Genomic DNA, 406,221 nt, shown 5'->3' with positions numbered 1-406,221 from the left:
TGCAAACTGGTGATTCACATACTATTTTTTTTTCATATTGATAGCTCACAGTTAAAATTGAAGGAAAAATGGATCTTCGACATCTCATGAATAAATGGGAAGATCTGACCTCACTAGAGCCGCATTGTAGCCTGGAAACAGTAGTCAAGCTGAACCGCTGCCTCCTTTAGAACAGTTCAAATGATATCTGTTAATAGTTTTTCTTTGCCTTTAGCCCTTATGTGAGCTCTGTGGTATTTGAGTTTGTATTCTGCTATATAATCTGGGGTCATGGAGAATTACCCTTATAAATGTAAATATTTCAGGTATTCAGAGTTTTGAATACTTACTTGAGTCCCTATTTTGGCCGGACCCTGTTGTAGGAGGTCAGGATCTTGTGAACAAAAAGGACAGGAACCCCATTGTCAGACATCTTAAACTTCTGATAGAGGAGACTGATAATAAATTAGTATATGAATAAGACAGTTTCTCATTTAGTAATAAGTATCCTGAAAAAACAGCTTAAGGTCACAGGGAGTTATTGTAAGGGGTGGGGTACTGAAGGAGGAGTATCAGAGAAGGCCTTCCTAAAAAGGCAACTTTGAGGTTAAGATGTGAATGAAGTACATTATCCAGCATGGAATGATGTGGGGAAAGGGCATCCTTGAAGAAAACCTATGGCTGAAATGCAGGTCACGAGGCACAGATGAGTTTGGCATGTTTAAGGAAATAAGGGGTTAGTGTGACTGGATTATACTATACTAACATATACTAACAGAGATGCAGAGATACAATTTGAGTGTGATTTCTTTAATCTGAAATCTGGAATTCCTCTTTGAAAGAAATTTTGTTCTTTCAGATTTACTAGATTTTTCTTTTAAACTGCAAACTTCCCTGCTTTGGATTAACTGTTAGATTCACACCTTGTGTGAATTGCTCTAGTTAGACACTTTCTTCCTAAGCATGATGTTTAGAGGATGAGAGCCTTGCCTAACCAGACCGTCCCCCCCACCGCCCCCAGCACTAATGCATAGGTAGGCAGTAGGAGTACTGGTGATGAATCTCCTAGTAGTGGTGGCGACGCAAACACAACAGATTCACAGGTTCTAGACCCAGTGACCCAAAATCTGCTGGGGTCCCAGGAATCTCTACTGTGTTTTTCTTTTTTGGCTTTTTAAAAAGCTTTTATTTCATTATTAGTAGGAATCTCTATTTTTATAAAATATTTTTCTTATGGAAAATGTCAAACATGTACCAAAGGAAACAGAAGAGTATTATGAACGCCCCTCATCCAGCTACTGACTCTGGCCAACGAAGTCAGCTATCCTTGATGCCAGTGATGTTGACGCTGACCCCACGTGGGAAGTGATACTTTTTTCTTTTTTAGTTTCTACACACAACACTGAGGAAAGGAAATTTTGTCCTGTTTTTTTCCCTACATGTATTATTTAGCTTCAGTGTGCCAGTCCTGCCACCTTTGTATTTTTAGGGTGCTATGGAAATAATGAAAATAAATAGAGATTTTAGAAGACAATTGTAACAAATTCATACTGCGTATGATTTTTGGTATCATGATTGCAGATGATTCACATGTACACACATAAACACACACACAAGTGCAGCTTGTAGTAAAAAACATGGAGACTTTCATTGTCTTTGTACATCATGTATCCGATGCAATAACTCCACACTTTAGAAAATCAGAAATGTGATTCCTAGTCTTGCAAAACTGAATGTCGTTACATGATGTAATAATATCTAATACTCGTGTTTGGTAAGTATGTACGCAGATGTAAAAATACCCCTCCCTAACATTTCCCTCTCTCCAATGCTTTATTCAAGCACATCCCAAATATCATTTAATCCCTAATATTTTAATATGGATGTCTAAAAGACAAAAACTTAGCCACAATGTCTTTACTATCCCTAAAACAGCTGTAATTGCTTAATATTATTAAATATCCCATCAGTGTTCAAATTTCCACAAGCATCGTAAGTGTCAAGATTTTTTCATTTTCTTTGAAACAGGAATCTCCCTTTCTGTAAGGTCCTCAGGTGATGAGCGGGTTTGGAAGGCACTTTTGTGGATCCTTCTTTGTTGAGTCACAAATATATTTTGTCCTTTCCCTTGAGAAGTTTACAGTGTAAAGGGAAAGGCAGGTATCTCAACTCAAAGCAAATAGATACTCCACCTTAGGGCCTGAAAACAATCATCCCCTGATTGCCCCTTTGGTTTCTTTGTTTTTGTTTGTTTTTACTTGAAAATCATTTGCTAAGTGCCTCTACCTACTTTTCCTCCTATAGCAGAATCCCGCGGCCAAGATAGGTCACTGTTCAATGCTGCTTTATGTGCCTAGCTCAGGAGACAGCTAGAGACAGAAGCAGTACAGCAGAAAGGAGTTTTGCATGTTCAACAACCCTGATGTGAGCACGTAAATGAGATTCTGTTACTACTACTATTCATAGCAGCTCTGTTCAGGCACTAGACATATTATGGTTAAACCTCACCACAATTCTAGACACAATGACCCCAAATCTGCTGGGGTCCCCGGAATCTCTATTGGGGTTTTTTTGTTTGTTTGTTTGTTTTTTTGGCTTTTAAAAAGCTTTTATTTCATTAAGCTCATGGAAGTTCATGGAAGTTAAAAAATGCCAGAAGTCTGGAGTGCAAGAGGCAACTAGAGGTGATGTGAAATGAAGTCCTCAAGGTTGGCAGGGATCAGGTCAAGAAGGGTTTTAAATCAAGGTAAGACATCTTTTCTTTTTCACCTAAGTGCAACAATAAGCTTTTGAAGAGTTTTAAAGTATGACATGGTCTGAGTTACCTTTTTTTAAAGGTTATTCTGTAGAAGAATAGAAACACAGGCCACTTAGGAGGAATAGGCTGCAATGTGGTGTTATGCAGCTTGCTTTATGGCTGAGATTTGAAAGGATGGATATGTTATTCCTATGGCTACTATTATATAGCTTAGTAAAACTTCTGCTTTAAGGCACACTCTAAAGATGGCGAGAGATCAAATCTGAACTATCCAACACTGAGGACCTCCAGAGAACTATACTATTGTTGAAGAGATGTGCAAGCCATTTGGAAACTGTTGGAAACTGTTAATGCTGAAAGGGGGAATCACTGGGCCAAGAGCCATGAACCATTGTTTTTAAAGAAGAATGGTGTGGTGTCATGGAAAGTGCAGCAGACCCAGAATCAGGAGAAATCCTATTTCTTTTTTTTTTTTTTTTTGTAGAGACAGAGTTTCACTTTATTGCCCTTGGTAGAGTGCCGTGGCATCACACAGCTCACAGCAACCTCCAACTCCTGGGCTTAGGTGATTCTCCTGCCTCAGCCTCCCGAGTAGCTGGGACTATAGGTGCCCGCCACAACACCTGGCTATTTTTCTGTTGCAGTTTGGCCGGGGCTGGGTTTGAACCCGCCACCCTCTGCATATGGGGCCGGCGCCCTGCTCCTGAGCCACAGGCGCCACCCAGAAATCCTATTTCTTGTATGCTATATGAATTCTTTTCTTTTCTTTCTTTTTTTTTTGTTTTTTTTAATTGAGACAGAGTCTCACTTTGTTGCCCTTGGTAGAGTGCTATGGTGTCACCGCTCACAGCAACCTCAAACTCTTGGGCTTAAGTGATTCTCTTGCCTCAACCTCCCGAGTACCTGGGCTACAGGCACCCGCCACATGCCCGGCTATTTTTTTGTTGTTGCAGTTGTCATTGCTGTTTTAGCTGGCCTAGGCTGGGTTCGAACCCACCAGCCTCGGTGGCCAGCGCCTTACCGACTGAGCTACGGCAGCCGCCACTGCTATATGAATTCTTAAACATTAATCAGGGGTCTGAAAATAAACACAGAGGCCTTTGTCATTTTAAGTATGTTACTACTAATTGCTTTGGAAACACAGGGTAAAAAACAAACCTGAAAAGTTATAAATGTTTACAACATTCTTACGTATATGGTTTTTGATAAACTCGCCTCCCTCATTAGGTTGTAAGTTCCTTAAGGGCAAATATGTTTTATTTCTTTTTAGAGACAGAGTCTTGCTCTGTGGCTGGAGTACAGTGGCACTGTCATAGTTCACTGCAGCCTGGAACACCTGGGCTCAAGTGATCCTCCCACCTCAGTCTCCTGAGTAGCTGGGACTACAGGTGTGTGCACCACGATGCCCAGCTGATTTTTTTCATTATTTTAGAGAACTGGTCTCCGTTTGTCGCCTGATTTTGTATGTTAAGCACATTGCATAGAACATGGCATAAAATAGGTGATCGATAAATCTACTTATGGACAAATAAGTTCCCTGATTTTATTTCTGAAAGTAAAGTGATTCAAGCACTCCCTCTTTATGCAGGCCCCCTTGTAATGCCAATCATGTGGCATCACTGCAGCCAAGACAAATCATATGGCGTCACTACTGCTCTTTTTTTCTTGGCAGAGTAGTTCGTGGTTTTCTACACCAGCCTTTCTGTGATGAAGGAACTTGTTCAAAAGTTTAGGGGAATTGTTGACTGATTGGCGCTTCTGAAAAAACATTTGAGATAGTTTCAGTTTATGATTCTACACATTTTGTTTTGTTATTTTTATTTTTATTATTATTTTTTTTTTTTTTGCAGTTTTGTCCAAGGCTGGTTTTGAACCCACCACCTCCGGCATATGGGGCCAGCACCCTACTCCTTTGAGCCACAGGTGCTGCCCTGTTATTCTTATTTTTTAATTTTTTCTTTGAGACAGAGTCTTACTGTGTTAGGTAAAGTCCCTTTTATAAGCGTGTCCTGCCCCTAAGAGGTGTACCATATATTGTAACCCCCATCCCCGCCCTGCTCCCTTGTTCCCCTGCCCCCCACCTTGAATTGATTTGAGTTTGTCTCTTATGAGGGGATGTTTTAGATTGTCTCCTGGCTTCATATTAGAACTAAGTTCACTGGATTCTTACTTCTCCATACTTTACTAAGAAGAATGTGTTCCAACTCAACACATTTAATTTAATTAATTAATTTATTTATTTGAGACAGAGCCTCAAGCTGTTGCCCTGGGTAGAGTGCCATGGCATCACCGCTCATAGCAACCTCCAACTCCTGGGCTTAAACGATTCTCTTGCCTCAGCTTCCCAAGTAGCTGGGACCACAGGCGCCCGCCACAACATCCAACTGTTTTTTTGGTTGTAGTTGTCATTGTTGTTTGGCAGGCCCGGGCTGGTGTACGTGGCTGGTGCCTTAGCCGCTTGAGCTACATGTGCCGAGCCAACACATTTTATTTTTAATCCAAGTTCAAGTTCCCACTTCCTTTTTAATTAAGGCCAAGAGTAGTTAACAGGATTTGGGAATGGTTATCAGCAGGATATGAGAATCTTTCCAATATCCTTCTCCAAGTTCTTATCATAGGAATACTCGAACTTTAGAAGAAGGTTTGTATATAGACTCAACTAAAAACCAAAGCATACCATGCATGAATCAGCAGGTTGGCTGCACTGTGTTACAACTCTTCCTTCAGATTTCTTTCCTTTTCTTGAATTTTGGTCCAACTTGAACAGTATTAACATGGAGTATCACAAGACCACTAAGAAATACCTGTAGGGATAACTTTCAGTATAGCAGAGAAAGAGGAAGTGGGGAGGGAGAAAGGCAAGCGAAGGAAGGGCTTCCATTACACTTAGTGTATGTATCTGTGTAACGAGAAAATTTTAAAATGTTATTTAAAACCCAAATTGCTACGACTCTTTCTTTTAATTTGGCATAATTACTGTCAGTAGGGAAATCTTAAGTAAAGGGGCAAGAACATGGATGAGACTCTTTCAGGCCATATTATCCTAATGAGAGTTGGATAATCATTACGTGGGTAGGATGCTGGGTAGGAGGCTGAGTGTGAGGGTGTGAGGTTGAGAAAGTTGAATTCCTCTTTATAATAAAATGGGAAGAACTGTTTGCTGGGGTAGAGTGTAGGGGGTGAGAATTACTGCTAAGAGACAGCCAAAAATGGGGACAGAGGGAGAAAGGCCATTGAAATAGTGGGATGGGGTGGCGCCTGTGGCTCAAGGAGTAGGGCGCCGGCCCCATATGCTGGAGGTGGTGGGTTCAAACCCAGCCCCAGCCAAAAACCGCAAAAAAAAAAGAAATAGTGGGATGGAGGAGGACTTTAAAAAGGGCAAGGAAGGTGGCACCTGTGGCTCAGTGGGTAGGGCACCAGCCACATGCACCAGGGCTGGCAGGTTCGAGCCTGGCCCGAGCCAGCTGAACAACAATGACAACTGCAACAAAAAAACAGCCGGGTGTTGTGTCGGACACGTGTGGTCCCAGCTACTTGGGAGGCTGAGGCAAGAGAATCATTTAAACCCAAGAGTTTGAAGTTACTGTGAGCTGTTACGCCACGGCACTCTACCAAGGGCCACATAGTGAGACTCTATCTCAAAAAAATAAAATAAGGGCAAGGTAGTCTGTTACTCAATTTGTAATTTTTTTAAAAATTTTTTTCAAATATCAATTTATTGTATTTTTTTGTTGTTGTTTTTGTTGCAGTTTGACCAGGGCTGCATTCCAACCCGCCTCCCTCGGTATATGGGCTGGCGCCCTCACTGAGCCACAGGCGCCACCCCTCAATCTGTCATTGTTAATGTTGCTGTAAACACAAACATGCACATGACAACACACAAACACAAACACATCCAGGTTCCTAAACATCAAGATAAATCCTCTGCGTACTCAGAGCTTATGCGAATGAGTCATTATGGAAATCAAGGGTAAGGGGTTATGTTCCACATCCTTGGGAGATTTGGTGGAGATCAAAGACAGTATGTATATAATAAAGGTGTCCATAGATGAACTGTGTTAGGAGTTTAGAGTCCAGGGTAAATGGGAAAATCATAAACAACCTTCTACCTTATAATCTTAGAAAGAGGGAGAGATATGTATTTTACACCGTATAAAGTGGTGTTAGATTTAATTGCATTTTAACCTTAAAGGGCAGGGCCCCGGGGATAACATCTGGTAATCTATCTTTCCCACTAGTCTATTAGCAACTGAGAGGAAGGAACTAGGTTTTATACATCTTTATACTCTCAAAGTGTAGCATAGTGTCTGAAATATAATAGAAACTTAGTAATTGTTCATTAAATGAATGAATAAATGATAATAAACAGATACATATGATGACAAGTGGCAGATTGGCATTGTTACTATTTTTTATTTCAGGTTAATGTGAGGGTACATAAAAAACTAGTCACTATATTTGAATTTGATGGGTAAAATCCCTCTTGTGGTTGTGTTCTGCACCCAAAAGGTGTGCCATACACCCCTACATTGTACCCATTATTTAATCAAATATAACGTAACTCAGATTTCTTATTCCACGATTAGAAATCAGGTTGTTCTTAGTCATACCTGCCTCTGATCTCCAGGTGGCAGTATTTTCTCATATTAAATTGTTTTGCAAACACCAGATTCTATTTACCTTTTGAGAAAATATAATACATTAAGATAAAAATTGAGTTCTGTAGCTAATTTCTGTAATTATACAGAAACAAATAAGAGATAAAATTAATTAAATGAGATTATAGATTTTTTTTCTCCCAATTTCAACACAAAAGAGAATTATTGGTAGTTCTTGAATTCAACCAGTTTCCACAATCTTGAGAGTAAATACAAATTGGTGTACTATGTTTATGAAACACCTGTATTCCTTTGAAACATGAAAATCTGTGTGTGTGTGTTTGTGTATGTGAAGACAGAGAGAGACAGAGCGTGTGCATAGATAGTAGTGTGTCTAGCAGTAATTCATTTCCCAAAGAATAAGGTGACCAGATTAGAGTGGCTGGTTAAATTTGAATTTCTGGGCCAGGTGTGGTGGCTCATGCCTGTAGTCCCAGCACTGTGGGAGGCCGAGGCGGGTGGATTGCCTGAGCTCAGAGGTTTGATACCTGTATGTAACAGCAGTGAGCCAGAGTAAGACCCCGTCTCTACTAACATCAAGAACATCACCAGAGGAAGACAAAAAGAGTACTTTAAACAAAGAAGAATGAACAAGGAAGTTGAAATTAAAAATAAAAAAAATTAAAAAAAAATTTGAATTTCTGATAAACAAGGAATACTTTTTTAGTATGCCCAGGGAACATATTTATACTGAAAAAGTATTCCTCGTTTATCTGAAATTCAGATTTAACTAGGAGATCTGTATTTTTCTTTACTAGTTCTGGCTGCTCCAACAAATGTTTTGTGGTCATTAATTCCAAAACAACAGAATTTCAACTCTGCGAGGCAAAAATGGTGCTTCCTTATTTGGAGAGATAAAAAGGAAGTAGCTAGTAGGATCGGCTTCCTTGTAAGTCTAATCTTATTGCTCTTTGTACTCTGCCCAGGCAGACTAGCGTTCTTCAGCTGAATAACTTATCTTTAGGAAAGTGAGCCCCTTAGAAAGTGCTGATGATAAAGCTTAAAGTAGTTATTTTATATAAACGTGGTGTTTTATAGCACTTGTGAGTCTGGGTGCAAGAGCCAAGCCCTGTGAACAATCAAAGAGACCCCAGAGCAGTTCAACTCTGATTTATATTTTTTAGGGCTACCTGATCCATAACAGCTATGACAACAGAAAATAGATAAATTGGTCATGAAATAAATTTCACTTCAAAAAAAGTAAAGCATTTTCTAGAATATTAGATGAGATATCATAGATTTGTATGCATTTATACTTTTATTTTTTTTTTTTTTGTTGTTGTTGTTGTAGTTTTGGCCGGGGCTGGGTTTGAACCTGCCACCCTCAGTATATGGGACTGGTGCCCTACTCCCTGAGCCACAGGCACCGCCCTCATTTGTACTTTTAGTATAAATATTCCTTCCAGGTAAATTGTGCTTCACATTTTTATTTATAAGTTTCTGAATTAAAAATAAAATTTCCTTAGAAGCAATATTATGATCGATTGTTAGTTCTTCCAGTTACCTAGTAAACGTGTACACTTAATTGATTGTATGGCTGAAACTTTGTATTTGCAGTTAAAAAAATGTTTTTTTTAATAAGTTGTAGTATTTTTTTTTTTTTTTTTGTGGTTTTTGGCCAGGGCTGGGTTTGAACCCACCACCTCCGGCATATGGGACTGGCACCCTACTCCTTGAGCCACAGGCGCCACCCAAATTGTAGTATTTTAGAAAGTGAAAATTAAAGAGAAAACTTTTTTAAATATTAACTATTCACGGCCAAGCATAGTGGCTCACACCTGTAATCCCAGCACTTAGGAGGCCAAGGTGGGTAGATTGCCTGCGCTCACGAGTTCGAGATCTGCCTGAGCAAGAATGAGATCCTGTCTCTAAAAAATAGCCAGACATTCTGGCGGGTGCCTGTAGTACCAGCTACTTGGAAGGCTGAGCCAAGAGGATCGATCGCTTAAGCCCGAGAGTTTGAGGTTGCAGTGAGCTGTATCACCGTGGCACTCTACCAAGGGCAACAAAGTGAGCTTCTATCTCAAGAAAAAAATATAAATATAAATAAATATTAAATATTCATGTTTGAAAAAAATATCAATAACTCATGTTTATTTTGCTCTTGCCTGATAACAAAAGCTATTTTGAGTGCTTTATGTGAGTTAACCCTTTTTATTCTTATCATAACTCTAGGTGGTAGATTCCACTTTGATTCCCTTTTTCAGATTAGGAAGCTGAGGCAAAGGTTAAATAGCTGCCCAAAGTCACAGAGCTACCGAGTAGGAGATCTGGGATTTGAGCCAGCCCACGGCTAGGCCGGTGTACACCACAGCTTCATCAGCGTAGAATAAAGCTGTAAGTGAACCATTGAGAAGATTCTGAAGGGGACATCTGATCACCATCCATGCTGGTACATGGTATTGTTCTTTGAGCCTAGAACAGTTCAGAGTGAGTGGTTAGTTTTTTTTTTTTCTTCCATGTAGGTGTATTGTACACATTACTTTTGTGCTTATCAACCAGAATGGAGCTGTTCTGGAGTTTATTTTAATTTAATTTTTTTCTTTTTGGCTGTTTGTGCTGGGGCTGGGTTTGAACCCACCACCTCTGGTATATGGGGCCAGTGCCCTACTCCTTGAGCCACAGGCGCCACCCCTGTTTTGGAGTTTAAATATGGAATAAAGCCTGCCAGAAAGAGAAAGATTTACCTGAAGTAACTGGATAATGGTCAGTAAAAGGTGAGAGGGGATTAAAGACTACATTTGTGCTATGTGAGAAAGTGATTTCTGAGGTGAAAATAACTGAGACCAAAACAGAAAAACAAAAGAGAGAAAAATTAAATTTGTGTAATGATCTACATGAAAAGGAAGGGGAAGTGGGGGCCGTTACCCTGCAGTGTAGTTGATTCTGACTTGCTTAGACGTGTGGTAACCTGAGGTGATTCATGCACTAAGTCCTGGACATAGTGGATTTCCCACAGGCCCCTACTCAGGATGATAGTCTCATGTGCTAAAATCGCGTTTGAACTTCGAATCAGTTGTCTTTGGACACTCTTTCTACCCTCTCTCCTTGAGAGTTAGACATGAGAGAGTGAGGGTGGAGGGGAAAGAGTCCTGGGCTGATTGTTAGGGGAACAGAGTTTTAAGCCTGCTACCTAACTAGCTAACTTTTGGTGAGTAAAAGTGTCTGAGGCCCTGTTTCCTAAGCTGTGAAAACAGGGATTATTTTACCCACTTCACAGTTTTGTATTAAGGATTAGGAGGCTGAATGTGAGAGCACTGAATACAGAGCCTGACGGGAGTCAGGGGATCCATCCTGTGATCAACACTCATCTGTGGCCAAGCCAGGGCCACAGTGACCATTGCTGATGTCCATTAGCTATCAACTTTGCATACAATAATAGGTTAGCATTAGCCAGGAGCTTGGGTTCAGAGATGGGCTATCCAGCTTCAAACCCTAGCTGTGTAATTTGGGGCAAAAAACTTGATCTCTTGGTGCCTCATTTCTTTTCTGCGAGGTGGGAGTCAAGTCGTCAGAGGCTTGCTGTGAGGTGGGAGGCATAGTCTATAGGAGCTCATAGTCTAATGGAAGAGACAGGTGTATAAACAAGTACTTACAACATGCCATGTGATAAGTACAGTATTAGATGAATAAAATCATTTTGCTAGTACAGGGAGGGGAAGATGAGAAAACAGAGACTAACCTGGCAGAAATTTTCAATTAGAGACATAAAAGACGCACGTGCGCGCGCGCGCACACACACACACACACACACACACACACACACACACAGAGCCAAGGCCAAACAAAACAGCATCTGCGGTTTCTGCCCTTGGGCCCAAGGATAAAGTCCAACTGGCTGACCAGTCCTTTATGCTCAGGCTCTGTGACATCCACTGCCCTCTCAGCCTGTGCTTGTCATTCTTTGTCTGTGGAGGCATTGACACAACTCTATGCTTTTGCATATTGTGTTCCCTGGCCTAGAATGCTCTTCTGTATCTAAACACCTCGTGAGAGCTCATCGGTAATAGTGATGATACTACGTATTATATTATTGTGAGAAGAATAGCCAAACAAACAATAAAAATAATTTTATCAATTTAAATGTAATAAATACTAGTGATTCACATACAGAGTCTCATATAAGCCTTTTAACAACCTTAGGAAACAAGTGCTACTGTTTTTTTTTTAACCTTTTTATTCTATTTTACTTTTTAGAGATGGGGTCTGGCTCTTTTGCCCAGGCTGGAGTGCAGTTATGTGATCATAGCTCACTGCTGCCATGAACTCCAGTGCTCATGCGATCCTCCTGGCTCAGACTCCCAAGCAGCTAGGACTACAGGTGTGTACCACCACACCCAGCTAATTTTTTTCTTACTGAGTCTCATTATGTTGCCCCTTCCTATCCCAAACTGACCTCAAACGATTCTCCTACCTAAACTTCTGAAAGTGCTGGGTTAGACATGAGCGAGCCACTCATTGTACCCAGGCTTTAACCCTGTTTTCAAAATGGGTATATTGAGGATAGAAGATACTAAATAGCCTTCCCCAAATCACACACTAGTTAGTAGGACAGCTAGGATTTTTACTGGCTCTGGCCAGTCCTGGAGACCACCTCTTAAATTCTATTGACTCTCAAAATGCACTCCTTTGTGATATAATCCCACGATTTAAATATCTTAAAATTGTTCCTGATGTGAACTTTATTAGTTTTAGCTCCTCACTTTTTTTTTTTCTTCTTTGCAGTTTGGTCAGGGCCAGTCTCGAACCCTCCACCCCGGTGCCCCACTCACTGAGCCACAGGCGCTGCCCTTAGCTCCTCACTTATTATAATATCCATCATAATTCCTTTTGACTTCTATTTTTTAATTACAAAAGTAATATTTATTATAGAAAATTAGAAACAGTAATCAAGATAACAAGAATAAGGAAATTATTACCCATAATCTCACATTCTAGGGGGGAAATAATTTTAATCAATAGGGTACATCCTGTATGATACCATTTGTATGATGTTCTAGAAAAGGCAAAAACTATAGGGAAAGAAACAGTGGTTTCCAGGGGCTGTCCTACAAAGGGGTAATGGAAATGTTCTATGTCATGATTGTGGTGGTAGTTAGGTGACTGTATACATTTCTGAAAAGCAATAGAACTGTACACTAAAAATAGTACATTTTCCCACATATAAATTAAACCTCAAAAAATGTGATTGAAAAAAATTATCACTTTGCTATGTATTCTTTCATACTTTTTCCTATGCATATATATGTATATGTGATATATGCATATTATCTTCTAAAAATAGTTTATGCTATTTTTATATTTATTTATTATTATTATTTTTTTTTTTTTTTTGAGACAGCGCCTCAAGCTGTCACCCTGGGTAGAGTGTCGTGGTATCACAGCTCACAGCAACCTCTAACTCCTGAACTCAAATGATTCTCCTGCTTCCGCCTCCCATGTAGTTGGGACTACAGGTGCTCACCACAATGCCCAGATTTTTTTTTTTTTTGGTTGCAGCCATCGTTCTTTGGTGGGCCTGGGCTGGATTCAAACCTGCCAGCTATGTGGCTGGCGCCTTAGCTGCTTGAGCCACAGGTGCCGAGCCTTTTTTTTTTTTTTTTTGAGAAAGAGTCTCACTTTTTTGCCCTTGGTAGAGTACTGTGGCCTTATAGCTCACAGCAACCTCAAACTCCTGGGCTTAAGTGATCCTCTTGCCTCAGCCTCCCAAGTAGCTGGGACTAAAGGTGCCCGCCACAACACCCAGCTATTTTTCAAGACTAGGTCTCTCTTTGGCTCACATCAGTCTCAAACCTGTGAGCTCAGGCAACCCACCCACCTCAGCCTCCCAAGTGCTGGGATTACAGGCATGAGCCATGGCGCCCAGCCTTTCTTATTTTTATTAAACACATTTTATTTTTAGAGCATTTCTAGTTTAATAGAAAAATTGCAAAGGCAGTTCCAAGTTGTATCCATCCCCCCACGTTACTTATATCTTACAGTAGTATGATACATTTGTTACAATTAGTGTGCCAATATTGAAACATTATTCACTAAAGTCCATAGATTATTCTGATTCCTTAGTTTCTACCTAATATCCTTTCGCTACCCCCCCCCCCCAGAATCCCAACCACATTTCTTATAGTTGTCCTATCTCTTTAGACTCCTCTTGGCTGTGACAGTTTCTCAGATCCTTGTTCTGATGACCTTGCCAGCTTTGAGGTCAGGTATTGCAGGAAGCCACATCATGGAATTTGTCAGATGCTTTTCCGATGTTTAGCCTGAGGTTACAGGTTTTTTGGGAGGAAGACCACGGAGGCAAAGTGCCATTTTTTATTACTTCTATATTATGTTTTATAACCTAATTTTTCACTCAAAAGTGTGTCAAAAGCATATTTTCTACTTGATAAATATGTAAATCTGTAGCCTTCTTAATAGTAATGATAATATTCTGTTGTATGAAGATAGAAAAATTAGTTTCCCCCATAACCTATTAATTGGACACTTAGAGATTCACTGTAATGTTTTCACTATTACAACAAATGTTACAATATATATATCTGTGCAAACATCTTTGCAAATTTGTTTGATTATAAAGGAAACTTCTTTCACTTTTTTAAAGGGCTTTTGGAACATGGTATTAATATTTTATTTCCCTTCAATAAACGTTGTTACCAATTTGAGCTTCTAACAATAGAGTTTCCATACTCTGCTTTCTCACATTCTAGCTAATACTGGATATTATTTTTCTTTTCCGCCTTTGTCATTTGTAGTAGAACAATGTATTGTGTTGCAATGTACTTAATTGTTTCCCTATTAGTATCTCCAGCTAGTCGGTGAACTCCTAAAGAAAAATGATCATGTCCTGTTCGTTTTGGGGTACACAGAGTCTATAAGTTACTGCATGAAAAAAATAGACTCAGCAGAAGGGAGAGGTGGAGAGAGGGAAGGTGGGAATCCAAAAGTGATTGTGTGATCTGACAAGGCAATCCATGCTAAGGAGAAGAAGGTTTTCACCATCACAGGCTGCAATTGTATCCTCTAGGCCAAGCCTCCATATGTATTATGTAATATGAAGGTGTGGCTCCACTCATCTGAGCGTCAGACCAGGTAGGAGAGAAATCTACACTAGACCTGAAGAACGTAAACAGGATCTTGCTATTTTCCTCAAATAACAAGAACAATGGTGGGGATTTATTTTACCAACTCTGAAAGGGAGGATCACCTTATAGTTCCTTGAAGCTGAAATACCATTCATATCTTCCCATACCACAAGCTTTTAAAAATGATTATATATATTTGTAATTTTCTGATCTTTTTCTCTTGGGCAATACTATTTTATTTGTGATTTTGCTAAACATTAGTCATGGCTGCCAAAAATTTTATTGTTCTTTTTTTTCTACACACTTCCCCAATATTTTATTTACATCCCTTTTCTTAAAACACTTACTTCCTCTCCTTCTTTGCTTCTTCTCCATACTTTGCTCTTCCTAGATCTTGATGTTACTTATAAATGTGTGCCATACAACCATAATAATAAACGTTACTGTTTTAATTTATCACTCATTGGAAGATGATACTACAGAAAGAAAAGGAATATGTGTTTTTATATTACTTTTTTGTTTATTTTGTCTTTCAGTTTTGCAAGGTTGACTCATTTAGTCAGGTCTAAAAAAAGAAAACTGTTCTTGGAGGCCTGATGACAAATTCTGAATTTGTCAACTTTTTCAGTTTTCAGTGGAAAATTTTCCTAAGGTGATGCTATTTAAAGTATACCTCACATCTAAGAATTTCCCTATGTGTTTCAAAGGGATCCCACATCTCTACCAGTTATCCTATTAACCTCTCCCAAGAGTATGGGAGTGCCCTTTTTTTTTTTGGTGGTTTTTGGCCGGGGCTGGGTTTGAACCCACCACCTCTGGCATATGGGACCGGCGCCCTACTCCTTGAGCCACAGGCACCTCCAGGAGTTCCCTTCTAATATAGCCTAACAAAGACTAGACCCCAAGTTGTGAGATAGAATTTATTATCTTTGAAGTAAAATAATCTTCTACAAATTAACAATGTGAGAGAGAGAGATACAGAGAGAGATCATAACATATATTAAGATAGGATGAAGAGAAATTCGAAGAGCCAGACAGTTGCTGGAGTAAGAAATTCTGCAATATTAAAATTGATTTTATAATTTGGATCTTTCTGTGGTCTGTAATGAATCTCAACAGCTAAATTTGTCAGCAGAGGGAAATAACTTTATTACGTAAAAAAGAGTTTACAGAATAGTGATAAAATACTAAAACAAGCATTTTATAGTGAATGAAACCATTACTCCCAATTCTCCATCAGCTAATTTATCATAAAATTATTTTTCTGCAAAAATATTTATTTTTCTGTGTCACATAAGCATTTAAGTTGAATGCTTTAAAAGATATGTCTTTAGAGTTTTTTTATTTTAAAATAATTTTTCCTGTTGTCTTAGAGTGATTACTTAGAAATTATTCAGTAATTTCTTTCACTGGAATGTTGTCAAAATAATTATGTTACCTGAAAAAGTAATACTCTATGTTGAGGACAAATTAGCTGACGTTCTCATAAGAACTTTCTGTTGCTCTGAATAAGTTATATTAATCGATCTTAGCCTAGACAATCTTACTATTAACTCCAGTAACCTAGAGTATGGAATTTTTTGAGAAGAAAGCAGTCAAAAGAAATAGAAGGTGAAAATCAATGAGGAAATTAAACATCATTTAAACTATCAACATGTTCACCTGAGACTGTAATTGAGAAGGAAAAAAGAAGATCAGAATTGAGTTTCAAGAAGCAACCTCTTACTTTCCTATCTTTAAAGGATCGAATTTGATAAGGAATCTAGAGTGTTTCCTTGACATTCTGAGGAAAGGAACTTAAGAGTTTAGGCATTTAATAATCAATTGATTAATCATTAGGTATTTAAGTAAACTAAAGTGAACATATCTAACTATATTCCAGAATGTTAAATCCTTTAGAATAACCAGATATTACATTAAATCTTTAATATGTTAACTTAGGCATAAGAGTTCCTAGTAATGTATTTCAGAAGACAGGTTTCCCAGGCCCTTTGTGGAGCAGCATGCAGAGTGATTTCAGCTTAATCAAATGTTTTGATAAAACAAAACCTGCAAATGGAGTAAGTTCAGCCACTGTATTCATATAAATCAGTCAAAATAATTTAACCAACTATGTAAACTCAAGATGGTGGAGGCAAAATATTCTCATAAAACAGTAAGAGAACAGTAAGAATTATTCTCTGTTCTACACTCTATTTCCATCATGTCTCTACTTTGCTCAAAAATCTCCTGTCCTTTCCTACTTTTTTTTTTGAGACAATCTCAAGCTGTTGCCCCTTGGTAGAATGCTATACCGTCATTGCTCACAGCAACCTCAAACTCTTGTACTCAATCAATTCTTTTGCCTCAGCCTCTCAAGTAGCTGAGACTACAGGCACCCACCACAACACCTGGCTATTTTTAGAGACAAGGTCTTGCTCTGTCTCAGGCTTGTCTCGAACCCGTGAGCTTAGGCAATCCACCCACCTCAGCCTCCCAGAGTGGTAGGATTACAGGTGTAAGCCACCATGCCCAGCCTCCTTTCCTACTTCTTAGAGAAGAATTTCCCCAAATCTGTGCATGATACTCTAAAAGATATTAACAGATCTTGCTGAAAATAGATGCTTATGTAGTTTTTCCAAAATGTATCTTTAATTTTATTATATGTAAGAAAATTTCTAAACACCTTTAAGAAATAAGTAACATGAAATAATTTGCCTTTAAGAAATGAAATGCAGTGGCACAGGCTCAGTGGGTAGGGTGCCAGCCACATACACTGAGGCTGGCGGGTTCAAACTCAGCCCGGGTCTGCTAAAACAACAACAACTGCAACAACAACAAAAAGATAGCCGGGCCTTATGGCAGCTACTTGGGAGGCTGAAGCAAAAGGAATCACTTAAGTCCAAGAGTTTGAGATTGCTGTGAGCTGTGACGCTGTAGCACTCTACCCAGGGTGACAACTTGAGACTCTGTCTCAAAAAAAAAAAAAAAAAAAATGAAATGCCAACGTCTGTTCATCAAAAATCACTTTTAAAAAGTTATACGACAAGGCTGAGCATAGTGGCTCACATCTATAATTGTAGCACTTTGGGAGGCCAGGGTGGGAGGATCTCTTGAGCCCGGAGTTCAAGACCAGCCTGACCAATGGAGATGATAAGATTTGGGAATGGCAGAAGCCAGGGAGAAGCACCTAACTGACAGAGGCAGTATGGGCATGATCACCAGAATCGTCCACAAGGTTGGAATGGCAATCAGAGTGTCTTTTTTTTTAAGACAGCATCTCACTTTATCGCCCTCGGTAGAGTGCTATGGAATACAGCTCAAAGCAACCTCAAACTCCTGGGCTTAAGCGATTCTCTTGCCTCAGCCTCCCAAGTAGCAGGGACTATAGGCGCCTGCCATAGCACCCAGCTATTTTTAGAGATGAAGTCTCGCTCTGGCTCAGGGTGGTTTTGAACCTGTGAGTTCAGACAGTCCACTAGCCTCAGCCTCCCAAGTGCTGGGATTATAAGCGTGAGCTACCACGGCCAGCCTCAAAGCATCCTCAAATTCTTGGGCTCAGTGATTCTCTTGCCTCGGCCTCCCAAGTAGCTGGGATTACAGGCACTTGCCACAAAGCTGAGCTATTTTTAGAGTTGGGGTCTCGTTCTTGCTCAGGCTGGTCTCAACTCGTGAGCTCAGGCAATCCACCAGCCTTGGCTTCCCAGAGTGCTAGGATTATAGGAGTGAGCCACCGGACCTGGCCTAATCAGAGTGTCTTGACCTAGGGAAATCTGTGGTGATGGGTAATACATTATGATGTTCCTACAAGCATGACAGATAGATAATCAAGGTGTTACTTATTTACCTTGTAAAACAGAACACAAAACAACTTCAGCAACAACTGACGTTAGCTGCAAAATGGAAAAATATTGTCTCTAATCCAGTTTTAAGCCAGTTCATAGACCAGAGCCCAAGGAGTATAGGTCTCCTTGAGGAAGGACCATAAAATAGCTCAAGTATGCACAATAAATATTCCAATTATTCCCTGCAAGCTCTTGCAGCTATTTAGTAGAGAAACTCTACACTGGGGAAAGGGATCTTCCCAGGCCTGTACTGAAACAAACAAACCCCAAATGGCAACATATACTCCTGGGTAGAATAAGGACTAATGGAGGCCAGGTGATAAATGCAGTTCTGGCCCTAGTCCATGTTACTGTGAGTCCAAATATTCTGCAGAATAGAATCCTGAAGAATGGGAAATAACCTATTCTGTGATTATTCCCCCAGTTCTCAAATGTGAAATCTGAACAGATACACTTAACAGTTGGCAGAACTTGCACAGTCCCTGACCTATTGTGTAAAAGTTATTGTTGTGGGCGGTGCCTGTGGCTCAGTGAGTAGGGCGCCGGCCCCATATGCCGAGGGTGGTGGGTTCAAACCCAGCCCCTGCCAAACTGCAACAAAAAAATAGCCAGGCGTTGTGGCGGGCGCCTGTAGTCCTAGCTGCTCGGGAGGCTGAGGCAAGAGAATCGCATAAGCCCAAGAGTTAGAGGTTGCTGTGAGCCGTGTGACGCCACAGCACTCTACCCGAGGGCGGTACAGTGAGACTCTGTCTCTACAAAAAAAAAAAAAAAGTAAAAACAAACAAACAAACAAACAAAAAAAGTTATTGTTGTAAGAAGAGATAAGAAAGGTCCCTGAAGATGCTCTCCTGTCACTGAAGTACCAAGATAGAAAATTAGACACACATTCCAAGAGGAATTGTAGAAATAAACTCTACTCTCAACTACTAAAAGGAGGCAGAGGTGTTGGTTTCCATCATATTCTTGTTTCATTTACCTATATGACCCCTGCATAAACCAGATGAAGCATGATGGTTAATGGTGATATATTAAACTTAACCACTTGGTAGCTCCAACTGCAACTGATGGGTAGAACGTAGTATCTTTAATAGAAGAGATCAGCAAAGCTCTGGTACAGGGCATATAGCTCTTGATCTTATAAACATGTTCTTTTTAATACCCAACAATAAAGAGGGTCAAAAAATAGAGCAAAACACTGTCTCAAGCAAAAAAAAAAAGAAAGAAAGAAAAGGTAAAAAAATACAAAAATCATCCCAAATTTAACCAACCACATGTATTTATTATTTTATACACTCAAGTATTTTATATAGATGATAATCTAATACTAACAAATAGAGTAAATGCATGTCCTTGGGAAACCCAAATGTCAAATTTAATTTCTAATCCAAATGTTCATGAAGGAGGACATTTTTACAGAGTGCAAATTACTGGCTCAGCACCTGTAGCTTAGTAGCTAGGGCGACAGCCACATACACCGGAGCTGGTGGGTTCAAATCCAGCCCAGGACTGCCAAACAACAATGACAACTACAACCAAAAAATAGCTGAGCGTTGTGGCGGGCGCCTGTAGTCCCAGCTACTTGGGAGGCAGAGGCAAGAGAATCGCTTAAGCCCAAGAGTTGGAGGTTGCTGTGAGCTGTGATGCCATGGCACTCTACTCAGGGAGACAGCTTGAGACTCTGTCTCAAAAAAAACAAAGCGTAAATTACCTAGAAAAATGTAGGGATGCAAGCTGAGTAAATTTACCATATTTGGATCAGGAAACAAACATGACTGGAAAACGGTAGGAAAATGAATGGAACAAGAGCCACCTATATTTAACACTTGTTGACCTTTTACCTAAACACTGCAAGCCTGAGACATGAAAGAGTTCATGATAAATTAGTAAGATAGCACAAGTTAAAATTAAAAGCTGGGGTTCTGGCCGGGTGCAGTGGCTCACACCTGTAATCCTATTACTTTGGGACTCTGAAGTGGGTGGATTGCCTGAGCTCAGGAATTCGAGACCAGCCTGAGAAAAAGCAAGACCCTGTTTCTACTAAAAATAGAAAAACTGAGGCAAGAGAATCCCTTGAGCCTAAGAGTTGGAGGTTACTGTGAGCTATGACGCCACAGCACTCTACCCAGGGCAATAGCTTGAGACTCTGTCTCAAACAACAACAACAAAAAAGCTGGGGTTCTGGAAACAGGCTACTCCACTACTCACAAGCTCTATCAGTGAGCAACTTACTCTGTCTCTCATGTTCCTCAGATAGGGGATGATAATAGACCCTACCTTTTGGATTGCAAAATATATCAAGTACCTAGAACCATATCTGACTCTTAATATGCACACTGTAGGCTCAGAGCCCATAGCACAGTAGTTACAGTGCCAGTCACATACACTGAGGGTGGTGGGTTCAAACTCAGCCTGGGCCAGCTAACAACTGCAACCAAAAAATAGCCAAGCGTCAAGGTGGGCACCTGTAGTCCCAGCTACTTGGGAGGCTGAGGCAAGAGAATCGCTTAAGCCCAGGAGTTTGAGGTTGCTGTGAACTGTGATGCCACAGCACTTTACCAAGGGCAACAAAGTGAGACCCTGTCTTTAAAAAAAAAAAAAAAAAAAGTATCTTTCGTAGTTGTTATTTGATTAAAAACCCTGAGCCAGAGCAAGACTTCATCTCTAAAAATAGCTGGGCGTTGTGGTGGGCGCCTGTAGTCCCAGCTACTTGGGAGGCTGAGGCAAGAGAATCGCTTAAGCCCAGGAGTTAGAGGTTGCTTTGAGCTGTGATGCCACAGCACTCTACCAAGGGCAATAAAATGACATGCTGTCTAAAATAAAAAGACACTCTGATTGCCATTCTAACCTGGTGGACGATTCTGGTGATCGTGCCCATGCTGCCTCTGTCAGTTAGGTGCTTCTCCCCGGCTTCTGCCATTCCCGAATCTTATCATCGCAACTGATACTAGCAGGCCACTTTCAAGGCTGCATCTCTTCAATATGTAGAGGGAATGTAATATCGAATTTCTCAACGGTCCCAGTGCAAACCCTCTTGATGTGTTCCTTATTCCCCTAGTGAAGCAAGTATCTTTTAGAGCTTCCTGGGAACTGCCACGTGTAGTCAGATAGTGGGTTTTCTGATCAGAGGGAGTAAGTGTAATAATATATCTACTTCACCGCTTCTCTACCCCGAGCCTACGACTCCTTCCTCCGTATTCTGCTGATGTAGTTCTGGCATCCTCATTTGAGGTAGGACATCACCATAGCCAAGAGCCAAGAGCCCACTTCAGAAGTACATTAGGATGACTCCAGGTTTCCTTCCCAGGAGGCCAAAGCGCCAATGTCAACAAGCTCTCCACTATGTAGACTGATTCTCTATCCCGGTTCCACACCCTTGAGATCCACCCTCACACATGTTCCTCCATTCTTGCCAGTACTTCTTACTCTGGTCTTGTAATTGTTTTGATTATGTCAAAGACATTTTTCCCACCAGACCCTTGTTATTGCCTGAGGCAGTGAAGGGTGTGGTGGCAGATTTTAGAGACAGGAAAAAATGCATCATCTTACAAGATAACTGACTCAGGTGAGGTTTTTGCAAAGCTTCCAGGGATTGTGAAATTTTCCTCTCTAGCAAGGGGATGAGGACTACTTTTGGCAGAAAATTCAAGGGAATCTGAGGCTTTAAGATATTTAGGTTTGTGCACCCCAAAACCACCATCCCAGATGTCAGGATCCGCCTTTTCATATCCATGTATTAGCTTTGGCGTGCAAAACTTTTTGAGGTTGTGCATTCAGTGTCTTTTGCAGTGACTTTTGCCCCTCTTACAATTAGATCCCAGGCCTGATTGCTCAGCCTATTTTGCCCTTTTCAGCTACAGGAAACAAGGATCATTTTATTTTCATTTCCCCCTTTTCTCTATTTACTTTTTTTTTTGAAGATATGACTTACATGCCGCAAAGTACACACATCTAAATGTAGGGCTAGATATATATTTATACATATATACACCTTTACAATTTCTACTCAGTCTAGATACAAACCGTTTCTAGTATTCCAGAAGGCTTCTTCACGTTTTCCCCCATCAATATGACCCCTCACAACAGCATCATTATTTGAACCTTTTCACCCTAAATTCGTTTTCCCTATTCATTAATTTTATATCAATGGATTCATGGCTTGTGCTCTTCCCTCATCATCATGTCTGTGAGACGCAGTCATGTTATGTGAAGCTGTAGTTCTTGTTCACTGCCATTCAGAGTTGCATACATTTCATAATTCTTCTCTTGATGGACATTTAGGTTATTTCCAGTTTGTATTATTATGCTAAAACTTCTGCGAACGTTCTTACATCGGACTTTTTGTGGACATAAATTCTCATTTCTTTTGGGAGTAGAATTTCCCAGTAGAATTTGCTTAGTCATTGGCTATACGTGCCTATAACTTTACATGAAAACTGCCAAGCAGTCTTCCAAAGTGGTTGTAGGGACATAAACTTCTCTGCCAGCAACATGAAAGGTTCCCGTTGTTCCACATCTTCATCACGTACTTATGCCACACAGGCAGTCCTTTCCATCTGCCCTTCTCATGAGGGTGGGATAGTATCAAATTGTAGTTTTAAGATGCATTTCCTTCATGAATAATGATATTAGTTGCATTTCTTATGCATTTTGCCATTTGTTTATCCTCATGCAGAGAATTTGGGGACAGGTTTTAGAAAATGGGTTTTTTCTTACTGATTTGTAAGAATATTTTGTGTATTGGATCTAAATATGTTGTTGAATTGTGCTTCAAGTCTTTGGCTTACCTTTTAATTCTCTTAACATGTTTTGATGAACAAAAATTTCTAATTTTAATGAAGTCCAATTTTTTTTTGTAGAGACAGAGTCTCACTTTACGGCCTTCGGTAGAGTGTCATGACATCACAGGACTCACAGCAACCTCTAGCTCTTGGGCTTCCGTCATTCTCCTGCCTCAGCCTCCCGAGCAGCTGGGACTACAGGCGCCCACCACAACGCCCGCCTATTTTTTGGTTGCAGTTTGGCCGGGGCTGGGTTTGAACCCGCCACCCTCGGCATATGGGGCCGGCGCCCTACTCACTGAGCCACAGGCGCCACCCATGAAGTCCAGTTTTTTAGCCTTCTCTTATAACTAGTGTTCTTTATGCTATGTTTAACCCCAAAGTCATGAATACATTCTCCTCTGTTTTCTCAGGGAAGCATTACCATTCACATTTAGGTCCATGATCTATCTAGAATTAACTTGGGGAAGTTTGTTTTTTCCATGTGGATATCCTCTTCCAATTATAAAAAAGACCCATCTTTTATTTGGGCGTCTCTTTAAACTGCCACGGAAGAGTTGGGATTTGTGTATGTATGGGTTTTTTGGTTTGCTTGTTTTCTGAGACGTAGTCTCTGTTGCTCTGGGTAGAGTGTAGTGGTATCATCATAGTTCACAGCAACCTCAAACTGTTGGACTCAAGCAATCCTTTTTCCTCAGCCTCCCAAGTAGCTGGGACTATAGGAGTGCACCAAGGCCCTCAGCTAATTTTTCTATTTTTAGTGAAGACAGGGTCTGTCTCTTGTTCAGGCAGGTCTTAAACTCCTGATCCCAAGTGATCTTCCTAACTCAGCCTCCCAGAGTACTGTGATTACAGGTATGAGCCACTGTGCCCAGCCAGGACTTAATTAAAAAAAAAGAAAAAAGATTTATCTCATCACCAATTATTTAGCAATCCATCCTTTCCCCCTGGTTTAAAATGCCTATGTTTTTAATATACCAATTTATTATATAGACCCATTCATGCATGCACATGGCAGTGTGTATTTATAATACTATTTCTGAACTTTTCCATTGGTTAGTTCATTACTGTTTTAAATATATATGTAATGCTTCATAGCTACTTTGTATGAGAACAAATACTCCCATTGGTTTTAGGTTCCTTTGAGAAACAACCAATAACATATGTATGTTTATATGTACATATACGTATACCTAAAATCTAAAAAGTTTTTTATGCATAGTAATGATAACAATTATAATTGACATATAAGAATATCTATGCATGATTAAATATAAAATATATGGATTATATTTTATTGTTTTCAATGTGCTGTCGTAAATTGCACCTCATCATGAAAAGATCATATTAATATTTTGATCCATTTTTCTGTATGATAGTTTCCTTAGTAACTTGGTAAATTGTATTATTGTTTTAAGTAGTTTCCCTTCTTGTGAGATTATACATATATCCCCTGCCCATCGTAACTCAGTGTTACAATGGAAGGAATAAACATTTCTGCCTATTGACGTTGGTCTCAGTTATGTAGCTTGTGTGGACCAATGGCTTATGAGTGGATATGACTTACATTATGTCTAAACAGAAGTGTTGATTATCACTGTGTGTTTTTGCCAGCTCTCTCCCTTTTTCCTGTGTCCTGAGAATAGCACATCTCAGATATTGAAGAAAACTCAGGAAGCAGGAGAATTGCTGTTAACCCATAGCTGTTGAGTAATGTGAATGAGAAAGAATCCTTCATTGTTTTGAGCCACTGTGATTTGGGAGTTTAAAAGCAGCCTTACAAGTAAAAGCTGACTAATATGCCTGGTGAGCTCACTGTTGACGGTCCCTTTTTTTTTTTTTTTCCTGAGGCAGAGTCTCACTATGTCACCCTCAATAGAGTGCTATGGTGTCACAACTCACAGCAACCTCAAATTCTTGGACTTAAGGGATTCTCTTGCCTCAGGGCAACATAGTGAGACTCTGTGTCTAAAAAAATCAAAACAAAACAAACAAACAAAAAAAACAGGCAGCAGGACAGGTTCAGCCCATGGGCCATGGTGTGCCAACCCTCCTGTGAAAGAGACTTGCTGTTCTTTGTTCACTCCAAATCACCCTTATTTTGCTAATAGGACCCTAATTTCCTTCTGGGAACATTTTTCCCACCCATAGTTCTCATTGAAAACTGTTAATCTATACACTTCTGGTGATGCTATGGGGGCACTGGACTGAATACTGCAGTTGTGGGGAGTCTACTTTTCCTCATTCCGCAGGAACTTGTAGTGATAAGGAAGATGTGAGGCTGGAGCTGCCAGAAGCCACCATGTGAATCTTAAGAATGAAGCTGACACAGCAGAAAGCAAAGCCAAGAAACTAAGGGAAACCAATTTTGATTACATTTTTGGAGCTCTTGGGTCAAGCTATTAATGACACCAAACAACCCTGAGGCTTTTCCACTATATGGAATAATTTTTCTTTCCTTTTAAAGCGAGTTCAAGTTGTGTTCTCTGTCATGCACAACCAAATGCTAACTGAGGCAAAACTCCTGACCTCTTATATTTATTGTACCTATAAAACAAAAAGAAAATTGCAAATGAAACTCTAACACAACTACCAAACCAGAAAAGTTCAAATCAACATGTTACAGATAATATTTTGCTGAAACTAAACTTCTCCCAATGTACGTTGTGGGTGGTTTTGAGTCCTGCCTGCCTTTGTGCCCTACGTGCAGGGTGTGTGCTGTGGACATTGTCTTCCTCAGTTTGAACCATTGCAATGCCTTCATTCACAGAGCACCCTGTGACAACAGTCAACCTTCGCTTGGTACAAATGTATAATTTGCATAATGTGTGCCTCTGTGTTTTCCTCAGTAGCTAAAACAAATCATCGCTCACTGCCTTTCAAATTATATCAATATCAAAGTCTCATTTTATTAAATTACTTAGGCCAAAGTCTTTGATCTATGAACATGTGTTTCACTTATAAATGGAAAGGAGAAGTTTTGTGTTAACAGGGAAAGCGTGTGATAATTGTGTCCGTTTGCCATTGGGACATGTCAACTCTCAATAACCTAATACACAGCCTGTGATTTACTGGGCTTGCTTTGTTCATTTGTGGCCCCGTTTCTGCACTTTCTATTGAGAATCATGTGTCACATAATTCTCTACATTGATGTGGCTTATTCTATCAGAGATTTTAAACTAATTATACAACTTGGTAGAGTGCCTTTGTCTAAATTCTCTAAAGTGGTTGTACTATTAGACTGCCAGGTGTATAATCTGGATCTGCCAGTGTGAACAAACATGTACTGTTTATTTTAACCAGCAGTAGTGCATTAGTCCCCTATTGATGCTGCATATCTATCCTCTTTGTCTTTTTTTTTGTTGTTGTTGTTGAGACAGTCTCATTATGTTACCCTTAGTAGAGTGCCATGGCATTGCAGCTCACAGCAACCTCAAACTCTTGGGCTTAAGCCATTCTGTTGCCTCAGCCTCCCAAGTAGCTACAGGTGCCCGCCACAATGCCCAGCTATTTTTTGTTGCAGTTGTCATTGTTGTTTTTAGCTGGCCTGGGCTGGGTTTGATCCTGCCACCATCGGTGTATGTGGCCGGTACCGTAACCACCGTGCTATGGGTGCCGAGCCCTACATATGTACCCTTAAGACATTCAGTGGCTTATAACATAAAGCATTTTGGTTTTTTGCTTACAGGTCTATGGGCCAACTCAGGTAGGTCTGCCTCAGGCTGCGAGTGGTCTTGGCTTGGCAGATCTTAGGCCACATGCGTGTCTCACTTTGCCTGTGGGTCTCATTCTGGGCTCAGACTGAAAGGACAGTAGCTGGCTGATGCAAGCTCTCTCTTCGTGGCAGTCACAGGGGTGTGAGAGTCTGAGCTACAGGACACAGCACTTTTAAATCCTTTGTGTGTGTCGTGGTCACTGACATTTCATTGACCAGAGCAGTTTGCATGGGCACATCACCAATAGCGTGGGGGAATACATCCCACCCACTCTATTGTGCTGTGCGTTTACAAGGTGGGGATAGAGGGAAGAGTTGTGGATAACAGTCCCATCTAGCACATTATATGAACTGTATCTCTGTTCTTCCAGCCTTCTGATCTCAGTTGCTATTGCTAATATGACCTGTGAGGGAGAGAGGGCTTCCTATAACCTGTTCGAATTTTAAAGGAAGAAAATCGTTTCCAGATGGCTTAATGGCTATTAATTCAGAAGCTGCTGTAGCTGAATTTCCATTTTACCTCAACCTTCTGGCTTCTTTGTTGATTTATTCTTTTTTTTTTTTTTTTTTTGCATTTTTTGGCTAGGGCTGAGTTTGAACCCACCACTTCCACCATTTGGGGTCAGCACCCTACCCCTTTGAGCCACAGGCACCGCCCCTTGATTTATTCTTGAGATCAAATTAATGTTTTCAAATGCTAAGCTTTAATTTTGTGTTTTAATGCAGTAAAAAAGCATCTATGCTTTTTTTGATATTTGATATATGATTAAATATACAATGTAGCTAGTAATATACCCTGTATATACCCAATATACCCTGTAGCTAGTAAGAGATAAAGGATTTCATACAGACCCAGATTTATAGGACCAAGCATAGTGGTGAGCTTATAATAGATGCTCAAGAAATATTTGTTGATCCAAGTACATTATTATTTACTAATGATTATTACTGATTAACAGACAGTAATTTAGGACTGAATAGACATTTATTTATTTAATGTAATAATGTATATGTAATAAATATCTTTTGATTTTATTAGTGTCTGTTAACCACATCAAAAAGGTGTTGATAATGCCATGCATAGAAAAATGATATTGGGTGGTGCCTGTGGTTCAAAGGAGTAGGGCACTGGCCCCATATACTGGAGGTGGCAGGTTCAAACCCAGCCTGGACCAAAAACTGCAAAAAAAAAAAAAAGAAAAGAAAAATGATATTTGTATTTATCTTTTTACGACTAAGAAAAAAATTGTTGGTAGTTTGGAGATTATTTTATTTTATTTTATTTTATTTTTAAGACAGAGTCTCATTATATTGCCCTCAGTAGAATGCTGTGGCGTTACAGCTCACAGCAACCTCCAACTCTTGGGCTTCAGGGATTCACTTGCCTCAGCCTCCCAAGTAGCTGGGACTACAGGTGCCCGCCACAATGCCCAGCTACTTTTTGGTTGTAGTTGTCATTGTTGTTTGGCAGGCTCAGGCTGGGTTTGAATCCACCAGCTCTGGTGTATGTGGCTGGTGCCCTAGCCACTGAGCTACAGGCGCTGAGCCCAGTTTGGAGATTTAAAAAAAATAAATTGTATTGCTCCTCTTTGAATTTTACAATATGAGGTAATGGAATGTTATAGATGGTAACATAGTTACTATATTCTCAGTTTTATTTTATTTTAATTTTTATTTTTTTGAGACAGTTTCACTTTGTCACCCTCGATAGAGTGCTGTGGCATCATAGCTCACAGCAACCTCAAACTCTTGGGCTCAAGTGATCCTCTTGCCTCAGCCTCCTGAGTAGCTGGCACTACAGGCACCCACCACAACACGGGCTCTTTTTTAGAGGTGGGGTCTCTTGGCTTGGCACCTATAGCTCAAATGGAGCTGGTGAATTTAAATCCAGCCCTGGCCTGCCAAACAACAATAACAACTACAACTTCACAGCTGTGAGCTGTGAAGCCACCGCACTCTACCAAGGGTGACATAGTGAGACTGTCTCAAAAAAAAAAAAAAGTAGAGACGAGGGTCTTGCTCTTGCTCAGCCTGGTCTTAAACGCCTGAGCCTTGAACACCTCAGCCTCCCAGAGTGCCGTACCTAACCCTCTCAGTTTTATTTTATTTATTTATTTATTTATTTATTTAACACAGAGTCTCACTGTGTCACCCTGGGTCTATGGCGTCACAGCTCACAGCAACCTCAAACTCTTGGGCTTAAACAATTCTCTTGCGTCAGCCCCACAAGTAGCTGGGACTATAGGCGCCCGCCACAACACCCGGCTATTTTGGTTGTAGTTGTCATTGTTGTTTGGCAGGCTCAGGCTGGGTTCGAACCTGCCAGCTCTGGTGTTGGTGGCTGACGCCCTAGCTGCTGAGCTACAGGTGCTGAGCCCTCAGTTTTATTTTAAACATTATTTGTTTATGTAGCCTTTTGATGTGATAAGAGTCCTTATGAAAATATCTAAATGGATAGTTAGAAGGATGTGCCAATATAGGTAAAATGTACTAATTTTCAAGATGATAAATATCAACTTGAATGATATTCGTAAATGAAAATACTATTTAAAATTACTTTTAAAAATTAAAAATTATGGGGGCGGTGCCTGTGGCTCAAAGGAGTGAGGCGCTGGCCCCATATGCTAGAGGTGGCGGGTTCAAACCAAGCCTCAGCCAAAAACTACAAATAAATAAATAAATAAATAAATTTAAAATTATGAAAAAAGATTTAAATTATGTATGAGGCAGATGCAAAAGGATCATAATGCATGATAAAATTAATAAAAAGAATAGGTTCTACTTAAAGATTTCCTTCTTAGAAGGAAATAAATTAACTCCAAGAGTTGATTTCATGAAAATGGAACATTTAATAACACAAAAAGAACTTAAAGACTGTTTGCTTTGTATCCAAGGTCGTCTGTTTAGGAGAAGAGCAATACCAAAGTAATTAAATGCCTTCTTGGGCTTTCTTCAATAATTCTGAAGTTTTGGGCAATTTCCTTTGCTAATAGGAAACATTTATTACAGCTTAAATACTGTGTGCCCTAATGTCTCAAGTTACAGTCATCTTGCCGCATATGCATATGGCAGAAAGAATGGAAGAAATAATATTCATAGTGTCTGCTATAACCTTGGTAAAGTGCTAAAAGCAACTTGTTAAGATGAGAAATATTCACACTTCAGAAAAGAGGAAGCTAGGCTTAGAAAGTTTGAGCAATAGAGTTTTTTGACTTCAAAATCATGTTCTTTGGAATGAGCCAAAACCTTAGAAAACTGTCCATTAAATAGCTGGCATGAACTCCACTGCAAGTTCAATAATTGCAGTGTAGTAAAACGAAGTTTTTAGAGATAAACAAACAAAAACTATGAACAATGTTTTGCAATAGACAAATCATAGGGGTCCAAAGTTCGACAGTAGGTATTCCCCAATGCCACATAGGAGCGTCAAAGAACAGTTCAAATGCAGATCTACCCGCTAAATGCTCCCTAGGCTGGGGCCCAAGTTGGCTCCTCCTGGCTGGAATTTCTCCTTGTGGTTGTTCCTGCAGTGTCGGCAGCACTGACCTTACTCCAGGCCTCAAAATCCACTTCCTCTTCTGGTGGATATCTTGTTTTTCTCATGCTTTTCAACCCATATTCCTAGTTTGATGGTCTCTCCAGACATTATTCTTTGACATTTCTTAATTCATAAGACTTCCAAATTCCTCTAAACCAGGTAGGAGTTAACCATGTTATCAAATAAGTTTCGCAGACAAGATCAATGACGGACTTTTAGTAGGTGCTTGTTATCTTCACAGTCTGTTTCTAATCTATCCAAAGAGTTTATCATCAACTTTAGGAGAAAAGCTATTCCCATAAAAATAATGCAAGCTGGGTGGCGCCTGTGGCTCAGTGAGTAGGGCACCAGCCCCATATATGGAGGGTGGCAGGTTTCAAACCCGGCCACGGCCAAACTGCAACAAAAAAATAGCCAGGCATTGTGGCAGACACTTGTAGTCTCAGCTACTCAGGAGACTGAAGCAAGAGAATGGCCTAAGCCCAAGCTGGAGGGCTGTGAGCTGTGACACTACAGCACTCTACCCAGGGCAACAAAGTGAGACTCTGTCTCTAAAAACAAACAAACAAACAAAAACAAACTGAGAGCTGTAGAGAGTAGCAAGTGTTAAAGACTTCATAGCAGTTAAGGATGAACGTGAACTGAGAGATTTGAGAGTAAGTGAGGCTTGAAACCATATATTGACCACGGGTGCTCCCCTGCCACCCTTACCTCCAGGCTAACAAGATGCTCTCGTTCCATTAAAGAACACATCAGGCCAGGTACAGTGGCTCATGCCTGTAATCCTAGAACTCTGGGAGGCTGAAATGAGAGCATCACTTGAACTCAGGAGTTTGAGACCAGCCTGAACAAGGGCAAGACCCTGTCTCTACTAAAAATAGAAAAAATTGGCTGGGCGGTTGTAGGCATCTGGAGGATCACTTGAGCCCGGGAGTTTGAGGTTGTCCTGAGCTAGGCTGACACCATGCCACTCTTGCCTGGGCAACAGAATTAGACTCTGTCTCAAAAATAAAAAGGATATATCAAAGGTATGAGAAAGGCAATGGGGCCAGCCTTCTGAGGGAGCAAAGGCATCATCACACTCTTTCTCCTGTGCTGAGTTCCCTCTCTCCTGCAGAGGGTTGGTCGGTCATTAGCCTGTGACTTTACTCTCAGAACCCTGAGCTTATGAGAAAAAATACCTTGGCTTTGCTGTGGGCCTAAGAGAAAGACATATTTGTGGTTTCTATCTTGTCTACCTTAGCTTACAGAGTAAGAAACTCTGGTCGTGGCAATAGCAAACGTGTATTTCTCTAGAAAAGGCTCTGAATCATATCTATTTAGAGACCCTAATGCTATGGAGGCAGATTAGTGATGATAAATGGCTAGAGGCTCAGGGTTAGAATAAACTGACCTAGTAAGTGTCCCCGAGATAGTTGCTCTAAGTATAGCAGTGAGAGAGCTTCAACAGAGCTAACAGTAGAATTTGAAGAAAATATCAGACTGCTGTTCCACTGCCAAGGATAGGTTGGCCGCGCTTATGTTCCAGATCCTGGGATCAGAGGCTTTCTATGCTTCTGAGTGCTTCACACATGTTACTATTAACAATTGCCTGGTGAGGTTGTAGCTCTGCTTTTACAGATTACAGAAGTTAACTTGCCCACATTTATGAAACTATTTTTTTTTTTTTTTTGAGACAGAGTCTCACTATGTTGTCCTCGGTAGAGTGCTGCGGCGTCACAGCTCACAGCAACCTCAAACTCTTGGGCTTAAGTGTTTCTCTCACATCAGCCTCCAAAGTAGCTGGGACTATAGGCACCTGCCACAATGCCTGGCTACATTTATGAAACTAGTAAGTGACTAATTAAATACTTGTTGGGTTGTAAATGTAAGTTCAATGTAAGTTGCACTAGTTTTTATTTAACGCAATTTAAGAATGAACAACCTGAAAGTCAAATGAAAAGTTCGAGACTACTCCACTGTTCTCATTTTTTAACTCAAGTAAATTTTAATGTGTATTGAGATGTTGCTGTATTTCCCCTCCCACCATATATATTTGCATTTATAACTGGCACTAGGATATATCTTAATCCAGTTATGGCCTTTTTATAAAGGCAGAATAAACTTCCTGCAATTGAAATCTTACTCCATAGCCCCTTGAGAGTAGCTGCATAGCAGCTTTTACTCAAATGTGGAGGTGGTGACAGTACAAGGTATTTATTCCTCCATTTCTTCTTTTATCTCTGAGGTATCTCCAAGTGACCCTACTCTATGCTTTAAGTTGTACGTGTGATGTTCAACTGCTGACTTAATCCCACGGGATGGAACTTTGATTGCCTGGCCTACAGAGGCCTTAAAATCTACACCCCACTGATGGATTCTGAGCCCTTTCATGGCAGGTAAACCCTCCCTATAGCTCCCTATAGCTCTCTCTATCCTCTTTCCGAGGATATAGACCTAATCAGGATAATGGGAATTTTTTTCTCCAGTGTAAGAGCCGGTTAAGTCTTTTTTTTTTTTTGCAGTTTTTGGCCAGAGCTAGGCTTGAACCCGCCAACTCTGGCATATGGGGCTGGCATCTTACCACTTTGAGCCACAGGCGCCGCCCCTGGTTAAGTCATTTTGATTGTAAAAATTAGAAATAACCAAGAGTTGTCTCCAAAATAGATGTCATCTCAGGGGTAGAGGGGTAGGGCAGGGAATAGTAGAGTTTGGAAAATTCCTGTATTTGTTTCAAAGAGATACACCAATTTACTTACCCCATCTACCCCACCACACCCCCAGAATGAAAGACATTATGTAATGGTTATGCTATGGTATTTCACCTTAATAATGAAGAATGGTTTTAAGTTCTTAAGGAAAATAAACTAAAAAGACTAACTCCCTGATATATCCAGGTGTTATAATTTCATTAATTTTCTTGAAATTGTATACAGCCGGCCTTCCATATCCATGAGTTCTGTGTCTGTGGATTTAATCAACCACAGATAAAAAAAAAAAAAATACATTTTTTGAGACAGAGTCTTACTCTGTTGCCCATGCTAGAGTGCCACGGTATTAGCCTAGCTCACGGCAAACTCGAACTCCTGGGATCAAGCGATCCTCCTAATTTACAGCAACTTCAAACTCCTGGGTTCAAGCAATCCACTTAGCTCCACCTCTCAAGTAGTTGGGACTACAGGCCAATGCCATAATGCATGGCTAATTTTCTACTTTTAGTAGAGACAAGGTCTTGCTCTTGCTCAGGCTAGTCTTGAACTCCTGAGCTCAAGCAATCCTCCCATCTCCTCCTCCCAGAGTGCTAGGATTACAAGAGTGAGCCACCACACCAGGTCTACAAAAATATATGTGTTTTAAATTGCATCTATACTGAACATGTAGAGATTTTTTTGTCTTGTCATTATTCCCTAAACAACACAGTATAACAATTATTTATGTAGCATTTACATTGTATTAGGTATTATAAGTAATCTAGAGATGATTTAAAGATTATGAAAGGATGTACATAGGTTTTTGTAAATACTACACTATTTTATAACAGGGGCTTGAACATCTGTGGTTGTAAGTATCCTTAAGGGTCCTGAAACCAATCCCCCATGGATACTGAAGGACAACTCTCTTCACTCTCCATGAAAATGAAAATTTTTTAAATGTTAACTTCATTTTTCATAGAGTTGATTCTGGTAATAAGCACAGAAAAAATTCACATTGTACATCATGTAAATCAAATTTCACAGGCATTCCTAGTGCAATCTGATAGAAACATCTTTTCGTAGATACTTCATAGTTTTTGAAAAAATAAATTACTGTTGTCAGAGAACAATCTATTTTCCCTGGTGTATTCCTTTTATCAGTTGTAAATGTGTTTGCAGGCAAGCAACTAAAGACTCAAGAAAGGGAGGCTTAAACAAGGAAGGGGTTTATTTGCCTCAAGCAAAGAAAGATATCTAGGGGCATGTGTCCAGGGCTCAGATGATGGCTCAACCATGTCCTCATGTGGCTCTCATTTCATGGTTGAAAGAAAGTTTCACTCTAAGCATCATGTCAGTGTTCCAAGTGGGAAGAAAGAAGAAAGAAGAGCAAAGTGTAATGGAAGCTGCCAACCCAGCCTTTAAAACAGCTTTTGTAGAAGCCACAAGCAGAGATTTCTGTTCATATTTTATTGGCCAGAACTGGATCACGCGGCTTTTCTACTGCCATCCCCTGGAGTATAGGGAAGCAAGTATTTCACTTTCCAGCATGCAGACTAGTAGAGGAGGCTGGTTAGAAAAATGCTGAAGTGTGTGGGGAGGGAGGCGGCTTTTGATATCTGCCACCAATGAAGGATTTTTCTCCTACTGATTCCTTGTCATGTGGATTACTTTAAACAAACAGAAAGTTTGCAGTTCAGAAGTTCTGGTTTAGGAATGCAATGTCCTCAACCACTTATTTCCTCTTTAAATGACAGATTTGGGCTGTCTTGTCTTGAAATAGCTACTTATTGTAGCTTGTGTTTTGAGAGCAGCCTATCTAAGATCAAATGACAAAATGAAGGGAAACATCTTGTGACCTTTTTGGTTTTAGTCATTTGGGATATATTTCTTGTCAGGACAGGCAGTTCAGTATTTTGAAATATTCTGGTGCTTATTTGTTCAAAACCAAGACAGAACCATCGTCAAAATGAATAAACAGAAAAAGAGCCAAACAATGAGATACACCTTTTGAAATTTACTTGGGTCTATTAAACTAAAAGAGTTCCAATTAAAGAACTGCTCTATCTTTTCCTTTGGAGGTAAAAGTTTTATTAACTTACATGAGTAAAATCTCATATTTTAGTTTCAAACTCTTCTAAAGACATATGAATATTGTTTATTGATTATAAAAATATCTAATTTGAATAGTAGATCATACTATAATTCTAGTCATCAGATTATTGCAACTGGGAGCTTTAAAAATATTCCCCTTTACAATTAGAATACATTAGAGAAACTTTGTTAATAATGAAAGATCCTTTCATATATCCATTATGTTCAATACTTAACATATTGATGTATTTTGTTTATGAAAATCAATTATGAAAATAATCCTAGTTAATATTAATTGAATATATATTCTTTGCCAATAATTTGCCTGTGTGTTATATAAGTTAATCCTCCCCAAAACTCTAGAAGCTGGGCACAGTTTTATCCCCATATATTTTTTTTTTTTAGAGACAGAGTCTCACTTTATCACCCTCGGTAGAGTGCTGTGATGTTACAGCTCACAGCAACCTCCAACTCCTGGGTTTAGGCGATGCTCTTGCCTCAGCCTCCTAAGTACCTGGGACTACAGGCACCTGCCACAACGCCTGGCTATGTATCCCCATATTTTTATATGAAGATAGTTTTGGTTAAATAATTTGCTCAAAGTCACATGTTAAGTAGCACAGCTGGATGTGAACTCAGAAAATCTTCGAAACTTCAACATTCTCAGGCCTTGACTGGGCAGCATCAGGAGTCTAGGAGACCAAAGTAAACAGACTCAAGGGCTTTCTATTTCTTTTCTGTTCTTGTATCCTTGACTCAAGATTCTAACTTTCAGGAAATCCTGTTGACCCAGCTGTCCCCTAGTAGCCTATGTCTGAGAGCTATATTGGTTCTTGTTCATCCTGGGAGCTGCAATGTCATGGCAACTTAGGTTCTGTGAATTCCTCTGTAGCAGCCAATAATTTTTTTGCTGTAATTTCCCGAATGTTTCTGATGTATCCTATGAAAGAACACTGATAAAACAGATTTTGTGACTTAGAAATCTAAACATTCTTGGCCAGGCATGGTGGGTCACACCTGTAATCCTAGCACTCTGGGAGGCTGAGGTAGGTGGATTGCCTGAGCTTACAGGTTTGAAATCAGCCCAAGCCAGAGCAAGACCCCGTCTCTAAAAATAGCCAGGCATTGTGGCGGGTGCCTGTAGTCCCAGCTACTCAGGAGGCTGAGGCAAGAGAATTGCTTGAGCCCAAGAATCTGAGGTTGGGTGGTACCTGTGGTTTAAGGAGTAGGGTGCCAGCCCCATATGACTGGGGTAGCGGGTTCAAACCCAGCCCTGGCCAAAACTGCAAAAAAAAAAAGAATCTGAGGTTGCTGTGAGCTATGATGCCACAGCACTCTATCAAGGGTGACAAAGTAAGACTCTATCTCAGAAAGAAAAAAAGAAATCTAAACATTCTTTCTGTGGCAGAATGCACTGGGTTTCCAACAAGAAACATTATAGATAAGCTTCTTAAAGCAATCCATTGGTTAGGTAGTCACAGATATAAAACATTGTATGTTACTTATATCCTATCTTACCTGTGCATGGAGGCATGACCTGTAGTTCCAGCTACTCAGGAGGCTCAGGCAGGAGGATCTTTAAGCTCAGGAGTTGGAGGTTGTAGTGAGCTGTAATGACCCCAAACAAAGACCAACTCTAGCCCAGGCAACAAAGACCCTGTCTCAAAAAAAAAAAGGTCTCTCTCTTTTTTTTTGTAGAGATAGAGTCTCACTTTGTTGCCCTTGGTAGAGTGCCGTGGCATCAGAGCTCACAGCAACCTCCACCTCTTGGGCCTAAGTGATTCTCTTGCCTCAGCCTCCCAAGTAATTGGGACCACAGGCACCCACCACAATGCCCATCTATTTTTTGTTGCAGTTTGGCTGGGGCCGGATTTGAACCCGCTACCCTTGGTATATGGGGCCAGTGCCCAACTCACTGAGCCACAGGTGCTGCCCCCACCCCCGCTTTTTTTTAATTTCAGGTTAATGTGAGGGTATAAACAACCAAGTCGCTATATTTGAATTTGTTAGAGTCCCTCTTGTAGTTATCTTCTACATCAAAAAGGTGTGCCATACACCCCTACATTGTACCCAAAAGTCTCCTTTTTAATTCAATTTGATCACTTTTATCAGAAGCTATGTGCTTAGGTCTCTAATATATTAACTCTGAAATTATGTACATTAAGCCATTTCCATTCATTTTACATCATAGTGAGTACATTGTTTATATTCAGTAAAAATTTTTCATATTCTTTCATGTGTTTTAGTTAAACAAGTTCTATCGAGTTTGTTATGTGCAAAATATTTAAACAAACCAGAAGGAGTGGAAGCTTCCTCTAAACTGCTCACAATCCTCCCCCCCTACGGTAAACTCAGTTATCAGTTGGAGGTAGAGATTTTCTGTTCTTTTCTGTCCATTTACCTATATGTGCATATCCCATGTAGAAATTTAGAGGAGTTTTGATGTGTTTTTTTTTAACTTAAATATGATAATGAATGTGATTTGCTTGTTTTTCATAACAGTATGTCTTGGAGCTCTTCCCAGGTCAGTACAAAAAGATCCATCTTATTCTTTTGAACTGCTGCCAGATATGAAGTGATATGGATCTACAACAGCTTATGTAACTAGTCTTCTTTTGATGAACAATTCAGTTGTTTGCAATTGTTTATTATTACAGTGAAGCTATAGCAAATATCCTTATACATTCTCTTTGTGCATATTTCTTGAGGGCAGATATCTAGCAGTCCGTTTCTTAGGCAGAAATACGTGTGCTTTAACAATATTAATAGATACTGAGTGAAAAATGAACTCATAGCCAGGTACATGATCAAGTTTGTCTCCAGTTCTTTGTGATAACACTAAATGTTTTGTTTCTCAGCAGTTACTCTTACATAAAATCATTTTGATATTTCATCTTTTGGTTCTTCTCATACTTCCATCCCTCTAAATGACTCATATTAAAGATGTATTTTTGGTTGCAATTAACAGAAAACTTAATTGAACCAACTTAGACAGAAAGGATAACGTATTGGCTTATTTGATCAGACTGTGGAGAAGGCTCCAGTATAGCCACATCTTAGAGCAACCAGCACCCGGGGTCAGAATACCACCAGAACTGATCTTCCTTCTCAATTTTATTCTTTCATTATAGAGCAACATTTTTCTTTATGAGTTTTTTTTAACTTAAATTTTATTAAATCACAACTGTATACATTTATGAGGTACAATTCGATATGCAATGTGGAATGCTTAAATCAAACTAATTAACATAAACATCACCTCACTTACTTATTTTTGTGGTACGACATTAATTAATATACTCTTAGTTGTTTTGAAATTTACCCTTGCATTGTGTACATTAGTTAAGATCCCGCCAAATACCCTCAGCAGCTCACACCTGTAATCCTAGCCTTTTGAAAGGCTGAGACAAGAGGATCACTTGAGCTCAGGAGTTGGAGAGAAGCCTGAGCAAGAGCAAGACCTGTCTCTCCTAAAAATAGAAAAAGTAAGGCTGGGCACAGTGGCTCACACCTGTAATCCTAGCACTCTGGGAGGCCCAGGCAGGTGGATTGCCTGAGCTCACAGGTTCAAGACCAGCCTGAGCCAGAGTGAGACCTCATCTCTAAAAATAGCCAGGCGTTGTGGCAGGTGCCTGTAGTCCCAGCTACTTGGGATGCTAAGGCATGAGTATCACTTCAGTCCAAGAGTTTGAGGTTACTGTGAGCTATGACAGCACAGCACTCTACCATGGGTGACAAAGTGAGACTCTGTCTCCAAAGAAAAAAAAGAAAAATTAGTGGTTGTAAGAAAATTAGCCAGATGTTGTGGGGTGGGCACCTGTAGTCCCAACTACTTTGGGAGGCTGAAGTAGGAGGATCACTTGAGCCCAGGAGTTTGAGGTTGCCCTGAGCTAGGCTGACGCCATGGCACTCTAGCCTGGGCAACAGAATGAGACTATCTCAAAAAATAAAGAACATAAAAAGGGTTTTTGATGTTCTGATACAAGTTTTTTAGTAGATGAATGCTTTGCAAATATTTTCTCTCAATGCATGGTTTATCTTTTAATTCTCTTAATAGTTCTCCTCAAAGAGCGGTTTTTAATTTGTATTAAATTCAATTTATTATTCTTTTTTTTTTTTTTTTTTTTTGTAGAGACAGAGTCTCACTTTATGGCCCTCGGCAGAGTGCCGTGGCCTCACACAGCTCACAGCAACCTCCAACTCCTGGGCTTAAGCTATTCTCCTGCCTCAGCCTCCCGAGCAGCTGGGACCACAGGCGCCCACCACAACGCCCGGCTATTTTTTGGTTGCAGTTTGGCCAGGGCCGGGTTTGAACCCGCCACCCTCGGCATATGGGGCCGGCGCCCTACCGACTGAGCCACAGGCGCCGCCCCAATTTATTATTCTTTTAATGGATCATAGTTTTAGTGTTGTATGTAATAAATCTTTACCTAACCCACAGTCACAAAGAACTTCTCTTATGATAGCATCTAGAAAGTTTGAAGCTTTAGGTTTTACATTTAGCTCAATGATCAATTTTGAGCTGATTATTGTATATGGTGGAAGACATGGATAAAAAGTTATTATTATTATTGCATATGGATGTCCAGTTATTCCAGGACCATTCGTTGAAGAGACAATCCTTTCTCCAACGAATTATCTTTGCACCTGTTTGAAAATCAGTTGTCCATATATGTGTGGGTCTATTTTTACACACTATTCTGTTTTATTAATTTATTTTTTAATCCCAACCCTTTTGAATACTGCATCTTTTAGTTAGTATAAGCATTGAAATCATGTAGAGTTACTCAGCCCTCCAACTTTATTCTGCTTTTCTTTTTCTTTTTTTTTTGTAGAGACAGAGTCTCACTTTACTGCTCTCGGTAGAGTGCCATGACTTCACACGGCTCACAGCAACCTCAAACTCTTGGGCTTGAGGCATTCTCTTGCCTCAGCCTCCCAAGCAGCTGGGACTACAGGTGCCCGCCACAACACCCGGCTGTTTTTTGGTTGCAGTTTGGCTGAGGCCGGGTTTGAACCCGCTACCCTCGGTATATGGGGCCGGCGCCCTGCTCACTGAGCCACAGGCGCCACCCTGTTCTGCTTTTCAAAGTTGTTTTGGCCATTCAGGCCCTTTGCATTTCCATGTGAATTTTAGCATCAACTTGTCAATTATTAGCAAAATGCTTGTTGGAATTTTTTAGCTGTTGTTTTTTTTTTTTGAGATAGAGCCTCAACCTGTCACCCTGGGTAGAGTGCTGTGGCATCACAGCTCGCAGCAACCTTCAACTCCTGGGCTTAAGCGATTTTCTTGCCTCAGCCTCCCAAATAGCTGGGACCACAGGCGCCCACCACAACACCCGGCTATTTTTTTGGTTGCAGCCGTCATTGCTGTTTGGCGGACCTGGGCTGGATTCGAACCCGCCAGCTCAGGTGTATGTGGCTGGTGCCTTAGCCGCTTGAGCCACAGGCACCGAGCCTCTTTTTTTTTTTTACTGATAAAATTTGCATAACATAAAATTCTCCATTCTAAAGTGTAAAATCCAGTGGGGTTTTTTGTGTGTGTGTGTGTGTGATTTTTGGCTGGGGCTAGGTTTGAAACCGTCACCTCTGGCATATGGGACCAGCGCCCTACTCCTTGAGCCACAGGCGCTGCCCAATCCAGTGGTTTTTAATAGACTGGGCGGCTATTAAGATGGTACAATTGCACATGAACTTTCTGGCCACCCTGTATTAACAAACTGTATAACTGTTGCACTATTTAATTCCAGAACTTTTTTTTTCTCTTTTAGAGACAGACTCTCACTTTGTCGCCTTTGGTAGAGTGCTGTGGCATCACAGCTCACAGCAACCTCCATCTCTTGGGCTTAGGTGATTCTCTTGCCTCAGCCTCCTGAGTAGCTGGGACTACAGGCACTTGTCACAACGCCCGGTTATTTTTTTGTTTCAGTTTGGTCAGGGCCGGTTCAAACCGCCACTCTCGGTATATGGGGCTGGTGCCCTACCCACTGAGCCACAGGCCCTGCCTTTTCCAGAACATTTTTATCACCCCAAAAGCAACTTTGTATTTATTAGCAGTCACTTCATTACCCTCATCCCAGTCTCTAGCAACCACTTTTTGTTTCTATGAATCTGACTCTTACGGACATTCCATAGAAGTGAAATCATATATATGCCTTTTTGTATCTTCGTTCATTTAGGATATTTTCCTGGTTCATTCATATTGTAGAAGGTATTACCTGTTGGGGTTTTGATTTAGAATGCATTGAATTGTCTACGGCCATACCACCCTGAACATGCCGGATCTCGTCTCGGAAGCTAAGCAGGATCGGGCCTGGTTAGTACTAGGATGGGAGAATGCATTGGATTTATAGATCAATTTGGGGATGATTAACATCTTAACAATATTGAGTGTTCCTAGTGAAGAACAAGGTATCTGTTCATTTATTTTAACTTCCTTCGGTGATATTTTTTAGTTTTTAGATTTGTTAGATTTATTCTACAAATAGAATATTTTGTTAGATTTATTCTAAAGCGTTTTACGAGCTTTTGGTAAGTTGTATTTTTAAAAATTCTTTCTTTTTCTTTTTCCTCCCCTCCCTGTATTTTTAAAACTTCAACATCCTCTGGTTCGTTACTAATATATAAAATGTAATTGAGTTTTGTATATAAATAATTGATTTTCTCTGTTGTTTTGTTTTCTATTATTTCTTCTCTGGTCTTAATTATTTCCTGGCTTTTGCTTACTTTGATTGTTTGTTTTGTTTTTTGTTTTTGTTTGTTTGTTTTTGCGTTAGAGACAGGATCTTGCTATGTTGCCAAAGCTTTGTGCAGTATTTACAGGTATAATCAGAGTGCACTGAAATCCCAAACACCTGGCCTCAAGCAGTCATCTTGCGTCAGCATCTTGGGTAGGTTTTACTCTGGTTTTAATTTGCTTTTCTGTTTCTAATTCTTGAAGGTGGAAACTGGGTCACAGAGCTGAGACTCCCCCCCCCTTTTTTTTAATAAATAGATATTTAGTGCCATAACTTTCCTCCAAAATTATGTTTTAATTTTCATTTAGTTCAAAATACTTTCCAATTTCCCTTTTGATTTACTCTTTGACCCATGGATTATTTAAAAGTGTGTAATTTAGTTTCTAAATGTTTCCAAATGAGGGTTTTCCAGACATCCTTCTGTTGTTTATTTCTAATTTAATTCTGTTGTGGTCAGAGAACATACTTTATATGACTTGAATACTTTTAAATTTATTGAGACTTTTTTGTGGCCAAGAATTGGTCTGTTTTTGTAAATGTTCCATGTGCAATTGAAAAAGTTATGTGTTCTGTGGCTGTTGGGTGAAATATTCTGTAAATGTGAGGTCAAGGGGATAGTGCTTTTCAAATATTATATATATATATACATTTTTTTTGCCGTTTTTGGCCAGGGCCAAGTTTGAACCCGCCACCTCCAGTACATGGGGACGGCGCCCTACTCCTTGAGCCACAGGCACTACCCCAAATATTCTATATCTTTCTTGATTTTCTGTCTACTTGCTTATCATTGTTAAGAGAGGAATATGGAAATCTGTGACTTTAATTGTCAACCTGTGTATTTCCACATGCAGTTTTTGCTTTATGTATTTTAATGCTCTGTTGTTGAGTACAAACACTTAATGATGGCTATGCCCTCTTGATTAATTGCTCTTTATCATTATGTAATAATCATTTTTCCTAGTAATACTTAAAGTATGTTTCTTATACGCAGCAGTGAGTTGATTCTTGTTGCTATTATTTAAATTCCAGCCTGATAATCTGTGCCTGTTATTTGGGATGTTTGGGTCATTTACATTTAATGTGATTAGAGACATGTTTAGATTTAAGTCTATTATCTTGCTATTATTTTCAATTTGTTTCATCTATTCCGTGCTCCTTGTCCTGCTTTTTCTGCCATCTTAAGGTTGAACGAGTATTATTTTTATGATTTCATTTTATCCCTGTTATTGGCTTGTTAGCTATAATTCTTGTTATTTTACTGGTCACTTTTGGATTTATAGTATACATCTTTAACTTACCATAGTCTACCTTAAGAATATCCTATTACCTCACATATTTTAAGTAACTTATGATAGTGTACTTTCATTCCTTTCTGATATGGCTTAGATGTTTGGACCCTTCAAATCTCATGTTGAAATGTGATCCCCAGTGTTGGAGTTGGATCCTGGAGGGAGGTGTTTGGGCCATGGGGAGAGATCCATTATGAATGGCTTGGAGCCGCTGTAATGATGACTGTGTTCTCACAGTATTAGTTGACATGAGAGTTGATTGTTTAAAGCAGCAGTTTTCAATCTGTGGGTTGCGACACCTTTGAGGGTGGAATGACCCTGTCATAGGGGTCGCCTAAGACCATCCTGCATATCAGATATATACATTATGATTCATAACAGTAGCAAAATTACAGTTATGAAGTAGCAACGAAAGTAATTTTATCCTTGGGGGTCACCACAGCATGAGGAACTGTATTAAAGGGTCGTTGCATTAGGAAGCTTGAGAACCACTGGTTTAAACTCCTTGGTTTAAAGGAGTCTGGCACCCCTCCTGCCTCCATCTTGCTCCCTTTCTCACTATGTGATGTGTCTGATCCCCCTTTGCCTTTGCCTTGATTGGAAGCTCCCTGAAGCTCACACCAGAAGCAGATGCTGGCACCAGGCTTGCATAGTCTGCAGAACCATGAGCCAAATAAAGCTCTTTTCTTTATAAATTACCCAGCTTAGGTATTTCCTTTATAGCAACACAGAATATACTAACACACTTCCCTTCCACCCTTTATATGATTGATATCATGCTTTTTACTTATTCATATGATATTAACTATAATACATTGCTATAGTACATTCCGTTGTCATTTAAAGAGATTTAAATAAAGGGAGGAAAAACCTTTATGATTTATCTATGTAGTTACTATTTCCACTTTTCTTTATCCCTTTTTGTAGATCCATATTTCTATCTGATACCATCTTTTTTCTGCCTAAAGGGCTTCTCCTAATATTTCTTAGAACATGGGTCTGCTGGTTATGAGTTCTTTCAGCTTTTGTATATCTCCATAAAATATAAAGTTTATGGTAAAAATGATTTAGTCTTAGTAACTCCGTCTCAAAAAAAACAAAAAGTTCACAACCAACAAAAGGGCACAGCATCAAAAGGCCTGGCAGTCAGTTATTTGAGAAGACGTTCATTTTCTTTTTTTTTTTTGCCACAGAGTCTCACTTTATTGCCCTCAGTAGAGTGCTGTGGCATCACAGCTCACAGCAACTTCCAACTCCTGGGCTTAGGTGATTCTCTTACCTCACCCTCCCGAGTAGCTGGGGCTACAGGCGCCTGCCAGAACACCTGGCTACTTTTTTGTTGCAATTTGGCTGGGGCTGGGTTCGAACCTGCCACCCTGGGTATATGGGGCTGGCGCCCTATCCACTGAGCCACAGGTTCATTAAGAAGCAACAAACATTGAGTCCTAAGACTGATTCCTAATCATGACCCAGTCTACCTTTTTACTTCTCCAATTGAGGCAGATGATCATTCTCACATGGGAAAAACAAGCCTTCCATGGAGAGCAAGTCCCAAAGCTTGTTCCACAAGGTAATCATTTTCTTCCCCCTCACGCACCCTCCATCACCCATCCACTCCCCAGATGTACTACCTGCTATGTACCAAATAACATTTTAACAGGCATCATCTAACATATCCAAAATTTAGCAAGGGAAGTTCTATTTTCTGTAAATGTCTAATAAGCAGTTGTGAGTCTTAGATTTCTAGGCAGATGTTGCAACTAGGTATTGTACTATGCTTATCTCCTGTTTATGGCTTAGGCAAAAATCATAGACTAATGCATTAGTTTCCTGTTGCTGCTATAACAAATAACTACATACTTAGTGGCTTAAAACAATACAGATTAATTCTCACACAGTTCAGGGGGGGTCAGAAATCCAAAATCAGTTTCACTTGTGTTAAAATAGAGATCATAAGACTGACAAAACAGACACGTTGTGGCAGTAAGATACCAAATTATAAACAAGGACTGAGCCATGCCAGCCAAGAGTTAAATTACGCACCCCCACATTCAGAGAATAAACTATATTCTAACTGCCACAAGCGTCTTTTTCTTTTTTTCTAGCAGTTAAATAAGATGAACAATATTGAAACAATTTCAGTTTACCAGTTTCAGTTTACTGACTAACTGACCCCCAGCCTCATTCTACAAGCCATAACTACAGCTTTAACTGGACAAGAGACTGATTTCAGTAACTTTTTCCTGTTAAAAGACCACTGACCATGAACTGGCTCTGGCTGGTTTACAGAGGCTGTGCACTTAAGTGCTCAGCTTCACCTTTTGACAGAGCCTAAGTGTACTACATTTCAATGTTAGATCTCCTGCCCACAGTGAACACGGAGAGTATGTAACATACGTGTTTGCTTCCTCTGTATGCACATACCACCCCCGGGTGAATATTCATAGCTCCTCCTGTTAAAAATGGATAGACCCATTCAGCACAAATTCCTGTCTCCCCATTCCTCCTTTGAAGTGCCTGTTTTCATTCTCTGCTGGAAATCATGCTTCCCTGCCCATCAGGATGACTAGCCTATGCAGCCTATGTAATCCTTTGTAAGAAACAAAACTGTACTCTCCAAATTTGTAGATCTCATGATTTTTAAGTTGACATTGGGCTAAAATCAGTGTCAATAGGGCAGCATTCCTTCAGGGGGCTCTAGGAGGGAATCCATTTCCTTGCCTTTTTGCTTCTAGTGGCTGCCCACATTCCTTGCCTTGTGATAACACTCTGAGCTCTGCTTGTCGTCACATCTCCTTTTCTAACTCTCTTGCTTGCTGGTTTTCTCTTATAAACATCTTCATAGTTACATTGAGCCCACCCAGATAATCTAGGATAGTCTCCTATACTTATAGTCCGGTGATTTGGGACTTTAACCTCATCTACAAAATTCATTTCAGAGCAACACCTAGATTAGTACTTGCTTGGATAACTAGGGACTATCTAGCCACCTCTTAAAGATGATCATATTTAGATATGATTTTTAAAAAAGTATGTTCACTATTTAAATACATTTACTGAAAAAGAAAAATGTGTTTCACTGCATAACGAAAACCCCACATTACTTCCCATAACTAAATAAATGGAAAGAAATATCATGAAAAAAATACACCACTGCCTGCTAGAGGCTGAGCCCTGGCTTGGTCTCATTGTTTACAGAAAGAGATCAGCAAGGGTTAGAGGTGTTGATGATTTAACACCATACTGAGTCTTTCTCCTTGATAGGAAAAGAAAAATGGGAAGACCTCAAAAAAAGTCTTTCTCAATATTTAATGAAGCATCTGTGCACCAGATAAAGTCCTGGCAGATTTTCAAACTTTGGGAATCATTGGCATACAGTTTCTAAGTTCTGAGTCCAAGCTCTTGAGTCAGGTGGGCTAAGTAATAATCCATTGTCTCTTTCTCACATACTAGAGATTCACTGTTAAAACCACCCTTCTGAAACTATTTCCATACCTGAAAAATGGCAGTAGTAATAAAACCTTTTTCACCGGCCTGTTTGTAGATATAAAATGAGATAAGGTATGAACATTCCTTGGCATAATGCCCAGGACATGGCAGGTGCCTCAAAAATGTCATTCATTTTTAAAGCAGGAAGTCACTGTCATAAGTCAGGCATCAGGACACTTTCTCATATTGCCAACTTTCCATTCACCCTTTTTACTCTCAAATGCGATACAGTTGACCTTGTCATAATCTCTTCACTCCCAAGGTGCAAAAGCACTTTACTGAACCTTTTATTTCAACTGTGGAATCGGGACCATGATTCAAGTACAAGCTACTTTGTGAAAGGGACATGGCAGCTGATCCAGGTGGGATTGTGAGAAGGTCAGCCAGAAAATATATGGGGTCAGTTGTGGATTGCCACAATTGTCATGGTAACATCGCCAACAGGTATTTAGGGGTGAATACCTTCTATGTGTAGAACTCCATGTCAGCTTCTGGGAGCACTATGTTGGGTGATCATCATGAGCTTTGGGCTGAGTGTCTGCAACACACTCTAAGAGGCCCCTGGTAGCTGCAGATCATGCTAACTAAGCCACTTTGCAGTGGAGTGGCCCAAGCTACAAGGCACAAAATTATAGCTTGCTCAAAAGTGTACATTTCCCTTTGGCCACCTGTTTATTTCTCAGTATGATTTGAGGTGTTGACTCAAATTATGGACCACAAAATTCTAGGTGGTTTTGGGTACCAAGCTGTTTTGTGAATTACCTTTCTCTCTAACTTCCTGGTAGCTAAGATTAGCAAGCATGGTTAGGATTATAATTGCTGGATTTCAACTACAGAAAGAGTACTCTTTGATGAAAATTCTCATATTTCATAAATGTTCTGTTTTGATAAAACTTTAATCTCCTTACTAATAGGTCAAAATGAACATGTAATTGTTATGATCTTATTGGTAGTTTTTAAGAATATACTTTGTTGTGGAAAGGGGAAAGGAGAGGGTTGGTTCTTTAGAGGCACAATGTAAATATACCGTGCCTTTAAAAATATGGTCATGTTTATGACTAGATTGATTATTTATTGAATTATTGCCAATTCTCCTACTTTATTAGGTAATGTGAATTATGGCTAAATTATTAACAAGTTAAAAGCTAATTATTGAAATTATGGTGGGACGTATTTGAGTATTTAAAAAACTATTTCACCAGGCTCAGCACCTGTAGCTCACTGGTTAAGGTACCGGCCACATGCATCAGGGCTGGTGGGTTTGAACCTGGCCTGGGCCTGCTAAACAACAATGACACCCACAACAACAACAAAAATAGCCAGGCTGCGGTGGGCACTTGTAATCCCAGCTACTTTGGGAGGCTGAGGCAAGAGAATCACTTAAGTCCAAGAGTTTAAGGTTACTGTGAGCTGTGATGCCATGACACCCTACCAAGGGTAACATACTGAGACTCTGTCTCAAAAAAAAAAAAAAAAGCCATTTCACCAGATTAAAAATATATATATATTTTAAGAGACAGGATTTCACTATGTTGCCTAGGCTGGTCTTGAACTCCTGGCCTCAAACTATCCTTCTACCTTGACCCCCCAAAGTTCTTGGATTACAGGGGTGAGCCACTGCACTCATTCCCATATTACTTTATTTATTTATGACAGTGTCTCACTTTGTCATCCTTCATAGAGTGCTGTTGCATCACAGCTCACAGCAACCTTAGGCTCAAGTGATTCTCTTGCTTCAGCCTCCTGAGTAGCTGGGACTACAGGCGTCTGCTATTTTTAAACTACTATATTTAAAAACACCCAGCTGTTTTTAGAGATGGGGACTTGCTCTTGCTCAGGTTGGTCTTGAACCTGTGAGTTCAAGCAATCCACCTGCCTTGGCCTCCCAGAGTGCTAGGATTATAGGCGTGAGCCACCATGCCCAGCCTACTTTATTTATTTATTTATTTATTTATTTATTCTTTTGAGACAGAGCCTCAAGCCGTCACCCTGGGTAGAGTGCCGTGACATCACAGCTCACGCAACCTCCAACTCCTAGGCTCAAGCAATTCTCCTGCTTCCACCATCCAAGTAGCTGGGACTACAGGCGCCCATCACAACACCCAGCTATTTTTTGGTTGCAGCCGTCATTGTTGTTTGGCGGGCCCGGGCTGGATTTGAACCTGCCAGCTCAGGTGTATGTGGCTGGCGCCTTAGCTGCTTGAGCCACAGGCACTGAGCCTTACCTTATTTTTTTTAATTCTTCTTCTTATTATTATTTTTATTTTTATTTTTTTTTTGAGACAGAGTTTCACTATGTCGCCCTTGCTAGAGTGTCATGGTGTTACAGCTCCCAGCAACGTCAAACTTTTGGCCTTAAGCAATCCTCTTGCCTCAGCCTCCCAAGTAGCTGGGACTACAGGCACCCGCCACAATACCTGGCTATTTTTTGTTGCAGTTGTCATTGTTGTTTAGCTGGCCTGAGCCAGGCTTGAACCCACCAGCCTCGGTGCATGTGGCTGGTGCTGTAACCATTGTGCTATAGGCACCGAGCCTTTAATTCTTTTTTAGTGATACCTGATACATACAGGTGATATATTGTTACATGTTTAGAATGCATAATGATCAAGACAGGTATCTGAGGTGTCCATCACTTTGAATATTTATCATTTCTATGTGTTGAGAACAATTTAAGTTCTCTCTTCTAGCTACTTTGAAATATAAAATATATTGTTCTTAACTCATCACTCTGCCATTGAATGACAGAACTTATTAAACCTTTTATCTAACTGTATGCTTGTACCCATTAACCTCTTTCTCTTCATCTCCTCTTCCCATCACCCCCATTTCCCAGCCTCTAGTATCTAGCATTCTACTGCATACCATTATGAGATCAACTTTTTGGTTTTTTTTGAAACAAAGTCTCACTCTATTGCCCTGAGTAGGATACTGTGGCATCATAGCTCACGCAACCTGAAACTTTTGAGTTTAAGAGATCCTCTTGGCTCAGCCTACTGAGTAGCTGGGAATACAAGTATCTGCCATGGCGCCTGGCTAGTTTTTCTATTTTTAGTAGAGATGGGGTCTTGCTCTTGCTCAGGCTGGTCTTGAACTCCTGAACTCAAGCAATCCACCTGCCCGAGCCTCCCAGAGTACTAGGATTACACGCATGAGCCACCAAGATCAACTTTTTTAACTCCCATATGTGAATGAGAACATGTGATGTTTGTTTTCTGTGCTTACATTATTTTACTTAATGACCTTGAGTTCCATCCATGTTGTTGCAAATGACATTTCTTTTTTTTGAGAAAGAGTCTCACTATGTCACTTCTCGGTAGAGTACCATGGCATTATAGCTCACAGCAACCTCAAACTCTTGGGTTCAAGCAATCCTCTTGCCTCAGCCTCCCAAGTTGCTGGGACCTGCCAGGCAGCCAGGCACCTGCCACAATGCCTGGCTCATTCTTTTTTTGTGTGTGTGTGTGGTCAAATAGTATTCCACTATGTATATACACCACAATTTCTTTATCCATTCATCTGTTGAGTGGGCAGGCTCAAAAAGAGCAGCTGCTGTAGAAATCTGCTCTTTGGTGTTTCGAAGTCCTATTAATTAATGGGAGGAACATTCAAGGCTAAGGTGTCAGCTTTTACTAAGAATTAGTGTAGTAATTCCTAGATTTGGGTTCCCTCCCATTTTCATACTTTATATGGTTGTTTAGGAACTCCTGTTGTCATACTTTATATGATGATTTGGGAATTTGACAGCCAGAGAAAGTTTAAAGCTATAATGCAAATGCTATTATATTTAGCAAAAGTTCATGTGAGATGTCAGGGGTGGCTGACCAGCCCACTGAAACTCGTTGGCCCCAGTTATCAGTCTCTCTAGATAGCTTCTTCTTTTTTTTTTTGTAGAGACAGAGTCTCACTGTACCGCCCTCGGTAGAGTGCTGTGGCGTCACACGGCTCACAGCAACCTCTCACTCTTGGGCTTATGCAATTCTCTTGCCTCAGCCTCCCGAGCAGCTGGGACTACTGGCGCTCGCCACAACGCCCGGCTATTTTTTTGTTTTTGATGCAGTTTGGCCGGGTCTGGGTTTGAACCCACCACCTTAGGCATATGGGGCCGGTGCCCTACTCACTGAGCCACAGGCGCCGCCGCTAGATAGCTTCTTCTTAAAGGTTGTTTACTTTAACACCTGCCCCCACTCTGCAAGCCCGCATCCAGTCTCAGCCCTGTCCTCTAACCTCCTACTCTAACATACACACTTCACATGTTGTAACTCATGTAAGTATTAGCTCATTATTGTTACCACTTTAGAGATGAGGAACTGAGATATAAGTGGTGAACTACTTTTCCCAAGGCTACACAGCTGATGAGTGGTAAGAACTGAGATGTGAATCCTGCTTGAAGATATAGATTTGGGCGTTGTCAGTAATTCGGCAGTAGATAATGGCGTAGGAATGGTTGAGTGGCTCAGGTTGCCCATAAGAACTGAAGGATCTCAATTCCTGGAGGATCTGTATGTTGACTTTAGAGGTCCAGGAAAATAAAAACCACATTTCTGTTCTATGTGCATGTTTATAGCTTTTACCTCCCAAAGTTCTGAAAGTATGACATAGAATGACTAAAAATGAGGAGCATGGCAGAAACCTGGGAAGGCAGTTTCACAGAAGTGGAAACAATCAGGAATGTGGGCTGCAGGTACATCTGAGGACCAAAGCAAGCAGAAGGCACTGGAGCATCAGCAGAGGCATTGCAAAGGAAGGGCGGACGAAAACGCAGATTGTGAGGGATGGGTGTGGACCCGGAAACCTATAATGCAGTCTATCCTAGAAGCTTCACCACGAAGGAAAGGAGGAAGAAAGGGTTGTAGCTGCTTAAATAAGGAGCCAGGATGACGGGGAAGAAGCTTAGTCTTTCAGTGAGAGAGACTTAAGTGTATTTTAAATGTTGAGTGGCAAATGAAGAAAGAGAAATAGAGGAAGCAAAAAAGACGGTAATATTTGGTGCAAGGTCATGGAGGATGCAGGAACAGATTAACTCCCAAGCACAGGTGGATAGAACATCTTGTGTAGAATTAGGGTTCTGCTTTGAGATGGAGGAGGGAAGTGATAATGAATGTACGGATACCTCAGTTGGTAGGTAGAGGAGAAAATTCTAGCTGACTATCATGAGAAAATAGAGGCCCAGAAAAGTGACTGGTGTAGGGTCTCCCAGCCAATCTGTAGCAGTTCTGGAACTAGAACCCGCCATGTTCTTCATGACATCATGTCCTCTCTCAATGAAAAATTCTCTCTTTCCTTAATATCTAAGCCACTCAGCTGTTTTGGATCTTATCAAACATCTTTGAGGAACCCTTTTCTAATCCTTTTTCTGCATCTTCCCTCTTCCCCGTCTAATTATATTCTGGGTCCCCTTGAGGTGCAGTGTAGTAGAATAGTTAGGGATCTTGATGCTTAACTTAGGTTCAAACCCTGACTCTACTGCTTCCTAGCTTTGTGATCAGAGGATCATTGGGCCTCTCAGGTACCTAGTCAATAAAGTGGGTACAGTAAAATTTTACATTACATGAGGATTAAGTGAGATAACGTGCACAAATGCACAGCACAGTCCTTTGGCACATGAGAGATGTTTGACGTACAACTCCCTGTCTATTCTCTCTGCATTGGGATCCCCAGAGACTCAGGCTCCTTGCCACTGTGCAATTTCAAGAACATTAATCTTTCTGAGTCTATTTTTCTCATCTTAAAAATGGAGGCAATCTTACTTGCTACACAACATTGTTGGGAAGATATAAATAACTGTAAGGAAATACTCAGGAGAGTGGTCAAGAAATCTTTGTAGAATCAAAATTTGATCTACTTCCTGAGCTTCACTTGTGATTCCCATGACTGTCTCCATCCTGTTCTCACTTGAGTATGAGGCTCCTATTTCCAATGGCCTGTTGGATGTCTCTACTAGGTCATCTGCTAGGTGGTATAATTATTTTGTTATATTCACAACTCCTCTATGCTCTTTTTTTTTTTTTTTTAATTTTGAGGCAGAGTTTCACTATGTCGCCCTGGGTAGAGTGCCATGGTGTTACAGCTCACGGTAACCTCAAACTCCTGGGCTTAAGCGATTCTCTTGCCTCAGCCTCCCAAGTAGCTGGGACTACAGGCGCCGGCCACAACGCCTGGCTATTTTTTGTTGCAGTTGTCATTGTTGTGTTAGCTGTCCTGGGCCAGGTTTGAACAGGCAGCCTCGGTGCATGTGGCCAGCGCCGTAACCACTGTGCACGAGCGCCGAGCCCTCGTTTCCCTTGTCAGCTGGCTTTTGATTGCAAGTCTTTACTAACAAAGAAGGAAAGACCCTTCTGCTAGAGAACAGGGTCATGGTTCCCTTCTGCTAGAGAACAGTGAAGACTGTACTCTTGATTATTTGGGGCTCCTTTTGCCACTGTAGGTATTGGCAGATTACTAAGAGGAAATTTTGTTGTTGCAGGTAGTAGAGGAAAGGAGTTGTAATTATTGGCATTGGCCCTATTGACTAGTTATAAAAGGGGGTGTATAACTTATACTAACTGATATATATATATATTTTTTGATCCTTCCACTCTCCTGCTACCCTATATGAAGTATCGAAGAAAGTTAACATCACAATTTAGGTCCTGCTCAGAATATGACTGAACTTATGTTGCCCTGTGGCTGATAGTAACTGAGGGTGTTTCCCAGATGATGGGTGTTTAAGTTTCTTCCTTTGAGGCTAGAGAAAGAATAAATACTGAGGAGTGAAATGTGTGGACTGTTCTGGTTAATCCATTTGCCTTTGTTCCCCTCTCCCCACCACATCTATTGTCTGCTCTAATCTATCCTAGGAGGCTGATCCCTGGGTTGATGTCATTCAGCTACCATTGGAAGAGCCAGGCAGGAGATGAAAAGGCGGAGGGGAGAGGCTGTGCTTTTCCCCCCACTCCCTTCATGCTCAAAGCGCTGCTTTTCCTGGGCTTGGATGACACTTTCTTCCCCTTTGCCCTTTCTGCAAGTGAGGTTCTGTGGGGAGCAGACTAATACTGGGCTTGTGGGAGGTTTGCTGGGGAGTGTTCTTGAGTGTTCCCTCACCACTTGGGGTGAGGGAGTGAGAGAATCAGGAGTGGGCAGAGTGGGCTGGGATGGCGCTGCAGTTAGTTGTTCTGACTTGGGGCAAGTGAACTGGACTTATTTTTTAGAGAAGGGAGTCTTGCTGTATTGCCCAGGTTGGAGCGCAGTGGCTATTTACAGGTTCGATCATGTGCACTATAGTCTTGAACTCCTGGACGTGAGCAATCCTCCTGCCTCAGCCTCCCAAGTAGCTGGACTACAGGCCCGTGCCCCACCTCCCACAAGTTGGACCCGTATACATCCACATAGACCACTGCATGAGGTCAAGCCCTGCGGAAAGGGGACATGCCTTTGGGTAAGGAAATTCTAGTTGAGGATACACCAGAGAGGGACTTGGCTAGGACTCCTCGTTACCCTCAGCATACTCAGCTGCTAGTGAATGAGTGTTCCAGCCTGGAGGGGAATCTAGGCCGTACCCCCTCACACCTTGTTAACCCAATGGGTGGCAAAAATGTCCTGCCATTGTTAGCTCCTGGGTGCCTCAGTATCTGTTTTCTGTGTTTTCATTAAATTCTCTTAATTGAACATCTGAATTGGTTTGTTTCCTTTCAGGATCTTGACTCACACAGATAATTTAAAAATCATATGAGTATAGAAATATGAATCATACACGTTTAAGAAGTTGTCCAGTATTCTATAATAGGGATGCCTGGTCTAGTCTACGAGGTGAGGGCACATTGTGTCAAGGAAGTGACATTTGACCCCAAATCTGAAAAGCCAACTTATAGAGAGAGGAGGAAGAAGGAAGGAAACAGTGAGCCCCCACGGCCTGATCTGGTGGGAGGTAGTGGAGGATGGGCAGAGGCAGGAATCCAGCTTGTGGCCCTCAGTAAGGATAATCCTAAAGGTAATACAAATGCTTTGCATGTTTTTGAGTTGGGAGGGACACAATAAGATTTGCATTTTTTTTTTTTTATTAAATCATAGCTGTGTACATTGATATGATCATGGGGCATCATTCACTAGCTTTACAGACCGTTTACCAAGTTTCACATATACCCTTGTAAGATGCACCGCTGGTGTAATCTCACCAATCCCCTTCCCTCTACCCACCTCCCCCCTCCCTCCCCTCCCTTTCCCCCTTCCCCCTATTCTTAGGTTTTAACTGGGTTATAGCTTTCATGTGCAAACCCTAAATTAGTTTCATAGTAGGGCTGAGTACATTGGGTTCTTTTTCTTCCATTCCTGAGATACTTTGCTAAGAAGAATATGTTCCAGCTCCATCCATGTAAACATGAAAGAGGTAAAGTCTCCATCTTTCTTTAAGGCTGCATAATGTTCCATGGTGTACATGTACCACAATTTATTAATCCATTCATGGATGGATGGGCACTTGGGCTTCTTCCATGACTTAGCAATTATGAATTGAGCTGCAATAAACATTCTGGTACAAATATCTTAAGATTTGCATTTAAAAATCTCTCTGGCTAATCAAAGCCCAGTTTTATTTTTAATTTGGTGGAAAATTACCACTTGCCTGTCCATGTCTTTTTGGTTTATTGGCCTCCAGACTGGCTGGCCAGAGGTTTCCACCACTTGGCTAATTCTGCATATAAACCACAGTATATCATGGCCAGAAGAATGTTACATGCTACACCCCACAGGGCCAGCATCATTTTTATATCATGATAATTTGTTGCTTTTTCCTTTTTTGAATACTAAAAATGTATCAATCATTAGCCTTTTAATACAGGAACAATTTGCACTGTATATTAAAATGTTGGAAAATATATACTCTATCTGTATTTTACTTTCCGATTGTTTATGGAATCTTTTTTTTTTCCTTTTCTACAGAGTCTCACTTCATTGCCTTCAGTAGAGTGCTGTGGCATCACACAGCTCACAGCAACCTCCAACTCCTGGGCTTAGGTGATTCTTTTGCCTCAGCCTTCCAAGTAGCTGGGACTATAAGGTGGAATCTTTAAAACATATATTAAAATAAACTTCCACAACTTTGGTTTGGGAATTAATTTAACAGAATTTCTCTTTATTCTTTCTTCAAGTGTTAATAAAAAGTAGAATGGGGCGGCACCTGTGGCTCAGTGAGTAGGGGACCGGCCCCATATACTGAGGCTGGCAGGTTCCAACCCAGCCCTGGCCAAAATGCAACAATAACAAAAAAAATAGCCAGGCGTTGTGGGTGGCGCCTGTAGTCTCAGCTACTTGGAAGGCTGAGGCAAGAGAATCAGCTAAGCCCAAGAGCTGGAGGTTGCTGTGAGCTGTGATGCCACGGCACTCTACCAAGGGTGACAAAGTGAGATTCTGTTTCTAAAATAAAGTAAGATAAAAATAAAAAATAGAATGAAGAGTGCTGTCAGGCTTTTACACACACACACACACACACACACACACACACACACACACACACACGGCTCCTTTCCTGCTTTCTCAGGTCTTGATGACTATTAAGCAGAGACGAAGAGAGTAACGAGGCAGAGCCCAACTACTGAACTTAGTAAGTGACGTTACCTTCTTGGAATAAGTTGGTGTAATGTTTTTGTTCTTTTCTGTATTACATAATGGAACATTAAAAGGGAAGTTGTGACCGATGGGCAGAGAAATGATATACAACAGATACCAAAATCAATTACGAAGACTGCAATGTGGAAATTTCAAAGTAAATGGTTGACAACTGGTTAGATGCTCATTCAGAGGTGCAAAAAAGTCTGAAGATCGAAGAAAGCTTTTAGAAAAATAATTACTTGGAGGCGGCGCCTGTGGCTCAGTCAGTAAGGCGCCGGCCCCATATACCGAGGGTGGTGGGTTCAAACCCGGCCTGGCCAAACTGCAACCAAAAAATAGCCGGGCATTGTGGCGGGCGCCTGCAGTCCCAGCTACTTGGGAGGCTGAGGCAAGAGAATCGCTTAAGCCCAGGAGTTGGAGGTTGCTGTGAGCTGTGTGAGGCCACGGCACTCTACCGAGGGCCATAAAGTGAGACTCTGTCTCTACAAAAAAAAAAAAAAGAAAAATAATTACTTGTTTTTATTTCAATAGATTTAGAGGGTACAAGCATTTGTTATTAATGGACGAGGAAGGCTCTTGGACAGAGCTGCACTGAGAGTCCCAACTTCCCCCCACACCAGATAGGGACACTGGCATCTGAGACCAAGCTGAGTGAGGGCTTTGCTGGTATCTCAGAGGGCTTGGGGGATGCTTCTGATCAACAGCTAACTGGTACCCAACTCCACCTGAGGAAGAGACATCTTATGGCATTGTGGGGGGCGGGAGGGAGGATTGTGTCTAGGAGGGAACTGTTCTTTCAGCCCTGAACTTTTTAAAGACATTGTGAGTCTCAGTGACCCCAAGTGGAATCCATAGCAGGGTGGTTGGCCGGGGTCATTTTAAAAGTGATTCTTCCTAAAAGGTCTCACTGGAGGGTTGATAGGGCCCCAGTGAAGAGAGTGCGTGAGGGGTGGATGGAAGGAAAACCACAGTTGGGATAAAAATAGGCAGTCAGAGAAAACTCATTGCCTGTGCATCAGGAAGTATGGCCAAACATGCTCAGTGTTTCAGATGCCCACTAAGCCCAGAGGGCGTGACACCATTTCAACAAATGTACCAGTCCAAGACACATTTTCCTGTTCCCCATTCCACTCTGTCCCTTTACTGTAAGCTGAGGGGGGTTGGAAGGGTGGAGGGGAGGGGTAGGTTAAGATGGGAACAAAGCTCCCTGCTGACACTTATGCCCACAGAAGGCCCCTACTGGGGAAAGCAGCAAGTTTTAATTATTGAATTGAGAGTAGAAGTTTCAATAGAGAGAGAGAGGGGGAAGAAAATCATGAGACTGCTTTCAGGAAGGAGGCAGAGAAGGAAGAACTAGCCTCACTAAACAAATTCTTAGAAGGATAGCAAGAGACTAGAAATTAAGTTGCTTTTACGGATATACCCATGAATCCTGTTTATTCCATGATTTGGTTTAAATTTGGCCTCTGGAGCAGTGAAATCATTGTACCAAAAAATTCTATTCATATTGCCCCAGGATCACATATTTACAAAAATATCCTTGCTCTCCTTATATTAATTTATGTGGTTAAACCATATTGCTTTTTAAGCCAAGAAGATAGTTTCAAGGCATGAGAAGAATGAATAAAGAACAATGTTAAACCACAACAGACTGTTAAAGAACAATGTTAAACCACAACAGTAAGGAAATGTAATTCACCAGAGACTTGCATGTAGCGTATTTATTTTATTTTTTTATATTTTTAAGACAGAGTCTCACTTTGTTGCTCTTGGTAGAGTGCCATGGCATCACAGCTCATAGCAACTTCAAACTCTTGGGCTCAAGCGATTCTCTTGCCTCAGCCTCCCAATTAGCTGGGACTACAGGCACCAGCCCCAACGCCTGGCTATTTTTGGAGATGAGGTCTTGCTCTGGCTCAGGCTGGTCTTGAACTTGTGAGCTCAAGCAATCCACCGGCCTTGGCCCACCAGAGTGCTAGTATTACAGGCATAAGCTGCTGTGCCTGGCCTGCATCTAGTGTATTTAAATAACGATTACATCTTAATAATAAAGGGACAACAATCTAATTAAAAAATGGGCAAAAAGGCTGGGGGAGGTGGTTCATGCCTGTAATCCTAGCACTCTGGGAGGCTGAGGCGGCTGGAGACCAGCCTGAGCCTGAGCAAGAGCAAGAGCCTGTCTAAAAATAGCTGGGCACTATGACAGGCGCCTGTAGTCACAGCTACTTCGGAGGCTGAGGCAAGAGGATCCCTTGTGCCCAAGAGTTTGATGTTGCTGTGACTTATGATGCCACAGCAGTCTACTGAGGCTGACGAAGTGAGACTGTCTCAAAAATGATAATAATGGGCAAAGAATCTTAACAGACATTTTCTCCAATGTTGTCTTTTTCTAAAGAGTATAAATGAGAGGCCAACAAGCACATGAAAAGATGTTCATTATCTCTAGCTATCAATGAAATGCAAATCCAACCTACAATGAGACATCATGCCCACTAGAATGGCAATAATAAAAAAGACAGATAATAACAAGTATTGTTTAGGTTGTAGAGAAACTAGAACTCTCATACATTGCTGGTAGGAACATAAAATGATGCAGTTTCTTTGGAAAACTGGCCATTCCTCAGAAGGTTAAATAGGAATTCCAACTCTAGGTATATACCCAGAAGATATAAAAACAAAGGTCCACACAAAAACTTGTACATGAATGGTTATGACTCATAATAGCCAAAAAGTGGAAGCCCAAGTATCTATCACCTGCTGAATGGATAAACAAAATGTGGCATATCCATATAGTGGGGTATTATTCAGCCATAAAAAGGAATCGAAGTACTGATCCATGCTATAGCATAGATGAACCTTGAAAACATTTCATTAAGTGAAAGAAAATTACATATTGTATGATTTCATTGATACAAAATGTCTAGAATAATGCAAATCTATAAAGATAGAAGGTTGCAAAGGGGTTGTGAGGAGAGAGAGATACTGAAACCATACTAAAGAGAACTGGTTTCTTGTGGGGGGAGGTGTGATTTAGATATTCTAAAATTGATGACGTTTTATTGTCTGCATGACACTGAATCTATTAAAAAGCACTGAAGTGTATATTATAATTAGGCAAATGATACTGCATATACTTTTTACATGTTAGGCATGGTCTACCAGACTGGGAGACTTGATGGCAGGGATGGTAGAGCCGGCTTTGCACATTACCTTGTCTCTAGCCACTGTCTGACACATAGTCACACAATGAATATTTCTTGAGGAAGCAGTACACGATTATACTGTTCCTATTTCAGAGCCCCCCCCACCCCTTTCCAGCGGCAGTTCCTCTGTGCCTCATAACAACCTTGAAGGTGGTCACAGTAGGTGATATGAGATTGTTACTGGCCTATAAAAATGAGCCTTTATGTCCCAGGGTTAAAAAGAAATGTTTCTGTCTACTGAATTTTTTCTAGAGGTGCTGTTCTATCCCAGGCCCATTTGTCTGGCATTGCTCCTGCTCCCCGGAGAGAGGGAGTGAACTTCTTAGTACAGTTGGCACTGCTCTGGAGACTGATTCCTGAACTGTCACGAAATAATACAGCACCCAGGGTCAGTCAGGGAGCAGAAACCAAAGAACAGAGATTCCTTTTCTGAGCAAACATAGCGATGAGCGGCCAGTGGGATTTTAGCTTCGGGATATTGGACTCAGTCTTTTTAAAATACTTCTAACCAGAAGTTTTGAGTTAGAGGGGTGTCCCATGACCATGATCTCAATAGCAGTTATTTTAAACGTCTTCCAGCCACCGAATTAAGGGTTCTAGGTTCCAGTGCCCTACCCTTCAACTCTCAGGCCTGGGGCTAGAAACTCATTAGGCACATTGCATCGTGGACCTTTCCAGCTGGTCTAGTTTTCCGTGCTGAGAACTCCACTGCAAGCCCCCTGGAAAGAGAGTCTCAGAGGTTTTACCAATTGGACGCGGACTCCTGCTTGGCTACAGGACCTCTGGCTACTGGATGATTTAATGATTCCTCTTTGAGGTCCCCCAAAGCGGCCTAGAAGTCCTGGCCGCCTTCCAGGGGGTCAGCGGAGGGCCCAGGAGGCCCTGGCGTTCCCCGCCGGGCGGACCTGCGCGCAGGTGAGCTGCGCGAGCGGGTCCCGCCGCAGCCGCCTGGCGCCTCCGCCCCGGCGGCGCCCGCCCGCGCCCCGCCCCGGCCTGGGGGGCCGGTAGGGCTCTGCCCCACCGGCCGCGCGCTGGAAGGGTCCTGGGCAGGCGGCGGGGGCCCCCAGACTGAGCGGCCGAGCCCTCTCCAGCAGGGTGCCCTGGGGCGCCGGGGCCGCCATAGCCCGCGGGCGCTGGGCGCGGCGGCCGCGGGAGCCGCAGGTGGTTCCCCGGGCCGGCCCTTCTCTCCTCCCCTTTCCTTTCTTTCGCCTCCCCTCCCTCTCACACGGTGGCGGCGGCACTCCCCCCGCTTCCTCCTCCCTCTCCAATCCGGAGGGAGGGAAGGAGCCGCCGGCTCTTTCCTGCCTGCCTGCAAACTTCAGCGGGACTTGCGGCTCCGCTCGCCGCCGCGGCCACCGCTGCCCGCCCGGGAGCTGCCCTTGGAACTTCTCCTGGCCGCGAGGCCCGGGATCCCCGGCGGCTGGAAGGACGGGCAGCTGGGCTGGGATCCCCGAGCCGATCCCGCGCTCCTCCGGTGCCTGCTCGCCTGCCCACGCGCCCGTCCGTCTGTCCTTCCTGCCTGCCCGGCCTGTCCCCCGCGAGCAGGAGCCGCCCGGAGTCTCCTCGGCGCTCCGCCGCTGCCCCGGACTTTCCTTTGTGTTGGATGCAGACTCGCGCCCCGCGCCGACTGGGGGCGGACTAGGGGCTGCGCTCCCTGAGCGCCCGCCGCGGGCCCGCCCCCGCCATGCCCTTCCACCAGAGGACCGTGGAGCCCGCGCGGTTGCGCCGGCCCGAGGCCGCGGCGGCCGAGGCAGAGGACGCGCCGCTCTTCCGCTCGCTGGAGCAGGTCAGCTCGCACACCCTGGTCTGCCTGCTATCGCAGCTCGCCGACCTGTCGCGCTGCGCTGGGGACATCTTCGGCGAGCTAGAGGGACAGGCGGCCGCGCTGGGCCACCGCACCGCCGTGCTTCACCGCCGCCTGGACACCCTGCACGCCACCGCCGCGCGCCTCGACCACCGCCGAGTGAAAATCCGTGAGTGGCCGGCGGGTCGGGGGAGGGGAACGGGGGAGGCACCCCGCGAGCAGCTCCCTCCCGCCCCCTGGTGGCCTGGGGCCGGCTCGGGGGTCGTGGTGCAGAACCCGGGAGCCCCGGTGCCCCGCGAGTGTCGTGGTTTGGCGGGGGTCGATGGAGAGGAGACCGCCTGACCCTAGAGGCTGTGCAGTGGCGGGCGCGTGTGGCACTCTCCAACTCTCGGATTTCGGGAGGTTCTTGGGTACCTTAAAGCAGTGGGTGCGGAGTGTGGAAATTGGGCTGGCCCAGCCCTGCTGTTCGGTCCTTCTGTGTGTCTGTGTGGGAGGCTTGAGAGGAGACCCAAGGGCGCTGTAGGAGGATGAAAGGTCGTGGGAAAAGAGTCAGAGGAAGGTAGCCTGTTTGAGAAGCCAGAGAGAATAACGATTTGGACGTATAGTGGTTAGAGGTCTTGAGACTTGAGGAGGACCGTTTGTAAGTATCAGTGGGGATCTCGGAGAGTGATGGGTTGCTGGTCACCTCTCTTCCCACAGACCTGTGCGCTTAGTTTACGGCTTCCCCTTTTGGCGCTGAATTCTGTTTCTTCCCCCAGGCAGAGACCCATCAGCTCTTTCTGATTCAAAGGACCTTGACCTTGCGCGCAGACTCTGAATCCTATTCATCTTTGGCCTCCTCCTACCCTGAAAATCAAGTCTGCGTCCTGACATAGTGACCTTTCTGAGCACCCCTTTCATTTCAGCAGCTTAACTGGCTCTGGGGAATGAAGCAACTGGAATTTCCTGCTGGCCCAAAGCAGAGAAACTTTCAGTGTGATGTCTGTGTGGTTTCTACCTTTTGACTACGTGGGCTTTGTCATACTCCTAAACGTAAAGAGTAAATTGGACATGGTTGATGGATTGCAGGGTGGCAGAGAAGATCTTGGCTGACGTAACTAACACACGCCTAGATTTCAGCAGCTCTTGAAAGACTGTCCTTCTTAGAATCACTTCATATGCAGTCTTTGAATTGCTTGTTTTCTAGCTTGCTAGAAAAACTTAGCTGTATTTTAACTACCTTCCAACTGAAGAATACAAATTTTCAGTAATTTATTCCAGGGAGGTTGCTTGTTATATAATATACATCTTTCTCCAAATTGTTTTGGAGATGTTTTCATTTGATGGTTTAAAATTTTTACAGTTCATCTCTTTGGTGGTGCTGTCAACACACTCTTAGAAATTGTGGACAGTTTTCACAACCTGGAAAAGCTAGGGGGTGGGGAGGGCTGGAATCTAAGTAATTTCATAAGTCATTGGGACATAATCAGAATGTATATTCTTAATGCGAATAATGAACTCATGCATAAGGATGTATTAGTAGGATGTCATGGTCAGGTTGGTGATCCCTGCTTACCTCTATCCCTTTTTTGTATGGGCTGTATGTGTGTGGGTGAACAAGAATTTCTTTCTTTCTTTTTTTTTTTTTTTGTTTGAGACAGACCCTCAAGCTGTCACCCTGGGTAGAGTGCCGTCGCATCACAGGTCACAGCAACCTCCAGCTCCTGGGCTCAAGCGATTCTCTTGCCTCTGCCTCCCAAGTAGCTGGGACGACAGGCACCTGCCACAATGCCCGGCTAGTTTTTGGTTGCAGCTGTCGTCGTTGTTTCGACCACCAGCTCAGGGTATATTGTGACTGGCACCTTAGCTGCTTGAGCCACAGGCCTCGAGCCAGTGAACAAGAATTTCATCCTTGACAGTGTGATGAGACAGCTCTGACTGCTAGGTGAACTGATCCGTTGTAGGAATTAAAAAGGAAAAAAAAAAGATAAAGAAAAAACTTCCTGAAGTTAAGAACCCCATTTTTGGCTAGTTTTGTTTTGCATTTTAACATATTACTTTATGTCCTAATATGCCCCCAAAGGCTACATACAGTCTATGGTCACAAATCCCTCAAATTCTCTAAATGAACTACAAGTTATCCTAATTACAAAGACTGAACCCCCCCCCCCCATTTTTTTTGAGACGGAGTCTCAATATGTTGCCCTTGATAGAGTGCAGTAGAGTCACAGCTCACAACAACTTCTAATTCTTGGACTTAAGCCATTCTCTTGCCTCAGCCTCCCGAGTAGCTGGGACTACAGGTGCCTGCCACAGGCCCATCTATTTTTTCATGCAGCTGTCATTGTTGATTAGCAGGCCCAGGCTAGGTTCGAACCCATCTGCCTCCGTGTGTCTGGCCGGTGCCCTACCCCCTGTGCCCTACTGACTGAGCAACGGTTGCCACCTGAAATAACTCTTTTTGAAAAAAACTTCTCACAAGTTTGTTTGAATCCTAAATGACTTTGGTTTTCTACTAGAACTGGTTCACCATTTTTCTATGATCACGAAAGGAAGTTTTTTATTGAATATGCCTGAGAGTGTAAGTGCATATATAGAAAAGAATGCTATAAAAACATTAATTCTTGGGGTTTTTTTCACCTTTACACACTTAACTTTTTTATATGCTAAAAAGCAATGAAATGACTGCATTCATTCTATTTACCACCTGTTAGTATTCTTTTATAACAATGCCTCCAACCTTGTTCCTGCATAAAAGCTACATTTTGAAGTCATTTTGGTGCCATTAATGGACTTGGTTAGTATGGATGCCTGGACTTTGAGACTTGGAATTGACTCTAAAGACCATCTATATCATGAACAGAGAGGAAATGGAGTCGAAGAACACTGAAGTAATTCACCCCAGGTTAGCTGTGTTTGATGCCACATCCGCCTGGGAGCCCAAACCTGATTGGCTGGCCTGCAGTCCCACGGGGTATGTCACTTCCCTTAGGGGCTGTGGAAATGGGGAGCACAGTTTAGATACATTCCATAAACAGTCCTAAGGAAAACTGTGACCAATAATTTCATCCTTCTTCTCAGAGAAACCTTTTAATAAGTCTCCCGAGGAGCAGTAATAAAATCCAGTAGCTCTGGGCGGCGCCTGTGGCTCCAGGAGTAGGGCGCCGGTCCCATATGCCGGAGGTGGCGGGTTCAAACCCAGCCCCGGCCAAAAACCAAAAAAAAAAAAAAAAAAAAAAATCCAGTAGCTTAGCCAAAGTCTGGGGCAACAGGAGACAGCCTATTTCATTGGCTGTTGGGTCTCCACTGTAATAAAGGATGTGAGAGGAGCAGTTTTTATTTTTTTGTTTTTATTTTTATTTTTATGTTTTTTGGCCAGGGCTGGGCTTGAACCTGCCACCTCCGGCATATGGGGCTGGTGCCCTACTCCTTTGAGCCACAGGCACTGCCCACAGTTTTTAAAATGTATAGACTCTTTTTTTTTTTTTTTTTTGGAGACAGAGCCTCAAGCTGTCGCCCTGGGTAGAGTGCTGGGGCATCACAGCTCACAGCAACCTCCAACTCTTGGGCTCAAGTGATTCTCTTGCCTCCGCCTCCCAAGTAGCTGGGACTACAGGCGCCCGCCACAATGCCCTGCTATTTTTTGGTTGCAGCCATCATTGTTGTTTGGCGGGCCCGGGCTGGATTCAAACCTGCCAGCTCAGGTGTATGTGGCTGGCGCCTTAGCCACTTGAGCCACAGGTGCCGAGCCATAAAATGTATAGACTCTTTGCAGTATAGAAATAGTGTGTTAGTCTTGCTGGCTGGTCCTGCTGGCTTCAGTGATTCTGAAAAGTATTTCATCAAATTTGCCATTACTCAAAATCTCCTGGGTAGGAAGTCATCCAAAATAATTTTTTTGTCCTAAGCCGGGGAGAACACACATTACTAGTCTCCTATTCCCTGAAGACTCCCCTAACACTTTTCCTGACACCCCTAGGTTGGGGGAATGCCCATCTAGCATTGCCACATTTACCAGGGGACTGAAATTGTCTATCTGCTTCTGCTCCCCTCTGCCAGTCAGCAAGCTCCTTAGGCCCAGGGTGGCCATGTTCGTTTCTATAACATATTTTGGCCATTTGTTTTTATAGGGCTTAGAACAGTGCCTGGAATGTGATATTTGAAGTGAACTAATACTTAGTTTCTTAGTGTTTGTTGTCCCGAGGAATACATGTACAAACTTGGGTTGGAGGTAATAGGCTGACTGCTACAAATCTTAAGTGAGCAAGACAATTACTTTAAAAACAGATGAAAATGTGAACTTTCTACCTTTTTAAAAGTTTTGTGCTTAACCACCCATCTCTGCTCCTTTTTGTAAAAGTCAAACTTCATTAATTTTGCTGACAAAGTATGTTCTCATGGGAAATAGTGATAACAGCCAGTGTGAATAGCTATATCTCTGCTCTGTAAACAATCACAACAGACTTTGCTAAGCAGAAATCAATAGATACTCAACCTAATAGTCCTGTTTTATTTTTTAAGCCCTGTGTGATTTTTTAAAAACTGGTTTTATTGTTATGAAATTCACCTTCCATACAATTCACCCCTTTGAAAGATACATATGGTTCATTGGTCTTTAGTGTACTCATAGAGTTGTGCATCCGTCACCACAGACAATTCCCGAATGTCTTCATTACCCCCAGAGAAACCCTGTATTCAGTAGCAGTCATTCCTGTTTCCTCTCAGTCCTCCCACTTGTGTGCATTCTACTTTGTGCCTCTATAGGTCGGACTACTCTGGACATTCCATACAAATAGAATTATATGATATGTGGTCTTCTGGGACTTTTTTCACTTAGCACAGTGTTTTCAAAGTTCCTGAATAGTTTCTTTTTATAATGAATAAAAACCCTTTACTTGTGATTGAAAATGTATCTTTCAAGGTGGCGCCTCTGGCTCAGTGAGTAGGGTGCTGGCCCCATATAGCGAGGGTGGTAGGTTCAAACCCAGCTTGTTGCCAAACTGCAACAAAAAAATAGCCGGGCATTGTGGTGGGCACCTGTAGTCCCAGCTACTCAGGAGGCTGAGGCAGGAGAATCGCCTAAGCCCAGGAATTGGAGGTTGCTATGAGCTTTGATGCGATGGTACTCTACCGAGGGTGACAAAGTAAGACTGTCTCAAAAAAAAAAAAAAAAAAAATATCTTTCGTAGTTGTTATTTGATTAAAAACCTTGTGAGATAGGAAGGCCAGATTGTGTTATATCCATTTATTTATTTGCTTTTAATTGATAACATAATAATTGTACATATTTACAGTTGTACATTTGCAAATCCACAAACAGATGTGAGACTCTGGCAGACGTATTAGGTTCATACTTCTGAGTAGCGTTCTGGGTATTGAGATGCGTTATTCTGCCTCACAATAGACTGTCCCCTGACTTAACCCGGTTGTCTGGTCCTGATGTCAGAATATGTTTGCTTCCTCTCAAAATGCGAGGTACTTGTCAGAGTTGTAAAGACAGAGTAGAGACTTGAATGCATTTTTTTTTTTTTTTTGAAATAGTCTCAAGCTGGTTGCTCTAGGTTGAGTGCTATGGTTCATAGCTCACAGCAACTTCCAACTCTTGGGCTCAAGTGATTCTTCTGCTTCAGTTTTTCTATTTTTAGTAGAGATGGGGTCTCCCTCTTGCTCAGGCTGGTCACGTACTCGTGAGCTCAAGCAATCCACCCACCTTGGCCTCCCGGAGTGCTAGGATTACAGGCACGAGCCACAGCACCCGGCCTTAAATGCATCTCTAAGCACAGACTGTGTGGCTGTTTTTGTGCCTGCCTGCTCATAAATGTTTGGTGAAATGTTTGCTCATAAGATTTGCTTTCATTGACACATATCCCACCCACATCTAATTTAGTTTCTAAATTTATTAACAGAAATGCTCATAAGATTTGCTTTCATTGACACATATTCCACCCACATCTAATTTAGTTTCTAAATTTATTAACAGAAATGGACAGTAGCTGTGGTCAGATTGTACCATCAAGTTAAGGAGGCCATGTGATTCCTAAACTTGCCTGACCTTAAGATTGCCTGGAACTTTTGTTAAAATTAGGGATTTCCAGATTCTTCTAGAGCCATGTTGAGCCAGTGTCTCTGGTATGCTTAACAAGTGCAACAGTGTTTTTTTGGTAAGCAAATTGTAAAGTACTTTGATAGACTAGAAAGCTCATTGGATTGGGAAACGGGGATTTGGTTTCCTCTCTGCCATTTTTTAACATGGATTTTGAGCAATTTATTCAACACCTCTAGGCCTTCATTTCCATTTTTTTTTTTTTAAACAGAGTCTCACTTTGTCACTTTTGGTAGAGTACCCCTGGTGTCATAGCTCACAGCCATCTCAAACTCTTGGGTTCAACTGATTCTCTTGTCTCAGCCTCCAGAGTAACTGGGACTATAGGCACCTGCCATGACGCCCGGCTATTTTTAGAGACAAGAGGTCTGCCTCTTGCTCAGGCTGGTCTTGAACCTGTGAGCTCAGGCAATTCACCTGCCGTGGCCTCCCAGAGTGCTGGGATTGTGGGAGTAAGCCTCAGCACCCGGCCAAGGCTTTCATTTCCTTATCTGTAAATAGAGACTTTGATTAAAATAGTCTCTATGGACCTTTCCAATTTTGGCATTTTGTAATTCCACTGAGGGATTTGAAAAAAAATATTTATTTTTGCAAAATAAATTGGCAAATAAAAATTTCATATATTTACAGTGTACAACTGTGATGTTTTGATACAGAGATGTACATTGTGGAATGCCTAAATCAAACTAATAACCTACATATTACTTCACATACTTTTTTTTGTAGTGATAGCATTTAAAATCTACTTTGTAAGCAATTTTCAAGTATACAGTACATTGTTATTAAGTGTAGTCACCAAGTTGACCATTGATCTGTCAAACTTATTCCTCCTCTCTTAAAGAAATTTTGTATCCTTTGACCAACATGTCCCAAATACCCACTTCCTACAGCCCCTGGTAACCCCCATTCTACTTCTTTGAGTTGCTTTCAACAAAAATTGACTTTTGTTATTTGGTAATAGTGGCTCAGGTAAACTTGTAAGTATAACTTTCATCATTAATCCTTGTCTGATTCTTATGATGAGAGATTAAAAAAAGAAAACTTTGCATCTGAAATAATTCTTCATGACTCTTTTACTAATACTGCGTATAAACAGAGTGCATGGAACTTCATGTGTTGAGGGATTAGTCATTTTCCAAACAGATCAGGCAGGTACTTGTTTCAAATTTGTGTATGTTCTGCCCACGTGCATAGCTCCCTCCTCATCTTTAAAAAGTGCTAGTGTCATTGTGGAAAGACAATTGTGTTTAAATGCATTTGCCAAATGTTTGTATTGCTAAAAAAAAGGTTTTAGTTTTTGAAATATGAGAGTGTACCCTTTAAGTCAAAACATTAATGTGTTCTTTGACTCTTGGGTATTGGGAAAATAATAGCCTTCTTTAAAAATCTACCCTCATTTTAGGTTGAAATTATTTATCTAGCCATAAACTAGTTTCCACTATTAGATGAAACCTTAATATTAAAATGTCAGCTGTGTGAGTTGTTTTAGGATTCATATCGACAAATGACAATATTTAAATAACAAAAGGGAAATTTGAGTTTCTTAATATTTTGGGAAGAAAATTTAAAAACAGAAAAATAATGTAACGTTTTCCTATCGGTGTCATTTTAATATCTTTAAAAAAAAATCAAGTTTGAAGTATGAAATAAAATGGCTCACCCCTAACTAGGCCCCTAGTAACTTATTCAATGATTTGATTCGGTTTCTCCTCAAACTGGTTTATATCCTGGGATGTATTAATTCTGCAGGAACTGAAGTTTAAAATCACCAGATGGTGCTGATGGCCATTTTGCTTTCATGTGCTGGTGACATTGGTGGTCCGCACTTGTAACAATACACACACTGGAGCGACACTTTGGACAAAGGTGCTAAGAAGTATTTCAGATGAATATCTCAAAGAGGTATTTTGGAGGAGCTGGAGCTTCTGTCTTTGAATGACAGAGGAGGTCCCAGCCTTCAGCCCCTTTCCTTGTGGATAAAAGGTGTGTCAGTGGGAACCTTTGTCATTGCCAAATGAAGACTGTTTGGGGATACAGTAGCAAGGGCAGCAGCACAGTTCCAATTTCTGGCATCAGACCGTGTTTATGGCAATTTTGTTTTGCCTGATGACACTGTCAGTGAATGTCAGAGCATTTGCCAGATGCCAAACACTTTAACATGTATAGCAGCTCTATGAGGTGGATACTATTATTATTTCTCCCTGACAGATAATACCGCTAAGGCACAAATAATTTGCCCACCTTCACAACTGGAAGTAACAGAGCTGGGATTTGAACCAGACAGGGTTGTCTCCAGGGTGAGCCTGCCCAAACAACTTGTGGCACTTTCTTTGTATTATCTGATCTAATTATGACATTCCCATGCTCAGATGAGGGAAAACCATGCCAAAAAGACATGGCTTTCGGGATCAGCCTGGACCTCAGCTTTCCCTGAGCATCCTGGGACTCACAGCAACTGTTAGCACAATTCCTCAAATATCAGAGAGGAAGAAAGAAGAGGCAGTTGAGCTTTTCCCTTTTCCCTCTCTCTTTGTTTGAAACCTCTCAAACTACTAGCAGATGGCCAAGAAATTTGAGACGTACATCTTAAGTACCTCTTAGCACTGTGCCTGGCACATAGCTAACATTTATGTAACATTTGCTGCTGCTGTTTTGGTGACATCGAAGGCTGAGTTAGCCTCTGTGTGTATGTTTATGTTCCTGTGTCACCACAGATGGCCCAGTCCATGGGAGGTAATGCCATTGAAGCTTGGAAGATGAAAGCTGACCAAATCCAGACGAGAGAGTTGGTGTCAGAGATAGACATAAAACCAGAGAGTTCTGCACAGGGGTCTGAAAGTGTGAAGCTCCCGAGGGAATGTGTGAAGGGTTGCTGCTTTCTCTCTGCCTTGCAGGGATTGGGGCAGCCAGGCTTCCTTTAGGGACTTTATATGGATGTCCCCTTTCTTTCTCAGAGCCCTTTCGCCTCCTTGTTTCCTCCTATTGTGGGAACTGGAGAGCCACTCAGCTCCCACTTATTTTCCCAGCTGTGGGAGAGCTGTCACTTTTGCCTCATTTGGCTGGGGGTGGCTCTTTGAGCCTTCACTCAAACTTGACGGGATCAGCCTGGAACTCAGCTTTCCTTGGGCATCTTGAGACTCACGGCAACTGTTAGCACTACTTCATTCACGTCCGAGTTACCCACACTTTCTGAATCATTGGGTCCACTGGGGACTTGCTTACCAACATTCCCAGACTCCGCCCCTGGAGATGGTGAATCAGCATGGCTTGGGCGAGGCAGGGGAACAAGCCTCCCTAGCAAGTACCCCCAGGTGATTCTGATGAGTCAAGTTTTGGGAACACCAATCTATGTTGTGTGTTAGGAATCTTGGTCATTCTGGGTGGCAAGACATTTGTCCATTCACGAATAAGATTTTTTGAGGGTTATTCCGCTAGTGCTAAACTGTGAGGCTTACACAGGGACCCTCCTTCAGGTACCTGATCAGATACACTATAATTCAATAATAAGAAATAAAGCAAACCATTCTTTATAACATTTCTAGAAGAAAATCTGTGCTGAATTCCAAATTACCAATTAAAATTGGATTTTTAAAAGATACCTAATGTATAAGACCTGCCTATAAGTTTGTGGGACTCCCACACCTGTAAAATAACAATTTTAAAGATGCATAGCATATTTTGTCTAAAAATTATATATATATATATTTTTTTTTTCTTTTTTTTTTGAGACAGAGTTTCACTATGTTGCCCCTGGTAGACTGCCATGGCCTCACAGTTCACAGCAACCTCAAACTCTGGAGCTTAAGCGATTCTCTTGCCTCAGCTTCCCTAGTAGCTGGGACTACAAGTGCCTGCCACAGGGCCCAGCTATGTTTTTGTTGCAGTTGTCATATTGTTGTTTAGCTGGCCCAGGCCGGGTTCGAACCTCCCAGCCTCAGTGTATGTGGCCGGCGCCCTACCCACTGAGCTAAGGGCCCTGCCCTAAACATTATATTCTTTTTTTTTTTTTTTTAAATGAGTTGCAGTCTTTTTAAAATTATTTTTATTTATTTATTTATTTATTTTTGCAGTTTTTGGCCAGGGCTGGGTTTGAACCCGCCACCTCCGGCATATGGGGCCGGCGCCCTACCCCTTCGAGCCATAGGCGCTGCCCCCTAAACATTATATTCTAAAAAACAAATATAAATGCTCCTGTAGTAAGATTTTTCCCCCAGTGGAGTGGTGAAATTTTCTGTTAGTACTGCTTTACTCTCACTCCTCTGATTTGTTTCACAAGAAATTTTCACCCTTGTGGAAAAGCACTGTTTTACTTTGGAAAAACAGACAACCATTTCAGATTATTCTGCAAGGAAGTTCTTTATTACACTTTCTTCTACTTTTTTCCTCTTTAAGATTAAAATTTGATAAGTGTTATCAGTAATATTCAGAGGCCTGTGTAACTAGCTGATTTAAATGGCAATAACACATGATAAAATATGAGGGCTTTCTATGTGTCAATATTAGACATCTGATGAAATGTTCTGTGGACTCAAAAGACCATGATATTTTTTAAACAAAGGGAAATTGAATTAAGTAGTTCTGTGTTATGCATAATCAAGTACGCCTGATTATGCTGGCATCTGGGAACTACGGTGAGGTGCACGGCAGTTTCTGGGCTGATGGTCTGGGTGCTGGGATGACCATCTGAGCAAGGGCACTGGCCTACTCCTCAGAATTCTGCGGTTGTGCTCATTAGCTACCCGTAGGACTGCCTAACTGCATAGCTTGTGTTCTTACCTCTCCGTCACATGAGGGCTAAGGTCAGCGGCAAAATCACAATCAAATAATCTTAGCATACATTTTCCTTTAGTTTATTGAATAGGCAATACATTTACTTTGTTCTATATACATATACTTTGTTCTCTCTCTATAATATGTATATTATATATAGTATGTAAGTAAATACAGTAGAACTTCTGTAAATTGACCACCCAAGGAACTATAAGCAACTGGTCAACATATGGAGGTGGTCAACATAAGGAACTAGGCCCACTGTGCTGATTAGGTACATGTGGTGCATGTCCAGTGTGTGAAAATTAGGTCAATTGGGAGGTAGTCAAGTTAGGGAGGTGGTGACCCATGGAGACTCTACTGTGTATATATAAAAGACCATGTAGTGAAGGTTCTACTGTGTGTTTATAAAAGACCTTGTAGTGAAAAGTCTCAGTGCTATTTCAGGTCCTCATCTGCTACCACTGTCTTCATAACCACATTTATTAGATTCTTCATATTATTCCATGGTCCTTTTATACCAGCATAAACATATTGCATTTGTGTTATTTTCCCTCCATTTTCCATATACATGATTGATGGATGATCCTGTTACGCTTCTTCATTCATATATGTCATCCAAAGTATTGTTTTCATTATTGTTCCTTATGTCTTTTAGCCATTTTTTTATTTGTGAAATCCTGGGTACATTTTGTTGTTGTTGTTAAAGAAGACAGTTGATTTGGGAAAAAGGAGATTATTTAACAATGGAATAGATTGTTAAACTCTTTCTTTTTTTTTTTAATTGCTAATGCTTTGATTTTTTAGGAATAGTTTAAATATGAGCTTCCCAAGAGGTGATTAAGTTTTTCCTGTATTAAAAAAGGAAAAGGGAGGAGGGACTTCTGTTAAATGTCTGTAACGACATTAAGTTGAGTTTATTTAAAAGCAGGCATTTGCTGCCCTTTATCAGGATATCTGCATGCTGAATGTGAATTACTTCCTGAGTTGGGAGGAGGATGTTATATCTAGGACTGCGTTTGAATTTTAGTGTGGAATGTTTTACTCTGAGATGGCAACTTTATTTACTAAATAAATGCGTTTTGTCATGAGGTCTGCTTGGTATATTCAGTTTTCTGGGTTGATGATAACAGCCTCACTGCAGGGTACCAGGTGGTACTGTCCCATTGTAGAGCAACACTGACACACATTGGAATAAAACAACAGTGGTCGGTGGAGATGTTTTTCTCTAGTTGTTAACCTGCATGAGACCACAGATGTGTGCTGAATTAGTTCAGAAATGACTCATGAAAGCATTATTCATGAGTGTAGATTCAGAAACATAATCATTGAATTACATAGTCCACAGTGTTAAGTTTTATGTAAATAAAAGTACAATGAAAAGTTTTTAGTTTTACAAAATATGCTGTAAAATGTTTCTGATAATAAAATTCATATACTTTCATCCTAAATTGCAAACCTGTAAAGAACAGTGATATAAAGAAGAGAAAAATCATAACCTAGAAAGTATTACTCCTTTTCCTCTCTTTTTTGCTAATATAGCTGCATATTTGGATCTGTCTGTATTTAAGTATAGCAATCAATGGTATTTTAAACAGGACTGGGGTATTATTTTCTGAATATAGTTTTGTGTCCTGATTTTTTAAAACTTAAGAGAATTTCCACCATGTTATAAATATCCAGAGGCTGTTTTTCTCTTATTATTATTATTTTTTTTCAGAACTCAAAGGTACAGTTGTAAAGAGGCCACTTTAAATAGAGGAGGCATTGGGATGAATCTCTCTGACAATCTCTTTATTTTGCTTTGGCTCCCAAGTGAAGCCCTTTTGATGTTCTCAGGAGCCTGTGTGTTCACACTAGAATTACCAAACAGATAGAAGTTTGTTATTCTTGATCTTCCTAGGGTTTCTTTCCCATGGGTTTAGTTATTTGTGAACTTTAAATTGCACTCAAGATATAGCGTCTAGGAGGTGTGCTAAGTAGCTTGGAAGTCATCACCATCTTCTAGAACAATTAACCTATTTTATGTCTAAGATGGTTTGCCCACAAAGACAGTTTTCTGTATCTTTACGGCTAACACATCATTGAGTCAAAAATTAGTTGTCTCCTTTTTTCCTTATTGAGCAGTATGCCTATTGTACTAATAAGTTATTATGTTGCTTTTTTTCCTTTGGAGTTATGTTTCTCTTTCCCCCTGAAAAAGCAAATAATTTGTCTCTTTTCCCTTCCTCCTTCTCTAAAATGGCAATCAGACATCTGTCTCAACTTTTCTCACCTTGGTGGGTGCCTGCTTTTGGCAACATGTGGGATCTGGTTAGATTTCTCAACAAGATTTTAAACCAAAGGACGTTCAGCTATTTCTTACTGCAACTTTGGTTCTTGTTTTGTGGAAAGACAAGAAATAAGCTTGCATCTGCCTGATCTGCCTCTCTTATTCTAAATGTTGGATGGCTTAATTGAAAGATATATAGGCTATGGAACTCTGAGCTAATTCACTTATGGTAGAGGTGGCAGGGAATGAAGGTGCGAAATGGGATGGGAGAAATGTCTGTGTGCCTAAAACTAGTACCTTTTATATAATTTAAACATTGTTTGAAAATTGCAAATTCTGGGGTGGTGCCTGTGGTTCAGTGAGTAGGGCACCGGTCCCATATACCGAGGGTGGCGGGTTTGAACTCGGCCCTGGCCAAACTGCAATAAAAAAATAGCTGGGCATTGTGGCAGGCACCTGTAGACCCAGCTACTCAGGAGGCTGAGGCAAGAGGATCGCCTAAGCCCAAGAGCTGGAGGTTGCTGTGAGCTGTGACACCATGGCACTCTTACCAAGGGCAACAAAATGAGACTGTGTCTCTAAAAAGAAAAGAAAATCGCAAATTCTGATCAATAAAAATATTATCAACAATAATTTATATTAACACATATAGGAGAACATTTACAGGATACTTACTATGTGCCCATTTCATTAAATCCTCATACAAACTGCATATTGCCGTCTGCCTATTTTACTGATGATAAAATGGTGGCACAGAGAAGTAAAGTAATTTGCCCAAGGTCACACAGCTGGTAAGTCATAGAGACAAAATATGGCATGGGCGAGTTCTTACTGTCTCTGTAATGTGCTTAAACACATCATTTAAATAATTGTATGTTTTAATTTTTTTGTGAACTTTTAAGTTTGTTTGTTTGTTTATTTATTTATTTATTTGGGATAGTTGGTTTCACTCTTTGGTTAGAGTGCTGTGTCCTTAGCCTAGCTCACTGCAACCCTCAAACTCCTGGGCTGAAGTAATCCTGCTACCTCAGCCTCCCAAGTAGCTGGTACTGTAGGTGCCCTCCACTATGCCCAGCTGATTTTTCTATTTTTAGTAGAGACCGGGGGTGGGGATGGTGTGGTGGGTGCTCACTCTTGATCAGGCTAGTCTCAAATGCATGAGCCACAGTGCCCAGCCCCTTATTTATTTTAATATTACAAAATTTCTGGGCGGCGCCTGTGGCTCAAGGATTAGGCGCCAGCCCCATATACTGGAAGTGGCAGGTTCAAACCCAGCCCTGGCCAAAAACTGCAAAAAAAAAAAAAAAAAAAGAAACCAAAAAAATTTCTAAGGTTGGCTAGGGGTTAATGGATTTATTTTGTTCTTTTTTTTTTTTTGAGACAGAGTCTCAAGCTGTCACCCTGGGTAGAGTGCTGTGACATCATAGCTCACAGCAACCTCCAAATTCAGGCTCAAGTGATCCTCTTGCCTCCGTTTTTCTATTTTTAGTAGAGATAGGTTCTTGCTTTTTTGCTCAGGCTGGTCTCAAACTCATGAGCTCAAATAATCCACCCGTTTTGGCTTCCCAGAGTGCTAGGATTACAGGAGTGAGCCACTGTGCCCAGCCTGTTCTGGATATTTTAAATCATGGTGCCACTAACCCAGTGGCATGATCCATAAAGGTGAATTAATGGCCCATGTGGCAATGCTAGTATGAATCTATAGAGAATTAATGAAGTTTCCCTGGTTCTTTGAGCCACACTGATGAAAAGTCATCTAGTCTCTAAATACAAATTTTTGTTAGTGCTTCCCATCATTCTGGCCTCTTTTCCTTTGCCCAGACATTCGTGATCAGTATCAGAAGACATGTGATATAGGAATAAATTCAATTTCTGGTTTATTTTTATTTTGCGATGTGTTATTCAGGAAAAAATTTCTCCTCTTCCTTTTCCCCTCTTTCTATAAACTTGTTATATTTAAATGTTATGACCCTGTAATACGCTCTCCCACCTACACGTTGAAGAAATTGATTAGTTTTTTATTTGCTAATGCGTAGAGGATGAGAAGCAGCAGGTGAGACTAGCTGGCTGGTTGTTACCCCCTCTCCAGTTCTCTGCTCTCTTTACTTATTTATTTTTCATTTTTATTGTTTTTTTTTTTTTTTTTTAAGACAGAGTTACTATGTTGCCCTCCGTAGAGTGCTGTAGCATCACAGTTCACAGCAACCACAAACTCTTGGGCTTAAGCAATTCTCTTGCCTCAGCCTCCCAAGTAGCTGGGACTACAGGCGCCCGCCACCATGCCTGGCTATTTTTTGTTGCATTTGTCATTGTTGGTTAGCTGGCTGGGGCTGGGTTCGAACCCACAATCTTTGGTGTATGTGGCTGGTACCATAACCACTGTGCTATGGGTGCTGTCTGCTCTTAGTTTATTGATGGAAAATACCTTTAATGGTGTGGTGCTTGGTAGCACTACCAACCAAGAGAATGGGACCCATAGCCATTAACTTAAATCAATGGTTCTCAGAGTGTGGCTTCTGGATCAATAGCCTCAACATCTCCTGGGCCCCAGCCCAGACCTACTAAGTGTGAATCACTGGGGTGGGCTCAGCAGGCTTGGTGAAGAGCCCACCAGGTTATTGTACCAGGCACTGGAGTTTGAGTCTGAGCCAGAGAGTGAATCTGCTGAGAGACCCATGGCCTGTGCTGTGTTCCAGGCATGACTGGAGCTGCCAAAACTAAATCCCAAGGGGTTTCTTTAAAAAGCTTCTGCCTCTGGCCAAGGACGGTCTGGGCTTATAAACTAACACTTCATTACCATACAATAATGCGGGTCTTGCTTCAAGAGCCCGTGGGTGCTTTAGAGGCACACTTGGTACAGGCCTTCACTGTTGGGATTTAGTAACCTGGCCACTGGCCTGCTCATCGGACTGGGGGCTAAGGCGAGTCTCTCTGCTTTCCCTTTTCCCAGGAATGTTAAACAGTCCAGAGAGCAATGAGGTGTCTCAACACAGGGTAGGGACCTAATTTCTAAACAAAATCCCAAGAAGAGGGGATTATTCTTTCTAAATACTGATTACAACAATCTCCCATTTTGATATTTTCGAGAGAGTGCCTCTTAAAAAAGTGTTACTAGGAAAACTTGAGGTGGACATGGGAAATTTTACTGTGGATGGGACATAAACATTTGAAGAAACATGAGGAAGATTTACAAGTATGATCTTACTTGGGCAGTTTGTGTTCTTTCTGCTTGTAGTAGAATCCTGTTTTTCTTTACTTGGTATTATTCAGCTTATAATTTATTACTTTCCTAATTGTATAATCCATAAATTAGCTGTTAATATAGTATCATCCACGGTAATTTCAAGAGGTTAAAGATAAACTTTGATAAGAGACGGGATTTACTAGTTGTGTGACTTAATAACTTTCGGACCCTCTCTGTGCTTAAGTTTTCTTCTATGTAAACTGGGCATTATACTGATACCTGAAATGGTCGTTGTGCAGATAAAAAGGGATATAGAACAATGTCTGGTTTATCATAAACAAATTTTAGATCTTTTGAACTGGACCTTACTTTTTTTTTTGAGACAAAATCTCACTTTGTCATCCTTGGTAGAGTGTGTCACAGCTCACAGCAACCTCAAACTCTTGGGCTCAAGCTATCCTCTTGCCTCAGCCTCCCGAGTAGCTGGGACTATGGTGCCCACCACAATGCCAGGCTACTTTTAGAGATGGGGTCTTGCTCTTGCTCAGGCTGATCTCAAACCTGTGAGCTCAGGCAGTCTACTCACCTTGGCCTCCCAGGGTGCTGGGATTACAGGCGTGAGCCCCCACACCTGGCCAGGACCTTATTATTTTTTTAAATTACTTTTACTTTGGGTGGCGCCTGTGGCTCAAGGAGTAGGGCGCCGGTCCCATATACCGGAGGTGGCGGGTTCAAACCCAGCCCTGGCCAAAAACCACAAAAAAAAAAAAAAAAATTACTTTTACTTTTTTCTTTCGGAGTGTATTTTAAAATCTAATAAAGTTAAGATATTGGAATAAAGGATTGGACTTGATTATTTGATTGAACTTTAATAATGTAAAATTACCTAAAGAGGGTGCTTGTGTTCTGGTTAATTGTATTTTCTAGATAGATGATGGTTAGGTTTGATAATTGGGTTATTTCCAGGTTTTTGGATCTCTGTTTCAGATATCATGATAATTCAATTCTGAAGATGTAGAATATTGGATTAAATTTATTCAGCATGTTCTCTAAATATGGTGTTTTGATTATATCTCTAATGTGAGTTTATTATGATGTCATTTTCTCTTTTCAAATTGAGATCCTTTAAAATTCAGGTAGCGGTTTTGGTTTCTTGGGTTCCAATGAGTTGATTTTATTATATGCAGATAATCTCTAATTTAGAATGTTTCCAAAGCATGACCACGCAGAGGGGAGCCCCAGAAGCTTCTTCATCCTATAATATAGATTCCTAGATCTATTACCCGTTTATAGGGGTATAATCCTCATGTAAGAATTTTCTGTGAGAAAATGGATTATAAACGACAATTAGGATACCAAGGTGACTTTTTTCTGTCCCTCACACCTGCTTCGCTTAGCTGTGTGAGCTCAGTCACACCTGTAACATGAATGATTTGGGTCAGGCCTTCAGGTGCTGTTTGGGGCTGAGGTTGAGGGGAAGTTCTATGTCACTAAGGCAAGGTGTATGTGTGTGCTCTGGAGGCAGGGGATAGGGCAATTTCCAGAGTGCCTGGGTGTATGGGACTGAGAACTTTAGGCCTTATGCCCAGCAGTCTTGGCTGTGAGCATTCATTACACCTGGGAGCTCCAGGCCAGTTGAGGGAAAGTGAGCCTCCAGCAGCCTTCAGGTTCATTGGGAGGGGGAGGAGGAGACAGCTGGAAACTATACGCACAGCATTTACAAGGAAGGGGATGTGTGTAGTTAGCAGGGCTGCTGTTTGTAGAGCCTCTTTTAATTTTTTCCTAAGGGACTTTAAATGGATGAGGCCAGAATTTTATTTTATTTTATTTTATTTTTTTGAGACAGACTCTTACTTTGTCACCCTTGGTAGAGTGCCATAGTGTCACAGCTCACAGCAACCTCAAACTTTTGGGCTTATGTGATTCTTTTGCCTCAGCCTCCCAAGTAGCTGGGACTACAGGTGCCCAGCACAATACCTGGCTATTTTTGGAGACAAGGTCTCAATCTGACTCAAGCTGGTCTTGAACTCATGAGCTCAGGCAGTCTACTCACCTTGGTATCCAAGAGTGCTAGGATTACAGGCGTGAGCCACCTGCGCCTGGCCCTAAGAGGCCAGAAATTTTATGAGTTTTAAAAGCCCACTTAAAGTTTGTTTGTTTTACTAGTTCTGGTACTGGAAATGATTATTTTCATGTGTATGTAGTTTTATCCTTACCTTTACGCCCACACCTCATGGTCTATAGGTGAATATCTATAAACCCTTTTATCTACTGATAAAATACAAGAAAATATTCATTCCATTTTATATGGGCATCCATTTACATTTTATTTCTGTTCAAAGATTGTAGTGCCTGTATGTGTTTTAACAATGTGCAAAGCATTAAAGGTCCTTTCCACTTCTCTGCATTCTTTGTAAAAGGATCTGAATTGTTTGTAGAATCCTAAAAGCTTTTGGTAAAGTACATGTTTTTAAATCGTGTTGAGTGTGTAAGGAAAAGACAGACTTGAGCTTGTTAAAAATTATTCCTGTCAAGAGCCGTGTAGCTTCACACGTCAAACATGATTTGAAAATATTTTCCCCAAGTGGCTATGTCTTAACAATTTATGTTCCGGGGGGAGCTCCTTGGAAGGATTTAAATAATGAGAGGTCACATTTTTCTTTCAAGTCTGATTTCCAAAGTGAAAATGAACTTCTGTTTTTTAACTTAAACTTGAAAAAAAATTCAATGAAGAGCCTTTAGAACTGAGCGGTGATTGTGTTATGTGGAACTGGGCTTCCTTCATTTCAAGCCAGAAATGAAGCTTGACCGTTTTTTTTTCATAGCTATAAAAATGAAGAGAGAAAAGGAAGAGGAGGTAAAAGTGCTGAGTCTGGGAAACTGTTCTAATCACTTAAATCTTAGCTACGTAAATGTCTGTTTACATTAATGGGGAAGGACAAAATAAGAAGAGTCTTTTTTTTCTGGTTAAATATCCTCCTCCCACCCCCTGGATATCACTTTGCAAATTCCTCAGACTTATTGAAAACACATGAATAGCTAAAAATCAATATTTAACATAATTAGGAAATGTCATACAGTTTTTACAGTTAAATTCCAATTAAGTTATTGCCTTCTAAATTACTGGAATTCCAATCAGTTATTCATTCTTTCTCAGTATTTGAGCTAATGGAGAAGAGAGTTAGTTAATATGAATAATCTAGATACAAGTTTACTATCCTAAGTCTTCAAAAAGGGCTATATCTCACATTTTGATAGGCATAATGTATGTATGTATGTATGTATTTATTTATTTATTTTCAGTCTCAAGCTGTTGCCCTGGGTAGAGTACGCTGGCATCATAGCTCACAGCAACCTCCAACTCTTGGGCGTAAGTGATCCTCTTGCCTGGTTTTCTATTTTTAGTAGAGACGGGGGTCTGGCTTTTTGTTCAGGCTTGTCTCAAACCCTGAGCTCAGGCAATCCACCTGCCTTGGCCTCCCAGAGTGCTAGGGTTACGGGCGTGAGCCACCTTGCTGGCTCCGCTGAATGTACTTTAAATGGAGCCCTGAATATCTGTTTCAGAAATCATTGGTAAGTGTTCTGAATTACCTATTGTGTCTCTTTTGTGGAGATATTTTTCTTGTTCATTTCATGTTAGAACTAGACTGTATCCCTTCTCAGATGGCTTGTCAGATCTAGACCAAGCTGAAGTAGTCTTTTAATACACTGGGTTTTTTTTTTAATTTTCTTGGATTATAGGTAATAATTACATAATTCTGTTTTTAAGTCTTATTGAGTGGTGGGTAGTCAGAGCAGTAAATGTGAAGGCAAAAGAAAATTGTAAGGAGGAAGTAGTGATAGAATTTTTTTTCTTGACCCCCATAGTAATTATTGCAGCACCTTGAAATGTATTGTGTTCTCCTTAGATTCAAAGATGTAACTGCTGTGCAATCATTAAACTACCTTTTTTGACTTTTCCTCTAATAGCTGTAGAGATTCATGGTGAATAAATTTTCATTTCCTGCTATATACACTTTGGATGAACGAGCTGACTTCATGGCCTTGAATATGAGCTCATGTGAAAAACCTGTGGTTATGGGTAGTCATTAAACATCTTTAGCTGATTTTTAAGAAATTTACTTTCATATTGCTAAACATCATGCTTATATTGCTATTCCATGTTTTTTCAGTTTTTTTTGTTTTGTTTTGTTTTTGTAGAGACAGAGTCTCACTTTATGGCCCTCGGTAGAGTGCCGTGGCGTCACACAGCTCACAGCAACCTCCAACTCCTGGGCTTAAGCGATTCTCTTGCCTCAGCCTCCCGAGTAGCTGGGACCACAGGCGCCCGCCACAACGCCCGGCTATTTTTTGGTTGCAGTTCAACCGGGGCTGGGTTTGAACCTGCCACCCTCAGAATATGGGGCTGGCGCCTTACCAACTGAGCCACAGGCGCCGCCCGGTTTTTCAGTTTTAAGTATTGACTTTTCAAGATGCGGATTTAGTTCTTTTTCCTTCCCTCAATCCACCCCCGACATATACCTCCCATCATATACCTCACATCTCGCCTAGACACATACATTGCTTCGCTTAGTTCAGCATTCCACGTTTACTGCATTGTGACAGCGTACCCATGCAGAGCAGAGCCACATCATCAGTTTCTTCTCCTTTATTTTTTTTTATTATTTTTTTTCTTCTCCTTTATTATACACGTGTGACTTCTGTCTTTCCTGGTGTCAACAGTGACTCTTTATGGGGTATGTGTTTCTGTGTGTTTATTATTTCAACATCCAACTCTACCCAATCCGTATCTTCTTTTTACCTTAAGAATTCAGTCAATTTTATCTTTACGGAGACTTAATCCTGGAGTTTCTGATCTAATCTAATCCAGACTGATTTTTTTTTTCCCCTGTGGCTGGTGCTGGCTGTCTCTGTGATCTCCTTCACTGTCATCCTAGAGATTTCCTCCCTCTTTTGATTCCTGTCTCCCTTTAATGCCTTTTGGCTTACTTTTTATTTTGGTGAACCTGGTGGCTGGTAGCTTCCTAAAGAAAAATTAGTAGAGGGTATAGTTTTTGTATGTCTACCCTCTCCTTTGATTGATAGTTTTGCTGGGTAGAGCATTCTATTTTAAAGCATTCTTTATTCCTTTTATTTAGAAGACATCACTCTTTTAGATTTTTTAGTCTTTTAGTTTCCAGTGTTGGTGTTGAGAAGCTCAAGATGTTCTGATTCCTGAACCTTTGTGTGCAACTTTCTTTTCCTGGTTAAAAAAGCTTTTGAGATCAGCTCTTTAATGCCAGTGTTTTGAAATTTCACAGGGATAGCTCTTGGGTGTGTGTGTATGTATTTTAATTAATATTTGTTGGCTATTTGATGAGTTTTTTGAATCTCTTGAATCTAGAAACTTTTTCTTTAGTTCTGAAAAAAGTATTTTATTTAATTAATTTATTTTAAATTCTTCTTATACTTTCAGGTGTTAGATCTTCTGGACTGATCCTTAAACTTATCTTTTCTCTATGTGTTTCCACCTCATTGTCTTTCTTTTTGTTTTACTTCAGGGCCATTGCTTAATTCTTTCTTTTCCAATTCTTCTATGAGCTTTTCAGTTCTATCACGGTTTTCATTTGCAAGAGCTCTTGTTTTTTGTTCTGGGTATTCTTTTGTACAGGGTGGCCATAAAGTTCATGTGCAATTCAAATTGTATAACAAAATCATTCTTTTAGTTCATTGATGTACTTCTGAGAATAGTGAAGTTTTCAAGTTTTCTTTTTCTTTTTTTTATGAGACAGAGTCGCAAACTGTCACCCTCTGTAGAGTGTTGTGGCATCACAGCTCACAGCAGCCTCAAACTCTTGGGCTTAAGCGATTCACTTGCCTCAGCCTCCCAAGTAGCTGGGACTACAGGCGCTCACCACATTGCAGTTGGCACTGTTTTCTTAGCTGGCCTGGGCAAGGTTCAAACCTGCCAGCCTCGGTGTATGTGGCTGGTGTCCTACCCACTGAGCTACAGGTGCCGCCCGAGTTTTCTTTACCTCAATATTTCTTCCATGTTAGTGAGAATAAGAAAAGGATGTGAAAGGGAAGATAATGAGAACAAAGTAAAGATACATTCCCTGAGCAAGCAGTTAAAGAGTCTGGAATTCTTTTTGTTAGCTGTTCTGCATTTTGACTTAGGTGGAATTTGGTGAGTGAATGAAATTCTAGAAGCGAAGTGAAAACATTTGTGGTTGAAGAAACATTGACATTTTATCCTCCTTGTCTTTCCCCTTCTTTAGAGTAACGTCTCAAGTATTTTATGCATTGCCATTGAGTCTTGTCTAAGAGAGATTGTGTTGTGCTGAGTGATGGTTGTGCAGTCTTCTTTAATTTATTATATACAGCTCTACAGAAATTTCACTGACATAATTTTTGCATTGTCATCCTATGGCATAACATGAAAATCCAAAGTTTTGTGTAGAGAAGAGGGTCATTCTTAGTGCTGAAGTTTTCTGTTACTTCGGGCTGTCTTTTAACAATGCCCAAAGTTGCTCTATTAAAAAGAAAAAGTTCTTCCTTCCTTTTATTTCCTATTGACCAGTTAAAGAAAGAAATTTTTTTAAATTTCACTAAGAAAGACATTTTTGTACGGCAGAGTATACCTTTATTGTCCTAGAACAAATCTTTAACAAAAGAACTGATGTAAACTGCTGTTAGACTTTGAACTCTAAAACAACTCAGAAATAGGCGTTTTAAAATTCTACTTTGGTTTTTCTTGCTATGTTTGTGCTGTTAATTAAGTTTAGAAACGGGACTGAATGTTTCTTCATTCAGAGCCCCGGCTGGGATTGCAGTTCTAGTTCTTTGCAAGAATCTCCATATTAAAGGGATAGTAACTAACGGCAGTAATAACTACACCTGTCACGGGTCCACGGTGATCCCAGTGAACGCGGCTGTGGAGCCCTCATGACTGCAAATGGAAGGATGCAACTTGACATTAAAAAACTGACAAAATATTCTACCCATTTGGTGAAAGCCTTCTTTTTATAGTAGTGACATTGAGAGAGTATGCATTTAATCCAGCATTGCTGGTGTTGCTAAAACCATTGCTGAATTATGAAAACTTGAATCTGGAATCTGTTAGTACACTTATATTTTTGGTTTTTACTCATATTATTAACAGTTGTATGACTAAATTCCCATCGAAAAGATCCCCTTGCTATAGAGTTTTATTCTCCATATTCCCTGTTTTGGTGTCTGTCTTCACATTCTCTGTATCCTCCTCCTCCTCTTTATCCACACACATAGACACATTTCTCTCTTAAATGTTAGGCTTGGCGTCTGTGGCTCAAGAGGCTAAGGCGCCATCTCCATACACTAGAGCTGGCGGGTTTGAATCCAGCCCGGGCCTGCCAAACAACAATAACTACAACCAAAAAATAGCAGGGGATTGTGGCAGGCGCCTGTAGTCCCAGCTACTTGGGAGGCTGAGGCAGGAGAATCGCTTGAGCCCAGGAGTTGAAGGTTGCTGTGAGCTGTGATGCAATGGCACTCTACCCAGTGTGATAGCTTGAAGCTCTGTCTCAAAAAAAAAAAAAACCCAAAAAACAAAAAAAATTATGTAGGCAGTGCTTGTTGCTCAGTGGGTAGAGCGCCAGCCACATACACTGGGCAGTATGGGTTGGGCAGGTTCCAACCCAGCCCGGGGCCAGCTAAACAAGACAACTGCAACAACAACAAAAAAATAGCCGGGCGTTGTGGTGAGGCCTATAGTCCCAGCTACTTGGGAGGCTGAGACAAGAGAATCACTTAAGCCCAAGAGTTTGAGGTTGCTGTGAGCTGTGACGCTACAGTACTCTACCAAGGACAACAGCTTGAGTCTCTGCTTCAAAAAACAAAAGAAAAAATATATAAATAAATGTTCGGATCATATGATACCTAAATCATGACGCGAGGGTTTTTCTTTTCCTAATAGCATGCCTTGTACTTTTCCCTGTCTGTTCATAAAAGTTTACCATGTATTCTTTCATGGTGCCCTAGTTTCTCATGGTAGGAATGTCACAACTTGCTTGTCATCCTCCTATATAGATAGACATTTGGGTTTTCAGTTTTGATCTTCTCAGAGATGTTGCAGTGAACAGCCTGTACCCACCTTATTGTGTAGCATGGTCTTTTTTTTTTTTGAGACAGAGCCTCAAGCTGTTGCCCTGGGTAGAGCACTGTGGCATCATAGCTCACAGCAACCTCCAACTCCTGGGCTCAAGGGATTCTCCTGCCTCCACCACCCATGTAGCTGGGACTACGGGTGCCCGCCACAATGCCCGGGTATTTTTTTGTTTGCAGCCATTGTTGTTTGGTGGGCCCGGGCTGGATTTGAACCTGTCAGCTCAGCATGGTCTTTATAATATCTAGCATTACTATAAAGCTTTCCCTTGAGGATTGTGGATTTGATGATTGGGAGCAGCCTTCTCTTTATTGCCCTTGAGTAGAGCTATAAATCTTAGGGTCAGGCTCTTCAGGAATTCTAATTTTGAGAGTTTGCAGATTCATTGCTGGAATAAATGCCTCAAGATAATTAATTTAAAGGATGGCACTTACCTGGATGTGTTGTTTCCGGGGGAGTGGGGGGTTGCACATACCTGCGTGTGTTGTGTTTAATTTATCTCTTTATTTTATAATCAGACTATGGTAGATGTGACTTTGGGATTGTTATGATGGGTTATTTTTCTGAGCTTCTAGTTAAGTAAACATATTTTGATTCCTCATTAACTTTTCCCCCATGTTGTAGTTGGTGTTTTTGACTGGATTGACTATTCTCCAATTTGGCTAAGTCTACTTACTGTTACAAGGAAGTGGCATTTGAGCTAAGTAGTGAACTATTCTCTGATTTCTCCATCTCTGAACAGTCTTCTGTGCGTTCTCCTGGCACCTCGTACCTTACCATCTTCTCGGTTCTGTGGTGGTTCTTTCTTTCCTGGGTGTCCTTGTGGATTGGGTGCCTTCAGAGCTGGCATTGTCCTGTGGATCATGTCATTCTCAGTCGGACACAGTGCTTGTTAAATACATGACAGCAGACAGTAGTGGGTTAACTACAGAGGGAGCCTGGGCCTTAAACTGGGGAGGAACTTGATCACTGGGAAGAAAAGCTTATGCTTAAATCAGTGGGGGAAATAAAAAGTTTTGATTAGATGAGTAATAGGATTATAGCTTCAATTAGAAAGATTAAGTGTTAGTGATTTATAGGATGAAAACTGAGATCATTGGAAAACAAATCAGAATATGGTGAAAGTGGTCTGGCTTATTGTGTAGTGATAATGGAAAAAGAAAGGAGACAGGCCGGGCGTGGTGGCTCATACCTGTAATCCTAGCACTCTGGGAGGCCAAGGTGGGTGGATTGCTCTGAGCTCATGAGTTTGAGATCAGCTTAAGCAAGAGTAAGACCCCATCTCTAAAAATAGCCAGGGCTCCATGCCTGTAGCTCAAGCGGCTAAGATGCCAGCCACATATACCAGAACTGGTGGGTTCGAATCCAGCCCGGGCCTGCCAAACAACAATGACAACTACAACCAAAAAATAGCCAGGTGTTGTGGCGAGCACCTGTAGTCCTAGCTACTTGGGAGGCTGAGGCAAGAGAATCGCTTAAGCCCAGGAGTTGCAGGTTTCTGTGAGCTGTGACTTCACAGCACTCTAATGAGGGTGACAAAATGAGACTCTGTCTTTAAAAAAAAAGAAAGAAAGAAAGAAAGGAGATAATATTTTGGAACAGAATTTACCATAGTTGGCAACTGATTAGATTCAACAGTCATTCATTTATCAATTTATTTATTTATCTAGCTAACTTACTGAGTGACACTCTGAGCCTGGTGCGGTATTAAGCACTGGGGGTAAGCTGCAAAGGACAAGCATGAGTCAAAGGTGCTGAACAGGTCTGGAGAGTAGGTGACCTCTAGAGGGATGCCAGCTACAGAAATTGTAACGCCAGGAGAAAGGAACTGGTTTTGTTGGGCAATTTTTTTTAACTTTTAGACTCATTGACTGATGTTAAGCCGCCAGGGGTATTCAGCAGAATGTTGGCAATATGTGTTTTTTTAAAAACACATTTTGTTTTTAATCTGTATGGAGGTGATAATTGAAGCCACAGAAGTAAAACATGGCAAAGAATTAGACTGAGTCATTGAAAAGTGAAGTTGATCTGTGTTACAGCACGGCGCAGAATCAAAGAGTTGTTGGAAGTTACACAGGGACTGAGAAATGGACTCTGAATTTTGATGAGGGAAAAGGGAAGGTGGAAAATAGACAAAATGGATGAAAATGAAAGGCCAAAATATTCTCTGGGATCTAACATGGCCCAGGCAGTGTTAACTTTTTTTTTCTATTGTCGGTTTTGATGTTTCCAGAAATTGGTTTTATTTGATGTACCCAAGACTTAAGTTTCTCAATAAAGAAAAACGTCTCCATAAAAAAAAGAAAAGAAAATGAAAGGCCAAATAACTGCTAATTTTATTGCATCTTCCTCTTACTCCACTTTTCTTTCCTTCTCCTGTCCCTGTCCCCTCCCTTTGCCCTTCCCCCACCCCTCCATTAGACAAGGTCTCACTCTGTCACCATGCCTGGCTAATTTTAAATTTTTTGTAGTGATGGGATCTTGCTGTGTTTCAGGCTGGTCTTGAGCTCCTGGCTTCATGCCATCGTCCTGCATCAGCCTCTCAAAGTGCTAGGATTACAGGTATGAGCACCCAGCCTTACTCTGTATTTACTTATGACTTGACTTCTGTAATGGTTAATTTTTTGTGTCTAGTTACTCGTCTGTTGTGCCCAAATATTTGATTAAACATCAGTTTAGATGTTGCTGTGAAGGAATTTTTTTTTCTTTTTCAGATGTGTTTAACATTTAAATCAGTAGACTTTGAATGAAGCTTGAACTTATCCCCCAGCCCCCACCCTATAACCCCAGCAAGAGGAAATTCCTCCTTCTGATTTGAGCTGCAACATTGGCTCCTTCACTGGGTCCCCAGCCTGGTGGCCTGCTCTGCGGATTTTGGACTTGCCAGCTCCCATGATTGCACGAGTCAATTTAAAAAATAAACTTGTGGCCGGGCGTGCCGGGCGTGGTGGCTCACGCCTGTAGTCCCAGCGCTGTGGGAGGCTGAGGCGGGTGGATTGCCTGAGCTCAGAGGTTCAAAACCCATATGAGCAGCAGTCAGCCAGAGTAAGACCCCATCTCTACCAACAACATCAAAAACAGCCAGCACCACAGGAGAAAGAAGAAAATCAACCAAAAAGGAGTACTTCAAACAAACATGAACAAGCACACTGAAATTAAAAATAAAAAAAAAAAATTTAAAAAATAAACTTGTGTATTTCTAGATAGATAGATCTATTGATAGATCCATAAATAAAGATATGTCTATCTATATTTATAAAGATAGGTACATCCTACTGTTCTGTTTGTCTGGAGGACCCTGACTAATATAGATTTCCACGTAACTAGACTCCAAGTTGTAATTTAGTTTAGTGAGCTTGTTCTTTACCATTTAGCTCCATATCTGATCCCTTGAGTTGCTGGACAGACAATTCTCCTCTTTCCAGGTAGTTATTCAAGTCTGTTGTACCTGACTTATGCTACTATATTATTGTAATTGTTGGCATGCGTGCCTATTTCCCTAACCTAATCTCTGAGCTTTCTGCAAACTAGCATCTGCTCCTACTAGCTCGGGTAACTAGGGTACCTAGCCTACTAGGCATGTAAGAATTTGTTGATATGTATCTATTGAGTAAAAGAGTTTAGCTCTGACCTGACTGTTATGTATAAAACTAGGAAAGAAAGAAAAAGGAGAATCAGTAACATGGAAAGTATGACCAAAAAGCTCCAGGAGAGCTTGGCAAACACATTGTCAGCATCTTCTGGAGCTTGGCTGTGATGGCAGGTGTGACATGTCTTGTGATGATTGGGAACATCATGGTGACCATTATCTAATCAGCATTTGTTTGTTTTTCAAATACGTATTTCAAAATTCCAAAATTTTGTTAAATATTTTTTCTGATGTGACTTCACCCAGTGATGGCCAGATAAAGCCAGACTTTAAAATATTTCATAGAGACATTTTCAAGAAACCACAGAAACATTAAGAAGGAAAAAGAAATGCATGTAACCTCATTACTCATGGGTAACTATGAACATTTTTTGAGTAGCTCTTTCTATAATTTTTAAGATATGCAAACATATATAGTGATAACATATCATATTATTTTTTGTTACTTTCTTTTTTCAAATAAATGTCATAAAATCTTTTGCTCTTATTAGCTATACACTGTTTATAATACCTGTATAGCATTCACCACAGGGAAATAAATATATATTATTTAATGAATCCACTTATTATTGGACATTAAATCTGTTTCTCTTTTTTTTTGCTATTCTAAACATGGGCACGGTGAACATATTTGCACACATATCTTTGTGTATTTCACTATTACTTTCTGAAAATGAATTGTTAAAAGTAAAATTTCTGGGTAGCAGGTAACCGATTCTTTTAAAGGACGATTTTGGTGTATGTTACCTAAATGTCCTCCAGAAATGTTCTACAAATATATGTTAATTCCAGTGGCATATGAGAATTGAAATGTGTTCTTAAAACAGGTATAAGTACATGACCTGCTTTGTTTTCTCTTCTAAGACAGGTTGCTTTTTCTTAAATCTCGAATATTTTGCATAAGATCTTGTTTAACCTGTTAAGCCTATTAGTGATTCTACCAGGATAAATTAATTGTCATCATATATCCATGCTTGTTTGAACAAAATACTCAAGCATCTAAAATATGAGTAGCTAGTCTTGCAGCATTCATGAGTGACTCACTTGTTTGTTTCAGATGAGAAAACAAGGGAGGAGGCAAGTCAAATGACTATGAATCTTCTTTAAAGGAGCTATAGTGTGGCGTGGAAGACCAAAGGACTGGCTTCAGTCCCAGCCTCTGGGGGATACAGTGAGCACATTCAATCATGGTATATTTATTGTCGTAAAATTCCAAACTAGTAAGAAGGGATACAACCATCAGTTAAAAATAATGGTTTTCCAAGAACCAGGGTCATAACATTTCAGTTTGTACCTTACTGTGTCTTTGAGAAGAAGTATTTAAAGAATAATATTGTAACCTCAGTTGAGGTTTTTCCCTTGGATTACAATTAAACTACATTTGTAATGTTACATATATAATGGTAATCTGGGAATCTTTTAGAATGGTAAGGAATCTAGGAAAGCTGTGGTGCCGATTCTTTATTGTTTGTTATTTATAAAGATAAATTTATTTAACGTAAGATCTTTTTTATTTTGAAAAGCAGTCTTATGCTAGAAATAATTTGTTTCTAACTGAAATTATTCAAGATTCTTTTTCCTACCTTGATTATCACTTCATTCTCTATTTAGCACCAGGCATTGTTAAAACTTTACATTTCTAGCTAGAAAATGAAGACATGTTTTAACAGAATCAGGCTTGGTGTTTCTTATGTCTGTTTAAATGTAGTTAGCAAATGTAATAAAAGGCAAATTTGTAATACGGCAAATGAGATCTGAATCTTCTCATGTCCCGCAACTATTATTTTGATTAAACTTTATTAAATTAGTATTGGAATTTTGAAAATATATGGATAATTTAAAATAGTTCTCATGATGCTTATAAGTTAAGGGCCATGGGGAATGGAATAAATCTTGCTTTCCGTGTCTTTGGTCAGAGTTTTATATTTTTCTTACCCTGATTTCAAGGGAAGAATACTTTTATTATAAAAATGTTTCTGTACAATGAAATCTGTGAGTTTGATTCCTTAAATATTCAAATTGAAGTACACATGCTGATTGAAATTTTCTGTGCTCAGACTTAAGTTTTAGATTACTGGCTCGGTGCCTGTAGCTCAGTGGCTAGGGTGCCAGCCACATCCATCTGAGCTGGCAGGTTCGAATCCAGCCCCGGCCCGCCAAACAACAATGACAACTACAAGCAAAAAATAGCCGGGCGTCGTGGCGGGCGCCTGTAGTCCCAGCTACGGGGGAGGCTGAGGCAAGAGAATTGTTTAAGCCTAAGAGTTTGAGGTTGCTGTGAGCTGTGACGCCACAACACTCTACCGAGGGCAACAAAGTGAAACTCTGTCTCAAAAAAAGAAATTTTAGATTATTGCCATCTTAGATGTTCCAATGCAAGTTAATTAAGAGGTAGAGCATCAAAAATGCATAAATGACTTAAAAGCAACACTGATACTAGGAATGCTACTGCAGAAAGGGAATTATATAAGTATGTGCCCTACTGCTATTAGGAGTTAAAACTGCTAGGTTTATACCACTGGGAGTCTTGGCTTTTCAGTTGTACAAGCCTTCTATAGAGCTACAGTGTTTTGAATCAGTCAAGGAGTCAGGACGTTGTACAAATGTTTTAGAAAGGATGTGGTGAGAAAAAGAACTCACCCTCCTTTAATGAGCTCATTATGTTAGTTGTCTTAAATTATATTCAGTTAATTTAATAAGTCAAAATATTACGAGGTATTTTTACCACTTCGTATTTTTATTGCTCTAGTGCTCTCCAGTCCCCAAGGAGTTGTTAAGTGACACAGCATCATTCTCTTAACTCCAGATGCATCACTTGGTGGGAGATGACAATATTGACAAAGGCTTAAAAACAAAAACAAACAAAAAACCAAAGGCTCACCTTTGGTTGCGAAGAAATATTACTTCTTCTTCACAACTAAATGTCTTAAATTTGTTTGTACTTTCACTAGGAATAGCCCAGGGAAGTATGAAGGTGGCAAAGAATCACAGTTACTATCTCAAGCACGTTATGCACAACTTCTTCCTGTTCTCTTGCCCCTTGTCAGTGTGTATAAATGTTGAGGATGTGTTCCAGCCCTGTCTTGGTGTGAGTACAGGTCAGTACCGGGCTGTAGACATAATAGGTATGGGAAAACAACTGTAAATTTAAAAGTGACTTTTCAAACCCCTCTTCCTTCCTGCTAGCTCCCAGAAATTGCTTTCATCATTAGAGTGGATTCTGTTAAATTAATTTAAAATTCTTTCTTTTTCTCTCTCTCTCTCTTTTTTTTTTTTTTTGTAGAGACAGAGTCTCACTGTACCGCCCTTGGGTAGAGTGCCGTGGCGTCACACGGCTCACAGCAACCTCTAACTCTTGGGCTTACGCGATTCTCTTCCCTCAGCCTCCCGAGCAGCTGGGACTACAGGAGCCCGCCACAACACCCGGCAATTTTTTTTTGTCGTAGTTTGGCCGGGGCTGGGTTTGAACCCGCCACACTCGGCATATGGGGCCGGCGCCCTACTCAACTGAGCCACAGGCGCTGCCCTCTCTCTCTCTTTTATTGAAACAGAGTCTCACCCCTGGTTGGTAGAGTGCTAAGGTGTCATAGCTCACAGCAACCTCAAACTCTTGGGCTCAAGTGATTCTCTTGCCTCAGCTTCCCTAATAGCTGGGACTACAGGCGCCCACCACAAGGCCCAGCTATTTTCTTTTTGTTTGTTTGTTTTGTCTTGTTTTGCAGGCCTGGGCCAGGTTGGAACCCACCAGCCCCAGAGCATGTGGCTGGCGCCCTAACCACTGAGTACAGGTACCTAACCTAATTTAAAATTCTTTTAATCCCATTTTCAAATGAGAGGGATTTGGACTGTCTCATTTATTCACCCTGCAATGCCACTACTAGATCCATATCCAAATGAGATGAGATCATTGTCTCAGGGAGATATCTGCAGTCCTGTGTTCTTCGGTACAGCATTATTATTACATAATAATATTTATTACTATAAATAATAAGAGCTACAATAGAGAAACAACCCAAGTGTCAGTGGATATGTGGATAAAGAAAATGTCGTGTAGATAGATGATGGAATATTACTCTGATAATTTGGTTATAAAACTTTCTGAAAATTTCAAAATTTTCTTTTGAAAATTATAGAAAAGATTAAGATATGAATAAAAACCCAGTAACCCCAATTCTATAAAATCTGGTTTTTTAACAACAAAACTTATGTTGGTTTTTCAGGTGCCTTATTATAGGCATCTTCATGTCAAAGATGTTGTTTGACACCTTCTCAGAGCAGCGCATTTGTGATTGCCCAGTCATGCATGGTAATGGTCAGGATGGAAACCCAGTTCCAATTACAGAAGAATGCCACCTGTGAGTTGAAATGTGTGCATGTGGATTTTATGGGATGGAGGGCAGCGAAGATAGATTGAAGCAATAGTAAGTCAGGTTTAAATCCTCTATAAATGAGAATTGATTATTGAAGCTGATAAATGTGGGACTGGGCAGTTAAAACCCAGTATGGAAGGAAGAATCAGTTTTCTTCATGGTAGGGTAATTTGTGGTGCTGAGAACCTGCCTCAGGTTTAATAATATTTTCCTAGCTGGTTAATTAGGATGTGCTACTGATGTGATCCAAAAAGTGTTCAGCTCAAAAAGAAGTTGCCAAAAGAAGGGAAGACTAACTATGTACAAGCCTGGAAATGGAATGCTGAGTTTACTTGGGGGTGAATGGCAAAGCTAATCACCATTGCGCCCATGTCTGTCATCACATTTGGGTGTTAGCAGCTTTTGTTTTCTTTTCTCATGCATATATGTAGTATGGTTTTATTAATTAGAGCTTCCATTTCCACATATTATTCTACATCCTCTAAGAGTCTCGGCAGCAGGCTCAATGTTGAGTGTGGTATTAATTGCCCCTCCCCCCACATAGATAATGTATCATTAGGAATGCTTTCAGATGCAACAGCAAACTCCTGCCTTGGGATACACTGACACTTCCTTTCCTCATGCAACAGGAAGTCCAGGCCATAGTCAGTCATTCACTCTGGGGTTAGTAGATGCTCAGCAATGGAATTAGGACCAAGCTTTTCCTGTTGTTTGGGAGAGGGAGCTGTCTATGTCCTGTGGATTCTTCTTCAGTCACGAGTTGACTGCTGCTTCTTCAGGACTTATTCAAGCCAGAAAGAAGAGGAGAGGGCTTTCTCCTAATGAGGGTTTTTGTTCTGTTTTGCTTTGAAGGGGAGGTGAGCTCTTTCTGGTGACTTCTGCCTCTATCACATTGGCTGGAACTGTGTATGTCAACCGTCGGCTTCATGGAGGTTTTATGTTTTTATCTGGGCGCTCAGCTGCCCTGGAAAGTAATTGACGTTGTATTAGTAAGAAAAAGAGAGGGAATGGGTATTGGGTTGGTGATGTACTACGTGCCACACTATGCTGTTATTCTGCTGATTTTATTTGGATATAATCCTTTGAAATGATTGCTTATGTAAAATAGTAGTACTTCATGTGGCTTTGCTTAATTTTTTTTAGTTTCAAAGTTATTAAAATAAAAAAGCTGAGTATTCATTGTTATTAGAAAGGAAAGGCCAGAGCAGCACCTGTGGTTCAGTCGGTAGAATGCCGGCCCCATATACTAGGAGTGGCGGGTTCGAACCCGGCCCTGGCCAGCTAAAACAGCAGTGACAACTGCAAAAAAAAAAGAAGCTGGGTGTTGTGGCGGGCGCCTGTAGTCCCAGCTATTGGGAGGCTGAGGCAAGAGAATTGCTTAAGCCCAAAAGTTGGAGGTTGCTGTGAGCTGTGATGCCACGGCACTCTACCCGAGGCAACAAAAGTGAAACTCTGTCCCCCTCACCCCAAAAAAAAGGAAAGAAAGGAAAGGCCAATTGTAATTTTGTTTTCAGCTATTGCTATTGAATATGATCCCCTTTTCTCTGACTTATTTCAACATTATATATAAACTAGTTAAAAGTCATGCCAAGTTAGTCATGATTCCATAGGCTCTTTATGAACACACCTTTTTAGCTAGGATGGAGCGTGGTCCATGGTAAGAAGTATTCTCTGACCTCCCAGAGCTTTTAATCTGCTCTCTAGGCAGGGAGAGCGGTAGGGTAACTATATAATGAAAGGTCATGAAATACAAGTTTGATATGGAGGTAAGAGGGAATATTTTTGCAATGTTTTTTTTTTTTTTTTTTTGTAGAGACAGAGTCTCACTGTACCGCCCTCGGGTAGAGTGCCGTGGCATCACACGGCTCACAGCAACCTCTAACTCTTGGGCTTACGCGATTCTCTTGCCTCAGCCTCCCGAGCAGCTGGGACTACAGGTGCACGCCACAATGTCCGGCTATTTTTTTGTTGCAGTTTGGCCGGGGCTGGGTTTGAACCCGCCACCTTCGGCATATGGGGCTGGCGCCCTACTCACTGAGGCACAGGCGCCGCCCAGCAATGTTTTTGTCTTATGGAAAAAGAGTGACAGTAGGGACATAAAACATAAATAGTGTCAATGTTTTATTTCCATTTTTTTTTTTTTTGAGACACAGTCTCACACCATGTCATCCCTGGTAGAGTGCTGTGGCATCACAGTTCACAGCAACCTCAAACTCTTGGGCTCAAGCAATTCTCTTGCCTCAGCTTCCCAAGCCGTTGGGACCACAGGTACCCTCCACAACACCCGGATATTTTTTGTTGCAGTTGTCGTTGTTGTTTAGCTGGCCCGGGCCGGGTTCAAACCTGCCACCCTTCGTGTATGTGGCTGGCGTCATAACCACTGTGCTATGGGCGCTGAGCCTATTTCCATATTTTTAATTGCATTTTTACAAAGTTTCATTAGTATATTAAAGAAAGATCTTATCACTTTTGACAGGAAAGGAAAAGGACTTTAGGAGTCAAGGATGTTATTAGAAACATGTTAATTCCCTTTCTCTTTCCCTCCTTTTTTTGTAGCTCTGCCATAGGCTCTGCTAAATCCTATTGCTCAAAATGGCCATTTATTTAGTTCCCCCAAATAAAATATTGTTAATCTAATAAAATTAAACCATTACCATGGAAAGAAATTCTTTTAAAAAAAAATCAAACAATATCGGCACTCTAGAGCAGACATTGTAAATCTCTTTTCACACTTCCACCACTCCCTCCGTTTACGCACACACACACCCCAAGCAGGGTTGGTTTCTTTCACGTAATTAGAATCAGACTATATGTATTGTTCTGCAACTGACTTCCCCCACCCCCAACATCTTTTTTTTTTGATTCTTCTCTCTTCAGTACACAGGAATAGTGGTTTTATTTTTTGTTTGTGTTTTATAATTGAAAATGGTACCACCTTCCCCCCAGGGATTTAAAACAACAATAAGTGGGGGCATTTTATGAATATGTGGCCTTGCCCAGAATAACCAATACTATCCCATTGAGAAGAAATGATACGGAAATACCTGGTCTTCAAAAAGTTTCTCAATAGAATTAAAAATATGTTGGGTGGCGCCTGTGGCTCAAGCAGTAGGGCACTGGTCCCATATGCCGGAGGTGGCGGGTTCAAACCCAGCCCCGGCCAAAAACCACCAAAAAAAAAAAAAAAAAAAAAAAAGAATTAAAAATTATGTGATTGAGGCTCCGTGCCTGTGGCTCAAGCAGCTAAGATGCCAGCCACATATATCTGAGCTGGCGGGTTCTAATCCAGCCCAGGCCCGCCAAACAACAATGACAACTGCAAACAAAAAAATAGCCAGACATTGTGGCCGGTGCCTGTAGACCCAGCTACTTGGGAGGCGGAGGCAGGAGAATCGCTTGAGCCCAGGAGTTGGAGGTTGCTGTGAGCTGTGATGCTATAGCACTCTACCCGGGGCGACAGCTTGAGGCTGTGTCTCCAAAAAAAAAAAAAAAATGCTTTTGTAAACTAACTGTAGTCTCACTGATGGTCAGTGTCTTTCAACATCCATCTCTGCGCATGTGCAAAGGCATAGCACAAATTACTAGAGTTGCTGGGTCAGAGGAGATGCGTATTTAAAATTTAAGGATGCTCCCAAATCACTCTCCAAAAAGGCTGCACAAAATTACATGTCCTCATAACAGTTTGTGCATTTTCCCACATCCTTTTCATTCTTGATATTATCCGTTAAAAATGTTTTGGCAACATAATAAGAAAAAAATAAAGTCTTGTTTAAATTTCCATTTTCCTGTCCAAAAAAGTTCGTGACAGAGTACATTCAATGAAGTGATAAATGACTCATTTGCTCTTAGAGATAACACAGTTGGTGCTTGTCTGCTCTGACTCTTCTGCCTGTTTCATTCATGTTTCAAAACCAGACTTATTTACAAGTCATTCACTTTTTTGGAGTGTTTTTTTAGTCCCACCTCCACAGCTCCCACCTCCATCTACTGATCCTGATCAGCAGGCGTGAATTTTATGAAGAACTGTCACGTGGTATTTGTGTAGAGGGAGCTGTGTTTCCTAAACTCTTGCTGCCACCGAGATCAGTGGGCTACTAAAATTGAGTAATGTAAAAAAAGTAGAATAGGAATTATTAGAGAATGTCAGAGAGTAAGGGTAAGACCGGTTTTGTGACACTTACTTCATCTGTATTAGTGTGCTTCTATTCATGCACACATGCATAGGTTATATAAGCATTGCCTTGTGCTGTAAAATATACTTCTGTATGTTAAGTCATGCTGGTATGGAGAATCTTAGTTTTATAAATTTATGCAAAGCACAGTGTATTTCTGCCTCGACTGAGACAGTGGTCTCACACTTGATTGTGGCATTTTAGAAAATAAGTTACCAATAGTATCAATATTTTGCAAAAGGTTAATGACTGAAGCTTTTTAGAAGAACTTAAATTAAATGCTTAGGAATAGATGTCACGTCATTGAACCTTGAGATACAATGGGTGTGGAAAGCCAAATTGGCTAGGGTGCAGAATGAAGAAATGGAGGGTGACACCCTGCTAAACTGAATTTCACCGAGCAATTTAATTTTTCTTTGCTGCAGTGCGGCCACTGTACTTTATGGTAGCTGTGTGGCTGTGCAGGCACAAGAATGCAGAGGAAATCCTCGAATGTCAACAGCTTCTCCATGTGAGTGGGCACAAGTGCCAAGTGATCATCACATTATTCTTAAACTAATTTAGAATATTTAGGTCACCTCAAATCCAATGCTCATCTTGTGTTGCTTAGAAAATTACCTGTTGGTGATTACAGTAAATGATGGTAATTAAAATTTAAGAAAGTGATGGAACATTCTGCATGTGGGTGTATTTAATTATCTGGCAGGTGTTCATATTTCTAGAGTGTGAAACTTATGGATAAACAATGGTCCTTCTGTTAGAAATTCTGGCCACACTTTTGTCTTTCTCTTCTTTTATAGATAGGTATTTTCTTTTTCTTTTTTTTTTTGGCCAGGGCTGGGTTTGAACCCGCCACCTCTGGCATATGGGACCGGCGCCCTACTCCTTGAGCCACAGGCGCCGCCCATAGATAGGTATTTTCAATCACTTAGAGAAGTAACAGTGATGATCTAACTAATTTGTATTGTTATGTGTTTCCTAAGTGGCTATTTTTTTTCATTTGTTTTACCTTAATAAAGTCTAACGTTTTTACTGCATCTTCATAAAAATGATATAGATGAGAAACATAATTTTATTTTCTAGATTTGTAAATGTTAGAAAAATTAGGCTTTTGAGGTTTTATGATATATTCATACATTTTTAAAATTTTCTAAGTTGATGAGGCATGGTGGCTCATACCTATTATCCTAGCACTTTGGGAGGCTGAAGTAGGAGGATCACTTGAGTTCAGGAGTTCGACAACAGCCTGAGCAAGGGCGAGACCATGTCTCTATAAAAAATAGAAAAATTAGCTGGATGTGGTGATGTGTGCCTGTAATTCCAACTACTTGGGAGACTGAAGCAGGAGGATTGCTTAAGCTCAGTGAGCTGTCATCGTGCCATTGCACTCTAGCCTAGGCAACAGAGCAAGACCCTGTCTGAAAACAAAAACAAAAATAGAAACAAAAAAAGTTGACTTGGTGCCCATAGCTCAGTGGTTAGGGCACTGGCCACATACACCAGGACTGGTGGGTTTGGACCCAGCCTGGGCCTGCTAAACAACAATGACAACTATAACAACAACAATAACAAAAATAGCTGGGCATTGTGGTGGGCACCTGTAGTCCCAGCTACTTGGGAGGCTGAGGCAAGAGAATCACATAAGCCCAAGAGTTTGAGGTTGCTGTGAGCTATGATGCCACAACACTCTACTGAGGGCGATGTAGTGAGACTCCGTCTTAAAAAAAAAAAGTTTCATAAGTTATTACTGATACATTTTGGCAAAAGTAGACACAAGGTAACAAATATTCATTGACCAAAGAAGATGAAAGCAAAAGTTCCTTAAAGGTTACCAACCACCACATAAAATTATTGAATACTAATGTTTTGATGCTGTTCTAATGGTCTGTATTATTAATATGAAACCGAGAGAGGAAGTGTTAACATGGAGTATACTTATTGTGTTACTTGAAATTTAGGTTACACCCATTTAATACAAAAAAAATTTAAATAATTTTGTGCATGTTCAATCTAATCATATCTATGACATGGCATCTCTGCTCACCTCAGGGTTTGGCCAAGGTGCCTGATATCTGTTGTGATTTCTGATGAGCATCTCCTGTCAGCTGATTAAAAGTTTGCTCATGTGAGAGTTTTGAGCTCTTTGCTGGTGGTGCGAATGATTGATGACTGACATTTCTGTCAAGTGGCTTCTGGAATTTTAAGACAGGAGATCCTCCAGATAGTATATATCCTCTGGATCCACGTCATTATTCCTTTCCCTTTCCCCTTGGAAAACATTTCTTCCCTTTACCATTCATCTAAGGAAGCTGCTGCTCCATCTGGAACGAGAAGACAAGCCTTAGTGCAGGTGATTTCTCAGTGAGTGTTGAAGTTTCATTGTTTCTACTTCAACTGTTCTTTCTTAACTTGTGTCATAACTTAAAATGGTGTAAATGTTAATTAAACCAATTGGTTTGATGAAAGAAGCTTACGTATTGCAAAAAGAGCCTTACTACTAGATGTTTAGAAATGAAAAGGAAAGCTGTCTTAACACAATTTATGCTCCAAAATGTGTTTTATAAAAGGAAATAAGGTCCAATTTAAGGAAGAGACATGGAATATCAAATTTCAGATTTTTAGGAAGGAATGAGGATACTCTCTGCCTTTCCCAGCAAGAGACTGACTGGAAGAGGCTTCTTAGAACCCACACACTCCCAGGCTGCTGGTCTATGAGAAGGACTAGGGTTATAGCTTAAGCTATTACTTGATGTGGTCTTTTCCACTGAGGCTGGTTGATAAACTGACCATCACCCTCATGATGACTGAGTTGCAGTGTATAAACTCTCCTAAAGTCTGTTGTATCATTCTCATTGTTCAGCTTCTTGAGGATTCTGTGTTGCATAATATATAATGGCTATAAATAAAGTTTCTCTCTATGTGACTCCTTCTTTAATTTTACCAATAAACAAGTTCCATTATCAAAACTCCAATATGTTAAGGTCTAGATTTTAACACCAATGTTGTTCAGATATGCTGTTTTGTAGTTGGCTATATTCATGTTACCAGTAGGACGTCCCCGTCCAGCAGTCTATTAGTACCCATCTATTACCATGTTTTAAAATATTTTGCCTGAAATTTAAAAAACTTTTAATCTTCTGTGGCACTAACCTAAAGAAATACGCTATAAATTCTGGAGATGGAATATAAATTGCCCCTGTGGTCTGTTACATTGGGGACTCCAAGATATCATTTCTCTTAGTATTTATACCATTACATAAGCCCTCTTTCAGAATATGGGTTGGATCTGGAGACATTAACTGATAGAATCAGCAAAATTGTATTGATACTGTGTATTTCCAGGTTAACCTTTTGAGAAGGTACAACATCGACATCTAAGAAGTCCAGTTACCTCAATGGAGAGGTCGATGGATGGAGTGAGGCCTTAGGATTATTGGGGAGAGAGGGACACCTGGCCATCCAGGTATCCTAGCTGGTTCCTGTCAGGTGAATGCTGCCTGATGATGGCTGGGGAGATGAGCAGAAGAACTGCCCAGCTGAGCCTAGCCTAACTTGCAGAATCTTGAGTAAATCAATCAATTATTTTTTCAAGCTGTTAAGTTTTGGGGTGGTTTGTTATGCAACGGTAGGTACGTGAAAACCACACTATGTTGACGTTTATTGATAAACACTTTTTAATAGCTCTGTAACTGGCTCCAAGAACACCTAAATATTTTTTATAATCTTCCCCCTTAATTAACTAGTTGACCCTTTGAGTTGTTCCAGAAATGTTAGATTTGAACTCCTAGACTTCCCAAGTGCTGGGTTTATAGGTGTGAGCCACCACACCTATCCTGAAATGATGAATTTTCTACAGGACAAAGAAGTTGAGATTCTGAAGGCACCAGGGCAGACTTCCTCTTGCCAAGATTCACCTTCCTCCACAACTTGCCCCCCAGTGCTTGTAACTGCTTGAGAGAAACTCACGTGATCTGCCCTAAGGCACACTGCCCCTCCTTTATATGCCATGATATCCCTTAGTTGGGGAGACAAATTTGAGGCAGCTTCTCCTGTTTTCTCAGCAAGTCCTTGTTGCCTCAATAATTGGATTTTTGTGCAACAAGCAAAGCTCCTAGACTAAACCCCCTTGTGGTTTTTACAACAGTTATTTAGCAATAATTTGTGTGTACACTCTAGAAAAATAAAACATCTGTATAGCTAATCAGCTCTGACGTAGTTTTATCAATGTATTATGTGCAACTTACTAATGTGGTTACATTAAGAGAGAAGAAAACATGAAATTGAAGAGATTTGAATGCCCCTTAGTGCTGTTATAAGTAAATACCAGCTTTTTCATCATAACTCTATAAAGTGGTGATGGCTGAGAATTTTGGCAATAATTTAAACCACAAAGTTGGAAGAGAAAATGTATGTAAGAAAATTAAAAATACTGTTGTTTTGGTGGGATGAGTTTTTAAGTTCTTTTTCCTCACAACGTTATTTTCAAGTGACATTTTTTAAGCAAAATTCCTCTGTAGGTTGACTAATTACAAATGTTTTCCCTCAAGCACCTCAGCTTCTAAATCTGTCTGTAAGCTGCTTTCTTAAAAAAAGTGAATAAGCTTAGGAAATAATTATTCCTCAAAGTACACAAAACTCCCAAGCAAGCTTTTGTTCTGTAGACAGATCTGATTCATCAAGAAACATCAAGATAATTGTCACGATTTAAAATTTTAAAAGAAAGCCAGGAGCCTTTGGCCTAAAATGTAAAACTTTCTGTTGCTTTCTTGGCATAATGCCTTGAGTTGAATATTTTGTGTTGTATGTTGCTCCATTTTTTTTGTTTTGTTTTGTATTTTTGCCCCTGGGACAGGAAACTACCGAACAAAATATATTCATTTTGGTAAGCAATGCCGGTCGGTTGGTGACTCACTGTTTTTGAATAATTGGTAGGGAAAGAAGAGGTTGACACTTGGCTGCTGAACCCCAGTGGATACAAATGATGAGCTGTGATTTTATTCTTCCATCACAGATGTTGTAAAACTGGGAGACACTGTTTTGACACAAGAAGAACAACATTCATATGAAAGCACTCCTCCATCTAATAATTTCTTTCTTTCAGGCAATAGTATACTCTCAGATTGTTTAAATGGGCTTAAACAGTTTGAATTTGAATACATCAGTGCTTCCTTTCTCTGGGGATTAAACTGTGTGATTGTGTAAAGGTAGTTTTATAGAGAAATATTTTCTTACTAGGGTATAAGCTCCAGGAGAGCAGAGTTCTGTTATTCCTTGCTCATGACTGTAAACAAAAAATACAGGACAGATTCTGGCATTTGTAAGCCCGGAGTCTAATATACTTAGTGTGAATTAATGAATTCATCTTTTTTTTTCTTGTTAGAGACAGGATCTCGCTCTGTGCCCAGGCTAGAGTACAGTGGTGCAGTCATAGCTCCCTGAAGCCTTGAATTCCTGGGCTCAAGCAGGAATGTCTGTCTCAGCCTTGCCAGTAGCTAGGCCTGGGAAGCACAGGCACATCTCACTATGCCGGGCTAATTAGAAAAAATTCTTTTATAGAGACAGGGTTTCACTGTGTTGCCCAGGCTGATCTTGAACTCCTGACTGAAAGCGATCCTTCTGCTTTAGCCTCCCAAAGTGCTGGATTACAGGTGTGAGCCACTGTACCTGGCCACATTTAGCTTTTTTTTTTTTTTTGAACAGTCTCACTTTGTCACTCTTGATGGAGTGCTGTGGCGTCACTGCTCACAGCAACCTCAAACTCTTGGGTTTAAGTGATTCTCTTGCCTCAGCCTCCCTAGTAGCTGGGACTACAGTAGCCACAGTGCCTGGCCACTTTTAGAGATGGATCTTGCTTTGGCTCAGGCTGGTCTTGAACCTGTGAGCTCAGGCAATCCACCCCCCTCGGCCTCCCAGAGTGCTGGGAGCCACTGCGCGTGGCCAGCATTTAGCTTTTTAATCCGTGTTGTTTTCTTCCTCAGGAATTGCTGGTTTAGGTAGAACATCAGTAATTCCACCTTGGCAGATTATGGTGAAGGAGTTATATTTTTGTTCTTCCTCAGTGGATAGTCACTGATTTATTCTACCCCAATTCTGTAAAGTATTGATAAGAATTTCAATTCAAGTATTTATATATGCTGGATCTTTTCAACATATTTCTTTTATTTTTTATTTTTTTTGAGACAGAGTTTCAAGCTGTTGCCTTGGGTAGAGTGCCATGGCACCATAGCTTACAGCAATCTCCAACTTGGGCTCAAGTGATCCTCTTGCCTCAGTTTCTCTATTTTTAGTAGAGACAGGATCTTGCTTTTGCTCAGGCTGGTCTCGAACTTGTGAGCTCAAGCAATCTACTCTCCTTAGCCTCCTAGAATGCTAGGATTATAGGCATGAGCCACCACGCCCGGCCCATTATTTCTAATCCTTACAACAGATCCTTTAGAGTTAGGGGTTAAAAATATTGTATCTTTTAATTTTCTTGCAATTCCTTATTGAAAACCTATAACAAAGGATTTATGCGGTATGTAACACGGGATTTATGAAGTATGTGAAGAATGTTAAGATGTTTCTGAAATTACTGAGTTGGAAGATGCTTGAGTAAGAGAGATGCAGTGGAAAGGCTATAATCATAAGATAAGGGAAAGTTTTTAGCTTTCTGTGAACTTGTACTAACATTCTATGGCAACTGCTTGTATAAATTTTTCCCTTCTTTGAAAGAGGACAGTATAAGAAAATTTTGGTTCTAGGATAAGCTTTTTGCTCAGATTATATCATGTTCTCTTTTTATTAAAAAAAAGTTAACTGTTAGATATTGAACACTAATTTTATGCCAGATACCTCTTAAATTCTTTTGGTTCCTTTGTGAACAAAAAGACCAAAATCCCTGCTTTGGGGAAGTTTGTGTTCTCAGAGTGGGGATAGATCAATGAAAACTACAACAACAAAAGGTGGCCAGTATAGTAGGTTAGAAGGTGGGAAGCGTCTGGGACAAATAAAGCAGGAAAATGAAATCTAGGAGAGAGAATAGGTTATAGTTTTAAATAGGCCGGATGGGTTTGATACTGGTGACTTTCAGCACAGATGGGAGGAGAGGGAAGATGTGTGGCGGGAGAACCTTCCCTGCTGAAGAAAGGGCCAGCGCCGGAGCGCTGAGGGAGTGCTCAGGGCCCAGCCTGCCTGCTGCACCTGGGGACGATGTTGTGACAAGTTAGTGTGGGCCAGGCTGTTGCCAGATCATGCTGGCGTTTGTGGGCCTCTTTGGAAATGATTACTGTATGTGACTCTATCATCCTATCATTAAATCATAAAAATAATACCAAAAAGAGAAATGATTAGAATAGAGTCACATAATGTGTGACCCTCAAGCTTTTCTTTGGCCCTTTGTGGTTTTGAGGGTTTATACAAATCATAAAGCGTCTCAGTGACACATAACTGCTGTTCTAGGTCCTGGAGGGCTTTTACATGTTTAGGTTTCAAAATTATTGACTTTGTGTTCAAGGTTAGAGACCATGTAAATCAGACATAAAGGAGTTGGAAGATATAAAATTCCTTACATCAGCTCTGTGCATAGAAAATACAAGTATTAGGTGAATGTAGGACAAGGTACATTTAATATTTATATACCCATATAGAAAACACATGTCAGTTTTTAAGTTTTTATTTAAAAATAATTTATCTTTTGCCTCTTCTCTATTTTACTTCTCATCACTCTATTTCCTTATCTCATAATCTCTGCTTCTTTTAATCAAAACCATATTTGAGATAACGTTAACAACAGCAGTGCAGTGGGTATCTTTTTTGAAAAGATTGCTCTATGTGTAACCTGTTTTTTTGCTTTCCAGGTAAGTTTTTCAACTACGTTAGAAGAAATCACTTATTGTTGAATATTATAATTTGAAAGTAAGCGTATTTTAGACAATTTTTCAGTCCTGTTCTGTGATTTTCTTCTTTAAATGACTTGATAATATAAATTTGAGAAATGTTTTGTTTGTAATAAAAAGGTAAAATTCTTTTGTTTTTCTTTCTTTTTGTGATTTTTTTGGCCTGGGCTGGGTTTGAACCCGCCACCTCCGGCATATGGGACGGGCGCCCTACTCCTTGAGCCACAGGCGCCGCCCAACGGTAAAATTCTTAAACAGCCAAAATACCTTTCTGAATCCTAAGATATGATCTGTTTTGAAGGCAGTTGAGCTGCTTAACTTTCATTAAAAGTACAAATCCTCTAATTCTGTTGAAATAGCACCTAATTGTAGCATGATTTGGATGACTGAGTATATTTATTTAAAGCCTACTGTGTGACAGAGCAGGTGTATTTCTATCTTATGTAACACGTGTCGTCTTTAAACATCTATCAATGAATATGGCTTTGCATGTTGGGGCTCTGTCAGTTTTAAAGATGTACTCTTATTTAGGTTAGTTAATTTTGTGAGGCTATTTCCCCAGTTTAAAAATGGTGGATACGGGCGGTGCCTGTGGCTCAGCGGGTAGGGCGCCGGTCCCATATGCCGGAGGTGGCGGGTTCAAACCCAGCCCCGGCCAAATTAAAAAAAAAAAAAAAATGGTGGATACACACACACCGTCATATATTTGTCCAAACCCATAGAATACACAATACTTAGAATCAGCCCTAATGTAAACTGTGGACTCTTGGTGATAATGTGTTAATGTGGGCTAATCAATGGTAACAAAGGCACCATTCTATGGGGGATATTGATAATAGGGGAGGCCATCCATGTTTGGGGTTAAGAAGTATATGGGGAATCTCTGTACTTTCAGTTTTGTTGTGGACTTCTAGAACTGCTCTAAAAAAAAAAAGTCTTAAAAACAGAAATAGAACTAATGATATTTGAATCTACGGAATAGTGAGGAATAAAGATGATGTTGGCAGAAGGCCTAGGACGCAGTAGGCCCTCAGCAAATGGTACCTCCTGTTAATAAAAAAGAATCATCTCACTTATTAGCTACTGTTTTGGCTTGATTTGTTTTCATCTTTAAGATGTCTTTTACCTAATATTTTAAGCTTACTTACTTGTCCTTATTTTTTCTTTAGCTTTTTGAAAATCATCATGTAGGTGTTTTTTTTTTTTTTTTTTTTTGTAGAGACAGAGTCTCACTATACCGCCCTCAGGTAGAGTGCCGTGGTGTCACACGGCTCACAGCAACCTCCAGCTCTTGGGCTTACGTGATTCTCTTGCCTCAGCCTTCCGAGCAGCTGGGACTACAGGCACCCACCACAACGCCCGGCTATTTTTTTGTTGCAGTTTGGCCGGGGCTGGGTTTGAACCCGCCACCCTCGGCGTATGGGGCCGGCGCCCTACTCACTGAGCCACAGGCGCCGCCCCATCATGTAGGTATTTAGTGAATATGTTTATGAAGCAGATCCAACATTTAAAGGACTCTTAAAGTAAAATACTTCGGGAATGATTACCCTTTAATGACAGTGTCTTTCTTTGAACTCCCCTGAGTTCCCTCTTTATCATCTATTCCGCTCAGTGACCCACGGCCTCCTCTCCCGTGCCTTGATTGCTGAGTCTCCTATCGGATCTCCTACTAATTATTGCTCCTTCCTCTGCTTTCCCTCTTGCCCTTCTACTCTCTACATTGTTGCCAGATTCAATTTTCAAAAGTACCACTGTACCCTTTTGTTTTTTTAAAATTTATATTGGCGTTTTGTTACCAAGTCTGAGCTCCTTTTCTTAAACTCCATGATTCACTACAATTTGGAAACCAACACTACGTTTCGTGTGTGTTCCTTCTGCAACTTCAAACTCCTGGGCTCAAGTAATCCCGTCTCAGCCTCCCAAAGTGCTGGGATTCCACATGTGAGCCACCATGCCTGTCCTTAATGCCATTTTGAGAGAGAAAACTGAATTTATTGCTTGAAGAACCCTTGTGTGTGTCTATCTGAATGTGTTGGTAGCCAATAGCTGTAACAACTGAGCTGGGAATTTGATTTGGAAGCACTCAGGAGTAAAGCTATGGTGATGTTGAGATTGCTCAATGAGAGCTTATATAATATGAGGAAAAGGCAAAGTTGGGGCCATAGGGAAAACTTGCTTTCAGCAATATGCAGAGGATATTGATTTCCAAAATAGGGAACTCCACCTCTACCAGGAAAGCAGGGATGTTGTTAATATAGCCGTGGGAGGAGTTTCTGGAAGGAGGGAGTGGTCAGTGGAGTGTAAAGTTCCAGAGAGGCTATTGCTAAGGTGTCAAGAGATCTATCTGGAGTGGAGGAAGTAAGTAGAAGCCAAATTGTCAACTGAGCGGAAATCAGAGTGAAGGAGGTGGTGGCATGGAGTCAGGGTACTTGGTTAAGAAGTTTACCTGTGGGCAGTGCCTGTGGCTCAAAGGAGTAGGGTGCCAGCCCCATATGCTGGAGGTGGCGGGTTCAAACCCAGCCCCAGCCAAAAACTGCAAAAAAAAAAAAAAAAAAATGAAGTTTACCTGTTATAAACAGCCTAGTGCAAGTGTCCTTGAGGTAAAAGGATTTTTTTCCTTCTGGGTAGATGCCCAGTAATGGGATTGTAGGATCAAATGGGAGGTCTAGCTTGAGTTCTTTGAAGTTTCTCAATATTGCCTTCCAACAAAGTTGTACTAGTTTGCAGTCTCACCAGCAGTGTAAACGTGTTCCCTTCTCTCCACATCCATGCCAGCGTCTGCAGTTTTGAGATTTTGTGATATGGGCCATTCTCGCTAGGGTTAGATGATATCTCAGGGTGGTTTTGATTTGCATTTCTCTAATAATTAGGGATGATGAGCATTTTTTCATATGTTTGTTAGCCATTCGTCTGTCTTCTTTAGAGAAGGTTCTTTCATGTCTCTTGCCCATTGATATATGGGCTTGTTGGCTTTTTTTCATGTGGATTAATTTGAGTTCCCTATAGATCCTAGTTATCAAGCTTTTGTCTGATTCAAAATGTGCAAATATCTTTTCCCATTGTGTAGATTGTCTATTTGCTTTGGTTCAATTTACAATTGCCAAAATGTGGAAACAGCTTAAATGCCCACCAACCCAGGAATGGATTAACAAGCTGTGGTATGTGCATACCTTGGAATACTACTCAGCCATTAAAAAAGATGGAGACTTTACATCCTTTGTATTAACCTGGATGGAGGTGGAACACATTATTCTTTTTTTTTTTTTTTTGAGACAGAGCCTCAAGCTGTCGCCCTGGGTAGAGTGTTGTGGTATGACAGCTCACAGTAAACTCTGACTCCTGGGCTCAAGCGATTCTCTTGCTTCAGTGTTCCAACTAGTTGGGACTACAGTGCCTGCCACAACACCTGGCTTTTGTTTTTTTTTTGAGACAGAGTCTCAAGCTGTTGTCCTGGGTAGAGTGCTGTGGCATCACAGCTCACAGCAACTTCCAACTCTTAGGCTTAAGAGATTCTCTTGCCTCAGCCTCCCAAGTAGCTGAGACTACAGGCGCCCACCACAGCACCTGGCTATTTTTTTGGTCATAGTTGTCATTGTTGTTGGCAGGCCCAGGCTGGATTCGAACCCGCCAGCTCTGGTGTATGTGGCTGGTGCCTTAGCCACTTGAGCTACAGGCGTGGAGCTGAGGAACACATTATTATTAGTAAAGCGTCACAAGAATGGAGACGCATGAATCCTATGTACTCAATTTTGATATGAGGACAATTAATGACCTAGTACACAGTGGGGAGTGGGGGAAGGGGAGAGCAGAGAAAGGAGGGAAGGGGTGGAGGAAAGGAACAGCAGAGAGTGGGAAGGAGGGAGTGGGTGGGAGAAGGAAGAGCAGATGGAGGAAAGGGGAGGTGTGTGGGGACCTTGCTGTGTGCCACACCTTTTGAGGGCAAGACACAAGTATAAGAGGGACTTTACCTAACAAATGCAATCAGTGTAACCTGGTTTCTTACACCCTGAATGAATCCCCAACAATAATAAAAAAAAAAGGGTAGGGTGCCAGCCCCATATACCGAGGGTGACGGGTTTGAACTTGGCCCTGGCCAAACTGCAACAAAAAATAGCCAGGTGTTGTGGCGGGCGTCTATAGTCCCAGTTACTTGGGAGGCTGAGGCAAGAGAATCGCTAAGCCCAGGAGTTGGAGGTTGCTGTGAGCTGTGATTCTACGGCACTCTACCGAGGGCAATAAAGTGAGACTCTATCTCTTAAATAAAAAAGTTTACCTGTTCACTCCATTAAAAAAACTATGTAGAAGAAACAATTGAAATATTTACATAGATTTTCTCTGTCCTAGGGCATAGAGAATAAGAGGTTTTGTTTTTAGGGTAGGAGTAGTAAGGGCCTGCACATCGTCACAGGTCAGAGGAATTTAGCAAAGAACAAGGGACTTTTTTTTTTTTCTTGAGACAGAGTCTAATTATGTCGCCCTCAGTAGAGTGCTGTGGCGTCACAGCTTACAGCAACCTCAAACTCTTGGGCTTAAGCAATTCTCTTGCCTCAGACTCCCAAGTAGCTGGGACTGTAGGCATCTACCACAACACCGGGCTATTTTTTTTTTTTTTTTTTTTTGTAGCTGTCGTTGTTTAGCTGGCCCAGGCTGGGTTTGAACCCACTAGCCTCAGTGTATGTGACTGGCAGTGAAACCACTGTGCTATGGGCGCTGAGCCAGAATAAGGGATATTATATCTTTTAAGAGTGGAGGAAAAGATGGGTGCAGTATTTTGGGGGAGCAGTGATGGGTGCATGCTGGTCCTGGAGGAGTTCCCCCGACTGCCACTGTTATTTCCACTAAGAGGGGCAAGAATGGTCATCTGCTGAGATTGACTTTGAGATGAGAGAACTTGTTCTTTCTTTCTTTTTTTTTTTTTTTTTTTTTGAGACAGTGTCACTGTGTCACCCTCAGTAGAATGCTGTAGTGTCACAGCTCACAGCAACCTCAAGCTCTTGGGCTTCAGCAATTCTCTTGCCTCAGCCTCCCAAGTAGCTGGGACTATAGACACCCACCACAACGCCTGGCTATTTTTTGTTGCTGTTGTCATTGTTGTTTAGCAGGCCCAGGCCAGGGCTTGAACCCACCAGCCTTGGTGTATGTGGCTGGCACCCTACTCACTGAGCTACGGGTGCTGAGCTCAGAGAACTTGTTTTAAATTCTACTTTTGATGAGGTCTGCAATATTTTGCAAACGTTATTTATTAGTTAGAAGAACACTATCTCGATATCAGCAACGCTGACCGTTTGTGTATGTGTGGAGAATTGAGTCTGATAATGTGTCAGCCCATGTACTTGAATGGTCTCAAGACTGAAGGTCACTTTGGCTTTACCAACCAATAGATAGATACAGTTGACCTTGAACAACAAGAGGGTTTAAGGGTACTGACTCCTGCATAATGAGTCTACATATAAGTTTTGATTCCCCAAAACTTAACTTCTAGTAATCTTCCGTTGACTGGAAGCCTTACCAATAACATAAAATGGTTAAGTAACACACATTTTGAATGTTTTATGTATTTATGATACAGTAAGCTAGAGGAAAGAAAATGTTAAGAAAATCACGAGGATAATGTATTTACTATGCCTTAAATAGAAGAGAATCATAAAGGTCTTCATCCTCATCATCCTCACGTTGAGTAGGCTGAGGAAGGGGAGGTTGGTCTTGCTGTCTCAGAGGTGGAAGAAAATTCACATGTAATTTCCAAAGCTGTACTGTTCAACATGCAGCAGTATTTTTTAAATGCCCACTACATGCTAGGGATTTTGATACATGCTATGAAAATCCTAAGGAAATACTAAGAAATTAGAGAGTAAGTTTGGTTGCCCTAGCCAAAAAGTCAGAATACTAGGTTCCTTTTACTTTCTAGCTATGACACTGTCCCAGAAGGGAACTTTTGGCTGTGTACTGGAGGGTGCAAACAGGATGAGCACCAAATGCTGTAAGATAGAGAAACAGTAAGACCATTTAAAAGGGGGAAAGGTCACAGGAATGCCCAGTGCTTCACCAATTTGCACAGTTAACTCAGAAGGTTCAAAGTCAGGGCTGTTCGCTGTTCTCTGTGAAGTTACAGTGTGTCTAATACAATGCTGAGAATTTTGAGCTGCTGATACAACTTTAATGAGTATTTATGAGAAAATATATAATTTTGGACAAAAAGCCGAATTTCTTAAAAAATAGCTACCTATTAAAAAATAGTTTGCATATTAGGACAAAAAACTTGTATTTATCCATGTTTTAATAAGTAAAAGTCGTTATATGGGTATTATTAATTTTGTGGTAAAAGGAAATATACTATATGCCATATTTTCAAGTTTTTAGATAATGTGTTTTATCCTAAAGATATTTTCAAGGAATATCCATAATTGCTCCCAGGAGTAGGTAAAGAAAGGAAGTAATTTGATGGTATTTCCAGATGGGCATTATAAAATAAATTTCCTTTAAATTCTTGATTCCTAATGCTATGAGTTTTGTTGTATCTCCAGACAGATCAAGTAATTCTAATGTAAGTATGAATTTACTGTAACCCAGATTTAACTCTATTAAAACAGATGGTTGCTCCCCCCCACCAAACAAAAAAAAAAAAAAGAGGAGCAAAGTCTTTGACCATCCCCTGTGGGCAAAGCACAAACTTATTTATCCTCATCCAAAGGCAGTTTCTTTCTGTTTTGGCCTAACTTCTGGGAGCCCAGAACTCTTCAAAGATGTTTTCTTGAAAATAGTGAGCCCTTTTCTTGTCTGCCCTAGTGTTCTTGGCTGAGTTTCCTATATTTGGCTGCTTTTGCTCATTAATATGCAGCATGATGCATAGTGGCTGAGAAGGCAGCAAAGGGTTGGAAGTTAGTGCAATGAAAGTTCTGACCAGGGCTTTCTGAGGAAAGATGCAAATGTCCCCAGGAATAGTATATCCAAGTTTCATTTTCTCAGGTCAGTTGAATAATTAAAGCTTTCAACTGATTTAAATGGAAAGTTTTTCCTTCCTTTTTCTTTTGATGTAGATTCAATTAGGACTTAACTTTTCTGCCTCCTTGACAGTAAGTACACTTTTCTTATGGAAAATAAAATGATTAATCAAGTTAAGATAAGCATTGTGCATTTCTTAGCTCAGGCATATTTATACAGATCGACAAATGTTAGGTTGTTTTAAGAATTGCTGTCAGCAATGTGGCTGAAATGAAATTGATTATAAAAATGGATACTGTCAAAACTTCAGAATGAGTTGTTCCCCTTTTAGCATATTGAAAAAAAAACAACACATTTAGATACTCATCCAAGGATATTATTATTTCTTTCAAAAGAGTAATCAACAGATGTAGTTTACAAGGCTTTACAGTTAGAATTTTTAATAGAAACTTTGGTTTGTTTATTTGTGGAGAAAGTGACTGTATACTACTGAAGAAAATCTGAAAAATACATAATTAAAGTGTGTTTGTTATTTCTGCAGACTATAGTACTTTATGAAGCCTAGTCTTACGGAGATCGATTTTTATTTACTATGTGTTTGAATACTAAGGTTTGAGGCTTCTATATGGTTAGGAGGAAATCCACTTACCATAATTGCTTTTGTAACAATTTCTAACGCAACTAAAACTGTGCATTAAAAACTTTTGGCAATTACTTTAATTTAAAGTAATACTGATATAAAAATCATTGAGCAACAAGTTTGATGCTTTCAAGTCATAATGGGATTTGACCTTCATTGCAATAATTAGGGATGAAGATTCCTTGCTACTTCATTTATAGTTTAGTTGCCCCAGAAAGTGGTAGTTTTTGGGCAGAGTAGATGAGAAGGAAGTAAATACCATCGTCTCTCTCTCTGCGCCTAACTATGTTCACTCACATCCTAAAACTATGTTCACTCACATCCTCACTCCACATCCTAAATATTCCCGTGTGTACTGGTTGCAGAGCTTCTTAGGATTATTTGAGTTTGAGTACTTTTTTTTGAAGCTGGGGCCATGGGAGACAACTGTGCTTTTTATCTCTGGAATTCTCCCTGTGCCTCTAAGAGGCTGGCATGGAGTGATTGAAGGGAGCTGAGCTCCATAATGACATGTCTAATGTTTTTTTCTCAATCCTGTTGGTGTTTCAGTAAAAATGTAGTGTTTGTTCAGCATTCATCCCTTCAGCTCATATACTGAGTGCCCAGTTATGTGCCAAGGACAGAATTTCTTTTGGAGTTATTAAATTTCTGAAGAAACAGTTTCTGCTAATAGCTGCAGCTTCAAGTGACTTCTAGTCTCGGTCATTGGCCACTGTGGAGACCAAATGGAAGAGCATTTCTTAATTAAATAAATTAAAATTTGTGTTACACAATGAAATAATTTTGGGGAACTAAGGGTAACTGAAGATAGAATTTGCTTAACCAGGGTAGGATTATAGTATTACAAAGTGTGAAGATAAAGCTATAGTCATCAAGTCCACATAGTAACTCAAATTTGCCATGCTGTTTATAATGCCAAACATTAACATGCTTCCAAGGTATAGGAGATTAATGAATATGTATTAGTGATTTTATAGACGTAGAAGTTTTATGTATATATGTATTTGAAAGCTTAAAGTGATTTGGAGCATTTACGGATAAAATATATTGATAAGATTATTTTCAGTAAGCTTAAGCACTCATATATGAATTTCTTATGTCTGGCATACTACTGTTATATTTGAATGCTATGAAAATTTTCTTCTCTGATGATTGGACAATTCTTTTAGTTTGTATATGTGTGTGTGTGTGTATAGTGTGAGTGTATGTGTGTGTGGAGAGTTGTTTTGTCCTAATAGAAAATTAATAGTAAAATTAATAATAAAAACTGTATTAATAGTTAAACCAATACCATATTAGTAGTCTAAAACATTCATGCAGTGCGCTGTGTTGTATCTCTTGTATCAGAAACTAGAGGAAGCAAATGAGTGGGGGTGGGAGGTAGGGAAATGTTTGCTATTCTAAACCTCGTCCTTATTTATAAAGGAGAATACATTCAGGTACATTTTGTTTAGTAAATGTATATTAATTTAAAAAAGAACTTTGTATATTAATTATTCATCCTTAAGGTAAAAGAACTTTGTATATTAATTATTCATCCTTAAGGTATAGGCAAAAAGAGAGAATTTTCTTGATTACAGTAAGCTACAGAAGTTGACAAACTGCATAATTTGAGACCTGAATTTTCTAGGTGTAGAATTCTTTTTTTCAGCTTAATAAAGAGAAATTTTTTTTTTTAAACAAAGAGAAATTTTATTTAGGTAGAACAAAGAGAAAGTTTAGAGCACTTCCATAGGGTTGGAAGTGGGGCCTCCTCATGATGGAGAGAAGGTGAAAGAGACCCAGGTATAGAATTTTAGTCCTATTTCTCTTGGAAACAGATTTGACATTAGCTTGGTACTCTTTTTTTTTTTTTTTTTTGAGATAGTATCTCACTGTTGCCAAGGCTAGAGTGCCATGGTGTCATCATAGCTCACAGCAACCTCAAACTCTTGGGTTCAAGTGATCCTCCTATCTCAGCCTCCTGAGTAGTTGAGACTATAGGCAAGTGCTACCGTGCCCACCCAGTTTTTCTATTTTTTCGTAGAGACAGGGTTTTGCTCTTGCTCAGGCTGGTCTCAACTCCTTAGTTTGGTATTCTTGCAGAGAGCAGTGTTGCATAGAGAAGACAGTTTCTTATCAACATCTCATTAATACTAACATTATCCTTGGAACAGAAGGAAATGGCAAGTGTTTTGAATTCTCTAGCAGGGCTGTCCAACCTGCAGCTGCATGCAGATTGTTTGAGGACTGTTTGGCTTATCCGTGGTGTCCGATATCGAGAAAAGTATGCATGGGGGACCTTTTTTTGCTCATCAGCTTTTGTTGTATGTTTAATGTGTGGCCAAAGACAACTCTTACCCTTCCAGTGTGTGGCAGAAAAGAAAAAGGTTGGATACTCCTGCTGGAGAAAGTAGAAAGTAAATGTCACATTGTCTTAGGCATTTTATGTGAAGAAGAATTTAGACTTTCAGTAAGAAGGTGTATATGATACAAAATAATGTTTTTGTTCAGTCTGGATTGATTATTAATAGTGACAGTCACAGTTGTTCAAAAAGTTTTGTTGATTATGTAAACAATATATGCTAATGCTGAAAATGTGGAAAAATTTGGAGTTGAGCTCTCAGTCCCAAAGGGCTTCAAAAGTCATCTTTCAATTTTTTTTTTTTTTTGTATTTTAATAGTTACAAAAGTGTTTTTAACACTTAGTTTCTGGGTTGAAAGGGTTTGGAAGTTAAAGTCACATTTACTAAGTCTAGTGACTTAGCAGAATTTATAGACTACATAATAAACGTATCTACCAGTGTCAACTGTGAGAAAATAATCGTAGCTCTTTTAAGTTTTTGCCTTACGAGGGAAGTGATTTCTGCACAAACATTCTGCCTAAAAGAGTTTGGTTCAAAAAGTTGAGTGAATTTTTAGAATTAAGAGGACCAGTCATCCAGGACTGGATGGTTGTTTCCAGATGTTTCTTTCCCAGATCAACATTGATTTGACGTCTAAGAAGTCAAATGGAGTAGGTCGGACACCTTAGTACCAGGGATCATTTGATCAGTTAGAACCAGACTGTCTGCAGACAGTCTTCTGGCTGTTCTTGATTTCAACAATGGATTGTTACAGCCACCAGTGCCTCAGTGCTGGGCTTAGAAGCTGGGTTGATGTTAAAGGCAAAAGAAAAACACTCCTCAAGAGTAATTTTCCATCAAGAGAAGCTAATATAAAGAAACAGCATTCACCCAACAAGTACTTTTGAGCTTGCCCTGTATTCATGGCACTGTTGTATTCTCTAAGAATATAAAGAAAGAAAAGAATTCCTACTTTCAGAGAGTTTATTGTCTAGAAAGGAGACGGGGTAGTTACACAGTAAGGGGAAGTGTAAGTTCTGGAGTAGAAATGTGTAGAAGACCTAAAGTCTAGAAAAGAAATGTCCATCCATAGTCAGAAACATAAAAAATGAGCAGTTTACTCTTTTGGACAAGCTTACCTGGGAAAACCTGTAACTCAAAGCAGTAGGGACAGGTATAGCTATTTTAGAAATTTGGTTCTGATGAAGAAGTCTTCCAAGGACCTACCAAAGGATTTTCAAACACCTCCTTTGCTGCCCTTTAGCACCCTCAGAGATAATAAATTCATCACTTCACTTGCATGGAGAAGAAATGTTAGACTGGTTTGATTTTATTTAATTTACATAAGAGATGTGAGAAGGAGCCAGTTTCTGAGCAGGGTGGAACCTTAATGATCCGAGTGTCAGTCAGCATCAGTTTCTGGGAGATTTTCATTGTCCATTCAGGAAAAATGGGACACTCGTTGTTCAGCCTTGACATTACACAGTTTCTCCAGGTAATTTAATTCCATCCTTCCATCTTTTTGTGCTGTGTATACACGAGTTACTGTCGATGCTGTAGCTCGAGGCAGAGCACCAGACTCATACATCCAATTTCAGTGACCCACGGTCATCTTGTGTCACACAGTGAACCCTATGCTTGCCCTCCTTCTGGTTTCCTTTTCTCTGATTCCTGGTGTTTTCAGATACTTGCTTCTCAAAGTGTGGTTCATGATAACATCAGAGTCACTTGAGCTTGTTAGAAATGCTGAGTTTCAAAAAAATAAATAAATAAATAAAAAAAAAGAAATGCTGAGTTTCAGGCACCATCCCAGACCTACTGAATTAGAATCTGCATCTTAACAAGCTCTCCGGAGAATTCTGTGCACTTTAAAGTTAGAGATGTACTGTGCCACCTCCACCATCTGTCCCACCTCCTCACAACCAATCAATGACACCAAAAGATGGGGACTTGCAGACAACTTTTACATTTAGGATGATGGGTTTGGCTTGTAAGCTATTAAAAAATACAAATAAGGATTGAAGAAATGTTGGTCAATGAATACTAAAGTTCATTTAGAGAGGAGAAATGAGCTCAGGAAATCTATTGTACAACACGATGACTATAGTTAGTAACAATGTATTACAAGGTGTGATGGTTAAGTTTGTGAATTCATCCTCGAAAATGTGATACATACCTCAGTGCTGAATATCACTGTGGTCACCTTTGAAGTACTCCCCTTGTGAAGCTATGCGCAGACCAGCACCTCGTCTACCCTTCAAAAGCAAGTTTGGAACTCATTTTTTTGGAATGGCCGTCAAAGCTGTTATCTACCTTAGATGTACTGAATGTTATCAAAGTGTCTTCTTTTCAACGTTTCCTTTATCTTCATGTGTAAAGAAAAAAATCATTAGGGGCCAGAGCAGGTGAGTAAGGAGGGTGTTCTAATACAGTTATTTGTTTACTGGCTAAAAATGCCTTCACAGAAGTGCTGTGTAAGCTGGTGCATTGTTGTGATGCAAGAGCCATGAGTTGTTTGCCAAGATTTTCAGTTAAGATTTTTTTAACTGTTTCTCTGTTGTTTACTTGGTCTGCTTTGCTTCTCACAGTCAGCTGGTAGTTTCAATGCACAATTTGGTGAATTTTTGCAATGTTTTCATGATTTCTGCTTCTGGCTGCCCCACTTCTCTCTCTCTCTTTTTTTTTTGAGACAGAGTTTCACTTTGTCACCTTTGGTAGAGTGTTGTGGTGTCATAGCTCACAGCAACCTCAAACTCTTGGGCTCAAGTGATCCATTTGCCTCTGCCTCTTAAGAAACTGGGACTACAGATGCCTGCAATAATGACCAGCTTTTTTTTTGCGGTTTTTGGCTGGGGCTGGGTTTAAATCCACCACCTCCAGCATATGGGGCTGGCACCCTACTCTTTTGAGCCACAGGGGCTGCCCAACGCCCAGCTGTTTTTAGAGGCGGAGTCTCACTCTTGCTCAGGCTGGTCTCAAACCAATGAGCTCAAAGAATCCACTCTCTTTGGCCTCCCAGAGTGCTAGGATTACAGGTGTGAGCCACCGTGCCCAGTCTTGCCCAACTTCCCTTCATCAGCCATGCTTTCACTCCCCTAAGGAAAGCATTTAATTCATTTTTACACTGCGGTTTTCTTCATGGCATTATCCCCATAAACTTGGACCAACATATCCCTGATTTCACTTCCACTCTTGCCAAGTTTAACAAGAAATTTACAAATGTTTGTTCATTGCTCTGTTCAATCTCTGACATTCTTGTGACTGCACACAAAAACACAAAACAACAATAATGACCACCACTCAGCAAGACACCACCACATGCCAACATGAACACAACTGTGAGACACTGATGTATCAAGGTTAGGAAACTTGACCGACTTGTTTGCACAGTGCTGCCAACATAAGTGCATGGTGGCAAGTTTGCAGACATAATTGTCGGACCTTGTAGATTCTTGAAAATTGCCAAGAGATTTTAAACATTCTCACTACAAAAAAAAATAAGTATGTGAGGTAATTAATATGTTAATTCATTTGATTTAGTCACTATTCAATATATACGTATATCAAAACATCATGTCATACCCCATAATTATGTACAATTATTGTCAATTAAAATAAATAAATAAACAAAATAGATAGGCACTGTTGAGGGATAGTCTCTACAGCTGTCTGTTGTGCTCCAGGTCCCTATTGTCCCTTCTCCTTGCCACCTGCTTTGAGTTTCTAGCAGCAGGCCGGGTTCAGGCCTTCATTTCCCCCAGTCTGCATTACTGCGAGGGCCTCTCCACTGGCCTTTGCCCACATTCTCATCTCATTGTTCTCAGACCCACCTGGTTAATGGAATGAAGTAAATTCACATCTCCACAGCTGCCAACTATTCTTGGTTTACTTCTCATTGCTCTGCTCATTTTTTGTAAGTTGTTCCCCGAGCACACCTGGCCGTCACAGGGCCCTGTATTATGCACATCTACTCCACTGGCCTGATCTCTCTTTTTCTCCTTCTCTGCTCTTAGACTACATGGGGGTGCTGCTTGCTCAAGACCACCTTCCTGTCCTGTACCCCACTCTTTCTGTGGCACTCACCTGTGGTGCTCATGGTATGGCGATGTCTCTCCTACACCAGATGGCAAATCCCTTGGGTACAGGAGCTGTATTTTTTATTTATTTGTAATATCTGGTATACAAAGCACAGGGTCTGATAATTATAGTGAGTCATCAGTACATGTTTGTCAACTTGAGTTGGTTACACTGAGTAGGAAATTTCATTTGCTTTCTTGGAATTATTGAAACATAGCTAAGTCCCTCCCACACCTTCTGGAACTCAGGCACACATACTTAGATTTATCATAATCCTTGGTTTATGATCGATTCTTATCATTGGTCCATACTTGCCCCCCGTCTTTTATTTGTTTAGTGGTAAATTAGTATACACTTACAAACCCCGCCTCACCTGAAAACCAATCATTTTTCATCTTTACCTATGTATCATTCCCTGCTTACCTGCTACCTCTTCCATCCTCAGCATCTTACTCTTGAATTTCCTTGTTCGCCTTACGACATTTTGAAAGTCTTTGAGTTCATTGGAGTTAGCATTTTGAACACCCAGTACTCATTAGGGCAGTCACTTTTATGTACTTTATCTCATTTAATCCTCTCAGGATCCCTGCCGGTTAGATGGCATTATTCTTATTTTGCTTAGGCAGAAGCTGAGGTACTAAGAGGCTGGGCATGTTGCCCCGAGTCAACATGCCTAATGGGAGAAGGATCCAGACCTGGAGCTGGCTCTGAAGCATGGCCTTGCTGTAATAGTGATATTGTTTGTTTACTCTGGGTTTGCACAGACTGGTTACATCTGGAACTATCCGCTAACGTTTCGTCTGTATACATTTTTCATCTGTATGCATTTTTCTTTTTTGGTAGGTAAAATTCAAAGGTACTTTTTAAAAATAGGCATTAGGAAGTTCATTCTTTCTATTTATCTATCTTTTTTTTTTTTTTTTTTTTGCAGTTTTTGGCTGGGGCCAGGTTTGAACCCACCATCTCCGGTATATGGGGCCAGTGCCCTACTCCTTGAGCCACAGGCGTGGCCCTATCTAACTATTTTTTGATAGATATTTTTTGAGATATTTCAAAACATATATTACCAGATGTAATGGACCACTTATGTTATTCTCCACCATCCTTTCAGTTTTTGCATTTTTCTTGCTTTGCCTTGCTGCAGTGGACTTGGAGCTTTGATAAGCATATGTGCTTATTATGGGTAGTTTTGCACTTTTATGTATTTGGCTTACATACTGTTTGTAATATATTTCATCTTTCTCAATAATCTGCTCAGATTTCTCAACTGTGATGTTGATACTGCAGCAGTGACTCCAGGGAAAGCTGGGAGAAGAGCAGGAGGCGGGCACAGTGGTGCCCCTGGACCTGATCTGTCCACTTCCTCCTCCTCGCTGCTCCCTTCCGCCTCACACTAGCACGTTGGGCTCATTCACTGGGCGGCCCCTCCCTCAGCCCACCTGTCCTCCCCAGCTGTGGTGTGTGTGGGGGGCCAGGTGGAATTGCATGCTCCTCTCTTTCTGCTTTAAGTTCCCAGCGTGTGGGATGAAGTTTCAAGATCGGAGCCGGGCTCCCAGGATGGGGGCAGTTGGGAGATCTACCTACTTTAGTCTCAGCCCTCTGTAGCCGTTTCCTACCTTTGAGATACTCTAGTAAACATTGTCATGCACCCTGGGGCCTGAAGGAAGCTGTATTTACTGGAATATCAGGAATATTATTAGACAGAAAAAAATTCCTAACAGTCTCTCTCCACAGGATTGGAAAATGTATATATTTGTTCTAATATTATAATTTTGTTTCTCAACATGCTTTTGGAATAGTGTTTTATATATATGTATACAAAAAGGAAATACCTGTTTTCTTCTTTTTTCAATTAACAATTGTAGTAAAATTGTTTAAATTAATTCTTAACATTTTATATTAGCAACTCTCTTTTTGACCTCTTTTCTAGACCTGGTGCAGAGTTTAGCTTTTTGAATTAGTTGTTTTCCATCCTTGTAATGAATGGAATCCTTTGTGAAATTCTCTTGTTGCCCTTGCTCTTCTCAAAATAATGGGCTAATGTTAGAAATAGTTGCAACATTTTGCTAACATTAAATTCTTTTGGGGAAGAGCATGAATCTCATTCACAAACTCTTTCTGCTCTAGATTGCTTGTGTTGTGACCACCTCAGATGTTGGTCTTGTTGACAGATTGTTTCAGATCACTTATGTCATGAAATATTTTTCTTCTTCCTTCAAAGAACAGAGTTTTGACTTAGTCCTGGACTGTGGGTGATCATTTCCTTTGTGCAGATTTTCTTTCAAGCTCTTCTTTCTCCCCATCTAAATCTGAAGGATTCTTTTCTTTGCACCTGAAATATTATCGCATTTTCTTTCTTGGCAAGTTGTAAGGAGTATCTTAGCTTTTTGTTTTTTTCCTTACTAGAGTTAAATAACTGACCATTAGGTTATGGTTGCCTTGTTTTTACTTTTGTTTGTGTGAGTGGTTTTATCTTGGAGATTGCTTCTTAATTATGTCTCTTAATTCATAGAAATAAAAAAAAAATACTTCTGGGGTTCGGTGCCTATAGCACAGTAGTTACCGTGTCAACCACATACATAAGGCTGGCGGGTTCGAACCCAACCCAGGCCAGCTAAATGACAGTGACAACTGCAACAAAAAAATAGCCGGGCGTTGTGGTGGACGCCTGTAGTCTCAGCTATTTGGGAGGCTGAGGCAAGAGAATCACTTTCCAGTTATTCTCAACCTTCCTAAAGCTGCAGCCCTTTAATACAGTTCCTGTGGGTTGCAACCCACAGGTTGAGAACCGCTGGCTTAAACCCAAGAGTTTGAGGTTGCTGTGAGCTATCATGCCATGGCACTCTACTGAAGGGGACAAAGTGAGACTGTCTCCAAAAAAAATTGAGATTTTAGTTCATATTTTTTCTGATCTACATGAATCCCATGTTTCTCTATGATTCTCCTATTTTTAAAAACTCCATGTAGCCAGGTGTTGTGGTGAGGGCCTATAGTCCCAGCTACTTGGGAGATTGAGGCAAGATAATTGCTTAAGTTCTAGAGTTTGAGATTGCTGTGAGCTGTGACACTACAGCACTCTACCGAGGGTGACATAGTGAGACTCTGTCTCAAAAATAAATAAATAAAAACTTCATGGAGAACATACTAAATATATTTTGCCTGCAATTAATTGCCTTTTCACTTACATTAAAGATGTCTTGGCAGGTCTGTTAATCAGGTGGGAAAGGTAGGTGTGAAAGTAACAGTCAGTCATCTCTCCCATAACTGCTGGAGTTAACCATTTTTGTCCTTCCAATTTAACTAGCTTTTAATAATCCTGTTAGGTATTGTGTGCTACCTCTATAAATAAGCTTTGATCTTGGGGAAATTTTGATGGACCAGTCGGTACTTATACATTTTTTCATTATATTTTAAGTAACTTGTGTCCTTCTGTTTCTCTTAGAGAAGAGGAAAATTTAGAGGAAGTGGGAGGAACTCCTGTGGTAGGTACAGTGATCTCTGGCCCAGGGGCTTGGGCAAATGACCAGGTATCAAGAGGATCATGACATGTGGACATTAGCTTCATGGGCAATGATTAACGTGTATTTTTAATGCCAAATATCACAGATATAGCAAACTTATTGCTCAATTCTGTGCCAGGTGTCAGACAAGTCTCCTGTTTCATCTGGATGTGGTTGAAGTAATACCTTCTTACAGACAGGTCACTCTGTGAAGGTCATCACTTTCTGCACAAAAGTGTTTTAGAAGAGCAAAAAGTTTCAAATAGGAGGAAGAAGGAAAAATATTCCTTCTTGCCCTTATTGTGTCTTTTTTAATTCCTTCTCTACCTTCCTCTTCTAAATATTTTAGTTATATATGTTAGTTTTTATAAAATTGATTTCAAAGTCTGGGCACAATGGCTCATGCCTGTAATCCTTGCACTCTGAGAGGTCAAGGTAGGAGGACCACTTGAGTGCAGGAGTTTGAAACCAGCCCGAGCAAGAGCAAGAACCCATCTCGCTAACCCATAGCTCAGTGGTTAGGGCACCAGCCACATGCTCCAGGGCTGGTGGATTCCACCCTGACCCAGGTCTGCTAAACAAACAAACAAAAATAGCTGGGCGTTGTAGAAGGCTCCTGTAGTCCCTCTTACTAGGGAGGTTGAGGCAAGAGAATTGCTTGAGCCCAAGAGTTTGAGGTTGCTGTGAGCTATGATGCCACAGTACTCTACCAAGAGTGACAAAGTAAGACTTTGTCTCAATTAAAAAAAAAAAAGAATCCATCTCTATTAAATATAGAAAAATTACCTGGGTATTGTGGTGGGCACCTGTAGGCCCAGTTACTTGGGAGGCTAAGGCAGGAGGATTGCTTGAGCCCAGGAGTTTGTGGGTGCTATGAGCTTGGCTGATGCCAGGGTATTCTAACTTGAGACTGTCTCAAAAAAAGAAAAAATTGATTTCAGATCTTGTTGTCAAAATACCCTATCTGTGTCTTGTCATATTATGCAAGTGAATGGCTTTTCTGCAATAGCTATTCAGAAAATGCTATTTTTCAAGCAACTGTTTGGTTTCAATTTGGTATATTTATTATTTGAAAAGTGTTTCATTTTTTTAATTGGGTGGGGCTTGAACACAGCTACTGGTAGTATTCTACAGATTGCCCAAAGTGTTCTTAGTCATTAGAGACAGAGTCAGGGCCAGATGGAGGAGCTTTTTCAAAATATACACATCTAGGTATCGCTTTTGTCCCACTGAATGAGAATCCCCAGGACTTGGGGCCTGGGGATGTGGCTCTTACCAAAATCTCCTTGGGTGGCTGATCTGACGTACAACCTTATTAGAAAGTATTGATCTAACAGTTGTTCTTCCTCTAGCCCTACCCAGAATGTTTGCATAGTCTTTCCCTGCAGGAAGAAATCTCCATTATAAATTTCTATAAACTAATGCTTGCTAAATAGTGGCATGTAAAATCATACCCATGTGAAAATATTAACATACCCCTAATTAATGAATTTACCAATGGGCATTTTCTATTTTTGGTACTTCTCCTCTGCTCTGCCTCTGTATCTCTACAATGCTTTGTGAGAAATATTTGGTGATCAGATCCCAAACCTGTGCAGATGTGAAAGTGAAGCTGTTGTCCTCTTGCAGTTCACTATGCCCCTGCTGGGCACAGGTCAGTTTGCACAGCTGTGGACTGTGTTGTATTGAGATCTGGTGGGAACCTGGCACACACCTGTCTGTGTGACTCAGCCTGTCCTCCAGGAGTAATGGGAAGGTGGTACGTGAAGTTCCATAGAATTCTTGACATACTCAGAAGCTTTGCCAATCTTAGCTAATAGCTGGTTTTATCTTAATTTTGTGTGTGTTATTTTTCATTGTCTATTTGTCTCATAAGAATGACTCCCTCTTCTCGTTTGCACTCAATGTGGACAACTCACGTTGTTCTAAACTACACTGTTTCCTCTATAAACAATTACTGGAGGCAGGGAGGAAGAGGAATAGACTAATAGCTGTTTGAGTGATTGAAAAGTGTACTTGATGCCTTTCAATAAGGAGGGATGGCTGGGGTGGTGGTGGTGGTGGGGTGAGAGATGGGGGAGAGAGAAACTGACTTTTCCGTGAGTCTGGGAGGTAGCGAGGATTTCATTAGGGTGTGGGAGAATGCCATTTGTCCTGTTCCCTGTGAGGTTCCTTGAGTAACAAACAAGAGCATGGACTTGAGTTCCCGTACACGTTATCTGTGCCCCTGCCTACTGCCCGAGAGATCTCCTTTCCCTCTCTGAGTAGCCAGCATTTGCCATGATATCTGAGTCTCAGTCCTCCTTATATACAAGTTGCATCATGTGTAAGTCTCACCATCATCAGGTGGTCACCCCTTCCACTATTTTCTCCCCTATTATCTTAATACTTGAGTTGCCCCCCTCAGCTTTGTATTTAAATGTAGTCGCTCATGATGTGGTTATTGCTTTATGTGAGCAAGGTCGCCTTCCTTTCCCAGTAGTTGGTAGCCTTTTAGGGAGCAGTGCTGCATTTTGGGTTCTTTCTGCCCTTCCTGCTGCTGTGCTCACACGAGCACTTCCTTCCAGCTGGTGGCTCAAGGGATGTTTGACAGATCAGCTGCCCCTTAACTGCTCAGCCACAGCAGGAGTAACTTAAGTTGTGTTTTCTTTGACTTTCTTCTAGCAGATGAGGCTCTTTTCCTAGACAGTTTGCTAATACTCTCTGTGGGAGGAGTGGGGAATAGAGACAGGTTTCAGAAATTCCAGAGATCTAGCAAGACCTGTTCTGGCCTCTCCCCTCAGGTTCAGGTGTGGTGAGGTGGGCTGTGTGGTCTGGTTTATCCAGACTTGCAGGAGCCCCCCCCCCAAATGCTGACCCAAATACTTAGGATGGGAAGGTCCACTGCAGGAACTTTCTACCTCTCTCTCTCTCCAAATATTTCCCATATTTCTCCCCCTCCCTTTCTCTTTACTCCCTTGTTCTCTCTCTCTAGGGAATGTGTAATGTCACCAACTACCCTTTATTGACCTGACTGTAAATTTTCTATTCAGCAGAGGTTAGTTTTCTCCTTGAATTAACTGTTGTACATTGACCAGTATGTTGGTGTTCAAGAAATACAACACCAAGGCCAACCCTTGGAGGCTAAGTATCTAATATTCCTGGAGTCACACCTGCAGGTTTTAACCTGAGGAAGCTGTACAGTAGTAATACAGTTGTGCAGCAGTGGAGAGAGTCTCGTGTGGTCTCTTTAACGTGTGTGTTACAGACAACATTGGTAAAATGTTCATGAAGATGTTAATTATTGGCTCTGTTTCAAAAGAATAGCAAATCAGACTTCAGATATATTATTTCTGGGACTTTGGCCAATTTGGTTAGAGCAGATATTTTGAGTTAGTAGAACCATACCGGGAGTCACAGGTAGCAGCATAAACCAGGGCACCGCGCCTCCAGTCTGTGGTGTCAGCCTGGATTTGTGCAGTCTTCTCTGCCTTCTCCTCTTTTTATTCTTTGACTCATTTGCTTACTTGGGTTATTTCTGTATCTAAGAGTGGTTTCCTAAACTGGCACCTCCATTCATATAACTCAAACGTCTTTTTGTAGCCAAAGAAGATAGGGAGTGTGTTTATGAACAGATTCTTAATTTGTACTGCAAAATAGCTACATTGACAAGAAGGAGCTAGAAAGCAGCATTTTAAGCATATGATAAGAGGTGCCTGGAACCGTGCGACAAGGACACCTTTGAGTCACACTGCTGCCCTGTGCGGAGTGGGGCTGGGAGGCGGTCCTGCTGGAGAGGAAGTGTGGGTGGTGGTAGGAATGAGCTGCCCTCACCCTCCAACAGCCTGAGGTGGCCACAGGTGCAGGCTGAGACCTGGGGAGGGCTGAGCTCTGGACTTTGACTGTCTGAACTCAAGTCCCAGCTTGGCCGTTTGCCAGCTTTGTGATCTGGTGTACATCATACTATTTAAATGGCTGTGTCTCGGTTTCCTCAGTTGAAATGGGGATAAGAGTAGTAGCTACTTTGTGCAGTTACTGAGAGTTTTCAGTGGATAACTCACTTAGAACTGAACCTGCTAGACAGCAAGCTCTTGTTTCCTTCTGTCACTCTCAGCTACAAGTGGTACTTCCCAAACACAGTGGTGAACACATGTGGGTGTTTACTTTTCTTGTGTAATGAGAAATTCAGAGTAGGCAGCCCAGGGCTACTATGGTGGTTTCATGAGGCCATTACCAGACTCCCGTATGTTCACTCTGCTATCCTTAGAGTTTCCTTGTTACCTCATAGTCACAAGGTGGCTGCCTTATCTCCAGCATCATTCTTAGTTTCTAGGCAGGGAAAGGGGGAAGGTCAGAGAGCAAATGGTGAGCATGGCTGGATTGCCTCTCCTTAGGAAGAGATTTTCCAAACCTATCAATTTCCACTTATATCCTCATGGCCAAAATTATATCATTGGACCTTATCTATAAGGGAGGAAAGGAAATGTAGTTTGAAAATCGGGTATATTGGGGCGGCGCCTGTGGCTCAGTGAGTAGGGCGCCGGCCCCATATGCCGAGGGTGGCGGGTTCAAACCCAGCCCCGGCCAAACTGCAACAACAAAAAAAATAGCCGGGCGTTGTGGTGGGCGCCTATAGTCCCAGCTGCTCGGGAGGCTGAGGCAAGAGAATCGCATAAGCCCAAGAGTTAGAGGTTGCTGTGAGCCGTGTGACGCCACGGCACTCTACCCGAGGGCGGTACAGTGAGACTCTGTCTCTACAAAAAAAAAAAAAAAGAAAAGAAAATCGGGTATATTATCATCCCCTCAAACATCCGGGTTGTTCTTGGTAGTAGGGAAGAATTAGGAATGGGATATTGGGGAGGCAAACCCACATCATGTGACCTTGTTACCATAGAATTGTCCTTGAATATGGCTGTCTCTGGAGATAGGGATCTTAGAGGAAGAAGGCTTCAGGACCCTAATTAGGAATCAGGGAAATATGCAGAAACAGCAGCGTTCATTTGCAGGCCATCTTGGAATAGATGTGAGCCTACGCTGACCCATCTACGTATTTCTCCTGCTTTCTCGGCCTCCTCCTCCTCCTCTCTCTCCTTACTGCCTAGGACTTAAATGTCCTTATCAGATGTTTTCCTGCTATTCTGTTGCTGACAAATTCTAGGATGCTGTGAGGCAGCACCTCGAGGCAGTCTGGTGGCCATGCCAGCTGTGACCATAGGGTCCAGGACCGCCGGGGCAGCACGGGAGGCAGGAGAGGGGACAGGTAGGGTGCCTTTGGATGCGAAGTGTCCAGCTCTCCACTCACTGCCCTTTTCCCTTCTCTGGTCAAATTTGTAGGCCTGTACACTTCCTCAGTTTCTCTGGCATTCCATTCCCCTGCTGGGTGTTGATGAGATGGAGAAAGAGCCTTTGCCTGTGTTTGTCAGCAGAAGGGAGAACTTGGCTCGTGCTCTTGGACCCAGGCATGGCGTCTCCCATCTGTGGTGGGGAGTGACACGCTCCTGGCACATATCAGTTTGTGGTTCTGAAGTTGGGGAAGGGCAGGAGGCAGAGGCATTGCCCAAAGCTCCGTATGAGTCAGACACAATGAATGTGATGGGAACAGTTCTTAAAATGTAGGCTTGGGATTATCCTTCTTACCAAAAAATGTATGCATGTTAATTTACATACAACTCCAGGTTTCTCTCACACGCCTCACATCTCTAGTAGTAGATATGCAGGACAGCGGAGTCGAGTGAAATGTCCCTAACAGGTAGATATGTTTCCTGTGTTTAAGCTTCTTTTAATTATCTAGAAGGGATGGGTAGTCCCAGTCTTGTACTGAATAAGTCTGTACATTGTGATGGAAGTAGCACAGTTATTTGTTCTAGAAATTGCAGTTTCGTTGATAGCGCCAGTTGGAGGAGGCCTCTGTGCTTTGTTTTTTGCCAAACCCTCGAGGTTCCCAGTCGTTTCTACAGTTCTCTGTCATTGGTAAGGGATCAGGAGTTTTCTTTTTGGGAGGTTAACTGGACAAAGTACAAATAAACATTTCAGTACGGATCACAAGTTTTATCAAACTTAATAGGCCCAAGAAATGATTTTGTGCGACAGACCTACCATGTTGTAGTGATGCCTGTTTTACAGAGAAATTAAGAACTCTTTGTAGTTTAAAGTTTCCAACTCCACTTTTACCCAGTTCAGTTGAATTTCATCATGGAACCTGAAAATGAGCTAACTTTTTTTTAAGGCCAACTGTTAAAATTCTGCTTCATCTATAAAAGTACAGCTTTTGTGTTTGAATTATTGGCGCTAAGACTTAAAACTGCCTTGTTGAAGACGGACTCCTTTATCTCAGAAATTACTCGGTATGGAAAACGTGTCAGAGTAGTTTTCATGATCTTCCTATGGACAGACGTGTTAGCACCTTTATAATAAACTAAAGCCTCCATTTAATAAGATTTCGCCACTCAACTATAAAATATGTCCTTTGATAAAGCAGTTTCTTGGTCTACAGTTCTTTTGTTGGGGCTCACTGTTGCAGAAGAGAGTTCCCTGCTGGGCTGTTCTGCTTGGTCCTGGGGCTTGACAGTGAGTGGGGCTGACAGGGTTGAAGGTCAGCCTCGTGGGACCTGGGGAGCCCAGCCCTTCTGCTGGGGTGCTCAGGGAATGCCGCAGTGTCTCATGGGAGGACCTGCAATGGGGCACCTGCCCCCTCTTCCTGTTACTTACTGTTGGATCCTAGATCGTGGGACTTTTGATTCTGTTTCACAGGAGGTATGAATTTAAAGGCATTACAAAGCATCTATTTGGTCTTCCAAGTATATTCCCATTAAGTAGTTGTTTTTCTGAAACAGCCCTTGGCATTTAACTTTGAAGGCACAGGGGATGGAGGGCGGCTGATAAACTCCCCTGTGTGGTGGTGGCTCCCGATGGCCCTCACATCTCTGAGGCCTCTGCCACAGCATTTGTCCTTTTTTTCTGTGCGGCACAACTTGTTATTCTCAAGTTCCCCAAGTTTTGAATGCTGAAGAAAAAAATATCAAGAGCTTCAGTATTTTAATCCTGATTACATTCCATCTCACTTCCAACTCAACTTCAAAAAAAAAAAAAAGTGCACAAGTTTAATGTGTAGTAAGCTAAAGGATTATTTGTTTGCATTTTTTGTCATGAATCAGACGAAGTTGTTTTCCCTCTCATTTGTTTCAGGGCTCATCTGTGTGAATACTTCGGTTTTTTCTTGGTTGGTTTTATGGGACGATGGTATACAGGGTGGCCATAAAGCTTGTGTGCTGGGGAATTCAGGCATTGCTATAATGATTATAGCAACTGTGTCAGAAACTTAAAAGAGGGATACTGATTCATCTTTCTCTTCACACTCTTAACACTGTAGCTTGCATTCAGTGATGAACGAAATTTTTATTTAAGCACTTTTGAGTGTCAGGCAGGGTGCTAATTTCTGGAGATGGAAAGAGAGAAAGAAGAAGAATTAATTCCCAAACAGGGTAGAGTGTTACATGTGCCTGCACCGGTTTTAGTGGGAGCAGCTGGGGGCACCCACTATTTGAGGAGTTCCCATCTAAGCTGATTAAAACACGTGGCATAAGTAAGCCAGATGAAGGTGGGGTGGGGACACTGCCAAACACAAAAACACAGAGGCAACAAATGGCATGATGTGTGCTGGGAATACAGGGAATACAATGCTAGGTGGGTGGTGTCAGGAGCCGTATCATGTGAGCAGGGCCCTTAGTATGGAGCTCCTTGTACGTGTATAGCACAGGGGGCTGGGGGGGTGGGGAGGGATATGATCCCAGCCTGTGGAATTGACCAGGAGTGACCGGTGAAGAAGGCAGTGATTCTGTAGGCTTGCTAAATGGATAGATGGTTAAAAAAAAATCCATCATAATCGATGCTGTGGGACTTAGTATTGTTTTGTTGTTTTGAAATTTTATAATGATGCTTGATGAAATTAATTAATCATAGTCTGTAGCAGATGGAAAGGAGACAATGAGAATAGTTCCCTCTCTGTGGGGAGTGAAGTATTTTGGTTGCAAGAAAAGGAGGAAGGTGTAGGCTATTTCCTTGGCAGCCTCTGCAGGCCAGAGGAACATGTGTGAGTTGTGATTTGCGGGCGGCTTGTTGTTCCGTGGGTGGAAGGCACAGCAGAGGGCTGTGAGAATGCAATAACACTTGTGTGCATAAAGCTCCTTGTTGTCTTAAAGCCCCTTCATGTGTGTTATTAATTCTGAGCTCACAAAAAACCCTGTTTAAGAAGCAGAACAGTAAGTCCCTCCAGTTATTGTTCCAGCTGAAGTTCAGAGGAGTTAAGTGATGTGTTTGGGAATATGCAATTAGAAATTGAGAAATAGGACATAACCTCCACATTTGTGATTCCAGAGCTCATATACTCATGTGCACACCTATTTTCCATATTACCACACTTTTGCATTGCTGGACAGCAGTTCAAGAGACCAGGCCTTTTCCTCCTAGCACTGCAAGTAGCTTCCTTCAGCACAGAGACTGTTGCATGGACAGATTCTTCACATTAGAAACTTACCTTAGTCAAGTGAACATAGTGTTGGGCCTGCTCTCTAGAAGCAGAATTATTTTGGTTATCTGATGTCTCTCTCTGATGAGTGAGTGCATCTACGTTTGTGCCTGACATGTGCCTGACGTCTTAGAAATGCCCTTCAAATTGAATAATAAAGTCCTGGTGGGGGGAGACCCAGTGTGAGCCGAGCTGAACAGTTGTTAGAGAGCTAACACCTTTGTCTTTTCTCTACATTAGTTATTGGCTGGCATATTTTATTTCTGGTAAACCCCCTTTGGTGGAGGTGCGAATGTGGGTGCTTATATTTTTATTTGTTTACAAAAAGATAATTAGATTAGTACATGCAAAAAAAAAAAAAAAAAAAGTGGTGAAATCCAAGTTAGGTCTGTTGTCTAGTTCAGCGTGCTGTGCGCCATCAGTTTCCTGCTCCTGATGACACACTGCAGGTTATGTAAAATGTCCTCACTGGGTGAGGGTATGCCATCTTCTAGATTATTTTTATAACTTCTTGAGAGTCTATAATTGTTTTACAATAAAAAGGAAAAGAAAAGTAATTAGAAAGGATATGCCAGTACAGTTAATATTAAGGAAATCAGGTATTTTCCTAAGATTTGAAATAATTTGTCATGACTAAGTAATAGGGCAGATAATATATATTCTTCATTCATTCATTCAGCCGATATTTATTGAGTTCTTTCCTTCTGCCAGGTATTACTTTAGTTTTAGAATAAAGGGGCTGTGCCTTTCTGCCAGGAGTTAACCCAAAAGAGGTTTCCTTCCTTTGCTTCTCAGCTGTCAAGCAGAAGTTCCCAATCTCAACCCAGGTATTGTAGGGGTAACATTTGTGTATCTATGTGCTTTCTACAGAAAGTGTCCTTAGTGTCCCTCGGATTTTCAAAGTTTAAGGACTGCTGCCTTGAGGAATTACATCTCTTGCATGGATTTTGAAAAGAAATTTCAGAGCACAGGAAAGCTTCTGACATCTTGAATACATCAGCCTCTGGACTAATTGTCTTTGGGAAACCAGCTATGCGAAGTTCCTGTCAAACTTCTTCAGATTTTTCTTTAGTTGACTGAGAGGAATACTTAGACAAGCTTAGGCTTTCTAAATAAAAATATTTAGAGCTGTTGGATGGTTAACATTAGCTGTGACTTTTGGGGTAGGCAACTCATTTAGCAAAGCTTCTACTAATTTCTGAAGTGTTTCTGAAGGAGCTTTTGTGTGAAGTGTAATACTGAACACTATATTGGCTTTGAACATATTTTTCTTGCTCCCTCCATTCTAAGGTGTCAATGTGCCTAAAATATCTCTATTATTCAGAGTCTGTGTGGTCTTTTCAGTAAGTTCCAGGTAAAGCTTAAAATTCGTGATGTATTTTACATGTTCTGTCTTCTGTACGTGGTTGGTAAAGGTGTGTGATTTTTCAAGTTCAAGACCAGCCTGAGCAAAACGTAGACCTTCCTTTACTAAAAAAAAAACAGAAAAAATTAGCTGGGTGTAGTGGCAGGCACCTGTATTCTCAGCTACCTGGGAGGCTGATGCAGAAGGATTGTGTGAGCCCAAGAGTCTGAAGTTGCTATGAGCTAGGCTGAGGTAGAGGCTCTCTGGTCTTAGGGGCAGCTGAGTGAGACTCTGTCTCAACAACAACAAAAGAACTATAGATACACAGAATAATTTGGGTGAATGTCAAAGAAATTATGCTGAATGAGAAAACACATCAGTCTCAAAGGAAGCATGCTACATGATTCCATTTATATAATTACAGAGATGGGGAATAGATTAGTGGTTTTCGTGGTGTAGGGATGGTGTGGGTGTGGCTCTAAAGGGGTGGCATGAGCAAGGCTTGTGGTGAGGTTTTGTTGATTCTGGTAGTGGCACTTCGAAGTGACACAGGTGAAATTACGTAGAGCAACACGCATGCAAGTTCATATATAACTGGTGGAATCTGAATAAGATGTACAGATTGTACCATTGTCAGTTTCCTGGTTTTGATATTGTATTGGAGTTATATGGGATGTTAATATTGGGAGAACAGTGTATAGGACTTCCCTGTACATTTCTTTGTGCTTTTTTAAAAATTGATAGTGATTTCCAAATATGTTTAAAAACATAAGCCTAGTTAGAGTGCTGTGGCATCACAGCTCACAGCAACCTCCAACTCCTGGGCTTAGGCCATTCTCTTGCCTCAGCCTCAGCTTAATTTTTTTTTTTTTTTTTTATTGTTGGGGATTCATTGAGGGTACAATAAGCCAGGTTACACTGGTTGCATTTGTTAGGTAAAGTCCCTCTTGCAATCAGCTTAATTTTTAATTATCATATTTTCTGCGTTGTACTCTCTCATTGTAGTCAGGTTTGCGATCTGATAGGTATTTTTGTGAAAAAGTTAAAGCATATACATTTCCTTCTTTTTTAGTCTTAGTTTTTGTTGGTAAAATAATTGAATTTTTGAGTTTTTGTGGTAGTTTTGCCTAATTTAAGAAAAACTCTTGTGCTCAGTATTAGCCATCATTTTAGATACACCTAAGAGGTAAGTTTTTCAAAACGGTATTCCTCTTATATGAGTTTTCTGCATGACAGGTGCAATTGAACAATAGCAATACAGTGTTCAGGGATGGAGCTGAATGCGTAACAAAAGGTTAGCAGGTTTTCCAGCAGATTGCCAGCAATGTCTGTATTTCCTGCATGATCTAGGCGTTGGTTTAGCTTGGGATTGTATCCACATAAAACTGTAGAACGTAGCTTTAAAACAGATTTTAAAAATAACAATGGATATGGTTGCTTTGTTAGGATTAAAGAGTTATTAAAGTCAGGCCCAGGAGTGTCTGTAGTCAGACGACATCCAACAATTGTGGTCAGTTTTACTTTAGGAAAAAGTTTTGGGATAAGTGACTTAGACTTACAGTGGAACCAGACTTCGTATTCATTAATTTCCACTTAACCCATACTCTATCTTGTAATTTAGTCCCTTAAAAAGTAGATGAAAGCACATAACATTAGAACAGAGCCCTTTGTTTTCTGTTGAATTTAGTGCTTTTATAATCGTTGTGAGAAAAGATTTTCAGATGATTTTACAAATGACTTGGAAATTGGGGCAACCCTTTCCAAGTATATACCTTATTCTGACACACAGTGATACATGTAGATATATCACATTATAATGAAGTGGCCATTTTTGTGGGATGAATATTCTAAAGAGCATTTTGAAATATTGGAGGTTTGGGTTATTATTTTTAATTTTCTCTTCTCAACACATTAAAGCTTTTCATCCCTATAATTGTCAGACATATAAATTCTGATAAGGATACTAAAATCTCAGTCTCTGCATTTTCTGTTACTAAAAACAATAGAGAAGAAAGTGTTAAGTACAATTCTGATTTTATTTATTTATTTTTTTGAGACAGAGCCTCAAGCTGTCACCCTGGGTAGAGTGCGGTGTCATCACAGCTCACAGCAACCTCCAACTCCTGGGCTCAAGCGATTCTCCTGCCTCCACCTCCCAAGTAGCTGGGACTACAGGTGCCTGCCACAATGCCCGGCTATTTTTTGGTTGCAGCTGTCATTGTTGTTTGGTGAGCCTGGGCTGAATTCGAACCGCCAGCTCAGGTGTATGTGGCTGGCACCTCAGCCACTTGAGCCACAGGCGCCGAGCCATTTTTTTTTTTAAAGAGACAGTGTCTCACTCTGTCACCCAGGCTGGAGTGTAGTGAGTGGTGCAGTTGTTGCTCATCAGAACCATGAACTAACTCCCAGGCTGAAGTGATCCTCCTGCTTCAGCCTTCTGAGCAGTTGCCATTGCAAGTGGCCATCACCATTCTTGGCTAATTATTATGATTTTCTTTTTTTTTGGTCAGAGATGTGGTCTTGCTGTGTTGCCCAGACTGGTCTCAAACTTCTGGCTTTAAATGATCCTTCTGTTCTGCCTCCCAAACCCCTGGGATTATAGGCATAAGTTATGATATCTAGTCCTGATTTTTTTTAAAGTATCAAAAAATATGTTTATGTTTTAATTTGTAGTGATTTAATTCAAAACAAATGTTTTAAACCTAAGGAAACAAGGTTCACAATTGATTTAGCTTAGTATTGTTCTTTTGATTAAAAAGTAAAAGGTAAAGTAATAGTTTAAAAGTATTTGGAAAAAAAGTTCTTTGGTTTTTGTCACTCAGCAACTTAAAGTCAAATCACCCTTTACAGTGCTGATAAAGACTGACATTTTGCAGCAAGCATTGCTAATTTGAATTGAAAGAAGGCAGCAGAGAAGGAAGCTCAAAATTCTTTTGAATTGTATCATTTTTACTTTGTTCTTCTGGGAATCCTGAATTCTCTCAGCACCAGTCAACAAGAACAACATGTCAGTGACATTGGAAAGTTCCTTTCTGGTCCTTTATACAGGTACTCACCTGACCCCACCTGAGACCTTGCCTTGAGATCAGATTGGACCCAACTCAACATCTGTCATTTGATAATCTCGAGGTATCTCAAGCACTCAACGAGACACTGGAGGTTTCTTGGGTATCTAGGTTACACACTTGGTAAGATAAGCCAATTCCAATTTTGTTAGCAACATCATTCCTGCATATGGTATACAAGGAGAAAGAAAAGTTTGAAGAGTTCTAATCCTTTTTTATATAGAACAGGTTACCCTAAAACACTATGATAATGTAGAATTTGTTTTAGAAAAAATGTGTGGTAGAATTGAAAACAGTTAGGTGGCTCAGAATGTTGTATTGGGTTATACTATATCCCTGTCTCTTAAGGTAACAGACAACCTGGATCTGAATTTTACAGCTAGATGAGGTTGGACACATGGAGAGAAGGTAATCTGCTAATGATCCAACAGGGAATCAATTCACACACTGGGCTCTGCTTTTTGACTCTTAAACTTTTTGCAATCTAGTGACTAAAAGCACAATCTAATGACTAATGACCTGAATTAGAAAGAAGTGTGTAGAGGGCCGCTTACTGTAATTTCATCTTTATAACAGTGCTTGGAGTGTGAGGATGCTTAGTAGAAGGAACACAGGCAAGTTTCAACATTGGTGGGATCCTATAGTTTCTTCCATTCTACTAAAAGGAGAAGAGTTGGACGTCATTTTATTCTGGTCAGCAAATCCAAATCTGTGAGCACTGTGGGGAAAGCAAGGGTCAACGTATTTTTTTTTTAGTGATAATTAGGAGAGAGGCATATACTGATTTTTAGGAAGGTGGCAGGCAGTTTCACTCTGCTGGCGATGAACATAAAGGTTTGAGGCAGGCAGACATGCGGTGCTTCTCACTCAGAAGGAGTAATTTGCAATATCCTGTTTTTGTCCTAAAAGGGGAATTATATAGGTGGTATGTCATATCTATACACATAGTTTTAAAAAGTCAATTTATAATGTAAGGAGAAATGAAAAGAAAGTTCTTTTTTTTTTTTTTTGGCCGGGGCTAGGTTTGAACCTACCACCTCTGGCATATGGGACCCGCGCCCTACTCCTTGAGCCACAGGCGCCGCCCAAAAGAAAGTTCTTTGTAACTTCTCGTTGTTCAGACAAAACTATATTTACTAGAAAGATGTAAGGAAACCCTTAGATGCCTACAGAGTTGTGGAGTTGCTATCACAGGAAAGCTAGTGGCTCAAATAGTCTAAGTGGGGCAGGGTCAGTGATGTAATTTTCAGAAATAGTGAACAATTCTTGGTAAAACTGCAAATGAAGCAAATGAAAATGATCATCCTATTTCAGTGTTAGCTGTGTTCCTGGAAATTTTGATAAATGTTAAAGTCAAGCACAAGCATTGCATTTAGAAAAAATTAATTTAATTTTTATTAAATCATAACTATACATTTATTGGGTACAATGTGATGATTTGATATACAATGCAGAATGCTTAAATCAAACTGGTTAACATAAAGCATTGCATTTTTATGTAATAAAATTTGATAATATGGGAAGGGATTTAAAACCAATATAAAGGGCGGCACCCGTAGCTCAGTGGTTAGGGTGCCCACCACATACACAGAGGCTGGCGGGTTCAAACCTGGCCTGGGCCAGCTAAAACAACAATGACAATTGCAACAACAACAGCAAAAAAAAAAAACAGCTGGGTGTTGTGGCAGGGGCCTATAATCCCAGCTACTTGGGAGGGTGAGGCAAGGGAATCGCTTAAGCCCAAGAGTTTGAAGTTGCTGTGAGCTATGATGCCACAGCTATCTGCCCAGGGACAGCTTGAGACTCTGTCTCAAAAACAAAACAAAACAACACGATATAAATATCTAGAACTCTTGAAATCTATCAGGATGTAGAGCAATGTACTTTTGCACACACTGTAAGATGGCCGGCATCCCTGCTCTCTGCCCACCAAATGCCATTGACGTCACCCAATTATAGTGATGTTACCCAGTGACAGCGATGATGCAGAAAGCCTCACGCATGTCCAGGATGCCCATGAGGGAGAGGTGCTACTCCTATTGAGAGTTCCTGTTTCTTTTTTTGCTGCTTTTGGATGATTTGCTTGTTTTTCTGGAGTAGGCATTCTGTCATACTGTCTAATTACTCCTACTTTCGTAGGGTGTAGGTGTGTGTGGGTAAAGGGAAGAGAAAAATGATTATAGTTTAAGGAATTGGGGAAGAGTCTATGGAGAGTACTTTGAAGATGTTTCTGCGTTAGTTTATGAGGGAAAATGGAACTCTATTCTTCTAGTGCTTTGACCCTTTATATCAATATTTGATACAAAGCAAAAATTTCCCTGCATTCTTTCAAGCAAATGGAAAAAAATATTTATTTGACCTCATTTCCTCCATAGTTAATCTGAAGATTATGTTGGGTGCTGTTGTGAGAGGATTGTTATTTGGAATTTTTCGTAGGGACGCCTCACTGTTTAATATAATTGAAGGTAAAATTTCAAAGTCTGGTACCTACCTAATTTTGGCCATCACGGTAGAATCAGTTCGTGGCAGCTGGATGTGACTCAGAGTGTCCCTGTGTTTGACTAGTGTGCACCAGCCATCAAACCAATAGGGCAGCATAGTAGCGATGACTTGCTGTACTATTGCCTTCAACTTATGTCAGCTGTGTTGCATGTTAGACATGCACCTCGCCAGGATGCACTGCTCTGCACGCCCCATCCCTGCCCCGATCCCCTGAGCCGGGTTTGCTTAGGGAGCCTGATCCCAGCTGTAGTGGATTGAATGGGACTGAACACTAGTCCCAAGCTGGCAGGGTTCCCCCCTCTTAGGAACTGGTATGGGAAGGGGAGAAGGAGAGAAGGAGAGAGAGGGAGAGAGAATAAGAGTGAACAAAAGCTTTTATTCCTCTGGATAGTACATTTGGCTGCTAGAGCTGAGATCAAGGTGTTAGCGCAGTTGAATCTTTTTGAGGGATTCTTTATGAGGGAAGGCTGCGTTCCAGTTCTTTCTCCTTGACTTGTATGTGGTTGTCCTCTGCCCCTGTCTCTTTACACTTTTTCCCTCTGCGTCTCTGTATTCCATTCCCCTTTTACAAGGATACACTCACACTGGATTAAGGCCCACCTTAGTGACCTTATTTTAACCTGATTACTGTAAAGGCCCTATCTCCAAGTAAGGTCACCTTTTGAGGTAGTGGGGTTTAGGACTTCAACATGTGTTTTTTGGGGGGAGACAGTTCAACTCATAAGAGGTGCTGCAATCCACTTTTCTGCTCCATGGGCTGGGGAGTATAGGAAGGTGATCTGCAGAGGGAAGAAGGGACAGACCAGATAGGGGGAGAAATGACAGCACAGATTCTTGACTTGGTCATTTCCAAATTTTCCTGAAGCTCAATTATATTCCCAAACTTGGATTCTAGGAACTACCACTGTGGGCTTCCAATATGTTTCCCTTGCTTATATGTGTTTTGGCTGGTTGCTATTATTTTTAGCTGCGGAGCTGAGAATCAAATTAGGGCAGGCATTTTAGTATGCACCTCTAAGGACTTGGATATTATCTCTAGGTTTTGTGAAGCTATCACTGGTTGGATTGGAACACAGAAGCAGGAAGAATAATTAGAAGTCCATTATCATGGGCACATATAAGAGATGATGGAGGAAAAGGAAGAATGGGGCCAAGAGACTTTGGCCCTTTCAGGACACCTGTTAGTAATAACAGGTTTGATTAGGGCTTGAACTAGGGACCTGGATTAAAGGGATTCAAAGAAAGAGGGAGAGAGGGGAACCCACGTTGGCTATGAACTTTCTGTCTCAGCCTGTGCGGTTGATGGGTTTGGTGTTAGTCAGAGGACGGCTGTGTTTGAGGAAAGACTCTGAGTCTGATTTGGGGGTGCTGAGTGGAGCACCCTGAGGGCAGAGACAGCCAGGGCAAGTTGAACATGGAGACTGGGGTACAGGTGCTGGAAGCATTTGGAGAGTCTTTGTGATGGGGGGTAGTGGGGTTGAGGATGGTAGAAGCCATGCTGACTTGAAGCTATCAGCAGGGAAGGAGGAGAAACCCCCAAAGGGCTGTTTATTAACATCACTTTTGGTGGCACAATCAGAAGAAAAAGGTCAGCAAGGAAGATGAAGGCAGAAAAGCAGCCACCTCCAAACACACTCCACATTTATCAGGACCGTGGGGAAAATGTGAAGTTGTGATGCTGTGGGCAGAGGCAAGAACCATAGATTGAAATAACGGAGGCTATTGTTCCTTCAAGATCGTGAGAAGGGAAGACGGTGACCACTTGAAGAAGGAAGGATGGAAGGAATATTCCCACAGGAAGGGGGAAATCCACATTCCTCCAAAGATATGCTTCTTAAAATAAATAGCCATTATTCATGGAAGCATGCGCAGTGTCTAGTGCTGGCTAAATGCCCTATATACACGTCTAATTCAGCCCTTCCTCAAAGCCGTGAGGCTTTAGAAAAATTAGGCAGCTTCCCATATCTTCCCGTGTACCTCAAATCCAAACAACTTGCAGAGCATGAGCCAGTAAAGAAGCCCAAATCTCTGTAAATCCAAAGCCACCTCATACCTCCCAGCCATTCTGCAAAATTTCTGTCTAAGTGAATTAAAAATATCAGCTGAGTATGAGAAAATATAGGAATGGAATTCAGGCCATCTCCTGGTATTTTAAAAATGGAATTTGCCAAGCATTCTCCATTATTAAACTAAGTGAACGACGAAGGTAAAAGAACACATTTGTAAATGGCAGTAAGAGGCACAGAGGTCCTGTTTGGTTTGGACAGAAACTGGTCTGGGATTAGATGTGTAAATGAAATAATAGGAGTTGAAATTCATTTACTGGGTGGCAATTAGGGGTGAAAAAATTAGGCAAAAGAAAGTTAGGCAACCTCTTTCTGTTACTTGTTCAATAAAGGTCACTGTTAACTTGTTGAGTACCAAAAGTACAATTATGTGACCTAGATGTGGGCATTAGGAAGCCAGAAAGGCATGCCTTTGAAACCGACTAGAAGACGAGAAAGTCAAATATTAAGGCAGCAAAGTTAAATACAAAGGATAGAGTAGGGGAGACCCCCCTAAAAAAGATGAGTATCAATAGAAATGAAAGAATTCCATCAATTAGTTCTTCATTGAGTAATGTTAATACATGTTACAACTTTTATTGTATGTATTAAAGGCTGTGTATAAAGTAAAACTGTGCAGTTCACAGATTTCACAGCTGTGTACCGTTCATTGGAGCAGTGCCTGCTAGCTCACACTCCCTCCCTGTTTTCCTGACTGCTGACCCCTCTAGATCAGACCGTGTGTTATGTTTCTTCATCCAGCAGTTCCCACTTCACTTGGTCGATAGCGGCCCCCAATCAACACAAATGCTGTCTGTTCTTTCATTTCCATTTAATGTAGGAAAATTAAGAGATTATGATCTTTGGTGGGGCCACATCTATGGCGCATCTTAGAATGGGTACAGGCGATTGCACTAATGTACACAGCTATGATTTAACAATAATAATAATAATAAAGAGATTATGATCTTTGTTAGAGGATTTTTAGGTATTTGATCGACAATTCACTAGCTCAATAAAATGTGTACCATTTTGTTTTATCTGGAGTTAGAACTAAGAAATAGGGAAATCTTAAGTTTACATTAAATTTTTATATAGTAATATTAGAAATGTTATCTTGGCTTTTGATTACAAATCTGCATTTCTCTCAAATTTCTTATTTTTTAACCCAAGACAACCTACTGGTTAACCTAGCAGATACTTTTATATTTCAGTGCAACATTATCAAGTTGGTACAAGGCTATATGTTACATAAAAGAACAGTGTTATTTATTTATTTATTTTAAGAACAGTGTTTTTAATTTTAATTTATTTTCCAGAACTTTTCCCTGAAAGATACTGTGCATAACACGAAGACGTGCACACACACCGTCGCTGCTTTCACAGTGGAGTGGATTGTTTTATTCTGCTTCCTGAACATAGTTAACGGACCATAATATTTACTTCTGGGTCTCCCTAATGTGTAGCCACTAAATGAAGTGTCAAGGGCAGTGTAGTTCACACAAGAAATGTCATTTACATAGGACCTCTTAGGAGTAAAGCATCTGATGATTTTTTTTTTGAGACAGTCTCACTTTGTCACCCCCAGTAGAGTGCTGGTACATCATAGCTCACAGCAACCTCAAACTCTTGGGCTCAAGCGATTCTCTTGCCTCAGCTTCCTGAGTAGCTGGGACTACAGGTGCCTGCCACAAGGCCTGGCTATTTTTAGAGATGGGGTCTTGCTCATGCTCAAGTTGGTCTTAAACCTGTGAGCTAAAGCAGTCCACTCTCCTTGGCCTCCCAGAGTGCTGGGATTACAGGCATGAACCACTAATTTGATTTGATTTTTGCATGAAAGTTCTGTAACAACTAACAGCACAGACAGTGGATAAAAAACTGTCAAGTCAATAGTGATGTTGGTTTTACTATTGAAATAACAGTGTCAGAGAAGGAATGAAAATTTCAGGCCTTGTAAAATCATTTCCTTTTGTGCTATGTGGTGATACCAGGTAAAAACTTCAACCCCACCATCAGCACTTCGTTCTAGTCGTGTATTCTGCCCACTATTTGGAGGTCTTAACTTTTTGACTGCAAGATGGGAATCCTGAGCTCTCAAGACTTTTCCTTGAGAGAGTGTTTTGTTGAGCTTAATTCATGCAAAGTAGCAATAATTTACTGCTGCAGCTGCCTCTAGAGACTATTTTAAAAGATTATCTCGAAGCTTTGAGCGCTTTCCCCTTCTCCCTCCTGAATGTGGGTGAGAAATGGATGTGAATTTAAAAACCTAGACAGCTTGGTTAACCTCTTAGGAACAGCTCTGCTAAATTATCAATAACTTCAGCCAGCTTTTTGAGATGGTTCTTTTGTGGAACCTTGGGATTCTTGCTAAATGTACCACCCCATCTTAAGCATTTTAGCAAATGAAATACTGTTCAGTTTCTTCGCTTGGTTTTAAATATGTCACTATAGTTTGGCAGTCCACTTAGTTCATGAAAATCACATATTGACCTGTCAATATAATCCTTTTAGCCTATTTTTAGATTTACTCATTGCTTTTCATGTAGCTAATGAAAAAGCTTTCATTCAAAAAATTATTTCCACCTGACCCTGGAGGCCTCCCATTGTAGTCTGACAATAGTCAGGATGTTGCATTGTTTATACAAACTGCCAAGTAGAGTTAGTTCTGGGAGATCTGCAGCAGGGCACCCTAGGTGGAATACTGGGAGAGTCTTGGGGTTGGTAAGTTGTTCTCTTCATCAGTCATGATGCCCAGAGGTTTTCAGCATATTATCCAAGTGTACTCCCATCTGGCAGTGCCAGATCCTGCCTCCCAGGCCCTCTTCCTTTGCTTTTATTGGTTTGGCCCTTGAATACATCCAGATCATTATGTTAGAAATGGTTTCTAGTTGCTTTGCAAAAGAACTGCAAAGGAAAACATACTTTTTGTCTTGGATATTTCTGGTTTTACCTTCTGAAGAAAGGTTTCTGACTTTTTTAGTCTTCTAAAAAAGTTGGGGAAAAGGGCAGTGTTAAAGGGGAAGAGACCCAGAAATACCACCATGCTGTGAATAAGGACGAGGAAGCTGGGCCAGACTGGAGCCACCTCCACCTCTGCCTATAGCAGGGACAAGTGCAGAACAGTGTGGCAGCTGGAGCCACCTGTGGACCCCTCACTTTCCACTTCTTGATCTTTTTCTCCATCGGAACTCAGGGTTTTGTTCTCTAAAAATCTCTCAATTTTTCCTTTATGTAGCACAGTGGTTCTCACCCTTCCTAATGCTAAGACTCTTTAATACAGTTCCTGTGGGTCGCAACCCACAGGTTGAGAACTGCTGATTGTAGCAACGTACATAAATACCTTTTCCACTGATTAAAAAAGTTCAGAAAGGGGCCAGGCACAGTGGAGGTGAGAGGATCCCTTGAGGAAAGGAGTTCGAGACCAGCCTGAGCAAGAGACCCCCGTCTCTACTAAAATAAGCTGGGCCTTGTGGCAAGTGCCTGTAGTCCCAGTTGCTTGGGAGGCTGAGGCAGGAGGATTGCGCAGGAGTTTGGCTGCTGTGAGCCAGGCTGACACTCTTCAGCACTGTAGCCCAGGTGACAGAGTGATCTGTCTCAGTAAACAAATAAATAAATAAATAAAATCAGGAAGGAGAGAGGGAGAAAGTCTCTTTATCATCTATTTCAGGGTCTTTGTTGTACTGATGTTGGTTCTGTTGCAGGAAGACAAGGCCCAACGGAGAGAAAGAGCACCCAAACACCACGTTTATAAGAGGAAGGGCTTTATTCACCAGCCGGGAGCTTACTGCATAGAAGAATTCCAAATGGCTGCACTCCCCGACTGCCTTGGTCTTTCCCTCTTTATTGACAGTCAAAAAGTTCCACCCCACAGGTACCCTTCTCATTGGCCAGTTTGAATTAAGCGGGAGATGCTATTCCCACCCCCACAGAACTACAGGATTTCACAGAACTTGGAAATTTCCAAGTTTCAGGAAGTTAAGTTTACAAATTCCCAAGAGCTGAGTCACTGTGGAGAGGACCCTGCAGGTGTATCCTTGTGGTCTCCTTGAGAAGACCTGTTCTCTTAGACCTCACCCTTCTCGGCTATCCTCTCTCAGTTCTATTAAAAAGACTTAATATATCTTATATATCTTAATATATCTTTGATTTTAACTCTCCCTCCCTGTGACGTATACTGCCTAGAGACTATCTCAGAAAATAGCTCAAGTAAGTGTTATTTTCTATTTTTTGTAGATAATTGACTGACTGACAATACCACAGGGGCCTCCTCCCTGTGTTGTATGTCATATGGCAAACTTGGCCTTGGCACCGCAAACGTCCCTGGTTCTGACTTTGAGGTGACTTCCTCAAAGCTCCAAGACATGTAGTGAAATGTTGAATCACAAATTAGGGTCATGTGCCGGGTTGGGTTTGTGTGGGGACTCAGAGACTTGGCTCATGTGTGAACCAGCAGTCCTCTCCTGGCTGCTCTTTGCACCTGAGTGCGTTTAGTGCTACACTCCTTACTTTAAGCACTGTGCTTAAAGTACAGTATTACTTTTCAAAGTAATACATTTTTTTTTTCTTTGTGAAAATGGCCTAGAAGAGAAAAAGCTTGGTGGGTGTCTTGGGTTTGTCTGTACTTGGGGCATCACTAAACTCTTGCTTTGTAGCCCTTTCCCGTTAGTGTCAGCGCACTCTAGGTGAAGGGTGTATGCTGTTGTCTCAGGAAGCACAGGGGGTTTCAGCTCATTGGGAATCTCATTGGATTCTTACATTTGGCCTTGGGCCCAACACATCTGTAGAGTTAAAAGCTCCCTAGGTGATTCTGATGTACAGCCAGGGTTAAAACCGTTGAAATAGACTAGCAGATCAAAGAGTTGAGGGAAAATACACAATGACTCGACTCTATTCCCTAAGAAAAGGTCTAGGAGCTGTTTTCGCTTAGAGCCAGGGAGCGGTTGCAGAAGCCCAGTGAAATTGGCAGTCCTGTTGGCAACGGGAATTAAGCTCTTAAGGATTTAGTTCTATTTGGGTTCATTTTCCCAATTGACTTGATAGAGACTCACTCCAGGTCCTGAAATAGGTGAATGGGAGTCTGTTTTCTGGAAAGCACAGATACTGGTACTTTAGAGAAGTCCTTTCTCTGCTTTGTTGCTTAGAAGCTCCTAAGTATAGTACATTTCTCCTATTTCCATCCACCCTGCCAGATAATTAATGCCATCCAATAAAATGACTACACCCCCCTGGGAAATTTACAGCAAAATTAGCATATTAAGGGCTGGGAAATCCTGTTATTAACAAGTCAAAAGCCTTCCAAAACATTTTTTGCATTAAACAAACATACTACATTGGAGGAGACTTTTTGCTCTAATACCTATAACTGAACGGTTTTTCTTAAAAACAGTTTGGGAAAAACCGCCCAAGTCGCTTTTTCTTTTTCTTTTTTTTTTTTGGTAGAGACACAGTCTCACTTTATTACCCTCAGCAGAGCGCTGTGGTGTCACACAGCTCACAGCAATCGCCAACTCCTGGGCTTAGGCGATTCTCTTGCCTCAGCCTCCCGAGTAGCTGGGACTACAGACACTCACCACAATGCCCAGCTATTTTTTTGTTGCAGTTTGGCCAGGGCTGGGTTTGAACCTGCCACCCTTGGTATATGGGGCCAGCGCCCTACTCACTGAGCCACAGGCACCGCCCCCAAGTCACTTTTTGATTTAGTAATTTTCTTAGGGTTAATTTCTGACAGCTGAGCTTTTCTATAAACTGCTCTTTAATGTTGGACTGAATTAACAAATGGAAGGCTTGACAAAGAAGTTTACTAATTCATAACTATATCTCTGTGCTGTCTTTGAAATACTGCTAACAAATAAATATTTAAAAGGTCCTATGAAGTGTAATGTGCAAGAGTTTGTGCCTGGGGAGACCGTCTGTCTGCTGGATGAAAGAAATGACTCACTTTTCATCTCCTAATGAAAGTGAGGTGGTTGTTTTACAGTTCGTTGAAAGGAAGTATTTTAAGTAATAAGGTTAGATTTCTTTTTATTTTTAGATTAAGTTGGCCATGGGCTTCACTGATCTAAGCGTTGCGTGGTAAGTCATAATTCCTAAGTGTATTAGTACTCTTGTAAGAGTGAATTAGCATTATTGTGAATGAATGAACTCTGTGCTACCAAAGGCTACTTGGAACAGTGAGAGGAAACGGAAACGTGAGTCACTGGAGTACTTGAAGAGTTTTGAGGGGGAATCACTAATCTCAGAGCCAGACTCACACAGAGCCTGGATTGGGTCAAGGAGACAGGGATTCTAGTACTCACACAGCGCTATTGACGGGCTACGTTGGAGATAGTGCGTAATAGGATGTGGAAATTATTCATCACGACTTCCAGTTTCAAGATCCAATATGTCTTTGAATTCTGGCTTACTGGTTTTTGTGGAAACGGGTGTGTATATTTTAATAGCTTTCAGATGGGATTCATCTAGTCTTCATTAAATGAAACTTTATTTTTTAAATTTGCAGCAAATGTTGATCTACAATTTGGCTATGAAAGTCCATAACAGAAAATGAGGAACATGTAAACTTTGATTTATTAGCCTGTGGGCAGCTGTTTTGCTATGGTTGTGGCATTTGGCAGATAGAATGATGCATATATGATGTTTTTGGAGAGAAGTTAATTATTGTCTAAGGTTTTGCTCTATCAGAATTTCTTCTAAAAAGCTAAAATAGCTCCTACTTACACTATTTGATATGCTGTCCTATATTTAGAAAATATTTAATATTTAGACCAATCTACTAAGATATATTTAGAGACATTTTCTCTTAAGAATAGCCACCATCCATTTTGTTTTTTTATTGTTTGGGATTCATTGAGGGTACAAAGAATCAGGTCACACTGATTACATTTGTTAGGTAAAGTCCCTCTTACAATTGTCCTGCTCACATGAGGTGTGTCATACACTATGACCCCCCAACTCTCCTGCTCCCCACTCCCTCGTTCCCCTATCCACTCCATCTACTGCCTTCATATTAGAATTTAGTACATTGGATTCTTGCTTCTCCATTCTTGTGATGCTTTACTAAGAAGATGTATTCCACTTCAATCTAGGTTGACATAAAAGATGTAAAGTCTCCATCTCTTTTAAGGGCTGAATAGTATTAATAGCTATACATATACCACAGCTTGTTAATCCATTCCTGGGTTGGTGGTATTTAGGTTGTTTCCGTGGTTTGGCCATTGTAAATTGAGCTGCCATAAACAGTCTAGTGCAAATGTCCTATGATAAAATAACTTTTATTCGTCTGGGTAGGTGCCCAGTAATGGGACAACCCTCCATTTTTCAGCTCTGGCTACATAATTTTTACACAGTCACTATTATAGAAGAAGCATCTTGTATTCTACTGTTTTCATTCAGTTATTTCCTTTCATACAGGTTAAACTGACAGTACTTGGAAATGTCAGTGCTGTGCTTGCTACAAATTACCTGTTCATTCTTTAAAAGTGATAATCTGACTCATTGACTTTATGTTTTGGGGAGCACAGAGCAGTGCATTTTTCTTGAAGGGGATGATTAAATTCTCTTTAGTTTTATTATGGTTGTGGGAATATATTAATTGTCATAGTAGAATAATTGAGAAAAAAAAAGAAGCCTCCAAAATATTTTCAAATAGTAACTTTAAAGTTACAGTAAGTAGACTCCCCTTATTCCCTGGGAATATATTCAGGCTCCCCAGGCCTGAAACTGCAGATGATGCCAAATTCTTCACATACAATGCTTTCTAGGTCTGGTAATGGAGCAGGCTATTAAGTAACTGGGTAGTGGGTAGCGCAGACAGTGTGGGTCTGCTGGACAAAGGGATGACACTTCACGTCCAGAGCAGGAGGGCTCCTGAGGGCAGGGGATTTCATCACCATAATGAGACTGGAGTCCAATTTAAATCTTAGGAATTGTTTATTTCTGGAATTTTCGATTTAATATTTTCAGATTATAGTTCACCTTGAATAACAAACGGAAAGGGAAACGTACTTTAAGTAATATCTGAATGTTTTTATAATTTTACCCCTTTTTTCTGCAGCGTAAGCCACAATATAGTATTTACTGCTGGTTATTTCCCCCTTAAATAGGTAGTGTTGATAATCCCTTCCCTATTCCTTTTGCTGATTATATCTTGTAAATTATCGAGTTCAAATGATAAACCTGTCTGGTTTATGATTCTATCTGGATCACCTTCTGTGCTTGACTCATAGCCCCACTAGGTGGCGGTATTGCTGTTCTTTTTCCTGCAGGATCCAATGTCAATAATAGAAGTGCTGAAATCTAAATCAGAATCCAGCTCTCCCTGCTCCATATATTTTTGCTGTCTGCCTATCTGTTGTGCCAGCATGTTTTTCAGAGGGAAAGAGGAATGTACTATGCCTTACTTAACACATTATCTATTCAATATTTTTTTTTTTGCTTTGTCTTTCCTCTCTTCTCTTCTCCTCCCCTCCTTTCCCTTCCCCTCTCTTGCCCTCCCCTCCTCTTTTCTTCCTTGACAGGGTCTCACTCTGCCACCCAGGCTGCAGTACAGTGGCCTCATCATAGCTCACTGTAAGTTCAAACTCCTGGGCTTAAGTGATCCTCCTGCCTCAGCCTCCTGAGTAGCTAGGACCATTTGGCAGGTGCCTATGTGGCTAATGCTTACATTTTATTTGGTAGAGATGAAGTCTGGCCATGTTGCTCAGGCTGGTCTCAAACTCCTGAACTAAAGTGATCCTTTTGCCTCATTTTCCCAAAGTGTTGGGATTATAGCTGTGAGCCATTGCACCTGGCCCTATTCATCTTAATTTTTTTTTTGTGTGTGTGTGTGTGTAGAGACAGAGTCTCACTTTATGGCCCTTGGTAGAGTGCCGTGGCCTCACACAGCTCACAGCAACCTCCAACTCCTGGGCTTAAGCGATTCTCTTGCTTCAGCCTCCCGAGCAGCTGGAACTACAGGTGCCTGCCACAACGCCCGGCTATTTTTTGGTTGCAGTTTGGCCGGGGCTGGGTTTGAACCCGCCACCCTCGGTATATGGGGCCGACGCCTTACCGACTGAGCCACAGGCGCCGCCCCATTTTAATTTTTAATTAACTGTTTAATGAACACCTGTAATGTTAAAATTTTCCTTCTCAAGGAGTTGATCATCACTGGTGGTTAGGAAAAGAGCTGATGTAGGTCAGCGGTCCCCAACATTTTTGGTACCAGGGACTGGTTTCATGCAAGACAAGTTTTCTACCGATGGATGGGGGAGGGGGATAGTTTCTGGATGATTTAAATGTGTTATATCTCTACCTCAGATCATCAGGTATTAATTCTCATAAGGAGTGTGTAGCCTAGATCTCTCATGTGCACAGTTTATAGTGGGGTTTAGGCTCCTATAAGAATCTAATGCCACTGCTTATCTGAGGGAGGTGGAGCTCAGGCAGTGATGCCAAAAATGGGAGCAGGTGTAAATACAGATGAAGTTTCACTTGCTTGCCTGCTGCTTACCTCCTGCTGTGTGACCTGGTTCCTAACAGGCCACGGACTGTTACAGGTCCACAGCCCAGGAGTTGGAGACAGCAGATATAGGTGGGCAGACTTCAATAACCTAAGGAAATCCTATATGACCAGGCTTTGTAGGCTATGAGAGTTCTCAGATTGAGAGAATAAAGAAAAATCCACTGTGAAGGTTTAGGAATGATGCTCCAGGCCAGATGCAGTGGCTCACGCCTATAATCCCAGCTCTTTGGGAGGCCGAGGCGGGTAGATTGCCTGAGCTCACAGGTCTGAGACCAGTCTGAGCAAGAGCAAGACTCCATCTCTAAAAATGAGCTGGACATTGTGGTGGGTGCCTGTAGTCCCAGCTACTTGGGAGGCTAAGGCAAAAGAATCGCTTGAGCCCAAGAGTCTGAGATTGCTGTGCGCTGTGACGCCATGGCACTCTAGCAAGGGTGACAAAGTGAGACTCTGTCTCCAAAAAAAATGATGTTCCAGAGGAAGGAGAACTGATAAGAGTCTGGAGGGACAGGCTGGACTCTGCTGTGGGGCCTAAAGTGAAGGTAGAGAGGCTTGGGTTTGATGACACGGAGGAGTAGAACAGCAGTTTGACAAGGTCAGGGGTGGGGTTAGAGGCTTATCGGGCAGGACAGGAGGCCAGAAGGAAGAACTGAGGTGGCCTGGGGGAGGAGGAGCTGGAGCTTTCCTCAGGCCAGGAGTGAGGGGAGGGAGGGACTTGACTCTTCTCAGCTTTGTTTGGAGGGAGCTTACCTTTGAGTTGGGGTTGAGAAGGTAGGAGTAAGCTTAAGGAAAAACTTAAAGTTTGGGAACAATCAGGGTAACATAAACTGTACAAATATAAGTGTTGGTGTGGCCCCTGCAGCTCAAGCAGCTAAGGCACCAGCCACATGCACCAGAGCTGGCGGGTTTGAATCCAGCCTAGGCCCACCAAACAATGGCAACTACAACCAAAAAAAAAAAAAAAAAAAATAGCCGGTCATTGTGGCAGGCACCTATATCCCAGCTACTTCAGAAGCTGAGGCAAAAGAATCGCTTAAGCCCAGGAGTTGGAGGTTGCTGTGAGCCGTGATGCCACGGCACTCTACCCAGGATGATGGCTTGAGACTCTGTCTCAGAAAATAAATAAATAAATAAATAGAAGTGTTGTAGGAAGATGAGGGCCCAGTGGAGGATGGAAATCAAACTTAGGAGTCAGGTGGGTCAGCACGGAATGCCTCTTTATTTATGAAGTGGTTGGGCACTAACGTGTGTTTTAAGTATAAGTTCAAGAGTGTTGGGAGATAAAAAAAGGTTGACAAACATTGGATTAGAGTGACCACCAAGGTGCAGAGGGCTGAGGAAGTGGAGGCCAGGACTGTACTGTCTGGGACAGAATTTGTACTAAGGAGCAGGTGGCTGAGGAGAGGCAATCTGCTATTGAAGTAGAGGAGATCCGTGTTGTCAGAAAGGAAAGCTTTATCTAGAGAAAGAGATTGAAGATGCAGCGTAGGAAGCAGATTCATTCATGCTGCATATAGGAGGCGGGAATGAACAGAAATGAGGTTTTGAGGGTGGAGGAGGTCGGGAGGAGGTCGGGAGGGTGCCGGTGGAGAGACTGTCACAGGTGATCCTGCTGCATCAGTCAAAGGCCCCTGTGTGTGCTAAGTGGGGAGGGCGCGGGTAGCCACTTTCTCGCTACTTTGAGCAAGCCTTGGGTGCAGTTCCTCACTGTGGGCAAGTTATTACAATGCCGAGCTGCCCCACCACAGGCGAGGCTGTGGAGGAGGTGGGAGAACGTGCCCTCCAGGCAGCACACAGCAGCAGGTCCCACACTGTCTGAGCCGCCCGTGATTCTCTGGCCCTTTCCCCAGAGATTCTGTGCATCTGGGGTGGGCCTGGGGATCTATATTTTGATGAACATCCCAAGTAATTTTGGGATCAGATCAGTTTAGGAACCCCCTTGGATGCTGGAAAGCCTGGAACACAGCCTATTCCCCCTCCCCTGCTGTCTAGGGAAAGTACAAAAGATCTTCTGAAATCCAACCTCTAGGTTGTTAAAGTGAGTGGATATTGGACTGTTTTTATTGTACCCTCAGGTTATATTGGAGGCAGGATCCTTTCCGGTTCCGGTCTTGGCCAGTGTTAGAATACAAATGCACTTCCCTTGTGAACCCCCCCAATTCTGTTCTGCGTGGGGTTTTATGGAGGCGGGATTGTTCTGCTCTGCCACCTGCTGGTCAGCTACAGGCAAACCCTGTGGTGTTCCAAGGCGAGCTCCCTCCATGTGAGACATGGTTTCAAACATGAGTTTCCGTGGCGTGTGGATGAAGTGAACAGTCTTGTTCCTTACAGAGCCATCTGCTCTAAGCAAAAACCTTCTATGCTTAACGTTGCAATCTGACAAAGTTAATTTCCTCTTTTGGAGCTTTTCCCCAGCCTAACTATTAAAATTTAATGACAACATTTTAAGAGATCAGTTTGCTGTGTTAATCTCAGAAGGGATTTTTCCTTTTTATATACTCATGTCTATCCTAGACACAGAAGATTCTGGAGATTCAGGGCAGTGGTGAAGACAGGGAGTTCAAGCTCCATGCTGTTGGAGACTTGTGATCTTGGAAGACGGCCTTGTTTCTCTTGGGCTGGATTTGTTTTCAGGGTAGTTGCACAAGTTATTATTATTGTGATTTTTAAACTGTGCCTGGCTTTGGGCCTTAGCTTTGCCAATAAGCTAGTTCAGACAATTAATTTTGAAGAATTTCGTGGTGTACCTACTGGGTGCTGCACCCCAGTGGGAAAGTGCTTAGATGTAATCCCTGCTACCACACAGTGAGATCGCAGCAGAGCACATGGCCTCTCAGGGTCTGTTTCCTCATCCCTGTAGTAACAGTGCATGACAGGAGCATCTCAGAGATCTCTTGACGCCCCAAACTTCTGTCACTTAAACAACTAGTATGAGGTGTATCACAGTTTTTCTGGTACCTGGGGAGGCTGTATGTTCTGATGTTCAGCTACGGTTCAGAATCAAGGTAACATAGTTTTGGTTGGGCCTGGCCATCCTGTGTCTCTTGTCTGTGAGCAGTGCTCAGCCATCAAACTTGGGACTCAAAGTGTCCCAGGTGCTGTTCTTGTTTTTGGATCCTGGACATCCACAAATACATGTACCTGCTAATCATCCCTTTGTTTACACCCCTGCCCTCTGTCTACCTTTATTAAGCAGGTAGCAAAACATTTGATTAGACTTTTGATTTCCTTAGTTTTACTTTACTGTGAGGCAGTATCACAGTTGAGTAAATTAGAATTTGATCTTTCCTGAGGCCTCACCATCATTGCATGTTGTAGAGGATGCTTCTTCTGAAGATAGCTGAGCCATTTATTCAACGTATTATTACTCATACACTTATGTATTAATTCTTGAGTGGCTTAGTTAATTCTTAAGTGATGTTACTTTCTGTATCTCAAATATAAGCTATATATACCCTGCTGTAATTTCCTATGTGCTTAATAACTGGTTTTATACTATGTCTTTGACAATGTTACCATTTTTTTCTTATTTTGAAATGTGACTTACATTTAGCTAAGCATTTTCAGATCAACTGTAACAATGATGTGTATTTTATGGAGGTGTACAGTGCCTGGAAACTTTTCTTCTGTGTATCACTAAAGCAACCTTTGGAAATGCCTGGAACATCTGAGTGAGTGAGCATGTGTATAATTTGGAGTTTTCTGGGTTTTTTAAAATTTTTTTTTAATTTTCAGTAAGTGACATTTTTTATGAGGTAAGGTAGCTACACCTATGCTATTTTTGTAGTAATTCCTTTTAACTTATTAGGATTTCACACTTTTCTTTGAACCATTCATCACCTCACATCATTTTGGGAAGAAAAATGTGTTCAACAACTAGGCAAAATGACATAAAAGAGAGTATTTTTAGAATTGTGTTTTTATAGGTGAGACTTGGGTGCTCACTTCTTTTCCTTGCAATTCTGGCATGAGTGGAATAGTTCCCTGATGGGCTTCTGACCCCCCATCCCTCCTTGCATGTACCAGGCATAGTCACTGTAATCACCGCTCCTGGCCCTGCCCAGCCATCTCTGCCTGTCCACCAGCCACATCTACTTCAAGGACTTGCGGGTCACCTGTTGTCTCTTTGCTGCTGCTGTTGCTGCTACAAATAACCTACAAATTATTTCCCCTCCCTTTTTTTTATTGTTAAATCATAGCTGTGTACATTAGTGCAATTGCCTGTACCCATTCTGAGATGCCCCATAGATGTGGCCCCACCCATTACCCTCCCTCCACCAAAACCGCCCCCCTCCCTTCCCCTTCCTTGGCCCTTTCCCCATAGTCTTGTGCTATAGTTGGGTTATAGCCTTCATGTGAAAGCTATAATTTAGCTTCATAGTAGGGCTGAGTACATTGGATACTTTTCTTCCATTCCTGAGATACTTTGCTAGGAAGAATATGTTCCAGCTCCATCCATGTAAACAGGAAAGAGGTAAAGTCTCCATCTTTCTTTAAGGCTTCATAATATTCCATGGTATACATGTACCACAATTTGCTAGTCCATTTGTGGGTCGATGGGCACTTGGGCTTCTTCCATGACTTAGCAATTATGAATGGGGCTGCAATAAACATTCTGGTACAGATGTCTTTGTTATATTGTGACTTTTGGTCTTCTGGGTATAAACCTAGTAAGGGAATTATAGGATCGAATGGCAGGTCTATTTTTAGGTCTCTAAGTATTCTCCAAACATCCTTCCAGAAGGAACGTATTAGTGGGCATCCCACCAGCAGTGTAGAAGTGTGCCCTTTCCTCCACATCCACGCCAACATTTCTGGTTTTGGGATTTTGTTATGTGGGCTACTCTTACTGGGGTTAGGTGATATCTCAGAGTAGTTTTGATTTGCATTTCTCTGATGATTAAGGATGATGAGCTTTTTTTCATGTGTTTGTAGATTTTGCGTTGGTCTTCTTTAGAGAAGTTTCTCTTTAAGTCCCTTGCCCACCCTGAAATGGGGTCACGTGTTCTTTTCTTGCTAATAGATTTGAGTTCTCTGTGGATTCTGGTTATTAGACCTTTATCGGAGGTATAACCTGCAAATATTTCCTCCCATTCTGAGGGCTGTCTGCTTGCTTTACTCACTATGTTCTTGGCTGTGCAGAAGCTTTTTAGTTTGATCAGGTCCCAGTATGTATTTTTGATACTGCTTCAATTGCCTGGGGAATCCTCCTCATAAAATATTCACCCAGGCCGATTCCTTCAAGAGTTTTCCCTGCACTTTCTTCAAGTATTTTTATAGTTTCATGTCTTAAGTTTAAATCTTTTATCCAGTGAGAGTCTATCTTAGTTAATGGTGAAAGGTGTGGGTCCAGTTTTAATCTTCTACAGGTTGGCAGCCAGTTTACCCAGCACCATTGTTAAGTAGGGAATCTTTTCCTCACTGAATGTTTTTAATTGGCTTGTCAAAGATCAAATAACAGTAAGTAGCTGGATCCATCTCTTGGTTCTCTATTCTGTTCCAGACATCTACTTCTCTGCTTTTGTGCCAGTACCATGCTGTTTTGATCACTATGGATTTATAGTACAGTCTCAGGTCTGGTAGCGTGATTCCTCCTGCTTTGTTTTTATTGCTCAGTAATGTTTTGGCTATTTGAGAATAACCTACCAATTATTGAGTGCTAATAATGTCAGGTTTTCTCATTTTGTTTTCATAACAACTTGAAGAATCAAAGTCCTTGGTGTATTAAATGTGCAGAGTTTTGAGTACAGCAGTGAGAACCAAGGCCCTGGGGTCCTTCCCCAGGGGGGGCACTTTATGGCAAGCTCTGCCACAGTTCTCCCTCTGTTTCCGGGAGATGCAGGGGGCTGGCTGGGCAGGGTGGTTAGAAAGGACACCGCCATAACGAGTGCCTTCCTTTGTGCTTGCCACTCTCCACCAGCCCACTCCAAGCCGCCGTCAGTAAGAAGGGCCTGGTGTTTATTCTGCAGAAGGACTTCAGCCTTCTTTGAAGTTCTTTTTGATGGCCTATCTCAGAAATTCTCTTGATTTAACGTATCCAGTTTTGACCCTGAGGAATAAGTGTTTCAATCCTACATTTCTGAGTATCTTAAGTGTTCCTTAGACCAGTTCTTTTCTAAGTTTCTCTTTATCAAATGAGTTTATCCTTTAAGACTCTGACAAATGTGATTGCACAGAGACAACTGAAGAAGTCCTTATCAAACTGGATTCCTCTTCTCTAAATTGCCTTTTTACTTGGAGATTTTAGAGGACTGTTGAGAGGGTTGGCAGTGCACATGGCTGTAAAAATTGTTGAGTGAGAGAGAAAAACATAAAGATAAAGCTGTCTTTATATTCTGCTAGGTACTGTGCACACAGTGACAGAAGCCTCAGTTCTCTTTCTTGGCTGGTTTACAGTCTTGAACGGCAAATGCATAATTTCAGATGTGATAGGTGAAGAGCAACATTTCTCTGAGTGGAGTGTTATGTGTACTTGTAGCAGGGGGCACCTAACCTTGAAGTCAGAAATGATATTTTTGAGACCATGACCCTTGTAACTTGCCCAGTAGATGCTTGCAGTAGTTGGAGAAGATTTAGAAATATGCTCCCACCCTGCCCCTTCACCCCACTTTTTGAGTGGAGTGTATTTTCCTGCCCTGATGATGTTGGGCTTGGGCACATGACCTGCTTTGGCCAAGGGAAACAGAAGAGGCTTGTGCAGCTGGGCCTGTGCCCTCTGGTCCGTGGCCATGGGAAAGATAAGCTAGGGCCGGCCTGCTGGTCCTGGGAGGGGAGGAAAGATACCCAGAGGTCACCAATAAAGTGGACCAACCATCCTGGTGTGTCCTGGGACTGCCCCCCCCATTTTAAAACTGAAGTTCCCTGTACTAGGAAATTCCTGTCTTAGGCACATGGGGACAGCCACTTTGGAGCACAGCCACCCTCCAGCAACGCCAGCTGACCTCCAGGCCACTCACTGACTTGTGAGAAATCATAAATGTTTATAATAAGGCACGAAATTTGGGGGTAGTTTGTTATGTAGCAATGGTTGAGAGACATTTGCTTATGTGAATTGAGACAGGTCCCGGCAGTTTTGAAGAGTGGATGAAAGTTAAGCAGGTGGAAAAGATGAGAAATGTTCCAGAGTTGGAAGAGCTGGGGCATAGCGTGTGGTGTGACTGGTGGTATGGAGGACGCGGGCGGGGGGCACAGCTGAAAGTGGGGTGGCCCTAGCCCTGGGCATCACAGCAGCCCAGGGGAGACACCTGCAGGCAGTGACCCTCAGCTTGTGGAAGGGAGCGCCAGTGAGTGGGAGGCTGGGCAGAGTTCTCAGCTCTGCTACCTAGTAACTCGGGGACTGTAGATAAGCTAATTTATCAACCTTCTCCTTGGTGTTTCATCTATAAAGTTTTTTGCACTTGATAAGATGGCACCAACGCTCTGTGTAAAACAGTGTAGCTGAAAGCTAGTGGGTCATTATGACTATTTGCTCCCTGGTTTCAAAATTTCTCCTTTAATTTCACCCAGTTGTTCAGCAGGAGAATAAGCTGGGCTTGAGGAATAGGAATACTCTGGGTAATTGAGGATTACTTATTATAATTCATCTACATATTTTCTTTCTTTTTTTTTTTGTAGAGACAGAGTCTCACTGTACCGCCCTCGGTAGAGTGCCATGGCGTCACACAGCTCACAGCAACCTCCAACTCCTGGGCTTGGGCGATTCTCCTGCCTCAGCCTCCCGAGTAGCTGGGACTACAGGCGCCTGCCACAACGCCCGGCTATTTTTTGGTTGCAGTTTGGCCGGGGCCGGGTTTGAACCCGCCACCCTTGGCATATGGGGCCGGCGCCCTACTCACTGAGCCACAGGTGCCGCCCTCATCTACATATTTTCAATAATTTAAAAATTGCTTTTCAAACGAAGGCCACTTTGGCTAAAAAAGTAACCGTCCTTTTCATCACATCGTGATGTACCTCACGCGTACATAACCAAAAATATGTTCCCACAACTATATGACCACAGCAGCCATTGTTGGCTTAAAATTGAATTAAAAGTAGAACCTCAAAACTTCCCGTCTTCAAAGTTTCTGATATGACAGAGACCAAGAGTCAGAAAGTGAAAGCCTAAAGTTACAGGTAGGTCACCAGCCTGCTGTCAGTGACACAACACTTGGCAACAAATGCTTCTGTACCTTTATTAGATTTTTGTTTCCTGTCAAAGGTTTCTGTAAAGTCCTAAATTTTGGCAATTTAGGTTGCTTCAACTAATCCCCTATTCAGCCAAATTTTCCCAACTTCTGCTTTTATAAACAGCACAAAATGAACGGCTAATAGGGAATTTAGAATTTTGAAAAGTATAAGAATAAAATCTCAGAATACTTACAAATGGAACGGAAATGCTTGAAGATACAATAGGTCACAAAACTCCCCGTGGCACCCCAGCTCACCAGTTTCCCATAGCGGCTGTAAAATGCTGCCACGAACTTGGAGGCTGAACACAATGACAGTTTTATGCTCTCATAGTTTTGGAAGCCCTGTGTCTGAGATCAGAGTGTTGACAGGGCTGCATGTCCTCCAGAGGTTCTGGGGGAGACCCTGTTCCTTACTTCTTCCAGCTCTGGTGGTTGAATCACTCCAACATCAGCCTCAGGGCAACGTCTTCCTTTGCGGCTCTTTTGTTAAGGACAGAGGTGATTGCATTTAGGGCTCACCCAGACAATCCAGGAAACCTCCCCATCTCAAGATCCTTAACTTAATCACAGACAGCACCATACCTTTTTTTCATATAAGGTAACATTCATAGGTTTCACTCCCATACTAATACTTAAACAATTAGTGGCTTGGGGCCTGTTAATGTCATACCAAGTCACTGATTTTACCTAATTATCATGTTTGCCAACTTCATTAGTGTACTGAAGCCAGCATGTACTGGCTGTGAGAGGCAGTTCTTGAGTTTTCAAGATTTTTCGTAAACTGGTGGTTAAATTGTTGGTAGCTTGAAAGATTGGCCGTGGCAAGAGTCTTTAGTTTATACCATGGAAATTGTCAAATAGGTACTACAAATCAAGGTTTGCCACATCCCCCGCCCCCGTCACCCCACCCTAAGAGGGCTGGTTTACTGAGGTACTGCATACCACTGGTTAGCCAACCCCCCACCCCAGCACTGGAAAACCCTGGTCAGAGAGTATTTCTCACCCTGAGAACCCACTCAGACCCCCAGAGGCTGAACCCAGACCCCCTGCTTGTTTTTTGACTATCCTTTTTTGCACTAGGTTATAAGTAACTATATCTCCTGCTATACATTTTATACTCCTGTAGGGCAGGGCCCTATCTTTTGTGCTTTAGAACCAGCCTGCCTGGCTGATTTCCCAGCAAGAGATCAATAAATTTGTGAACTGATTCCTTTAAGTGGGCTCTGGCCTATCTCTGGAGGTGACTCAGGTACTGATGGTGAAAGGGGTTGCAGTAATCTGAAATACGCAGTGGAACCTCTGTAAGTTGACCGCCCAAGGGACTGCAATAAACCAGTCAACCTACCAACGTGATTATCATAAGGAGCGAGGCCTGCAGTGCCGATACGTACATGTGGTGCATGTCTGGTCTGTGAAAATCAGGTCAACTTAGGGAGGTGGTCAAATGCAGAGGTTCTATTGTGTAAGTATTGTAGTTCAGTCTCTTTCCTGGTGTGGAGACATACGTGAATTTGGATACTGGGTGCCACTGATTAAAGAATTGTAGGTATTTTATACCCAACCCTGTTAACTTTATATTTCAGAAACAAGATTGGCTGGCTGGAAATCACTGCTGGTATCATGTGTCTAGCAGGTAGGAGTAGCACAATAAAAGTAGACTGGATTGATAAAAAGTTTGTTTAAAAATCAGATATTCAGGGTAGTACTATAGAGTCATAGTGAAGGTAGTTTTAAAGATTTAGGCTGGGCGTGGTGGCTCACGCCCATAATCCCATCACTCTGGGAGGCTGAGGTGGATAGATTGCCTGAGCTCAGGAATTTGAGACCAGCCTGAGCCAGAGTGAGACCTCGTCTCTAAAAATAATCATCTGTTGTGGCAGGCGCCCGTAGTCCCAGCTACTTGGAAGGCTGAGGCAAGAGAATCACTTAAGCCCAGGAGTTTGAGGTTGCTGTGAGCTGTGATGCCACAGCACTCTACCAAGGGTGACAAAGTGAGACTCTCAAAAAAAAAAAAGATTTTACATAGAATAAACTCATTGGAAGGCTCACTTAAGGTTGACTGGAAAATGGTCTTAAATATCTACCAGGAAAAACTGCTGTAAAAAATAGTTTTCCACTGTCACAGAGGAATGAAATTAACTTGGTGGAACTCAGGCTGCCTCAGCCTGTTGGTGTAGATTATCATCAGGTGGAATGGGGCAGATAGATTTCTGATCTTGGCTCGCTGCTGATTGTACCAGGTTCTGAGTAGGATCACTGGAATCTGGAGTTCTGGTGATGGAAGCAATGCAGATGTCCTGACAAATTAAGAAAAGCATAATGGCCTGTCCTTTAATACCCTCTTTCTTCCCAGAGCAAAGCTGTTATTATTAACCCTTTAATTCAGATTATATATATTTTTTGCCAATTTATAAATTTTGCTTCTGTGATTTAGTGGTAAAAGAACGATTGCTATAATCATTCTGAGATATCCTAAGATCCAAAGAAAGAGGTGACATGGAAACGATGGATGGTTCCATTGCTGTCCCTATAGCCAAGGCTGGTTAAATGCTGGCTGTAGGTAAGGGGCCATGAGGGACAGCAAGGGGAAAGCTGAGCTCCCTGCCCTCTAGGGCTGTGCTAATTTCAAGATGGTTCATGAACTGGCCTCATCTGGGTGCTTGGAGAAGTTTGGAATTTTAGCTCCTTCAGGTTCACGTTCTGTATTTCAATAAGATCTCCTGTGATTTATGCCCTTAATAAAGTTTGCCAAGGAAGACCTGACTAGGTAGGAAAAATTACTACAATGATCCCTGGAGAGGCCACAGGAAAGATTCCAAGAACAAAGGAAATAATGATTAAAGCATTATTTATTTGGAATTTTATTCCTATTTCAGAATAGGTTTACCCTTGGTTGTTTTCTATCAGAATTTTAAAGTTGATGCTCAGTTTTAGGATCCCATCCCAGCTGAATCCCTTGGATTGGGGACATTTTCTGGCTTAAGGTTAGGACAGACTTTGAATTGTAAAGACTGCTTGCCAAGCTGCTGACACCACATTCTATGTCAGTGGTTTCCTTACAAGGGCACAGACTTTATCCCATTGCAGTGTGCCCCACCTCGGGGGCCTGAGGGCCATAATCTGCCATACTGCTCCTGTATCAAGTGATCCCATGGGGACTCCTGTTCGAAGTCCTTTTCAGATGTGAAGACATTGAACAGTGGCAGTTGGGCCTGTGATGGTTTCTGTGTATAAATGTTTGCGTTTAATCTTTCCATTTGTGGGAAGCAACACCATTCATTCCATTGCAAGGCACCTATGACTTTTAAAACTAGAATTTAATGAAAAGGCAGTGCTGTTCTTCCTTGTAAATACCAAAACAGTGGTGTGTGAGGGAACTTGAAAATAAGACCAGCTCCGAACAGGTAATTAGCTCTGTTGTGTCTTCCCTGACTTCTTCCTCCAGTCTAGTTGTTTAATCACTTGGGGGATGAGAGCGGGGTGTGGCATGGAGGATTTAGTGTACTGTGGGGAGCTTGTCTGTTGTGGTCCTGGGGGTAACACGGTTTGTGGGGGGTTTTGTTTTGTTTTAGCTATAAATATCTGGCTTAAACTATTTACTTTTGATGTTGAGATAAACTCTCATTATTGGTATGTACAAATTACCTCGTAGGAAGAATTCCATTTAAGTCTGCTCCTAGGGCGGCGCCTGTGGCTCGGTGAGCAGGGCGCCGGCCCCATATGCCGAGGGTGGCGGGTTCAAACCCAGCCCTGGCCAAACTGCAACAACAAAAAAAATAGCCGGGTGTTGTGGCGGGCGCCTGTAGTCCCAGCTACTCGGGAGGCTGAGGCAGGAGAATCACCTAAGCCCAGGAGTTGGAGGTTGCTGTGAGCTGTGTGATGCCACGGCACTCTACCGAGGGTGATAAAGTGAGACTCTGTCTCTACAAAAAAAAAAAAAAAAAAAAGTCTGCTCCGAAATTATTCACAGGAGATGACAGTTGAAAAACCTACTGTGCCTTGTCCTAGGAAGTAAAGGGCCCTGTGGGTTGTCTGGTGATTCATGTGGTAATCTGGTAAGGGGCACACTCCCCTGCGCAGACAGGGCTGCTTTAGAACAGGACACAGAGGAGAGCAATTTCACTCACTGTTGGGTTTGGTTTTTTCCCCCTCACTGTTGTCTCCATTCATATACCTTCTGTTTGTGTGTCCCACATCGCCCACACCAGCCAACCCATGCCAGCAAGTCTAACACGCCAGCTCCATTCTCTGAGGGTTTCTAAGTTCAGGGTCCTGCCTCTCCTGATCTTCCTTCCAGGTTTAACAGGGCAGATGAGCTACACATGGAAATGAAAAGTCACAGTGCTTGTGGGTGCCCTTGAGGCCGACGAACTGATGGCACTCGTAACTAGTCCCTCCTTTGGCTGGTATTTCACACAGATGGCGAGCAGAACAATCGCATGCCTGATTGGGTTGAAGAGGTTTGTGGGATCCTATATCCTGTCCTGTGGAGCCACTTTTGTGAAATCTGAAACTTTCATTTGAGTTAAGTTCCTTTTTAAGGATGCTGGTGTATATTGAAACCTGAAATATTGTATCTTTTGGTAAGGACTTTCCAAACATAGTCAGTCTATGCTTCTGACTCTTGTTAGAAACATAAATAAATCTTTCCAAATTCATGGGTATTTGATTTAGGAATTCCCAAGGAGAGGATTCTAGAACTTCCCTTAGTAATATGTCCTTACAGTTAACTTTTGCTTAATGTATTAACTTAAATCATTTCTGAAATAATATAATGTCTTTTTGTCAGTAGTGATGCATTAGTGACCCACAATTGCTAAGAATGTGATATAAAAGAGGCAGTCAAATCATAAACCTGGTACAGATCCACCCCCAGGAGCTGCTCTTCCAGCCAGTTCAATCCTTGGACTTGCATCCTGGCAGTAAAGGACAGGAGGACTGGCCCAGGAGGCAGCTGCGACAAAGCCAGTCTAGGAAGGCTTTGCGTTTTATTCTACAAGTCCTCATCGACTCCCTCTAAACATGTAATTTAAGCAAGCTTGTTTATCTGATTCCCAGTGCCTGAAGCTCAGCCACGGCAAAATGGTAGGCAGGGAGCAGTTATTGGCACATGTGGTGACAGCAGGAGTTTCAATTTGACAGCCTGACAGTGAGGGGGGAGTGGGGAGCACCCCACAGTAAGAGCCGGGATCAAAGCTGTTCAGCATGTCTGTGGGCAGGGTCTGCCGAGGGTGGGTTCTGTTGTAGATTTTCATGGAGAAAAAATGGTTAAACTAAGGTGTTTTTATTACCTGGAAGATTATAGCTGAAGTTATTTGAAAAAGCCAATTATATTCTAAAAGTAAAGATTTTTCACAGCAGGGTGACGATTAGCAATAATGCATAAGACTCTTGTGGCACAAAGTGGCCTCAGTCCTGTTGCTGGGAGGAGTCAATTTGATAGCTTTTGGGTTGATACTCCTGATAATTAAAATGCGTGCTTCATTATAGTTGCTAAATAAATACAGTGTGAGTGAATCTTATAGCTTCTTAAGAAGCCAATTTTGGACTTTCTAAGCTAATTGTAGTAAATATCCAACATGTTAAAATCTACATATCTCCCCCAATGTTGATTTAAACCATTATATTCTCTCTTGGTCAATAGGAATGCTGATCCAATTGTACAAGTAGTTAATTTATTTGACAATCTTCTACATAAATGAAGATTTAATACTCAAAGCCAAATATAACAAAAACACAGACTAGCTAGCACACAGAGAATTGGTTATTGTGCAAGTGTTCTCCCTAGTTCTTGTGGTTCGTGGGAATATAGTTTTTTGAAGTCCACCTTGAGTGGACACTTACTTTGAGGGAGAGTCATGAATCTGGTCCCTGAATGGACCAGTTCTCATTTTTCCTGCTTGGCAGTAAATATCATTTAGCCTCTCCCATGAGCTCTTTCTGCGTACAGGGAAGGGGGGACCAGAGGAAAGCACACCAGTTACTAATGACACAGTTCATCTATACTGTTGTTTGTGTGCACACTCCAAGGAGGGGCAGGTGTGAGGAGACTCGCTTAGATATTTCTAAATCAAAAACACAGCCTCAGAATGTAGACAATGGGGAAGAGGAGTCTGTTCATTGTTTGGGCTCCCTGGATCCTTTGTGCATAGATTTGTGTCAGGGAGTGCCATGAACTTCTGAAACGGTAAACAGCATTTGGGGTGTTTATGGATTTTCTGGCGAGGTATTCTTCTTCTTTTTTTTTTTTTGTTATTTTTTATTGTTATATTTTGAGATTCTCAAATAGTGTCTTTCACTCAGAAAGGAGATACTGGATGTTTGAACTTTGATGTTAGCCACTGGTGTTATGCATAATTGTATCATTTTTGCCTTTATAATAGTGGTCAAAGTAGAATTATAATTCCAATTAATAATTGAAACAGGCCCAGAGCACCTGGCAAGGTAGCAGGCCTCCCTGGGAGGTGTGAGGCTCTGGTCGCAGTCATGTCTCACAGTCTGGTCCTGGTTACTGACTCCTCTGTGACCCTGGGTGTGTACACACTTTCTGTGAGTCCCTCTCTATGCAGTGAGGGGTTTAAATTACATGATCTCTTAAGGACCCATTTAGCTTTTTTTTTTTTCTGTAGAGACAGAGTCTCACTTTATGGCTCTCGATAGAGTGCCATTGCATCACACAGCTCACAGCAACCTCCAACTCCTGGGCTTCAGCGATTCTCTTGCCTTAGGCGCCCGCCACAACGCCCAGCTATTTTTTGGTTGCAGTTCAGCCGGGGCCGGGTTTGAACCTGCCACCCTCAGTATATGGGGCTGGCGCCTTACCGACTGAGCCACAGGCACCGCCCCCCATTTAGCTTTTTAAAATTAATTAATTAATTAATTTATTTATTTAACAGAGTCTCATTCTATAGCCCTGGGTAGAGTGCTGTGGCATCATAGCTCACAGCGACCTCAAATTCTTGGGCTCAAGTATCTTCTTGCCTTAGCTTACTGAGTAGCTGGGACTGTAGGTGTCTGCCACAATGCCCTGCTATATATATATATTTTTTTTTTAAAGAGAGAGGGTCTCGATTTAGCTCAGGCTGGACTCAAAACTCATGAGCTCGGGCGATCCACTCCTTGGCCTCCCGGAGTGCTGGGATTACAGCATGACCCACCGCGTCTGGCCTACCCATTTAACTTTTAAACTGAGCCTGTATCTGTGCCCCCTGGGCTGTTTTGTAGCTTCACTCTTAATAGTACCTGTCCTCTGTTGTTTCCGTGGTGCTGTATGAACTGCCCATCCTAGGAGCACTCCCAGATGTCTGATTTTTTTTTCTATAAATGGTCCAGTCTTGGTAACCTCGTAGAGCCTTTTTCTTAAAATCTCAGTGAATGGGGCGGCACCTGTGGCTCAAAGGGGTAGGGCGCCGGCCCCACATGCTGGAGGTGGCGGGTTCAAAAGCCCCGGCCAAAAACTGCAAAAACAAAACAAAACAAAACAAAACAAAAACTCAGTGAACTAGAGTAATTGTATGGTACATATTCCTGCTTTTATAATTTTCAATAGACGTATTTTGTTTCAATTTGCTAGATTTATTGTACAGGTATTTGATCAACGCTGAGTAAAGCAAAGTGTAATGGACCTAGTTTTCTACTTATCTGCCTTACTCTGAGTAACACTTGGTGGAAGGGGATGCTGACCAAAGTCTCTAGAATGGAAAGTTGCAGGGACTTACACACTCCTAAGGACCTTGGAATTATAGTTTGTTGGCCTTGAGTGAAATGCTACACCCACATGTAGCATTTCTAGATGTGCCTCTAGATAGTTTGCAGAGGCGTCTCAGAGCTAGAGCCTGCAGCTAATTGCCACTGTCACGTCCCTGAGATGACGATTCTCCATGATAAGATGGTCACTCAAGGCTGGAGAGGAATGACCTCCAAAAGTTGGCAGTTGAGGGAGCAGAGGAGAGTCCTCAGTCCTACACACTGGGTGCTGGTGACAGGCTAGAGAGGTGACTGCAGGTACACAATGGCTGCCTTCCACCTTTGCTGAAAGCTGGGGGTGCAGTGATACCTGGGTCACTGTTACTCTCTTTGGAAGTATATTTCCTCAGATGAAGGCATTCCTAAATCCAGTTAGAAATGCTGGATATGTGCATAACTACATATTAAATTCCTTCTCAAAACCTCACTTTCAGATCGCCGGTCTGATAATTAATAATTGAGTTCTTAATTTTTATCCCCAGAAGTGTGTATTCTGCACAGACTTACATAGCCACAGCTTTGCTGGAGTTCAGAAGTTTGAGCTGCCACCGAAGTGTTGGCCGTGGAGAGGCGGGGTTTTCTGTCTCCAATGAGGTGGCTTTGGTGTCAGAAAAGCCTATCCTCTTTTCGCAGGAGCGCTGGCTCTGATCCAAGCAATAGCCACGCCGCCTGTTTTATTGTTTGTGGAGTCCTGTGGCTCGGCTTAGCGCTTTGCAGACGGGGAGGAGGAGGCAAGTGGGCGGTTTATGATTCTGGCCTGTGCTGGGGCAAGTGAGCTGAACCCTTTTGATTTCTCCCAAGCAGCCTGTGTGGGTGAACTTTAGACTGGGTGCCAGGCTTCACACTCCGTCTTTTTCTCCAGGGTGAGGAGTTACTTCCTTCTGCAGCCGGTGGCTAGCTCTCTGCCTGGTGGGGAAGGATGCCCGGAGCGGAGTAGGATTACAGTTTGGGGTGCGAGGTTCACACCAAAGAGTCGGAGTGCCTGGGTTCTGTTCTACGCAAAGTCCCGACAAGTGCTCCTGAAATGAACACCTGCTTCATTTTTGAAATTGTACTTTTATTTGTTTTTATGTTTTGGCAGCGGATACTGCTGATCTACAAACCGAGTACCACAATATGGCTAGGCTGAAACATTTTTGTCCTCTTTCTTAACCCCTCGTTTTCCTTTTCTTTTTAATTGGGTGGCCCAGAAGCAATCCTTTTGCACAGTGCTGTGCCTGACACTGCACATTGTCTGAGTGAGTGGGAAGCGGCCGGCTGGTGTGAAGGACCCGACCAATTTCAACACCAGAGCTTTTTGTCTGTGGGGCCATCCTTTGTTTCTGACTTGATTTTGGTGTAAAAGAAGATGAAAAAGGAACGCTGTTCAGGTTCCTTCAGACTGAAGCCAAGTGCAGGTTCTCTCTCACGTGCTGTGAGTTGGATAAATTTCTCCTCCCTGTCCAGGCAGACAAAGAGGCTGTTCCGCAGTGATGGAGAGCTCTCCGTTTGTGGGCAGCAGGTGGAAGCGGATGATGAAAACTGGACATACAGAACCCAGCCCAGAAAAGGTGACTTGCTTTTTAAAATTCAGACATTTTCAAAAGTTTATTGCATAGATGTCTTTTGTTGTTGTCACTTTTTTCCCTTCATGATTTTGGCCCCCATTAGGAGTTTCCGTTTTGTTTGCTTTTGTTTTGGACTTTGGTGTTATCTGTTTTTCGTGTCGAAAATAAAATGTTCTTCCAAGCTGGAATCAGCTTGAGATTGTATCCTTCTAAGAAGGATGAAATAGCTGTTGTTTGTCCTCAGCACTTCCCTGCCCTTCATCAGCTCCACACGCCAAGTGACTTGTGAAAAGTTCAATGGTAAACCTTAAACCACCATTCCAGACGAGCTTTTGCTCTTACAACGATGGGGCTCTTTTCTGAAATGACGCTGAGAAAACTTTGGGAACGCGGATAATCCTCTTGCATCTTTCTTCTGAGAAGATTGATGAGTTTCATGAATGCTTGAATTAAACAGGTGTTGGTCTGTGTATGACATTGGGGAAAATGGACCCAGAAAGGGCTTCCCCTGAGTGTCTTGGCCCAAAGAAGTTGCTGGCTTTCTGTCAAGTTTGTCTTCAGTGTTGGGCTCTGTTCTCAGGGTGAGTGTGTTTTGCGTCTCTCAAGGTGAAGAAAAAAATACCAGGCCTGCTGAGAGAGAAGGAAATATTTCAATATTTCTTAGCACTCCCCTATTTACACCTAGAATGTCTGAGTTCTTCCTGTTGAGTGTGTAAAGACTGAATTGTGAAGCTTTAAATGGTTTCTCCACTCAGTGCAGGGGCGAGCCCAGCAGGGGGGCGCTATTGAAGTCTTACAAAGGAACCTAATCCAGACATTCCCGTGATTGTGTTTTCTCTGTTTATCACATCCTTCCCTGTGCCGAAGGGGAAAAAAAAAAAAAAAAAAACCTCACTGGAATCTTTCAGGGACCTGTTCTTCCCTCTCTTTTGGAAAGCAAAACTGCTGAAATGTGAGATAATCAGCTAAGTTAAATACGTGCTTGTGAGTCGCACAGACTGGGAGTTAAACGCAGCCCTTCTTCAGGGGTAATGTGTGTTAAACCATTTGTCCTCATCTATTGAACGATAGCACTAGAGGGACTAGTTCATACTCTTTGAAGAGGCGAGTTGTTTATTGTATCAAGAAGGTGGTCAACAGTGATCCTGCTCATTCGAGCTTATTTTTTAGTTCAGGTGCTGGGTAACTGCCAGGCTTAGAAAAGGCATTTGTGCTTTCTGGCTGGAGTTGTGTATAGTTTAGCAAGTCTGTGAACTTTACTTTTCTAAATCAGGAATAAGCTGTGGTTTTGGTAAATGGTTGGGTTGTAACGTTTGAAGGGTGGATACAGTAAGTAGTAGTGTGGTTGCAAGGGGGTGTAGTTTTGATTACTTTGGTCTTTGTTGAAGGTTGCTTTTTAGGGCTTGTTTTACTTGAAGTCAACGGCTGTCAAGTTTCTGGTAAAGACTGTGTACATGTGAACATGTGGCTTTAGGATTTCTATTGTAGATGCTTCCTCAAAATTAACCTTAAGAGGAAAGAGACTGAATTTGCATGTATTAGTTTTAGTTGGTAAATAAAGCAAATACTGTATACTTGACTTGTGGAAAATAAAGAAGTCATTGTAAAGGACAGGGTGACTTATAAAGTGGAGGGAAGACTTGCTAAGACAACAACACAAAAGATTGTGCCCTTTATCCCTTAATGGGGAGACAGTAGCCCCATGGAGATAAATGGAGGCATAATACAGTGTGTAATTTTATATGGTTTTAAGAAATAATTGAACATGAATAATATAACATTTGAGATACGGAGTTAGTGGGAATCCTTTAAAGGGGGCCTATAGATGAACAATTTATAATATAATATTATTTTCACATTTGACCTACAAAAGAAAATTGGCTTCCAACATTGACATTTTCTCAGGGGTATGTCATAACAGTTGATCTTTATTCCATCTAATTCTTTGGAGAAATCTAGAAGTGACATTTGTTTACACTAGCAAATCAAAAGAGGAAATGCCTGTAAGAAAAATTATACAGCTTAAAGTTCTTAAGATCATCAAATGAACTGAAACTGTAGCAAGGATTATTGGTCAGTGCTAAGAATGCCCGATGGCACATTAGGATTTGGTTGTGAATAAATGGGAAGATGTGTTGGTCTGATGGGAGTGTGTAGCATCTTTTATATCTTTCTGCCCAGGTCACATGCAGCCTAATCCACCTTCCTGTCGGTTTATTTCCCCAGCACACATGCTGCCGTTGAGTGGTGATAGGTAGGGTAGGGCAGTGTTAGCTTAACAAACCAGCTTTGCATCATTGCTCCTCCACCCCCATCATGGGGTCTCTTGTTGGTGGGCGTCTGGTTCTGTAGCCTCCTGGCCTTCACCTCCAGCAGCTGCTGCAAGGCCATGCTGCCTGCTTGATGCCTGCCCACTGTCTCCAGGAGTCATTGGTTTGCACCGTTAGCCTGCTGACTTCCTCCTACCGGTATGGATAGCATGTTGTAAAAGACCCTCATTTTCTATGAGAGGTCTCATAGAAACCTCTCAGACCTTTCTATGAGAGGTCTTTTAATAGGGAAATTCTATGCTGGATTGCCTATCAGGAACATCAAAATAAAAGTTTTTAAGTGACTACCTTTATGGATTTCTATTAGTGCAGCAAACTCATAGCTTTATGATTTAATGGCCCTTATAGTGAAGAAACTAAAAATAAAGTTGTAATATAATGTTGAGGTTTCTTCTGGAGTATCCTTTTATAACATACTAATATGCATCTTCCTACTTAAACTATGATTCTAGAGCTTAAAAAGCACTTGAAGATCAGTATTGTGGCCAAGTATGGTGACTATAATTTTAATACCAGTGCTGAGGTGGGAGAATCCCTTGAGGCCAGGAGTTAGAGACCAGCCTGGGTAACATAGCAAGACTGCATCTCTAAAAAGAAAAAATAACTACCCAGGTGTGGTAATGCAAACCTGTAGTCCTTGCTACTTGGGAGGCTGAGACTGGAAGATCACTTGAATCTGGTAAGATCACTTTGAGGCTGTAGTGAGCTATGATTATAACTGTGCACTCCAACTTGAGTGATAGAGTGAGGCCCTGTCTCACATTAAAAGAAAAAAAAAAAAAAAGATGGGCGGTGCCTCCCTCAAAGGAGCAGGGCACTGGCCCCATATACCGTAGGCAGTGGATTCAAACCTGGCCTGGTCAAAAACTGCAAAAAAGAAAAAAGAAGTTACACATTGATATGTCAGAAGCAATCACTAACAAAGCATCTATATATTTTCTTTTCTTACATCACACAATAAGTTTCACAACTCTCTGTTTTAACTTTTATATTCACAGAGAAAAGAATGAATTGGGTAACAGCGATTATTCTTTTTTTTTTTAATTTTTTTTATTTTTAATTGCAGTGTGCTTGTTCATTCTTCTTTGTTTGAAGTACTCCTTTTTTGTTGATTTTCCTCTTTCTCCTGTGGTGCTGGCTGTTTTCGATGTTGTTAGTAGAGACCGGGCCTTACTCTGGCTCACTGCTGCTCATATGGGTCTTGAACCTCTGAGCTCAGGCAATCCACCCGCCTTGGCCTCCCATAGCGCTGGGACTACAGGCGTGAGCCACCACGCCCGGCCTGATTATTAGTTCGTATATTCTTAGTGGGATATGATAATAGTAGATGATGCTATAATAGTAGATGATGTTTTGGTTTAGTTAGCCATAAAATCAAGACTATGAGTATCTTCTTTACTTTTATTTATTTATTTTTATTTTTATTTTTTTCAGAGTTTTACTATGTTGACCTCGGTAGAGTGCTATGACGTCACAGCTCACAGCAACTTCCAACCCTTGGGCTTAAGCGATTCTCTTGCCTCAGCCTCCCAAGTAGCTGGGACTACAGGCACCCGCCACAACACCCAGCTATTTTCTGTTGCAGTTGTCGTTGTTTAGCTGGCCCCGGCTGGGTTTGAGCCTGCCAGCCTCGGTGTATGTGGCTGGCGCTATAACCACTGTGCTATGAGTGCTGCACTTATTTATTTATTTTTGAGACAGAGTCTCACTATGTGGCCCTTGGTAGAGTGCTGTGGCGTCATAGCTCACAGCAACCTCTAACTCTTGGACTTAAGTGATTCTCTTGCCTCAGCCTCCCAAGCAGTTGGGACTACAGGTGCCCGCTACAACGCTCGGCTTTTTTTTGTTGTTGTAGTTGTTATTGTTGTTTAGCTGGCCTGGGCTGGGTTCGAACCCACCACCTTCGATGCACGTGCTTGGCGCCGTAACCACTGTGCTATGGTCGCTGAGCCTGAGTATCTTCCTTATAGTTGAAGAGTGGAATACAGTTATAGATGAGGCAATAAGTAGCTTTCTATGTGGATCTGTGAGAGCACTTACTGGAGGAATTATTACTGAATACTGTGTGCAGGATACAAAGAAAGATAGCACAGAGGCCTTGCAGTCAGGGGGTTCATATTTAAGTGGAGAAGCAGATAAGAAATCTAAAGAGGAATTAAAGAGAAAATGTAAGATAATTGTGAAAAAGTTTAACAGGAATGACCTAGATGAGAAGATCCAGGTAAAAGTACCTTCTCTGGAACATTTCCATGTTTTGCATGGTTTTATGGCTGTTAGCGTTTAATTAAACAAGATTTAACAAGTACCCGCTTCTTTTCTAGCATCCACGGTGGAAGGTTCTCGAGGAAAACTCCTGACCAGTAGTGTTTATTTTGTGCATCCCTTTTCTTGCTTACACAAATCAAACCAAAAGAGGTGGCATCATGCTAAGGTATCCTCTCATCGAGCAGGGCACATTCTGCTGCACCCCAGCTCTCCACTTAGTTGGACAGAGTAATGATTGATGATCCTGGTATTGGTAGATCGAGAGGGTCATCGACATACAAAACCTTGTTCCAAACAAGGTTTCGTGATTTCCTTCTGGGCTTCACTGTTATGGATGTAACATTACCAGGTTTGAATCATTTGAATGTCAGTGCCCGTCCTTCTCAGCCCCTACAGAAATGGCCAGAGCGTTTCTAGGTATCAAAGGTAGTGAGTAATCCAGATACTAGATAATCAATCCTCGAATGTGGGAGTTGGCTGTATTTAAAGTAATTTCATCCCAATTTCCACCCTAATAAAATAGTTGCAGAGAGTAGGATCCTTGTGTATAATTAGGTTAGCTCTACTTCAGATATGACAATGGAGAAAAATGAAGACCAAAAGGAGCAAGGTCCAGAGTCAAGATCTTGTTTCCATGTAAATGGCTGTGGTTTATTTTTTATAATAAATTCTTTAAAATGATGGGACTTAAGGTTTCCTCCTTCATAGCATCAAGGATGCCTAAAAAATATTTCTGATAATGCCAAATTAGCATCCCAAATTTGTGAGTAAAATAGATACATAAGTTTTATTTATTTTGAGGGTTACTATGTACATCAGAAAAATAGCTACATGATGTTTACCTTGGTGTCTTAACAAAAGAGATCAGTGAATGTGATGTTTTCCTCCTTACTTCCTACTGAAACTGACATTCTGTGAAAAAGACAGACAGCAAGTGCTACTTAATATTTTATCTGGTCCATTGGGAATGTCCTTTATTGACCTTTGATTATTTTTTTCTTTTGAACTTGGAAACCTTTGTTATCCCCCGTCTTGTTTTATTATAAAAAAAGTCTTTTTGTGGTAATTAAATTGTTGAAGTTTTATGGAAATTATGTTTTGTCTAATATCCTTTTTTTTTTTTTTTTGAGTCAGAGTCTCACTTTGTCGCCCTCTGTAGAGTGATATGGCGTCACAGCTCACAGCAACCTCCAACTCTTGGGCTTAAGCAATTCTCTTGCCTCAGCCTCCAGAGTAGCTGGGACTCCAGGTGCCCACCACAACGCCCAGCTATTTTTTGTTGCAATTCTCATTGCTATTTTAGCTGGCTGGGGCCAAGTTCAAACCTGCCACCCTCCGAATATGGGGCTGGCGCCCTACCCACTGAGCCACAATCACCACCCATAATATCCTTTTATTAGTTAAAAAAAATGGGTTTGTTTTGTGACTTAGAGACATATATTATCAGAGATATCTTAGAGTGATATAATTTATTGTCAGGGTTTGGGTTTGGAATTGAATAACCCTCCTTCTTTTCCACTGAAATATCCTTGCTAAGTTGTGAACATTTTTTGAAATTTATCTTTACAAATGGTTATTTTAAAAATATTTTCTAAAGACCCTGAACTTTTTTTTTTTTTTTTTTTTTGAGACAGTCTCACTCTGTCACTCTGAGTGAAGTGCCAGGGTCTCCTTTCTCACAGCAACCTCAAACTCCTCAAACTCAAGCAGTCCTCTTGCCTCAGTCTCCTGAGTAGCTGGGACTACAGGCAACCACCACAATACCCAGCTATTTTTAGAGATGGGATCTCTCTCTTGCTCAGGCTGATCTCAAAGTCCTGAGCTCAGGCAATCCACCCGCCTCGGCTCCCCAGAGTGCTGGAATTATAGGCATGAGCCACTGCGCCCAGCCTCCCAGACCCTGAACATTAATTAGGGTTAATTTTTATAACTCTCTTACAATTGTTATAGAATATGTTTTATTCCATGTAATGTCAGTCTTTTTGGCTTAACTATATATTTTCTATCAAATTAGAGTTGTTAGAAAACTATAATATACCTGGCCAGGTGCGGTCGCTCACACTTGTAATCCTCGCACTCTGGGAGGCTGAGGCAGGGGGACTGCTTGAGCTCAGGAGTTGGAGAGCAGCCTGAGCAAGAGGAAAACCCTATCTCTACTAAACATAGAAAAGTATTAGTTGGGCTTTGTGGTGTGCACCTGGGATGTAAGCTACTCTGAGGCTTAGGCAGGAAGATTGCCTTAACTCAGGAGTTTGAAGTTGTGGAAGGTAGACTGATGTTATGGTACTCTAGCCTGGGGCAACAGAGGGAGACTTCCCCCCCACCAAAAAAACTATAATACCCTATTAAATACTTCATTTAATGCCAGTCCCATCAGTTTTATCTCTAAAGGTCCCCATCTGTCCATCCTTATGGAGCAGACCCTTATTACCTGGACTTCTGGATGGTTCTTGCTATTTCTATTCTTGTTCCCCTTTGATTCATCCTTGAGTCTACACTGTTAACAGAAAGATTTTTCCTAAAAACAAATGTAATTGGATCGCTCTTCTGTGGCTTCCCCTTGCCTACAGATAAGAAGCCCATATCACTTAAGATGCATGAAATGCTATGCTGTCTGCCTCCTCCCATGCCCTACAAAAATAGCATGCAGATGCATTGCTCTATCACCATCCAGAAATTTGCATCTCCTTTTCACTACCATTTCCATTCGCCCAGATACTGCAGTCCTCTCCTCTACCTGGTGACTTCCTACTTGACCTTAAAAAAACACTCTGTGAAGGGATCTTTCCTGATCCCTTCAGCTCAGAATAATGACTCCATTTTGTGTAACTTCTCTGCCTTCTTGTCTCTGTCTAATTGCATTTATCATACACTGGATTATACCTATTTGTTTACTTGTCTGTGTCTCGAACTAGACTGTCCTAGACTCTTAGGACAGAGACCCAGACTTATTTATCTTTTTTATCCCCAAAGCTCCATAAATAGTTGCTGAATTAGTGAAAATAATTCATCTGGGGCTCTATTAGCAGTGATATTTGCACAGGCTAATGTGCCAAACAAATACTTTCTGGCTCTGCCTTAAAGAATGGTGGATTCTCCGTAGTTCTGTGTGCTTATTTATTACCAGTGCTCCCAACTCTGAACTGCTTTGAGTACAGCAAAAGAGAGGGCTCAGCTTGTGGGGACATGATTTTGGTGGCAGCCTGCTGTTTACTGTTGTGCTAGTTAAGCTGTGCACAAACACTGTGTAAAAATATTTGGTCATAGCTGTTTTTTTTTTTTTTTCTTTGTAGAGACGGAGTCTCACTTTACTGCCTTCTGTAGAGTGCCATGATGTCACAGGACTCACAGCAACCTCTAGCTCTTGGGCTTCCGCGATTCTCCTGCCTCAGGCTCCTGAGCAGCTGGGATTACAGGCGCCCGCCACAACGCCTGGCTATTTTTTGGTTGTAGTTCAGCTGGGGCTGGGTTTGAACCCGCCACCCTCAGTATATGGGGCAGGCGCCCTACTCACTGAGCCACAGGCGCCACCCGGTCATAGCTGTTTTGACCAAGCAGTAAAGTTGATGTTAGTGAACAGAGAGTGGGTGTGGAATCCATGATGCCAGGCCTGGTGAGGAGAGGCTGCCCAGAGCTATTGCAGTCTTTTCTTACCAGTTTCCTTGCTTCCATCTTTATGTGTCCCAACCCCACCCCAGTCAGGCTCACCTTAACACAGCAGCCTCGGTGATCCTGTTAAATACCAGGTCATGCTGTGCAGCTTCCCTGCTCCAGACGCTTCAGCAGCTTTCCTTCTTAGGCAGCTGGATGACTAAGCCTTGACGGTGTTCCCTATGGTCCTCTTGGCATCTGCCTCCCTCAGCCCATCACTCCAAGCTTCCCCTCACTGTCCTCTGCAGGGCCCTGGGTTTCCTGCTGTTTTACAAGCAGCCACCACTTGACCTTCCCCTTGACCCAGAACCCCAGCTGTGTGCCTGGCTCCTCCCTCACCTCTTGCAGGTCCTTGCTCACAAGTCATCTCAGTGACCATATTTAAAATGGTCACATCTTGAAAGGAAGAGCAGAGAGAGGGAAGGAGGGAGATGGGTGGGGCCTTGGTGTGTGCCACACCTTTTGGGGGCAAGACACGATTGTAAGAGGGACTTTACCTAACAAATGCCATCAGTGGAACCTGGCTTATTGCACCCTCAATGAATTCCCAACAATTAAAAAAAAAAAAAAGGTCACATCTTACCCTCGCCCTAACCTGCCATCCCACAGAGAACTTGCTTTCTCCAAAGAACTTGCCACCCTCTCATATACTGGGCACTCTACGTATTGGCTTTTGGTGTTATCCATTTCCTCCAACTAGAATTTAGCCTCCAAAATAGGAGAGATTTTTGTCTGGCAGGTAATAGGTGTTTACTAAGTTGTGGTTGAAGGAATGAAGGAGTTGTGTGAAGAGCACTAGGTCAGCCCATCTGGGCCGTCCGCTCTGTCCCTTGCTAATTGTGTGCATATGACCCGAACCAAGTCACACCATCTCTTTACTCTCTAGTTTTTATTTCTGTAAAATGGGGTAATGCCTATTCATCATACATATCAGTGTCAAGTACAACTTGTTTATTGAATAAACCAGTGTCTGTTTTATAGATACATTGTCAGCCTACAAACTGGATTTGGTTGTTTTGAATGATATTGGCCATTGGCTTGGCAATCTCACCATCAGTAGCTAATTGTTCAAAAGTATATCTTTATCCCAGCATAGGATATACTAACTAGTACATTACACTTTCAGTATAGAAACAAATGTCTTGGGCGGCACCTGTGGCTCAGTTGGTAAGGCGCCGGCCCCATATACCGCAGGTGGCGGGTTCAAACCCAGCCCCGGCTGAACTGCAACCAAAAAATAGCTGGGCGTTGTGGCAGGCGCCTGTAGTCCCAGCTACTTGGGAGGCTGAGGCAAGAGAATAGCTTAAGCCCAGGAGTTGGAGCTTGCTGTGAGCTGTGTGATGCCATGGCACTCTACCGAGGGCCTTAAACTGAGACTCTGTCTCTCCCAAAAAAAAAAAAAAAAGAAACAAATGTCTTTGGAGTACTTGAATAACCTATGCAACCCCAGGGAAAGCTATCACTTCCTTTGAAGGAATTTGTACCTTAGTGTTTATGTCAAATCCCGAAGTGATTAAGACACTAAATTGAAAGTTATATCTGACTCAGTCAGCCCACCGTAAGTATTAACAACAGCTAATACAGGCGGCGCCTGTGGCTCAGTTGGTAAGGCACCGGCTCCATATACTGAGGGTGGTGGGTTCAAACCCAGCCCTGGCCAAACTGCAACCAAAAAAAATAGCTGGGCATTGTGGCGGGCACCTGTACTCCCAGCTACTCGGGAGGCTGAGGCAAGAGAAGCGCCTAAGCCCAGGAGTTGGAGGTTGCTGGAGCTGTGTGAGGCCATGGCACTCTATTGAGGGCCATAAAGTGAGACTCTGTCTCTACCAAAAAAAAAAAAAAAAAAAAACAACAGCTAATACTTAGTGAGTGCTTGCAATGGGTAGACACTGTTATTAACACTTTACATGAGTTAACTCATTTAATAAACGCAGTCTGGCTATCGTAAGTGTCCAGTAAAAATAATTGGTTAGATAATAGTTGGTTAGATAAGCAGAGAAAGGTGAGGTCATTAGAACTGAAAACTGGGCAGACAGACTTAGATGGTGAGACGGGGAACCAAGTGCAATTCTTCAGAAGGAGAAATGACACTGAAAGTAGGTAGGATGGGGCTGGGTGTGGTGGCTCACACCTGATTCTGGCACTCTGGGGGGCTGAGGCAGGTGGATTGCCTGAGCTCACAGGTTCAACACCAACCTGAGCAAGAGCGATACCCTGTCTTTAAAAATAGCTGGGTGTTGTGGCGGGCACCCGTTGTCCCAGCTACTTGGGAGGCTGAGGCAAGAGGATTACTTGAACCCAAGAGTTTGAGGTTGCTGTGAGCTGTGATGTGACAGCACTCTACCCAGGGCAACAAAGGAAGAGTCTGTCTCAAAGGAAAGAAAGAAAGAAAGAAAGAAAGAAAGGAAGAAAGGAAGGAAGGAAAGGAAGGAAAGGAAGGAAAGGAAGAAAGAAAGAAAGAAAGAAAGAAAGACGGAGGGAGGGAGGGAGGGAGGGAGGACATTTGGGGGTCATAGACTCAATACCTTTTGGTTTAGGGGCATATACTCTGCTTTGAGAATATTTGGGCACATGCAGCATACCTCTCCTGGGTTTGAAGCTCCTTTGAAATCTAGCCTGTGTCTCATTCCAGCATCTTGCACTTTGCAGACAGTGAGCGAATCCCCGCTGCACAGATACATGGTCTAAGCACTGCTGAAGGAGAACGTCTCTGCTCACGGCCTGCAGAATGGATCAGAACATTAGGGACGAGAGCCGGGTCATCTAGGAGCTGTAGTATTGAGAAAAAACAAAATGCTGCTGAAACCACAGATTTTTATGTTAGGCTATCCTTATTAACGAAGTCACAGGTTTTAATAATTATTTGTACCTATAGCAACAGCGTCTGTGATTTTCAAAGGTACAGTTACACTTTTGCTAGCTTTATGAAATATGAGTAGTCTGTACCTTATATTTCTGTCCTTTCTAATTAAAGATAATGTCTGTGCTGACCACTGTCTTAAGAAATGTGATCAGAAAGCTTATGTGTAACCAACACACATGCTGTTCTCCTGCACAGCATGTGTGGTACAAGGCTGGGGGAGCCTGGAGCTGGCTGTGGTGATGCCTGCTGTCCAGCCCTCTACTCCCCGTACCATACCTCTTCTCTGTACCTTCAAACTCAGGGCCTTTGAGGGTTTACTGTCATCATCATGGCCGATGTTTGATGACTCACTAGTTGTCATAGCTTTTAAACTAACACTTAGTTCTTGCTGAAACCCAGTTACTATACTGGCCTGCAGCACAGTGTGTGTTTGGGTATTTATACACGTGTGATAAATGGTGAGCATTTGCCCAGGCAGGTGGGGGCATGGGAGTTTGGGGGGTGGGGTCTGTGAGCTGGGTTTTCTGACTGGGGCTCCCTCTGCCAGTACTGTCCTGTGCTAGACTTGTTGCTGGTATGGGGGGCACACATTGGGTGTGTACTTCCTCCGGGTGGCACATGGTGGGTTCTCATGTTTCGAGAGCTCCTATTGCCTCATAGACTTGATACAGAGCATCTTTTTGAGAAAGCCACACCAAGGAGCCAGCCTCTTCCAGATTCATTGTGGAAAGGGCTTGAATTGTGAGGTGATCTGGAGTGACCTGGATGAGGGGGTCTTTCCTGGGGCAGGGACTCTATAGGGTAGTAGACTGAAGAGAGACTCTATCCTGTCACTTCAAGCCCTTTTGTTTTTTAAAAAGATTGGGTTGGGGGTGGTAATGAATGGAAGATCATGGAAGAAAGTGGCAATAAACTGGAGGGAAGGAAAGATAAGGAAAGAATAGATAATGAGTGTCCACACTGCTTCATTCTGTCTCCCCTTTGCTAAGAGCGTTTTGATCTCATCTGCTAATCAGGAAAGGGATGGTACTCTGTGGACACTCAGACTTCTGAATATGCCGCTTGCATGACTGATTGTGTGCTCATGGTATTGTAAGTTTGTCTGTTTTTGACACATAGGATAATAAAGTTTCTGTACATCATTGAAAAGGGTGTGGAACTAGGGTGAAGGCTAACTTACTCACTGGTTAGAATAATTTTAGTGGTACAAGTAAATTATTGTCAGGTTTGGAGTCAATTCATGTTTACCTTTCTTGAAGGAAAATTCATTTGCAAGTAAAATTCACAAGCAGTTGAGATTTCAATAAACCGTATCGTTTGATTTTGGTCTTTTCTATAAACTTGAAAAGAGAAAATGAAAATAAATATATTGGATTGTTGGTACAGTTCCCTTGCCTCTAAGGTTCTCTTTCCCTTTGTAACTGGAAACGGCTCAGCTAAAGTAGAAACTGGGGTATCTGGTGTTTCTGGATCACATTTTGAGATAAACCAGAATTCTTACCTGAACACAGGTGTGTATGGCTTTAGTCTTGATTGGCTGGGGATTCTTTTACACAGCATACAAAAGGCAGTTTGTGAATTTACCTTGGTGGGTGGCTGTGGCTGGTGGTTGGGGTGGTTGCTGTGATCATCTTGCCTGGTAGTTATTTATTTACATAATTTTTTTTCACTGATAGAAAGTACATAGAGTGCTTTGACTTCCTGGAAAAAGAACTTTGATTTCTACTTTAAAGTAATTTTATTGCCAAGTTAATCAGCATACTCTGTGCCTATCATAAAGAGATGTTTTAAATCATTTTCTCCTTGCTAGCTTCCCAAGACCCATTCTTTGTTGCTAAGCGTGCCTGCCTGGATGTTGTTCTGTTTCATTTATAAGCAAATTTGAGCCACCTGGTCTCCTTTGTGTGCTAGTGATGCTTTGTGAGCCGGGGAGGTTGGGTTTCTCTCCTTCCACATTCCTTTGGATCATTAGACCTTGGCTACACCCAGACTCTGGAGCATGTGTTGGTTTATTCAGATGATTTGTATTCTTATGTAAGTATAGCCAGGGAAAGGTTATGTCACTGACTTTAAAAATCTTGAAGGTTATGTTCCAACTTTAGCTAATAAAGGTCCGAACAAAAATTCACTTAGTAAATTTTTCTCTAGTTTCTAGGAAAGTTGAGCTAGTTTTCTCCACTATAATTATTTCAAATGGGGAAAAGAATCTTTTACGGGAACTAGGGTGCAAATCGTTTGGGACTTTTCAGTGCTCCAAAAGATTAATTCCAGTTTTTTGTGTGTGTATTTTCTAAGTCAGAGACTTTTAAAAGCTTTGCACGTGTCCACAGTAATAAATACACTTTGCTGTGGTTCTCAGCCCGCTCTCGGTGCATGTAAACGTGTGCACATGTGCTTGCACGTACAAAACAGCTCTGTGAGACAACTTACCTTCACTGTAGGTCTGCTGTGATACTCTGTTTTCTCTTACTCTGTCTTATTCTGTTCTCTTGAACAGGAAATGTCATTCCTGACTTACAAAACTGATTTTATGATTTCCATAGGTCATACCTTTCAGTTGGCAAAATGGTGCTTTCAATAGACTTCCCTTCTGTCAGTAGAGTTTTATCGTGTTTGTGTACCAGATAGCTTTCCCCCATATTTAGAAATCACAAGCTATTATAGAGTTTCTGTGGATAGTCCACTGTTGTCTTGGTGATGCAGACAGCCTGGAGTATAGCCTAATACTACACCAGGAGTAGTAGTAGGTAGAGTGCAGAATAGTGGCGTGTCTCAGAAAACCATCTGGTTCAAAAACAGACTTGGGCCTCTGAGTACCCAAGCATTCCTCCACCATAGTAAGCCATTTGGGTTTCCCTCTGAGCCCCTTGCCAGGGACAGCTTGGTCTATAAGGGGCAATGCTTGAAAATTGGCAGCAGGACCCAGCGATGTCCTTTGTGAGCCTGTCACAGGCTGCAGCCCCCGTGGGAAGGCTGCTGTGTTCGCAGGCTGCTTCCTTGCACCCGCTGACTGGCCCCAGGGAAAGTTGATGAATTGCAGTGTCTGACCTATGTCTGCCTGATTTCTCCAGGTATGTCTGTCACTGTGCTTCCCAGCCTGCTGTCCATTCCCCACAGGGGAGAATTAGTCGTGAAGTTTGCCCATTTAACGTTACTTTTGAACAGGACTCTAGCCTGTTTGTGTCAGAGGTCCTATGTCTGAACTGGAAAAAAAGCACTGTTTTCTTTGAAATGTAAAGTTATTATTGTAAAAAAAGAGCAATAGGTTAGAAATAACGTTTCAAAATTGTAATCATATGGACTAGATGTTAGCGTGTATAAAATGGTTAGAGGAATATGCCTTTTACTTATTTGTATTTCAATATAACAGAAGCTTGCCTAATCAATCATCTTTCAGACCTCTAAAACAATTCAAATTATTTTTTATGAGTATTTTTCAAAGAGACAGTCTGTAACAGAGCCTGTTTATAGGTCATGGTTTGCACAGTACTCACATAGGTCTCATTTCATCATGGTGACAGTGCTGAGATTGGCAGGACAGGTGGTATTTTCCTTTTTTGTGGTGAGAAAGCAGCGTGTGAAAGATTAACCGACTTGCCTGAACCATATAGGTAATTGATATAGACTGGATTTGAATCCACTTCTTGTGACTTAGTCTCACATGCTTTCCATGACTCAGTGCCACAGTTCTGCTCCATGGCAGAGGACAATTTCATCTTATTTTGATGCTTTGATGTCACTTAGAATAGACAGTGAACATTGCAATGATCTGATGAAGCCCTGGTGGCCACTGAGGTATGTAAGCATCTTTACTTGGCACAAAGTCGGTCTCCACCATCGTGCCCTTTAACGTACAGGGTCCCCTTTTGCTGCAAGGCTTTCTCTTTTCACTGGTTGTCTGGTGTTTGCCTGCTGTGTTCTGATCAGTTACCTGTGCGGAGAGTCTGGCAATGCAGTGTATTGCAACAGTGTTGACTAGAAGACTAATGAGATCCTGATGCCCAGTCCTGTGAGTGATGATGGTTGGTGAGAGGCCGTTTTGACTTTTTGCTTCTTTTCCATATTTTCAGTGGTTGAGTTTGTTAGAAAAGTGATCTCTTGATAAATGGATGTTACTGTAATGTATAAATATAGTTTTTTTAAAAAAATGTTTATCTTCTGTTGGCTTTACTTTTTGGCACAGTTGAATAAAATACACGTTTGCATTACTGTTATGGACTGTGACTGTATTTGGGCATCCCAGTTCTTTTTGTAAACATTACATTTTAAGTACTTCTGTAAAATCACTCTGAGTGAAAAAAGTAGAATTACCATCCACTGCATTATTTTGCTTACTAATAAGCAAGTACAGCTTTTTTTTTTTTTTTTTTGCAGTTTTTGGCCGGGTTTAGGTTTGAACCCAGCACCTCTGGTACATGGGGCCCTGCTCCTTGAGCTACAGGCGCCGCCCAAGTATAACTTTTAAGCTTTGGTTTCACCATTAACCAACCACTTCCCCCAGTCACATGTTGATTCTCACTCCTCTTCTCTCCCTCTGATAATTTGGCTACCAAATATTTACTCATTTTTCTTTTTTTCTTTTTTGTAGAGACAGAGTCTCACTTTATGGCCCTGGGTAGAGTGCCGTGGCCTCACACAGCTCACAGCAACCTCCAACTCCTGGGCTTAAGCGATTCTCTTGTCTCAGCCTCCCGAGTAGCTGGGACTACAGGCGCCCGCCACAACGCCCAGCTATTTTTTGGTTGCAGTTTGGCCGGGGCCGGGTTTGAACCCGCCACCCTCGGTATATGGGGCTTGGCACCTTACCGACTGAGCCACAGGCGCCGCCCACTCATTTTTCATATGATTGAAATTTCCTTCCCAAAACTTCTATTTCATATCTTTCTTTACACATTTGCTTTTAAAAAGTCAAGAACTGGTGAAGACAAGACATTTCTATTAAAACCAATTTATTCCAAATGCTTAAATAATACTCGATCCTCATTAATACAAATGGGAACTATATAAAATATTACTCAAAAAGCTGATCTGTGTTTTTCTGTGAATTTCTTAATAAACCACTAATATCCTAGGATACAGATCTCACATAACCTTTTAATAGTCTGTGTTGAAATGCTGTAATCTCCACTTTGCATTCTAGACCCAGTGATGTCTCAACAGAGGAGACATGCAAAAAATGATTGAATGCAATTTAAATTAATTGAAAGTGAAGACTTTTTAAAAAATTCTCTGATTCAAGAAATGGAGCTCAGAGAAAAGTAATAATTTCAAAAAAGCATTGTTGTGCTTCCTTCCATTCTCCAGACACTGAGTGATGACAAAAGATGTTCACTCCTGACAAAGCTTTTGGTACCCAACTTAGTACTCTATATTTTGGTTGTAAAATCTCAAGCAACAGCAACAATTTTTTTTTTTTTGTAGAGACAGAGTCTCACTGTACCGCCCTCAGGTAGAGTGTCGTGGCGTCACACGGCTCACAGCAACCTCTAACTCTTGGGCTTACGCGATTCTCTTGCCTCAGCCTCCCGAGCAGCTGGGACTACAGGCACCCGCCACAACGCCCGGCTATTTTTTTTTTTTTTTTGTTGTTGTTGTTGTTGCAGTTTGGCCGGGGCTGGGTTTGAACCTGCCACCCTCGGCATATGGGGCCGGTGCCCTACTCAATGAGCCACAGGTGCCGCCCTACAGCAACAATTTTTTAAAGTCTTCCTTTTTTTGATGAAATAAAAATTTAAAGAATCCTGACTTTTTTGTTTACCTCATTAGAGAAACCAACTTGAATAATTATCTAGAGAGAGAGCTTATGGAAACGTATTTTCCTAATCGTGCCATTTGAGAGCATTTTAGTAAACATTCATATATATAAATGCCTTCTAAATTGGAGGCATGGAGGATCCCAGTAGAGTCACCTTAACCACGAGGCTAACATGTTAGGGCTGGATTAAACCCGGGCAATGACCCTGTCTGATCTGTTGTTTCACAAATAAAAAGGAGGGATCCAGAGAGATGAGTTAGCTTGCTCATGACCTTCCTACCTGCAAGGCCGGTGAAGCTCTGTCCTTACATTCCTTTCTCCCCTCTCAAGCGGTATTCTTGTGTTCCTCTCTATTAGTTTCTTTAATTTTGACATTCCTGACCGCCTTGTGAAGGTCAAGTGACAGATTCCTTTGCTGACCTACAGAGCAGGTTTGGAAGCTTTTAAGTCACTCTGTATCAGGCAGAAAGTCTTCTAAGCAGATGTACAAAAGACAAGCAACTTACTAATGTTAGCAAAGGCCAAGGGGGAGGAACCTCAGTCCCCAGAGCAGGCTGGTGCCACTTCTATTCCAATGGGTGAAAACTCATTCAGTTTTCAAAGAACAGAAGAGGAAAACAAAAACAGAAACAAAACACACTAACAATCCAGGGGCCCCAGGCTTCAGCCTTTCCTTTGTACAAACCGAAGTCCCTGGAGACAGTTGAATAACTTTATAGAATTGTCAGAGGGACACCTGCCTCAAAAGCAATAAATGCATTTTTAAACTTTAAACTTAGTGTTCTTTTTTGGCATATAACTTTCTTCTTTTGGCTGGAGATTTAGTATAGTTAATAGCTGAATATCCAGAAGTACATTAAATAAAAATGTAACAGAAAGTAAATTTTAGCCATTACCATTAACAGAACTGCAAGATACTTCTATTAGAGCTTTATTGACAGGGAGAGAAAGACAGAGAGGACAAAAATACAAAAGGGAAGGAAAAGGCTCAGACCATGTTCTCCTTGATCAAAGAGGAGAGTCAGAGAGAGCTGTTTTTGTGGGATGCTCTGTGCTCTGTGGATCTTGTAACTCTGTCATTATCATGCACCGTGGCAAAACTCCACCCCTGAAATTGGCCTGCCAATTTGAAGAACCATTTCTTGCTTATTTTTAAACTCCTAAGGACAGGGGAAAAGACTGAAAGAGCGTAAATGCTGTGGTTTCCTCAAACCATTATCTTTGTAAATCCTATGGGTCCTGAAATAACTCGCTATTCCTGAAGTTTGAAACTCCCTTGCTACTCAGAAGACTTGGCAGTTGAAAGGGAAATGATTAGCTCCTTCTTTGAAGTGTTGTCACCAAGGTTAAAGTGGGTCAAAAGTTGGCAAATGTAGTGATTTTAGAAATAAAATACCACCACCCCCGCCACTTTTTAAAATAAAGTCTGTAGCTCTTTCCAGAGCCTTGAAGTTTCTCAGATATTTAGTTGGCTTCAAAACAATGTTTTAAATTTATGAGTCTTAAATAATTTAAATAGTAGAGTAAAGTATTTGGTTATCTATGCAGAAAACATCAGGATTCTAGACACTAAACTTGGTTTGTCTTCCTTTTAATGTCTTAGTATATCTTCTGGGATTTTATCTTTTTGCTTGATGATTAGAAGCAATTATGGTCCAGTTACTTGCTCTGGTTATGGGCTTATGTTTTATTAAGACATAAATTGTGGCAGAATTTGTGGCCTTTCTGGTTGGCGGGTACATGAACTTGAATAATTCCGATTTATAGACTGACTTCTCTTACGGATAATTTAGGGACAGTGATTTTATGGGCAGACGTGTTGTACCTATTTCTGTAGTTGAAGTTTGGTTATATTTTTTACGTCCTCAGGGTACTCTGATACTTATGAGAAAATGACATAAATGACTTCTTTATTTTAGATTACTTTTTTTTTTTTAGACACAGTCGCCCTTGGTAGGGTACTGTGGCGTCACAGCTCATAGCAACCTCAAACTCTTGAGCTTAAGCGATTCTCTTGCCTCAGCCTCCCAAGTAGCTGGGACTACAGGTACTCACCACAATGTTTAGCTATTTTTTTTTTTTTTTTTTGTTACATTGTCATTGTTGTTTAGCAGGCCCTGGGCAGGCTTGAACCTGCCAGCTTTGGTGCATGTGGCCAGTGTACCTACAAAGTACAGGCGCCGCCCTAGATCAGTTTTTTTGTGGGAAAGGAAGTTTCCTATTGATCTGTGTGTTTTGAAGTCAGTCTCTCAAGAAGCACATTGACAAAATATACAGCATGAAAGGACATGATGCTGTATCTTTCCTGTGGGATTATTTTTAAATGCTTTAATCTAGACCTTCCAAAATAAAATGTACGTACATGAGGCACCGGGGCAATGGCAAAGCTTTCTGTGAATGAAATTTGGAGTCTAGTGGTTTTGTTTTTCTCTCTCATAATACCTTTCATTATGAGTTCACTGAACAAAGGGATTTAGGGTCATTATGATGGCATCTTTTGGTATACTCCCTCCATCTGGACAGGCTGCATCAACATTCTTGTAAGAGATATGTCCAGAAAAATTCTCCACTTTTTAAAATTTTCCACTTCCATTATCCGTCAAAGATATAATTCAGGCAGAAGGAGAGTAGGAAAAACGGCTCCCTGAGTTTGCTGGGGTAAACCCCCTTGAGAGGATGGGAAGTATGTCTGACAAGGAGGCCTCTTTCGACTATTAATCTTTAAAGAAGTGATAATTTATAAATATTCCACCGTAAAGGTTAACTATTAATGACTAGTTAACTTTCATTTAATAAAGAGTTCCAATAGTCGCGTGTAGGGAAAATAGTATTCATTTATTTAATTTTAAGTAACATAGTAGGTATTACAACTTTTTTTTTTTTTTTGTAGAGACAGAGTCTCACTTTATGGCCCTGGGTAGAGTGCCGTGGCATCACACAGCTCACAGCAACCTCCAACTCCTGGGCTTAAGCGATTCTCTTGCCTCAGCCTCCTGAGTATCTGGGACTACAGGCGCCTGCCCAACGCCCGGCTATTTTTTGGTTGCAGTTCGGCCGGGGCCGGGTTTGAACCTGCCACCCTTGGTATATGGGGCCGGCGCCTTACCGACTGAGCCACAGGCGCCACCCAGTATTACAACTTTTTATAGAAATCAGTGTGCTCTTGGTTATTGGTTATGTGCCTCTTTCAGGTTTTATACACTTTCCAATGTCTGTTTGCTTTGCTTTGGATGAAATAGTCATATTTCATATGTTTATGCTATAAATATTGATCACCTATCAGGCACCCTGAAAAGTACCGGAAGTTAAATATAAACAAGCAAGTCCTTGCTTTAGGGAGCGCTTGTTGTAGGTGGGCAGAATTGTAACCCTGTGACAGCTGCACAAATAAAGAGCCGTGGTGACATCTGCAAGGTTGAGATTGATTCTGCTGCTGGGAGGGGCTGGGTTAAAGGAGGCTTCGGAGACACGAAAGCAGGGCGTGGCCGTGGGGGCTGCATCCCAGACAAAAGTGGTAACAGGCTGATCTGAGGTGGCATGGCAGGGAGCCTACCGGGGGAGTCACTTACGGGGACATCTGCAGAATAGTTTGGAAAAGGAACTGAGTCCAAGTCCAGTTCCTTTATTGCTAGATGACGAGTTTGGCATTTATACTTATCTCGTGTTTTTTACATAAGTGAAAATATGAGCCCCCCCTCCCCCCCATTGAAGAGAATAGAGCAGTTGGAGTGCTTCTGGAAAGATGGAGTAAGTACAAAGGTGGATTAAGAGGTCAGATTTAGAAAGAAAAAGACAATTGGCTGCAAAGGTACTGAGAATGTTCTAGTTGGAAGAAACAACTCAGCCATAGCACTGTGCTGTGAGGCGGGTGAATGACACAGCTTCCACAGTCAAGACCCTTTTCTGCTGCTGTTGCTTAATAGGTGTCTCTGTGCTCCCAAGGAAATGTGTGGAGTTATCTATGAGAGCCCAGGGGACAGCCCGGGGGCCCAGGCAGTTCTCTACATCTATGGGTAGTTAGGAGAGGCTGGAGATTGGTTCTGTAAGCTAAGAGTCCAGTTCAATTTAGAAACTCATTGTTACATTTTCTGGGAAGATGGAACCAGAAGAACCCAAAAGTTCTTTAATAAAACCAAAACAAGGGCGATGCCTGTGGCTCAGTGAGTAGGGCGCCAGCCCCATATACTGAGGGTGGTAGGTTCGAACATGGTCCCAGCCAAACTGCAACAAAAAATAGCCGGGTGTTGTGGCAGGTGCCTGTAGTCCCAGCTTCTCAGGAGGCTGAGGCAAGAGAATCACCTAAGCCCAAGAGCTGGAGGTTGCTGTGAGCTGTGATGCCATGACACTCTACCAAGGATGATAAGTGAGACTCTGTCTCTAAAAAACAAAACAAAACATCCAACCTTTATGTGTTAGAAGAGCTAGCTAGGGTGCCATGAAAAAGGGTAGACACAAATTGTATGAGAAGAACCAAATGGGGGCGACTTTCTTGGTAGTGAGTTCAAGAAGTATAGAATTAGCTGTGCAAAAAAAAAAAAAAATTGAAATAACCCTAAGAATTGGCTCAGGAGAATGTATTTGAAAATGACCAATGAGAACAGAACTTGCGTGATTAAGGAGGGAATGCAGTAATGGGAAGGCATCTATCTGAGCCAGAGGCCCCTGGAGAACCTCAGCAGAGCATTTGCCTTGCAGCCTCATAGCCCCTCATTTGGTTTGTGTCCAGCACTAAATCATCCAGGATTCGGGTATTTCCTAAGAGAAAAGTGGCTGCAAAGAAGATGAAGGTCGCCCTTCAGACCAAGCAGGTCGGGCCTTGCTCAGGGTGCAAAAATACTAAACGGGATACGGGAGGAGGAAGAAGTGCAGAGCAAGCCCTGTGTTCAAGATTTCCCTGCCCGAGAGGTGGCCGGACTGGGACCCAGGAACTGGGGACTAGTTTTTCACTAACCAAGAAGAAAGTGAAATTAGCCGGTTTAAAATTATAATGTGAAAATTTTTTTCTTCTTTCTGTTGTGCCTGTGGTGATAATAAATAGATTTTTAAAAACCCAGACTGAGTCTCTCTCGTGCCTGAGAGATTTCGAATCCAAAAGTATTCCAGAGTGGTGGCACCTGGGTAGGGGAGCTAGGAATGACTAAGGCCTGGGTGGGATGGTATCATCAGTCATGAAGGTCACAGGTGCCACCAGAGTGGGTTCTTCTCCCAGGAACTGGGGCCATTCTCATCTTAAAACCATCAGAGGATTTTAGCATCTTCAATCTCTTGCAAAATAGGGGAAAGTGGAAAGCACTAGTGACTGCAAATACGTCTTCAATCTCCTCTGACTTCAGAAGCTCCTCGTGCTTCAAAAGCATGTCTAGAGATCAGGTATGAAAACAGGTGTTGCCCGTTTATATACAGTGGTCCCCTTATCATTGGGGGATAAGTGGATGCCTGAATCCACCATAGAACCAACCCTATAGTATGTTTCGGCCTATACATACATACCTATGATAAGGGTTAATTTATAAATTAGGCACATTAAATGATCAACAATAATAATCAACAATAAAATGAAACAATTTAAACAGTATACTGTATCAAACTTATGTGAATATTGTGGTTCTCTTTCTCTCTCTCTGTCTTAACATTGCTCTCTATTAATATTTTTGGACCATGGTTGAGTGAGGTAACAGACAATAAGCGAAATCTCACCTATAAGCAAGATCTACTGTACTTTCAAATCAATGCAAAACAAACGGTAGATAGGTAAGAAAAAAGGATTTTCTTTCTTTGACTAGCTTTTTTTGAAGACCAAGAGTCAGTATGCATAGGGAGAAGACTGGATTTGCCTATTTTTCTTTTCTTTTCTTTTTTCTTTTATTGTGGGGGATTCATTGAGGGTACAAGAAACCAGGTTACACTGATTGCATTTGTTAGGTAAAATCCCTCTTACAATTGTGTCTTGCCCCCAAAAGGTGTGTCACACACCGAGACCCCCCCCCGCCTATTTTTTTCTTGTATATCTTTGTGCTTTTCCAAGAATGAAGTAGACTTTTGAGCTGATTTCAGTTTACTAATTCTATGGGTTATGCAAATTAATCCGTAATTTATTCTCATCTCTACTATTTTATTGAAATCAGAATGAAATTTTAGCCCACAAGTGAAATCTCACCAGAGGGTTTTAGAAAACATAATTATCTAAAAATTTCTGGCTGTGTGTGAGACTACCACTCCCTCTTTTAACCATGATAATGTTGAACTTTAACATGACGCTAGATGTTGTAATCCTACAAGGGACAAAAAGTTGTTGCCACCCTAAGGTCATCGTTGGCAAAGGCAAGACCTTTGTCCTGTCCAGAGGGCTGTAACATTTGTGAGTGTACCTCATTCTGGGCCTACTCCCTTTCATCCACGCTTCCTAGGATTTATTTTTCAATCTCAGAGGCAATGGTCACGGTTGGCAGGCAATAATATGTTTAATGGCTAGTTCTTAGTTGTTTTTCTCTAGTTTGAACAATGCCCCTTGTCGTGTTTTATTTCTCAAACATTTTTATTTCTCAAAAATTCAAAATAATGAATTTTTTAAAAAATGATAATTTTATACTTGATATTATTAAAAACCTACTCCCTTTTTCTTTTTCTTTTTTATTTTATTATTATTATTTTTTTTTTTTTGTAGAGACAGAGTCTCACTTTACTGCCCTTGGTAGAGTGCCATGGCCTCACATGGCTCACAGCAACCTCCAGCTCTTGGGCTTATGTGATTCTCTTGCCTCCCTCCCAAGCAGCTGGGACTACAGGCGCCCGCCACAAGGCCCAGCTATTTTTTTTTTTGTTGCATTTTGGCCGGGGCTGGGTTTGAACCTGCCACTCTCGGCGTATGGGGCCGGCGCCCTACTCACTGAGCCACAGGCGCCGCCCCTCTTTTTCCTTTTTCTTTTTTCATTTTTTTATTTTTATTTTTTTGAGACAGAGTCTCACTTGAGCTAGAGTGCAGTGGTGTCATCACAGCTTACTGCAACCTCAAACTCCTGGGCTCAAGAGATCTTCCTGCTTCAACTGCCTGAGAAGGTGGGACTACAGGCGCCCGCCACAATGTCTGGCTATGTTTTTGTAGAGATAGGGGGCTCACTCTTGTTCAGGCTGGTTTCGAACTTCTGAGCTCAAGCAATCCTCCCACCTCAGCCTCCCAAAGTGGTAGGATTACAGGCGTGAGGCTCTGTGCCTGGCCCTTTCCATTTTTATTGCTTGTGATTAATGCTGTGAAGTTTTCTGGTAGTGATGCCTATAATTCCACTAATCTAATAGAAAATGGCATCTGTGCTGTTTAGAGTGCTATATTATAGGATAATTTTTTTTTTTTTTTTTTGAGACAGTCTCAAGCTATCACCCTGGGTAGAGGGCTGTGGTGTCACACCTCACGGCAACCTCACACTCTTGGGCTTAAGTGATTCTCTTGCCTCAGCCTCCCAGATAGCTGAGACTACAGGCACCTGCCACAACGCCCAGCTGTTTTTTGATTATAGTTGTCATTGTTGTTTGGCAGGCCTGGGCTGGATTTGAACCCGCCAGCTCCGGTGTATGTGGCTGGTGCCCTAGCTGCTTAAGCTACAGGTGCCAAGCCGATATAGGACAATTTTTTTTTCAAGTGAAATTCCATCACAGTAAGTGTAGGGATATGGAAAAAAATTGATTTTAAGCCCAAGTAAACATAAATTGAAGGTAATTTAAAAAGAAAAAGTACATGTTTCTCTTTATCATAATTCTTACCTTAAATGCATTAAGGTAGAAAAGGCTGTTGTAACAAATTACCAAAAGTGTTATGCCTTAAATAACAGAAGTTTATTCTCCCACAGCTCGGGAGGCCAGAATATGAGATCTAGGTGTTGGCAGGGTCACACTCTCTCCAGAAGCTCTCAGGAGAAATCTCTTCTCATCTCTTCGAGCTGCTGCTAGCTCCAGGTCTCCCCTCCCTTGGCAGCATCACACCAGTCTTGCTCCATCTTTGTATGACCTTTTCTGTGTCTCTGTCCCTTTCTCCCTCATTAGGACACTCTCTTTGGATTTAGAGTCCACCCTGTTGCAATATCATCTCATCTTGATTTTTACTTTATCCTATCTGCAAAAACCCTATTTCCAAATAAGGTCACATTCTTAAGGTAGACATGAATTTTGGGTGGACGCTATACAACCTACTTAACTATATTAAGTTATAGATGTGCTAACCTAGTTAGCAAGGGTGGCTTAATTAAATGGTAATAGGCAAGACACTCCCATTGCTCATTATTCATTTTAGGTATTTATGCTTCTATTACATAACATCACGTTGAGTTATTTATTCCTCTCATCGCCTACACTGCACCATAAGAACGCAAAGACTTTCTCTTTTCCTGAGACCTGACCTGATGCACCTACCAGACTGCGTGTGTGTGTGTGTGTGTGTGTGTGTGTGTGTGTGTTCATGCCAAAAAATTTAATGGCACAGGATGGCACTTAAGAGTTAATGTAGTCCTCACACTCCATTCAGTCCTCACATTTATAGGTAAGGAACTGCTGGAGACCAGCTAGACAGTGTTATAGGTGAGACTGGAATCAGGTTCTCTTACTTTCCAATCCAGTGTTCTTCCCAGCATACAAAATCATCTGTATTAAAAACAGTTTAAATTCGGCGGCGCCTGTGGCTCAGTGAGTAGGGTCCTGGCCTCATATACTGAGGGCGGCGGGTTCAAACACAGCCCTGGCCAACCTGCAACAAAAATAGCTGGGCCTTGTTGTGGGTGCCTGTAGTCCCAGCTACTTGGGAGCCTGAGGCAAGAGAATCACCTAAGCCCAAGAGCTGGAGGTTGCTTGAGGTATGACGCCATGGCACTCTACCAAGGTGACAAAGTGAGACTCTGTCTCTAAAAAAAAAAAAATGGTTTAAATTGTGAGCATTCAGAGTGCTATTAAATATGCACAACCACCCAGACCCTGTGTACCAGCCTGTGTTCAAAAGTCCTAACTCTCTAAGATAGGAATTTCTCTCTCTGTGCAATTTGAAAAGTTGAATCTAACCCACAAGAATATTTTCAGGAATATCGTTGCAATTTATAAATTATGTGGAGGACTACTTAAAATAGGAGAGGACAGGGAATGACTCCAGCCAGCCATCGAGAGGGTCACATGGTGAGATGGAGATGCTGAGTCAGCTGGTCTGGTTTTGATCTTGATGCACTGCTAGTTAGGTGAGTGAATCACTTCCCGGTTTACCAAATGAGACGAACCACGAAGTTCCTTCCCATGCTGTTCTCAGGGTTAACATCACTGTTTATCATTCCAAATGCAGGTTTTCTTCATCATCACTAGCTTCTGGCTAGGGATCTCGTCATCTCGTCTTATGTGTCCCTGGGATCACATCAACTAGTACAATGCCTTCCTCGGGGTAGATGACTTATTCACCAGGTGCTGTTGGTGATGCAGGGTAACAAGGAACAGAAACCCAACTAGGATATACTGAGCCATGCATCGAAGGCCAAAAGATCATAGAACACCCGTACTGTGCAGCAGGGGTGACGGCGCACACCCCAGGACACAGACAGATAGAAGGATCGGTTCTGTGAGTCAGTTTCCTGCATCCTGTCGAGTCAAAGGAAGACCTGCAAACTGCAGTGGGGCCTGGGAACAATGGCCACTTCCTGCGCCCTGAGACTCTCCAGTCTGTGTGGGGAAGGCCCCCCAGGCCACTCTGGGTTCAGTGGGTGCTCCACAGGCATATTTGTAGGCTATTTCTCTTCAGATCCCCACAAGATTCCTTCTTTCGCTTTTATCCTGTGTTCAAGAGCTCACAGTGAACTAGCCCTGAGCTTGCCAGGGCTAAAATTTTAGCTTTCCAATGGAGGGGGAGAAACGTAATGATCTGACTATGGCTACGGTGGAGTTAAAAAATTGCATACTCCCACGCTGCCTGTGTTTCCTTGTTTGAAAAATGACGATGCCGTGGAGGTGTAATGTGCTCCCCGTTTTGATCCTAACACAAGTTTACTCACAGCGGTGTGTAGTAGTAGTGTGCTAGTCAACACTCAGCACTTACTATTTGTCTGGCACCACTATGAGCATTTCACATATATTTAGTTATTTATGTGAGACAACTTTGTGCAAAGTTAGATACTATAATGTTTAGTGTTAATTATGTACCAGGATATGGATTGTTCCATATCACGTTCATAAAAGGAAGCAGGTGAACAGAAAAGGAACAATGAAGTCAAACTGGAGTAGCAAGTCAGAATAGCAAACAGTACGACTGAATCGAGTGATTTCTTTTTTGTGTTATTTTGATCACATGAAGAGCTACATCTGCTGTGCTGGAAAATGCTGAGAGATAAGCAAAAACAAACGGGCTCGCCCTTGTGCTGGTCTGTCCTGGACCCTGTGGACGGTGACCGCTAATCCCCAGCTCCCCTCCCCTTTCAAGATGATCCTGTGTTGATTCCCTGGTGTGAACTAACCTAGGAGAGACAGGGAGGTGTCCGGCCGCAGCCCAGCAAGCTGGGGATTGGGCAGTGGCTTCCTGTAGTAACAGGCGCTGGCTGGCTGCCCCCCTCTCTGGCAGGGAACGCTGGGGAGGTGGGCTGGGAGACAGCTGTGCCTAGCGCTGCAGGCTACAGCCCACTGCAGAGCTCGGCCCCTCCATGGAACTGCTGCAGAATGTTCTGCCTGAAAGGTGAGGGGGCTTCAGGCTTCGGGCCCATGGCCGTGGAAAGTTACAGTTGGGGAAGGTTGTCATTCAGCATCAGAGTCTGAATCACAGGGCTGGTTCCAGTAAAATCAAAGTTTGAGGGAGTTTTCTAAGTATGAAAGTGAAAAAGTCATTGTTCTTTTTTGTTGCAAACAGGAAGAAAGACCTCCTGCTGGGGAGATGGAATTCTCTTTTAGGCAGAAAAGATATTTCTCCATTTGGATGTGTTTTGTCATAGACAAAGTAGTTAAAAGTGTAGAATAAAAGTTTTAATAAACACAATAAATGTGGTAATCGTTTACGGTTGTAGTATGAGTGCTATTAGAGAAGTTTTCATAGAATGAGTTGTGTAAGGATTAGAATGGATAGAAAGGGGGAAAGGATTCTATTGCTTTAAGCTTTAATGTGTGGATTCAGGAATGAAATTCATTTTATTATAGAGCATACTTCTTGTCCTAGCTACATGTGGATTGTACTACTTCCTAACCACTATAAGATGGTGAATACAGGAATATATGTAGTGATTCTCTGATTAGCTGAAAAGTATTTTCTCTTTTTAGGCAATTATTTTTTCCTTCAACTCTGTTTTTCTTCCAGCTCTTGTCATAATGTAATTAATTTAGGCGTGTGGGAGTGTTTGTCTGTGAGATTGTTGAAATGGGGTTGGTGGGGGTGGTTTAAGATGAATTTCCTTGGAACTAAAGCAGACTATTTTGTTCATATCTTTCAGTGTATGTCATCCTGTTGATGGGAAATTCTTGACAGCTTTTCAGTTTTTGGAAATAAAGTGGTCTTGGCTGTTTGCTTTGTGGATTGCTCCTTTGTCTTCTAAGTCTATTAATGAGGTATAGACATGGATTTTGTAGTCTCAGCTTTTGCAGTTTTAACACTAATTTGACACCTTAAAACCCAGTCTTTACTATAAAACTTTGGGTTTGGGATATTCGTTTATATGTAATAGTAGGTTCCAATTTGGGGGTAAGAACAAAAAAGACGATAACATTTTTCTCTCCCCAAGCACTCGATTAATTCCACTATAAAGAGTATCCAGTTGCAGTGGACTTTTAAGAAGGCATTGGACTGAAATGAACATGACTATTCCTGAAAAATAATTTCAGATAAAAGGAGTCAAGAGCTCTTCTGAGAATTTTTCTCAAACCCCACTCCCCCCAAAAAATGTTTAGCTATGAAGAATCAAAAGCGTTGCTGGATGAAGGTACGAGCTAATACAGTGTCATTTCCCCAGTGGAGTTGAAATCATTGTGATCCAGTGATGGTTTAAGGTTTAGGATTTTTTAATCGAATGCAGGTGTAGAATTGTTACTGGGTATGACTTCTGCAGCTTCAACATATTTTTCTCCACCCATTCCCATAACAGCCATTTCATTTTATTAGAGACTCTGTCAATTTCATGGACTTTTAGTTTCTGTGGTAACTTAGGAAATTCTGAAAACTCAAGTGTATGGCATGTGATGACAACAGAGTCCTTTCATGCTGAAGAGAGTGCTCTAATCAGGGATCCACCCCAGCACCCTGTAAAGCCTGCCTTCTGATCTCCCAGCAGCGAGGACAGACAGTTGACATGTCGCTCTCTTTCTGTGATTTTATAGCCTCTTGATTTACAATAATAGTTTCTAGGTTGTCTTTTGCGCTCCCTATTGAGACAAACCCATGATAAAATGATGAGTGTAATTAAACACAGGAATATTGCCGAGAAATGAAGTGAAATAAAAAAAGGAAAAGAATCAGGAATATTAAGAGCTATTTGTTGATGCTTTGTATTCTCACTCTTTCTATCAGATGACCTGTTTCTAGGCTTGCTGGCGTGGCTGTTTTTGTGTGTGGCTGTGATTAGCAATGACTTTAAAGGAAATGTGACGGCTCTTCTTTTGGTTTAAATCATGTTCCCGTGTGTTTCTTGTAATTGCTGGGAAAAACACATTCAAATCAGATAGCCTCGCACATTGATGCGGGTTTCTTTTTCTCCACTTAGACTACTATTTTTTTCTGAAGTTAGGTCTACTTAGCTGTTTGTCGATTGGCCCTCTTGGAAGAAGGATGTCATCTTTGTCCTTAGTGTCGCCAGACTAACTCATATAGTTGCTATCACTCTTTGCTGTTGTCATTGAATAATCTCAGATACAACAGCTCCACCCAATTGCGATTTGTATGAGCTACATTTGAGCACCCGGTCTCTGGGAAGATGTTTTCTGAAGCTCTGCCAAAGTGCCTGTGGTTAACAAAGACACGGTGTGGTATTCCTTCACCATGCAATCAATCGGTGATCCATCATGGTCTGGGAAGTGAGTTCCTGGCTAATCAAATAATATGATGAACAGCAAACTAGCATGTGTACATCGTATACTATTCACAGATTACTTTGTTTAAAAAAGGTGAATGTTTTTACCACTAAAGCTATAATGGGACATGATTTTCTCTGAAATGGTTCAGGATGCAGATTTCTTAATTATAGTACATCAGCCGCATCTTTATAAATATTAATTATCTCTGCAGTACTTCTCCAACTGTGGGGAAGCCTTTTTCTTTTTCTAAATTTCCAATCCATCACAGACTGCTGTTTTGTAAAACATAAAATCATGTGTTTATGTGATAGGACCACAATGTCAGACAGCTATAAAAGTCCTTAAACAGTTAATCTCATTTCCTGTACTAATCTTGTTGTGGACTGGTAACAAAGCATTGCCCTACTGGCACTAGTTAGCAGACAAATCTGTCTTCGTTCCCTAGAGCTGCCATAACAAATTACCGCTGAGTGAGTGGCTTACAACAGAAATTTGTTCTCTCACGGTTCTAGTGTCTAAAAGGCTGGGGTCAAGGTGCTGGCAGGGCCGGGCTCCCTCCGAAGGCTCCAGGGAAAAATCTTTTCTTGCCTCTTCTGGTTTCTGGTGGCCAGAGATGTGCCCTGACTCTCCATTCCCTGCCTAGTCTTCCCAGGACCTTCTTCCCCAGGTGTCTCTCTGTCTTTCTGTCAGCTGGCTTTATTATGAGGACACCAGTCTTTGCAATTGGGACTTACCCCAATCCAGTATCTAACTTCATCTTCTTCTAATTACCTCTGCCATTTCCAAACAAGGTCACATTCTGAGGTTATGGGTGGACGTGGATTCCAGGGGAGACACTCTTCGACACAGTCCAGTGAGGCATGCGTACAATCACATAGATTGAGGGCCGCTTTATAGGAGGTGAGTTTAATAGAGAGCTGTAAGAATGACCACCAGGGCTGTTTCGACCATGTGTTTGAAACTGTGGCAATGCAAGTGTAAGACAAGTACGTGTAGGTGGAAGAGTTGAAATGCATGTGCCCATTATGATTAGTGCAAAGAAAGAAAATGTTGCCTCTTTATTTCCTTTAAGCAGTTCCTTTTCTTTCATGAACTCTTATCCTGCTGAGAAGGGGGGAAACAAAAAACAAACTCGAACTTAGTTCACTGCAGTCGACTCAGTGTGAGCCAAAATTTTAAACGGTCGCATTAGACAGCTCAGTCTGTTGGATGACTCAGTCTTTTAAAATTCTCCTGCTTATTTTCCTTCTCTCCAGAGTGGAGTCTGTTGCTAAGTCCCCCTTATTAATACAACAGAAGGGAGGCATGCCAAATTATGTACTTTTGAAATCACTGGTTTGCTCATCAGATAATGCTGACAATTTGGAAGCAGGCGTGGGGCTCTACGAATACTTTCAATATGTTTTCTGAACATTGTGGACCTTAAGTTTCTGAATTTAATGTTAGATTTTTACCTGATTCTGCGTTCCCTCTAGAGATTTTAAACACGGGTTTGTTTTTGGATTAAGTTGTTTCCCCTTCTCAGCTTCTGTGTGTCATCCAAGATCTAGAAATCTAGTTTCACGGAGCAGAAAAGTGGTGAATTCTGTGGAGTTGGGTGTCTCCCAGCTGCCTGCATGCTTTGCATGGTAGGGTCTTGTCCGTACCCTTTTCTGCTTCACAAGTCACAGATTTAGGAAAGCCTTTAGATTGTCTAATAATAGCAAGGGTTCTGTTGGAGATTACCGCTATGAACAATCTCAGGCATGTGCTTCTGCTCCCACAAGGGCAGTTCATATTAGAAACTCAACTCTCTTCCTCATCGTGTGCTCTGGAACAGATCACAGGCCTCTTCCCAGTTGTCTTGTGTATATATGTAAAAGAATTCCTTAGATTCTTTTCTTGGCAGCATTTGGGAAATAATGTCAGGAATCAGAAACAGATTTGTTATTTCTGTGCTAGAACAAGTGCATTTTCCATTGAGCCAGCAAGCAACCATTTGCTCTGCAAGGTCCCTCACCTCTTCTTAAATCCTATAACAAGCTGCCAGATAATCAGTGAGCAAAGTTTATGCTGTCTTTGCTATTTGATTCTGAGCATCATTTTGAAAGACTTTTAGAAATCAAAGCACAGGGCAGCACCTGTGGCTCAAAGGAGTGGGGCGCCGGCCCCATATGCTAGAGGTGGCGGGTTCAAACCCAGCCCTGGCCAAAAATTGAAAAATCAAACAAACAAACAAATAAACAACAACAAAAAAAAAATCAAAGCACAAAGCAACCCTGGGAATGTTGCATTTTTGCGACTCTGGACTTTTTACTATCCTACCTCCGGATTTTGAGTTTTATATAAATTTGCAAATCAGAACCATCCTGCAAGTCTTCCCTTTCCTTCCTTTCACTTAAAAATTGCTTGTAATTGTTAGTCAATAATCTACAGCTGGCAAGAGGAATTCACATTTGCTCAATATGCAATTTAAAGTAGCACTTTTAATAAACACGCTGATGATATTATGCAGTTTTTAACCTGGTGGGGAAAGCCCTTGAAATTTAATAAGCCAAACAATGCTTGCCCTTTATTTTTGTTTTTCTCCTGAAAAGTTTTACCATGCTTTTTAGTTCTCCTTTTCTTTTCACTAACAGTTAAAATCCGGTGTTTAAATATGTTGCAGAAGAAGGCAGATCACTGTGCTGAATAGGCTGCTTAATATTACAAACTAGGAGACGCTATCCTTAGGGGCTGAAGGAGCAGCTAACGGAGTTTTGCTGCCTGGGGCAAGGAGAACTTGGGGTCTGCTCATTTCTGAAGCCCGCTCTGTGTAAGCATAATGCTCTTAGTAATTTGGTGGAACTGAATCAAATGACTTGAATAACTGAAAACAATGGCAAAGATTTCAGTTAAATTCTCCATTTCAGTATCTCCTGTTCCTTTTTTAGCTATTCTTGTTTCCTTTATTAGCTGATTTTCACCTCTCTCTCTCACAGTCCTCCCTAACCCCCAAGCTGTCTTTTTCTGTGATTGCCCATTGGGGGAGCTGTATTATACCTAAGCCAAGCCATGTCATCAGTAGTCTGCACAGCTAGTAAAGGTGATAGTTAATAGATGAAGGCAGATGAATCAGTGTGATAATGGCAATTTACCTCTCAGGACATCATGTCACCACCATTAACCAGGCACAAAGGTATGCAGGGGTATGTATTCAGAAGAAAATACTGCTGAAAACAACCCGAGGGTCTTTAAGCAATAAATAGCTTTTGCATGATTGAATAGCTTGGCAAGATGAGGTCTTGCGGATGCAGGGTGGGAGATGGATATTCTTAAATTGAGAATGTGAGTAATTTGATAAAGTCATACACAGCAACTGAATTTAAAATTAAGAGATTTTAATTTGACAGGCAATAAAACAACAAAGTATTTGGTATGATGGCAGCAGCGTTCATCTTCCATCTGGTAATTATATAACTTTTATCAGTTTTTGGTAACTTAGGTTAGGTTTAGAATTTGTTGATGTTGGCTTTTTTTTTCAGTTTTTGGCCGGGGCTGGGTTTGAACCCACCACCTCCGGCATATGGGCCCGGCGCCCTACTCCTTTGAGCGACAGGCACCGCCCTCTGTTGATGTTGTTATGGTCAAAATGTGGTTACTCTTAAGATCCAAGGAGACAAAAGGCCTTGCTGACTTCACCGTGGGTTTAATTGAGGGAGGCGGTGCATGATAAGAGAAACGTAAGCTCCCATCACCACTTTGTCTTTGGAATATCTTCTTGCAACAAAAAGATATAAATGGCATAAAGTGTGCTTTAGGAACCACAGTTGCATTTAAGTGAATTTATATTTACAAAGGAATAGTCTTCAGAAGGTCAGATTATATGTCATATGTCTGTACTTGCGAAATTTTGCCAGATAGCATTTGAAAGCAAAAGAGAACAATCTCTGCTTTGATGGCCACAAGAGGCCATCTATGTTCTTTAGCGTCTTGTTTCATGTGCAAGCTCCATGGTGCTAAACTTTCAGAATAGAAGTTGGGACAGACGCTTCTGCTCTCCTTAGAGAGCTGATGTTGGGACCAGGAGCCAGAGCAGGAAGAGCAGTGACTTGCTGAGGAGTCTCTGTAGGAAAGGGAAGGACGATGGGGCCAGAGGAGCCAGGCAGGTGCCCAGGAGATTCCTGAGTTGGTAGAAGGTCTGCTGGGGACACTGGGTTTCACTGGGAATTGAGAATGATGACTTTTCCTTTGTTAAACAGAAAAGGTTCCTGAGCTTTCAAATGAAATTAAGTTCCAAATGAAAAAGGGGTCACAGAAGATATCTTGATGGGCTTGGTGCCCATAGCTCAATTGTTAGGGCGCCAACCACATACACTGGCTGGCAGGTTCAACCCCGGCCTGGGCCAACAATGACAACTACAACAAAAAAATAGCCAGGCGTTGTGGTGGGCACCTGTAGTCCCAGGTACTTGGGAGGTTGAGGCAAGAGAATCATTTAAGTCCAAGAGTCTGAGATTGCTGTGAGCTGTGATGCTATGGCACTCTATTGAGGGCCACATAGTGACACTCTGTCTCAAAAAAAAAAAAGGAAAAAGAAAATACCTTGATGTTAGCTGCCTGAGATGGCTTAGCAGAAGAAAGCCATGTTTTCAGATGCACCTGCACCCAGTGGTACTCCAACTGTCCTCATCAGCTCCTACACGTTGGTATTTTCACTTTGTCCAGACCTTTTCCTAATTTTAAGAAGACAAAGAAGCCTCTAGTTCCTTCTGTTTTGCTGGAAAAGTGTTGCTATAACAGAATACTCAGTATTTTATGCAAAGAAGTCCAATATTATCCTAAGATCGCTAATTTATTAAATTTATCTACGATTTGCTGATATTTTGAAGTATCTCTGAAGTTGATCATATCTGACTAAAATGCTTCAGTAGAACTGGGTGTAAGGATTTAATTCAGTGCAGATTGACAGGAACTTACCACATGCCAGGCGCCGTTCCTACCCTTTCCATATCTGACACTTCAGACTTCTTCCCCAGGCCAGGCTCTCTGCAGCCCCCACGACACGTGGCAGCTTTCCTATCCACTCTAAAAGTATAACTCCTTGCTCCAATTTGTGGGGGATTCCTCTTTTCCCAAAATTGGCTTTGGGAACACAGCAAAGCCAGAGGTTTTTTAAAACGGTTTCCTTGCTACTCATGACCCAAATGACAAAAATAATTAACATAGGTTAGCAAAGAAGTTCGAGAAATCTCAGCTCTACCCATTAATTATATCAGCTTACCCCTGAGTAAAGATCCCTTAGCTCTGAGAATTAAATCTATGTAATAAAATATTGAGGATTAAATAATAACTTGCATAAGATGCTGGGCATTTTCTCACAAATACATGGCAAATATTATTTAAATTTGACCTCTGTAAGTGCTTACAAAAAGTTACTGATTGAATCTTATTTGGGCTTCTGAAAGTGAAGGCTAATTTGTATCGTAATGTGCACATGTGGTGTTACTGTATAGGGGGAAAGGCAAGGTGGGGTTCTCATTTTTCATCACAGCACATTTACGCCAATTTTTGAAAAGTTTTCTGGACTTATATAGTTGTTTAAATATATCCAGATGAATAAAAAAGTACTACAAGTCACTTATACTGGCAAAGGAGTATTGTAGCAACACAAATATTTTGAAAGCTATGTAAGCCAGCAAGAGGATCCTGATACTGTTTTAAGGGTTCCAGCGGAAGTGTTTGCTGCCACAGCAGTTGAGACAAAACCTTTCTTTTTGGAAATGTTTCCTGGCAGAACAAATACCTGGGGGGTGGGGGGGAACCCTTAAAACAAGATTTAGACTGCTCACAGGGTGGCTTTTGTAAAATTGTTTTATTTTTACCAAGTCTCTCCACATCTAGATGGGAGAAGTCTGTTGGTGGATGGTTTTATCCTTCCACAGGTGGAAATGTCCTTATTTTAGGTTAACTGCTGTGCTGAGGAATTGGCAATGAGCTCCTTTTAATCACTGGGTGATTTCTCTTCTCCCTATATTTATTCTTCTATCAGTCATTAGCAGTCTGTTTTTCACCTCAGAGAGAACAGGCATGAGAATGTTAAGAGTTGTCCAACTGAATTGTCAGTAAATTACAATGCAAGTTCAAAACAAGTAGCATGAGCTGGGCGAGATGGCTCACGCCTGTAATCCTAGCACTCTGGGAGGCCAAGGGGGGTGAGCCTTGATCTCAAGAGTTTGAAACCAGCCTGAGCAAGAACAAGATCCCATCTCTACTAAAAATACAAAAATAAGCTGGGTGTTGTGCTGGACACCTGTAGTCTTAGTTACTTGGGAGGCTGAGGCAGGAGGATCAGTTGAACCTAGGACTTGGAGGTTGCTGCGAGCTAGGCCCAGTTGACACCACAGCACTCTAGCCTGGTAATAGGTAATTTGAGACACAATGTCTCAAAAAAAAAAAAAAAGTAGTATACTGGAGAGATAACATTATTTGTCCATCCCTCCTAAAATGGAGAGATTGTAAATGATGAAAGGATTGGAATACAGGTGAGGAAATTTGTGACAACCTTAAGCATACTTTATAAAACATTAGTTTGATATTTGCTGTCACTTTTAGGTTTGGGTTTATAAGATTGCTCCTATAGAGACGTGTTCTTTCCCGTCACCCAATGAGAACATCTCACGCTGAACATCCAGCGTCTTTTCTCCTTGCCACAGACAGTTAATGTCTGTCAGAAATGCCATAAATCTTCATTTGTATGCCGTTGGACTCAAGATCACTCATTTGGCTGAAAATGAATTTGTCTTAGTTGTTCTCAACCCTCACTCACCTTTGTGAAATCATAGACTGCATCCATTGTTGACGTGTTATCTGCAAAAGATAAAGTGTCTGTGAGCTGGGGAAAAGCTGGAGCCCCTAAAATAGACGAGATTCCTTTGTCACATGACATACCACAGGGTACTCCCAGACTGCTATTTTGGACCAGCTTTTCCTTTACTCTCATTTTCCCCTTCCCCCTTTTCAGCTTTGGAAAGCGGCTTACAAGCTTTGTGCAGGAGGACTAGCCACCTTTCTTTGTCTCCTGCCTGACAGCTAACTCGGTGTGATGTCTAAAATGGGGTCAGATTGCTGGGCTGCCCCGGAGCAAAGTGAGAGAACAGGCTCTCTCAGCCAGGGTGGAGCTTTCCTCACCGTACTGGGAGAATTCTCACTTTAACACTGAGATAATTCTCTACACAATGTCAAGAGCCTTTTGCTGTTTCCAGTAAAGCAATCTAGTGTTTGGTATATGCTGGTAACTCCCACATTTCTATCTTTAACCTAGACCTCTCCCCCAAACTTCAAACACCAAGTTTGAAGTAGGCACCCAGTTGCCTACTCCACGTTTTCACCTGGACGTCTGATCGACTTTATGGATGTAACAAACTCCTGTCTACCCCCAGTCTTTTCCATCACATACCCCCTCATTTCAGTGGCAAACTCCTCCTTCCAGTTGCTTAGGCCAAAAACCTTCAAGTCACTTATGACTTGTTTTTCTCTCATGCCCCACATTCAGTTTGTCAGAAAATCCTATTAACTCTACTTTTAAAATGTTCTCTATAGTCTGACAACCTCTCACCACCGGAACAGCGCCCTGCCTGACGTGAGGCTCACCCGAACCATGAGTAGCTGGGGTAAATCTTCTAAGACATGAGCAGGATCGCACCACCCCTGTTTTGTTCAGAGTAAAAGCTCATCTTGGCAATTTCTCTTTATTTTGAGAGTTTCTATCACAGGCCAAAAGTAAACCATAAGAGGGAAGAGGTTGTTTTTTAAGGTACAGAACTTGCAGCTGTGGTACATCTTTCATCTGGCAGAAAAGAAAAAGGTTTCCCTGCCGGAACTATGGTCCCAGGTGAGTCGTGTTCTCTTTGGATGCCTGGAGAAGTATGTTCTTTAATAGAAAGACTCCTTCATCTTTTCCATAACGTGAGTGAGGACTGTTCCATCCTGTCTCATTTTATCATTAAAAGTAGCAATCTGTGTGCTAAATGCAGCTTCAGAGATTTACCTTTGGGCTTTAGTGAGTAAATCAGTTAGAGTTTCTGCTGGAATTTTGAAAAATTGATTCCCATGGCTTTATTGATTGGGATTAAGAACACACCATAGGGGGGCTATCCAAATTAGAAAGCTAACTTAAATGTTTAGGCAATTCTGTTTTTATTCTTATGTATATTATCTGTTGGTGTGTAATAAAGATGCCAAAAAGTCCTCTGACAATAACAGGGGTCTGTTCATTCAAAGCACTCTTTTTCTTGCCTATTATTTTAAAATGGAGGCTCCAACCCAACTCTTTGGATGGCATTTGCATGTTCTTCGGGACAGGGACCCCCTTTTGCTGTGTGGGTAGTGATGTGTTAAGCTGGCTTTGCCTTCCCTACCAGACTGTAAGCTCCTTGAGAGTTTAACTCATTAATTTGATCAAGGATTCCAATAGATAATTACTGGTTAAAGGAATGAAATATTTAATCCAGTTCACATGAAAAGGATTTTAACCATCACTCTGAAAATAAATGGAGTTTTTGGTAGATAGCTTAAAATATAAAAGTACACCATGGAATACTATTCAGCCATAAAAAGATCGAGACGTCACATCTTTTATGTTTACCTGGATGGAGCTGGAACATATTCTTCTTAGTAAAGTATCTCAAGAATGGAAAAAATAGTATCCAATGTACTCAGTACTACTATGAAATCAATATATAATCACCTACACACTCATATGAATGGCAAAACATAACTCTAGTCCAGAAAGTAGAAGGGAAGGGGGGGGAGGGGGGATATGGGAGGAAGTGGATATTTGGGGGGACCTCACCTAATGTGCATGATGCAATGGTACACTCTGAAACTATTAAGAAATTAGTATATTTGTGATGGATGTGTTACTTAGTTCAATGTAAGCATTTCACATTGTATATCAAAGCAGTATCCTGAACCCCATAAATGCATCTATGTATAAAGTTATGATTTAATAAAAAATAAAAATTAAAAAAAGCCCCCAAAATATAAAAGTAGTTTTACTCTAAAAAGAGCTACTAATATATAGGCAAATATCAGAGCCACAAAGATTTTTAATTCTGAGTTTTATTTTTTTATAGCAACCCAGTAGAAAAATCTAATGAAATGATTTCAATCATTAATGGCTTATAAGAGGCGGAAGCTCATTGTAGAGGAGGAGAAAAGTTAATGTGTTTCTAGAAATTCAAATATTCAGGACAAATGAGTCTGGGCTTTGTGATGACAGACCAAGAGGTATGTGTTCCGTGTCTCTTCTTGGTCTTAGAAGTGGCAGGTCACCCTTTGGGAAAGGACCAGTTCCCTGCTGACTCCTCCCAAGCACCGCCCTAAAGTGGTTACATTTCTCTTGACTAAAGGATTGAGGATTTACTCACCACGGAGAAACATACCCTTTATCTAAGCACTCTTCTTCCTCCTTGGTTTTCCATTTTTTTGAAAATACACTTCAACTCATAGTCTCATAAATAGGCAATTGATCACAGACCAAAGTGGGGGAGGGAAGAAAGAAAAAATAGAAACATGGGATTATTTTCTCTTAGCAAATCATTATTTAAATATGTGATCATTAAAATATATTATCTTTTTAATATTCATTGGAATTTTATTTGATTGCATCTTTCTGCCCCTTGTTCTGAATTTTTAGGTCCACTGGATTATTTGTAGGGTTCCCGGTATGCATTGCAATCTGCTGCCACTGCGACGCTCATTCCCCACCATCTCTAAGCATGCTTCCATCCGCTCAGTGTGTTTCTGTCTGTATTTGGTACTGTTTGAGCAAGCAGATTATTACTCAGGGCCTTATGTCAGAGTGTACCTAGAGGCTCTCTGTTGGTATCCCTTGAGTGATTGAACTTAGCTGCTTAAGAGACTTTATCCCACCCCTTTATAACTCTGTGAACTATTACGGTTATTTAAAGTTGTGGGAACTTTGACCTCTGATAGATTATCTTTTCTGCATTTGCCTTGTACATAGATCCATCATTTCAATGCCCGGTTGAGATTTTATTAGATTATACTTTCAGGATGAGCCTGAAATCTTCTGTGATGCTATTAACCACGAGTAAAATTTCTGCATGTGAAACAAAAATACCCTTAACCTAGGAATCAGAGAGAGGTTCTGATGGACTCTGAGTAAGCCACTTAACCACTCTGACACATTTTTTCCTATCTCATAAGTAGAAGTGATTGCCCTGCTTACTTGACAGGTGATTTTTAGGAGAATCAAACGAGATAAGCCGAGAAGGAAGCCAGAAACCGGAAATCCTCTTTGCTTCCTCCTATCCCATTCTCTTACACTTTTTGTCAATTCTGTTTCTTTAATACCTAAAGTCCTGGAACCCCCTCTCCTCCCTATGCCTGCATCACCACTGCTTTAGAGGCCACTAGCAGCATCTCCTTCCTTTTTTGTGTTATCAAGCTCCCAACCCACTGCTTTCAGGATAATTACCTGACATCCCTTCTCCAAACTCTGTCCAGAATGAGAATAACAGAACATAACTGGTTTTTCTCTGGCTAAAAATTTTCCAATCTTTTTTAATTTTTATTGTTAAATCATAGCTGTGTACATTAGTGCAATCAAGGGGTACAATGTGCTGGTTTCATATACAATCTGAAATATTCTCATCAAACTCTTCAATGTAGCCTTCATGGCATTTTCTTAGTTATTGTATGTAGACATTTGTATTCTGCTTTTAGTAAGTTTCGCCTGTACCCATTCTAAGATGCACTGTAGGTGTGGCTCCACTCATTACCCTCCCTCCACCATAACCTCCCCCCTCCCTTCCCCTTCCTTGGCCCTTTCCTCATAGTCTTGTGCTGTAGTTGGGATATAGCCTTCATGTGAAAGCTATAATTTAGCTTCATTGTCCCGACCCGCGGGACAGCAACGGGGGGCCCCAGGAACCACCTAAAGGAGAAAAACAAACAAGGGGTGCGAGAAAGGGAGACAAGACAGTTTTCTGATCAAGTCTCCAACTTTATTGAAAAAACTTGTGCCTTATAAGCATTACGGGGAAGGTGGGTGGGTCTTGTTGGGAGGTTCAGAGGAGTTGTTAACTGGGGATTGGCTAGAGTAAGTAAGATGGGGCATAAGGTGATTGGTTGGCTAGTTGCCAGGTAAAGTTACCGGGAAAAGGTAAAACTGTTTTTTACTTAAAAAGGAAGTAAGGCCGAGCTGTACCTTATATGGCTTCCGACATCTCCTCCCTTTTTGTTTTAAGGAGGTGGGCATTAACCGAGAGAGGGAGTAGTGACCTGGCTCCTCTCGTGGATTTCCCAGATCCACATTTGTTATTTGCGGTATCTTTTGGAGAGGAGAGGTAAGCGAAATTTTTGATACCAACCTCTATGCAAGCCAGGTTTGCTCTCAGAGAAAAATCAGAGGGGGTCTGATCCTTCATTTGACTTCTCCTTGGGATCGGGAGGTCGAAGGATTGTGGGACCTTCTCTTGCAATGCCTTGCTGTGCACTCAACTCGGTGCCCATACCCTTTTTTCCTTTTATTAGGAATGGGTAAGTGTACCTCTGATCTATACACTGCCCTCATTATGAGGGGAAGCCATGAGAGTCAGTTTCTTGGTCAGACAGAGCCAGGCGATGGTAGTGAATTTGAATTGGTTTTGCTAGGGCAGAGTCTATTTGTTGTTTAATGAAAGTGGTGACCTTTTTGAATAGCCAGGGGCCAAAGGAAAGGACTAATAGAAAACCTAATAGGGGGCCTAGGAGTGGGAGGAGATAAGGAAGAAGTCCATTGAGTCCTGACCAAAGGGGGTTATCACGAAGTTCCTTTCTTCTTTCTTCGAGCTGGTCTTGCAGGTTTTTTATCTTGTCTCGAACAATGCCTGACTTGTTGGAGTAGAAGCAGCATTTTTCCTGTAAAGCCAAACAGATACCTCCCTGCTCTGCCGTGAGGAGATCTAAGCCTCTACGGTTTTGTAGGACTACTTCTGCTAGGGAGTCTATTTGGTCTTGAAGATCGTGAATTATTTCAGAAAGAGCTGAGACATCCTCTATTAGTTGATGAGACAGTTTGTGGTAGGAATGTATAGATATTCCTGTTCCGGTAACTCCTGTGGCTACTGCTGTAGTGATGCCTAGTCCTGCTATTAGTGGGATAAGTTGAATAGCTCTTTTAGAGCGTGGATGTCCAGCTATATAATCAAGACTGGGGAGAGGAACAGGTTGATCTCCTAGTATAATAGAGATATCAGGGAGTAGTTGGGCGGTTACGCAATAGCCTGTCCAGTTACCTGGTAGGGCCATGTAGGCCAAATTTCCTCCGCATACAAAAACATGTCCTGGAGGGGGGCACCGGTGTGAGGTGATGTTAGAAATGGAGGAGCAGTTTGTGAAGGTGATGCTTCCTAAGTCTACATCATAATCATTGTTCTGGGGAGGTTTGTATATACAAGGGGTTTGTGTAAATTCTATAGGTTGGACTCTAAAAGGTAGACTGTCGCTACAGTTTAGATGTGAGTTGTTTAGATGTGAAGTGGAGGTGTTTGTTAGTAGGGCTAGGGGCATAGGTGTGCCAAGAGTTAGACATAGCCAGCAGTTTTCCGCGAGGGTTGGGTTGGAATTATTTAAAGCTTTGAAAGTGGCTTCTAAAATATCAGAGGTTTGGATGTCGAGATCTATGTCTCGAGATTTAGGTAAAGCTAAGGGGTGGTATTGTAGGGGAGTATATTTTTCTTTAATTATTTTTTCAGTTTGTTTTTGGACCGCATCTTCTCTTACCCTATCTGATGGCCCACCGCCATCAGATGTGTGAATTGGTGGTTTTAGTGGCCAGCAAACATTTTTGCCAATAGTGCCTAAGCAGGAGGCTTGGGCATATTTGGAGTGTCCCAGGTTATGAGTAGAATCAAGCTCACCTCCAAAGGAGCCAGAATAAGTTCTTTGTAAAATGGCTGTTAGATATGTGTTGCCGTTTGTGTGGGTGCACTGTTGGACACTATTGTAGCACATAGAGTGCATTTGATTGGTTATTTCGCACTCCGTGGGACAAGGTCCTGGTTTGTTTTGAACTGGGAGTATTATTTTGGGTGCATTAACACATTGCCAGTTTTGTTTATGTCCTCCTCCTATCTGTGATGTGAAAGTTAAATAGGCGGTTTTGCCGCTGCAATCAACTTGGCTAGTATGGGAGGTGGGTATTATTGTAGTTGTTCCTCCCTTACAGTCACAAGGTGCCCCATATAGTTTTTGGAGTTTTAAGAGCGTTGTCGGGGCTGTTCAGGGGTTTAGGGGAAACTGGGGCGTTGTCAGGAATTTCTACCGTGACAGAGGGGCAGGTGGAAGGAGGGCGAGAAGCCTCTTTAAGGACTTCTTCTCCTACCTTGATGACATCTCGAAAGTCAGGATCTAGTGAATGAACTTTTAACATGTCGTGAATTAAATTCCAGTAGGAAAAGGCTGTAACTGGGACTTTGTCAGGACCAAAGGTGTGGTAAAAGTCCTGCAAGGCATCTCCTACTCGTTCCCAGCATTTTTGGCTGATTGTTCCCTCTAAAGGGAACCAGGGGCAGGTTTCATGAATAAAATTAAAAAATTCTTTAAGGTCCTTTCTTTTAACCCTTACTCCTCGCACTCTGAGTGATCCCTTGATCCCCGTCAAGGAACATTTCATGTGTACTAAGCAAATTCCCCATTATGTTGGCTGGATGGCTCTCTCAGGATCTCGGTTCACGCAAGTCTCCAGTCGACTCGGAACTTAAGTTTCTCTGTGACCACTCTCCCTGTGCCTTATGATCTCTGCTCGCGTGTCATAGGTCGGCAGGTATAATCCGCCTGCTCGGACCCTCTCAGGCAGGACAGCTGCCTACCGCCCTCAGGCATAGCCTTTGGGAGGCAGCGTCCCTGGGAGTGCCCTTGAGGTGGACGACCGTGTAAGACGTAGTGAGCTCAGAGTTTGTTAGAGAGTGTTAGGCAGAAAAACTAGTCCAAGTGTTTTGGAGTTCTCACTGCCGAAACGGGTACCTCTCGTCCTTCCCCGCTTTGGCCCTGTGAGCTTGGTAAGTGAATTAGATCCGGGAGAGCCAATAATAACAGCCAAGACAAAGGGGGAAATGTTTGAAATCTTGTAAGTTATCGTTTGCCTACCTTCTCTTCTGATCCGTCTCACGGCGGGTGAACCGAGGCGATCTGAATGGGGAGTGCATGCGGGTCCTCGCTGCAGCTCCAAAGGGTGCCCGGCCGGGGCTTCCGTAGGCAAGCGTTCTCCTCCAGGGGGTCTCGATCACTCCTCGTTGGGCGCCAGGATGTCCCGACCCGCGGGACAGCAACGGGGGGGCCCCAGGAACCACCTAAAGGAGAAAAACAAACAAGGGGTGCGAGAAAGGGAGACAAGACAGTTTTCTGATCAAGTCTCCAACTTTGTTGAAAAAACTTGTGCCTTATAAGCATTACGGGGAAGGTGGGTGGGTCTTGTTGGGAGGTTCAGAGGAGTTGTTAACTGGGGATTGGCTAGAGTAAGTAAGATGGGGCATAAGGTGATTGGTTGGCTAGTTGCCAGGTAAAGTTACCAGGAAAAGGTAAAACTGTTTTTTACTTAAAAAGGAAGTAAGGCCAAGCTGTACCTTATATGGCTTCCGACACTTCATAGTAGAGCTGAGTACATTGGATACTTTTTCTTCCATTCCTGAGATACTTTGCTAAGAAGAATATGTTCCAGCTCCATCCATGTAAACATGAAAGGTAAAGTCTCCATCTTTCTTTAAGGCTGCATAATATTCCATGGTATACATGTACCACAATTTGCTAGTCCATTCGTGGGTCGATGGGCACCTGGGCTTCTTCCATGACTCAGCAATTATGAATTGGACTGCAGTAAACATTCTGGTACAGATGTCTTTATTATATTGTGATTTTTGGTCTTCTGGGTATAAACCTAGTAAAGGAATTACAGGATCAAATGGCAGGTCTAATTTTGGGTCTCTACGTATTCTCCAAACATCCTTCCAGAAGGAATGTATTAGTGTGCATTCCCACCAGCAGTGTAGAAGTGTGCCCTTTTCTCCACATCCACGTCAACATCTGTGGTTTTGGAATTTTGTTATGTGGGCTACTCTTACTGGGGTTAGGTGATATCTCAAAGTAGTTTTGATTTGCATTTCTCTGATGATTAAGGATGATGAGCTTTTTTCCATGTGTTTGTAGATCATGTGTCTGTCTTCTTTAGAGAAATTTCTCTTCACGTTCCTTGCCCACCCTGAGATGGGGTCACGTGTTCTTTTCTTGCTAATACCTTTGAGTTCTCTGTGGATTCTGGTTATTAAACCTTTATTGGAGGTATAACCTGCAAATATTTTCTCCCATTCTGAGGTCTCTTTGCTTGCTTTACTTACTAGGTTCTTGGCTGTGCAGAAGCTTTTTAGTTTGATCAGGTCCCAGTAGTGTATTTTTGATACTGCTTCAATTGCCTGGGGAATCCTCCTCATAAAATATTCACCCAGGCCGATTCCTTCAAGAGTTTTCCCTGCACTTTCTTCAAGTATTTTTATAGTTTCATGTCTTAAGTTTAAATCTTTTATCCAGTGAGAGTCTATCTTAGTTAATGGTGAAAGGTGTGGGTCCAGTTTTAATCTTCTACAGGTTGGCAGCCAGTTTACCCAGCACCATTTGTTAAATAGGGAATCTTTTCCCCACTGAATGTTTTTAATTGGCTTGTCAAAGATCAGATAACGGTAAGTAGCTGGATTCATCTCTTGGTTCTCTATTCTGTTCCAGACATCTACTTCTCTGTTTTTGTGCCAGTACCATGCTGTTTTGATCACTATGGATTTATAGTACAGTCTCAGGTCTGGTAGTGTGATTCCTCCTGCTGTGTTTTTATTGCTCAGTAATGTTTTGGCTATTGGAGTTTTTTCCTGATTCCATATAAAACAAAGTATTATTTTTTCAAGATCTTCACAATATGACCATGGAGCTTTAATAGGAATTGCATTAAAATTATATATTGCTTTCAGTAGTATGAGCATGGTATGTTTTTCCATTTGTTAACATCTTCAGCTATTTCTTTTCTTAAAGTTTCATAGTTGTCATTGTAGAGATCTTTCACGTCCTTTGTTAGGTATACTCCCAAATATTTCATCTTCTTGGCACTATTGAGAAAGGAATAGAGTTCTTGATTGTTTTTTCAGCTTGGTTATTGTTGGTATATATAAAGGCTACAGATTTATGGGTGTTGATTTTGTAGCCTGAGACATTGCTGTATTCCTTGATCACTTCGCAAAGTTTTGTAGTAGAATCCCTACTGTTTTCCAGATATACGATCATATCATCTGCAAAGAGTGAAAGTTTGATTTTTTCTGACCCTATGTGGATACCCTTATCGCCTTTCCTTCCCTAATTGCAATAGCTAAAACTTCCATTACAATGTTAAAGAGCAGTCGAGACAATGGATAACCTTGCTTGGTTCCTGATCTAAGTGGAAATGATTTCAATTTAACTCCATTCAATACGATATTGCCTGTGGGTTTGCTGTAGATGGCCTCTATCAGTTTAAGAAATGTCCCTTCTATACCAATTTTCTTAAGTGTTCTGATCATGAAGGGATGCTGGATATTATCAAAAGCTTTTTCTGCATCAATTGAAAGAATCATATAGTCCTTATTTTTTAGTTTGTTTATGTGCTGAATTACATTTATAGATTTACATATATTGAACCATATATTGAGACCCTGGGATAAATCCCACTTGGTCATGGTGTATAATTTTTTTGATGTGTTGTTGGATTCTGTTTGTTAGGATCTTACTGAGTATTTTAGCATCAATATTCAGTAGTGATATTGGTGTATAATTTTCTTTTTTTGTTGGGTCTTTCCCTGGTTTGGGGATGAAGGTGATGTTTGCTTCGTAGAATGTGTTGGGTAATATTCCTTCTTTTTCTATATTTTGGAAGAGGTTTAGTAGTATAGGTACTAGTTCTTCTTTAAAGGTTTGGTAGAATTCTGACGTAAAAACCATCTGGTCCTGGGCTTTTCTTATTAGGGAGATTTTGTATAGTTGATGCTATTTCAGAACTTGATATAGGCCTGTTCAACATTTCAACTTCATTCTGGCTAAGTCTTGGTAGGTGGCGTGCTTCCAGGTATTGGTCGATTTCTTTCAGATTTTCATATTTCTGAGAATAGAGTTTCTTGTAGTATTCATTAAGGATTTTTTTAATTTCTGAGGGATCTTTTGTCATTTCATTGTTACCATTTCTGATTGATGAAATTAGAGATTTTACTCTTTTTTTTTCCTGGTTAGGTTGGCCAAAGGTTTATCTATTTTATCGATCTTTTCAAAAAACCAACCTTTGAATTTATTGATCTGTTGTATAATTCTTTTGTTTTCAATTTCATTTAATTCTGCTCTGATTTTGGTTATTTCTTTTCTTCTGCTGGGTTTGGGGTTAGAGTGTTCTTCCTTCCCCAGTTGCTTGAGATGTCCTCTTAAGTTATTGCTGTCTTTCCGTTTTCTTGAGGAAGGATTGCAGTGCTATAAATTTCCCTCTTAGGACCGCCTTTGCAGTATCCCAGAGGTTCTGGTAATTCGTGTCTTGATTGTTGTTTTGTTCCAAAAAGTTGGTGATTTCCTTCTTTTTTTTTTGGCCGGGGCTGGGTTTGAACCTGCCACCTCCGGCATATGGGACCCGTGCCCTACCCGCTGAGCCACAGGCGCCGCCCGGTGATTTCCTTCTTAATCTCGTCTATAACCCATGTATCCTTCAGCATAAGGTTGTTTAGCTTCCATGTTTTTGTAGGGATATGCAGGTTCCTGTCATTATTGAGTTCAACTTTTATTCCAGGATGGTCTGAGAAGATGCAAGGAATAATTTCTATTTTTTAAAATTTGCTGAGATTAGATTTGTGGCCTAGGATGTGGTCGATTTTGGAGTATGTTCCGTGGGCTGATGAGAAGAATGTGTGTTCAGTTTTGTTGGGATGAAATGTTCTGTAGATGTCTGTTATGTCTAGATGTTGAATGTTTAAGTTTAAATCTAAAATTTCTTTGCTTAGGTTCTTTTTGGAAAATCTATACAGCACTGCTAAAGGGGTGTTAAAATCTCCAACTACTATGGAACTGGAGGAAATCAAGTTGCTCATGTCTGTTAGAGTTTCTCTTATAAATTCAGGTGTGTTCTGGTTGGGTGCATAAATATTAATAATTGAGATCTCATCATATTGAGTATTACCATTAACAAATATGAAGTGTCCATCCTTATCTTTCCTTATTTTGGTTGCTTAAAGCCTATTGCGTCTGCGAATAGGATTGCAATGCCTGCTTTTTTCTGCTTTCCATTTGCCTGGGGTATAGATGACTATCCCTTCACCTTGAGTCTATATTTGTCTTTTAATGTAAGATGCGATTCTTGTATGCAGCAGGTATCTGGCTTGGGTTTTTGTATCCAGTCAACCAATCTGTGCCTCTTTAGAGGACAGTTTAAACCATTCACATTAATTGAGAATATTGATAAGCCTTTCGAGAGTCCAGTGGACATTTTTAATCCTTTTGCGACTGTGAAAGTGGAATTTGGTCATAATTTTCTGGGTGGGTTTACTTTTGTGGTGGAGGATTACACTGGTCTTTATGGAGGATAGATCTGAGAATATCCTGGAGAGCTGGTTTAGTTATGGCAAATTTCTTCAACAGGTGAATGTCATTGAAGTATTTAATTTCTCCGTCATAAACGAAACTCACTTTAGCTGGGTACAGGATCCTGGGTTGAAAGTTATTTTGTTTTAGGAGATTAAAAGTCGATGACCATCCTCTTCTAGCTTGAAAGGTTTCAGCAAAGAGATCTGTAATTATTCTAATATTCTTCCCCTTGTAGGTGATGGTTTTCTTTCGTCTGTCTACTTTCAGAATTTTCTCCTTCATATTAACTTTAGTGAAATCGATTATGATGTGTCTGGGGGATGTCTTATTTGGGTTGAGTCGTGCTGGAGTTCTGAAACTGTCTGCTATCTGAATTTCAGAATCTATTGGCATGTCTGGAAAGTTCTCCTTCATAATCTCATGGAGAAGAGACTCTGTGCCTTGTGAAGCCACTTCATCACTTTTGGGGATCCCTATAAGATGAATATTGGTTTTCTTCAAATTATCCCAGAGCTCTCTGAGAGAGTGATCTGTTTTTGCCCTCTATTTCTCTTCCTCTTTGAGAGTTTGGGAGCATTTGAAAGCTTTGTCTTCAGTGTCAGAAATCCTTTCTTGTGCTTGCTCCAATCTGTTACTGAGGGATTCTACTGTGTTTCTCAGATCTTTGAGGGCTGCAACTTCTTTGGTTGGAATTTGGGATTCTACTGTATTTCTCAGATCTTTGAGGGCTGCAACTTCTGTGTCAAAATCTTTGGTCATTTGGTCTTTGAATTCTTTGCATTCTTGAGACATCTTTTGGGTTACTCCTTGGAATTCTAATTCGATCTTATTTGCTATCCAGATTCTGAATTCAATTTCTGACATCTCAGCTATTTGTTTGTGCATGGGATCTTGTGCTGTGTCTGCCCCATTGATCCTTGGGGGAGTTGATCTACTCTGATTATTCATATTGCCAGAATTTTTCTGTTGATTTCGACTTATGATTGTTTTTCACCTTTGCCTCTGGCTGTCCTCAAAGTTGGGGAGGTATCTCTCCAAGATTAGACCCCAGCAGGATCACCCTATTGTTGCTGGATCTTTGTAGGGAGTGACCCTGTGTAGTTTCTCTGGGGCTGCCCCCGCTAGGGAGTTCTGGTTGTGGAAGCAGCTCCAGCATGTGACACACCCGGATCCAGCAACAGGGCAGGAGGTGGTGCACACGGTTCTGGGAGTGCCTCGTGCCCAGTGACTTTGGCACAGAGAGCCCAAGGCTCCTGCAGTCTCTGGCCAGGAGAAGGTCTCTGCAGAGAGGCAGAGAGGGCTCCAGAGGGCACGTGGCTACCAGTGTCCCTGGCCAGACGAGCGGGCTGGTGTGGAGGTAGGGAGGGTACAGGAGGGAGGATGCAGGGTTGCGCGGCTCCTGCAGTTTCTGGTCTGGGCATGCGGAGGCCTGGCAGGCGCAGGTCAGGGGTTGTGGTGCAGCTCTTATGGAGCTCCGGGTGGCGCCAAGCCCAGGAGTTTGAGGTTGCTATGAGCTGTAACGCCACGGTACTCTACCCAGGGCAACAGCCTGATGCTCCAGTGTGCCAAAACTGGTCTCACTCTGCCCCTAAGGATTAAGGCTGTAAGGCAGCTCAGTCCCTGCCTTTAGGCTTCTCAGTCACTAGGTTACTAGCTCCCACCAGATCCTTGCCCTGCGACCCTGAGGGCAGAGCCTACTGGGGTAGTTTTCTCACAATGGCTACCTGCGGCCCACAGCCGAAAACTACTAGCTCCGTCCGGGTCAGAGGCTCAGTCTGGGGCTCTAGACAATGCCCAAAGTTCTCTGCACTCCTGCTCAAGCTCTCCCCAAGGCAGTTCAACTGAGTCAAGTCCAAAAACACCGAAACAGTGCACAGGTAAGGCCTTTCTGGTTTGCAGTCTCACTGCTGCTTGTACTTGTGGTTGCCGGTGGGATTAGGTTGATCGAACACACACAACCATTGCCAGTTTTCCACTGTTTTTGTCCTCCTCTTGGGGTCCAGAAGTACCTTGCTAATTCCCTGTATTCTCAAAGGGATGATTATAGGCAGATCCTACCAGCCAGAGATGCCTGGAGTCTTATCTCCCCAGACTCACCGTGCCCGGTTGCAGGGAAGCTGTTACTCTGCCGCCATCTTTCTCCACACACCCCAAATTTTCCAAGCTTATCACCCACCATCCTGTTGCCTTTAAAGTGTAAATTCCTTAATGTGGCATAGAGGAGCTGTTGTTAAAGGCATACCTCCCTCTTTTCTTCTTCAGCCTCAATTCTCATTAGCCTCTTTCTCCACCCAGATCCCCCACTTTTGTTCACCTTCCTTTGCGTGTGCCAGGAACTTATGCCTACAAGTAGTGTCTGTTTCTGCCCTGTTGCTTCAACCCAATGTATAAATTGGATTTATAGGTCTCAGTTCAGTTATTTCCTTCTCTTGGAAGATCTCTGCAACACTCAAAACTGGTTATTAACCCCCTCTTTGTTGCTGATCACATTGTCATCTATTTTCTTGTACTAAGAACCTTGAAAGCAAGGAGTGTGTATTATTCATACTGCTTGATGCCAAGATTCACACGAATACAGGCCTGGCATGCTGGCTCACACCTGTAATTCCAGCACTCTGAGAGACCAAGGCAGGGGGGATCCCTTGAGCTTAGGAGTTGGGGACCAGCCTGAGAAAAGCAAGATTCTATCTTTACTCAAAATAGAAAGATTAGCCAAGTGTTATGGCAGGGGCCTGTAGTCCCAGCTACTCAGGAGGCTGAGACATGAGGATCACTTTGAGTGCAGGACTTTGAGGTTGTGAACTAGACTGACACCATGGCACTCTAGCCTCGGGGAAAGAGCAAGACTCTGTGTCAAAAAAAAAAAATCACATGAATATTGGCTGGATTAATTCGTTAATAAGTGAAAAGTTTTTGGAAAGGCAGGCATCAGACTGGGAGAAAATGTTTGCAATACTTCTATCTGATGAAGGACCTGCATCCAGAATATAGAAAGAACTCTTAACAATGGAATAATAAGAAAACAATCCAATAAAATATAGGAAAACTTTGAACATATAATTTATAACAAATATACAAATGACCAATAAACACATGAAAAAAAATAAGTGAAAAGTTATAAAAATATGAAGGAAAATTCTGGTATATCATCTGGCTTAATATTAGAAAGCATTATCCTGCCACCTTCTGTGAAGTTATGAACTGTTCTTATGTGGAATACCACCATTCGCTCCAGCTATTCTCTCTTAATGTCTATGGAATTGAGTGCACAAAGAATCTCAAGTAAGATTTTGAGCTGAGAAGAAGTAACTAAGCCAAGAAATCCTGAAGTAACTAGGATTTTACCTAGAAAATTGTGTTTGAGATACAATATCACAATATTCTATAAAAGGAAGAACATAGATGCTGTCAACCAAAGCCAGCTATTCAGAACTAGGAATGGTAGTATTTGTTTATTTATTTATTTAGAGACAGACTTTTTCACTTTTTAAATTTTATTCGTTCATTTATTTGAGACAGACTTTTTCACTTTTTCATCCTCAGTAGAGTGCTATGGAATCATAGCTCACAGCAACCTCAAACTCTTGGGGTCAAGTGATCCTCTTGCCTCAATTTTTCATTTTTAGCAGAGATAGGGTCTCACTCTTGCTTAGGCTGGTCTCAAACTCCTGAGCTCAAGCCATCTGCCTGCCCCTTGACCTCCCAGAGTGCTAGGATTGCAGGCATGAGCCACTATGCCCAGCCTTGGATAGTAGTATTTATTGCATGGGATGGTAGTGAAAACTAAAAATAAGAACCCAAATCAATGATTGATTCATGTCTTAGTTCAGACTGCTGTCACAAAATATCATAGATTGGATGGCTTATAAACAATAGAATTTATTTCTCACAGTTCTGTGGGCTGAAAGTCTGAGATCAGGGTCCCAGCATAGGTTCTGGTGAAGTTCCTTTTCCAAGTCAGACTGCTGTCTTCTTCTGTGTGACAAGAGAGAGCTCTCTTTGCCTCTTTTGTAGGGCACTAATCCCATTCATGAGGGCTCCCCCACCCCCATGACCTAACCACCTTCCAAAGGCCCAACCTCCTAATACCATAACATTAGGGGAGAGGATTTCAATGTAAGCATTTTGAGAGAGGCACATTATTAAGGCAGAAGGGTCTGTTTGAGTCTCCTGAAATTGAGGAATCCCAGTAATAGAAAACTCCTCCGCCGTACTTACTATGATAGGCAAAATGCCCCTCGACCTTTATCCCCTGGTGTCAAGCCTGTCAGGATGCTACCCTCATGGCATAAGAGCCTTTGCAGATGTAATTAAGGTTACTAATTAGTGACCTTACCAAAGGGAGATTAGCCTGGATTACCCAAGTGGGCCTAATGTAATCACAGGAGCATTTAGAAGCAGAGCTCTGTCCTGGCTGATGGCAGAGGGGATGCTGAGAGATTCTAAGTATGACAAGGAGTCAGTGTGTTGTTGCTGGCTTGATGATGGATGGGGCAGCAGGACCCTGGGAGGAGGAACTGAATAATGCCAACAATGAGCTTGGAAGCAGATTGTTCTTCACAGCCAGGGCAGCTGAAACCCAGATTTAGGCCTCCTGAGACTCTAAGCCAGGGTCCCAGCCAAGCCTGCTGGACTGCTAACCTACAGAACTGTGAGCTAATGAATGGGTACGATTTTAAGGTGCTAAAGTCATGGCAATTTGCTGTAACGGCAGGTAGCAGGGCTCTTGTGCAGGTAACATTAATTGAGTATGAGCCTTTGGAAAGACTATAGAAGCTACTACACCAATGAAACAAAACAAAACTGGAGTCAAGGACAGCAGTGTGTTGGTTTGGGAACCTTTCTGCTAGGAATTTGACTTTCAGTACACCTTAATATTGAGTTGAGTATGTCTGACAAATGCTTAAAAGCAAATGCCCTTTCTGGTACCAATAAGGGATCTTAATCTCTGGCTGATTGAAGATCTTTCCCTGACCTCTGGAACATCATAGTTGAGCCAAGGCGTATTCTGAGTGCGTCTCAGACTTCTAAGGGTCCCACTGGAAAAACCAACCAAGGGAAACTTACACTAGTAAGGGGCTGACTTTGTACTGGAAAGGTCAACAATAATAAATCAAAGGGAAAAAGATTGTTTTTGGTAGTAGAATTATCAAAGGCTCATTCTCAATTTTTTTAAGTGTTTTGGGAAAGTAGACCATTTGAGATGTTTACTTCTTCTCAGCACTGTTTTTCTAATGTTGCCTTTATGAGGGCCATGCTCTTTGTCAACAGCTCCCTTGAATTCACTTGACATATTCTCATCTTGCTGATCAAAAGAGAGGATTCGATTTTGACTTCATTTCAGAAATACTGTACTCTTTTACTGCAATTTTAAAAGCAATTCTTCTTAGTTATTAGGTATAGGACACAAACTAAAGTCTGGGTTTTTGCTAAGGTGGTAAATGTGCCCATTTTAAATATTAAAACAGTTGAGTTGGTATTAAAACAGTGTATGATTGTGTCTGCAAAGGGTGATAATGGCAGAGCTAGAAATTCATAGTCAATAATCCTACTTAATCCTCACCTTTGTAGAAATTAAGTGGCTACTGCCTGAATTTGTCTAGAGAATAAGTCACATTTATCCCTCTCAAAACACCAAATAAGATTATAGATAACTCCTTGAACAACTACTCAAAGAGTGAAAATTTAAAAGATAGGCTATGTTGGCAGGTAAATTGTCACTCTACGTTTCCTTTCTTCCTTGACCCTGAGACTTGGCACAGTTGCCGACCCCAGATCTGCGTGGATGTTTCTTCTTCTAAGGATGACCTCATCCTTTCTTCTGAATGGAAACCTTTGATTCTTTCTCACTCTTTATTCTGCCACTCTCCTTTATTTCTCTATTACTCCGACTGTTCTCTGAGTTTTAGGAATACGCAGTAGAACTTCTGCAAGTTGACCACCCAAGGGACTATAACAAACTGGTCAACACACAGAGGTGGTCAACATAGGGAGCTAGGCTGCAGTACTGATACATCCGTGTGGTGCGTGTCCAGTCTCTGAAAATTAGGTCAACTCGAGGTGGTCAACTGTGGAGTAGCTACTGTGTTTTTAAAAGTAATAATAATAGAAGAAGAAGAAATAGCCTGGTATTTTAGGCTTATCATGTAATCGTCTGGAATTAAATTTACTTATGTAGCTTTATAATTATTATGTCAAATAACTTGCTTTCTCTCCGTAATCATCCCATCTGAGGTTTATATGTATAATTTACCAGTTTCCAGTAGGTTACAAAATACAAATAGGAATATGGCCCACCACAAAGGAGGAATACAAAAGGAATAAATGAGGAGCAAGATCTGGCATCCAGTTCACAGGCTCTTGTTTGAGGCTTTCAACTCACTAATGACTGTGGCTCAGCTGGTGGAAGCATGTGGAAGTGGGGCAAGTCACTTAACCTCCCCACCCCCTACCGTCCCAGCTCTTTCATGTCTAAAATACAGATGGTAATTCCCTAACTCATAAGAGCTTCATGAACTTTAAATGGAGTAATACATGCAAAGCTTGCCTGGAATCTGGCTAGACCCAGTAAGTGTTAACTACTGTTTTTCTTTCTGTCATGTGTATGTGTTGAATGCTACATAGCCTCTGAAAATCTAACTGGTATTTGTCACGCTACGGCGTCACAGAGGATCTTTTCACTTTGGGTTTTCAGTCTCCTAAGTGGATTGGTGAGGGGCATAGAATGTACCTACTTCTTTCCACTGTTCATATGTAAATGCTTCCAACAAACGCCGGGACACTAGTAATCCTGCCATCCTGCCGCACCCTGACTTGAGCTATAAATTCAGCCACTTTCACAGATGTAAATGAGGGGATTTGTTTTCATGGTGCTGCAAGCCTCACAAATAAGCCTTATTACCCTTTTGTCACTTCGGATTAAAAAAAGAAACTATTTTTTTTTTGCACTTGCGCTTTCCCTGTTTCAGATTCCCAGACTGCCATTTGTGAGCAAACTCAGAACAATCATCTAAATGCCTGTATGATTTTTGGCGTTCCAGAGTGTTTTTTTTTTTCTCTTCTGTATTTAATCTCAATTTCCAAAATATGTAACTATGAAAGAAATCCTTATCTACCAAAATCCAGAGCAGCCTCCCAGTGCTAGTCTTGACCTCGCATGTCAAGAGGATGAAGGGAGGAGGCCGCAGAGTGATGGGGCTTGGGTGTGTGCCCTGCTTAGGCAGCTGGTGCAGTTTGCTTTTTTGTTTAAACATTGCAAAGCGAAGACAAAGACGCTAATGTCAGACACATGACAGGGAGGAGTAACTTTTTAAAACATCTTTAAGTATAAAGAAGCAGAATAGATGCTGGCAGAATTTCAGAAATGACCAGGAGCGACAAACTTTTTGTAGACACTATCAAGAAATAGAGTTTGTCCACCTGAAGACCACCTGTCAGTTTAATTTAAAATTCATTAATATAGCAGTTAAAAATACAAGGAAAAGAGGATATTTCAATATAAATGAGGAGCCTTTAGAGTGGAATGACATAAAGTTAAATTTCTTTTTTTTTTTTTTTTGTTAAATTTCAAAATTAATGTGATGTGGCCAAAGTTATTTACAAAGGAAAATTAGTGAACTTATGTGTTTTTATTTTTAAACAAATAAACAAAGGGTAAAAATTAAGCTCAAGGAAAAGTATAAAAGAACATAGTTACTGAAAAAAGCTTATAATGAAAAATAGGTGGAACATGGCCAGCCCACTGAAATTTGTTTTGTATGTTTACGGGTGTTCTGGGTAAAAGTAGAAAGGAAATGGCAAATATACGTATATAAGGAAGAAAAATGTAGGGGCTGCATAAGGCAAAATAGGATATTTTAGCATTATGACTTGGGAACTTTTTTGGCCAAATATTTGCAAGTTATTCTTTTTCCTAAAAGACTTCCTTATCAGATCCTATAGTATTTCTCTAAGACTTAGGTTGTCCTTTAAATCCCCCTGCATCCACACAGCTGAGCCAATGTTCATTTTTATTTTGTTTTTAATTTGGCAACAAAGTACATCCATTTTATTTTTTTAATCCTGGCTTTAAGTGCATTTTATATAGTAAGTGCATCAGACTAAATCCTTGCTATTTCTGACAGGTCAGAAACATTCTCTCTTCTATTTGTATCACACAATATTATGCCCAAAATAAAGTTTAGAGTTCAACTAGTGTAACCCTGTCACAAACAGAGGTGGAAGAAATCAAGGCCCAGAGATATTCTTAAGGTTCCAGGTCTCACATAGTAAGGTGAGAACTCAAAATTTTGCTGATGAGCCAATGGCTACTCTGCCTCCATTAGTCTATAGCAGCCCAGTTGCTACTTACACAAACCCTTTCAAGACCCTTTCAACCAAATTTAGCTCTTATAATATGAAGCTTTTGCAAACAGGGCTTCCATCATTCACTGCTGATTTTTAAATATTCTTTTTTATGTATATCTGATATTTGAGCATGGCCTGATAATTTTTGTGATCTCTTTCAATGTTTTAAAATTTTATTTTTGGGGCCAGGTGCAGTGGCTCACCCTGTAATCCCAGCACTTGGGAGGCCAAGGCAGGTGGATTGCCTGAGCTCACAGGTTTGAGACCAGCCTGAGCCAGAGTGAGACCTCGTCTCTAAAAATAGCCAGGCGTTGTGGTGGGCACCTGTAGTCCCAGCTACTCCAGAGGCAGGAAAAGAGAATTGCTGAAGCCCAGGAGTTTGAGGTTGCTGTGAGCTATGAAGCCAGAGCATTTTACCTAGGGTGACAAAGTGAGACTCTATCTCAAAAAAATTAATAAAATAAAATAAAATTTTATTTTTACTTGTGTGCCCATTTGCTATGGAAGAAAACCTTTCAATCACTCTGTTGGTGTTTCCTCTTTGGCAAACGTTTTGGCAGTGTCTCCTAAAGCTGAGTATATGCACACCCTCTCTCTGACCTAGCAATGTCCCTTTCTAAGGGATATACCCAGCTGAAGACTTTACCTGTGCTTGCCAAATGACGTGTTATGAGAATGTTCTTTCTTTCTTTTTTTTTTAAGAGACCAAAGTCTCACTTTGTCATCTTGGTCATCACAGCAACCTCCAGCTCTTGGGCTTAGGCGATTCTCTTGGGAATGTTCTTACTGTACTATTTCTAAATGCCCCAAAGTAGGGAAAAAAAACAAAACTCCGAATGTCCACAGGTAATACAATGGCTAAGTAATTCTCTTACAACCATGAGAATCGGCATATTGCTGCTACATGCCTCTGCGTAGCTGGATCTCACAGGCAAGAAGAGCAGAGCCTGGGGGCGTGGCTCACACCTGTAATCCTAGCACTCTGGGAGGCTGAGGTGGGTGAATCGCTGGAGCTCATGAGTTCGAGACCAGCCTGAGCAAGAGTGAGACCCTGTCTCTACTAAAACTAGCTGGGCATTGGTCGAGCCCACAAGTTTGAGGTTGCTGTGAGCTGTGATGCCATGACACTCTAGGGCACAGAGTGAGACTCTATCTCAAAAAAGGGACCACCACCAGGAAAACTAATCTGTGGTGATTTTCTCAGGGTACTAGTTATGTTCGGAGGGGGTTGGGAGTGGGACGAGTGACTGCCAGGGCATGAACAGGGGGCTCTGGGAACTGGTAATGGTCTATGTTTTGATCTGGGTGCTGGTTATGCTGGTACGTGTTCACTTTGTGGCAATTCATTGAGCTGCGTGCATAATTTTTGCACCTTGCTGTACCCAATAAAAAGTTTACTTAACATCTAGACTTAATCTTAGCTTTCAAAGCTCCTGCTTTGTGTGAGTCTTTGTGAGGTTCTGATCTGTTTGCGCAGGTGAGTGCTCATTCTTGCCTGAAGTACTCCCCAGAGGGGAAGAGTTTGGCAGGGAGCTTCCCAGATCCAGTTTGAATTTTTGCCCTTCCCTTGGCAAGCTTAGGACCTTTGAAAACTACTTAGCTTCTTTCTTAGTCTCCATTAACTCAACTCCAAAAATAAGGACAATCATAGCTCCCCTAGATCAGGGCTGTGATGTCAGTTCAGTGAGATAATGCACAGAAAATGTTCAGCTCTGAGTAAGCTGATTGACTTCTAGCTATCATTTTTATTTCATTTCCCTAAAGACTATTCTGTGCTTTTAAAATATAAGCCGTCTTGCTGTTTGGCCCCAGGCTAGACCTACAGCTTAGACCCACAGCACAGGGTTTGGGCTTTCTATTCTCAAATCCTCAGAGGAGAGATTTGCCCTCCTAAATTCCTCATCTGCCTCAGTGCTGCGCGTTCATGAAGATTGCCTCTCAGCAAAACCAAGCAGGAATTCTCCCATCTCAGTCCTTGTCGTCTTTTCCTGGAGCTTTTAGGTCTAGCATTTTTATCCTTAAAATTATCCTTTTTAATCTTTTCTTCATAAATACAGACAATGCTGGATGAGCTGCAGGGACAGTGAGGGCCTGACTTTCACTAATGGTCTTAATGGGTACCTTCTGCCCAAAGGAGTGATTCTACTCAGGAATGTTCAGGAAGCTGTATCCAGCCAGTTAGCTGGTCAGAGACCGCAGAATGTTATACAGAAAGATCATAAAAGAGTGTGTAGGGGTGTATGGAGACCTTCCCGGGCTTTTTTTTTTCAGTATTAATGAAACTCATTAATTCAGAAAATAACCCCCAGCCTTTCTTGCTGAAGATTATTGTCATTCACTAACCCTCATTGTTGGATCTTGTGCATCTAAAAAGGCTTTTCACTCTCAGTGCATCCGGGACTCAGAACCAAGTTAAGAAAGGGTGAAGAGAGAACTTTTTCTTTCTTTCTTTTTTTCCCTCCATTTTTTAAAGACACGGTCTCACTCTGTCACCTGGCTGGAGTGTAGTGGCCTCATCACAGCTCACAGCAACCTCAAACTCTTGGCCCCAAGAGATCCTCTTGCCTCAGCCTCCCAAGTAGCTGGGACTGCAGGTGTCTGCCATCCTGGCTACTTTTTCTATTTTTAGTGGAGATGGAGTCTTGCTCTTGCTAAAACTGGTCTTGAACTCCTGAGCTCAAGTGATCCTCCTGCCTCAACCTCCCAGAGCATTATGATTACAGGCACGAGGCACCACACTGGCCGAACAATTTTTGAACAAGGAAGTTATAATGACGTATTTCAGTTTTTTACATCGCTTTCTTGACCTCACATGTCCTTCCATGCCCATCCATTTTTCTGTTTTTCTCCAGAGCAAAATTTAATAATAAAAGAGTAGTCCTCACCAGATCTCCCTGCTCTCTCCCCTCCCCTCCACTGCTCAGGGCCTCCAACTCTGGACTTCTGGTTCTTCCCAGCCCGATTCTCCTCCAGGACACCCACAGCTCCCATGTGGCAGATGCCGTAATTGTCCACTCTTCTGTGTTTGCCTTACTTTGTGGCATGTTCTGGGGAGTTGACTGCTCCTTTTTAAACGGTGTCCCCTCTTGGGTTTCCTGAGGTCATCGGCCACACGTCCCCAGTGGCTTTGTCCTCTGTTCTCTTCTCTTCCCCCCCCCCTTCCCCATGATCTTTTACTGGTTTCAAGTACTTTCTACATGCAAATTTCAAAGTTTTTCATCTCCTACACCAGCCTGTCTTATGACTCAGACTCTTCTGCTCAAGTGAGAGTTTTCATTGGCATGTCTAAATGTCTTAATTTCTTTCCCCTCCGGCCATTCTTTCTCAATAAATAAAGGGATTCCTCCTTTTCTATCTGTCTCACATCCCGTCCTTTCTAGTAGTGCCAGCCTAGAGTGAGTGACAATGAGACCAGAGTTTGTTCAGGAATAGGTGGGGATCACAGTCTGGAATACTCCTACTAGAGACATCAGAGGAGGTTGGCAAGGGGAAGCATTTAAAGACAAAAAGAAGGCTCGGCGCCTGTGGCTCAAGCAGCTAAGGCGCCAGCCACATACACCTTAGCTGGTGGGTTCGAATCCAGCCTGGGGCCTGCCAAACAACAATGACGGCTGTAACCAAAAAAATAGCCAGGCGTTGTGGCAGGCACCTGTAGTCCCAGCTACTTGGGAGGCTGAGGCAAGAGAATAGCTTAAGCCCAGGAGTTGGAGGTTGCTGTGAGCTAAGATGTCATGGCACTCTACCCAGGGTGACAGCTTGAGGCTCTGTCTCAAAAAAAAAAAAAAAAAGACAAAAAGAAGTCCACAAAAGCTGTTTAGAAACAAAGACCGTTGTTTACAGGGGCTTGTTGTATGAGTTGGTGTTAGCTCACTGTTGGAGATAGTTGTTATTAGGCATGTTCTCATGCAAGAGGCCTGGTCTAGAAAAGTATGGTGTTAAGGAATTCCTTGCATAGTTCTTGTCACAAGCATAGTGTGGGAGGGCCCCTCCTTCATGGCCTCCTAGTTCCATTTTATTAGGATTTGACATTAATGACTTTATTTCTATACTGATAACTTGCATACTAGTCTGCCTCCAAAATATCTCTTGAATCTGCCCATTTTCTCATTTTCAACAGTTGTTTGAGCCACCATCATTTCTATCCAGTTGATGACAATACTTTCCCATTTCTACGTGCCCATACACAATCTGTTCTCCACATGGTGGCCAAAGAGATCTGACAGTAGCCAACTGTTGATTTAGGCTCTGTCATAGGTGCTATTTAGGGCAAGATCTTTGGAAAGTTTTTTGAGAATTATCATCCCCTTCTTACCAGCATGGAGAAATTAAGTAATTTGGTGAAGGTTATATCCAGGTATAGAGCTAGATTTTAACTAGGCAGCCTGTCCCAGCACAGTGTTGGGCAAGTTATGCTCAGTTTTGAAATGTTATTGTTTAGTTCTCAAGATTTATGTTTATTTTGGTGTGATTTTGTATGCTGACATTCTGGTTATTTATATTTTATTTTCTTGTTTTAAAAGAAGTTAATTTTGCCTTATTATTGTGATTGTTCTTTGTCACTAACCTTCAAGAGCATACAACATAATTGAATTTTGGGAAATAATGAATTGTATAGTGAGTGTTAAAGTTTATGGGAGAAAAACAACTTTGGATATTCACTTTGTTTCAGAAAGGATTTAAGGCAACTGGAAAAACTATGAAGTGTAAACAGCTCTAAGAGGGGAGCAGTGAAAGTTTTGACCAATTAGTCTTCTTTATCATCTTTTTAAAGGGATGGTTCTGAGATATAGATATTTTTAAAGACAGAGTAGTCAGCAATATGTAAGTGAAGTAAAGAGTTGCCAATTAACTCTGAGTACTGAAATGGCAGGAATAAGAAATACTGCCAACGTGAGAGTTCTGGATCTTTCTCTGGCCACCTTAATATGAACTCCTGCTGTGTGTGGATAAGTGTCCCTTCTGAAGCTCAAGTGACTAGCACAGACAACAATCTGTAGACACTGTGTTTGTTTATAAAGTTTGTTCACAGGATTTGCCCCTGTTCCTCTGGTGATGTTCTGACAGGGTATATGTACCATGAACAATGGCAAAAACATCTTGTACAAATGTTATTCTAGTCTTGCAAATTAAATAATTCATGTATTGCGATGAATACAGCAAATTACTTTCTTCACCCAGGATGATATTTCTCTGGTTTTAAAAACTGGATAAGGGGGCAGCGCCTGTGGCTCAAGGAGTAGGGCGCCGGCCCAATATACTGGAGGTGGTGGGTTCAAACAAAACTGAAAAATAAAAAAAAACTATATAAGAATATTACTTTTTTTTTTTTATAAGAATATTACTATTTAGGGAGGCGCCTGTGGCTCAGTGAGCAGGGCGCCGGCCCCATATACTGAGGGTGGTGGGTTCAAACCCAGCCCCAGCCAAACTGCAACAACAACAACAAAAAAACAGCCGGGCGTTGTGGCGGGCGCCTATAGTCCCAGCTACTCGGGAGGCTGAGGCAGGAGAATCGCCTAAGCCCAGGAGTTGGAGGTTGCTGTGAGCTGTATGACGCCACGGCACTCTACCGAGGGCCATAAAGTGAAACTCTGTCTCTACAAAAAAAAAAAAAAAAGAATATTACTATTTGATGGTTTTATTATTATAATAATATTTGAGTGTTTATAAATAAATATTTTTGAGTTATGAGATACATAAAAACTCCATTCTCATTTTGATAAAACCTTTTAAGGTTATCACCTTATCAAAAGGAAAACTATGTGGCAGAATAGAATTTGTTTTGGGGGTGGTGCCTGTGGCTCAAAGGAGTAGGGCACCGGCCCCATATGCCGGAAGTGGCGGGTTCAAACCTGGCCCTGGCCAAAAACTGCAAAAAAAAAAAAAAAAATTGTTTTGAAGATTCACTTATCTTGAAATTACTGTTGTCAAATTATGCTTTGAAGATGTTACTAGGCTGCATTTTTTTTCCTGCCAAACATAAACTTTTCTAGTTTTTTTATTTTTTCCAACTTTTATTACATAGGATAATTGGCAGAGTGAGTTGATTGAACTTACTCTTTTAATTTGTGAAGTGAGGTGGCAACAACCCACAAAGTGCTGATTTTTCTAAAAAATCATTCTGCAGACTTTTTACCCTTACTTCTATTATTTGTCTTATGTGAATTTGAGCATTTTTTTTTTTTTTTTTAATCTGCTGTGACACTGGGCGCAGTGGCTCACACCTATAATCCTACCACTTGAGAGGCTGATGCGGGTGGATTGCCTGAGCTCATGGGTTTGAGACCAGCCTGAGCAAGAGTGAGACCCCGTCTCTAAAAAATAGCTGGGCATTGTGGTGGGTGCCTGTAGTCTCAGTCTTGGGATGCTGAGGCAAGAGAATCACTTAGGCCCAAGAGTTTGAAGTTGCTAAGAGCTGTGACGCCACGGCACTCTACTGAGGGCGACAAAGTGAGTCTCTGTCTCAAAAATAAAATCAATCAATCAGTCATTGTTATGGTTTAAAAAAATCTGCTGTAACTGTTCTCAAGAAAGAGAGTCCTTGGAAGGAAATAAATCCTGAACTATGCTGAGTTTATAGACTTAGCAGATGACGCTGTTGAACATTACCAGGTAAATTCTTACGGATCACTCATACAATTAGAGTAAAATATTTCTCTTTCTCAGCTTCTCTTTTTTTTTTTTTTTTTTTTTTTTTGTAGAGACAGAGTCTCACTTTACTGCCCTCGGTAGAGTGCCGTGGTGTCACACAGCTCACAGCAACCTCCAGCTCTTGGGCTTATGTGATTCTCTTGCCTCAGCCTCCCGAGCAGCTGGGACTACAGGCGCCCGCCACAACGCCCAGCTATTTTTTTGTTGCAGTTCAGCAGGGGCTGGGTTTGAACCCACCACCCTCGGTATATGGGGCTGGCGCCCTACTCACTGAGCCACAGGTGCCGCCCACTTTCTCAGCTTCTGATTCAGGAAATCAGCAGCAAGTAACCATATTTCTGGATTTGAATCAAAACTGAAATAAGAGACTACAAATCCCAATTGATTTGGGAACATATTAGTAATTGTTCTTAGTAAAGAACTTGGCCAGAAATCCTGCAGCAGGTTCTCACTTAACTCCCATCCCACCCTGTCTGACCTGACTCCGTCTCCCAACCAGCCTCAGAGCTGATGCTTTCATTACCCAGATTCCCTTGCAGCTAGAGTGCGGGTATGTAACTCTGCCAGCCTGACACACGGAGGAATGTTAGGCAGTAGCCAAGCACATTGTTTGGATCTACCGCAAGCCCGGTAACTCTGGTCTCTTGCTCTCTGTGGACACTTGACATTCACACTTGGGCATGATCAGTGATGACCAGTAGGTGGCAGCAGCAGCAGCGTTCATTGTCATAGTCCTGGCCGTGTGGCAGGTAAACTTAACCCTCTGGCTGCTCCGGAGATTCTGAGAGCTTCTTAATATCCCTTAATAAATACAATTTGCTTAATAAAATGAAAGTAGATTCTGTTGTTTGCCCTAAGTGCTCTTGCAGTCCTTCATATCCACTTTAACAAGACACTGGCTTGTTTCAATTATGTGATGTTCTTTCCCTAAATACTGATAGTGGTTAGATCACCTTACGTGTTCTTTTTTTTTTTTTGTAGAGACAGAGTCTCACTATACCGCCCTCGGGTAGAGTGCTGTGGCGTCAGGCTCACAGCAACCTCTAACTCTTGGGCTTACGCGATTCTCTTGCCTCAGCCTCCCGAGCAGCTGGGACTACAGGCGCCCGCCACAACACCCGGCTATTTTTTTGTTGCAGTTCGGCCGGGGCTGGGTTTGAACCCGCCACCCTCGGCATATGGGGCCTGCGCCCTGCTCACTGAGCCACAGGCGCCGCCCTCCTTATGTGTTCTTTATCAGAATTTATGCAGCACTTCAGAGTCCTATCTAGCAGACTAGGAGGAACTTACTGTTTAAAAAATGAGTACAGAGAAAGACTTTTATGTTATTTTTCTTTTTCATTCATGGGCTTTGATTATGGCCATATGGTTTCCGCAAACCCCCCTCTTTGAAAAAGATCAGTCTGACAAAGCAGGTGATAATCAGGAACTAAAATATTCATCATAAACTTTCCAACAACATGAAATCAGAAGAGAGATTGGAGAGACCAGAGGTTATGCAGAGTCAGTAAGCAGTGGTATCCTCCTCCAGGCACTACTGGTGTCCTACCTGGAATAGATAGGGCATTTAAGAGAGGCAGAAATGTTATGATACAGACAATGATTAGGCATGGAGGAAATCACCAATATGTGGAGGACAGACTGTTTAACTCCATTTTTCCCCTCCAATTAATTAATTTAGAGATGTTATTTGACTATGTTGCCTAGGCTAGTCTCAAACTCCTGGGCTTAAGGGATCCTCATGCCTTAGCCTCCCATATATGAGTAGCTGACACTCCACCTTGGATTTAAACAATTTGTCTGTTGTTTTCAACTCAGTTTTCCATGTCTCTAAAGTTTATCTCCAACACAGATCACTATCTTGTATGAAAACTTTGTTCAACCATGGCTAACTGAATGAAGAGTAACATTTTCAACTTGACAGGCAAGGTTCCTCACCCCTCGTCCTGCCTGAACTTTTCCAGCTACATCTCCCGTAGCTGTCACCATGAACACCACTTTGTCATCCCATCAGGCCATCAGGTTGGCTCAGGCAGGTTCGGTTGCAGAAAGCAATGTAAGTAGACAGAGATTTAAAACAGGCTATATGGTACTGATATAATCACTAGAAAAGCCTGGGAAACAGCCCAAGCTGAACACCCAGGGAGGACTCTCTCCGAAGTGGCTGAACAAGGGAGCTGTTCATTATCTCTGCTGCAGTCAAAGCTGGCACCCACTTTCTGAATCCCAGACCACAGTGCCTCAGCTGTGTACCTTTCTAGCAAAATGAGTGTCACACTCCCCGCCTCCCACCTTCATGAAAACAGGGAATGGGCACTGAGGTTGCAGTTACCTTAGCAGTGAGACTTGAGCAGAAATAGTTGAAGCAGCAGGAGCATAGACGCGAGGACTCACGTGGTCAGCTAAGTTCACCACATGCACCTGCTTTGCAAATGCTAGACCAGCTGCTGAAGCCCCGGTTTAAGAGTCTAGAAAATGTGATTTCCAGCCTCTAGTCACTCACACGCAGTGTGCTTGACAAGATGGTTTGACTGGGAATTGTGAGAGGCAGTGCACCCCCCATTACACACATGACTCGGTATTCCTGGCACACAGATGACACACTCTTCTTGGTGCCTTTGCTCTTCCCTCCACTGGGAATGTGTTTTATATCCTTTTCCCTCCATCAAGCCTTTATTCAGCCATCTGGGTCTAGCTTACATGTCACCTTCTCTGTGTGAAGTTTCCCTTGACATTGCAGCTGTGAGAGGTAAGCACCCTCTAATTGAACATGTGCCTTATTACCATTTTACTGTGTCTGTCTTCTTCCGTCCAATGGTATGCCTTATGGACAAAAAATAGCTTGTTTATTCTTTCATTGATCATTTGGTGCATCTCAAAGCCAGTACGGCCTACTTCCTGTCCTTTGGGAGTGCAGGTCCTGTAGCAGAGACAGATGAGCACAATCAGGGAGCAGATAAACCACGTGGAACTGCATAATGCACTCTTCTGATGAGAGCATGGGAGATGCAAAGGTCAAAGACGGCTTATTAAGAGAAGGTCACTTTCATCTTGGTACCTCTAGTGCAGTGGTTCTCAACCTTCCTAATGCCGCGGCCCTTTAATACAGTTTCTGTGGATCATGACCCACAGGTTGGGAACCTGCTCTAGTGCCTGGGGTAGTATTTGGTATGTTGAGTCTTTAACGAATGAGGCAAGGCTGGAGATGAATGAAATGCTTTCTTTGAAATATACTTTTGGCAGCGCCTGTGGCTCAGTGAGTAGGGTGCAGGCCCCATATGCTGAGGGTGGCGGGTTCAAACCCAGCCCCGGCCAAACTAACAAAAAAAAAATAGCGGGGCGTCGTGGCAGACGCCTGTAGTCCCAGCTGCTCGGGAGGCTGAGGCAAGAGAATCGCGTAAGTCCAAGAGTGAGAGGTTGCTGTGAGCCGTGTGACGCCACGGCACTCTACCCGAGGGCGGTACAGTGAGACTCTGTCTCTACAAAAAAAAAAAAAGAAATATACTTTTGTCTTCAGTTACTACATAAAAGCTCTCTCCCTACCTGAGAAGCTGTGGATCCTTAAACATTGCAGTAGTCTCCCCTTATCTGCAGTTTTGCTTCTCATGGTTTTAGTTACCTGCAGGCAAACATGGTCCCAAAATATTAGATGGAAAATTCCAGAAATAAACAATGTACAAGTTTTGAATTATGCACTGTTCTGAATATTGTGAGGCATTCTCTTGCCCGTCTGCTCCATCCCTCCTGGACCATGAATCATTATTACAGCAGATCATGTTGCAGACTTTAGACACGGCCGCTAGTCAGGACTGCAGGAGCACTCTCTGTGATTAGATCGACTGTCGCAGCATCTCATCATGTAGACATTTTATATCATGTCGTCATGAACAGAAGGATGAACACAATATAATAAGATATTTTGAGAGAGAAAGAATGAGACTGAATTTATATAACTTTTATTATAGTGTGTTGTTATAATTCTGTTTTATTATTAGTTATTGTTGTTAATCTCTTATTGTGTCCAATTTATAAATTAAACTCTATCATAGGTGTATATGTATAGGCAGAAACATAGAATATACAGTGTTTGGTACCATCTGTGGTTTCAGGTATCCACTGATGGTCTTGAAACATGTCCCTCATGGATGAGGGGGAATGACCATATTTTTTAACACTATGAGAATACATTCTCTAGAGTTAATTATTATTTTCTTTAAAACTGTTTCTTTTCTTGCTGTAATTCATTCATTTGATAAAATAATATTAACCACATGCCTACAGTGTATCATATCTGGCAATGGGCCCCTCAGTGCTGTGGATTCAGTGAGTTACCGCCTCTGTGTTATGCTCCAGATGGTGTGTCTAGTGGGAGGTTAACAAGTTGTTTTGCTGTGAGCAAAAAGTACAGGTTTTAATGACAGTGAACAATAATAAGACATCTAAACAGAGTAAGAGGGACAACAGAGATCTGCTCTCCTGAAGAAATGGAGAATTCCACTGAATTTGGTCGCAAATTCATCTGCAACCCAAAGGGTGATGGGAAGACAGTAAGAGGTCAATCTGTGGGTTTCTGCTGTCCCCACCAGCCCCTGTAATCATTGATCGCCTGGTGTACCTAGAATTCAAGAAAATAAATTCCAGTTTCAACACACAGGGAAGCTTTTCAAGAAGTTACTTGTATTCACGAATACTCTTCAGGTGAGGATAGCCAATAGCTGTGTAGACATTTTTGTTTGGAATTTGCAAGGTATTTCTTAAGGAAAATATTTGTAGATGCGAGAAAATTACGGCACTATAGGACCCATGCTTTTCAATTCTCCGGGTCCTCCCTCCCCCACTCATTTCCATGAGTGTTAAGTGTGTTTCCAGAACACCTGATATTGTGTGACACCAAGGCTGGCCTTGTGCAAAGTGAAGGGTGTGAATTTGGCTCTGGGCCCCAGGAGCTCACAGAAATATGGGGTTGGGGGAGGTGAGTCATGCAGAGAATACATAACACATTAAAAGTTTTTAAAAATTGTTTTAATTTTGGACTGGATAACAGATGCCAGCATATGATTAGATTGAGGCTAGGCCAATTTTATTAGAAAAGCAGGAGGAAAAACACATTTGTTGCAGAGAAGGGAAACAATGTTAGGGAACCCCACATCTAGATGGGGCAGGCTGAGGGGAATTTGCTCCTTTGATCACTGTGGGAATCTTCTGAAACCTTTCTCTCGACATTTGCATAGACCTGAGAAGAATTTGTAGGCAACCGCTGAAAGCAGGCATCTGCCCCAAGACTTCTTAATGATCCCAGTTGCCGCTGGGATGTTTTTAGGACATTCTACACACTTTGGTTCTCTCTGAATGAAGCATTCACGTTGCCATTCAACACGTCGGGTTTGGTGTGCATTCTAAGTCAAACTATACAAGAAGCTATTTGTGGCGTTCAGCAGCTGCAGAAAGAAGAGGCCCTTGGGGGTGGGGTGGGGGAAGAGGGTGTTAAACACAATTTAAGTGAAGCTAGAAAGTTCAGAATATAGAGTTATCTTATTGAAGAGGGGTTATCATTGCGTAGATGAAGCGGAAGGGTTCTGAGCACAGAAGTGAATTTTATTCTATTTTAACATGGGCCACCCTGCTGGACCAAGTTCCCCATAGATACTCTGCAATTTATCTTGATAATGAATGTAATATATTGTCTGGAGTCTGTGGCTGATTCCTGTATCCCATGGGGTGCAGTTGGTGAGTATTTCTCTTCGGAAAGCGATTTGTAATAAGATAATTAAATTCCAGTCAGATTAAAAATGAATGTGGAAGAGTGCAGGTATTTTAAAAACTGCCTTCAATGGCCTAAACACATAACTAATTAAATATGGTTTGCTAATGAAAATGGATTGTGGCAGCTTCATTTAAACTTGTTTTATCATGCAATGATTTATAAAGATTATAGCCCTCAAAGAGATGGGTATTTCAGATAAGGTGATAAAGTGGGTGATCTGGGTCTTTGGGGAGCTGCTAAACAGTTTTAGAAAGGTTCAGAAAAACTGTTTGGCATCATAAGACTGTATCTCTTTCATTTTCTCTTTAAATATCTTAACTTTTCTTTTTATCCTGGTTCAGGAAGACATTGATTGCTTATGTTTTTGTTGTTGGTCAAATTTGTATAGTGATTTTGACCCACTTCATCTTTTTTTCTGTGGTAAAAAACAAGTAGACCAAATTATGAAATATCTATCCCCGTCTTTACAATCCTAAGTTTCCTAATTTTGGCTACAGGTTAAAAATATTGTTTGATATACGAGGAAGACGGCTGATCTTAATCCTCTTAATATTATTTTATTTTTCTGAGATGCAAAGAATTCTTTTGTTGTATTTTCTGCTTTCTGTTTTGAGACTCCCTGATGCTGGTGGGGAAGAGTTAGGCCTGTCACTTTTACAAAGTCTGTAGCCATTATTTATTAGCATTATTGTTTTGATTACCATTTGATTTTTCTCAAATTTTATGTGGGTCTAATTATGCAGACTCTGCAATCAACATGCCTCCCTCCCCTTCCAGCTGTGTCCTAATTGCATTGCCCTCTAGTAACAGGGAATGCCAGCCAGCCTGGGGGTGCATCTGTGGTGTTGATCCAGAAATTTACAAATTCTGAAATCTTGGCTTGAGAAATATTAGGTTGCTAGAATTTAGAGATACTGAACAATGTATCTTTATATAATAATCTGTGTTTTTATTCTTGCTGTTTATCAAAAATTGTTTTGTCTTTCTGAATTGAAAAGAAAAATCAGTGAAAGAATATGAAAAATTGAATTTAGAGGAAGTTTTTTTATTTACATAAAAAGTCTTTGACTGGCTTACTTTAATGAAAGTTTTGTACTTTCTAGATAAATTCCAAATGTCATTTTATGTCAAGCTTTCTTTGCCTTTATGTTTCTTCTCCAGCCTAGTTACAAAACCTTGGTAGCCCTCCTGCTTCATAAGGAACTTTGGTTTTCCTGTTTAAAAGAATTTTGTTGTGTTTTCAGTAGTTTAGGACAATACAAATTTTTTTTGGAAAAAAACCCCAGCACTAATCAAATAAAATATTATACTCATATAATAAACCCTTACCATTACTAGAAAACCATATACAGTTGGAGGCTTTCAACTATAGGTATTGCTGTTACTTCAACAGCCAACCAAAGTGGTCTCTCTTAATTTGCCTTATTTTCATTTTGCATGTGAACCAGCTGTCCTCTCAGCAAAAGTACTGGGCATACCAGCTTATTAACTGTAGCATTGATTCTCATTGTGAAACAATATAAGAAATCATTAGCAACATGAGAAAAGAAAACTGAACAGCCATTTAAATCTTCAGAACCCAAATTCACAGGGATAGTTCCATTGCTTAGTAAATAATGAGCTCTGATTGTCATTTTTCTCTAAATATTTATACTTATTGATCATTAATTGGGAAAAAATTAGGCAACGATAAATGCAATTTGCCTTCAGTCATTTTAAATTAATTATGTTTTGTATTCTTGGTTAGTGTGATTTCAGGGTCATCTTCTTTCCAAATGAAAATAATTTTTTTTTTGTTGTTGTTGTTGTTGATTCCTTTGTTGTAAGGTTTTACCTTTTGGTTATAAATCAATGTGGATTTTGTCTCAATTAAATATTGCTGCCTTGTTATTGTTTCAGAAATGTTTTGTATAACTTCTTAGTCCGAGCTTGGTTGCAGATACCATGTAGCTTATGAATATTCGCACATCTTTTTGGTGGCATAATATCAACTTTGTTCAAAGAGAGGTTCAAAGGGGTGCAAAGCTTCTAAAATATGGTCTTTCTGAGGTAGAAGAAAACAAGGATACTCTTTTGAGATGTGACCCCAAATGAAAGCATGCTAACTAAGCCAGAAGACTTTCTCAGATCTTCTGTAAGTGACAGCAGGGGCACTCCTGTTCATGTGGTCAGTGTCTCATTGAGTGTCATGGTGTCTCCTGTAGGTGGCAGCCTTCTACTTTGTCAGTTTCCCCTGGTATTCTTTATTCGAAAGTCTTTTTTTTTCTTTTTGTAGAGACAGAGTCTCACTGTACCGCCCTCAGTAGAGTGCCGTGGCGTCACACAGCTCACAGCAACCTCTAACTCTTGGGCTTAAGCGATTCTCTTGCCTCAGCCTCCCGAGCAGCTGGGACTACAGGCGCCCGCCACAACGCCCGGCTATTTTTTTGTTGCAGTTCGGTGGGTTTGAACCCACCACCCTCAGCATATGGCCAGTGCCCCACTCACTGAGCCATAGGTGCCGCTCATATTAGAAAGTCTTTACTCATTTTTTTTTTTTCTAAGCAGAAAATTCCTCTCAAGTATAGATTCCTTATAGGTTTTATAACACCATTAATCAAGCAGGTCCTTGATAATAATCCAATTTTAAAAATACAAGAGGACTCAGAGTATAAAGCACTTTAGCTAATCACAAGACTCTTAAATTAGATCTCCAGGATCACATATTATACTTAGGCTTTTCATTCCAAAATGAGATTTTCTTTTTCTTCCCTGCAGATTTTAGAAGAAAGGTTTCATCAATTTTTCTTCTTTTCATATTTTAAGATTCATTTTTAAAGTCTTTTTTTTAATTTTTATTTTTACATATACATGTGTTAATTAGGTTTCCATTTTTTTGCCTTCACAAAATTAAAAAGACTTAAAATTTAATAACAATAACAATGTTTAAGATAAAGATTAGAAACAAAAACCTTGTAAAGAACAAAGGAACATAAATACGTTCAGAAAAGCAATCAGATAATTGCTTCATCGAAATATTGAGCAATAATAATTTTAAAGTTATTTTTATTGTAGGAGTATATACTTAAATGTAAGCAGCATAGAAAATATATTTTAATTTCCAATAAAACTTATTCTGTTCTATAAGATGTGCTAGACCCTTTACATTCATTCAGAAAAGTGTTCCGAATGGCTGAATCGGGAAAGGTGAAGTGAGTTAACTTTGCAGTTGAACTCACCGGTATTTGTCTCTGCTCAGATGCATTATTTCTCTCCTGAAACAGCAGTTATTTGCCTAAGATAGCCTTAAAGAATGAATTAGATGAATCAGTACTACTTGGGTGGTAGAATTAGGGCTATACAATGTGCCATGAAAACTAATTGGGGTAAAATGAAATTATGCTCTTTCTCCAAGACAGACAGTTCACTTTTGGGAAAGTTATTCTTGATATCAAATGACACATTTTTGAAATAAAGACTTACTAAAGCCCTGTCAAGGAATACTTCTTTATAATGGTTAGTATTTGTATTATAACTTGAGAAATGAGTAGAGGCATGTCAAGCGACAAGCAAGTCAGGGATCTAGTCACCTCGGTAGATTAATGCCGCGGGCAAAAGCGGAAAGGCAGAAATGAGACAGGATGGTCGGACTGCCCATCTCCCCAGCCCTTGCTCCGTGAAGGCAGCAGGTGGCATTGTGTATTGAAAAGTGTATCACAAGATGCAGAATTAGCTCAGATGATGGGTCGCTGTGTGATCTACTGCAGGCCACTTACTTGTCAAATAAAGGGAGTGGATTAAATGCTCCTTATGCTTGTTCAGCTCTAACTGGGAACTTATAAAATCTCCCTTTTTTGACTTGCTTGCCTTGTATATTGGTATTCACCATTAATTCCAAGCTAAGGGCCTGTCCCCTCCACAGAACTCTGCCACTGTCTGTCTTCCCTCACTCTCACCATCTCGGGGCAGTCGCTGGATGGCCCCAACCCTGCACTGGGGAGACTGTGTACCTTTCATCCTGTGGGCATGGCTGCACTTTCAATGCTGTGTCAGCAGGGCTGCTTTGTTTCAGACTTTTGATTTGGGTTTCTTTTTTTCATAGCATGTTTTCTGTCTGCCTCGCCTTTCATTTGTTCAACATTTGTCACATGAATATTGTGGCTTGACTAAACTAGTCACAGTGATAGCAGACGTTTTGAAATTGGCCGAGCAGATGGTAGCAATGGTATTGGATTAAATTATTAACTAGGATCCACAGCAGAAGCCTTTGGCATCAACACATGCAGAAGGAAGAGTGTTTCCTAGCTTCAAAATTAACTGGCAAAGTGGATACCAGATCAGGTTTCTTCTAAAGAATTGATACATTATCGTCTATTAAGGTTTCCCTTTGGGCACCCAACCGTTTCACCCCCACCCCATATTGATGAAGAGATTTCCATTTGTCTTTTTTTCAATATGCCATATGATTCATCATTAATGATTAATTTAGAAGCAGAAAAAAGGATCATTGTACCAATGAAATTCTAGAATATTGGTGATTTTTAATGTACTTCTGTAATACAACATGATTCATGGGACAGTTTAAATAATTCTTGAATAACTGTTATCAGATGCATATTTTCATTGCATGGATAGCATCTCTGTGACATTACCTTTTAAACATATGTATCTTTACCTCATTATGTAACTGTAAAAATTGAATTCACAGGGATCAGTCATATCCATGTATATTCAAATCTTACCACTTGTCTAAAAAAGGCTTTATGGTTGACTTATCCAAAGCTAGCATCCTGTTCAGGATGGTGTATCGGGTTGTAATGTTCCTTCAATCTCTTCTAATTTGGCACATTCCCATTATTATTCTTATAATACTTATTTAATCCTGATTTATTGGGGAAGCCAGAACAGCATAATGTCTCACTTTAAATTAGACTGATTGCTTTCTATTTTTCCTCTAGCTCTTTTATTTCCTGTAAACTGGGAAAATTTAACTTGTCAAAAATGGTTAAATTTACATAGGAGGTATGGCGGGGTGCCTTGTACCTGTAGCCTTAGCACTCTGGGAGGCTGAGGTGGAAGGATTGCTTGAGCTCAGAAGTTGGAGACCAGCCTGAGCAAGAGTGAGACCTCGCCTCTATTAAAAATAGAAATACTAGGCTCTGCCCCTGTAGCTCAAGCGGCTAAGGCGCCAGCCACATACACCAGAGCTGGTGGGTTCAAATCCAGCCTGGGCCTGCCAAACAACAATGACAACTACAACCCCCCCCCCAAAAAAAATAGCCAGGCATTGTGGTGAGTGCCTATAGTCCCAGCTACTTGGGGGGCTGAGGCAAGAGAATCGCTGAAGCCCAGGAGTTGGAGGTTGCTGTGATCTGTGATACCACGGCATTCTACCCAGGGCAACAGCTTGAGGCTCTGTCTCAAAAAAAAAAAAAAAAAAAAAAAACCAGTTGGTGCACACCTGTAGTCCCAGCTACAGGAGAGGGTAAGGCAAGAGGCTTGCTTAAGCCAGAGAGTTTGAGGTTGCTATGAGCTATAATGATACCACGTGACTCTACCCAGGGTGACAGAGTGGGGCTCAGTCTAAAATAAATAAATAAAATGCATGCATGCTTATATTTGGTATTTTGTTACATCAGCAGGGACAGAAAATCAGTTGCCTGCCATAAGTATCTGCGGAGGTAAGGGAGGTCACTGCTGCCCCTTCCAGTGTATGGTGGCTCTAATATTCCTCCCACATGGCAGTTCTTCAGTAATGACTTACACATGACAAGTAAATCAAAGAAAGGTAGAAGGTTTAAATACCTAAGATCTTAGAATACTAGAAGATGGATAGTAGTAATTTGTAAGAAAAATGCTTGTCGCAAAAAAAATAAGAGATTGGTATACTAAACTCACAACCAACCAATTCATCTTTTGGTTATTTCTAATCAATTAAATGCCAAACAGCAGGAGCCTTTAGTTTGTTTTGAACGATAACAGTATTTTTGTCTGTGGTGTCAAATTTTTAAAGTATTTTTTAATATCATAAATTACAACTGTATTAACAGATAACTTTTACTGTAGATTTTTAAAAATTCCTTTCATCAAGCCAGGCATGGTTACTCACAGCTGTAATTCTAGCACTCTGGGAGCCTTGGTGGGAGGATCCTTTGAGCTCAGGAGTTCGAGACCAGCCTGAGCAAAAGTGAGACCCTGCCTCTACTAAAAACAGAAAAAAAAGAAAATTAGCTGGGTATGGTGGCAGGCATCTGTAGTCCCAGCTACTTGAAAGGCTGAGGCAGGAGGATCACTTGAACCCAAAAGTTTGAGGTTGCTGCCAGCTAGGCTGATAGGCCATGGCACTATAGACTGGGCAATAGAGTGAGGCTTTGTCTCAAAAGAAAAAAAAAAAGAAAAAGAAAGAAGAATTACAGACTGTACATAATTGCTCCCAACGTGAAAATGTTCATAAAAACATGAAACAATTAAGTCTTACCTCCAAAAGTTAAAGTCTTGAGAAGATTTTGTTCCTTAATAAACAGGATAGGTCTAAGCTATCTATAAGTTTATTACTAAAGCATTTTTTTATGAATGTTTATTAAGTAGATAATTTTTAGAATTTCTAAAATCCTGTACTACTAAGGGTATTGTACATTTTATTGGCCCAGAAGGCGTGGGTTGTACTTTGCTGTGAGGTTCCCGTGTTACCATGAGTCTGAAAGGCATAAGAATGAGCATGTCTGTGGATTTCAAAATTATAGTTCTGTTGTTTTAAACTTGTGTAACGATGAGTACATCTAAATTAATTTAGTCATGTGTAGTGTTTCGCTTTAGATGTTAAGCTTTATTTTAGAAAATGGTGTAAAATAATTACAATCAGTAAAAACTCTATTTATAGATAAGTTGGGGCTGAGAAATTTTCTATTTGAACAGGTAAAATGCCCCTGAGAAGTACTTCTGATGATCATTTAGTACATGGCCCTGACCAGACTCTGTTCTGCTGATTTTTCTTTCCCTTTCCTCCTCTTTAATTTGGAAGAACAGTGATTTTATTGATTATGTATTTCACTTCCAATTGCTCAAGGATTCAAAATTTATTGGCACCTATAGCTCAGATGGCAGGGCACCGGCCACACACACCTAGGGTGGTGGGTTCGAACCTGGCCTGGGCCTGCTATGTACCAATGACAACTGCAACCAAAAAAGAGCCAGGCGTTGTGGTGGCTCCTGTAGTCCCAGCTATTTGGGAGGCTGAGGCAAGAGAATCGCTTAAGCCCAAGAGTTTGAGGTTGCTGTGAGCTGTGACGCCACACCACTCTACCCAGGGCCACAACATCAGACTCTGTCTCAAAAGAAAAAAAAAATTGCATGTGTATATTGCATTAAGATATAAACATGCTTCATTTCTGCATATAGCTCCTGTGTACAACATTTGAAAATATTCTGTTTGAACCAATATTGCTTAACAATGTTTGTGACACGTTTTGGATTCAAAATCAAGACTTTTAGTGACCTAACCGCATTTAGTGTACTGAGGAGGGCCTGTAGTTTTGTATCAGTGGGAAGCTGGGGAGAAGGGGGATGGACAAGGCTGTATCCCTGAATTCTGGAGCCTTAGCTCTGCTCTTAAGAAGCTTTTAGGTTTAAAGATATAATCTTTGTCCCTCATAAAAGTAATGAGGGTGTATTTTAAGGTTGTACTGAAGATAAAAGCATGGGTGATGACAGAGTCATTTATTAAATGACTGGGTTTAATTTTCTAAACTTCGTACGTCAGATGTATTTAGTTCCTGAAGTGTATCATAGAATCTCACATGCTGGCTGATAAAATGAAGGAGTTCTATCTAGAAAGAGAACCCTAGATGAGAATGAATTCTGATCTTCTCAACTTTTGTGTGGATTATAGCACCATTTCCCCAACCTGTCCCTGTCCCTAGCCCCTTTGCTTTCCATTTAGCACCCAGGATCTGTTAATACGCAACACTACCTTTTCTCTTCCCCTAAGCAGCCTGAGGTGATCTGTGAAAATGGTTCGCTATTCACTTGACCCAGAAAACCCCACAAAGTCATGCAAGTCAAGAGGCTCAAATCTTTGTGTTCACTTTAAGAACACACGTGAAACTGCCCAGGCCATCAAGGGTATGCATATACGAAAAGCCACCAAGTATCTGAAGGATGTCACCTTAAAGAAACAATGTATACCATTCCGACCTTATAATGGTGGAGTTGGTAGGTGTGCCCAGGCCAAACAGTGGGGCTGGACACAGGGTCGGTGGCCCAAAAAGAGTGCTGAATTTTTGCTGCATATGCTTAAAAATGCAGAGAGTAATGCTGAACTTAAGGGTTTAGATGTAGATTCTCTGGTCATTGAGCATATCCAAGTGAACAAAGCACCCAAGATGCGTCGCCGAACTTACAGAGCTCATGGTCGCATTAACCCATACATGAGCTCCCCCTGCCACATTGAGATGATCCTTACTGAAAAGGAACAGATTGTTCCCAAACCAGAAGAAGAGGTAGCACAGAAGAAAAAGATATCCCAGAAGAAACTGAAGAAACAAAAACTTATGGCACGGGAATAGATGGCAACATAAAATAAATGCAAATAACAGTAAAAAAAAAAATATGCAACACTAGCCCTGTAGATTTCCTTCTTACACTCTGAAGGGCGTTTCTGTGCCCTCTACCTACAACCCACCCCCTGTGACCAGCAGGGCCCTGCAGGCCGCTCCACCCCACTCTGCAGGACCTTCACTTGCCTTGACCTACGAGTCCCCCCTTCTCCTGTAATCTCTAACAGTCTCTAACAGCTGGTCCTCTTCTAAATGAGGGAGACAGGCTTTACCATTTTTCCCAGTAACTTCGTGGTTCATGGTCATGTCCCTCCGTCTAGTCTTAGTCATTATTTTTCTCAGTTTGGGTGCGTCTCCCCTCCCCTCATGGTTAACACTCAATATAAATCGTGGAATGATTGAACATAAATGTATGGTTAAAACTTTAAGGATATGTATTACTTTAGGTAACTTTCCTCTGTCTCTTTACTAGTGTGTGTCTACTTCAGATACTTACTCCTGGGAAGTAATCACGTAACTGTAGAAGTGATCAGATGATTCCTGGAAGAAAATTTAAAATGTTGATTAGAATTATGATTTCATTTCAATGAAAGATTAAGCAGAAGACTTGTGACTATGAATAAGGATACAAATATTACACAATGGTGGGAGTAATAGACTTTCAAAGGCCTGGGCTGGGACAAGCCACCGGGATTATTCAAGTGATGTCCCAATGTATTTTTCTCTGTAGTATTTGACAGTATTGTTGGAGAACAATGATTTGCTCTTAAATATTTTTATTATTTATGTATCTTAATGAGGACTCTCAGTGAGATAACTTGAATGAACTAACTAAAGATGTTGTTTCAAAAGTTGTTAAGTGCTAATGAGAGAGGAAGCAGGAAACCTAGATTGTTTGAACTCTGGTTTTCATTACCTTTTAAATCTCTGTTTTCTCATTTTTCACTGGGGATTAAATTCACCTGTCTGGTTCATCGAAAAAAATAACTCTCACCCTAATAAAGTAAGAAAATTCCTGAGAAGCAATTTGGGTGGGGCAGATTGCCCTAAATTAGGTATGTTGAACTTGAGATAATGTGAAATTTGTGTAGACATTAGCAAATGCAACTGATGCACAGGTGAATGGTAGTAGAAATCAAGATCGAACAGGGTGTTTAAAGGTAGTAGCTTGAGCCATGAGCCTGCAGTCTTTTTCTCTAAAGGTTCATATGGTAAATACTTTCAGATTTGAGGGCCACTTGGTCTTATAATAGTCATAGCTATTCAACTCTGCTGTATAGCCCAAGAGCAGCCTTAGACAATATTTAAAGAGATGAATGTGATAGTGTTCCATTACAACTTTATTATTAGACACTGAAATTTGAATTTTGTATAATTTTCACATGTTATGAAATACTCTTCTTCTTCTTCTTCTTTTTTTTTTTTTTTTTTCAGTTTTTGGCCAGGGCTGGGCTTGAACCTGCCACCTCCGGCATGTGGGGCCAGCACCCTACTCCTTTGAGCCGCAGGCACCGCCCTACTCTTCTTCTTTGTTTTTCAGCCATTTAAAATGGCTGGCTAGATTTGGCATAAGGGTGTTTGCTGACTTCACTTTATACCAACAAAATCATTCACGTTCAAGGGGGAATAAGTAGCACAGGACTGAGGTTTAAGGATTAGATTTTTTTTTTTTTTTTTTTGAGACAGAATCTTACTATGTTGTCCTCGATAGAGGACCGTGGCATCACAACTTACAGCAACCTCAAATTCTTGGGCTTAAGCAATTCTCTTGCTTTAGCCTCCCAAGTGGCTGGGACTACAGGCACCGGCCACAATGCCCAGCTATTTTTTGTTGCATTTGTCATTGTTGTTTAGTTGGCCCGGTTCAGGTTCAAACTTGCCACCCTTGGTGTATGTGGCTGGCACTGTAACCACTGTGTTATTGGCACTGAGTCTAGGGATTAGATTTTTTTTTTTTTGTAGAGACAGAGTTTCACTTTATGGCCCTCAGTAGAGTGCCATGGCCTCACACAGCTCACAGCAACCTCCAACTCCTGGGCTTAAGCGATTCTCTTGCCTCAGCCTCCCGAGTAGCTGGGACTACAGGCGCCCGCCACAACGCCCGGCTATTTTTTGGTTGCAGTTTGGCCAGGGCCGGGTTTGAACTCGCCACCCTCGGCATATGGGGCTGGCGCCTTACCGACTGAGCCACAGGCGCCGCCCCTAGGGACTAGATTTTTGAAACTTGTTTGGAGTTGTCAGTATCCAGAGAAGGAGCAATCGGATGTAGGAAAGGACGTAGAATGCTATGGTGTCAATGAAGAGTTCAAGCGTGGGTGGTTAGCAGTGTGTGATTAAGAAGATAATTAGAAAGATGAGGAGAAAGAAAAATACCATTGGTACTAGTCAGAAGTCCACTGATGACCACTGAGAACTTTCCAAAAAATTATTAGAATGTCTGGAGATAGAAGCGGTAAACACATGGATGAAAACTGGAAGCAGAGGACTGAGAGCAGTCATTCAGGGAGCTGGCAGGTTAACTCTGAGACAAATAGGAAGACAACTGTGAGGTCTGCAGGGTTGATTCCCTTCCATGGAAGCACTACCCTTTCTTAAGCTTTAGGTGCTTAATAATCTCTTGAGATTTTATTAATCAATTTAACATATGCTTGCCACATACCAGGTACTGTTCTAAGGGCTTAATCAATAATAACTCTTTCAGTTGTCATAAGAACCTTGTGATGGGTGGTGCCTGTGGCTCAAAGGAGTAGGTTGCTGGCCCCATATGCCGGAGGTGGCGGGTTCAAAGCCAGCCCTGGCCAAAAACTGCAAAAAAAAAAAAAAAGAACCTTGTGATGTAAATACCATTCTTACCCGGTTTTACACGTGAGCAAATCCAGGCATAGGGAGGTGACTCTAATAAGAGACCAGTAACATGAAGGGGATGACTTCAGAGTTGGGCTCTCCACTACCAGCTTATGCTTTCAAGTTTTCCATGTCTAGGATAGAAGAACTTTTTTTTTTCTGTTGGTGCTGTTACATGGCTGAAGTTGGAATAGGATGTACCATGGATTTATATCTTTTCTATTGAATATATAGATTGTACGATTCTATTTATTATTTCATTTATATTTTTAGAGACAGAGTCTCATTCTGTCACCCTGTGGGGAGGATTGAGCGTATTTGGGATTTGTTTCCCTGAAAGAACAGTTTCTGTTTTCAACTGGAAGTTGTGCATGGTGACACTTAACCTCAAACACTTGTGGATTGTGAATAGGAGAGTTTCTGCCCAGAACGCCACCTGTCTCTAATGCAGTGAGCAGAGTGAGGTCACTCTTACAGATAAATTTGTTTTCCAAAAGGGGACTTTACCCCTGAGTTTAAGGAAGCTATATAAGCTAACGTACAGTCTCAGTGGTTTCTTATTTACCATATGGCAATTTATTTGCTTTGACGCTATAGGATCAAAGGACACAAATTGGAAATCTGTAATAATATGCCTGGTGATACAGTAATATTTCTATTTTCTTTATGTTTTCATGTGCTTTCGTTATTCAAAAAATAAAATTAAGGGGATAAAAAAATTGAGGAGGAATCATTCCAAAGCTTTCCTTAGACAGAGTCCTTTGTATATATTTTATTCTTTGACTAAGAACCTTTGTTACAAACTTGATGTTTTGAATTAATGGATTATTACATTTTTCCATTCAGTTGTAAGTCTGGCCCAAAGGTATGACATAAGCAGTTGTCTAAATCGTTTTAAAACTGGCCCTGAGTGGAACTGGGGTGAGATGCAAGAAGCATTTTTCTCCTGTTTCTCTTTGTAGTATTTCCTGATCTGTGTTCTTCTTTTTGTTCCTATCCCTTTGTCCTGAAGTATAGCTCTCCAAGGCCCATTTCTGATTTCTCCATTTCTGTTTGTTTTTTCTCAGTACTCTCTGGGCAACAGTATGAGAACTTGGTAACTCCATAAAGTATATTCAAGTTAAAGAGTAACTCAAGCAGTGTTTGTTTGAGACTGTTACAAGGGGAGGATGATTGTGTAACTCTAAAAACTGGATGTTAAAGTGATAACTACATTTAAAATAAAGATTAAAAATGATCAGGATACTTTATCTAATTTCTTATTTGGGATGGGGCAGTTGTATTTTTGGAATTCTCTTAGGATTTTTGTTTGTTTTTGTTTTTTGTTTTTTTGAGAGTTGTGGCAGCTAGAAAGCATGTCAAATCACTCTTTAGAACACGCAATGTTGATTCTCAATCACTGGCAATGAAGGGTGAGAGGACGGGGTGGGGGGGCATTGTAATTTGCACAAAAATGCAACCAAGACATAATTTGCAGCTCCTTGGAGATTGTATTCTGAAGTTTTACTGCTGGTATGTCCTCTGTGGGAGGCAGAGCCTAGGGGTATGGTTGGGAATCAATAGTTTGCCCCCCCCCCCCAATCAATTCAAATCTCCTGCACTCTGAATTCAGAGGCATTGCTCTCAGACTTGTTAGTTCCTGTAAAGATCTGGAAGTTCACAGTGGCCTAGAGAAATGAGGAACATGTCTGTTTCATCTCGACTTCCATAGAGGAAAATCTGCACTATTTTTGTGGACTTCAGATAGGAGAAACTTCTGATCTGTTGGAAAGAAAAGTGAATGAAGGGGCAGGGAAGTAGAAAGCCTGATGTGGCTGTCATGCAAATAAGAACCGTGATTGGCTTTCTCTTTCTTTCTGTGGCACGATGTCACTGGCTGCTCTGAGCCTGAAAGATTAGGTTTCAGTGGGAGTTTTTCAGGTTCAAGGACTGTTAATGGTTTGTAACTACCTGACAATAAGCTCAACCTGGAAGTTAAATCAGCCTGGGCAGGTGTCCGAGGATATGAGACCGGAGGAAGGAAAGTTAGAATCTGGAGCAGAAGGACGCAGCCTGCCACCTGCCTGCTGGACTGAGCTTTTAATGTGATTTAAATTTCTAAGCCCTGTGTAGGCGTCCTGGAAATGGTGGTCTTCATTAACGCAAAGATTAAGTCTTTCATTAAACTTTTTAAGAAGAAAAGTAAGTAGTTGCACGGTACCTGTTGTATGCCTATGTGTCTGTGCGTGTGTGTCCTGTGGGGTGTGTGGGTGTGTCTTCTATGTCCTTCCTCCTTTTGTGGGATGAAATTGGAGTGTGAAACAGCATAACTGGCATGAGTTAAACTCCTTTCTATACCGGCCTGTTTAAATACCTCTGACTTTTGTAACTCAAGGACGACCTTATGTGATCTTAGTAGGTCTTATTTATTTATGGTTCACTTAAGTGAAGTCGCTTTTTTTGTGCTTCGCAAGAGAAGTTCTTTAAAGGAGAGGAAAACCCCTTGTATTTAATTTATATTTCCCTTGTACACAGTGTGTGGCTTTTTGATTCTTTTGGCTAAATGTGTAGCTGAGGTGAGGGAGCCTTTGTGTGGTGCGGCTCATATTTTTGGTGGGGATAATCCCTTAAAACTGCCCTGCACTGTCTGTTACGTACTTACGAGCTCCCGGACAAACTGTCTAGACTGGTGATTGCTGTAAAGCTGTTGCAGAGCTGTTGTGGTGGGGCTTCATTGTGCACTTAGCATTGCTTTAAATTTCCCAATGCAGGGGCTTCTTCATTCTTTTGAAAATATAATTTTTATAACTACGTGGCTTTGCTTATACATAGTAGGCGGTTTATTTTAGTTTAGTTTAACTTTTTGACCAATGACTTAAGCTGGATACACGTGCACCAGTAGGACAGCGGTAAGAGACGCTTTGGAGAAAGCAACAAAGCCTAGCACTCTAGGCTCATTTTCTGCCGCTCCCTTGCTCCAAGGCCATCTTTAGATGGATGGATTAAAATCTTCCCCTCGCAAGAGTGAGGTGCACCCGGGTGTGTGCAACTGCTCTTTTCCTAGCAGCCAGTTGAAAAAGAGGAAAAAGGTTTCAATTTTCAATATTTCTAACTGCGAAGCGCGGTAACTCAATTCTGTAAAATAAATGGACACCAGTATAAAACACTGTATTTTGAACTCTGGATACCCTTTGTGGGACATATGACAAGTTTGGCACCGTGCTGGAGTCTCCGAAACACAAATGAGAGTTAAGTCAGGTCTTTTCGGATTTTGTGTGTTAAGATTGATAGTTACATGCACCACACGAAGCATTTGTTCAACAAGAGAGCATGTGAAATATTATGTGCCTAATTTTTGTCAAACACCACGTGCAGAAAGAACCCAGAGCATTTCTAACTTGATATCTAGTTCTCAATGTTTATTTTCTCATTTACCCATGTTTGGAGAAGGTGGGGATCCTTTAAAAAATGAATTATTCTTTTCAGATTCACAGAATTGTAAAATTTAGTAGTTGTAGAAAAGATGGTATATGGGGCGAAGGGTAACCTGTGGCCCAGATTACCAGGGGAGCTGGGAAAGGCACAGTCCCTCCTCTGTGATGGCTCTGAAGTTTGGGGGTTTTTGGAATAATTTTCACTCCTCCTGCCACCACTGCGCGTTCCATGAGTCATTTTGAGCTAAGAGCTTTACACGTTAATTCGTCTTTATATTAACAGCCCTAATAACAATACTATGAGGCATATTTAGTTAATTTCAAATATGTTCAGATAGAATCACTAGTGCATCCCTTTTCACTTTACTTTGAGAATCTGGGTTGTGATCTGGTTTCCTGGTACACGTTACGTCGTAGAAATGGGTATGCCCAGTGTGAACTCTAAAATGGGTCAGACTCAGGGACCATCTGCCCCTACAGTTCAAGTGTCTTCAGATTTTACAGGGGTTAGATTTGTACCTCAGCACTGGTACTTTCTCTTTTACGTTTCCCGTCTTTCCCATGCCTGGCTTACATGGCAGATACATAGAAAGTATTAAAAAATTGTTGATGAATTTGTTTTAGTGCTGTCTGCTTCATTCAGGCTTCAGTGATGCCTCAACGTGTGTTGTCAGGAAAAATGAAATAAAGAGGTCCCAAGCGTTAGAGGGTGGTTAAAGGAGAATTAATATAGAGATTTATCTTAGTCTCAGGAAACATTTTCCTCTTTCATGTTTTGGTATCTTTTGTGGGGGGAAAACTTAGTTGAATTGGATAGTGTTGGGAAAAGTCAGTCTCATTTGTAATTTTTTAAAAACCGATTTTAATTAAAAGTATCCCTTGAAAGCAAAAAATACAGAAGATTGTAAATGTGTAAAGTTTTATACCACAAATAGATCTCCATGTCAATTAGACATACCATTTAAATACATTAAATCAAACGTTTATGATTAATGTTTTTAAAAATGTAATTGAGTTTATGACAATGGTACTTTTTGAATAAACCATTAGCAGGGAAAAAAATTGTTGTCGATGTCCTGGTAGGAAATTTGTTCCTGTCAGGACGATCTAACATTTACTGCTGTAACGGCGTCATCCAACGCCACTGTGGTGGGATTAAGTAGGAACCGGATGTCTATTAATTTTGCCAGTCCTTTTCTGAGACTGGAGTAGAGGGAGGACCTAAAATGATAGAACGAAATTAACTGAGCAAATCGTTCTATGGAAACGTTGTGTGGAACATGGACAGTCTCAGCTTTTCCTTTACAGACTTATAAAACACTGTGGGCAAAAGCCTGGAGTCTAAGATTAAATCTCCCTCTTTTTTTTTTTTTTTTTGGCCGGGGCTGGGTTTGAACCCGCCACCTCCGGCATATGGGACCAGCACCCTACTCACTGAGCCACAGGCGCCGCCCTAAGATTAAATCTCATTCAGGATTTGCTTCATTTTCCCCTTGCTGGCCCTTACCCATGGTGTTAGGCACTAAAGTGCCACATTGACGTAATAAATTTGGAGCCATCGAAGCTTAATGTAACACTTGAATTTCTTCTTTCTTCCCATAGCGGTTTCCAACCTAGATGAGGAGAGCCGTTGGACAGTCCACTACACTGCCCCATGGCACAAACAGGAGAACGTGTTCCTCCCCGCCACCAGACCCCCCTGCGTTGAGGACCTGCACCGCCAGGCCAAGCTCAACCTCAAATCAGTATTGAGGGGTAAGAGTTTGTTTTCTCAGGTTACTGATTTAGAATTGAAAGTATGTATATAAATCTGATCTCTATCTGTAAAGGAAGACCTATTTATATGGAGTATGTAGTATGCATGTCTTTGTAAGATATCGTAACTACAACCTGATACATGCCTACATGTTCTGGTCTCTGCAGAAACCTGCCTCTTTACAAATATGCAAATCTATTCAAAGATTTCACTTCTGCTTAAAAACACTTCAGCATGTTTAAAACACCAGTGCTAATTTGATCCAAATAAACTCCTGCTGACAGTATGGGACATTTTCCCACTGCCTTTTAAAAACCATTGCAAATATTCAAAGGCAAATTTGTTTTTCTGAACAAATTTGTTCTGTTTAGTTCAAGCTGGCTTGAAAGAAGACTTATATGGAGATCTTGAAGAATTTCTAGATGGTTTGACTATGGGAACTTGTATGGCACCATCGTGGGCTCTTCTGAGCATAGGGCCCATCCGCAGATGGACAAGGTGCACTGTGGTTTGTAGAAAATACAGGAGGAGTTCTTCCTGTACCTCATTTAAAATTCTCAATCTTTACTCAACTTGTTGTGTACCCAAAAGGGCTTCCTGGCTTGGAAGAACAGAGCAAAGTTCTAATTCTCACCAATGCTGCTCCTACCAGATTTTTCTAACATGTAATATTTTGGACATAAGTATATAAAAAAAGTATTTGTTGTTAATCTGAAATTTAATTTAACTGGGCATCCTGATTTTATCTAATGTGGGAGACTTAAATCTGGGAGAAATTCTGTCGTTGACTCAAGGTAAACGTAGCATGAGAACCCCTTTAAATTTCATGGTAATGTTTACTTGTACACCAGTCATTTATTAAGCGATTCATTATCTAACATACTATTACAAGGGTCCCTACGATGAGCAGCTAACATCTATCAAATACGTAATGTCAGGTACTATTCTCAGCCCACTAAATGTACTGCCTCACTTAATCTCACAGTAATCCTACTACTTAGTATTTCTAAGCCCAGATGGCAAAATAGAAATGCAAAGATTAGAAACTTCCCCCAAGAGAGAGGGAAGGGGGGGGGGGGCCTTGGTGTGTCACACCTTCTGGGGGCAAGACATGATTGCAAGAGGGACTTTACCTAACAAATGCAATCAGTGTAACCTGGCTTATTGTACCCTCAATGGATCCCCAACAATAAAAAAAAAAAAGAAAGAAACTTCCCCCAACATCTCCACATTAGTTGGCAGTAGGGCTTTAAACTTGGACAACCCGAAGCTGTAGAGCTGTAGTACTCACCATATTCTTACCTATTACACTGTCCTGCCTTTAACAACTGTTTGTTAGAAATCTATTATTCTGGCAGAAGTGCAGAGTACAAAGCAGGTCCCAGCTCTCAAAGAATTTATGCTTGTGTCTAACATGAAATCACAATATGAAGGATACTTAGGAGACATGCTAAAAATTGCTGTAGGGGAATTTACAAGAGCAGATAATTTCTGTGTGGAATGAGAAGGAACAGCTATCGATAGATTGCACTGTAGATGTCGTATCCGGAACAAAACTATACAAACATTTTAGATCATGGCCCTATTTCTTCTTTGTTTGATCTTTTGTGATGACTGTGTTATCTCCTGTATCTTACATTATCTTCTTGTATCTTATTATAGTCTTTAACTGGGCATCCTGATTTTATCTCATGTGGGCTTTTTAATCTAAATTGTCTTTACTACGTGGTGCATGTATTTTCAGGGTGCAGATCAGGACTTTTATTGGCTGGTGTGGTAGCTCCGGCTTAGCACTCTGGAGGACCAAGGCAGGAGGATTGCTTGAGCTCAGGAGTTCACAACTGGCCTAAGCAAAGCCAGACCCTGTCTCTATTAAAAAAAAAAAAAAAAATTAAACATATGTATATAGACTTTTCTGCTTTTATTTTCTTTTTGTCTTTAGTACATCCCTGAGAGGCTCTGCGCCTGTGGCTCAAGTGGCTAAGGTGCCAGCCACATACACCTGAGCTGGCGGGTTCAAATCCAGCCCGGGCCCGCCAAACAACAATAATGGCTGCAACCAAAAAATAGCCAGGCATTGTGGTGGGCACCTGTAGTCCCAGCTACTTGGGAGGCTGAGGGAGGCTGAGGCAGGAGAATCGCTTGAGCCCAGGAGTTGGAGGTTGCTGTGAGCTGTGATGCCACCGCACTCTACTCAGGGCAAAGTTTGAGGCTCTGTCTCAAAACAAACAAACAAACAAAAAAAACTTAGAGTATATCCCTGAGAAATGTTATCACCATTGGTTTTGTAATTGCTTTAGTGCCCTAAAATGGTTCATCAAAGGGATTTATTTATTTATTTATTTTTTCCATCAAAGGGATTTATTATTAATAAAATGAATAACTTTGGAAAATTCTTGGAGCTCAACTTTTGAAGTCTGGATTTTATAACTCCTTAGATTTTTAGATAAGTAATGAATTTACAAACTGTTTGGGAAAGATGAGATGAGTGAAAGCATTTGAGAATCACTTGTATAAAACTTCATGTACCACTTTCCCTATATCATCTTAGCAATTTAATATTAAAGACAATTTGAGTACAGAATACTTATTGCCTCATTCTCAGTGAAGATTTTTTAAAAATCCAAAAATCTAGTCTCCAACTATGTGGCACTATTAGGGTTTGATGATATATAGGTTATCTAAGTTAATTTAATCCCAACATTTTCTACTTAAAAACAGAGAAAGGTAGCTAATAATTCACAGAAAGTAATACTTTCTACTTACAGGAGAACTTCCGCAGTCGACCACCTCCATAAGTTGACCTATTTTCATAGACCAGACGTACCGCACATGCACTTATCAGTACAGCTGTCCTAGTTCTTTATGTTGACCACCTCCGTGTCTTGACAAGTTTGTCTACAGTCTCTTGGGTGGTCAACTTGCAGAGGTTCAACTGTATTTTGCTACTTCTATTAGAACTATGGTCTTGTCCCTAATTTTAAGGAAAAAACGTCATTTTTTTTTCAAAACGACAAATCAGAAGTTTATTGATGCCAATATATTTCTTTCTTTTTTTTTTTTTATTGTTGGGGATTCATTGAGGGTACAATAAGCCAGGTTACACTGATTGCAATTGTTAGGTAAAGTCCCTCTTGCAATCATGTCTTGCCCTCATAAAGTGTGACACACACCAAGGCCCCACCCACCTCCCTCCTTCCCTCTTTCTGTTTCCCCCCCCATAACCATAATTGTCATTAATTGTCCTCATATCAAAATTGAATACATAGGATTCATGCTTCTCCATTCTTGTGGTGCTTTACTAAGAATAATGTCTTCCACGTCTATCCAGGTTAATACGAAGGATGTAAAGTCTCCATTTTTTTTAATGGCTGAATAGTATTCCATGGTATACATATACCACAGCTTGTTAATCCATTCCTGGGTTGGTGGGCATTTAGGCTGTCTCCACATTTTGATGCCAATATATTTCTAAAGTCAAAATTACAGAAAGAAGAAATGCCATTTTTTAATGTTAAACAGGTTGTTACTTTTTCGTTGTCATTAAATGTTCACTGTATGAATTTTTCTGTCAATTTTTATGGGGAGCTGGCTCTACTCTTGGGAACCATAAAACAAGGAGGGAGTGAAACTTTTTAAGCACCAACATGATACTTGAGGAAATTTCAGATTGGAGTTAGGGATGCTCAACTAGTAAGTAGAAGGCAAACATTCCAAAACCTGAAAAAAATCCAAAATACTTCTTGTTCCAAGGTTTTTGGATAAGGGACTCTCAACTTGTACCTAGATTTTAAAATTGTATTTTGATATTTGGTTCAATAAGACATTTAAGTAGCAAAGAATACTGAATTTTTAAAGATGGATTCCATTATCTTCGAAGGATTCACTCAGTTCGTACTGCATTTGAGGATAATGTTATTCTTTGTATGTCCATAATTGTTTGAATCCTTTATGAACTTCATTGGAAATAGCTGAGACTTTTTATCTCCATATTTTTGGCTTTGCTGAAAAGGCCACCACTTTCAGAAGTAAGGATCTGGAAGGGAGAATCTAGGGATAGGTAGACAAGATCAGTGGCCCAGGTTTTGTTTCTTTATAACCTGTAGACCCTATTTGACAATTATGAACCTAATTAAGGCTGAAATAGAGATGCTATTTTTAAAACTACATCCTCCAAAGCCCAACTTGAGAGAGAGAACAACGTAATTTCTCAGTCTGTTGAACAGGCAGTTTAGTGCCCGTCTCTGTGTACACCCCTGCATGAGTTAGTTCACAGAGCATCTGTTGTTGGTATCAGAAATGTCCTCTAGTCACAGCTCTTTTTTCAAAAAATACATTTTAGCAGGTCAGCTTGCTCTGGGCTCTAGAATTAGGTGGGTGCAGGCAGGGAGAGTGCCAAATTGTCCTGTGTTCATTCACAGCCAGAGGGTGTTATTTATTATATTTGGAAGGAGAGGAGTTGAGGATTCGCAGTGTGAAAAAATGAGAACATTTACCAAGAGACTAAAAAGAATTGTGTGTGTGCACACCAACACGTTCACATTAAAGAGTGGTATAGATTTCCTAAAGTTACAGGCTAGGTTTCCTAGTGGTTCTAGCCAGGTTTCTCTGATAGCTCCTGAGACCAGACTTAATTTGAGGGTGACTGATCTGTGTTTCATCCCGTGAAGCCTCCAGGTTCCCTAGTGGCCTAGACAATTATGTTTGTCTGGGGAGAGGGTGTATGCTTCTCCCTGGACGTAGTGAGGAACCGGGGAGAGGTTGTATGCTTCTCTCTGGATGCGGTGAGGAACCTTGGCTGTCTTATCTATCTGGCTGGGACACATGTGTCCCTGGGATATCACAGATGCCCTCCTTCAGTCTTTGGCTGTAGATTCTCCTCTTGGGGGTCCTGTGGCATTCACAGCACTATCTGGAAGATGTCTTTATAGGTAGGGCCTTGTGGACATGGATTGAGAGCTCTCTTCCCTACCCACCACCTCAGACAGGCTCAAGCTGAATATCTGCTTTGCCTACTTTGTGCTAACCACACTGAGTTCATCTTTTTTTTTCTTTTCTTGTCACTTTAAAAAAAATGACATATGACACAGGCCAGTATATAAAACATATACAACTTAAGAACTAATGACAAAGTGAACGTCTCTGTCATTATCTAGGTCAAAAAATTGAACATGACCTAAGTAAACTCAAGGCTTCCTGAAGTTCATGCTTTCAGGACCCAGTCTGTTTATGATCTCTATGTTCCTGTTTAAGCTCTAAAATGTCAATACTGTTTAAGGGTGATACATGTGAAGTTATTGACACACAGATACACCGACTGCTGAGTGATAAGTTCTAACAATCAGGGTTGTGTAAAATCAAGTTTGTATTGACGTACATATTTTCTAAGCATATACTTGAAAGCAGGCCACTGGGCTGGGTGTTACAGTGCAGTCAAAGGTTGACATCGGTGCTTTCCTCCCAAAGCTTAGAGTTAGCCAGAGAGATAAGGCGTGTGTGTGACTAACTCATGGTCAAGGTTGATGGTAGTGGTATCGAGGAACTTTACCCAGCCCTACCCCTGGGTGTTGTCTTTAAAACATAAACTCATTTAAGGTTATGCCTCTCCCTAGTTAAAAATTCTTTACCGGGTCCCCATCACTGACAGGATAAAACCAAGCTCTTTAGCATGCAAGAGCCTTAGTGAACTGACTAGTTTATTTGACCTCATCTGCAGAATCCCCCTTTCACTCTGGGCATCTCTGCCCTCCAGCCATGGTCTCTGTCTTGTACCTTTAGGGGGAAGGGTAAAGTCCTTCAGTTGGAATGCTGGCCTGTCTTGCCTTCTTTTTTCTCCATGCCTATATCGAGCCATACATTTTCTCTTCTGAAGCAACTCCTGTGTACCTGGCTAGCTCCTATTTCTCCTCTGACAGTCATCCTATGGGGACTAGAACCCCTCAAAGCTTTCCTGGACTCCTCTGGGCAGCATCAGGCAACCTTAACTTTTCATACGTCCCCATGGAACCTTATACCCCTCCATTAAACTGCTTCGGACGTGCTGTGTGATTGCATTTATCTCCCCTCCTAACGGGATACCACGGGAGCGTGACCTTGTCTTTTCACTTGTGTGTCCTCAGCACACAGTCCCGTATGCAGTATGTGGCACTGTAAATACTGTTGCATTTGTGGAGGTCCTGAAAAATGTTTGGAAAGGTCATCTAGAACTCGGGAGAGAGATTGGAATCAAAGCCAGGGAACAACTGGAGAGAATGTGGGATAGATGAGATTAGGGACAGAAAGAGCACAGGGGCAAGGAAGGATAAAGGGGCTGGGAAGGAGCAGTAGGTAAAAGAGCAGCTGGGAAAGGAGGAAGTCACCCAAACTGAGACAGTTGTCATGGTACTTACGATGGAGAGAAAGTCGTCAGAAGCAGGGGCCATTGAATTTGCCATTGGGGACTTAAGATAGAGCAGTTTTAAGAAATCCTTTAAATTAGGAAGTTAGATTTCATGAGATAAGGATTATTTTTATAAGCAGAAAAACAATAAAAGTATTTTTTAAGAAATAAAGATGATGGGAAGTGGCACCTGTGGCTCAAAGGAGTAGGGCGCTGGCCCCATGTGCCGGAGGTGGTGGGTTCAAACCCAGCCCCGGCCAAAAACTACAAAAAAAAAGAGATAAAGATGAGTTGGCGCAGGGTGGTGGGTCACACCTGTAACTCTAGCACTTGGGAGGCTGAGGTGAGAAGATTGCTTAAGGTCAGGAGTTTCAGAATGTCTTGAGCAAGAGCAAGACCCCATCTCCACTAAAAACAGAAAAAATTAGCTGGACAAGGTACTAGGTGCCTGTAGCCCCAGCTACTTGGAAGGCTGAGGCAGGAAGATGTCTTGAGCCCAAGAGTTTGAGGTTGCTATGAGCTATGATGATGCCACTGCACTCCAAGCTGGGCAACAGACTCTCTGAAAAACTAAAAGGAGGTTCGGCGCCCATAGCACAGTGGTTGCGGAGCCAGCCACACGCCCGGGCCAGCTAAACAACAATGACAACTGGAGCAACAACAATAACAACAAAAACAGCAGGGCCTTGTGGCGGGCGCCTGTAGTCCCAGCTACTTGGGAGGCTGAGGCAAGAGAATCGCTTCAGCCCAAGAGTTTGAGGTTGCTGTGAGCTGTGATGCCATGGCCCTCTACCCAGGGCGATGTATTGAGACCTGTCCCACCCCACCTCCCCCCCAAAAAAAGAAAAGACAGGTGAATGAGTGAGAATGAGTGATGCCAACAAAAGCAGAGAGGAAAGAGACAGGATTTTGAGACAGTGGCTGGGTAGAGCTAACGTCATTACTTGTTAGAAAAAAACTACAGCCTATTAAAACATGTTTGTAGGCAAAAGGAGCCAACCCGAGTGGAAAGGATTGCAGATGTGAAAAGAGAATGGGAGCCTGTTCCCTGAGAAGGCAGGGGGCAGCGTTGGAGCCTCTGTATTCTGGAGAAGGAAGCAAGAAAGGTTCTTTGAGATGGGGCCCTGCTAGAAATGTGGCCCCACCATGTTGTTAGCTCTCTCTCTCTTTTTTTTTTTTTTAAGACAGAGTCTCACTATATCACCACAGTAGAGTGCTGTGGCATCACAGCTCACAGCAACCTCAAAATCTTAGGCTTAAGTGATCCTCTTGCCTCAGCCTCCCCAGTAGCTGGGACTACAGGTGCCTGCCATTAACGACCTGCTATTTTTTGGTTGTAGTTGTCATTGTTGTTTGGCAGGCCCAGGCTGGATTCGAACCCACCAGCTCTGGTGTATGTGCCCTAGCTACTGAGCCACAGGCACTGAGCCCATGTTGTTAGCTCTTCGGCGAAAAGAGTGATTTTATTTGGTGCCGTCTCAGTTCTTGTGAATTTAAGTAGGTTGACTTTTCAAAGGCAAGTGATAGTGTTATTAAAGTCTTTTAAAAAATATATTGGGCCGGGCACCGTGGTTTGGGTCTATAATCCTAGCACTCTGGGAGGCCGAGGCGGGTAGATTGCCTGAGTTTATGAGTTCAAGACTAGCCTGAGCTGGAGTGAGACCTGGTTTCTAAAAAATAGCCTGGTGTTGTGGTAGGGGCCTGTAGTCCCAAGTTACTCAGGAAGCTGAAGCAAGAGGATCACTTGAGCCCAAGAGTTTGAGGTTGCTGTGAGCCATGATGCCTCAGCATTCTACTGAGGGTGACAAAGTGCAACTCTGTCTCAAAAAAAAAAAAAAAGAAAAGAAAAAATATATCCTTGGCATTTTGTGAGACTCTTCTGGAATTTTTGTCCTGAGGGAAAGTTGCCCAACCTGATAAAACAATGGATTAAGTTCCCTACTGAGAAAAGACAGGAGCAAAGAGCAAAAAATATGGGATTAACAGAATAGAAATTCTATACAAAAGGGGCTGTTTAACTTCTCATGTCAGATTTGAGGGCTCACAGAATTTTCTTTAATACTAACTACTGCTCCAAGTATGGTGGCCCTGAAGGAAATGCTTCCCTTGGTGTAGTTAACCTGGGAGAGGGAGATCAGATGCAAGGGGCAAAGGGAAAATGAAAAATGGTTGCTTTTTCAGAGAATTAAAGAGACATGCTGCCTTTTTTTTTTTTTTTTTAATGGTAAGCAACACACAAAAGATAGACCGGCAAAGACAGTCATTTACATGATCCAGGTCTTAACAAAGCACTAGGGATTGCTTTCACAAAAGGCCTTTTGTTTTGGGTTTTTTTTGTGTCCCGTAGCCAGTCTGCTGTTTCAGCAATTCTATTTTAACTCTCGATAAAGTAGGTAACTTGAGTGGCCTCTGTGTTTCACTCGGTGCAGCATGAAAATGCCACGTTGAAGGCACTGTGGACAGGGTTTGTTATCATCGACAGTATGACTGAAGTCTCTGGTGTTGGTTTAGAATCTTTGTAGGCGATTCCATATTGAGTAACCTTGCTGATGCTCCTCGCCTGCCAGAGATAGGGCTTCTTAATTCTACAGTGAAATGAGATCACATCCAATTTGGCTGCACTCTGATGGGGCTCACCAAGAACTTGCAGACTCTTAGCACACTCATTAATCATGGGCTTCAGAAAGCTTTCACCTTAATTTAAATCAGATTCAGTGCTCCAAGCCTTCTTAAATTCATGTGGGCATGTGAAGAGAAGATATGTTAAAAACTTGTTTTCTGCGATGGTGAATAGCATCTTAATAGTAATTCTTGCCATGGTGTGCTGTGCAAAGAAAAACAAAGCTAACAGTTTATCCAAGAGCTTAAGTTTTACTATTTAATTCCTAGGTTTTGGGGGGAGGTTTTTATTTTGCCTTAGAGGGCCAATGTTAATCAAAATGACTTTTTAAAAAACCTTTCTACATAAAACGAGATTGCCTAAGCCCATTTTTTAGGGTGTTTAAGGTCACTGAGATGTTGGTGTCCCACACTGACATTAAATGGGAAAGACTGTGTTGGGGCGGTGGTTCTATACCAGTGTGTGTTAATACATTAGGCAGCAAATTGGTTCCTAGTGTGACCCTTGAGCTGATGACCACAATCAGTAGTGATGCTCCCTTTCTGGTTTTCCACCTTCCTCATCCTGATCGTTTTGTTTTGCCAAATAACTACGTAGATTGAAATAAGAAGTTATTTGGAATTATGCTAAAATAACTTTTTAGGTAGTCTGCCTGTCATTCATTTTTCTTTTCCCACTGCTAAGATACCCATCCGCTCATTTCAAAGGTGGCATTCTGTCGCCATCTCTCTTCCCTCTTATTCCTCCCTTAAACTTGTCTGGGAGATTTCTCTGAAAGTGGCATCTGTTCTGCCTGGCTTTGGGAGTTACTCATCATTCCATCAGCTTTTTAGTTTTGGATTTGGTCCGTTTTCCTGAAATTCTACTGGGACTAAATTTTGTTAGAGAGATAATAACCCTGATCAAGCACCAAGCATCATCTTCCCTGTCTCATCCTGTCCCACCCACTCTTCCCCTATCCTCTTATTTCTTAAATATGAGTGTGGATGGGAGACGGGGACTACTTAATGGGAGGGCATTAAATTCTGTACTGATGCTGGTCCCAGCCCATCCCGCACAAATTATGCTTAATAAACCCCAAAGACATGGACTACCATAAAGATAGGCAGGCCTTATGCCTTGGGTTAAGTCAGGTGTGGCTAAGGATAACATCTACCTAGGTGAGGGATGGGGCCAGCACCTCTATCACGTAATTACAGTACTCTTTTAAGCACTCTGCTGTGCGAATACAGATCAGTCATTCATTTAATGAACTCACTGAGCAAGCTGCCAGCCACTCACACTAAGCCAGGTCATGTAGGGTCCAGAAACCCTTTGGGGGACTTTGGCACGAGAAGCCATTGGAGAGATTTGTACTCAGGAGTGATATAATCTGACTTATTTTGAAGTGGATCAATCTGGTTCCATGTTAAAAGTTCACAGTGAGAAGGAAATGAGAGGATTGGGGAAAAGGCCTTCTTAAATTAATTTGGGCATTGAAGAGAAGAAATGTTAAAAACTGGTTTTCTGTGGATTGTACGTGACATAAAAGAAACAGATCAACCCTCTTTCCTCTTTGGCCTTTTTGTTATTTGTTATAAGGAATGTGTAGAAAGCCTCCAAATATCAAAGTTCTGTTGCCCTCTTCCGGAGTCTCACCCATACACACCTCCTTGAAGCAGAGAAGACTTCTCTTTTACCTTCACCTCCACCCAGATGGGTAGCGTTTAGACCCCTTTTAGTTTTGTTTCTGCTTCTCCGCAGGTCATTTACCTTACTCGGAAACAATTTTCTCATAGTGTGGCAGGATGGCCAGCAGTATCAGCATTGATTTAGGGACTTGTTAGAAATGCAGGCTCTTGGCCAGGGGTGGTGGCTCATGCCTATAATCCCAGCACTCTGGGAGGCCGAGGTGGGTGGATTGCTTGAGCTCACATGTTCGAGATCAGCCTGAGCAAGAGTAAGACCTCATCTCTACTAAAAATTGGAAAACTGAGGCAAGAGGATTGCTTGACCCCAAGAGTTAGAGGTTACTGTGATCTACCCAGGGTGACAGCTTGAGACTGTCTCAAATAAATAAATGCAGATTCTTGGGCCCCACTCAGACCTACTGACTCAGACATGGGTGTGGACCTGGCAAAGTGTTTAACAAGCCCACCAGGGGATTCTCACACACCTTAATTTGGAAAACCACCGCTCTGTAAATTGGCATGTGAACATGTTTAATCAGGCAGCTGAATTATAAGTACCTTGAAGGCTGGAACTAATCCTTCAGCCTACTGTTCATAACATGCTGGTATTCGAGCACACAGCTACCATTTTCTTTTTTTTTTTTTTTGTAGAGACAGAGTCTCACTTTATGGCCCTCGGTAGAGTGCCATGGCCTCACACAGCTCACAGCAACCTCCAACTCCTGGGCTTAAGCGATTCTCTTGCCTCAGCCTCCCGAGTAGCTGGGACTGCAGGCGCCCGCCACAATGCCCGGCTATTTTTTTGGTTGCAGTTTGGCCAGGGCGGGGTTTGAACCCTCCACCCTCGGTATATGGGGCCGGCGCCTTACGACTGAGCCACAGGCACCGCCCCACAGCTACCATTTTCAGAGTTTGAGCTCTTAACTGTTGTCTGTCCCCTCGCTGTCTGGTGGATAACAGCAGGTGACTCAAGAAACTGGGTTCTGATGTCCCTGCCTGTTCATTCTGTGTTCTCTACAAGTTATCACTACCTAAAAAGTATTCAGAGATTTAGAAAGAAAGGCCTGGTCAAAGTACCTGGCAGGAGAATCATAAAACCTGTAGTTTGGAAAGAAAACATAATTGTCACCAGGGTGACTTCCCTTTTTCCAACTTTCTGCCGTAGTAAAAGTCTGGATAACTTTTGTCCCCCTTCTTAAGGCAAAGTGAGACTCATTCCCTTCAGAAACGTCCCTTTTCCTTGACATCAGGTTGGTAGTTGACATATTTTCTGATTGTCCCTCTCTTTCTTATTTCACCTGAAGTTAAAGCAAATTGCACTCTGAAACCTTTCGTCTTTATATGTGCCATTAAGAGATGAGATATTTACTTCTCCAACCTTTAAAATGGCTTGGGCTTAATCATCAAAGCCATATAATTTATCTTATCGTCTCCTGTTTTATGTTGCTTTGAATGCTAAGTGTCACTGAAGTGATGATTGGCCAAGACAAGATCTTGTGGACTCAAATATGCATTTATTAGGAGATAAATTTGAGTTTAATACTTGATATGTAAAAACATGCTTTTATGCCATTCCAATATAACTATGTAACAACTCTTAAGAAAGGAGGAAAGGGGCAAAAGAATGAATCATTAGTCTAATAATAAACCAAATGACATAATTTTTGAAACCTCTCATTTTAAATTGCTGTCAAATTATCTAGGGATCTATTGCAAAGATCCATGTGAAATCCATGTCTTGAAGATTTAACACAGCTTTTCAACTCCCTTGATATGCTACAAATAACTGAGTAACTTAAATATTTGAACATTTACAGTCTCTTAATGTTCTAGCTTGTTTATTCTTGAAGAAAAATTAAATAAATTGAAATTCAACTGCTTTGAAGAATATATTCAAACATATTTGTGGAAAATGTATTGTACATGAGTGACAAAGCAGAATCTGAAGTATAGCGTCAGCATGGTCTCTTTCTCTCTTCCAGTATTACCAAACCAAATAAACTAACAAAGTGGCAGGTAAATTCCTTCTATTTTTAAATGCATTTTGGTTTGATTTTCATTAAGGAAACAAGTTCTCTAATGTTTACAAAATGTAATATTTACGAGTGAAGTCAGTTTTTCCTACGTGCTTGCTTAAAACCTCAAACTGGACTTTTTAGCTGTTTTAATATCTACTACAGCTTTGGACTGGAATTGATTTTCTTCTATAAACATGAATGTTTGTAGTCTTATGTATTCTTAGGCCTCCTGAACTGAGACAGAGATATATAATAGAACTGGCCTTTTACCCGGGTGTTAATAACCGGGATAGAAGTATAGAAACCTGGATCTACCAGAAACTTTACAAATGGGTTTCCTATGGCTTGGTGCCCGTAGCTCAGTGGTTAGGGTGCTGGCCACATGCACCGGGGCTGGTGGGTTTGAACCTGGTCAGGGCCTGCTAAACAACAATGACAACAACAACAAAAAAATAGCTGGGCATTGTGGCAGGTGCCTGTAGATCCAGCTACTGAGGCTGAGGCAAGAGAATCGCTTAAACCCAAGTGTTTGAGGTTGCTGTGAGCTGTGACGCTGCAGCACTCTACTGAGGGCAACGAAGTGAAACTCCATCTCCAAAAAAAAAAAAGTTTTTCCTATTCCATAATGCAGGCATAATAACTACTTCAATTCCCAAAGAATTACTTTCTTTTCTTTTGTTATTGTTATTATTTTTGAATCAGGTCCAGATGAGGCTTGAAATCACTGCCTCTGTTTTGCAGGGCCAGCGTTCTAACTACTGAGCTACGGGTCCCAGCTAGAATTATTTAAACAGAAATCAAATAATAATGGCAAAGGACATTCAGTTGAGGAAAGTGTCAATAGTATTGGCTTTAAAAATCAGTGATCTGGAAAAAAAAAAACTTTTTGGACTCAGGCTCCACTGAAGCAGCACATCTCCTGTGACCATTATTTTTTAATTTACTTTGCACCTGGAGTCCTCCCAATGTTTAATAACTTTGAATTACAGGAGGAAGGTTATGAAGGAATTAATGATGTTAAAAATAAATCACATTCAGCTTTTAAAATAATGATGTTAAAAATAAACCACACTCAGTATGTCTAGACTACCATGCTGCTGTGAAATACCAAAATTGTGCTTTGGACTTGAATGTTTCAGAACTTCCCTGGGCATTCCCACTCACACCCACCAACACCGCCTAGACAACCTGAAAAATGACCAGCTCACCTACTGAACTGGCCCCTCAGACTTTTTCACGCTTAATTACAATGGACCCTTGAACAATGTGGGTTTGAACTTCATGGCTCATTTATACATGGATTTTTTTTTTCACTTGACTGTGAGTTATCCCTGTCAGTGGGTTCCAGGGTGGATGGAGAATACAGTGTTGCTGGGATGTGGAGCCTGAGTTTGCAGAAGGCCACTTTCCCTACGCACAGGCTCTGAGGGCGGAGACTTGAATGTGCTGGATGCCCAGATTTCCATATCCACAGGCATCCCGGAACCAGTTCCCCTTGGCTACCAAGGAATGACTATACTTTTTTGATCATTCCGTTTTCTTCTTTTTCACGCAATCTAAGAAATCAGAAACTTCTCCCTTTTTTTTTTCTTTCAGCGTCCACTCATCTTCCCGTATCATTTCCTTGGGGAATAGAAAAACAAATCGCACTCTGTTTCTCCTCCTCCTCCTCCCTGGCCCTCTCATTTAAGCACGTCATATGTAGTTCTTCACTTAAATCGACGGTTACTAGTTCCCCTCAAATTAGATTTCGAAACCTGTGTAATAAACTCAGGAAAAATTTCACTGCACGGTATGCTTTCTTTCACAGAGTTACACATATGAAAAAACCAGTTATGACAAATTATACAAATCGGTGGTAACAATGCCCATTTACTTTATTAGCATGGCTAAGTGACTTTTTCCTTGTACAGACAACATGTCTAAAATAGTCTAAGTAGGCTCATTGCCCATAACTCAGTGGTTAGTGCGCTGACCATATACACCGGGGCTGGCGGGTTCAAACCTGGCCTGGGCCTGCTAAACAACAATGACAACTGCAACAATAACAACAAAAAACCAACATAGGTGGGTGTTATGGCGGTCACCTGTAATCCCAGTTTCTTGGGAGGCTGAGGCAAGAGAGTCGCTTAAGCCCAGGAGTTAATGAGCTGTGACGCCACGGCACTCTACCCAGGGCATCATAGTGAGACTCTGTCTCAAAAAAATAAAAAATAGTCTAAGTAATCCCCCATCCTGGTTTATGCTTTCCACAGTTTTAGTTACCTGCAATTAACCGTGGTCCAAAAATATTAAAAGGAAAATTCCATAAACAAACAAATTCAGAAGTTTTATTTACTTATTTTTATTTTTTTGAAAATAGGTATTGTTCTGTCAGCCAGGCTGGGGTCCATTGGCCTGACCATAACTTACTGTAGCCTGGGCTCAAGTGAGCCTCCTGCCTCTGTCTCCCACTATGGGTGCATGCCACCAGGCCTGCTTAATTTAATTTAATTTTTTAGATTTTTTTAATGTTTTGAGACAGAGTGTTACTTTGTTGCCCTCGATAGACTGCTATGGTATCACAGCTCACAGCAACCTCAAACTCTTGGGCTCAAGTGTTCCTCTTGCCTTAGCCTCCCGAGTAGCTGGGATTACAGGTGCCTACCACAACACCCAGTTATTTGTAGAGACAGGGTCTCACTCTTGCTCAGGCTGATCTTGAACTCCTGAGCTCAAGCAATTCACCCGCCTTGGCCTCCCAGAGTGCTAGGATTACGGGTGTGAGCCACCATGCCTGGCCATGCCTGGCATAATTTTAAAAAATTATATTTTTATAAAAATGCAGTGTCACTATGTTTCTCAGACTGGTCTCAAACTCCTGACCTCAATCGATTCTCCCACTTCAGCCTCACAAAGTGTTAGGATTACAGGTGTGAGCCACCTCACTCAGCTGCAAGCCGTGTTTTAAATTGCTTGCCATTCTGAGCAGTGTGATGAAATCTTGCAAGGTCCTGGTCCACCCTGCCTGGGTGTCTGTGGCCACCCACTAGTGAGTTAGTAGCCTTCTCAGTGATCAGGCAGGTGACCAGGTTGACGGTCATGGTATCACAGTGCTTGTGTTCAAGTCACCCTTAGTTTACTTAATAGTGCACCAAAGGACAAGAGTAGTGAGGCTGCCCATTTTGATATGCCAAAGAGAAGCAAGCCATCAAGTGCTTCTTTTAAGTGAAAAGGTGAAAATTCTCCACTTAATGGAGACAGAAAGAACCTGAAACATAGCTGAGGTTGCTAATATCTATAGGAAGAAGAAACCTTCTATTCATAAAATGATAACAGAAAAAGAAACTTGTGCTGGTTTTTGCTGTTGCAACTCAACGTTATCATAGGCCTGGATGTACGGGAAGAAAACTCAGTGTGGTTAGACTTCCCTACTGTCTGCGGCCTCAGGATATCTACTCTGGGTCTTGGAATGTTTCCCCCAAGGATAAGGGGGAAATTATATTAAAAAATCGAACATCTGAAGAATAGCTAAATGCATAAAAGTTTGGAGGCCGGGCGGTGCCTGTGGCTCAGTCGGTAGGGCACCGGCCCCGTATACCAAGGGTGGCGGGTTCAAACCCGGCCCCAGCCAAACTGCAACCAAGAAATGGCCGGGCATTGTGGCGGGCGCCTGTAGTCCCAGCTACTCGGGAGGCTGAGGTAACGGAATCGCTTGAGCCCAGGAGTTGGAGGTTGCTGTGAGCTGTGTGAGGCCACAGCACTCTACCGAGGGCCATAGAGTGAGACTCTGTCTCTATAAAAAAAAAAAAAAAAAAGTTTGGAGGCCAATGCAGTACTAAATTCATGCCATGGTCAAATGACCATCTAGCTCAGTGACATTATTTTTTTCTTTTATATTTAAAACGTTGGTCTACCAAGAAATGTATTCCTCTTGTCTTTATGCTAAAGAAAATGGTTTGACATAAAAGGAAAGAGGAGGAAATTTGTGATTGGGAAACCAGAGGACAGAACGGACAGTGATACCTTTATCCCAGCAGTGCTGTGAGAACAATAACAGAGTTTTACTCCAAATTTCTTTGCAAAAAGAGTCTGTGTTAAAGATAGCTCTTCTGTTACATTTAGTATCTTGTTTCGAGCCTGGGGTTGCTGGCGTAACTTGGCTTTACATTATGCTCTGCCTTGTAGTTTCTCTCTCAGTTTAGTGTTTGAAAAGTCTTTGTTTATTCATGATGGCCTGCTCTGACTTACAACTCGCTCCATAGACAATACACTCAGTTTTTAATGAACAAAGCCATGGTTTGAGAGCTCTGTTGCAACTTGTCAAGAGGAAATTTTCCTCGATTTCCTTTACAGTTGGAATAAGTGACAATGGAATTTGATGAGTTTATTAGATTTCAGATATTTGATAAGTAAAAAAAATTGGTCATCTGCCCTGAGTTCATGCTGCCTCGTTAGATTTAGCATGATATTTCATTTGTTATACTACTGATGGTTATATTTCTATTCAGACATTTCTGTGACATAAACTTCATGGTGAAGAAAAGATGTATTATCTTTTTACTGGACTCAAAAAGGTGACACACTAAATGTAATGATAATTGCCACCCTTTCATGCTTCTGATACATGACGTGGGTAACAGCTGTTCAGTATTGGTCTTTGGTAACAGCTGTTCAGTATTGGTCTTTTAAAATTTATCATTGTGTCCATTTTGGCTATTTTAAATATCACTACCAAGAGTATCAAACTGATAATCACCCTTAGAAATGATCTCACCTATCAGTCTTATTTCCTAGAAGAAATCTCTTTTCTGAACACAATCTTAAATGGTATATAGAACTTTTTTTTTTTTTTTGTAGAGACGGAGTCTCACTTTATGGCCCTCGGTAGAGTGCCGTGGCATCACGCAGCTCACAGCAACCTCCAACTCCTGGGCTGAAGCGATTCTCTTGCCTCAACCTCCTGAGTAGCTGGGACTACAGACGCCCGCCACAACGCCCGGCTATTTTTTGGTTTGCAGTTCAGCGGGGCCGGGTTTGAACCCGCCACCCTTGGTATATGGGGCCGGCGCCTTACCGACTGAGCCACAGGCGCCGCCCAGAACATTTTTAAAAGTAGTGTTTGGGCTGCGCCTGTGGCTCAGTCAGTAAGGCGCGGGCCCCATATACCGAGGGTGGCAGGTTCAAACCCGGCCCCGGCTGAACTGCAACCAAAAAATAGCTGGGCGTTGTGGCGGGCTCCTGTAGTCCCAGCTACTCGGGAGGCTGAGGCAAGAGAATCGCTTCAGCCCAGGAGTTGGAGGTTGCTGTGAGCTGTGTGATGCCACGGCACTCTACCGAGGGCCATAAAGTGAGACTCTGTCTCTACAAAAAAAAAAGTAGTGTTTGAAGAGGGTTAAGTTTTGTACTCTGTAAGTTGAATATACAGAGTTAATTAATGAGGCAAAAAAGACGCTTTGGGATAGCAAAAGGACTTCGTTTAAATGGGCCTTGGTCTGCACCTTATCTCTGTTTTGTATATAAAGTATTAAACCCTGTGAATTACATAGATGAGTAGCTGTAAGTGATTAACAGTTTATATTGGTTTATTTTACAAGGTTCACCCTAATCCTTAGAAGACTTCAGTTTTACAGAGGTAGCAATAACAGTTTTATTTTCTAGGACCACAGGAAAGTTAATTTAGCTCCCCAAGTTAATGAATTATTTCCCTGCATTGTGTTAAAATCTGGTACGTAACTCTTGAACTTGAGTGTTACTTATTATCATGGCTAGTTGTTCAAGGTAAATCAAATCAAATATTGGCAGAATTCCAGAACTCTGCAGAAAACACTGTTTAAAAACTGCAAATCAGGCTCAGTGCCTGTAACTCAGTGGTTAGGATGCCAGCCACAAAGGACCCGGGCTGGTGGGTTCCTCAACAACAATGACAACAATAACAAAAAAATAGCCGGGCATTGTGACAGGCACTTGTAGTCCTAGCTATTTGGGAGGCTGAGGCAAGAGAATCACTTAAGCCCAAGAGTTTGAGGTTGCTGTGACGCCAGAGCACTCTACCCAGAGCGACAGCTTGAGACTGTCTCAAAGAAATAAAAAAAGAAAAGAAAGAAAAAAAAACTGCTAATCATGCTTTATGCAACTTTGTCTTTATAGCATTATAGATTCTGATTGTACTATTTATTTAAACAAATTATCAAATGTTGGTGAAAATATTTTGCATTATAAAGGGTTAGATTAGTGAATTCTCATTTTAACATGTGTTCTGGAATTTTTTAGAACTTTAAAGAAAAATTTATTTCAGTCAACAACATAAGTAGTTGTCAGCCCAGATGACAAGTTATTTAACCTGCAGGTACCTAAAGTGGCATTATTTGACTGCATTTTTTAGTTAGCTTGGCATTCTGTTAGATCCTAATTTTTATCTGATTTGCAGTTCTGAGTTGGAAACTTTCTGTATCCACTCCCGCTGTGAGGTAGCAAAGGAAAATGAGTTTTTTTTTTATTCCCTGGCTTATTTAAAATTAGCTAATATTTTTATTCCTCCACTGAAGTGACACTGTCTCTTCTATGAGAAAGAATCATAGATCCTAATGTTAGAAAGGAACTCTGAAGATGCCCTAGTTTAATTCTATGCTTGTAGGTGAGTGGTTTTATAAAATGCTGTGCAAAGAGAAAACGTTTCCAAAACCGAGCACATTTTATGTTGCTTTAGAAAACTGGATCTTTAAAGGAACTCTGGGGCTAATCCTTTGTGAGGACCCTGCTCCTTCACGTGTCTAGCTTTAAAGAGACATTAGAACTTTCCTTAGAGCAGCTTCCCTCTGATGAGAGGCGTCAGTGCAGTGGTTCCCCTAGAAGAGAATCCTGGTCTCCACACAGCCCCGGCCCTGGGCCCTGCAGCCCAGAGTACCATGGCCCCTGGATACCGATCACTTGGTTGTGCCAGGCATTCCCCTGGGGACTGAGTGGCACCTGGCTTCCTATTAAATTCCACATGGCATTTCTGGCTGTTTGGTATCAACATTAAGTTGAGAACTAAAAATAAAAGGAGAGCATTATAATTCATGACCTCTTGTGTCCCTTCTAGCTGATGAGCGTAGGAGAAAAAACATGGCATGAAAATTGCTTGGGTCTGGCTCTGTCACACAGGCTGAAGTGCAGTGATACGATCATAGCTCAATGTAACCTCAAACTTCTGGGCTCAAGCAATCCTCCCACCTTACCTTTCCAGGTAACTAGGACTATTTTTGTAGAAACACAGGATATTGCTATGTTTTGCAGGCTGATCTTGAACTCCTGACCTCAAGCAATTCTCCTTCCTTGGCCTCCCAAAGCTCTGGGATTATAGGAGTGAGCCACTGTGTCTGGCCATATATACATATATATATATATATTTTTTTTTTTTTTTTTTTTTTTTTTGAGACAGAGTCTCACTTTTTCACCCTTGGTAGAGTGCTGTGGCATCATGGCTCACAGCAACCTCAAAATCTTGGGTTCAAGAGATTCTCTTGCTTCAGCTTCCTGAGTAGCTGGGACTGCAGGTGCCTACTGTTACACCCAGCTATTTTTTAGAGACAAGATCTCAAGCCTGTGAGCTCAAGCAGTCCACCCACTTCGGCCTCCCAGAGTGCTTGGATTACAGCTGGCCTGTATTTTTTTAATATGGAATAACATAATCAATTCTTTTGTATCAGAAATTATAGAATAGTAATTAAGGCACTGGGTTAATATTCCAAGTCCACTGCTTACTTGCATCACATTATAGTAAGAATAATATATTTATTCTAAACTTCAATTGACTGTGAGTAAAGTGGAGTTAATGATAGTATCTACCTTAGAGGATTGTTGTGACCTCCGAAGGTAATACATTTAAAGTGTTTTAATAGATATGGAGTAGGTGCTTTAATAATTCTTAGTTGTATTTAATATCATTTCCATTATTAATAGTATTATTTTAAAATCTTATTATGCCTAGGAAAGCATTACTGAAAAATATTAAGTGAAGAAGAGTAACAATTCTGGTTTTTAATGGCTCTTCTCCCCACTCCATCTTTACCTCTGCAGAATGTGATAAGTTGCGGCAAGATGGCTACCGAAGTTCTCAGTACTATTCTCAGGGACCCACCTTTGCAGCCAACTCCAGCCCCCTCTGTGATGATTATCAAGATGAGGATGAAGAAACAGATCAAAAGGTAGGGCTTCCAATTTCAACATGGGGCCCTGGATGGATCCCAGAGCAGAGAAAGGACATATGTGGGAAAACTGGTGAAATCAGAATAAAGTCTATGTTTAGATAATAGTATTGTTCCCAAGTCAATGTGTTGGTTTTAACAAACATACCATACAAAGACATGTAAGATACTAAGAAGAAACTGGATAAAGGGCATACAAGGAACTGTCAGTACTATCTTTGCATCTTTTCTGCAAATAGAAAATAATTCTAATTTAAAAAAAAGCAAGGTGAGAATCCAAGGAATTCCTTTAAAGAGACATAAAATCAGGGTATTTGTCCATTTCGAATATTCTCTTTTGGTTGGAAAAAATAAAGATCTTATTTCTGTTGCTTTGTTTTTCATATGACCAAGAACCAGTTGTATCATAAAGAAGAACTTTAAGTATAGTAGCAAAAGCCACTGTTTCACAAGTGATCAGTGTTTTCGATACAAATTGAATCTAAGCAATTCTTTTCCTTAGTATTAGTGCATTGGCCAGTTTCTTTAGTGATGTTTAACATTGGTAGCTTCCGTTTTCTTTACCTTCTCTCGCGATATGCACAAACTTCTTAAGTATTTTCTCAGTACTAAATGCACATAAGAGAATAAAAATGTATAGAGATTTTGATTTATGTAGTTATATATTTTTATTTTATTAAGCAATGTGGACTGACACTGGAATTACTTAAATAAGATAAGATTTGATGAATGACATTTGGTTTAAAAACCATTTTTAGTTCATCTGAAAACTTTTAGTGAAATTAGGTCAATACATAAAGGCCTTATTGAAAAACATCATTCAGAATTTGTTATCCTTTTCATCAAATAGGTAACTTCAGAGAACAAAGTAAAATAATTGTTGATCAAAAAATGGGAAATTACTATCTTAATTTTGGTTTTCTTTTTTTTTCTTTTTCTTTCTTTTTTTTTGAGGCAGAGTCTTTGTCACCCTCGGTAGAGTACTGTGGTGTCACAGCTCACAGCAACCTCCAGCTCTTGGGCTTAGGCAATTTTCTTGCCTCAAACCTCCAGAGTAGCTGGGACTATAGGTGCCCACCACATCGCCTGGCTATTTTTTTGTTGCAGTTTGGCTGGGGCCGGGTTTGAACCCGCCAACCTTGGTATATGAGGCCGGAGCCCTACTCACTGAGCCACAGGCACCACCCTTAATTTTGGTTTTCAAATGACTATTCACCTAGATTTTTAAAATTAGTATTATTTTTAGTTGACATCATAATTCTATACATTTATAGTATACAATGTGACATTTTTGACAATATGTATATAATTGTAGAATAATTAATTGAAGCTAATTAATATATCCATCACCTCTCTTACCTATTATTTTTTATGTCAGAACATTTGAAATTTACTCAGTTATTTTGAAATGTATAATGCATTGACTATGTAGTAGATCTGAAAACTTATTCCTCCTATCTCTCTTAAACATCGTACCTTTTTTTTTTTTTGAGATAGAATCTTACTATGCTGCCCTCGGTAAAGTGCTGTGGCATCACAGCTCACAGCAACCTCACACTTTTGGGCTTAAGTGATTCTCTTGCCTCCACCTCCCAAGTAGCCACAACGCCTGGCTAGTTTTTTGTTGCAGTTGTCTTTGTTGTTTAGCAGGTCTGGGCCAGGTTCGAACCTGCCAGCCTAGCTGTATGTGGCCAGTGCCCTACCCACTGAGTTATAGGCACTGAGCCTAAACATTGTACCCTGTGATCAACAACTCCACCCATAGTCCTTCCCTCCCACCCAATTTTTCTTTCTTTTTTTATGAAATCTTTTTTTTTTTTTTTTTTTGCAGTTTTTGACCAGAGCCGAGTTTGAACCTGCCATCTCTGGTATATGGGGTCGGCACCCTACTCCTTGAGCCACAGCTGCTGCCGCCCCCCACCCAAATTTTTATTACGGAATGTTTTTCTTATTTCTTTAAAGGTTATCTTAATATATTAGGTTTGTCCTTTGACTTTGAGCATACAAAGACAATATCTTGCCCATAATGGGAAAAGCACCCGTTATAAAATGAGGCTAATCTTTAATTTTGAAAACTTTTTTTCTCTTGATGGTATGGATAGGGCAAATGAAAACCAGAAGGTGAATTGTATAGTGAGACTTTGTTTATCCAGCTATACCTCAGCCTTACACTAATGCTCAGAGAAGAAAGAAAAGTTTATAATGGGCTCAGTGCACATAGCTCAGCATCTAGGGCACTGGCCACATACACCGAGGCTGGCGGGTTCAAGCCCAGCCGGGGCCCACCAAACTACAATGACAACTGCAATCAAAAAATAGCCGGGCATTGTCATCTGCTTTAAGAACAGTGCCTTTTTCTGGAATACCTCCTGAAGGATCTGCCTGAGGCTGTTTTACATGTAAAAGGAGTAAACTCTAAAATAATGATAAAACATATAGTAAATATGCGGCATAAACAGTAACGTGGTCGGTTATCTTTATCAAGTAGTCTATACTGTACATGATTGTATGTGCTGGACTTTTATATGACTGGCAGCAGTAAGTTTGTTTACAAGACCATCACCACAAACACGACAGTAATACATTGTCCCATGGTGTTAGGACAGCTACATCACTAGGCAATGGGAATCTGTCAGCTTCATAACAGTCTTACAGGACCACCCTGGTATATGTGGTCCATTATTGACAGACACATCATTACACGGTGCACGACTGTAAAATCTTGGCTATATTAGAAAGTGGCATGTGCTCTGATGTAAAATCAATCAGAGGTTTACTAAATGCAGAATACAGATGCCTGCATACAGTAACTAAGAAAATGCCATGAAGGCTACGTTGAACAGTTTGATGAGAATATTTCAGATTGTGTATGAAACCCGCACATTGTACCCCTTGATTGCACTAATGTACAAAGCTATGATTTAACAATATAAATAAATAAATAAAATCAGAGGAAAGGGTGGTTGCAATTTTAAACTAAAAGGATAGGTTTTATTGAGCAATGAAGGAAAAGAAGTTTTACTGAGCACAGAGGTAAATGGAATTGAAAGAGTGAGCCACACAAAAATCATGCATTTCTGAAAGAATGTTCCAGAAAGGGGATTCAGCCACTATAATGAACATTTTTTAGGGATCAGTGTTCTATATCAGATACTGCAAAATGCAAAGATGAATAAGATATCTATACTTGTCTTAGGAGCCAACATTTTAATGTATATTATTATCGGAGGTCTCCTATAATAAGTATTTGGTATATATTTAATATGTGAAAAAGAGATTCTTCTGACTAGGGCAGTCAGGAAATGGGGAAGGGATTAGGAGACAGTGCTGTATGTAAGGAGAGCAGTAGGCATAGGACTTACAACAGGCAAAAGGGAACTGAGGACCTAGAGCAAAAGAGGAGTAGCTGTGTGAATGCTGAGGAAGGACTCAGGTAAGAGGCTGGTGGCATTCTAGGAGTTAGGGGACCAATTTCCAGTTTGTCGTGTTTCCATGGATGTATCACAGGCCCTTCAGGGCATTAATTTCCTTTTGTAGAAAATAGGGAGTGGAATAAACTTGCCACCTGCAATCTTTTTTAACAAGCCCTGTATTCATTCATTTGGTCAATAAATATTTATTCAGCACCTCCAGTGTGCCAAGCATTGTTCCGGTTCCTGAGAAGCTGTCCAGTGCACAAGACAAAGTCCTCACCGTCAAAGGGATGGTGAACAAACAAGCGTAATATTACACCAGGTATTGATAAGTGTTATAAAGATAAACAATGGTGAGCAGAGTTCTAGAGTGATGGGACTAACATTTCAGATTGTATGGCCAAGAAGGACCCTGTGAGGGTTGTCATTAGAGCTGGCCCCCAGGTGAAATGTGAGAACGCCACATGTGTGAAGCCCTGAAGACTGCAGATGGTTATTCTGCACAAGGAGTGGCCAGAAAGAGCAGGTGGGCACCGAGTAAGGGGACAAAGAGGGTAACACTGCCTTCACCCAAGGGCCAGGTCACATAGGATCTAACTGGCCATGGTAAAGATTTTGGATTTTTTGCTCCTGGGTGAGATGAGGAGTCCCTGGAAAGCCTGAGCAGGGAAGTAACATGATCTGGTTTACTGTTTCATGTGATTTGTCCACTGCTGAGGATTAGACCACCGAGAGTGGAGGATAAATGCAGAGAGACAGGAGCTATTGCAGTAAGCCAGGCAAGAGATGGCGATGGTGGTTGGACCAGGTTGGCAGGAAGAGAGTCTAGGTTTATTTTAAAGTGGATCTTACAGGATGCTGAAGTTATGAGATAAGGAAAAGAGTAGAGGATGACTCCCTCTGCTATGTTTCCAGCACGGTTCCTCTAGAACCCTCTTTATAGAAATTATGTGGCTTACCCTCTCCATGTTCATGCTCGTCCTTCCCCTGCTGATGCAACCTGGGCCACCTGTATTCACTTCTTTGCAGGCCACGTTCAACGTGCCAGCTCCACTCCTGCCACTTTTCTGGCAAATTCCAGCTCAAGTTTGGTGCAGCTCTACCCCACTTTGCACTAACGGCTGATTAACTAAGTGAGGCTAGGGAAAAACACCAGGTTACGTTTGCTAGTCTCGCTGTAAATGTATGACCTGAAGTCTAAAGTGCCACCCAGCAACACTGCTATATTCTTTGCTTTCCTGAATTGTATTTCACGCCTTCTCAAATCTCCCTGCACTTTCTCTGTTTTGCTTACAGATCCTGTCTGCTATGGTTTGGATGTGGTTTGTCTTATTCAACTCATTTTGAAATGTGATCCCAGTGAAGTAGTGTGGGAAGGCGGAACCCATTGGGAAGTGTTTGCATTGAGGGGGCAGATCCCTCATCAATGGCTTGGGCGTACCCCGAGTGAGAGACTGGATTGGTTCTTGCAGATGTCAGTTCCTGTGAGAGTGGGTTGATATAAAGGCAGGGTTCCTCAGATTTTTTTCTCTTTGCATAGGATCTGCTTCCCCTTTGACTTTTTCCACCGTATGTGACAGCGTGAAAGCCCTCACTAGAAACCAGGTCCATGCCCTTGAACTTCTCAGCCTGCAGAACCATGAGCTAAATACCAGTCTGAGGTATTTATAGCAACACAAAAGGGATCCAGACACTTTCCTTGACATTTACTATGCTGTAAACATAAAAGCAGTCAGAATTCTTCTCTTTTTAAATTGCTTGAATTTCTTCCTTTGCATTTTCTTTCCTGCCATTGCAAATGGGTGAACAGCTCTGGTACATCAGAGATCAGGGCACGGCACATAGTAGGCTCTCAATATTTTTCTTTTTTTTTTTTTTGTAGAGACAGAGTCTCACTTTATGGCCCTCGGTAGAGTGCCGTGGCCTCACACAGCTCACAGCAACCTCCAACTCCTGGGCTTAAGCGATTCTCTTGCCTCAGCCTCCCGAGTAGCTGGGACTATAGGCGCCCGCCACAACGCCCGGCTATTTTTTGGTTTTGCAGTTTGGCCGGGGCCGGGTTTGAACCCGCCACCCTCGGTATATGGGGCCGGCGCCCTACCGACTGAGCCACAGGCGCCGCCCGGGCTCTCAATATTTTTCAACTGGGATGAATGAGGCAACCTCTCAAGGACTTCATACTTGCAATCCACCTCCGTCTCTTTGGCCTAATCAGTCCTCCTGATTACATCACATCCATCATCATACAAACATGATATCTTTTCTTTCATCTTGGGCAAACCCTCCTGTGACCTTTCATGCCCTCCAATTCGTACCACTTTTTCTGTGTCTCTCTCTCTTTTTTTTTTTTGCCATTTTATGGCCCTTGGTAGAGTGCCATGGCATCACACAGCTCACAGCAACCTCCAACTCCTGGGCTTAAGCGATTCTCCTGCCTCAGCCTCCCGAGTAGCTGGGACTACAGGCGCCCGCCACAACGCCCAGCTATTTTTTGGTTGCAGTTCAGCCGGGGCTGGGTTTGAACCCGCCACCCTCGGTATATGGGGCCGTCGCCTTACCAACTGAGCCACAGGCGCCGCCCCTTTCTGTGTTTCTTTATAATAAAACTTCTCCAAAGAAAACTGTCTAGACCTGCTGTCTCCACTGCCTTTCCTCACAGTCTCTGTTGAAGTCCCTCCAAACTTTTATCCCAAACACAGCACTGAAACTATTCTTGTTCAATCTATCAGTCACCTCCATGTTGCCAAATCTAACAGTTAATTCTCAGGCCTCATTTTCCTCAACCTCTCAGCAGCATTTGACATGGTTGATGTTTTTTTTTGTTTTTTTTTTTTTGAGAGAGAATCTCCCTATGTGCCCTGGGTTGAGTGCTGTAGCATCATAGCTCACAGCAACCTCACACTCTTGGGCTCAAATGATCCCTTTGCCTCAGCCTCCCAAGTAGCTAGGACTACAGGCACCGGCCACAATGCTCAGCTAATTTTTCTATCTTTAATAGAGTTGAGGTCTCACTTTTACTCAGGCTGATCTCGAATTCCTGAGAGCTAGGAGTACACGCGTGAGCCACCATGCCCTGCCTTGTTCATGATTATTTTCTTTCTTTTTTTTTGAGACAGAGTCTCATTTTGTTGCCCTCGGTAGAGTGCTGTGTTGTCACAGCTCACAGCAACCTCCAGCTCTTGGGCTTAGGTGATTCTCTTGCCTCAGCCTCCCGACTAGCTGGGATTACAGGCGCCTGCCACAACACCCAGCTATTTTTTTTGTCGCTATTGCAGTTTGGCCAGGGCAGGGTTCGAACTCGCCACCCTTGGTATATGGGGCCGGCGCTCTACTCACTGAGCCACAGGCACTACACATCATAATTATTTTCTTCATAGAACACTTCTATTCCTTGGCCTTTGTGACATCATATACTTCTGGTTTCCCCTTTCCCTTACTAGCCATTGCCTCTTTGTCATTTGTTAAATGCTCCTTTTCTTCCAAATATCTAAAAGTTGTGCAGACCTGGGGCTCAAACCTTGTACCTCTGCTTTTCTGTAACAGTCTCACTCCTTGGGTGATTTCATTGAGTCCTATGGTTATAAATTTACATTTCTATCCCAGACTCATGCATTTATCCAGTTACTGTCTGTCTCTGCTTCAATGGCTTACAGGTAACAGACGTGACCTAATCCAAACATGTGATTATAACATGCCTCTTCCAAAAACTGCCTTTCCTTACATAGTCTCCCCCTCAGTAAACCACAACTCCATTCTGTCAGTTAAAGTAAAAAACACTGGGCACACTTGTGTTTCTTTCCTTTTCCCACACCTTCAGCAAATCCTGAAGGAGTATCTGTTTGTGAGCCACCTCTCAAACCTCAGTTCAGCCATCCTGCCATGGTTAGGTCAGGGTGTGTGTCCATGAGACTGGGTGGCTGGAAGTGAGGCTGTGAAAGACTCCAGCAGGTGTTAGATAGACCAGCCTGATGGATAGTCCAGCAGGAGTGATTACAGGAATGGTGGTGAAGGAAGGCTGACCTAAGATCACCAAGGGGCAGTGCTAAGGAAAGAAGTTTGCTTTTTGCAAAGCTAATAGGAAATCACTAACACATTTGTTAAGCAGGACATTTTATGATTAGGAATAAAAATTGTAGATCATCCTCCTTTGGAATCCATGAGAGATTGATTCCAGGACCCCTCACAGATATTAAAATCCACAGGTACTCAAGTCCCTGCTATAAATTGGCATATGGTATTTGTATATAACCTGTGCACATCCACCACTTTAAAATATACCCTTATACTTTGTTGCCTCTTGATTACTTATAATACCCAATACAATGTAAATGCTTACGGAAATACTCGTTATATTGTATTGCTTAGGGAATAATGAGAAGAAAAAAATCTGTAGTTATTCAGTACAGACACAACCATTCTTCCACTTTTTTCAAATATTTTCAATCCATGGTTGGTTGAATCCATAGCTATGGAGGACAGACTCTGTATCATCTTTTGGGGGATGGAAGATTCATAAATAATTTTGAAACTACTTTTCTAATTCATGTAGTATAACCTGACCCTAGAAGAGAAGAAATATTTTACCAGAGTAATTACCATGAAAAAAAAGAAAATTTTTATCATAAATTTGTGCCAAATTAAAAAAAATCAAGTACAGATGGTTTCATGAGGGGGGAAGAGAAGAGTCCTACAAGGTTTTAATGAGTAGGTAAATGCAGTGCCTAGAGCTATTCTGGAACAAAGGGGAAAAAAAGGAAAAAGTTCAATTTTTTTTTAATGAATTCATTTAACATTGATGCCAAAACCTGAACAAAGACTGCACAAAACAGAAAATTAACTGGCCAGACTCACTTATGAATATTGGCATTAAAAATCATAAATAAATAGCTGGGTGTCATGGCAGGTGCCTGTAGTCCAGCTGTAAGGAGGCTAAAGCAAGAGATCGCATGAGCCCAAAAGGTTGAGGTTGCTGTGAGCTTCAATAAGACCATGGCACTTTACCCAGGGCGACACAGTGTGACTCTGTCTCCAAAAGGAAAAAAAAAAAAAATTAGGAAACATTACCAGCTCTTTAAAAAACAAATACTCCAAAATGGACTGAGGTTTATTCCAATAGCAATGCAAGGAAATTTGATATCAGGTAATTTAATTGCAGTAGAACCTCCATGGTTGACCACCTCCCTACATTGACAGGTTCCTTACGTTGATCTAATTTTCATAGACATGACATGTACCACATGTACATATCAATAGAGCAGGCCTGGTTCCTTATGTTGACCAGTTTATCACAGTCCCTTAGGTGGTCAACTTATAGAGGTTCTACTGTGTATATTAATGGTATTAAGCGATCTAAGGAGAAAAATCACATGATCAAAACTGTAGATATTGATAAGATATTTGCTACAATTTAACAACTATTCTTCATAAAAACACTCTATGATGATATCAAAAATACTAGGTACTCCTATAATTTAACAATGTTTATCTGCCTTGTACCCAAATCCAGCATAATTTTTAATGGGCCACTCTCACTACAATGAGGGATAAGATAAGGACATTTGCTGTAATGATTACATTGATAACAGTGTGAGAAGAACTAACCAGCACAACTAGAAAAGCTGTTGAACAAAAAATGCAAAATCGGGGTCGGCACCTGTGGCTCAATGAGTAGGGCGCCGGCCCCATATAATGAGGGTGGCGACCTCAAACCTGGCCTCCGCCAAACTGCAACAAAAAAATAGCTGGGTGTTGTGGCGGGCACCTGCAGTCCCAGCTACTCAGGAGGCTGAGGCAAGAGAATCGCCTAAGCCCCAGAGCTGGAGGTTACTGTGAGCTGTGACGCCACACCACTCAACTGAGGGCAAGAAAGTGAGACTCTGTCTCCAAAAAAAAGAAGAAATGCAAAAATGGGAAAGATTGAGCTTATATTATCACTGTACGTGGTCAGTTTGCATACTTGGTAAATCCAAGAAAATGAAATTTTAAAACTTCTATAGATAATGGAGTTCAATGATGAAGATATAAAATTAATATATAGAAATCAATAAATTGTATATCTACAATGTTAGAAGATATAATAGAAAAATCTATTTAAAATAGCTATAACAAACAAAGTAACAGGGATAAATTTTGTAAAGTACAAGATCCATATTAAAAAAACTTTAAGATACTATAGAAAATAAGTAAGATTAAAAAGACATATCATGTTCTTTTTTTTTTTTTTATTGTTGGGGATTCATTGAGGGTACAGTAAGCCAGTTACACTGATTGCAATTGTTAGGTAAAGTCCCTCTTGCAATCATTTTTTTTTTTTTTTCCATATCATGTTCTTATGTTAGAGGACTCAGTATCAAAATGCTATCAATTCTCCTTTTGTTGGTTTATAAAATTAACACAATGCCAATAAAAACTCAAGTAGATTTGCTCTCTTTTGTCTTAGTTGTCTTAGAGAGGGAGGGGAGAGGGAACATACTGGGGAAGTTGAAGCTAAAATTCATACCCAGGAAGGCTGTAAAACAGAAGAGCGGTTAGGAAGAACTGCCTTTACCAGGTATGAAAATAGTCAGGAGTTCCTCCAGTGTGGCACCTGAATATATAGACCAATAGAACAGAACATCAAAACGAGAATATAAAGTCAGGAAATAGAACTAAATCTTCATGAGATTTAGTATATCATCAGGTTGGCATTGGAAACCATGTGGAAATCCAGTAACTGTTAAGGGGTTGCAAGCCAGCAGTTTATGGTCCTCTGTGTTAAAACCAAGATCCCTGGCCAGACGTGGTGGCTCACACCTATAGTCCCAGCACTGTGAGAGGCCGAGGCAAGTGGATTGCCTGAGCTAGGAGGTTTGAGACCAGTATGAGCAGAAGTGAGCCAGAGGTGAAACCCAATCTCTACCAACAACAACAAAAAAGCCAGGCATTGTGGCGGGCATCTGTAATCCTAGCTACTTGGGAGGCAAAGGGAAAGAGAATCGCTAAAGGAAGAACAGAAAAAAAATAATAAATAAGAAAAAAAAAACAAACTTCAAACGAAGAAGGAACAAGCCAGCTGAAATTGAAAGCAAAAATAAAAATAAAAATAAAAACCCAAGACCCCTAACTTAAATTCATGTTGTTAAAGTTACCCTAACAGTTGCAATCATGTTAAATTTAGAATATGTAGAAGTCAGTTTGGAGGGAAAATTCTCTTGGGAAAACCCTTTAGTTTTATGTTTCCTAGTAGGTATTGAGTAGGAGTGGTACAGCTTGGAGAAAGAACAGTGATTATATAGAAGAGAGGACTCATACGTTAATAAACGCTTCTGATTTGACATCAAAAGAAGTGTTTACAATGAAATTCATCTAATTTGCATCCAAAAAATATGAAACATACCCACTAGGTGCTTAGGATAGAAGCACCTTCCTAAAATGAGAATTGCTAATAAGGCAAAGGTTAAGTATACATAAATTAGAAAAGAGAACCTAGGAGACATCTATTCTGGTTATTTATTCTGGCTAATTGTTCTAGGATAATTATCCTAATTATCCAGTGCAGAACATTTCCCAAGTAGGACTCTACACTGTGTTTGTGGGATGAAGAAAGGTCTTTTGCTAATGATATCCACAGATATCTTTGATGTTCAAAGTAGTGATGTTGTGTAAAATATTGTTTAAATACGTTTTATATATATATATATATATCATATAAACAGTAAACATGATGCATAGGAAAACGCTGTTGGCTAAGGAATTTAGAAATTCCCCAAAATACTACATACCTCTTTATTCAACAGCAAAATCAAAGAATAAGTTATTATTTTTTGTTCTAGTCTTCACTTTTTCCCCCTGCAATTTTCAGGGGGTATTACCCGGTACTACCAAAGAGGTTCTTGCTGCTGAAGGGAGATCAGTTATGGGTGCCAAGATACTTCCTGTAAGTTGATGGGGAATTTCTTTTAACTGCCGTTGTCAGGGGTTATATTTGATGATATGTTCACTGAATCTGGGAAACATGCACAGAGGCCCCACTGTCTTAGCAGAAAGGATGTCAGTCTTAAGTTACTCAATCTCTTGTATAAAATTCACCTCTAAAGAAATATGTTAGACATGAATTTTGGCAACAACCAGTTGGCTTTAATGATACTGATAGAAACCAAAATTTACCTTTCTGTTCCCTGTTATTCTTTGAACTAGCCTCTTCTGTTTTAGGCCTTATTGATAGGAAATAGTTAAATCAAAGGAAGACTTTGAAGAAGAGAAAAGGGCCACAGGCTTGCTCCTGTAGCTGTAGACATGGAGGCTTACTTACCATGATGCTGGAGAGTACAGGTGTGGGGCAGCTTTTCCACCTGTTGAAGGCCAGCTGTGTGGCCTTGAGGAAGTTGGTTTCCTCTGTGCGTTTCACTTTCCTTGACTGTAAAGAGAAGCCATATGGCTCTGGTTTGCTCAGTTCAGCCCTGGTTTACAGCTGCTATTCTGTGTAATTATTAATTGCATTCCCATTCACTCTCAGAAGTGTTCTGGTTTTGATAATAAATTACATGGTTATCCTACCTCCCTTGGAGAGTTGTCGTGAGGTTGAAGTAAATTAGTGTCTGTGAACCCCCCCAGCACAGGGTGTGGGGCACATAGTGTGTGCTCAAATGATGAGGTCGGGTATTTAAACTAAACTGCCTTGGTTTTTCGAACTATACTCCTAAGAAAACGACTAAGTAGACCATTTCCGTTTTTATGAGAATTTGGCCACTCTCCGACTCATCCTGTCTTTTATTTCACCCACATAGAATTTCCTGCCTACGACAATGAATTTGAGAGGCAGCAACTAAAACATGTGATCATCACGGCTTTGCAGGTCATGTAGGTGTAGGACAACCACGGTCGCGCTGTTGCTCACTTGATAATAACCGTGGAACACGCCAGAGCATAGAGCTTTTTCACAAGTTGTTTTCCAAAGGAACTCACATGAAATAGGTATTGTAATAGCTATTACTATCATTTGAATGATCCAGAAACAGAGACTCAGAAGTACAGAATTACTTTCTCAAGATCGCATGGCTAGAAAGCACCAGGGAGGATACACATGTGGGCTTCTCAGAGTCCGTTTCTTTCCATCGCACCGTGTTGGTTAAATAAACAGCAGGGCAAGATGACCGAACTACCCAAGTTCCTTTCCATCATGCCTGCCTTTGTCATCTCCTATTCCATCTTTGCCTTGTCATTCACTCATTGTATTTTTCCGAAAAACATTTAAGTGCTGCTTGACCCCAGTGCACGGATGCAGTCTCAGGCCTAAGGTAGCTTGTAGTCTAGACACGATGACTCTAAATGCACTCGTGTGTTACTGGGTCTCTGTGCAAGTGATTTCACAAAAGAAACACAAAGGAGTCGATGGCGGCTCTGTGTGTCTCTGCTCTGCAGTTACAGCACCCTGTTCACTCTGTGCCATCGCTGGCGAGCATGAGACAATTGGGGTCTGCCTTTCCGAGGCTTTATATGTGCAAACCAGTGATGTGTTCCAGTTTTCTGTGCCGTACATACCCACAGCACTCTAATCAGGCTCTATTCGCATCTGCCCTCTCTTCTAGATCAGAAGAGAGCCCCCTCCCTTGTGGATGATGTCTGTGTTCCCAACTTAGAGCCCGGCACATGGAAAGACTTGGGTGCCAAAGACTGAGTTCAATGCTCCATGTGAATATATATTCAATACTTACTGTAACTGTGCAAGGTAGTTTATTTTTGGTTTGTTTTTTTAATTTATGAATTTTAATTCCACATGTAACAGAGTCTCACTCTGTTGCCCAGGCTAGAGTGCTGCTTAGCTCACAGCAAGTCCAAATTCCTGGGTTCAGGTAATCCTCTTGCTTCAGCCTCCTGAATAGCTGAGACTTCAGATGCCTCCCACAACAACCACCTAGTATTTTCTATTTTTTGGTAGAGATGGGGTCTTGCTCTTGCTCAGGCTGGTCTCAAACTCCTGAGCTCAAGCAATCCTCTATCTAGCCTTGGCTTCCTAGAGTGCTAGCCAGGATTACAGGTGTGAGCCGCCATGCCCGGCCATGCAAAGTAGCTTTGATAATGCCCATTTCATGGATGAGGAAACTATATCTTGGAGAGATTATGTCACTTGCTTAAGCTCACATAGCTTTTAAATACTGAAATAATTTTTCTCTCTCTTTCAAAACAGTTTTACTGAGATATAATTTATATAAAATAACGTATACATATTTAAAATATGCAATTTAATAAGTTTTTACGTATGTATACATGAGGCCATCACCACAATCAAATAGTGAACTCATCCATCATGCCCAAAAGTGAAACAAAGATTAAAACCCAGATTTATGACTTCAAAGCCCATGTTTTTCTTCCAATAATGAACATATAGGAAATAGATCCTTTTGTTGTAACCCTTTCCTCCTGATCACTTTCTTATTGGGAGGGTTTGAAGTGTTCACATAATACAGAGAATATCTGTGATAATCCCATAGTCCACCAATAAAAGAATCAATAAAAAAGATGGGGTATTGGAGTGGAATGTATGCCCCAGTGAAGTAAATGAATTATAGGCTCACACAACTATGTGGATCTATCTTAGGAAGGTAATAGTAAGTTTAAAATGCTACAAACATATGATACTATTTTTATATAAGTTAAAGCAAATCTAAACATTAGTTTAGACATATTTATGTAGATACCTGTGCATACCAAGAAGTAAAGTAATGATGACCATAAAATCCAAGCTAGTAGGTAGGGAGATAGGATTGGAAGGGCATAGAATAGATGCAGGTTATTAGTAATATTTTAGGTCATGGGTTGGATAGTGAGTTCTTGAATATTCATTATGTTATATAATTTGTTCTAAAAAGATGATTAAGGCTCAGTGCCCATAGCACAGTGGTTATGGTGCTGGCCACATACACCAAAGCTGGTGGGTTCGAACCCAGTCTGGGCCAGCTAAACAACAATGACAATTGCAACAACAACAACAAAATAGCCAGGTATTGTAGCAGGTGCCTGTAGTCCCAGCTGCTTGGGAAGCTGAGGCAAGAGAATCACTTAAGCCCAAGAGTTTGAGGTTGCTCTGAGCTGTGATGCTATGGCAGTCTACTGAGGGTGACATAGTGAGACTCTGTCTCAAAAAAAAATAAAATAAAATAATTAAAAAGATGATTAAAAATATGAAATTGCTTTGTCAGTTTAAATGTTTGTTTTCTAAATAATTGTTTTCATTCATTTGAGGATTTACTTACTATGAGATACTTAAAATCCAAAATGTCTTACAATTTTAATTTCATGTATGACAAAGTTTGGAGCTCTTGATAACAAGGCTAGGTTTGTTGTAGAGGGATTAATATAGCAGATAGGAAAGAATGAACAATTAAGGTTATTTAATAATGTGGATATAGAAATCACAGAGTTGCTGGACAGCCCAGGAACTGTGTTTCTGTGTGGATTCATTTCCATTCTTCCAACTTCCGACTTTTTCTGTTGTTTCGTCCAGGAAAAAAAAAAAAGGACTATAGAGAGAACATAATTCAGAATCTCTTGGGCTTAAGGATTCTGAAGGCAGAAAAAGCATATAGCCAAAGGGACTGCTAAGTTTTGGCACCTTGTAAAACTATTAAGGATCTTGAAATCCAAGAGGCAACACAGGGAGTTTTATTGAATTCCAGGAAGAAAAACACCAAAGGGTTAGGGGTCTTCCCCGCCAAGGTGAAATGTTATGTTGATGTCTTCTTAAATAGTGTTCCATGTAACTTCATCTGTTTTCTATCTATTTTCATGTAATAATTGCTAAGTGAACACTAAGTTTAGCTCAGATTATAATTCAGTTTTTCATTTTAAAAAAAAGCAAATTAAACAAAAAAGTTTAAGCCTTGTGTTTCACCATTTCTGTATCGCTTGGCTCTTCTGAGAAACAGACCCTATTTCATATAAGACCATATGAGAAGGAGATCACATTTCAGGCCCTACTGTCCATCTGGTGGGAGCCTGTCTCATTTCCAGACAGGACCTGGTAGTTTCCAAAATGTAAAGCCACAAAGCAACTGTGGGTGTTGTGGTGATCTCCTTTTCTAAATGAAGTAATTTGACACGAGGAATTACGGCATCTTATGTTTCCTTTGTGATCCTCCGTTTCTTCCAGGACCAGGATATGGGGCATTGATGAACACTATTGACCAATTAACAGATCTAAACACTGCTCTTAAATTCTGAAAACAAGGCAATCTTGTGGGTTTTTTGTTTTTCAAGACAGAATCTCACTCAGTCACTCTTGGTTGAGCACGATGCCATCATGACAGCTCACAGCAACCTCAGTCTTTTGGGCTCAAACAATCCTGTTGCCTCAGCCTCCCCAGTATCTGGGACTACAGGTGCCTGCCACGAGACTGGCTAGTTTTTCTGTTTGTAGTAGAGGTGGGGTCTCCTTGCTGAGGCTGGTCTCAAACTTGTGAGCTCAGGCAATCCACTCGCCTCGGCCTCCTAGAGTGCTAGGATTACTGGAGTGAGCCCCCAAACCCGGCCTCGCTCTATATTGAGGGATTCCATCCACAGGAAGCATGGCAATGCTACACAGGCCATTCTTTTCTCTCCACAGGGAGATTAAGTTGATGAAAATGCATGGCTAGTAAATGACAGTGCCAGGATGCCACTGTGATTTTCCTTTATCTACTAGTCCACACCGCTGGCTTTTTTAGATTTTTCAAAAGGTTTTCTTCTTATTTACAGTAGAAGAGGACATTTTATTTTTAGTCCAGAAAAATCTAATAATTTATTATAAACACTGCCAAATAACAAAGATCGTGGGGGTCAGATCTGGCTTCTAATCCCAGTTGCCCTATTGTGAACCTTCCAAAAGTAAAGTTACTTTAGCTTCTAAACCCAGTTGCTCACTTGTGAACCTCCCAAAAGTTAAAATTACTTCATTCCTCTGAGTCTCCATTTCCTTAGTTATTAAACTAGGCTAACACGATGAAGATTAAATGAGATAACAATTCCTATAAAACCTGCAACCCAAGGAAAGACATATGGGAATCAGTTACTAACTGGTGACCCTTTAAAGCTAAAATTCTGAAATAGTTTGGCATGTAATTGTGATTTAAAGCCTCCTGGAACGTAATATTCTTGTGGGAGAGACATGATACATAAAAAATAAATACCCCAGTTATGTATACTAAAAAGGAAAAAGAAAACAGAAAAGGGGGATTATGAACTGTTGGAGAGAAGTTGAAATTAATAGGGGCAGCAGGTAAGACCCAAACAAGAAGACTCTTAAGTAAACACCAAAAGAAAAAGAAGGTGCCACACGTGTGAATGCCTGAAAAGGAAGAGCGTTTCGGGTGGCACCATGGCAAGTGCAAAGGCCCTGCGGCCAGAAGCATGCGTGGAATGTAGGAAGTACAGCATGGCCGATGGTGTGCCTGGAATAGTAGGAAATGCTGTCAGAGAACAGTTGGTCAGTTAGCAGATCATGTAGGGTCTTGTAGATGGTAGTAAGAGCTTTGGAGGGTTTGAACAGAAGAACAGCATGATCTATCTGAGTTAGGTTTTAAAAGGATGCCCTTGGCTGCTGTGTTGAGAATAGGCTCTTGGAAATGGGAGTAGTCGTGGAGTGTGGTGAATAAGGCAGAGCACAGAGATCAGTTCAGAGGCTAATGTAATAATCTGGAGTGTTGCCTTATCCATCTTAATGGAGTAATTATGATGTGCTCTGCCAGGAAGAGGCTGGAGGCTTTTCCTGTGCTTCTTCTGTGTTTATAAACACTGGCAGCAACTGGAGTCGTATCACTGACAGGCGTCCATCCCAACCTTTTGTTTCTCTTCAGGAGAAGGTGGTACTATTGACCGGTCCCATTTGCATATAACTTTACCTGCGCCCTGCTTGTCTGGGGGATTTTCTTGCAAGGGAAGGGAGCACTTTATGAAGTGGATTCTCTTTCACTTGTCATACTGGAACATTCCTGGTGATCAGTCCATGGCAACCAAGCCTCCAGGGGATGCTGTTTCATTGGGAAAGTTATCACTGTCAAAGTTATCACTGTCCATCAGCTAAAAGAGGTTAGTGGGGCTGATGAGCACCACCGAGAGGCTTCTACATAGAGGATCAGAGCAGCTTCCAGCGCCCTTGGCGGATGTCCCATGGGAAAGGGAGCCCTTGTATAAGAGGTAGATAGCTGTTTTCCATCAACCTGAAAGTTTTACTTTTCTTTCTTTTAAACCTTTTTGGTTAGGATTTGTTTCTTATTGCCTTCAAGATTTATACTGTAATTCAAGGTTGCCCGAGAAAAGTTATATCTATGTATACTACATATAAGGAAATTGGAGTAATCTAATTTACTAGATTTACTTTGGGAGGCCAAGGTAGGAGGATTGCTTGAGGCTAGTAGTTCAAGACCAGTCTGGAAAATAGAGCAAGACCCTGTCTCTACAAAAAATTTAAAAAATAAGAAATTAGGGCTTGGTGCCTATACCTCAGCAGCTACATACACTGAGGCTGGCGGGTTCAAACCCAGCCCGGGCCAGCTAAACGACAATGACAAGCGCAACAATAACAACAAAAAATAGCCAGGAGTATTGGCTACAGTGGCGGGCTTCTGTAGTCCCAGCTACTTGGGAGGCTGAGGCAAGAGAATCACTTAAGCCCAAGAGTTTGAGGTTGGTTGCTATGAGCTGTGACACCACAGCACTCTACTGAGGGCGACATAGTGAAACTCAGTCTCAAAAAAAAAAGAAGAAGAAGAAGAAGAAGCCCACCAAGCTGGGCCTGTAGTCCCAGCTACTCAGGAAGTTGAAGTATCGAGCTCAGAAGTTCAAGTTACAATAAGCTATGATCAGACCTGTTCACTCCAGCCTGTGACCCATCTCTAAAAAAATAAAATAATAAAGTAAAAAAGTATCAACATGCTAATTAAATATTTTTTAAAAGATTCAAACTTAAGACATGTGGCTTTTACACAAACTTCTATGAAATTCATAAATTAAATTAATTTTAATTTTTTTTTCTTTTTTTTTTTTGGTTTTTGGCCGGGGCTGGGTTTGAACCCGCCACCTCCGGCATATGGGACCAGCGCCCTACCCCTTGAGCCACAGGCGCTGCCCAAATTAATTTTAATTTATTTGTGTATGTTTGTGTATGTGAACCTTAAGAAAATATGTATTGTAGGCTTGGCACCTATGGCTCAGCAGCTAGGGCACCAATCACATATACCAGAGCTGGCAGGTTTGAATCTAGCCCGGGCCTACCAAACAACAATGACAACTACAACAAAAATAGCTGGGCGTTGTGGTGGGCGCCTGTAGTCCAATCTACTTGGGAGGCTGAGGCAAGAGAATCTTTTAAGCCCAAGAGCTTGAGGTTGCTGTGAGCTGTGACACCATGGCACTCTACCAAGGGCGACATAGTGAGACTCTGTCTCAAAAAAAAAAAAAATTAAAAAAGGAAGAAAGAAAAGAAAATATGTATTATAAATCAAACTTAATAAGTGTTAACTGCAAAAAGGTTGAAAATAATTGATGTACATTAGTATGGCTTAGCTGCTGCTATTTCAGAAATTCCTTTGACTATCTTTCAAGGATCTGTAACCTTGAACTGTATCTGTGAACTGTAACCATTTAAACCAGTATCAGATTAAGTATGAATAGATATAGTACAATTTAGTATCATAAGTCACAAATACTCAGTTTATAAAAGGAGTGTATTTGTTAGTTTAATTACAATTGTTTTGTTTTGTTTTTTTGAGATTAAGTCTCACTCTGTTGCCCCGGCTAGCTTGCCATGGCATCAGTCTAGCTCATAGCAACCTCAAACTCTTGGGTTCAAGTGATCCTCCTGCCTCAGCCTCCCAAGTAGCTGGGACCACAGGCACTTGCCACAACATCTGGCTGATTCTTCTACTTTTCATTTTTAGTAGAGATGAGGTCTCACTCTTGCTTAGGCTGGTCTTGAACCCCTGAGCTTAAGCGATTGTCCCTCCCTGGCCTCTCAGAGTATTAGGATTACAGGTGTGAGCCACTGCACCTGGCATAATTACAAACATTATGTCACATTTTGCTTAGGTGGAAAGAAACTAAATAGTCATTTTATATATTAAGAACATAAAGTAAATATATTGAAATGAAGTTATTTTTTTATATTTTTATTTCCATAATGTCTTTATTATCATTACCCTCCATAGAAGGAAAACATGGCTACTTGTCAATTAACAATTTTGCTTTTTTAAAGTCATATTTATCTGAGCCCCACCTTTATGTCTGTGAGATTTAGCAGTTACAGACACTTCCACATTTAGCAGCTCTTTACGTCCTAAGACTGACTCTGTGGATGCAGGAGGTAGGCAATAAAAGCCCCGTGTTACAGCAAAGAAAACGCCAAGGTTTAGAAACAAACTCAGGTTGGGATTCTTAGTTTAGGGGCCTATTATTTGCATTGCTTTTTACATAGTCATCGTCTTTTTCAGATTTTTGGAGCTCTAGTATTTGTGAAATAAATACAGATATCTTGCAGCAAGATGAATTCAGTGGCATTAAACAGTGATGACTATGTTCTTGGGTTTGAGATTTCCGAGCAGTGCATTTCTGTATATTTGTTACCTGTGTCTTCCTAGAAACTTGCATCATATCCAGAAAGGCATCCATGCTTTATAAAGATAGATACACGTAAATCCTCACAAACATGCTGTTAAATGAAAGCAACACGTCACAAAAGAGAACAGTGTGATTCCCTTTAGAGAAAGTTCAAATACAAGCTAAACACAGCTGTGTGGTGTTAGGCGTCCAGATAGCAGTCACCCTCGTTTGGGGGTGTTTGGTGTGGGGATTGATCTGGGTGCCAGTTGTGCAGGTTTTCCTTTTGGGAAGGTTCACTGACTTTTTATTCTTCAGTAAAATTCTTTCTGAAAGACTTACTTTTCCTAAGTGGTAGTTTATATGCTCTAGGCTTGAAGAGCAGTTTTTATACCTTTACTATATATTATAAACTACCATTTCCCTGCAAAAGTCCATTGTCCTTTTTGGTGCATGGTCCTAAGCAGCCCTGCATCCGTTTTGACTTTGTGGAGCTTCCTGACCATAGAACCAGCTGCCATGGAGCCCTGGTGAAACCCATCATGAATGCTTGCCAACACAACCTTCTTGCTTCTCTTTTTTAAGGTGTTATGGGAAGAAAGGTATTAAAGAAGAGCTCTTCAGTCAGGGTGTTAATCTGTATCAAAACAGACCCTGGCAGAAAGGTTTTCGTGGAATTCTGCCAGGCTCAGAGCAGAGCTTTAGTCAGCGTCTCATAATTTAACGATTTCACACTGATTTTTTCCCCCTCTATAAATGGTTTCAGAAGAGCACAGATCGTTCAACAACAATAGCTCTATCATTTTTGAAATGTCTCTTGAATCGGAGCCTACAGGAAATAAGATTGAGTCTAGAAATTACTTTGAGCAGAACTAAATTTTAATAAAAACGGAAACTGATGGCCACAGCCGTGATGTTTCTCTAGGCTTCTAATGTTAGAATCTATCCATAAGCTTTGTGACCACAGTACATAGAGGAAAAAACAGAACTTGAAAGATCAGGTGGGTCAGCAAAACCTTTTGCTGTCCTCAGTTTCAGACTAAGGCCAGTGTGAGTCACGTATATTGTGGGTCACATCCCAGAGGATGAGCAAACCATTGCCTCTGTTCCTGAGTGGGCCCCATTTTTTTCCAGCTGCCTTTAAGTCAATCTAATTTTTTCAAAATAAGAAATGTATTTTTAAATGTTTCTGCCAGCTATTTATACGTTGTGGCTACTGCCTCTTTTTTCTCTGCAGTGTTCTCTCTCTTCATCAGAAGAAGAAAGATTTATTTTCATCAGGAGATCTAAAACGCCAACCTCAAATGACTTCTCTGACCTTAATACTCAGACAAACTGGACCAAGTCACTTCCACTGCCCACACCAGAAGAGAAGATACGACAGCATGCCCAGATGGTCCAGGCTGATGTGGTTCCTATTAACATAACTGGTACGCTTTGCTAGGCTGACGGGTTCCGAATTCAGAATGGACTTAGGAGAAGGACAAGCTTTTTGTTATATGTTCTTAGCGTTTCATTTATACATCAAAGGTAAATAGCTAAGGTATGGTTTATTGTTTAAGAAAGGGAATACTAAACTACGTATGTGTGTGCTTACAAAATATTGATTACTTGTTAGATAGAAAACTATATCACCAAAGATTGTTGTCAACTCACGGTTCCAACTGTTCATCTAAAGAGTGTTTTTTAAATTAAATCCCTTCTTAATAATCTTTTGGTTAAATAGAAACATCTTCTAAATGTTATCCTGGATAAGAAAAAATTATATATTTTCCATCTAGAGGGTTATTTTAAGTAACATGAATAGAAATAATATAATTATTTAGTGGTTTTTCTGAATGATAGATTTTCTTCTTTTTCAAGTGGAAAAGAGGGAAAAATTACTTCAAACTATCAAGTGAATTAATAATGACTATAGAAGTATTTTTTAGAAACTTAATAGGGTAACAAAGTTATATTTTGATTTTCATAATTTGTATTCCATAATCATCAAACAAAAATTAATTTTTTATGAATATAACATGCATAGAATATGTTACACTATTTGGAATATAAATATTAATAATGTACATAAAACTCAAAGATGAAATTAGAAGAGCTATTTAAAAAGATACCAAAATTTTCTGCTTAATTACCTCCATAACCCTCAACAAGCATGGGTCAATGATTTGGGGCAGGTATAAAGTGCAAAACAGATGCGGTAAGAGTTAATAGCTTCAACCATTCGACTGTGTGTTTGAAGGAAATAAATGGCTAATAGTGACCACTGATACTCAGTCCATAAAAAGCAGGGGCCATAGGGCCAGAACCTAAAAAAAAAAATCAAGTGGCCAAAAAGGATGAGTTTTCATAAACAACTAGGATGAAAACCCATAGTATTCTAGCCATGTTTCTAAGGCTACTGCTTTCTGCCATGGCATTGGTGAGTTTGTAAGGGGCTAATAACATTTTGATAGTTACTAAAGGTTTTTTAAACTTTATAAAAAGCTTAGAAATTGAGCGGCGCCTATGGCTCAAGGAGTAGGGCACCGGCCCCATATGCTGGAGGTGGTGGGTTCAAACCCAGCCCCAGCCAAAAAAAAGGCTTAGAAATTACATTTGGCACTCATTTTGGATTCCATAGAAATGCAATAAACAAATACATGAATGATTTTCATTCAATATACATTTTTCCACATTTATTTTACTTAAACCTTAAAAGAATAAACAGGGCATTTTAATCCTTTTTTTTTTTTTCCCAAATAGTATTGTTGATCTTTCTGAATGTGTTTCTTATTTACCTACCTCACATTAAAAAAAAAAAAAAAATGTTTTGTTTTTTTTTTCATTTGAAAATATGAAGGGAGTACAAATGTTTTTGTTTTGTGGCTACTTTATACAGGACATAAGTCAGGGCTTTTAGCATGCTCATCACCAGAGTAGTGTTCACTGTACCTGATAGGTGAGTCTTTACCCCTCGTCACTTTTTTAAAGATTATTTTTAAAAGTAGCTACGTTTTAAGATAAAATAGAGTGTTTGTTGTTTGATGAAATACATGGATGCTTATTTTCTGTAAGAAAATGAATAATTTATTGATTAAATTCAGGAGAAATGTAATTACCTTGCATATGATTAAATGCCCATGAAATAATATTACGAGATAAGAAGATTGTGCTATGCAGTATGATGCTCCTTAATGGAATTAGGATGAAATGCATTCTCTTGAGATGAAGTGATTTAAAATAGAGTCACAGGAATTTCAGGAATAAAGAATTATTTGCAATGAATTACATCATCACAGCAGAAGACAGTGTTGTATCTTTTGAGCTTTAATTCTCCTGTTTAATGACTAAATAGATAAGAATTACGTAGAGCTGAAAAGGAGACCTTTAAAATGCCACACAGGAAAGGTGAATGACAATAAAGAAAGAGCAGTCTGAGTTATGTCAAAATGCAATTTACTTTTAATAATTGAGTAACATTTTGTAGAAATGTCAGAATTATATATAACATCTAATTACATATTTATTGATCCACTATCTAGATATGTGTGTTCACATACACATGTATCTATTTCTTTTTTTTTTGGCTGGGGCTAGGTTTGAACCCACCACCTCCAGCATATGGGACCAGCGCCCTACTCCTTAAGCCACAGGCACCGCCCCATACATGTATCTATTTCTTAAATGATTAGTTTTTCTAATCTGGTGTAAAAAGAGCAATATATATATATATTTTTTTTTTTGAGACAAAGTCTCACTCTATTGCTCTGGGTAGAGTTCTATGGCATCAGAGTAGCTCACAGCAACCTCATACCTCCTGGGTTCGAGCCATCCTCTTGCCTCAGCCTTCCAAGTAGCTGGAACCACAACACACGGCTGATTTTTCTATTTTTAGTAGAGACAGGGTCTTGCTCTTACTCAGGCTGGTCTGGAACTTGTGAGCTCAGGCAACCCACCTGCCTTGGCCTCCCAGAGTGCTAGGATTACAGGCATGAACCACCTTATCTGGCCAAGAAGCAATAAATTTAAAATTTCTACTTTGGGTGGTTGAATCAACATAGGTTATACTACTTCCTGCTCTGTGAATTATGAATTTCTAAAGTCCTAGAAGATTTTTATTAAATGTATCATAAAAATGTATCTTCCTGTAGGGAATTGTCAAATGCTCATTAATTAGGGTGAATATTGAACCTCCGGTTTGATTTTTGGTAAGGCTTAGCAGGAAAAACATGCCAATAAGTAAGTATGTTATTTCAAATCCAGAGTGTAGCCCACCAGACAGAGGTAGAACGTTAGCCCAATAAGCTGCTGGCTGGAAAATTGACCCTGTGGGCATTTGGCATGTTCTAAGAGGTGAGGAGGAAAAAAAAAATTTTAACTGTTCGTGTGTTCCATAATCTGCCACATGAGATAACACCTCTTCCTCCTGATGATAAATAGAGGGGGTAAACATACTTAAACAATTTTATACTGATGTTGAGTTACCTAAGTTTATTTCTTTTCTTTTTTTTTGAGACAGAGCCTCAAGCTGTTGCCCTGGGTAGAGTGCCGTGGCATCAGAGCTCACAGCAACCTCCAACTCCTGGGCTCAAGCGATTCTCCTGCCTCCGTCTCCCAAGTAGCTGGGACTACAGGCACCTGCCAAAATTTACCCAGCTATTTTTTGGTTGCAGTTGTCATTGTTATTTGGCAGGCCCGGGCTGGATTCGAACCCACCAGCTCAGGTGTATGTGGCTGGCACCTTAGCTACTTGAGCCACAGGCGCTGAGCCCCTAAGTTTATTTCTAAGTAGTAACCAAGACTAATGCAATTTTTCAGTGAAAGGGAGGGATTAAATTCAACAAATAATTACTGAATAACGACTTTGTACCAGGCATTAACTGAGCATTATAGGGTATGCTAAAGTACATGAATCATAGTCCCTACCCTCAAAAAATGTAAACGCAGTGGAGGAGACAGTCTTTTTAGGTCACAGTACAAGATGAAGCATATGGTGCTTTTAATAGGGTGTGTCTCAGATGTTCACCCTTATCAAATGGCTTTTTCTTCATTTTCTTGGAGCTTGGGAGGTTTTATCTTTTCTTTTTGCCTAGGAAGCAAAACTGGATGCAGCTTTCTATTAATTTCTATTATTTTATCTACTTCTTTTCTTTTTTTTTCCTATCAATGTTTTATCTACTTCTTTTTTTTTTTTTTTTCTATTAATGTTTTATCTACTTCTTTTTTTTTTTCTTGCAAATGTTGCCCAGGCTGGTCTTGAGCTCCTGGGCTGAAGTGATCCTCTCATCTCAGCCTCCCAAGTAGCTGGGATTATAAGCACATGCTGTTTTTTCCCATTCTTAATGTCTTGCTACAAGAACATTTTTTCCTCGGCTGCAGGGAACTAGTAAACCACTGAAGTTGATTGCCCCTTACAAGCATCATTTATGCGATCGCACAGTGACCCATTTTTTATAGCAACGGTACCTTCCGGTATTTCAGGGTCTTCTCTCAATCATTTCTATATCTCTTTACTAGCAACAGAGTTACAAGCGTTTGTTAAGTTTGCAAGCATTTATTTAAGTTGGTTGCTTGGTGGATAAAATGTGTTTTGATCATTCACATCTTTTATGCTCTGTTTTGGTTAAAGTTCATAATTTATTCTTATCAAAATAGAAGTTGCATTGCCCACTGCATACCCACTTTGAATCAGTGTCAATGTTGCTGAAAAGAGTGGATGTTTTTATACTCTTCTTATGCGTAAAATCATAGAAGTTTGTAATATTGCTGTGTGTATACATTTTTTAAAATCACTTTTTGAGGAAAATAACCATTCAAAAAGGCCAGTGCTATAACACTTTCTTTCGCGAAACTGGCAAGTAATTTAAAATAGGTCAGTCAGTAACCGATACTGTTACAGACTTTATTATTTTCTCATTTCTCATGGTGTATTAATCACACTAAGTTTACAGCCTAGAAGGAAAAAATGCCCTGTGGATGTGGCATTCCAGGTTCGATTGGAACAGCACTTGAGTATGTCTGAATTAAAATGAAGTTTAAGAACGAATTATGAAACTGAGAGAAGAGGTTCAGCTTTAACAACAGCAGTGCTCCTGGGTGTCATCATGGCGAAAGTACTTTATCATTATAAGGCATTTCATTTTCATTATAGTTGTCAAGATTCTTTGATTGAAGCAGAAGTTCTCCATTCAACTTGCTTAAGCTACTTGTTTCATCACACAAGACAAGACATTAATATGTTTGTCTCTGGGGATGAACAAATAAATAAAATACAGTAGAACCTCCACAGTTGTTCACCTCCCTACGTCAACCACCTCCTTAAGTTGACCATTTTCATAGACTGGACATGTACCACACGAACTCAGTGGAAGTCCCTCATGTTGACTAATTTGTTACAGTCCCTTGGGAAGTCAACTCACAGAGGTTCTGCTGTATATGCATTGCCGTCTCCACATACATGCTGATGTGAGTGGTTTTGGGGACCAGAGGATATAAGTGAAACACTTCCGAAATGATCCATTTTTTAAAATAACACAATCACCTTTCATTGCAAATTCACATGGGTTGCTCCAGCTCGTTTGAAAATAAGATGAAGGTGCTTGCTTTGGAAGGACACACAAATTGGAAAACAGCCTTATGATGATAATGTGCTCTCCTTCCCTTTTCGCCCTTCAGCGTTCCTCATCATATGACTAGCTAACATCATTATTAATACCTTCTTATCATTTTACAACAAGCTTCTGGAAGAAAGTGCATGGTGTCAGCTTGCTTGAAAATAACATTGCTTTGCTTCTACTACTCTACATCAGGGGAGAATTTTGATCGCCAGGCCAGCCTTCGGCGGTCTCTAATTTACACAGACACTCTGGTAAGACGACCGAAGAAAGTCAAAAGGAGAAAGACTATTACAGGAGTCCCTGACAACATACAGAAGGAGCTAGGTATGGCTCATCAGAACTGTGTTCTCCTGCCCCTTAGTGCTCCTCCGCATGACTCCACTAACCTCATCGGTGGTGCTTATAAAATCGATACATACTGACAGCCGTTTGGTACCCCAGAGGGCCAGCTTCCTTCCTGAATGAGGCCGTAGGTACAAATCTTAATATCCCAGGCAGACACGGTTTTCTGGATGTTGGGGAGAAGGTAAAGGGAGAAGAGCTTCTATGAGAATTATTAACTGTGTTGATAGAAATTGATAGTTACATCATCATCTCTGTGTACCTCCAACACTGGTATTCCCGCAATGAAATTTACTTTTCACGTAGATCTTAAGTTTTCTTAAACTGAAAACTCGTTCTAGGGCTTCAAATTATGAGTGTAGATTTCACCATTTACCTGACAATACTGGTGGTATTTTGTCATCAGAAACAGCAGTCTGGGATTGTCAGTATGGTGGAAAATAGTTATTTATAGTGCATAATGCCTTCATTACTTTCAAGGAAACAAGTTCACAGTTTCTTTATTCAGTATTTTTTAACCTGGGACAAAAGCCAGAAACAGAAAAAAATATTTTTGGTTGAAGGAAGGGGTTTATTTGGTTCATTATTCACCTATCCGTTTTCTTTCTGCTTATCTTTATATGTGTTGGGTAATCCTTTCATTCTCCTCTGTCTATATTAACTTCCTTTCCGTGTATTTTTATGGGGCCCAGCAGAACTATCTGCAGAGCAGCAAAGTACAGCTCCTGGGTCAGGGGTAGTGCTGGTGTCAGTTTGCTCAGGGTTGAACCCCAACCCTGGCACTCACTCTGAGTGTCCTCGGTGACTTCACATCTCTGAGTCTATTTCCTTACTTAACAAATGGGGGTTGGTGATACAACCTACTTCATAGGGTTGTTTGAAGACTAAACGAATTTATACATGTGACGCACTTAGCCCCTGACACTACTATAATCATAATTGCTCCTTGTCACTGTCACAGGGAACGTCATACTACCTATCTTGAAATCTGCCTCTTCGTTTGTGGCCAACCTATGGACTTATTCCCTAATACAGTAGAACCTCCGTAGTTGACCACCTTCCTACCTACGCTGACAGCCTCATTCAGTTGACCTGATTTTCATGGACTGGACATGCAGCACATGTACATATCAGCCCAGCAGGCCTACTTCCTTATGTTGACCACCTCCGTATGTTAACCAGTTTGTTACAGTCCCTCGATGGGTCAACTTACAGAGGTTCTACTGTAGTTACTTTCACCCGACGTTTCTATTTACTTTTATCAACTATCAAAGTTTACACTCTAGAAACCGAGAGTCATTATTCTGAAGTAAAATGAGTTTAACTTAGCAATAGGAATCACGCTGCCTTGAGGTCGCATTTCAGCTCTGAGTACTGGGTGCTGCAGACATTGTGCTCATGTTTCTTTTTGCCCCAGCAGCCGTGCCTGAGCGCCCTGTGTTGGGGAGGGTAGACTCCTCCTCTTGACCTGGCATTGCCTCTCTTACTGCCATCCGGTACTACAGCGTGTGTGTTCTGCCTTCCAGACGGCAGCAGCCGTTGGACAAGAGGACGATGCTTTGCCTGTGCTCTGGGTGGCTCCAGTGACCCAGATGGCACATGGTACTTGTCTTACTGCGTAAGGGAAGGGTTCATTAGGAGCAAGGGCAAGACTGCAGGTGCCCCCTGGGGGTTCTGAAGTTGGCTCATGGCCCACACGCTGCTGCTTTCAGTGGGCCGGTTCTGCCGGAGCCCCCCGAGGCCTCCAGGCACTGGCCCGAAACCTTTGCCTTACTGACCTGTTCTGCTCTCTCCCTCTCCTCTCGGCTTCCTGTGTCTTATTCTTTCAGACTTTTTCTTTTTTAATGCTTGAAGTAACGGCTAACTACTTTAAGAAGCTACTTTGTGCTGGTATGTTCCATAGATACTTAGTAGGCTGATTGCTTCAAGCACTTCAGTTACATTTATACTTTGGTCTCTTAGGAGATGTGCCATAAGGCAATGACTTTCTGGGCAGGCGGTTAGGTCCCTTGTAAGAGCATTGATGTCTTGAAGTAAGCTACATTTTAAGCAGCTTCCCAACCAAAATAGTTGACCACCTTCAAGAGGTTTTGGATGACTGTGAAGACACACTAATTGTCTACATACATATGTAGTATGAACCCCACAGTGAGGGAGGTATACATTTTTATCATTTTGTTTATGTAACAACCAGATAACTCAGCTACTTCTTTGATCTTACTGGAATGATCTGGCTGGCTAGGTAATTCATGTCTTCCTTAAACTGAATATTTTCTGTTTAGTTTTTTTGTTGTTTGTTTTTTAAACTGAATAATTTTGAAATCAATAATAAGAGTACATGAAACTACACTAATGCTGGAGGAAGGAAAACTGTTTTCCCCACATGGTCTATGTCACGACTGTTGCCAGACATGAAACCATCAGTGACGTCCGTGACATTACCTGGATCACAGCTGGAGGTCAGCTGAGGCAACTGTATCTAGACCAGATCAGAGCTAGTTTAGAGAGAAAAAGAAAGTTAGATAAGGACTCCAGTTCTCTAGGTAGGCTAGTTGGAGGATTGGTGGCTTGATTGAGGGGATAACATTTGAACAGAGTTTTATTTAGCAAAAAATTAGATCATATATTTATTTGTTCTATTCTTACAAGATTTTTGGATGATCTTGTCTTTTCTCCCAATATTTTGCATTTAAAAGGATGTCATTTTGGAAGTCTTATACTACCTAACTAATAATTATCAAAAATGGATACTTCTTATGTTCCTTAAAATTAGTCCTCTTGTAGATATAAAATATGAGGAGAAAGTATGGCAAAGTTAAACATATTAGACAAGAAAGAAAATGATTATCTGAAGATAAGGCATTCACTAGTAAAGATGCAACTTCTCCACTAGAAATTGTCCAAGTTGTCAAAGACTTTGGAGTTTTAAAATGTTAACTATACAGAGATGCTTCTATGAATTAAAAATTATATTTAATTATCTGCAGTTTTTTCTTGGCCGGGACTGGGTTTGAACCCGCCACCTCCTGCATATGGGGCCGGCGCCCTACTCCTTTGAGCCACAGGTGCTGCCCAATTACTTGCAGTTTTTACTTGAAAGCCTGTAAATAGTGGACTCTCACTTTGGGGTAGTAAAATGTACCATACAATAGTATATACAGCCCTATAATAACCCTTTCAAATCAAGGTCTGATATTTAATGTTTACTTCTAAAGCGTATCTGATAACTTACAATTTGTTATCTTCCATTTAAATGAATTGGGCATTTCAATTTTTTTTCTGTAATCTTAAAACTATACAGAAACTTATCTGAATATTGCTTTATGAAGTTTCATCTTCGAGAATCAGATAGGATTATTTTATTGGTATATAATTATGTTTAGCTACTGAATTCATCATATAGATTCTCTAAAAAGCCTCACTTAAAGCATCTCGTTATAAATAATTTTTGATAGCTGGTACCAGGAACATTACTAAAGACCCAGCGAGACTTTTGAAAAAATTCATACACTAAACCTTAAATAAATGAACTCATAGATTCTTATCCTTAATTATATTTATTTTTTAGAAATTAGAGATCTCTGATAGTATCATTAACAAGAAAGAGAGAAATTATACATAATTATTTCTTTGGGTTATTTTTTATTTATTTATTTTTGAGACAGTCTCTCACTATGTCACCCTTGGTAGAGTGCCATGATGTCACAGCTCACAGCAACCTCAAACTTTTGGGCTTAAGTGATTCTCTTGCCTCAGCCTCCCAAGTAGCTGGGACTACAGGTGCCCACCATAATGCCTGGCTATTGTTTGTTGTTATTGTTGCAGTTGTCATCGTTGTTTAGCAGGCCCGGGTTGGGGTCAAACCCGCCAGCCTGGTATATGTGGCCAGCACCCTACCCACTGAGTTATGGGCACTGCCCTAGGTTATGTTTGAAAATCAGATAAATCCCATCAAGATTATGGGGGTACAATGAGCTGATTTTATATATAATTTGGAATGCTTACATCAAACTGGTTAACATAGCCTTCACCTTACTTACTTAATTATTGTGTTAAGACATTTATACCCATCAAGATTTTGAACAAAACCTAAGTGGTCTAAATTTGTTTGTAGTTTGTTTTCTTCTTTAACCAATTTGTCCATACCTCAGAGAGATTGCAGATTTGATTCCATACCACCATGATAATGCGTATATCACAATACAGTGAATCATATGAATTATTTTTGTTTCCCAGTGCATGTAAAAGTTATGTTTATACTAAACTGTAGTCTGTTAAGTGTGTAATAGCATTATCTTTTTTAAAAATGTACTTACCTTAATTTAAAAATACTTTATTGCTAAAGAAAATACTAACAATCATCTGAGCCTTGAAAGATCTGTGATCTTGCTGGTGGAGGGTCTTGCCTCAATGTTGATGTCTACTGACTGATCAAGGTGGCGTTTGCTAAAGGTTGAGGTGGCTGGGCTAATTTCTTAAAATAACACGGTGAAGTTTGCCATACAACAGATTCTTCCTTTCAACAAAGATTCCTGTATAGAATGCAATGCTATCTGGTTGCATTTTACCCACCGTAGAACTTCTTTCAAAATTGAAGTTAATACTCTCGAATCTTGCCACTGCTTTATAAAGCAAGTTCATAAAATATTCTAAATCCTTTGTTGTCATTTCAACAATATTCACAGCATCTTCACCAGGAGTAGATTCCATTTCAAGAAACCACTTTTGTTGCTTCTCCATAAGAAGCGATGCTTTCAGGTTGGATAATGAGATTGCACCAATTCAGTCACTTCTGCAGGCTCCATTTCTCATTCTGGTTTTCATGCTATTTCTACCACATCTGCAGTTACTGCCTCCACTGAACTCTTGAATTGCTCAAAGTCATCCACAAGGGTTGAAGTCAACTTCTTCCAAACTCCTGTTAATACAATATTTTGACCTTCTCCCATGAATCACAACTGTTTTCAAGGACATCCAGAATGGTTAATCCTTTCCTGAAGGTTTTCAATTTACTTTGCTCAAATTCATCAGAGGAACCTTACAAAATGTATTTAGTAAGTAATAAGAAAGAACTTTCAATAGGACTTGAAAGTCAAAATTATTCCTTGATCAATAGGCTGCAGAACTGATATTGTGTTAGCAGGCATGAAAACATTAAGGCTCGGCACCTGTAGCTCAAGTGGCTAAGGTGCCAGCCACATACCCCAGAGCTGGCGGGTTAGAATCCAACCCCAGCCTGCCAAAACAACAATAACAACTACAACCAAAAAATAGCCGGGCTTTGTGGCAGGTGCCTGTAGTCCCAGCTACTTGGGAGGCAGAGGCAAAAGAACCACTTAAGCCCAGGAGTTGGAGATTGCTGTGAGCTGTGATGCCACAGCACTCTATCCAGGGGCAACAGCTTGAGGTTCTGTCTCAAAAAAAAAAAAAAAGAAAACAACAATAATCTCTTTGCACATCTTCATCAGAGTTCTTGGGTTACTGAGTGTATTTTCAATGAAAGGAATCTTTTTTTTTCTGGACAATAGGTCTCAATAGTGGGCTTACCCCATGTACAGCAAAATATACAGCACAGCATACCATGCCTTAAACATCCAGGCTTTGTTGTCCCCTTTATACAGCATGGACAGAGTAGAATTAGCATAATTCTTAAGAGCTCTAGGATTTTCTGAATGGTAAATGAGCTTTGGCTTCAATTTAGTAGTCACCAGCTGCATTAGCCCCCAGTAAGAGTGTTGGCCTGTCCTTTGAAGCTTTAAAGTATTGGCTTCTCTTCTCTAGCTATGAAAGTCCTAGATGGGATCCTCTTCTAGAAATAGAAAGCAGTTTTATCTGCATTGAAAATCTGTTCTTTAGTGTAGCTACTTTCATCAATTATTGTTGCTAGATCTTCTGCATAACTTGCTGCTTCACCTTGCCGGTTTATGTTTTGGAGAAGGCTTCTTACCTAAAGCCTCGTGAACTTACCTCTGTTAGCTTCCAACTTTTCTCTGCAGCTTCCTCACTTCTCTCAGACTTGAGTTAGGACCTTGTTCTAGGTCAGGCTCTGGCTTAACAGAATGTCATGGCTGGTTATATCTTCTATCCAGACTGCTACAACTTTCTCCATGTTGGTAATGAGGCTGTTTACTTTCTTGTCATTCGTGTGTTCTCTAGCATAGAACTTTTAATTTCCTTCAAGAACTTTTCATCTGTATTCACAACTTGGCTAATTGGTGTAGGAGGTCTGGTTTTTAGTCTGTCTTGGCTTTTGACAAGCCTTCCTCACTAAGCTTAATCATTTTTGGTGTTTGATTTAAAGGGAGAAGGGAGGCCTGAGGAGAGAGAGATGGGGGATCATCTGGTAGGGGGAGCAGTCAGAACACACAATATCTACCCATTGACTTTTCTGTCTGATGTGAGTATAGTTTGTGGGACACCAAAACAATTACAATGGCAACATCAAAGATCACTGGGTGGGGGCGGTGCCTGTGGCTCAGTGGGTAGAGCACTGGCCCCATATGCCGAGGGTGGTGGGTTCAAACCCGGCCCCGGCCAAACTGCAACAAAAAAGCCAGGCATTGTGGCAGATGCCTGTAGTCCCAGCTACTCGGGAGACTGAGGCAGGAGAGTCGCCTAGGTCCAGGAGTGGGAGGTTGCTGTGAGCTATGTGACGTGACGGCACTCTACAGAGGGCGATGAAGTGAGATTCTGTCTCTACAAAAAAAAAAAAAAAGAAAAAAAATCACTGGGTGGGCACCGTGGCTCACACCTGTAATCCTGATACTCTGGGAGGCTGAAGTAGGAGGATTGCTGGAGGTCAGGAGTTCCAGACCAGCCTGAGCAAGAGTGACAGTCTGTCTCTACTAAAAATAGAAAACATTAGCCTGGTGTGGTGGCAGGTGCCTGCAGTCCCAGCTACTTGGGAGGCTGAGGCAGGAGGATGGTGGTAAGCTGGGAGTCAGAGGTTGCAGTGAGCTATAAAGATACCACTGCGCTCTAGTCAGGGCAACAGAATGAGACCCTGTGTTAGTAAAAAAAAGAAAAAAAAATACTGATCACAAACCTCATAATAGATACAATGAAAAAGTTTAAAATGTCACAAGAATTAACAAAATGTGACATAGAAACATGAAGCCAGCACATGCTGCTGGAAAATTGGCACCAACAGACTTACTCCACACAGGGTTGCCACAAACCTTCAATTTCTTAAGAAACAACAAAAGCCCACAAAAAACAATTATCTGCAAAATACAATAAAGTGAAATGCAATAAAATGATGTATCCCTGTGTAGCTTTCATCTGCAACTTACAGTATTACAAAGTTTTTTATACTGTGAGAATATTGAAGAGTCTGTTTGGGGAAAAGAATTTTGCTGGGTCTTATGATAAAGTAGACATTAGTTTCTCATATGTATTTAAAATCCATAGGAAATAATTGTTATTTTAATAAGAATGTTATATTCAGCTGTAGATGGTGAAGAATTGGCTACATTTCTATTTCTGAAGCCTAGAATGGCTTTATATTCAAAATTATTACCCCAAAGCATTAGGATTTTGTTTATGGCATTTAAAGACAGTTAAATATCTACCGTTAATCCTATGCAAATGCTATTACAGTTTTGCAAGAAAAAGATGTTACAACCCATTGCTGAACAGAATGAAGTACTTTGAATGTTTGGAATGGAACTTGTATAAACTGAAACACCAATACAAGTCAACCTCCTGTCCTTTAAATGGCACCTTAAAACCTTTTTTTCTTTTCTCAAACGATTTTTCTTCTGTTTCTGCCTTTTGGCTTATTTCCCCTCTTTCTAAAAGACAGCCGCCTGTGTCTGTCTGCATTCAATGAGTACATATTCAGCAGAGGGTGAGACAGGACATAGATCTTCTTTGCTACAGACCCAAGTATAAAAACAACTCTCCATCGTCACTGTCAAGGAGAGGGCTTTCTGCCAGGAAGCCCTCCTTGCACATTGCTGCCATTTTAGTAATACCCTTGGCAATCCAGACAAACAAAAGCCTTTATATAGCCAAACTGTGCAATGGTTAAATTACATGTGGGTGGAGGGAAGTCAGGATCCCATTATATCAGTGTCACAACCAGGTGTCGACTGCTGCAGATGGCTGTGCTGGACTAGTGCTGCTCAGCAAAGCCCAGGCCTGGGGTACTTTCAGGTCCTCGTTGGATGAAAAGAACACAGTGAGGACTGTGGTTTTACTACTGTTTTGAAAGATTTGAGTTGTCCTAAGGATTGACTGATTTTTTTTTTTTTTTTCTCAGTACCCTTGGGTTCTTGGCTTTGTGACTTTTTTTCTTTTAAGCTCTTTTCTTCCTGGGTAGTCTGAAACCTGTTTATCTACAAGTAAGATTTTCCCTCAGCTACTACCTTCTCTGCTGTTCTTTGTGTTTCTTTCTTTAACATACTATTCTCTGTTAGGCTGTAAAGACTAATGAATTACCCTGATTTAAAGAAACATTCACTGGATCAGTTCCTGCTGGTTTTCCCTCATGAGAACACAACAGATTGCTGTTGAGTTTTGAATGTCACCAACAGACAGATGATAATGGCTTACGATGGATAATTAAATGTTTGGAACACAAATGGATCTGTAAATCGGTTTTCTTTTTCTTAGGATTTCCTTGTGACATAAAGAATTAATATAATCAACACTGTTTCATACCAGTACCCTTCAGACCTGGTCTCTCTGTGATTGTGCTGTTCAGTTACTGCATTCATCTGTCGTGGGAAAGATGTATCATTGCCCCATAGACACTCTTTCTGTGCAGTTACTAGTAGGGAAAAGCCTACTTTGAAGACTTTACCAAAAGGTGCTTATTTGAAGAGTAAATACTTCACAGAGCACTCAGTGACCTTGATCTCTATGGGGTTACCTGAGAATTCTATAGGCAGCACTCAAGCTACAGAGGGATCTGAAGTACAAATTAAGAGAAGTACATGAAATTCATAATAAGGATTTTTATTTTAAAGCTGTCAGTAACTATTTTAATGCACTTAGGTTACCTATAGGAGAAAAGAAACTAAATCCAATAGAAAAGTTTTGTTTTTCTTTTGTTTTTTCTAAATTACAACAGTCAGGGGAGGCTAGGGTACAGGTGATGAACTTCGGGTTTTCATTTCGGGTAACAAGCCCCTTTCTGCTTTATCTCCAGCCTCTGGCACTGGTCAAGATGATGTTGGTGGTCAGTCAGTGTTTTCCCCAGACCACTACCCTACATTAGGAAGGCTTGATAGCTACCAGCCTGCTGGGCAGCGCTCAGAAACCAGGGACTCCAGCTGTCAGACTGAGGATGTGAAAGTCGTGCCACCGTCCATGAGAAGAATCAGGGCGCAGAGGGGGCAAGGCATTGCTGCCCAAATGAGCCACCTCTCTGGCTCCTCCGGCAACATGTCTGTGCTAAGTGATTCTGCGGGTATTGTGTTCCCTTCCCGCCTCCACAGCGACGCTGGTTTCCACAGTCTGCCACGTTCAGGAGCAAGGGCAAACATTCAGTCCCTCGAGCCGAGGCTGAGTGCCCTGGGCCCTGCAAGAGACGTGGGTGACACTTTCCCCTACCAGAGGAGTAATCCACAAGTAGATGAACACTTAGGATATTTAGGGGATGCCTCAAGGACAGGAGCACTTTTGAGGCCCAAATCCCAGGAGCTGAGGCACTTTGAAAGTGAAAATGTAACAAGCCCAGCATGTGTGGTTTCTCCTCATGCGACTTATTCCACCAGCATCATCCCAAATGCTACACTTTCTTCCTCTTCGGAGGTCATTGTTATTCACCCTGTTCAGAATACAGGGTTGCTGGACAGTAAAATCACCAGCTCATCCTCATACATGAAGATAAAATCCAGAGACCACCTCATCTCCAGGCACACTGTGAAAGATGACCCTCAGTCTCCCCGCCGTCACTGGAGTGAGCGTCACCCAGCCGTTCTTTCACAAGCCTTAGACACCCATTCCCCTGGTGCACCCACACTGTTGTCTCTCTGTGATTCCTCAGTCTCTCTAAATGCAAATCAGGAGAATGGGTCCCAAGTTGTGCCCTATAATTGCAGAAGCAATGTGCGCTTCCCAGCCCACCCTCAGGATGTGGATGGCAATAGCGAGTCTAGTCATTCAGGGGGCGGAGGACAGGGTAGCTCAGAGCCCTGGGAATACCAAGCCTCAAGTAATGGGCAGGCATCCCCACTGAAGCCACCTGTGGCAACTCCTGGGTACTCCACGCCAGCAAGTAACATGAGCAGCTGCAGTTTGGACCAAACATTCAACAAAGAGGATGCAGGGTCGCTGTACTCTGAGGACCATGACGACTGCTGCACGTCTGTGCACTCCAACTCCGGACGTGCATCTGGGAATTTGTGCAATAGCAGCGATGGCTTCAGGAACCCTCGGCACAGCGTGGTCAATGTGTTTGATGGGAGAGCTCAGAAAAACCAAGGGGACAGGTCAAATTGCAATGATAAGTCCCTTTCGAGAAACATCTCTCTGAAGAAAGCAAAGAAGCCTCCCCTGCCACCCTCCCGGACAGACTCCCTCCGCAGGGTTCCCAAAAAAAGCAGCCAATCCAATGGGCAGGTGCTCAATGAGCACCTCATCGCCTCGCTCCAGCACTCGCTGCACCTGAGCCTCCCGGGCAAGGGTGGCAGCTCGCCCTCTCAAAGCCCCTGCAGTGACCTGGAGGAGCCCTGGCTGCCCCGGTCACGGAGTCAGAGCACAGTCAGCGCCAGCAGCAGCCTAACTTCCACCACCGCCCCCAACGTCTACTCCCTGTGTGGGGTCACTCCATCACAGAGCGATACCAGCAGCGTCAAGTCGGAGTACACGGACCCGTGGGGTTACTACATTGACTACACAGGCCTGCAGGAAGACCCGGGCACCCCAGGAGGGGGCTACTTTGCTGGCAGCGGGACGCCCGCTGGAAACGGCCTCGTCCGCCCGGTCCAGGAAGGGCCCAGGGCCGTCCCACCGCAGGTACCCAGCGGTTCGGTCAAACCAAAGATCACATCGCCAGAGAAGTCACACAGAGTCACTTCTCCATCTAGTGGGTATTCCAGCCAGTCAAATACACCCACAGCTCTCACTCCTGTGCCTGTGTTTTTAAAATCCATGTCACCAGCAAATGGGAAGGGTAAGCCCAAGCCCAAGGTGCCAGAGAGGAAGTCCTCTCTGATATCCTCAGTGTCCGTTTCCTCATCGTCGACTTCTCTGTCCTCCAACACTTCTACAGAAGGAGGCGGCACGATGAAGAAACTGGATGCAGCCTCAGCCTGTCCCCTGGTGCCCCCCACTCCGCTCCCGGGCCCCCTCCCCCCGCCTCCCTCGCCTTTGGCCGACTGTCCTGAGGGCTGTGCATTGCCCCCCTCTCCTGTTTTCCCCCCTCCGCCACCTGAAGCTCTCACTCCCTTCTGCTCCCCTCCTGATGGGTGCCTTCCTCCTGCCCCCGCTTCACTGAGCCCCCTTTTTCCAGATTCTTCTGTGCCCTTACCATTGCCTTCACCTTTCCTACCCTCCTCGGAGCCCCCACCTGCCCCTCCTCTGGACCCCAAATTCATGAGAGACCCCAGGCATTCTTGCCCTAACTCCAGCCAGCCAGACTCCTCCCGGGAGGCCTTCAGGCCGCCTTCCACTAGGGAGGAGAGCAGCAGACCCCCCATGCCCCTCATAACCACAGAAGCACTGCAGATGGTGCAGCTGAGGCCAGTGAGGAGGAACTCCGGCACTGGGCCGGCTCTGTCATCTGAACCAACAGCTCAGGAAAAACGAACTTTGGTTGCTCCACAGTACCACTTAAAGCCATCTGCCTTCCTGAAATCCCGAAATAGCACACATGAAATGGAGAATGAAAGCCAGCTTGCCTCCCTGACAAGCTCGCTCCGGTCGCCTGCCAAGAGCTTGAGTCAGGGTGACCATGGCAGTGCAGCCGAGCACGGCAGCGGCCCGTGGAGTGCCAGGGACGCAGAGGCTCAGACCGGCCCCAGAACCGCCCAGCTCCCCAACTCTTCACCCAGCAGGAAGCCACCGCCCATTTCTAAGAAGCCCAAACTGTTCCTGGTGGTGCCACCTCCACAGAGAGATTTCACAGCGGAGCCTGCAGAGAACGTGAGCGAAACCCTCCGAGCTGTGCCCAGCCCTACGAGGGGAGAGGAGGGCCCTGCCCACAGCAATGAGGCAAGAGAGAGTCCTGCAGCCCGAGCTGGCTCTCATGCGACGTACCCTGGCAGCTTGGTTCTTGAGGAAGGAGCTCCAGAATCTGTGTCCCCAGGCACAGTGGAAGCCAATGTCCCCATGGTACAGCCTGATGCCTCACCTGGCCCCCAGCAGGAAGAGCCAGCCGAGAACAGAGAGGATGGTGGAGGTGACGTGGAGAGCTGCCTGTCTAGACAGGATGGAGAGGGTGAGTCTGGCTTCTCTGTCCTGTGACCCCTGAGTATCTGCAGCTGAGCCAAGTGGGGCTGCCTAGTGCTCCCACGTGGAGCCCAGGTAGATCCTGTTAGATTCACGTTAAAGCCAAGCAGTATGTGGGCTTCCTGTGCCACTGAACAGGGTAAGTGACCAACTTTGCATTTTGTGAATTAAAAAAAATCTAGACCTAAAGGAATGGCAGAAAAAGGGGGGTGGGGATGATCTGCAGCAGGCTGGCTATTAAATAGCAGTGAATAATCTCCCTTCTGAAGAGCTGCAAAGAAATACTGCAACAAAACTGAAGAGCGCTTCAGTGGGAGTTCTATACTTTAACAAAAGAATGAGCTCTGGCTCTGCAGCTGGCTGCATTCCCCATATCTTTGTAAACTATCAAACTACAGCCCCCACGGTATCTCCCTGTGGTCCTCGCATTGTCAGGAATGGCAGGGAAGCGGCGTGTGTGGAAGCGTGGCTGAGCACTGACATCCTCGTCACTGCACGGCTCGTGTGCCCCCTCGCTTATTTCTCTACAGCCGGGGTGCCGCAGACCGACACAGCCGCTTCCTCCTCCGAGGCCTGTGACTTCCCCAGGGAAGAAGGGAGTGATGAGGTGATGACCCCCAGTAGACCCAGGACCACAGAAGACCTTTTTGCAGCTATTCACAGGTATCTAAAAAGCCTTTCTCTTACTTTAATTTACTTTATAATTCCTTCTCTCCCCAGGGCTCCTCAATTTTGTTTTCTTCCTTAAGGTTTCTTCTGTCTCCCAATCATGTCTCATTAACTTTATTATTGATTTTTTTAAGTGGGTTTCTAGAGTTTTATTTCCTCTGACTCTAATTTCTATTTTACTTTGTCCTACTGATTTTCATAATCTTGGGAACTTAAATGTGCTAGGCATTGCCCTTGCTGGCAAAGAATGCCATGTGTCAGTCATAAGGCGGTATTAAGAAGAGTTGGATTAAAGCAGCCAGTGGTCCAGAGCATGGGTGAGGAAGGCTGTGTTCTGTGCACTTAGGATGCACAACAGACTAGCTTGTATGGTACTTTCTTCCTAAGGCTGTTTTAGATTTTTGTATTTATTTTTATTCTTTATTTTTCAAAAAAATTCAGGATTTTATAGTACAATTTCTTTGGCTGCTTAATGTTTCCATAAAAGCCTACGTCTCTTTTTAGGCAAGAGCAAAAGGAATTAAATTTGCTGGTTACTATATACCATTAGTGCCATCTACTGGCATCAGAAAAAGACTGCCCCCGTTAGCATTGACTGATCTCTTTGGTGTCATTAGAAATAAAAAGGTAGCTAGTTATCCAATTATTTCTCAAAACAGGGAAACGAAAAAATATGCATCCTCTGAAACCAACTTTAGTGGCATGTCTAGAAGTTTACACAGATGTTTCTAACTTGAACCATGCTAGACACATAATAAGCACTCAATTAATATTTTCTGAGTTAAATAAAACCAATTGGAATTTAACTGTCAGCAGATCTTTCCAAGACTCAAAGTATTTGCTTTAATAAGGAATGCATTGGGTTGCTAAATATACAGGCATATACGTATTTATAATAGCAATCCCTAGAGGAGACTGTTGCCTGGTTGCTCTGTGTACTAAATACTTGGTTCAGTGAGAAAACCCAACTGTTGTGAGACCAAATTACTACATCCCTTTCCTAAAAGGGTGCCAAAGGTCTGCTTTCTATCTTGTTTTGGCAGCCTTCTTAAGGGACTGAAAAATGTGCGTTTTTTTTCTTACTACACCTATAGAAATTGGTCAGTTTGTATTATTCTGTGTACGCATGAGAGAAATAAGGCCAGTTAGGTCGTAGGAGTGGATTGCAAAGGGAAAGCAAGGACATATGCCAATTTCTGTTGTAGTGTGAAGAATATATGAGCAGACATAGTAAAGGTCTATCTAATGTCTGTTTTTTAAGGCTTTATTTGTATGTCTTTTAGCTCATAATTTAAAATAAAGAATATCTAAGTTGAAACACAGCTTTCAAATTTTATAATGCAAATTAATTCACTTCAGATTTAAAGCCAGATGGAAAATGTAGAGCACCAGTTGAGGTGCGAAGTTTTTATATTTATTGAAGTAATTAGTTCTTAAGCCAGTGTTAACTGTTTAAATACTTTTTATAGCCATCTTTAAAAATACATGTATACATATGTGTGTGTGTGTATATGTGTATGTGTGTGTGTGCATATATACATATGCAAAGGATTCCTATGTTTAGATTTAATTCTCATTTTAGGGGGCAGCTGCTCTTCAGAAACAACAATGCTTTTATAAAATCCCATCTTAATTCTAAATCTACAATTAAAGGCCCCAGCTTTAATTGAGTTTAGCTGTGGCTCATTTTGTGGATCTCAGCACACTCTCACTATTTAAAAACGAAACCGGGCGGCGCCTGTGGCTCAGTGAGTAGGGCGCCGGCCCCATATGCCGAGGGTGGCGGGTTCAAACCCAGCCCCGGCCAAACTGCAACAAAAAAAAAAAATAGCCGGGCGTTGTGGCGGGCGCCTGTAGTCCCAGCTGCTCGGGAGGCTGAGGCAAGAGAATTGCGTAAGCCCAAGAGTTAGAGGTTGCTGTGAGCCGTGTGACACCACGGCTCTCTACCGGAGGGCGGTACAGTGAGACTCTGTCTCTACAAAAAAAAAAAAAAAAAAAACGAAACCAAAAAATCACACCACAAGCCAATACCTGTGAGATGAGCTGCTTTTGGGGAGTGACCATTGTAAGTGGTGAGGCCATGTGCTGTATGTGGAAAGATACTTTATCAAGTCCTAATTGTCATACTAACAAGTTGTGTGACTTCACTCTTCAGACTTCCGTTACCATCTCTGAAACCCAAAGTGGGCTGACTTTTCCATTTTCTAAAGTCTTTTGTAGCTGTACACTTTGGAGAGGCTATTAATTTGTATGATTTTTCAGTCAGTCATTAACTTATACTTGTTAGGATACTGTTCTTACTGACCACTGGGGCAGGACCATGGAACCAAAGTATCATAGGCCACGTTCTGCTGTCCCAAAGGGGCTGTTACCCCAGTAGTAGCTCTGGCCACCCTTTGGTAGTGTGTGCTTACCAATTTCTGCCCTCTTCTTTGGTGGCTTATTTTTGGACAGAATCAAGGCGATGACTCTGGGAGCACTAAGCCCAGGGCAAACACATGGGCCCATCCTCCCCTCTGCCTTGCTCTCTAGGCCATGTAAGAACCAAAGCCTGCCCTGCCTACAAGCAGGAAGAATTCTCTTTCCTATGTGACATTCGAAGTTCCCTTTAAGCACCTCCTGAGTGCCTGATACTTTATGCCTATTACATTCATCTTTGTTGACAAACTATGGTCCAAACACTGTTATGCCCCCTTTTCAGATAGGAAACACAATTGGAAATTTTAACTTGCCCAAGGCAACAGAACAATGACACTTTAATTGTAGCTCCAGAGGTTCTTTAGCTCATTTAGTCTCCACACGCCTGTGAGGTTATTATATTATCACACCCTCATTTCAGATAATAAAACGTGGAAACTGAGGTGCAGCAGGGACGGGCAGCTTGTCCCAGGATACACGCTAGATGTGGGTATCACTTGGTTTCAACTCCTCATCTGCACATCCAGATACCATACTTTCTCTGCTGCATACTCTAGAATTTTGTAGTAGGAAAGGAGATACACCATATCTTTAGTTCATTAACTGTGTTGAACTTTCTTGAAGCAACATCTGCACTTAGCTAAGAGGTGCACACACACATCGAGTTGTCACGAAGAGACCGGCAGGGGGCCACTTGGCTCATCGGCTGTGCTACCTCAGCATCATTAGCAGGAGAAAACACATTGACCAGGGAGGTCCCGACTGAAGACAAGAAGTACCTGCAGGAGACATTTACTTACTTTGATCAGCCCCTCTTCTTCCCCTCCCCACTCCCATCCCACGTGGTTTCTTGGTCAGTGAGAAGTTCTGTTGATCATGAATCAGGATCTAGACCAGAAGGTTCACTCTTGTTTTCTGGGAAACTGGACTTCTGGAGGTTGACATATGGTCCTATGAGGAAGACTGGTTTTAGGTCAACCTCTAGAGTGACTGAGAATATAAAGTTATAGGGCTGTTCTGGGACCTGGTGGGGGCACGTCTTAGCATAGGGGATATGCTGGACCTTGGCTTGTTGATCAGGCCTGTTCAAGGACTAGCACCAAACATGAAAGGGAAGAGTAGAAAGGAATGATGGTGAGCATGTGAAATTCACCCTGGATCACCACCTGAGAAAGTTACATAAAGACTGGCAATTATTGGAAACTTTAGAAATGGCCCTGTCTGAAGTAAGGTAATATGATGTCTAAGATTTCTTTCAAAATAATCCAGTGAGAATGGAGAGAAAAAAGAAGGGAGGCCATAGTTAGTGATTATCCTCCATGAGTTGTGGTTTTATGTGGTCAATGAACAGTTCTTTTTGGAGTGGGTATTTTATATTTTTCATAGTTTAAATAATTTTTTTTAACTTGTGCCTTTTATGATCGTGATTGTCAAGAAAACACACATAAGTCCTTCACAGCAAATATTAAGTACCCAAGGATGAGTTAGGAGATGTAGGATAGTCATGGCCTAATGGGAATTAATCTTTATCTTAATGTTATTACATCTCAGATCTAAAAGGAAAGTCCTTGGCCGGAAAGATTCAGACGATGATCCTTCCCGAAACCATTCTCCCTCCCCGCCAGTGACACCCACGGGCGCTGCCCCGAGCCTGGCCTCTCCAAAGCAGATGGGATCCATTCAGAGAAGTGTCCGCAAGAGCAGCACCAGCAGCGACAACTTCAAAGCTCTGCTGCTCAAAAAGGGGAGTCGTTCTGACGCCAGCGCCCGCATGTCGGCAGCGGAGATGCTCAAGAATACAGACCCGCGCTTCCAGAGGTCAAGGTCGGAGCCTTCAGCAGACACTCCCGAGAGCCCGTCAAGCTGCTCCCCAAGCAAGAGCAGAAGGGCCCAGGAGGAGTGGGCCAGGAACGAGGGCTCCATGCCGCGGAGTCTGTCGTTCTCCGGCCCCAGGTACGGCCGCAGTCGAACGCCGCCCTCCGCGGCCAGCAGCAGGTACAGCGTGCGGAACCGTATCCAGAGCAGCCCCATGACGGTCATCTCGGAGGGCGAAGGGGAAGCCTCCGAGTCTACGGACAGCAGGGCGCGCGGGGCTCCGGGCACCGCGCAGGGATGCTCGCTGGACGGGCGGGCAGGGGATGAGATGGACGAGGGCAGTGCGCTTTGCGGCAAAGAGCCTGCCACCTCCCTGCGGCCACCGGCTCCTGGCCCTGCCAACGGGACAGCCAGTGTAGGGGACAGGGAGCAGCCAGAACAGTGTGGAGGTTCCCTGAGAGAGGAGAGCTAGGGACACGAGAACGTGACTCTCTGGGGGATGGGAGATGAGCAATGCCTCCGTAGAGAGAGCCTGCTGGGTGCCCCTGCCTGGCTTCTCGGGACCCCCCCCCCCAGGGTCGGTGCCGTGGGCCCAGCGCTGCCGGCCCTGCGGTGTGAGCGGAGGGCCATTTAGGACTCACTTGGCACTTGCCCTGTGGCTTAAACGCAAGTAGAAGCTTAAACTTCTGAAAGTGCTTCCTGGGGAAGATTTTTTTTTTTTTTCTAAATACTGGGGGTGTGTCAGGGGTGTGGGTGTGTGTGTGTGTGCATTTTGAACATGTTTTTTAAAAATACACACACACAAACATGTACAGACATAGGCGAAAGTAAGCCAGAGTTATGATGAGTAGAGTAAGCTGGGAGTCTTTGGACTAGGTGGTAACCGCTTTCAGAGCTTTCTGTTCCTGGAAACGTGTGAGTTCCACGAGAAGGGAGAAGACACTGTTGCTTCTAAGAAAGAGGCGGTGGATTAGCTGGTTCTTAATGCACAGAACGCGGGGATGTACGCACGTGTGTGCCGGAGGGGAGCGAGAGCGAGTCCCGGGAAGCGCAGAGGAGCTGGGGCAGGGCTAATGGGTTCAGGTACTTTTTCTCTGGGGGAAATAGGCTTTGTTTCTTTTTTGGTAAACATAACAAACGTGGAGCTGGCAAAGCTGTAACTCAGTGCCCGCTGCTGTGCAGCCTCGTACACACAACTCTTAGCCCGATGTTTAGAAGTGTGGGCAATTTTTAAATGCAGCCCCCCCTTGAGTAGCAGCTGCAGCCTTCTGTGAGAAGGGAAGTGACATGGGGACACACCGACAGGGAGCGAGAGGCAAGGGGAGAGGGGTGAGTGACACACTGCTGGAATTGGTTCCTGCCCAGTAAATAAAGTTATTTTGCAGAATTAAATTTGAAAACTTGCACTACAGGACTGTGGGTGGAGCTTTTCCTTTTACAACAGTTTTTGGGTGTTTTTAAACCAGAGTTTAAACTTCCATTTGGCCATTTCCTACCACTTGAAATGTCAACATTTGCTAACTTTTGGATATCCTTTTGGTTACACCAAAGACAAAGTTATGGCTCTTATCTTTCCTTGCCTACAGTATTGTCCTAATTTAGAAAGTTTTTAGCAAAATCTATTATCCATTATCTGACTTTAAAGAAAATACTGAACAGCTCTTGTTAGTCAAACAAACTGATACACATTGGTCAGGCTTGGCTATTATTGAGCCCCAGGGGAAATGAGGTGTTAGATTAAAAAGAGTTTTGTGGGGGTTTTTGCATCATTTGGTTTGTGCATTTTTATATTTGTTTTTAAATAGAGTTGCTAATTACCTTCTAATCTCCAATTAGAATTTCAACACTTTTAGACACAGGAGAAAAGTATGTAAAGTCTTTATTTTAATGTAATGCTCTTGCGGCCCACACTCTCCCTCCTTCCTACTCCTTTTTTTTTTTTGAGACAGAGTCTCAGTTTGTCGCCCTCGGTAGAGTGCGATGTGCGATGGAGTAACAGCTCACAGCAACCTCCAGCTGTTGGACTTAAGTGATTCTCTTGCCTTGGCCTCCCAACTAGCTGGGACTACAGGTGCCTGCCACAACACCGGGCTATTTTTTTTTTCTTGAGTTTGGCTAGGGCCGGGTTTGAACCCACCACCCTGGGTATAAGGGGCCAGCGCCCTACTCACTGAGCCAAAGGTGCTGCCCATGTTAGCCAGAGTCTTTTCTTCTTTAGAAGGGCCAAGGAGACAATGTTGGGGTTCTTGGTTTAAGTCCATTGCAGCCACCAAATAGCCATTTTCTCAGCATGAAAATATCCCCTAACAGTTGCTCTGCACAGGTCATCTCATCACGAGGCTTATAAAATAAAACTTCAGACACAATTTTAGACATGTCTTTGAGGCAGAAACATATGTAAAGAGTTAAGACTCCTTCCCTTCTTTGAAGAAAACAAAGCACTTCTTTTCATACAGCAGGGAATCAAGAGCTGACATTTGGAGCAGTTTTCTACTACATTGGCACAAGGATTGTTTCTTCTAAATTTTGGAAAAGTGGTATTCTTTTTTTTTTTTCATGTTGGCTTTTGATTATGAAATCTTGTAGCTACCTAAAAAATATTAGAATGGACATGGACATCAGAAATCTTTAACTTAATATAAAAATCATTTATTTGAAGGTAAGATAAGCAACATTGAAACTAATTATAAAACTATTTAAAAATTACCATTTTTAAAGAAAAATATCTATTAGGTTTTAAATTTGCTTTGAATAAAACAATTTTAAAGTAAATATTTGAAACATTTCTTTTTGTTCATGTGGGGGTTTTCTGTGGTTTTGGGGGTTTTTTTGTTTGTTTTTTGAAAATGAGATAGGTCATCTTGTACAGAATTATTGAGTGCTTTGCTTGGTTCTAACTGAACAACAGCAGTGAAACCAGAAGGTCCCTGTGGGAGGTGGGGACCCAAACGAGAGGAGAGAGAATGTCACAGACACTGGTTATTGTCATTTAAAAGGTCACATGGAAAAATAACTCCAAATAACATCCTATGGACTTTAGAAGAAAATACGAATAATGTATAGACTGGCAGTTCAGGTGATGTGGCTTGGGGAGAGATGTGAGAACTATTCACAGGCATGGATGAAATATAGGGAGACCAGGATCTGGATTTATCCCTGAAACATCCAGAGTCTTCAGCTTTACTACTTCATTCTTCTGTGGGGCTCACTCTTAGTTTGTGAACAACTTCTGTTGGGCTCACTTATAGTTTGTGAACTATATCTTATTCAAAAGTTCCATGAGCATAGACTTGATGGCCTGCCTTATACACCAACACTTTAATTTGAAGATAATCATAGAAGCCCTGGGACTGAATTATTTCTACTTTATTTTATCTTTTCCTTCCTCCCTCCCTCCCTTCTCTCTCTCTCTCTCTCTTTTTTGAGACAAAAGAGGTCTAACTCTCACCATGGGTAGAGGTCTAACTCTCACCATAGCTCATAGCAACCTCAAGTGATCCTTCTGCCTCAGCCTCCCAAGTAGCTGGGGCTACAGGTGCCTGCCATGCTGCCTGGCTAGTTTTTTCTATTTTTAGTAAAGATGGGGTCTTGTCTTGCTCAGGCTAGTCTCTAAACTCCTGAGCTCAAGTGATCCGCCCTCCTCTACCTCCCACAGTGCTAGGATTTCAGGTGTGTGCCACTGCGCCTAGCCACTTTATTTTGTCTAAGAGTTGAAAGAGAAGCAGGTGACTGTTGGGCTGTCAGTTGGAAACAGCCTCAACTTTAGTTTGATTTCTGCCTTCTTATTTCTGAAGAATCTTGATTGAATTCTGTTGCTTCTTGTGTGGGGATGAGAGTATTTTCATCTGGAGAAGCACAATGACAAAGGTGTTTCTGTGCCTCAATCTTTCCCTGACCTGCAGATGGTGCCCCACTCTGTGGGCATCTTGGAAGGACAGGGAACCACTGCATGGCTTCTTGGTTCTGCTTTTGTGTTTTCAGCCTCCATGTGAATAATTGTTTATATCACTCAGATTACATTGTAAAATGAGCACAATGGGATAATTTATTAATACTTCGGTGGATATGAGGATACCGTGGGAGACAGAGATAGTCTTATGGACCTTATTCTTGAGGTCTGTTTTCCTTAAGAAGCTACTCAGTAACTATAATATAGTGTTTCTCAGTGAACTGCCCCACGCCACCTTCCACAGAGGCCAGCTTTATTTATAGACCAAGGGCCAAAGCAATCTGTAGGCATTGTTCAGTGATGGGGAAAATGTCCTAGGTAAATAACTTCATGTGTTCTGGGTAAAAGTGAGGGAATCCTATGACAGAAGAATGTGAATGAGCTATTGGGAAAGGGTTCAAAACTAATAAAAAGATACACAGTCACCCTGCAAAACATAGATCAGCACCAGAGGAGAAGCAAAGGAATAGCTCTCTGGGGTCTGCTAAGCCCTGCTGGGCCCACACCAACATTGATCACCAGGGGTAGAATTGTTTGGCCTGAGTATGCACCCAGACAGAAAAAAACTGTACCCCATAGCCTCCTTGTGGTCACCAGGGTCATGGGCATCGTCTTGGAATTTCCGGGAAGCTTGCCATCTGTGACTTCCTTTTTTCTGTTTCTCCCTGTGATGGGTGGGAGGCTGGAGAAGGAGCAATTATCTTACAATCTGTGAGGCACCAATGAGGATGGAAGCCACGTACATGGGTAGCAAAGGACAAGGAGCGTGGTCTGTTGATAACATCCAGGGTCACTGCATCAGCCACTGGCTGTCCACCTCCAGACCCACCGGGTAGGTCATATTTTCACTCACTTTGCAGTTGAGTGACATGTTCTTAAAGGAAGATGTCGTAGCTTCTCAGTGGGTAGATGGGCGGGATCGGCTCTGGTGAACCTGAGCTAAGACATTGTGGGTGAGGGGGATTTCGCCCAGCAGGGACAGCTGGCAAAAGAAAGACATTCCAGATGGCATGAGCAAAGACACAGACAAATGTTTAGGGGCAGCCACGTAGCTATACTAGGAAGTCTAAATGACACAGTGGGACACAAAACAGGAAAGCATCTGGTGCAAGAATGTAGGGGCCCTGGCATGTCATCCCCAGGAATCTGGGTTTTGTTTCATGGTATGGGACAACAATGAAGATTTTAAGAAGGGGAATAATGTGAGCTTCTCAAGCGACCCTGTCCCTTAGTGAATGTACATAATGCCATAGCATTAGATAGACGTACACATACTGTCCGTACTGCAAACTCCCAAATATCTCTTTGCTGGCCTTCCTTCAAGAATTCTACATTAGTAAACCAATTGCTACTCCAAATCTGCACTTACGGGTGTTTCAAACTTGATACAGTCATGCCTTTCTTAATGATGTTCCTGAGAAATGCATTGTTGAGTAATTTCACAGTTGTTCAAACTTCACGCAGAGTGCTTACACAGACGTAGATGGTGCAGCCCACTACATGCCTAGACTAGCTGGTATGGCCTATTGCTCCCAGGGGGCAAACCTGTATAGCACGTTACTATATGGAATGCTGTATACAGTTGGAAGATAATGGTAAGTGTGTATCTACACATAGAAAAGATACCTTGAAAATACGGTGTTACAGTGTTAGGGGACTGCTATCCTGTATATGGTGGGCTGTCTTACTGGGCAGTGTGTGACTGTACAGCCGGACCCTACTTCCAAAGTGCTTTATCACTCAGTGGCACAACCATGCTCACAATGTCTCAGGCCCTAAGCTTTGGGCCATCCTGTGGCCTCTTTCCTCTCTACTCCACATCTATAAACCATAAACAAGTTAAATCAGCCATACTGCCAAATTATATCATTAATCCCACCACTTCTCCCCAGTTCCACTGATACAGCTCAGGTCCAAACCATTATCTCTTGACCAAACTATGGGGAAAGCCTCCCAGCTGGCCTCTCTGCCTCTACTGGGCATCTTCAGCCAGGTCAGCTTCAGCTCAGCACACAAAATAAGCTTTTAAAAATAATTCCTAGCACTCCCTGCTTGAAAGCTTTCAAAGACTAGATGTTACTGTTAGAATGGAATTTAAATTTTTTGTTGTGGTCTGTACCATCTTTGAGATCTGCTGCTATTCCCCTCACTTATGAAGATTTGGCCTCATCTTTATGTCCCTTGGCAGAAGCTACTTCCTGCCTTAGGAGTATTTATTTTAATAATTTTTTTTTCTTTTTTCTTTTGCTTTTCTTTTCTTTTTTTTTTTTTTGACAGGGTCGCACTTTGTCCTCCTTGGTAGAGTGCTATGACATCACAGCTCACAGAAACCCCAAACTCTTGAGCTCAAGTGATTCTCTTACCTCAGCCTCCTGAGTAGCTGGGACTACAGGCGCCCACCACAGTGCCTGGCTAGTTTTAGAGATGAGGTCTCACGCTGGCTCAGACTGGTCTCAAACTCATGAGCTCTGGCAATTCACCCACCTCAGCCTCACATAGTGCTAGTTTTTTGTTTTGTTTTGTTTTTTTGAGACAGTATCATTCTGTTGCTCCAGAGTGCTATGGTATCATAGCTCACAGCAACCTCAAACTCTTGGGTTCAAGTGATTATCTTTCCTCAGCCTCCTGAGTAGCTGGGACCACAGGTGTACATAACCATGCCCAGCTAATATTTCTATTATTAGTAGAGGTAGGTCTTGCTCTTGCACAGGGTGATCTCAGGTGATCCCGAACTCAGGTGATCCACACACCTCAGTCTCCCAGAGTGCTGGGATTACATGCGGGAGCCACCTTGCTTGGCCTGTCCTATCATTTGTTGACGGATTTTGTTGTATTCCTTTAAATAGTATTGCGCTTTATTATGGTGCACATATATAATTTCTGGAAATTAGTTTGATTTTTCTAAGGCTTAGTTTTATAGTTTTGTTAGGGGAAGTCCAGAGAAGGCTTTGGTTTATGGATACTTTAACCTCACTACCTAGGCAACAAACACTCTTTTGAGGACCCTACCTGATGCCCCTTGAGTTATGAGTTATTTCCACTCTAACTCAAACTTTCCCACCACCATACATGATCTGTAAATTATTTGTTTTGCTATTTTCCAGTTACTCATTTCTTAGCTGGGGCAGTTTCTTCTCGCTCTTACTCTAAGGACCAGAGGAGACCCACTACAGATCCGCAGAGCCCTTTCTGTGTATGCTTCCCCCTTTCATTTTCTCTGCCCAGAAATTGTGGCCTCCCATAGCATTGATCTCCATCTCCACAACTCAGCAAGATCACAGCTCTCTGGCTTCCTCCTCCTAGAAACTGCCTCTGAGCCATCAGCTTGAACATTCATTGGACTCACCTCATTTTTTCCCCTTCTATCAGAGCTCATAGTCCTGTGCTATGAACTTTCAATGTCCGAAGACCACTGCTTTATATATTTTGCTTGGGTTTTTAGTTGTTTAAGATGGAAAGATAAAACAGGTTCCAATTTTACCATCATGGGCAGAAAGCAGATGTTCACTTGAGAAGCTTAAAAACATTGTTTAAGGCAGTACTGATTTAGCTTTACTACACTGCTTGGGGGAAAGAGGGCCTCCAGGCTTACACTCTCTCAAGAAACCAATGTGGGTTTTTTATCTGCCAAGTATGTCCATTTCCATTACACATTCAGGGATTAGGCAAATAATCAACCCTGGGTCTGCAGACTCCAGGGGCCTACTGTAGCCGAATTTTGATTAGAACATTTACTTTCTAACCTCCATATGCTCCCATTTTAATGAGGGAGGAGGAAATACAGTGACACTTTGGGTTTCTGAGTATCAAATGTTAATTTGGACACAGCAAATCTCTGTATTCCATTTTCTCTAGTGTGAAACCATCCGAGTTAATGGCCACAGATCCCTTTAGAAAAAGGCTGGGGAAATCATCACTGCACACACTTGCAGAGACCTCTCCCCAGAATCCAGTCACCTCTTCAGTTAATGAGCTTCAGATCAGAAAACTGGCTCAGTAGAAATTGGTGAGGAATCATGATTTTTTTTTTCTTTTTCAGAATGTTCTTTTTTAGCCCCCTGCTCATCCATTCTTGCTCTCTTTGATATATATCAAGCATTACCCTTGCTAACCACCCATCCCCTTTATCCCTAGGATGCTATGTCCTATTAATCAGTTCCATAAGACTTTACAGGTTAAAGTCATTTTGTGCTTAGTGGTTAATATGCTAAGAATGAATATCTATATATTCAAATACATGCTCATATGCTAGGAATATACACACACATAATGGCCCTCTGTCCTCTGGTTAGCCTGCCACCTGCGTTCTCAGGTCTCATCATCCACATTGTTCTCAGGAAGCAAGGCTCCACCACAGTCCTTCTTGCCAGCCCTGGACTCAGAGGAAAGCCCCCACTGAGCTAGCTCCGGGGATGCTCGCAGCCCTGTCATCAGCGCATTCCAAGGACTGGTGTGTGACGGGGCCTCTGGGCCTTCCTATGCAGCGTGATCCTCTGACGGACACCTCGTCTCACATGACCATTCCAGCACACCCGCATCCTCTAGCCTTCTTATTCCTTCCTCTGATGTGTCCCAGCAATTCAGGCATTTCAACATTTTGATCACTGTTTCTGGGCTTCTACTGAGCTGCCCTAGAGCAGTGAGTTCGCACTATCTCTTGGCACTTTTTCTCCTGGTGTTAAATCTTGTATCCTGAGAAATATCCCCCAGGTCAATAAAGTTGCTTTTATCTAGTTTTATGAATCTGATCAAGCACCCTCAGAATCGAGTCCCAGAGTCCTCCCTGACCGCTGTGGGACATGTGGGCTCACTTATCCAGCTCCTTTGGCGTACAGTCATTCCATCACTTCCCTCATCGGACCCAGCATGGCCCCAACCAGATTGTGTTGTGACCTATACGCCCAGTAGCCAGGAGAAGGGGCTGGACACTCCTGAGAGGCACCTGTTGTGTTATGGAGGAAAGACCCTGACATTGTCTGTCTTTGTGTTAGGATGGAGGAAGGAACAAAAGCAGTTCTACCCTGTTTCCCCCAAAATAAGACAGTGTCTTATTTTAAGGTGTGCTCCCAAAGATGCGCTAGGTCTTATTTTCAGGGGACGTCTTATCTTTCCTATAAGTAGGTCTTATTTTCGGGGTAACAGGGTAGTTCCTCATGGGAAGGTGGGTCTCTTCTGCCCACTCAAATATTCAGTGAGTCAGAATTATTGAGGACATCCACTAGATGTCCCCATCACAAGTTTTAGGTTTCCAAGATTGATTCCAACCTGGACGCAGCAGACCTGGCTGGGTTGAAGGTTTGCTGGCGGTCAGCTACTTCTGCCGTCACACAGGACGAAGACTTGCTGGCACGCCACCAGAGCGACCGACTCTCACAACACTTAGTTTTAAATGGCTTATCATAGTAATTAACTCGAGCTTTTCACTATCCATTTGTAGGACACCAATCCAACTCAGTAATAATCACTCAAGTCCATTGTTTGGTGTTTATTATCTACCCTTCCCCTCATATTTGGAACACCTGAGTCATCCCCCAGCCGTTGCATTCCCCTGCACCAGGGTGCTATTTCATCTCAAGTTTTAGCACCTGCACAGCCTTCTTGTGCCAGGAGCTGTCTATCCAACAGGGACAGGGGCCTCGGAAGCAGCCAGACAGGGAGTGACTCAGTCTCAAATGCTGTCTTATCACCTGTCCTTTTTTTTTATTATTAAATAATAGCTGTGTGCATTAATGCGATCATGGGGCACCACACACTGGTTTTATAGACCATTTGACATATTTTCATCACACTGGTTAACATAGCCTTCCTGGCATTTTCTTAGTTATTGTGTTACAACATTTATATTCTACATTTAGTAAGTTTCACATGTACCCTTGTAAGATGCACCGTAGATGAAATCCCACCAATCACCCTCCCTGCGCCCATCCTTTCCCCCCACCCCCCTTCTCCCATCACCTCTGTTCTTGGCTGACTAGTACCAACTGGGCCAATTTGAGGCTGAGATGGAGTCAGGAGTGCAAAAGATGTATTGTGAAAGGAAAAGGGAATAGTAGGTTGAACAGGGGAACCGTCAGATCTGACCAATCCACGAAGCATCTCTGGAGCAAAGACTGTTTAGTAGAAGTGTTCTGAGTTAGGCGGAAATGGCTGGGTCTTATACCACTACCTCACTCAATCATTGGCTGGAAGTTGGCAGGAAAAAAAACGCATGCTGTCAGCTACCCCTATGACATGTCCTTATCTTGAAATCTGCAGTGCACCCTGGAGAAGGTAACAGCTGGAGCCTGTTAGCTGACCACACACCTCACAGCGGGGGTGGCTGGTGCTGTCTGGAAGGTAAATTTGAATGGCACTCCTCCATGAGCTTGTCAGCCACAACTCCAAATCCCAGAATAGGAATGACCATTCTTTGGTCACAGTTATGAATAGGTGCCAGGAACAACTTCACATGAGTAACTTTGCTAACCACACCTCTGCAGTCGGTCCCCAAATGCTGTCAGTTAATCCTGAACTCCACATCTCCTGTGCCAGGTCAGCAGTTTTCTTTATCTGGGGAGACTGAGCTACAGACACAGCGCTCTCTCCTCAGCAAGCAGCATGCATGGCTTTTTGCTCTCAGTACTCAACACGTGCGTGGCCTCTTCCTCTGACACTGTCACCTCTGAACAAGATGCCACCTCCACCTCTGCTTTTATCTGACTGGCCCACATCAGTCACGTCTCAACTGTCTCTTCCTCAGAGGGCCTCAGCATGTGACATCCACCCCACACAACAAACCACACCCTACCCTGCCACTTCCTTTCAGCTCTTGACAGCACTTGCCACGATTTCACATAACTGTGATTTTCAATTGGTGTGTTACAAAAGGATGTTAAGTGTGCCAAGAAAATTTTTAAAGATCATTAATTATCTTTGAAAGAAGTTCAAAGCACAGGAAGTAAATTCTTTTTTATTTTTAACTCTTTTTTCTGATCAACATAATTTAAGTGTGCCTTGAATGTTTAACTATAGGTTCAAGTGTGCTGTGAGTTAAAAAATGTTGAAAAACACTGATCTAGAATATAAACTCCACAGGCCAGGGCCTTGCCTGCTTTCACTGCCATATTCTCAGCATACTAAACTGAGTGAGCGTGAACACTGGGGTTGGTGAACAAGAGGTGCCTGATGAGGACGTGGTCTCCCTCACCTCCATTTCCCAGTCCCCATCATGGTGACTGGAACACAGGAGGAATTCCATAATGACTTAAGGAATGAATGAAATTTCAGGGGACTCAGTGCCTGTAGCTCAGTGGCTAGGATGCCGGCCACATACACTGGAGCTGGTGGGTTCAAATTCAGCCGGGGCCTGCCAAACAACGACAACTGCAACAAAAAATAGCCGGATGTTGTGGCAGGCGCCCATAGTCCCAGCTACTTGGGAGGCTAAGGCAAGAGAATAGCTTAGCCCAAGATCTTAAGGTTGCTATGAGTTGTGACATGATGGCACTCTACCCAGGGCGACATATTGAGACTCTGTCTCAAAAAAAAAAAAAAAGAAAAAGAAATGTTCAGGGGACAAAGCAAAATTTTTTAGGGGATTAGACAATGCCTAGGAAGGAGTGAATGAATGCACTAAGTTTAAACAAATTGCTTTCAGACTTTGTTTATTTTTTTAGAGACAGAGTCTCAGTTTATCACCCTGAGTGCTGTGGCGTCACAGCTCACAGCCACCTCCAACTCCTGGGCTTAAGCGATTCTCTTGCCTCAGCCTCTCGAGTAGCTGGGACTACAGGCCACTGCCAGAATGCCCGGCTATTTTTTAATTGCAGTTTAGCCGGGGCTGGGTTCAAACCCGCCACCCTTGGTATATATGGGGCCGGTGCCCTACCCACTGAACCACAGGTGCCACCTGTTTTCAGGCTTTTAAAAAGCATTAAATCTTAGGATGCGCTCTCGGAGGCACATGTACAATCTGGGCCTGGTGGTGAGCAGAGCTAATGGAGCGTATGCAGAGGGAGAGACCGCAAAGGGCAGGAGAGGAGTGAACGCCGGGCCAGAGTGAGAGCAGCGCCTCAAGCCTCAGCAATCGGTCTAGATACAGGGTTCCCATAGATAAAAGAAGAAAAAACTCAGAAGAAATCAATGTTAAACATGAAGGATATTGCATAGTCAGTGCCAGCAGCATAATGAAAATGACTTCTGTGAGAAATACTTCCTGGACTGATGGATTTAGCACTGAAAAATGTTTTGGGTTATGATTTAAGGAAGAGGGAAAATTGGGATACCCTGAACCCGAATGGCACAAAATCGATTCTTTTTCTTGAATGTTTCAGATCACAATAAACCATGGTCATCAGAAATGTGCTTTTTTTCACTTAAAATGGGATTTATTGCATAAGATGTTCGTGTCTCATGTAGGACTACAGAGGAAATTTTAGAAAGATTCACCTCACGATAGTGGAGGTTAGGGTAGTGGCCATGTATCAGTAGGAGGGCCTGCAGGTTCCCAGGCAGCGATGGTAAATGTGCTATAAAAGAGATTTCATTTCTTTTTGTCAAGTGTTAAGAATGCAAGAGATCAATAAATTCAATAAGCAACTCAAGCAAATACTTTTGGAAAATAATTGCCTAGAATTTTAAAATATGTCCATAATGATTTCAAAACTCAAAATCTAGCCCGTTTTGTGTCAAAACTAGTCTCAAAGGTATCTCTAAAATCACAGTCATGCAGAAAGAGCCCCACCAGATAATGCCAACCCACTGATCCAGGGCCAGAGAGAGCTGTGCACCCGAAGAGACGCTGCCTGTGGGGCACAGTGGTCAGCAGCATGGACCCAGGGGTCAGGCTGTCTGGGCTCAAGTCAGCCTCTGCCCTCAGTTTCATCTGGAGCAAGCTACCTAGTATCTCTGTGCCTCAATTTTCTAATCTGTAAAATGGAGAAAATAAAATGAGGGTAGAGTGTGATTCAGGTGGAGCACTGATAATCAGTGTCAGCCACGGACACCATCAACTATGGACAGGTGTGCTGACCTACTGTATCCAGGTTCCAGGCTGGGGAGATTAATTTTGAGATCACATAATGTCAGGATTGGAGGGACCTTAGACATCCCCAGCCCCATCCTCCCATTCACTGGATGCCCAAATCTCCTAATAAGTGATTGTCTCCTGGTAAATGACTATACGGCCTCTAAACATGCCGTCATGGGAACTGAAGTCACATCATTCACAAGCAGCTGTGGTTGTTGGAAGCCAGGCATTTTCCAATACAATTAGACAAAGATTTCTAAGCTCCTTCATTTTACAGCAACTCACTCTCTGAAGAATTTTTTTTTGTTTAGAGACAAGAGTCTCACTATGTCATCCTTGGTAGAGTGCAGTGGCATCACTGCTCACAGCAACCTCAAACTCTTGGACTGAAACGATTCTCTTGCCTCAACCTCCCAAGTAATGGGGACTACAGGTGCCCGTCTATATATATAGATAGATAATATATATATCTATATCTAATATGTAGATATAGATATTATATATATAATTTTTTTTTTTTGGTTGCCGTTGTCATTGCTATTTAGCAGGCCAGGGCTAAGCTCGAACCCACCAACCTTGGTGTTATGTGGCTGGCACCCTACTCACTGAGCTATGGGCGCTAAGCCTGAAGAATGATTTGTTGCCCAAAAGATCAGGGTTCATTCACCAGGTAAGCAACAAACAATATTCCAGAACGTGGGTCTTGATCAATAGTCTTATTACTTACAGAAAGGAAGGAGAGCTTTGGGAATAGTCTCCAAAGCATGTTTCACTGAGGGAAAGTGGCTATGGCGTTTTTATGGGGCAACAGAGAAAAAGATGTGTTGTCCCATGTAGGGGAGAGGATCTAGCAAAAATGTTTGCTAATGTCAAGAGTGGTTCTTGGGTAGCGCCTGTGGCTCAGTAGGTAGGGCGCCGGCCCCATATACTGAGGGTGGCAGGTTCAAACCCAGCTCTGGCCAAACTGCAACAAAAAAATAGCTGGGTGTTGTGGCGGGCACCTATAGTCCGAGGTACTTGGGAGGCTGAGGTAAGAGAATCACCTAAGCCCAGGAGTTAGAGGTTGCTGTGAGCTATGTGATGACACCGCACTCTACCGAGGGCGATAAAGTGAGACTCTGCCTCAAAAAAGAAAAAAAAAAAGAAGAGCTGTTCTTGATTCTTTTAGGGGCTACAGAATCCATCCAAAGACTCACAAAGGAACAGGCCTGATGAATCACAGATTGCTTGTTACGGTAATGACTTTAACATGGTAAAGAGGACGGTTCATTTGACTTCACCTATTAACTGCCAGAGGCTATCAGGGGCTAGTTCTAGTCAGCTGGGTAGCCACACGCCTCACAAACAAAAAAAAAAGCTGCAACATGGGCTGACTGTTCAAGTTGGTTGAATTCCTATAGTCCCTGCAAACCCTTACTACTACATTAAATACTTTAAAAATTCAAGTGAATTTTATGTTTGTGTACATTTTTTCAAAAAACATGCCTTTATTGTGCCAAATAAGATAGGAAGTGCCTAACTTCATAAGCTTATTATTATCTGTCACAAGAGGTTGACTAACTCTTTTGGGTGAGAGTTGCCTTGTGCAGTGCAGGCAGTGGGCAGAGGGGGACGAGGGTTCAACAGGGAATGTAGCACTGACAGCCTCAAAAGACAGTTTGATTTTTGTGTCCAACTGAATTTCACCTCTTCAGGCTTGACAGCCTGGTATTTCCACACCAGATTATCCTCAAGGGCGGCGCCTGTGGCTAAGTGGATAGGGCGCCAGTTCGAACCCGGCCCCGGCCAAATTGCAACAACAACAACAAAATAGCCGGGCATTGTGGCGGGCGCCTGTAGTCCCAACTACTGGGGAGGCTGAGGCAAGAGAATTGCCTAAGCCCAGGAGTTGGAGGTTGCTATGAGTTGTGACACCACAGCACTCTACCAAGGGCAATAAAGTGAGACTCGGTCTCTAAAAAAAAAAAAATTAATCTTCAACATTTTTATTGATGTTATCTGGAAGAGATCACATTCAACTGACATAAATCCAAGCAGAAAAAGGCAACTTGATGGTGCTATAGCAAAGAAAAGGGAAGAAAGGGACATTTCCCTGGATCCTCACAGAAATAGATGACTGATTTTCATGTGTCTGTAGACCTAATGTCCCCTGTTACCTGTGCATCCAGGGGAAGCATCAAGCATTAAAAAGGCACAATGGAAAGAAGCTGAATTCACATAGGACTCTCAAGCTGGAAGGGCCACATGGACACTTATCAGCAGCACTGATGTCTATATTAGAAGTTCTCCCCCGCGATGAAACTTTTTTTCATTTTCTCATTCATTCTCTTTGGAGGGTTCATTTTTCTGAATCAACCACACTTCATTATTTCTATTAAGCAATTCAAAAGGGCTGTTGTAGCCTGCAGTGTAGTAAACCTTTTCATTGAACACTTTTCCTTCTTCCCTCAAAATGTTTGCTAATGTCAAGAGTTGTTCTTGATTCTTTTGAGCGCTACAGAATCCATCAAAAGACCTACAAAGGAAAAGGTAAATAACTGTGAATGATTTTAATACTGATATGAATGTCGAGCTGAAAAGAAAAGCAGGAGCTGGTACCACAAGTACTGGGTGAAGCGCAGCCTTCCTGGCTGCTCCCTCTCTCGGTGTCCCAGGCTCCCCGCACCCTGATGGGGAGGCCCTGAAAGACACAGCCCCTCGGCCCATCTGTTGACAGGCAGATTAGGAACCAACACTGTCTCAGGCACTCTAATCCTGAGTTGCTCGGACTTTAATGTACATACAAGTCACCTGCAGATGTTAAAATGCAGATTCAGCACAACCAACAACTATCGTCAATAAGTTTAGGCTATATGTAAAAATAACTAAGAGTAGAGGACTGGAATGTTTCAACACAAAGACATGATAAATGAACTGATGGATCCCCCAGTTGTCCTGATTTGATTATTATACATTGTATGCTTATATCAAAACATCACATGCCTTATAAATACATGCAGCCATGTACCCATAATTAATAACAACTTTTAAAATGCAGATTCAAGCAATCTAGGTGGGGCCTCAGAGCCTGCTTTCTAACAAGCTCCCAGATTCACGCTGAGGCTGCCAGAGAACCGCACAGAAACTCCAGCAGAAGCTCCCTTCCAGACTCTTGATTTTCTCCTGAAAAGTGCCCCTTTCTTCTCCTCAGGAAAAGAGTAGGCACTGGCTTACAGATGAATAGGATGTATTAATAGTTTTGACCTCTATGAAGAGACCAATATTTTGGCAGCTCTCCCCATACATCCTAAGAAGAGTTTAGCAGAGACAAGATCAAAGTGCTGTGGGAGCAGGGAAGACACGATGAAATCTGGGGTGAGGGTGTCATCTGAGCTGGGCCTAGAATAGAGAACAGTTTTGTTGAACAAAAAAAGGGGAGGGGTTGGAAAAGGAACAGAAGTCTAAAAATACAAAGTGTGTTCACAGTGAGGCATAGAATGAGGTCAGGAAGGTGAGTCAGGGCCAGAAGGAAGAACCATGTCCATTAGCCTAAGGCCTTTGAGATTATTCTGAAGGATGTTGAGCAGAAAAATAACCTATCAGAGCTGGACAGAAATAGACAGATGGAAAACAGACTGCAGGAAGGAGCCAGCTAGGAGGCTGGTAGGGGGTAGAAAAGAAAAGATGGACAAAATTTATAAAAAAGTGGAGAAACAATAAAAGTTTGAGCACAGATTTTAAAGTACATAAATGAAAATATACTGACATCAGGCTTGATGCCCATAACACAGTGGTTACGGCGCCAGCCACATATACCAAAGTTGGCGGGTTCAAACCCAGCCCAGGCCAACTAAAACAATGACACCTGCAACAAAAAATAGCCGGGCTATGTGGCAGGTGCCTGTATCTCAGCTACTTGGGAGGCTGAGGCAAGAGAATTGCTTAAGCCCAAGAGTTTTGAGGTTGCTGTGAGCTGTGACGCCACGGTACTCTACCAAGGGCAACATATGGGACTCTGCCTCAAAAAACAAAAAAAACTGAGATTAAATCATGACAGCACAGTTTTAACAGAGTGAATGGCCTGGAAAAGGTAAAAATGTTTTCTGTCTCTTTAAAACCCTCTCACCCTGTTTGACAAACCTGTATGCTCAGCTAGTGGTGGGAGAGGCAGGGGAGTGACCTGTGTTCTTTGTACCACAGGAGATGGCTCCACAGAACTATCCAGGGGTGGTCACAAGACTGTCTTCCCTGGAGATGGGATGGATCAGAACTATCAACGACAGTTAAACAGCAACAGCCTGAAGCTAAAAACCCTTCCCTTAAAAGCCCTACATTTCTTTTTTTTTTTTTTTTTTTGAAGAGACAGAGTCTCACTTTATTACCCTTGGTAGAGTGCCGTGGCCTCACACAGCTCACAGCAACCTCCAACTCCTGGGCCCAAGCGATTCTCCTGCCTCAGCCTCCCAAGTAGCTGGGACTACAGGTGCCCGCCACAACGCCCGGCTATTTTTTGGTTGCAGTTTGGCTGGGGCCGGGTTTGAACCCATCACCCTCGGTATATGGGGCCGGCGCCCTACTCACTGAGCCCTACATTTCTGCTTATACTTAGGAAAATTGGTACTTCATGACAGGAGTCTGACATTTTCCATGTTTGAGAAGCAGGAAAGGGAGGTTTATTTGCTGGAAAATGATACAGCCTCAGGGACAAGGGCCAAACTTTCGCTAACACAGTGACCCAGCTGAGTTGCTGACATGCAAACACAATGAATTGGAATGTGAATTCTCTCAAGAATAAGGGAAACACTGAAAAACAAAAATACTCCTAACATGCCTTGTTGGTCTAAGTCTTATTATTCATGTCTAATGCAAAAAAAATCGATTCTACCATGCTTCAGCTAAGACGCAAGCTCTCAAGGGTGCAAACCATGTCTGTTTTATTCAATAACGCCCACCCAGCACCTAGAATCACTCCAGGCATGCAGTTCCCTTTAAATCTTTAAGTGCAGGGATCTTTGTCTGCACATGTACAGAGAACACATAAAACATTGAGGGTGAGTTGATACAACTCTTCTGTTCTATCATTTGCTTCATGTCCATTGAATATAGTTCTGAAGCAAGTGTTAAGAAACATTTTAGCTCCTAAATTTATTATTTGTTTTCCTATTGAAGAGCCAATAATGAGTATGCTCCATCTAAAGGGAATTTGTTTTCAGATGCATTCTTCCCTTAAATCAAACTTAAACCCTCTAATTAGGAGTCATCTTTTCTCCTCTGAATACACGTTGTTCTACAATGAACTATCTACTGCTTTATTCGGGATGTAAACACACACTTGCCAGCCACCCCGACCCCCACACGCCTGTCTTGCAAGAGGCTGGAATATATTTGCAGAGTAACATGCTGTCACAGTCTTGAGGAAGTTACAGCCACTAAATCACAGAAGCCAAGGCACCAAGGGCACTGGCTACCTAGAGACACTGAGGAAGGCATCACAAAAGAGGGGTCACTGGGTGGCGCCTGTGGCTCAAGGAGTAGGGCGCCGGTCCCATATGCCGTAGGTGGCGGGTTCAAACCCAGCCCCGGCCAAAAACCACAAAAAAAAAAAAAAAAAAAAGAAGAGGGGTCACTGTCCTGCAGGATGAAAGTGGGCTCTTCAGGAAGAGAAGAAGAGGGAGCAGTAGTAGTTACTGGTGCACGCGGTGCATGCTCTAGACGTTTCCCAAGAATTAACTCCTTTCATCTTCATGGCAACCTGGAGATAGGTAAGCACTGTAATAATATACAACTTGCAGATGAAGAGATTTTAGCAAGGAAAAGTGGAGTAACTTGCCTGAGATCAAAGGTAAAGAGATGTGGAAGAATGCGGCACATTCTATGAAGGGTGGGAAGGTCAGTGGAACCCACATTGGGGGAAAGGGGCTCCTGAGGCAGGGTGGGGCCACGTCACAGGGGGTACCCTACACCATGTGAACAGTCTGGGCTTCCTCCAGGAAGCAAGAGGGAACTGAAAGAGATTTCCCAGTGGAGTAACAAGCTGGACTTTTTGTTGTATGAAAGCTCACAGTTCCAATGTGGAAGAGTAGAGGGAAAAACGGGTGGAGGGAATGAAACAGTCCGCAGGTTACTGATGTGAAATTGTCAAGAAAAAATTCAATGGAGATCAAGAAACACCCCAGGATCTACTGAGAGAGTCAGGCATGCACTGGGGTATACAAAGATGACGTAGGTGTGGTCTTTCCAAGATGAGGACCTGAGGAAGTAACGATGGCGAGCAGGGATCAGATTATGAATCACCCTGAGGTGGGGACCTCAGGGACCAGCCTTCGAGGAAGAGTTGTGTGGTGACGACTGGAAAGCTCCTTGCTGGGGAGCCAACCAGCTGCGGAGGCCCTTTACTGAGACAGGTACTGTAGTATCTGAGGTTTGGGAACTACAGGAAGGCTCATTTTAGAGCAGCTGGGTTTGATCCACCTCTAAATGGAGATGCCCAGTAAGGAGGGAAAGCAGATCTGGAGACACTTCAAGGACTTGAGAGTCATGGACTCAGGGATTGAAGTGATGTGAACATTCGGCCAGAGCCAGGCGGCGATGGCAGAATGGTCAACAATGAACATCAGCAGACATTTCTGGGGTGGGGAGCCAGGAGGAGCCCACAAAAGTAAGAAAATGACAAGAGAGTGACTTTCTGAAAGTTAAAGGATGAGCAAGTATTAAGGAAACAACCTGGTCAGAACAGAACGGGGGTCACGTGGGAGAGGACTGTGGTCAGGTGACAAACGCACAGGCACCTGAAGCACCACAGGGGCAGTTCCAAGGAGATAGCGGGAGTCATCCCAAATTGTGGCACTTTGAGGTAAAGGCCATTCTGATGACGTCTCCGACAGAAATGAAGAACATGTCACTGGAAACTCAGGAAAGGTGACTGGGCAAAGAACTCAGCTGAATGGTGCTTGTGTCCTAGTGCAAAGTAGAGCATGTGAGTGGTGAAACAGGATTATCTGGCTGAAGAAATTTATAGACAAGGAATTGAAAGCATGGCTTGACTTCTCTTGAATGTTTATAGTAAAATTTGAGAAGAGAAAATTCAAAGATTAAATTTTTAAACAGAAGGGAAGCAGAATTTAAAAATGCAGAAATTCTTAGCTTATCCATCCTGAAAGAAATGAGAAAGTTGTTCCAGAGAGACCACGATAAGTAGGGTGGGATGGAACTGCCCCTACACAAATGCCAGCGCCTGTTCTCCAAGAAAATGGAAGAATGACTGCAAAGGCATTTCACAGGCTGTGGGGCTGCCCCTCCCATCACTGGCCCCTGAGTGCCAGCACCTAAGAGGGCAGAATAATGTCCAAGGAGGGACCTTGAACACTCCGAGACATTAGAGCTCACTGCCTAGCACCGCCTCCCAGCTCTGCACCCTGCATGCCACTATAGCACTCCATGACCACTCCAGATTCAGCTCCAGTGACCAGATGGGACATTGGATGTAACAGCCGCTCTTCTGGAGGGCACAGCCAGCTTGCAGAATGTACAGACCATCTAAGTGGCTACCTCCACTTAGATTTTAAAGGATACAGCTGCCTACAGCCTTGGGTGTGTGACCCAGACAAAGAACCACAGCAAGGGTAGGGCCACTACACAAAGACCCCAGTAGGGCAATGCCTACTGGAGCTATAGGAGGACACACCAGATTGGCAGGGCCAGAGGTGTGCACTTCCAGCCTGGCTGAGTTGCAGTGGGGGTGGAGCCACCCAAAGCCATGGGGTAGGGACATTAGAAGCCTTAGGGGCCCAACCCCTGTCCAGAAAAGCACTACCCCCACCCCAGTGACCCTGGAGTGCAGAGCCCTGAGTCAAAGAAAATTAATTTTAAGTCTTAAGATTTGGGATTTACTTGGGACCTGTTATTCATTTCTTTTTCCCTAATTCTCCCTATCGAAATGGATGCCTATTTCATGTCTGTCCCACTGTTGTATTTTTTTTTTTTTTTTGAGATAGAGTTTCACTATGTTGCCCTTGGTAGAGTGTTATGGTGTCACAGCTCACAGCAACCTCAAACTCTTGGGCTTAAGCTATTCTCTTGCCTCAGCCTCCCAAGTAGCTGGAACTACAGGCATCCGCCACAACGCCCTGCTGTTTTTTTGTTGTTGTCATTCTTGTTTAGCAGCCCTGGTGTATGTGCCCAGCACCCTAACCACTGAACTATGGGCGAAGAGCCATCACTGTTGTTTTGGAAGCCCACAACACATTTGATTTCACAGGTTCACAGTTGGAGAAGAATTTGCCTCAGGACAAATTACACTTTGAATCTCACCTAGATTTGACTTAGATGATCTTCAGATGAGACTCTGAATTTTAAATTTTTGAGATGGGGATACTGAAAAAAGTTAAGACTTTGGTGGCTATTGGGATGAAATGAATATATTTTCCATGTGAAAAGAACATGAATTTTGTGGGTGCAGGGGTGGAATGCAGTGGACTCAAATGTTTGTGACCGCCCAAAATTCATATGATGAAAACTTAATCACCAATGTGATATTAGGAGTTAGGGCCTTCAGAAGTGATTAAGTCATGAGAGGAGAGCTCTCATGAATGGGATTGGTGCCCACATAAAAGGCCCCAGGGAGCTGCCTTGCTTCTCTGACCATATGAGGATGGAGCAGGAAGGTGCCATCCGTGTACCAGGAAATGGGCCCTTACCAGTCTGAAACTGCCAGCACCTTGAACTTCCCAGCCTCCCGAACTGAGAAATTTCTGTTTTTCATAAGCTATGCCATCTATGGTATTTTATTATAGCTGCCTGAACAAACTATGTATCATGTACTGTGTTTTAAGGTATTGTCATCTTCAGGTCTAATTATATTGCAGGTAAAGGCAGTCTTATCGGTTTTTTTGGAGGGTGATATAATTTGTATTGTATCTTCTAGATGAAAGGTATACAAAAGATTTCTCATTAAATGGATTGATTATATCTTGCAACAGACTTTAGTAACACATAAAACTAAGCCAGTAGAAAAACACCACAACGTGTACATGCATTAGATGTGATTTATGAAGGGTGAAAAGCCTAGAAATTACACGGCAGCTAACTGTGAGTGCACACAAATGAAACCAGCCATCGGCAGGGCTATAAATTATCTACCACTTACCGTACAAACACGGTCATTTCAGCTCTGTCTTCAATGAAGACATCTGACTCTGAAGGCCTGGGTGGATCAAATTGCTGCTCAGAGGGGATATACAGGGAAACGGTGATGGTAGGCTCGCTAAACGGACCTGAACCCGGTTCCACATAGCTTGTCACGGGAGCTGTCACCTTTATTTTCATCTCTGTGCCATAAAAATGAAAGCAAATTTAGTGTAGTTAAGACGGCATTTAAAAATTTAACCTATTCTTTTTGATCTGAGTCTCTGGATTTACTTTACACTATTGACATAAATATTTACTCTTAATTTTCATCTTTAAAAAATGGCTAAAATTATTCAATTATTCACTGCCCACTTTAAACACCTTCTGTACTATTAATATTTTTTATTAGTAAACTCTACATTTTTAGACAGAAGGAGAAATTAGACAGTACATGGTCCAGTCAATTCTTTTTTCTTTACAATTCAGAAAATGAGGCTCCACAGGCTAAGAGACCTACTAAAATATAAATAGTGGCAAAGCCAGAACCAGAAGTTGTTACATGAGACCCCAATCTTGGTACTTCCTGCCTCCTGATGTCTCTGACCCTCCCTGTCGCCATATTATTAATAGTTTGCATCATTAGCCATGGAAAAGGACTTATCCCTAGTTACACTGAACCCCAGTTCATCTAGCAAAACCAGAGATGGAAAAGAACCACCCTAGTGTCACCCTCTTCCAGCCAATGGTAAGGGTCCCAAAGACAGTCCTTGTTTGAAAATGTTAAGTATTTGATGATGTGGTTATTTTTCTATTACAAACAATATTTCTTTAACAAGCTAAAACGCAATAATAAGCCTGGGAGTACAATCACAATATAAGTATTACAAGGAAAACGGCCTTTACCCTTCTCATTTTTGCCTTGGATGTAGTCGTTCAGTTTTGCAAAGCCCTTCTGGATGGCTGAATCCCAGTCCATAGACTCCACGGAAGTGCTGACCCACTTGGCTGGGCCATAGCGTCGGATCTCATAACTTCCAGGCTAAAATGGAGCACAGAAGACGTGGAGAAGAAGTAATTTTGAGAGGGCAGGACGAGAAATACAACCATACCAGTGCCCTGACGTCGGCTGGCCAGTCTAGGGGCTGCTCCACGCCCCATACCCCCATCCCGGGGCCTCCTTTTCTGGGATCAGGGGCTGCGGAGGCCCTAGGCCCCTCCACCACTCAAGACGAGACTGAAGTCACATTAAAGACACAGCAAAAACAAGCATCGCTTCTTGCCGGCACTTCGGGGGTGGGGCTAAAGACGGAATTGTCCCGTCTGCGCAAGTTGGTGGAGGCTGGGACAATTTAAGAAACTGTACATTTTACTTAATTATACGGGAACCGCCGATCTTACTATAAATCAGCCGGAGGGCGGTCCCGCAACCCTGGCCTGCAGGGCAGCCCCCCGCGCCCGTGCTCGGCGCCTACCTGGCCCGCGTCCTCCGGGGGTTTCCAGCCCGGCGTCTCCACCGCTTGGGCCGCCGCGCCCTCGGCCGCCCCGGGGTCTGGCTGGAGCACCTCGGCCATGGGCGGCGCCGACACTGCGGGAGCCTGGCCAGCTGCGCCGCGAAGGGCCCGCACCTGGGACAGCCGGGCCCGCAGAGGTCCCCGAGTCCCCGCCCCGCAGACACGGGTCCCTCCTTCCGCAAGGCGGGAGCCCACGGCCCGCGGGACACGCCTGGCTCGGGGCCGCGAGGGGGCGCTGTGATCAAGACAGGGCCCAGACCCGCCACCTACCCCCGCCCCCGCCAGCAGCTCCGTAGGGGACAGGGGACGGAGTCCCGAGACCCAACTGCACTGTCCTCCTTGTCCGGCTTTCTTTAGGGGATCCCTGCGCCCTTGCCCTTGTTCGGAGGCGAATGGGGAGCAGTTTGCACCGAGGGGCCCCGGGGCTCGGGTCCTGTGCAACCAGTTCGGGCGCCTGGTCCCACGGCCCCGCCCACGACGGTAGCCGCTTGCCGACGCAGCGGCGCGGGCAGTGTCGCCCTCGGGGTGTCGCCCGCCCGGAGTGGGGGATGGGCGCGCCCGTTGACTCCCTCCGCGGCCGCCCCTGCAGCTTCTGTGGGCCCAACCAGGGCAAGGGGCCCTACTCACACCTGGAACGTGGCCTAAGTCCCCAACAGCTTTCGGTTGGGGCCACAGAAAACCTTGAACTGTTCCGTTTTTTTTTTTTTTTCTTTTGAGACAGTGTTCACCCTGTGGCCCAGGCTAGAGTGCCCTGGCGTCAGCCTAGCTCAAAGCAACCTCAAACTCGTGGGCTCAAGCCATCCTCCTGCCTCAGCTTCCTGAGTAGGTGTGAGTACTGGCGCCCGCCACAACGCCTGGCTAATTTTTCTATTTTTAGTAGAGACGGGTTTCACTCTTGCTCAGGCTCGAACTCGAGCTTAAGTGAACCTTCCGCCTCGGCCTCCCAGAGTGCAGGAATTACAGGCATGCGCCGCCTGCGGCGCTTGGGACTGTCTGGGTTTCTTGACTTTCCCCCACCCCGGAAATGACCCCAAACCCTGTCATCCCACCTGCCCTAACAGGTGTGTGTGTGAGGCGGGTGCCTCCGAGGCCAGACCCTAGTGCTTCTTAAAAATCTTAGTTTGATGTATTCTTTATTTTGTACAAGAGATTTATTGATTCACACACCATGCGCTTCGCCCATTTACAGTATACTGGTCAATGGTTTTTAGTATATGGAGTTGATTGTAGAACATTTTCAGCACCCTTCTCCTTAGAGACACCCTGTTCTCTTTAGCCACCACTCCCCAGTTCTGCGCCCCTCTCCCCCAGCTACTCATTTGCTTGTCTCCCTGGGATTGCCTGTTCTGGACATGTTCCTAAAGAGGGACTCATGACAGCGTGTGGTCCTTTGTGACTGGTGTCTTCACTTAACAAAAGGTTTTCAAGGCTAATCTATGTTGTCGCATTATCAATACTTCATTCCTTTTTATGGCTGATTAGTAGAGCATTAGCTAATCATTTTATTTATCCATTCAGCAGCTGAGGGACATTTGGATTGTTGCAAACTTTTGGCTGTTAAAAATGCTTCTGTAGGCCGGGGGCGGTGGCTCACACCTGTAATCCTAGCCCTCTGAGATACCGAGGTGCAACTCCTGAGCTCAGGAGTTCAAGATGAGCCATGAGTGAGTCATGCCTCCACCCCAAAACTGGCCAGGCGTTGTGGCAGGCACTACTGGGCAGGCTTTGGCAAAAGGATCACTGGAGCCCACGAATATGAGATTGCTGTGAGCTATGTCTACCGAGGGTGACAAAGTGAAACTGTCTCAGAATACATAAAATAGTGCTTCCATGAACGTTTGTGTACCTGTTTCTGTGTGGATGTATATTTTCATTTCTCTTGGGTACATAATGAAGAAAGGAAGTGCTGGGGGCAACCGGCAACTCTAACTTACGGAGGAACTGCCAGGTTGCTTTTTCAGTTTTACATTCTCACCAGCAGGGGCTAAGCGTTCAATTTCTCCATGTCCTCAGCAAGACTTGTAATTACCTAGCTTTTTTATTATAATCCTAATGGGGGTGTTGTAAAGTTTGAATGCTTGTCCCCTCCAAAACTGATACTGAGGCTCGGAGCCTGTAGTTCAGCAGCTAGGGCGCCAGCCATGTACACCGGAGCTGGTGGGTTTGAATCCAGCCAGGGTCTGCCAACCAACAATGACAACTACAAACAAAAAATACATGGGCTTTGTGGCGGTTGCCTGTAGTCCCAGCTACTTCGGAAGCTGAGGCAAGAGAATCGCTTAAGCTCAAGAGTTTGAAGTTGCTGTGAGCTGTGGACGCCAAAGCACTCTACCCAGGGCGACAACATAGTGAGACTGTCTCAAAAAACAAACAAACAAAAAACCAACAACAACAACAAAACTGACATTGAAACTTAATCCCCAAGTAGCAGTATTAAGAGGTGGGGTCTTTAAAAAGTCATGAAGGCTCTGCCTTCATGAATGAATCAATTCTTTGTGGATTAAAGGATGAATGGGTTAATGGATTAGTGCGTTGTCACAGGAGTGAGACTGGTGACTTTATAAAAAAAAGAAAGAACATAGCCGGGCGTTGTGGCGGGCGCCTGTAGTCCCAGCTTCTCGGGAGGCTGAGGCAGGAGAATTGCTTAAGCCCAGGAGTTGGAGGTTGCTGTGAGCTGTGTGAGGCCACGGCACTCTACCGAGGGCCATAAAGTGAGACTCTGTCTCTACAAAAAAAAAAAAAAAGAAGAAGAAAGAACTGAGCTAGCATGCTCAGCCCTCTCCCCATGTGGCGCTCTGTGCCCACTCAAAGGCCCTCCCTCGAGGTGGCCCCTTGACCTTGGACTTCTCAACCTCCACAACCATAAGAAATAAATTCCTTTTCTTGATAAAGTACTCAGTTTTAGGTATTTTGTTATAAGCCACAGAAAACAGACTTAATCAGTGTGCCTAGTGCTTTAAAACTTTTTTTGAAATATAATTCTCATAACATAAAAGTCACTATTTTAAAGTGTATAATTGGGTACTTTTTAGTATATTCACTATGATGACAAACATCACCACTGTCTAATTCTGGAACATTTCTGTTTTTTAAAATTTCAGATTCATGTGGGAGTACACACTGTTAGATTCCATAGTTTGCATTTGAAAAGTTAAAGTCTGATTTGTAGGTGTGTCCTGTACCCATGTAGTATGCAGTGTATCCTGTGGGTAGATAATTCTAGAACATTTCATCAGTCCAAGCAGAAACACTACCTAGCTTAGGAGTCGCTGTCCATCTCCTCCACCCTAACCCCTGGCAGCCACTAAGTACCTTCTATTTGCCTTCTATTTGCCTATTCTGGACATTTCATATAAATGGAATCATATATATAATGTGTGATCTTTTGTGACTGGGCTTCCTGCACTTGTGTAATGATTTCAAGGTTCATCCACATTGTAGTACACACCAGTACTTAATTCCTGTTTATTGCTGAGAAATAGCCCATTGTGTGGGCCTGCTGCTTTTAAGGCAATTGATGTCTTTTCTTTCCTTTGCCTTTCCCTGCACTAACAACTGTACAGTGGCCTGAGGACACTTGACACCTTCTAGTGGTTATAACAGATCTTTTATTCTTCAGAGCTAAGTGTGAATTAGTGAAGGCTAAACAATGAATTTGACCTATTTTTTGAAATAGTCTGTGTATTTGTAACAGATGTGATCTACTGCTTAGGTGACTTTGCCAAGTTGAGAATAGAGCTTTACTGCAGGGTTTTGTTTTGTTAGGGAAAAGAAAGTAGTTTACAATGTTGCCTAACAGTTTACATCTGTTCTCTTAATCTGCAGAATATCTTTACAGTTATCATCAGTACTTTTTCTGGAGGACAGTGCTTTATTTGTAGAAAGTCTATGGCTAAATTTGAAGACATTCATTTCTTAGAGTTTGGAATATACAATTAATGAAGACAATCTGTGCTTAGGCTGAATTCTCTCTATTTACAAAGTAGTAACTATTTTAACCATGTAAAATAACAGAAAGGAAGGGGATCCAATAGGATTTCAGTTAGAACAAGTTAATTAGTTTGAAAGGCTCAAGTTTTATACCCGTATTTCAAAATAATCAAGTTAGTGCTTTTATTGATTGATTTGTTCTTTTACTAGCTCATATTTAATTGTTTACATGACGCTATGAAGCAAATATTTTATTTAAGCTTTACAGCAAGTTTTGAAATAAGTCATATTTTTCACATTTAGAAATCCACGTGGCCTCTATTATTATCAACTAATAGAGGAGGGGTTAGCCAAATGTTTCTTCTTCTTCTATTTTTTGTCTTTTAAATGTATCTTGGGGTATGTATTTGCAGTTAATGAACAAACAATATTTTAGGAATACAAATTTCTTGTTGTTTTGGTCAGGAAAGATTAAGTTGTGTGGAAACACCCTCAGATAGTCCTATCTATAACTTATCTGGTTGATTTCTTGTTCATGTAAAGTCCTCACTGGGTCTGACTGGGGCTTCGGGACAGCCGCTTTCCATGAGATGGTACAGTGTGGCACCTTTATATCAGCAGGTGCCTCCACGATCACCCCAGGGAGAAAAGATGGCACTGGGTGTCCACAGCAATAATTTCAGTCAATTCTCATCATTCATGGTATTTACATGCCTTAAAGCTGCCATAATCACTGAATTAGCAAATACCAAATCACTGCTCTTAGGGAAAATACATAGTTAGGTTCTTAGGGTTGCAATATTTTCAGCAACCAATCTATCACCTTGGTTTATGGGTGTTTCTGTATAAAGATATCTTATCCACTGAGCTTGGTGACTCACACCTGTAATCCTTGCACTCTGAGAGGTCGAGGCAGGAAGTTTGCTTGAGCTCAGGAGTTGGAGACTCTGTCTTTACTAAAGTTTGAAAAATTAGCTGAGTGTTGTGACGCAACACCTGTAGTCCAAGCTAGATGAGGCTGAGGCAGGAGGATTGCTTAGGTGCAGGAGTTTGAGGTTGCTGTGAGCTATGCAGAGACATGGCACTCTAGCCCAGGTGACAAAATAAGACTCTCTCTCAGAAAAAGAAATCAAAAACAGTTTTAAAAAATATATCTTACTTAATATGTGTTGTTGGTTCATTAACATTGAGCTCATGACCAACAGTATTATATATAACTCATGCCCAGGTGAGGCTTATCTAACATGTGTATCTTCTTCATAAGGCACATTACATAGTCTTCTTGCTCTACAACCCTGCACCTGCTATTTTAACAGCAAACAAAGAACACAATGGACTGTGCAAAGAACACAGTTTGCAGTATGTGAGCTAAAACCAGAAGGCAGATCGTCATCTCAGCTGGGCATGTGTGCATCAGGCAGCTCAGATTTCTCACCGTTCTGTGCATGGACATGTCTGTGAGTGACCATGAAGTGCTGTGAGTATTGATTGGGGGATTACACATGTATTTTAGCATTAGGTGAATTTGCAAATACAGAATTTGTGAACAACGAGGATCAACTATAAATGTTTCCTGCAGAAACTTAAATAAGTTGCTTCCATCCACGTTTCATTGAGGAAAAGCAATTAATCCAGCCTTGATTAATATCAAAGGACTGTGCAGGTGTTACTTTGTGTATCAAAGGAGAACTCAAAATATTTAAGAAAAGCACTTTCTATAACATTGTTTAGTCACTTATTGATTATTTATTCCACACTTGGGGCAGATTTTCTTTCCCAAAGATGGTCACAACATCTCCAACATGCTGTTCTTTATAACATGACTTTGATATAGCTCCTGTTGAGAGGCAGAGGTTTATGCTACCTTTCCTTGAAATCAGGCAGGCCTGTGACTACAGTAAAAGAAATACTATGTGATTTCCAAGGCTAGATCCTTAAAACCTAGTTTTAGAATCAACAGCCATACTGAAGGGAAGCCCAAGCAGCGCCACAGAGAGTAGGTTCCCGGCTGAGGTCCTGGCGGAAAGTTGGCCTTCTCTGCACAGGTGAGTGAGAAAGTGTTCAGATGGTTCCAGCCCCTTGACATTGAGTCACCTTCAGACATCCTAGAGGAGTCTCCAGTGAGGACCCAATGGTCAGGAAGTAGACACCAGCTGTCCCTGAAGTGCCCACGGAAACTGTGAGGGCCATACAATGGCTGTTCTTAAAATGACACTAAACGCAGGGTGATTTGCTTTTCAGAAAGAATATCTTGAAGATTATTCCCTCTGTAGAATGTTGTAGTAGGTGTTGATGGGTTTTACAGTTTGGTACTGGCCTTCCTGTTTCTTACTGTTAAATCATCTTTTACCCTAGCTCACCCACGACATAGTTAACTATCCGTTCTTTTTCTAGTTACCATTGTCTCAAATGTGATAACTATAAAATAGGTTATAGTTAAAATAGGTAACCTAATTACAAGAAATGTAATTTTCCCTTTTGGCTGGCTTCTTCAGTTTTATTCAGAATTATAATACGAATCCATTATTTAGACACAAAGCGGCCATGAAGCTTTTTTTATGCTGAACACTTTGCTCAGTGTCTGATCCATAATTGCATGATAAATGTTGAATGAATGCCAGTCCCAGAAATTCCCAGACACACAGAGAGTGATTGAGTGTTTTTAGGGGCACCTGTGAACCACCTTTCTTCTGTGTCACAGAAAGTGAGGAGACATTTATTAAACTGTGGGTTGGAGGCTAAGAAAGCTAACGTCTAAAGCTGGAAATGCCTTTAAAAATTAAAACATCAATTTTATCCAGAGCGAGCCTTGATACAACTTCTGCAGTAGGAGTGTATGAAAAAAGAGAGGGATGGCCACACCGATTTTAAAAAGTTCATGCTTTGAAGTAAAAATAGATAAGGACATATATCACAACTAGGTAGCTCACCTTCTCTGAAGCACAGGGAAGAAACTAATCCTTGATGCAACTAAAATGTTTCTAATAGATCACTTGATTAAAGACCATTTTCCAAAAACTTAGAGCAACTAAGACATTCCCTTAAACTATTTTTTGGAGGGTTGGGGGGACAGAGTCTTACTCTGTCACCTGGGCCAGAGTGCCATGGCCTCAGTCTAACTCAGAGCAAGCTTAAACTCCTGGGCTTAAGCGATCCTCTTGCCTCAGACTCCGGAGTAGCTGGGATGACAGGCGCCCACCACAACTCCTGGCTAGTTTTTCTATTTTTAGTAGAGATGGGGTCTCACTCTTGCTCAGGCTTTTCTTCAACTCCTGATCTCAAGTGGTGCTCCTGCCTCAGCCTCCCAGAGTGCTAAGATTACAGGCGTGAGCCAGCACGGCAGCAGGCCGCCTTAAACTCTTACATGTGGGCTTTTTACTGTTGCAGTAGAATTATTACATTATTTATTGCTTAGGACAAATTAAAGAATTGGGATGAATTGGATGTGACTTCCAAATGACTTTTAGAACAGAGGTGATACAGTGGTTCAATGTCCTACTTCCCAGAAGGGGAGCGTCTTTGCCCTTATCTTGAACAGACATGCAAAGCAGTCGGATCTCAGCCTGCTTCTAAGTCCTGCCTTATGGTTTCTCAGTTAGTTCTACCTGACTTTGATCTGCATGTACAGAATGAGAACCAGGCATGGGAGACGTCAGTAGCAGATTCAAAATCGACTCCAAGATGGAGAAAAGGTGTAGGAGTCAGGCCTGGGGACTAGGAGTCAGGCCTCATCTTCTAGATCATTGCCTCTCAAACAATCTGTGATGAAAAACTCTTTACTTATTTATTTTTTAAATTTCCAGTCCATCATAAACTAATATGTGATTTGACCGCACAAGATTATATGCACCTTCTGTTATAGGTTACTTAACCCATAACGTATGTAGTAATTTAATTGCTCTATTCCAGTATCAGAGAGAGCTGAGTCCACTGATCACATGCATGGATTTTTTTGAGACAGGTTCTCACTTTGTCACCCTCAGTAGAATGCCGTGGCATCACAGCTCACTGCAACCTGAAACTCTTAGGCTCAGTGATTCTCTTGCCTCAGCAAGAGGGGACTACATGCGCCAGCCACAATGCCTGGCTATTTTTAGAGATGGGTCTCGCTCCTGCTCAGGCTGGTCTCAAACTCGTGAGCTCAGGCAATCCACCCACCTCAGCCTCCCAGAGTGCTAGGATTACAGGCCTGAGCCACTGTGCCTGGTCATATACATGAATTTTGTAAAAAATGTTAAGTTGCTATAAATGTCTCCACACAATTACTCTCTATTTTTCTAATTACCTTATCCCAGACTGGTAACAAAGAGTTTGTGAGCCAACACCAGTTCATAGGTAATGGTTTGAAGTGCTCTGAGTTAGATGGCTGTCCCAGTCTCCTGTCCCCAGAGTCTGATGTAGGGTCTTTAAACATTCTGCCTTCAGTATCTCTGGGGTTGACTCTCTGGATACCTGGCTCATATTTATGCTTAAGGAAGATAATTTATATAGAAACATGGATGGTATATTTATTATGTTTGTATTCTATCCTCTTCAATTTCTATTGCCATAAATTCATATTTAAATACATTATATAAAATTGTTTTTAATCTGGTTTTATGATTGATTGATTTAATGTTAGGGAATATGGGGCTTTTCCCCCAGGTTCATATATGTATGGGTTGGCTGATCACATGGGGCATTGGTATTATTAGTGTCTCCAGCCAGGAGATGTTAATAATGAATGAGGTGCAGACATATTCAAATCTATGTTGGTTTCACAGCGAGAGTTCGGTGAGTGTAGACCTTCTTCACTTGAAGTATTAGGACAATCAAAGCAATGTCTCTGTCTGGCCAGTACAAGATTCATCCCACTTTTGAGAGTTTAAGAGTTGACACACTTTTTTTTGTTTTTTGAGACAGAGTCTCAATATGTCACCCTCGGTGTGGTGTCACAGCTCACAGCAACCTCAAATTCCTGGGCTCAAGCGATTCTCCTGCCTCAGCCTCCCAAGTAGCTGGGACCACAGGCACCCGCCACAACAGCCAGCTATTTTTAGGTTCCAGTTCTCATCATTGTCCAGCAAGCCCAGGCTGGGCTTGAACCCGCCACCTTCGGTGTATGTGGCTGGTGCCCCACTCACTGAGCTACGGGCACTGAGCCAGACTTGACATATTCTTCATTCCATTGGACCGGAATTGCCAGCAGTTTCTGGACTGCTGTGATTTCAGTCTTGCCATATTCACAGATGCTGTAGCTGTGTCCTTCAAAGTGGGAAGCCACTCGTCTGCTGGGTTGGAAGAAGGCAACTCCTTCTCGGCTTAATCCCAGATTTAAAAACCTCAGTTTTTATCAGAACTCTGTGGCTTTCTGGTTGTGTGATTCAGCCTCACTGAACCTGTTTCTTCATTTGTATAAATGGGTAGTGTTCATCACATACAGTTTTGAGGATTCCAAGAGGTAATGCCTGGTTATCTCTTAGCCCAATACTTTGTATATTGTGTCCTGATAAAGGATAGTTGTTAGTATGGTCTTTTGTGAATAAAATTCTGGGCCATTTCTTGAAGAATGGAATCTGTTCATTGAACTCTCTTGGTCCTCTGCCCGTTGAACACATATAATGTGCAGTTTTGTACATTATACACGTAGAAGAAAACTTACTGAGATCCCGAGTTAAAGAGTCATTGTGATGACATTCATAAAACGGGAGAAAGGGAGGGAGGGAGGGAGCAATGTGTGGCTGGAATCATTGAACATATGTAAAGGAGAGAAATGAATTTCTGTTTCTTCTGAAAAAATTCTGATTTCTCTTGTTTCCTTCCCTAAAGTTTGCCTGCAATAAATTGGAGACCTCTTTTCCGGGGTTACAAGATGACTGTTGTGGGCCTAAAATTATTAAATATACTAATTAAATTGTATGACTGGGCTTGGTGCCTGTAGCACAGTTGTTATGGAGTCAGCCCCATGCACTGAGGCTGGCAGGTTCGAACCCACCCTGGGCCTGCTAAACACAATGACAACTGCAACAACAACAACAAAAATAGCCGGGTGTTGTGGTGGGCACCTGTAGTCCCAGCTACTTGGGAGGCTGAGGCAAGAGAATCGCTTAAGCCCAAGAGTTTGAGGTTGCTGTGAGCTGTGACACTACAGCACTAGAGGGCGACATAGTGAGACTCTGTCTTAAAATAAATAAATAAATAAACTGCATGACTGAATTGGTATAAAAATGAATATACTCATTAACTGCAAAAGTTTATTTCTTTCTTTTGATTTTTAAAGAAATTAAAACATCTTCGTGGGCCCCTAAAAATAACATGAACTTTGGAGATGGTGCCTAGTCCCAACGCAAGCAATTTAGCTGCTTTAGCCCCTTCTGTATCAGAGAGTGATAACGTGTGATGAGTTATATGGGATAACAAGCATGGACAAGAGCTAATCCTGTGTCCTTAGGGCAGACGTATGTTTTAACATTGGATTATCCCAACAACTCTCTGAGGCAGGTCCTATTAATGTGATGAAGGAATAAATGAATAACGAAGATTTAATGCTTGAAATAAAAATATTTAATTTGTTCCTCACCTTGTTCAGAATCTGGTAAAAGAAGAATGCTAACATTGGTCCTTTATAACATCCAACTATGTGTATTGTCTGAGAACTTCGAGGAATTAGAGAACAAGAGGGTGTATTTGACCTGTATGGCAGAGTCCCGCCCAGCAGGGAGAACACGGTGGGGCTTGAGAAGTTTTGATGCTTGTGATACCTGCCTGATTCCCATTGGAAGAGTGAAAAATACATATTATATGTGATTATCTAGAGGTCATTTGAGAAGAAATTCAGCTCTTGATACACACTTAATATTAAATGATATACCTAATATTGTTTCTTGAAAACAATCTTGGTGCGTATGTGTATATAATAAGTGTATACCATGTATGTAATTAATAATTACTTTTGCTATAACAATGTTTGGAAAATAATTTCTTCTTACATAACCTCTTCCTTTCTTTTCCTTTTTCAAAATTCAAAAAAAAAATACTTTTTGTTTTTTTAGAGCTGTTTTAGGTTCATAGCAAAATTGGGTTTCTACTCAGGTAAGTTGCGATTTTCTGTCTATCTGTTTGTCTCTCCCACGTCGGGGCCAATCATTCATCCCATGACCTTAGTTCTCTAAAGAATCTAAGAAAATTTGTTGATTTTTCAGTTTGTTCAGCTTTTTATTATTTTTAGAACAACTTCCAAGTTCCTTACAAGTGAGAGCAAACAGCAGACTTTGTTTCCTTTTTATAAAATGATGGCTTAAAGATATTTTGTGGACCAATGTAGAGGCGAGTGAAAATGTTCACATTCTATTCACTGGTCTGTTATAGGCCCTCCTAATCTTAATCTTTTTCAATGAGAATTATTTCTTCCCCAAATACTGCTTAGTTGTTAACAACTGAATTCTTCTATTTGTGGATTTTCTTCAACTCTACCTTTCCTTGGAGTGCTGACAGCCAGACTAACCATGTCTGCCACTCATGTCAACATTTAAACAAGGGTGTACTGTTGACACTGGTGTCGCTAACGTCCTGCCTGCAGGTGCTGCTTTGTGAATTCAGGTGGCTGCAGCTGCATGTGGGGCTGGTGGCCCCAGGAAACAGTTTACAGAGAAGGTAGGGATATAAGTGAAGGCTCAAAGCTGTATTTACAGATCTAGCTTTGTCTGAACCTGTTACCCTGTATCTGTCCACATTGAAGCTTGCCTGAATTTTGTGACCCACTTACATTACCTAGGGTAATACTTTCCAACCTTGACTTCATAAGTGTATTTTTATAGTCACCAGTTCTATTTCTATTTAATTGGTCTGGGTGGTCCTGGTATTAGTGATTCTAAAAGTTCCCCAAGTGAGTCTACTATGTGATCAGGGTGGAAATCGGTTGCTCTATAACAGTTATTTTCCTTTTTTTAAATTTAAATTTAATTTTTTTGAGATAGAGTCTTACTTTATCACCCTGGGTGATAAAGTGTCATAGCTCACAGCTACCTCAAACTCTTGGGATCAAGTAATCTGCTTGCTTCAGCCTCCCAAGAGCTGGAACTATAGGCACCTCTCACAATGCCAGTCTATTTATTTATTTATTTATTTTTAGAGATGGGGAGCGGTCTCAATCTTGCTCAGGCTGGTCTCAAACTCATGAGCTCAGGCAATCCACCTGCCTCGGCCTCCCAAAGTGCTAGGATTATAGGCATGAGCCATTATGCCTGGCTGTGCCACGAAGAAATTTTAAAGATCATTAACTAAATGATTTTAGAAAGAAGTTCAAAGCACAGCGTTTTCTTTTTTCACTCTTTTTTTTTCTTTTTTATCAACATAATTTAAGTGTGCCATGGAAGCTCAAGGTTCAAGTGTGCTGAAGATTTAAAAAAAGGTTGAGGGCGGCACCTGTGGCTCAAAGGAGTAGGGCGCCAGCCCCATATGCTGGAGGTGGTGGGTTCAAACCCAGCCCTGGCCAAAAACTGCAAAAAAAAAAAAAAAAAAGGTTGAAAAACACTGGCCTATAGCAAGGGCCAGTAAACTTTTTCTGTGAAGGACCAGACTGTAAACGTTTTAGGCTTTGAAAAGTGTATAATCTCAGCTCTGACTTCATAGTGCAAAACCATTCTTAGGCAAGTGGGCATGGCTGTGTTCCAGTACAATTTCATTTCAATACACTGAAATTTGAATTTATATAATTTTCATGGGTTGTGAAATATTATTCTTTTATCTTTTTCAATTATTTAAAAATGTCAAAATGACCCTTGTCTCTTAAGAAACACACAAACAGGTTACAGGTGGGATTTGGTCTATAGGCCATAGTTTGGCAATCCCTGGTTTATAGTTTATCTGTATCACTGCTTCAGTTTGGTACCATGAAGTAAAATGTTTCTTTCCTAGATCACTAGTAACATTTTAAGCGAGCATTGGTTTCTTATTTTAAATAAATCTTATCAGAACATTTGAAACATGGGAATGCCTTTTCTTAGTAGCCCTAGAAATTGCAGCAATTGGGATGCTTTTGTCTAGCCTGGTTTAAATGGCTTAAAGCAGTAGGAAAGGTATTTTAATGAAAATATGGGCAGTTAATTCAGGGTTAAATCAGCTGTGCTATCTTGTCATCAACCCAGGTGTTTTCTGTTTTTCTCCTCTACCGTTCTCATTTCTGGTCATGACTGATGTTTTTCCTCATGGTTGCAAGATGGCTGCAGCAGCTCCAGGCACCACATGAAGACACATAACATCCATCAAAGAAGGAGTATTTACATTCATGCTTTGATTTTTAATAATGAGGTAAACTTTTCTAGAATAAGCCCTTCCTCCCTCAGAGATCTCCCTTTAGGTACCAAAGACCAAGTAAATCACTAGTGGAGGAATTAAGGTAGCTGTGATTAATTTCATGTTGTACACCCTGGCTTTTGGAAGTTCCCCACTGCATTAGGCAGGAGGTTTTAGGTTCTATTAGCAAGGAAGATGAAGGAATGGCACTTGGGAAAGAATTAACAGTCTTACACAGAACTAAATTCTTGGAATAAAAAAAAATCTGAAGAAAGTTGTATGCTGAGTTTCTCATTTACATTCATTTATTTCCTTTAAAGGACATTAGAGAATTGGTCAGTACAATTTCCTTAAAAGAAATCTTATTGATTTTTCACCTAAGTGTGTTATATTTTGCTTTAGTCCTCAAAGATACAACTATTATCTCTATCGGATTACATTTAAAAAGAAATGTAGGGTGGCGCCTGTGGCTCAGTGAGTAGGGTGCTGGCCCCATATGCCAAGGGTGGTGGGTTCAAACCCAGCCCCGGACAAACTGCAACAAAAAAAATAGCCGGGCGTTGTGGCAGGCGCCTATAGTCCCAGCTACTCAGGAGGCTGAGGCAAGAGAATCGTGTAAGCCCAAGAGTTAGAGGTTGCTGTGAGCCGTGTGACGCCACGGCACTCTACCCGAGGGCGGTACAGTGAGACTCTGTCTCTACAAAAAAAAAAAAAAAAGAAATGTATCCTATTTTGCTTACTTTGTTGTTTTAAACTTTACCACATTGTCCACCTAGCATAACAACAGTCATGCCAACATTGATTTTTAAAAAGCCAACAGTGTTTGTTCATTTATGTTGTCAAGCTTTGCATTTTGTATTGTGAGAATGATAAAAGTTGTTTTCAAAAGACTCAGTGAAGAGTTGGAGAGCTATGCAATACATGCCACAGGCAAGTGGGCATGGCTGGGTTCCAATACCACTCCCTCCTGTCCTCCCCGATACCCCCAGGGGTATTCCCATGTACCTTTCAAAGTGGGAATAACCCACCTCTGTCTCCCCCCCATTGAAAAACCACCGAGGGAGATTCCTATCAATCGTAAGTCCACTGTACTCAACCTGCTAAGCACCTGCCCACATTGGGGAGTGTGGACAGAAATTCCACCTGTGCCATTTCTTGGGAGAGTATTTGGGACAGTGGAAGGAGCTTCTGTGCAGGACAGAGGGGCCAGGCTCTGGTCTGAGGTCTGCCTTCCACAAGCTATGTAAGATCAGACAAGTCTCTTAACCTCTCTGAGTGCTAGTTTTGATGGCTATAAAGCAAAGAATTTGAACTACATGGTTTATTAGGTCCCTGTTGAAGCTAATTTGTTCCTCTTTACTGCATGGTCCAAAATTTTGACTTTCTTTTTCCAGTGTTAAACTGATCACTGCTGCATGGTGAAGGCTACACTCATAGGGTAGAGACTGTACAGTGATGCCATATAATAAGATGATAGGGAGTGACACCTGTCAAGATAACATGTTGTAGCAGCAACTCTCTCTTTTGCCACTGCTCTGTCAGGCAACCCGGATGATCTAGGGTAAGACAAACCCATATGACTAAACCGAACCCTTCCCCCATTCTAGGAAGCAAATCAGCAGACAAGCAAGGGTGACACCACAAAGGAGTTAACTTTGGAAAGCTTTATTATTATTATTTTTAACTGAAATGTTTGCAAACATCTGCACATTCTCAATATTAAGTTTCCTTGTTAACACTTTCCCATTCTTTATAATGATTGATCCCATAGCTCTAGAGATGTCCTTCACATCTGTCTAAAACTGTGCATTCTGAAGTGTTCACACAGAAGTGGAACAAACCACGAGACCCTGAAAAACTGGTATAGGAAGAAAAATTTCATTTGGTTGCAGAAGCAGTTACCTTTGGCTGACCCAGCGTTTTTCTTTTTTCTTGTCCTTCAGAGCTGGTTCCTTTGCCCACCAGCAGTTCAAAACATTTTCCCCTCAACTTATGTAGACGTTTCCTATTTTTCTCAGCAGAGTTATATATTTTTAGGAGAGCCAAGTCATCTTTAGAAGAACCTGAGGAACTTTTCCCTAAGGAACTGGAAAATAGGTTGACTAGTTTGGCATTCGTCAAGGTTCCCCCAGCCCAGAGTGTCCTGTTTTCAGGGCCTCCCAAGCATGGTGGTTTTGGAGGCCGGCATGCCCTTCTCCCCTCCGCGTGGGGGCTCTTTTCAAAGATTTTAGAAGAGTGGTTTATTCTTGCTCATTTGATCCAGGCTGGCCCCCCTCATACTGAAGGACTGTATCTGGGGCCTCTTTCCCAAGAGGATTCCTGGTGGCCTCTTCATAGGAAGGCGGTGAACACACAGAGAGGAGGGCTGCCTCGGGGGGCAGAGGGGAGTAGGGGAAGGCCTGCTCTCCACTCCAGGGTAAGCCAGGCAGGAAGTCCGTCACCTCTCCTGCAGGTGGGTGCTCAGGGAGGTCCACACTGAAGACCTGGCCCTCGGGCCGTTGGGACTTGCAGCGGCGGTACAGGAAGAGCAGCAGAAAGGCCAGGAAGAGCAGGATGGTGGTGGGAAGGAGGATGCACAGGAAGGGCTCCATGTCCTCGTGGGAGGAACTTAGCCTCCGGGTGTCCTGGAGTCAGGAAAGGACACTGAGTCAGGAATGGGGCTGGGGGGAGAAGGCCTCTGCATTTCCAAGGCAGCTGCCATTCCTCTTAGTATTATGGGTCACGCTCAAAATACCTGTCATCAGTCACTTAAGCTATTCAACCTACGTGAAATAATGTTAATTTACATGGTCAAGTGTGAATTCAGAATGTTAAAAAAGGATGCCTTGATGATATCCTGCACAATTTCCACCAAAGTAAAAATATTCGAATACAATTTTACTTGGTGGGTCCACCACTCATTCTTTGAATGGACGTTCTTTCTGTCTATTTACAATGAGACCGATTGTGATTTTTTGCCACAAAAGGATCATATAGGATTTAAGTTCCTTAATTCTGGAACAAAAGCTCACATTATGTGTTCTTATCACATAAATATTTGAAGTCTGCTTTGCTTTCAGGTACTTATGCTGAATGAGATATTTTAATTCTTTAATTTTGTTTTTATAGTATTTTCAGGGTAAATGTAGAAGGTTTTCAACTCTTAAAAAGAATTACGGATACATTATTGGGCAACCTAAAAGGTATTGATTTTATAACATTAGCTCACATAGATAATGGTGATTTTTGCTATTGTAAATAATATAATGGATGTGAAATGATGCTTTCACAGCAAGGTAGGAAAGAAGTGTTAAAAAAAAATACTGCTCCTAATTGCATACACCCTGCTTTTAATAAAACTACTAAGAAATAGTGAAGTATTACAAGGTTTCTTTATTTTATATAAAGCCCACAGTAAGAAGTATAAATGTTAGTATCCACGACTATAGAAAAGAAAACATTTCAGTCTTATAATTGTGTTTAAAATAAGGAAACAAAATATTAAGCTTTCCTTATTTAAAATAAAACCTTATAATTAAACTATTAAAGCTGAGGTTCTCTCCTTAATTTTGGTAGAAAGCACAAATATTTTGCTGGTTATGACCTGATAAGAGAATAGCTTAGCTATGGTTGCTTGAGGAATCTTTCTTTTTTATTATTCCTTAAAGACTTGACAACTATGTGTGTTGTTTTTACTCAGGATCAAATAGTTTATTTAGGGTGCTGATGGCTCATGTCTGTAATTCTAGCACCTGGCAGACTGAGGCAGCAGATTGTTTGAGCTAGGAGTTTGAGACCAGCCTGAGCAAGTGCAAAGTGTCAGGTTTCTACTAAAAATAGAAAAATAGCTGGGTGTTGTGGCACAAGTCTGTAGTCTCAGCTACTTAGGAGGCTGAGGCAAGAGGATCGCTTGAGCCCAAGAGTTTAATGTTGCCACGAGCTATGATGACACCACGACACCCTAGCCTGGGTGACAGAGTGAAACTGTCTCTAAATAAATAAATACGTAAATAGGCCAGCCCTGGTGGCTCATGCCTGTAATCCTAGCACTCTGGGAGGCCGAGACAGGTGGATTACCCTGAGCTCACAGATTCGAGACCAGCCTGAGCAAGAGTGAGACCCCACCTCTAAAAAAAAAGCTGGGCATTGTGGTAGACATCTGTAGTCCCAGCAACTCGGAGGGCTGAGGCAAGAGGATCATTTGAGCCTAAGAGTTGGAGGTTGCTGTGAGCTGTGACACCAGGGCACTCTACCTAGGGCAATAAAGTGAGACTCTGTCTCAAAAAGTAAATAAATAAATAGTTTATTTATTATTTATACTACCAGATACTTTGTCCTTGGTAAGATATGAGTTAGGACATAGTAGATTAAAGATCATAAATTAAGGTTTTCTCGAGAAGCGGAACATAGTGTTTGGGAGTTGACAGTTTTGGCTTTGTATCCCAGTACAACCTTCTAAAATCTGTGAGACCATGGACCTCACTTGCCTTCCCTGGGTTTGGGTTTTTTCCTCTCTGAAGTGGAATTAATAACATCTGTTATTGAGGATTAGCATGAGAATTAAATGAATTAATACGTGTAAGGCACTTGGTGAATAGTATATATATATATATATTCTTAGTATCTATCTATCTATATACATACACACACACACATACATACACACACACATATATTTTTATTTATGCTTTTGAGACAGAGTCTGTGTTACCCTGGGTAGAGGGGCTATGGTATCATCAGAGCTCACAGCAACCTTAAACTCTTGGACTTGAGCAATCCTCTTATTTCAGCCTCCCAAGTAGCTGAGACTACAGGTGCCCGCCACAATGCCTGGCTATTTTTAGAGACAGAGTCTTCCTCTGGTTCAGTCTGGTATTGAACTCGTGAGCTTAGACAATCCACCTGCCTCAGCCTCTCAGAGTGCGAGGATTATATGCATGAGCCATTGCCCCTGGCCATTGTTTATGTATTTATAGTCTCAGGGACTCAACTGTTGAAATTTACTAAACATAAAATACTAAAGATAATTAGAAGAAATCTGGAACATTATTGATAAGGCTAGAAAATACAATTAAGATAAAATCTGGTATTACTAAACTTATATTTTGATAAGTATGTATTTTCAATAATATTTTGACAATATTAAGGCTTTGTGTGTGTAACTGCGAAATTTCTAAAGTATGGATTAAAAAAAATAAACTATGGATTCAATCTGTTTTCTCATACATAATTTAATTTAATATCAGAATTCCTAACTTAAAATCTGTTGTGACATAATAAGAACTTTGATTATAAAACCTACAAGAATAGATGCACCCCAAAACTGCAATTACTTCAATTAAGAAATCAAATTGGACTAAAAAACAAACTGTAATTTGTTTTCTCTCTCTAGATGAATCATTAAAAATGTTAGATATTATCTCTTTGAGTACTTCAATCCCAATAAACATGGGCCATTATTCATAACCTAGTTTTTTCATTCCCTATCAATAATACAGATAATAATTTCTGACAGGTTGTTGTTATCAGATTTTAAATTCTCTTTTATCCTGTAAAAAATGCGTAAAGAAAGACACTTAATATTCCATTTAAAAGGTCTTATGTAATAGATCCTATTGTTGGTAATTATGCTACTTAAGATATTATTAATACCGAGAAAGGAGAAATTCCATACATAGTTCCTGCTATGATCAGTACCTCCATTAGCAGATTTAAATTTGTCCACATTCCGAGTGGCAGTAGAAGACTGTTACCTAATCCAGCAGACCAGGACAATTTCCTGAGATGACTTCTCCAGTGAAGAGACAAACCGAACCATAGGATAAATACAATACGGTATTCTTAATTTGCTTGTTATTCATGGTATATTGGTTAAAATTGTTGTATTTTAAAGGATATCGTCTTAAGTCAAATATCCCAATTTATTCACTAGTCTCAAAGTTGTTTCTTAACTTTTCATATTTTTTGGCTGTGAATGTTGACTCAATGGCTTTGTTGTTCACTAAGTATTTTAAAGAAATATCCAATTAAAAGTATAACTACGGAAGGATATATCAATATCTGTCTCTGTAATTTTTTTTCTGTAAATGGTGGTTTTGGACAACTTAGACACCATAATCTTACCCATTGATTTTTCTGGAAACAATAGGCTGATCTCCCTCTCTTTCCTGTAGTCATAGGTGTCACTCATTCCTCCTCCAATTATAAAATTCTTAATTTTTAGATTACTGCAACTATTTTTTCTTAATGCTGCCTCAGATGGAGACTCCTTTGGTGATTTGCCAGACAGATCAGAGCAGCTGCTGCTTTTCTTAAAGAGAGACAAACCCTCTTTAACCCCCTGTTATCCTTCCTGAAGTAAGATGCTTGGTTTCTGCTAACTGGTAGGAACAGTGGTCATTACACTGTCGAGAATCAAAGGGAGTCTCTTGTTTTTGCATATCCAGCCACTGCCTACTGAGCAAAGAACAAAGTCATAACACCAAGGTGCAAAACTGTGTTGACTCCAGGGTCAGGTGTTCTTCAATATACCTGATACATAAAGGGTTCTTAGGATATATTTGTGCCAAGATTTAAGTGAAAGCATCATTGTCAAAAAAGAAAAACACAAATTTCAAGTTATTCCTTTCAGACCATGCCAATCAGTGAATTCATATTTTTTCATCTCCATAAGGCAAAATGTCGCCATTAAGTTCTAAGATATTGAGAATATAGAATTCTAAGATATTGAGAATACACAATCCTAAAGAAAAGGGTTAACGTGAAGTCATAGGCACAGACCTGTAGCTGGGTCTCCAGAAGAGGCAGGCTTGGTTCGCTGGTTAACCACTCATGTGTCCCCCTGCCAGCGTGGCCAAACTTCCTCCAGCTGCTGCCCAGCAGTCCCCGCATGGTGTCATCCAGCTGAGGCCCCGACCACCCTTCCACGTTGCTGCCCAGGTCCCAGCAATGCTGCTTGCTCCTGGCTGGGATCCAGTTTGGATGTGCTTGGCTGATGGCTGTTGGTAAACTCGTCTTCTGCTTAGTGGAAACGGGAAAGAAACCAACCAGAGAGACCTCTTGGGACCGCCTTCTCAGGTTCAGTGCCTCTGAATTGTTTTTGTGGCCTTTATCACTAAAAAGGTTAGCATCAGATATCAGACATGGAAGAGGTTCCTCCCCATCAGAACTCTATCAGTATTATTGCCGTGCAAAGAATGGTCTTGGTGAAAAAGAGCTGTTTATATTTAGGAGGTAAACGTCTCCCTGCCCTTACCACACCCTTCTCCAGAGACATGTGTGATCAAGAAAAACTACCCAAGCTGAATTCCCGTTAATTGTTTCTGGATTCTGTGGTACAGACAGAAGAGGTATCTGGTAGAGAAGCAAAGACTCATTATTGATATTTCACTGAATTATTTAGAAGAAAGATGCCTAATGATAAAATTGTACAGAGGCCAGATAGATCATAGCTTAGATTGGATAATGTTTCTGATTTCAGTTTTTTAAAAATTGAGATTACCAGTATCTAAATAATCTTCCTTTTGATTATCTTGTGAACGCTATAAAATTATTGATCAAGCTTAAAATAAGAAGGTTTCGATTTAAATGTTTGCTGAGTTGACCTTAGGGTGCTTGATCCAATGTATTTATTATTTAACATTTAAGGCATGGTAACTTCTCTTTCTAGCAGAGTCAACTTCAGCTTTGAAGATTTACTTAAAATGTTAGAACTCCATGTTGCAACTATGCACATGTTTATCTGAGCGTCATTTCTGTACAAGTGATTGTCAGGATGTTGAAATAATCATTCTTTTTTTTGAGACAGACTTTCACTTTGTTGTCCTGGGTAGAGTGCTCTGGTGTCATAGTTCACAGCAACCTCTAACTATTGGGCTCAAGCAATTCTCTTGCTTCAATCTCCCAAGTAGCTGAAACTACAGGCACCCGCCACAACACCCGGCTATTTTTAGAGATTGGGGTCTCGCTGTAGATCAGGGTGGTCTGGAACCGGTGAGCTCAGGTGATCCGCCCACCTCAGCCTCCCAAAGTGCTGGAATTACAGGAGTGAGCTACCTTGCCTGTGGCCTTTGAAATAATAATTTTTGACAGGGATCGTATTTTTTTGTTCTTGGTTAGTATTTTCAACTATTGGTTCATGGTGGTCTATGGACAGGTTTTCAGGGTATGATGGACTCTCTAAACTTTGTGGATACGTGTGCAATTTTCTTGGGAGCATCCATTGTTTTCATTACCTTTTCAAAGACCGCTGCCCTCCCCAGTAGCTTTTGATACTTTGTCAAACTTCTTATTTGTGGTAAAAGTTTGCATTAAGTATTCAGTGCCTCAGTAAGTATTTTAGTAATGAACTCCTTTTTCATTTCATTGTTCTAGTTCTTACTGTGGAGTAAACTGATTTTATACTTTTAAAATGTTGCTTTGTTCCATTGATGTGTTTCTGTTTTAAGTGAATCCTATGTCCCTACCTCTGGGACATCAGAACCTCCTCGTGCCAGTGGCTTTGCCAGTACTACGGCCTCAATGTAGGTCACCTTTCTCTCTTGTCTACTTATTTCAATATGCACTTTCATTTCCTGGGAAGCAAGTTGGAAGTCTGGATATAAAAGCATTAAACATGCATCTGGAATGTTGACTCTCTTCTAGTAGTGAATAAATAAGACAAAAATTCTTGCTTTTATAGATACATTTTTTTGGTCCAAGAGAAACAACAAATTACACAAAATGTATATCAGAAAGTGATCAGCGCTATGGAGAAAAAGCAGAAAAGGCGGAGAGTAAACACTGAAGGAGGAGGGCACTTTCAGGGGGAGACAAGCGGGGCATCACAGGGAGTCCTATTTGAGTAGTATTTGAGCAAAGACTTTGAGGTTGCAAAGGATTGAGCCATGATGATACTTGATAGAAGAGCATAGCAGGGAACAGCCAGTGCAAAGGCCCCGAGGCAGACACATGCTCTGGTAACTTCAATAAATGACTAGTAGTCTGGGTGGCTGGAGCAGTGAGTTAGGAGAACAGTACAGGATAAAGTCAGAGAGGATATATAGGGGCTGGGGAGACAGCATAGAATTCAGGATTTATAGAGCCTTGTAAGAATTTTGGCTTTTACTGTAAGTGAAATAGAGGAAGCATACGGAGTATTCATCAGAGGAGTGGCAAGATCTGACTTGCATTTTAAAACGATCACTCAGGCCTCTGTGTTATATATAGATATAGGATTAAGGGCAAAAGCAGGGAGACCAATTAGGGGTTCTTTCAGTAATTTGGGGGGGAAATACTGGACTAGAATATTAGCAGTGGAAGTGGTGAGATTCTAGATTATAGACTGTTTTTTGGGGTAGAGGCAACAAGATTTCTGAAAGAACTGATGGTGGTCTGAGATCTAGAAGGATTCTACGGTTGTAGGCTTGAGTAACTGGAAGGATGATTACTGTCATTTACAGAGAGGGAAAGACTGCGGGTGGGGTGGAGTGGAGTTTTTTTTTTTTTTTTGAGACAGAGTTTCACTATGTCACCCTTGGTAGAGTGCTGTGGCATCACAGCTCACATCAACCTCAAACTCTTGGGCTTACGTGATTCTCTTGCTTCAGCCTCCCGAGTAGCTGGGATATTTTTTGCTTGCAGTTGTCATTGTTGTTTAGCAGACCTGGGTTGGGCTCGAACCCACCACCTTCAGAGTATGTGGCCGGCGCCCTTCCACTGAGCTACAGGCACCGAGCCAAGTTTTGTGTTTTAAAGCAGGAGGAGACAAGATGAGGAGTTGAGTTCTGGACATGGTAAGTTTCTATTGTGTGTGTGTTTGGATGTTGGAGTTTAGGGAGAAGACTAGACTAGAGATACTAGTGGAACTTACGGGCAAGAGGTGGTATTTAAAGCTAGAAGACTTACTGGATCATCAAGAAGACGATGATCTGTAGGATAAAAAGTAGAATGAGTGGCCAGGGAGGTAGAAGGGAAGCCAAAAACGTGTGGTGCCCTGGAGTCTGAGCGATGAAAATGTTGCTAGAAGGAGGAAATGATCATCTATCATCTCAAAATCTACTGTGTGATCAAGGCCCCAAGGCAGACACATGCTCTGATAACTCCAGATTTAATGCTGGATTTAACAAAATGTATATATGGGAGGGTGGTATTGGTTGTCTGGAGAGTAGTTTTGATGGAGTAGTTGGGGAAAAGCCTGATTGAAATGGTTTGAAGAGAGAAAAGAGAAGAATTGGAGATGGTGAATATAAACAACTCTTGGGTTTCTCTGCTTCAAAGAGCACAGAGAAGTGGTGCAGTAGCTGGACAGGGAAGGAGAGTCAAGAAGGTCATCAGAACAAGTTAGTAGATTACAGAGAAAACAGAACAGCGGTAACCCTAATGTTAAGCCTCAGCAATTCCACTTCTAGGAATTCTTCCTAAAGAATCTGATGAATCCTGAAAGACCTAATCTGCTAAATACTCAAAGATATATCTTGTTGAAAGGGATTTTAACACATCTTAGTATCCATAATAACAAACAACTGGAAATTTAAAGATGTTGGTTAAGTCATACACATGTAAAGAGATATTATCACCTGAAAATAAATACCAAAGATGTAAACATGTTCCCGACATAAATGGAACTAGACAGAAATCTGCATGTTTGTTATAATGTTGCGAATCTCTTCATATAGAAAGAAAGTCGGTGTTAACAATAATATTTTTTCTGGTGGCACCCGTAGCTCAGTGGGTAGGGCACCGGCCACATACACCAAGGCTGGCGGGTTCGAGCCTGGCCTGGGCAGGCTAAACAACAATGACAACCGCAACAAATAAATAGCCAGGCATTGTGGTGGGCACCTGTAGTCCCGGCTACTTGGGAGGCTGAGGCAAGAGAATCACTTAAGCCCAGAAGTTTGAGGTTGCTGTGAGCTGTGGCACCACAGCACTCTAATAAGGGTGACATAGTGAAACTCTGTCTCAAAAAAAAAAAATTTTTTTTTTCTAATTAGTGAGATTACGGGCTGTTTTTCATAGGATTATGTTCTTATTTTTTGCTGATTGATACTTTGTAACCTTTCTATAGATTGTTTTTATATAAATAAGATGTGTGTTATGAGATCAAGACAAAATAGTTCCAAGATTGCCCATCCCTGAAAGTCTACATAAAATCCACTCTGGTAATATTCTGTAATTTCTTGCTCTTTATCCAAATTAGAATGAATCACTGTTTCCTGCAAAATCCCACAGCATGTTGGATAATCCAATATTATAGCACTTATTTGAATCAGCCTTGTATTATTTCAAAAATAAATTAGGGGATTGTTAACATACAAAAGTACTCACTAGGACTTTTGTAAGTTAACAATCCCCTAATTTCTTCTGATAGAAAAACTAATCAGTAGATTACAAGCAACATTATGACTAATCAAAGTAAATGGTGCAAAGTAAATGGACAAAGTAAATGGTGCCTGCTGTGATTTATGGCTTATTAAGATAAGCTTAGCCCATGGAGCAATATGCTGGATTTTCTATAATGCTTAGAGAAATGCTGCCATATTTTAACTCTAAAATCTGTGTGAGTTTTAATGATCAAAGTCTGTTTTTTAGATATGTACAGCATATGTTCATGATTTATTTATTTTTACACTAAAAGTTAGAAAATTTCCTTTTATTTCTGTGAGCTTTTGAATAATCTCACATTCTCCTGGTTAGGACTTTTATAGCTTTATTTTCATTATATAAACATTGACAATGATTAATCCAAAATTAGGTTAGCTACCTTTAAATAAAACTTCTGTAGGTATTTCAGAACTGAGAAGAAAAGTAGTATTCCTACTTAATTCTTCTTTTGTTTGTTATTTTTTCGAGACAGAGTCTCACTTTGTCACCTTCAGTAGATCATCGTGTCATAGCTCACAGCAACCTCAAAACTCTTGGGCTCAAAGAATTCTCTTATCTCAGTCTCCCAAGTAGCTGGGACTACAGGCACTACCGCCACAACGCCTGGCTATTTTTTAGAGAGAGAAGGTCTCGCTCTTGCTCAGGCTGGTCTAGAACTCCCGAGCTCAAGCCATCTATCCATCTCAGCCTCCCAGAGTACTGGGATTACAGGTGTGAGCCACTGCACCTGGCCTCCTACTTAATTCTTTTGACTTCTCTCTTTTTTGAAAATCAGTTGAGGTCTTTATCCATTTGGCAGCTATGGTTTTGTTTTTGTTCTTGTTTTCTTAATTCCCATGAACTGAATACGATCGACTTGCTATTGTATTTTCAAGAGCTACCAAGACTTCCACGTTTTCTGGGCGTATTGGTTGTGGATTAGTTGTGCATAGGGAAGTTGGTTGTGTTACAGATTTCATTTTCTGGGCTAATAATGGAGAAAAAGTCCTGAAAAACTAATGGTCAGAGAAGATTCAAGTAAATTAGATAGTTACAAAAAGAGCTTTTATTGCCTCTTCCATTCAATTTCTAAACTGGTAAATACACTTGAATTTTAGGAAACTGGTCAGTACAGTCTCAAGATGTTGTTACAAGAATTAAATCAGGTTAGGGCAATAGAAAAACCAATCAGTAGACTACAAGCAGCATTATGAGTAATCAATCTGCCTTAATCAGTCTTCCATGGAGACCCAGAGGTTCACCTAGGGGTCACATATCTGGTCTATGTTTTTGTTAAATTTTGGCCCTGGTAATCTAAACAGGAAGATAGTTTGAATAAATCTAATACCAATATAGACCCCAGAGTAATTTATTTAAAGCCAACTAAGAATGGTAGTTAAAAAAGAAAGTGGGAAGATGGGTGGAAGGAGGGTAATTGGTGGGACCACACCTGTGGTGCATCATACAAGGGTACATGTGAAATTACTAAATGTAGATTATAAATGTCTTAACACAATAACTAAGAAAATGCTGTGAAGGCTATGTTAACCAGTTTGATGAAAATATTTCAAATTGCATATAAAACCAGCATATTGTACCCCATGATTGCATTAATGTACACAGCTATGATTTAATAAAAAAAAAGAAAGAAAAACTATTGATCTGAAGTGTATTTTGAAAAAAATATAAGCATTTAAGGAATTGGAGGTTTGAACATAAAATTAAAAATAATTTTTGTGGAGGGATAATTAAGCTAAAATAAAAGGTAAAGATCTTGTTCAGTTTCATGAATTTTTATAGTTTTATTCACACTTATATTGCTCTAGAAATTTTCCTCAATATTTCTGGATCATTTCAGCTTCTTGCTCTTGTTTCTTTTTTTGAGATAGAGCCTCAAGCTGTTGCCCTGGGTAGAGGAGGGCTGTGGCATCACAGCTCACAGCAACCTCCAACTCTCCAACTCTTGGGCTTAAGTGATTCTCTTGCCTCAGCCTCCCAAGAAGCTGGGACTACAGGTGCCTGCCACAGCACCTGGCTATTTTTTTTTTTTTTAGAGACAGAGTCTCACTTTGTTGCCATCGGTAGAGTGCCATGGTGTCACAGCTCACAGCACCTCCAGCTCATGGGCTTAGGCAATTCTCTTGCCTCAGCCTCCTGAGTAGCTGGGACTACAGGCACCCGCCACAACACCTGGCTATTTTTTTGTTGAAGTTTGGCTGGGGCAGGGTTTGAACTCACCACCCTCGGTATATGGGGCCAGCACCCTATTTACAGAGCCACAGGCGCTGCCCTCTTGCTATTATTTCTTATTTTCTGATTTCTACCTACTATGGAAACATCATGGAGCAGATGTGAAATTTATAAGCGTATGGTATTCTCTGGTAATGAACCAGGGTATTTGCAAATACTTGGCCTTTAGGGAAAACAAATTAAGTTTTCCCTATGTAGAATTAAAGAAAGCATACATATATTTAAAATATAATAATGATCATAAATTTTGGAAGATAAAATAGTTTTTTTTTTTGTTTTTTTGAGACAGAGTCTCAAGCTGTTGCCCTGGGTAGAGTGCTGTGGCTTCATAGCTTACAGCAACCTCCTACTCTTGGGCTCATGTGATCCTCTTGCCTCAGTTTTTTCTATTTTTAGTAGAGATGGGGTCTCGCTTTTTGCTCAGGCTTGTCTTGAACCTGCAAGCTCAAGCTATCCACCCGCCTCGGCCTCCCAGAGTGCTAGGATTACAGGCATGAACCTGAGCGCCTGGCCAATATTCTTGAACTTAAAAAGAAAATAATAGACATTTATATTAAAATCCCCATGTTATGGGTGGCACCTGTGGCTCAAAGGGGTAGAGTGCCGGTCCTGTATGCTGAAGGTGCCAGGTTCAAACCCAGCCCTGGCCAAAAAAAAAAAATCCCCATGTTATTTGTTTAGGCATATTTTCTTTCTTTTCTTTTTTTTTATGACATGTGCTTTTATTTCTTGTTTTCTAGGTTTGAAGGGTATGGTGACAAATAAAAAGGGATGATAGGGGAAGGATTTGTTAAAAACATCTTCTGCCAAGTACCATAGTAAGAGTTTAACGATAGCTTATTCTTCATAACTGTCAGGTAAGTACTGATGTCTTCATCTTAGAAAATGGAAACAAAGGCTTAGAGAACTTAAATAACTTGGCAAACCTCTCACAGGTCTGAAGTATTGAAGCCAGGGGGAAAACAAAGATCTGTTTAATACGGATCGTCAGTGTTTGGGTTGCATAGACTCTTCCTTTATATCAAGGCCATGTGCCAAGAGGATATCTTGCTAGTTGTGTGGTTTTGGACAAGTCACCGAACTTCTCTGAATCTTAGGATTTAGGTTATGACATTTAGTTATCTTAAGTTTCATGTCATGATGCTAAATGATCTATCTTCTCATTTATGTATCATTGAGCCAATTCATAGAAATCCCTGTACCTTAGTTTTCTCTTCTGTAAAATGGGGAAAATTAACAGATTGTTACCTCATACGCATTTTATTAGGATTAAATGCGTTGGCCCATGTAAAACACTTACATTTTGAGTGGTACGTAATTCTTGCAATATGAAAATGACCATAATTTTCTGTATTTAACAATTATCTTTAGTAAATCCTTCCATTCTGTTTGAGAATATGACTGTGACTTAGTTTCATCTCCTTTTTATTTTTTTCACTGTCCAGCTAATCTTTCTTTCTCTTTATTTCTTTTTTCTTTTTTTTTTATTTGATGCAACTTTTTTTTTTTTTAAGTATTCACGCTTTTAGAACATTATTATTGACATCAATTCATAGGCATATTTTCTTTATCATGAATATGATAGGGAGTTGGTCAGATAGGGTAGAGGAACACCATTTCTTAATACCTTAATTTTAAAATATTAGCTTCTTATCTATGTACTTATTTTTTAATTATTATTTTTATTTTATTTACCTATTTTTTAAACACCAACTCTAGGTTATAGTAATCATTCCTATTTGTCAAATTAAGAATTTAAAGCTTGCATTAAATAATCTTGGGGAAATTTTTCTAAGATTTTCCAAGATTATACCACTCCCGGAGGTGAAATCTAGATATTATACTTCACCATTACTGAAGCAAAGAAACTTTAGGTGATAAAAATGTTTGTCCCACTTTCAATAAATGTAGCAGCCTTACTTCTTGGTGCCAAAACCTAGAGATGGCAGATGTCATATGAGTATTAATACAAAACCTTCTAGGAAAAAAATAGTTGCCTTAGAACATTTTCCTTTAAAGTTTACTTTAGCGTTATTCCTTTTGTGACACCTCCTCTGCTTTGCCTCTGTCATCACCACAGTCAACCACCACCATGTCTGGATGGCTTCTAGGACATGTACTTGCTTTTGTTACTTTTTTATATTATATTCCATGTCGAAACCATCTGAAAGCCTTTCATTATTTTACTAGTAGAAGGCCAAGAATAGTCTGTTGAATTATGTTCTCCTCAAGGCCTGCCATATAGTAGGCACTCAAATGCTTTTGGGAAAATGAATTACTGGAGTCTGATTTCATGTATAATATGTTCAGAAGGTGGCCTCCCCAGGAAAGCCTGTTGGAAGCATGTGAGGGGGGCCCATGGGTTGCCCAACCATGGGGATCTGCTGGAACTATACCTAGACACTGGAGCCAGGCCCTGCTCTGGGGAGGGCTCTGCTCATTCCGACTCCACAGTTAGTTCCTGGGACTTCAGTTAGTATAGTGCCAATTAACCTGCGCCCATGAGAATCTTGCAAAAGATAGTCTCAATAAAATACCATTAAGCAATAGCAGGTAAAACATTATTTTAAATGCCCTTGGGAAATGGTAATCTGAATGAAAAATTTAGCTAGTAGTTTGAGATGGGACAATCTGACATATGTTATATGGCATGTGTAATGTAGCCAACATATGTTAAGGCACATTATAGTTCATGAATAAGCAGTTGCTATTGTTGGACATGGAAAAGAACAAATAGAGACCCACTAACTGATTTAAGTACATATTTTGAAGTCCTTGTTTATATTTAAGTGTTCTCCTTCTGATTGTAAATATGCATATCATGTTATGAAAAAGTTTGATATATTTGATTATATAATTTGAAATCAAAGAGAAATGAATTCCAAATATATCTTGATGATGTTCATGTACAGTCCTATAATTAAAGGAAATGCTCTCCTTTTAACAAACCTTAAGTTTTAAAATCTTTTTTTTTTTTTTTATTGTAGAGACAGAGTGTCACTTCATTGCCCTCAGTAAGTGGGTAGAGTGCTGTGGCGTCACACAGCTCACAGCAACCTCCAACTCCTGGCTTAGGTGATTCTCTTGCCTCAGCCTCCTGAGTAGCTGGGACTACAGGCACCTGCCACAACATCAGGCTATTTTTTTTGTTGCAGTTTGGCCGGGGCAGGGTTGAACCTGCCTCCCTCAGTATATGGGGCTGGCGCCCTATTCACTGAGCCACAGGCACCGCCCAAACCTTAAGTTTTATATAACTAAAATCACAATTTATAAATTCTTTTTTTTTTTTTTTTGTTGTAGAGACAAGAGTCTCACTTTTTTTTTTTTTTTAATTTTTATTTATTTATTTATTTATTTATTTATTTATTTATTTTTTTTTTATTGTTGGGGATTCATTGAGGGTACAATAAGCCAGTTACACTGATTGCAATTGTTAGGTAAAGTCCCTCTTGCAATCATGTCTTGCCCCCATAAAGTGTGACACACACTAAGGCCCCACCCTCCTCCCTCCATCCCTCTTTCTGCTTCCCCCCCCATAAACTTAATTGTCATTAATTGTCCTCATATCAAGATTGAGTACATAGGATTCATGCTTCTCCATTCTTGTGATGCTTTACTAAGAATAATGTCTTCCACTTCCATCCAGGTTAATACGAAGGATGTAAAGTCTCCATTTTTTTTAATAGCTGAATAGTATTCCATGGTATACATATACCACAGCTTGTTAATCCATTCCTGGGTTGGTGGGCATTTAGGCTGTTTCCACATTTTGGCAATGGTAAATTGAGCTGCAATAAACAGTCTAGTACAAGTGTCCTTATGATAAAAGGATTTTTTTCCTTCTGGGTAGATGCCCAGTAATGGGATTGCAGGATCGAATGGGAGGTCTAGGTTGAGTGCTTTGAGGTTTCTCCATACTTCCTTCCAGAAAGGTTGTACTAGTTTGCAGTCCCACCAGCAGTGTCAAAGTGTTCCCTTCTCTCCACATCCACGCCAGCATCTGCAGTTTTGAGATTTTGTGATGTGGGCCATTCTCACTGGGGTTAGATGATATCTCAGGGTTGTTTTGATTTGCATTTCTCTAATATATAGAGATGATGAACATTTTTTCATATGTTTGTTAGCCATTCGTCTGTCATCTTTAGAGAAAGTTCTATTCATGTCTCTTGCCCATTGATATAAGGGATTGTTGGCTTTTTTCATGTGGATTAATTTGAGTTCTCTATAGATCCTGGTTATCAAGCTTTTGTCTGATTGAAAATATGCAAATATCCTTTCCCATTGTGTAGGTTGTCTCTTTGCTTTGGTTATTGTGTCCTTAGCTGTACAGAAGCTTTTCAGTTTAATGAAGTCCCATTTGTTTATTTTTGATGTTGTTGCAATTGCCATGGCAGTCTTCTTCATGAAGTCTTCCCCCAGGCCAATATCTTCCAGTGTTTTTCCTATGCTTTCTTTGAGGATTTTTATTGTTTCATGCCTTAAATTTAAGTCCTTTATCCATCTTGAATCAATTTTTGTGAGTGGGGAAAGGTGTGGGTCCAGTTTCAGTCTTTTACATGTAGACATCCAGTTCTCCCAACACCATTTATTGAATAGGGAGTCTTTCCCCCAAGGTAAGTTCTTGTTTGGTTTATCAAAGATTAGGTGGTTGTAAGATGTTAGTTTCATTTCTTGGTGTTCAATTCGATTCCAAGTGTCTATGTCTCTGTTTTTGTGCCAGTACCATGCTGTCTTGACCACTATGGCTTTGTAGTACAGACTAAAATCTGGTATACTGACGCCCCCAGCTTTATTTTTGTTACTAAGAACTGCCTTAGCTATACGGGGTTTTTTCCGGTTCCATACAAAACGCAGAATCATTTTTTCCAAATCTTGAAAGTACGATGTAGATACTTTGATAGGAATGGCATTGAATAGGTAGATAGCTTTGGGAAGTATAGACATTTTAACAATGTTGATTCTTCCCATCCATGAGCATGGTATGTTCTTCCATTTGTTAATATCCTCTGCTATTTCCTTTCTGAGGATTTCATAGTTTTCTTTATAGAGGTCCTTCACCTCCTTCGTTAGGTATATTCCTAGGTATTTCATTTTCTTTGAAACTATGGTGAAGGGAGTTGTGTCCTTAATTAGCTTCTCATCTTGACTGTTATTGGTGTATACAAAGGCTACTGACTTGTGGACATTGATTTTATATCCTGAAACATTACTGTATTTTTTGATGACTTCTAGGAGTCTTGTGGTTGAGTCTTTGGGGTTCTCTAAGTATAAGATCATGTCGTCAGCAAAGAGGGAGAGTTTGACCTCCTCTGCTCCCATTTGGATTCCCTTTATTTCCTTGTCTTGCCTAATTGTATTGGCTAGAACTTCCAGCACTACGTTGAATAGTAAAGGTGACAGAGGACAGCCTTGTCTGGTTCCAGTTCTAAGAGGAAAAGCTTTCAGTTTTACTCCATTCAGTAAAATATTGGCTGTGGGTTTGTCATAGATAGCTTCAATCAGTTTTAGAAATGTGCCACCTATGCCTATACTCTTCAGAGTTCTAATTAGAAAAGGATGCTGGATTTTATCAAATGCTTTTTCTGCATCTATTGAGAGGATCATGTGATCTTTATTTTTGCCTCTGTTAATATGGTGGATAACGTTTATAGACTTGCGTATGTTAAACCAGCCTTGCATCCCTGGGATGAAGCCTACTTGCTCATGATGAATGACTTTTTTGATGATAAGCTGTAGTCTATTGGCGAGGATTTTGTTGAGAATTTTTGCGTCTATGTTCATGAGTGAGATTGGTCTGAAATTCTCCTTTTTGTTTGGGTCTTTTCCTGGTTTTGGTATCAGGGTGATGTTTGCTTCATAGAATGTGTTGGGGAAGATTCCTTCTTCCTCAGTTTTTTGGAATAATTTCTGCAGTACAGGAATAAGCTCTTCCTTGAAGGTTTGATAGAATTCTGGAGTGAAGCCATCTGGACCAGGGCATTTTTTAGTTGGAAGCTTTTTTATTGTTTCTTTGATCTCAGTGCTTGAAATTGGTCTGTTCAGGAGGTCTATTTCTTCCTGGCTAAGTCTAGGGAGAGGGTGTGATTCCAAATATTGATCCATTTCCTTCACATTGTCAAATTTCTGGGCATAGAGTTTCTGGTAGTATTCAGAGATGATCTCTTGTATCTCTGTGGGATCAGTTGTTATTTCCCCTTTATCGTTTCTGATTGAGGTTATTAGAGATTTTACTTTTCTATTTCTAGTTAGTCTGGCTAATGGTTTATCTATTTTATTTATTTTTTCAAAAAACCAACTCCTTGTTTCATTAATTTTCTGAATGATTCTTTTGTTTTCAATTTCATTGATCTCTGATTTGATTTTGGATATTTCTTTTCTTCTACTGAGTTTAGGCTTAGATTGTTCTTCTTTTTCCAATTCCATAAGATCTCTTGTGAGATTGTTGATGTGCTCTCTTTCTGTTTTTCGAATGTAGGCATCTAAAGCGATGAATTTTCCTCTCAAAACTGCTTTTGCAGTATCCCACAGGTTTTGGTAGCTTGTGTCTTCATTGTTGTTATGCTCAAGGAAGTTAATGATTTCCTGTTTTATTTCTTCCTTCACCCATCTGTTATTCAACAGAAGATTGTTTAATTTCCATGCCTTTGGGTGGGCTTGAGCATTTTTGTTAGAGTTGAGTTCCACCTTTAGTGCCTTATGGTCTGAAAAGATACAAGGTAAAATTTCAATTCTTCTGATTCTGTTGATATTTGTTTTGTGTCCCAGGATATGATCAATTTTGGAGAATGTTCCATGGGGTGATGAGAAGAATGTATATTCTTTATCTTTGGGGTGGAGTGTTCTATATGCGTCTATCAAGCATAGTTGTTCTAGGGTCTCATTTAAATCTCTTACATCTTTGTTTAATTTCTGTTTAGAGGATCTGTCCAGCTCTGTAAGAGGTGTGTTAAAGTCCCCTGTTATGATGGTATTATCAGATATCATATTGCTCAGACTGAGTAAGGTCTGCTTCAAGAATCTGGGAGCATTTAAATTGGGTGCATAAATATTTAGAATTGAAATGTCTTCTTGTTGTAGTTTTCCCTTGACCAATATAAAGTGACCATCTTTGTCTTTTTTGACTTTAGTTGCTTTAAATCCACATGTATCTGAAAATAAGATTGCAACTCCTCTTTTCTTCTGAATTCCGTTTGCCTGAAAAATTGTCTTCCAACCCTTGACTCGGAGCTTTAATTTGTCTTTTGAGGCCAGGTGTGTTTCTTGCAGACAGCAAATGGATGGCTTGTGTTTTTTAATCCAGTCCGCCAATCTATGTCTCTTCAGTGGGGAATTCAAGCCATTAACATTTATTGAGATAATTGATAAGTGTGGTAGTATTCTATTCGTCTTATTTGGTGAGAGTCCATTGCTTAATTTTATCTTTTGCATCAGTGTGGAGGTTAGGTTTTGTCCTTTGATTTTTGAGTTCTTACTTTGCTGCTGATCCATTGTGGTGGTCAGTGTGCAGAACAGGTTGAAGTATTTCCTGTAGAGCTGGTCTTGTTGTAGCGAATTTCCTCAATGTTTGTATATCCGTAAATGATTTGATTTCTCCGTCAATTCTGAAGCTTAGCTTAGCAGGGTACAGAATTCTGGGCTGAAAATTGTTCTGTTTAAGTAGATTAAAGGTAGATGACCATTGTCTTCTTGCTTGGAAAGTTTCATTAGAGAAGTCTGCGGTCACTCTGATGGATTTGCCCCTGTAGGTCAACTGGCGCTTACTCCTGGCAGCTTGCAGAATCTTTTCTTTTGTCTTGACTTTGGACAGGTTCATCACAATGTGTCTTGGAGAAGCTCGGTTAGAGTTGAGGCGACCTGGGGTCCGATATCCCTCTGAAAGCAGTGTGTCAGACTCTTTGGTGATGTTTGGGAAATTTTCTTTTATAATATTCTCTAGTATGGCTTCCATTCCTCTGGGGCATTCTTCTTCCCCTTCTGGAATTCCTATAACTCGTATGTTGGAACGCTTCATAAAGTCCCATAATTCTGACAGTGAACGTTCTGCTTTCTCTCTCTTCTTTTCTGCCTCTTTTACTGTCTGAGTTATCTCAAGAACTTTGTCTTCTACCTCTGAAATTCTTTCTTCTGCATGGTCTAACCTGTTGCTGATACTTTCCATTGTATCTTTAAGTTCCCTAATTGACTGTTTCAGTTCCTTCAGGTCTGCTATATCCTTTTTATATTCTTCATATCGTTCATCTCTTATTTGATTCTGTTTTTGGATTTCCTTTTGGTTATTTTCCACTTTATTAGCAATTTCCTTCATTGTTTCCATCATTTCTTTCATTGTTTTCAACATGTGTATTCTAAATTCCCTTTCTGTCATTCCTAACATTTCTATACTGGTGGAATCATCTGCAGTAGCTACCTCATGGTCCCTTGGTGGGGTTGTTCTAGACTGGTTCTTCATGTTGCCTGGAGTTTTCTGCTGATTCTTCCTCATGAGTGATTTCTTTTATCTGTTTCCTTGCCCTAATTTTCCTTTCACTTCCTCTTGCTCTTTAAGTTCTTGTGCCTGTGGACTAAGGGTTATAGGACCAGAAGGGTGAGAAGGTCGAAGAGCAAAAAAAGGGGATGAAAGAAAGGAGGACCAAGTGATAAGAAAAAAAGAAAGATAGAGAAAGGAGAGGGGGTGGGTATAAGGAATATTGACAAAAAGAAGAGAGGCACAGAAAGAGGGAGACAGGGCAATATAGGTGTACAGTAGGGTACTTTGACACAACCTTAAAAAACCCCACCTTCTGGGGGTGCCCAGTTGCGTGGTTCCCTTGAGGTCAGCAGCTCTTTGCTAACCTGATCAGACACAGTACCCCACCTCCACCAAGTAGAGAGGAAAGACAAAAATGCTTTAAATCAAACCAAAAGAAGCAAACAGAAAACTTTACGGGGATAAAATTGGGTGAAAAACCAAATTATATCGGTAGAAACACTAGCAAAAATGAAGTTGAAGTTATTAAAAAAGGCAGCAATGGGAAATTATATTTAAACTAGGAAAATTGAGAAAGAAAAAGGGATCTGTGTGGAAAAGATTGAAATTAAAAAAACAAAAGAACATCAGCAACGTCAAAATAAACAAACAAAAAAAACAACCAAACCAAAAAAAAAAAAGAAGAAAAAAATACACAACCAAAAACAAAGCAGTTTGTATATGTTATTGAATATTGTCTGGGCAACACGTGGTCTTCTGGGGTATGAGATGTTAGTCACAGTTCTGATACGACTGGAGGCTGCTGATTTCTCAAACCCCAGCAGGTAGACACCCTAAATCTCTCTTCAGCCTACTTAAAAGGCACTTTGAACTTGTAAACTTGCTGAGCAGAAGCTTTCCCAGCTTTCTCACTGGAATCGCTGCTGAAGTGGCTATGCACTTACTCAGTGTGCCAAAACTGATCTCACTCTGCCCCTGAGGGTTAGGGCTGCAAGACGGCTCAGACCCCACCCTTAGGCTACTTGGTTGCTGGGTTACCAGCTCCCACCCGTTTCTAGCTCTGCGACCCTGAGGGCAGAGCTTGCCGGGGCAGATCACTGACAATGGATCCGTGTGACCCACCGCCAAACACTATCAGCTCCGTCTGGCTCAGTGGCTCAGACTGGGGCCCTAGACAACGGCCAAAGTTCTCCGCACTCCCGCTCAGGCCTTCCCCAAGGCAGTTCAACTCAGTGCCAAGTCCAAGGACATCAAAACAGTTCACAGGTAAGGCCTTTCTGGTTTGCAGTCTCGCTGCTACTGAACTTACAGTTGTGGGCGGGTTTAGACGGATTGAACACACGCGACCACTTGCCGGCTTTCCACTGTTTTAGTCCTCCTCTTGGGGTCCAGAAGTCTCTCGCTGACTCCCTGTATTTTCATAGGAGTGATGATAGGCAGTTCCCACCAGCCAGAGATGCCTGGAGTCCTATCTCCCCAGACTCACGGTGCCCAGATGCAAGGAAGCTGTCACTCGGCTGCCATCTTGCTCCGCCTCCTCGACAAGAGTCTCACTTTATGGCCCTCGGTAGAGTGCCGTGGCCTCACACAGCTCACAGCAACCTCCAACTCCTGGGCGTAAGCGATTCTTTTGCCTCAGCCTCCCGAGTAGCTGGGACTACAGGAGCCTGCCACAACGCCCGGCTATTTTTTTGGTTGAAGTTTGGCCAGGGCCGGGTTTGAACCCTCCACCCTCGGTATGGGGCCGGCGCCTTACCGACTGAGCCACAGGCACCGCCCACAATTTATAAATTCTTAATATTGTTTCCTCTATCAACATCAGTCATTATGTCAGTTTGCCCAAACAAGTAAAACTAAACACCCCTTTGCACTCCTGGCCAACATACACTTTTCCTAACAGAATAAATGTGACTGTGGAAATTCTATTTTAAGGTAAATTAGCTGAAAGGGTCTTCTGGGTTGTCATAATTTCATAATTTTATTTATCTGTACTCTTCTTCCTTTACTTCTTTGGTTAATTAATCTATAGCAATATTCTCATTTACTGTCTTGCTGTAGTTTAATGTGTGCAAAAATTAAAGGAGGGCGGTGGTGATCATTTTGGCAATATTTCCATACCTGTGATTCTAAAAATATTCTCCTCCTAATTCTAAATAATAATATGTAGACAGAGTCAAGCAATGTGAGGATGTATTTTCTTTTGGCATTAAGTTAGTCACATATCAAATAAACCAGAAATGAGAAGCTTCTAATTAGTAGCAATAAGGTTGCTAAGAAGTTCTAATAACAATTGTAGGTATAATCAGATGAGACAAGACGCTGGAGGAAAAAAACAAAAGAGAAAAGATAGTCCCTGACCTTGAGGCATTTACCTCTGTTCTGTTTTATTGTATTTGATCACAATTAGTTTCCATTCATCTATCCTTCGTGATAAAAATGAGCATGAACAGCGCGTTGAGGACTCCCTTTTCAATCAAAATATGAAAATGGGGAAGCATTCAAAATAGTGATGTTTCACTGGACTCTCTTTAATATTGGAACGATTCTACCCTGTCATATCCACGTGGCCAGCCCATTGTACCTCCAGAGTTCTTTTAAGGCAACAGCATATCAGGAGAGCTTAAATATGGCCCACATTATATTTTTCTTCCTGATCCTGCACTCTCTGTGGAGGTTTTGCTCAAGAGGAAAAATAAAAAAGGAAAAACCCCCACAAAGGAAGCAAATTATTCAAAAATCTGTTTTGAATCAAAGAAATAATTCATCATTCATCAAGCCCACCGGGTGGGCTTCATCCCAGGGATGCAAGGCTGGTTCAACATATGCAAATCCATAAACATATGAACACGAACAGAAGTAAAAATAAAGACCATATGATCCTCTCAATAGATTCAGAAAAAGAATTTGACATAATTCAGCATCCTTTTTTGATAAGAACACTTAAGAAAATAGGCATAGATGGGACATTTCTTAAACTGATAGAAGCCATCTATGACAAACCCACAGCCAGTATCATATTGGTTGGAGAAAAACTGGAAGCACTTCCATTTGGAACTGGAATCAGACAATAATGTCTACTATCACCACTACTATTCAATATAGTGCTGGAAGTTCTTACCAATACCATCAGGCAAGAGAAGAATAATAAAGGCATCCAAATGGGGACAGAGGAAGTCAAACTATGGCTCTTTGCTGGTGGAATGATCTTATACTTAGAAAATCCCAAGGACTCTACCACAAGACTCCTGGAAGTGATCAAGGAATGTAATAACATCTCAGGATATAAAATCAATATATACCAATAACAGTCAGGCTGAGAACCACATCAGAGACACGGTATCCTTCTCAGTAGCTTCAGAGAAATACCTTGAAATTTACTTAACAAAAGACATAAAGGATCTCTACAGAGAGAACTATGAAATACTGAGAAAAGAAATAGCAGAGGATGTTAACAGATGGGAGAAAATACCATGCTCATGGCTGGGAAGAATCAACATTGTCAAAAAATCTGTACTACCCAAAGAAATCTACAGATTTAATGTAACCCCCATTAAAATAACTCCCATTAACATGTTAAATTACCACTGCCATACTTTGAAGGTCTTGAAAAAATAGCTCTACATTTAGTGTGGAACCAGGAAAAAACCCTGAATGACCAATGTAATTCTATGAAATAAGAACAAATTTGAAGGCATCATGCTACCAGACTTCAGGTTATACTACAAGTCTATAATGATCAAAACAACATGGTATGGACATTAAAATAGAGACATAGATCTACGGCAAAGAACAGAGAGCCTAGAGGTGAAACCATCTTCTTATTGCCGTCTGATCTTTGATAAAGTAAGCAAAAGTTTCTGCACAGCCAAGGACACAATCAACAAAGCAAAGTGATAACCCTCAGAATGGGAGAAGATATTTGCATGCTACAAATCCAACAAAGGGCTGATAACTAGAATCTACAAAAAAAAAACAAGCGGATCAGCAAGAAAAGAATAAACAACCCCCTTAAAAACTGGCAAGAGTCATGAATCTTTTCTCATGAGGACAGATGAATGGCCATCAAACACATGAAAAAATCTTCTTCATCTCTAATTATCAGAGAAATGCAAATCAAAACCATTTTGAGAAATCGCCTGACCCCAGTAAAAATGGCCCACATCATAAGGTCCCAAAGCAACACTTTTTGGCGTAAGTGTAGAGAGAAGGGAACACTCCTTTCCTGTACTGTTGATGGAACTGCAAACTAGTATGGCCTGTATGGAACGAAGTATGGAAAGTCCTCAAAGGACTAAAGGTAGACCTTCCATTTGACCTTGTGATCACATTGCTAGGTATCTACCCAGAAGAAAAAGAGTTGTTCTGCCATAAAGACATTTGCACTTGCATGTTTATAGCACCTCAATTCACAATTGCAAGGACTAGAAACAACCCAAGTGCCTTCAACCCATGAATGGATTAATAATGTGAGGTATGTGTATACCACGGAATACTATTCAGTCATAAAAAGATGGAGATATTGTATCTTTTATAAAAAACCTGGAGGGATTTGGAGAGCACTCTCATAAGTAAAGTATCACAAGAATGGAAAAACAAGTATCACATGTACTCAATACTAAGTTGAAACTAGTAAATTAATAACTGCATGCTCACATGAGAGCAAAAAATCAATTAAATTCAAGAAGGGGGAGGAGGGTGGGGAGGCTTCCTAAATTCCCACCCAATGGGTACGATACACGGGCATATAGCATACTTCCTGGGTCAAGGCTACAGCTACAACTCAGACTTTACCTTATAAATGCCAACTATGTAACCTAATCATACATATCCTCATATTAATCAGAAATTTCAAAAAATCCATTTTGAATGAGTTTCTGTATAAAAAATTAAAACTAGTTTTCATGCAAAATAGTGAGAATAACAAGTGTACATACATAGGAGTGTGGTTGAATAAACCATGACTCATCCTTATAATGGCCATACTGTGTGCTGTGTAAAAGAATAAGGAGCATCTCTCTATGAACTGGTGTGGTACGATTCCCAGGAGAAGTGAAAGTGACAAAGGCAAAGGGTAAGAGTGTCCAGACCAGGGGCACCGATATTCTTCTGTAGAGGACCAGAGAGCAAATATTTTACATTTTGCAGATCATATGGTCTTGGTTGCAACTGCTCAACCACAGTTGTAGTGAGAAAGCCACCTGGGGGTAGGGAGTGCCATGTTGTAATGGAACTTAATTTACAAAACACTCAGCAGGCTGGACACCAGGCTCATGCCTGTGATCCCTGGCAACAGGTCACAGGTCATACAACCCTCATGCTTTAATTTGGTGATTCTTGGAAGAAAGAAGGGGATATGTGAAAACATATGTCTGTTTACTAATTTGTACAACCTGAATACAGGAAGGAAAAAAAAATACAGCTACAGGGAGTAGAAGGGAATGGGATAGAAAGAAAGGAGCAGTGGGAACTGGTAATGGGGATGACAGGGCAGCAACACTTCTCTGAGTATACCTTTTCCTCTGAGTATACCTACCTTTTCCTCTGAGTACCAGGCATATTTTTCACATATTCAAAAGGTTATATTTTTCTAGAAATCGGTCAGTTTTATGTTTTTCAAACTTATTGGCATCAATTCTTTTTTAATCCCATGTATGTCTATTGCTATATCCCTTTTTTCTTTCCCAATTTTATTTATTTGTGTTTTCTAATTTTTTTCTTTGAGCAATACTGTAGGTTTATCAGTCGTATCAATCCATTCTAAGGGCCATATGTGGCTTTTTGATTTTTCTTTGTGTTCTCTTTTATTCTCATTTTTACTATCTGTTCTACTTTCTTTGAATGCATTTTATTATTCTTTTTTTTTTTTTTGTAGAGACAGAGTCTCACTTTATGGCCCTCGGTAGAGTGCCGTGGCCTCACACAGCTCACAGCAACCTCCAACTCCTTGGCTTAAGCGATTCTCTTGCCTCAGCCTCCCGAGTAGCTGGGACTACAGGCGCCCGCCACAACGCCCAGCTATTTTTTGGTTGCAGTTTGGCCGGGCCGGGTTTGAAACCGTCACCCTCGGTATATGGGGCTGGCGCCTTACCGACTGAGCCACAGGCGCTGCCGTATTTTATTATTCTAATACATCTTTTGAGATGAATGTGTACTTCAGGAATGTTTAGTCTTTTTTTGTTTTGCTAATATGAGTATTTAAGACTATAAATAGCTTCCTTACTTTAGTATCCTTACTTTAACATAGTAAAAGTACTGTGTAATCTACATCCCCCAAATTTTAATTTGTAGGACTTTTATTATTTAGTTCTGAATATTTTAAAATTTCAATTAATCACTATTTGATCCAAGACTTAATTATTTCCATCTGTAATGGGATTTTTCATCGTCATTTGTTTTTTGTTTTATAAATAAGTTTTATTGTTTTTAGAAAATATGTTGGCATACCAGCTCTTTAACGTTTTATAGCTTAATATATGGTTACTTTTTGCTTTTGTTTTTTGCGTGTTCTGTTGTATGTTTGAGAACTATTTGTTTTCTAATTATTGGATGAGAATAATGTAGATTTCTTACCACGTTAACCAGATCTTAAACTTTTATTTATTTATTTATTTTTTGATAGAGTCTCACTTTATCGCCCTTGGTAGAGTGCTGTGGCGTCACAGATCACAACAACCTCCAACTCCTGGGCTTAGGCAATTCTCTTGCCTCAGCCTCCTGAGTAGCTGGGACTACAAGTGCCTGCCACAACACCCAGCTATTTTTTGTTGCAGTTTGGCCGGGGTTGGGTTTGAACCCACCACTCTCAGTATATGGGGCCAGTGCCCTATCCACTGAGCCACAGGCACTGCCCTAAACTTTTATTTTTTCAAATAAAATGAAGATTTCAGATCACCTTAGCCTTCTCTCCCAACTTGAATGACCTGATATTTTAGTTCTATTAAATAAATTACTAGACTATTTTTAAGAAGTTTTGGTTTATAGAAAAAAATGAATGAAAAGTACACAGTGTTCCTGTATACCCCTTTGCCTTCACTCCCAATTCTCTTATTTTTAATATTTTGCATGAATGTGGTACATTTGTTATAATTGATGAACCAATATTATTAATTAATTTTAATGGAAGTCTGTAGTTTACATTAGGGCTCTTGCCCTCAGACTGGGACTTAGGCCATTGGTTCCTTTGTTTCTTGGGTCTTCAGACTCAGATTGGAACTATGGTAAACTGTGGGACTTCTCAGCCTCCCTAATTAAGAGATTCAGGTCCTTAAAATAAATCATTGTCTCTACATATCTATGTCTGTAACTATGTTTCTGTTTCACATCATCTTTCATCAGCTTTCAGAAAAGTTGGAGTTACCATCTTGTGAATTATTGCCTTTATTTGTTCCCTTTATCCTGAATCTGTTATTAAATATATTTTAGACCTTCTCATTCCGTCCTCCTCTTAATTTCTCTTTCCATGTTCCATCTCTTTGACTCTGTGCTGCATTCCGTATTTACTGTCTCGTTAGTAATTCTCTCCTCTGCTGAGTCTGATCAGCTGTAAAGCTCATCCATTCCTGAGCTTTACATTTATTAATGATCTAGAGCCTGGGGTGGCTAGTCTTTTTTCCTTTCTGGTGTATATTGGAAGAATAAGAGTTGTCTTGGGCCACACATTAAATACACAAACTCTAACAAAAGAGCAAAAGGAACAGTCCATGCATACTTTTTGTGATATCCAACCCCACAAAGAAGCAAAGCAGTCCTGAAATATTCTGCATGTGGCCTGCAGACCACAGCTTACACATCTTGATAGACTTTTTTCCCCCCAAAATCCCCTTTCCCTCTCAAAAGTAGGTAGTAATTTTGCATATTACTTTATTCCTGGAATCCTTAACTTTTTTGGATTCTTTTATTCATTAAACATTTCATATAGTTTCATTTTTATTCTTTATCTGTTAATTTAAATATCTGAGTCCTTTAAAGTCAAAGTCTGTTATTTTTGTTTAATTTCCCAGGACAGCAAGAATAGCTTTTTCCCCAGTGTGCCTGTAACTTTTTAAACTAAAACTTTATATTCTGTTAAATCTGATCTATAAGAATCTGGAGAGAGACTAAAATAAAGAATCTTCCTCTGGGGAAGATTTGCAGTTAGTACTATTGGAGCAACCGCCAACTTGGATCCCAAGTACTATGGGATCATGTTAGCCACACTTGAAAATTCAGGATTAAAAGTGGGAGTTGCATATTTAGCTTTTCTATCTTATCAGAAACCTCAGACTCGGTCTTCTAGTTCCATGGTGGTGGAGACAACTCTTTCTTGCTGCTGCTTTCTGCTTCGCTTCCTACCTGGAGAGAGGAACCCTACTTTCTAGTGTGCTCTAAAAAGCATGAAAAATGTCATTGCTTTGCATCTAGAATCTAGCTGAGTTCTAATAGAGGGCCCATTCAAGGTTCCAGTCCACCATGTTGCCATGGGATTAATTTTCTATACCCGCTGTCTCTCTAGTTTACTTTATTGAATATTTAGCTTCAGATGTACTCAGCTTAGATAGCATATATCTGAAAATACTAGTGTTTAGCTAGGGCATGGTTCCTCCACAGGTGTTCCACCTGTTGTGAATATTTCATATTTTAAAAAGCGTAAGAAGAGGACAAAGGTTAACTACGGAAAATGCCAGGTCATAGCTAGAAAATTTTCTTCACTGAAGGACTTATCGGATTCTCAGGTACAGAAGATCCCTGGCTTAGGATGGGTAGACTTATGATTCTTTGACTTTACGATGGTATGAAAGTGATGCACATATTATGATATGCAATAATATATTCGCTAAATTGCAGGAGACATTTTACGCTGTCACAAAATAGGCTTTTTATTAGATGATTTTGCATAGCTAGTGTAAGTGTTCTGAGCACATTTAAGGTAAGCTCAGCTATTAACCTCACAGTCAGAAGAGCAGCGGGCTGTATCCACCTGTGTACTGCTGTATTATACGGCATTTCTTCACCTTATTTACCATGGAATTTTTTTTTTTTTTTTGAGGAGTAATTTTCAGATCCATTTTTGCAATGATCATTCCTTGAGCCATAATGTTCTAGTCCAGTTTCTATGTTTTATAGGTGAGAAAACTGAAGCTGTGGGACTGACTCAATGTTTCACAAGGAGTTGGCGTGATAGCCAGAGCAAAATAACTTACCTCATAAATGGAACATTCATTTCTTCCCCTCATGAAAATGATATGTCCCGCTGTTAGATATGTTTCTAACAACTATCTTGATGCAGATTTATATATGTTTATTAAAATATTAGATAAAATCTTCAATTTGGGAGGACAGTGAAATTGACATTATCAAAAATAAAATGTAGGGAGGTATTGGTCTTGATAAGAGGCCCAGAAGATACTGTATACTTTCCTAGTAGTTAGGTGAGGTGACTTAGAAATACATTTGTATACCCTAGGGTATGCAAGGCATTAATAGTAAGTTCAATTTATCCAGATGAAAGCCTTTGAATTGAAATGTGCATTATTTAACAGTACTATTCTTTCACATACTGTATGGATACTGGTAATTTAATTTGTGGGTATTGGATTTAAAGTGTCAACTTTAATCTGTCCTCTCATTGTAAGCCTCATTCCCTAAAAAGGAGTATTTATAACTCAAAACTCTGTTGAATTTTGTATTTCAATTTTTTGCCTATATATCTTTTGACAATTCTTCCCAAGTATTTTAAAGTCTCCAGCTGGTAGTTTTCCCTGCAAATAGATATTTGTTATCGCTGTAATGTCATGAGCCATCAGTATCAAATTGAAATCCAAAACCCTTTATCCCTCACTCATTGAATTATGGAATGTTGGACTTTTGAGGATTCGTGGATGGTGGGGTCTAAGTTCAGGGACTCAAATTCTGAAGTCACCACTAAGCAAGTGGTACAAAGCTTCTACTACTGGGCAATATGTTTATGTCATTCATTAAGCAAGTATTTTTATTGAATCTCTGTTAAGTTCTAAGTATTAAGACATGCATGTAGGAAACAGTCCCTGATCAAAGAAGCTTGTGATCATGTTGAGGAAAGATAAATAAAGATGGAGACGTTAACGTAAAACCCTTGGGCAGCTGTACGCTCAAAGGGCTACCAGAACCTTGATGAGTCCTCATTTTTTTTTCAGTGTTCCTCATCTTTTCTCATCCACATGGTGGAAGCTGTGCTGGAGAACAGCTGTTTTTTTTTTTTTTTTTTTTTTGGGCCAGGGTCGGTTTTGAACCCACCACCTCTAGTATATGGGACCCGTGGGGCCAGTGCCCTACTCCTTTGAGTCATAGGCACTGCCTAGAAGAGCTGTTGTTTTTGTCCAAAGAAAGTTGTGCCCACCCAGATCCCGTCCAACTTATGGCCCAACATTGCCTTTTGTGATCCTGTTCCCTTTCCCCAACACACCCTCCTTCCCAGACCCCCATCCCAAGGTCCTTGCCCTGGCTGCTTTTCAAACAACACAGGATGCTACGTCCATACAGACTCATCCCTGGGGCGTAGTAACTGGCCTCTTTCTTTCAAAGCATCCCTTCAGTCAACAAGCTTTAGATTATCTCCTATCTTTTTTTGTTGTTGTTGTTGCAGTTTTTGGCCGGGGCTAGGTTTGAACCCACCACCTCCGGCATATGGGGCCAGTGCCCTACTCCTTTGAGCCACAGGCGCCACCCTCTCCTATCTTTTTTTTTTTTTTTACACTTTATCACCCTTGGTACAGTGCTGTGGTGTCACAGCTCACAGCAACCTCCAGCTCTTGGTCTTAGGCGATTCTCTTGCTTCAGCCTCGCGAGGAGCTGGGACTACAGGAGCCCGCCACAATGCCTGGCTATTTTTTTGTTGCCGTTTGGCTGGGGCCGGGTTTGAACCCGCCACCCTTGGTGTATGGGGCTGGCGCCCTACTCACTGAGCCACAGGCACCGCCCCAATTATCTCCTATCTTGAAATAAAGCAAGCAGGACCTTTAACCCCTTTCTTTGACCTTGCCCTTCTATGCTTTGCTTTGTTTCATCATCGCTGTCTTCCCTTCTCCCAGTTGCTCAAGTCTCTCCACAGCCTTCGCCCTTGCCCTGGAGTTGATCTGATTAAAGTCCTGAAAACCTTCAGATTGACCGTGGCCCATTTCCAGTCTTCCTCGTCTTACTGTTGCTCCTGTAGCCCTGGTCGCTGCTGAAGCTCTTTTCTAGAACTGCTCTTACTTGCCTTAGAAACCCCCTGACTCCGTTCTCCTCCCGCCTAATTGGTAGTTCTTTCTCAGTTTCCTTCCATACACTTCTGTTTTTGTCCAATTGATTGAACTTTGCGGTAAACTCTCTCCAAAAATTCGGTTTTAAATATAAAGATCTAAATAGGATAAATGGAAAACAATGAAAAAAGCATGCCATGTAATTATTAACCAAAAATTAATATCATTAATAGTAGTATTGGACAGTTTGATATCAACACAAGAAATATTACGAAGGACTTAAGACATTTTAAAATAGTAAAGGGGTCAGTTTTTTAAGATGATATAACAGTCTTTTTTTTTTTTTTTTTTTTTTTTTTTTTTTTTTTTTTATTTTTTATTTTTTTTTTATTGTTGGGGATTCATTGAGGGTACAATAAGCCAGTTACACTGATTGCAATTGTTAGGTAAAGTCCCTCTTGCAATCATGTCTTGCCCCCATAAAATGTGACACACACTAAGGCCCCACCCTCCTCCCGCCATCCCTCTTTCTGCTTCCCCCCCCATAACCTTAATTGTCATTAATTGTCCTCATATCAAGATTGAGTACATAGGATTCATGCTTCTCCATTCTTGTGATGCTTTACTAAGAATAATGTCTTCCACTTCCATCCAGGTTAATACGAAGGATGTAAAGTCTCCATTTTTTTTAATGGCTGAATAGTATTCCATGGTATACATATACCACAGCTTGTTAATCCATTCCTGGGTTGGTGGGCATTTAGGCTGTTTCCACATTTTGGCAATGGTAAATTGAGCTGCAATAAACAGTCTAGTACAAGTGTCCTTATGATAAAAGGATTTTTTTCCTTCTGGGTAGATGCCCAGTAATGGGATTGCAGGATCGAATGGGAGGTCTAGGTTGAGTGCTTTGAGGTTTCTCCATACTTCCTTCCAGAAAGGTTGTACTAGTTTGCAGTCCCACCAGCAGTGTAAAAGTGTTCCCTTCTCTCCACATCCACGCCAGCATCTGCAGTTTTGAGATTTTGTGATGTGGGCCATTCTCACTGGGGTTAGATGATATCTCAGGGTTGTTTTGATTTGCATTTCTCTAATATATAGAGATGATGAACATTTTTTCATGTGTTTGTTAGCCATTCGTCTGTCATCTTTAGAGAAAGTTCTATTCATGTCTCTTGCCCATTGATATAAGGGATTGTTGGCTGTTTTCATGTGGATTAATTTGAGTTCTCTATAGATCCTGGTTATCAAGCTTTTGTCTGATTGAAAATATGCAAATATCCTTTCCCATTGTGTAGGTTGTCTCTTTGCTTTGGTTATTGTCTCCTTAGCTGTACAGAAGCTTTTCAGTTTAATGAAGTCCCATTTGTTTATTTTTGTTGTTGTTGCCATTGTCATGGCAGTCTTCTTCATGAAGTCTTCCCCCAGGCCAATATCTTCCAGTGTTTTTCCTATGCTTTCTTTGAGGATTTTTATTGTTTCATGCCTTAAATTTAAGTCCTTTATCCATCTTGAATCAATTTTTGTGAGTGGGGAAAGGTGTGGGTCCAGTTTCAGTCTTTTACATGTAGACATCCAGTTCTCCCAACACCATTTATTGAATAGGGAGTCTTTCCCCCAAGGTAAGTTCTTGTTTGGTTTATCAAAGATTAGGTGGTTGTAAGATGTTAGTTTCATTTCTTGGTGTTCAATTCGATTCCAAGTGTCTATGTCTCTGTTTTTGTGCCAGTACCATGCTGTCTTGAGCACTATGGCTTTGTAGTACAGACTAAGATCTGGTATGCTGATGCCCCCAGCTTTATTTTTGTTACTAAGAACTGCCTTAGCTATACGGGGTTTTTTCCGGTTCCATACAAAACGCAGAATCATTTTTTCCAAATCTTGAAAGTACGATGTAGGTACTTTGATAGGAATGGCATTGAATAGGTAGATTGCTTTGGGAAGTATAGACATTTTAACAATGTTGATTCTTCCCATCCATGAGCATGGTATGTTCTTCCATTTGTTAATATCCTCTGCTATTTCCTTTCTGAGGATTTCATAGTTTTCTTTATAGAGGTCCTTCACCTCCTTCGTTAGGTATATTCCTAGGTATTTCATTTTCTTTGAAACTATGGTGAAGGGAGTTGTGTCCTTAATTAGCTTCTCATCTTGACTGTTATTGGTGTATACAAAGGCTACTGACTTGTGGACATTGATTTTATATCCTGAAACATTACTGTATTTTCTGATGACTTCTAGGAGTCTTGTGGTTGAGTCTTTGGGGTTCTCTAAGTATAAGATCATGTCGTCAGCAAAGAGGGAGAGTTTGACCTCCTCTGCTCCCATTTGGATTCCCTTTATTTCCTTGTCTTGCCTAATTGTATTGGCTAGAACTTCCAGCACTATGTTGAATAGTAAAGGTGACAGAGGACAACCTTGTCTGGTTCCAGTTCTAAGAGGAAAAGCTTTGAGTTTTACTCCATTCAGTAAAATATTGGCTGTGGGTTTGTCATAGATAGCTTCAATCAGTTTTAGAAATGTGCCACCTATGCCTATACTCTTCAGTGTTCTAATTAGAAAAGGATGCTGGATTTTATCAAATGCTTTTTCTGCATCTATTGAGAGGATCATGTGATCTTTATTTTTGCCTCTGTTAATATGGTGGATAACGTTTATGGACTTGCGTATGTTAAACCAGCCTTGCATCCCTGGGATGAAGCCTACTTGATCATGATGAATGACTTTTTTGATGATAAGCTGTAATCTATTGGCTAGGATTTTGTTGAGAATTTTTCCATCTATATTCATGAGTGAGATTGGTCTGAAGTTCTCCTTTTTGCTTGGGTCTTTTCCTGGTTTTGGTATCAGGGTGATGTTTGCTTCATAGAATGTGTTGGGGAAGATTCCTTCTTCCTCAATTTTTTGGAATAATTTCTGCAGTACAGGAATAAGCTCTTCCTTGAAGGTTTGATAGAATTCTGGAGTGAAGCCATCTGGACCAGGGCATTTTTTAGTTGGAAGCTTTTTTATTGTTTCTTTGATCTCAGTGCTTGAAATTGGTCTGTTCAGGAGGTCTATTTCTTCCTGGCTAAGTCTAGGGAGAGGGTGTGATTCCAAATATTGATCCATTTCCTTCACATTGTCAAATTTCTGGGCATAGAGTTTCTGGTAGTATTCAGAGATGATCTCTTGTATCTCTGTGGGATCAGTTGTTATTTCCCCTTTATCGTTTCTGATTGAGGTTATTAGAGATTTTACTTTTCTATTTCTAGTTAGTCTGGCCAATGGTTTATCTATTTTATTTATTTTTTCAAAAAACCAACTCCTTGTTTCATTAAGTTTCTGAATGATTCTTTTGTTTTCAATTTCATTGATCTCTGATTTGATTTTGGATATTTCTTTTCTTCTACTGGGTTTAGGCTTAGATTGTTCTTCTTTTTCCAATTCCATAAGATCTCTTGTGAGATTGTTGATGTGCTCTCTTTCTGTTTTTCGAATGTAGGCATCTAAAGCGATGAATTTTCCTCTCAAAACTGCTTTTGCAGTATCCCACAGGTTTTGGTAGCTTGTGTCTTCATTGTTGTTATGCTCAAGGAAGTTAATGATTTCCTGTTTTATTTCTTCCTTCACCCATCTGTTATTCAACAGAAGATTGTTTAATTTCCATGCCTTTGGGTGGGGTTGAGCATTTTTGTTAGAGTTGAGTTCCATCTTTAGTGCCTTATGGTCTGAAAAGATACAAGGTAAAATTTCAATTCTTTTGATTCTGTTGATATTTGTTTTGTGTCCCAGGATATGATCAATTTTGGAGAATGTTCCATGGGGTGATGAGAAGAATGTATATTCTTTATCTTTGGGGTGGAGTGTTCTATATACGTCTATCAAGCATAGTTGGTCTAGGGTCTCATTTAAATCTCTTACATCTTTGTTTAATTTCTGTTTAGAGGATCTGTCCAGCTCTGTAAGAGGTGTGTTAAAGTCCCCTGTTATGATGGTATTATCAGATATCATATTGCTCAGACTGAGTAAGGTCTGCTTCAAGAATCTGGGAGCATTTAAATTGGGTGCATAAATATTTAGAATTGAAATGTCTTCTTGTTGTAGTTTTCCCTTGACCAATATAAAGTGACCATCTTTGTCTTTTTTGACTTTAGTTGCTTTAAATCCACATGTATCTGAAAATAAGATTGCAACTCCTCTTTTCTTCTGAATTCCATTTGCCTGAAAAATTGTCTTCCAACCCTTGACTCGGAGCTTTAATTTGTCTTTTGAAGCCAGGTGTGTTTCTTGCAGACAGCAAATGGATGGCTTGTGTTTTTTAATCCAGTCAGCCAATCTATGTCTCTTCAGTGGGGAATTCAAGCCATTAACATTTATTGAGATAATGGATAAGTGTGGTAGTATTCTATTCGTCTTATTTGGTGAGAGTCCATTGCTTAGCTTTATCTTTTGCATCAGTGTGGAGGTTAGGTTCTGTCCTTTGGTTTCTGAGTTCTTACTTTGCTGCTGATCCATTGTGGTGGTCAGTGTGCAGAACAGGTTGAAGTATTTCCTGTAGAGCTGGTCTTGTTGTGGCGAATTTCCTCAATGTTTGTATATCCGTAAATGATTTGATTTCTCCGTCAATTTTGAAGCTTAGCTTAGCAGGGTACAGAATTCTGGGCTGAAAATTGTTCTGTTTAAGTAGATTAAAGGTAGATGACCATTGTCTTCTTGCTTGGAAAGTTTCATTAGAGAAGTCTGTGGTAACTCTGATGGATTTGCCCCTGTAGGTCAACTGGCGCTTACTCCTGGCAGCTTGCAGAATCTTTTCTTTTGTCTTGACTTTGGACAGGTTCATCACAATGTGTCTTGGAGAAGCTCGGTTAGAGTTGAGGCGACCCGGGGTCCGATATCCTTCTGAAAGCAGTGTGTCAGAATCTTTGGTGATGTTTGGGAAATTTTCTTTTATAATATTCTCTAGTATGGCTTCCATTCCTCTGGGGCATTCTTCTTCCCCTTCTGGAATTCCTATAACTCGTATGTTGGAACGCTTCATAAAGTCCCATAATTCTGACAGTGAACGTTCTGCTTTCTCTCTCTTCTTTTCTGCCTCTTTTACTGTCTGAGTTATCTCAAGAACTTTGTCTTCTACCTCTGAAATTCTTTCTTCTGCATGGTCTAACCTGTTGCTGATACTTTCCATTGCATCTTTAAGTTCCCTAATTGACTGTTTCAGTTCCTTCAGCTCTGCTATATCCTTTTTATATTCTTCATATCGTTCATCTCTTATTTGATTCTGTTTTTGGATTTCCTTTTGGTTATTTTCCACTTTATTAGCAATTTCCTTCATTGTTTCCATCATTTCTTTCATTGTTTTCAACATGTGTATTCTAAATTCCCTTTCTGTCATTCCTAACATTTCTATACTGGTGGAATCATCTGCAGTAGCTACCTCATGGTCCCTTGGTGGGGTTGTTCTAGACTGGTTCTTCATGTTGCCTGGAGTTTTCTGCTGATTCTTCCTCATGAGTGATTTCTTTTATCTGTTTGCTTGCCCTAATTTTCCTTTCACTTCCTCTTGCTCTTTAAGTTCTTGTGCCTGTGGAAGTTGTGGGCGGGTTTAGACGGATTGAACACACGCGACCACTTGCCGGTTTTCCACGGATTTAGTCCTCCTCTTGGGGTCCAGAAGTCTCTCGCTGACTCCCTGTATCCTCATAGGAGTGATGATAGGCAGTTCCCACCAGCCAGAGACGCCTGGAGTCCTATCTCCCCCGATATAACAGTCTTAAATACGTATATATAACAGCACAACTTCAACGTATGAAGCAAAAACAGAAGAAACTAAAAGAGGAATAAACTAACTCAAAATTATAATTGGCGATTATAAGATCCCCTGCTGGAATTGGCCTAGTTCATATTTATAGAACACTCCTTCCAAAAACAGTGGAATATGCATTCTTTTCAGGTGTACATGGAACATTCAATAGTGAAGAGCATATTATGGGCCATAAAAAGTGTTAATAAATGAAAAAGGTTTGAAATTTTGTCCTCTGGAATTTAATGGGAAATCAACAAAAAGATATCTGGAGACTCTCCAAATATTTGAAAAATAAATGACATACTCTTCAGTGGCAGAAAGATTAAAGAAAAAATCACACACACACAAAATTAAATTTTTTGAGCTGCATGCCACCTTAAGAAACTTGAAAAAAGGAAAGAATTAAGCACAAAGTAAGCAGTGTGGAAGAAACAGCATAGTAACAGAAATCAAAGAAATAAAAAATGGACACAAAGTAGAAGAAAATAGGGAAATTCAAATTATTTGAGAAGAATTAACGCAATGAACATTCAACTAGACTGATCAAAAAGCAGACAAGGCAAAAATTGCCAACTTGAGGAATAGCAGAAGAGCATTACTACAATAGATATTTAAAGACCAGCAAGCGCTATTATGGATAACTTTAGGACAATAAATTTGACAAGTTAAATAGATAACTAACTACCAAAGCTTGGTCAAGAAGAAATAGATGTATATATAACCCAGAAATTCTATTCCTGTGTTTATGCAAAAGAAATGAAAACACGAACGCAAACATACAAGCATTATTCATCATCAATATGAATATGGATCTGAAAAGTTTTCAAGCTGGAAAACTGCAGTTTTGGGATTTGTAAGTAGTTTTTGCATTTTAGGACAGTGTCTCCCTTTGTGCTAAAAGATATATTTTTTAATTCTGGTGGATTTAACTGCAGGACCTAACCCAAGTGCAGAGCTTTCAGACTGAGATATGAAATAGTTGTGTTCTATTTGGTAAAAATTTGATAACTGATGGTAATGTAATTCGTTCCATTTAGACTTAAAGATATTTTCTACGTGCAATAAATTTATGCTCTTTAGGCCTTTGTGACTGGGGGTCCATATTTGGGCTTGGACATGAGCATTTGACCATGCAGTTGTTTTCAGGTGGGAAGAACGGTGAACGTGTCTCTCAGTCAGCGTGACTTGCATTGAACTCAGCCTTGGAGGAGCATTTTCTAGATTTCTTATAAATTGTCTTGGACAGGACAACAAGGATTAGCCCCTAGCTTAGTTACTGCTCATGTGGGACGTAAAGTGGGATAAACATTGAGAGAGGGGAGAGAATGAAGGCTCTGATTCAGAGATCCAAGTGGGATGAAGGTTTCAAAGGACAGGGTGGAAGAAAAAAAGGTCAGAGCAGGGCGGCACCTGTGGCTCAGTCGGTAAGGCGCCGGCCCCATATACCGAGGGTGGCGGGTTCAAGCCCGGCCCCGGCCAAACTGCAACCAAAAAATAGCCGGGCGTTGTGGCGGGCGCCTGTAGTCCCAGCTGCTTGGGAGGCTGAGGCAAGAGAATCGCTTAAGCCCAGGAGTTGGAGGTTGCTGTGAGCTGTGTGAGGCCACGGCACTCTACCGAGGACCATAAAGTGAGACTCTGTCTCTACAAAAAAAAAGAAAAAAAAAAAAAAAAAGAAAAAAGGTCAGAGCAAGGATTTGAAAAACATGCCTGGGGTCTGGAACCTTCTTATATGTAGCCTTCTTATACATCTTCTGGCTTGACTCTGAGAAAGTTTTAAGGAATGTGGGATCATCAAGGAAAAATTGGTTTTCAAGGTGAGGGAGTAGAAAGCGCTGCCTAGAAAAAAATTGCCAAGGAAAGGAAATTTTTGCCATTGAACAGTATCTGGCCAATATGGACCTGAAATCCTGGGGTAAGAGGGGGCCCTTAGATTGCTAACAGCGTCTGTAGGTAAATGTGCTAGTTATATCACAGAGTTAGCTAGGTCAGATATTTCTTGATGGAATATTTTAATTTACATATTACTTACCAAAGACTTTAAGGTTGTTCTTAAGTGAAAACAATACAAAACTCATACCCAAATGGGTACTACATCTAGGGAGTTATTATGAAACACATTTTCCAACGTGTTTGGAAAAGTTGGATTTTGAGGCCCAGCACCGTGGCTCATACCTATAATCCTAGCACTCTGGGAGGCTAAGGAAGGCGGATTGCTTGAGCTCAGGAGTTTGAGACCAGACTGAGCAAGAGTGAGACTCTGTCTCTACTAAAAATAGAAAAATTAGCTGAGTGTTGTGGTGAGTGTCTGTAGTGCCAGCTACTCAGGAGCTGAGAATCCCTTGAGCCCAGGAGTTTGAGGTTGCTGTGAGCTATGATGCCACAACACTCTAGTCTGATGTAGCAGAGTAAGTCTCTGTCTCAAGAAAAAAAAAAGAATTTGAATTTTGGTTCTGACTTGGGCTTGAGTTCTGTCTTCTGGCTGGGTAGCCTTTGGAAAGTTATGTCAGTACTCTCTTCTTGCCATGAGATAAAATGAATTGAAGCCACTTCTTGAATCGTTAGGAGTAGCTGTAAGGTGAAATGCGGTGAGTAGCCCACAGTGCCTGTGTCTCACTCTCCCCTTACTCCTGAACATGATCCTTGAAACTACAGTTAGTGCTGAGTTTCCTGGCACTGAGAGCAAACTACAAATTCAAAACCAAACAGGTACTTCCCCTTTTAGAAAGTCAATATCCATTACAAGATCCAATAAATGTCATCAAAGCCTTTGGCTTTGAATTCTTGAAAAATTGAGCTCACACTTCCTTAATATAAGGAAACAAATGAGTAATGTAATGGGGTGCCTACCGTTGATACAGATTTACTGAAGACAAATTTGGTGATTTCTTATATCGCCTCTCTTAAAAAGCTGAGGCATAACATTAAACCATAATTTAGTGAAGGCATTTCTAAAGGAAGCTGAGATAATTTGGTCTGAATACATTATTCCTCAACAGCATAGCTTGATGCAGGGATAAAATTAGACATTGCCAAAATTGTGAATATTTATTTATTTATTTATTTTATTTTTTTTTCAAAATTGTGAATATTTAAAATGACCTTTATGTCTGTCTTGAAACTAGCTCTCTTGCGTTATCTTTTGGCAAACCCTAACTTGTCAGGTTGGATACAGTCATCAATTGTGTGCTGTTTATTTCTATCACAGATAGAGTTATTTTGTGCTCATGAGACCAGGCTCAGTCTCTCATTGTGGGGACTTCTGTAAACACAATTACTTTGTGAGCACTGATTTTAAAAAAGGTTTGATTTTAATTCTGAGGGTGATTTTCAACTGATTGAAGTTGGAGATGCTGCACTGGTCTATTAACAGCCAGGCTGTTAATTTCATGTACATTTTTAATCTCAAGTTATCATGTCCTAGTATGTCCTACTGCATGGTTTGGAGTCAGGCTGAACTGGGTTCAAATTCTGGCCTGGCTATTTCTAGTTATGGGACTTTCAGCAAGTGATTTCTCTGTGCATTTCTCTGAGCCCTTCGTTTCTGGATCTGTAAAACGTGGCCCCACAAAAGTCACCTTGAGAACTGCTGGTGAGACTGAAAGGACACATTTTAAACCAATGGACTTCTCTGGGTAACAAGTTGCAGCTCCTGCTGGCATCACTGTGATCTGTTGCCTACATTCAAAATGGGAGAACATTTTAAACTTCAGTTACAGGTGAAAATAGTGCTATATTTTTTTCTCTTCCTTGTTCAGGGCCCCTTAAGTCTTTGCCTATCTCAAGTTACAAATTTCTATTCTGAAAGGAAGCTACCTGGGGCGCAGGATGCTTGAACAACTTCTACTTCTGTATTTTGAAGGCTTTGTCCACAGGTAGTCTGCTGAGCCCTATGCTAACGAGATCAGAATTTCTGGGTTAAAGTCTGGACACTAGCGAGCTCAAAATTCAACAGTTATTAATTCTTAAGACCTTAGAATTTGAGACTGTCTGGGATGGCTGAGCTGGTTGGGTGCCTAAATGGGCTTGGAGAGGGGAGTTGTGGTAAGCAGGGGGAGGGATGGTTTTGATAGGGATCGAGTCACTCTGTAAACTGCTATGTTGTTCCTCAGGAAGGTCATACAGAGAAGCTATTTGAATCTCTAGGCCAAATTGGGCTGTACTCACATGGAGTGGGCGGTGTCTTTTGCTGATTACCTTAGCATGAAGTGGGGCTGCTATTATCCTGGCAGAAGGGACACCGGGTAGTATAGAGGCCGTGGAAATGGGTGGGGAAACACATTTGGTATGTTTGTTCCAAGTGGGTCCTGTCCAATGGGTGGAAATGACTACTGTCAAAATGACTCACACGTTCGAGGGGAGAGAGTTTGGGAACCCAGTGGAAGGTGACCTGATGAAGGCAGATAGCTTTCTGAGGCCCAGTGCCGCTGACATTGGACTTCTGAGGTCTTACTAATTGCCAACTCTGTTCATGCTTCCCTGGAAAAAACTTTCATTCGTAAGAACAGCTGTTTTGTTTTTTTTTTCTTTTTGCCATTCCAATTGCCTTACAATTGCCAGACATAAGGATTTACAGTGATTTTTAGATTATGCGCTGCAAAAGCATGTAAAAATTTCAGCCCACGACTTCATGCATCAAATTTGTCTTTTTGTCTAACTCAATCAAAAAGTGTTCTGAGCCTCTGTCTGGCTAGGGGACACAGACTTAACAGACGTGCGAGGGCGTAGGGTTTTATGATGTAAGAGCTGGAGAAGTGTACGGGCTCTTCTGGCTTCCTGCCCCACCAGTTCCCTCCCCAGAACCAATCACGTCCCTGAGCCAGCTATGTCTTTCAAGAGGAATAAAGGAACAGTGTGCGGCGTATTGGGAAATAACAACACGCAGGTTAAACCCCTCACATACATTTATTTCAGCCAAATATGCTTTCAGTGCTTTTGAGGAAAAAATTGTATTGAAAGGTGGCCTGGTCGCCTCAACCTTCTACAGTCTTTGAATCAGGGATTTGGTCCTTCCAATCCCTATCTGTGACCAGCCTTGAATTTTGTCCAGTCTACTATTTCATGAACGATAGAATTCAAATTGTTCTGATAATTACTGAATACTGTGTATCCTTTCAAGAGCAGCCTTTGAAACAACTCTATGACTATGTTAACTTATTTCTAACTGACTGCCAGGAGGGGTGTGAGCAGGGAAGAAGACAATGGACAGGTGTGCTCACCTGGGAGCCCAGGATGGAGGCCACTGCCTCTGACCACGCAGAGCAGGGGGCTGAGAGAGAGACCCAGCGAGGAGAAGTTATTTTTATCCCCTTGCCAAGCCATGCTCCAAGCCATAAAGGTTTACAGGCTTTTTCCTCTGTAGGAATAAGAGCTAAATTAGATTTACCAATGTAATAATCTTTTTTGACTCTCTAAATCTATACTGATGTTTAACTGCCTATGTCTTTGGTTGGCTGAGCTTAGAACAAATATCAGCTATCAACAAATGAACTGATGTCCATTTTCCAAGAAGCCCATTTCTAAATGGTTTTGATCTGAGATGTCCATAATAATATGTATTCTTTCCACTTGAAAAAAAATCTGTTGTAGACTTGAGAATATGAATTCTTTTTTTTTTTTTGAGAAGAATATGAATTCTATAACCCATTGTGTCCAACAAGAATTTACTGACTTGATGGCTATCATGGGACCACGTTAAAACGAACCTTGAAATATTGAACTTTTAACAACTGTATTGTAGCCAACAGTGTCTTTCCTTCATAATTGGTAAGTCAGCTTCAATACTTGTTGTTTCAAGGCGAATCATAAATGGAAACTTCTGCATCACAATATTTAATATCGAATTCATTTGCTTGTTGTTTATAATTCATTCTGTGCTAGAGATACTGCTAGAGGACATTGGCTTACTTCCGTATGTTGTTTGTACTGGTTACAAGATAGCTCAATACAGCTTCTCTATATGCTGAGGCAAGGGGGCTGGGAAATCACATCACATGGGATTGAAATTCCAATATTTGAGTTTTCTGCTCTAAGCTGTTGTACTTTGATTCCTTCATGTTCAAGCAGAAAGAAACTTGCACTTTTTTTCCCCCAGGAACTGACTTAGAATTTGCTTATAAACTTCTTTGGGATTTAACATGTCTTTGTAATCTCTGAGTTTGAATGAGATCTTTAAACTGAACAGCTTGTTTCTCTGACAACAAAACATTTGGTGCAATCAGATTAAATTAGCAGGGCAGACTCAGGGCACTAATATCTTGATGCTGTAACTAGGCATCTATAAATAAAAACAAACTAGAAGACAGAAGGCAGAGCTCTTTCAAAGGCTTGAGATAACAAATGTTGGTCAATATGTAAAAACCACAATATTGCACTATGCTTTAATTTTATTTTCACCGGCTTACCTTTAAGCTGGATAGAAAAGTGAATTTTCTGATTGATATGGCATGTACATAAAAGCTAAATTATAATACACATTTTGATGATAAGCCAAATAGTTGAATGTATCAAGTCTCTGTATAAAAAGACATATGTATAGATTTATTCATTGCTAGATATTAATAATTGAGGAATTAGCCATTGACTTATAATTTATTTCTAAAAATCTTTGATTAAAAATATCTTCTCCTGAGCTATTAACCTCCTCATATTAGATTGGTGTGAACTGCCAAGCTTTCTGTGTTGGGGTAGGTTTATATATGTGAGTGGCAAAAATATGTACATATTAGATCTTAAGTATAAATCAACTTGCAAGATGGTGAGGCTATTTATGAAACAGTTATTCTCCACATCTCGTATTCTATTTAGTATTGATTAGGAATTAGTGCTTGCAAAGCACAACATTGAGTTTTGTGCATTGAAACAACATTGAGTTTTCATATTCTTTTAAAATAATCCTTTGAGGTAAGAGTAGGGTTTCATGTTACAGAGGATGCTTGAGTTCTGAGTAGTCACGTGTTGTCCAGGCTTCCCACTCCCCCAAAGGGACAAAGCATGAGATGTGGACTCTAGTTTTCTAGCGATGGCTCAAGGCCATCTCCACTCTGCCATGGATACATCCATCCATGAACACTGTTGGCCCCTTATGTTGGGCTGTCCTTATGCAAAGTACATTAAAGTCTATTTTAGTTCTATTTCATCATTGTCATGGACATGATTGATGATCGTGGTGGTGTAACTGAGAAATCACCATAGTGTATGCATGATAAAATGATAGAATCATGATTTAAGGTCACATGCAAAGATTTTATTTCTATAGCATTTTGTATGTCTTTTATCTATCTATTGGCCAAACAGAAATTTTCCATAATTTGGGCTTGAAAAATTTCTCCTAGGCTTATGCTATTATAGACTTCTGAAACAGCTTATCTGCTTTAAAAAATTTTCTCCTTTTTTTAAAAAACAAATTTTGCTTTTTATGGCTGGGCATGGTGGCTCATGCCTGTAATCTCTGGGAGGCCAAGGCAGGAGGATGGCTTAAGCTCAGGAGTTGAAACCCAGCCTGAGTAAGAGGGAGACCCCTGATCTACTAAAAATAGAAAAATTAGTCAGGAATTGTGGCAGGTGCCTGTAGTCCCAGCTTCTTGGGAGGCTGAGGCAGGAGGATTGCTTGAATCCAGAAGTTTGAGGTTGCTGTGAGGTAGGCTGATCCTATGGGACGCTAGTGTGGGGCAACAGAGTGAGACTCTGTCTAAAAAAAAATTGTTTTAAATTAACACTTAGTAATTGTACATATTTATGAAATATGGTGTGATGGTTTGATATTTGTATACTTAAAATTACTGGGCGGCACCTGTGGCTCAGTCGGTAAGGCACCGGCCCCATATACCGAGGGTGGCGGGTTCAAACCCAGCCCTGGCTAAACTGCAACCAAAAAATAGCTGGGCGTTGTGGCAGGCACCTGTAGTCCCAGCTACTTGGGAGGCTGAGGCAAGAGAATCGCTTAAGCCCAGGAGTTGGAGGTTGCTGTGAGCTGTGTGATGCCATGGCACTCTACCGAGGGCCATAAAGTGAGACTCTGTCTCTATAAAAAAAAAAAAAAAAAAAAGATCATGAGGTTAAAAGTGGCTGTATTTCTCTTGTCAATATTACCTTTTAATAACATTATTATTATTGAGAGATTTAGTTGTCTAAGAACAAAGGTAATATTCTAATTTTTTAAATGAATGAACTATGTCAATATCAACTAATATAAATTTGATATCCATTCTTATGTAGAAAAAATCAAAACAATATTATAGAAGAAGCCCTCATTTTCTAAAAAAAAGAAACATTATATATATATGTTCTTTTGCAAATTTGTTTTTTAGACATAGATCAAATTGTCAGTAGCGGATATCTCAATATTATAGGATTGAAAAGGGATCTTCTACATTCATAATTATGAAATGTTATGGAAAGGAACTTAATACTTCTGGCAAAATTCTGTAAACACAAACTATTTACATTAAGTGTTTTGATACATATGTTCAGTAAATAAAATTGTTTCATGTGTCAGATTTTTAATGCATTTGAATCTTTATTCTACAACACAAGCAACTTAAATACAGTATCTCTTAAAATATTTTCTCTTTAGAATTTTCATTTTTACCTCAGATAAAATGTACACAAAATGCTTGCAAGCTTGCTTACAGAGAGGAACAGACAGATTGTATCAAATCAAACAGTTATATCAACATATAAAGATGAGGGTGGTTTTCTGTTTGACTTTTTAAGTAAATGTGAACAAACTGAGTAAAGAAGAAGGCAAAGCAAGAATTACACTTCCTGGACAAGGCCTTTGAAGTAAATGAAATGCTTGAAGGCTCCTGGTGAATGGGGTTGCAAGGATGGATTTTGTATTTTACAGGTAAAATAGTATACTGACTCAAATCATTATGGCTATACCAAGCTTAGTTCATTTATCATATTCAGTGAAAAAAAGTTCATTCTTTGGCATAATATAAGAAAGATAAAAGGACCCATTCCACCCATTGGCTTTATCTAAAGTGGGAGATGATAGAAGGAGAACTGTTTATAATATAATTTATTTAAGATTATTTTTATAAATACAGAAAAAGCATCTTGAATAATACAGCGTTTTGGCATGATTAGGGCAATAAACATCTTATTTTTAGCTCTCTCCCACCCCCCAACACAAAACACAAAACAAAAATAGCCTTTCCCTCTAGGCACCTCCTCCTGCCCCGTCATGCCACACCTGAATATCCTACCACACGGTTTCAACCGAAGTGAAGCCAAAAACATCAAAAGTATCCATCTTTGTCCAGTTTTGCCTATTTACTGGGAAACCAATTTTTATTGTAGAGAAACTCTCCCAACAAGATCCAGAGGAAAGACCCTCAGAGGAGCTTGCGTGTCATCGCGAGGTAGCTGTGGACAATCACTGGTGACTCCTAGTGTCAGGGCTTGAGTCTCCCTAACTCAAGAGGAAACATAATCTTTTACACATTCATTCAAAAGATTGGCCTTCAGATTCCCTTCTCCTCTTTTTGGTACCAGTTGGTAAAGAAATTTGAAAATAAATTATTCCTAAGGATTGATATTTTTAATTTAACTTTAAAATCATAATTTTCAAAAAATGATTAAGGGAAACAAAAGTGAACTAAAAAAATTCCTCAATTATTTCTATCCATAGAGGCAAAACTTGAATCCTTGATACCATTAACATGATGATATTCTTTCTGATCTTACAAATTCTAGTAAATGTAATTTTCACCTTAGATTCATACAATAGTCTAATTTAAATGATGGCGAGGTATTTATTAGGCCAAAGTCATTAGAGAAACTTGACTGAATCCATAAGAATTATGAGTAATTAATATAGTGATGATTTTAGGTACCTGATTTTTTATCTCTTCAATCATGTCCTGTATGGTCCTTTTTTTTTTTAATGGAAAAAGAATCTCCAAAGCTAATTAATTTAATAAAGAGTTAAAAGATAAACTAAGGCCCCCTCTATATATTTGAGTTTACATGATTTCACTGTATTCCCAAAGCACATTGATTCAGTTTTACATTTTTCCTATCATTTGGACAATGACGTGATGAGGATGGTTTCATCGTGCAGATATGTGTACAAACACAACATAGTGACTGGAAAATCAAAACAGGCACACCTACTGCTCAAAAGGGATTTAGTTCATTTTGCAAATTTCCATCAAACCATTTGGTAGACTCTTTACAGTTATATACAAAATTAAAATGTTAACTCACACCAGATAGTTAGATGAAAGATGTAGGTAAAGCAAGTAGTTTTATATCATCTTGAAGTCCCAATATTTTGGTGTCCAGTGAGAGAAGTAAAATAACTGGCAAGTGGGCAATGACTCAAGAATCACTGGAAGCCAGGAGCCAAGGTTGTAATGGGACCAACATGGCAACATCTCACTAAAACTACAGAGACTCTAGAAATTCAAATTCTATCTACTTAAAACCACCTTCGGTACAAGTCAAAGGGTCAACATGACACAAATGACCATCCATAGAATCAATGTTTCTAAGTACAAAAAACAAGAAGTTTAGACTTATCTCACTGTTCCATAGAACTTGTACATTCATAGTCTTCTGTTTATAGAAACCAATTATTGGCATAATAAAACTGAAACTGGGAAGAGTTAGCAAGAATACTATTGTGAGTCCAATCCCAAGTTGTCTGCCCAAGAGTAAATTCGGTTTTTTCTAGTGCTTGATAAGTCAGGCTGATCTTTAAGGTAGTAGTTGGAAATAGTTTCAAGGTGGTGGTTCTCAAAGCATGGTGCCCTCACCCCAGAACTTATTAGAAATGCAGATTTCTGGATCTGCTGGATTGGAAACTCTGGCATGAGCCCAGCAACCTGTGCTTTTACAAGCCCTCCTGGTGATCCTCACCTGCACTAAAGTTTGAGAACCATTGTTCTAAAGACAAAGTTATTAGACAACCACTAGTTCAACCACAGAATAGAAACTAACAGTAAAAACAGTTCTCAGGGGCTGACAAGGATGGGATGATCAAAATTTGCCAGCAGTTGAGGGCAGTTTTGTGACTAAAATAGTCAACCAGTCTCTCCTCCCTGGAACCTCTTTGGATTATTACACAAAGATATAGGGGAAAGGTTTGGTATGTTGCTAGTGGTATGGTAGTGGTTTTTCTTGAATTAGTAAGCGGTGCCGCTGTTTTTAAGGAAATCCATCTCCAGCTATGATTTTTTAAAAATCCATCTTTCCTGAAGTAATAATTTGTTTAGGAAATACAAGTGGTGTTCCTGTTCCAAAATGTCAAGTTTTTGTTCCTTCCACATTGGATGTAAACACTAGAATACAGCCAGAGGAAGGTGATCTCCCAAACAAATGAACAAACAAAGGTGTTTTCCAGATTGCTCCACTAGTGAGGAACATGTTCTTTTTTGGGAGAAGGCATAATTATAAATCAAGTTCTTGACCAATTTTATAAATCTTTCCCAGTAACAAGCTCACATTTCCAATAGAAAGTGCTCTTTTGCTTTTCTAAGGCCACTTTACGTATCACTGGGGTCACCTAAGTGGCACCCAGGCATATTTAGTTTTATCATCAGTTCACTGCAGGCTTTTGAATTTCCCTTCTGTTTGCTTTTTATTTGTCTGTGGAACAAGTAGAAATATTTAGGTGTTACAGCATATGGTTACTATGAATATTGACCTGATGCCCTCAGCACCCGGCTCAGCCTCTTCAGTGAATGTACATTTTGAAAAATGGTTGCTATTTATTTTGCACATTCCTAAATTTCAATGACTTACAAATTTAGTCCCATGTATTTCCCAGAGAAGCAAGTAAAGAGGCACCATCGGCTGCAGAGCACTTTATTCTGAGATGATTAATTTATTCCATCACTTCCACCTAACTTCATGAGTTTTCCCAAGAAACACCAAATGTCTGTTTTAAGATTAAAGTTTTTATTTTGGTTCCTTTATTTTCAGATACTCAGAATGTTATATATGATCTTGCTGTGCATAAACATTAAAATTTTTTTAACCTTATTTTTAAAAACCC

General features: G+C 41.3%; 3 protein-coding genes across 13 annotated transcripts; 1 reads left to right on the top strand and 2 right to left on the bottom strand.

The window, feature by feature from the left end:
• Positions 1-60,952: 60,952 nt before the first annotated feature.
• NHSL1 (NHS like 1) lies at positions 60,953-321,183 on the top strand. Of its 11 annotated transcripts, none has more exons than XM_053590637.1 (9): positions 60,953-61,368; positions 253,215-253,367; positions 274,096-274,223; positions 285,477-285,551; positions 295,419-295,611; positions 300,973-301,104; positions 310,277-313,510; positions 314,052-314,184; positions 318,160-321,183. In XM_053590637.1, exons 1-9 carry the CDS (start codon positions 61,080-61,082, stop codon positions 318,893-318,895), a joined length of 5,073 nt encoding a protein of 1,690 aa, XP_053446612.1. In that variant the 5' UTR covers positions 60,953-61,079; the 3' UTR covers positions 318,896-321,183. The 11 variants fall into 11 exon arrangements, with proteins under 11 accessions (XP_053446612.1, XP_053446614.1, XP_053446616.1 ...); XM_053590644.1 differs by lacking the exon at positions 60,953-61,368 and adding an exon at positions 93,491-93,633; XM_053590640.1 differs by lacking the exon at positions 60,953-61,368 and adding an exon at positions 166,756-167,600.
• Positions 321,184-331,887: 10,704 nt separating this feature from the next.
• Positions 331,888-342,464, bottom strand: HEBP2 (heme binding protein 2). Its single transcript, XM_053590650.1, has 4 exons — positions 341,957-342,464; positions 341,388-341,523; positions 340,504-340,684; positions 331,888-333,894 (listed from the first exon to the last, which is right to left on the bottom strand). The coding sequence occupies exons 1-4, from the start codon at positions 342,053-342,055 to the stop codon at positions 333,696-333,698; spliced, it is 615 nt and encodes a 204-aa protein (XP_053446625.1). The 5' UTR covers positions 342,056-342,464; the 3' UTR covers positions 331,888-333,695.
• A 14,974-nt stretch (positions 342,465-357,438) lies between these two features.
• On the bottom strand, positions 357,439-362,068 carry SMIM28 (small integral membrane protein 28). The gene is made up of 2 exons (XM_053590612.1): positions 361,958-362,068; positions 357,439-357,822 (listed from the first exon to the last, which is right to left on the bottom strand). The coding sequence occupies exons 1-2, from the start codon at positions 362,066-362,068 to the stop codon at positions 357,439-357,441; spliced, it is 495 nt and encodes a 164-aa protein (XP_053446587.1).
• Between the last annotated feature and the right edge of the window lie 44,153 nt (positions 362,069-406,221).

This window comes from Nycticebus coucang, chromosome 5 (assembly GCF_027406575.1).
Source record: "Nycticebus coucang isolate mNycCou1 chromosome 5, mNycCou1.pri, whole genome shotgun sequence".
Classification (NCBI taxonomy): Eukaryota; Metazoa; Chordata; class Mammalia; order Primates; family Lorisidae; genus Nycticebus; species Nycticebus coucang.
The sequence above is the reverse complement of the archived record's forward strand: the minus strand, read 5'-3'. Positions and strand labels throughout refer to the sequence as shown.

Coding starts and splice junctions, on each gene's coding strand:
- NHSL1 (XM_053590637.1), top strand. CDS start 61,080: ATGCCCTTCCACCAGAGGACCGTGGAGCCCGCGCGGTTGCGCCGGCCC. Junction 285,552..295,418: donor TGGGTGCCAAGATACTTCCT/GTAAGTTGATGG, acceptor TTTTCTCTGCAG/TGTTCTCTCTCTTCATCAGA. Junction 295,612..300,972: donor GGTTCCTATTAACATAACTG/GTACGCTTTGCT, acceptor ACTCTACATCAG/GGGAGAATTTTGATCGCCAG.
- SMIM28 (XM_053590612.1), bottom strand. CDS start 362,068: ATGCGGGGACTGCTGGGCAGCAGCTGGAGGAAGTTTGGCCACGCTGGC. Junction 357,823..361,957: donor TTCTGGAGACCCAGCTACAG/GTCTGTGCCTAT, acceptor TCCTGACTCCAG/GACACCCGGAGGCTAAGTTC.
- HEBP2 (XM_053590650.1), bottom strand. CDS start 342,055: ATGGCCGAGGTGCTCCAGCCAGACCCCGGGGCGGCCGAGGGCGCGGCG. Junction 340,685..341,387: donor CCAAGGCAAAAATGAGAAGG/GTAAAGGCCGTT, acceptor TTTATGGCACAG/AGATGAAAATAAAGGTGACA. Junction 333,895..340,503: donor GAAATGACCGTGTTTGTACG/GTAAGTGGTAGA, acceptor TTTCCTTTGTAG/GTCTTTTGATGGATTCTGTA.